Source organism: Rhinoderma darwinii, chromosome 4 (genome assembly GCF_050947455.1).
Source record: "Rhinoderma darwinii isolate aRhiDar2 chromosome 4, aRhiDar2.hap1, whole genome shotgun sequence".
Classification (NCBI taxonomy): domain Eukaryota; kingdom Metazoa; phylum Chordata; class Amphibia; order Anura; family Rhinodermatidae; genus Rhinoderma; species Rhinoderma darwinii.
Window position 1 is genome coordinate 258096863 of NC_134690.1, and position 576716 is coordinate 258673578.

Consider the following 576716-nt stretch of genomic DNA (forward strand, 5'->3'; position numbering starts at 1 on the left):
CAGCCCCCTATTGTACATAGTGCCACACAGCCCCCCTTGTACATAGTGCCACACAGCCCCCTACCCTTGTACAGTGCCACGCAGCCCCCTCCCCTTGCACACAGTGCCATGCAGCCCCCTCCCCTTGTACACAGTGCCACACAGCCCCCTCCCCTTGTACACAGTGCCACTCAGTCCCCCCCTTGTACATAGTGCCACACAGCCTCTCCTTGTACATAGTGCCCCACAGCCCCCCCTTGTACATAGTGCCACACAGCCCCCCCTTGTACATAGTGCCACACAGCCCCCAGAGTGGAGAGCGGTAGCCTATTGCTACCGCTCTCTGCGACAATTTACTCACATGCAGGAGGCACGCTGTAGATGGAGTCAGGTGAATGACACGGTCACGGTCTGAGTGAGGTCGGTGCTGGCCCGGGAGTGGTTCAGTCATTCACATGTCCGTGGCCTTTTCTTCCCTTGTTTGCACTAAGCATGTACATTTTGGCACATGAACAGTGCAATGTTTTAGGAAAATTAAAAGAAATCCCGGACAGTGTTTTTTTTTTCTGACGGACACCACGGACGGCAGGACAAAACCCCCCTTTTTTTGCGGACTGTCCGTAAATTTATAGACGGTTGGCAACCCTGGACAGCAGCCATGTTTTTCTAATCTCTTAAAACGACTTTAATGTGTAAGTTAATGGCTTAGGGCTTCAATTATGTAAAAGCATTTTATAGTAATAGATACTTATAAGATATGCAAAAATAGTCACTAACCTTTTTAAAAAAAACTTATCCCATAACAGGAGTGGCCCATCCCTCCCTGTCCCATATAGTAACTGGTACATAATGACAATATCTGATAACCTATGATCTTGCAGTTCACACTTACTACTCGATTAGTGCACTAGATTTTCCCTTAAAGGGCTGTCACTGTTTGTACAATATTGAAATATCCAGCAAGGGAACTTTCATTGATGCATGAGTTACAGCTCTTGTATTTCTTGTGCAATTAGCTGCTGCTGTAATTTTAGAGCCTGCAAATCTAAATGCTATATAATTTTCTCCATCTCAAAACACCAAAAGGAATTTGTAATGGGTAAAGTATAAGGAATTAACCAAATGTCATGAATAAGTATAGTTTCTAGTATTAGAATTTTTTTTATTGTTTTTTCAAAACATAAAATAAAGAGAAAAAAAACAGTGCACAATGTAATAGTGTTATCTAAAAATGACTCAGTGCTACCTTGTGTACCTGCATGAATTTTAAAGTAGTAACATAATTGCACAAAGATAGCTGCCAGGGCTGCCTATCGTCTCCTCTCATATATATATATATATATATATATATATATATATATATATATATATATATATATATATATATATATGTGCTTGTGATGAAGCACTAAGTGGCCTCCATTCGGCCAACCTGGATATTTAGTGCATCACCATTGGGGACCATGAATATAAGTACTCAGACAATGACATCTTCGTATACACTATCTCATATCTCCCTCTCCCTTGCCTGATATCTGAGTGGTTCCAATTTTGGCAGTGGTTCAACTTCAAAATCAACTTCACTAAATTGGAAATTCTTAATGCCTCTTAGAAAATGTTCCCCGCTTTATGCAAATTAGCTTGAAAGCCACCTGGCATTGCTGTTATCCTAAAGAGTCAGACACTTCAGTGCCTAAACATGCCCCATATAGCTTTACTAAACTCTCAGACGTCGCGTTATATCACTCCAGGATATCTGAAATCCCGTGCCTGTGCTGGGATTCAAATGATTCAGCTATTCAACCTCCTGGGCATGTGCAGTGAAGTGCAGTTCTTACAGTCCCCAGGAAGATGAATAGAGTGGCACAGGAACGGTATTTCATAGATCTAGGAGTGATGTAACGGGGTCTCTGAGCCATCAATCAAGCTATAAGGGGTGTGTTCAGACACTTCAGGATAACAGCAACACTCAGATTACTTTTTCAAGCTTATTTGCATATAGCATGTACCATTTTCAAAGCTCTATTCCTCAAATATGTTGCATTGGCCAGATTACAGAGTAGCTGTCACGTAAAAATACATGGTAAACAGTGAAGTCCCTGTTCTTCCCAAACCTCTGTCCCTACCTACTTGTACGACCCGACAGATAAGACAGAGACCGTACGAAATAACAGTCTGAAACAAGGGAAAGCACCAGGCTAGGTAACTAATTACAGGCAAAGGCCTACTACCCCAGGCTGAACTAAATAAGGAGAGGGCTGGAGCTCAGGAACATCAGCCAGGCTTTGATTGGCCTGATGTTCCTGAGCTCCTATTGGCTGCAGACTGTCTCAGTCTGCCAGGCCGGGCGACACCCGAGTGAGTGACTCTCGACGTCCTGGAGACCGAGGGAGCCGCAGGAAGGGACTACGTGACAGTAGCATTAATGGTAACATATTGCACTACAGGATAACAGGAGGTGGATTGAGTAACTAAATCCTGCTGAGAAGTTCCTTTTAATGAAACAACATTAACCCAGTTGCTCCATTTGGATGTTTTGTATTCAATGGGAACCTGTAAGTCACTGATACCATGGGATAAATCAAATAGGAGTGTGGGCAAGAGAGATTCAAGGAAGATTGTCTGTGCCTATCATCTGTGCCTACAAATAAATATAAGAAACGTTGCAATATATCTTGTTAGAGTAAAATGCCTTTGTCCACTTATAAGACACTTCCCCCCCCCCCCCACTGATCATTCACTATTAAAAATCTGTTTTGAGAGATGAGAGGAAAGAGATGACTGAGGATCATGTTACATGCTGCCCATTGAAGTCTATAGAGATGGGAGGTGGAGGAGGGTGCATATTGAGAGATATGCCTCTGCTTTACAGCTACACTGCTCTGCTCTGTCCTCCATGTTGTTTCGGCTTCTGAGGGTGTGCTACAAAGCGATAGTGGAGCAGAATGTTCTCTTCCCTATGTGTGCTTTGTATGGCTGACATGATAGCAGTTAGGCCCCACCCACTAGCTCAGGGAAAACTGAGAATTAGAGCTAGAACCTGCAGAGGTAAAAAACTGCTAAAACATGCATGATACAAGTCATATAATGGTCAGATATACTGTCATTCCTCACATACACACAAATGACTGCTAATTCTGAAAAGTTAGGTATGCTTTAACACTAGTACTTTGATCTACCACAATTGAAAAATAAAATGATCATGGTGTGAATAATCACTGTGGAACCCTGGCCTGAAGGGGAACACCTCATGTAGTTAACCCCTACCAGTACCAGCATGGTGAGCAGGTACTTCTCGCACCACACTATACTATTACAGCTGACACCCTGCTGCAATGGCCAAGATCTCCAATCCTGGTCATTTAACCCCTTAGACGCCTCTGTCAACAGTGACCGCAGCACTTAATTCATTTTATAGAGGAAGTCTCCCCCGCAAGCCCATCAACACAATTGTGAAGCGTCAATGTGTTGCTATTGCAGCCGTCATGATTGTGAGCATATTAGGACCTGCCTTAGGCCGCATGTGCATGGCCGGTGATTGTGGTACAAACATCCGTGGAGTGTCATCCACGGGCCGCTTGCAAATCATGGACCGTGCACACATTGATTTCAAAGAGCCCGGAACGTATAATCACTTGTCCTATGTTTTTGCCGTCCGGGTTTCCGGCCAATGCATGGACCATGGACACCACGGTCGTGTGTATCGGCCTATAGAAATTCGCCCGCAAAAAAACACGTTTGTGTGCATGGGGCCTTAGGCAGGGTCTAATAAGTGGTCTGTCAATAATACATTGATTGCATGTTCAAGTCCCATAGTGGGACTAAATAAAAAACAGGATGTCAATTTCTGCTGCATATTTCTCCCATTTCAATAACCAACCCCCATGTAACACACGCCTACTACAGAGTGTTAACTTCTCCCCCACAATCAGTCCAGGTTACACTATTACAGACCAAAGTTACATTCATAATTGGGATGGTTGCCACTGGAAATAGTTGACAAGCTTATCAAACATCACTAACAGCTTAGCTTCTATAATGTAGCAAGAGTTATTTTTCCTACATCAGATCACTGTAAAATGCCTGGTGTAAAGACTTCCCAGAATCCTCTGAACAAACTTCATGGAAATATTGATCCTGCAAGGCATACTAGGAGACTTCAACTCTAAGTTAGCACTATTGTGAATGCAACTCTGGAATGCTATAAATTGGAATCCATTCAAAAGTAAAATGTACTGTATATGTTACCGGCAATGTGTGAAACATTGTACAGAATGCCTAAAATTCTAGACAATGTATAAAATAAATGTAGGTATTCTTCAGATTGCAGAGTTTGTTTAGAGTGACGAGCTTGGAAGACATCTGAGCAAGGATGCATAAGGTCCCTTAGCTATAGGTAGGGGTTTAAAATGGCAGTGGCAAGACTGAGGTGGGCTAGTTAATAAGCCCATATGTAGTTTAAAAGGGGCTGGAGGAGAGGGGTAGACAAGGGACGGCCAGGTAAGGAGCTAGTTAGTTAGCTAGGAAGGAGCAAAGATACAGCACTTACCTGAAGAGAGAAGAGATGGAACAGCAGCGGACAATCCAGTTTCTTCAGCCCGGCGTGGGAGAAGTGGCGAGGCCCAGGAGGAAGATTATTATCCCCCTAATGTTAACCACCAACGATACCCCCATTTTCCCATTGATCCCAGCTGCCCATCCAAGCCTTATCCCACCAGCCCCAGACTGCTTTTCCCACCATTTCACATAGCCCCGGGCTCGAGGGGCCATTATCCAGGCCAGCAATTCCATAGTCTTAATTATCCATACCCACGTCAGTCAGTCCACACCACCCCCACCCAAGATTTCAGTTCTCAGGGGAAGTTATACTTTCCTCAAGCCCCCGAGGCATACACTCACAGCAGTGCTTACCCACTATGTCGTCGTCCCCCCAGCCCTTTGAAATGGGGCTGGGTTTTGGGTTCATGCCCCAAAGCGCCCATTTTACCTATAATACCTCCCATGCCCTGGGGCATAGTTTCTTGCCACTTCAGGGGGTTAGTTCCAAAAGTTTCCAACCAGTCCCAAAGGGGCAATTGTCTAGTCATGGATACTCGCCCAGTGTCTCTTGTTTCAGGAACCAAGATACTCAGGGGTTCAAGTCAAGCAGACCAAGCGAGCAGTGGATCTTCAGCAGAAGGGCATACAGCTGCACGGGAGATGGACCAAGCTAACACCGGAACTTCAGCAGAAGAGAATTGTAGCGTCCATGGCCGCGGGCCGTTGGGTTCACTCACCTCCCGATGCCCGCAGCCATTGATCTGTGAGCGCTGGTCCCCATCTCCTTCCTAGGAGACACCAGCGCTCACTTCCGCTCCGGCCCGCTGTGTCCCGTAGGGTGTGGGCGCACGCTCGTGCCTGCTCTTAAAACATTGGAGTCGTGTCCTACTGCACCTCCTGTCGTTTGCCATGCCCAGTGTCTTCTGCCACGTCAAGTGTCTTATGCCACGTCATGTACTGCCCGCCACGTCTGGCGCAACCTGCTGCACTGACCTCCATCCGTGCTGAAGCCACAGCCACTGTCTGGACTAGTTCAGGTACCTGAGAGTTACGAACTGCTGTAGACTTTCGTATAGACTTAGACCTGGTCAGCTGCCTCTCCACTAAGGTGGAGCGGCCTAGTGGGTCCACATACCCTGTGACCGTGACAGAACGGTCAGGCTATGGAACCCGCTGGCCAGCCCAAGACCGCAGTCCAGAAGATACAGTCAGAGATGCAAGACCTTCGCACACGTCAGGATCAACTCCTTCAGGCTGTAAAATCTATCATGGTCCGTTTGGATCTACTCACTGTTCCACCTCCGGTTCTTCCTCCTGAGGCTGTTGCTATACCACTGCCCATTGCTCCTCCTGTTTGTTCCAGATCCACAGTTCCTCTGCCTCTTCCTCCTCGCTATGACGGTGATCCCAGAGCATGTAGAGGATTTATTAACCAATGCACGGTTCATTTTAGGCTACGGGCTCATCTCTTCCCCTCCGAGGAGGCCGAAGTAGCATTCATCATCTCCCTTCTTGCTGGCAAGGCCCTCACATGGGCAAACCCAATTTTGGAGCAACAAGGACCTGTATCCTCAGACCTAGCCTTGTTCCTGCAGTCCTTTCGTGCCGTGTTTGAGGAGCCGGGTCGAACATCCACTGCCGCAGCCACTCTATTGACCTTCAAGCAAGAGGGTACCACAGTAGGGGTGTATGCCATCTCCTTCTGTACCCTAGCAGCCAAGCTGGCATGGAACAATGAGGCACTAGTGGCAACCTTCTGGCAGGGACTGTCTTCTCACATCAAGGATGAACTGGCAGCCTGCAACCTTCCTTCTACCTTGGATGCCCTCATCCAGTTAGCCACTCGGGTTGACATGAGAATCCGGGAGCGCACTCAAGAGGTTCGACAGGAGAGCCGTGTGCACAGACCAGCACCCTTGGTCCAGAGACCACTATTGCCTTCCCCTAGTGCGCTACCTGAAGAACCCATACAGGTAGACAGAGTCCGGTTGTCTGAACAAGAGAAGCAGTGCAGATGCTCCTCTGGACTATGTATGTATTGTAATGCATTGTGCCAATGCCCACAGAAACCGGGAAACTCCAGTACCTAGGGTTGGTTGGAGAGGCAACTCTAGGTGGGACGTCTCCAAACGTTAAAACCTCTTCCAAATTATCGATTCCTGCGGCCATCATCTCCGGAGAGATGTCACCTCCCTCCTCCGCCTATCTTGACTCCGGAGCAACTGCTAATTTCATCCAGCGCGATCTAGTGGATCGTTTACATCTACCCACATTTCTTCTGGTGAGACCCCTGGCTGTTGCCTCTGCGAATGGTCTACCATTGCCCGATTCGATTTTGTTCATCACGGAGCCATTGACACTACGGGTCGGAGCTCTTCACTTGGAGCAGATCGCCTTCCTTGTACTACCTAAGGCTATCAATCCTATCCTGCTGGGTCTGCCAAGGCTTCACCTACATGCCCCGGTTCTTGACTGGAGTTCCGGAGAGATTTTTCAATGGGGTTCCAGATGCCATAGCCATTGCCGGTCACAAGTTCGTCCTGTTATGCCCCCTCTGCCTCAGTCACTCTCCGATCTTCCATCTCAGTATGTCAGTTTTGCGAATGTCTTCTGCAAGCGGGAGGCTAAGACGTTGCCTCCACATCGGAATTATGACTATCCCATTGAACAGGTTCCAAATGCTTCTCTTCCCTGTGGACGGGTATATCCGCTCTCCTTGCCAGAGACTTTATCCATGTCAGCCTATATCAAGGAGAATTTGGAGAGGCGTTTTATACGAAAATCTTCCTCCCCAGCTGGGGGCCGCTTCTTCTTCGTTAAGAAGAGAGACGGATCGCTTCGACCCTGCATTGACTACAGTGGTCTCAACCAGATCACGGTCAAGAACAAATACCCATTGCCACTTATATCCGAGCGGTTTGATCGCATATGAGGAGCCACAATTTTTTGTAAGCTAGACCTGTGGGGAACTTATAACCTAATCCGGACTCTCTGGGGTGACGAATGGAAGATGGCATTTAACACCCGTGACGGGCACTACGAAGACCTAGTCATGCCCTTCGGACTGTGTAACGCTCCCGCAGTCTTTCAGGAATTCGTCAATGATATATTCCGAGATCTCCTCTATTTGTGTGTTGTAGTTTATCTCAATGATATTTTGATTTTCTCCCCAGATCTGATGACCCATCGGAGTGATGTCCGTCAGGTTCTTCTGCGACTAAGGGAGAATCGCTTTTATGCCAAGTTGGAGAAGTGAGTCTTTGAAAAGAGGTCTTTGGCCTTTCTGGGCTACATCATCTCGGATCAAGGTCTTAAGATGGATCCTGAGAAACTAAAGTCTGTCCTGGAATGGGCACGTACTCAAGGCCTGAGGGCCATACAGCGGTTCCTGGGATTCGCCAATTTCTACCGGTAGTTTATTCCAAACTTCTCTTCTCTGACAGCTCCCATCTCTACCGTTACCAAGAAGGGCGTGAACGCCAGAGGCAGAGTCTGCGTTTATTAGCCTCAAGAGAGCCTTCACTTCAGCCTTTATCCTCCATCATCCTGACGTGTCTCTGCATTTCTCATTGGAGGTGGACGCTTCCTCTGTTGGTGCAGGTGCACTTCTCTTCCAGAGGAGCTCCAAAGGAAAGGCAGTTGTATGTGGCTATTACTCAAGACTTCTTTCCTCTACAGAGCGCAATTACTCTATTGGGGATCGGGAGCTACTGGCAATCAAATTGGCACTGGAGGAGTGGAGACATATTCTAGAGGGCGCAGCTCACCCCATCTTGGTCTACACCGACCACAAGAACCTCACCTACCTTCAGTCCGCCCAACTACTAAATCCCCGTCAAGCCAGGTAGTCGCTGTTCTTCACCCGTTTCCAATTTGTGCTCCATAACCGTTCCACTAACAAGAATGTGATGGCCGATGCCCTATCCAGGTCATTTGAGACAGATGACATGGTGGAGTCCCTTCAAACTATCATAGACCCGTCCTGCATTGTCACTGCTAATCCTTTGCACGTTAGAGACATCCCTCCGGGGAGGACTTTTGTTCGGTTGGCAGACAGGAGAAGAATTCTCCATTGGGGACACAGTTCTAAACTAGCTGGGCACGCTGGTGTCCGTAAAACCCGAGACCTGATTGCTCGTCTCACTTCTGGTTGCTTACGCTACCTAAAGATGTACTGGACTTTGGCTCTTCTTGCACGGTGTGTGCTTCTAACAAAGTCATTCACTCCAAGCCTGCCGGCCTGCTTCAACCTCTGCCTGTACCAAATGCCCCCTGGAAGCAAGTTGTGATGGACTTTGTCACAGAGCTTCCTCCCTCAGCAGGATGCAACACTGTCTGGGTGGTGGTGGACCGGTTCTCTAAGATGGCACCTTTTATCCCGCTGACCAGCCTACCTTCTGCTCCCCGAGTGGCGAGTCTCTTCATTCAGCACATCTTTCGCTTGCATGGCTTGCCCCTTCACATTGTGTCCACCCGGGGGGTTCAATTTACATCAAAGTTCTGGAGAGCCTTCTGTAAACTCCTGGATGGGAGATTGGACTTTTCCTCAGCTTATCACCCCAAGTCCAATGGGCAAGTCGAGAGGATCAACCAGATCATGGAGAATTATCTCCGCCACTTCATCTATTTACAGCACGATAACTGGGTACAGCTTCTTCTATGGGCCGAGTTCTCGTACAACAACCACACAAGTGAGTCCACCACTTCCACTCTGTTTTACATTGTGTACAGTCAACATCCCAGAGTTCCTCTTCCTGTGTCGACTACATCTCAGTTACCCGCTGCTGACTCTGCATTTGGGGACTTTCTGCAAATCTGGCAACAGACCCGGTCCTCTATTTTGCTGGAAGTCGATCGCATGAAGCGAAAAGCGGATACAAAGAGAAGAGAGACGCCTCAGTATCTTCCGGGTACCAAAGTCTGGCTGTCCTCCCGGAACATTCGTTTGAAGGTGCCTTCATACAAGTTTGCTTCCAGGTTCCTTGGTCCTTTTGAAATTCTGCAACAGATAAACCATGTCGCCTATAAGCTGCGGCTACCTCCTACCCTCAGAATCCCCAACTCCTTTCATGTGTCCCTCATGAAACCTGGGGTCCTGAACCACTACAGCAAGATTTCTAGTTCCACAGTTGCTCCCAGCGGTTCTTCTGATGTGTTCGAGGTGAGGGAGATTCTGGACTGCAAAAGGGTAGGAGGAAGGACTTTCTATTTGGTGGACTGGAGAAGGTTTGGTCCTGAGAGGTTCTGCGAGCCGGAGGAGAACCTCAATGCTCCTGCTCTCATTAAGAAATTCCTCTATCGCTCTGGCCCCAAGAAGAGGGGGCGTAAGAGGGGGGGATACTGTAGCGTCCATGGCCGCAGCCCGTCTGGCTCACTCATCTCCTGACGCCTGCAGCCATGGAACTGTGAGCGCTGCCAGCGCTCACTTCCGCTCTGGCCCACTGTGTCCCATAGGCTGCGTTCACACGGTTGTGCCTGCTCTTAAAGGGTCAGCGAGCACATGAAAATCATCATCATCAACCCACATGATTTCCTGGTCTATAAGAAGGCCCCAGCCCGTCTAATCCTTGCCTGAGTGTTGTTAGTTCTTCCCAAGTTTGTCTTGAAAATGGTCCCTTAGTCTTTCCCATTCCATTTGTTACCCGTGCCCGGTTACCTGTTCCTGTATCCAGTCCTGTATTCTTGTTCCTGTGCCTACTAGTGTTGGAGTCGTGTCCCACTGCACCTGCTGTCGTTTGCCATGTCCAGTGTCTTCTGCCACGTCTAGTGTCTTCTGCCACGTCTTGTACTGCCTGCCACGTCTGGCGTAACTTGCTGCACCAACCTCCATCAGTGCTGAAGCCAAAGCCACTGTCTGGACTAATTCAGGTACCCAAGTGTTACGAACTGCTGTAGACTTTCGTATAGACTGAGACCTGGTCAGCTGCCTGAGGGTCCACATACCCTGTGACCGTGACAGGAATCAAGCTGCGCAAGCAGAGAAGATGGGATTTCATGATCTAGGTGGGTCTTTACTGATGAATCAGATTCAAAGCCGAAAAAAGCAGACGAAATACCAGCGCTGCCGACATATACATATATCAATGATGATAGAAAGAAGGTAAAGGAGGTATTTTATTATCCTCTTAAAACAATGGCAACGCAATTCAATGCCGGTCTGGTGTCTTCTTCAGAGAAAACGGAAATGGTAGGCAGCACTCCGTTAAGGTGTAGATGAAATCACCAGTGGCTTATTCCAGTGCACAGCGTCGTTTTGGCTTGTGTAAGCCTTTATCAAGGCATCTTCATCAGGCCGTATCATTAGATTAGTTGGAGGAGGGTGAGGGGTGGTAAAATGTGTAAAGACAAGATTCAGTAGAGGTGAAGGAGAAAAGGGATCAGTTAGAGGAAAAGGTAAGGGTGGTTAAGGGCCAGGATACATATGCGTGCTCACTGTCACCCACTTATGCTCACCTTCCCCAGAAATTGTTAAAAAAGATTGAGGGGTAATTTGTTACAATTTTTGCGCTATCCAGAGAGGCAGTAGCAGCTAAAGAAGATGGGTAGAGCCAAACAAAGGATGCAGAGAAGATCGGTATTGAAATGGATTTAGGGGTTTTTAATTTACCCAAGTGTAGTAGTCGAGGTTAAACCTGGTTAATGTGCCAATTTGCCTAAATATATGGACCTCGTAGTGGAGTCGCAGGCCTTTTATGGGGGGGGGGGGGGGGTTCTGACAAAGCCTTCAGAAAAGAAGGATAGTGGATAATAGGGTGCTGTGTTTTGGTCAGACGGATTTGGATTTATGGTCCAGGTTGATGGGAAGGGATAGGTTTGGGGCAGCTAGTGCTACTAGTAAAATTGGTGGGGAAGCGGGCAGGAGCAGATTAGTATTCTGGGGGTATAACGAGAGGAATTACTATCGGGGGTTTCCGTGTAAGTTCAAACATGCATGTGCAAAGTACTTGGTGGATCACCCACAGGTAGCATGCACAGGGATGAATGAGGGGGGGGGGGGGGTGAGAAGGGGCAGTCCTTTTGTGTGCGTGCAAAAGGCCCCAAATCCAGTGCGGTATGACTGCTAAGTGAATGACTAGATAAATACCCTGATAAAGAAAAACCAGAGTTTCTGAGGGAAGGGTTTTCATTGGAGTACAAGTTGCCACTTAACAAGGATGTAGTTGGGAGTGGACGTTTAAAGAAATTGTAGTTGGCAAAAGTATGGCAGCATGTCTTGAAGGGGAAGTTGGAGAAGGAGGTTCGGGAGAATGAAGGGTCCATTTGATGATCCACCTATCGAGGGTATTGTGATGTCACCACTGGGGGTGATGCCCAAGAATGAGAAAGAGAAATTCAGGATGATCTGTCTACCCAAAAGGGAATTCAGTAAACTCCATAGCCAGCGATATTTTGGAGGTGAATCACCAGTCCTTCAAGTCAGTGGTGGGATTATTTAGGAAATATGGGGTGGGAGCACGGTTGGCAAAACTTAATATTGAGTCTGCATTTAGGGTGTTACCGTTACATGCAGAAGGTTTTAAATACACAGGGTGCCGTTTTGGGGAAAAGTTTTATGTTGACAAATGTTTGCCGATGGGATGTTCGGTTCCACGTGCATATTTTCAGTACTTTAGCTAATTTTTGCATTGGTGTTTGTATGAATTGTCAGGGTTTGGATCAGTGGCGCATTACCTCGATGATTTCCTGTTGGTAGAAGGGTCAGGGAGATGTCAGGCACTACTGGACAAGTTGGTCTGGCTAATAAGGGATTTGGGTGTCCCAGCGGCAGATGATAAACCGGTAAACCCCACAACTTGCTTGTCATACCTGGGCATCGAGCTTTATTCCAGGGAAGGGGTTTCCAGGTTACCAGAGAAATTTTGCAAAATGAGGTAGGAAAGGCGAAGAAGGTGACATTGGGGAAAATACTGACTTAGATATATTGATGACATCTTTTTGGTGTGGCATGGCACAATAGACAAATTTAATTAATGCCATGAGGAACTGAATAGTCGATACATTTTTTACTGTAACACAGAAGGTTTTACCAGAGAAATGCAACTCAATATTTATTGCCCAGATTCTGCAATTTTTAGAAATATCCCACATGTGGCCCTAGTGCGGTAATGGACTGAAATACCAGCCTCAGAAGCAAAGGAGTACCTAGTGGATTTTGTGGCCTCCTTTTTTTAGAACATATTTTAGGCACCATGTCGGGTTTGAAGAGGTCTTGTAGTGCCAAAACAGTGGAAATCCCCCAAAAGTGACATGGTTTTGGAAACTGCACACCTCAAGGAATTTATTTAGGGGTATAGTTAGCATCTTGACCCCACAGGTCTTCTGCTATATTTATTGGAGTTTGCCTGTGAAAGTGAAAATCTACTTTTTTTCTGAAAAAAATATAAAAAAAATAATATTTGCAAGGAATAAAGAATAAAAAGCACCCAAAAACTTGTAAAGCTACTTCTCCCGATTACAGCAATACCCCATATGTGGTACTAAACTATTGTTTGGACCCACGGCAGAGCTCAGAAGGGAAGGAGCGCCATTTGGATTTTGAAGCGCAGATTGTGCTGGATTCGTTTTCAGTGCCATGTCGCGTTTGCAACGCCCTGGAGGGAGCAAAACAGTGGAAACCCCCCAAAAGTGACCCCATTTTGTAGCCTACACCCCCTCAAGAAATTTTTCTAGGGGTATTTTGACCCCACAGTTTTTTTGCTGAATTTAGTGGAATTAGGCCGTGAAAATTAAAAATCACCCCAAAATTTGTAAAGCAATTTGTCCTGATTACAGCAATACCCCATATGTGGTAATAAACTGCTGTTTGGACCCACGGCAGGACTCAGAAGGGAAGGAACAATATTTGGCTTTTGGAGCTCAAATTTAGCTGGAATGGTTTGCGGGTGTCATGTCGCATTTGCAAAGCCCCTGAGGTACCAAAACAGTGGAAACCTCCCAAAAGTCCCTTTAGGGGACTGGAACGAGCGATCCTTAGGTCACTGGTACAATACACTGCAGTACTAATGTATTGCAGTATAATATCATTTTTACAGACTCCTGTAACAGCGCGATCGCTGTTCCTGTCCATTAGTCCCGGGTGTCAGCTGTAATACACAGCTGACACCTGCAGAATATGGAGCGGGCGCAGCGCATGAGTCCGCTCCATATATAACCCCCCCGCACCACGACATGCTATTAAGTCGTGGTGCGCGAAGGCGTTAATGCGCAGCGGATGGTGAAAAGTGAAAATTAAAATTGAATTCCACTGATATGCCATTTTAATGCACAATATGTTGTGCCCAGTTTGTGTCACTGAAGACAAATACCTCGTACGATGTTGAGCGGGTTCTCCCGGATATAAAATATCATATATGTGGGCGTAAGCTGATGTTTGGGCACGCTGTGGGGCTCAGAAGGGAGGGAGCGCCATTTGGCGTTTGGAGCGCAGATTTTGCTTGGTAACTGTTCTGTTTGGGGCTTTGCTGGTATTTCAGTTTATGATGTGGGGGTATGTGTAAATTGGGCAGAGTATATGAGGACATAATAAGAGGGTATAATAATTTGGTAACTAAATAATAATCCGCAGATATGTGGCCAATGTCGCACTGATAAATGGCGCCCGATCTTATTCGCTTTTGGACACTGCACAATTTCTGTCGCTATATTCTGAGAGCCAGAATTCTTTTTATTTTTCCTTCACTGGAGCCGTGCGAGGTCTTATTTGTTGCGGGACAATCTGTCGTTTTCAATGGTACATGTGATTTTTTTTATCACTTTTTATTAGATTTTTTTAGGCAAGCAAAGTGACAAAAAAACAAATTCTGACAAATGTTTTTTGTCTTTTTTTTTTTTTTTACACTTTTCACCGTGCGCTATAAATGACATTTTACTTTATTCTGCGGGTTGATACGATTACGGAGATACCAGATGTATATAGTTTTTTTTATGTTTTGTGGTGTTTGCGCAATAAAATCACTTTTCGATAAAATTATTTATTTTTTGTGTCACCATATTCTGAGAGCCATAACTTTTTTATTTTTCAGTCAAAAAAGCTGTGTAAGGGCTTGTTTTTTGCGGGACGGGTTGTAGTTTTTATTGGTACTATTTTAGGGTACATGCGACTTTTTGATCACTTTTTATTCTATATTTTTGGAGGGTTGATGACCAAAAAAATTGTGATTCTGACATTGTTTTTTAATTATTTTTTTTGCGCTGTTCACCGTGCGGGAGAAATAATATTATAGTTTTATAGTTTGGGTCGTTGTGAACACGGACATACCAAATAGGTGTACTTTTTTTAACATTTAAATTTTTTTCCTATAATAAAAGACTTCTTATAGGGAAAAAAAGCATTTTTTGTTTTTGTAACTTATAACTTACTTTTATAAAACATTTTTATTACTTATTTTTTACTTTTTACTAGTTTTACTTGAAGACCTTTAGCACTGATTGCTGCTATAATACATTACACTACCTAGGAAGTGTAACGCATTATAAACTGTCAGTGTGACACTCAGGGTATGTGCACACGGTAGCAGGCTTTTACGTCTGAAAAGACAGACTGTTTTCAGGAGAAAACAGCTGCCTCGTTTCAGACTTAAATGCTCCTCCTCGCATTTTGGGAGGCTTCTCTGACAGCCGTAAATTTTGAGCTGTGCTTCATTGACTTCAGTGTCCTGCACTTCTTTTGACGAGGCTGTATTTTTACGCTTTGTCGTTTGACAGCTGTCAAACGACGACGCGTAAATTACAGGTCATCTGCACGGTACGTCGGCAAACCCATTCAAATGAATGGGCAGATGTTTGCCGACATATTGTAGCCCTATTTTCAGGCGTAAATCGAGGCATAATACCCCTCGTTTATGCCTGAAAATAGGTCGTGTGAACCCAGCCTGAGAGTCACACTGACAGGAAGCTTATGAGGACCGGCCTCCGGCTGGTTCTCATAGGCTGCTGTGCATGGCAGACCCGGGGGCTGTTGTATGGCCCCCGGTTTTGCCTTATAACCGATTGCAGCATCTGCAATCGGTCCCCGGGAAAGTTTGTTGTAGTAACAAACGTTCCAGTTCGTTGCTACAACAAACTTTCCCTGCGATCACATGACCGGGACCTGAACCAATTAGGTCCCGGTCATGTCTCCGGGACCAGAGGCAGGGGATAACAGTGCGATCCGGGTGTCAGCGCTACTCTGAGACACCCGGATCGTGCTTTTAACACCCACCATGAATTCACGTTGGCGCTGCACAGAGCCCAGCAAGCGCCAACGTGAATTTACTGTGGGCGGTCGGGAAGCGGTTAAGAGATACCATAGCAACTTGGAAGATCTGGAGAAAGTTATTTAAGGTACCGTTTCTACTGTCAAAAAGGATGCCGCTATGGGGTCACCCAGAATTCCCGCAGGGGATGGACAATATCCTCTTTAGAGAGGAGGGAAAAAAACATTATGTGTGCACAACACCTAATGCACTCTGAACATCCAAGGTGGCTTACGATGAGGGAAATCAAAGACAGATATAATTTGGCTGATAAACATAATTTTCCCATAATGCAGATTGTGGCGTTCTGCAGAGAGAGGTTGCAGTCACTGCACGAGGAAGCACTAGTACACACTTTTGATGAAATTATAGGCACGAGATTGGAAAAAACTTCGATATCCTCATTATATAACATCATTAGAAATAGAGTCATTAAGCAGAATCCTAAGGATTGCTATAAAATGTGGGAGAGAGTGACGGGTGATCCGGATATAGCTGAAGTTATACTGAAAGGGTGGAAGACAGTTAGAAAGGAAATTATAAATGAGAGATGGAGGGAGTCGTATTTCAAAATTATGCATAATGCTATTTATGGTTTCAACATCCCAGCTTCTGCCTCTAATCCGGATAGGATAATTGCTTGTCCTAAATGTCAATTGGCCAAATCTGATATGTACCACGGGATTTGGAGCGGTCACGCTACCCAAGGCTTTTGGGGGGAAATGTGTAGGTTTGCAACAACATTATGGGTGACATCCCTACCAATGTCTCCAAAATGTATGTTATTCCATCAGGTGAGACCACCTGAGGAGGAGGATGCGGCGATTTCTAGACTGGTGCCCTCAATAATCCACACTGTCCTCATGGTAGCAAAAATATGTCTATTGCAGAACTGGTTGCTTAGGGAAGTCCCAACACTATATGAGGTGATTATACAGCTGAAGAAGCTTTTGAATATAGAGCGTCTAGAAACAGAACGACAAAGAAAAGGAAACAACCCACTTTTTCGCCAAATAGAAACGATTCATTGTTACTCAATTCGATGATCAGGAGATCAGAGAATTGATGTCCTCGTTTTGACAGACAGCGTGGTACGCAAGAGAACACCTTAGTGGTTCTTTGGGAACATTGGAGATATCCTAGAGGTATCAGGGAGACAGATATTAGTACAATACCAGGTATTGTTAGACTACTTGCACAGGTCTTTATGGTGGGGTGGATGACTGGAGGTGGAATGGGATGGTTGGCTATGTGTTGGAATTAATTGTAAACTCTAAACTGTTTCTTGTATGGACGTTCTACTGTGTAATATTTTGTGAAGGTAATGATGTCGATACATGTTAAATTGTTTTTCAAAGTTCAATGTTGTATTGAAATGTTATTATGTAAAATTGGAAAAAGGCAAATAAAAATGAAAGTTTAAAAAAAAGAAACATAAAAGTACTATACGTAAGAAACTTATTGACTCGCCAGTTGCGAAGCATTTTTACTTGATAGTCTGCTGCCAAAGGGTCTGAATTTGGAATATGCTCTTAATGCCTTTATATAGTCCCTTTGCTGTACTAGTTTTGTTTTTAATAGGTATGTAGTATTTTTCCATGTATGAATTTATTTTTTTAACCCCTTCAGGACCGAGCTTGTTTTGGCCTTCAGGACGAAGCTGATTTTTTAAATCTGACGTGTCACTTTATGTGGTAATAGCTCTGGAATGCTTTTACCTTTCCGAATGATTCTGAGAGTGTTTTCTCGTGACATATTGTACTTTATGTTAGTGAAAAAATTTGGTCGATAAATTCAATATTTATTTGTAAAAAACACCAAGATTTAGAGAAAATTTGCAAACATTTGCATTTTTCGAAATTTAAATGTATCTGCTTGTAAAACAGATAGTAATACCACACAAAATAGTTACTAGTTTACATTTCCAATATGTCTACTTTATGTTTGCATAGTTTTTTTGAACATTCTTTTATTTTTCTAGGACGTTGCAAGACTTAGCCTTTTGAAATGTTTGTGAAAATATGAGAAATTGCTGCTAAAGTTCTATTTTTTTCAGGGACCAGTCCAGTTCTGAAGTGGCTTTGAGGGCTTATATATTAGAAAGTCCCCATAAATCACCCCATTTTGAAAACTGCACCCATCAAAGTATTCAAAACAGCATTCAGAAAGTGTTTTAACCCTTTAGGCGTTTCACAGGAATTAAAGCAAAGTAAATGTACAAATAAAAAAATAATTTTGCCAAAATTAATTTGTAGGTTTTATCCGAGAAATGCAACTCAATGTTTATTGCCCTGATTCTGCAGTTTTTAGAAATATCCCACATGTGGCCCTAGTGTGCTAATGGACTGAAACACAGGCCTCAGAAGCAAAAGAGCACCTAGTGGATTTTGGAGCCTCCTTTTTTTAGAATATATTTTAGGCACAATGTCAGGTTTGAAGAGGTCTTTTGGTGCCAAATCACTAAAGACCCCCCAAAAGTGACCCCATTTTGGAAACTACACCCCACAAGGAATTTCTCGAATGGTATCGTTAGAATTTTGAACCCACAGTTTGTTTGGTAAATTTATTTGAATTAGTATGTGAAAATCTACCTTTTTTCTGAAAAAACGTAGACATTTTTAATTTTTACAAGGAATAAAGGAGAAAAAACACCCCAACATATGTAAAGCAATTTCTCAGATTACGGAAATATGCCATATGTAGTAATAAACTGCTGTTTGGACCCACAGCGGGGCTTAGAAGGAAAGGAGCGCTATTTGGCTTTTGGAGCTCAAATTTAGCTGAAATGGTTTTCGGGTGCCATGTCAAATTTGCAAATCCCTGAGAGGCCGAAACAGTGGAAACCCCCCAAAGGTGGCCCCATTTGGGAAACTACGCCACTTAAGGAATCTATCTAGGGGTATAGTGAGCATTTAGACACCACAGGTCTTTTGCAGAATTTATTAGCATTATGCCGTGAAAATGAATATCAACATTATTTCCACTAAAATGTTGCATTTTTTCAATTTCACAAAGGATAGAGGAAAAAGCACCCCAATATTTGTAAAATAATTTCTCCCGAGTACAGCTATACCCCACATGTGGTCATAAATTTTTTTTCATTAGAAAGTAATTAACCCTTTCCAGACTGATTCATTTTTTGCTTTTTCTGTTTCTTTTTTCCCTGGGTGGTGTGAGGGCTTATTATTTGCGGGACGAGCTGTAGTTTTTATTGGTAGTATTTTTTGGTACATACAACTTTTTGGCACTTTTTATTAAATTTTTTGGTAGAGCCAAGGTGACCAAAAACAGCAATTTTGCAGTTTTAAATACTTTATTTTTCACGGCGTTCACCGTGTGAGTTAAATAATGGTATATTGTAATAGTTTGGACTTTTGCAGATGCAGCGATACCAATTTAGTGTATTTTTTTTTTTTTTTACATTACTTTAGAGAAAAAATGTTGTTGTTTTTTTTTTTTTTTTACTTAAAATTATTTTCACTAATAAGAACTATTTACTTTATTTTTACACATTTTATTAATCCCCCTAGGGAACTTGAACCAGCAATCAGTAGATAGATGGTACAGTACACTGCAATACTAATGTATTGCAGTGTATTGTCATTTTTACAGGCTCCTGTAACAGCGCGATCGCTGTTCCTGTCGGTTAGTCCCGGGTGTCAGCTGTAATACACAGCAGACACCCACAGCATATGGCACGGGCTGAGCGTGTGAGCCCGCTACATACAGCATCCCCCACACCACGACATGCTATTAAGTCATGGTGCGCAAAGGGGTTAATGCGCAGCGGATGGTGCAGAGTGAAAATGCAAATTTTCCACTGATATGCCATTTTAGTGCACAATATGTTATTCCCAGTTTGTACCACTGAAGACAAATACCTTATAAAATATTAACCGGGTTCTCCCGGTTAGGGCGATGCCATATCGGTGGACGTAAAATGCTGTTTGGGCACGCTGTAGGGCTCAGAAGGGAGGGAGCGGCATTTGGATTTGGAGCGCAGATTTAGCTTGGCAGTTGTTCTGTTTCGTGTTTTGCTAGTATTTCAGTTTATAATGTGTGGGCATATGTAATCTGTGCGGAGTACATCAGGGCATAATAAGAGGGTATACTAATGCGGTAAATAAATAATAATAATCTGCAGATATGTGGCCAGTGTCGCACTGATAAATGGTGCCCAATCTTATCCGCTTTTGGAACACTCCACATTTTGCATCACCACATTCTGACAGCCAGAAATTCTTTCTTTTTTTCTCCAACGTTGCTGTGTGAGAGCATATTTGTTTTGGGACAATCTGTAGTTTTCATTGGTAATATTTTGGGGTACATGCGATTTTTTTGAACACTTTTTATTCAATTTTTTGGCAAGCAAAGTATTTTTTTATTATTTTTTTTTATGGCGTTCAACCTAGGCTATAAATGACCATTCTACTTTAATCTGCGGGTCGGTACGATTATGGCAATACCATATGTATATCGTTTTTTAATTTTTTGTGTCACCGTGCTTTGAGAGCCATAACTTTTTATTTTTCATTCAAAAAAGCTGTGTAAAGGCTTGTTTTTTGCGGGACGTGTTGTAGTTTTTATTGGTACTATTTTGGCGTACATGCTACTTTTTGATTACTTTTTATTGTATATTTTGGGAGGGGTGGTGATCAAAAAATGGTGATTCTGGCAATGTTTTTTTTACTTTTTTTTGCACGGTTTACCTTGCGGGAAAAATAATATTATGGTTTTATAGTTGGGGTCGTTACGAACGCGGTGATACCAAATATGTGTACTTTTTTTAACGTGTTCAATTTTTTCCTATATTAAAAGACTTATAGGAAAAAAAGCAAATTTTGTTTATGTAACTTATAACTTTTATTTTTACACTTTTTTAAAAACATTTTTATAATCTTTTTTTTACTTGTCCCACTAGGGGACATTTAGACTTGCAGCTCTGATCGCTGCTGGATTACATTAAACTACCTACGTAGTGTAATGTGTTCTAACTGTCATTGTGACGTTCTGAGCCGGTGCCATCCAGTTGTCGTATGGATACGGCAAAATGCGGGAAGCACTAGCTTTCTATGACATATCCATATGGCACATGTCGGCAAGGGGTTAAATAAAACAAAACAGTGCTAGAATTGCTGTTTTTTGGTTTCCTAGTCTCCAAAAAATATGGAATAAATAGTGCTAATAATAATTAGAATAATAGAGTTAGTAAGTGTCAGTTAGTAAGTGGTGTCTGGGAAGAAAAAAAACCATACACAGCGCCACATGGTGCAAGATAAACCTGATAGGTAAGTTAATTAGTAGTGGTGGTAAGTTATAGCATTCACCTAAAGAAGTTTGTACTGGCAGGTACAACTTAGGGATGTAGGCAGTAGTAAAATAGGTTGGAGCTTTCAATATCCAGAAGCCGGCATCAATTGCATTGTGCCGCGAGAAAAGCCATTTAAAAAAGGTATATATATTTTTGGAAAAAATATATATTAAAAATGGATATAGGAAACCGCTACACAAAGGAGTAATAATAATGGGTGGATTTATTTTGCAAAGAAGGGCAGCGCGTTTCAACGCAGAACCTGCGTCTTCATCAGGCCAAAAAATGAGGCGTTGCCCTTCTTTGCAAAATAAATCCACCCATTATTATTACTCCTTTGTGTAGTGCTTTCCTATATCCATTTTTAATATATATTTTTTTCAGTTAGTAAGTGGTATGAAGTGTTCTAAAAAATAAAAATAAATTGTGTTGGTCAGTGTTTTCCGTGAAAAAATAAAGATAAATTTAAAAAAACGTAAGTGTGTCAGTGTTTTATGTGAAAAAACGAAAAAAAAAAAAAAACTTTGTTACATAATGGTATATATGACACAAATACATACATACAGATGTACCCATCTTTAACTTGACTCTGATAACTTGTTGCATCGTGATATCACACAACAAAAGCCATTGACAAGTCATTGAAAAAGTCAAGATAAAGGATCTTGCCACCGTTTACATTCACATACATATATATATACACAAATTAATAAAATGGCTGCAATACGTTACACCGCTGAAGAGGCGCATGCCATGATCACGTCCGATATGGACTCAGCGAGCGGTGAGGAACCAAAGTTCTTTCTCTCGTCATCCTCATCCTCGTCCTCTTCTAGTGAGAGTGAGGAACCTCCTCGTAGTCGTTGGAGGGTTAGTGCCAGTGGCGTAGATATAGGGGTCGCAGCGGTCGCCGTTGTGACCAGGCCCCCAAGCCTGGGGGGCCCACAGGGCCCCCGTTGCCACGCAGCGCGCTAATACAAATTTTGTATGTGCTGTGATGCCAGTACTTCCTGGTTACGGGCATGGTTTGTTTAGACGTCACAGTCACATGGTACACACAGTGTACCATGTGACCGTAATGTCACGTGAGGGGGTGTTCCAGCCACTCTTGGAAGAGCCAATGCGGAAAAGCATGGAAGACGGCAGGTGAGCTGCAGAGGGGGCCCGTAATGTATGTGTGTTGTATTGTACTGTCTGTATTTGCGGTGGAGAGAGGAGAGAGGGGCTTTAAATTACAGGCCCCCCTCTCCACCGCAAACACAAACTGCACAACCCAATACATTACAAATGGTGGGTCGCACTCCACCTGGGGCGTCGTGTGAAAACCTCCGGGGCGTCGCGAACCACTCACCGAGGTAATGCTTCCAACTGTATTTGCGTCCTCAGGATGCAGATCCAGTTGAATTTAATCCTGGAGCAAGGAGCTGACGGCTCCTTCCTCCAGCATTCACTGTGCCGTGAGCTATTAGCGACTGATTAAGGACGCTCGCAGCGTCTGAAACGCATAGGCTTCCTATCTACCATTATCACTTTTTTTTTCCCTACACTATCCCTACACTATCAGGATGTCACGCTGTGCTCTTTATTCCTGATTTTAACTTGCCAATTATACTGGCCCATTAAACTTGGAAATATCCCTTCCATTTTATTGAATCGTCTGTGCTGGATCCAAACCCAATTTTCTCTGGTCTTGTCTACTGTGTGCCGACACAAGGATCCGTGCACGACTACCCCTAGAACTACATCTGCAACGAAGGTGAGCTGGAGGTGTTTCTCTTTATCTACTTTTGTATACATCCACAAACTTACTTAACATGACATTTTGCCATATCTCCTCCACTCCTGCCAACATCGACCCAGGCCCCCCACCAATTTCAGTGGATGTTCACCCTATATCCACCTACTATCCTGCTCACCACCGCGGCTCGGCCATAGACCTCTTTTCATCACTAGTATGGAACGATCTTAATACTCTGGAAAGCCCTACGATAACAAAGAATTACATGTTCTCGTCCGAAAATAGAGCTATCAAATCCCTTAAATCAAATACATCCCTGGTTATACATTCTGCCGACAAAGGGGTGGGGGGGTATAGTCTTACAAGATCGGACGTATTATATTATTGAGGCCTCACGGTTATTATCGGACACTTCATTCTATGAAAAACAAAAGAGTAACCCATTACCTGCCTACATCACTGGCTATAAATCCCTCATCGACATCGCTTTTATCGATGGGTTATTGACTAAAAAAAGAAATTAAGTTCCTACAGGTTCCCTTCCCCACTATGCCGTTCATGTACCATTTACCAAAAACGCACAAATCCTTAACTACACCCCGGGACACCCTATCATTGCCGGTATAGGTTCACTCACCAGCAACCTCTCTCATTTCATAGACCTACAACTACAACCATTTGTTCTGAAACTACCATCGTACCGTAGAGATTCCACCCAATTAATTGGTGATCTCAGGGCACTCAATTGTAACTACAACCTTTCTTCTCTTTGTTTTATTTCTGCAGATGTTTCAGCTCTTTACACCAACATTCCACACGACAAAGGCATAGCTACCATAGAGTCTCTCTTATATCCGATGACAACATACCGGACACACAAGTGCGTTTTTTAACAAACTGCATTGAATTCATTCTCAAACACAACATATTTACTTTTAATAAGGGATTTTATAGACTAATATGGGGTTGTGCTATGGGATCACGGTTTGCTCCGTCCTACGCCAATCTTTATACGAGTGCTTTCGAGGACAAATTTATTATGGGCAACCATTCTTTTAGAAGCAGTATACATTTTTTCTAGACGTTATATAGACAATCCATTTTTTTATTTGGAATGGTAACAGCTCCGATGCTGACCGTTTTATCAAATATCTTAATAACAATGACTTTGGTTTGAATTTCACGCATTATTTCTCTGCAAGCACAATTGACTTTTTAGATCTGACTATCAGTAAGGACACGGAGGGCAAATTGATCACCAGTACTCATTTTTCATTTTAAATTAGTTGATGTCAACAGCTATCTAGATTTTAAACTGCTCCAATTCCAAGAATTTTGATTCAGAATGTAAAGTTTTAAAAAGGCGATTTAAAGAAAAAAAACTATCCAAGAAGTCTTGTTGAAGGAGCTCTTACTAAAGCAAAGACACTTTCTCAGGAGGTTTGCTTACTACCAGTCCCCAAAAAAACTTATTACCACTTTCAATAATGGAAGTAAACAATAAGATCCATCCTTTGTAAGCATTAGCACATTCTAACTAATGATTCGAACTTCAAAAAAATGTTTATCTGAATGTTTATCTGCAACACCTAAAATCACCTACAGGTCTCAGACATTAAGGAACATCCTTGCCCCCAGTAAATTACGCAATCCTAAATCCAGCTCAATTATGTAACACCCGCTGCTGCAGACCGCAGACTCCTCTCATCCTGCCGACGCCTTCCTTCCCGGAGATGCAAGCACATGCGGCCGTCCTGGCCTGCAGTGACAACTAGGGTGCGCGCGCGCACACGAGTCCCAGCCTTAAAGGGCCAGCATGCACACATGTTTAGAATTGTCTAATCACCCTGGGCTATTAGGGCCCTGGCCCTTCACTCATTGCCTGAGCGTTGTTGTGTTTTCCCGCGTCAGTCTAGCAAATGATCCCTTAGTATTTTCCTGTTCCCAGTGATCCTGTTCCTGCTAACTCTATCCCGTGCTACCTTGTTCCTGTGCCTTAAAAGAGTTGGAGTCGTGTTGTGTTACACCAGGCCTGGTCTGTGCTGCCAAGGTCCCATCTGAGCCTAACCACCGCTACTGTCTGTACTACCATAGGTACCCGTGCTCGGACTATAGACTTTACTTGGTACTCTGTTTGGCCAGCTGCTATCCCGCTACCGCGGTATGGCCCAGTGGGTCCACATACCCACAGATCGTGACACATTACAATATTTCCTTCATTATGCGGATCCTACCACTGCAGCGATCCTAGATGTATGTGCTGTGTAAACATAGAACATATTATTAAGACCTATACTTTCGTTGTTACTTTAGAATGTTTTAATATCAAAACGTTTTTAAACTGTGGAAGCGACTACGTGATTTACTTACTGCAATGTCCATGCAATCTCCAGTATATTGGAAGAACAATACAAGTATTTTTAATATAAGCAGCCTTCCCCCCAAGTTTCAAATGCATTTTTAAATGCTTATTCCCCACTTACCTCGGCAAGTATTGACCATTTCACATTCACTCTTGACGATCAATGTCCAATCTGTTATTTATCCCTTGCCATGTCCGTTTCCTATATAATAGCTATTGCAAAACTTACTATTTTTTCCCTCTCCGTCCACCTTACTCAAGCTCATAACTGTTCATTAATATGTCAAAGGTGACGCTGCTAAGATACTGACAGCGATCCCGTGATCCGGACTACGATTGACCAGGTTCCCCTATGTCTTATTCCCTTACCTTTATCCTTCTTGTCCCGTCACTCTGCAATACCATGGCTTCCTCTCCGTGTCCGTCGCTCACCACCAGGAAGCCAGTACTGCAACTTCCCGCAAGTTTACGTTTCCCCACAAATACTTGTATACAAAGTTATTTATAGGCCACGCTCAACTCTGCACCAAGTGTTTTTTTTATTGTAGTATCGTTTTTATTTATTCTTTCTTGTACTAGATTCTCACTCTCTGCTCATAGATCACTCTGACCCCATGTGACATCATAGCTGAGCTTTGACCTCAAGGTTTTAGCGCTTTTTTTGTGTTTTTAATGTTTGTTTTATTTCCCTCTATAAAAGAGGTATTATTGTGTCCTTGTACCATTGGCCTGATGAAAACATTGGTCCAACGTCGAAACACGTAGCCTGTATATTCATAAACCCTATTGTTATATTATAACTTTCCTATCCCATCATTCATTTAAAAATCAGTAGCGCCCATCATAGGTCCCTAACATATATTTTATCTCAAATTACCTCAATGCATTGGCGGTAACCTCTTTGTGATACCGGATTGGACCTGGCTGCAGCTGAATATTCCTACGGTTTTCTGTTTACACCAGTGTTGTGCCTGAGGTTTGCACAAACTCAAAAGGTGAGCAATTGCCCCGCTCCCCTGAAATTGTTGTTTCCATCAGCTTTTATTTTGCACTGACGCTGTGCTTCTCAGCTTTTCTATTCTCCCTTTGTGATATGTATCCAGACTACATATTTAGACCACTTTGGGGGTATTTCTGAACTCAGAAGAAATACTTCAATAAACATTGAGGTACTTTCCTTGACTTACATGCGGTCTGAAAAATCTGTCCAAACAAATGACGCATTTGTGAAAAATTTTACATTTTATTTTTCATGGCAGATTTCCACCAAATTCAGCAAAAAAACTATGGGGTCATAAAAGGTGATCACAATTCTTTGAGGGGTGCAGTTTCCAAAATGGGGTCACTTTTTAGGGGTTTCCACTGTACTAGTACCTCAGGAGCTCTGCAAAAGCGACATGGCACCCGAAAACCATTCCAGCAAAATCTGTGCTCCAATTGGCGCTCCTTCTCTTCTGAGCCCTGTCGTGGGTCCAAACAGCAGTTTATTAGCACATATGGGGTATTGCCGTAATCAGGAGAAATGGCTTTACAAATGATGGGGTGCTTTAACTCCTTTATTCCTTGTAAAAAATGTTTTTTCAGAAAAAAATAAAATAAAAATAAAATAAAAAAATAAGGATTTTCATCTTCAGTCTAATTCCACTAAATCCTGCAAAAAACCTGTGGGGTCAAAATGCTAACTTTGCCGCTTGAAAAAATTCCTTGAGGGGGTGTAGTTTCCAAAATAGGGTCACTTTTGGGGGTTTTCCACTGTTTTGGTCATGGCATGGCACCAAAAACCATTCTGCAAAATCTAAGCTCCAAAATCCAAATGGTGCTCCTTCCCTTCTGATCCCTATCGTGGTTCTAAACAGAAATACCCCATATGTGGTAATAAACTGCTGTCATAGGGGGAAATTGCTTTACAAAAGTTGGGGTGCTTTTTTCCTTGTAAAAATTAAAAAATTCTATGGTTTTTTTTAGAAAAAAAAAAAAAGGTAGATTTTCATCTTCCCAGACTAATTCAAATTAATTTAGCAAAAAAAACTAAGGTGTCAAAATGCTATCACCCTAGATAAATTCCTTGAGGGGTGTAGTTTCCAAAACTGGGTCACTTTTGGGAGGTTTCCACTGTTTTTGCACCACAAGATCTCTTCAAACCTGACATCGTGCCTAAGATATATTTTAAAGAATAGCATTCTCAAAGTCTCTTAACCCTTTAGGCGTTTCACAGAAATTAAAGCAATGTAGAGTTTAAATTTTAGAACTGGTCCCTAAAAAAATAGAATTAGACTTACCGGTAATTCGGTTTCTATGAAACCCTTAATGACAGCACCACAGGAGATTGGGGCTCATCCTGGAATAGGGACGGGAAACAGCAAAAAGTTAACTAGTCCCCCATCTCCCAATCCTCAGTGTATTTCAACTAACCAATTAGGAAAGTAAAGAGGGAACATACGTTTATGAATTAATAGATGTTACCCACAAAAAAAACATAGGGAGAGAAATAAGGGTGCGGTCATCGAGGGTTTCATAGAAACCAAATTACCAGTAAGTCTAATTCTATTTTCTCAACATACCCTCCATGACAGCACCTCAGCATATTTTTATCTGGGAGGGACTATGGCATGAAGAACTTTTCTTCCATTGAAAAGATCACTGCCAGACAGTAAATTAAGTCTGTAATGTTTGGTAAATGTATGTACTGAGGACCAGGTTGCAGCCCTGCAGATCTGGTCTAGAGAGGCTTCTGCTCTTTCTGCCCAGGAAACTGACATGGCATGAGTAGAGTGGGCTTTGATTTTTACTGGAGCGGTTAAATTCTGAATACTATAGGCTTCATGGATAGATTTTTTATTCCAATTTGCAACCGTGCTCTTTGAGGCCTTCTTCCCCTTATTTGGACTCCAAAATTGGACAAAAAGATTTAAATATCTTTCCTAAAGTCCTTTGTGACTTCTAGATACTTGAGGATAGTTCTACGCACATTTAGAGGATTAAACTCCTCCTCCTTCCTGTTGGCTGGGTTTTGACAGAAGGAAGGAAGTGTGCTCTCTTGGGAAATGTGAAAATTGGATACCATTATAGGTAGAAAAGTGGGATCAGGACGAAATATTATTCTATCCTCTAATATTTTTAAGTAGGGTTCACGGATGTATAGGGCCTGAATTTCACCTACTCTACGAGCTGTGGTGACTGCTACCAAAAGAGCGGCCTTCCAGGAGAGATTCCTGATGTTGCAATCTGTAATTGGCTCAAAAGGGACTTAGTTAACCCCTTAAGGACTACTTCCAAATCCAAGGTGGGGAAGAGCGATCTCTTTTTTTAGAGATAACCTATAAGCTGCTACAAAAAAAAATTTTTTATCCACCTGTGAGAAGCCAAGTCTTCATCAAAATAGGAGCTTAAAGCTGAAATTTGTACTTTTAGGGAACTGGGTTTAAGACCTTTTCAAGGCATGCCTGAAAAAAAAAAAAAAAATTAATCGGAGCCACATTAGGGTGATCTATGTCTGGCCTATTATCCCCACACCAGGAAAGAAACTTTTTCCACACTTTATTATAGATGGAATTTGTGGTTCTCTCTTTCCTACTTTTTTTTGTAACGTAAGGAAAACAGCTTCAGATAAGCCTTTGGCTTTCAGGACGGAGGCTACAGTAGCCAAGCTGCTAGGTTTAATTTCTGCGGGTCTGGGTGGAAAATTGGTCCTTGGAAGAGGTGGTGACTTGCAACTCTTAATGTCTCCAGTACTGCCCTGAGCTCCCTGAAATTTGAGGAGTGTTGGCTTATTCTAAGTGGCCAAATTTCTTGTAATGAATTCTGGGTTACAATCGCTCCCCATCCTCTCCTGCTTGCATCTGTTGTAATTGTGATAACTGGAAAGGGGTGCCATGTAACTCCCCTCCCCAGATTCTGAAGTTTCAGACACCAAAAGGAAGGATCTTTTTACCGCTTTTGATGGGGTAAATTTCTCGTCCAAGGATTGAACGGACTTGTCCCACTGAAAAAGTATTGCCGCCTGCAGATCTCTGGAATGGCTTTGAGATCAAGCCACTGACTGAATGCAGGATGTTAGAGACCCCAGAATTGACATTGCATTAAAAAAAAAGTAGGTCCCGATAAGAGTAGCAGACAAATAGTCTGTCTCTGAGAGCAATCTTTGTTTGTTGAGGTAGGAAGGACATCTGCATGTGTGAGTCTAGTAGTACCCCCAGAAAGTTTTTCCTTCTTGCAGGTAAAAGATCCGATTTCTTTTTGTTTATAATCCAGCCTAGGTCTTCCAGAGTCTGGGGAAACCTGTTGGATGTGAAGAGAGAGAAAGCTGTTGGTTCTACCAGAAGTACGTCGTCCAAGTATAGGATTATATGGATCCCTTCGTGCCTGAGAAAAGCCACTATTTCTGCCATCATCTTCGTGAACATTCATGGAGCGGATGAAATCCCAAAAGGGAAGTGCCCTGAACTGGTAATGAAAGATCTCTTGATCCTGTAAAATTGCAAACCTTAGAAACTTCTGATAAGTTGGATGCATTGGGACATGATAGCATATGTCTTGCAAGTCTAACGTTGCCATCATATAGTCTTTCCCGTTTAGGGGCATGGTGGATTTTATTGATTCCATCTTGAATTTGTGATAGGCTACATATTTGTTCAGAGGTTTGAGATTTATTATTTTCCTATAAGCTCCACCTGGTTTTTGCACCAGAAACAGATAATAGTGGCCCTCCTCCTCTCTTTGAGTGGAACAGGAGAGATTACTTCTTGGAGTAGTATTCCTGGATTCCTTTCTTTAGTGCCACTTGATGAGTGACTTATGGAAGCCGAGTAATGAGCATCTTTGGAAGGGGGGGGGGGGGGTAGGTGGAAAACTATTTTTAATACTTGTGAAATTGAGGTCAGGATCCACTGGTTGTTTGTTATGTTTCACATTGGTCTGTGAACCTTGAGATCCTGCCCCCCACTCTTACGGCGTCAGTGTCGATTTTGCATTGGTTTCTGATTGGACACAATATTCCAGCCCCTACCCCATTAGGGTAGCTCCATCTGCCCGATTTCCCGCTATAATTTTGTTGTATGTTCAAAAAGGGACGAAAGGGCTATCTTTTTGGATAATTTTAGGCTCTGGCAGGCTTTTCTTATCAGCCGCTTTTTCTATCATCGTATCCAGCTCTGGCCTAAATAGGTATTCACCCTGGAAAGGAATTTCGCAGAGTTTGGTTTTTGAGAGGGGATCTCCCTGCCACATTTTTAGCCATAAAGCTCTTCTAGATAAAACACCTGCTCTTGAAGCTATTTTTATAGATGATTCAGTGGAAGAAATCAGCCAGGAAGCCAGTTGCCATAGAAAGAAGAGGGATGGCAGCAATAATATCCTCTCTAGCTGTGCCCTCCCATATGTGAGACTCTAGCTAGTTAAGCCATCTACACATAGATCTTGCCACACAGGTGGCAATAACGTTGGCTTGCAGAAGTGCAGTGGAAGTTTCCCAAGATTTTTTTTTTTTAACAAGTTATCTGCTTTGCGATGTAAGGGATCCTTCAATTGTGAAGGGTCCTCAAAAGGGGAGCAAGGTTTTTCCCCCCACTTTAGCCACCTAAACATCAACTTTGGGAACTTCCATCCATTTAAATTGGTTTTCCTCCCAGGGAAACCGGTCACAAATTTCTGCTGGAAGAGAAATAGGTGTCTCAGGATATTTCCATTCATCTAGGATTAATCCTAGTAGGTTGTCATGTACTGGAAAAACGTTTTTTTTTTTTTTTACACATAGGCCTGCAAAAACCTCGTCCTACACGGACTGAGCAGCTTCGACCTCCTCTTCCCCCATAGTACTCCCAACAGCATTAAGCAATTCATCCATTTGGTCTGATGAAAAGTAGTACTTTTCTTCTCTCTTAGATGTAAACGTACACGGTAGCTCTCAATCTGCTAACATAGATGGAAGGTAACTAACCCCCTCGGAATCGGAATCCTCAATAGAAATTTTTCTCTTTTTTGAGAGGGGAGGGGGTTCATTAGGTCTATAGGATTGAGAGAAGGCAGCCAGTGATGACAATCTCCTCCCTTGCCATTCCTTAAATACTAAATCCCTATGCCAAATATGTATTGAAAAAAATTATTGAATAGCTGTCCATTATGGATGAAATTAGAGGATGATAATTTCCTAAAACAAACACATTTCCAAATTTTAGGATCCATCATAGATTTCTGGGGAGAATCTTTATCACTCTAAGAGAAAAAGAAATAGGGGGGGTAAAAAAAAAACACAAAAAACACCAAAGCAGAAAGCCCCTACTAGAGACACTTACTGGGCCAGGGACCACACTTTGGTAGGAATCCCTGCTAGAACTCCATGGAAGCATGCCCTAATAGAGACAGGGAAGAAAAAAAAAAACCTAGAGGAGTGGGAGGTGGGGGGGGCTACTTAACCTCTTTGTCTCCTGTCCCTGTTAGAGGCAGAGCCCCAACCTCCTGTGGTGCGGTCATGGAGGGCAAGTTTATAAAAAAAATAAATAAAAAAAATCGGCTGTGCCACAAAGCCAAAACAGGCTGCATCCTGAAGAGATCAAAAGGAAAAATGTTGAGCTAAAACTACAGAGCAAGTAATAGATTTTACTAGTATCGGGCCATGACCAGGCTATTTTGATTCTTCAGGACTAGCCACCATTCAGCCCTTGTTAAACGGCTATAACTTTCTGTTGGGGTAGCGGCGTGATTTTTGTGTTTTTTTAAAAACCTGTAAAAAGAAATCAGCTTTACTTTTAGCAATTTTTTTTCTGGTATAGTTTTTACCCTAATATAGACCTTTTATTTGTTATAGTCATTGTCGATCGTAAATTTTAATATATTACATGTCTATTTTAGGGTAATTGGCTCAGGGCTAGCATTACAAGAATGATTGGTGAGGGGGGGGGGGGGGGGGTTTGGGTGGGTATATTGTGTAATATTAATTTTTTGCACTTTGCTTTACTTTTATTTTTGTAATTACTATTGTCTGACCCGCAAAAGGTCAGGACAGGAAAGACCTTAGGGGACTTTTTTTCTTCTTTTACACCATGTTTTTCCACGGTATCTGGGGCAATCAGCCCTCTTATAGTGACTATTGTCACGAATAGGGCTGTGTTGGGTCTAGTGAGACCCAGCAGCAGTCTGCCACTAACTACACCCAGCGATCACGTGACCAGTCACATGATCATCGGCAACCAATAGCTGCCGCTGCCTCTGTTCATATACACAGCGCTCATTGGAGAGCTGTGTAGAAGAGATCAAAGATGTAGCAGTGAAAGCTGCTTCTATCTTCTCCTCAGGGCCCCTGGCAGTCACTGACTGCCAGAGACCCAACATTCAGCTCGGTCAGCAAGCTAAAACCTGCTCCTTAAATAGTCTATGGTGCGGGTTTTAAGTACCCTGACCGCTGGCTGTAACTACACAGCCAGCGGTTGGGAACCAGTTAAACACCTGTGAGGTCAAAACAGCCACTACAACCCTAATTTAATTCCTTGAGGGGTAAAGTCTCAAAAACCGGGTCATATCTAGGGAATTTACACTGTACTGGTACCTCAGGAAGCTTTGCACTAGCGACATGGCACTCAGAAAGCAATTCCGCAAAATATGTGCTTAAAATACCGAATGTCGCTCCTTCCCTTCTGAGTCCTGCTGTGTGTCCAAACACCAGTTTATGACCAGATATAGGGTATGGCTGTACGCAAGAGAAAATTCTGATTTTTTTTATATTTTCGTGTCTCAATTCTAATAAACTCAGCAAAAGCCCACAGGGTCAAAATACTCACTAGACCCCTAGATTAATTCCTCAAGGGGTGTAGTTTACCAAATAGATTCACCTTTCAGGTTTTTTTTTTACCTTATTAGTATCTCAGGGGCTCTGTAAACACAAGGTGCCCAGGAATCAAACCAGCAAAATCTGCGCTCCAAATGGTGCTCCTTCCCTCTGAAGCCCTGCCATGCATCCAAACAGCAGTTTATAACCACATATGGGGTATTTCCCTACTCTAAAGAAGTTTCTTTACAAGTGTTGAGGTAATATATTTCTCCTTTGTTGAGAAAATGAAAAATTGGGCTAAAGCCCCGTACTAATAGAGAAAAAACCCCCACAACTTATTTGCACTGCCCAAGTCTAATAATAAAAAAAAATCAAATCGATGGAACACTTGTGGGGTCAAAATGCTCACTACAGCCCCAGATGGATTCCTTGTGGGGTGTAGTTCCCAAAATGAGCTATTATTTTTTTTTTAGGTGTTCCCTTTGTTTTGGCACCACAAGACCTCTAACCGGTCAGGTCTAAAATATAATCTTAAAAAAAAAAGCCCCAAAATCCACTAGGTGCTCCTTAAGCCTGTGTTTCAGTCCAGTAGCATGCTAGTGCTGCATGTGGCATACTACTAAAACGGCAGCATCTGGGCAATAAATATTGAGTTGCATTTTCGAAGAAAACAAAAAATGAATTTGTGCAAAAGAAAAAAAAAAAGAAAAAATTACATTTGTAAATTTCACCCACTTTGCTTCTATTCCTGTGAAATGCCTAAAGGGTTGATAAACTAAATGCTGTTTCAAATACTTTGAGGCGTGCAGTTTTTTTTTTAAAAGTGACTTATGGGGGTTTCCCAATATATAGGCCCTCAAAGCTACTTCAAAACTGAACCTTCTAAAAAATAGGTTTTGAAATTCTTGAAAACGTGAGGAAATGCTGCTAAATTAAAAGCCTTGTAACGTCCTGAATAAAAAGGATGTTCAAAAAAAAGACAAAAACAAAAAACTATGCCAACATAAAGTACACTAGTAACGATTTTGTGTGGTATTACTATCTGTCTTACAAGCAGATACATTCAAATTTTTGCAAAATGTGTTTTTCATTGCATGAGAAAAACTATTATGAAAACCACTGAATGTTATGAAGTTACACACTGCTGCAATTAGGGTCTCTGGCACCACTTTATGCTGCCCTCAGCATAAACATTGGGACAGATTCTCTTTAAAGGAAACCTTTCAGTGACTTATGCTGCACTGAGGGCAGCAAAAAGGAGTGACAGACAATTGCAATCAGTATCCGTTAGTTTAGGGATTTTGTGAATTTACATTTAGAAAAAGGGGTCATGTGAAAGTTATGAAGGGCCTAATCATGCCACAAAACTTCAAGTCGTTCTATATTGTATAGATACATTGAGTATCGTTAAACGGGAAGGGGAAGCCTATAATTTGCAGAATGTAAAAATGTAATGCAGCAGGAAGGCAATTTATGAAGCCTCGTTTACAACAATCACATAAATAAAGACATCACTACAATTTAGCTTCTAACTAGGCATTTAATGCCGTGAGATTTTAGTTTTATGACATTTGGTATCTTTTAGATAAAAGTCTTAAAAATGGTGCCAAAACGAACAATGTACATTCATGTGATGGGATATGGCTACATCTAGATTACAGTAAGTGAGAATGATGGAGATCTTGTATACAGTTTTAGGCTATCTTCAGCAAATGGCACGTCATTCAACATCAGCACTAGAGAAGGCATCACATTCGGAGATTGAATTTCTGAACCACTAACGTATGACAGTTTTGAAATTTCAACATTGATTACTAACTTGCCTGAGGAAATCTATAGCAAGTGCAATGGAATCCCAACATTTCCACACTTAAAAAAAAAAAGTTTTAAAAAAAGTTACATAAACTACTGAGTTTTAGATCTAAAAATATTAACTTTGTTAGTAGCAGGAATGTACAGTATTTACATATGTTCTTAAATATACAAGAGTGGAATTTTTTTTTCTCTTTTAAAAGTTCTAAAAACTGCAATTGCATAAAAATTTTAAAAAAATCAAAATCTTAAAACCCCATTAAGCTGACACTGTCATAGATTTGAGATGCGTAGCTTGCGTAAGCACATTCATAAACAAAACCCTTCATGGCATCCATGTAGAGCTGCTGACCGGAATGCAGATAGAGCCAGATTAATCTGCTTAAGTGGGCTCCAACGGTATCTCCATGTAGGCTTTCTGAAAAGACAAAGCACTTGGTTAATGGACAGCACTTAAGGACCATGTGTAGAACATTGAATACATCTCACAAATTCTCTAGCGAAGTAGAAGTATATGAAGATGTTCTGTAGATACACATGTAGAATTAAGTGGTCCTGTGGGATGTTTCAGGTTGATAAATATGGCTTAGAGTACTTCTGAAGTGTGCTCTTACTGAGCTGATGTTGCAAGGATAAATGGGGCGCATACAGACTTCCTTTGATAGATTTTTTCCCCAATCCTTAACACCTTCTCTTCAGTCATTTTTTGGGGATTTTGAATTTGTTTTTTTCACCCCACATTCCAAAACCCATAGCTTTATTTTTCAATTGATAAAACCATATAAGAGCTGGATTTTTGCAGAACGAAAAAAAATAAAGAATATAAAATAAAATGTAAAAGTTTGTCTTGCCATATTCTTGAGCCATAAGTTATTGGTCAGTCAATTTAGCAGTATGAGGGCTTATTTTTTTGCAGGGTGAGCTGTAGTTTCTATTGGTACCATTTTGGGGTACACGGGACTAATCTCCCTCAAAAATGGAATAAGGCCCCATGCACACGACCGTGCCCGCAATCGCGGCCCGCGATTGCGGGCACGGCCGGCCGCTGACTGACAGCTGCATTTTCGGGCCGTGCTCCCATACAAAGTATGGGAGCACGGCCAGCAAAATGCGAAAGAACGGACATGTTCCATAATTCCCGGAACATTTCCATGGCACTGACACCCTTCCGTAGTGCTACGGAAAGGTGTCAGTGTTCAATGAAAGTGAATGGCTGCGTTTTTGCGGACCGCAATTGCGGTCCGCAAAAACTGAGGTTTTTTGCTGTCTTGTGCATGGGGCCTTAAAGAGGCTCTGTCACCAGATTTTGCAACCCCTATCTGCTATTGCAGCAGATCGGCGCTGCAATGTAGATTACAGTAACGTTTTTATTTTTAAAAAACGAGCATTTTTGGCCAAGTTATGACCATTTTTGTATTTATGCAAATGAGGCTTGCAAAAGTACAACTGGGCGTGTTGAAAAGTAAAAGTACAACTGGGTGTGTATTATGTGCGTACATCGGGGCGTGTTTACTACTTTTACTAGCTGGGCGTTCTGATGAGAAGTATCATCCACTTCTCTTCAGAACGCCCAGCTTCTGGCAGTGCAGATCTGTGACGTCACTCACAGGTCCTGCATCGTGTCGGCCACATCGGCACCAGAGGCTACAGTTGATTCTGCAGCAGCATCAGCGTTTGCAGGTAAGTAGCTACATCGATTTACCTGCAAACGCCGATGCTGCTGCAGAATCATCTGTAGCCTCTGGTGCCGATGAGTCCTCGCTCGTCTGACACGATGCAGGACCTGTGAGTGACGTCACAGCGTGATCTCTCGAGAACACGGCTGTGTCTGCACTGCCAGAAGCTGGGCGTTCTGAAGAGAAGTGGATGATACTTCTATACACAATGCCCAGCTAGTAAAAGAAGTAAAAATGCCCCGATGTACGCACACAATACACGCCCAGTTGGACTTCTGCAAGCCTCATTTGCATAAATACAAAAATGGCCATAACTTGGCCAAAAATGCTCTTTAAAAAAAAATAAAAACGTTACTGTAATCTACATTGCAGCGCCGATCTGCTGCAATAGCAGATAGGGGCTGCAAAATCTGGTGACAGAGCCTCTTTAAGTGATCAGTGACCAACTCAGATTGCTGATTTTTTAACGACGTTCACCGTGCAGGTTATATAATGTTATATTGTTGTAGTTCAAACTTTAATGGATGCGGAGTTACCAGTTATGTTAATTTTTTTGCATTGCTTTTGGGGGAATGAGAGAAAGGGTTTTTCAATTGTTCGTTTTTCTTTCATATATAAAAGAGGATATTTTTTTTTAATAGACCCCCTAGGGGACTTGAGCCAGCGATCTTTGCATTACTTACACTATATGCTGCAATGCTAATGTATTGCAGTATATAGTGATTGACAGGCAACTTATTAACTTTTTCTGGCAGGACTCAATAGGTGTACAAAGATGTCAGCCATGACGACCATTGGTAATCACATCGCTGGGGGCATGTCAGAGGGCTGTTGCACTCATTCTACTGGATTAGATGCTGCGGTCGCTATTGACTGTGGCATCTAAGGGGTTAAATTAGCAGGATCCCTCATTACACTTTAATGTCTGCCATTTCACACAGCCAACACTCGTTCTATGGAGCGGGGTCAGCCTGTGAGCCAGCTCCATACTCCCCCACCCAATCTCTGAAAACCTTTATCTATATATAGGATGTCAGGAAGAGCTTAAAGAAAAAGACTGCCCACAGAGCAGCCTGTATTGACAAGATGCATGTAAAGAGCGTCTAACATACACAGCTTAAAACTAAAGGCAGGAGAGGAGTCAAATTTTTCACAGTGGTGCGTGCTATATGATAAATTTGGTGCCTTAGACACTTTCCATCTTTAGGCCATCTCTTGGTTAGCCTACTTTAGACCATTTTTTCTCTTTAAGGTTTGGCTATGTACTCGGTCTGAAAGACTGCTATGCAAAGTTACCTTCATAGATCTTTGTGTCATACTCCAGCAGCTGGAAGAGGCTCTCTGGAAGAAGACTGCTCACCCAGAAGTTCTCTTCTTGAAGGATCCAGTTGTTTATTAGTTGCTTTCTAAACAGGAAGCCTTTGATTTGATCTAGATAAAAAGAATCTCCAGTAGCCATGAACATCCTAGTGGAACAGAATGTAAAAGTGTGATACGGTCACAAGAGCAGAGACTGGACAACAGAACATATGCAATATAGTGGTGTTCGAAGTTGTCATATCCTCACTGCACTAACAATATGTGGAAGGAGATCAAGACAGACTATTGACTACCAAGGGTCTCAATTTGTCTGTACTACATGATACCACACCCCAAATTAAATTTCTGCAGTTTTAGTAGGGTGAACAGCTGTACCAAGATTTTGGAACAATTATCCAATCCTTTTGAAACAAGGTATACCAACAACAAAATTACTTGCATTAAGTGGAAGGCATCATTAAGATTTAAATAATTTAATATTCAGACAGATAAGACTAATATTGCCTATAGTTTGCCAAATGAAACAAAAAAAACACAAAAAACCCCAAGCCACCAAAATGCATGCAGTATAAAACGATAGTAAATAGGTGACCGACTCCAGCCTTAAACGTAAACTGGGAAATAGTACAAATTTAAGCCTGCCAATAGGTGTAGATTTAACTTTGTCTGTGAGATCAAAGACCGATACGTTCTCCATCATACAATTGTTATGACCCCTCCTGCTGATAGTCCCCTGGACACAGACTAGTCATGCGTAGATGATATTAGAGTGGACGGATATGTGTTGTACCTGTAACATGGCAGCACATCAATTATCTTCCAGTTCACATAGTTGCCAGCAATTTTCTCAAGGCTACAGATTCTGGACATCTGGACTTTAGCAGCCATCCAAAACTGATCATGATTAACCATGGAAACTTGTATCTCCCTTTTCAGCATATGGTACACTCCTTCTAGGGCATCTTTGTAGACCTTGAAAACAATTTTAGCGCATATATATATATATATATATATATATATACACACACACACACACACAATAAATATAATTTGCCTGGTGATTACTTTATAAAGGGGCAGAAACTAGTTTGCATTCTGTACCATCTTCAAAGACATTACATTGCAAGGCTTAGGTGATTGGGGGAAAAAAAAAAAAAAAAAAAAAAAAAAAAAAAAAAAAGCAAAAACAAACACACACTTGTACCTTCTTTTGTTTAAATCTTCCCCATTTACGGCCAAGAATCCAAGCCAAGAGCGATCTGCACATTGAGAAGTAGTTCTCCACGGTTTGAATACCTAATAAAAGATTTGTTTTTAAAGAAAAGGGATTTCTGTTATATACACTACAAGGTCTGTTCACTTTGTAGGATGAACACGAGTTAGTGGTCTTGTCATGTTCAGACTTTATTAGCAGCAATTCAACCTCGTAAAAAGATGGCCATACAGCTTCAATAACTTTTGAGTGGTCGGCTGACATCTTTTCCCCATACATGCATGTGATCTGAATGAGGGAAAGTGAAATAAGGTGCTGACAGACCTCTGGAATTCAACATGCCCAAGCAGAAAATCAACTAATAAAGCAAATAGATGAGGCAGTAAACAATAATGTAGTACTTATTATGGGGGACTTTAACTGCCATGATATAAACCTGCAGGTCCAACAAAGGAAACAGGTCTAAGACAATAATTAAGGTCAATTACCTTTCACAACTGGTGTGAGATTCAATAGGGGGGTGGGGGGAACTTATAGACCTAATATTAACCAATAGGCTGGACGGGATATCAAATGTAAAGGCTGGGGGCTACCTAGGCAATAGTGACCACAACATAATGTTTCCATGTATCCTTTAAACATTGACCAATTAATTTTTTACATTTTTCCATTGTCGCATTCAAAGAGCTATAACTTATTTTTGCGTTGACATAGCTGTACAAGGTCTTGTTATTTGTGGGACAAGTTGTATTTTTTTTTTTTTAACCCCTTCCCGTCGCAGCCCTTTTTCAGATTTTCATTTTAGTTTTTTTCCTCCCCACCTTCCAAAAGCCATAACGTCTTTATTTTTCCGTCGCTCTAGTACTAGAACTTTTTTTGCGGGATGAGTTGTAGTTTTTCGTAGCACCCTTTATTTTACCCTATAATGTACTAGGAAACGGGAAAAAAATTATTTGTGGGGTAGAAAATGAAAAAAAAACAGCGATTCCTCCATGGTTTTTTGCACGCCGTTTTTATGGAATTCATTGTGCAACTAAAAAACTCGTTAACTTTATTCTGTGGGTCAATACAATTACGGCGATACCAAAAATGTAGATTTTTCTATATTTTACAAGTAAAAACCTAAGTGAAAAAAAGAAAAATTTATTTTGTGTCGCCAAATTCCGAGAGCCACAACTTTTTTTATTTTTCTGTCGATTAAGTGGTATGAGGGCTTATTTTTTGCGGGATAAGCTGTACTTTTTAATACCATTTTGTGTACATGTGACGGATTTATCACTGGATTTAATTTTTTGTGGGAGATGGTGACCAAAAAAAGAGGATTCTGGCGTTTACAATTTTTTTTTTTTACGGCGTTCACCATGCGGGTTCAATAATGATATATTGTAATAGTTCAGACTTATGGACACGGCAATACCAATTATTTTTTTACTATGTTCTAGGGGGAAAATGTTTTTGTTTTTTTTAACTATTCATTTATTTGTTTTTTTAATTATTATTTTTTTTTTTTACACAAAAAAAACAAAAAAACTTTTTTACTTTTTGTATTATCGTTCGATTGCTTGCACGATATACTGCTATACTAACGTATTGCAGTATATCGTGAGTCTGACAGGCATCCAGTGCCGCACCTGCCATGAGGCCATTTGAGCCGACAGCCTCAGGCGGCACCACCTACCCAAACTTGGGGGGCGGGGCCATGCAGATGCGCATAGCAGACGTGCCGAACGTCTGAAACACTCCTCCTCTCTGACGCTGTACACAGCAAATGCAGCCAGAGAGGAGCAAGTCTGCAGGAGGAGCGGTCGAGCAGCACGAGGTAAGTTCCTGCCTTGCTGGGACTGGAAACCGTGACGTGAGCATACTGCAAGGGAGGGGGGGGGGGGGTCTGGGCATTTTACCGACAGCAAAGGGCTCTATGGAGCTGGAATAATCCACCCCATAGAGCCCTCACATCACTATAATGGAAGGATTAGTGTGGGTGGGGGGAGGGTCTGAGCGTCTGACTTACTGCAGAGAGCTCTATAGGGGGGGGGGGGATTCTGACCCCCCCCCCCCTTTAGAGCAGTCAGATGCTCAGACGCCCTAACCTTTCAGTATAGTAACTAGTCAGGGCTCTATGGTGGGGGGATAATTCCCCCCCTATAGAGCCCTCTGCTGTCAGTAAAACGCCCAGACCCCCCCCCCCCTTGCAATATACTCCTGGCAGGGGCAGGAAGCTGAGTGCAGTATGAGTGTTTTGTAGCTTTCCTGTGCTTAATTAGCGTGGGAAAGCTACAAGCGGGGCTGTGACTGGTGAGTCTCACAGTCACTCCCAGTGCACACTGCATGCGGCAGCCAGTCTGACTGTCTGAACCAGTCACCACCGACTCGCAGCAGACAGGATAGACTGATAAACCCTCAACTACTACAGTTTCACAGGCATTGACTATGATGGCTTCTATAGTGTAGTGGTCAGCTTGTTTGCCTTACATATGGAAGGTTGCTGGTTCAAATCCCAGCTGGGTTTTGTTTTTTGTTTTTTTAATATTAATATCTTACTTGTATTGGGCTTTGTTCACACTAGCATTAATATATGTTTACCTCTATTCCGTCAGAGGAAGAGAGGATCGATACGTTAAACGGAAAGCAACGGCTCCATTAGAATTACTATTGCTTTGAATTGTAATTCTTTTGTATCAGTTGCTTTCCGTTTGTCTCCGTTCGCTAGGTTTTCGTTCTTTTGAACGGAAATAAAAGTTCGGCAGACTGCACTTTGGTTTCCCTTAAAAAAAAAATGGAAACGTAGCGAACGGAGATAAACGGAAAGCAACTGATTTCCGTTTATCTCCGTTCGCTACGTTTCCATTTTTTTTTTTAAGGGAAACCAAAGTGCAGTCTGCCGAACTTTTATTTCCGTTCAAAAGAACGAAAACCTAGCGAACGGAGACAAACGGAAAGCAACTGATACAAAAGAAATACCATTGAAAGCAATGTAATTCTAATGGTACCGTTTCTTTCCGTTTAACGTATCGATTCTCTCTTCCTCTGACGGAATAGAGGTAAACGTATATTAATGCTGGTGTGAAAGAAGCCTTAGGGCCTGTTCACATCAGCGTTGGCTTTCCGTTCTGGGATTCCGTCGGAGGTAACCCTGCAATGGAAAGTCAAACTGAAACCACAGCTTTCGTTTCCGTCACCATTAGCGCAGTCGACTGCGCTATTGATTCAGTCACAAAAACGGAAACCTGCCGGAATGGTGACGAACGGAAACCCTTAGCAATGTTTCCGTCACCATTGATTTCAATTGCGACTGAAACGGAAGCTGTGGTTTCAGTTTGACTTTCCGTTGCGGGGTTCACCCGACGGAAACCTCCCACGGAACCCCGGCTCGGAAAGCAAACGCTGATGTGAACAGGCCCTAATCCTTCCCCATAAACCTGCCCCCGCTAATTAAAATATATTATATAATGCATATAGCGCTGTATCCTGTATCAGTCAGGTCAGCGGGACTGACTGATTCAGTGTCAGCGAGTCCTGCAGGATCGAGCTGTTACCGATCACATCTAAGTTCATAACTTAGATGTGATCGGTAATGGGCGACCTAATGGATTCAGGTCTCAGCGCTATATACAGCTGCTCTGTATACAGGATACAAAGCAGCTGTATCTCAAAAAGTGCAAATCATTTTCAATAAAAAGTAATTAAAACTTGCACCAATCGCATTAAGGGTATGTTCACACGGCAGCGTCCGTAACAGCCGAAATTACGGGGCTGTTTCCAGGAGAAAACAGCCCCGTCATTTCTGCAGTAAAGGCATGTGCAGGCGATTGAACGCCGCGTCCATTATGGACGTAACTGGAGCTGGTTTTCCATGGAGTCCATGGAAACCAGCTCCATTTACGTCTGAAGTAGTGACATGACACTTCTTTGGCGCGGGCGTCTATTTACGAGCTGTCTTTTGACAGCGACGCGTAAATATACGCCTCGTGTGAACAGAGAAACGTCAGCCCATTGCTTTCAATGGGCAGATGTTTGTCAATGCTTTCAAGCCGTAATTTGGGGGTTAAAACGCCCGAATTACGTCCGTAAATAGGCCGTGTGAACATATCCTAATAGATATCTTTATATATCATACTGACATGTCAGAAGTTTATCGGTGGGGGGACTGAGAACTGAGGCCCCCACCGATCGCTAAAACGAAGCAGCAGAAGTGCTCGGGTGAGCGCTGTGCCGCTTCATTTATGATCGACTTTCAGCCGAGTGAGCAGTGTACAGACTCCTAGACATTCTATTGAGCCCGTACACTGCTCCAAGGAAAGCCAAACAGGATTGAAGCGCCACACCGCTCACCCGAGCACTTCTGTTGCTTTGTTTTAGCGACTAGTGGGGGGGGTCTCAGTGTTCGGACCTCACTGATCAAAACTTCTGACATGTCAAAAGTTCTTAAAAAGTTGTTACATTTTAAAGAGAACCTTTCACCTGCCCATAGATTTGCATTTGAGTGCAGCATGTAATGGGGAGGGCTGCACAAACTCTGGGGCACTTTATATATTTTTTTCCTACCCGCTTTCCTTACTTAGATATCGGTGCTGTAATATTTGGCGCCCGATATTTAAATAACCCCATGAACTGCCAATGGGGTGGTAATTGGCAAGGGGACGTGTAACATCGCTGTGACACTGCCCAATCCGCTACGGACAATGTCAACAGCATGAGCTGGAGAGAGGAGATCATCTACGCTCGCACGCTCTCACTCTTCAGCTCTCGGCAGGCAAGTACAAGACTGATCTCAGGTGAGAGATCAGTCTTGTCGTCCTTGTCTGCCGAGAGCTAAAATGTGAGAGCGTGCGTGCGCGCACAGCTCTGATGCCATGGAATAGAAGAAGAAGCATTCACACTCTTCTTCTCCTCTGGTGTTCCTTAGTGGTGGCGGAGCTGCGCGTGCACGCGCTCCAGCTCTTGCTGTAACGCTGACCGTAGCTGATTTGGCAGTGTCACAGCGATATTACACGCCCCCTTGCCAATTACCTCCCCATTGACAGTTCATGGGGTTATTTAAATATCGGGCGCCAAATATTACAGCACTGATATCTAAATAACAAAAGGAGGCTAAGAAAAAAAAATTAAAGTGCCCCAGAGTTTGTGCAGCCCTCCCCATTACATGCTGCATTCAGCTGCACATGTATGGAGAGGTGAAAGGTTCTCTTTAAAAGAAAGGCGTTATAATTTTTTTTTATTTGATATGTTTTATTTTATGGGCCTAATTTTTCTAATTATTTTAATATGTTTTCGAAGGTAGCTATTTATTCATATGTTTGTACGTCTGTGGGGGCAGCCATCTTTATTTTTATTTTTCATACTGCTAATTTTTGTTTTGCAGGTTCCGCTGGACCATTTGGACTAAGTCGTAGATTCGTTGGACTACTTCGCTGATTGAAGCTTTATTTTTTTTTTTTTTTAATAAAATGGTTAAAGTGGATTGTGTGGAAATACATTTTTGTCTGTTTTTTAATACTTCATTACCGCCTTAGTAATGGCAGCTGCCTGATTGAGAGGTCCATTACTAAGGGGCTTAGTGTTAGCCAGTAATAAGGCTATCACTAACCCCTATTACCCCGGTACCCACCGCCACCAGGAAGAGCTGGGTACGATCCAGCACCCGACCGTCTGAAGAGAAGGGCGGGTACTGGGGTGGCCGCAGGCTGGGAATGGCCAAAAACCATGGCCATTCCCACCCTGGTAATTCTAGGCTGCTGCTTTATTGTATCTGGCTGGTTATGAAAAATGGAGGGGATCTCACGTAATTTTTTAAAAAGACGTGGGGTTCCCGCTATTTTTCACAACCAGCCAGATACAATAAAGCAGCTGCAGCCTAGCATCACCAGCGTGGGAAGGGCCACGTTTTTTTTATCCCTTCCCAGCCTGGTAAAACAGCCTTACCGTCGCTTCAGGTGGTCAGGTACTGGATCGTACTCCCCTCGCGGCAGTGAGAACCGGGGTAATAGGAGTTAGTGATAGCCTTTTTACTGGCTAACACTAAGCCCCTTCTTAATAATGGACGCTCTCAATTAGACAGCAGCCATTACTAAGGCCATAATAAAGTATTCAAAAAAACAGACATAAAAACTTTTATTGAAATCTAAACTCCCCCATGCAACCCTCTTTCACAATTTTTATTTTTTTTTAAAAAGTAGATCGGAGTAGTCCAGTGAATCTACGACGTAGTCCAAACGCTCCAGCGGAACCTACCAAAAAAAGCAGTATAAAAATTAAAACTTAAAATTTGCCACAATAGTCACTCGATATAACTATACTGTAATCACTTATATGGTCTGCAGATATCTTGTGTATAACTGGCAACTACCTCTATAAGGTCACTATATGGTGGTAATATTGGTCTATATATAGTGTGATTTATTCACTTACAGTATGGTGGGTTTTTTCTGACTCTATGTTGTAGTAATATGTGATCATGGTTTGGTAGTTTTATTCAGTAACCGTATGGAGGTATTATTCAGTAACAGTATGGGGGTATTATTCAGTAACAGTATGGGGGTATTATTCAGTAACAGTATGGGGGTATTATTCAATAACAGTATGGGGGTATTATTCAATAACAGTATGGGGGTATTATTCAGTAACAGTATGGGGGTATTATTCAGTAACAGTATGGGGGTATTATTCAATAACAGTATGGGGGTATTATTCAATAACAGTATGGGGGTATTATTCAATAACAGTATGGGGGTATTATTCAATAACAGTATGGGGGTATTATTCAATAACAGTATGGGGGTATTATTCAATAACAGTATGGGGGTATTATTCAATAACAGTATGGGGGTATTATTCAATAACAGTATGGGGGTATTATTCAATAACAGTATGGGGGTATTATTCAGTAACAGTATGGGGGTATTATTCAGTCACTGTGGTTATGGTGTGGCAGTATTATTCAGTAACAGTATGGGGTATTATTGGTAATGTTGGTTTTACAATCGATGTAAATTCAAGTGATGTGGGCTGTGTGGAAGTGTGAGTGTGGCAGCAGATGCTCAGTCTAAGGTACAGTCTGCATGTGATGTACTTTGACATGTAGGTGATACTTACGTGAAGAGTGTGGGCCCATAACTTGTGTACAGCCCATGGCCTAAGATCATATTAATCCACCACGGTCATCAAGCCAACACAGGCAGACCACAACAATACAGCAGGTAGAGCAAAGAAACCAGCCCAGGACGTGCCGCTTCAAAACAGCGCTAAGCGCGATCCGTCCTAGACTGGCCTGAATGAAATCGCAGAGAGTGACGCAGGAAATGAGACCGGCTGCCGAGGAGAGATATGGGGCAGTGCAGTGCAGACTGTACTATTTGCACTGATTGAAGTATGGAAAATATTTAAAGAATTATTCTTACTGCCAAACAGCATTTTAAGGCTATGTTCACACTGAGTTTTTTGCAGGAGGAAAATTCTGCCTCAAAATTCTGTTTGGGATTTTGAGGGAGATTTTGTCCTTCCTGCACGTAATTTGGACGCTATTGTCACTGCGTTTTTCGCTCGCGGCCATTGAGTGCTACGGGCAAAAAACTCAGCGAAATACCCTTTCTCTGCCTCCCATTGATGTCAATAGGAGGTCAGAGGAGTAAACGCGTGAAGATAGGGCATGTCCCTTCTTTCTCGTGAGGCAATTTCGGCCGGTTTTTGCGGAGCGGTTTCTGCGTCCAAAAACTCGTCAAAATACTCCGTGTAAACAGGGCCTAACAAACAAACATCAAATGTTTTCCCATTTAAAAAAAATGTAGATTGATTTGGGGGGGGGGGGCACGCCTTTTTATAGTTCGCCGCAGACGGGCTAGGTTCACCCCTGCAGGCATCTATTAAGCATCTATTAAGCCCTGCCGGAGGCAAGGCTTAATAGGTGTACAAAGATGGCGGACCTGGGGCCTTCATTAAGCCCCCAGGAAGCCATAGCAACCATCGCCCCCCCCCCCGCGATTGCGTTGTGGGGTGCGCAATGAGATGTTAGAGGCGGTCGCTCCCTTCTAACGATTTAAATGCTGCAGTCGCTATGGACCACAGCATTTAACGAGTTAAACGAGTGGGATCGTGCTCAAGCGCGATGCCGCTAGTTACTCTGAAGTGTCGGCTGTAACAAACAGCAGACACCGGCATCATATGGAGCGGGTTCACTCTGAGCCCGCTCCATACTTCCCCTACCCGATTTTGGCGTATGGATACGTCAAATGTCCGGAAGGGGTTAATTGGACCATTTTGAGGTACATATAATTTATTTATTATGGTTTTTTTGGCGGCAGAAAAAAAAAAAATAGGACTCAAAGATTGCCTATTTTATGCTGTTTACACTGTGGTATAATCAACTTTAAACTTGGTATTTCCGCAATTGTAATGGCTGAATATATAGTTCTTAGGTTTTACTACTGTTACACAGTAAATACACTTCAACATTTTTTTTTTGTTAGCCAGAACGTTTATTTTTCTGCCGATGTAGCGTATAAGGGCTTTTTTTTGCCGGATGACTTGTAGTATATTGGTACCATTTTGGAGTAGATGAGACTTTGATCACCATCACATTTTTTTTAGAGGCAGGATAAACAGGGTGAGAAAGGGAGACCCCCCCCCTAAAACCACTTAGATGTGGCGCTTGTTATTGAGCGCTGCATCTGAGTGGTTAAACAAGTGGGATCGATACAGACACAGATCCCGCCTGCTCGAGCAGGTCTACTCCCAGGACTCAGCTACCAGTCAATCAGTTGTGAGCAATTTTAGATTTATGCTAATTCGTTTCTTAATAGACAACTGGGCATTTAACTTTTGACCAAGTGGACGTTGTAAAGAGAAGTGTATGACGCTGACCAATCAGCGTCATACACTTGTCCATTTGCATTCCGCACAGCGTGATCTCGCTGTGCTGTCACATATACACACATTAACTTAACTGAAGTGTCTTGCGAGTGAATAGACATCACCTCCAGCCAGGACGCAATGTCTATTGACACTTCGGTAAAGTTTGTGTGGGACTTAATCACAGCACAGCGTGATCTTGCGAGATCACGCTGTGCTGAGCACAAATGGACATGGAGAGAAGTGTATGACGCTGATTGGTCAGTGTCATACACTTCTTTACAATGCCCACTTGGTCAAAAGTTAAACGCCCAGTTGTCTATTAAGAAACTAAATTAGTGTAAATCTAAAATTGCTCATAACTTGCTCAAAAATGAGTTTTTCAAAATAAAAACCACTTATCTACATTACAGCACAGATCAGATCATGCAGGAGATAGGAACTTATAATGTGGTGGCAGAGCCTCTTAAGGGCATAGATAAACTGGGACAATGTCCTCAAAAACAATACACAAATTAAATGGGACATTTTTAAAAAAGGCTCTTAAAAATAGTTCCCATAAGATATCTTTTTACAGGAATAAACGAGCTAGAAATAGGATGAAACTGAAGTGGTTAAATAAAATGGTAAGGGTGGGCAATAAATGGTAAATCTTTCAAACTACTACAGCAGGATGGTAGTGACAAGGCATTAAACAATTTAAATAAAAAAATATAAGTTGTTTAAAAGACAGAAGCAGCAAAGATTGAAACACTTGTCGCCAAAGAAAGTAGAAATAACCCCAAAAATATTTTTCAATTACATAAAGAAAACTGAAAATGTTGTGGAGGAGGAAAATGCCAATTGCCTCTACTGTATCTACAAATGAAAAATCAGATGTCAGACAGTAAATTTTCTACAAAACGTAACCTGCTTAACCCAGCAAGAAGCAGTGCCGCCTTAAAAAAAGGCAGTAAAATAGACAATTTACCAGATCCAGATGGTATACACCCCCATGTTCTGAAGGAATTAAGTACAGTGATAGAATCCTTAAACATCAGAAATTAGGGTCTATCATGACTATCTCTGTTCCACAGGAACATAGCGAATGTGGAGCCAACTTTCAAAAAGGGGTCATAAAGTGAGCCCGGAAACTATAGACCTGCAAGTTTAACCTCCATTGTGGGTAAAGTATTTGAGGGTTTTCTAAGTGATGCTATTATAGTAGCTCAATGCAAATAAACAGTTGAACGCATCAACATGGGTTTATGAGGGATCGGTCCTGTCAAACCAATCTGATTAGTTCTATGAGGAGGTAAGTTCTAGACTGCACCTGGATAAGGCTGTGGATGTGGTGTATCTAGACTTTTCAAAGGCGTTTGGTACTCTGCTGCATAAGAGGTTGGTATATATAATGAAAATGCTGCGATTGGGGGAAAATGTATTAACAACTGGCTCTGTGGTAGAAAACAGAGGGTGGTTAATAATGGTACATCCTCAGAGTGGGTTGCAGTTACCAGTTGGGTACAAAAGGGTTCAGTATTGGGCCCCGTTTTTTTTTTTAAACTTGTTCTATTGAAAATAAAACAGTCCATTGCACACATACATCAGAACAACAAGTTTTCAGTATTCCATAAGACTTTAAGGAACAGCAGCCACTATGCATACAAAATGACAATATAAAACGAATGTTCATCACACACATCTGTACGGAGAAATACAAAGTCAAAATAAGCAAATGCATCAAAATTATTTGAGCAGATACATCAGGTATGAACCGTACATTGGTCTGTAAGTATGTGTCCAAGAGAATACATTTCATCCGGCCAATATGCCTTAACCATGCCCAATTATAGCATTCGCCAAAGAATCAGTCAATCCTTGAATTGTAACGCGAGTGAGATTTGAGGGGCCCTGTTCTTTTTAATATGTTTAATAACCTTGTTAGGGGGTTTACAGAGTATAATTCCAGTATTTGCAGATACTAAGCTCTGTAAAGTAATCAGAGAAGAGGATATGTAATACTACACAGAAATAGCAAATTAAGTTTAATGTGGATAAATGTAAAGGTTATGCACTTAGCCTGAGGAAACAGGTTTTACAATTCTGCATTAAATGGTAAATCACTGTGCAAAAACTACTACTGAAAAAGACAGATATCGGTGGACCGTACATTTACCTTTAGCAACCAGTGCCAGGCAGCTGCTGCCAAGGCAAATACAATTGTGGGATGCACCAAAAGGCATAGATGCTCATGACAAGAACATAGTTTTGCCTCTTTACAAATCAATAGTCAGACCACACGTGGGGTGTGGTGTACAATTTTGGGCACCTGTGTATAAGGACATGGCTGAACTAGAACTGGTGCAAAGGGCAACCAAGGTATTAAGGAAACTGGCAGATTGCAGTGCCAAGAAAGAGCAAACTTGGGACTATTCAGTTTAGAAAAAAAGCCGGTTTAGAGGGGGGGGGGGGGTGATCTAATTACAATGTACAAATACATAACTAGACAGCACTAGGGATGCACGGTGCCACGAAACTTCGATACTGTGCATCCCTAAACGGTTCGATACCGCCATTTCCTGTATTTCGATACTTCGCTGCGCAGCCGCACAGCTCAGTATAGTAATACATGAATGTATGGGAGCGCGGCTGCGGCTATGTAATTCAGCCACAGCCCCGCTCCTGAGTAATAAGTTTGCGGGGTCAGGATGATGCGATGCGGCCAGCGCTGCACTAATGAGCGGAAGCACTGGAGACAGAACATTGCAGGCGCACTACAAAACCCCCATGTTCTGTCCTCAGTGCCTGAACTGCCGCTCATTAGTGCAGTGCGGCCGCATCACCTCATGCTGGCCGCGCGCGCACTTCCTGTCAGGAGCGGGGCAATGGCTGTATTACACAGCCGCAGCCCCGCTCTATAACGGCGGAGATCAGAGAAACCTCTCATCTCCGCCGTTATTCCCCTGAATGCTGCGATCACAGCATTCAGGGGAAAATGAGCAGGGGGGGGGGGTGGGAATTCCTGTGATGCGATCGAGGGCCATACCATATATGGGCAGACAGCCCAGGGTCTATTGACGGACCCCAGGGCTGTCTTACCATATTTCATGTTGTTAGGACATACCCAAGTATGTCCCAACAACTGCCTGTGTGCTATCTGTCCACAGGCTAATGTACTGGCACATATCTGATATATGTCAGTACATTAAAGTTTAAAAAAAGTAACAAAGTATTGTTAAAATTAAAAAAAAAAATACATTCACCTTTTTTACAACAAACATTAAAATAAGTCTCAATACATAAAATATTCACACATTCAGTAATGGCGCGCACAACAATTTTTTTGCATCATTTATAATGTGTACGCTGTAAAAAAATGAAACACGGCTTTCATTCACTTATTAATGTGAGGCGTGAGGTGCGATGAATTTAACCTCCATGTTCCTCACATTAATAGTAATTAACCCCATCATGTACCTCACACATTAACCCATTATGACTGAGAAACATGACGGGATTAATTACTATTAATGTGAGGCGCGTTCAAAATTCATCTCACATCAGAAAACTGAAGAATTTTTTTTTTATTATTACTGTTGGCAAAAGTATTGAAATTGGTATCGAAATCGCAATACTAAACGAAGTATCGGTATCGAAGTCCAAATTCTGGGATCGTGACATCCCTAGACAACACAGATCTTTCTAATGATCCTAGGCCTGTAACAATGACATGGGGGTATCCTCTACGTCTAGAGGAAAAAAGGCTTCACCATAGTCAGATGGGGATTCTTTATAGTGAGCAGTGAGACTATGGAAATGTTGTGATGGTTGATTCTTTGAATAATTTCAAGAAGGGCCTTGATGCCTTTCTTGAAAAAATATAATATTACAGGTTATGAGTACTAGATTCAGGAGATGGGATGTGGATCTAGAGATTTATTCTAATTGCCATACTTGAAGCCAGGGAGGATTTTATACCCCTAATGAGGCAATTGCCATCAACCCCTGGGGGGGGGGGGGGTTGTCTTCCTCTGGATTTACACGGTAGAATTATGGGTTGAACTTGGACGTGTCTTTCCAACCTTATCAACTATGTATATGGTTACATAAAGGGTAGGTTCATAAGTCATTCATTACCGAAATGTGTGACCGTCCCATTCATCTTGAAAATCCACGCACATGATGCAGAAACAACCCCATTCAGACGTATACAATGGATTTTCAGTCAGAAATTTCTGAAACAAATCCGCTGCCTGTAAACATACCTTTACGCCTCATGCACATGACAGTGTGAGATGTCCGAGTCCCGTCAGTGATCCAAGGAAAGATAGTTCTATCTTTCCTCAGATTGGAGACTCCGATCATTTTTCACAGAAAAGGGGGAAGGAGTAGGATCCAGCGCTGAGTCAAGTTTAAAATGGATTTTCTGTTCCAAGTTTATTGGCATAAATAATAAAAGGAAGTCCAGTTGTAGATAGTCCTGGGTTAGTAAGAAGTGGAGGTAATGTCCTCGGGGCCTACGCGTTTCGGACAACTGCCGCGTCCTTAAACTTGGCTTGTCTCACTACAGCCAAGTTTAAGGACGCGGCAGTTGTCCGAAACGCGTAGGCCCCGAGGACATTACCTCCACTCCAATAAACTTGGAACAGAAAATCCATTTTTAAACTTGACTCAGCGCTGGATCCTACTCCTTCCCCCTTTTTTGCTCATTCACCGTGTGTCGACACGAGGACCCGAGTGCCATTCACAACACACTGGAGTGTGTCAGGTGAGCTGGAGGTCTCCTCCCCATTTTTCACAGACCCGATTCACTCGCTAAAGTGAATGGGTCTGTGAAGACTATCGGGCACCACTCGGATGCCATCAAAAATGGCTCGAGTGGCACAACGGTTGTGTGCACGAGGCATAAGAGTTGAAAGCTCACTTGGAGACCTAAGATACTGTACATATGTAAAAAATACTAATGCAATAAGTTTCAATCCATGTTCTAGTATAACGTACCCATCCTTCAGAGGTATAGAAACCCACATTTTATAAATCTACAAGTTCCTATAGGAGGAACCACCATTACCAGTCCAGAAGCTTGTATGTAACCATCTCACAATGAAATGCCAGGATTGCTTACTAACAGGTAAGCATTAGCCAGTATAGACAGACAAGGAAACAAGCCAAAACAGTACTGCAGTAAACATCACTTGATATACACTAATACCAGTAGTGTAACAGTTCTAGAAATATAGCTGGATTAAGTCCCATGAAAGCCAAGCAGCATTTCCCAATTTAGTTCTGTATAAGAAAGTTTACTATCTTGAAAATGAAAAACTCAAATTCTGAAGAATTTACAACCTGCCAGTCCAAATCCACATATATTGAGTCACTGTAAATAATTTGCTGCACCATTAGTAACAAATCCCTACCCTGTACATGGACCCACAGAGGTACAGTATGGGGCCAAAGAATTATATGGGTGTGGTTGCATAGATCTGTACCACACAGATCCGTAATTTAGATTTTTCTATTGAAGCTAAATGGGGTTGTCCCGTTCAGAAAACCCATTTTCAAATATCTATTTAGTCAGAATATCTCCTGTTCAGTAGCCTATTAGCCAGAGCAGAGAGTTGCTACAAATTGTATCCTGCTCTGGAGTGCCCAACATGTCCATGAATTACATTAACAGCCTATTGATTTCAATTAGAAGTGTAGTGATTAATTTTCTGAGTAATGCAACCATAGGAGACTTGCTACTGGGTTCCCCAATATATTACAGAGGAATGCTAGGTGTCCCAACAGTGGGAGGACCTGTAGTCTCCTTATTTTTGGGGGTACTATCCTAACAAAAAAAAAAGAGTTTGCTCAAATTGGACAACACCTTTAAATTGCAGTTCAACAGCTGTTAAATTGTGGCAGTAGTGGATCTAAACCGCAGTCTGTTTTGCAGTAAAAAAAAAAATAAGTTTTATAAGCATTCATGTATTTGAATGGAAGACCCCAAATCCCTACAGAAACAATAGTTTCATAAAACATTTCATATTAAGCTTGCAAAAAAAGCAACTCGGATTTTCACCTATATTTTCATCTCCATTGGCCAGCTTTCCATTCCAGAAGTCATCTGTTATGCAATGAAGTGATGCAAGATACTTGACATCGGAGTCTGTGGAACCCCAACGAGATACTTTATTCTTATCAAATCTTTGCCACCACAAGTAGATTCTCTGCAGCTGTTTGGCACATGACTTTGAGAGGCCAAAGAGCCAATAGGAAAATAGCCACTGGAAACGGTTTCTCTTGTATTGGCAATAAAGCCACTCCAGATCCTCATGACCTGATTAAAAAGTCAAAAGTTATGGTCAATGGAATGGAGTTTATAATACATGTCTAAATCTATTAGCAGTATGCTTTCACAGTTCAGTTGGGCATCTTCAGTCAAAAATTGCAAGCTGGTTATTTGTGGAAAGAATTTAAAAAAAAAAAAAAAAAAAAAGAAGGTGTTGGAAACATTTTGGCAAGCAGTTTAACCAAGGGAGAATTGTCCTGACCTCTGGATAAAAAGGATTTTGGACAGATTTACAGGAGTTAGCCATGTATGTCATGTGAGGGATTAGGTTAGGAGGGAGCAGCTTGTAGTCATGGTTTGGGAGGCTATCAGGGTCTGAGATTCTCCCACATGCGACAGTTAAAAAAAAAAAAAAAAAGTTTCATTTAATAGGTTGCATACATGGAACATATACATATGTGCTAGATCAATATCCCAGCCTTTATACGAATGATATGTTACATAGTAATAACGCAACATAAATAACTTTAAACAAACTACATTACTTGCAATAATGAGAAATTTGGTAAGAAAGACACGTTCTAATCTTCAAGTGTCTGTTGGTAGACTGACTCAAGCCAGAGGCCCCATACTTTACAAATTCATAAGGACATCCTCTATGTTGGTAAATTACTTCATAAGGTATTGTTTGTTATTTTTTTCCCAAAAGGACATGGAAGGTAGCCATCCAATGTAATACTATGGTTTTGAGCTAAAACTAAAGTCTAAAGAAAAAAAATAAAATAAAAAAAAAGTGGCCATGGTACAGGGTGTGTCTGTTGTTCCTAGTCTAAAGTTGAACAAGGCAATTTTGAGGACCAAAAGACAAGTAGTCGGTGACAAGGACATGAGAATTTAAATACCTTAAACCAGTAACTAGTTAAAATGGGCAGTGCCAAATTAAAAGCCAAAACAGGCATCTAAGTGGTGGCATCGATGACTGGCCATGAGGGACAGTAGTTACATGGGCTGTCCGGAGAGATGACATTGATTGCCTATCTGATCAGTGGGGACCAAGCAAGTGGGAGGAAGCTGTAATGGTGTGCTCCTCCACCAATAGTGTGACAGCACTGTACACTATAGAGCAGTGTAAGAAATAAGCCAGAGTGCCTTCAAACAGCTGATTGGCGAGTGTGCTGAAAGTCTGACCCCCACCATTGATCTATTAATGTCCTATGCGGACGCTAGGCCATGGTCACTGGAAAACCTTGTGAAATCCGTTTTATGTCTGCCACAGGACAGGCTCTGTGTAGACTAACAGGGAAATTTAACAAAACTAGGGCGAAGGAAAGGTAGTGGTTGCCCATAGCAACCAATCAGATTCGACCTTTCATTTTGCAGAAACCTGATTAGTTGCCATGGGCAATTGCTCAACCTTCAAACTAAAGGAATTTGTGGAAGTAGCCGTGGATAACTTCTACGTGTGCACCTGCAGCTGGGAGCCTCACTGCGCTCCTATCATATACACAGTCCAGCAGTCATGTGTAGTAGGGTGCTCACACCACCTTAAAGAGGCTCTGTCACCAGATTATAAATGCCCTATCTCCTACATAATCTGATCGGCGCTGGAATGTAGATAACAGCAGTGGTTTTTATTTTGAAAAACGATCATTTTTGAGCAATTTTAGATTTAGTTTCTTAATGCCCAACTGGGCGTGTTTTTACTTTTGACCAAGTGGGTGTTGTAAAGAAGTGTATGAGGCTGACCAATCAGTGACTAATCAGTGTTATACACTTCTCATTGTTCCAGCCCAGCATGATCCACAGCACAGTGAGATTGTGCAGTGAAAGAAGCTGGTCTGGAACAATGAGAAGTGTATGATGCTGATTGGTCACTGATTGGTCAGCCTCATACACTTCTTTACAACACCCACTTGGTCAAAAGTAAAAACATGCCTAGTTGGGCATTAAGAAACTAAATCTAAAATTGCTCATAACTTGCTAAAAAATGGTCGTTTTTCAAAATAAAAACCTCTGCTGTTATCTACATTCCAGCGTCGATTATGTAGGAGATAGGGCATTTATAATCTGGTGACAGAGCCTCATTAAAGGGAACCAGTCACCAGCATGTCACCTATTGAGCTCTACTCACTCCTCGCGGCTTTCAAAAGTTTACCACCATTATCCCCTCTCCTAAACTCCTCAGACCGTAAATAACGGTCTACAAACATTTTGCACCTTTTATAGTAATAATCTGGCAGACTCATTCGTTCTGCTTATGTCCACCCACCACCGAAAACTGGCCTGCCCTGAAGGCCAAAATCTATTCGGAGATGGCGTTCATATGCCAGTCATGTATGGTCAGACACCCTTCCCTGCTTAGTCTGGGCCTCATATCTAGTTGCTGCTATGGTTTCCCGCTGTGCGCCTGCGCCAGAACATTGATGCGCAAGATTGTGTGCTGGAGGGGGGGCGGGGGTGGGCGAGGAGCTGCCAATCAAAAGTAAGGAGGCTGGGTAATCTCAGAAGGACTTTGAGAATATGACTTATGCTCATTAGCATACGGTGCAGGAACACAAAAAACAAAAAAAAAAATGTTATACTAGAAGGTACAGAGCAGACAGAAAATCGTTATGGGTTACATAAAAATACATTTTTCACCCACTTTCACCATGTATTGCTGGTTTAATTGGTGAAATGCTGGTGACAGGTTCTCTTTAACCCCTTAATGACCAGCCTATTTTAAACCTTAAAGAGGCTCTGTCACCAGATTATAAATGCCCTATCTCCTACATAATCTGATCGGCGCTGGAATGTAGATAACAGCAGTGGTTTTTATTTTGAAAAATAATAATTTTTGAGCAAGTTATTATCAATTTTAGATTTCGTTTCTTAATGCCCAACTGGGTGTGTTTTTACTTTTGACCAAGTGGGTGTTGTAAAGAAGTGTATGAGGCTGACCAATCAGTGTCCTGCACTCCTCATTGTTCCAGCCCAGCTTCTTTCACTGCACAATCTCACTGTGCTGTGGATCATGCTGGGCTGGAACAATGAGAAGTGTAGGACACTGATTAGTCACTGATTGGTCAGCCTCATACACTTCTTTACAACACCCACTTGGTCAAAAGTAAAAACACGCCCAGTTGGGCATTAAGAAACTAAATCTAAAATTGCTCATAACTTGCTCAAAAATTATTGTTTTTCAAAATAAAAAACACTGCTGTTATCTACATTCCAGCGCCGATCAGATTATGTAGGAGATATGGCACTTATAATCTGGTGACAGAGCCTCTTTACTGACCAAGCCATTTTTTAAGTTTTTCCATCGTCGCATTCCAAGAGCTATAACCTTTTTATTTTTGCGTCAACATAGCTGTATAAGGTCTTGTTTTTTGCGGGACAAGTTGTATTTTTTAATAGCACCATTTTGGGGGACATAGAAAAAACCTGAAATTTCGTCACTCTTTTTTGCATCTTAAATCTACGCCGTTTACCGTGTGATATAAATAACACAATAACTTTATTCAGCGGGTTATGATTGCAACAATACCAAATTTGTATCGTTTTTGTATGTTTTACTACTTTTACACAGTAAAAACGTTTTTTTTTTCAAAATTTGTTTGTGTCTCCATATTTGAAGAGCCGTAACGTTTTTATTTTTTCGCCGATGCGGTTGTGTGAGGGCTATTTTTTGCGGGAAGACTTGTAGTTTTTATTGGTACCATTGGAGTAGATGCGACTTTTTATCACATTTTTTTAAAGTCAGGATTCACAGAAAACAGCAATTTTTCCATAGTTTTACATTTTTTACGGCGTTCACCGTGCGGGTTAAATAATGTAATAGATTTATAGTTGGGGTCGTGATGGACGCGGCAATACCAAATATGTGTAACTTTTTATTAATACCGTAGTAAAGCATTTTGTAAGTGGAAAAACTGAGTTTCATTTTTTTTCAATTTTTTTCTAATTAACTTTATTAAACTTTTTTTTTTACTAGTCCCACTAGGGGACTATAATATGCGATTCTCCGATCACTATTATAATACACTGCAATACTTTTGTATTGCAGTGTATTACTGCCTGTCCGTTTAAAACGGACAGGCATCTGCTAGGTCATGCCTGCGGCATGATCTAGCAGGCATTCATTACTGGCAGACCTGGGGGCCTTTATTAGGCCCCCAGCTGTCATTAGAGACACAGACACTCTCTCCAAAACCACTCAGATGCGGTGCTCGCTATTGAGCACCGCATCTGAGGGGTTAAACGGGTGAGATCGATACGAATATCGATCTCACACGGCAGAGCAGGTACGCTCCCAGCTGCCTCTGGCAGCTGAGAGCAGGGAGATTTGACAGCTCCCTGCTCGGTTTACTTATTCCGATGCCGCGACGTAAAAAGTCTATGGCATCGGAATAAGGCCCGTTAGTGACAGACGTAAAAAGACTATGGGCCGGTCACTAACGGGTTAAACAGGCTTAGAAATAAGACACTCGCAGTTGCTTCAAATCGAACGGTTCTGTTATTTCATTGTTTAGAGCCGAGAATGCTTATCTCCCATTCTCATGCCTCTTGACTGTGCCGAGATGTTTTGAGAGAACATGCCCCCTTACTCATGCGTCGATGGACCCATGAGTAAGGGGGCATGCTCTCCCAAAGTGGCATAGCAGCATGAGAAGGGGGAACGAAGCGTTCCTGGGTTTGAACAAAGGGAAAAGCAGCTGATGTAAGTCGCTTCAATCAGTTGGATTTCAGTCGTCATTTATAAGTCTGATTAAGGCATTTACCCTGCTACAAATTTGATTGCTGGATAAACTCTACTTTTCCTTTGCACCAGTTTTGATAAATCTCCCCCAAGGCCTTGTTTATACAGTGCACATTTAACCCGTTAGTGACCGGCCCATCGTGTTTCTACGTCGGTCACTAACGGGCCTTATTCCGATGCCATAGACTTTTTACGTCGCGGCATCGGAATAAGTAAACAGAGCAGGGAGCTGTCAAATCTCCCTGCTCTCAGCTGCTAGAGGCAGCTGAGGGCTGGGGGCGTCCCTGCTCTGCCGTGTGAGATCGATATTAGTATCGATCTCACACGTTTAACCCCTCAGATGCGGTGCTCAATAGCGAACACCGCATCGGAGTGGTTTTGGAGAGAGGGAGGGAGCTCCCTCTCTCCCCCGGCGATACGGTCTAATAAAGGCCCCCAGGTCTGCTTGGAGTGAATGCCTGCTAGATCATGCCGCAGGCATGACCTAGCAGATGCCTGTCTGTGTTAAACGGACAGGCAGTAATACACTGCAATACAAGAGTATTGCAGTGTATTATAAATGCGATCGCAGAATCGCATATTATAGTCCCCTAATGGGACTAGTAAAAAAGTGAAAAAAAAGTTTAATAAAGTTAATTTAAAAAAAATGTGAAAAAAAAAATGAAAAACCCAGCTTTTCCCCTTACAAAATGCTTTACTATTAAAAAAACAAAATAAAGTTAAAAAGTTACACATTTGGTATCGCCGCGTCCGTAATGACCGACTATAAATCTATTACATTATTTAACCCGCACGGTGAACGCCGTAAAAAAAATTAATAAACTATGGAAAAATTGCTGTTTTCTGTGAATACTGACTCTAAAAAAAATGTGATAAAAAGTGATCAAAAAGTCGCATCTACTAGAAAATGGTACCAATAAAAACTACAAGTCGTCCCGCAAAAAAAAAAAGCCCTCATACAACCGCATCGGTGAAAAAATAAAAACGTTACGGCTCTTCAAATATGGAGACAGAAAAACTAATAATTTTGAAAAAAAAAGCGGTTTTACTGTGTAAAAGTAGTAAAACATACAAAAACTATACAAATTTGGTATCGTTGCAATCATAACAACCCACTGAATAAAGTTATTGTGTTATTTATACCACACGGTAAACGGCGTAGATTTAGGACGCAAAAAAAGAGTGGCGAAATTTCAGATTTTTTTCTATTCCCCCCCAAAAAAAAGTTAATCAATAAATAATATGTACCTAAAAATGGTGCTATTAAAAAATACAACTTGTCCCGCAAAAAACAAGACCTTATACAGCTATGTCGACACAAAAATAAAAAGGTTATAGCTCTTGGAATGCGACGATTGAAAAACGTAAAAAATAGCTTGGTCATTAAGGTCCAAAATAGGCTGGTCATTAAGGGGTTAATGCAGATTTTGCATGTATATATTTATTTTTTTAAGCTAAACAGCAACAGAACCTAAACAAAACAAAAGGCAAAATCAACATTAAGTCTGAACAAGGCCTTAGCGCACTTCGGGTGTGCTCACACGTGGCTTACTTCTATTGTATTTCTGCAGCGTAAACACATGCTGCAGACAGCTTCAGAATGCATGCCTATGGGAAAAATATTCCACAATGCAAGGACTAGAGAAGCTGCAGAATATATTTTCTCAAAAGGCACACATTGTTTTACACTGCAGAAATACAACGCAAGTGCGCCTTGCATGAGTTAATCCTTAAAGGGAAGAGGCCACAATTTTTTTTTTTTCTGTATAATATTGCTTTTAGTAGGTCATTAAAATACATTTTATTTGTGTTTGTGTTGTACTTTACTCTTTTACGTCTCTATGGGGGCTGCCATTTTTTTTTTCCACCTAGGTATGTGTCGATTAACGACACATACAGAGATGGAATACGGCACATACATCCATAGAGAATGCGAACAGGAGCCATTCCATTCACTATAGCGTACGCTAGGTCTTCGGTAGATCGACATCCGGCACCATTTTCATGTGGACCGAAAGCCGCGGCTGGACAGTAAGATGACGACTTCCGGTCGCGACTTCCGGCCATATGTTCAAGGCAGCGCAGACGCAAGGACTAAGAGCGGAGTCGGCAGGAGCAGGTAAGTTATGTTTGTGTATGTATGTTAGTGTTATACCATCTGATTACCACTGTATCTAATCCTCCTACACTGCATTCGCTCAGAAAATGGCGGAACACAGTGTAGGAGGTTTGACCATTCAACCCCCTCCTTTCTCCTGGCACTAGCCAGGATAGAGGGGGGATTGTGTGAGGACACTAGAGCGAGTGCGTCTTCTCCAAATTTGCAGCATAAAGCAATGAGGTTGCTTTACCACATTGCCAATGCTGCAATTTTGGGAATTTCTCCCTCTAGTGACCAGCACATGGAAATGTTATGAATTAGAATCTAATTTATAATATTTCCTGACTTGTGAAAAAATGAAAACAATGTGTAATCATTTATATACTAACCGTTTAACTGAAAAAAAATAATTTAATTTCTAGCAACACATTACCTTTAAATATATGGATTGCCAAAATTGTGCCTTTACCATGGGATCATGGTTGCTGGCAGAAAGCCTATACAGCAATGTATGAGAGGGGCTTAATTTGCAGGGCCCTGGTGCAGCTAAGGCTATAGTCACACGACAGGGTGTCAAATTGAGATGAGGGATCCGGGGAAAAACAAACAAAAAACGACATGTCCTATTATTTACCAGGCTGATCACACGGTCCATTAAAAAAGGCTGTGTGAATAGCCCCATACAGGGACGACCTTAGAATGTATGGCGTCCGGTGCAAAATGATCTTTCGGCGCTCCATCAATAAAAAAAAAAAAAATGCCCCATAGAAAAAGTATAATGCCCCATTAGTGCCCCTATAAAGTACAATATAATATTTTTCAACCCCTTCAAGGACAGTATTCTGACCTCTAATTGTGTCCACATTATGCCTCCTGTAGTACCCCTACATAGAATAATGTCAGCTTAGTGGCCCCCACACAGTATAATCCCCCACCTCCTCCTTGATCATGCCATACAGCCCCCCCACCTTGTAGACAGTGCCCTCAAGCAAAAACTGTACTCGTCTAGGCCCCGTCCCACGACAAACTGAGCTGCTCCACAACGGGATCCTTGCGTAGGCCGGCGTGATTTTTAAGCCTAGTACAGAGTTTCCCAGCCTTTTCGGACTCGAGGCACCGCTGGAAAAATTAAAATTTCCTCAGGGCACCCCTACCAAAAATAGTAGACAGAAAACGGCTAAACACAAGCACTACATGCGTAGGGTATGTTCACACAGCATTTTTTTGTAAGGCAAAAAAAAAAGAATCTCCCTTAAAATTCCTTCAGGAATTGACAGCGTTTGACTTTTTTTGCTCTTGTTCTTAAGCCGTTGAAGCTAATGCAAAAGGCACAGGAAAAAAAAAATCTCCAAGCGGGCGACGCAGGTATTTACTGCCTCCTATTAATTTCCCCCGCCACTCACAGTAAAATGACCATCAGCCCACCACTCACAGTTTCCCCCTGTAGCCAGCGCCATGCAGCCCCCTGTAGGCAGTGCCACACAGCCCACAGCCCCCTTGTTGGTCGTGCCACACAGCCCATAGCCCCCTTGTAGGTAGTGCCACACATCACCCTTGTAGATAGCACCCCCTTCCTGTAGCTCCCTGAAGGAGCGGAACCCCCGTGTGGCCGGGGATTCCGCTCCTGGAGCGTTCCGCTTGAGGTCAGTCCATATATGTACAGTGACATTAGGGGCAATTCCTGAAGCGGAACCCCTCCCTGCTCTGCTCTAGTGCCGCCGCTACCGTTGTAGCAGCGGCTGCTAGTGGTGCTGCCACCCATGGGGAGGCCCAGCGCCCACGCCCTCATGCCTGGTGTCGCTGCTAGCAGCTGCTACAGCGGTAGTGACGCTACGGAGCGAAAAAGCGCACGGGCGGAAAGGCGACTGCTGAGTTGCTGGGCTTAGGCGCTTCTGAAACAAGCAGGGGGAAGGGAGCCAGCGGAGCACCCCCTTCCACCTGATGGGGTGATGCGCCCTGTGGAGTGATGAACCCCCTGCTCTTTGTACATAGACTGGTCTACAATACTTACATTCAGAGATATTTTTTTTAAGTACATGTGATTGCACATTGGAGTATTCCCCATGGTGCTTGAGTGCCAGGTTATACAGTTCCTTCCAGTCATATTTGTACAAGGAGATACGTACTTCTTCCAAAGGCTCATCTATAACTGGAAAAAAAAAAAAAAGCATATATTGAGTCAGTCATTGATATTGCAACATTTTAGGTACTCTGCAGAATGTAAAATTGTGCAATATTTGTGAAAACCGCATTTAAAAAATAAAATAAAATGCTTCATCACTGTATACAGGAAAAGGCAGGGTGCCACACCATTACTGATCTGTGTGATTATACATTGAAGAGGCAAACTTATTTAGGGAATGCTAGCGATAGCGCCACCCGTCTAGTTCCAAACCATTTAATCTGCTGTAAGCTAGACCCTCAACACTGTAGAGGGAGTAGAGAAGTCATTTCAAGTAAGGCAATAGAAGGATCCAGAAGGATCTGGGTGTTCTTGTAAATCATAAACTCAATAACAGCATGCAGTGTCAATCAGCTGCTTCAAAGGCCAGCAAGATATTGTGTGTATTAAAAGAGGCATGGACTCGCGGGACAGAGATGTAATATTGCCACTTTACAAAGCATTAGTGAGGCCTCATCTAGAATATGCAGTTCAGTTCTGGGCTCCAGTTCATAGAAAGGATGCCCTGGAGTTGGAAAAAATACAAAGAAGAGCAACGAAGCTAATAAGGGGCATGGAGAATTTAAGTTATGAGGAAAGATTGAAAGAATTAAACCTATTTAGCCTTGAAAAAAGACGACTAAGGGGGGACATGATTAACTTATATAAATATATTAATGGCACATACAAAAAATATGGTGATATCCTGTTCCTTGTAAAACCCCCTCAAAAAACAAGGGGGCACTCCCTCCGTCTGGAGAAAAAAAGGTTCAAGCTGCAGAGGCGACAAGCCTTCTTTACTGTGAGAACTGTGAATCTATGGAATAGTCTACCGCAGGAGCTGGTCACAGCAGGGACAGTAGATGGCTTTAAAAAAGGGTTAGATAATTTCCTAGAACAAAAAAATATTAGCTCCTATGTGTAGACATTTTTCCTTCCCTTTTCCCTTCCCTTGGTTGGACATGTGTCTTTTTCAGCCGTACTAACTATGTAACTATGTAACTATGTAATACAGCATAATACAACTAACCCGAGTTATAACACTAAGTACAAAATAAAATTTACAATTTTAAGACTAACCTTCATGCTTATCATCAAGGAGATCTTTAGTTATTCCCCAGATTTCTTCAATTTCGTAATCTGGGAGTTGGATAGAGGGGAGTGGAACCATTTCCTCTAGTGTGAGCCACTGCATCCAATATTTTTTTGGTGGAAGTCCAGAAAAAAATAAGTCTTGCAATTGTCTGTTATAAGGCAAAGTCCTGTACAACTTCCTCCACATGTACATCAGCGTAAAGGCTTTTTTAGGGGTACAGTCAGCACAAACTGTCCTAAAACTTGAGCCAAAAGCAACCTGAACGGGAAAAAAAACCAAAACTCAAAGTTACCACTGACATCAATGAGTGTGCTCATGATAATCTTAAACGTCCATCACCACATTTAAAATCCTTCCAAATATTCAAATTTTTCAATGCATTTACTAGTCCTTGACAACATCCTATGGATATGGCAGGATTGTTTTACAATCACAAGATCTCACTACCTCTACTTCGTGTATGAACTGGAAGCAATATAATAATGGCATAATCGTAAGTGCAGTGTATAATATTTTTTTTTACTAATGTAGGCTATGATAGAGCAGAAGTTTTGTGTCTTCCTGGCACATCTTCACTAGGGATGATAAAACTGGCAGTTAAAATAGATATCCAGTCCTAGGCCCAGTACTTTTTTTGGGGCCGATTTTGACAAACTGCGTCAGAATCCGAACCAAAATGAGCCGAAATCATCTCCCACTGACTTCAAAAGGGAGGCGGAGGAGTTTTTTTTTTCCCCTAAGCGGCTTTCTGCTGCAAGCGGGTTAAAAAAAAAAAAACACGTCCTTTTACTGCGGCCTCAGACCTCCAATTGAAATCAATAGGATGCAGAAAAAGCGTTTTTCATTGCAAAAAAAAAAAGTAGGCAGGTCAAAATCTGCCTCAAAATTCCTGGTGGAATTGAGGCAGTTGTATGTTTTGTTTTGTTTTTTTTCCTGCCTGCGAAATACTCCATGTGAACTAGGCCTTATAGAAAGCTCACACAGCATATTTGAGTATTTTCAGTTGTGGAATTTGGAACAGTACAATGCAAGTGAATAGAGTTTTACAAAACCCTATGGACAGTAAAAAATCTGCAGCAGACTGCAGACATGCTGTCAATTCGCGGATCTGCAGCATGAACCAACCGTTGCATAATTTTTACATAGATCATTGCAATGCAAGGGGTGACATCCATAGGCTAATCTATGGCAAAACCTGCATACAACACAAGGGAATTCATTTTGCTGGAAGCAATAGCGTAGTCATCTACGCTTTTGCTTCCGGAAAAACGACAGATCCGGTGCCCAAGAGAGACTGACGGAAACCACGGGCATCGGCTCCGTCACCAGTGAAATCAATGGTGATGGAAACCCATAAGTGTCAGCTCAGGTTCCCATTCTGACGGAAACTTCAGACAGAACCACAACGCAGGTGTGAACAGAGCCTAATTTATATAAAATATTGAGAAATCTCTACATAAAACCAAATAGTTACTTTTCTGTAACATTTACAAAACACCACAAGGAAAAGAGCAAAAGTTTTGTAACAAAGCAATCAGAATAACTTCTCAGCTGCAATAATCCTCAAATCCATTAGGGAGGGAAGAGGAGACAATGCACCAGGTGCCACATACCCACAAGGCGAGCACTCCCAACATCAGTATAATAAGGGTCAGTAAAAGGGTCAATGGATGTGGATCTGAACGTAGGATCTGCCACAAAGGCCACCAGAACATTGGCATATCGGTCTTACTAAATGGGACATTCATACATAAGCTACTTGGGATGTATTTCGGACACCTTGGCACCATACCCACCCTGCAGTGCTTGGCCCATAGGCTTTCTGTGCTGCTGACCCTGTACAATGTGAAGCAGACCCCACTCATGCTGAGCAGAGAGAAAGGGTCAAGGAGATCCAAAATCAGCAACAGGATTTCATCGCTCATGTCAAGCATCCGTCGGCAGGGGGCGCTCGTCATCCCGTCTTCTCCATTGACTAGCCCGTACTTCTCTGGCGCTTCCCACCGCTCGTCATCAGGCCGCGGAGCCACGAAGTTGGCTGGCCACGTATTATACCACTGTGCACTGATCTCCCCCTCCATCCCAACTAATAACTGCCGCAAGCTGCCTGCTCAACGCTTATAAAGTGCAGGACTGCACCAAGAAAGCACGGGGGGAGGGGTGCTTGTCACTTGGGGGTCTGTAAACTAGGACCCCTACCGATGCAAGGAACATGGGGCACGATGATCATAATGCAGTTCGCTCTGAGGTTTCTATAACTTGCAATCCCCGACCAGGTGAAAGCGATACTTCAGAAAAGGCTACAATAGAGGGATGAGGTAAATATGTGCTAAAGTGACAATGAAATCAATGTAAAAAGTGGAGAACCCCTTTAAGTAACAAACTGCATGCTGTGCCCTAAATTGTTGCAATGTCCATAGAGATCTATGTTGTTATGAAAGTGAACAATTCTCTACAACCATCACCACAAGACCAGTGCTCAGTCAGGGACCTAGTTTGGTCATATTTATAGTGTTATTTTTGTGCAATATTTTTTAAATGCTACTATGAATGGTGACACGATTATAAGCCTCGTTCACATCTGCGTTGGGATCCCGTTCTGACGTTCCGTCTGAGCTTTCCGTTCAGAACGGGAATATACAAAAAAGGGAAACCAGAGGTTTCCGTTTCCATCACCATTGATTTCAATGGTGATGGATCCGGTGCCCATGGTTTCCGTTTGTCTCTGTTGTGTACCGGACCCGTCGTTTTACCGGAAGCAACAGCGAAGCAATAGCGTAGTCGACTACGCTATTGCTTCCGGCAAAACGACAGGTCCGGTGCACAACGGAGACAAACGGAAACCATGTGAACCGGATCCATCACCATTGAAATCAATGGTGATGGAAACGGAAACCTCTGGTTTCCCTTTTTTGTATGTTCCGGGTCCCGTTCTGACGCAAAGCTCTGACGGAACGTCAGAATGGGACCACAATGCAGATGTGAGCGAGGCCTTACCATGTTTTACATGCTGCAGTGTTTTTATTTTCTAGCTTCTGACAGGTTCTGGTATTTGGGTGGAAATGAACGCCTATGATTACAGTTAGGCCACGTTCAGATATGGCAGAATTGTTGCAGTTTTTTGTTTTTTTTACATAACCCCATTCACAGATGACAGAAAAATCGGTGCAGATTTTAGCACATGCTGCAGATCCTCACACAGTGCTCAAATAACTTACTAGAGACGTACAGGGGTATCAATTAATTTGCGCGAGTATTTTGCTGTAGAAAAGTCACAAATTATGGCAAACACCATATTTGCGCTATAATTCGCGAATTTTTCTCTTGCCGTATTTGAAAAGCAGTCGTGGTTTAATGGAAGGGCATAGCCAACAGCGGTCCGATAAACTGCTGTTAAGTTTAAAGTCAGAAAATGGCTCAAAAAGCAGTGCAAATCAAGGCCTGCTCATAGCACTCGTAGATTTCATTTTCCGGCTTAAGGACATCTCAAGATGCGCCTCTTAATAAATTTAACATGTTTTACTCCAACACACTTCATATTAAGGTTACATTCACACGAGTGTGACAGATTTACGCACGTAAGAAACGCACGTAAATCGTCGTGTGCATTGCGTTTATCCATCAGTGTGCTTTGCATGTGGCATGTGTTTTTCACGCACTTGCAAGCACATTTTTTTTAATGTAATGCGTGAAACACGGACACAACACAGATGTGCGTCCGTGTGCTGTCTGTGGTTTTCACGCACCCATTGACTTCAATGGGTGACTAGGTTCGTGATAACGCACCAATATAGGACATGTAGTGAGTTTCACGCAACGGACACTCGCGTGAAAATTCACGTATGTGTGAATAGCCCCATTGAAATCAATTTGGCTGTGTGCTGTGCATTGTTTCAACGCACAGCACACGGACAAGAATCACGCTCGTCTGTATGAGCCCGAAGACTGGTGTTTATTAAATCTCCCTCATATTATTCAGATAACAGTGCAATACACAAATGATATGGATATACAGTGCTTATATAAGAATGCAACACAGTGCCCAATGACCCATACAGTACCTAAATGGCATTGCTATATAGCATACCATCCCGGATCCGCCGGGACAGTCCCGGTTTCTCACCGGGTTCCCGCCATCCCGGGCGGTCTGCATAATGTCCCGCTGGGAGCTGCAGCTGTATCAAAACAGCTGATCGCTGCTGACAGGCGGCCTGCATGCCAGACGACTGCAGCAGTGATCAGCGTCAGAAGAAGGCAGGAGTCTTGCGGCGGTGTTCTGACTGGGATCGATGTCGGCCCGGGAGTGGACCAGTGCAGTCACCTGACCTGTCATCTAACCTCACCGAGTGAGAACGCCGCTGCAAGACTCCTGCCTCCTTCTGACGGCGAGTGATGTCAAAGCAGAGAAGGGAGTGGCAGCAGTAGGCTACCTCTACCGCTCTCCACTCTGGCGGCATTGTGGATACAAAGTATAAGGGGGTTGTGTGGCACTACATATAAGGGGGAGGAGGGTTGTGGCATTATCTACAAGGGGGGTTGTGTGGCCCTATGTACAAGGGGGAAGTGTGGTTGTGTGGCACTATGTATAAGGGGGAGGGGGGATTGTGTGGCACTATGTACAAGGGGGGTTGTGTGGCCCTATGTACAAGGGGGAAGTGTGGTTGTGTGGCACTATGTATAAGGGGGAGGGGGGATTGTGTGGCACTATGTACAAGGGGGAGGGGGGTTGTGTGGCACTATCTACAACGGGGAAGGGTGGTTGTGTGGCACTATGTACAAAAGGGGGGCTGTGTGTGGCGCTATCTACAGGGGGGCTGTGTGTGGAGCTATCTACAGGGGGGGCTGTGTGTGGAGCTATCTACAGGGGGGCTGTGTGTGGCGCTATCTACAGGCGGCTGTGTTTGGAGCAAGCTACAGGGGGGCTGTGTTTGGAGCGATCTACAGGTGGCTGTGTGTGGAGCTATCTACAGGGGGGCTGTGTGTGGAGCTATCTACAGGGGGCTGTGTGTGGAGCTATCTAGAGGGGGGGCTGTGTGTGGAGCTATCTAGAGGGGGGGCTGTGTGTGGAGCTATCTACAGGGGGCTGTGTGTGGAGCTATCTACAGGGGGGCTGTGTGTGGAGCTATCTACAAGGGGGCTGTGTGTGGAGCTATCTACAGGGGGGCTGTGTGTGGAGCTATCTACAGGGGGGCTGTGTGTGGAGCTATCTACAGGGGGGCTGTGTGTGGAGCTATCTACAGGGGGCTGTGTGTGGAGCTATCTACAGGGGGCTGTGTGTAGAGCTATCTAGAGGGGGGGTGTGGCACTATCTACAGGGGGGCTGTGTGTGGAGCTATCTACAGGGGGGCTGTGTGTGGAGCTATCTACAGGGGGGCTGTGTGTGGAGCTATCTACAGGGGGCTGTGTGTGGAGCTATCTACAGGGGGCTGTGTGTGGAGCTATCTAGAGGGGGGGTGTGTGGCACTATCTACAGGGGGGCTGTGTGTGGAGCTATCTACAAGGGGGCTGTGTGTGGAGCTATCTACCATGAGCTGTGTGTGGAGCTATCTACAGGGGGGCTGTGTGTGGAGCTATCTACGGGGGGGCTAATGTGTGGAGCGATCTACAGGGGGCTGTGTGTGGAGCGATCTACAGGGGGGCTGTGTTTGGAGCGATCTACAGGGGGCTGTGTGTGGAGCGATCTACAGGGGGCTGTGTGTGGAGCGATCTACAGGGGGGCTGTGTTTGGAGCGATCTACAGGGGGCTGTGTGTGGAGCTATCTACAAGGAGGCTTTGTGTGGAGCTATCTACAGGGGGCTGTGTGTGGAGCGATCTACAGGGGGGCTGTGTTTGGAGCGATCTACAGGGGGCTGTGTGTGGAGCTATCTACAAGGGGGCTGTGGTGGATGATTTTGCCATTGACCGGTAGCAGTTACACAACTGGAAAAAAAAAATCCCCATCATGTAACTCTGCTACCTGTCAATTGAAAAGTCATCAACCACAGGGTCTGCCTCTTGACTTTCATTGTTCTCAGCCTTTTGGTTTGTCCTGCAGCTGCTGCTGCCACCGTGATGAGCATATGTTATACCCAAGTTAGGAAAAGTAACATAAAGATGATATAACCTGATACATAATATTGGTGATATCCATAGTTTTTTTTTGTAATTGTAAGTCTAGAGAGCCACAGTGAGAATATGATCTTGTTATTTGAAGAAGGATCTGGCCGTGATGTGATGTGTTTATGCCGGATATTGGGCGTGGTTAGGGGAGTGGCTTAAAATGTCCCTCTTTTCCGAATTCAAAAGTTGGGAGGTATGATATAGTACCAATGATTCTGATATACAGCGATGAAATATAAGTGCCATACAGTACTGTTTAAATATAAGTAACATACAGCAACCACTTATAGGGTTACCCGAGAAGACTAACTTTATAGGGAAATGATACCAAAGAAAATAAAATAAAAAAGAGAACTCAGAGAGATTTAGAATTAAATGTGCATGGGAAAAATTCAGACGTTTCCCATAGCTACCAATCAGATTGCTTCTTTCATTTTCCAAAGGGATGTTGAGAGGTGAGTGCTGAAATCTGGTTGCTATTGGCAACCCTTCGACTTTTCCTTTGCACTCATTTTCATATGGACTCATTCACACATGCATATGCATTTTGTTTTGTTACACAGCAGTATGGATGGCCACACTGAAATGCATTACCACCGTATTTTTCACCGTGTGCATGAAGTCCAAAATCTCTGAAGAATTAGAGCAGTAAGGAAAAGGAAGAAATTGAGACTGGGCAGGAGAAGAATAGTGAAAAAGAACAAAATAGCATCATCCTTTGTGGGTTTCCCCTTCCTGTAGTACACTCCAGATTTCCTCCATTCTCTCATTGTCTCAATGTGAAGAAGCCAAGAGGAAATGTAGTCTCCATGCAGGGCCAGACTTTTCGGTTACTTTTGCGTCTCCATGGTAACAGACTACAAGCAAACCCTGTGTAGTCTAATTCTGCAGTTTTGCTCTTTTCTCTCTGTCCCCTACTTTTTGCTCTCCTACCGAATGAAGATCATCTCTCATCCCCATGATGATATAAGGAACGTTTCTCCCCGCCTCCTCACGGTCATCTGTTTATTGCCCCTTCAAGTTGTCTCTTCTTCTCTCCCTTGCCCAGGATCAACTCTTTTTTCTTCTCAGGTATTATCTCCCACCCTAGTGGTATCATCCCCCCTCAGGTATCATCTACCCCTTCAGGTCTAATTCCCCTTTTTGGGTATCACCTCTCACTGATATAATATCCCCGCCAGGTATCATCTTCCTCAGGTATAATTTCTATCCCATACCCCAGCTATCATCTCTACCTCCCCAGGTAGCATTCCCCATGCCATTGTCTCCCCCAGATATAATATCTCGCCATGTATCATCTCTTCTACTCTCTTCATGTATTCTCTTCTTTTTCTCAGGTATCATGCCTCCCCTAAGTAGCATCCTCCCCAAAAAATAATATCTCCCCCTCTATAGAAGGCAGCGGTATAAACCAGTTGTCGGCACCATTTCCTCTCTTTACACTTGCTGTATAGTACGTGCAGCAGGAGCTATCAGCAGCTTTTACCGGCAGCTCTCACAGCGTAGCTGTTTTGTAACCAGATAGAGGAGACAGATTTCCTCTTGCATGTTACAAAACACAGGAGATGAGAGAGAAACCGGTAAGTCCCATACAGCAAGTGTAAAAAGACAAAATGGAGCCAAGGAATGGAAAATACAGTCGCCTTTATGAAGGAAGAAGAGATGATCTCAGGATTAAAGGGGTTGTCCAGTGAAATAAAATTGATCGTCTATCCTCAGGGTCCAGCTCTTGGCACCCACACTAATCAGTTGTTTGAATGGACATCGGCGCTCCGGCCAACGCTGCTTCCCCTTAATTTCTTACACAGCTCCATACTGTACAACGCTGTCACATTCGTAGCGCCAGGGCATAGTATTACAGCCTTTTCCCATTCACTTGAATGGGAGGAAGCTGTAATACTGTGCTTCGCCACTACAAATTTGTCGGCATTGTACAAAATGGAGCTGTGTAAGAAATGAAATTGTAAAGCAACCGTTCTGATATAGATGGCCTACATCAATTTTATTTCACTGGAAAACCCCTTTAACCCCTTATGACCAGCCTATTTTAGACCTTAACCCTCTCAGGACCGAGCTCATTTTGGCCTTCAGGACCAGCCCCATTTTTTCAAATCTGACATGTGTCACTTTATGTGGTAATAACTCTGGAATGCTTTTGCCTATCTAAGCGATTCTGGGATTGTTTTCTCGTGACTTATTGTACTTTATGCTAGTGGAAAAATTTGGTCATATGTCTACTTTATATCTGCATTGTTTTTTGAACATTATTTTATTTTTCTACGACGTTACAAGGCTTAGAACTTTAGCAGCAATTTCTCACATTTTCAAGAAAATTTCCAAAACCTATTTTTATAGGTACCAGTTCAGTTCTGAAGAGGCTTTGAGGGCCTTATATATAGAAACCCCCATAAGTCACCAAATTTTAAAAACTACACCCCTCAAAGTATTCAATACAGCATTTAGAAAGTTTCTTAACCCTTTAGGTATTTCACAGGAATTAAAGCAAAGTAGAGGGGAAATTTACATATTTCTTTTTTTTGTCGGAAAATCCATTTTAATCCATTTTTTTCTGTAACACAAAATGTTTTACCAAAGAAACGCAACTCAATATATATTACCCGAATTGTGCAGTTTTTAGAAATATCCTACATGTGGCTCTAGTGCGCTAATGGACTGAAGCACCGGCCTCAGAAGCAAACGAGCACCTAGTGGATTTTTGGGCCTCCTTTTTATTAGAATATATTTTAGGCACCATGTCAGGTTTGAAGAGGTTTTGTAGTGCCAAAACAGTGGAAACACCTCCAAAAAGACACCACTTGGCAAACTACACCCCTCAAGGAATTCATCAAGGGGTGTAGTGAGCATTTTAACCCCACAGGTTTTTTGCTGAATTTTTTGGAATTAGTCCGTAAAAATGAAAATCTAAATTCTTTTCAATAAAACTTAGAAATTATACATTTTTACAAGCAATAAAGAAGAAAAAGCACCCCAAGATTTGTAAAGCAATTTCTCCTGATTACGGCAGTACCCCATATGTGGTAATAAACGGATGTTTGGACGCACAGCAGGGCTCAGAAGCGAAGGAGCGCTATTTGGCTTTTGGAGCTCAAGTGTACTCAATTGGTTTTTGGGTGCCTTGTCTAGGGTTATAGTGAGCATTTTGATCCCATAGGTTTTTTGCTGAATTTAGTGGAATTAGGCCATCAAAACTTCTATTGTTTTTTATTCTTTTTTTTTTTACGGCGTTCACCGTGCGCTATAAATGACATATTTAGTTTATTCTGTGGGTTGATGCGATTATGGCGATACCATATGTATATAGGTTTTTTATGTTTTATGATGTTTGCACGATAAAATCACGGTTTTAAAAAAATTATTTTGTTTTTGTGTCGCCATATTCTAACAGCCACAACTTTTTGATTTCACTCTCAGGAAAGCTGTGTGAGGGCTTGTTGTTTGCGGAACAAACTGTAGTTTCTATTGGTACAATTGTTGGGTACATGCGACTTTTTGATCCTTATTTATGAAAATTATTTGGGAGCTGAAGTGACTAAAAATAGCGATTCCGATATAGTTTTTTAATTCTTTTTTTATGACGGTCACCGTGCGGGATAAATTACATTATATGTTTATAGTTCAGGCCGTTACGGACGCAGCGATACCAATTATGCATAGTTTAATTATTTTTTACATTTTTTTCTGATAGTAAAGGACTTTATAAGGGAAATTTTTTTATTATTTTGACATTTTACTTCTGTACATTTTTTGTAACTTTTTTTTTTTTTTTTAAGTCCTTCTAGGGACTTGAAGATCCAATTGTTGGATCGTTGTTATAATACCCTGCAATACTTATGCATTGCAGGGTATTATACCTGTCAGTTTCACACTGACAGGAGGCATGTTAGGTCCTGCCTCTGGCAGGACGTAATCGCCTTCAATAGATGGCAGACCCGAAGCCTTTCTTAGGCTTCCGGTTGCCATAGCAATTGCCCCCCCCCGCAACAATCGGCCCCCGCAATCGCGTAGCGGGGTGCCGACGTTGCTATAACAACTTAAATGCGGCGGTCACTATTGACTGCAATTAAGGGGTTAATCGGTTCGGATCACCGCTGTGATCCGACCCGATGTTTTCCCCCAGTACAAGCAAAAATAGAAAGGATTTCTCCAGCTCACCTTGTAATAGATGTATGAGTTTATGAATGGTAGTCTTGGCGCTCGGATCCTCGTGGTGGCACACGGAGAGACTTGCTATTGTGAAAAAAGGGGGTTTGGTTGGATCCAGCGCTGGAAATAGTTAAAAGGAAGCTTTTTCCAAGTTTTAATGATTATTCATTAAAAGAAAGTTTTCTGAGGCATATAATAGTTGTATTCCTGCAAGGATAGAATGAATGAAAAAAGTAGTAGGGAGCCTACGCGTTTCGGACGGTGTCTCCGTCCTTATTCATGGCTTAAGATGAAGTGACTGACTTTGCATGCTTGGTTTAAATATTCCTGATCTCAGGTGTGTGTTTGATTGCGTTCCAGGGATGCATGGTGCTGGAGCGCAGCCTTGGATCCGCCTTCATTTACCGAAAACCTGGGTTCGTTATCTGGCTGACTTCATGTTGGTGAGTATATTTTGTTGATTTATCGGTTCCGATAAATGAAGTTGATATTTGAGTAGTGTCTGTTTCTATTGTGTATTTTCATTCGAATATAAGCAGATTGGGAGATCTAGGGTGTTTTTATTGAATTATTTTGTTTTATGTATAAAACGCATTGTGTCAATCGTGTGTGTATTGTGACTGAATGTACAAAAAAAGAAGTTGAATTGTGAGTGTATTGATGTTGATAGACATTGAATGACTTGGTCTGCTAAAAGGCATATCTGTGGTTGGTAGAATATGCTGGTTAAGAACGTATTAAATTGACAAATAGAGGTTGTAAACTGTTGCACAATTAGATGGTTTGAGTAAGACTGTTTGATGTCTACTACTGATGTAGGTCGATTTACCGTAATAATGTATATAGTATTATGCAGATTTTATGTTTACTGACTATTATAATTATGTATTAATAATAGTGCATAATCTCTCTTTTTAAATTGAGACCTTCAGGGACTCTAGTTTTGAGACTAAATATCCAGTATGCTTCCCTTTGGAGCATTTTTTCTTTCATATTTCCTCTTCTTTTAGATTTACGAATTTTTTCAATTGCATAACATCGAAATGAATTTATTGTTCTTTTATGGAAATAGATAAAGTGTCTTGCCGCATTTGAGATGTTTTGGATGTTAGAGTTTCTTATATAACTTAGATGTTCAAGTATACGGATTTTTAATTTGCGGCTTGTACAGCCTATATACTTTAGATTACATTCTGTACATTCAATTATGTAGATTACTAGTTCTGAGTTGCAATTGATATAACTTTGTATAGGAAACGTTTCAGAGTTGTTAGAATTTGAGAAGGTTTTTGATACATGGGTATGTGAACATATTTTGCATGGATGTTGTCCACATTTATATGATCCTTTATTTTCCAACCATGTGGAAGTAGGTTCTGTGGAGTGAAATACTGATGGTGAAAGAACACTTCCTATTGATGGAGCTTTGCGAGCTACTATTCTGCAACCGTCTTTTAAAATTGATCTTAAATTATCGTCCTCCATTAATATTGGTATGTATTTATTGACGATTTGTTTAATTTGTGAAAACTGGTTGCTTTGTTGTAGCACTAGAGTTGGTTTATTTTGTTCCACTTTGGTATTTTTGTTCTGATTTAATAGGTGTGTTCTGTCTGTTTTGGACGTGATGATATCAGCTCTTTTGAGGGACCATTTTGGGTATCCTCTTTTTTGTAGTCTGTTTACGATTTGGTTTTTCTCTTTTACATATTGGGTGTGAGAGGTGCAATTTCTCTTTGCCCTAAACATTTCCCCCACTGGAATGGATTTTATGGTTTGTTTTAAGTGGTTGCTTTCAGCATGTAATATTGTGTTACCACTAGTTATTTTGCGGTGGGTTTGTATTTGTATGGTGCTATCTGTTTCTCCTGTTAAATCCAGATCTAGAAAAGTAATTTTATGTTGATCATGGTGATGAGTGAAACTAAGATTATAATTGTTGTTATTTATAAATGAAATGAATGAGGGAATTGATTTTGAATCATCTTTCCATATTAGTAGAAGGTCGTCGATATATCTTCCGTACCATTCTATCTGTTTTTCATAAGGATTGTTTGAAAATATATGGAATTCCTCCCACCAGGACATTACTAGATTTGCGATAGATGGGGAGAATTTTGCCCCCATTGAGACACCTGCTAATTGAAGGTAGAATTTCTCATCAAATTGGAAGTAATTGTGCGACATGAGAAACATAAGTATTTCTAGAATGTAATTTTGGAATTCCTTGGTGTGGGTACTGTGAGTTATGAGATGATATTTTAGTGCATCATGTGCGACTTGATGGGGAATTGCAGTGTACAGTGAAACTACGTCACATGTTAACCATGTTAGGTTTTTATTCCATTTTTTGTGTTGGAAGGCTAAAAGTACGTCTCTGGTATCTTTTAAGAATCCTGGTGTTTGTTGTGCAAGTGGTTGCAATAAGGAATCTAACCACTCTGATAGCCTTTCAAGGATTGAACCTATTCCAGAGACGATGGGTCTCATGGGTGGAGGGAGAATATTTTTATGGATTTTCGGTAGCGCATGTATTATGGGAGTGGTTGGAAATTCTAGATAAATATACTCCATTTGTTTTTGGGTAAGAAATCCATTGGTTACACCTTCTTTAAGCAGATTTTTCATTTTGAGTTGTATTTTTTCAGTTGGATTTTTTTCTAATAATTTGTATGTTTTTTTATCCGCTAATAGGTCTAATATTGCTTTTTTGTAATTGTTTTTGTCCATTATTACTATTCCTCCTCCTTTATCTGAATTTTTTATGATGATATCTTTGTTATCTTTCAAGGTTTTGATTGCCTTTTTGAGGCGTATGGGAAGGTTTGATTCGAATTTGGTTTCTTGGATACTTTTGTAGTTCTTTTTCTATTATAAGTTGAAAATGGTCCATGGATTCCGTCCGAGATGTTGTTGGGTAGAATTTCGGATTTTTTGTGGTAAAATTCGTTGCCATGTTGGTGGACTTTTCTGCTGTTTCAGTATTTAAGCTTTCCAAACACATCATGGTTTGTAACTCCTGGAAAGAGAAATCTTTTCTATTGTCTCGTTCTTCCAATTCATTGCATGTTTTTGATTTAACTTTTTCAATGTTTGTATTATTTTCACTTATTGTTACTTCATTTATAGATGTTTCTGATGAAAAGAAGTGTCTTTTAATGGTGAGATCTCTCACGAATTTGTTGATGTCAAGTATAGTATGGAAAGGGTCGAAATTATTGCTGGGGGCAAAATTCAGACCTAATGTAAGAACTTCAATTTGTGCCTCTGTGAGAGGGATGGACGATAGATTTACTACGTTTAGGTTTGATGTGGAAATTTCCGTGACAGGCTGAGATCTTGGTCTGTATTTTCGGTGTTTCCTGCCGCCCCTCCTTCCTCGTTTTTTGACGATTTAGATGTTTTGTCATATCTATGGTTGTTGTAATAGTGATGAATGGGGTTTTCTTCCTCCGAATAGCCATCCGTTGAATCTATTTCAGTTGAACTGAAGCTTACTTTGTTATGTGAGTCTTTTCTTCTTTTGTAACGATTTTGATGTTTAAGTATAGGTCTGATGTTACTTCTAGTATGGTCGTTACGATTCCAATTGTAGACTGTATTTTCATTATAATCCCGTGTGTCTCTTTGGAATTTCTCTTTCTTAGTCTCAGCTATTGAAATGTTGAGTTTGTCGATGAAAGAAGAAATGCGTACATCAAATGAGGTAAAATCGGGTGAGCTGGGTAGTGCGTCTAATTTACATTTAATTTCCGCTATATTTAGTTCTATTTCTGCTCATTTCTGTTTTTCTTCTTTTGTGATTAGCTGCATCAATTTTGTTGAACATTCTGACAATATTTGGTTCCAGTTGGAGTTGAATTCTGTTGAATAATTAAATGTTGGTATTTTTTTTATTCTCAGTCCTCTTGGAATCATATTTTTCGATATGTAGTTGTTTAAAGTTGTCATGTCCCACCATATTTTAGCTTCTTTGGTCATAAGTTTTTCATATTCTTGAAATGTATCTTTCATTGTATGGTTGTACTCTCTGGACGTGTAAGTATTGTCAAACACTTTTGCTGCCATTTCCATTCTTGAAGTTGAGGGATTTTGGTCCATGTTGTTGAGTGTGAATGGTTTCGTTTAGGTTATGTGGTTTAAATCTTCTGGTGTGAACAGTGTGGTTGTTTTTGTGTCGATAGTTTAACTTGCCTCTTGATAAAAACAATGCAACAATGGTGTCAATGCAACAATGGTGCAAAAAATTGTAATCAAACTTTGGGCCAGAATATAGTCTTGCATTCATTATTTGGATATAGTGATTATATTCGTTGTATTCGTTATTCTTTCAAATACAAGTTGTCATTCTTCTATTCAATGCATATGATTGGTTAAATGCATATGAAAGCCTTGATATTATTGTTGAATGTCTAAATAATACCATTTGTGCGGTGAGCACGTAAGAAAAATTGCCAACAAGTAAATACAATTTAAACCAAGCATGCAAAGTCAGTCACTTCATCTTAAGCCATGAATAAGGACGGAGACACCGTCCGAAACGCGTAGGCTCCCTACTACTTTTTTCATTCATTCTATCCTTGCAGGAATACAACTATTATATGCCTCAGAAAACTTTCTTTTAATGAATAATCATTAAAACTTGGAAAAAGCTTCCTTTTAACTATTTCCAGTGCTGGATCCAACCAAACCCCCTTTTTTCACATTTTCCCCCAGTACTAAGGCTGCTAGTAGCAGCCTGTAATGGGAGATGCCGGGCTGCGGGGAGCGGCTGTGTGCTCTGTTAGGAGCACACGTAGATTAACGGGCTGCAGGCACAAGGACCAGCTCTGCAGCCCCTTAATCTACGTGGGGTGGTCGGGAAGGGGTTAATGACCAAGCTATTATTTAAGTTTTTTCATCGTCTTATTCAAAGAGCTATAATTTTTTTATTTTTGCATTGACATAGCTGTATATGGTCTTGTTGTTTTGCGGGACAAGTTGTAATTTTTAATAGCACCATTTATCTTATCCGATATCTTTATCTTTATATCTTTATCCGATCTTATCGCCGGGTGCCGGTGGGATGAGAGAACACTCAGATGCGGCACTCGTTATTGAGCGCCGTATCTGAGGGGTTGAACGGGTGAGATCGATACTGATATCGATCTCACCCGTTAGAGTGGGGATGCCTCCAACCCTCAGCTACCTCTGGTAGCGGAGAGCAGGGAGATTTAACGGCTCCCTTCTCTGTTTAATTTTTCCGATGCCACGCCGTAAAAAGGCTACTGCATAGGAATAAAGCCAATTAGTGGCCGCCGTAAAAACACTATGGGGCGGTCACTAATGGGTTAAGGGTGTGATGTGTGGTGGTGCCGGGCAGCCTTTCTATTAGCAGCCCCTGTACTGGGGAAGGGTGCACAGGTTGCACACCACTAGGGCTGGCCCTGTCTCCATGATATAGGTGACTTGGCTCCTGCTGGTATAGTTAGTATACACTTTTGATGCCTTGCTTACCTTTCAAACATAACTGCTGCACCCAGCGGGTCTATGTAGAGCAGCAGCCGGCATACTACAGCATTTAACCCTTTGATCTGGAAGTAGTAACTGATAGACTACAGTGATTTCTCAATTAATCAGTGCTTCCATTTAGACGGAAGGAATTCAGATTTCTGTAAATTATTGGAAATAAGTGTGCATACCTAAATAGTTACTTGGAGCAGCAATGCTTTCATTTGGCAGAGAAGCTTGAATGGTAAGCTGGACATAGGACATATAAAACATGACTTAAAATTACTACTTCACATTGTTCTTGCTTTCACCCCATTTCTTTATGCACAGCTCCTTAAAGCATATGACCATTTTTGCAACCAATTCTTTATTTGTTCCAGTAAATCTAAAAAAATAAATAAAAATTAAGCGACTTTGCTAATAGTCTTGATTAAAAAATTAGTGCTTATACCACTCCTGTGCAGACCTATGTGTCTCCACGGTTGTGGACTACAAACATACCCAATGTGTAGTCTGATTCTGCAATTATGTGTTACTACCTTCCATCTGCCTTCTCTTCCACTGTTTATAGGAAACCAAAACAGTACTTCATTTTAACCCCTTCAGGACTGAGCCTGTTTTGGCCTTCAGGACGAAGCCGATTTTTCAAATCTGAGATGTGTCACTTTATGTGGTAATAACTCCGGAATGCTTTTATCTATCCAAGCGATTCTGAGATTGTTTTCTCGTGACATGTTGTACTTTATGTTAGTGAAAAAATTTGGTCGATAAATTCAATATTTATTTGTGAAAAACATCAAAATTTAGAGAAAATTTGCAAAAATTACCATTTTTCGAAATTTAAATCTATCTGCTTGGAAGACAGATAGTATTACCACACAAAATACTTACTAGTTTATATTTCCCATATTTGTACTTTATACTTGCATCATTTTTTGAACATTCTTTTATTTTTCTAGGACGTTACAAGGCTTAGAACTTTAGCAGCAATTTCTCATATTTTCAAGAAAATTTCAAAAGGCCATTTTTTCAGGGACCAGGTCAGTTCTGAAGTTAGTTTGTGGGCCTTATATATTAGAAAGTCCCAATAAATCAAGCCATTTTGAAAACTGCACCCCTCAGAGTATTCAAAACAGCATTCAGAAAGTGTTTTAACCCTTTAGGCATTTCAGAGGAATTAAAGCAAACTACAGGTGAAATTTACAAATTTCATTTTTTTTGCCAAAATTCATATGTAATCCATTTTTTTCAGTAACACAGAAAGTTTTTTTCAAGAAATGCAACTGAATATTTATTGCCCAGATTCTGCACTTTTTAGAAATATCCCACATGTGGCCGTAGTGTGCTAACGGACTGAAGCACATGCCTCAGAAGCAAAGGAACACCTAGGGGATTTTGGGGCCTCCTTTTTTTAGAATATATTTTAGGCACCATGTCAGGTTTGAAGAGTTCTTGTGCTGCCGATACAGTAAAAACAGAGAAAAAGTGACCCCATTTTAGAATCTACACGCCTCAAGGAATCTTTCTAGGGGTATAGTTAGCATTTTGACCCCACAGTTGTTTTGCGAAATCTATTTGAATTTGTGTGTGAAGATGAAAATCTACTTTTTTTCTGAAAAAACATAGAAATTTTTCATTTTTACAAGGAATAAAGGAAAAAAAGCACCACTACATTTGTAAAGCAATTTCTCCCGATTACGGCAATACCACATATATGGTAATACACTGCTGTTTGGACCCACAGCAGGGCTCAGAAGAGAAGGAGCGTCATTTGGATTTTGGAGAACAGATTTTGCTGGAATAGTTTTCAGTGCCATGTCGCGTTTGCAATGCCCTGGAAGGACCAAAACAGTGGAAAACCCCCAAAAGTGACCCCATTTTGGAAACTGGACCCCTCAAGGAATCTTTCTAGGGGTATGTTTAGCATTTTGACCCCACAGTTGTTTTGCAAAATCTATTTGAATTTGTGTGTGAAGATGAAAATCTACTTTTTTTCTGAAAAAACATAGAAATTTTACATTTTTACAAGCAATAAAGGAGAAAAAGCACCACTACATTTGTAAAGCAATTTCTCCCGATTACGGCAATACCACATATGTGGTAATACACTGCTGTTTGGACCCACAGCAGGGCTCAGAAGAGAAGGAGCGTCATTTGGATTTTGGAGAACAGATTTTGCTGGAATAGTTTTCAGTGCCATGTCGCGTTTGCAATGCCCTGGAAGGACCAAAACAGTGGAAAACCCCCAAAAGTGACCCCATTTTGGAAACTGGACCCCTCAAGGAATCTTTCTAGGGGTATGTTTAGCATTTTGACCCCACAGTTGTTTTGCAAAATCTATTTGAATTTGTGTGTGAAGATGAAAATCTACTTTTTTTCTGAAAAAACATAGAAATTTTACATTTTTACAAGCAATAAAGGAGAAAAAGCACCACTACATTTGTAAAGCAATTTCTCCCGATTACGGCAATACCACATATGTGGTAATACACTGCTGTTTGGACCCACAGCAGGGCTCAGAAGAGAAGGAGCGTCATTTGGATTTTGGAGAACAGATTTTGCTGGAATAGTTTTCAGTGCCATGTCGCGTTTGCAATGCCCTGGAAGGACCAAAACAGTGGAAAACCCCCAAAAGTGACCCCATTTTGGAAACTGGACCCCTCAAGGAATCTTTCTAGGGGTATGTTTAGCATTTTGACCCCACAGTTGTTTTGCAAAATCTATTTGAATTTGTGTGTGAAGATGAAAATCTACTTTTTTTCTGAAAAAACATAGAAATTTTTCATTTTTACAAGCAATAAAGGAGAAAAAGCACCACTACATTTGTAAAGCAATTTCTCCCGATTACGGCAATACCACATATGTGGTAATATACTGCTGTTTGGACCCACAGCAGGGCTCAGAAGAGAAGGAGTGTCATTTGGATTTTGGAGAACAGATTTTGCTGGAATAGTTTTCAGTGCCATGTCGCGTTTGCAATGCCCTGGAAGGACCAAAACAGTGGAAAACCCCCAAAAGTGACCCCATTTTGGAAACTGGACCCCTCAAGGAATCTTTCTAGGGGTATGTTTAGCATTTTGACCCCACAGTTGTTTTGCAAAATCTATTTGAATTTGTGTGTGAAGATGAAAATCTACTTTTTTTCTGAAAAAACATAGAAATTTTTCATTTTTACAAGCAATAAAGGAGAAAAAGCACCACTACATTTGTAAAGCAATTTCTCCTGATTACGGCAATACCACATATGTGGTAATACACTGCTGTTTGGACCCACAGCAGGGCTCAGAAGAGAAGGAGCGTCATTTGGATTTTGGAGAACAGATTTTGCTGGAATAGTTTTCAGTGCCATGTCGCGTTTGCAATGCCCTGGAAGGACCAAAACAGTGGAAAACCCCCAAAAGTGACCCCATTTTGGAAACTGGACCCCTCAAGGAATCTTTCTAGGGGTATGTTTAGCATTTTGACCCCACAGTTGTTTTGCAAAATCTATTTGAATTTGTGTGTGAAGATGAAAATCTACTTTTTTTCTGAAAAAACATAGAAATTTTACATTTTTACAAGCAATAAAGGAGAAAAAGCACCACTACATTTGTAAAGCAATTTCTCCCGATTACGGCAATACCACATATGTGGTAATACACTGCTGTTTGGAACCATAGCAGGGCTCAGAAGAGAAGGAGCGTCATTTAGATTTTGGAGAACGGATTTTGCTGGAATAGTTTTCATTGCCATGTCACGTTTGCAATGCCCTGGAGGGACCAAAACAGTGAGAAAACCCCCAAAAGTGACCCCATTTTGGAAACTGGACCACTCAAGGAATTTTTTTCTAGGGGTGTGATCAATTTTTTTAACCCCATATTTTTTTTACAGAATCTTGTGGATATCTGGCGTGAAAAAGAACATGTAAAATTTTTTCACAAGTGCTTCATTCATAGGACAGATTTTTCAGACACAGAGCATGCAAGTGAAGAAAAGCATTATTGGCCCATTTGTACCGAGTTCAGAGATACCCCCAAAGTGGTCCAAATTTGTTGTGTGGACACATGGCAGTGCATGGAAGTGAAGGAGAAGCCTTAGGTTTTCAGGACTCAAGTTTTGCATGAGACTCTGAGCCCCCATAATGATGAGAAACCCTCAGAAATGGCCCCATTTTGATAACTACACCCCTCTAAGAATTTTTCTCAGTGTGCGATCACATTTTTGACCACACATTTTTTTTGCAGAATCTTGTCGAAATCTGGCGTGAAAAAAGCTATTTTCAATTTTTTCACCAAAGTTTCATTTATAAGACAGATTGTTCCGAGCATGCAAGTGAAAAAAAGCACCTCAATACTTATTGGCCCATTTGTACCGAGTTCAAAGATACCCCCAAATCGATCCAAATATGTTGTGTGGACACATGGCAGTGCCTGGAAGTGAAGGAGCAGCCTTAGATTTTCAGGGCCCAAGTTTTGCATGATTGGTTCAACAGCCCCATTTGATCTTTGAGGAGACTCTGAGCCCCCATAACAATGGAAAACACCCAGAAATGACCCCATTTTGAATACTACACCACTCAAGGAATTTATCTAGGGGTGTCATCACTTTTTTGACGGCACAGTTTCTTTGCAGAATCTTTTGGAAATGTGGAGTGAAAAAGGACATTTTCAAATTTTTTCACAAATGCTTCATTTATAGGACAGATTTTTCAGACACTGATTATGCAAGTGAAAAAAAGCACCTCAACACTTATTGGCCCATTTCTTCTGAGTTTAGAAATACCCTCAAATTGGCTCTAATCTGCTGTTGCTGGACGTATGGCAGGGCCAGAAAGTATTGGAACACCACAAGGATTTTGAGGCCTTATTTTACTTGGATGATTTTTGGGCACATGTCATGTTTGCAAAGGCCTAAAAAATTGTGCAGATACTACACAGTATTACAAATCCTAGGTATTCATCTAGGGGTATAATGGGAATTTTTAGTTTTGTTATGGGGGATCTTCAATTTTTAAATGGTGAAATGGTTATGGTAAATCAAAGGGACGGTAATTGTAAATGGAAGGGACTATAATTAAAAATGAAAGGGACGGGTGAAAATAAAATTTAGAACTCCAGAGAGGTGTGATATATTTGGAAGCACTCCTTGATACACAGTCCAGGGTGGGTGGGACAGGTGTTACACTGATATATCGTGTCTTTTCTTTTGCCTCTTCTGGCACAGACTCGACACTTTTTCTGGGGGCGCCTTTTTTTTTCTGTGGGCGGCACTTCACCAGGAAAGTGCTGGCCTGGAACTATTCTGGGGACATCCGTGCTTGCTGAGGCAGAACTTTCCCCTACCTCTGCCACATTCCCAAAGAGAAGGGATTTAATCACCTTCTCCTGGTACTCCAGGTATGTCCCCTCCTGACCAGTGCTCCTGTAGATGACAAAGGAGTTGTACAATGCCATTTGGATAAAGTGCACCGCAAGTTTTTTATACCAAATTTTTGATTTCCGCATGGCATTGTACGGCTTGAGCATCTGGTCAGAAAGGTCCACTCCCCCCATGAACTTATTATAGGCCTGGATGCAGACAGGCCGTGACGTGGTGGTGGGTGTTGCACCACGCACAGGGACAAGAGAGCAGGTGGCATCATGGATTGATGTCAGCATTAGGACATCCTTCTTGTCCCTGAACTTCAAAAAGAGGACCCCTTCGCTAAGGAGTGCCCTGCTCTCCCCACGCTGCAGGGGTTGGCCGAGAAGGGTTTTTGGGAGCTGTCTCTGGTTTTTGCGGACCGTCCCACACGCCACTGTTTTTTGCTCCGCCAGGCATTTGAACAGGGGTACACTTGTATACCAGTTGTCTATATACAAGTGGTACCCCTTATTAAACAGTGGGTGCAGGAGGTCCCAGACAATCTTCCCAGTTGTGGTCAGGACGGGTGGACAGTTTGGGGGCTCAATTTGACTGTCCCTCCCCTCGTAAATTTTAAACGTGTGAGTGTAGCCCGACTCCGACTCACACAACTTGTAAATTTTTATGCCATACCTGGCACGTTTGTTGGGCAAATACTGCCTGAACTTCACCCTTCCTTTGAAATGCACCAGGGACTCGTCAATGGCAATTTCTCTGCCAGGGGTATAAGATGCTGAAAATTTTTGGGCCAAATGGGATATAAGGGGTCTAATTTTGTAGAGTCTATCAAAATTGGGGTCATCCTGGGGGGGGCACTGGGAATTGTCATTGAAATGTAAAAATTTATGTATTGACTCAAAACGAGCCCTGGGCATTGTGGTGCGGTACAAGGGGCAGTGGTACAAAATATCGGTGGACCAATAAGACCTCACTGATGGCTTTTTCGTTAGGCCCATATTTAGTACCAATCCCCAGTACTGCAGCATTTCTGCTTTGTCAGTGGGATGCCACCTGTACGGCCTGGCATAAAAACTTTCGGGGTTGACAGCAATAAATTGTTGAGCACATAGATTAGTTTGCTCAACAATATTTTCCACAAGGCTGTCCGAAAAAAAGAGCTGGAAAAACTCAATCTCGGACAGCCCTGCTGTCTGGACTTGGACCCCTGCAGCAGCAGTAAAGTCCGGTACTTGGGGGGTGTAGGAGGTTGGGGGCAACCAATTGGGTTCAGGTGCAGGTGTTACTTGAACACTAACCCTCCTGCGACTGCGAGGGGGTTCCTCTGTGTCGCTTGAGGAGGACAGAGCAAATGCGGACCCAGCATCACTCGCAGTATCGGTGTCCGATGCGAGCATCTCATATGCCTCCTCTGCAGTGAAGATTTTGCGGGCCATTTTTATTGAATGTATATGTATACAAAAAATATTTTTTTTGGTCTTTTTTTTTTTTTTTACGTAAAACACTAACGTACACTAATGTTTTTTTATTTTTTATTTTATGACACTAACACTGACTAAACTATACTGACAAAAAAAACAATAACTAACTGACAATCACACACTGATTGACGCTAACTGACGGTCTGACGCTGACTGACACTAAACAAATTGACGCAGACTAAGTTGACGCTGACTAAACTACACTGACAAAAAGACGATGACGAACTGACGCTGACTAAACTACACTGACAAAAAGACGATGACTAACTGACGCTGACTGATTTTATAAACAGACGGTCTGACACTGACTAACAGACGGACTGACCTAAAACTAACGTACACAATTTTTTTTATTACTTTTTTTTATTTTATGACACTAAAACTAACACTGACTAAACTACACTGACAAAAAGACGATGACGGACGCTGACTGATTGACAAATGGAACGATCTGACGCTAACAGATGGTCTGAAACTAAGTGACGCTGACACTGATTGACACTGAATAAATTGACGCTAACGCTGACTAAATGGACACGGACGCTAACACTGACTGACGCTCACTAACACTGACGCTCACTAACACTGACGCTCACTAACACTGACGCTCACTAACACTGACGCTCACTAACACTGACGCTCACTAACACTGACGCTCACTAACACTGACTAACGCTGACTAACGCTGACTAACGCTGACTAACGCTGACTAACGATGAACTAACACTGACTAACGCTGATGCTGACGCTGACTAACACGGACGCTGTCTAAATGGACTTTTTTTTAGAGTTTTATTATTTTTTTTTTTTAAAAAGCACACAAAAAAAAAGCTCCCTTATAGACTGGGAGAGGAGGGGGGGGGATCACAGTTACACACTGTGATCAAGGGGTTAATCGGGATATTATAGTGTTTTCTTTGCTCTTCACACGACGACGACGCTACAGGCTCTGATCTCCTCGACTTCCTAACTCCAACAGAGGAAATCAGAGCCTGTGACGTATTTCCTTCTCAGAAGTGAGCTCCGATTGGTAAGTCTGAACAGACTTACCAATCAGAGCGATCTACAACAAGGGACAGCTTCAATTGGTCCCTTGTTGTGTGCCCGGACATCAGGGCAGACTGCCTGAGAAGTTAACCGCCGCTGCGGTGTAGCGCCGCGCGGCGGTTAACTTTTAAAGCACGGACGTAACTGTACGCCCGGGTGCGCGAAGTTACTGCTCACCTGGACGTACAGTTACGCCAAGGTGCGGGAAGGGGTTAAATGCATTTGAGCAATAAAAAAATGGCCGCAAACTTCTTTTTTAACCCCTTTAAGTATGCAGCCTTGTTTTGGCCTTAAGGCTCAGAGCCCATTTTTGAAATCTGACATATTTCACTTTATGTGGTAATAACTTCGGAATGCTTAAACCTATCCAATCGATTCTGAGATTGTTTTCTCGTGAGACATTTGGCTTTATGTTAGTGGTAAAATTTGGTCGATATATTCAGTGTTTATTGCAAAATTTAGAGAAAACTTTAAAAAATTTAATTTTTCTGAATTTAAATGCAGATGGTTATACCACCCAAAATAGTTACTAGTTCACATTTCCCATATGTCCTACTTTAGATTGGCATCGTTTTTTTTTAACATTCTTTATTTTTCTTGGACGTTACAAGGCTTAGAACATAAACCGCAATTTCTCATATTCTTAAGAAAATTTCAAAATACTTTTATTTAAGGTACCTGTTCAGTTCTGAAGTGGCTTTGAGGGGCCTATTTATTACAAACCCCCATAAACACCCCATTTTAAAAACTAAACCCCTCAAAGTATTCAAAACAGCATTTATAAAGGTTTTTTTTAACCCTTTAGGCATTTCACAGGAATTAATGCAAAGTGGAGGTGAAATTTGCAAATTTCCTTTTTCTTGCTGAATTTAAATTTTATTCAATTTTTTCTGTAACACAGAAGGTTTTACCAGAGAATCACTACTAAATATGTATTGTCCAGATTCTGCAGTTTTTAGAAATGTCCCACATGTGGCTCTAGTGTGCTCATGGACTAAAACACAAGCCCTAGAAGCAAAGAAGCAACTGGTGCATTTTGGGGCCTCTTTTTTATTTGAATATATTTTAGGCAGCATGCCAGGTTTGAAGAGGTGTTGTGGTTCCAAAACAGTAGGACTCCCCAAATAGGGACCCCATTTTGGAAACTACACCCCTCAAGGAATTCATTTATGGTTGTTGTTACCATTTTGACCCCACAGTTTTTTTCACAGCACTTATTTGAATTGGGCTGTGAAATTAAAAAAATTAATTTTTTTCCAATTAGATGTCATTTTTGATCAAAATTTCTTATTTTCACAGGGAACAAAATACCCAATTTGCTTGCCCAATTTCTCCTAAGTGCAGCAGTACCCCATTTGTGGCGATAAACTGCCGTTTGGGCCCATGGGAGGCCTCAGAAGGGAAGGAGCGCTTTGTGTTCTTTGGAGTGCAGATTTTGCTGGATTGGTTTTCGGGTGCCATGTCGCATTTGCTGAGCCCCAGAGGTATCAAAGCAATGGAAACCCACCGGAAGTGACCCTATTTTGGAAACTACACCCCACAAGGAATTGATTTATGGGTGTTGTGGTCATTTAGACCCCACAGTTTTTTCACAGAATTTATTTGAATTGGGTTGTGAATTTAAAAAAAATGATTTTTTTTCCAATAAGATATAGGAATGGCTCAAAATTTCTTATTTTTACAAGAAATAAATTATTCCATTTTGTTGCCCAATTTATCCTGAGTGTGGCAGTACCCCATTTGTGGTGATAAACTGCCGTTTGGGCCATGGGAGGGCTCAGAAGGAAAGGACCACCATTTGGCCTACTGGGGATTTTCTGGTGCTAAGTCATGTATGCAGAAGCCCCTGAGGTACCAGTACAGTTGAAAACCCCGAGAAGTGACCCTGTTTTAAAAACGACACCCCTTAAGGCATTCATCTAGAGGTGTAGTGAGCATTTTGACCCCATAGGTATTGTGTAAAAGATAATTCGCAGCAGATAGTGCAGAGTGAGATTTGCAATTTTCTATACATACATGCCAATTCAGTATCCGATATATTGTGCCCAGCATGCGCCACCGGAGACATACACACCATAAACTGTAATGTGGGTTCTCCCGGGTATGGCAATACCCTACATGTGGCTATTAACAGCTGCCTGGGCACACAGCAGGGCTCAGAAGGGAAAGATGAGGGGGATAAGCTGTGCGGAGTGCATCAGGGTAAGTAAAACTGGGGTAGATTGAAAATCAAGGGATGTATGATAAATTTTAAAACACTCTTTCATACAGAGCCCTGGTTTTTCGGGACACGTGTCACATTGATATATTGTGTCCTTCCTTATCCCCCTCTTATAGCAGACTTTGCACCTCTTTTGACTTTTTCCCTTCTTGCCAGTTTGGGGAACTTCTCCTGGAAAGTGTTGCCCTGGTACGATGCGTGTGGCCTCGTTTCCAGAAGTACTGGGTGCCCCCCCCTTCTTGGTCCCTAAAGATTAGGTTCTTGATAACCACCTCTTGAAATTCCAGGAAAGTTCCCCTCTGGCCTGCACATCGACGTATCACATACGCATTGTAAAATGCCATCTGTATGATTGTGCACGGCCAGCTTTTTATACCACACCGCATGGCGCTGTAGGGCTTCAGGATCTGACAGGTCCACCCCTCCCATGTACCTATTGTAGTCCAGGATGTAGTCTGGTTTGGGGGTCTCTGTACTGGTATCTTGTACAGGTACATGGGTACTGGTGTGGCCATGTATTGTTGTCAATACAAGGACATCTCTCTTCTCCTTGTACTTGATGCGCAATATGTTGCTGCTAGAATGTGCCCTGCTCTCACCCTTTCTGAGTGTATGCCCAAGCAGAGTCTTAGGGAGGCCTCTTAGATTTCTTCTAACGGTGCCGCATGCCGCAGAACTTCTGGAAGCGAGGCACTTGAAGAGTGGGATGCTGGTATAAAAATCATCCAGGTAGAGGTGGTAACCCTGGTCCAGCAGTGGGTGCACCAAATCCCACACAATTTTTGCATTAACTTCCAGTAAGGGGGGGCATTCAGGGGGCTGAATACTGGTGTCCTTCCCTTCATATACCCTAAATTTGTAGGTATACCTTGATGCACTCTCGCCCACTTTTACATCTTCACGCCGTACCTTGCCCTCTTACTCGGCAGGTACTGGCGGAATTGAGCCCTCCTGTCACGGGCACTGGGTTTGTGGACCCACTAGGCCGCTCCGCCGTAGCGGGGAGGCAGCTGACCAGGTCACAGTCTATGTGAAAGCAAGATAGCAGACAGTAATGCTTAGGTACCTGAAATAGTCCGGACGGTGACTGTGGCTTCAGCACGGATGGAGGCAGGTGCGGAAAGTGGCGCCAGACGTGGCGGGCAGTATCCGATGAGCAGATGGCACTTCACGTGGCAGATGGCACTTCACGTGGCAGATGGCACTTGACGTGGCAGATTGCACTTGACGTGGCAGAAGGCACTTGACGTGGCAGATGACACTTGACGTGGCAGATGGCACTTGACGTGGCAGATGGCACTTGACGTGGCAGATGACACTTGAACACGGGTAGGCACAGGAACAATGCGGAATACAGGAACGGTAACAGGGCACGGGTAACAGCAGGAACGGGAGACACTAAGGGACCATTTGCGAGACAGACAGGGAAAGACTAACAACGCTCAGGCAAGGATCAGAAGGGCTGGGGCATTCTTATAGAGCAGGGAATCACGTGGGTTAATGATAATTGATTCCATGTGCGCGCGCTGGCCCATTAAGAGCGGGCGCGAGCGTGCGCACGCACCCTACGGGACCCGGATGGAGCGGAAGCGAGCGCTGGCATCTCCTAGGAGGGAGACGGAGGCCAGCGCTCACAGATCCATGGCTGCGGGCGTCGGGAGGTGAGTGAACCCGACGGCCCGCGGCCATGGGCGCTACAGTATCCCCCCTCTTACGCCCCCTCTTCTTGGGGCCAGAGTGAGAGAGGAATTTTTTAATAAGAGCAGGAGCACTGAGGTTCTCTTCTGGCTCCTAGGACCTCTCCTCAGGACCAAACCCTCTCCAGTCCACCAGATAGAAAGTCCTTCCACCTACCCTCTTGCGGTCTCCTTTACCTCGAATACATCAGAAGGGCCGCTGGAAGCAACTGTGGAACTAGAGGTCTTGCTGTAGCGGTTCAGGACCACTGGTTTCAGGAGGGACACATGGAAGGAGTTAGGGATTCTGAGGGTAGGGGGCAGCCGCAGCTTATAGGAAACAGGGTTAATTTGTTGCAGGATCTCGAAGGGACCAAGGAACCTGGGAGAAAACTTGTATGAAGGCACCCTCAAGCGAATGTTTCGAGAGGACAGCCAGACTTTAGTCCCAGGAAGATACTGAGGCGGCTCTCTTCTTTTTGTATCTGCCTTACGCTTCATGTGTTCGACCGCCTGCAAAATAGAGGACCGGGTCTGTTGCCAGATTTGCAGGATGTCCTCATATGCAGAGTCAGCAGCGGGTACCTGAGATGAAGTCGACACTGGAAGAGGAACTCTGGGATGTTGACTGTACACGATGTGAAACGGAGTGGAGGTGGTGGACTCACTTGTGTGGTTGTTATATGAAAACTCCGCCCATGGAAGAAGCTGTATCCAGTTATCGTGCTGTGAAGAAATGAAGTGGCGGAGGTAATTTTCCATGATCTGGTTGATCCTCTCAACTTGCCCATTGGACAGTGGGTGATAGGCAGAGGAAAAGTCCAAACTCACATCCAGGAGTTTACAGAGGGCTCTCCAGAACTTGGAGGTAAACTGAACCCCCCGGTCGGACACAATGTGAAGAGGCAAGCCATGCAAGCGGAAGATGTGCTGAATGAAGAAGCTTGCTAGTCGAGGAGCAGAGGGTAGGCCGGTTAGCGGGATAAAATGTGCCATCTTAGAGAACCGGTCCACCACCACCCAGATGGTGTTGCATCCTCCTGAGAGAGGAGGGTCCGTGACGAAGTCCATAGCGATGTGCTGCCAGGGGGCACTGGGTACAGGCAGGGGTTGAAGCAGGCCGGCAGGCTTGCTGTGAGCCACCTTGTTAGAGGCACACACCGTGCAAGCAGAGACAAAGTCCAGAACATCTTTAGGTAGCGTGGGCCACCAGAAGTGACGAGCGACCAGGTCTTGGGTTTTACGGACACCAGCGTGCCCAGCCAGTTTAGAACTGTGTCCCCAGCGGAGAATTCTTTTTCTGTCAGCCAACCGAACAAAAGTTCTCCCTGGAGGAATATCTCTAAGCTGCAGAGGATTGGCGGTGACAACGCAGGATGGGTCTATGATCGTCTGAAGGGACTCCACCGTGTCTTCCGTTTCGAATGATCTGGACAGGGCATCGGCCCTCACGTTCTTGTCCGCGGGATGGTAGTGGAGCAGAAATTGGAAACGGGTGAAGAACAGTGACCACCTGGCTTGACGAGGGTTCAGTCTTTGAGCGGACTGAAGGTAAGTGAGATTCTTGTGGTCGGTGAAGATCAGGATGGGGTGAGCAGCGCCCTCCAGAAGATGTCTCCACTCCTCCAAGGCCAATTTGATAGCCAGTAGCTCCCGATCTCCAATGGAATAATTGCGCTCAGCAGAGGAAAACAGTCTTGAGTAGTAGCCACACACTACTGCCTTTTGTTTGGAGCTCCTCTGGAACAGAAGTGCGCCTGCACCAACAGAGGAAGCGTCCACCTCCAGTGAGAACTGCCGAGATATGTCAGGGTGATGGAGGATCAAAGCTGAAGTGAAGGCTTTCTTGAGGCTAATGAATGCGGACTCTGCCTCCGGAGTCCACACCTTGGCGTTCACACCCTTCTTGGTAAGGGTAGAGATGGGGGCCGTCAGAGAAGAAAAGTTCGGAATAAACTGCCGGTAGAAATTGGCGAAACCCAGGAACCGCTGTATGGCCCTTAGGCCTTGAGGACGTGGCCATTCCAGGACAGACTTTAGCTTCTCAGGGTCCATCTTAAGGCCTTGATCCGAGATGACATAGCCCAGGAAGGGCAGAGACCTCTTTTCAAATGTGCATTTCTCTAACTTGGCATACAAGTGATTCTCTCTTAGTCGCAAAAGAACTTGACGAACGTGCCTCCGATGGGTCATCAGATCTGGGGAGAAGATTAGAATATCATCGAGATAAACTACAACACACGTATAGAGGAGATCTCGGAAGATGTCATTAACGAACTCCTGAAATACTGCGGGAGCGTTACACAGTCCGAAGGGCATCACTCGGTATTCGTAGTGCCCATCGCGAGTGTTAAATGCTGTCTTCCATTCGTCACCCCGGCGAATCCGGATTAGATTATAGGCCCCTCGCAGGTCTAGCTTGGAAAAATTTTTGGCTCCTCGTATGCGATCAAACAGCTCGGAAATGAGTGGCAACGGGTATTTGTTCTTGACCGTGATCTGATTGAGACCACGGTAGTCAATGCAGGGTCGGAGAGATCCATCTTTCTTTTTAACGAAGAAGAATCCTGCCCCGGCCCGGGAGGAAGATTTTCGAATAAAACCCCTCTTTAAGTTCTCCTTGATATAGGCTGACATTGATAATGTCTCTGGCAAGGTGAGAGGATATACTCGTCCACGGGGAAGAGAAGCATTGGGCACCAGTCATAACTCCGATGAGGAGGCAACGTCTCAGCCTCTCGTTTGCAGAAGACATCCGCAAAACTGGCATACCGAGAAGGTAGGTCGGAGAGTGACTGAGGCAGAGGAGGCACAACAGGACGGACTTGTGACAGGCAATGGCTATGGCACCTGGAACCCCATTGAAGAACTTCTCCAGAACTCCAGTCGAGTGTCGGGGCGTTTAGACGGAGCCATGGCAGACCCAGCAGGATAGGATTGATAGCCTTGGGTAGTACCAGGAGGGAGATCTGTTCTGAGTGAAGAGCTCCGATCCGTAATGTCACCGGCTCAGTGATGAGCATGATTGGATCAGGCAGCGGTAGACCATTCACAGAGGCAACTGCCAGGGGTCTCTCCAGACGGACTGTGGGTAGTTGAAACCGATCCACTAGATCTTGGTGGATAAAATTAGCAGCCGCTCCAGAGTCAAGATAGGCGGAGGAAGGATGTGATGCCTGTCCGGTGACGATGGCCACAGGTATCGATAATTTGGAAGAGGTTTTAACGTTTGGAGACGTTCCACCTAGAGTTGCCTCTCCAACCAACCCTAGGTACTGGAGTTTCCCGGTTTCTGTGGGCATTGACGCACAAAATGACCCTTGAGGCCGCAATACATGCAAAGTCCAGAGGAGCGTCTGCGCTGCTTCTCCTGTTCAGATAACCGGACTCTGTCTACCTGCATGGGTTCCTCAGGTAGCGCACTAGGAGTGAGCAATTGTGGTCTCTGGGCAGGGGGTGCTGGTCTGTGGACCCGGTTCTCCTGACGAACCTCTTGAGAGCGCTCCCGGATTCTCATATCAACCCGGGTTCGTCCTTGATGTGAGAGGACAGTCCCTGCCAGAAGGTCGCCACCAGTGCCTCATTGTTCCATGCCAGCTCGGCTGCTAGGGTACGGAAGGAGATCGCATACTCCTTCTTGCTTGAGGGTCAACAGAGTGGCTGCGGCAGAGGATGTTCGACCCGGCTCCTCGAACACGGCACGAAAGGACTGCAGGAACAAGGCTAGGTCCGCGGATACAGCACCTTGTTGCTCCAAGATTGGGTTTGCCCATGCGAGGGCCTTGCCAGCGGGTTCCATGGCCTGAGCGTACTGTCACGGGCACTTGGTTTGTGGACCCACTAGGCCGCTCCGCCGTAGCGGGGAGGCAGCTGACCAGGTCACAGTCTATGTGAAAGTAGATAGCAGACAGTAATGTTTAGGTACCTGTAATAGTCCGGGCGGTGACTGTGGCCTCAGCATGGATGGAGACAGGTGCGGAAAGTGGCGCCAGACGTGGCGGGCAGTATCCGATGAGCCGATGGTACTTGACGTGGCAGATGGCACTTGACGTGGCAGATGGCACTTGACGTGGCAGATGGCACTTGACATGGCAGATGACACTTGACGTGGCACATGGCACTTGACGTGGCAGATGACACTTGACGTGGCAGATGACACTTGAACACGGGTAGGCACAGGAACAATGCGGAATACAGGAACGGTAACAGGGCACGGGTAACAGCAGGAACGGGAGACACTAAGGGACCATTTGCGAGACAGACAGGGAAAGACTAACAACGCTCAGGCAAGGATCAGAAGGGCTGGGGCATTCTTATAGAACAGGGAATCACGTGGGTTAATGATAATTGATTCCATGTGCGCGCGCTGGCCCTTTAAGAGCGGGCGCGAGCGTGTGCGCGCACCCGACGGCCCGCGGCCATGGACGCTACACCTCCCTTTAAAATGTACCATGGGCTCATCAATAGATATACACTTCTCGGGGGTGTATGCTTGGGAAAACCGGGCACTGAAATGGTCTAATAGGGGTCTCCGTTTATACAATCGGTTAAAACTGGGGTCATTATCAGTATAATGTAAGAAGCGAAGTATTGCCTCATTTTTATTTTTTTTAGGTTCCAGTTCAGTTGTAAAGTTGCTTTGAGGGGCCTATATATTATAAACCCCTATCAAACACCCCATTTTAGAAACTAGACCCCTCAAAGTATTCACAACAGCATTTAGAACGTTAATTAACCCTTTAGGTGTTTCACAGGAATTTAAAGCAAAGTAGATTTGAAATTTACATATTTCTTTTTTTTGTCAGAAAATTCTTTTGTATTCAATTTTTTTCTGTAAAACAGAAGGTTTTACCAGAGAAACGCAACTCAATACTTATTACCCAGATTCTTCCGTTTTGAGAAATATCCCACATGTGGCCCTAGTGCGGTAATGGACTGAAGCACCGGCCTCAGAAGCAAAGGAGCACCTAGAGGATTTTGAGGCCTCCTTTTTATTAGGCACCATGTCCAGTTTGAAGATGTCTTGTGGTGCCAAAACAGTGGAAACCTCCAAAAGTGACCCTATTTTGGAAACTAGACCCCTTGAGGAATTCATTGTAGTTTTAATGGGGTGCATGCGAAGTTTTGATCAGTTTTTATTCTATTTTTAAGTGGCGTGGTAAGTAAAAAACAGCAATTCTACGATTGTTTTTTATTAAAAAATTTGACAGCGCTCACCGTGCGCTATAAATGACACACTTTATTTTGCGGGTCGATACGATTCCGGCGATATCAGATGTTTATAGTTTTTTTATGTCTTATGGCGTGTGCACAATAAAATATTTTTGTAAAAAATCATTTACTTTTTGTGTTGCCTTACTCTTTGAGCCAGAACTTTTTTATTTTTCCATCAAGAAAGCTGTGTGATGACTTGTTTTTTTCGTAACGAACTGTAGTTGTGATCAGGACCATTTTTAGGTACATGCGACTTTTTGATCTCTTTTTAGTCCATTGACCAAACAATTGTGATTCTGGTAAAGTTTATTATTATTTTATTTTATGGCGTTCACCGTGCGGGATAAATAACAAAATAATTTTGTAGTTCAGGCCGTTACGGACGCGGCGATACCAATTATGTATTGTTTATTTGTTTATATTTATTAATAATAAAGGACTGATAAGGGAAAAAGGGGGATTTTTACTTTTGTTACTTTTAAAACTTTTATTTTCTTATTTTTACACAACTTTTTTTAACTTTTTTTAAACTTTTATTACTTTGTCCCACTAGGGGACTTGAGCACAGGAGGCCCTGATCGCAATTCTAATACACTGCACTATATGCATAGTGCAGTGTATTAGAGCTGTAAGCTACTCGCTGACAGCAAGCATAGTGGGTCCTGACTTTGTCAGGACCCACTAGGCTTCCGTAGATTGCATAGCCGGATGCCTTTATTAGGCGTCCGGTTGCCATAGCATGCATCGCTACCCGCTATCATGTAGCGGGCCGTCGATGGTGGTTTAACCCCTAAGAAGCCGCGATCGCTATTGAATGTGGCTTTTAAGGGGTTAATCAGCGGGGACACAGCGATCTGTCCCCGCTATAGGGGCTGCGGAAACTGCTGTATGAGACAGCAGCTGCTCACAGCTCCTGTATGTGTCGGGAAGACGGCCGAAATGGACGTTCCTCCCGTGACTTACAATTCCGTCATTGAGCTCGAACAATGTGGTTACCATGACGGAATAGTACGTCACTGATCACGAAGGGGTTAAATATAGCCACGCTGGCGATGGACAGATCACTGTAGGTCTGGCTACTGAAACTCTGGAAATTGAGACTGGTCATACATTTCTCCTGCAGGAGAAATGTAGTATTACATACTGGCCATTCAAATATAATACATGGACAGGCTGGGTCTGCCAGAGTGAGAACTTCTATTTCATGATCTGTCTAATAGATTGGGAACCCGAGCAGGGAACACCTTTCTGTGACATCCATATGTTCTAATAGGGCATAAGGACAGGAGTTGTCTTCATTAGACTACATCATTAACAGTCAGGCCTCTTAGCAGTTGCTATGGTTGGCTTGCTGATAGTTACACCTGCGATCACATACCATGCTGGAATTCCGTCAGAGTGAACTCTGAATAATATGTGGAAACTTTATGAGAAACATGTGATATACTTTGCTTATGTTAGGTAAACTGGCTACTTATTCTTTCATCATAAATTTTGAATTTTATCATTGTCCATGTAGATAGATTAGAGAATTGATTAAAGTGTAGCTAAACATTTGACAAACTCCTGACATGTCATAGTGACATGTCAGAAAATTGGATTGGTGGGGGTCTGAGCCCTGAGACCCCACCAATCGCTAGAAAGAAGCAGCTGAAGTGCTCGTGTGGGTGCTCAGCCGCTTCGTGTCTGTTCTGCTTTTTCCGGAAATAAATGTATCGGTGTACAGACTCAATAGAAAGTCTATGTGCCCGTACTAAGATACATTGCGGACAGACAAAAATAGCGAAAAACGCCTTTTCTGCCTCATTGATTTTAATGTCAGAGGCGGAACTGCAGCGAAAAAGGACATACCACTTTTTTTCCCCTTTATCGGCTAAAAGCCGCTCGGGAAAAAAAAAACGCCTCCCCCTCCCATTGAAATCAATGGGAGGCGATTTCTGTCATTTTTTGGTCGCTAATTCCAATGCGGTTTCCGTGTCAAAATCAGCGCCAAATAACTGGGTGGACTGGGCCTAAATCTAAAATCTATTTAGGTACCAATCTTTGAAAACTTGAACCATCAGAACAATGCCTATCTATTTGCAATATTAGGGCATATAGATGTCATAGAGGGGGATGTTCTGCTCGGGACCCCTCTTTAACAGCAAAAGCGACATCAGCATATCATTAGGGGTGTCCTCATTTAGAAAAGGGGTTGTCTCATCTGGAAATAATTAAATATTATTATTTTATTTTTTTATATATAAGACAACCAGGGATGGGATTTATAAAAGTAGTGAGAGAAAAAATCCAGGAAGGTGAAGCCGGTAAGCCAAACTTCAGACTCCAACTCTTCTACTTTTCAACTGTCCGACTCTCGATTCCTCGATAAATGCCTCATGTATAATAACCTGGTTGTCTGCTCGCAGTGTATAAATGTATTTGTAGTAGGGATGCACAATACATCGACACCATTTTGATGCTGTGCGGGGGCAAACGATTCGATACCGTCAATTTATGTATTTCTATACTAAGCTGTGCGGCTGCACAGCTTAGTATTGAAATGAATGAAGAGAACATGGCGCTTGCGAACTGTGCTGCGCCCACGATGTTCTATTCCTTGAGTGACTGGCACGCTCGTCATTAGCGCCAGCCGCGTCACTTTAGGAGGGAAGAACGCTCCTCCATCCTTTCTCTACTGCCACCAATGATGATCTGAGTATGTGAGAAGGGGGGTAAGGGGAATGTTGCGAGCAGCATCGGCAGTGGGTTCCTGATGACGTGCCAGTGCCTGTGTCGCTCGCGCCGCTAGTGTGGAATCAGGACTGCGCTACAGTGAACTGACGGACCAGCCCTAGGCAGGTATTAGAGCAGAGAAAAAGCTTGAAATAAAGGCACTAGCGCAGGCACTAGTAGTTTTTGCAGCCAGCATTGTGGAACTTTGGGGTTAATATGACCGACATTAACCCCAATGTTGCCATTATGTGAGAAAAATGATGAAGTCACTTATTACATGGTGTTATGACTTTAGTATATCTATGTTCCTCATATTAATAGTAATTAACCCCATCATGTACCTCACACATTAACCCAATGTTGTCCATTATGACTGAGCTAGGTACTTGATGGGATTTCAAACTATAATGGGCAACATTGGGTTATCTGTGAGGGAGATGATGGGGTTAATTACTATTAGGCCTTATTCACATGACTGTGTTTGATTATTATCTATGATGCTGTGAGTCACAGCCACCCCGCGGGAAAGCTGAAAACATGATTACAGTACAGGACAGTTATCCCACGGGGAGGCTGTGACTCCTAACATCATAGATAACAGACGCTAGGAGCCCGGCTCCCTGAACTGTGTTCCGTCCGGAAAATACAGCCGACATACAGTCCGTATATCACGGGCCAAACACAGCCATGTGAATAAGGCCTAATAGTAATTAACCCCATCATTTCCCTCACTGATTAACCCAATATTGCCCATTGTAATCATTATAGTAAATGATCGCATCATGTTCCTCGCTCACTCATAATAGACAACATTGGATTAATGTGTGAGGAACATGATGGGTTAATTATAATTAATGTGTCAAATGGAGGTTCAAAATTGATAACACCATGTGCCTCACATCAGAAAACGGAAGGACATTTTTGTGGGTTTTTTATTGTTGGCAAAGTATCGTTTTGGTATTGAGTATCGCAATACTACTTAAGTATCGGTATCGAAGTCCAAATTCTGGTATCGTGACATCCCTAGTTCGTAGTTTGTAACGTAAGAAAATAGAGAACAGTGTGCACTCTCAAGTTTGAATGGCAATAAAATAAACATTAAGTGTTTCTGTTGTATTAGGTACTTATCTTAATGCTGTCTACTTGTTTTCTCTAGGAGCTCTGAGATGACTGCAGACACGCCCAGTCAGGGCCGATTTAACCATAGGGAAAAGGGAGCACCTGAACTGGACCCACTATTTTCAAATATGTTTGCATCCTCAGGACGCTGACACAGTTAAAAACTTGTAAGGGGTATTTGAGAGCGCAGAGACTGGGTAAAGCGGCATTGTTGTGTGTCTTCCCCATGTATGTGCCCTCTGTTAGCACTTGCGTACTTCACCTTCATTGGTTGTCTGTCTTTCTTCTCCCATTCTGTGTCGGTCTGGCAGTTCTCCCTCCTGTAGTTCCGTTCAGCAGCGTGCGGCTCGCTGCAGCGCCACTGAACACTCTGTAATGTCCCGGTTGTGAGGTTGCGTTTCCCAGGCAGCCAGACTAGGAGGGAGGAGTGCAGCGGTAGCTCCTTCGGAGTCCAGTTCTGACATGATGTAGCGGCGCCACACCAGCTGAGTGGATTGGCTGAGCATTGAGGAGTAAGAAAGGAAGGGGATATAGGAGCAGGGAGGAGGGTTGCACAGCAGAGCCCTGGTACTCACAGCCCTCAGTGCAGCACAATCACTGGGAACAAAGACAATATTAACCCTCAGTGCTCCAGACTGTTCAGGAGGGGGACCTACTGATGAAAATTTTGGACTGGACCCAAGAAAGTTGTTAAATGGCCCTTCACCCAGAAATTAATTTCCTCTTCTGGTCTTCAGAGGAGGAACTTCATTACTGCGCATGGGCAACCCAGATTCGAGCATTTTATATTGTGATTTTTGGGAGAAAAAGAAAATCGCAAATCTCAAAAACATTTGGTTTAAAATTCATAAAAAAGTCTTTACTTACCCAGTTAGTGTTGTCATTGCAAGGTTCCTTTTCTTCCCGGCTATTCTCCATGCAGCCTGGCCACCTGGAATGACGTTTCATCCCATGTAACTGCTGAAGCATCATCACAGGAGGCCGGCCTGCACGAACAACAGGGGGACGCTTTGCTATGGCAACGCCTGGGGGAAAAGTACTTTTTCATCTGCCCGAAATTTGGTGCTGTTTTTCTGCCGGAATTCCCTGAAAGTTCTAGGTTGGATGCGCTGCATATTTTTACGCAGCGTATCTGGCCTGTGGGAAAATACCTTTATGGTGTACTGTGGTATCTGAAAGAGTGCAATGTGCACTGCATATTCTTTACCTTTTTTCAGATCTTTAAATGTTGGGTGGTATGGTGATGAAGTATTGTATGTGTGGGTGTTATCATTCTGATGTTTTTATTGTTATTTCTCTGTAATTGGGTCATTAACTGTATTCTTTTTCCCACTGAACATATTTTCTGTGCATCAGTTTACATGTAAAAATTTACACCCGCTGCTCGCAGCAGTAAAAATTTACAGACTATTTATAAGACGGCTTTATGTGATCATTCATTAGTCAAGCAGCAACACTTCTAATGATTTGCAATAATTGTTCACTCAAATTCACAAGAGGACTTCCATGGACCCTTACTAAAGAACAAAACAATCCATTTTTCATAAAGTGTTTATTATAATTTTATAACAATTTACAGGCATTACATTGCCACAGTCAGTCCATTTAGGTGCATGCAAATATCAAAAACAGAGAAGGGTTTGTTTTGTTAATGCAGGACCTGTATGGTTGTCACTTTTGGTTCAGATTTCGACATTACGGCAAAAGGAGTGTGCTTTTTGTTCTCAAGGCCGTCGGTATTGGCAAAAATTGGGTAGTCTTACTTAGCCCAAGAATTCTCACAAATTATTTTGAATACAAATAAAAACAAGAGAAAACAACATTACTTATAACATGTAAACAGCACTTAGAGACATTACATGACATGGGTAACATGTTCGAAAAGTTCAATTTCCAACTGTAATAAACACCATTATTTACTTTTTAAAAAGGTTGCCCTCATGTTCCCCCAATATGTTATTGCCTTGTACAAGCAGGGTCATTGATAATAATGTTTATAACATTTTTTAGTAAACAGAGTGTTTCATTTGTGACTATGACTAGCTACGGCTAACTTCAAACCACGTTTGATGTTTTTGTTCAGCGGCACCATTGGAAGCGGCCCTGCTGAATGTATGGAAAGGCATATGCAACTGTATTCCATTGCCTACAATTTAAAAAAAAAAAGTATATTACACGGTATAGCTTTTTTTGTATACAGTTATATTAAAAAGAAGTGAAGTCAAGAAGTACGCGTTCCAATACAGTTGGGGCTGTGGGATCCAATTATACAAAAGGAAACCCTTCTGACATAATTTTGCTCACTAAACTCTATGGGCACGTCATCATATATGTCGGCTGATTTTCCCGAGGTGTAAATTGTCGGCTGATTTTCCCGAGGTGTAAATTGTCGGGTGATTTTCTTGAGGTGTGAATTGACCTCAACCCAGACAACTATTGAATGATAAAATTAATAGTAGGGATATGCATTAACAAGAAATAACTAAAATAGCAATATCGTAACCCCTCAATATGAATGTGCCCTCAACCTCCTGGCAAGCACATGCAAGCCACCACTTCCTTCTTTCTAAAAAATGTGCGTTCCCGATTGCCAATTTCTGTATTAGGAAATAGTGCGTGGTGGGGGCCCTCATGGCAGGGAGTCCCCTATAGGATAACAACATTTAGTTGCTGCTTTGTTGCCTATTGGTTTTATGTACATCAGATCCCTTTCTTCGAGTGCACTATATGTTTAAACAAAATTGTGCTATATTTAGGACTAAAACTTCATTTATAGGAGAGTGATCATTTTTGTGTAAACTCATTAACAAATAGATGTATAAAGGTGCTCAGTAATTTCCCAATTTCAAAATTAATCTTAAAAATACAGTGGGCTCTAACACATGTATAATGTACATAAACCTAGCGTACATTAAATAAAGAAAAGTCACAGTACTTTAGTGTTCCTTCCTCTGTAACCTGGGTTGTACATTTACATGCATGACACACTTACTACTATTACCCTTACATTAAGAAAACATTATTTCATATATTATTAATGTCCAGGTCCCTAACCAATGGCTAAATACACCCTCAGGCCACTTTTACACTTGCGACTTTGGTCAATATATAGCATCAGCATGTGTAAGCCAAAACCAGGAGTGGAACATAAACAGAGAAAAGTATAATGGAAACACTTGTACCGCTTCTGTGTTTTGGACCCACTCCTGGTTTTGGCTTACAAATACTGATGCAAAATACTGTCGTGTGAAATGGCCAAATTCTGTATATTTCTCCCCAGTGACCAATACTCAAATATTAGTTTACTGCAGAAGTTTAAGCAGTGTTACATAGTGTTGCAGAATTTTTAGCTCTTCCCATGTATTCGCAGGCATGTAGTTAAACGGGTATTCCAGACGATAACGTTTACCAGCTATCCACATCGCTGGGGTCTGACTGCTGTTTTCGTAGCACCAATAGAGTTGTATCGAGCGGCAGTGTGCATCCCAAGTCACTACTACAAGCTCCTCCTCACTGTTGTTGTTCTGGTGGTTGGGTTAAGGGACTTGGGTCCCCTTCTAGCCCAAGGAGTTGGACCCCTACTGATCTAACATTTATCAGCTATCCCATGGATAGTGTAGGTGGTAAATGTTCTCCGTTGGAATAACCTCTTTGCCACCATTATCTATACGTACTGAAGTAGACACTGCATTCGGTGTCTGTACAGGAGATTCCGAGACATGCTTCAAATTTATTACACGCATCAAATTTATTACTGTGCCAAAAGAACCTTGATTTTCGACATGTTTGCCACGTTGGGTCGCATACTTAGAATATGGCCATAGATATGTTAAGTCGTAATATGCACCAGATTTAAAATGGCGCAACATACTGGTCTAATGTATACCACCCATTAGCTGGTGTAAAGAAGGGAATAGAGTCTAACATGTATCAAGATCTGCCAAATCTATCAAACAGCGTGTGCGTCATTGATAAATACTGCATCTTCAGCCTAGCACCTCTAGCTTCAGGCTATCTATTCACCTCTAGCTTCAGGCTATCTATTTTAAAGTGGTATTCCCAACTTAGACATTTATGGCATATCTAGATGATATGCCATAAATGTCTGATAGATGCAATCAGAGTTATGGAGCTCTCTCCATTCTGTTCAATTAGAGTTATGGAGCTCTCTCTGTTCTGTTCAATTAGAGTTATCGAGCTCTCTCTATTCTGTTCATTTAGGCCTGATTCACACGAACGTGTTAAACGTCCGTGGGACGGCTGTTGAAACAGCGGCCGTCCCACTGACCTATTTAATTCAATGTGGCGTTCACACAGCTGTTGTTTCAACGGACCGTGTGAAGGGTCAGAGCGAAAATAGGACATGTCCTATCTTTTCACGCATCCCTCCATAGACTCTCAACTATGGTGGATGCGTGACATCGCGTCCCGCAGCGCTGAGCACGGATGCACCTTGGACGTGAAAAGCTGCAGTTTTTCACGTCCGAGATACGCAGCGCTCGTGTGAATCAGGCCTTAGAGTTATGGAGCTCTCTCCATTAGAGTTTAGTGCTGCTCAGTTGTTTTTGTAACTTCCAAATAACAGAATGGAGAGAGACGCAGGCATGCGTGGCCCTCTCTCCACTAGTCACTGTGTAACGTCCACAGCCACGGACCGTCGTTCTTACCTGACCCCCGACGGCCGTGGCCATGGACGAGTGAGTGCCAGGCGGCATCTCCCTCCTGAGAGACGTCGACACTCACTTCTGCTTCGCTGCACTGGTTCCCGTTGGGTGCGAGCGCGTCCGGCCTGAAAGGGCCAGTGCACACACATGAGTAAAATCTGTAATTAGCCCATGATCACCATGGACTATAAAAAGGGCTCTGCCCTTTCACTCAGGGCCTGAGCGTTGTTGTGTTTACCCATGTAAGTCTTAGCAAATGGTCCCTTAGTGTTGTCCTGTTTCCGTGCCCTGCTACCTGTATCCTGTGCTATAGTTGTTCCTGTGCCTTAGAGTGTTGGGGTCGTGTTGTGCCAGGTTCACGCCTGCTGATATACACCACGTCTGTTGTCTGCAAGTTCACCTGTGCCGAGCCTCCATTACTGTCTGGACTATCAAAGGTACTCTTGTACTAAGACTGTGGTTTGGCCAGCTGCTACTCCGCTACGGCGGTGCGGCCTAGTGGGTCCATATATCCACGGATCGTGACACCCTGCCTGGAATCGGTAGCTTGCGGCCACTGCACCAGATGTAATGGGGGTCGGGTGATCCCCGTTCTCGATATAAGTGCGGGTCCCAGAGCTGGGACCCGCATCTATCAGACATTTATGGCATATCCTGTGGATAAGTTGGGAATAACCCTTTCAGCTATTATTAATAAATCGGCCCCATAGTGTATCTTGTTTTGGTCTCTTTGTTTGTCTCTATACTTGTTAGCCCAGTTTTTTTAGTGGCATGGTTTTTAGGCACTGGATGGAGCTAAACAGAAAAATATATTTTAATTTCTATATAATTATGTACTTCATATCTATTGATGGTTATACTGGATTGTTGATCTACTATCAGAGCAGTTTTTTTTATATATAAAAATTAACACAAATTATGATCCAGAAACAGTTTCACCATATGCACGCTATACAGTAATGGTTGGGAATATTTAATTATTCATGCATTGTCAGAAGCTTGGAAGGAAATTTCAACATATATTGGCCAATGTATTACTACCTGTATATTTACATGGTCAGATCATTTACTATGGTCAACTTTGCAACTTTTGGAGATTTGCCATCTTGATATTACTACTGAGTTTTGAATGATATTATCAGGTTAAGCACGCCTGGCACGCCAGCCCAAGGGTATAAATTGTTGTACAGAACAACGTTTAAAAGTTATACTGGATACAGAACGTTTGAGATATGTGGTGAGCACTGTTTAGTACTAGAAAACACAATTTATAGCATACGTACAAAAAGTATACATTAAAATAGTTTCATTAGAAGTAAAAAAAGAAACACAACATCTTATATGAGTCGTTGCAACTAAAAACCTACTTGTAAGCATAATAAACAATTTGGCATATAAAAAATAAATACCAATACTGTAGTAGATAGAAAGAGTTCTTTCCTGTATGAGAGGGTGTAACAGTCTTGGTAGCTACGGTATACTACACTGATCCTTGGTAAAACACTACAGCCTGGCCAATATAGGAAGTGATGGTAAATTTCTGGACGCTTGGGGAAGAATGAGAAGTTATAATATTGCTATCCAAAAATTTGTGAAATCTGTTGTACTAGCAAGTAGAGAACTCCGGTCAGATGTCATACCCTTTGCTCAGCAATATTGTGGGTTCATAAGGCATTATACCTGTCTCTGTGCAATGTCAGACCCTGTATATATTTTGGGGACTATGAAATATTTGTATGGGATTGGATATAGCTGGAGTAACAGTTCTAACTGTATAGCACAGGCACAGCTTAAAACTCACTTAACACATTTTTAACCCTGAGTGTTGCCTGGGAGCTTTTACACTTTTTATTGCTCATTATTTCTCAAAATGCATAACTGAAAGACACGGTGGTTCTCAGCCGCACTGCAAAAGTAAGCCCAGGGTCCAACATCTCAAGCTCTTGGGACTCTCTGAATTGACTTCTAATTTAGGCTGGTATATGCACAGAATATGATTAGCGTAATTCATTTCAGTCATGTGCTAGGAACATAGTGTAAAGATATTAAAGTGTAACTAAACTTTTTTTTAAAAATGTGACATCATAGTGACATGTCAGAAGTTTTAATCGGTGGGGGTCAGAGCACTGAAACTAATCGGCCGAAGCGCTTGGGTTAGCGCTGTTTTGCTTTGTTTGCGATCGGCTCTCTTCGGAAAGCTGAGTGAGCGGTGTACAGACTCATAGACTTTCTCCTGCTTTGTTTTAGCGATCGGTGGGGATCTCGCTGCTCGGACCCCCAGCGATCAAAACTTGTCACTAGGGTAGCCTATACTACTTATTAGTTCATGCGATAGAAAAGAACATGAAATGTTTACTTATATTATAACCATCTGTAGTGATTTACTAAAATCATTGCTTGAATTTTGAAGTTTGGCACAGAGAGAATAAACTATATCACAGTGAACACTGAACTGATATACTTGTGATAGTCACAATATAATGAGAATATTGGAATGTGCTGGTGTAGGTTAGTTGTGGTTATTTATGGCACTAGTGGAGTTATAGCACAACTATATAGATCTGTAACACTTAGATACTGCTAGACAATGCCATTAGTTGCTTAGGAGATTGAGTTAAAGCATGAAAAATTAGAATATCATTTACCTGGCAAATGGACAGTACAAAAAGTCTTACAAATCTGATGTATTATAAAAGTTCTGACGGGAATTTATTTTCCTACCAACATTCTGGGCGGAGGCAGCTGGCAGTGCACCAATAGGAATGTCATTCTTTATATTCAAGTCACTTTAATTAAGCATCGACTTTGTGTAAGAAAGGGAACTTTTTGTGAAAATTACAATGTAAATTTGCTAAAATAAAAATCTTGGCAATGTATCACATGAAGACATGTGCAAAAGTAAACGTTGAGGTAATATCACCTTTCACAACATTTTCCTACCCTCTAAGAGATTACACACTCATGAATAAATAGTGCTGTCATATCTATGACTCCAGGTGTTCCCGCGCCTGTTGGTGTTGGATATTTCTTGCATCCTTTAAAAACCTTTTTCATGCTCCTGCTATCAAGTCCCTTCATGTAAATGTATCTGGTAAATGCCTTTTCTCTATGCACAATACAGAGATAATGGACAAACAGTTGTCACTGAGACCTCAGCGGGTAGAAAACGCTTGATTTAGGCAACTCTAACGCGTGGCTCCTCTTCTGTCTCTTGGCCTAAACTTGTGTATGTTACTGAAGGCTCCAACTGTGCACTTGAAGGCAATTCTACTACAGGTCCTGACGGGTTGCGGAATTGCTTGTACACCCTAGGATCCTGGGCCACATAAGTTGTTGTGGAGAAGTACAGCACCAGTCCAACCAGAATTGTGCACAAGGACAGAAGATAAAGTCCTGAAAACTAAGCAGTAGAAGAAGAGACTATTATTCAAGGAAAGGACATTTTAAAGAGTTAAACAAGGACATTTATGATAAAGCATAGAGGATTTATTAAAAAAAGGACAGAAAAATATTTTCAATAGAAACCAATCACTACTATATAATAATAGCTGGAATCTGATATTTTGCTTTAGGCAACACGATAACTGATAACTTTGGAGTGATTTTCATAAATAAACCTGAAGTCAATTTATGTGACACTTGTTAGGGTATGTTCACACGCAGTGGTTTCGGACGTAATTCGGGCGTTTTACGCTTCGAATTACGCCTGAAAAAAATGCCCCTAATACACCTACAAACATCTGCCCATTGCTTTCAATAGGTTTTACGATGTTCTGTTCCCACGAGCCTTTATTTTACGTGTCGCTGTCAAAATACGGCGCGTAAAATGACGGCTTGACAAAAGAAGTGCAGGTCACTTCTTGGGATGTTTTTGGAGCTGTTTTTTATAGACTCTATTGAAAACAGCTCCAAAATCGGCTGTAAAATACGCCGCGAAAAACGCAGCGAAAATCGCGAGTGGCCGAAAATCAGGAGCTGTTTTCGCCTGAAACATACCCTAAGAGGTTCTGGAATAAAATTACATTATACCACTGCACTGAAGACTCACCAAAACACTATTTGGATATCTTCACATGCAGAACATGATGTAGAAGTGTGTGTGTGTGTGTGTGTGTGTGTGTGTGTGTGTGTGTGTGTGTGTGTGTGTGTGTGTGTGTGTTTGAAAATCTGCAGCATTTTTAATTTGTAGCAACGAAATCCGCCACAAAGTACTGTACTTTGTTGCGGTTTTTTTGTCATTTTTTTTTAACCAAAGCCAGGAAAAGTATAAAGGAAAAATGTAAGTCTCCCCTCTTTTGTAAAAAAAATAAACTGGACCAAAAACTGCATGTGTGATTTCAGCCTAAGGACTCATTCACACAGCCATATTACACTTCTGTACAATCCATGGTCCCATACTGTACCTCTGTATACCTCTGATCTCATCATGGCATGCTCTATTGGTTGCCATAATACAAAGGTAATCTCTCTCCTACAAATATTGCTTCTAGGGATGGATATCCCCGTAATACAGTGTCACACATGGGTAGCATTCAGTGGCACACAGAGTCCCTACAGCTCTGTAGTATAGGACCATAGGGACTTTGTGTGCCGTTGTACAGACCGGTTTGCATGAATAAAAATCCATCAGCAGTGTGATTTATAAAACAATTTTGTTGGATTATTATTAAAGGATGCATGATTGTAGGAATTTTATAAATAACGTAAGATATTGCTTATGTTATGATACGGCAATAGAAACCTTGATGCAATTAGCTAAGTCAGAATAATTAATTGCTTGGAGCCACCTGTGTGCAATTAAAGTATTTTTCCTAAATTTAAATGAATGCACCAAATAAATTCACGTGTCTTTGAGATGACTTTGGTTAGTGTACTTAACACAACCTTCACAATCAAGGCTGAAGAAAGTTTCAAAAATACCAAAAAGATTATTGATAACCATAAATCAGAAGATGGATGTAAGAGAGGCTCTAACACCTTTAGAAGCTAATAGATCACCTTCCAGCACATCATAAAGAAAAGATGAGCTCAACTGGATGACTTTGCTAGAACAAGTTTTACTTTAAAACACAATAGTACTTGAAGAAATCATACTTTGTACGGAGGACATTATAAGGTTTTTGAAAGTGACAGGAGAGATAATTCTTAGTGTAACAAAAAGCTGGACCCATGACAAATGCAATCGAAGAAAGGAACTGCAGCACTCAAGATAATCCAAAGAAGTGTATTTGATTTATTCACCAAACATAAAAACACTTGCAACGTTTCAACCCATGAATGGGTCTTTATCAAGCATGCACCCATGACAAATCCATTCTTAAATTTCATTATGTTGACTTGGTATTGGAAATGCATATGTAAAACATAGGTAATTTAGAGTCTGGCAGAAAGCCACATAGGGCTTGCATGCTCAGTTGGGCACATTGACTTATGAAAGAAGCTCTCCCAGCAAAAATGTTTTGGACCCCCCCCCCCCCCATTTATAATTGAGGTGGCATAAATGATACTGTGGTTAGAGAACTCATCTATGGCTTTATCTTGTAGTTTCAGCCTCCATTCTAGGCCACCGTTCTGTCACATGACCATCGCTTTGACTAACTGAATCTTACAGCATCTGCTGTGTGGACTGGAAGTCATTCTCTCTATACATTACTATGAAAGCCTCGATGTGAGTCCTATAGGAATGAATAGAGAGACTGACTTCCTTCCCACAGAGTAGATCGGGGGTCTTGTGACCGAACGGCAGCCCGGTATGGAGGCTTAAACTACAAGATAAAGCCAAATGTTAGTTTTCTAACTACAGTATCATTTAGGCCACTTCAATTGCAAACAAGGGGGCCCAAAACATTTTTGCTGGGAGTGCTTCTTTAAAGAGAACCTTTCACCTGCCCATACATGTGCAGCTGAGTGCAGCTGAGGGCAGGCTGCAGAAACCCTGGGGCATGTTAAAAAAAAAATCTACCCTCCTCCGTTATTTAGATATCGGTGCCATTATATTTGGCGCCCGATATTTAAATAACTCCCTGAACTGTCAATGGGGCGTGTAATGGCAAGGCGGCGTGTTACTATGGCTATGAGGATAGAGGAGAGAGTGTGCGCGCACACCAGGGGCGTAACTAGGAAAGACTGGGCCCCATAGCAAACTTTTGACTGGGGCCCCCCCTCCCCTGGGTGTCACACAACCCCCCCCTTGTAGATAGTGCCTTTTTTACAGCCCCCCCTGTAGATAATGCCATACAGCCCCCCCTCTGTAGATAGCGCCATACAGCCCCCCTGTAGATAACGCCATACAGCCCCGCTGTAGAGAACGCCATACAGCCCCCTCTGTAGAGAACGCCATACAGCCCCCTCTGTAGGGAATGCCATACAGCCCCCCCTGTAGAGAACGCCATACAGCTCCCCCCCTGTAGGGAACGCCATACAGCCACCCCCCCTGTAGGGAACGCCATACAGCGTCCCCCCTCCCAACAAAAATGCGACCTACAGTGTGTCCTACAAAATACATGTATCCCCCCTCCACAGGATCTCCACAGGATAGGGGATACATGTGTGATCGCTGGCAGCGATAGGGAGAACGGGGGACTGAAAGTCCCCTGAACTTCTCCATGACTAACCTCTGACTTCCGGCGTCTGCGCAGCTCAATAAAAATGAAAGGAGCGCTGGTCACGCATGCGCACAAGCGGGACCGGCGCTCCATTCATTTCTACGGAGCTGCCGACACAGACCCCGGAAGTCCGAGGTTTGTGATGGAGAACTTCAGGGGACTTTCAGTCCCCCGTTCTCCCTATCGCTGCCAGCGATCACACATGTATCCCCTGTCCTGTGGAGATCCTGTAGAGAGAGGATACATGTCTTTTGCTCTATTTTGTGCCTTCAGGACAAGACACCGTTTAGCCATTTTTAGCACGCGTTAGTTAAATGGCTATAACTTTTTTATTTGTTGGGCTAACGACGTGATTTTTGCGACGTTTTTTCCGTAGATAATGCAGGTTTCTTTTTTTTTATCGTTTTTCTACACACCTTTTTTACTATTTTAGAATTTTTATTCATAAAGTTTGAAAATAATAGTAAAAAAATAAGCTTTTTTACATTTCAGCTATTTTTTTTTTGGGTAATAACATAGTTTTACCCTAAAATAGACCTTTTATTTGTGATCGCCATTGTCTACCGTAAATTTTTATATATTACATGTCTATATTAGGGTAATTGGGTCAGCGCTAGCGTTACAACAATGATTGGCGGGGGGGGGGGGAACGTTTTTTTTTTGGGGTGGGTATTTTATGTGTATTTATTATTTAAATTTTTTTTGCACTTTACTTTATTATTTTTTTATTACTATGGTCTGTCCCCCAAAGGTCAAAGAAGACCTTTGGGGAACTTTATATATTTTTTTTCTTTCTTTTACACCATGTTTTTCCACTGTAACTGGAGCTGCACAGCAGCCCCAGTTACAGGGGAAATCAGCCCTCTCATAGTGACGATTGTCACTAACTGGGCTGTGCTGGGTCTAGTAAGACCCAGCAGCAGCCTGCCACTAACGGCACCCGGCGATCATGTGACCAGTCACATGATCACCGGGAGGAATAGAGACAGCGAAAGCTGCTTCTATCTTTTCCTCAGGGTCCACGGCAGTCACTGACAGCCGGAGACCCGACATTCAGCTGCCAGATCGCGCGGGCAGCAAGTTAAAACCCGAGCCATAGAAAGTCTATGGCTCGGGTTTTAAGGACCCTGACCGCTGGCCGTAAAAATACAGCCAGCGGTCGGGAACCAGTTAATGGCAGAGCGGGGAGATACCTCCCTGCTCTGCCGTACTGTTCAGTGGCGTCCCGCTGTAGCAGCCATAGCGGCTGCTAGCGGAGCCTCCGGCCATGGTGGGGGCCCGTGCCGGCGGGCGACACGGGCCCCCTCATGCCGCGGGCCCCGTAGCAGCCGCTACTGCTGCTACGGCGGTAGTTACGCCACTGGCACACACGCTCTCACTCTTCAGCTGTCAAGATCAGTCCTCTGCTGATCTGGCAAGGGGGCGTGTCACTGCTACGGACAGTGTAAGATGTGGGGAGAGGAGAGCGCGCATGCGCGCTTTCCTCTCTTCAGCTCTTCCGAGAGATCAGTGACACGCCCCTTGCCAGTTCGGTAGACAAAGTACAAGACTAATCTCTCGCAAGAGCCGAACAGAGGAGAGCGCACATGCGCGCTCTCCTCTCCACAGCTCTTGCACTGTCCGTATCAGTGACACGCCCCCTTGCCAGTTCGGCAGAAGACTCACCTTGACAGCTGAAGAGTGAGAGCGTGCCCGCGTGCACACTCTTTCCTCTATCCTCACTCTTGCTGTAACACTGTCCGTATCTGATTGGACAGTGTCACAGCCATAGTAATATGCCCCCTTCCCATTACACGCCCCATTGACAGTACAGGGGGTTATTTAAATGTCGGGCGCCAAATATAACGGCACCGATATCTAAATAACGGAGGAGGGTAGAATTTTTTTTTAAAGTGCCCCAGTGTTTGTGCAGCCCTGCCCATTACATGCTGCACTCAGCTGTACATGTGTGGGGAGGTGAAAGGTTCTCTTTAAGCATATCCAAGACCTGAAACTACTTAACTATCCAAATCACTTAATAGATTATTTTTGTTTGATAATGTAAAATCAAACAACTCCACTCCTTGGTTGCATGGGATGAGAGTGGCCTGTGGGCTCCTTGGCCTTTTGGCTCTGGACACTGGTAATGCATGATCATGCATTCTCTACAAAGGGGATGTATCACCACTGCGTGATTGGTAAAGAAAAAAAACCGAATGGAAAATATTCACATTGAAACACTCTTAAATAATAAACGATGGCCTTAAACAGAGGGGTAGCATCATTAGCATGTAAGACAATAAGCCCTTATTCACACGACAGGGTTTCCCGGCCGGGTGACGGCCGTTCATAAAACGTCTGTCACCCGGCTGCTGTAGGAACAATAGACCCCTAATGGGGCTATTCACACGACCGATTTTTTTGACGGCCCGGGAAACCTGGCCGTAAAAAAATGGGACATGTCCTATTTTCGGCCGTTTAACCCATCCTCCCGGCTCCCATAGAAGTCTATGGGGCCGGGTAATACACGGCCATCACCGGAATGTGTCCCGAGTGATGGCCATGTATTCCGTACTGTTCAGTGGCGTCCCGCTGTAGCAGCCATAGCGGCTGCTAGCGGAGCCTCCGGCACTGCGCTGGCTCCCTTCCCCTGCTTGTTTTATGCTGCTGCTGCGGCTGCTACTATTGTAGCGACGCCACTATAGCAGAGCAGGGAGGTATCTCCCTGCTCTGCTATGTGCTAGCCCCCCTTTAGCTCCCTGAAGGAGCGGAATCCCCGTGTGTTCGGGGATTCCGATCCTTGATAGAGAGCTTGATGTCTCTGTCCATATCTGGGCAGTGACATCAGGGGAAACTCCTGAAGCGGAATCCCCAAACACATGGGGATTCCCCTTCAGGAGTTGCCCCTGATGTCACTGTCCAGACATGCCCAGCCCGGAACGGATGCAAAACTTATGCAAACCGGCCGGGAAAAACTGCCGATTTTATCGGCCGACACTCGGGCGGGACCCTGTCGTATGAATAAGGCATAAGAGATGATTTTTTTGTTTTGTTATAATCACTGCATATCTTAGAGAATATTCTAGAATATTTTACAGTCGGCTTTTTCTAATGAGTCTCACTCTCAGAAACTAGAGCACTAAACATTCCTTCAAGCTATTATAGCATGAGAATTAATTTGTCACAAAGGAGCTTTGTTAATCAAGAGCTTTTTAAACTTAATTTTAGCTGACCAGAATTGTGACTCCTACTGAGCATTTTTCTATCTTTTCTTCATGAAATTAGGGTGAAATAAAGAATGCTTTTATTCTACAGTGTTGTGCATGAAAGGTTTCTCTCCTTGCTTTTGTGTTTGGCAGCAGACTGCGCTGAGTGAACATGCTTGGGTTTTGTTTTCATACCTCAGTTTCCCCTCATGCTACGAGCAGACTAATGTATCTTTTCATGTGGGAATATTGTATGAGATCAGCAATGAAGCCCATTGTACTCCAACACAGCTGCTCATCTAAATTGCTATTTAATGTACCAGGTAACAATGGACATTGTCTGTGTTAAAAAATGAAATTGCATATAGATGGCTCTAAGGTTTAATATCCACATATATGCCTGAAAAACAGTTCACAGCAAGCTAAACTACAGCAATCAATGCCAAGCAGCAGCGGCAAAAGCAAGTTAAAAACTTGGCTGTATAAATAATTCAAGTATAATGTTGTCCCTATCTTAATAGCTCTTGAGGCTACATTTTGAATATGGGGTATAATTTTAGACACCACATTGTTGGTAGGAAAAAATGAGTGTTTGTATGAGTTCAAAGGCATGCAGCTATATTGATAAAAATGGTGAGCTATTACAACTAAAGGATGAAAAAACTGAGCTTTATTGCATTGGAAAGCATTATGCTAATATAAAGAGCAGGCAGTTTGTTCTATGAAATGTACAATGGACTATGGGGTATGACTTACATGTGGAATAAAGCGTTTGTTTCATCCAAAATATAGTAAGGGTTCTTTACAATAAGAGTGGTTGAGTGGCCTAATATGGCAGAGAATGAAAACACTTATTGACTATCTATTGACAGATGTAATTAATTTTAAGAAAACAGAGTAAAGGCTGGTTCACACTGGCAGATTTCTGCCCTTAACGATTTGCTAATATAACAAGTCGATCAGCGCTAGTTTAAAAGCCCTTTAAATCTGCCTGATGCTAAATGTATGGGGACCAACTGCATAAAAGATGCGATCAGCCGATAAACAAGCATTTGCTCGTTTGGTAGGTGATCGCTCACATGTTCACATGGGCCAATGATCGGGCAAACAAGATAGGTACACACAACAATAGGGCTATACGTTCAGCATATATGCCGGAAATTCTCCCAAACTGTACGTCTAATGTGCCCATAGAATTCTATTGGCCAGAGAGAAAAAGTCCCTGTAAGAGGGATGAAACATTATATCTAAATGGGTGTATAAACTATACTGCATGTATTTAAGCTGTTGGAGTGCTGCAATCTCATATTTTATTACATACACACACAAAAGTTTTAGGCACTTGTGGAGAAATGCTGCAAAGTAAGAATGCTTTCAAAAATAGAAGTGTTAATAGGTTTTTATCAATTACCAAAATGCAAAGTGAATGAACCGAAGATAAATCGAAATCAAATCAATATTTGGTGTGACCACCCTTTGCCTTCAAAACAGCCTAAAATCTTCTAGGTACACTTGCACACAGTTTTGGAAGGAAGTCGGTAGGGAGGTTGTTCCAAACAACTTGGAGAACTAAAAACAGATTTTATGCGGATATAGGCTTCCTCAAATCCTTCTCTCTCTTCATGTAATTCCAAACAGACTCGAGATCAGGGCTGTGTGGGGGCTATATCATCACCTCCAGGGCTCCTTGTTCTTCTTTATGCAATTTTTGAAATGCAGCACCAAACTTGCCAGGAACCTACACCATGCTTCACTGTTGCCTGCAGACACGTATTATTGTACCGCTCTCCAGCCCTTCGACAAACAAACTGCCTTCTGTTACAGCCAAATATTAAAAATGTTGATGTTGAATCCTCAGTCCAGAGCACCTGCTGCCATTTTTCTGCACCCAAGTTCCTATGTTTTCATGCATAGTCGAGTCACTTGGACTTGTTTCCACGTCGAAGGTATGGATTTTTTGGCCGCAATTATTCCAGGGAAACCACTTCTGGCCAGACTTCTCCGAACAGTAGATGGGTGCACTTGGGACCCACTGGTTTCTGCCAGGTTTGAGCTGATGCCACTGCTGGATATTTTAAGATTAAGAAGGGAATTAAGCATGATATGTCTTTGATCTGCTGCACTAAGTTTCCTTGGCCAACCACTGCTTCTACGGTCTTTAACATTGTCGTTACTTTTGGGCTTCTTCAACATATCTTGAAACTCCAGTCTGCTTTAAAATCTTTGCCTGGGAGAGGCCTTGCTAATGCAGTGTAGCTACCTTGTGTCTTGTTGCAGTGCTCAGTCTTACCATGGTGGACCTGTGACACGAAACTGTCTTCCACAACCTCAGCTTTGTAGCAGAGTTTGGCTGCTCCTCACGCAGCTGTTTATGTTACAGTTAATGACTGTGTTTCAATCTTCATATGAAAATGCTGATCATTATTACCTTTTTGGTATAATACGTTAATCATACACCTCACTATAGTTCTACAAAATCCATGAGTTTCTGCAAGTTTACCTAGAAGAATGTATGCTGTTTTGAAGGTAAAGGGTGGTTACACCAAATATTGGTTTTATTTACATTTCTTTTCTGTTCATTCACTTTGTATTTTGCTAATTGATAAAAAAAAAACGATTCACACTTCTATTTTTGAAAGCATTCTTTGCAGCATTTTTCCACAGCTGCCTAAAACTTTTGCACAGTACTGTGTGTCTGTATATATATATATATATATATATATATATATATACACATACACACACACAATGCATTCGGAAAGTCTTCAGACCCTTTTAAGTTTTCTCACATTTTGTTATATTGAGGCCTTGTGCTAAAAAAAATTAAAAAATATGTTTTTCCCCTTCATTCTGCACTCAATACCCCATAATGAAAAAGTGAAAACAGAATGTTAGTAATCTTTGCTAATTTATTGAAAAGGAAAAACTAAAATAATGCATTGACATAAATATTCAGACCCTTTACTCAGTTCTTAGTTGAAGCACCTTTGGCAGTGCTAACAGCCTCCAGTCTTCTCAGGTATGATGCTACAAGGTTTGCACACCTGGATTTGGGGATTTTCTGCCATTCTTCTCTGCAGATCCTCTCAAGCTCTGTCAGGATGGGAACTGTCGGTGGACAGACATTTTCAGATCTCACCAGAGATGTTCGATTGGGTTCAAGTCAGGGCTCTGTCTGGGCCACTTACGGACATTCACAGAGTTGTCCCTGAGACATTCATGTGTTGTCTTGGCTGTGTCTTGTTGTAAGGTAAACCTTCAGCCCAGTCTGCGGTCCAGAGCACTCTGGATCAGGTTTTGATTAAAAATATCTCTGTACTTTGCTCTATTCATCATTCTCTCAACTCTGACCAGTCTCCCTGTCCCAGCCTCTGAGAAACACCCCCACCGCATGATGCTGCCACCATGCTTCACTGTAGGGATGGTATTGGGCAGGTGATGATCAGTGCCTCGTTTCCTCCAGGTACGACGCTTAGAATCGAGGCCAAAAGGTTCAATCTTGGTTTCATCAGATTACAGAATCTTGTTTCTCATAGTCTGAGAGTCCTTTAGGTGCTTTTTTGCAAACTCCAGGTGGGCTTTCATGTGTCCCTTAAGGGTATGTTCACACAACAGCGTCCGTAACGGCCGAAATTACGGGGCTGTTTTCAGGAGAAAACATCCCCGTAATTTCAGCCGTAACGGCATGTGCAGGCGCTTGAACGCCGCGTCCATTACAGACGTAGTTGGCGCTGCTTTTCATTGGAGTCAATGAATAACGGCTCCAATTACGCCCCAAGAAGTGACAGGTCACTTCTTTGACGCGGGCGTCTATTTACGCGCCGTCTTTTGACAGCGGCGCGTAAATATACGCCTCGTGTGAACAGACAAACGTCAGCCCATTGCTTTCAATAGGCAGATGTTTGTCAACGCTATCGAGGTTCATTTTTCGGACGTAATTCGGGGCAAAATCGCCCGAATTACGTCCGTAATTAGTGTGTGTGAACATACCCTAACTGAGGAGAGGCTTCTTTCTGGCCACTCTGCAATAAAGCCCAGATAGTTGGATTGGTGCAGTGATGGTTGACCTTCTGGAAGTTTCTCCTATCTGCACACAGGATCTTTGAAGCTCATTCAGAGTGACCATTGGGTTCTTAATCACCTTGGGGCCTTTCTCCCCCAATTACTTAGTTTGGGGTTGCGGCCAGCTTCCATTTAAGAATTATGGAGGCCACTGTGCTTTTGGGAACTTTCAGTGCAGCAGAATTTTTTTTGTACCCTTCTCCAGGTCTGTGCTTCCACATAATCCTGTCTCTGAGTTCTACAGGCAGTTGTTTCCTCTTCATGGCTTGGTTTTTGCTCTGATATGAATTTTCAGCTGTGAGACCTTATATAGACTGTGGTGTGTCTTTCCAAATCATGACCATGTATAGAAATGGGAGCCCACCCAGAGCTAAATTTAAAGTGTCATAGCAAAGGGTCTGAATACTAATGCCCATGCAAAATTTGAGTTTTTCATTTGTAATAAATTTGCAAAGAATGTAAAAAAAAGTATTTTTTTTTTTTTTTTTTTTTTTCATTTTAGCACAATGCCTCCACATAACAAAATGTGAAAAAAGTGAAAGGGTCTGAAGACTTTCCGAAAGCTATGTGTGTGTGTGTGTGTGTGTGTGTGTGTGTGTGTGTGTGTGTGTGTGTGTGTGTGTGTGTAATAATCAGACAGACAACTGTGGGCTCATTAGTCAGGTACAGATTCCATTCTTACTCACTATAAAAGTGACAGATGTATTTTGACTGAATGCCATTGGTATCACATCTGCCTTCTTCAATTTCATAAATAGAATGAATAAAACCATGTGACAAGAAAAAAAAATCTAAAATCAATCTGTACATTCACGGCAACCATATGTAAAAACCAACATATGTGAAGATTAAAGACCGTTTCCATTGTTGGGTGTGGTGGACTCCCTGATACTCCGCTTTCCTAGCCGTTGCTTCCAGCTTGGCCAGTCATTTTAGGGTATTATTTACGTTGGATTCCTTATCCTGTTCATGTTATCATTGTTATTTTGGGCAATACTACACTATTTGGAGGAACAGGATTATATCCATTCTTTTGTACTTTTAGTACTTTGCAACTGTCTTTTCTTCCCATATATGTATTGTTATTTGGATTAGGGGTCAGTTCTGTATGCTGGGAGTCCACCTCGTTTTTTGAATCTGTTCTTGTGTCTGTGTGTCTCATGACATTTTTTATGTATCTGTGTTGTTGTTCAACACCTTTTTAATAAGTAATCAATAACTATACTTATACTTATGAAATTCATGTCCTGCTTGTTTTTGTCAATAGGCTATATCCATTTCCATTGTTGTCTAGGTGATTTTAGAATTTCAGTATGTTTTAAAGGGGTTAGAAAAAGATGGCTTGCATCTGGTATTGCAGCTCAGTTCCTTAGAACTGCATGTAGCTGAGCTGCTATACCACACATCCTGTGGACAGGTGTGGTGCTGTAAAAGGTAACTCCACTTAAACTACAAGTATATGTATTACTTTATCCTTATTTTGTCTTTGCAGCTAGTTTCAATTTTGACTAGGAGTTCAATATATCTCTCCATGCTCACTCCATTTATATATAGTCCATCAATGATTGACGGTGTTGATGTATCTATCTATATACACAATGATCGTCATAACTATGAGTCCGAGGTCTATTTTATTACTGGCTATTGACCAAATTGAACAACATTCAGTGTGTCATTCCGTAAAATAGCCTAGTGGACCTGTCATGATAATATCCTGCCCTTAAAAAGGATAGCATATTCTCATGACAGATCCGCTTTATTTATTTGCTGTATGCCCTTCTTTAGTACCCCGCAGGGGTTACAAACAAAGAGGGTGGGAATCAGCCACAGGGCATGCTACCATTCACTTCTAGGGAAAGCGGTATGTTGACGTAAATAAGCACCAACTAGGGGCCAATTTGAATGCAAAGATGGACATACCCTTTAAGTTCCAAAAAAGTTACATACAAGTGAGATATTTGTAAATGTAGGCTCATCATTATGTAACGTCCGTGGTCGCTGACCACGAACTCCTCCTCTCCTGTCGACATTCTTCTCTCCAGAGATGTCTGCACATGCGGCCGTCCTGTTCCGCAGCCAAACAATAGGGTGCGCTTGCGAGCTTAGTCCAGCCTTAAGGAGCAGGAGTGCAAACATGTGTGAGATTGAGCTGATTGCTCTCAGATCACCCTGGACTATTAGAAGGGCTCTGCCCCTCCCTGCATTTCCTGAGCTTTGTCATCGTTGCCCTAGTCTGTCATTGCGAAAGGTCTCCTGAGTGTATTCCAGTTTCCTATTCGCGCTACCTGTAACCTGTATCCCGTGCTATCCTGGTCCAAGTGCCGTATTGAGTTGGAGACGTGCTCCGCTGAGTACCACGACTGTCCTTCTACACCACGCCTGGTGCCTGCCTGCTGCCTAGTCCCAGCTGAGCCGGTCTTGCTACTGTGAGCTACCACAGGTACACCTATATGAACTATAGACTGTGACCTGTGTCCTGTTGGCCAGCTGCCATACCGTTTAGGCGGTACGGCCCAGTGGGTCCACGTACCTAACGTGACAGTAAGCTCAGGCCATGGACCCCGCTGGTCAATCCAAGACCATGATGAAGTCACAAGAGATGCGGGCAGATATCCTAGACCTACGGTCTCGACAGGACCAACTCCTCCAGGCATTGAACATTATTGCACATCGGCTGGATGTGCAAGTTGCCATTCCTCCTACTACACCTCCTGGCAGTACAGATCCTCGACAACACCTCCTGGCAGTGCTGATCCCCGATTTTCTTTTGCCGTTACCTCACTGCTATGATGGAGACACGAAGACCTGCCGTGGATGTTTGAACCAGTGCCAGATCCACTTTAGCCTGTATGCAAGGGCATTTTCGACTGATGGCGCAAGGTTCACTTTCATCGTCTCTCTCCTCATGGACGTACCCTATCTGAGAAACAAGGACCAGAGACCCGTGACTTCCAGGGGTTCCTGCGAAAATTTCGCACAGTGTTTGAGGAGCCTGGACGATTCTCGTCTGCAGCCGCCTCCTTGCTGAACCTACACCAAGGATACACTTCCGTGGGCGAGTACGCCATCCACTACCGCACCCTGGCGGGAGAATTGTTGTGGAACAATGAGGCCCTGGTGGCTACATTTTGGCAGGGACTGTCTCCTGAAATTAAGGACGAGCTTGCCACCCGAGATCTGCCGTCTACCCTGGATGACCTCATCCTTCTGGCCACCCGGATTGATATAAGGATCCAAGAACGGTTCCAAGAGGCTTGCCAGGAGGGAGGAATCCTTAGCCCGGTTCCTACTTTGCAGCAACCCCTGCTATCCTCATCAGCTGTTCCTCCAAAGGAGTCTTTAAATATGGACCATCTCAAGCTGTCTACCCTGGAGAGACATCACAGACGCACTTCGGGACTGTGTCTATATTGAGGCCTCGGAGGCCATCTTGTGCATCTGTACCCCCAAAAGCCCCAGAGCCTAGGGTTGGTTAGAGAGTTAACCATGGGTGAAGAGGCTCTTTTTTCTAAATTGTCCATTCCCGTGACCATAATGTCCGGCGAGAGAACGCACCGGGTCACTTCTTATCTGGACTCTGGATCCGCAGCTAACTTCATTCCGTGAGACCTGGTAGATCTTCTCCAGTTGCCCACAACCCCTCTGGAGAGGCCTTTGATGGTTGCATCTATGAATGGATTATCTCTGCCAGACCAAGTTGTAGCTGTGACCAAGCCGCTGAGGCTCCAAGTGGGAGCCCTCCATTCCGAGTTCCTCTTGTTCTTTGTCCTGGCTAAAGCCGTCAACCCTGTGCTGCTGGGCCTGCCCTGGCTCCGACTACATGCCCCAGTCCTTGACTGGAATTCTGGAGAGGTTTTCCAGCAGGGGTCCCGAGTGTCTCAACCGCTGCCTGGTACAGCTTCATCCGACTCAGCCTCCTCTGCCTAAGTCCTTGGCAGGATTGCCTTGTGATTATTCTGCGTTCTCGGATGTCTTCAGCAAGAAAGAGGCGGAGACGTTGCCCTCACACCGGGTGGTATAACTGTCCTATCGAGCTTATTCCTGGTGCATCCCTTCCCCGTGGTAGGGTATATCCTCTCTCCTTGCCAGAGACTCAGTCCATGTCCGCCTATGTTAAGGAGAACTTGGAGAGGGACCTTATACGGAAGACTTCCTCCCCGGCAGGAGCTGGATTCTTCTTTGTCAAGAAAAAGGATTGTTTCTGTGTCCCTGCATTGACTACCGGGGTCTCAACCAGATCACGGTAAAAAATATATATCCGTTGCCATTGGTTTCTGAACTGTTTGATAGTATACGAGGAGCCAAGATTTTTTCGAAGCTAGACCTGCGTGATGGAAGACGGCATTTAACACCGTGACGGACACTATGAATATCTAGTAATGCCCTTCGGCCTGTGTAATGCTCCCGCGGTCTTCCAAGAGTTCGTTAATGACATCTTCCTTGACCTCCTCTATGTTTGTGTTGTGGTCTATCTTGATGACATCTTGATTTTTTCTCCAGATCCAATGACTCATCAGAGACATGTCCGTCAAGTTTTGCTGTGGTTAAGGGAGAATCGCCTGTACGCCAAGTTTGAGAAGTGCGTGTTTGAGAAAAAGATGCTTTACCCTTCCTGGGCTACATCATCTCGGATCAAGGCCTCAAGATGGATCCTGAGAGGGTAAAGGACGTCCTGGAATGTCCACGCCCTCAAAGCTTGAAGTCCATACAGCGCTTCCTGGGATTCGCTAATTTCTACAGACAGTTCATTCCAAACTTCTCCTCACTGACATCTCCTATCTCTACCCTCACCTAGAAAGGCAAGAACACCAAGGTGTGGACTCCTGAGGCGGAATCCGCAATTAATAGCCTGAATAGTGCCTTTACGTCAGCCTCCATCCTCCATCATCCAGATGTATCTTGACAGTTCTCGTTGGAGGTGGACGCCTCCTCTCTCGGTGCTGGTGTACTCCTGTTCCAGAGAGGTTCCAAGGGCAAGACTATGGTATGTGGCTATTACTCTAAACTCTTCTCTTCCGCAGAACGCAACTACTCGATTGGGGATCGTGAGTTACTGGCCATCAAATTGGCTCTGGAGCAGTGGAGACATCTACTAGAGTGCACAGTTCATCCCATCTTGATATTCACGGACCACAAGAACCTCACCTATCTCCAAACGGCCCAATGACTGAAACCCTGTCAGGCCAGGTGGTCGCTGTTCTTTGCCCGGTTCCAGTTTGAGCTCCACTACTGTCCTGCTGACAAGAAAGTGAGGGTCGATCCCTTGTCCAGGTCGTTCGAGACAGAGGACACTATGGAGTCTCCACAGAATATCATCGATCCATCCTGCATAATCCCTGTTAACCCTCTGCAAGTTAGAGACATTCCCCCGGGGAGTACTTTTGTGTGTCCGGCAGACAGAAGAATCCTCCGCTGGGGACACAGTTCCAAACTGGCAGGTCATGCGGGTGCTCGTAAGCCCCGAAACCTGATTGCTCGTCAGTTCTGGTGGCCCACACTGCCCAAATACATCACAGACTTTGTCTCCTCCTGCACGGTGTGCGCAGCAAATAAAGTTGCCCACTCCAAACCGGCTGGCCTGCTCCAGCTGCTGCCTGGGCCCGATGCCTCCTGGCAACATATTGCTATGGACTTTGTCACGGACCTGCCTCCCTCTGCTGGTTGCAGTACAGTCTGGTTGGTGGTGGACCGATTCTCCAAGATGGCTCATTTTGTTCCACTGACCGGCCTACCTTCTGCTTCCCGACTGGCCAATCTCTTTATCCAACAGCCTACCAGCCTACCATCCCCAGTCCAATGGTCAAGTTGAGAGAATAAATCAGATTATGGAGAACTATTTACGACACTTTATCTCCAGGCAGCATGATGACTGGGTGCAGCTGCTTCCTTGGGCTGAGTTCTCCTACAACAACCACACTAGTGAGTACACGGCCTCCAGCCCATTCTTCATTCTCTATGGCCAACACCCACGAATGTCCCAGGTACCTGCAGCTGACTCTACATTCAGGGACTTTCTACAAATCTGGCAGCAGACCCGATCTTCTATGCTGCTGGCAGTCGACCGCATCAAAAGAAAGGCAGACACAAGAAGACGAGTTTCTTCCAGGTTGTCCTCTAAGAATATCCGGCTGAGGGTGCCATCGTACACGTTTGCTCCCAGGTTCCTCGGACCCTTCGAGTTTTTCCAACAAATCAACCCTGTCTCCTACAAGCTTCGGCTGCCTCCTACCCTCAAGATCCCCAACTCCTTCCATGTCTCCATGTCTCCCTTCTGAAACCTGTGGTCCTGAACCGCTACTCCAAGATTCCTAGTCCTGCAGTAGCTCCCAGCGGTTCATCAGATACTTTTGAGGTTAAGGAGATCCTGCTCCCAGATCACCCTGGACTATAAGAAGGGCTCTGCCCCTCCCTGCATTGCCTGAGCTTTGTTGTCATTACCCTAGACTGTCTTTGCAAATGGTCTCCTAAGTGTTTTCCAGTTCCCAGTGTTTCCCGTTCCTGCTACCTGCAACCTGTATCCCGTGCTATCCTGGTCCAAGTGCCGTATTGAGTTGGAGTCGTTCTGCGCTGAGTACCACACCTGTCCTGCTACACCAGGCCTGGTGCCTGCCTGCTGCCTAGTCCCAGCCGAGCCTGTCCTGCTACTGTCTGAGCTACCACAGGTACACCTATACAAACTATAGACTGTGACCTGTGTCCTGTTGGCCAGCTGCCATACCATTAAGGCGGTACAGCCCAGTGGATCCACGTACCCAACGTGACACATTATTTACAAGAGGAAAAGGATCAGCACTCCTTGTTGAGTATAAAAGTATTATTTATTGAAATAGCCAGTGGGTAAAAACAGGCAAATTGGACAAATTACATAAAGCGGCCGTCCCCTCTAGCTCGTCATTATTTAGGATGAAAACTAAAGCCAAAATAATAAGACTATTCTCAAGGTGAGAATCAGTGTATGAAAATGGCTGTTATGGTATACCATTTGTGCATTGTCACAAATAAAAATGTTTTGCTATCTGGCTGATTTTTGTGGTTTATAAGTGACCTTTAGCATGTCATTGTGAGCCCTACCAACTAAAAATGCAGCTCCAGGGAAACTATACATTGGTATATCAGAATACCCCCATATACTTCGCCTGCAGTGAGATAAGTTTTAAATGAAATTCACCTACAGGAAACTGTTACTGTAAAAGGCATGCTGTCTGGAATATTTTAAGGATACAAAAGGAAAAGAATATACTTTGTATTCTTTCTGGAATGTGAGGCGCATACAGAATCATTTGTCACGATGCTCAGGTTTTAAAGGCTATATACACCTTTTAAAGTGATATATATATATATATATATATATATATATATATATATATTTATTTTTTCATGAAAATGTCAGTCAATGTGTCTGGTGAAACTTTATAATAAGTTTATAATTACATAGTTACATCGTTAATACGGTTGAAAAAAGACATGTGTCCATCAAGTTCAACCAGGGGAGGGGAAAAAGGGAAGGAAGGAAACAAAATTTCTACACATTGACATAGGAGCTGATATTTTTTCGTTCTAGGAAATTATCTAAGCCTTTTTTAAAGCCATCTACTGTCCCTGCTGTGACCAGCTCCTGCGGTAGACTATTCCATAGATTCACAGTTCTCACAGTAAGGCTGGATTCACACGAGCGTGGCGTTTTTGCGGACGTAAAAACCACTTGACAGCTCCGTGTGTCATCCGTGTATGATGCGCGGCTGCGTGATTTTCGCGCAGCCGCCATCATAGAGATGAGGCTAGTCGACGTCAGTAAATAGTCACTGTCCAGGGTGCTGAAAGAGTTAACTGATCGGCAGTTAACTCTTTCAGCACCCTCGACAGTGAATTCCGATCACAATATCGAGCAACCTGTTAAAAAAAACAAAAACGTTCGTACTTACCGAGAACTTCCCTCCCGGCCGTTGCCTTGGTGACGCGTCCTTGGTTATGCGCCTCTCTTGACATCCGGCCCCACCTGCCTGGATGACGCGGCAGTCCATGTGACCGCTGCAGCCTGTGATTGGCTGGAGCTGTCACTTGGACTGAATTGTCATCCCGGGAGGTCAGACTGGAGGAAGAAGCCGGGAGTTATCGGTAAGTCAGAACTTCTTTTTTTTTTACACGTTCATGTATATTGTGATCGGAAGTCACTGTCCAGGGTGCTGAAACAGTTTAACTCTTTCAGCACCCTGGACAGTGACTATCTCCTGACGTCGCGTACCGGAATTTTTTTTGCCGAGTTCGGTCAAAACGAGTTCGGTTCGGTTGTCCGGGTTCGCTCATCTCAAAGACACTCTGTTTGGATGTTTGTAAACAGAAAAGCACGTGGTGCTTTTCTGTTTAAATTCATCCTTTTGACAGCTCTTGCGCGAATCACGCAGTTCGCACGGAAGTGCTTCCGTGCGCCATGCGTGGTTTTCACGCACCCATTGATGGGTGCGTGATGCGCGCAAAACGCCGAAAGAATGGACATGTCGTGACTTTTTTTCAGCGGACTCACGCTGAGTAAAAATCACGCACATGTCCACACGGCCCCATAGACTAATATTGGTCCGTGCAACGCGCGTGCAAATCACGCGCGTTGCACGGACGTTTTTCCCATTCGTCTGAATAAAGCCTAAAGAAGGCTTGTCGCCTCTGCAGGTTGAACCTTTATTTTTCCAGACAGAGGGAGTGCCCCCTTGTCTTTTGAGGGGGTTTTACATGGAACAGGTTTTTACTATGTTTTTTGTATGTGCCATTCATATATTTACATAAGTTAATCATGTCCCCCCTTAGTCGTCTATTTTCAAGGCTAAATAGTTAGCCTAGTCCTTTAAAATTATTCTTCAGGCTCCTACACCTACCATGTATACTGTCGTTGGTTCCCACATGAACCACGACAGCTGGATCATCACTACTAATTGTCTTTCCTTATCTGCATTACCTTCCCTCCGACTACTAGCTGGGCTGTTCTCCCGGTTGTTAGGGAGATCCGTTTTAGTTATCAATTAGTTTTTATTCAAAATCATTTTTACTTTTTGAGATACAGCTGCTCTGTATCCTGTATACAGAGTATCTGTATCTTTTGCTAAGACCTGAATCGTCAGTTCCACGGACCCGACGGGTTCAGTGTCAGCGGGTCCTGCATGTCTCTGACACGCATTATCCACCTGTCATCCATCACATCTAAGTTATGAACTTAGATGTGATGTATAACATGTGGATCCTGCATGTCAGAAACACGCAGGAAGCACTTTCACTGAACCCGTCAGTCCCACGGATAAATATAAAAACAAATTATAAAGTTGCATCAAACACACTGACTGACATATTTATTAAGAACAATAAAAAATCACAAATCAAAGGTTTGCATAGCCTTTAACCCATTCCCGTCGTAAACAACTTTCAGATTTTCATTTTAGTTTTTTTCCTCCCCACCTTCCAAAAGCCATAACGTCTTTATTTTTCCGTCTATATAGTATTATGAGGGCTTGATTTTTGCGGGACGAGTTGTAGTTTTTCGTAGCACCATTTATTTTGCCATATAATGTACTAGGAAATGGGGAAAAAATTATTTGTGGGGTAGAATATGAAAAAAAACAGCGATTCCTCCATGGTTTTTTTGCGTGCCGTTTTTACGGAATTCACTGTGCAATTAAAACAACATTATAACTTTATTCTGCGGGTCAATACAATTACGGCGATTCCAAATATATATAGTTTTTTCTATATTTTACTACTTTTACAAGTAAAAACCTAAGTGTAAAAAAGAAAATTTATTTTGTATCGCCAAATTCCGAGAGCCATAACATTTTTATTTTGCCGTCGATTAAGTGGTATGGGGGCTTATTTTTTGCGGGATAAGCTGTAGTTTTTAACAATACCATTTTGGTGTACATGCGACTGTTTGATCACTTTTTATTTCATTTTTTGTGGGGGATTAGGTGACCAAAAAATAGAGATTCTGGCGTTTACAATTTTTTTTTACGGCGTTCACTGTGCGGGTTAAATAATGATGTATTGTAATAGTTCAGACTTTTACGGATGCGGCGATACCAATTATGTTTATTTTTTTTTTTACTTTGCTCTAGGGGGAAAATGGGAAAAGTTTTTTTTTTTAACTTTTAATATTTCTATTTTTTCTTACTCAAAAAAAAACTTTATTTAACAAATTTTTACTTTTTTTATTAGTCCCCCTAGGGGACTTCAACCAGCGATCGTTAGATCGCTTGCACGATATACTGCAATACTAATGTATTGCAGTATATCGTGATTTTGACAGGCAAATATTAAGCCCTGCCGGAGGACTTCATTAGGCCCCCAGGCAGCCATAGCAACCATCGCCCCCCCCCGCGATTGCGTTGCGGGGGGCGCGATGATCTGTTAGAGGGGGCCGCGCCCCGCTTTCTAACGATTTAAATGCTGCGGTTGCTGTTGACCGCAGCATTTAACGAGTTAAACGAGCGGGATCGCGCTCAAACTCGATCCCGCTCGTTACTCTGAAGTGTCGGTTGTAACACAGCCGAAACCGGCATCATATGGAGCGGGTTCACTCCGTGAGCCCGCTCCATACTTCCCCTACCCGGATATGACGTAACTGTATGTCATATGTTGGGAAGGGGTTAAACACACAAGTTGCTTGCTAGTATATAGTTTGTGGTGGCATATTCTGTTTTTTTCTAATATTCATATGTAATTTATCATTTCTGAATTTAGAACATATTATTTAACCTCCTACAGACATATGTTTTAATCCCATTCGATTTTACACCGCGTTCCAAATTATTATGCAAATGTTATTTTTCACTGATTTTCCTAAATAGTCAATGCAAATGACAGTCAGTATAATCTTCAAGCCATCAACCGTTGGAGTATAATGCGAATTTTATTGAACAAATCTCCTAATGATAACAGATTTTTTTTTAGAAGTAAGAAACTCAAAATGCACATTTTCAAATCATTATGCACAACAGAGATCAAAACATTTTAAAGGTTGTAAAGAGAATAAAAATGGTAATTTGTTGAATTTGCAGCATCAGGAGATCATATTTACAGAAATCAAAAGCTCTTTCAATAAAAAAAAAACTTAACAGGCCAAGTTACATGTTAACATAGGACCCCTTCTTTGATATCACCTTCACAATTCTTGCATCCATTGAATTTGTGAGTATTTGGACAGTTTCTGTTGAATATCTTTGCAGGATGTCAGAATAGCCTCCCAGAGCTTTTATTTTGATGTGAACTGCCTCCCACCCTCATAGATATTTTACTTGAGGATGCTCCAAAGGTTCTCAATAGGGTTGAGGTCAGGGGAACATGGGGGCCACACCATGAGTTTCTCTGCTTTTATGCCCATAGCAGCCAATGACACAGAGGTATTCTTTGCAGCATGAGATGGTGCATTGTTATGCATGAAGATAATTTTGCTACGGAAGGCACGGTTCTTCTTTTTGTACCACGGAAGAAAGTGGTCAGTCATAAACTCTACGTACTTTGCAGAGGTCATTTTCACACCGTCAGGGAACCTAAAGGGGCCTACTCCGCCACCTCCTTGCTGACGTCGCAGCCTTGTTGGGACATGGTGGCCATTCACCAACCATCCACTACTCCATCCATCTGGACCATCCAGGGTTGCACGGCACTCATCAGTAAACAACACAGTTTGAAAATTAGTCTTCATGTATTTCTGAGCCCACTGCAACCGTTTCTGCTTGTGAGCATTGTTTAGGGTTGGCCGAATAATAGCTTTATGCACGCACACTTGCAAACCTCTGGAGGATCCTACACCTTGAGGTTTGCGGGACTCCAGAGGCACCACCGGCTTCAAATACCTGTTTGCTGCTTTGCAATGGCATTTTAGCAGCTGCTCTCCTAATCCTATTAATTTGTCTGGCAGAAACCTTCCTCGTTATGTCTTTATCTGAACGAACCCGTCTGTGCTCTGAATGAGCCACAAATCTTTTCACAGTACGATGATCATGCTTACGTTTTCTTGAAATATCCAATGTTTTCATACCTTGTCCAAGGTATTGCACTATTTCATGCTTTTCGGCAGCAAAGAGATCCTTTTTCTTTCCCATATTGCTTGAAACCTGTGGCCTGCTTAATAATGCGGAACGTCCTTCTTAAGTAGTTTTCCTTTGATTGGGCACTCGTGGCAAACTAATTATCACAGGTGTCTGAGATTGATTACAATGATCCAAAGAGCCCTAAGGGTATGTGCACAGGAGAAAACAGCTGCGTCGTTTCAGACGTAAAAGCTCCTCCTCTTATTATGCGAGGCGTCTTTGACGCCCGTAAATCTTGAGCTGCTCTTCATGGACTTCAATGAAGAACGGCTCAAATTACGTTGCAAAGAAGTGTCCTGCACTTCTTTGCCGAGGCAGTCATTTTACGCGTCGTCGTTTGACAGCCGTCAAACGACGACGCGTAAATGACAGGTTGTCTGCACAGTACGTCGGCAAACCCATTCGAATGAATGGGCAGATGTTTGCTGACGTATTGTAGCCCTGTTTTCAGACGTAAAACGAGGCATAATATGCCTCTTTTACGTCTGAAAATAGGTTGTGTGAACCCAGCCTTAGACACAATACCATCCATGAGTTTAATCGAAAAACTAATAATTAAATGTTTATGACACTTAAATCCAATGTATATATATATATTTATTTTGTGTATATATATATATATATATATATATATATATTTATTTTGTATATATATTTATTTTGTATATATATATATATATATATATATATATATATATATATATAGATATACAGTGAAGGAAATAAGTATTTGATCCCTTGCTGATTTTGTAAGTTTGCCCACTGTCAAAGACATGAACAGTCTAGAATTTTTTTGAGGCTAGGTTAATTTTACCAGTGAGAGATAGATTATATTTAAAAAAAAACTGAAAATCACATTGTCAAAATGATATATATTTATTTGCATTGTGCACATATAAATAAGTATTTGATCCCTTTGGCAAACAAGACTTAATACTTGGTGGCAAAACCCTTGTTGGCAAGCACAGCAGTCAGACATTTTTCATAGTTGATGATGAGGTTTGCACACATGTTAGATGGAATTTTGGCCCACTCCTCTTTGCAGATCATCTGTAAATCATTAAGATTTCGAGGCTGTCGCTTGGCAACTCGGATCTTCAGCTCCCTCCATAAGTTTTCGATGGGATTAAGGTCTGGAGACTGGCTAGGCCACTCCATGACCTTAATGTGCTTATTTTTGAGCCACTCCTTTGTTGCCTTGGCTGTATGTTTCGGGTCATTGTCGTGCTGGAAGACCCAGCCACGAGCCATTTTTAATGTCCTGGTGGAGGGAAGGAGGTTGTCACTCAGGATTTGACGGTACATGGCTCCATCCATTCTCCCATTGATGCGGTGAAGTAGTCATGTGCCCTTAGCAGAGAAACGCCCCCAAAACATAATGTTTCCACCTCCATGCTTGACAGTGGTGACGGTGTTCTTTGGGTCATAGGCAGCATTTCTCTTCCTCCAAACACGGCGAGTTGAGTTAATGCCAAAGAGCTCAATTTTAGTCTTATCTGACCACAGCACCTTCTCCCAATCACTCTCAGAATCATCCAGATGTTCATTTGCAAACTTCAGACGGGCCTGTACATGTGCCTTCTTGAGCAGGGGGACCTTGCGGGCACTGCAGGATTTTAATCCATTACGGTGTAATGTGTTACCAATGGTTTTCTTGGTGACTGTGGTCCCAGCTGCCTTGAGATCATTAACAAGTTCCCCGTGTAGTTTTCGGCTGAGCTCTCACCTTCCTCAGGATCAAGGATACCCCACGAGGTGAGATTTTGCATGGAGCCCCAGATCGATGTCGATTGACAGTCATTTTATATGTCTTCCATTTTCTTACTATTGCACCAACAGTTGTCTCCTTGTCACCCAGCGTCTTACTTATGGTTTTGTAGCCCATTCCAGCCTTGTGCAGGTCTATGATCTTGTCCCTGACATCTTTAGAAAGCTCTTTGGTCTTGCCCATGTTGTAGAGGTTAGAGTCAGACTGATTAATTGAGTCTGTGGACAGGAGTCTTTTATACTGGTGACCATTTAAGACAGCTGTCTTTAATGCAGGCACCAAGTTGATTTGGAGCGCGTAACTGGTCTGGAGGAGGCTGAATTCTTAATGGTTGGTAGGGGATCAAATACTTATTTCTCTGTGCACAATGCAAATAAATATATATTATTTTGACTATGTGATTTTCTTTTTTTTTTTTTTATATAATCTATCTCTCACTGGTAAAATTAACCTAGCCTAAAAATTCTAGACTGCTCATGTCTTTGACAGTGGGCAAACTTACAAAATCAGCAAGGGATCAAATACTTATTTCCTTCACTGTATGTATATATATATCTTTCCCTCTCTCTCTCTTTCTCGTAAATAAAGGGTCTTCATTTTCACTACATTTGGAGTGCTGCCTCATACTTGGATTTTGTTTATTACTAATTCACACCAAGTTGAGTGTCTGGAGAGGATTTGTATCCAATACTACATCAGGCGGTGCTGCTTTTGTTTATGTATATATATACATATATATGTTGAAGCTATATCCCATGTTTGCTTAGGTGAAGCAGAACTTTAACTCACCTTGTAATGAAACAAGAAAAGACCACAGAAAAAGGTGTAGAGTTCTGCTGTTAATGTGGAGAGGTTGATCGCAGTGGCACTTGTTTTTTTTATAACCACAGGAAGGAAGCTATATAGGCCAAACATGCAGGCGGTAAATCCCACATACAACAGACCTGTACAAAAAAAGACAAGCATTACAATTAGAAAACACTCTGCTGCTGAATCTGTTCATACATAAAGGGGTCTCCACATTTTGGGATTCTGCAAGTTTCTATTGTGTGTGTGTGTGTGGTATGGGATCGGGAAAAATATTTGATTTATTTTTTTCCTAGAAACATTGCCACTTGCCTATGGGTTGTGTCTGATATTGCAGGTCAGCCCCATTTACTTAAAGAAGTGTGATTTGTTTCTTAAAGAAAAAAATAATAATTCTAATAACATACCACCCCTTTAAAACCTGAAAATCTGTTAAACATAATGTACATGAGGAATTTTAAATGCCAATGAATTGAGCTAGATGACCCTTTGGAGTTCAGTTCCTTCAGATGCATTAATAAAAATAGAAAATGACAATCCTATCCACCGGTAAGTATTCCAGTTGAGATGAGATATTCAGACAAATGGTAGTCCCAGTACATAACCCAACCTTTTTGAATCATGTTTTAGTACAAAGAACAGATACAAAAGTAAGGAATCAGACAATAGCAAAGACAATGATAGAAAACCATATATTTAAAAAATATATATGTGTACTTTGAATTGCAGGTAATTTTGAAGTATTGTTTGAGGCAAAAAGTTATATAGTAATATATATATTTAAAACAATGCGCTAGAGATGCCTTCATACACCATTTTTTTTTTTTATACATTTTTTTTTATTGTGGCACACAAAGTGAATAAGTAATAAACTGAAAGGCCAAATTTGACTTAAGAATTACCATGCAACCCCACAAATATTTTGTTCTAGAGGTTCTATAGAGATGAAGAGGAGGGTATCAATGTCTGCCCAAATGCATCTAAGCTGTAGCCAACAGTTAATCAACTTAGCGTATTGGAAATTTATTAGTGGAATAGATTTAGTAGTCCGTTTTCTTTTCTATATACTGTCTTGAATACCTTACGCCTCTTCAGCCTGAACAAGACAGATGTTTTCGTATCCTTAACCGAATTAACAAACTTGAGTCTATTGTATATTCACTGTACATGTACATCTTGTTCACTATTTTGCATGTATACACTTGTAATACTGACCTCCTGCACAAATGATACGCATTTTACTAGTGTATTAATACAAAATATTTTATGTATTCACCAAAAGGCCCAATTACCTAATAGAACAAATAGAAGTCCTTGTACAATTAAATACCAGTTTGGGCAGACATAGATGTATTCGTTATGCAGGCCTATATTGCTGCAATCTCATTTGTATGGTTTATGCACAGTTTGCCTTGGGCAAGTTTATTTTTTTTAGAATTATGCATCTGAATATATTTAGTATTTATTTTTTTATGGTCATTGCTGTTAATAGTCTTTATATTCTTTAGGTTCATGTTAGAGTGAAAATGTCACCCTCTCTGATTTTATTTCCACCTTGTTCTCCTTTTGGTGCTGTTCTCTACCCAAGATAATGGTGCAGTAAATGTTCTTTAAGTCAGTGGGTGGAGAGCTCATTTAGGAAATGTTATGAAGTGGCTCGGGTTTTGATAGATTGCAAGGCCGTTATTCATTGTTTAGTGAAGCATTATTTATGAGGGAATTTAAATGGCTTACCTATTTGCCAGTCCCAGGGTACTTTTAGCAACTCTTTGTGTTCCATTATTGCTCTGAAAGACAATATATGTTTCAATAAAAACACAATATAATATGTCAATCTAAAATAGAGTACGTTATACAAATAAAAAATGATTGAACAATTTACTGGCACAGTGAAACTTTTCAGGTTTAATCAAAGAATTCTCAATATACATGAAATATGAATGTTTTATCTCTGTTTAAATGACGGGTATTTCTAAAAATTTGATTTTCCTTATAAATGAGAATCTCTACAGCCCTTTCGAGTTATTTTATTCGTGATTTTGAGAACTCAATTCAATTGGGACACTTGAGTGCAAATATTATTCTTATAATTTATCTTTATTATTTTAGAACATAATGTTATGTATATACTTAAAGAGGTTGTCTAGTTTAGAAAACCCCTTTTTAAATACCAGATTTCAGAATTCTAAGTTGATGGGGGAGGGCAATCAGGATCCTTTTCTCTTAGATGGAGTCTAGAGTGGTTACAAAGATCTGGAAGACCAAGCATGTCCGTGCATTACTTTGCCAGCCCTTGATTTTTATGGTAACTGTGTAATGCTTCATCTCTCCTGCGGTGGCAGTGCAGAGGAATTAAACACTTGCTGAATAGGTTCCCTTACAGATCACAGCTGATTGATAGGGGTTCAAGCAATAAAACACCCTGTGGTCAGATTATTGTCAGTTGGGACCATTCTATCAAAAAGGGATTGTCCAAGGCTGGCATCTGTTTAATAGATGAATATGAGAATAAATGCCACTGTAATACATTTGTTTGTAGATGGGCAGTAAACAAGAAAACTGGACTAAACTTAGTCCGAGAGAAACGTCTTTAATGGATCTCTTAAAAAAGTGTTTATCCATGTATACAATTGTAAAACGAACATCACCCATAAATTGAATTGTGGACCATGATGTTTTGGGGTAAAATTCTGCATTCTAACATTAGTTAGCTGGTAGGTCATCTGTCCAACCTACGAAAACTCTGATTTCTTTCACTGCTAGGAAATGATAAGTGGCACTATAGCAAAGAGCACTCTGGTTGACACTTTTTAACCCTTTACTTAGAAGAGGAACCTGCATGCCAGTTAGGAAATTGCATTGTAGATAATGTCCACACTGCAAAATCTGTGGCAAATCAGGCAGTAACTTTGGTTTACGGTAATTTGCAAAATATACAAGAGTAAAGGGTAAAGGTTCTACATTTTAATAGATAAAGTAAATGTTATTAATATCAAGTATTATCTACCATCTTCTAATATTGCATATAGTATCAGAGCCTTTGTAATATATGGAACAATACCATTAAGACCCCCATAAGCCATGCACATTACACCTTCATATATGTTGCCTGTCTGTCTATGAAATTTGTTACACCATTTTTCTGCTCTTTCTACATAGCGGTGAGAACGATATACTCCCTTTAGTCTGGAATGGCATATTGCTGGTCACCCCAAGAAAAGCTGTAATACCAAATAGCAAAGATTTTAAGCTAATCCACAACCTTTTTAGAAGAAACTTATTTAAAACAGAGACGCACAAAACTTAAACAGTAAAATAAAAATGAATGCATGAAATGAAGTGTTCTTTTTTTTTTTCTATTGGAGTCATGCTAAGTTATTTTTCAGTTCATGAACAAATGTATCGTAATTGTCTGCTAATGCTAATATGTGACAGATTTAAATGGATGAAACATTACTTACAACCAAAATCTATCAATCAAAGCCACAATCAATGTCAGAAAATTACCTGCGACTATTGTAAAGAGCTGTCACTTTGACAGTGTAATCAATACAACCTTTCAATATTGCAGAATGACCACATAATAAGCATGACATTGCTGCAATAACCAGATTAGCTGTCAAATGCTGCTGAATAAACAGTCCACTATGAATAAATCTAGGAAATATCTAAAACAAAAATGTTTACTCTATGCGAGTCATGATAATAGCTCTGATCCTAGGTATATCATAGAGAAACTTAATAAAGCGATTATAGATTTAAAAAAAGAGAGATTCCATTAGAAATGACCTGTTACAAGGTGAATGATATATTGTTGACCTATATTTTTAAAGCTCTGTTCACACTACCATTTTTATATTTGCAGCAGGAGTTTCCGTATTTTTTTACAGCAAGGCTACTGCAGTCTGTAATGCTATTCTTGCAATCAAAAATACTGGAACATTGATGGACCCCATTACAAATAAATGGGATCCATCAGAATCAGTTTGAAAATTTTATCCGGCATAGATGTCATGGCATTTTTATGAATAGAAGCCATGCCGCTAATGTGAAGGGCTCAATTGTCAGATTGCACCACTCCAAAGGACAGCAATAAACCTTAAAGTGTTATTCCCATTTGACACAGTAACCGTGCCAGCTATAGTACAGTGCCCTCATAACCGTGCAAGCCACACAGTGCCCCCATAACAGTAGCAGCTACAAAGTACCCCCACAACTGTGCAAGCCACGATGCCCCGATTACTGCCAACTACACACCATAACTGTGCAAGCCACACAGTGCCCACCTATAAAAGTGCCAGCCAGACAGTGCCCCCCCCCCCCAGTGCACCACTAGTACTTTTCTATTGCTGCTCCTGTACTTCGTGATACTGGTACGGATGTTGCCATCTTTATCTTGACTCTGATAACTTGCTGCAGTGTGATATCACACAACAAAAGCCATTGAAAAAGTCAAGATAGGGAGAAAAAAATACACGGAGCACATGGTGCATCATCCAAAGGTTTTTAACTGTATTACATCAGGGAAGGGAATGGTGCTCACCTGATGACGTTGTGCTGGGAGCACAACATCCTTGATGGTGGATTTGATTATGGAGGTCCGCAGCCTGGGATTCTTCCGGTGACCCGAAAGGTTCCTTTAGGCACAATATATGAAGAGTCAAGAAAAAGTGGGATCCCACTTAACGGCGCTGTTCCTCCCCAATGAAAAATACTTCTTGACTCTTGAAGATAAAGGATCTTGTCACTGTGTATTTAATGCGTTAAAAGTCAAGGTAAAGACGGCTACATCTGTACTCTTCTCTCAGCATCAGAATAATGACTATCTTTTAACAGGCTTGTATTTTCGAACTATCGGGACTCACATAAGCATTTTTGTACCCTGATCATTGGAGGCAGTGCAGAAAGGCATCACGCTCCGCATGTGGCCACTAGGGAACAGGTTGTACACCCCGATTCTAAACCAAGAAAACTTTTCCAATTTCCCCTCCTCAAAAATACAGTGCTAAGTATGGCATGGTAAAGAGGTTGCTGCCTGTCATAGCTCTTTGCTGAATTAATTCAACTCTGTCTCAGCTTTTGTTGATCCCCTCAACAAAAAAAACCAAAAAAAAGACAACAGCTGATGCTGCCAATTACCTAAATCTATTCATAAATAATTTAAAAGGAGATCTTTGTTGAGAAGGATAAAATGTTGATCTGATGCTCTCCTGCTCATTTGGGACTATGGGACACAGAGGATCATGCCTAATGGCAGCCCTTGTGGTAAAGGGCGTCTGGTCCTCAGGATCAGGGGTGGATTATAGTTCATGCACTAGTTGTTGGTGACGTAGTCTATTTAATATTGCAATATAGCTCTGTGCCGAATATTAAGTTGTACTTTACTTAAGGCTCTTTTGCACAGGCAAAGGTTAGCCAATGAACGAGCAAATGCTCATTCATTGGCTGATCGCATCTTTTATGCAGCACTAAATATTATTATTGTTGGCGGCACATCTTCCTGTGTAAACCAGGAGGTGTGCTGCCCACATGATGCAAATGCATGGGGACGAACGATTGTTCGTCCCCATACTAAATGACCATTGCTCCATTTAAAAGGAGCAACGAGCACCGATAAACATGCTGTAGTGTTGATTGGTGCTCGTTTTATCTGCCTGTGTAATCCACCTTTAGGCATCTCTAGTAAAAGTTTTTGCCCACAGCGTCCTGTGACGTAAATCCAGTACGGAATGTAGAATATGCAATATCTAAATGCAGAGAATTGTTTTTCAAGCCAGACTGCATATGAACCTATGTTATTTTTTTTTTTATTGTATGCTAATTCTCTTGGTCTCCTGGTGCACATAACACGTATACGTCATATTGGCTATATAAACTTCTGTAATTAATAATGATGTCAGTTATGAATAGGAATGCAGAACTCTGTGTACAAACCATAAACCTTCTTTAACCCCTTCACGTCCGCCATATGGCTATATACGTTCTAACTGCCGATGCCCCATGCAGTTAGCACGAGTATAGACGTCGGCAGCCTGGAAGGGGTTTAATGAGTGCAGTGCTGTTTCAGCGTGACCTGCACTGCACTCTCATGTGGGCTTTGAGAGCCCCAAAATACACCCCCCCCCACTGTAGATAGTGCCACCCACAACCCCCGCAAAACCCTCTGTAAATAGCACCACCTAAGCTCGCTCCAGCATCGGAATCCCCGGCCAGCGCTCTGGCCAAGGATTCCCCTCCTAGAGGGAGCCCCCGCCGTCTTTCCATCCCCGCTGTAAATAGTGCCACCCTCACTGCAGATAACAAACCGCCCCTGCCTTGCTGTAGATAGCATCGCACCCCCCACTGTAAATAGCGCCACCTGAACTGACCCTAGGAGCGGAATCCCTGGTGTCAGATCGCACTGACAGGAAATTCCGCTCCTAGGCAGAGCACCTGACGTCACTGTCCAAATGATGGACAGTGACGTCAGGGGCTCTGTCTAGAAGCGAAATCCCTGGCCATGAAAAACGGATGCCAAATGCGGGTTAAAAACGGTTAGACGGCCAGGAAATGGATTCAAATCTTGAGACACATTGATGCAAAACAGCCATGAAAAACTGACAGTTGATTCATTGTTGACTGCCATTTTTCTCACTGTCGTGTGTATATAGCCCTCTTCACTCTTCCCTCACAGCGATTTTTTTATATATATTTATCTATCTATCTATCTATAGATATATATATATATATATATAAAAAAAACCTCAAAAAAAGTGGGGCATCAATGACCCTTGGTCATGAAAGGGTTAACCTAAAGAAGCTGCATTCATGTGAATTCCTACTGGAGATTGAGAAAGTTGTTACATTGCCGTAACAGTCTTCTTCTTACATAATGTTGTACCTGCCTCTTGAGATACTTTGAGGCCGAGGAGAGCTGACTCTAGCGCTGAGCGTGCTTTATTTCTCCAGAATGCATAAATGAGAAATTCAGCAATTAATTACTAAATGAAAACATATACATATGTTTCACTTTACTGGACTAAAGGCCTCTAGGGAGACACACAGCTAACAATACTTTAGCCAGTTTGTATGTTTCCAAAGAGTAAAATATCGCAAACATATCCCAGGTTGCTTCCCATTGCACTTTACCTTCTCAAATGGCTGGCCTCAAATGACAAAACTCTACATTGTTGAAAAAAAGACACCTCTTGTTTTCAATTCTAACATTTGAGTTCTTCTGGATCATTTGTCAAAGGTCCTTGAAAACTGAGCATTTCTAGAAATATTTTATGAGAACATATGTAGAAGTCACGGGTTTAAATTCAAGATTTTTAAACAAGACTATAATAAAGCGATTGTTTAAGGTTCATTCATTTTTATAAAAAATGAATGGTTGTCAATATTTAAGATGAAATATTATAAAATGTATAGATCAATTTAAAAAGGACAACCAGAAAAGTAAGGAAAAATAAACAAAGTAATATGTGAAATACGTTTGCGCTATATAAGCAACAGGAAAAAATAAATATGAGCCCACCTATCAACTGATCGACTACTTTAACTAACAAGTTTCTGCTTTAATCTTCCACATTTGAATCATCAAGGATTTTTTTTTGCTAATTATGTCTCTAACTTGATTAACTCGAATTCCAGATTATTGGATTCTGGATTAAAATCAAACTCCAATTTTTGGAGGCAATCTAAAGAGGATATGAAACAATTGTTTAAACAGAAGTTCTAGAATAATTCTAGAATAAGTGTTCATTGATGAGTATTGTAAGGCTAGAATATATTGCCTAAGGTGCTTTTATACACTTCGAGTTTAGTCGCATTGTGCGCATTATCGATCATCTCAACATGTAAATATTCGCAGGCCACCACTTCAAAATCAAGATCGCAGATCTTCATGTATGCAAAAATTTTGATCAATGGATACGCAAATCCCTGTGTGTAAATGCAATTGCTCAATTGTCTGGCAATTAAACCACTCATCTAGACTGTGGTGCTCTACCTCTGTACTATGTGACTATGATTACAATCCCATTACAATATTGAGGAATCGCCACATGTAAACACAAATCATTAGATTTTTTTCCAGACCAGTAGCGAATGGTCTCACAAGTGAGATATCGCTGTACGCATTAACAAAGCATGTAAAAGCACCCTTAGTTTGATAAATACTATATATGTATATATCTATACATATATATATATAGATATATATATATATCTATAGATATATATCTATAGATATATATATAGATATCTATATATATATAGATGTATGTATGTATATATATATATATATATATATATATATATATATATATAAATATATATAGATATATAGATGTATGTATATATTATATTGAAGTATATTTATTCTAATTTCTTTTGTCTGTTTTAAGTAATCTTATTTAGGAAGTCTTATCCATGCTTCCATATACGTTTGTCCAACCATCAGTAGAGGTTTAAATGTTGTTATGTCACATACTTACAGCTGTATTCCACTGAAGAAAGATCCAAAGAGTCCAATCATCCCTAGTAACTCAATTCGGCTGAGATTTCGAATGATATATTCTTGGCACACACTAGAAATCCCATACAGAGTGGCACCACCAAGAACCAATACATCTCCAATTAGTTTGCTATCTCCAGGAAAAAATGCTGTGAACAAAATGTAAAATAGAATATTACAAAAATACTTATTTAAAACATGAATTGTCTGTTAAGAAATTTGAAAAGACAGCATTCTCTTTATATTTGGAGATTTTTCGCAAGACTATACTCGTAGAACACTGCTATATATTTTCAAGCAGCGACAACAATAACAATAGACTCTGTTAACAGATTGATTCATGAGAGGTATTAAAACCAAATTAGGTTTACAACTGGTTGGTAACTGGCTTTCACATCAGTGCTGAAAATATTATATTCATAAGCGTTGCCATTTATATGTTCTGGAATCGTGCAAAACAAACCAACCGTATTAAAGTGTCTAATAGAGTGGTTGACCATTTCATATGGTCTTGTGATGATAGCATCCGGCAAGTTAGATGTTGTAATTGTGTCTAGTGCAGTTATGTAACAGCATTAATGAGTACAATAATATGATTTACCTTCCCTTTGTTGTCTTCCCATAAGTACATCTGCTCCGGCCATGCAACCTATTCCTAAGATACAGGCAATTGCACCAATAAAGTGTAAAACCTTATATCGCACCAGCAAGAAAAACCAGGACAGTAATATGACCACGGGGATAACAAAACAATTAAGTAACTGCAAAAAAAACAACAAAAAAACAGTAATTAATAATTATTTAGGTCAAATAGGAATTTAAATAGTTTTCTTAGTAAAGCAATATGGCATCTGACCAGAGAAGTAGCTGAGTCCCAGTGCAAAAGCCATACCTGGCATCACACTGTATTGGATTCGAATACGCTATAAAAGTATTCATTTGTATAGTGAGATAGTTCCATCTAAATGATTACATCATTGTGAAAGTAGCATGATATGCCACCTAATTACTGTAAATAGTGGCCATTGTAAAGTTAGGGACTACTGTAGTTATGATTAGTTCAACAGATTTAAACATTACAGAGATTATGCATTACACATATTGCTCCAGAATCGGCAACCTTCATCAAGTTCTGTAAGGAAAAAAACAAAACATCTTCCAGCTTTACCATGAGGGAACTCCTCTTAAGCATTCTCCTATCCTGAGGAATCCCTACTAACTTGCACACATTGATCCTTTATGCATGGACAACACACGCTTCTCATACTACCTCCTATCCTGCTGTATAACATTACATTGGGACAACTTGACTGCAATGTCCTTCAAACTTATCCAGGGGTAGGATGTAAAATTTTAATAACAGGATCTATACCTTGCTGACAAAGATATACGTGCCAAAGAAGAGAGTGTACAGAATGTGTGTGTACAGTGCATTCGGAAATTCTTCAGACCCTTTCACATTTTTCAAACTTTATGTTGAGGCCTTGTGCTAAAATAAAAAAATTATGTTTACCCCCATCAGTCTGCAATCAATACCCCATAATGACAAGGTAAAAACAGAATTTTAGAAATTTTTGCAAATTTATTAAAAATTAAAAACTCAAATTTTGCATGGACATAAGTGTTCAGACCCTTTGCTATGACACTTTAAAGTTAGCTCTAGGGACCTCCCATTTATCTAGATCATCTTTTAAATGTTTCTACACCTTGATTGGAGTCCACCTATGGTAAATTCATTTGATTGGCCATGATTTGGAAAGCTATTTCTGTCTATTTAAGGTCTCACAGCAGACAATGCATTTCAGAGCAAAAACCAAGCCACAAGGAAGAAAAAACTGCCTGTAGAGATCAGAGACAGGATTGAGTGGAGGCACAGATCTGGAGAAGTGTACAAAAAAATTCTCCTGCACTGAAAGTTCCCAAGAGCACAGAGGCCTCCATAATTCTTAAATAGGAGTTTAGAACAACCCGGACTCTTCCTAGAGCTGGCCGCTCCACCATACTAAGTAATCAGATGAAGGGCCTTGGTAAGAGAGGTGACCAAGAACCCAATGGTCACTCTGGCTGAGCTCCAAAGATCCTTTGTGCAGATGGGAGAAACTTCCAGAAGGTCAACCATCACCATATTGCTCTGGACCGCAGACTGGGCTGAAGGTTCACCTTCCAGCATGACAATGACCCTAAGCACACAGCCAAGACAACACAGGAGTGGCTCAGGGACAACTCTGTGAATGTCTTTGAGTCGTCCAGCCAGAGCCCTGACGTGAACCCAAATGAACATCGTCGGTCCCCATCCAACCGGACAGAGATTGAGAGGGTATGCAGAGAGGAATTGCAGAAAATCCCCAAATTTAGGAGTGCAAACCATGTAGCATCATACTCAAGAAGACTGGAGGCTGCTATCGCTGCCACAGGTGCTTCAACTAAGTACTGAATAAAGTGTCTGAATACTTACCGTATTTTTCTGACCATACGATGCAGTTTTTAAACCCATAAAATGGGGTTTGAATTTGACTGCGTCTTATGGAGAGAAGGTATCTTTTTTCTGGTATTATTACGAAGCAGGGGAGTGCAGGAGGGATTTAGTGCAGCTTGGAATGTCTTCCGACGGGCTGTGTCATTTCTGTGACTCGTCGGCTGCCGTTCTTCCGCTGTCTGTAGTGTCGGCAGCATGGAGGCTTGGGGTTAGAAAGGATCACTCATTCTGTGTAGAGTCCAGAGTCTTTCGAGAGAGTTTAAAGAGGCTCTGTCACCAGATTTTGCAACCCCTATCTGCTATTGCAGCAGATCGGCGCTGCAATGTAGATAAGAGTAACGTTTTTATTTTTCAAAAACGAGCATTTTTGGCCAAGTTATGACCATTTTTGTATTTATGCAAATGAGGCTTGCTAAAGTCCAACTGGGCATGTTTAAAGTAAAAGTCCAACTGGGCGTGTATTATGTGTGTTACATCTGGGCGCGTTTACTTCTTTTACTAGCTGGGCATTCTGACGAGAAGTATCATCCACTTCTCTTCAGAACGCCCAGCGTGCAGACACAGCGTGTTCTCGAGAGATCACGCTGTGTCGTCACTCACTTCCTGCCCCAGGTCCTGCATCGTGTCGGACGAGCGAGGACACATCGGCACCAGAGGCTACAGTTGATTCTGCAGCAGCATCGGCGTTTGCAGGTAAGCTACTTACCTGCAAACGCTGATGCTGCTGCAGAATCAACTGTAGCCTCTGGTGCCGATGTGGCCGACACGATGCAGGACCTGTGGCAGGAAGTGAGTGATGTCACAGCGTGATCTCTCGAGAACACGCTGTGTGTCTGCACTGCCAGAAGCTGGGTGTTAACGAACAGAAGTGGATGATGCTGATTCGTCAGCATCATACACTCCCATTCCTAACGCCCAGCTAGTAAAAGAAGTAAACACATAATACACGCCCACTTGGACTTTTACTTTTAAACACACCCACTTGGACTTTTGCAAGCCTCATTTGCATAAATACAAAAATGGTCATAACTTGGCCAAAAATGCTCGTTTTTTAAAAATAAAAACGTTACTGTAATCTACATTGCAGCGCCTATCTGCTACAATAGCAGATAGGGGTTGCAAAATCTGGTGACAGAGCCTCTTTAAAACTCTTTCTTTTCCTTGCATGGCTGATGGCAGTGTGATGGCTAGGAGAGGGAGTGGAGGGCGGTCAGAAGGGGTCGCTCGGCAGTATCTGCTGAGGGGTGTTAACTTATCTTCTGCCAGCCTCTTCCCTGCCTCCATCATCAGGACAACACAGTTGGAGGAGCTTGGACTGTACCACACAGAGGCAGAGATGGGCTCTGCTTTGTCTATAAAAATATAATAAAAACAAACACGTTTCTCTGTAGTACACTACAACTTTCTCTAATTGGCATGACTGTCTGCATAACAATAGGGAGCAGCCATTACAGGACAACATGTTGCTGCTCCCTATTATTAACAGACAGCAAGCTACAAAAAAATGGGAAAAAGTGTAATAAGGTACAAATACCCTCTGCTCCATAAGTGTGTCATTTCTATATGTCCCCCATAATAGTGTCATTTGTAGATGTCCCCCATAACAGTGTCATCCACAGATGTCCCCATAACAGTGTATCAACTACAGATGTCCCCATAACTGTGCGTCATCCACAGATGTCCACATAACAGTGCATTATACACAGATGACCACATAACAGTGCGTCATATTCAGATGACCCCCATAATGGTGTATCATCCACAGATTTGCCCTTAATAATGTGTTAGCTATTTAGAAACATTGTTTGCTTACTCTATTAAAATTTTTGGCATACTATTTGGTCTGAATTTTTTTTTTCATTTTCTTTCAACTAAAATTAGGGTGCGTCTTATGGTCTTATAGTCTGAAAAATCCGGCATGTCAATGCAATATTTTAGTTTTTCCATTTCAATAAATTAGCAAAGATTACTACCACTCTGTTTTCACTTTGCCATTATGGGGTATTGAGTGCAGAATGATGGGAAAAACGTTTTTTTTTTTTAAATATTTTAGCACAAGGCCACAACATAACAAAATGGGAAAAAAGTGAAAGGGTCTGAAGACTTTCCGAATACACTGTATATATTACAGTACTGAGCAAATGTTTTAGGCAAAATTGGAAAAATTCTGCAAAGTAAGAATACTTTCAAAAATAGAAGTGTAATAGTTTTTTTTTGTTTTTTTTTAAATTCAATTTTCAATATGCAAAATGAATGAACAGAAGAGAAATCTAAATAAATCAATATTTGGTGTGACCATCGTTTGCCCTCAAAACAGCATACATTTTTCCATGTACATTTGCACACAGTTTTTGAAGGAACTCGGCAGGGAGGTTGTTCCAAACATCTTGGAGAACTAAGCACAGATCTGCTGTGAATGTAGGCTTCCTCAAATCCTTCTGTCTCTTTATGTAATCCCAGACAGACTGAATGACGTTGAGATCAGGGCTCTATGGGTGCCAGGTTATCACATCCAGGGCTCCTTGTTCTTTGTGCTGAAGATAGTTCTTAATGACATTGGCTGTATGTTTGGGGTCGTTTTCCCGCTGCAGAATAAATTTGGAGCTAATCAGATGCCTCTGATGGTATTGTATGATGAGTAAGTGTCTGCCTGTATTTCTCAACATTGAGAACACCATTAATTCTGACTAATTCCCCATCTCCATTTGCTGAAATGCAGCCCCAAACTTGCAAGGAACCTCCACCATGCTTCACTGTTGCCTGCAGGCACTCATTATTGTACCGCCCTCTAGCCGTGCGGCGAACAAACTGCCTTCTGTTACAGCCAAATATTTCACATTTTAACTCATCAGTGCAGCCCACCTGCTGCCATTTTTCTGCACCCCAGTTCCTATGTTTTTGTGCATAGTAGAGTCACTTGGCCTTGTTTCCACGTCAAAGTTATGTCTTTTTGGTCGCAATTCTTCCATGAAGACCACTTCTGGCCAGACTTCTATAAACAGTAGATGAGTGTGTCACAGCTAATGACTGTGTTTCAACCTATATATGAAAATTATGATCCTTATGGATGGCATAATTGGTTAATCATACACCGGACTGTAATCAATTAAAATACATGACTTTGTGCAAGTGTACATAAAAGAATTGATGCTGTTTTGAAGTAAAAGGGTGCTCACGCCAAATATTGATTTGATTTAGATTTCTCATTCACTTTTTTAATTGATAAAAAAACTATTAATACTTCTCTTTTTGAAAGCATTCCTACTTTGCAGCATTTTTCCACAACTGCCTAAAACGTTTGCACAGTGCTGTATGTGTGTGTATATACACAGTCCAGATACAAGTGAACACAGCACTCCAACCTCCAACATACCCATATATCAGGCCATGTGCTCGTCACCAGGGGAATGATTCAATTTCCCAACTTAGATAGAGAAAAACCATAGAACGTAGTAACGGCACCAGGACTTCAAAGTAGTTGAAAACAGGGTGGATTTACTCACCTCAAGACAGCTATCCTTGAGAAAGGTTCCTGTTGAACTGAAACATCGCTGTCTTGAGGTGAATAAATTCACCCTGTTTTCATCTACTTTGAAGTTCTGGTGCCGTTACTATGTTCTATGGTATATATATATATATATATATATATATATATATACACAACAGCAGAAAGCAGCAGCACTCACTGGAAATAAATGTATAGGTGCCAAGCGAGTCATCCCGATCCGAGGACAAAGCAGTATACAAAAATAGAAATCTTGCAGCACTCCAAATGTGAAAAAATAGTGGTTTATTCAGCCAACAAACATCGACGTTTCTGTCCAACAATAGGACCTTTATCAAGCATGATAAAGGTCCTATTGTTGGACAGAAACGTCGCTGTTTGTTGGCTGAATAAACCACTATTTTTTCACATTTGGAGTGCTGCAAGATTTCTATTTTCTATTTCTTTCTATCTATCTATCTATCTATCTATCTATCTATCTATCTATGTATGTATATATATATAATGGAAAAGCAGCAGCACTCACAATGCAATTCCAAGATGGTCTCAGGTGCAAGCAGGTAATCCCGACCCAGGGGATATAGATCAATATTGAAGAAAGTCCCACAGCACTCCGTGTTAGTGAAAAAAATGGTGGTTTATTCAGTCAGCACAAGCTGCAACGTTTCTGTCCTGCTATAGGACCTTTATCAAGCATTGCTTGATAGAGGTCCTATAGCAGGACGGAAACGTTGCAGCTTGTGCTGGCTTAATAAACCACCATTTTTTTCACTAAAACGGAGTGCTGTGGGACTTTCTTCAATATATTTATATATATATATATATATATATATATATATATATATATATATATATATATAAAAATGACATAAGCAAACACCTATATTCACTCAAACTCACCCATTACATGTAGACCTATGTGTGCACATTCAGTACCCTAAGCTTACGCAGCATATTTAGTTAGACTGTGCATTGTGAGAAGGGTGGAAAAGAGTGCAGCATGCATCAGTACATAAATATACTATCAGTACCAAATCCAGTACACGAATACAGCACCAGAACCAAACCCAGTACATAAATACAGCACCAGAACCCAGCTTAGTACATAAATACAGCACCAAGCTCAGTGCATATATACAGTACTAGAACCAAGCTCAGAGCATAACCACAGCACCAGAACAAAGCTCACTACATATATACAGCACCAGAACCAAGCTCCGTACATAAATACAGCACCAGAACAAGGCTCAGTACCTAAATACAGCTGCAGAACCAAGCACCGTGCATATATACAGTACCAGAACCAAGTTCCGTACATAAACACAGCACCAGAACCAAGCTCAGTACATAACTACAGCACCAGAACCAAGCTCAGTACATAAATATAGCACAGAAAACATGCTCAGTACCCAAATACAGCACCAGAACCAAGCTCAATACATATACATTACCAGTACAAATACAGCGCAGCACAGAGACTATTTGCAAATTCAGCTTAACTCCTGCCATATAAGTTTGTACCATGTAAAATTGCAGATCCCAGTATGGCCTCCAGTACGGTATCCTGGAAGTTGTTGATGCACACAGAACAATACTTCCAGCATGCTGTAGACCATACGAGTGACTACAGTATCGATCAAAGTGAGACACTGGTGATGTCTTGGAGTCGTTCACTTTTCCTTTCCATCTGATTCCGACATCCATGACGACTTCTCCTGACCACAACTCATCTTTGCAGAGTTTACTTGACTTTTTCAAAACACATCCGCACCTATAACCTAACACAAAATCCTCATGGCTCCATACACTGGAGCCCTGAATTTAACGCCATACACTGTGCCTGTGAATATATTGACAACCACTGTGCCTATGAATATGCTTCCACACACTGTGTCCATGAATATACTGCCACACACTTTGCCCCTCAATATAGTGCCACATACTGTGCCCCTGAACCTAAAAACCCCATGCTCTATGTCCCTGATTATATTGCCACACACAGTCCCCCCTGTAGATAGTAGCTACGAATATACTCATCTGTTCCCATTCCCATGCTGTCATCCAGCATTGCAGGCCTGGCCTCTTCTGGCTATGTCTACTCCAGCGGAATGACGCAAGTGGTGCTATGACATCATCGCGCCTCCTGCATCACAGGAAAAGCGTTGAATGGCAGGGCAGGGAAATGATAGTTCCATTGCCGCACCAGTGCTAGGTAGACTGTTCAGTTGAGTGCAGGATACAATTGAGTGCAAGGTGACCAGGTCGGGATTTCGCTTACATGGGTTCCCGTTTACAGGAATTGGCTGTTATTTTAAGAGTCAGTTCAGGAGAATCAGTTGGATCCCACTTCTATAATTATCTCAGCACCACCAGAGACAGCCAATATAAGGACAGAAAAAGTATTATCAGATTTGTAGAATTTGCCCACCCCATGCTAAGCATCTTTGTATGAGCTGAAGATCAACATATCACTCTTTGCATTTAAAGTGGAATGTTGTGTTGGGAAACATTCCTAAATTATTCACACAAAGCATTCGTTTATATTGCAATATATATTCGTTTATATTAGTTTATATTGCAATAACAAAAATAAAATTGGGGTTAAACTATACATTTCTGCCCCTACTAATAAAACACCCTTAGGCTGGGTTCACACGACGTATTTCGGCCGGAAGTCCCGGACCGAACTCAGTGCAGGGAGCCGGGCTCCTAGCATCATAGTTATGTACGACGCTAGGAGTCCCGGCCTCGCTGCCGGACAACTGTCCCGTACTGTAATCATGTTTTCAGTACGGGACAGTAGTTCCACGGAGAGGCAGGGACTCCTAGCATCGTACATAACTATGATGCTAGGAGCCCGGCTCCCTGCACTGAGTTCGGTCCGGGACTTCCGGCCGAAATACGTCCGTCCATTACGGACGTTAATGTGGTCGTGTGAACCCAACCTTAAAGCGTACCTAACTTTTCAGATGACTTTTCAGAATATGTTGTCATAAATGTGTACATGAGGAATAAAACTATTTCCTGCCACTGTATGATTTGTATCCTGCATTTTGTTTTTTTCAGTAGTTTTTCCCTCTGCAGGCTTTATCTCAAATTTTCTGTTGTCCCTGAGCTACTAGGTGCAGCCTAACCACTAACATGATTACCATACACTGCCCACATAGAAGAGAATCCTGCTCTCTTATTATATATATATATATATATATATATATATATATATATAAATAAAGCAGCAACATGGACAAGATTATACAGTAGTAATGAGCAATGTAGATCAGAATCCAGCACTGGTGTGAGACATAACACTTACCAGAAGCTGAGAAGCTGCAGTACGTCTGTGTGTTTCTTTCTCACTCTGCTCCTGCTCCCCCTCCCCTCTTTATAGACTTGTATGGGCATCATGTCTGTCTCCCTTTCTCTCTGCTCCCTTCTCCTGCTCCCTCTCCCCTCTTCATAAACTTGTATTAGCAGGCAGTAAAAAGACAACCCCCCCAATTTCAGCAGTCCGCCAATTCTGCTCTGTAACTAGGGACGAATTTTGCTTGACAACAGGGGGTGGCAGCAACTTCACACAGTATTTGCATGGATAAAACAACAACATTTTAACAGTAAGTAAATTACAAAGTTGATATATATCAGGTATACAATTAGATTAGCATACGTTGTTTGAAAAGTTAGTGTCCACTTAAAGACAACTACAATTTATTTAAAAATGTTTGATGATGGATGTTAACTTAACTCCCTAAGAAAAGTGGGTACTGCCAACCCTCCTTGCTCATTTTTTGCTAGTTTAAAAAAACAAATACAATTTCTAATGCAAATAAAAGGACATACAACTTCATTTCCTGAGATAAAAAAAAGAGACAGCAACAAAACAGCTTCATTTCATGGTCCTTAATATGGCCACAACTCCCACATGGTTATACTGCACCCATGTGTAGAACCTTTGGTGATCTAAGTTTGGTTCCGTTTTGTGGCATTTAGTGTTATTACTGTCTGAAACTGGCCAAACTAGTCCACCCACTGGAGACTTATTTGACGTAATAACATAAGCAACAATTAGCTGCTTTAGCAATGAATTTACCATGGATTCTCCCAATAATAGGCATATGATATTCTCAACATCAATGAAGCAAATTAATGTAAATTGCAATGTGCATGTATTGATATCTCACAGCCGAAGTATCAGCCCTCACACAATACATAGCCTACATTATCATGATGGTATTTTATTAGGATATTTCGTTTTTTTTTGCTATTAAGTAATTAATTAGTGAAACTTTACATAAGCTCAGTCTGTTGGTAAAACTTTTCCATGGAATGTTCTTGATAAGTTGACTTTATAATTAATTCATCATAACACTGTTTCCATAGCAACAAGTGGAATAAATGAGTGGAAAAGTCATAATTTCTACCTGATTTGTTTGAAACTTCGGTGTCTAGTTAATAGATGTAACAAAGTAGATCCATTGTCAGGAACCATCAAATAAAAATCCAAAGCTACTGCTCTGACATCAAAAGCTTCTTAATAAGTCCAGAGCTGTTCTCTAGTGACAGGTGCTAAAAGTGGAGAACATGCCACAGGTAATTGGAGTGATATACTGCACATCCAGAGCTCCTGCTGTGTTGAGGTGTGGCGTAATATCATAGTGTCAGCTTTATTTGCCTGTCTGCTATTTTATATATTTTTTACACTTTCCTCTTTGGATTTGCCATCCAAAGCAATCAGCAGATCGAGAAACTACACTCATTTGCGGACCATATACTCATTGGGATGAAGATATATAAAAATTTTAACCCAGCCGTAGTTAGAATAATGCAGCCACAGTGTTTTTCAATTTGTTGTAAACCAGGATACTTACCTATTCCCAATCCAGACCCTCATCTAAGCCACGGGAGACAGCTGAGGGTCTGGGAGGTCACACGTGAAGTCATCTGGGATCTGGGAGGTACGGCAAATTTAAGCTGAAGCCTTTTCAGTATTCCTTGCTCTGGTCTACAAACACCTTGGTGTTTCGTGATTTTGGCCTTGCACTTGTCACTGAAACCTGCTCTGCCCCTACACTCCAGCTGATATGCCTTGCCAGTCTGTTGTTACCATCCCAGAATACCAGCTGCTTCTGCCTGCTTTAGTTTGCTCTTGCTGATATGCCTTGCCAGTGAGTGGTACTCATGGACGGACTTATCATCTAACAATTCTAGCAAATGCCAGATGTGCGGTTGTATGCAGTGGGCCGCTCCCGTTCACTTCTTCCTCAAAAGCAGCTCCTATACTGTAGGCGCTCCTCCACCAAGCTCAGACTGACACATTCCCCCGTAAGCGGTGCACAGTCCACTCGCTGGCCACTGCACTACACAACCTATTGCAGTCAGTTGGTGAAGCAGTGGCAGGTGGGGCATGAGTCCCGGCCCCGCCATCTCAACCCACCTGGCCCCAATAATGTTGCAGCTTCTTGCTGCTCACTGCTCTGCGTGAGCACACAAACGCACATTCATCCTCAGTGACAGCACGTCGGTGGGATCACAGATCACTCAGAGGCAGAGCTGCGCTGAGAGAGAGACTGAAGAGGCAAGGGCCAGGCAGCGCCTACACAACTAACTTATAAAAGAAAGCACATTTGCAAAGAAATTACTGTCTGCTCTGCTATACCCTTCTCCATGGGGAACTAAAACTTCCAGCATGCCCTGACAGCTGTAGAACTTCAGGACCTGCTGAGGCTTGTAGCTCTCCCCACAGATTGCATTCAACAAGGAACTTGCTACCTTCTTAAAGGTGGATTGCCATTCACAGTATATGCCATAAATGACACCTATGGGATCCTCAAGAGAATGGGTTTACACGACCCCGTCTGCCAATTGCTGCTTGCTGTAATCTCCATATATACAGTTGAGATGTTGCTGCACGCAGGCACAGCAACCTTTCCATTGATGTGTGAGGAGAATGCAGTGACTGGGAGTTGGCGAATTGAGGGGGTCAGTGGAACCCCTTTCTCCAGATAGGTGAGAATCCCATAGATGAGGCCTGCACTTATCAGGCATTTATGACATGTCATGTGCATATCCCTTTAATGCTTAAAATGGGAATACGCCGTTAACCGCAAGCACACCTTTTTACGGTCCCCGTGGCAATTAAGGGGATTGTCCACTCATCTCTTGAGAAACTACAACTCCCAGAATACCCTGAAAGCTGCAGACCATTAGGGAATTCTAAAAGCTTGTGTGCCACAGGAGAATGTTCCGATACCACATAGTGTTAAATACTAATCTTGTTATCAGTCCATATGTTAAACATATGGTTGAACATCAGGATTGTAGTGCGGAACTGCGGCATTCTGTTGCGGCAGTCCGAGCTAGTTCCAAAGGAAGAAGTGGCTACAGATTTTAAAATGCCTGGCACCATAAGGCTGAATGCACACATTGCGTATCACATGCATATTTGCCACGCGTATTTTCATTCGTAATACAATACCAGCAAAGTAAATGAGATTTCAAGAAATCTCATCTACACGGTGCAGATTTTTTCTGCGCGTAAATAGACCTGCGGTTCGGATTGTAAAATCTGCAGCATGTCAATTTATCCTGCGTTTCCGCTTGCAAACTGTTTCTGGCTAGTTTTACAGAAAAACACAACATAATCCGCAGCATAAAAACTTACCTATTACCGCATCAAAATGTAAAGAAACGCACCTAAAAACACATCAAAAGACGCAGCATTAGGTGCAGTTTTAGCTGCGGAATTACGTGCGTATACCTACAAGTCTGATGCGGATTTTCCGCATCAAATTACCCAACGTGTGTATTTAGCCTAAGGCTGGGTTCACACAACCTATTTTCAGATGTAAACGAGGCGTATTATGCCTCGTTTTATGTCTGAAAATAGGTCTACAATACGTCGGCAAACATCTGCCCATTCATTTGAATGGGTTTGCCGACGTACTGTGCAGACGACCTGTCATTTACGCGTCGTCGTTTGACAGCTGTCAAACGACGACGCGTAAAATGACTGCCTCGGCAAAGAAGTGCAGGACACTTCCTTGCAACGTAATTTGAGCCGTTCTTCATTGAAGTCAATGAAGAGCAGCTCAAGATTTACGAGCGTCAAATCTTAATGCGAGGAGGAGCTTTTACGTCTGAAACGACGCAGCTGTTTTCTCCTGAAAACAGTCTGTCTTTTCAGACGTAAAAGTTCCCGTGTGCACATACCCTTAATCTTCTGTCCAGATAAGCCCTCCACTAGTTCGTAATTTATTATAAAAAGTAATTGGGGACTTTACTAGTTTGGAATAGACCACATTCAGATTTAGTTTTGGAAGATACTATAGTAAAGCGCACACGATATATATATATATATATATATATATATATATATATATATATATATATATATATATGTGTATATATATATATATATGTATATATATATATATATATATATATATATATATACACACACACTAGGCATTCTCAATGAATTGGAATATGATCAAAAAGTTAATTTATTTCAGTAATTCAATTAAAAAAGTGGAACTCATATATTATATAGATGCATTACACACAGAGTGATCTATTTCCAGCATTTTTTAATGTTGATGATTGTGGTAACAGTTAATAAAAACCCAAAAAAGAAAAATAGAATATTATATAAGCCCAATTTCAAAAATTATTCTTAATACCGAAATGTTGTCCTACTGAAAAGTAAGTATAGCATATGCACTCAATACTTGGTCGGGGCTCCTTTTGCATGAATTACTGCATCAATGCGGCGTGGCATGGAGGCGATCAGCCTGTGGCACTTCTGAGGTGTTATGGAAGCCCAGGTTGCTTTGATAGTGGCATTCAGCTCGTCTGCATTGTTGGGTCTGATGTCTCTCATCTTCCTCGTGATAATACCCCATTGATTATCTATGGGGTTTAGGTCAGGCGAGTTTGCTGGCCAATCAAGCGCAGTGATACTGTGGTTATTAAACCAGGTATTGGTACTTTTGGCAGTATGGGCAGGTGCCAAGTCCTGCTGGAAAATTAAATCAGCATCTCCATATTATTATTGCAAAGTGGAAGTGTTTATGAACCACAGCAACTCACGAAGTGGTAGACTACGTAAAGTTACAGCCGAGTGCTGAGTCGCATAGTGCATAAAAGTCTCCAATGCTCTGCTGACTTAATAACTGCAAAGTTCCAAACCTCCTCTGGCATTAACACCGCACAAAAACTGGCCGCCGGGAGCTTCATGGCATGGGTTACCATGGCCGAGCAGCTGCATGTAAGTTTTACATCACAAAGCATAATGCCAAGCATCAGATGGAGTGGTGTAAAGCATGCTGCCACTAGACTCTGGAGCAGTGGAAATGTGTTCTGTGGAGAGATGAATCACCCTTCTTTATCTGGCAGTCTGATGGACGAGTCTGGGTTTGGCAAATGCCTGGGGAACATTACCTGCCTGGCTGCATTGTGCCAACTGTAATATTTGGTGGAGGAGGGATAATACTATGGGGTTGTTTTTCAAGGGTTGGCCTAGGCCTCTTAGTTTCAGTGAAGGGAAATCTTAATGCTTAAGCATACCAAGACATTTTGGACAATCCAGTATGACTGTGCTCCAGTGCACAAAGCTATATCCAAATAAGACATGGTTGGGTGAGTTTGGTGTGGAAGAACTTGACTGGCCCGCACAGTGCCCTGACCTCAACCCCATCAAACACCTTTGGGATGAACTAGAGCGGGTTTTTCCGATCCCAGGCCCTCTCGACAAACATCAGTGACTGACCTCACAAATGCTCTTCTAGATGTGGCAAAAATTCCCACAGACACAATCCAAAATCTTGTAGAAAGTCTTCCCAGAAGATTTGGATCTGTTTTAGCTGCGAAGAGGGACCAACTACATATTAATGCCTATGGATTTAGAATGGGATATCATAAAAGCTCATATAAGTGTAATGTATTGGTGTCCCAATACTTTTGTCTATATAGTGTGTACACACACACATTTACATTACCTCAATCAGTTTTGAGGCTGTGCTTACCATTCATATTCCTTCCTCCAATACGTATACAATAAATGTTCTCCTATAAAATGATTTACATCTAAGGATACAAGCTTCCTACTCTTGGGTAACTTGAGATATATAAATCATGATTTTCAAATGGTCCACTATGTAATGTACGACATTTGTGAGTGGCAATGGCATATCTGAAGAGAGGAGAAAAGATGAGAGCAAGCACATCTTATGTATTCACTTTGTCTACAGCAGTGATTCCAAACTGCACCTAGTCAATCCTAAATTAAGGTTTTTGGAGTTTTACTATATCTATGTTTTTAGTTGCACCACGGCAGACAATGCGGCATATCCCAATAATGCCAAGGTACATTGCAACCCTTTTATAACCGTGTAGTACATTAAATAGGGTTTCTGGAACTTTTATATTTTTGGCCTATCCTTAGAATTTGGGCCCATTATAAAGGGCCTACAGGGCTTCAGCAAGCTCTTCATTGCTTACATAGGCACAGTAGCTCATCCATATAAGCGGCTGTGCCTGGTACTGCAGCTCAGTCCCATTCATGTGAAGTTGCGTTTACTGCTCATGCTCCACCCTTTTGTGTCTAAAGGTGGTCATACACATTAGACCTACGTCGGCTGAACCTGTTCAGCTGGAAGCTATTGAAGGTGTATAGCCACCTTAAAGCACTGTACATAATATTATTTACCCCCTCCCTGCACAGACTTATCCCTGCTCTGTTATCACTCACGTTGTATCAGCCAATTATAATGCATTATGAGGGAAGTGCCTGTTACAGGACCTAGGTCTATGTACAGTGAAGGAAATAAGTATTTGATCCCTTGCTGATTTTGTAAGTTTGACCACTGTCAAAGACATGAACAGTCTAGAATTTTTAGGCTAGGTTAATTTTACCAGTGAGATAGATTATATTAAAAAAAAACAACAGAAAATCACATTGTCAAAATTATATATATTTATTTGCATTGTGCACAGAGAAATAAGTATTTGATCCCCTACCAACCATTAAGAGTTCAGCCTCCTCCAGACCAGTTACACGCTCCAAATCAACTTGGTGCCTGCATTAAAGACAGCTGTCTTAAATGGTCACCTGTATAAAAGACTCCTGTCCACAGACTCAATTAATCAGTTTGACTCTAACCTCTACAACATGGGCAAGACCAAAGAGCTTTCTAAGGATGTCAGGGACAAGATCATAGACCTGCAAATGGCTCATGGCTGGGTCTTCCAGCACGACAATGACCCGAAACATACAGCCAAGGCAACAAAGGAGTGGCTCAAAAAGAAGCACATTAAGGTCATGGAGTGGCCTAGCCAGTCTCCAGACCTTAATCCCATCGAAAATGTATGGAGGGAGCTGAAGATCCGAGTTGCCAAGCGACAGCCTCGAAATCTTAATGATTTACAGATGATCTGCAAAGAGGAGTGGCCCAAAATTCCATCTAACATTTGTACAAATCTCATCATCAACTACAAAAAACGTCTGACTGCTGTGCTTGCCAACAAGGGTTTTGCCACCTAGTATTAAGTCTTGTTTGCCAAAGGGATCAAATACTTATTTCTCTGTGCACAATGCAAATAAATATATATAATTTTGACAATGTGATATATTTTTTTTTTTTTTAATATAATCTATCTGTCACTGGTAAAATTAACCTAGCCTAAAAATTCTAGACTGTTCATGTCTTTGACAGTGGGCAAACTTACAAAATCAGCAAGGGATCAAATACTTATTTCCTTCACTGTATCTTATTTCCCTCCTTAGAAAGATAATAAATCTTCTTTCTCAAACTTTTGTAGCCCAAGATGGAAGAGAGTAACAGTCCATGAGGGTCAAGATCCTGTTACATTACAGCTTTTACAGGCTTCTCTGGATGCATCTAGGGTTAGAAACATGCAGATAAACAAACTAACCCTGAAACAGGCTGAGAAACTAAAGAGCGCTGAAAAGGTAAATAAATGCACTAATTTATACTTTATAGCAATTTATAGTAATTATTTATATTATTATATAAATTTATAGTAATTTATACATTATAGATGAGCATATAGAGGTACAGGCAGACTGTTTGTGCCTGGAATACCTATATTTTACATACAAACCTCCAAAAAAGAAAATGTAATCATATCAAATTTTAAAACCACGTGTGCTATTAATATATGATCTTATTTGTGGTCTAGCTTTCTATATTCATAATTATGCTTTATTTAATTTACATTTTACTTTAGAGATTGTTCACAATTTCAAGTATATCCTGGCAAGCAGCCTATAAATCTATGTAATCTGTTTATCAAAGTGAAAAGTTTAATCTTTGTACTATGTACTTTTTTTTTCTACAAATGTGCAGTTATAGGCATTGACATATTGAGCAAGCAGATCTTATAAATAGAACAGCATATGGAAGGCAATAAATATCCAGCAGAGAAAATCCTGCTTATTGGAGCCTACTATCTAAGTGAAGCCATTCTTCCATGTATTTGAAAATTACTGATTTAGGTCTTAGATAAGGCACTATAAAAGGTTTGACCCAGGAATGCTTGACTTAAGACGACATTCAAATATTTCTGCCTTGTTTAAACCGATCAATCCAAGCTGGTTCCAACCACTCAGCTGAAGTAAATTCCTTAAAGTATTACTAAATCAAAGATAGAATCCATAACGTGTAAACATGGCCTATCAGTTTTTAAGCTCCGATTTCATGCCTAAATACGGACAGAATCCGCAAGCATTACGCCGGTAATGCATGTGAGTGGGGCATTTCATGCCCTATTCACATGCTCTGGATATTTTCTTTTAATGCGCAGCATGTTCATTATTGAGAAGGATTCCACACCTAAAAGTAGTGGATTAGCTCCATTGAATTCAATCTACTAAACTAATCAGCGTGTGGATCCCGTAATATGAGTTTCTGTAGTGAATTTTTGCCGCGGATTATCATCAAATTCCATGTCTAATGCCAATCTTGATCGTGTGAATATACTAATTACAATGACGTTATGAATTGGTAAGTGCCTCATCAAACCATTTGTTTCAAATATTTGCTGGCATCAGGATCACAGAGATTTTTGGTGTCTTCAGTTTTGATGATTATGTGAAGATGTGCATGTTGCCATAGGTATAATTGGCAAGTATGAACTGTGCACATCTGGCGGCGATGTGCATCTTAGGCTCTGTTTGGTCAGACTTGACAGAATCAGCACAAGTGACCAAAAGAAAATGTAACCTTTATCTAAAATAATTAAAATAAATATTATTATTAACACTAGTTGCACCCCAGAGATATCCCTATGGCGCTCCCATATTCATCACAGGATTCATCAGGAACTTGCAGGACTAAAATATTAAACATAAAAACCAGTCCAGTGCAGTAGAGCTGGTTTGGTTGGGTGTACAAAGTACGTTTCCACAGAAGTGGGCAGCATGGTGCCTTTTTGGTATTTGGAATATGGCGCTAAGTAACTAGCTACCTATTTTACATGTGATCTTAAACTCTGCCTGCTTCCCTGACGTATGGCAACAGAGTATATGTTGGCTAAAATCCAGCCAACTCCTTGGCATCCTAATGTGAGGGGGCGGAGCTTGAAGTGCGTGCGTAGTCACCACAATGCTGCAATTACAAGCAGATTTGATTAGCAGGTAGACAGGGCAGCATAAACAAGCAAATACAATGTAATAAGAGTGCCAGACCATGTAAGGGTATAGTATGCATTTGGTATATGTAGGGATTTATACATACATTCCACCTACATGCTGGTTTCTGCTAGCTTAAAATAGACACATAGCTGTGTGTATGCAATAGATATCCCTTTAGCTGTATATGCATACATGGCAGGAGATGATTGTTCCATTAATATTCAGAACATACTCTGTATAAACCAGCAGACCAAACCCCTGCTCAGGGATCAGCAACCTGTGGCACTTGTACCACAGCCGGCACATGGGGTATGGTTTGCTTTCCAACGCTGTTGTGTGCCTAGCGCTGCTGGACATAGGGAGTGCGCGGAGCTTCATAATGCGTTTGGCAGCGCTGCTCGCCAGGAAAGAGAGCTGTGCTTCACTTTGTTTGTCGGTGCTCAACACTTGGCAAGCACACAATACAGCACTTCTCTCTCTCCAGGTGTTCACTATAGCCAAATGCATAATGAAGCGCTGCTCTCTCCTTGTGATCAGCCTCGCAAGAACAGAGTTCAGTACCCGCTCTTTAGAAGAAAAAGTTATCAAAAGTTGTCAGCTCTCTCTTCTATGTGCACTCCCTAGCAGGTGTTAAGTAGCGTGGTCTCTCCTATGTGCACCCCCCCCCCCCCAAGCTGGTATTCAGTAACCGAGGTCTCTCCTATGTGCAGTTCTCCCATGCCTGGTATTAGCCGCGATCTTTCCTATGTGCACTTCCCAGCTAGTGCTCAGTAGCCGTGATCTATCCTATGTGCACCACCCCTAAATCTGGTGTTCAGTAGTCCCTCTCTCTCCTGTGTGCAACCCCCTAGCTGGCGTTCTGTAGTCGCTCTCTCTCGTGGGTGCAGCACCCCCAAAGTTGGTATTCAGCAGCTGCCATCTCTTCTGTGCTCAGTTCCCCCTAGTCAAAAGGGTATCTTGTAGGTACAGTATCTTAGGATGGGTAGAAATTGCTTGTTTAAGGGGAAATTACTAAAGCAGGTGAGAGTTCTAAGATTTTTGTATAGGGAATATCCTGGCTAAATCCTTATACCAGCTTTTCAGACTGCACGATCCCGGGAAAGAAGGGATCTCATACTACCAAAAAGGGAAAGTGTAAAGAAAGACAAACTGATCAGGATGATCACAACCTTTGTTACTGGGCGGATACAGCACTAAAAGTGTTTAAAAAACACTGGGAGATTCTGAGATCGGACACAGATTTTAGTGACGTTATACATTTACAGATGTAGCCACCCTTCGCTTTTCTTGAATTTATTAAAAGACCACAATTTCTCATGAAACCAATTCAATACTATAATGCAATATGCTAGCAAAACCCTTAACAGGTTGCAATTCACATCAAAATGACTGGGTGGCCACACATAGACACTTATAGCATAGCCATCTCATGACAGAGTATTGCAAAATCGTATTTTTTAAAAAAAAAATAGTCATCTTTTGCCACACAAAATATGTTGAGATATGAGAAAAGTTAAGGAAGGACATATCTGTAGGAGAGGCCGATATATCAGGGATAGCCTGGTTCACAGTCACCTTACCCCAGAAGCCAAGAAAGGAACATGGCTAGACAGAAAAGTGAGAGGCTGCTTTTAGATGCAATTGTTGCATTGTCTGAAATTGTATTCAAAGTGGCAATACTTTTTACAAGTTCAGTGAAAAAAATAACAAAAAATAAAAAGTTGATGAGTTTATTAACTGTTGGTCACAAGGGGTCATATACAATTCTAAACACCTTTAGCCCCAAGAAACCTCTGAAGATACTACATGTGTAGCGAAACATGTCGGGGGGGCTGACTGTTTTTAATGCTGATAGATACACAGACAAAATATCATTAGACCATGTAGGCACAGCATACTGCAGCTGCTGGCTCAGACACTAATAGATACCTACTTTTTGTATAGGGAGTTGGAAAAAAGCTTTTTTTTATTGGCTTCTGGCAAATGGTATTTAGAATTGTTCATGTGCCCGCCGATTACCATGATCTCTCTAGTGCTCCGAGGGGTCATATACAAGGCCACACGTGTACGTGTTATTGAATATGTGGCCAGAGGATAGGTGACCACATAGTTGACATCACTTACGTGACACCCCATTAGTAAGACACATCCACACACAACATGATGGCAACACATATTCCTTGAAATTTATGAGCATTGATGTAGTAAAACCATCAGGGAGAGGTGGAAATTGGAAGAAAAAGGTTCTAAAGAGAGAGATGGAATGGATCTTTAGGCTGGGTTCAGTTGCACCCAAGGGCCTAAATGAGCAAGTGCATTTTGGCTGCTTGTTCTGATCCCCCTCTCTCACTGTGTATGTGACATTATACCGCCCAATCACCCAGAGTCAACTATTTAGTACCCAACATATATAAATACAGCGCAATGCTTGAAGGCATTGTCAGTCTATCTAACCTACAACCGGGTTCTCCACCTCAGGGGGATATCATGTGGAGTTTGGTCTGCCCGTTTATACAGAGCATGTTTTGTATGATAATGGAACACTCACCTCTTGCCCTGTATTTATATACAGGTAGAGGTATATCTATTGTATACAGCCTTATAACCTCAAGCATAATGCCAAGCATCAGATGGAGTGGTGTAAAGCACGCCGACCCTGGACTCTGGCTTAGTTGAAACGTGTTCTGTGGAGTGACGAATAACGCTTCTCTATCTGGCAGTCTGATGGATGAGTCTGGGTTTGATGAATGCCAGGAAAATGTTACCTGCCTAACTGCATTGTGCCACCAAGTTTGGTGGAGGAATAATTCACTTGTAATTAGGCGAACATCGCTATCGCAGTGACGAGGCACTGATGTCAAGCCAGCCCCCTGATGTAAGACACAGGACCCCAAGGAGTGGGTTGGATTTACGGCCAACATACACTCTGATGTGTTATGTCAGAGAGGTGGCTGGAGCCTTTTTATTAAATACATAGCATAGTAATTAACACATGACCTCTACTCCTACAAGGTCTTAATATCCCAACCACAATCCCAACATATCCAAAAAAAACAATAACATTGCCATGCATGAACAAATACTGTAAAGCCCTAAAAATATTAGGGACGGTCCTCGAAGCCCACACCACAGGCAGTAAAATTCAACCCAAACTCAGTGTAATTACATTCAGTTTTAAATATTAGTGGTATATTTAACCAGTTCAGGACCGGGCTATTTTGAGCCTTCAGGACCAGACACCGTTTAGGCATTTTTAGCACGCGTTAGTTAAATGGCTATAACTTTTTTATTTGTTGGGCTAACGACGTGATTTTTGCGACGTTTTTTTCCGTAGACAATGCAGGTTTCTTTTTTTATCGTTTTTATACACATCCTTTTTGCTATTTTAGAATTTGTTTTTGATTCATTAGATTTTTATTTGAATTTTCCAACACAAAAACATAACAGAAATGTGAAGATCTCTAAACATTTCGAGATCTGTCAATGATACATGTAAATACAAACATGGAAATAAACATTGCCTCCAAGGAAAGAATGCCCCTGACTAGATCAATCCTATTGCTTCACTTGAAATACTTAGATTGTAACCACCTTTCCCATAACATCCTAGTACGGTGATGAGTATGAACCTGTGATAATAATGATGTTTCATAATAACATTGCATATTGACCCTCCGAATAACTTTAGCAATATTAGGAGAAGCTGGGGACCTCCATGACTGAGCTATAGTTAATCTAGTAGCAATTAAAATATGGTGTATGACCAATCTCTTGTCCGGTGAGATGTCATCATGCGAGATGTCTAGAATTGCTAGAGAAGGATTGATCCTAACCTAAGATTCTGATACCTCTGAAATTAGATTAAATGTATCTGTCCATAAAGAGGCAATAATAGGGCACGACCACCACATATGTAGTAGAGATCCCGTGAGTCCGCACCCCATCCAACACATTCTGGAAGACCCCTGAAAAATGTGCACCATCCTAGAAGGAGTAAAGTACCATCTAAGATGGATTTTCTTCATTAATTCCATGTGGTTCACACATTTGGACAATTTAGATGGCCATGTAGATGCTTTAATCCATTGCTCAATAGGGAAGGAAGTCCCCAATTCCCCCTCCCATTTTGTCATATACACTGCTTTCCCTCCTTTCCCCAACTTAAGAATAAGGTCGTAACTACATGTCAGACCTTTGCCCTGTCCTGACCTCGCCCACAGGAATTTGTGAAAGGCACCAAAACTTTCTGGCGTCGATGGAAATTTTACTGACTGCATGAGGTGCCGTATTTGAAGATACTGAAAAAAATATCTAGAGGAGATGTTATATGTATTTGCAAGATTCTCAAAAGATTTAAACGTACAACCGTCAAAAAAAATCTGAGAACCACTCAAGCCCAGCTTCCAGCCATGGAGTAATCGAGATGTGAGGGAGAAAGAGTGCAATAATTTGGGTTGGGATTTTAGTCAATGGCACATGGATCCAGTTTTCTTTACATGCATATTTACCCCAAACCTGTAGAGAATCCGACATCGACCGCAAAGGCATAGGTGGTGTTTTAGCCCCTATGTATGTAGCTACCATAAAAAGCTTCATTATTAACGTAGGAAACATTGCATCTTCTAATTGAGACCATAGAGGTTGTTCAGAGGAAATCCAACTTGGTTTCATCTGATCCATTATGGCCGCTACATTATACGCTTTTAAGTTTGGAACTCCCAGTCCTCCATATTTCCCCCTTTGAAACAATAGATGTTTAGCTACTCTCGCTCTCTTATTGTTCCAAATGAATTTCATAAGTACTGTTTGTAATCTGGACAATAACGAGGACGATATTAAATAAGGTATTGTCCTACAATTATATAAATATTTGGGCAGAAGTAGCATTTTTACTATATTAATCCTGGCCATCCATGACAATTGAAACTTATCCAATCTATTACAATCCTTCGTTAATTGAGAGAGGAGTGTCGTGTAATTTTTGTTCATAACCGTAGCTGGATGAGGAGTCAATATTATACCCAGATATGGTAGACCACCATTTGCCCAAATAAAATTAAAGCTATAGAGAAGCGGTTTCATTATTGGGGGAATATGAATGGGTATTAGCAGGGATTTTGCTACATTCAGTTTATAGTATGACATCTCAGAATAGCAGGCTATAATCTTAGTTATTTCAGCTAAGAAAGACATAGGCGACTGACAAATAAGAACCACATCGTCCGCATAAAGACCAATTTTGTGTTCTCTTCCCCCTGCGATAATACCTGAGATATGTGGCGATGTTCTAATCATTTCCGCAAATGGTTCCATACATAAATCGAAAATTAGGGGGGAGAGAGGGCAACCCTGGCGAGTTCCGTTGCTTATAAAAAATGTTTTGGACAAAAACCCAGACGTATATACCAGAGCCGAAGGATTGGAGTAGAGGGAGAGGACCGCCTTTTTAATAAAGGAGTGAAAGCCGAATTTATCTAATACAGCTTCTAAAAAACGCCAATGTACCCGGTCAAAGGCCTTTTCCGCGTCCAGAGAAAGGACAACTGTGGGTTCTGACGAATCATATGCTATCTGAATCAAATCTAACAGTCTTCTGGTGCCATCTCTGGCCTGACGACCTTTCACAAACCCTACTTGGTCCAAGGAGACCAAGGAGGGCAGGCACTCATTTATTCGCATTGCCAGTAGTTTTGAAAAAATTTTGATATCACTATTTAGTAGCGAAATTGGACGAAAGTTCTCTGGTCTATCCGTCGATTTACCAGGTTTAGGGAGAGTTATCAAAATCGCCTGCAGCATTTCCGATGGAGGAGACTGTTTGGCCACCAACTCATTATATGTATTAGTCATATATGGAAGAAGTACTTCATCAAATATTTTAAAATACTCATTAGGGAGCCCGTCCGGACCCGGAGCTTTGTTTAGTTTTAAACCCTTCATTACTTTTTTAAGTTCAGTCTCTGAAATTGGATCATTTAGGCTAACTATTTGTGACTCAGATAGTTGTGGGAGGTTAATTTCAGACAGGAACTCTTTAATTCGGTCTGAAGAAACATGGGGTAAAGAAGAGTCCTCCTTCAAGTTATATAATCAGCTATAGTAGTCTGCAAAGGAATCTGCAATCTTTTGAGGTTCATACACCTTTTGTCCATTCGGAAGGGATAAGTATTGAATTTTTGATCTAGCTGTTTGAACTTTTACCCTTTTCGCTAAAAGTTTACCAGGCCTATCCCCTTGTGCATAAAAGTTCAGTTTGAGGCGTTTCAAATTTTTATCATATTGAAATAAATTCAAGACCTGAAGTTTATCACGTAAATCTCGAAGAATCTCACCTGTAGCCCGCGTAGGGTTATATTTCATCAAGGATTCATTAACTTTAATTGCTGTTAATAACACATCCATTTCTTTATTCCTATCTCGCTTTGCCCTAGTCGCCTGTTGAATAAAAAGACCTCTCACGAAAGCTTTATGTGTACACCACACCAATTCTGGAGTAGCAGAGGGAGAGTTTATTTCAAAGAACTCTATCAAAGCTGCCCGTATAGAATCTTGAATAAGCCGAGACTTCAAAAGAAACGTGTTCAGTTTCCATGGGGCTCTAGGAGGCAGACTATATTTTGCCTTCAGGGTTAAGGATATGGGGGCGTGATCCGACCAGGTAACAACCCCAATATCCGTTTTTTCAGAGTTTAATAAAATCTCTCTATCGATCAAGAAAAAATCTATCCTGGAATACGCTGTATGAGGCGCCGAAAAAAAGGTGAAGTCTCTTTCAGATGTGTGTTGATAACGCCATACATCATGTAAGTATTCCCCTGATACCAAAGATTCTTTATCTAAACCTCTGCCCCTCCCTGGATTAGATCTATCCAATCTGTTATACATAACAGAATTAAAGTCCCCACAAATCAGCAAGCCGCCCTGTTGCATAGTTTTAGCTTTAGTAAGAATTTTAGTAATAAACGGAATTTGTCGTTTATTAGGTGCATATAGAGAAACAATAGTATACATAACTGAATCCAATTTGCAGACCAGAATTATATATCTGCCTTGAGGGTCTATTAAAGACGCAATATTTTCGAACAATACTGAGAAATTATCTTGCGTACTAAATACTCAGTATTTAGATATGAGCTACCTCCACAATCTACCACCAAGAATACCTAGGACAAATGAAGGTCTTATACATTTAGCACAATATACTTATATATATATATCAGTCTCCCGTTCTTTTCCTGGAGCGGCTGACTTTTTCTGACCACAATGGGGTGATCACCTCCGGACGTAAATCTTCCTGGCTTCGAGGACTCTGTGACGGTGAAGTAATAAGTCCCCATTCTTGAAGCAATTCTTTCGCTGCCTCAGGTGAAGTACACACATGTACACTACCATTTCTAGAGACAATGAGCTTCACCGGAAATCCCCATTTGTAGAGGATTCCTTTGTCTCGTAGAATTTTAGTTAAGAGGCATATACTCTCTACGCCTTAGCATAGTAGCTGCTGACGGGTCTGGATAAATCGCAATTTCTTTGAAGCGTTCCGGCAGTTCTGGAGAGCTTTTCAGAGCACGGAAGAACTCCTCTTTAATATGGTAAAAATGGATCCTAGCGATGGAATCTCTCGGGAGATGTGGCGCGATATGCCGCGGGTTAGGAATTAGATGGATCCTATCTATAGTCATATCCAAGGTCGTTTTTTGAGGCAATACCACATTCAGGAGATCCGTTAGATATGGAGAAAGTTGATCCGGGGTCACTGATTCCGGAATACCCCGAATTCTTACATTGTTCCTGCGTGATCTGTCCTCAAGATCTAAAACTTTATTGGATAACCTCTGAACCTCCTCCTCCAGTGTTGAATTCGCATCTATTAGCAAATTATGCGATTTAGCAAAGGCTTCAAATTTATGTTCAATATGATCCGTGCGAGAGGTTATGGCAAGAATGTCAGTTTTCAGCTCCCCCAAAATGCTTTTGAAATCGGACTGTAGAGAGTCTCTCAAAGAATTCAATAGCTTTTTAATTGTAGTTTCCGATACTGGATGTATATCAGAATCTTCCCCTATGTCGTTATTTAGTGATTCTGCTCTGGAGGAAGATGTAGGAGACGAAGGAGGTAACGATAGACGTCTCTTTGCTCCTGCCTGCCGAGAAGGAGAGGTGGCAAAAAACTCTGAGTTTAGTGGGTTTAGATTTCTGGTCTTTTTTCTTTGTAGTGCCGCCCATTGGGAACTTTGATGTACAAGGTGAATAAAGAAATAATAATAAATTTCCAAGTTATGTAGGTATCTGTACGTTTAGGAATCTCAGTCAGATACTGGTGTTGGGGACCTGTACTGTACACCGTCTTGCAGAGTGAGGTGAGGGGAAGGGAAAAATGGCGCCTGTTCCCACCAATAGTGGGTTCTCCTCACTCCTGTCTATGCTCTCTATAGTGCAGTAAAGAGATAACAAGGTGAAGGACTGCCTATGGAAGTCTGTATTTAGATGTTATCTCCCTTCAGTTTAGAGCAGAGCCCTGTGACATACCTCCGGAGAACGGGACTATCAAGATGGCGAATCCTCTCCTCTGAACTGCTCCCCTCCGGTCTGACCTGCACCTTCAAGGCCAGTGAACCGGCATAAGCTGTAATGTCTCCCGTCCACACGAAAAACAGCAGTTCCCTCGTGGCACACCAGGATTCAGGCATTCAGCGACTCCTGATCTGCTGCTTGTGATCTTTGTAGAGAAGCCTGAGCCCGGGCAGAAGCACCTCGTGTTTCCCCTCCGCCGCGTTGAGCCGTTTCCAGAGCCGAACCAGCTCCTGTCCGTAGCCGACCACCCGCCTTCAAGCCGCCCACTAGACACAGGACGTCTTCATCTACCGGGAGAAAGATTAGGTACTGATATGCAGGTTTATTTAAGCCGTTTTGAGCTTCATAGCCACAGTGCTCCCAGTCACACGTCCGTCCTCATGCAGGTCCAGGCCACGCCCCCTATTTTAGAATTTTTATTCCTAAAGTTTGAAAATAATAGTAAAAAAATAAGCTTTTTTAAATTTCAGCAATTTTTTGGGTAATAACATAGTTTTACCCTAAAATAGACCTTTTATTTGTGATCGTCACTGTCTACCGTAAATTTTAATATATTACATGTCTACATTAGGGTAATTGGGTCAGCGCTAGCGTTACGACAATGATTGGCGGGCGGAACGGGTTTTTTTGGCGTGGGTATTTTATGTGTATTTATTAATTTTTTTTGCACTTTACTTTACTGTTTTTTATTACTATGGTCTGTCCCTCAAAGGTCTAAAAAGACCTTTGAGGAACTTTATATATTTTTTTTCTTTCTTTTACACCATGCTTTTCCCCGGCAGTCACTGACAGCTGGAGATCCGACATTCAGCTGCCCGATCGCTCAGGCAGCATGTTAAAACCCGAGCCGTAAAAAGTCTATGGCTCGGGTTTTAAGGACCCTGACCGCTGGCCGTAAAAACACAGCCAGCTGTCGGGAACCAGTTAAAGCCTTCCACCAATGGTTATTTGTAATTTTTGAACTCTACTTAGAATAATGATTAAATCACTGGAATAGGACTAGAGTTTAATAAAACATAACTTTTACTCATTTATTTTTAAAAAAACGTGTGCAAACAGGAACACACTAATACTAATTTTTCATAACAAAGAACTACTTCCTATTGTAAAGAGAATATAATACTCTGTACGGTTATTAGACGCAAATTTCTGCAGGCGCTATTCATATTTTTTATAAAGTGTATGTAATGCTCCAAGTTATTTCAAAATATGAGGACAATGTTTTTCTCAGACAGATAGATAGTGGCATGTATGGGGTGTTGAACCCCCCTACCCGTTCCGTAGTGTAGCAGAGTTCGTGTCGTTCCTATAACTGGGGACTAGGAAACCTCATTATTCCTTTTTTATGTATCCAGACAATTAATTTTTGCCCTCTCCCGACGCATTTCTTTGTGGTCGAAATTCTTCAGGGGAGATAAGGCCAAGTGGCCCCTTCAAGTGGAGGCTCAGATGAAGTTGAGATTCCCAAAAGCATCTGTTCCTACAGTACTGGAGTGTTAAAATTATATGAAAGGGAAGCATTCCGCCAGCTGCGAGATAAGGAGACGTATCAAAAACTTACTTTTAACCCAATAGGTCCCTTTTCTCTTGAGCTGGAAAAAATCTTAAATCTTAAATACTGCCTTTGAAAAGGGGATTATTCCTAAAAAAGTGCTTGACGGTCTCACTGTTAAATACCCCAAAATCCCCACTTTTTATCTTCTCCCAAAGATTCATAAAAGTGTAATTGATCCACCAGGCCAACCGATTGTGTCAGGGATTGGGGGACTGTGCGAACCGGCATGCAGGTTCATTGATTTCTATTTGAAACCCCTAGTAGAGTGCCTACCGTCATATGTGAGAGAAACCACCGAGGTACTCACAAGAATCGATGGAATATCTTTAGAGACTGATATGCTTTTAGTCACAGCCGACGTAGAGTCTCTTTACACGAGTATTAGACACTGGGACGGGATCAATGCGGCCCGCTTCTTCCTGGGAATGAGCTACCAGGACAGCCAGTTGTGCGATCTGGTGATTGAACTCTTGGAGTACATCCTCACTCACAATTTGTTTGTTTTTAAGGACGCTTTTTATGTTCAAAAGCAAGGCACTGCCATGGGGGCTGCGTGCGCGCCATCATATGCCAACCTGTTTCTTGGATTTTGGGAGAGGCAGGTTGTGCATGGTGACGGCGCCTGCGCCGCTGACCATGTGCAGTGCTGGCTTCGTTATATTGATGACGTGTTCATTATCTGGCAAGGTACAGAGACACAACTCATCAGTTTTATACAGGATTTGAATATTAATACCTGGAATAGAGATGAGCGTACCGGGACAACCGAACCCGTGAAAAGTTCGGTTCACAGCGAATCCGAACTTCACCGGGTTCGGCCGAACATGTTTTGACCGAACCCGGCTTATGAGTCACTGATTTTCCGGTACGCGACATCAGGAGATAGTCACTGACCAGGGTGCTGAAAGAGTTAAGCGATCGGCAGTAACTGTTTCAGCATCCTGGACAGTGACTTCCAATCACAAGATACATCAACGTGTAAAAAAAAATAGAAGTTCCTACTTACCGATAACTCCGTGCTTCTTCCTCCAGTCCGACCTCCCGGGATGACGATTCAGTCCAAGTGACCGCTGCAGCCAATCACAGGCCGATCACAGGCTGCAGCCAATCACAGGCCAATCCCAGGCCAATCCCAGGCTGCAGCGGTCACATGGACTGCCGCGTCATCCAGGGAGGTCGGGATGGATGTCGAAAGAGGGACGCATCACCAGGCATGTCGAGAGGGACGCGTCACCAAGGCAACGGCCGGGAGACAGGACTGGAGGAAGAAGCAGGAAGTTCTCGGTAAGTACGAACTTTTTCTTTTTTTTTTACAGTTTGCTCTATATTGTGATCGGAATTCACTGTCCAGGGTGCTGAAAGAGTTACTGCCGATCAGTTAACTCTTTCAGCACCCTGGACAGTGACTATTTACTGACATCGCCTAGCAACGCTGCCGTAATGCCGGGTGCACACATGTAGCCACCCGTCATTACGGGAGCTCCATACATGATTTTTATGGGCTTTCTTGAATTACAGGTTCGGTCCGAATCAAACTTTTTCAAGAAATTCGGCGAACCAGCCGAACCGAACTTATCATAAGTTCGCTCATCTCTAACCTGGAACATAAAACTCACATATGTCCATGACAGGCAAAGGGTGGATTTTTTGGATGTGTCCATTGAGGCAGATGAAGAGGGAAGATTACAGACCGACGTCTTCAGGAAAGAGCCGTCGGTCAATTCTCTCTTGCACGCCACATCAGCACATACTTACTCTACTGTCAAAGCTATCCCGGTGGGTCAATTTCTGAGGATGAAGCGGATTTGCTCCTCAGACACTAAATTTGAGAATCAAGCACAGGACCTAAAAGAAAGATTCAGAGACAGGGGCTACAGTCAGAGATGCATCAAACAAGGATATAGTCGGGCCAAAAAAATGGAACGCCAACAATTATTAAATCTGCTAAAAACCAACAAGAAAGATGTGACTAATAGCAAGATTAGGTTTATCTCCACTTATAATAATCAGTGGCAGTCAATGAGGGCTATACTACAAAAACACTGGCCCATCTTGCAATTGGAACCAACTCTGACTGTAGCCCTACCATCAAATCCTCAAATGACGGCGAGAAGAAGTAAAAATCTTAAGGACATGTTAGTTAAAATTCACTACATACCTAAACAACAAAATCCCTTCTCAATCAGAGGTCCTGTACAAGGCTGTTTCCCCTGTGGGGACTGCGTGGCGTGTCCTAATGTACTACGTACGACATTTTTTGACTCTATCAAAAATGAAAGACGATTCAAAATTCTGCAATGCATCTCCTGTAGTACAACCCATGTCATCTATTATGCTACATGTGGATGTCCTAAGGTCTATGTAGGCCAAACCTCGAGGCAATTGAGAATACGTGTTTGGGAACACGTACGGGATATATCCGCCGCAAAGGATATAGATGATATAATGACCTTGAAAACAATCCCTAAACATTTCAAATTGTACCATGGATGTGATCTCAAAACATTCTCCGTACGGGGTATAGGTAGGATACATTGTGGTGTGAGAGGTGGAGATGTGAAGATGACACTTGCACAAAAAGAATGCAGGTGGATTGTCACATTGGGCACCATGACTCCACATGGTCTCAATGAGAATTTAAGCTTTGCTGCCTTTCTATAGGGCTATCCCTGTTTTGAGCACTGCTAAAAATGGTTAGAAACTCCTCTTTTGTTAAAATGTCTTTCGGATTTTAAACTTTATGATTTGTTATTAATTTGCCTGTTTTATACTCCTGTTTAGATTTCGCTGGGTGGACCTATTTTGTGTTCATTTCTGATGTGTTCACGGAGATATATCGGATAGAAGGATCATCTAGCAAAATTGAGAAAGATCTTGCTTTATTTGAGATCTTTGTTATCCCAGTTTTGATAGACACTATATGCAATTTCATTGTGACTGAATAAGTTGTCGTCATTCCCCCTGTTTGATATAAAATATTTTGTGCATTTGTATTCACATTCGCAACTTTATAATTGCGTCTTCCTTATATGGTAATCATGTTCTTCCTTCACTTTAGTTTTTTATTCACGTTTTTTTGTTTTGTATAAATACTATATTATATTAATACTTTCATTCTAATGTACTTTGTGCTATATTCACATTATTGAGATTTCTTTGACTGATTTTGTTACATTATTTACTTTTTGTTTTATTATTTTACTTGTTCTCCCCTTTGTATATTAGATGGCATAAACAATAAACCAATATACACTAATGACCTGCACTATCTTATCAACTGATTACAGATATACCTATACTGATATCCTCCGTCGCGGGGTTGTGCATGCGATGGTGAGTCTGGGAGCCCCGCCCCGTTCTCCTCTCGTCTAGACGCTGGTACTGTGCCTGCTTTGTCTCCTTGGACGCAGTATGAGTGTGACGACAGGCGACGGGATCTCGCGGCTCAGGACAAACTCCCGTGCATGTGCCGGAGACCGTACCGGAAGGACACACCGGAACATCATTACTCCCACGTTCATTATGGCCCAGCTATATAAATATGACATTCTTATCTATCAAACACTACACCCTGAGGAAGCTACATTGGCGAAACGCGAGTTGGGGCACCACTATATCAGGCTTCATTGTGTGGGCTGTCTTGACTATCTCCATCTCCATGGGTAAGCTTATGCTGATGTCTGCCATTCTAGGCAGATCTTTGTTTGACGGAACACTATAATATATGCTGGGATATTTCTCCCTTTTGTACTTATTGTAAAGATAAGAGCCCCTCTCTTTCGGATTATGCTTCTTTATAGTGTCTCTTTCACCATTTGACATTTTTAGCATTAGGACCCTTCTTTTGTTTTGTGTCCTAATTACCCTGCCATATGTATACTACTCTATACCAAATATAAGACGCTATGATGATGCATCACCGATACTGGCTTTTTTTCATTGCCTAGGGCTACTGTATTTTTTCAACACAAGATACTCGTGGCAATATAATTTTTCTTAATTACCCACACTTGATATTTTAGATCCTTATACCACCTTTTTATCTGTGTTATGTAATATTGTATGTTCTATTATAAATAAAGTTTTGTATTTATTCATATTATTTGTGGCGCTTTGACTCCTTTTTCTCAATTTCTTTGCTTAGTGCTGGAGTGTGCGCCTGTCTCGGCGTCTGACGTCATCACCCACATGTTTTTTTAGCTACTATTTAACTAGGAGTTTCCTCCCTCTTGTACACACCCCCAGTGATGTATCTGGAGGTGTGTTCGTGGGTAGGAGCTGATACGCTGCCGAACACAGGGCACCTCCCAATGGGTGGTGCCTGTTTCATCGTCGGCAGCGCATAGCTCCCCCCACCAAAATCGCAAGTCAACAAGTCCGTGTCTCCTGTAACAGCCGGCAAACTACTACATTGCAGCAAATCCGCCCACCATAGACAGAGGTCAGCAGACATCATCGACGCATGCATTCACAAAGTGAATCAGACCTATTTCCATGCAAGTTTAGGAGTGAAGGAAATAGGGTGTGTTTTACGTCTCCTCCAGTGTCCTCCAAAAAATTTATGTAGACTGCTACACCGGAGTCAAAAGACTACACCAACAAATCCCTTTATAGTCTTTTCTTCGTTTGCCATATATATGGGTCTTGTATATTTTTTAAGATTTTTAATTGGATATTTTTGGTAGTAAAATCAGCTATAAATCAGGCCTCACTACTCTGTAGAGCCTGCTCTGTGGCTTGAATAACAAGTGGTTTGTATATTAAGTGGAGTTCCAAAAACCGGATTGATTTACTGTGTTGTGTGTGACAAAGTGGGGGGCCATTGTATGTGATATATGTATTGATTGCTTGCTTGCTACAAAGTTTGCAAAAGTGACATAATTTGTAACCATTTTTCCTTTGCAGTTTCCTGAGTAGCTGAGTAAGGGGGAGGGGTTAGCTGCTACCAGGTGCTATAAATCAGGCCTCACTACTCTGTAGAGCCTGCTCTGTGGCTTGAATAACAAGTGGTTTGTATATTAAGTGGAGTTCCAAAAACCGGAGTTCAAAAGAGGAGTTAAAGCCCAAGTAAGTGCTCTTCTACTTCTTTATCTTTTTGATTAACACCTGTTCGCTGTTTTTTTTGGTAACTGGGATAATGGACAGCAAGATTGGAGGTTTTCTTCAGTGCACAGTTTGCCATATGTATGCACGACTGGAGCCGGAGTTCCAGGGTGAATATCTCTGTGGCAGATGTGAGCATATTGTTCACCTGGAAGCTCGTATTAGAGATCTGGAGGAGCAGAATGCAACACTGAGGAGGATAGACAATTTTGAACGGAGCTTGCTGCTCACAGAGCATGCAGTTAGTGGGTTACAACTGGAGGGTGAAGACATGGGTGAGCAGGATCAGGTAAGTAGCTGGGTTAATGTAGTTAGGGGCAGTAGAAAGGGGTCAAAGACAAGGAAGGCCGATCCGGTTTCTGACATTCCAGGCAAAATTGCCAAGTTGGGTGATGATGCGAGGGTGTCAGTCTCAGAAATGGCAGCCCTAGTGGATACTGATCTCCCTAACAGCCGGGAGAACAGCCCAGCTAGTAGTCGGCGGGATGGTAATGCAGGTAAGCCAAGACAATTGATAGTCGTAGGGGATTCTATAATCAGGAAGACGGATAGAATCATTTGTCGCCAAGACCACCTCAACCGAATGGTTTGCTGTCTCCCTGGTGCCAGGGTTCGGCATGTGGTGGAACGGGTGGACAAATTGCTGGGAGGGGCTGGTGATGATCCAGCTGTCGTGGTCCATGTCGGTACCAACGACAGAATAAATGGTAGGTGGAGGAGCCTTAAGAATAATTTTAAAGAACTAGGCTACAAGCTGAAGGGAAGGACCTCCAAGGTTGTATTCTCAGGAATACTGCCTGTGCCATGCGCATCACAGGAAAGACAGCGGGAGCTTAGGGAGTTAAATGCATGGCTGAAGTCTTGGTGTAGAGGAGAAGGATTTGGGTTCCTAGAGCACTGGGCTGACTTTTCATTGGGGTACAAACTGTATTCTGCAGATGATTTGCACCTAAATGGAAGGGGGTCCGCTGTGCTGGGGGAGAAAATTCTAGCTGGGGTGGCGGAGTATTTAAACTAGGGCTGAGGAGGGAGGTCAATGTAGAAAAAAAAGGGGTAGCCAGGTTAGAGAGGGGTCAGACTATATTGGTGGGGGGAGAAACAGAATGTGGGGAGAGGACTAGACAACAAGATAAGGAGATCCTTTCGTTACAAAACATCAGTGTAAATAAAAAGGACCGATCAATGTCAAATCACATTTCTGATAATAAAAGTGAAAAACTGACAGGCAAGTTAAAGAGGCTCTGTCACCAGATTTTGCAACCCCTATCTGCTATTGCAGCAGATAGGCGCTGCAATGTAGATTACAGTAACGTTTTTATTTTTAAAAAACGAGCATTTTTGGCCAAGTTATGACCATTTTTGTAGTTATGCAAATGAGGCTTGCAAAAGTCCAAGTGGGTGTGTTTAAAAGTAAAAGTCCAAGTGGGCGTGTATTATGTGCGTACATCGGGGCGTTTTTAATACTTTTACTAGCTGGGCGCTCTGAAGAGAAGTAACATCCTCTTCTCTTCAGAACGCCCAGCTTCTGACAGTGCAGATCTGTGACGTCACTCACAGGTCCTGCATCGTGACGGCCACATCGGCACCAGAGGCTACAGTTGATTCTGCACTTTTTCGTAAAGACAGGACAAATAGGAAAGGTGGTGGTGTATGCCTGTATGTGAGAAGTGATATGAAGGCGAGTGTGAAAGAGACAATAGTGGGTGAAGACTGTGAGGAGGTTGAAACCTTGTGGGTAGAACTAGAAAGGAAGGTAAACACTGAAAAAATTACTTTTGGTGCAATCTATAGACCCCCCAATATAACTGAGGAGATGGAAGTTCAGCTATATAAACAGATGGAGCGGGCTGCACAGGCGGGTACTGTAGTGATAATGGGAGATTTTAATTTCCGGGATATTAATTGGTGTCATGGTTCGGCTTCAACTGCAAAGGGGAGAGATTTCCTCAACCTGTTGCAGGAAAATTTTATGGGCCAGTTTGTGGAAGACCCGACTAGAGGTGAAGCTCTGTTGGATCTGGTCATTTCTAATAATGCAGATCTTGTTGGGAATGTCAATGTTCGTGAAAACCTTGGTAACAGTGATCATAATATAGTTACATTTTACCTATACTGTAAAAAACAAACGCAGGCTGGGAGGGCAAAAACATTTAATTTTAAGAAAGCCAATTTCCCCAGGATGAGGGCTGCAATTCAGGATATAGACTGGGAAGAACTAATGTCAAATAATGGAACAAATGATAAATGGGAGATTTTCAAATCTACTTTGAGTTATTATAGTGCAAAATTTATTCCTACAGGTAATAAGTATAAACGACTCAAATTAAACCCCACATGGCTTACACCTTCTGTGAAAGGGGCAATACATGACAAAAAAAGGGCATTTAAAAAATACAAATCTGAGGGTACATCTGCAGCCTTTGTAAAATATAAAGAGCTTAATAAAATCTGTAAAAATGTAATAAAATTAGCAAAAATACAAAATGAAAGGCAGGTGGCCAAGGATAGTAAAACCAATCCCAAAAAATTCTTCAAGCATATAAATGCAAAAAAGCCAAGGTCTGAACATGTAGGACCCCTAGATAATGGTAATGGGGAGTTGATCACAGGGGATCAAGAGAAGGCAGAGTTACTAAATGGGTTCTTTAGCTCTGTATATACAACAGAAGAAAGAGCAGCTGATGTAGCCGGTGCCAGTGCTGTTAATATATCAGTTGATATACTGAATTGGATGAATGTAGAGATGGTCCAAGCTAAATAAAATAAAATAAATGTGCACAAGGCCCCGGGACCAGATGGGTTACACCCTAGAATTCTTAAAGAGCTTAGTTCAGTTATTTCTGTCCCCCTTTTCATAATATTCAGAGAATCTCTAGTGACTGGTATAGTGCCAAGGGACTGGCGCAGGGCAAATGTGGTGCCTATTTTCAAAAAGGGCTCTAGGTCTTCCCCGGGTAATTATAGACCAGTAAGCTTAACATCCATCGTGGGGAAAATGTTTGAGGGGCTATTGAGGGACTATATACAGGATTATGTGACAATAAATAGCATTATAAGTGACAGCCACCACGGTTTTACTAAGGACAGAAGTTGTCAAACTAACCTGATCTGTTTTTATGAAGAGGTGAGCAGAAGTCTAGACAGAGGGGCCGCTGTGGATTTAGTGTTTTTGGACTTTGCAAAGGCATTTGACACTGTCCCCCATAGACGCCTAATGGGTAAATTAAGGACTATAGGTTTAGAAAATATAGTTTGTAATTGGATTGAGAATTGGCTCAAGGACCGTATCCAGAGAGTTGTGGTTAATGATTCCTTCTCTGAATGGTCACCGGTTATAAGTGGTGTACCCCAGGGTTCAGTGCTGGGACCACTATTATTCAACTTATTTATTAATGATATAGAGGAAGGGATTAATAGCACTATTTCTATTTTTGCAGATGACACCAAGCTATGTAATATAGTTCAGACTATGGAAGATGTTCATGAATTACAGGCAGATTTAAACAAACTAAGTGTTTGGGCGTCCACTTGGCAGATGAAGTTTAATGTAGATAAATGTAAAGTTATGCATCTGGGTACCAACAACCTGCATGCATCATATGTCCTAGGTTGCGCTACACTGGCGGATTCACTTGTTGAGAAGGATCTGGGTGTACTTGTAAATCATAAACTCAATAACAGCATGCAGTGTCAATCAGCTGCTTCAAAGGCCAGCAGGATATTGTCGTGTATTAAAAGAGGCATGGACTCACGGGACAGGGATGTAATAATGCCACTTTACAAAGCATTAGTGAGGCCTCATCTAGAATATGCAGTTCAGTTCTGGGCTCCAGTTCATAGAAAGGATGCCCTGGAGTTGGAAAAAATACAAAGAAGAGCAACGAAGCTAATAAGGGGCATGGAGTATTTAAGTTATGAGGAAAGATTGAAAGAATTAAACCTATTTAGCCTTGAAAAAAGACGACTAAGGGGGGACATAATTAACTTATATAAATATATTAATGGCACATACAAAAAATATGGTGAAATCCTGTTCCTTGTAAAACCCCCTCAAAAAACAAGGGGGCACTCCCTCCGTCTGGAGAAAAAAAGGTTCAAGCTGCAGAGGCGACAAGGCTTCTTTACAGTAAGAACGGTGAATTTATGGAATAGCCTACCGCAGGAGCTGGTCACAGCAGGGACAGTAGATGGCTTTAAAAAAGGGTTAGATAATTTCCTAGAACAAAAAAATATTAGCTCCTATGTGTAGAAATTTTTCCTTCCCTTTTCCCTTGGTTGAACTTGATGGACATGTGTCTTTTTTCAGCCGTACTAACTATGTAACTATGTAACTATGTAACCACCTATTGTGTATTTTTTATTATAAAGATGATTCTAAACTTTATATGCAAAGACTTTTTTAAAAAATATTTAAATTATGGACATAGGCAAAGGAAGTAATAATGTTGGAATTAATTTTATAAAGCTACTTTTTAGAGTTGTTCATTTGTGTCGATTTTACACCTCTTATAGACTGCTCAAAGGGATTAGATGAAAGAGCAAAAATTTAGTTGCTCATGCAATCCATGGGGTGCCGAGGAGCCCAATTTAAATATCCATCTGGACTCCCTTTGTAGGACCACTGTATCTATATCTCCTCCCCTTATCGATGGATGAATTAGTTCGATAACTGTAAATTTAAGGCATTTTGCATTCCCCCCATGATTTAGATGTACATGTCTGGCCACTGGTTTATCCCTGTCTTTCGAGATGTCCCCTTGGTGCTCTAGGACCCTCTTTCTCCATTCTCTAGTGGTCTTACCTATGTAGTCTAAGGGACAGCTACATGTGATTTTATACACTACATTTTTTGAACTACAATTTATGAAATCCCTAACATTGTAATTTTCTCCAGTATACGAGCTCGCGCGGTGATACAAAATACGAAACAATTTACGAGCTCGTATAGTGGAAAAAATTACAATGTTAGGGATTTCATAAATTGTAGTTCAAAAAATGTAGTGTATAAAATCGACACAAATGAACAACTCTAAAACGTAGCTTCATACAATTGATTACAACATTATTACTTCCTTTGCCTAAGTCCATAATTTAAATATTTAAAAAAAAAGTCTTTGCATATAAAGTTTAGAATCATCTTTATAATAAAAAATACACAATAGGTGGTTACTACCAAAAATATCCAATTAAAAATGTTAAATCTTAAAAAATATACAAGACCCATATATATGGCAAACTAAGAAAAGACTATAAAGGGATTTGTTTGTGTAGTCTTTTGACTCTGGTGTAGCAGTCTACATTAATTTTTTGAAGTTACCGCATGAACACTGGAGGAGACATAAATAACGTGCCCTATTTCCTTCCCTCCCAAACTTGCATGGAAATAGGCCTGATTCACTTTGTGAATGCATGCGTTGATGATGCCTGCTGACCCTCTGTCTATGGTGGGCGGATCTGCTGCAATGTAGTAGTTTACCGGCTGTTACAGGAGACACAGACTTGTTGACTTGCGATTTTGGTGATTTTGTATTAGTGTGTTCTTGTTTGCACTAATTACATTAAGCCAATAATCTCAGACTCAAAGGCACCTAGTGCACAACCTTGTGTGCATCCATATTATCACATGCTCCGCTAGATCATTAGACCAATGCATGGGATACCCGACCTTTACCAGATCCAAACCTAAACAACACCACGGTAAGTAAAAATCGTATCGGGTCCCTCCCTCAAACTTTACACCATTGTTTTCCTTCCCATCTTTGAGGACCCCCCCCCCCCTTCGCCGACACTCCAGCCACGGTTACAAGAGAATAAAAAAAAAAAATACACACTGTCAGTGAATCCAAACCATTCCCATGAAAACCGCCACCCTAACTCTAAAGCTCAACCACGTCCTATAACCAAACCAAATTAATAGGGGTCACTATGACCTCACTAAAACCCACCCATCTTATTGGCTCCATTTTACTCACTACAAATCCTGTCATGTTGCCCCCCCCCCAAAGCTCCACCCTGAGTCTGGTCTTTGTCCGGCCACTGCCTCACCAATGGCTCAGCTAAAAGGGTTTTCATTGGGTGTATAAACGACCATCTAATTAATAATAACAATGGGTTCCATTTAATTTTAATAATCCGTATGATAATTATATAAGTAAAATGTTTTTACCTAATACACAGGGGCGGACATTGACAGCAAAGTGTCACTGTGCAAGAAGTTTTATGGAACCGTCTCCATTCAATGACAAAAAAGCTACACAAAGATATAATATATCCCACATTAGACACATTGGGCATACACTGCATACATGATGCATGCACGGCACTCATACATTAGAAACATGATACATACACACTGTTATATATTCGAAACACACGTATTGGAATATACTGCATTTATGCTACTCACACATTAAACACATGCAACACACACATCGTTCACATATTAGACACATGCAGCACAGACACCGCTCACATATTAGTAGCAAGCAACACACACATCGCTCACATATTAGACACATGCAGCACACACACATCACTCACATATTAGACACATGCAGCACACTCACATCACTCACATATTAGACACATGCAGCACACACTCCACTCAAATATTATACGCATGCAACACACACATCGCTCACATATTAGTAGCAAGCAGCACACACATCACTCACATATTAGACACATGCAGCACACACTCCGCTCAAATATTATATGCATGCAACACCCACATCGCTCACATATTAGACACATGCAGCACACACTGCTCAAATATTATACGCATGCAACACACACATCGCTAACATATCAGACACCTTCAGCACACACCGCTCACAGATTAGTAGCAAGCAACACACACATCGCTCACATAGTAGACACATGCAGCACGCACCGCTCACATGTTATATGCATGCAACACACATATTGCTCACATATGAGACACATGTAGCACACATGCCGCTCACATATTAGTAGCAACCAACACACACACCGCTCACATATTAGACACATGCAGCACACATGGCTGAAATATTATACACATGCAACACACACATCGCTCACATATTAGGCACATGCAGCACACACCGCTCACATATTAGTAGCAAGCAACACACACATCGCTCACATATTAGACACATGCAGCACACAAACCGCACACATATTAGACACATGCAGCACACACTCCACTCAAATTTTATACGCATGCAACACACACATCGCTCACATATTAGTAGCAAGCAGCACACACATCACTCACATATTAGGCTGGGTTCACACGACCTATTTTCAGACGTAAACGAGGTGTATTATGCCTCGTTTTACGTCTGAAAATAGGGCTCCAATACGTCGGCAAATATCTGCCCATTCATTTGAATGCGTTTGCCGACGTACTGTGCCGACGACCTGTCATTTACGCATCGTCGTTTGACAGCTGTCAAACGACGACGCGTAAAATGACTGCCTCGTCAAAGAAGTGCAGGGCACTTCTTTGAAACGTAATTTGAGCCGTTTTTCATTGAAGTCAATGAAGAACAGCTCAAGATTACGGGCGTCAAAGACGCCTCGCAAAATGCGAGGAGGAGCTTTTACGTCTGAAACGACGCAGCTGTTTTCTCATGCAGCACACAAACAGAGCATGCTCACATATTAGTAGCAAGCAACACACACATCACTCACATATTAGACACATGCAGTACACAAACCGCACACATATTAGACACATGTAGCACACAAACAGAGCCTGCTCACATATTAGTAGCAAGCAACACACACACACCGCTCACATATTAGACACATGCAGCACACACCGCTCACAGATTAGTAGCAAGCAACACACACATGTCTCACATAGTCGACACATGCAGCACGCAACGCTCACATATTATATGCAAGCAACACACACATCACTCACATATTAGACACATGCAGTACACAAACCGCACACATATTAGACACATGTAGCACACAAACAGAGCCTGCTCACATATTAGTAGCAAGCAACACACACACCGCTCACATATTAGACGTATGCAGCACACAAACCGCTCACATATTAGATACATGCAGCACACAAACCGCTCACATATTAGACACATGCAGCACACACACCGCTCACATATTAGACACATGCAGCACACACACCGCTCACATATTAGACACATGCAGCACACACAGCGCTCACATATTAGGGTAAGGCCACACGGTGCGAACACGGTGAGTTTATGTTGCGTTTTAAAACCGCAGTAAGTAATTTTTCAATAGAAGTCAATGGTGACATTTTGGTTCTGGACAGACTGCTGCTAGTATATTACAATGTGTTTTTTGTGCAGTTAACTGCATCTTCATAATGTCCGACCGCATGCAGTTAATGACCGCGCTGCCAAAGTTGCTGCTGAACTGCTTGCGTTTTTACTAACCGTTCTGCAATACATTGTAATGAACAATATACAGGAAGCACCTAACAAACTTCAACACGGGTGAAAACTATGTCCATCAATTATTTCCTTTAAAAACGCAACAGAACTGCAGCATTACAGAGACAAAAAATGCATGCAGTTGACTGCATGCGGTTTCCAAACGCAGCAAAACCGCCCAGTGTTGCCTTACCCTCGGACACATGCAGTACATATTAATATTAGATGCATTCAGCGCACACACGGCTCACATATTAAACGTGTTCCTTGGTGAATTTATTGGTATGTTTAGGGTCATCTTTATGCTGCAAGGCCCCCTTTCAGCTGAGCTTCAATCTTTTGACCGAAGGTCTTACATTATCCTCAAGGACTATCTGGTGGAATGAAGAATTCTTAGTGGATGATGGTGAGTTGCCCAACCGGATGAAGCAAATCAGCCCTATACTATAACATTTCCACCATCATGCTTTACAGCTGGTATCGGGTTCTCATGAAATCCTGACTTTGGTTTTTCTCCAAACTTGTCTCTGGTATTGAAACAAAATAGCTTTCTTTGCCTTATTTGCCCAGAACACATTGTTTTAGAAGTCCCACTGTTTTCCTTGATGGTCATGAGCATAGTTTAGTCTTGTCCTGATGTTCGTTCTGGAAAACAAAGATTTTCTCCTCATACACCTCGCATGCAGATCTAATTTTGCAGTCTCTTTCTGATGGTAAACTCATGCACTTTGTCAACAATAGTGGAGAGAATTACCTGTCATAATGAAATAGGGAATTCTTTCAGCATCTTACATTCTGCTTTCGGGCAAAATTTGTTAGGACTGTCTCGCCTATGGAACCCCATAGATTCATATATCAAGTCCAGAGTCAACGCAGCCGTCTACCAGGAAATTTTAGAGCACTTCATGCTTCCCTCTGCTGACAAGCCTTATGGAGATACTATGCCTACATGGAGAGCGCCAAAAGAGCAGAGCCAGCCAATCCCCAATTCCCAAAGGTTAAACATTAATTAGATAAATATCTGTATATTGGTATGAAATGTCTGAAAAGGGAAGAAGAAAGGGAGGGGGGCGGGACTTACAAGCCCTAAATAAGCATGATGGTACCAGTGGGGATACCCACTGAATGAATTATAAACCTAAAGAACGGAGTCCGACACACCGAAAATTAATTAAAAGGTGAGAATTTTCGTCTAGGGCCGAAACGCGCGTCGGGGTTGATGCCAGACAGTGCTGACTTTGACATGGGTAAGGTGCTCTATTTTAGAGCCATTTATATGTAGGCTCCATTTACCTCTTTTGCTGTCATTTCTATGTACACACCTAATGGTGTATATCTGTGCGTGTAATTGGTTGCTATGTTTAAACTCCTGCATCTAGCCTTGATTAATATGTGCCACTTATTTGTGGTCTTTACCTGTTGATTTGGATGCAGGACATTATATATCACGGCTCCACCTACACTTGTAGTAGAATGAATACAACTTAAATATTGCATGTATCATTGTCTGGTATCCTTTTCATACTGTGGTAATCATCTTTAACTTTTAATTGTTGTTTTTGTTATTTGTCTCAATAACATTCTCACCTTTTAATTAATTTTCGGTGTGTCGGACTCCGTTCTTTAGGTTTATAAGCCTTATGGAGATGCTGATTTCATTTTCCAGCAGGATTTGGCACCTGCCCACACTGCCAAAAGTACCAATACCTGTTGTAATAACCACAGTATCACTGTGCTTGATTGGCCAGCAAACTCACCTGACCTAAACCCCATAGAGAATCTATGGGGTATTGTCAAGAGGAAGATGAGACACCAGACCAAACAATACAGACGAGCTGAAGGCCGCTATCAAAGCAACCAGGACTTCCATAACACCTCAGCAGTGCCACAGGCTGATCGCCTCCATGCCACGCCGCATTGATGCAGTAATTCATGCAGAGTCGGAGCCCCGACCAAGTATTGAGGGCATATACTGGACATACTTTTCAGTAGGCCAACATTTCGGTATTAAAAAACATTTTTGAAATTGGGCTTATATAATATTCTAATTTTCTGAGACACTAAATTTTGGGTTTTCATTAACTGTTAGCCATAATCTTCAACATTAAAATAAAAAAAATGCTGGAAATAGATCACTCTGTGTTTATTGAATCTATAGAATATATGAGTTTTTTACTGAATTACTGAAATAAATAAACTTTTTGATGATATTCTAATTAATTGAGAAGGACTAGTATACTGTCATTTCCTATGGATTGTAATTGAATCCACATGCACTTTAAGGCCACGTTCAGGCGTGGCGGAATTGCTGTTGAATTCCGCTACGGACAGTCCGCAGTGGAATTCTGCAGCAGCCGTTTTTTACATTTGTTTCTATACATTTTTAGGAAACTTAGTTCAGACGTTGCGGAAAATAACTGTGCGGATATTAGGCTGCCGTGCAGAATTTTGTGTTGCGGAGAAGCAGCGGAGTTTCACTGCGGATTTCAGCCTTTGCGATGCAAAAACTGGAATCTGTGGCATGTCCGCTGTGCTATCTGCAACGTCTGAATTACGCAAAATATGCAAATGTTGCTGCAGATTCGTTGCGTAATTGCCCTGAATCTGCACCAACATTTGCAGCGGAACAATTCTGCCACGTGTGAACGTGGCCTAAGCGTTAATTGACAGAGAGTTATTTTGCGCTGATTTAGACGCAGAAACCATGTCGCCAAATCTGCGCCAAAAAACATCTAAAATCGCCCCCCCCCCATTGATTTCAATGAGCGGCAGAGGCTTTTTTTTTTCCAGCTCATGGGAAACAAAGCGACATGTTCTTTCTTCCTGCGGGTTCCTTCTCTGACCTCCCATAGAAATCATCATGTATTTTTGGCAATTTGTACAATGTACTGTCCTTAGTAAATTATTATTTGCACTGATATGTTTCTAGTGTTCTTCGTTATAAGACAACAAATTTTACTTCTAATAACCCTTTTATTATTCAAAGATGTTATTGCTTAAATGCTATTTTGCGCCCATCTCCTCTGCAGTGATCACTGATATCTGTTCCTGATGCAAATTAACACAAATGAAAATAAGCCACATAAATGACAAAGGACTTACCTGTATGCTAATGAAAGTGGTATACTGATGTGCTTTAACCACTAAATATGTCGCTTCTATATCTATAATGCCTAAGAACATATATTTCCACCATCTCCTTTTCAAAATTGCCAATAAGTTTTCTTCCCCTAAAATTGAACAAGACAACAAAGTTTAGAAATCACATAAATCAATTCAGTGGATGTACTATTTTAATTCATTATACATTATATTGTGGTGGACATATATATTTTCATCTTATTATCTGGATCAGGAACTATATTGAATCTTTTAGTGCTATTTTATTAAATATGTTTCTATTTTATTATGTTATTTTGTGTGAGATTGATTTAATCTTGTATGCATTTTTGATATTCCGGCAACATATTAGGAATTTTGGATACAGATAATTTGAGGCTATATGGCCCGTACGTTGGTTATTTTTTGTCCCCTATATAGAGTATATCAGCAATTGTGGAGGCGGTATGGCTTGTATGTAGGTTATTAGTGTGTTGAAATAAAATGATATAGATTTATATAACGTGGTTTCTATTTGTGGTATCTAGAGTGCTGATATACAACTTTAGTTTTTTATTTACAATTTTATATTTTTGTTTCAGGAAAACCCATTTTTAATGTCAATGTTTAATATTTTTATGATTAGTGAAATATTTGAACATATATAACAATGTATACATTTGTGACAAAGTCATGTGCAGGATACGTTAAGATGCCCCCATTCAGTTTTAGGCCACATGCACACGTTGCGGAATTTGGTGCAGAAAATGCACATCAAAACCACAGGTTAACGTAGGTGATTCCGCTGGTAAAATCTGCACCTAGTATTGTGCTTTTTTTATGCATTTTAGGTGCGGTTTTTATATTTTGATGCAGAAATAGGTGTTGTTTTTATGCTGCAGATTTTGGTGCGTTTTAAAAAAAAAAAAAATAGTCAGATACAATTCGCAAGCAGAAACACAAGATAAATTGACATGCTGCAGATTTTAAATTACACTTCGCAGGTCAATTTCCATGCAGAAAAAATCCGCAATGTGTAGATGAGATTTCTTGAAATCTCATTTACTTTGCTAGTACTGTATTAAGCTGCGGATTTGCTGCACGAAAATCTGCGCGGCATCGTGTGCATTTGGTCTTAAAGTCCTACGACTGATCTGATGCTGAATCCCTGATTCACATTACTTCTAGTATATTTTTTTCCCCACCCTGAATATTCTGGATCATTGGGTGAACAGAGAGCTATTTATAGTTGATGCTGAACTACCTGGAAATGAGATGAGGCATTTTACTGTAAAGTAATATAAATTGTCTGCTTTCACTGTGTGAAGAATACTGGTGTCCTCAACTCATTTGTACCATGGAACATCTGTTATTAAGGCATATTCCTTAAAGTATCTGCATTTCAAAGGAAATCGAAAGTGAAAAAAGTTACTGTACTATAAAGAAGGTGAATTTTTTATTTCTATGATAATGAATATGACATACAGTACATCCTGTGCTCATTACACGCTGATTCTCAATATATTCTACCATTAATTAAACTGCGAAATGTCACAATTCTCATGTTACAGGTTTCCTAACTATTTGCAGCCTGTCTTTAAGCAAACTGCATCCAAAAGCATACTACAAAAAAAGCTAAAACCCGCAAAAAAGATAACATTAGTTTTATGTTTAATGCAGACAGAAAAAGTTTAATAGCTTAACACGTCTGCTATGTAGAATTGCTTTTGTGCTATTTGACAATATCTATAACATACTCAAATTATATTTACCTTATTTTTAGATCCTTGCTATTTGTTCACTGCTGTTTTATGATTGTTTACAGTGCAGGCTAACCAATTGAAATATTTTCTACCAATATTTTTATCCAGCCATGCTAAAAATATCAGTCCCATTTTATTGTGCACCTAAGGCAGCACAGTGGATCAGTGGTTAGCGCTGTTGCCTTGCAGCACAGGGGTCCTGGGTTAAAATCCAACCAATGACATCCTCTCCATTGAATTTGTTATTCTGGGGACCACACACAGTTTTTATCCACTCAAGTAAGAAGTGCAGTACAAGGAAATCCTGGACTATGTCCTTTCTCTTGGCAAATGAGAATTACCATTCGCCCCCATGGTGTTGATGATTCACTGGCAGCAAGGACGTAGTCAGGGATCCCCCCTCACTTACTCAGGTATATGTACTGTGGGTCTGCTGGATTCATTATTTTACAGTTTTTATATTTTTATTTACATAAAATGTTAAGTAATTTTGAAAATAAACTTCTTGACATATCTTTTACTGATTCTGAGTTAGAGCCAAGCTCCTAACCCCCCAGCATAACGAGCTTGTTCAGTTTCTATACCAAGTTTGTTCTGATGATTTGCATTATGAAAATTGGAGTATTTACACCATGCATTGCACAAGTTTAGCTAGTGAAAACTAAGAGTGAGAGCATAACATTATAGGAGCTCAGCTAAGATTGCAAGGGGAGTGTCTGTCAACAAACTGTCAACTGGTTCCAGTAGCAACCAGCAGAGTCCTGAATGCAGATGGTAAGTAAGGACCAGTTTGAGATCGGTAAAGAGATGTATTTGATGAATACTTATATTACTACTACTTACTACTATTTACATAGATGCTGTTCAAAGGTTTTTTGGTTGCAGTTATTCCTGTCAATGATGAGAAATGTTACCACCTCACTAGAATACAGGCGCATCCTATAGCTTTCCTCATGCAGTATATCCATATAGTAGATATCTGTTTGAATGATGAAAAGAGCTAAACTTAAAAACAAAGCTTACAAATAAGCCTTTTACCGCTACACATTCCAAATGAATATATATGTTTACGATGTTTGTATAAGCAGTTAAAATGAGAAATAACTATTGACTTACAATATTGACAAATCTGGCTAATATCCTGCATTTATTACTGTTTGTTAAGGCTTACATTAAAAACCCGCGCTGGCCACATAAAGCTGTCCTTGATACATCTTGGAGTATTATTTATCAGCATAGCCCAGGTTTACTGCACACACAACTGCCCTGAACAAGGAATTTCTAAAAAGGTATAACCTAGGTAACTGATATAAAATTAATTCAAAGCAGATTTATAACAATGAACATTATCCTCCAAATTCAGTGTTTTTTTTTGCATTTTATGTATTCTTATTATACCAAATATTTGTGCTGCTGGAAAGTTCAGCTATTGTCAGATGCCAGAAATACAAAGAGAAAATATATGCTGGCACCTTATGTTGTGCCTTAACACTGAAGTCATGTAGAAGTGCCACAATTCCTAAGGCATACCCATTCTCCACAAGCCTTTCTTCCATCTCATTGACCATTGGACTATTCTCAATTCAAAACATAACTAGACTGACAGAATCATCTGCAGAAGTCACAATGCATGACAAACCAACTTTCTTCAGTCAAACAGGTTGATCTCAGTTAAAATAAGAAAATATGGTACTTTGCAAATCGGATTTAAAGACACGTGATAACTCATCTCAGATAGTTTCAAATAGTAAAGTTCCTGTGATCCCACATAAATGGGACCTGACATGTGCAGTTATTCTCCAAATATGGAGAAGTAAATAAAAAATTAAAGGGGTAGTTTAGGAAACCCATTTTCATATACCCTTTTTGGCGATTCTGAGTTAAGAGGATTCTTATCTCTTGGCCAGAGCAAATAACAGTTTACAAAGAATGTCTCCGGCTCTGGACAACACAAAAAAAATAAATTCCGCTCACTGTGCTTCCTATAGAATCAGGGGTTACTTCATTTAGATGGTGCCTGAATAAATCTGCATCGGCAGACACTATAATCCATGAAGAAAGGCAATTGAAAAATCCAGCACTTCATCCAGTGAGATTAAAAAACATATTAATTTATTTAAATACATTAAAAAATTGATATAATAACACATCCTAGGAATAAATTTATCTTACGCGTTTCAAGCCAATGTAGCGTGGCTCTTACTCATAGTAACTGAATTAAGATGAATTTATTCCTAGGATATGTTATTTATTATGTACATTTTTTAATGTATTGAAATAAATTAACATGTTTTTTAATCAGGGCTCTGGAGAACCTGTCCTGCATTACACATACAATCCACTGATTTTAATGAGCTTTATGCCATGCTTAATTTCCCCTTTGGTGGCGCTGCAGCTAAATTAAACACTTACTTTGGGGTTTCCCACAGATTACAGCAGGGGGACACTGTTCTAGCTGCTTATTGTTAAGGGAGTCTTCTAACAAGTAGTGATTGTCCAAAGAGGACAACCCCTTTAAGGACACAGATCCTCCATAAAGGCATAAACTCAAGGAGCAGGGAGATATGGTATGAGCCCATAGCAGGCTATGGATGCCGTATTCAAGATCTGTCTAATATGTGCCGTGTGCTTAGCCCTGTGCATGAGTCCTTGTATGTCCAGGCTGAACATTCAAAGCAAAGTATGAGGTTTAAATGTTTAAGCAAAGATTATTCTATCATGACTGCAATGACCACAGTGTAGTTGGATACCGTGTGTTCGGTTAATGTTAGTAAAGTCAGAGTCTGAATGACTAAGTTTTATATCTAAAATTACCGAAATGCAGCATGAGCCACAAGGCAAAACATTTAATTTTTGTGCCCTCCAAAAGCAAAAAGAGTTTAGCACAAACCAAAAAGTAACAAAGAATTCTCCATCCACAGCTGTTAGTGCCCCACTGTGCCAGTACAATGCTAACAATCAAATAATAACATACTATCGTAGCTGAGACATAAGCATTTTAAATAAAAGACAGACAAGGAGGCGGACTGACGATGGGACATGTCCACAGTGGCGGATTATCATTAGGGCGTTTCGGGCGGTCGCCCGGGGCCCAAGACTGCCAGGGGGCCCAACCCCCTCATGCCCAGTGGCGTCGCTAGCACCGGAGGGAGCCCCGGTGCCAGGACCGCACCTGTCAGGCGAGGGGAGCTTTGCTTCTACTTAGCAGCCGTGGTCTGTGCTGCTTTAGAAGCTCCCCTTCCAGCCCCCCTTCCCTGCTCTAAACACCTCTGCTGCTAGCTGTCGGGACATGGGGGAGGGGAGACTGTCGGCGGGCTCTGTGCTGTGAGCAGGAGAAGAGCTGCAGTGAAGACATAAAAGGTAAGTGCATGTGTGTTTAATATCCATATTCATGTGTGTTTAATGTCCATATTCATGTGTGTTTAATGTCCATATTCATGTATGTTTAATATCCATATTCATGTGTGTTTAATGTCCATATTCATGTATGTTTAATATCCATATTCATGTGTGTTTAATATCCATATTCATGTGTGTTTAATGTCCATATTAATGTGTGTTTAATGTCCATATTCATGTGTGTTTAATGTCCATATTAATGTATGTTTAATGTCCATATTCATGTGTTTACAAGGTGTACTTTGTGTATAATGTGCATACTCGTGTATAATGTGCCTACTTAGTGTATAATGTGCATACTCGTGTGTACTTTGTGTACTATGCATACTTTGTGTATAATGTGCCTACTTTGTGTACTTTGTGCATAATGTGTGTACTTTGTGTACTGTGCGTACTTTGTGCATAATGTGCCTACTTTGTGCATAATGTGCGTACTTTGTGCATAATGTGCGTACTTTGTGTACTTTGTGCATAATGTGCGTACTTTGTGCATAATGTGGTACTTTGTGTACTGTGCGTACTTTGTGCATAATGTGCCTACTTTGTGCATAATTTGCGTACTTTGTGCATAATGTGCGTACTTTGTGCATAATTTGCGTACTTTGTGCATAATGTGGTACTTTGTGTACTGTGCGTACTTTGTGCATAATGTGCCTACTTTGTGTACTTTGTGCATAATGTGGTACTTTGTGTACTGTGCGTACTTTGTGCATAATGTGCATAATGTGCGTACTTTGTGCATAATGTGCCTACTTTGTGTACTTTGTGCATAATGTGCGTACTTTGTGCATAATGTGCCTACTTTGTGTACTTTGTGCATAATGTGCCTACTTTGTGCATAATGTGCCTACTTTGTGTACTGTGTGTACTTTGTGCATAATGTGCGTACTTTGTGTACTGTGTGTACTTTGTGCATAATGTGCCTACTTTGTGTACTAGTGTTTAGGTAGTGTTAGCAATAGTTACGGCGCGGCAGGGTGGTGGTGGAGAAGGGGGGCCCAAGTTTGGGTAACAGCCCAGGGCCCATGGTCTTCTTAATCCGCCACTGCATGTCCACTGGACCTTTTAACTAATGCCAGAATTACCAGATGGCAATTTTAGACCTCGGTTCCATATTACACGGTTTTTACAACTGAATCCCGTTTGGAAACATTAGGAATTGGCTGTATCACTACTGTAAAATCTGACAAACTGTGCTATTGAAAACGATTGCATGCACTCAGACCTTATCAAACCTTTAAAAATTGATTAAGTAACGCAGTGGCGTAGCTATAAGGGTCGCAGCAGTCTCTGAGACCCAGCGACTTGACGTCTAGTGGTTCGGTGACAGGAGGAGGAATTGGGACGAACGGGAGTGGGATCCCTTACCCCCAGTCTCAGACGGGGGCGGGGTATCAATGATGTACTCAGGAAGGAGAGATGCGGGGGGGATGAGCGCTGCTGCTGGGGCTGAGTTTTTGAAAGCGCCATCTGGGAGGGGGGATGGGCTCACTGCTATCGGACGCTTGCTGTGCAAAACGTGGGTCGGTCTTGTGGCTGTGCATGTCACCTGGTAAGCCACAGCATAGGGAGGGGGGCCAAGCTAGAGGAGGAAGAACTACTTGCTCCACCTCCTCTTCCTTCCGTGGCGGAGAGTGTCTGCTAGCTGTAATCCTCACCCGCGCAGCCTGCAGTTTTATAGTAAGGAACTGGGAACAAGACCGACTGTAAATTAATAGCTAATGCACTAGTTTCCTCTTAATGACTGCCTTCATCCTGGCAGTGTGATGTGTTGGGACCCCCACTGATCACTAGAATAGGGGTCCCAAGCCCGTTGTTCCTCGTCACTGCGGTCATAGTTTGAATAGAGCGCTGTCCACAGTGGTCAAGCATGCGTCCTGCAACTATACTCTATATCTATGGGGCTGACGGAGACAGCTGAGTGCTGTACTTCGCTAATAACTATGAATTGAGCAGCAGGGTGCATGCTTGACCACTGCAGGCATCACTTTATTTAAATTCTGACCGCAGTGACGAGGAACAAGGGGCTTGGGACCCCCATTCTATGATCAGTGGGCGAAGTCAACACCTTGAACACTTAAGGCCCTTTTACATGGGCCAAAGATCGGGCCAATGAGGGTTCATATGGACGCTCATTCTCGATCATTACCCTGTGTAAACTAGGCAGCCATCAGCCGATGAACGAGCAAACGCTTGTTCATCGTCTGATCGTATAGTTTATGCAGCAATAAATATTATCGTTGTCGGCAGCACATCTCCCAATGTAAACAGGAAGCTGTGCTTCCGACATGATAGAAATGAATGGAGATGAGCCATCGTAGTAATGAGCACTCATCCCCATACATTACTGATCACAGCTCATTGTGATGGGAGCAAACGAGCTCCGATCAACAAGCGGTCTCGTTGATCGGAGTTCATTGTTACGGCCAAAATTGCCCTGTTGTAAAGAACCCTTAGTTATCTTCCTCAAAAAATTCCTGAACAATGTTTGTAGTGTGGCGGGGGCATTATCCTGCTGAAAGAGGGCACTGCCATTAGGGAACAATGCTGCCATGAAGGGATGTACTGGTCTGCAACAATGTTTAGGTGGGTGGTATGTGTCACATCCATATGAATGCCAGAACCCAAGGTTTTTCAGCAGAACATTGTCCAGAGCATCACACTGCCTCCGCCGGCTTGTCTTCTTCCCTAATGCATCCTGGTGCCTTCTCTTCCGCAGGTAAGCAACACAGATGCACCCGGCCATCCACATGATGTAAAAAGGGTATGAAGAGAAGTTGGGGGGGTCCAAGAAGAACTTTGCACCGGGCCCATGAGCCTTTAGCTATGCCCCTGAAGTAATGATTAGTGTTTCCTGCAGTAAGGCCCTATCCTTGTAATTGCTTAAGCCGCAAAGACCCTTTTACACTGGTCGATGCTCGAGAAAATGCTTGTTAATCGACTAATCGGATCTTGGTCGCTAGTTGGCAGCACATCTCCCTGTGTAATTAGGGAGAACAAGGAAGGTGAATATCTGCCGCCAATTTGCAAACACGATTTGGTGTGGATTTATGGCCGGAATTCCTAGCAGAAGCTGTTCCAGATTTGCTGCAGAGTTTCCCTGAGGTCCTCTGCACACGTCCTGTCCAGAAATTCTGCAGCGTTTTTGCTAAGTATTGATGGGTTGCAGATTCAGAATTCGCACTGCAGGTCAATTTCTGCATGTGTTTTTTGTGGATTTTATCATGAAAAATCCAGACAGAAATTCTGCAGTAAATACGCAATGTGTGCAGGAGGCCTTAGATTGAGGTGCCTTTAGCCCACCAAAGATAACGATTCTGAGGTTTCACCCACCAGAACTGGCTCTTATCCACTTTTAACTGCACAGTAAACTTTGCTGCTTACATTGTACAAAATCAGAACGTAGGCCCACCGATTTCTCCTCTATTCTTGTAGTGGGCTATTCCAATGCATGAAATATATAATATTTTTTTTGCTTTTGGATGTGAGAATGACTTTATTTTTTAGTAAAATACGCTATCGTACTTGACCTTAATTATTTTGAGGGTATGTTCACACGCTTAACAAAAAAAACAGAAAATACGGAGCTGTTTTCAAGGGAAAACAGCCCCTCATTTTCAATGAAAAACTGCTCCAAAAACGGCTCAAGTGACATGCACTTCTTTTTACAAGGCGTTTTTTTACGCGGACATTTTTAAAAACGGGCGGGTAGAAAATGCCCCGTGGGAATGAAATGCCGTTTTTCCCATTGAAATCAATGGGCAGATGTTTGGAGGTGTTCAGCCCCCATATTTTCAGCCGTTTTTTAGGGCATTTTACGGCACGAAAAACATCTGAAAATAGGCCATGTGATCATACCCTTAGACTGAAGAACTTTTAGAAACTTTGAGAACTGACAGAACTTTAATCCATTAAACTAAGCAAAACACATGCATGATTTTAGTCCTTATAGATGTTGTACAGGATGGAAAAATCCATTGCTATATAACTAGGCTTAGAGTTTTACTTTACTTTGTTAGAAAAGTGGACTTTTATCGACATATTGTGAAAATGTGAACCACTGTAGAAACAGTTTATTTGGTAGAGAAATGAAATGTCAGCATTAAAAAGAAAAACAAGGAAAATAAACATAGATTATTGAAGTATATGCCCCAGGATAAAGCTTTTATTCCCAATTAGCACCTTGATGATCGCAACTCTAATTTATTGTGGTAATCTGCAGGCAATATCCTGATGTATGGAAATTACAGCATAAACGTTTCAGCAGTATTGACTTTACATTCACTCATGAAGGATGAGTAAAGGTTCCGAACATTCAATGAGTCACCTCTCTCCTGTGGCTTTATACATAACCTCCTCAGAAAATGACTACTATATGCATGCTACGTGTAGGGTCTCATTCACACATTGCAGATTTAGTCAGTATTTTGCAACAGTATTATGAAGCCAAAATCAGGCAGGAGTGTATGCAAAGAAGAAAATAAGTATAAATCTTTTCATTATGTTTCCACTGTATTTAGGATCCGGTCCTGGTTTTGGCTTCCAAATACTGATGCAATAGACTAACCAAATCAGCAATGTGTGAATAAGGCCTTAGATTGCAGATGGCCATCTTCCTATTCTGGCAGAAACGAGAGCTGTTTAGCTTAGTGGTGCAAAGATAAATCTAATGAGATTCGGCTGTAGAAATAACAAGCACCTGCTCGGAGTTTGACATAATGGATGCCGTCCAAGACCGTGTTTACTGCAGCACTTGGTGCATGTTAAAAGAATAGCAGACTGTCACAGTGCAGTATTAGTGCAATATTCTGAGCTTTCACCTTTCATCAACATCTAAAGGAACTAGTCTTTTCATAGATGCATCCTTACAATAGGGATATAAAGTACATGACAAATCACATACATGCGGGTACTATTCCAGGAAGCCCCCATAGATTGCGGTCATAAATGCTGCATTGTATACTGATGATAACCATGGATTATTTGTTAAATGGCTGATTATTTTACAATATCAGTTCTCTTTTCTCTGTGTCTTCCCATAACATAAGGAATTTCTTCTATTTGGGTGAGATGTCTCCTGGGTTTCCCAAAATAGGGTTGATCCTGACCATTATGAGTAGAATGCTAGAACTACTATAAGGGCATGACCACACGTAGCGGAATTGCTCTGGAATTCCGCTGCGGACAGTCCGTAGCGGAAATCCGCAGCGTACACGTTTCTCCATTGCCTGGAAATCCGCAGCGTACACGTTTCTCCATTGCCTTCCACAGCTTTTTAGTTGTGTTCGTTTACACGTTGCGGACAATTCCGCTGCGTAGCATAGGCTGCGGCGCGGAATTTGGTGTCCACAGCATACAATGGTTGTTGCGGACGTGTAGCGGACTTGTTGCTGACTCATTGCCGAATTTCTCCATTGACTTCAATGGAGATTCAAAATTCCGCAATGAAGTCCGCAGATGTTATGTAGATGTTATGTGTGCTGCGGAGCGTATTGGTTTTACTAACATGACATTTCTTCATTCTGGCTGGACCAATGTATTTCTAGGTCTATAGCCAGACTGAGGAAGTCAATGGGGCTCCCGTAATTACGGGTGACTACGTGTGTGCACCCATAATTACGGGTGACTACGTGTGTGCACCCATAATTACGGGTGACTACGTGCGTGCACCCGTAATTACGGGAGCGTTGCTAGGCGACGTCAGTAAATAGTCACTGTCCAGGGTGCTGAAAGAGTTAAACGATCGGCAGTAACTGTTTCAGCACCCTGGACAGTGACTTCCGATCACAATATACATCAACCTGTAAAAAAAATAGATGCCGCGTCATCCAGGGAGGTCGGGCTGGATGGCGAAAGAGGGACGCGTCACCAAGACAATGGCCGGGTAAATATGAATATCTTTTTACTTTTACTAGGGAAAGGGCTGTCCCTTCTCTCTATCCTGCACTGATAGAGAGAAGGGAAGCCCTCTTCCCCTCAATACGCAACGGCTAGTCCGCATCAATTTAATGCCCATTTTAGGCAAAGCCGCAACAGAATCTGCAACACAGATTCTGTGCGGCATTGATGCGGACAGTGGCGGAAGAAATCCGCCACGTCTGGGCATGCCCTTAGGGCATGTTCAGATGTGGCAGAATTTTCCGCTGCAAATTTGCGTCAATTACGCAACGAATCTGCAGCAAAATGTGCATATTTGACAGGTAATTCAGACGTTGCGGACATCAAATCGGACTTGCCAGAGATTTCAGCCTTTGCATTACAAAGGCAGAAATCCACAGTGAAATTTCGCTGCTTTTCCGCAACAGACAGTGCATTGCGGAGTGAATATTCTGCACCGCAGCCTAAATTCCACACTCTTATTTTACGCAACGTCTGAACTAAGTTACCAGAAAAGGTATAGAAATTCCACTATGTCCTCCATGACTTGGACCTTCCTGTCTAGACCTCTAAGTATACCTTTTATCTCAGTTCATTGTAGATGTATTCTCATATTTTCTATAAACAAGCTTGTTCTCTGGATGATCCAGCAAATAGGACTCAAAGAGCTGAAGGAAAGCTCTAGGCTTTCTTCACTTAATGAAGAATATATAGTTAAACAGCCCCAGGCTTAGCCAACCAGCCATATGAATTGACAGGAACACATATATAATCGAGGATTGTAACTCTCTAATTCCCCATGCAGTCACAGTCTTTGCATGGTAATTACATTAGAACGTTTCTCGACCAAATTAAATATAACAGCATACACCTTCATCAACGGGATTTAGAGGTGAAAGTTAGTGACCACTAAATCAAAATTAGACTATCGTGCAGATCTACAGACTATATAAGTACATTATATACAAAATCACAAGAGTCAGTCCAATAGAAGACTATACCCATAGTATGAAGTTCTCAAATCTATTCTATTGATTGGGAAGTTGAGGATTTTATAGCTGGAGAATAAGCAAACACAGAATTTGATCATTGAACATAGGATCACAATCATTGGTAATAGCTCCATAATGTTGCTGACCTGCCAACTCGAAGCAATGACTGTCACACCACTTCTCCAGCCCCATGAAAGTTAACCAAGCCTTATCATTTTGAGGTAGGACATTTTATTTAAATCAGAATGAAATGACCAAACATTACATACTTATGTAAATGTCAATTTTCGTAAGTTTTTTGCATGTTTATTATTTTATTTTTGTAGCACTTTCGGATTTTTTATTATTATTACTACTCTAATATATGTATTAAAATGATGGATTAATTTAAGTGGCCAGTGCTTTATTCAATGGACATACGGTTTGTAGCAGTTATCCTTGCAAGATGCACTCCATAGTTCAAGACAGTTAGAATAAGGTATGGTGGTTGCTTTACAGTAGTTAATATACAAGATTGCCATGTATGCCATATGAATTTCTACACTTTGCATTGGAGTCACAAGCCCAAACACTTTTGGCCTCATGTTTGAAAACTGGTACAGACAGAGTTGGGCACTTGCTCATAACCACCATCAGTTTTCAATGCAATGTATTTAGATGTTTATTGCAGACTAATATATTAACAGCTGAGAACCATTCACTTTTGTAGCAGCAGCCATGCAGCATTTGTAAGTCATATGTGTGAGGTTTTAAAGGCTGAATTTTGTCCATAGCTATAAATACCAAGTACTGCAAATGATCAAATAAAAATTTTCATATATAAAGACCTTAAAGGGGTAGTCTGCATTGGGCAAGCCTTACTTTTTAGATGTGTCCCTTGATGATAAACGAGTCCCCCTGCGGAGACCCCAAGCAAACAGCTGTAATCTGTTTGGAAACCTAGCAGTAAGTGTTCAATTTCTCTACAGCGCCACCAGAGGAAAACTTAAACATTGCACAGTGCCCATTCAAATCAATGAGTTGTCTGTGTAATGCAGGACAGGTCCTCCAGAGCAAGAGATGCTCTTTGTAACCACTCCTCACTCTAACCAAGAAATGAGGATATTGAACAGAGGACCCCCACTATTAACTCAGAATTCCCTTATGGGTATATTATAATTGGTTTCCTAAACTAGACAAACTGCAAAACATATTGTCATAGCTAGGTAATGAAGAAGTTAAATCATCTAGATATTTTGAGAGGAACATATTAACACAGTTAAAAACATTATTATATATATTTCAGTAAGCCTGACCACATATAAACGCAATGTGAATACATCAGTAGCATAAGATGAAATATTTAATTGAGCTGCTGTTGAGAATTTCATATATTTTAAATAGAATATTACTTGGAAATATTTCTATCCAATAAATCTTCCCACCAAGTAGCAGTTTTAGGACAAAATAATTCTGCCGGTGATATAAATGACACATCTCCTGGGCTAACATCTGCGACACTTTTGAAAATAAAGTGCTGGCATTGAAAAGTGGTTCACATTACTGATGGAGCCAACTGTGGGAGCTGTCCAGTCACTTGTGAGGTTAACATTTCAAAGCCTCATGTTTGTTTCAAGTTTTCCAGTATGAGCCATGGCAAGTTTTCCTTAAACACCTGGGTCAATCGTGCACACGGTAAACCATAAACAATTGCATACATATTTCTACTCTATTTACATCTCAAATATAACAAGTGCAATTCTAGTGATTGATATACCAATATAAATTGTGCTATATATATATATATATTATATATATATATATATATATAGATATATATACACACATATATGAAGCTAGCCTGCTTTTGAACGTGTGAAAGTATATTATCCGGGTTTGGAATTTGACTTTGATATGAAAGAGTACCTATCTTTGTCTATTGCCATCAGCTAGTCCATTCTCAGGATAAAGTTCAGATGCTCAATGAATATCCTAATACGAGGGGTCCCTAATGGTTTCCAGTGCCTGACATTATTTTGCTGTGCTGCTGCCAGGAAATGCTTTAGAAGGCATGTGGTACCGTGCTGAGGTGGCTAGATTATACAAAGAAAATATCTTGTCCTAAAATACAGGGATATCCCAAAACTCCCACCAGATGTGCAGGTAAGGTAATTGTCTACTAAACGGATAGTCGTCTCAAAGAACAGGACCAATATACAGATGTGTCCACCATTAACTTTTCTTGAATTGTGTTAAGTTGCGCAATCTGTCATGATACCAATTCGATACAATCTCGCGCCATATACATCAACATATGCATATATTAACATGGGAGTCTACGGGTGGCATCTGTCAGAGAAATAAGTTTTTTAACATGATTGTTTAACATCATGCGCCATACATCTCGGATTATGTTGAGTTTAAAGATAAGTTAAGGGAGGATACATCTGTACATAGGATATAAGGGAACTAAAAGTCCATTACAGACAAATCTAGTCTAGCTCAAAGGTGGTCTTCACAAAGAGGTGTTTTTTTTACTTTTTGTAAATGAGAAAGGTACAAACATAGTATGCATAAAATACATGAAATACATGAAGTGCAGTCACATTAAGAGATGCAGCTCATTGAAGCAGAAGAAAGCGACTACATTTGTGAACATAGTAAAATAACAGCAAAAAACGGAAAAATAAACAACAATTAGTGCAGCTAAAGGAGAGACTACAAACGTAGTCTATATACCGTAGGGCATCGCATATGAAGTATGACAATGTACATTGTTACATAAATCAGGCACATTAGTTTTTATAGTAAACACTTTGAGACCAAGGGTTCCACATGAGGTTAAATTTAGAGAACGAGGAATTGCCTAAAGCTAAGATTGTTTCATATGCACAAGTTGTGTTAACCCCTTCCCGATATTTCACGTATCCGTACGCCAAATTCGGGTAGGGGAAGTATGGAACGGGCGTGAACCCGCTCCATACGATGCCGGTGTCGGCTGTATATTACATCTGACACTTCAGATTAACGAGCGGCATCGAGCTCGAGCGCGATCCAGCTAATTTAACTCGTTAAATGCTGCGGTAAATACCGACCGGAGGATTTAAATCATTAGAAAGAGGGGAGTGACCCCCTCTAACAGCTCTTCGCCCCCCGCAACGCAATTGCGGGGGTGCGATGTTTGCTATGGCTGCCTGGGCCCTAATGAAGGGCCCCAGGTCTGCCATCTTTGTGCTCCTATTAAGCGCTGCCTCCGGCAGGGCTTAATAGAAGCCTGTCAGAGTCACAATATACTGCAATACATTAGTATTGCAGTATATCGTGCAAGCGATCTAACGATCTCTGGTTGAAGTCCCCTAGGGGGACTAATAAAAAAAAGTAAAAATTAGTTAAATAAAGTTTTCTTTTATGTAAAAAAAAATAATTTAATTAAAAGTAAAAAAAAAACCTTTTCCCATTTCCCCCCTAAAGCATAGTAAAAAAATTAATAAATAATTGGTATCGCCGCATCTGTGAAAGTCTGAACTATTACAATATATCATTATTTAAACCGCACGGTGAACGGCGTAAAAAAATAAATTGTAAGCGCCAGAATGTCTATTTTTTTGGTCACCTCATCTCCTACAAAAAATTAAATAAAAAGTGATCAAAACGTCGCATGTACCCCAAAATGGAATCATTAAAAACTACAGCTTATCCCGCAAAAAATAAGCCCTCATACCACTTAATCAATGGAAAAATAAAAAAGTTATGGCTCTCAGAATTTGGCGACACAAAATAAATGTAGGTTTTTACTTGTAAAATTTGTAAAATATAGAAAAAACTATAAATATTTGGTATCGCCGTAATCGTATTGACCCACAGAATAAAGTTAACATGTTTTAATTGCACAGTGAATTCCGTAAAAATGACGTGCAAAAAACAATGGAGGAATCGCTGTTTTTTTTCATTTTCTACTCCACAAATAATGTTTTTTCCCGTTTCAAGTACATTATATGACACAATAAATGGTGCTACGAAAAACTACAACTCATCCCGCAAAAATCAAGCCGTCATACGACTATATAGACGGAAAAATAAAGAAGTTATGGCTTTTGGAACGTGGGGAGGAAAGAACGAAAATGAAAATCTGAAAAAGGGCTGCGGCGGGAAGGGGTTAAGTAAAGATATGAGTTCATCTAGTGAAGGGGTGTTAACCTCTTTTCAGTGTTTTGCGTTAGAACTAGTTTTGCCATGGTAAGAATTTTACAGATCAAGCATCTCAAGTTAAGAGGGAGTGTGTCCAGTTCAAGAAAGAGCAGTGCAAGTTGGGGAGTTTGTGGGATTTGACAATCAAATACTTGCGTCAAAAGTCCAAACACTTGGGACTAATAGCTATCTAGCTTGATACATTGCCATAAGACATGGTAAAGAGTGCCTGTGTTGCCGCATCCCCTCCAACATACAGGTGAGGACTCAGGAAACATCCAATGCAGACGGTCAGGAGTGTAGTACCATCTCAAAGATGTTTTAATGGCTGCTTCTACATGTTGAATACACGGATGAGCAAGATGTATAAGTTTGAAGGAGGCCAACCATGCCGTGTCCTCAAATGTATGACCCAATTATTTTTCCCATGTCTTGAGTGGTTGGGATTTGGTGAAACAGTGAGAATTTAGCGTCTTATATATGGGTTTTAAGTCTTTAACTCGTCTGGCAAAGAGTCCAAATAATTTAAAGTTGCATAGAGCGTCAAAATTATGTTTTTTTTGCAAGACAGTGTTTTATTTGTAAATACTTGGACTTGAGAATGTCGTCTTTGTTAATGGGGACAGAGGACAAATGAAAAATCCCAGAAGTTTAAGAACAATGTAGCTTTCAAACTAAGGGCACGTTCAGACGTGGCAGAATTGCTGTGGAATTCCGCTGCGGATAGTCTGTCAGTCAGTTTGTCTATTGGTTTCCACACCTTTGTAGTTATCTTCGTGCAGACGTGGTGGAAAACTCTGCTGCGGACGATAATCTGCAGTGCAGAATTTTCTGTCCGCAGCATACACTGTCTGTTGCGGACTTGATGCGTACTTGTTGCAAAATTTCTCCATTGACTTCAATGGAGTTTCAAAATTACGCAATGAAATCCGCAGATGTTATGTGTGTTGCATTGCGGATTGCTTTCAGGAACAGGATATTTCATCATTCTGGCTGGACCTGTGTGTGTCAAGGTCTTTACCCAGACTGGGATGGAATGTTTGAAAGAGAGCAGGGTGTGATCTGCACCTGAATCCGCAACGAAAAATCTGCAGCATTTTACTTAATATTTTAGCCAAATCCGCAAGGGAATCTGCAACGCGGATTATGTGCGGCATTGATGCGGACAGTATCTGCAGAATTCCGCCACGTCTGAACATGCCCTAAGAGGTGCGACATATGAATTTTCTAGTTGTATACATTGTTTATCATCATCACTATTCCACCAGTTAGATATTTGTGCTACTTGGGTAGCTATATAATAGCTATGAATGTCTGGAATACTCAACCCACCCATCCTCTTATCTCTGGTATGTATATGTAGAGAAATTCTTGGCTTACGACCTGACCATATAAATTGGGAAAGAGTTTTGTGTGCTGCTTGAAAGAATCTTTTGGGGAGGCTAATAGGTAAGATTCTAAATAGGTATAAGAGTTTCGGCAATAAAAGCATTTTGTAGACTGCTATTCTGCCAATCCATGATGTTTCGAATTTAAGTAACCTTTCAGTTTCAGATTGAATGGTCTTCAAAAGAGGTTCATAATTGGCCTCATAGAGATCACGATATGAGGAAGTTATGGTAATCCCTAAATATTGGATGCCCGTCATTTGCCAGCCAAGGGGATATTTTGTCTTAAGGAAATGTAAAGTGGAAGGTTCTAGGTGGAATGGAAGCATTTGGGACTTTTGCGTATTTAATTTGTAGTATGAGAGTTTGCCAAAGTTAGTAATAGTGTGGATGGCCGACGTCAAGGAAGATTCTGAGTTCGTCAAAGATAAAATAATGTCATCAGCATACAAAGAAATAGTATGCGATCTGCCACAAATTTTTATGCCCTGAATCTTCGTATGAAGTTTAATGTCTTGAGCCAGCGGTTCCATGGATAGTATGAAAATTATTGGGGATAAAGGGCAGCCTTGGCGTGTGCCATTAGATATATGGAAATTCTTAGAGAGAATACCATTGGTATATATTTTCACTGTAGGAGCTGAGTAAAGAGCTCCAATTGCTCTCAGTATGTTTCCCTCAAAACCCATTTCTCTAAGAGTCGAGAAGGCGTACGACCAATTAATACGGTCGAACACCTTTCTCAGCATCCACAGCCAACATTAACGCTGGAGTCTTATGCATTTCAATGAGGTGTAATATGTTTAGGATCCGCCTCATATTATCCGAAGCTTGTCGTCCCTTAACAAAACCTACTTGGTCTACGCTCACCAAAGTAGTCAGCAGGGGGGGTAAGCCTTGTCACAAGTTATTTTGCATATAGTTTTTAAGTCTATAGTTTAGTAGCGATATTGGCCTGAAGTTCTGGAGGGCATAAGGAGCCTTACCCGGTTTAGGGAGTGTAACAATAATTGCTGACTGGTTTTCCTTGGGAAGGGAATCAAGATCCATTGCTTGTTGAAATTTTTTTTATCAAGTAAGGGAGCAGTGTAGTTGATAGGTTTTTATAATAAGAGTTAGTAAGTCCATCTGGACCAGGTGACTTGCCTTGTGGAAGTGATTTTATGGCTATGAGAATTTCTTGCGCTGTTATAGGGCCATTTAAAGATTCCAATTGTTCCAGGGATAATTTAGGCAAAGAAGCTTTCTGGAGGAAGTCCAATATATCAGAAGGATTAGGGCATTCTGTAAAGGGGTAATTTTTTAAATTGTATAAGGAGGAGTAGAATTTGTGAAACCGATCTGCTATATCTCTAGGATCTAGAATCTTCTTTCGAGTGTGGGGATCTATCAAATATGGAATCCTAGATTTCTGGTATTGAGTTTTAAGACGAGCAGCTAATAATTTCTCTGCCTTATTGTTTTGGAAATAATACCGAGCTTTGGTTTTCCTAAGAATTTTCTCATATTCAGATAATAAACTGAGGCGGAGACGTTGTCTCAGGAGGAACAGCTGTGAGGCCCAAATATTCGAAGGCGACTTTTTTTTTTTTGCATCTAAAAGGCAGATCTCGTTATTTAACACAGAAACCTCAGCCAATCTCTTTTTTTCTGAGTGTGTGACCCCGTCGGATAAAAGTACCCCTAATATATGCCTTATGAGCGTTCCACAAGGAGGAGATGTCGATGCCCGGCGTATCATTATGTTGAAAATAGTCCTGAAGGTCTCTTTCTACATCTCTTTTATAAGTAGGATGTGACAAAAGAAAAGAGTTGCATCTCCAAAGATAGTCTGGAGGAGTATTGTAAGTTTCCGCAATCGTTAAAGTAATTGGAGCGTGATCTGAGCAATGAATGTCTCCAATAGTTGTGGATTGTGACAGAAAAAGTGTTTCCTTATCTACAAGGAACATATAAATTCTAGAATAGCTGTTATGTACTTGAGAGTGAAATGAGAAATCTCTGTACTGTGGTGCATACGCCAGACATCATGTATCTCCTCCCTCCAAAACAAGTCACCAAGGTTAGTATGTGAGTGGCGAGAATGTGAAGTGGTGTCCATATCAACATCCATTATAGAGTTAAAATCCCCACATAAAATTAACTTTCCTTGTTTATGTTTGGAAATTAGCCTGAGAATTTTATGTAGGAAACTCAGCTGGTGGCTATTGGGTGCACATAGCATCAATATAGCGTATCTTACATTATTTATCAAACAAACCATAAAGACTGCCAACTGTTGCGCTTTTTTCCACATATGTGTACGTTTGTGTGGACTATTAGGTCCATTCATGTTTAGAGAACCAATTTTAAGAACCATTATGAAAGAGGGCATGCTGTTGACTGCAATTCCAGTCGGACATCAGCGTCACATTGCCATTGGTTAAAATATTATACACCGTGAAATTAGGTGTCAGATATACAATTTGACTACGGTACAAAGAGATATTATGGAAAGAGGGCTGCACAAAACATATAGAAAACTTGTAATAACAAAACAAAAGCATTCAAGTACTCTTGTAGAGAAGTGGTCTGAACGGTAGTAATGTTCAGATATAGGCGGGGGGAAAGTCAGTTCGTGAACCAGACTTTTAGGCCCCAAAAGCAGCAGTGCATATACCATTAGATTTACCTCAACGTCGCGGACGGTTGCGAAGTTTGGTCAATTGCCATTCATCACGGATGGATTGCGGAGGAGCCTTCTGTATAGGCTCTGAGGAAGTGATCATAATGCCCCATTTCTGTAGTAGCGAAGATCCATCTTGTACGGATCTGATCACGTGCATGGAATTATTCCTGTTGATCAGTAAGCGAACTGGAAGCCCCATTTGTATAAGATCTTGTTATCCCTGAGAGCGGTAGTGATGGGGGGGAGTTGTCTCTGGAGTTGTAGAGTGGTGGCAGAGAGATCTGCATAAACGGAGACCATATTATATTGTGCAGGGATTGCATCCTTTTGCCTGGCAGCGGCCATGAATAGTTCTTTAATGTGGAAAAAGTGGAGGCGAGCCAAAACATCCCTCACCGGTCAGGTGACTGGGCCGGCATCGACACCAGTGAGAACGCCGCTGCAATACTCTTGCCTTCTTCTGACGGTGAGTGAAAGCAGAGCGGAGAGTGGCAGCTGTAGGGCCGGCTACCTCTACCGCTCTCCACACAAAGTATAAGGGGCTGTGTGTTGCGCTACCTACAGGGGGGCTGTATCTGGCGCTATGTACAGGGGAGCTGTGTCTGGAGCTATCTACAGGGGGACTGTATCTGGCGCTATCTACAGGGGGGATGTATCTGGCGCTATCTACAGGGGGGCTGAATCTGGCGCTATCTACAGGGGAGCTGTATCTGGCGCTATCTACAGGGGGCTGTATCTGGAGCTATGTACAGGGGGGCTTTATCTGGAGCTATCTACAGGGGGGCTGTATGTGGAGCTATCTACAGGGGGGCTGTATCTGGAGCTATTTACAGGGGGACTGTGTGTGGTGCTATCTACAGGGGGGCTGTGTGTGGAGCTATCTACAGGGGGCTGTATCTGGCGCTATGTACAGGAGGGCTGTGTCTAGAGCTATCTACAGGGGGGCTGTATCTGGAGCTATCTACAGGGGGCTGTATCTGGAGCTATGTACAGGGGGACAGTGTGTGGAGCTATCTTCAGGGGGCTGTGTGTGGCACTATGTACAGGGAGGCTATGTGTGGAGCTATCTACAGAGGGGCTGTATCTGGAGCTATCTACTGGGGGCTGTGTGTGGAGCTATCTACAGGGGGCTGTGTGTGGAGCTATCTACATGGGGGCTGTGTGTGGAGCTATCTACAGGGGCTGTATCTGGAGCTATCTACAGGGGGGCTGTGTCTGGAGCCATGTACAGGGGGGCTGTGTGTGGAGCGATCTACAGGGGGGCTCTGGTGGATGATTTTTCCATTGACTGGTAGCAGTTACACAACTGGAAAAAAAAAATCTCCATCATGTAACTCTGCTACCTGTCAATTGAAAAGTCATCCACCACAGGGTCTCCGTCTTGACTTTCATTGTTCTCAGCCTTTTGGTTTGTCCTGCAGCTGCTGCCGTGATGAGGAAATGTTATACCCAAGATAGGAAAAGTCACATAAAGACGACATAACCGGATCCATAATATCTGTGATATCCAGACAGTCTAGAGATCCGCAGTGAGAATTTGCGTGTGTTATTTGCGGAAGGATCTGGCCCTGATTTGATGTGTTTATGCCGGATATTGGGTGTAGTTAGGGGCGTGGCTTAAAAAGTCGCTCTTTTCCGAATTCAAAAGTTGGGAGGTATGGCTGCCTCTGCGTGGAAGTGCAGTAGCGTGTGTGAGAGGAGATCCCGGGTCTGGGGTGAGTGAGCCTGCTTGAGAGCAGGCGTCGGCACCATCTTGATCCGCCATCTTGATCCGCCTATGCACTGTATTATGAGATTATTTTTGCTAGTGCCCACGCATTACCTGCTCCTTGGTAGCTAAATGTCTTTATACTGTTCTAATGTTCCTAATTTCATAATTACGAGCACCCATGCACTTCCTAATCCGCAACATCTATGGCCTGAACCAGGATTTAGCAGGCAGCAGTGATATATACTTTTTCTATCAAGAGTATTCAGAGCCTGTATGAGGCAATACCCAGCAGGCAATAATTGTATTCTCCTTGCCATAGCTTGACCTTCAGCATTGTTTGTAAAATGATCACTCAGCAGGCACTAAAACTATGTTTTCAGATATTCATAGCTGCTGTTTTCATCTTCTTCATGACAAGTTTGGGTGAATTATTATTCTCTGCCTGATGTATGCCACTTATTTAGTTTTGATTATCTATTTTCTGAAAAATCATACACATTTCAATTTGATCTTTATCATACTTTTTCTGAGCTCCTAGACTAACAACATGTTACCCTTCGCAGTTGCAAATAATAGGAAGAAAAAACAGGGTGATTCTAGCGCTGCTAAACATCGCAAACGGACTTCTAGGTAAAGATAGCGGTATGTATTGGGAAATAACGGACAACACGTTTTAGCTCCAAACCGGAGCCTTCATCAGGTCCTAGTCGACTAGGGATGTTTAGCAGCGCTACAATCTCCCTGTTTTTTCTTCCTATTGTTTGCATCTGATTACGGCTGTTGCTCACAGATCCGGCACCAGGGAGAGCAGCAGCTTGCATCATTTCAGCCTATCACAGCGTTGTGCCTGCTCAGAACAGTTTTGCTTTTACTTATGTTCATCCAAACCCACTAAGGTTCCACGCTATGGGCGCCATCTTTTTTCCTTTTAACCCACATCCTTCTCAGTTGGCATATTTTATTTTAAAGGGGTGTTTGCATCTTGGACAATTATGGTATATCCACAAGATATGGCATAAATGTCTGATAAATGCTAGGCCCACGTCTGGGACCCGCACCTATCTCTAGAACGGGGCCCTCTTACCCCCATACTACTTCTGTTGCTGGGTTCCGACCACTTACATACGAGGTGGCCAGGAGTACCAAAATAGCTGAGCTTGCTGAGCTACGCTGTTTCTGTAAATCCCACAGAAGCTAATGGGAGTTACAGAAACAGTGTGGCTAGAGATAGGTGTGGGCCTTTGAGTTGGGACCCGCATCTATCAGACATTTATGGCATATCCTGTTGATATCAATTATGTAACCATGTAACATTTATAGCATAAAGTTGAAAAAAGACACAGGTCTATCAAGTCCAACCTATAATCCTACCCTGTTAATCCAAAGGAAGACTAAACCCCCATGAGGTTGATGCCAATTGCCTCATTAGGGGAAAAATTCCTCCCTGACTCTAAATATGGAAATCAGAATAAATCCCTGGATCCACATCCCATCTCCAGAATCTAGTACTAATAACCTGTAATATTATATTTTTCAAGAAAATGATCAAGGCGCTTCTTGAACTTGTTCAAAAAATCAACCATCACAACATACCGTGGCAGAGAGTTCCATAGCCTCACCGCTCGCACAGTAAAGAATCCCTGTATGTGATGATGGTGAAGCCTTTTCTCCTCTAGACGTAGAGGATGCCCCTTGTCCTTGTTACAGGCCTAGGTGTAAAAAGATCATCAGAAGGATTTCTGTACTGTCCAATTGTATATTTGTACATTGTAACCTTTGTAACCTTTCTGGACATTGCAATCCACCCATTCCCTTAATTACCTTGGTTACCCTTCTTCGCACCCGTTCTAGTTCAGCCTCCTTATACACAGGTGCCCAAAATTGTACATAATATTTCATGTGTGGTCTGACTAGTGATTTGTATAGAGGCAAAACTATGCTCTTCATGAGAATATTTGCCTCTTTTGATGCATCCCATGATTTTATTTGATTTGGCAGCAGCTGCCTGGCCAAGATGGTAGTACCCCTTTATGTTATCATTTTACATAACATCAAGCTGCCTTTTTGTAGCAGCCATACATGCTCCCAGAAACTGGAAAAAAGTGCAATACATGAAATGATAAATGTCAGGATGACCTTTTGTATTAATGTCTAATTTAAAACATAAATAAGTCTCCATAGAGCAGAATTTAAGCGTGTGCCAAAGATTATAGCAAATAGGAAATTACTATTTTTTATACGGTTGCTGACAAGCACATTCCCATTTGGGACCACATTTGTGCAAGTGGTTGTTGAAAGCATTTTCAGGAAGACTCATTGGAAAAAAGAATTGTGGGCACCCACATAATGAGTAGCATTAAACAGGTTAATTTGTGTTCAATCGATGTGCCTCCATATTGGTCATCTCCTCACTGTGCATCCATGTTCAGGTGGTGGAAGGAACTTCTGAACTCACCGCAAAATAAAAAGATCATTGATGGTTGTGACATATAATCTATCTATAACATTAGCAGATGATTTATTGCGGATATAACTGTGCTCAGGCAAGAATCAATAAGGGGAGATTTATTAATACTGGCGCATACCTGGTATTGTTTTCTAAACATTTCTAATAAGAAAAGTTGCAGAGATTGTAAGAAAATCAGTCACATACTTAAGTCCCAATCACTTTTTTCATACAGTTGGCATGTGTCAAAAAAAGTGGCATCGGGACATCAAAAAGAACTGGCATACATACATTGGCAAATCTGCCTCAATATTCTCTGAACTTTGCAGGTAGCAGAGAAGTTAACCTCGCATCGAAAACATCATGGGTTAATGTCTTTGATGAGTTCTGTGTACTCAGATAGTTGAAGGCAAGTAATGTGACCACCATCACAGAGTCAACAAGACTTGTCAGCCAGCGAAAGTTGTGTGACAACCTCTCTAGAAGATGACATCTATGTTGGTTGTTACCCAACTTTCCAATAGATAAACATAGTTTGAAACAGCTGAATACAACTTTTAAATGGAATTCCCATCAAATCATACTATAACAGTCTGATGGGGCGGGGGTGTCCGACCCCTCACACTTCTTATGGGAACTGCAACATAAAGCGTATATCCAGTTTCACTGAAAAACGATTATAGTGCAGGAGTGTGCAGAATTATCGTTTTTCTAAATAACTTGTATTACCGTTTCTGCTCCTAACAGCAGCACAAACTTGTCTACAGTCCGTGCTGCCGGCAGCTCATAACTCTGCAGTAGGAGACAGGCCGTGCTGCTGTTAAAAGAAAAAACGCCAATACAAGTTATTTGGAAAAACTAGAATTTTTCTGTGAAATAGTTCCTATGAACAACAAGGCCGGTTTTCCTGTAAGACAATTTTGATAAGGAAGTTGTAAAGGATCTGCCAGGCACAGCTTCGAGGTTAACTCCCATAGGTAATCAGTCTACACCTGAATCTACGTCTCTGAGACTGACTCCATCTTCCACCACTCAGGATGGCAGGCTTAGGAGTGGGAGAGCCTATCGCAGCCTGGCCAGACGGAGCTAGCTCCCGCCCTCTGTCTATTTATACCTGCCTTTCCTGTTCCTCAATGCTTGTGATTCTTTCCGTGTGGTTTCCTGGCACAGCTACAGCTCCTAACTATTTGATCCTGCTCCATACTGACCCTGGCTTACTGACTTCTCTCCTGCTCTGCGTTTGGTACCTTGTGCTCTCCTGGTTTGACTTGGCTCGTTCACCACTCTGGTTGCTCACGGTGTTGCCGTGGGCAACTGCCCCTTTCCCTTTGCTTTGTATTCCCTTGTATGTTTGTCTCGTGCACTTACTGAGCGTAGGGACCGCCGCCCAGTTGTACCCCGTCGCCTAGGGCGGGTCGTTGCAAGTAGGCAGGGACAGAGTGGCGGGTAGATTAGGGCTCACTTGTTCGTTTCCCTACCCCCGTCGTTACATAATCACAAGCCCATACCTAGTCTACCCTGGTCCCTGACACCACTATGGACCCCCTTGAGACCCTGGCTCAGCAAATGCAGGGTCTCTCCCTACAGGTCCAGGCCCTGGCTCAGAGGGTCAACCAGCCTGATGCTACCTTGGTAGTTCCCCTCACCTCACCTCCTGAACCCCACCTCAAGTTGCCCGACCGGTTCTCAGGGGACCGGTGGGCTTTTCTCTCCTTTCGGGAGAGTTGTAGGCTTTACTTTCGCTTAAAGCCTCATTCCTCAGGTTCTGAGAACCAGCGGGTGGGTATAATTATGTCCCGGCTCCAGGAAGGGCCCCAAGAGTGGGCCTTCTCCTTGGCTCCTGACACCCCTGAACTTTCCTCCGTTGATCGTTTATTTTCTGCTCTCGGACTCATTTATGACGAAACTGACAGGACTGCCTTTGCCGAGAGTCAGCTGGTGACCTTACGTCAGGGTAAGAGACCTGTTGAGGAGTATTGTTCTGACTTTAGGAAGTGGTGTGTAGCTTCTCGGTGGAATGACCCTGCCTTAAGGTGCCAGTTTAGTTTGGGTCTGTGGAATGCCCTGAAAGACCTGCTAGTTAGCTATCCCTCTTCTGACTCCCTAGACCAGGTTATGGCTTTAGCGGTACGACTTGACCGACGTCTCAGGGAACGACAACGTGAACGTTTATGTGTTTTCTCCTCCGACTTCCCCATGATGCCTCCCGAGGTTCCGTTGCTTCGCTCTTCCCCGGAAGACTCAGAGGTACCTATGCAACTCGGGGCCTTCGTGCCCCCCCAACAACGTAGAGATTTCCGAAGGAAGAATGGTCTCTGCTTCTACTGTGGGGATGACAAGCATCAAGTGAACAACTGTCCTAAGCGTAAGAATGCAGCCGGAGAACTTCCGCGCCTAAGTGATCATGGGGGAGGTCTCTTGGGCGCACAGGTATTTCCCGTAAATATGAAACGTAATAAGATCTTGCTTCCCTTTCAGGTCTCTTTTGGTGGTAGGTCTGCTACCGGCAGTGCCTTCGTGGATTCAGGGTCCTCTGCTAATATCATGTCTGTGGAATTTGCTATGTCTCTTGCTATGCCTGTGATTGATTTGCCTAAACCTGTCCCGGTAGTGGGTATCGACTCCACTCCTCTTGCTAATGGTTATTTTACACAGCATACCCCTGTTTTTTAACTCCTTGTTGGCTCCATGCATTTGGAGCAGTGCTCTGTACTGTTGATGCAGGGATTATCGTCCGATTTGGTTTTAGGCCTTCCCTGGTTGCAGTTGCATAATCCCACGTTTGACTGGAATACTGGGGAGCTTACCAAATGGGGTAATGAATGTTTGACGTCATGTTTTTCTGTTAATTCTATTTCTCCCCCTGAGGAGGTGAACACGCTACCTGAGTTTGTTCAGGACTTCGCTGATGTTTTCTCTAAGGAGGCCTCCGAAGTGTTACCTCCTCATAGAGACTACGATTGCGCTATCGAATTGGTACCAGGAGCTAAGCTTCCTAAGGGTAGGATATTTAATCTTTCTTGTCCCGAACGTGAAGCCATGGGAGAGTATATCCAGGAATGCCTGGCCAAGGGTTCCATTCGCCCCTCTACTTCTCCGGTAGGTGCTGGATTCTTCTTCGTATGGAAGAAGGATGGTGGTCTTAGGCCATGCATTGACTACCGTAACCTGAATAAGGTCACTGTAAGGAACCAGTATCCCCTTCCTTTGATTCCTGATCTCTTTAATCAGGTTCAGGGGGCCCAATGGTTCTCTAAGTTTGATCTACGGGGGGCGTATAACCTTATCCGCATCAAAGAGGGGGATGAGTGGAAGACTGCGTTTAACACGCCCGAAGGTCATTTCGAATACCTCGTCATGCCCTTTGGGTTGTGTAATGCTCCGGCGGTCTTCCAGAATTTCATAAATTAGATTTTGAGAGATTACCTGGGGATATTTCTTGTAGTGTTCCTTGATGATATACTGGTGTTTTCCAAGGACTTGTCCTCCCACATTGAGCATGTCAGGAAAGTGCTCCAGGTCCTTCGGGAAAACAAACTGTTTGCAAAAACCGAAAAATGCGTGTTTGGGGTACAGGAGATACCATTTTTGGGTCAAATCCTCACTCCTCATGAATTCCGCATGGACCCCGCCAAGGTTCAGGCTGTGGCGGAATGGGTCCAACCTGCCTCCCTGAAGGCGTTACAGTGTTTTTTGGGGTTCGCTAATTATTACAGGAGATTTATTGCTAACTTGTCGGTCATCGCTAAGCCTCTTACGGACCTCACTCGCAAAGGTGCTGATCTCCTCCACTGGCCTCCTGAGGCTGTCCAGGCTTTTGAGGTCCTTAAGAAGTGCTTTATCTCTGCCCCGGTGCTGGTTCAGCCCAACCAAATGGAGCCATTTATCGTAGAAGTTGACGCATCCGAGGTAGGAGTGGGGGCTGTCTTGTCCCAGGGAACCAGGTCCCTCACCCATCTCCGCCCCTGTGCCTACTTCTCCAGGAAGTTTTCGCCCACTGAGGGTAACTATAATATTGGCAACCGCGAACTCTTAGCCATTAAATGGGCATTTGAAGAGTGGCGCCACTTCCTGGAGGGGGCTAGGCACCAGGTAACGGTCCTTACCGACCACAAGAATCTGGTTTTCCTAGAATCTGCCTGGAGGCTAAACCCGAGACAAGCTCGATGGGCGCTATTTTTTACCAGATTCAACTTTTTGGTTACCTATAGGGCTGGGTCTAAAAATATTAAGGCCGATGCACTGTCGCGTAGCTTCATGGCCAGCCCTCCTTCGGAGGAAGATCCTGTTTGTATTTTGCCTCCCGGTATAATCATTTCTTCTATTGATTCTGATTTAGTCTCTGAAATTGCGGCTGATCAAGGTTCAGCTCCCGGGAACCTTCCTGAGGACAAGCTGTTTGTTCCCCTGCAATACCGGCTAAGGGTACTTAGGGAAAATCATGACTCCGCACTATCTGGTCATCCAGGCATCCTGGGTACCAAACACCTCATTGCCAGAAACTATTGGTGGCCTGGGTTGCCTAAAGACGTTAAGGCCTACGTCGCTGCTTGTGAGGTTTGTGCTAGGTCCAAGACTCCCAGGTCCCGACCAGCGGGCTTACTACGTTCGTTGCCCATTCCTCAGAGACCTTGGACACATATCTCCATGGATTTTATCACCGATTTGCCTCCATCCCAAGGCAAGTCGGTGGTGTGGGTGGTAGTAGACCGCTTCAGTAAGATGTGCCACTTTGTGCCCCTCAAGAAACTACCCAACGCCAAGACGTTAGCTACCTTGTTTGTCAAACACATCCTGCGTCTCCATGGGGTCCCTGTCAATATTGTTTCGGACAGAGGGGTACAATTTGTTTCTTTGTTTTGGAGAGCCTTCTGTAAGAAGTTGGAGATTGATCTGTCCTTCTCCTCTGCCTTCCATCCTGAAACCAATGGCCAAACTGAGAGGACTAATGAATCTCTAGAACAATATTTAAGGTGTTTTATCTCTGACTGTCAATATGATTGGGTCTCATTCATTCCCCTCGCTGAATTTTCCCTTAATAACCGGGTCAGTAACTCGTCAGGGGTCTCCCCCTTTTTCTGTAATTTTGGGTTTAATCCACGGTTCTCCTCCGTTTCACCTGGTAGTTCCAACAATCCAGAGGTAGAGGTCGTTCATCGGGAACTGTGCACAGTCTGGGCCCAGGTTTAGAAGAACCTAGAGGCGTCCCAGAGCGTACAAAAAACTCAGGCCGATAGAAAACGTTCTGCTAACCCCTTGTTTATGGTCGGGGATCTGGTGTGGTTATCGTCTAGGAACTTGCGTCTTAAGGTCCCGTCCAAGAAGTTTGCTCCCCGGTTTATTGGGCTGTATAAGGTCATTGAAGTCCTCAATCCTGTCTCCTTCTGGCTGGAGTTACCCCCATCTTTTCGTATACACGACGTGTTTCATGCCTCCCTCCTTAAAACGCTGCTCCCCGTCCTTGGCTCCCTCAAGGAAACCTCCTGTTCCCGTTCTCACCCATGAGGGGGTGGAATTCGAGGTGGCCAAGATTGTGGACAGCAAGATGGTCCAAGGCTCCCTCCAGTACCTGGTCCATTGGAGAGGATACGGGCCTGAGGAGAGGACTTGGGTGCCCGCCCGGGATGTTCATGCTGGGGTATTGGTCAGGAAGTTCCACCTTTGTTTCCCCAGTAAACCAGGTCCACTTAGAAAGGGTCCGGTGGCCCCTCATAAAAGGGGGGGTACTGTAAAGGATCTGCCAGGCACAGCTTCGGGGTTAACTCCCATAGGTAATCAGTCTACACCTGAATCTACGTCTCTGAGACTGACTCCATCTTCCACTACTCAGGATGGCAGGCTTAGGAGTGGGAGAGCCTATCGCAGCCTGGCCAGACGGAGGTAGCTCCCGCCCTCTGTCTATTTATACCTGCGTTTCCTGTTCCTCCTTGCTTGTGATTCTTTCCGTGTGGTTTCCTGGCCCAGCTACAGCTCCTAACTATTTGATCCTGCTCCATACTGACCCTGGCTTACTGACTTCTCTCCTGCTCTGCGTTTGGTACCTCGTGCTCTCCTGGTTTGACTTGGCTCGTTCACCACTCTGGTTGCTCACGGTGTTGCCGTGGGCAACTGCCCCTTTCCCTTTGCTTTGTATTCCCTTGTATGTTTGTCTCATGCACTTACTGAGCGTAGGGACCGCCGCCCAGTTGTACCCCGTCGCCTAGGGCGGGTCGTTGCAAGTAGGCAGGGACAGAGTGGCGGGTAGATTAGGGCTCACTTGTTCGTTTCCCTACCCCCGTCGTTACAGGTGTAGTAGTCTATTTACTGGGGATTTCTTCTCATTATCATTGGATTGTATTTCTGTAAACTGAATGTGGAAATTAAATTGAGCTCAAGATACTTAAGTCCCTTGTGTGCGTGCTATCATTTTTAATAGACCTCCCTACATTATAAGGTTTGCATCATTTCTAATAAGTGACCTTTGGTAAACTGCGGCCATATGTCCTTACTAATTATATGAATCTGTTTAACCTGAAACCGAACCATTAATTATTTATTTTTAATATCAGCCAAAGTAATATATTTGCCTGTAAGAAATGTGCTCCCTTACAAAGTCATTGCTGCAGTGGAAGCATGGGACAATTTATCTCATTTCTCTGTGTTTTGCATTCTCCTATTTTTTATGATCTCACAAAAGAGATCCTGTCAAGTCATTGGAAATGAGGGCAGTCTGTAAGAAATATCAGAATACAATGGGAGGAATCTAGCTTTACTTTTACCAGTTTCCGGCATAGAAAACTCGCAATTTGAGCTAAAAATGTCAATTTTTTGGCAATTTTTCTAGCTTACGCCAATTTTCATAAAAGTGGGCAGAGCTTAGCGAAAGGGGGAGGTGTCACCCACAGCCCAAAAAATGTATCGTAGCTTACGGCAGAAACTGGAGTATAGTATATTAAGGTACAAATCTACGCCAGCTCGTAGTCTAGATTTTAGAGATATGCCTAATAAATTAATAGGTGTGCGTCTCCTAATAATGAATTCTCCTCTTCTCTGTGTGCAGTGTATAGAAGACATGATAGCAGTTAGGCCCCGCCCACTAGCTCAGAGACAACTGAGAATTAGAGATACAGCCTGCAGAGGGGAAACGACTAAAAAATACAGAATACACGTCATATAATGTCCAGAAATAGTGTTATGCATCATGTACACACATACGACTGCTTATTTTGAAAAGTTACGTGAAAAGTTAGAACACTTTACGTTTTTAAAGTGCAAGTTTACCTTTGGTATTGTAAAAATATAAGCCTACAGGGTTGCTCAAAATTTAAAATGTAACCTTTTTTTTTGCTGCTTGTATTGTTTTTTTTTTAAAAAGATGCAGATACAGTACAAGTTGTTTTCTGACAGGGTGATATGCAAATTTCCCTAAGCTCCTGTTTGTTGGCAGTGTTTCTGATAGATATGTATTGGGGAATTGCAGTTTTGCTGTAATATGGAGTTATTAGGGCCATACAGGGATCAAAATAACGCTTTTGCAGGCGTCATTGACGCCTGCAAAGGCTCCTAAAGGCCTTAAAATCAATCTAATGTGTATTCTTACGCATGAGACTGAATTCATTTTAGGTATGGTGGCACTGGCGGCACGGTATGAGAGGTAATATAAGTACATATTGAGAGGTTCAATAAGTCTCTATGTGTAGGCCGGTGTAGCGACATTAGGAGCCGCCCGCCGGTGCCACACTGGCAGCACCCGGAACTTGGAAGGGTCGCGAAGAACAGAGGAGGAGGGAGACAAATCTCCACTGTGGTAGCTCCCCTAGGTTTATGTGCCCGCGTGTATTGTCCAACAGTGTGATCCTGTAGGATTATTTGCCCCTCCTCTGTGTCTGCTGCTGACCCCATCACCTCCCTACAGGGGGTCTATCTCTTTCTCCAGATCACCCATTTGCTCATGCGTTCTTATTTGGGCCAATTATTTTTCTGATATTTTTGAGAAATTCTGACAAAATAGTGCGGTTTAGCCACGGTTCCAGGCAAAAATAACAAAAAAAATTTCATCGCAAAGCATTAACCAAGCTTGACTGGAATGGGATCAGTGCAAATCGCACCCGATGCTGCTGCACATTTATTTCTAATAGAGATAAAGAAAAAGAAAAAAACAAAAGAAAAAAAAATTTAATGTTATTATATTTTTGCGATTTGGGGAGGCCCTGCATTGTATTGCTTATATAAGCAGTGCTACACTGTGCCCTTCTGAACCACAGATTTGCACAGTCCAAATAAAATGGATATCTGGGGGCGACGAGTGGGGCAAACACCTTAGTTGACAAGTTCCCCAGTTCCACTATTTCAGCTTTTTTGCTTTGACTTCTGTTCGCATGATCTTCTGCCCTGGCCCCTGTGTGGCAGATTTCATGTTTTAGGAAAGGTAGTGTACGCACTCATGTTCGGTGTATAATATATAATAGGTTTATAATTACCTAAGCTCACTATTTAGGTAAGATAGCATTGGTATAAGTTCTAGTGATGTTTCCCTGCATAAATAGCGAGTTTTTAACACCACGTATCCCTACGTATTATTCATTTGAATTACTGCAAATTACGTACTCCTCCTTGGCTAAAAATACTCATCAAAAATGCTAAGAGGAGTATTTCTACCCTGCTAGAAAATTGTAGTTCGACCTCAGGGGCCATATGATATATTTACTCACTCTTCCACTCATAATTAAAACCACTGTGAGTGCAATCTGGGAAATATATAAATAGGATCTGTAGTCATAAAACGCAGGTCTGTAAGCTATTCTCTTACAATAGAGCTGACGAGTATTTTAGCACAGGAATCTGAACACACAATACAATCTTGTGACATTCTTATACAGGCAATTTCACTAGCGTCTCCTGTGAGCAGTGAGCTCCAGTATTTCATTAATATCATTTCTGCTTTTCAGCTGTGAAAGCCATTCCCATTCTTCTTTTCATTCTCTGTATTCTTATTTTTCACTTTAGTCCTCAGAGTTCTAGGTTCATGCTAATAAAAGATGTTTAAGCCTGATATTTTACAAATATTTCCTTAACCTTATGGCTGGTGTCTGACATTCATTTGCGAGCTGCCAGGGATATGGGACATCCATGCCGCGGCTGGGAGATTTTATAATGTTTTAAACATTTAAAAAAAAAAAAGATATGGTACAACTGACATTAATGCAGTGAAAGAGATTTTTTTTGTGTCTCAATAAAAACAGAAGGTTAAATAGAAATATAAAGGCCATTAAATTTAAAAATAAATGGTGATCAGAGTTAGGCCTCATGCACGTGCCTTATTAGAGATTCTAGTGCGACAGATTGGTAATACAGATTTCTTCCCCTGTGGGCGTCCGATTTCACATGGAGGAACAGTGAGGTATTTTTTTTCACAGTATCCACATGACTCTGTGGCTTGAAAAAACAAGTGGGTTGTAGATCAAGTGGAGTTCCAAAAACCGGAGTTGAAAAGAGGAGTTAAAGCCCCAGTAAGTGCTCTTCTACTTCTTTTTCTTTTTGATTAACACCTGTTCGCTGTTTTTTTGTAACTTGGATAATGGAGAGCAAGATTGGAGGTTTCCTTCAGTGCACAGTTTGCCATATGTATGCACGACTGGAGCCGGAGTTCCAGGGTGAATATCTCTGTGGCAGATGTGAGCATGTTGTTTGCCTGGAAGCTCGCATTAGAGATCTGGAGGAGCAGAATGCAACACTGAGGAGGATAGACAATCTTGAGCTGAGCTTGCTGCTCACGGAGCATGCAGTTAGTGGGTTACATCTGGAGGGTGAAGACATGGGTGAGCAGGATCAGGTAAGTAGCTGGGTTAATGTAGTTAGGGGCAGTAGAAAGGGGTCAAAGAAAAGGAAGGCCGATCCGGTTTCTGACATTCCAGGCAAAATTGCCAAGTTGGGTGATGATGCGAGGGTCTCAGTCTCAGAAATGGCAGCCCTAGTGGATACTGATCTCCCTAACAGCCGGGAGAACAGCCCAGCTAGTAGTCGGCGGGATGGTAATGCAGGTAAGCCAAGACAATTGATAGTCGTAGGGGATTCTATAATCAGGAAGACGGATAGAATAATTTGTCGCCAAGACCACCTCAACCGAATGGTTTGCTGTCTCCCTGGTGCCAGGGTTCGGCATGTGGTGGAACGGGTGGACAAATTGCTGGGAGGGGCTGGTGATGATCCAGCTGTCGTGGTCCATGTCGGTACCAACGACAGAATAAATGGTAGGTGGAGGAGCCTTAAGAATAATTTTAAAGAACTAGGCTACAAGCTGAAGGGAAGGACCTCCAAAGTAGTATTCTCAGGAATACTGCCTGTGCCATGCGCATCACAGGAAAGACAGCGGGAGCTCAGGGAGTTAAATGCATGGCTCAAGTCTTGGTGTAGAGAAGAAGGATTTGGGTTCCTAGAGCACTGGGCTGACTTTTCATTGGGGTACAAACTGTATTCTGCAGATGATTTGCACCTAAATGGAAGGGGGTCTGCTGTGCTGGGGGAGAGAATTCTAGCTGGGGTGGCGGAGTATTTAAACTAGGGCTGAGGAGGGAGGTCAATGTAGAAAAAAAAGGGGTAGCCAGGTTAGAGAGGGGTCAGACTATATTGGTGGGGGGAGAAACAGAATTTGGGGAGAGGACTAGACAACAAGATAAGGAGATCCTTTCGTTACAAAACATCAGTGTAAATAAAAAGGCCCGATTAATGTCAAATCACATTTCTGATAATAAAAGTGAAAAACTGACAGGCAAGTTAAAGTATATGTTCACAAATGCCAGAAGTCTAGCAAGCAAAATGGGGGAGCTGGAGGCCTTGATACTGGAAGAAAATATAGATATAGTTGGTGTTGCTGAAACATGGCTGGACTCTTCACATGACTGGGCTGTAAATCTACAGGGTTTTACACTTTTTCGGAAAGACAGGACAAATAGGAAAGGTGGTGGTGTATGTCTGTATGTGAGAAGTGATATGAAGGCGAGTGTGAAAGAGACAAAAGTGGGTGAATACTGTGAGGAGGTTGAAACCTTGTGGGTGGAACTAGAAAGGGAGGTAAACACTGAAAAAATTACTTTTGGTGTAATCTATAGACCCCCCAATATAACTAAGGAGATGGATGTTCAGCTATATAAACAGATGGAGCGGGCTGCACAGGCGGGTACTGTAGTGATAATGGGAGATTTTAATTTCCGGGATATTAATTGGTGTCATGGTTCAGCTTCAACTGCAAAGGGGAGACATTTCCTCAACCTGTTGCAGGAAAATTTTATGGGCCAGTTTGTGGAAGACCCGACTAGAGGTGAAGCTCTGTTGGATCTGGTCATTTCTAATAATGCAGATCTTGTTGGGAATGTCAATGTTCGTGAAAACCTCGGTAACAGTGATCATAATATAGTTACATTTTACCTATACTGTAAAAAACAAACGCAGGCTGGGAGGGCAAAAACATTTAATTTTAAGAAAGCCAATTTCCCCAGGATGAGGGCTGCAATTCAGGATATGGACTGGGAAGAACTAATGTCAAATAATGGGACAAATGATAAATGGGAGATTTTCAAATCTACTTTGAGTTATTATAGTGCAAAATTTATTCCTATAGGTAACAAGTATAAACGACTCAAATTAAACCCCACATGGCTTACACCTTCTGTGAAAGGGGCAATACATGACAAAAAAAGGGCATTTAAAAAATACAAATCTGAGGGTACAGCTGTAGCCTTTGTAAAATATAAAGAGCTTAATAAAATCTGTAAAAATGTAATAAAATTAGCAAAAATACAAAATGAAAGGCAGGTGGCCAAGGATAGTAAAACAAATCCCAAAAAATTCTTCAATATATAAATGCTAAAAAGCCAAGGTCTGAACATGTAGGACCCCTAGATAATGGTAATGGGGAGTTGATCACAGGGGATCAAGAGAAGGCAGAGTTACTAAATGGGTTCTTTAGCTCTGTATATACAACTGAAGAAAGAGCAGCTGATGTAGCTGATGCCAGTGCTGTTAATATATCAGTTGATATACTGAATTGGATGAATGTAGAGATGGTCCAAGCTAAATTAAATAAAATAAATGTGCACAAGGCCCCGGGACCAGATGGGTTACACCCTAGAATTCTTAAAGAGCTTAGTTCAGTTATTTCTGTCCCCCTTTTCATAATATTCAGAGAATCTCTAGTGACTGGTATAGTGCCAAGGGACTGGCGCAGCGCAAATGTGGTGCCTATTTTCAAAAAGGGCTCTAGGTCTTCCCCAGGTAATTATAGACCAGTAAGCTTAACATCCATCGTGGGGAAAATGTTTGAGGGGCTATTGAGGGACTATATACAGGATTATGTGACAATAAATAGCATTATAAGTGACAGCCAGCACGGTTTTACTAAGGACAGAAGTTGTCAAACCAACCTAATCTGTTTTTATGAAGAGGTGAGCAGAAGTCTAGACAGAGGGGCCGCTGTGGATTTAGTGTTTTTGGACTTTGCAAAGGCATTTGACACTGTCCCCCATAGACGCCTAATGGGTAAATTAAGGACTATAGGTTTAGAAAATATAGTTTGTAATTGGATTGAGAATTGGCTCAAGGACCGTATCCAGAGAGTTGTGGTCAATGATTCCTTCTCTGAATGGTCACCGGTTATAAGTGGTGTACCCCAGGGTTCAGTGCTGGGACCACTATTATTCAACTTATTTATTAATGATATAGAGGATGGGATTAATAGCACTATTTCTATTTTTGCAGATGACACCAAGCTATGTAATATAGTTCAGTCTATGGAAGATGTTCATGAATTGCAGGCAGATTTAAACAAACTAAGTGTTTGGGCGTCCACTTGGCAAATGAAGTTTAATGTAGATAAATGTAAAGTTATGCATCTGGGTACCAACAACCTGCATGCATCATATGTCCTAGGGGGAGCTACACTGGCGGATTCACTTGTTGAGAAGGATCTGGGTGTACTTGTAAATCATAAACTCAATAACAGCATGCAGTGTCAATCAGCTGCTTCAAAGCCAAGCAGGATATTGTCGTGTATTAAAAGAGGCATGGACTCGCGGGACAGGGATGTAATATTACCACTTTACAAAGCATTAGTGAGGCCTCATCTAGAATATGCAGTTCAGTTCTGGGATCCAGTTCATAGAAAGGATGCCCTGGAGTTGGAAAAAATACAAAGAAGAGCAACGAAGCTAATTAGGGGCATGGAGAATTTAAGTTATGAGGAAAGATTAAAAGAATTAAACCTATTTAGCCTTGAAAAAAGACGACTAAGGGGGGACATGATTAACTTATATAAATATATTAATGGCACATACAAAAAATATGGTGAAATCCTGTTCCTTGTAAAACCCCCTCAAAAAACAAGGGGGCACTCCCTCCGTCTGGAGAAAAAAAGGTTCAAGCTGCAGAGGCGACAAGCCTTCTTTACAGTGAGAACTGTGAATCTATGGAATAGCCTACCGCAGGAGCTGGTCACTGCAGGGACAGTAGATGGCTTTAAAAAAGGGTTAGATAATTTCCTAGAACAAAAAAATATTAGCTCCTATGTGTAGAAATTTTTCCTTCCCTTTTCCCTTCCCTTGGTTGAACTTGATGGACATGTGTCTTTTTTCAGCCGTACTAACTATGTAACTATGTATGTAACTGCGAGGAAACAATAATGATACGTTCCATCACATGACGTATTATGGAGGTAATTTCCCCTCTAAGCTTTGCTTCTAAGGCAGTATATGTTGCTTACAGAGTCACCAAACGGCGACACACAGAAGAACTCAATGTGGGTCCACAGGGGCTACAGTTTCTTTGCACATGGCATTGCCACATGCATGAGCTCTAACTTCCTTTGAAGTATGCAACACCGCATTTTCATTGATAATATGCTTACTTGCTTAGGATAAATACTAATATCGTAAGGGCCCGTTCTGCAGCGCACATAAGGCCCTGACGCTTAGGGGACCCAGAGGGTGAGAAGAGGAGCGATAAGGTGAGTATGTTTTTATTTTATATTCTGGCAGACAGGGGGAAATGGATAGTGCACGGCCACGAGCGTTACGATTGTGGAGCATGGACGGCCCAAAGATGTGACACATTTATTAAGATGCGTTTTCCTCTTAATCAATGTGTTACATCTTACTCAAGCTTTTTTTCTATTAAGACTGACGTATGTTACGTGAGTCTTACTAAATTCCCCCCATACAAAAATTGACTCTCGAAAGAAAACCTGATTATTACAGGTCGGGGTCACAGATTAACCCGCCATTGCCTCTCAAACGTGTATCTAGGGCAACTAAATTATTTTGTCTTTCTTTGCTAGGACAGTATGCACCATAATACTGCAACAGTGTTGCATACCATCACATAATAAAAAATCTGTGTAGCACTAGCAGTAATAATTAGGGTCAGTTCACACCTTCATCGGTGTTTCCGAAAATGCCAGAACCGCTGGTTCTGCTGTATGACGGACACAATTGACTTTAATGCGTTCCGCTATTGTTTCCAGTATTTTTAGCCGAATCTTTGACAAAGGTCCCCAACATATGTGTCCGTCATACAGCAGAACCAGCGGTTCTGACATTTCGGAAACACCGATGAAGGTGTGAACTGGCCTTAATTATTACTGCTAGTGCTACACAGCTTTTTTATTATATGATGGTATGCAACACTGTTGCAGTATTATGGTGCATACTGTCATAGCAAAGAAAGACAAAAGAATTTAGTTGCCCTAGATACACGTTTGAGAGGCAATGGCGGGTTAATCTGTGAACCCGACCTGTAATAATCAGTTTTTCTTTCGAGAGTCAATTTTTGTATGGGGGGAATTTAGTAAGACTCACGTAACATACGTCAGTCTTAATAGAAAAAAAGCTTGAGTAAGATGTAACACATTGATTAAGAAGAAAACGCATCTTAATAAATGTGTCACATCTTTGGGCCGTCCATGCTCCACAATCGTAACGCTCGTGGCCGTGCACTATCCATTTCCCCCTGTCTGCCAGAATATAAAATAAAAACATACTTACCTTATCGGGCCTCTTCTCACCCTCTGGGTCCCCTAAGCGTCAGGGCCTTATGTGCGCTGCAGAACTCAATGTCATCAGTGCTGCGTCGCACAAAATGTCCTAATGCTGCCCGGCGCTGCTCGTTCCCAAACGCCCAGATCCTCCTCACTGCACCATCTGAATTTTGATCCGTTACCGCCACCCGCAGCACTTTTCTAAAAGTGGGCGGAGTTTATTGTAAGGGCCGGAGCCAACCATGGCCCAAATTTATCATAATTTACACCAGACACTGGCATAAATTATGGCGCAAATGTTCTCCAGTTCATAGCTAGCGCAGAATTTTCTTTCTGACGCACAGACGGCCATTGATACACCTAATTTATTAAAAGGCGTGTGCCTCTCAATAAACTAGATGCATTTCACTCCAACTTTTGCCAGTCTTAATAGCCAATGAGTCATATGATCACTGTATGGATATACAAGAGTAAGCAAATATAAAACCCCCATAAAGAATGTCCTTATTTTCTCAGCCATTGAGCGTGCACACTCTGTTCTGAAGCAAATTAGCTCTACTACCCCTATAAGTAGAATTTCTATGATTTGTGGTATAAAACACAGATCTTCAATGAGGATTAGTCTTTTTTCACGGACGTGGAGAAGTGTTCAGATAAAGAGCTTAGTATATATGCCGTTAAATTATTATAAAGCGTGCCTATTTCATTTTTGCATCCAAACTAAAGTTCTGCTATAATGATTTATATAGGTATATATTATCTAGCATAAAACATACATTTCTAATTATCTGAAAGTAAAATAATTTTAATCAATGCAAAATATTGTTTCTGTATATTTCCATTTTAATATAAGACCTAGCAGCCAAAGTAAACTATATCCATCTGAATTGCACACTAATTATATCTAAAGTGCAATTATTTTTTAAATAAGAATTATCTTCCTCTGGCAATGCAGTTATCATATTGAAAGCACCTTTCAAATCACCAGCATAAGCTCAGACAATACGTGCTAGGAATGTACGGATACCCCTGGGCATCAGGAGTTTAGATGATAAGTATTTCAAAGGTTTCACTGGATGAGACAGAGGCTTCAAAACAAGGTACGTGAAGATTTTTTTACATCTTTCAGAACATCCTTTCAAAATAAATAAATAAAATGTTATATATGATTATATATAATCATATAAAATACACAATACATATAAAAATGTAAATGTTTTTGAAAATGTTAGGAGAAACTGCTTACCATTTATTCAACATACATCATTCCTATATGAGTGTTGTTTTATAGTATTATATATACATACATCATATATACATTTGTATTGCTCCTAGTCTCCAGGACCTTTATTGATGGCTATGACTATTTTCTGTTTCCATTTCCATCATGTTCTTATAGCGAATACAGAAGAAGCAAGAGTTTTATGTCAGGCACTAATTTAACAACACGATTAGCCCCTTTCTTCTTAGAAAACAAGCAGCGGTTTATTACAGTACCAATCACAGTGCCCCCACCATAGTGTTGCAAGCCACAAATACACCTAGTGCTGGTTACAATGCTTCCATACTGTTCCAGCAACAGGGATCCCCAAACAGTGTTCCGAAAAAAGGGCTAGCTCCAGTGCCCCCAACAATTTCTAGTTACTGTGCCAGAGTACATACCCCCAAACTGTACAAGCACAATGTGCACCCAAATCACAGCTACCACTGTATGCCCACATTCTCCCTGTTGCCTCATTGATGTAGTTACGCCGGCGGTGGGTCCCACTCCAACCAGCGGTCCCTACCGCCGGGTCTCGTACCTTGTCCGGCGCCCTGTCTCTACTCCAGGCCGCCGGCGTCTTACTGTGTTCCCCGCTCGCAGCTGCACTGTTCAAAAGTGTCTTTCCAATCCCTGTTGTCCCCAGGACTATTTAAGGCACCTTCACTGTACACCAGGTGCCTGAGCAATATTGTAACAACCTAGTGTTATCCAGCGAAGGTTCCTTTATGCACCTGTATCATGCCTACTATTGCTATCTGTTATTAGTCTGTATCCAGTTGTCCGTTACCATCCTGTATCCAGTCTGCTATTGATACCAGTAGTCAGCCTTTATCTAGTTGTCCATAGCCAGCCTGAATCCAATCCGCTGTTGCTTTATATGGTCCGCCTGTATCCTGTCCGCAGTTATCAATTATCTGCCAGTGTCCAGCTACCCGCTACCTGCCTGTGTCCAGCTGCTTGCTACCTGCTTGTGTCCAGCTGCTTGCTACCTGCTTGTGTCCAGCTGCCTACTACCTGCCTGTGTTCAGCTACCTACCCGTGTCCAGCTGTTTGCTACCTGTCTGTGTCCAGCGATCTGTCTGCTTCCATCCTTCAAGGTACCATCTGCCAGTGCCTGTGTCTTGTTTGTTTGGCCAGAAGCTACTCCGCCAGCACCACCTCAAGAGGTAGCGATCAGGTAGTCTCCCCGCAGCGAAGACCAGATCCCTGTTATAGGGTGAAGACCGGGGAGGCTACTTAGATAACGCCCTTACAGATGCTCCCTAAGCCAAACTGGTGGCGTAACCCAGGTGGTCCACAAACCTGCTGCTCATAACACAGCTACAGTGTTAGTCAGTGGCTGATCCCATGTTACAGCCTCTTTTTGTACCTGGTGTTGGCACAGGAGAATAAAATACCAGGAGAAACGATTCAAGAAATATCTAATCTGCAGGGCTATAAGGGTAACGTACATCTCTATATGTCCGATGTCAGAATACGCCAGTTATATGAATATACTGGCAGTATGTTTGGGATTGTTGTCCTGTTGCAGATTAAATTCGGAGCAGATTAGACACCACCCTGTATTTCATGATGGAAAAGTATCTGCCTGTATTTCTCAGCATTAAGGACACCATTAATGCTAAGCAAATCCACTACTCCATTTGCTAAAATGCAGCCACAAACTGCAAGGAACCTCCACCATGCTTCACTGTTGCCTGTAGCCCTCATTATTGTACCTATCCCCAACCCTTCGGCGAAAAAACTGCCTTCTGTTACAGCCAAATATTTTAAATTTTGACTCCTCAGTTCGCCTTGTTTCCATGTCAAAGGTATGGCTTTTTGGGCGCAAGTCTTCCATGAAGATCAATTCTGGCCAGACTTCGCTGAACAATAGATGGGTATACCTGGGTCCCACTGGTTTCTGCCAGTTCTGAGCTGATGGCACTACTGGACATCTTCCGATTTCAAAGGGAAGCATGTCGTGTCTTTGATCTGCTGCACTAAGTTTCCTTGGCTGACCACTGTGTCTACGGTCCTCAACGTTGCCCGTTTGTGCTTCTTCAAAAGAGCTTGAACAGCACATCTTAAAACCCCAGTTTACTTTGAAATCTTTGCTTGGTAGAGACCTTGCTGATGCAGTATAAGTACCTTGTGGCTTGTTGCTGTACACCTGACTATAAGCCTACAAAATCCATAACTTTGTGCAAGTGTACCTAGAAGAATTTATGCTGTTTTGAAGGCAAAGGGTGGTCACACTAAATATTGATTTAATTTAGAATTATCTTCTGTTCATTCACTTTGTATTTCATTAATTGATAAAAAAAAAACATTAACACTTCTATTTTTGAAGGCATTCTTACATTCACAACTGCCTAAAACTTTTGCACAGTACTGTGTGTGTGTGAGTGTGTATATATATATATATATATATATATATATATATATATATATATACACACAGTGAAGGAAATAAGTATTTGATCCCTTGCTGATTTTGTAAGTTTGCCCACTGTCAAAGACATGAACAGTCTAGAATTTTTAGGCTAGGTTAATTTTACCAGTGAGTGATAGATTATATTTAAAAAAAACGGAAAATCACATTGCCAAAATTATATATATTTATTTGCATTGTGCACAGAGAAATAAGTATTTGATCCCTTTGGCAAACAAGACTTAATACTTGGTGGCAAAATCCTTGTTGGCAAGCACAGCAGTCAGACGTTTTTTGTAGTTGATGATGAGGTTTGCACACGTTAGATGGAATTTTGGCCAACTCCTCTTTGCAGATCATCTGTAAATCATTACGATTTCAAGGCTATCTCTTGGCAACTCGGATCTTCAGCTCTCTCCATAAGTTTTCGATGGGATTAAGGTCTGGAGACTGGCTAGGCCACTCCATGACCTTAATGTGCTTCTTTTTGAGCCACTCCTTTGTTGCCTTGGCTGTATGTTTCGGGTCATTGTCATGCTGGAAGACCCAGCCACGAGCCATTTTTAATGTCCTGGTGGAGGGAAGGAGGTTGTCACTCAGGATTTGACGGTACATGGCTCCATCCATTCTCCCATTGATGCGGTGAAGTAGTCCTGTGCCCTTAGCAGAGAAACACCCCCAAAACATAATGTTTCCACCTCCATGCTTGACAGTGGGGACGGTGTTCTTTGGGTCATAGGCAGCATTTCTCTTCCTCCAAACACGGCGAGTTGAGTTAATGCCAAAGAGCTCAATTTTAGTCTCATCTGACCACAGCACCTTCTCCCAATCACTCTCAGAATCATCCAGATGTTCATTTGCAAACTTCAGACGGGCCTGTACATGTGCCTTCTTGAGCAGGGGGACCTTGCGGGCACTGCAGGATTTTAATCCATTACGGTGTAATGTGTTACCAATGGTTTTCTTGGTGACTGTGGTCCCAGCTGCCTTGAGATCATTAACAAGTTCCCCCCGTGTAGTTTTCGGCTGAGCTCTCACCTTCCTCAGGATCAAGGATACCCCACGAGGTGAGATTTTGCATGGAGCCCCAGATCGATGTCGATTGACAGTCATTTTGTATGTCTTCCATTTTCTTACTATTGCACCAACAGTTGTCTCCTTCTCACCCAGCGTCTTACTTATGGGTTTGTAGCCCATTCCAGCCTTGTGCAGGTCTATGATCTTGTCCCTGACATCCTTAGAAAGCTCTTTGGTCTTGCCCATGTTGTAGAGGTTAGAGTCAGACTGATTAATTGAGTCTGTGGACAGGAGTCTTTTATACAGGTGACCATTTAAGACAGCTGTCTTTAATGCAGGCACCAAGTTGATTTGGAGCGTGTAACTGGTCTGGAGGAGGCTGAACTCTTAATGGTTGGTAGGGGATCAAATACTTATTTCTCTGTGCACAATGCAAATAAATATATAGAATTTTGACTATGTGATTTTCTTTTTTTTTTTTAATATAATCTATCTCTCACTGGTAAAATTAACCTAGCCTAAAAATTCTAGACTGCTCATGACTTTTGACAGTGGGCAAACTTACAAAATCAGCAAGGGATCAAATACTTATTAATCTTTCACTGTGTATATATATATATATGTACATGCCTACCTTTGTGTATGTATCTGTGAAAATAATTCTGATGGCTGTATGCAGTGACATCCTAACCAGCAGCACGCCAAAACACTCAATGGACTTTTGCAATGTATATATCCTGTTTATATACATAGCCATTAGAATTATTTTCACAGATACATACACAAAGGTAAGCATGAACATTTTTCTAAAAAAAATAAAACCTTGCTAGTATTGCTTACTAGAAAGAGGATGGCCATTTTTAACAGTAAATCACGGCGTAACAAAATTTGTTTTGTTATTTTCTACAGGCGGAGGTCAGTAAATAAAAATAAATGAAGAGTTGTTATGCATAAACAGACGACTGCAGGAATATGAGATCTATCAGGAGACAGGTGAGAATTAATTCTGTATCCATCCCCTATGAAATGTAGTGTGCAATTGAATATGTTGGCTGAATTAGTCAAAACTGATGTACAAAATAGAAAGAACAGGAACAAAACTGATAGTTGACAGGTACATTTGTAAAGAGGATGTAAGATGCACCTATCAGCTAAACAATAATTTAATGGAGCTACTCTGGTCAGAGCAAAATTTGATGGGAATATTCGTTTTAATATAATCTATTATTATAACACTGAGCGTTTCTATATATTTAGTCTGACCTTAAGAAAGATATATTCAGTGAGGGTAGGTAATGGGTACAATTATATATAAACCTATTAAAATAAGGCTAGACCATCAATTGATGAGTGGGGGCCCCCACTTATCAGCAGTACCGTGGGGTCCTGGTGTTTTAGTGAGTGCAGGGGCGTAACTAGGAAAGACTGGGCCCCATAGCAAACTTTTGACTAGGGCCCCCCCCTCCCCTGGGTGTCACACAACCCCCCTTGTAGATAGTGCTTTTTTTACAGCCCCCCCTGTAGATAACGCCATACAGCCCCCCATGTAGATAGCGCAATACAGCCCCCCATGTAGATAGCGCCATACAGCCCCCCCTGTAGATAACGCCATACATCCCCCCTGTAGATAACGCCATACATCCCCCCTGTAGATAGCGCCATACATCCCCCTGTAGATAACGCCATACAGCCCCCCTGTAGATAACGCCATACAGCCCCCACTGTAGATAACACCATACAGCCCCCCCTGTAGATAACGCCATACAGCCCCCCTGTAGATAGCGCCATACAGCCCCCTCTGTAGATAACGCCATACAGCCCCCTTTGTAGATATCTACAGAGGGGGCTGTATGGCGTTATCTACAGGGGGGACTGTATGGCGTTATCTACAGGGGGCTGTATGGCGTTATCTACAGGGGGGCTGTATGGCGTTATCTACAGGGGGGGCTGTATGGCATTATCTACAGAGGGGGTGTATGGCGCTATCAACAGAGGGGGAGTATGGCGTTCCCTACAGGGGGGGGCTGTATGGCGTTATCTACAGGGGGGCTGTATGGCGTTATCTACAGGGGGGACTGTATGGCGTTATCTACAGGGGGCTGTATGGCGTTATCTACAGGGGGGGCTGTATGGCGTTATCTAGAGGGGGGTCTGTATGGCGTTATCTACAGAGGGGGTGTATGGCGCTATCTACAGGGGGGCTGTATGGCGTTATCTAGAGGGGGGTCTGTATGGCGTTATCTACAGAGGGGGTGTATGGCGCTATCTACAGGGGGGACTGTATGGCGTTATCTACAGGGGGGCTGTATGGCGTTATCTACAGGGGGGTCTGTATGGCGTTATCTACAGAGGGGGTGTATGGCGCTATCTACAGAGGGGGTGTATGAAGTTATCTACAGAGGGGGTGTATGGCGCTATCTACAGAGGGGGTGTATGGCGTTCCCTACAGGGGGGTCTGTATGGCGTTATCTACAGAGGGGGTGTATGGCGCTATCTACAGAGGGGGTGTATGAAGTTATCTACAGAGGGGGTGTATGAAGTTATCTACAGAGGGGGTGTATGGCGCTATCTACAGAGGGGGTGTATGGCGTTCCCTACAGGGGGGACTGTATGGCGTTATCTACAGAGTGGACTGTATGGCGTTATCTACAGGGGGGGCTGTATGGCGTTCCCTACAGGGGGCTGTATGGCGTTATCTACAGGGGGGACTGTATGGCGTTATCTACAGGGGGGACTGTATGGCATTATCTACAGGGTGGACTGTATGGCGTTATCTACAGGGGGGGCTGTATGGCGTTCCCTACAGGGGGGGCTGTATGGCGTTATCTACAGGGGGGACTGTATGGCGTTATCTACAGGGGGGACTGTATGGCGTTATCTACAGAGGGTGCTGTACGCCATACAGTCCCCACTGTAGAGAATGCCATACAGTCCCCACTGTAGAGAACGCCATACAGCCCCCACTGTAGAGAACACCAAACAGCCCCCCTGTAGGGAACACCATACAGCCCCCCCTGTAGGGAACGCCATACAGCCCCCCCCTGTAGGGAACGCCATACAGCCCCCCCTGTAGGGAACTCCATACAGCCCCCCCCCTGTAGGGAACGCCATACAGCCCCCCCCTGTAGGGAACGCCATACAGCCCCCCCCTGTAGGGAACGCCATACAGCCCCCCCTGTAGGGAACGCCATACATCCCCCCTGTAGGGAAAGCCATAGAGCCCCCCCTGTAGGGAACGTCAAACAGCCCCCCCCTGTAGGGAACGCCATACAGCCCCCCTGTAGGGAACGCCATACAGCCTCCCCTGTAGGGCACGCCATACAGCCCCCCCTGTAGGGAACGCCATACAGCCCCCCTGTAGGGAACGCCATACAGCCCCCCCTGTAGGGAACGCCATACAGCTCCCCATCTGTAGGGAACGCCATACAGCCCCCCTGTAGGGAACGCCATACAGCCCCCCCTGTAGTGAACGCCATACGGCCCCCCCTGTAGGGAACGCCATACAGCCCCACCTGTAGGGAACTCCATACAGCCCCCCCCTGTAGGGAACGCCATACAGCCCCCCCCTGTAGGGAACGCCATACAGCCCCCCCCTGTAGGGAACGCCATACAGCCCCCCCTGTAGGGAACGCCATACATCCCCCCCTGTAGGGAAAGCCATAGAGCCCCCCCTGTAAGGAACGTCAAACAGCCCCCCCCTGTAGGGAACGCCATACAGCCCCCCTGTAGGGAACGCCATACAGCCCCCCCTGTAGGGCACCCCATACAGCCCCCCCTGTAGGGAACGCCATACAGCCCCCCTGTAGGGAACGCCATACAGCCCCCCCTGTAGGGAACGCCATACAGCTCCCCATCTGTAGGGAACGCCATACAGCCCCCCTGTAGGGAACGCCATACAGCCCCCCCTGTAGTGAACGCCATACGGCCCCCCCTGTAGGGAACGCCATACAGCGTCCCCAACCCCCCAAAAAAATGCGACCTACAGTGTGTCCTACAAAAGATATGTATTCCCTCTCCACAGGATAGGGGATACATGTGTGATCGCTGGTAGCGATAGGGAGAACGGGGGACTGAAAGTCCCCCGAAGTTCTCCATGACTAACCTCTGACTTCCGGGGTCTGCGCAGCGCAATAAAAATGAAAGGAGCGCTGGTCACGCATGCACACAAGCGCGACCGGCGCTCCATTCATTTCTACGGAGCTGCCGACACAGACCCCGGAAGTCCGAGGTTTGTGATGGAGAACTTCAGGGGACTTTCGGTCCCCTGTTCTCCTTATCGCTGCCAGCGATCACACATGTATCCCCTATCCTGTGGATAGGGGATACATGTCTTTTGTTTAATGGCAGAGCGCGGGGATACCTCCCTGCTCTGCCGTAGTGTTCAGTGGGGTCCCGCTGTAGCAGCCATAGCGGCTGCCAGCGGAGCCTCCGGCCATGGTGGGGGCCCATGCCGGCGGGCGACACGGGTGGTAGTTACGCCACTGAGTGAGTGGCTCATTCTTATGTCCAGTTTTGCCGGTGTCACGGAGCGGGTTAGTGGACCCACTAGGCCGTACCGCCGTAGCGGGAAGGCAGCTGGCCAAACCACAGGCAACCCCAGAAATACAATGTCCCGCACAAGGGTACCTGAATAGTCCAGATGGTGGCCGCAGCTCTGGCACAGATGAGATGGGTGCAGCAGATGGCTCCAAACGTGGCGGATGACACAGGAGCCGCAAGTTGCGCCAGACGAGGCGGATTCCTCCGGACGTGGCAGGTGACACAGGACGCGGCGGATTCCTCCGGACGTGGCCGATGACACAGGACGTGGCAGATGACACAGGACGTGGCAGATTCCTCTGGACGTGGCAGATAACACTGGACGTGGCAGATGACACAGGACGTGGCAGATTCCTCTGGACGTGGCAGATGACACAGGACGTGGCACGACTTGATACTAAGGCAAAGCACGGGAAACAGGAACGGGGAACAAGGCACGGGTAACAACAGGAACGGGAAACACTAAGGGACCATTTGCAAGACAGACTGGGAAAACTAACAACTCTCAGGCAAGGATTAGAAGGCCAGGGGCCTTCTTATAGACCAGGAAATCGTGGCAGTTGATGATGACGATTTCCTTATTGCGCGCACTGGCCCTTTAAGGCCGGGCGCGAGCGTGCGCGCGCACCCTACGGGACACAGCCGAACGGAGTGGAAGTGAGCGCTGGCGTCTCCTAGGAGGGAGACGGGGACCAGCGCTCACAGATCCATGGCTGCGGGCGTCGGGAGGTGAGTGAACCCGACGGCCCGCGGCCATGGACGCTACAGCCGGGTACTGCAGCTCAGCCCCATTCGCTTTATTTAGTTTCCATTATTTATACAGAGCGAACATATTTTTCAGCGCTGTATAGAAATTTTAATCATCCACACCAGTCCCAAGTATACACAGCATGTGGAAGGCGGTATGTATATACACCACCAGCTGTGGTGGAGGGGCACTTCAGATGTCTTGGCATCCAAGGCTTGTGTCCACCACGAATCTTAATATTAATTGTATAGCATTATTATTTAGCTGTGGTATAGCAGTGATATTGTAGCGTCCATGGCCGCGGGCCATCGGGTTTACTCACCTCCCGACGCCCGCAGCCATGGATCTGTGAGCGCTGGTCCTCATCTACTTCCTAGGAGACGCCAGCGATCACTTCCGCTCCGGTCCGCTGTGTCCCGTAGGGTGCGCGCGCAAGCTGGTACCCGCTCTTAAATGGCCAGCGCGTGCACATGAAAACAATCATCATCATCAACCCACATGATTTCCTGGACTATAAGAAGGCCCCAGCCCTTCTGATCCTTGTCTGAGCGTTGTTAGTATATCTCAAGTCTGTCTTGCAAATGGTCCCTTAGGGTATGTTCACACGCCCTATTTACGTTTTTCCCCTGGAATTGCGGCTGAAAAAACGGCTCAAAACCGTTCAATGGGTCTTAAGGTGTTCTGTGCAGACTGACTTTTTTTTTACGCGCCGCTGTCAAAAGACGGCGCGTAAAAAGATGGCCGCCTCAAAGAAGTGCCTGTCACTTCTTGTGACGTAATTGTACTGCCCGCCACGTCTGGCGCAACCTGCTGCACCGACCTCCATCCGTGCTGAAGCCACAGCAACTGTCTGGACTAGTTCAGGTACCTGAGTGTTACGAACTGCTATAGACCTTTGTATAGACTGAGACCTGGTCAGCTGCCTCTCCGCTACGGCGGAGCGGCCTAGTGGGTCCACATACCCTGTGACCATGACAGATATTAGATTACTTTGTGCATAGGGCTGTTATTTGGTTAATGTATGTTAGAATTATTTGAGCACTATATGGTTATATTTACTTAGGCATTGTATGGCACTGCTACAAAGGCACTTTACAGTACATTATGTTTGCATTGTACGGTAGTTATGGCACTGTATATATTTGTTATTTAGGCAACTGTATGGAAGTATTATTGCCAAATATATATCACTGTTATTTTGGAACCACACTGTATGGCCCTTATAATTAGGCACTCTTATGGTTACTTGTGAAGTGGATGACAGAACACCATATAGAGGAGGGTGCCAACAGAAGGTACCGCACAGGCCACCATCCAACGAAAAAGACCATACTGTTCACAGGATCACAGTGATCTGAAGGTGTCACCCACACACCACAGTGGCTATCGCTAAGCAATGGCAAAACAACTTCAGGTAGTGAAAAAAGTTATTCCTCACAGGGCATGAAGAATTCCATAATTTATAGTTATAACAGAAATCTGTGTTTTTACTAGAGTTCTCTTTTAATAAGCACTTTTTTTTACAAAATCCCCAAAGTGATCACTGACAAAAAAAATAGCAATCTGATAGATATTCTATCAATCTTTGGAATATTTATCATGGAACAGCTGTGACCTTGAGTCCCAGTATTGGTGTGCACTTTGCATCAGATACTCAGCATTCACTGGTAGAATTCATCCCAGCTGCCTGGAGCAGTATCTGATGGGGTGATGAGAGAGACCTCTACATTTCACAATAAGGTTAATAACAGCGTGTACGTGCATCTGTTAGGAAACTCTATAGTAGTAGGTAATGAATCTGGCACCATGTTATTCAGTTGTTGAGGCAAGATATATAAATACTTATCTAGAGTTAGCTGCCATAAAAGTTATTGCCCCCCAGGTCTATTTCTAGCTCTTGGTTTTCCTTTCGTTCTTATGTGTTTGATATTTTTTTCAACATGTATTTAAATGACTGACAACGTAAAAAGACCTTTAACACATTTCATGCATCACTGAAATACACAGTGCAGTGTGAAATCTGCTTTAAAGGGAAACATCATTCTTAATGCAAAATGAGCTTGAAAGGGGTAGTTCACATCTTAAAACACAGAAACGCAGAGTGGTATTAGGCTCAGTTCACATCTGCGTCAGAGGCTTTGTTGCAGATTCTATTGAATATCACGGATAAAATAGCATGCTGTGCTATTCAATCCGGCAAAACGATGGCACTGTGACAGAAGCCTGACGTAACCCATTTAAGTCAATGGGTTCCGTTGGTCACCGTTGGTTTCCGTCATGAATCCAGCACTACCTGATGGAACAGGATATTTGAAAAGCTAGTGCAGATGTAAATAAAGCCTTATTTGCTCTTTAACATCTTCACGCGCTGCGCCGGAACTGTACGTCCTGGAGAGGGCTTGCTTCCCGCACCAGGACGTAAAATTGCGGAGCGGTTCCCGGCACACTCTGTCTTAACGGACAGTGTCCGGGAACCGGGAGATCAGCTGTCCCCGACAGCTGACACCCCAGTCTTGCCAGTCAGTGGACCATCGCCGCTGATTTCAGCAATTAACCCCATAAATGTGGCAACCGATTGCGATCGACGCATTTAAGGGGTTTGAAGCACATCCGCAGTTCCCACGTAGTGCTTGTGGGGGCTGCCGATGCTTGTCGTGGCAATCGGAGGCCAGACAATGGCCTCCGGGTTGCCATGTACGAAAGCCTCGGAGAAGCAGCCTCCGGCCGGTCCTCCAAGGCTTCCTGTCAGTGTGACTATCACGTCACAATGACAGTTAGAATACATTACACTACGTAGGTAGTGTAATGTACTCTAGCAGCAACCAAAGCTGCAAGTCTCGTAGACCCCTAGTGGGACAAGTGAAAAAAGTTAAAAAACCGTAATAAAAATTATTTAAAAAAAAGTGTGAAAATAAAAGTTATAAGTTACATAAACAAAAAATGCTTTTTTTCCTATAATAAGACTTTTATTATAGGAGAAAAATGAACACGTTAAAAAAAGTACACATATTTGGTATCATCGCGTTTGTAACGACCCAAACTATAAAACCATAATTTTTCCCGCACGATGAACACCCCCAAAAAAATCAATAAAAAACTACACCAGAATCGCTATTTTTTGGTCACCACCCCTCTTAAAATAGAGAATAAAAAGTGATCAAAAAGTCACATGTACCCGAACTTGTCTTGTTGCTCAGTTATGCAGCGAGGCCTCCCAGAATATGGTGACACAGAAAATAAATTATTTTATAAAAATGTGATTTTATTGCGCAAACGCTGCAAAACATAAAAAAAACCTATATACATATGGTATCACTGTAATCGTATCGACCCGCGGAATAAAGTAAAATGTCATTTATAGCGCACGGTGAACGCCGCAAAAAAATTAACTAAAAAACATTGTCAGAATTGCTTGCTTTTGGTCACCCGGCTTGCAAAAAAATTTAATAAAAAGTGATCAAAAAATCGCATGTACTCCAAAATGGTACCAATGAAAAGTACAGATTGTCCCGCAACAAATAAACCCCCTCACAGAGCTCCGGTGGTGAAAAAATAAAAAAGTTCTGGCTCTCAGAATATGACGAATGTGCAAAATGTGCAGAGTGTTCCAAAAGCGGATAAGATCGGGCGCCATTTATCAGTGCGACACTGGCCACATATCTGTGAATTATTATTTATTTACCGCATTATTATACCCTCTTATTATACCCTGATGTACGCCGCACAGATTACATATGCCCCCACATTATAAGCTGAAATACCAGCAAAAAGCCAAACAGAGCTACTACCAAGCAAAATCTGCGCTTCAAAAGCAAAATGGGGTCCCTCCCTTCTGAGCCCTGCAGCGTGCCCAAACAGCAGTTTGTGCTAACATATATGGCCATACCCGGGAGAACCCGCTTAACGTTTTATGAGGTATTTGTCTTCAGTGGCACAAACTGGGCACAACATATTATGCACTAAAATGGCATATCAGTGGAAAATTGCAATATTCACACCATCCGCTGTGCATTAACCCCTTTGCGCCCTATGACTTAATTACACGTCAGGGTGCGGGGGCTGATGTATGGAGCGGGCTCACATCACATTACATCGGGCTCACATTACAGCTGACACCCGGGACTAACGGACAGGAACAGCGATCGTGCGGTTACAGAAGCCTGTAAAAATAACAATATACTGCAATACATTAGTATTGCAGAATATTATACCAGCGATCCAATGATCGCTGGTTCAAGTCCCCTAAGGGGACTTATATAATGTGTATAAGAATTAAAGTTATTAGTAGTGAGAAAAAAAATTATTTAAAGTTTAAAAAAAAAACTTTACCCATTTTTCTTCTAAAGTAATGTAAGAAAAATAAACAAAATTGGTATCGCTACGTCCGTAAAAGGCCGAACTATTTCAATATACCATTATTTAACTCGCACGGTGAACACCGTAAAAAACTTAAATAATTTAAACCAATACAATGGTACCAATAAAAACTACAGCTCGTCCCGCAAAAAATAAGACCATCAACCGAAAAATAAAAAAGTTACGGCTTTCAGAATGTGGTGAAACAAAACAATTTTTATTTTAACAAATAGATTTTTAGTAGTATAATATAAAAAATAACTATATCAATTTGGTATCACCGTAACTGTATTGAGCCACAGAAAAAAAGTAGATTTTCATTTTCACTGCCTAATTCCACTAAATTCTGCAAAAAACTCTGTGTGGTCAAAATGCGAACTAAACCCCTAGATAAATTCCTTGAGAGGTGTAGTTTCCAAAATGGGATACCTTTTGGGGTGTTTGCACTGTTTTGGTCCCTCCTGGGAGTTGCAAATGCGACATGGCACCGAGAACCATTCCAGCAAAATCTGTGCTCCAAAATCCAAATGGTGCTCCTTCCCTTCTGAGCCCTGCTGTGGGTCCAATCAGCAGTTTATTACCACATATGGGGTATTTCCGTAATCGGGGGATATTGCTTTACAAATGTTGGGATGCATTTTCTTCGTTATTTCTTGTAAATATTAAAAATGTCTATGTTTTTTCAGAAAAAAAGTTTAATTTAATTTTTACAGACAAATTCCAATATATTTAGCGAAAAACCTGTGTGGTCAAAATGCTAACTATACCCCTAGATAAATTCCTTGAGAGGCGTAGTTTCCAAAATGGGGTAACTTTTGGGGTGTTTCCACTGTTTTGGCACCACAAGACCTAAAATATATTCTAAAAAAAAAGGAGGCCCAATATCCTCTAGGTGCTCCTTTGCTTCTGAGACCTGTGTTTTAGTCCATTAGGACACTAAGGCCACATGTGGGATATTTCTAAAAACTGCAGAATCTGGGCAATAAAATATTGAGTTGCATTTATCGGATAAAACCTTCTGTGTTACAAAAAAAAACGTATTAGAAATGAATTTCGGCAAAAAAAATAAAATGTGTAAATTTCACCTCTATTTTGCTTTAATTCCTCTGAAACGCCTAAAGGGTTAAAACACTTTGTGAATGCTGATTCGAATACCTTGAGGGGTGCAGTTTTCAAAATGGGGTGATTTATTTTCTTTAAAATATGGGAAATTGCTGCTAAAGTTCTAAGCTTTGTAACGTCCTAGAAAAATAAAAGGAAGTTCAAAAAACGATGCAAACATAAAGTAGACATAGGAAATGTGAAATAGTAATACCACACAAAATAGTTACTATCTGTTTTACAAGCACATTTTCTCAAAATTTTGGTGTTTTTCAGAAATAAATACAGAATTTATCGACCACATTTTTTCACTAACATAAAGTACAACATGTCACGAGAAAACAATCTCAGAATCGCTTGGATAGGTAAAAGCATTACGAAGTTATTACTGCATAAATTAACACATGTCAGATTTGAAAAAATCGGCTGTGTTCTGAAGGCCAAAACAGGCTGGGTCCTGAAGGGCTTAAAGGGTTTATTCAGTCCCAAAAAAATGATGGCTTATCCTAAACATAGGCCATCAATATATAATCGGTCGGAGTCCGGCTCCCGGCACCCCAGTCGATCAGCTGTTTTTGAAGAAGCCGCAGAGCTTCACTTCAATGGGAGAAGGCTGTAATACTGTGAACCGACATAAATTTTTGGGGCTGGACAACCACTTTAAGGCTTAAACCTCCTTTAGCAGAGTTTGAAACTTAATGCTCTCATGAACAGATAGGTACTCGGAACTCATTTATTTTCATGCCTCTCAATAGACCCATGATTTCTTATATATTTTCAAGAAATAGATAATCTGCCAGATTTGTGTGAAGCCCGTTGATGTTTTCACATTGTCAAAACAAGGCTTCTTCTTGTTCTTATTTGGACAACCCATGTTCGAAATGAGGACCTGTTCGCCAAACAGCTTCTCACCACTGATACCTCTGCTGATCAGTTGTTATTGCTGTTGGAAGCTGTGGGTAGCAATATATTTGCGACTACATGGTCACATGAAGTCCTCCAGAGAGGAAAACGCTCTTTGCAGCGGCTCCCCACACTGGATAATATGGCAAGAGTCCCCACTCTATGAAAAAGGGTTATCCTGATAGCATCTAGCCTATCATCCTGACTTTGGAAGGATCCTGAAAGTTGAGTAGTATATGGTGTACCTAGGATGCTTTGGGGGCAAAACCTAGTTCTGTACTGGTTATACAAACTAAATGGATGGCATTGTATAGTGTTGCCTTAAAGGTTTTTTTTTTCACCAATGTAAGGTATAGCATATCACTGTTAGGCTCCTACTAGAATCAAGCAGCTAGGGCCCCTTTGGCATTTTGTATACACTGTAGTGCTCCTGACCAGGCTGTGTTGCACTAAATAGCAACTCACCCCCATTGAAGTGAACAAGTTGCAGTACCTACACAATGCCAAGCTGGGAGTAGCGCGGTGCTGCTGCGCCTCATCATTCTAGTAATAAAAATGCCTCTTGTCCCGGTGGGTTCGTGGACCCACTGGGCCGTACCGCCTTGACGGTATGGCAGCTGGCCAACAGGGCGCAGGTCACAGTCTATAGTTCGTATAGTGTGCTTGTGGCAGCTCGGACATAAGCAAGGCAGGCTCGGCTGGGATTAGGCAGCAGGTAGACGTCATGCGTGGAGTAGCAGGACAGGCGTGGAATACAGCACAGCACGGCACTTGACCAGGATAGCACAGGTACAGGGAATACTGGGAACTGGAAAACACTAGGAGACCATTTGCATAGACAAACTTTGGATACGGCAAACAACGCTCAGGCATTGCAGGGAGGGGCACAGCCATTCTTATAGCCCAGGGTGCTCTGGGAGAAATCAGCTCAATCTCCCACCTGCGTGTGCTTTGGCTTCTTAAGTCTGGACTGAGCTCGCGAGCGCACCCTGGTGGTCACTGTGGAACAGGGCGGCCGTATGTGCAGACATCTCTGGAGAGAAGGGCGTCGACTGGATGGAAGGAGTTCGTCGTCAGCGACCACGGACGTTACACCTCTTTCTCCGATTATCAGACTCCTTTCCTTCCTCCTAACTGTTCACTCACTCTGAATTTACTGCTATATCCGTATCTTCAAAACTAGATGGACCATCACTGAGGGTCATAATCAGGTTACAGCTGCCCATAGAAGTCTATGGAGAGGGGAGGGGGAGGAGAGCAGGAGCAGAGAGACACAGACACTGCGGCAGCTTCCTAGTAAATGTTTTATCTCACCCAAGTGCTGGATTCACAGCTACACTGCTCATTACTGCTGTATAATGTTCTCCATGCTGCTGCAGCTTCTATATATATGTGATAGATAGAGATAGGAGAGCAGGATTCTCCTCTACAAATGTAGTGTATAAAAGACATGATAGCCATTATTTTCTGCTCACTAGTTCAAAGAAAACGGAGAATTAAAGATAGAGCCTGCAGAGGGGAAAACTTCTAAAAATGACAAACAAGTCATATAATGGGCAGAAATAATGTTATTCCTCATGTACACACATATACGAAAGCAATGGCACATATTGAGGCAGCGGAAAATAGCGATTAAAAGAAAAAATAATAATAATAATTACTGAACCAGGGTCAGCAAGAAGACTAAGGTATGAATATTATTTTTTGTAAAAAGGGTATCATTTTGGAAAGGCAGATAACCCCTTGTAAATACTACTATTATTAATTACATATTAGTTACTAAAACAGTCTAGGTTTCATACTATACTCACACATTTACCATAGCGTCAACATGATAATTTTGCTAAAGTGGCCAATACACATTGTGTATTTTAATAAGAAACTTTATGTGCAAATAATGGGAATCTTTCTTACCTTTTATCAATGCTGTAAACACTAACTCTATCTAAACCACATCCAAAGTAAAGTCTTTCAATTAAAAAAACCTCACTTGGGACCTAATGTTCAGTGGTATAATAAAAACAGTCCTTGCGGCCATACTTCAGTAGTGGAACAAGCGTGTAATTAAGTAAAACAATATACTGCAGCTTCACCCTGTGGAAGCTATATTTAGTCCTATATGAATTTTCTTTCCTTTGATCAGAAAGTCTAAATTATGTCTAATGTACTTAGACCGGCAGTAATGTGCTGAAAAAAAGATCATTATTTAAGACAGAATGAGTATTCATTCATATCATAAATTGGTCAATCTAATGTAATCTACATGTTCATGTTTAAAGTGTAGGTTTAACTCTGGCAAACCTACAAGAATATAGTGTTAAGGTGAACCTGTTAGGGATCTGCCAGGTACTACGTCTAGGTATACTCCTGGGATTAATCAATCCACACCTGAGGCCAGACCTGTTAGACTGACACCGTCTCCCACCAACCAGGGTGGCAGGCTCAGGAGTGGGAGAGCCTATCGCGGCCTGGTCAGTCGGAGTTAGCTCCGCCCCCTGTCCTTTATTACCTGCCGTGTTCTCTTCCTCAGTGCTTGTAATTCTTCTGGATTCCTGGCCCCACTGCTGCTTGCTCCAGCCTGCTTCTGCCGTGCTTCTGCCTTGCTGCAGTTCCGCTTTACCTGCTTCGCTTTGCCCCTGGCTTGCTTCCTTCTCCGTGCTCACGTTGGTATACTCCACTTCATCCTGGTCCTGACTATTCGTTCACCGCTCCGTTTCCTCGCGGCGTTCCGTGGGCTACTTCCCCTTCCCTTGCGTGTTCCCTGTTTGTTCTCCCGTGCACTTAGACAGCGTAGGGACCACCGCCCAGTTGTACCCCGTCGCCTAGGGCGGGTCGTTGCAAGTAGGCAGGGACAGGGCGGTGGGTAGATTAGGGCTCTCTTTCCCTTCACCTCCTTCCTGCCATTACAGAACCTCTGCTTTAAATGTATTTCCAGAGAATTGAAAAAAAACTGTTCAGAACATGTATTTCAGGGTGTACAATAAAACATCTACATTTATTTGTCTCACCAATCTTTTCAGGCAGGTACTGTATGTTTCAGGCTGTAGCTGTATTGATTTCTATTGAATTCTAAGTAAAGGCCCTTTTACACCGGGCGACAATAGGCCGGTGCAGCGAGTGCCGATTAACGAGACATCGTTGATCGGCTTTCGTTTGCTCGTGCCTCACTGAGCTATGGATTGGGACAAGCGGTTGTTACTCCGATCGCTCGTCTCCATACATTATTATTATGTCGGCAGCACATCTCCCAGTTTACACAGGGAGATGTGCTGCCGACAACGATTATATCTCACTTTTTTAAAATGATACGACCAGCAGATGATCGAGCGTTTGCTCGTTCATCTGCTGATCGTTTCCCTGTTTACACAGGGCAATTATATCGGCAAGGAGTGTTCTGTGAACGCTCGTCTGCCAGCTAATCGTCCAGTGTAAAACCCCCTTAAGGGTCCGTAAGTGGCCTATTAGTGTGTTTAGTAGTCTCCGTTTGACATATTCCGCGGGAAAAGCGCCTTACATATACGTTAAATGGTGACTGTCACGGTTGCCTAACAGTGGCATTAGTCACCTATAGACTATAATAGTTTATGTTTAATAGATACGTTATGAACTCTCATGACCCATTTTCATGAATTATCCATTAAACAGATACCATTATAGCCCATGGGTGACGGATGCCTCTGTTAGGATCCATTTTACACATCCATCCCCCATAGGCTATAATGGCATCAGTTGAACAGATAAGTCATGAAAACGTATTAAAAACCTCATGAATTATTTATTCAATGGATGCTTGTTGACGCATGTCATGCAGTTGCATGTGTCATCCATAGGCTTCCATGTTAAAATAAATGTTTTTTTACTGCATGCCTCTGGATAGAATAGCATATGAAAAAGGGGACGTGGATTAAAAATTGTTTAATTTATTATAAATTTATGCCAGAAAACTGGCATAAATCTACGCCAAAAAGTAGTACAGGAGTAAGGCTATGTTTACATATGCTTTTACGACTCCATTCCTTGCTTCCGTTGCAGATTCCGTCAAGTTTGACAGAATAAATAGCGCTGCATGCAGAGTTATTTTTCCCATCTAAACGACAGAAACCTTGACAGAACCCGACGGACCCCATTATAAATCAATAGGGTCTGTCAGGTGCTGCTGGTATCCGTTGTGCAATGAATCCGGCGCTGCGTCGTAGCTCCCATTTTAAATGGAAGCCACAACACAGATGTGAACAAAATATACTGACAAATCAGACATTATTTATTGGAATATCCAATTCTAAGTGAAATTGTTCTATATATTAGAAATATTTTTGTCTATAAAATCGAAAGAAGAAAGTTTTATTTCAATCAGTTTCAGCAAAGACTTTAGAGCGCATTACGACACAATTAATTTGCTTTTGTGTTCTGGAGAAGAAGTAAAGCCTATCTGCCTGCATCAAACAGGGGGACATTTCCTGGCTGTGAAAAGCTCACGCTGAGTTAATTGAGGAACAGTGTTCTATCAACTAGTATTGCGTAGAACAGATGCCCGGCCTCACATTACCATGGAGCTGGCATTTCATTCTCGCATTTTATGAGGTTTGATTAGTAAAATTCTCAATTGCTGCATCCCATTATCCCGGCCTAATCTTCAATGTGAGAACATAACGTGGGTCTGAATGTATACCAGAAAGATGTGTGGGATCAGTGACTAGCGCACTGCATTATTTACTAATGAAATTGCTCAGAAGAACAAATAATCTTATGTTTTTTTTCCCACTGTGAGGATAAAGCGCTGTAAAAGTCACAAAAACACCTAGACATTTTATTGCCAGAGGACAATACAGACTGTAAATCTGAAATACTGCTCTCGGGTTGTCTGTCTAACTTTACTTTGTACTTATAAATCAAATTCACAATGAAATGCCGCTGCAAGCCTTCACATAATTCCATTTATATTGTGATCTATAAATCTATAGAATAAGTTTGGTCTAATTATCATTTATAAATGGTTATTTACTCCTACTTTTTAGCAGTGATATTGCAGAATGAATTAGTGCAGATTGCATTATTGAAACTGATACATAGAAATAGCCATTTCCTGATCGTCCTACGGCAGCACACTTCGGGCACATTCAGACGTGGCGGAATTGCTGTTGAATTCCACTGCGGACAGACCGCAGTGGAATTCTGCAGAAGCCGTTTTTTGCATTTCTTTCTATACTTTTTTAGGAAACTTATTTCAGACGTTGCAGAAAATAACTGCGTAAATTAGGCTGAGGTGCAGAATTTCCCCTTCGCAGCATGCTTATTACATTGCGGAGAAGCGGCGAAATTTCACTGCGAATTTCAGCCTTTGCAATGTAGTCCACTGTGATATCTGCAACGTCTGAATTACCTGTGAAATATGCAAATGTTGGTGCAGATTCGTTGCGTAATTTCCCCGAATATGCACCAACATTTGCTGTGGAAAAATTCTGCCACGTCTGAACATGCCCTTAAGATACTTCATTTGACCGGATAGAAGAGACATATTACTCAGCAGTAATCAATTAAACAATAAGGAGGTCCCAGGTAGCCTTAAATAGCCCAATAGCCCAAATCCTTTTAGAAAGCGTATTTTTTCTCTTCTAAATTTTACCTGGAATGAAGAGAAACCACGCTTCCATTCTGGAGCGGCATACAGGTTTACCTGTCCCTAGACGTGGATCCCATACACCTCCGGACGGGTGTTCCAAGATGGCCGCCGCCGAGGTAAGGTTTACGCCGGCTTCCGGCGCATGCGCCGTGCACTCTCCCGGCTTGGTGCGTACTGCGCATGTGCGGGAGCGGAAGTCTCGCGGGATCCCGGAGGTTCAAGAAAGGACTGTGAATCCGGGGCTACGGACCCTGGAGAATTAAGGTACCTAACTTTCATTGTGTTAATGTTAGAGGGGTTTACTTCCTTGAGGCCACTTACAGGTTAGATTGTAAATTGCATGCCTCTTTTCCCAGATGGCAAGACCTGCATCTCAAGGGAATCTCAAGAGGAAATCCAAGCACAATATGTGTAAAGGTTGTCAGCAACCGTTGCCAGGGGATTGGGACCAGTGTTTCTGCTCCTCTTGTAGACCTCCTGAACAATCCCTCCAATACTGAAGCCAAGGGGTTTTTGTCCTAGTTTAAGGATCAGCTTACGGATACCTTTCAGGAGATGAAGTCGGCTGCTATGCCGAAAAAATCTAAAGGTAGAAAGCGGACGCCCTCTCCACATTCACCCTTCCGAATATGATATATCGGAGGATGATCTGGATTCAGAAGACTCTGATGGGGAACCTCTAGATAATATTTATCTGTTAGATAAAGACAAGGTCCGGCACTTGCTGAAAGCAGTCAAACTGACGGTCGAGACCGATATGTGTCTCATAAACCCAAAAAGGAACAACTTTATTATTTTCCGGTCAACAAAGACAGACTCCTTCCCTCCCATCCTGTTATTACAGATTGGGTCCAGAAAGATTGGGATAAGCCAGAGAGACGTGTCGATCAAGGGGCGAGGTTTAAACACACAAAACAGATCCCAAGTTTAGTTCTAACTGGGATGTTCCGCCCAAGGTTGATCTGGCTGTCGCCAGATTATCAAAGAAATCTGTGTTTCCTTCAGAGGAATCCTCACTCTTAAAGGATCCAATGGATCGCAGAGCGAATTCGTTATTAAAAAAAAGCCTACTCATCGTCGGTAGCGGTGTGTAAAGTGGCATCAGCCTCCATCCCGGTTGCCAGGGCCCTTCGTACATGGCTTAGTCACCTCTCACAAGATCTAGAAGATGGCGTACCGAGAGAGAAGATCTTACATAATATCCCTCTCATGAAAGCAGCTGCGGAGTTTTTGTGTGATGAACCGCTGGATGTCTTGAAGTTTTCATCTAGATCCCTGGCTCTCTCTAATGTGTAACTGATATAAAAAAAATTTTTGGGTGACACTGTTCCTTTAAGTTGATAAATGATGAAAGAGGGATTTCCTTCCCACGCCCTCCAAAGAGGCCGCCATTTAAAACCTTTCAAAACCATTCCAAAAGGTCCCCTAAGGGTTCAAAATATTTTCATCGTGGCGACAGGCAGCGTAGGTTCAAAAGCAAGCAAGAGGGTCACCCCCCTTCTGGAAGAAATCCCCCTTTCAAAGAAATCCTAACTTATGAGGCCAAGAGAGAGGAGTGTCTAGTAGGTGGAAGGCTAGGAAAGTTTGTTCACCTATGGCTAAAAATGTCCACAGACGCCTGGGTCAGATCCACCATCCAGAATGGCTACTCGTTGGAAATAAACACCATTCCAAAAAATAAATTCTGTATAAACAGAGGAAGAAATCTGGTGGTTCTCAGTCTCATTCAAGACTTCATAAGGAAGGGAGCATTGGAAGAAGTAAGTGATTTGACATACCTGAACCAATTCTTTGTGGAGGGAAAGTTCAAAATGGAATCTATACAATCGGTCATAAATATTATCCAAGAAGGAGATTTTCTAGCCACTATCGATCTGCAAGATGCATACCTTCATATCCCGGTCCTGAAGAAACACAGGAAATTTCTTCGGGTAACAGTTCTTCTTCATCATCAAATTTTACATCTTTAGTTCACCTGCCTGCCCTTTAGGATAACATCAGTGTTTACGTAGGTATCGGTGGTACTGTCTGCAGTACTATGCATGAAAGGGATCTTCGTATGTCCTTACCTGGACGATTGGCTGGTGAGAGCCCCTGTCAGAAGACATCCTTACAAAGCCCCTAAAAGTCACTCTAGACATGCTCATCTCGCACGGTTTCATGATAAACCCCCAAAAGTCTCATCTAACACCATGCACCTGGTTGAAATACTTAGGCTTCATGGTAGACACACAAGAAATGTCGCTGACATTGTCCAGCGACCGGATATATTCTATCCGTCAAGGAGTTCAACTACTAATATCACTGAGTCACTGCTCCATCCGTCAGACCATAAGAGTGTTAGGTCTTCTAACATCGGCTATCGAGGCGGTACCCTCCTCGGCAAGGGCACACATCCGAATTTTACAATCCAACATACTGAAAAGATGGGACAAGAAAATAGTGTCTCTCAACACCTGAATGTCAATGTCTTCGGACGTGAGACGAGATCTCCACTGGTGGCTGGTACCCTACCATCTCGATCGAGGCAGGTCTCTGAGACCAGTTCATCAGATACTCCTCACTACGGATGCCTCAAGCTCAGGCTGGGGTGCACATGTGGAAACATCATGGGTGCAAAAGAAATGGTCCAAACACGACAGCTGCCTTTCAACCAACATGAAAGAACTCAGGGCGATCAAACTAGCCCTATTACACTTTCAGACTGTACTCCATCGTCACGATGTCTAAATTCAGTCAGACAACCTCCCTGCAGTTTTTTATGTAAACAAACAGGGGGCACCAGAAGCAATTCCCTCAAAAAGGAATGCAGTCAGATCATGCGGTGGGCAGAACACAATCTGGATCAATATCCGCAGTCCACATTTGAGGAGTGTTGAATATGAAAGTGGATTGGCTGAGCAGGAATCGGATTTACTCAGGGGAGTGGAGCTTGAATCCGGAAGTCTTCCTTCAAATCATCAGGAAGATAGGCAAACCATCTTTAGACGTCATGGCGACCGCAAAGAATACCAAATTAAGGAAGTTCTGCTCCCTCAGCAGGTCGGATCACCCCTATGCCATAGACAGCCTATCATTGAGTTGGGAAAAGACCTTCATATATGTCTTTCCAGCCCCATTCCTCTCATTCCTTGGGTATTGAGAAAAATAAGGGACGAGAAAGTGGGGGCCATAGCGATCATTCCTCATTGGCGCAGAAGGGCATGGTTTCCGTTCGCGTTGAATCTCTCGAACGGCAACTTCTGGAAACTTCCATTACGTCCAGATCTCCTACTCCAGGAGGGTTGGTTTCATCCCACATTAGACAGGTTACAGTAAACGGCATGGAAACTGAACGACAGTCTCTGAAAAATAAGGGCTTCTCTGATGAGGTAGTCAGTACCTTATTAGCCTCCAGGAAACCCAGTACAATGAAAATATATTCTCGAATATGGCTTATTTTTTCTAAATGGTGTCAGGACAATGACAGGTTACCAGATACAGTGTCCTCAGTATTGCAGTTTCTACAAGAGGGATACCAGAAAGGCCTCAAGCCCAATACGTTAAAAGTGCATTTGACGGCCATTAATGCCAAATCAGAGGGGAGGTTCTCCTACCATCCACTGATAACCAGATTCTTGAAAGCAGTCCAAAAATTAAGGCCATACTATTACAATCCTCTGCCCACTTGGGAGTTGCCCATTGTTTTGAAACACGTCAGCCATGCCCCATTTGAACCACTTCACAGTGTAAGCCTTAAGCTTCTCTCATATAAAGCCCTATTCTTGATAGCAATTACCTCCGCAAGATGGGTTGGCGAGTTGCAAGCTCTGTCCTGTAAAGAGCCTTATCTTGGGATCTTACCCGAGTGTGTTATCCTTAGAACAATGCCAGGGTTCTTACCAAAAGTAGACTCAGCCTCTAATACCCCTATTGATTCACAATGCTTAGACGTAAGGAGGTCCCTACTTGCGTATCTGGAAATAACGGCCCCTTTTAGACAATCCGAAGGGTTGTTTCTCTAATTCCAGGGGCTAAATAAGGGGAAAAAAGCCAACAAAGCTTCACTAGCTAGATGGCTCAAAGAAATCATCAGGGACTGCTACTCCTTGGAAGGCCTAGAGTCCCCTTTAGATATTCGGCCCCACTCAACCAGATCCACATCTACATCGAGGGCAGAAAGATGCCATGCAAAGCAGCCACTTGGTCTTCTTCCTCGACCTTCATTAAACATTATAGGCTCGATTTATTTTCTTTTGAAGGTTCTGCCTTTGGGAAAAAAATACTAGTGGGAGCATCCAAAGCTTAACCCCCCCCCCCCCCATATTCTCATCGCTTGTTAAGTCCCTTAAGTTTGCTGCCATAGGATGATCAGGAAGTGGAAAATTTACCTGAAATTTTCATTTCCTGGCGTCCGTAGGCAGCACAAGTTTCCCACCCTACATATATACTGCTGCATACGTTACGCTTTCTGAAGGGATTTGGGCTCTATTTAAGGCTACCTGGGACCTCCTTATTGTTTAATTTATTACTGCTGAGTGATATGTCTGTTATATCCAGTCAGAAGTATCTTAACCCTTAAGTGTGCTGCCTACGGACTCCAGGAAATGAACATTTCAGGTAAATTTTCCACTTATCACACGATAGGCAATTTAAATAATATATACCCTTGATTTATTTTCAGATATTTTTCTTTCCCGAACACTTGCAATGTATGCGAAGTAGGAAAGGGAGACTGTCATGAAGGGTCTGTGGACCCACTGGGCCGTACCGTCTTGGCGGTAAGGCAGCTGGCCAACAGGACGAAGGTCAAAGTCTATAGTTCGTATAGGGTATCTGTGGCAACTCGGACAGTAGCAAGGAAGGCTTGGCAGGAACTTGGCAGCAGGTGGACGTCCGGCGTGGAGAAGCAGGATAGGCGTGGAATACAGCACAGTACTACTACAGCTCAGCACGGAACTAGATCAGGATACAAGTATAGGATACAGGAGCAGGAACACTGGGAGAAGGAAACACTAGGGGGCCATATGCAAGACAGACTAGGAATACCCAACAAAGATCAGGCATAGAACTAGGGGGCTGGACCCCTCTTATAGTCCAGAGTACTCACGGGTCAAAGTTCATGAACGAGGTCCGATGTGCGTGCTGCCCCTTTAAGAGCGGACACGAGCGTGCCGCACACCCTACGGGATCCGGCAGTGGTGAGTAGACACGAACGCTGGTTTCTCCTGAGGAGGAGGCTGGGGCCAGCGCTTGCCGACTCGTGGCTGCGGCTGTCGGGAGAATGGAGCTGACAGCCTGCAGCCATGACAGAGACTTACTAATAATGTCTAAGATTTAGACAGCATAAACTTAAACCAGGCAGTCTAAAGATGCGTAAAATTTATCACGGTGGTGCACACTGTATGAGAAATTTGAGGCATCTTGCTAGACACTTATCGTCCTTGTACCAAGTCTTGGCTGTCTTCGTTGTCATTTGGCACAATTTGGCACATTTTAAGCCACACCCCTTCCACCACTAAGCCACACTTCCTTTTCTAGACACTTTTTAAATGTTTCTAGTGAGGCGTAAACATTTGTTCTTAAATTACTCAAAAATAAAATGCTCCACAATATGTCAAATTGCACCAATTTTTTTTACACACTCTAGGCGCAGTCACAGTAATACATTTTGAACACCTTGACCTGTGATTTGAGGACACAGTTTAAAAAGGATTTCCACCTAAACACAAAACTGGCCATATATCATAATAAATCAGAAGTTACAGCAGTAGCCAAGGTTTGGTAATATATGTTTGTTTACTTACAAAGATATTGGCCTTTTTCCATTTAGTTGCGACGGGCATCGCTGTAGCCATATTAGTTGTCACTTTTGAAATAGCTTGTCACAAACTGATAGTAAACTGTCACTTTGTTATTGATAGGACACGCTGACAAACTGAAAGCTTGTTGTCAGATGCAAAGAAGCTAATTCAAATTTATCAACTAATATTCTTCTATTTTTACTAAACATTTGCTTCTGCACTAACTTTTTTTTTTACAAACATCCTCTTAAGGCGGGATTCACACGACAGGGTCCCGCCCGAGCCCGAGTATCGGCCGGTGAAATCGGCCATTTTGCCCGGCCGGTTTGCATAAAGTTTTGCATCCGTTCCGGGCCGGGAAGATCTGGACAGTGACATCAGCGGCAACTCCTGAAGGGGAAACCCCATGTGTTCGGGGATTCCGCTTCAGGAGTTTCCCCTGATGTCACTGCCCAGATATGGACAGAGACATCAAGCGCTCTGTCCAGGAGCGGAATCCCCAAAAACACGGGGATTCCGCTCCTTCAAGGAGCTAAAGTGCGGCTAGCACATAGCAGAGCAGGGAGATACCTCCCTGCTCTGCTATAGTGGCGTCGCTACGGTAGTAGCAGCCGCAGCAGCTGCTAGCGGCGCCATGGAAGGTGTCGCCAGGCCAGGGCGCTTTAAAAACAAGCAGGGGAAGGGAGCCAGCGCAGCGCTTCCTTCCACCTGCTGTACACCCCGGCCCTGCCACACAGTGTACAGCGTAAAGCCATTCGTCCGAATGGCATAAACTTCTCCTCCTCACATGCACTCTGCGCTGTGAGGAGGAGGAGATAGAGCGCAAGCGACGGAAAACCCGGCCATTACTCGGGACACATTCCGGTGATGGCCGTGTATTACCCGGCCCCATAAACTTCTATGGGAGCCGGGCGGCCGAAAATAGAGCATGTCCTATTTTTTGACGGCCGGTTTTCCCGGCCGTCAAAAAATCGGTCCTGTGAATAGCCCCATTAGGGGTCTATTATTCCTAATGCAGCCGGGTGCCGGCCGATTTATGAACGGCCGGCACCCGGCCGGGAAACCCTGTCGTGTGAATGAGGCCTAAGTGTTAGTTCCTTACTTTACTATTTAAAAATTATATCCCTTTGAATGATACTAAACGCTTCAATATAAAGTCTGATAGTGGCCCAGCAAAACGGCCTTTATCCCATTATCAGCCATGAATCTGACCATGTATAGATAGTATAGTATAGTATGTATGTTTTTTTACATCAGACAAATTGGAAATAATATGTTGGAAAATCCCTGCGTGATTAAACTGATGCTTATTTTTTATCCCAGACAATAGAATGGACAGTGTTCACTGCACATGTTCCACTTAAAACAGATGACACAACCGCCGTCGCCTAACAATTTTAAGGATTTGTAGATGTCTCCTTTCCTGTTGGTGTTCATGTATGGTCAACCTCAAATAAGCTGGCTGGAGATAATAGTGATAATCTGATCAATGTATAGTGTTTCATTGCATGATCATAAAAATGAATATAAAATTAACTTCAAGACCAGTTAAATCTATTTATAATATGGGACTAGAATACCATACCTTTTCATTGCATAAGTTAGAATATAGGGTCTGTCCACAGATATGATCCAGTATACAGAAAAAGTTCAAAGGTAGGTAGCTTAAAGGGGTTGTCTGGGATTAGAAATTATATGCTTTTTGTCCCACAAACAGCGCCATCTCTGTACATGGGCTGTGTCTGGTATTGTAGTTCATCTCTATTCAAGTGAATTACCAGAAACAGCCCATGGACAGACGTGACACCACTAAACCTATGCTACCACATAAATACACTCAGCGAGAAAGCTTCCTTTAGAGAAGTGTTTATCAACTCCAGTACTAAAGTACCCCTAATAGGCCCTTAAATGGGTTCTCCCACAATTAGAAGTGATGGCATATAGCTACAATATGCCATAATTTCCTGATCAGTAGGAGTCCGTTCATAGGACTACCATCTTCACAATTAATCGGTCCCAGTGTAATGCTTTGTTCACACCTGCATCGCGGGTTTCCATTGTTCTGCTCCATCAGAGGAGCAGAACAAGGGAAAACCAGAATGACGGTTCCGTTGCACCACAGATACCACTGGCAACTGACGGAACCCATTGACTTTAATGGGTTCCGTCGGCTTTCAGTCAGGATGTCTGTGGTTTTACCGGAAACAATACTGCAGAATGCTGCGCTATTGTTTCTGGCAAACTCGGCCGGATCTGCGACGGAGGACCCTAACGGAGCCTCCAACGCAGATGTAAACAAGGCCTAAGATGGGAATACCCCTTTAGGGGGGATTCACACGAGCGTGTATTCGGTCCGTGCGGGCCGCGTGGTTTTCACGCGGCACGCATGGACCAATACAAGTCTATGGGGCAGAACAGACAGTCCGTGCTTTTTGCGCAGCGTTTGTCTGCTGCGCAAAAAGCGCGACAGGTTCAATAACTCTGCGTATTTCGCGCATCATGCACCCATTGAAGTCAATGGGTGCGTGAAAATCACGCGCACCACACGGAAGCACTTCCGTGGGACGAGCGTGATTCGCGCAACAGCAGTGAAAAGGATGAATGAAAACCGAAAAGCACCACGTGCTTTTCTGTTTCTGAACATCCAAACGGAGTGTCTTTGCGATGAGCGAAGCCGGACAAGCGTACCGAACTTCACCGGGTTCGGCCAAACTCGTTTTGGCCGATCCCGGCAAAAAAATTATCGGTACGCGACGTCAGGAGATAGTCACTGTCCATGGTGCTGAAAGAGTTAAACTGTTTCAGCACCATGGACAGTGACTTGCGATCCCAAAATACATTAACCTGTAAAAAAACCCGAAGTTCTAACTTACCGATTACTCCTGTCTCCTTCCTGCAGTCCGACCTCCCGGGATGACACTTCAGTTCAAGTGACAGCTCCAGCCAATCACAGGCCAAGCACAGGCTGCAGCCAATCACAGGCTGCAGCGGTCACTTGGACTGCTGCGTCATCCAGGGAGGTGGGGCCCGATGTCAAGAGAGGCGCGTCACCAAGGACGCGTCACCAAGGACGCGTCACCAAGGCAACGGCCGGGAAGTTCTCGGTAAGTAGGAACTTTATCTTTTTTTTTTACAGGTTTTTCGCTGTTGTGTTCGGCATTCACTGTCGAGGGTGCTGAAAGATTTAGCTCTTTCAGCACCTTGGACAGTGACGGGCGTTGACAAGCCTCATCTCTATGATGCCGGCTGCGCGAAAATCACGCAGCCGCGCATCAGACACGCATGACACACGCAGCTGTCAAATGGTTTTTGCGCTCGCAAAACGCTGCGTTGTTTGCGCGCGCAAAAACGCAACGTTCGTGTGAATCTGCCCTTAATCCTGCCAAGGAGACATCATTATTGTCAATACTTTACTAATTGCTACAGGTCTTCTTAGTAAGGGAATTCCTTGAAACATGACATGTTGGTGATATTTGGATACATAGCACTAGGGTATGCCATCAATGTCTGATCAAAATATTATCCCATGAACAAAGCAGCAGTGGTGCTAGGAAAAAGCTGTGCCACTTTGGCTTCTGGTGGCTCTGCCAGGAGGCTACATGGTCAGTTAATCTCTTTACTTAGATAGTGATTCCTCATTCTGGATATGTCAAAATTAATAGTCAACTTCAAACTGCTTTTCACTGATGCTAATTTTTACCTTTAAGGAAAAGTGCACATCTGCCGTAACCGCAGCAAAATTAACATGTGTAACATTTTAAAATCCACATGTGAAATATTTTTCTGTTGTCATTGGCCAGACTCTAAATGCCAAAACATTGAGAATGTACAGCTTGAACCTACCTTGTCTTACAGCCAGAGTGGTTGTATACACCAAGAATAGAAGGATGTAGTTTAGGAAACTCTGAAAGAGTGGTGTGTTGGCATGGAAATCTTCTGACAGGTATTTACCTGTAAGCCTGATGCCACACAGAAGCAGAGATAGCACCTGGCCCAGGGCTATAGACAAGAGCATTTCCCTGTGAGGAAGAATAAAATAACATTTAGAAATACTTAATAATAGGGAAGTTTATATAGATGTACAGAATACATTTATCAATATAAAGCAACAAAGAATAGCAACAGTACAAAAATAGTACACAACTTCAAAATACAGATAATTATCAATTATATTATGCACTGGTATCATAGCTCTGACTATTAGAGGGGGTTCCTGAGCAGGGGCCTCACCCGTACAATGTTTATATGTCCCAATAAGGAGTATCAAAAGGTTCACTGTAAAATTGTGCTAAAAATGCAGCGCAATTTTAATGTTTGCCTATGGGGAGAAAATTCATAAGCAACCTTGCGACTATCCCATAACATACGACATGTTTGGATTTTCTACAGTGGTTGCGCCTTTATTTCTCATAGGGAAACATTGAAATTACAGCATGGTTGTGGTAATCGTGTGGTTTTACTGCAACCCGTGGGCAATTCCATGTCTGCCTTACCCCACCTTAGCAGCTCATACAAAGGATATCAATAACCACAAGTGAAACAGTTAAAGAGAATTAGGTCCAAATCTGTGGTCCAATCTGAGGCCTGATGGGAATCGAATTCACACAAAGACATTTTAAAAAACCTACTGTATACTTTTTAATGTCCTTACAGCTTAATTTACGCTTACTGTACCTGATTATTATTATTAGCTACTGTAACAAACCTATTATAACTCACATTCCCAATTTACCCAGTAAGCTAACAGAGTGATATATGGAATAACGTTGTTTGGCAGTGTTTCACTAGCAGTTGAATACAAATGATATTTTATGCCTGTATTCCCAATCTGTAATTTTCTCATTAGTGTTTTGTGTTCTTTGTGAGACTGCAATTTTCTGTTATTGAAACAAACACATTTTGCTGCAATTAAAACTTCTGTATCATTAGAGAAAGAAAAATGTAACAATATCTGCATTAACAAACTAGAATTGTGTTTCATGCAGTGAATGCCCCTATCCTGGGTGTATTCCAGACAACAGAGATCTTTTCAGTGGATGAACTATGTATAAAAGGGGCATCTGGAGCAGGTTTACGCTTTGGACATGATTAGCAGGATTGGTGTCACAGATCAATGTTAAAGTAAACATCTCTTTTGAATGGATATTTTAGTGCATGTATATACAGGGTGGGCCATTTATATGGATACACCTAAATAAAATGGGAATGGTTGGTGATATTAACTTCCTGTTTGTGGCACATTAGTATATGGGAGGGGGGAAACTTTTCAAGCTGGGTGTTGACCATGGCGGCCAATTTGAAGTCGGCCATTTTGTATCCAACTTTAGTTTTTTCAATGGGAAGAGGGTCATGTGACCCATCAAACCTATCGAGAATTTCACAAGAAAAACAATGGTGTGCTTGGTTTTAACGTTACTTTATTCTTTCATGAGTTATTTACAAGTTTCTGACCACTTATAAAATGTGTTCAAAGTGCTGCCCATTGTTTTGGATTGTCAATGCAACCCTCTTCTCCCACTCTTCACACACTGATAGCAACACCGCAGAAGAAATGCTAGCACAGGCTTTCAGTATCCGTAGTTTCAGTTGCTGCACATCTCGTATCTTCACAGCATAGACAATTGCCTTCAGATGACCCCAAAGATAAAAGTCTAACGGGAACGGGAGACCTAGGGGGCCATTCAACTGGCCCACGACGACTAATCCACTTTCCAGGAAACTGTTCATCTAGGAATGCTCGGACCTGACACCCATAATGTGGTGGTGCACCATCTTGCTGGAAAAACTCAGGGAACGTGCCAGCTTCAGTGCATAAAGAGGGAAACACATCATCATGTAGCAATTTCAGATATCCCGTGGCCTTGAGGTTTCCATTGATGAAGAATGGCCCCACTATCTTTGTACCCCATATACCACACCATACCATCAATTTTTGTGTTCCAACAGTCTTGGAGGGATCTATCCAATGTGGGTTAGTGTCAAACCAATAGCGGTGGTTTTGTTTGTTAACTTCACCATTCACATAAAAGTTTGCCTCATCACTGAACAAAATGTTCTGTGTAAACTGAGGGGCCTGTTCCAATTTTTGTTTTGCCCATTCTGCAAATTCAGTGCGCCGATCTGGGTCATCCTCGTTGAGATGCTGCAGCAGCTGGAGTTTGTAAGGGTGCCATTTGTGAGTAGCTAATATCCGCCGAAGGGATGTTCGACTGATGCCACTCTCCAGTGACATGCGGCGAGTGCTACGCTGTGGGCTCTTGCTGAATGAAGCTAGGACAGCCACTCATGTTTCTTCATTAGTGACAGTTTTCATGCGTCCACATTTGGGCAAATCCAACACTGAACCAGTTTCACGAAACTTGGCAAGCAGTTTGCAAACTGTAGCATGGGAGATGGGTGGTCTCGTAGGGTGTCTTGCATTGAAAACTGCTGCAATGACCCGGGTACTGCGTTCACCAGACATCAACACAATTTCTATCCGCTCCTCACGTGTTAACCTCTGCGACATGTCAATGGCTGTAAACAAAGAGAAGCTTGTAAATAACTCATGAAAGAATAAAGTAACGTTAAAACCAAGCACACCATTGTGAAATTCTCGATAAGTTTGATGTGTCACATGACCCGCTTCCCACTGAAAAAACTAAAGTTGGATACAAAATGTCCGACTTCAAAGTGGCCGCCATGGTCAACACCCAGCTTGAAAAGTTTCCCCCCTCCCATATACTAATGTGCCACAAACAGGAAGTTAATATCACCAAACATTCCCATTTTATTTAGGTGTATCCATATAAATGGTCCACCCTGTATATATGTGTGTGTGTGTTTGCATATATATATATATATATATATATATATATATATATGAAAGTCCAAATACAATGTCAGCCGCACAGCCTTGTAAATCGTATATATATGTATATTGTGAGGGTTTAGCATCAGGAGAGGTTGGTACAGCGGTTTCTTAGTAGCCAGAGACAGGGACACCGTGCATTAAAGTTCATAACAGGGCTTTGCCTGTGTTTTATTCTTGTCAAAGAAACAGTCTCTTGTACAACAAGGCAAAATACAAAATAAATCCTGCTCGTCTGAGCACTAACTAAACAAGATATTATCTAACTATACCAAGTGCCTTCCTACCAGGCACTGGACACAAAGTAACACAGGTCTTTACTCACATAGAATACAGGCTACTCCAGACTTAGTAGTCTCTGGTCTGAGTCAGGGGTGAGACTGACACACACTGTGTCTGCACCTTTTTATACACAGGCTGCAGGTGCAGCTAATTGAGCAGCAGCCTTGTCCTACAAACAGAAATGGACTAGGGATTGGGGAACCCACCCTGCTCTTCCCCAATCCAACTCCAGGCCCTTTTTCCGGCTTTTCCTTAAGCCGAGATTGGAAAGCTATAGCTTTCTATTGCAAAAAATATTCATTCCCTGGAGCCTAGGATACATATGACAGGATTCTAGGGGAAATGTACCTTCTCTCAATGATTTTACCTGTCACTGTCTCACAATATATATATATATATATATATATATATATATATATATATATATACACCGATCAGTCATAACATTAAAAATATCTGCCTTATATTGTGTAAATCCCTCTCATGCTGCCAAAACACAAGACCTCTGAAAGTATTCTGTGCTATCTGGCCACCCAGACGTTAGCAGCAGATCCTTTAAGTCCTATAAGTTGTGAGGTGGGACCTCCATGGTTCTGACTTGTCTTTCCAGCAATTCCAACAGATGCTCGATCGGATTGATATTCTGGGGAATTTTGAAGCTAAGTCAACACCTTGAACTCTGTCATGTTCCTCAAATCTTTCCTGAATAGTTTTTGCAGTGTGGCAAGACATATTTCTCTGCTGAAGAGGCCACTGCCGTTAGGCAATACAGTGCAATTGGTATTCAACAATGTTTACAGTAGGTAGGTGGTACATCTCAAAGTAACATTAACACGAATGGCAGGACCCAAGGCTTCCCAGCAGAACATTGGCCAGAGCATCACACTGCCTCTGCCGGCTTGCCCAGGTAAGCGACGCACCCACCCGTCCACATTATGTAAAAGAAAACCTAATTTATCAGACCAGGACACCTCCCATTGCCCCATGGTCCATAGATGATGTTCATGTGCCCATTGTTGTCACTTTTGATCATGGATCATCGGCACCCTGCTTGGTCTGCGGTTACACAGCCCCAGTAATGGGTACAGAGCTCCATTTCAACTCAGATGTCAGCAAGGTGGAGGTGGGGTACTGCTATGGGTTGGTATTATTAAAGATGGGCTAGTTGGACCTTTTTGTGTTAAAGATGGACTAAAAATCAACTCCCAAACCTACTGCCAGTTTTTAGAAGACACTTTCATCAGTGTTACAGGAAAATTCTGCATCTTTCAAGAAAACCATGATTTTTATGCTGGATAATGCTCCATCGCATGCATCGAAGTACTCCACTGCATTGCTAGCCAATAATGGCTTTAAAGATAAAAGAATAATGACATGGCCCCTTTCTCACCTGACGTAAACCCTATTGAGAACTTGTGGGCCCTTCTTAAACGTCAGATTCACGGTGAAGGAAAACAGTACACCTCTCTGAACACTTCCCTGTGTCTGGGAGGCTATGGTTGCTGCTGCACAAAAAGTTGATCGTCAACAGATTAAGAAACTGACAGACGCCATGGATGGAAGGCTTAGGACTGTTATTGAAAAGAAGGGTGGCTATATTGGTCACTAATTATTTTTTGGTGGAAATTTCAGAAATGTTTCTTTGTAAATTTTGAGGTTTTGAGTTGTTTGTTTATTATTCTCACTTTAACACATAAAAATAAACAAGTGAGATGGGAACATTTTCCTTTTTCATTTAGTTTACTTTCTTAAATATTCAGGTTTGAGGTTTATTAAAATTTTGGATTGACCAACAGAACTGTAGTTGTTCAATAATTAAATTAATCCTCAAAAATACAACTTGCCTAATAATTGCGCACACAGTGTATAATGAAAGGTCATGCACTTTTCTGAGGCTTTGTGCACACTACATTTTGACCCTACATTAAGCATCTATGTTGGGAAAACTCCTGAAGTACACGCTAAATGGGCTCATAGGGCTCCATTTACCCGACAGTGGACAAAAGAGTGTCCTTTTGGTCTCCGTCGGGCTGGTATACCTCAGTATATCTTTTTTTGGAGGCTGGAATAACGTAATAGACTACGATTTTCCATCCAGAGGAATCACACGCAGTCTAAGTTTTAATATTGGTGCCTATGGGTGACGTACTGTATGCCACTGTTATGGCAAATGTCACAGGTATATGTTTAATGTATACGTCATAGGCTTTGCAATAGTCTTCTTATAGCGTATACGTTAAACGGATACCATTATAGTCGATGAACAACGTATGCATTAAATGGATGCCTAACAGTGGCATCTGTTACCCATAGATTATATTGGTATACAATCAAAGCATACATCATGAAAGTAATTTAACATATACCATTAAACTATATGGTAACGGGTGTCACTGTTAAGATATACGTCATAGCCTACGTTTACGTGTAGGTTGGGAGCTTTTCTTGGCGTATACATTAAACGTATGCACAAAACATCATGTGCACAAAGCCTAAATGATTCGTGTTTTAATTAATTTCTCACCATTTTAAACATATCTGCTGCCACTGAAAAGAAACCTCCTTTGTTTACTTTGAAAGGATCAAAATCTAAGCTCAGTGATCACATGACCAAAACAGATTTATATTCTTCGGAATATATTGAAAATATCTATGCACAAAGTATATTAGACTAAGCTTTGTTTACATAAAACTCCTTTATGACGAGTGACTAATATATCTATCACAAGCGGGTGCTACTTCCCGCATCGTGATGGATATATCCGTCACTCGTATCTCATGAGTACTGCCACTGTACCCACATGTTCAGCGGCAAGAGCATGGCTGTTATACACAGCCTGGCTCATGCCGCAACTGCCGGAATTGAAGAGTAGTTACATTTCGGCAGTTTAACCCCATAGATGCTGCGGTCAATGGTGACCGCGGCATCTAAAGTGTTTGACAGAGGGAAGGAGCTCCCTCTTTCACCCCATCGGCACAACCACTACGCGATCGCGGGGCGCCGATGGGTTTCCATGGCAGACGGGGGCCTAATAAAGACCCCCAGGACTGCCATTAGTAACTGCCTATTGGGCCATGCAAGAGGCATGCCCTAATAGATTGCCTGTCATTTTTATGCTGACAGGCAACAATGCTTTGGTATACCAAGTATACCAAAGCATTATATCTGTGAGCAGAAGATCACATTGTGAAGTCCCCTAGTGGGACAAAAAAAACAGTTCAATAAAGTTTATGGTGAAAAAAAAAAGATTCCAGTAAAAATAAAATAAAACCACTTTTTTGCCATAAAAAGTGGTTTTGTTTAGTAAAAGTGTAAATAAACATAAATATCTGGCATCGCCACGATCATAACGACTCAAACAATGAAGTTAAACACATTGATTAAACCGCCGAGTGAACGGCGTACAAAAAAAAAATCACAAAAAACTACAGCAAAATTACTTTTTTTTCCATTCCCCCCCAAAAACAATTCAATCTAAGTTAATCAATAAGTCCCATGTAGCACAAAATAGTACCAATGAAAACACGTTGTTCCGCAAATGGCTACATTGACAGAAAAATAAAAAAGTTACAGCTCTTGGAATGCGGGGATGCAAAAACAAATATTTTTATTTTAAAAGGTTTTTTTGTGCAAACATAGTAAAACATAAACATATACATGCTTAGTATCACCGCAATCGTACCGACCCATAGAATAAGGCTAACATGATATTTACGACGGATAGTGAACGGCGTAAATTTAAAACGCCATTTAATTTAAAAATTAATTAATATACTATGTGCACCCAAAATTGGTGCAATTGGAAATGTACGTTACGGCTATGTCAACAAAAAAATAAAAAAGTTATGTACAAATAGTGCTTAGTCATTAATGCCAACAAAGGCCTGGTCATTAAGGGGTTAAGCGCGTTCATCAAATTTGTATTGTTTTGAGATATGTGGCAACTATTCACAGTGTGTGGTTTGCATAAATGCAACTACCGAGAAGCTTGCTATAGCTGCGCTAGCTATAGAGTAAGCAGAAAATAAATGAACAACAACTACAAAGATACAATATATCAGGTCACATCTATACATAGATATTCACGGGGGACACAAAGCACTGAAGTTAGCTTTCCAATAAATTATAAATGAGAGGTTCCTAGGAACACATACTTTTAGTAAAATGAGGAGAGAGCACTTTTGCTGTAAATATCTGTCAAATTGTGACAGTACTACAGCAGCTTCAAACAATCCCGGATTTTTTTATATCCTGCCAGCTCCTGTATATTTTACAGAGGAGACAATGAGAGATGTCCTCACAGCAGAGTGAAGAGAGCTGCACTAGGGAGAGCAGAATTTATTGCCACACTTCCAGAAAGAGAAAAACTGCTCTCTTCACTTCTTCTTGCAGTCCGCTATCAAGAACGATTGCGGAGGCCTAATTTACGCTATCCATATATTTAATTGTGCGGTTAAATTTCCTTCTTACTCTACAATCAGTAAATTATTATCCCAATGAAAAAAAAAATCATCATCACATCATCCAATATGGAAGAATCTCAAGTAAGGGCAAAATCAAAATGATGCCCTTCTGTTGTTGGCTCATACCATCACACCCAGGGTACAGAAATGTCCAGTGCCCCCTACTCCCATGTTACATAGAAGAGCGGGCATTTGAAACTCCCTGCTCCAAGTTTGTAAATATAGTAGCTCTCTCCATACTCTGAAGTCTCTGACGATACAAAAAGGTAAAGTTGTAGGTAAGAAAACAATAATGAAAAATCACACACTGTTCTAAGGCCCTGTGCACACTGTGTTTTGGCCCTAAGTTTAGCGTGTGCGATGGGAAAGCTCCCGACTTAAACGCTTAAGAGTACAGGAAGAGCACAGAAAGGTCCAGTGCCCCCCTTCTCTCACGTTACATAGGAGAGCTGGGCATTTGACACTCAGGTTAGTCCCTACTCCAAGTTTTCTAATATAGCGGCCCCTCCATACTCTCCATACATATTGTCAACAAATATGGTACCATACAGAACTTAACAAGTGCAGTTTGCGCATCTGTATAGAATGCAGATTAATACTAGTACTGATTTTTCATATTATCATGATCCCTTAGGTTATAGTCACTCCTTATTGTTGCACATTTCAGTATAGCTTGTAATACAGGTTTTTATGCTTCATTTCCATTTATCTGTATATTGTAATATGTAAATACATGGGACCTGTCACTATGCTGCCCGAGGTTATGTTCTCTTTTTTACCCAGCTCATGTATCTAAACACTATGGTATCTATATGTCAAAAGGTTGAATGGCACGTAAATAATCAACATTTTAGTTTATCAAGAAATTAGCTCTTAATGTTTCTAGTCAATTGTCTACTGCGGAACTCTTTTCTACTGCTAAGGAAAGTCTGAATTAGTCTGCGAACATGCCAATGTTTAATGAGGAGGAATATCAAGAGCGTACTCTCTCTAACCGTGTTTCAGCCAAGTAGCCAAGAGTTGTGCATAACAATTATAAGCACTCAACACTTAGGTAAATAAGTAGAGGGCAGGGGCACTATAGCATTAATTAAATTAGGACACCTTCTTGGGGGAAGGGAGGTTCATGCTGACAAACGTCCTTATCCTGGGATAGAAGGGGCTGGCACATGCCATGCTGCTAGGAGATAAGGATTATGACCATTGGGCCAAATTCTTTCTCCGTTGTTTGGTAACAGCAGTGTCTGTGAGGTGCAGCGCTCTGCAGGTTCACAATTCCCTCAGGAAATAGGGATAGAACCATTCTGAGCTAGGGCATTTTTTTCTCTTAAGGTCCCATAGTGCCCACATGGTCTTCCTCTATGGTACGGTATGTACACATTTACTTTAAATCAGAGAAAAGGAAAATTGGCAGTGTTAGGTGGTTGTGTAGTGCAGGAGGTTAGCAAACTGTGGCACCAGTACCACAACTGGCACCTAGGGCATGGTTTGCTGGCACACTTCCCCCTCCCTGTGTCCAGTGCCATTGTGTGCGCTTGGCGGCGCTGAACACAGGGAGAGCGGAGCTTCATTATGTGCTTGGCGGCGCTGAACACAGGGAGAGCGGAGCTTCATTATGTGCTTGGCGGCGCTGATCACCAGGAGAGAGAGCAGTGCTTCTTTATGTTTGTCCCTACTGAACACTTGGCAAGCACACAATGCAGCACTACTCTCTCCCCTGATGTTCAGCGTCACCAAGGGCATAATGAAGCGCTGCTCTCTCCTGGTGATCAGCGACGCAAGGATGGAGTGTCCTATGTGTACCCCCAGTCGCAGTCTCTCCAATATACACCCCCCAAGCAAGTGTCCAGTAGTCGCTCTCTCCTGTGTGCAGCGCCCCAAGCTGGTATTTAGTATCCACTATCTCTCCTATGTGAGCCCCCCTCCAGCTGGTGTTCAGTAGCCATGGTCTCTCCTGTGTGCACCCCCTTCCCCCAAAGCTGGTGTTCAGTAACCTTGAATACACCACAGATGGATTATCTTTCAAAAGAAAAGTCGGGGACAAGGATTACAATGAAATGTAAGTTTAATTAACTGATGAATAGTTTTATGTCACATACTTAGTAACAGTACTTACTCATTGTTTGTTTTTTTTTCGTTTTTTTTTTAATCTGCCCGCCATATAATAAATGTTGCCTACCCCTGGTGTAGTGTGTCAAACATGCAAACAAAATGGTCAGACAGTGTGAAAAAATTCTATGTGGAATCTGCAAGCAAAATGCCTTGAAGCTATCCTTCGTCTTGTAATATAGTCTTGTTAATACCATTAATTAATTGGACTGGACATTTGATAACTTCACGGTTATGAACAGTAGTGCTGTTATGAAACCATATTGTTGTCTGGCTCCGATGAAGTGGTCTATGTGGAAATCAATAGATGCACTCAAAACATATGACTGCTCAAACATTCAAACAGAAGTCGCTACGTTATTGCTTCCAGGCAATGTGAAGCTCACTAAAGTCTTCTTGGCAAGTATTATCAGGACTATATAATAGATGAAGGTGAATTTAAGATGCACAATTATAATAGGAATCATATCCTTGTGTATCTATGGCAAATTGGCAAGAAAAAGCAATTAACCTTTGAAAGGTAACCTGGCAGCCCTCCACATAATGCTATGCTCATTTCAGGATTAGTTCTGAATTTACAGTGACGTGTCCAATAGTCAGATGGTGCATACTACTGTAAAAAATAACTGAATATCAATTTTATTGTGTATTATATATGTCATTTATGACACCAAATGTGCATCTTCTTGAAAAATGAACGCAAAATTATATAATTTCCAAGCCTCAAAAATGTAATGTCATGTTAGGGGCCGATTCGATAATTCAAATTCCTCCAAGGGATATTATGGTGCAGTGTTAGGAGAAATGCTGGTTACGCCAAGTTTTCCCATCTACAGATTTTCTAAAGTTCTTTGTAATGTGACAGTAAATGTTGGCTTTCATAAATACAATCTTGTAGAGGAGTATTCCCCAACCAGTGGCTCAGGAGCTGTATGTGGCTCGTAGCAGCTTTAAATACTATTGTGCTCTAGCAGCACCACCGAGATCATGGTAATAATAAAACTTGGTACTAGGGTCAAAACCATATCAGTGGCGGTTAAGTCCACGGTAAGATACATATGACATGGTCAAATCTAATAGACTTTTTCCTTTAAATATCCAGTGTGGCTTAACACTACTTGTCATATGTACAAGTGACTTGTGAGCTACAAAAATTTGAGGACCTCTTCACTAAAGAAATATAGATAAAATAAAAACAACTATGAATGTATATATTACATAGTGTTTATCTAAAAAAAAATACTATTTTGTGTGAGGGCATTTACATTTCATGATGAATTTTGGAGTGATTAGTTGCACTTATGTGTATATACTGGATTGATTCATTGCGGTGCCTCTATCAAACATTATGTGACTTATGTAACGGATACAACAAGACATGTAACATGATTGCGGTCATTTTCCTGGGTGAAGTCCCCTTCTGCTCCGAATGCTCACTGGATAGGTGATAAATGCTAAATCGGTGGATATCTGACCACTGAGACCCTCATGGATCCATAAAATGGGGAACCCCAGAAACTGCAATGAGGAGGAGTTTTTATAAAGGGATGGTCAAGCTGTTTTGCCACTGCTCCATACAAACTCTATGGGAATTTAATAAATCACGAAGTGCAGTGATCACATCCCTGGCAATGTAACAATTATTACATATCCAGTGGATAGATAATAAATGTTTATGGCTGGAATACCCTTATTAACTATATAAAAGGCAAAACATTTTATCTTTGTTTATTTAAAACAAAACAGGGTCATCTCTCTACATGGTAAGCACCAGAGACATATTTTGAGGGAATATGCTTGGAAACCAGAGCCATTCCATGGAAAGACAACTTGTGCATGGCTCGCACATAGAAAATTCACGCATACTGTTCAAGTTTGTGTTCAGAAATTTTTCTCAACTCTTCCTTATATAGCAGCTAGAGTTTAATAAATACCCACAACATCTATAAATCACATCACCAACATAGGAATTGAAGACATAAAAATCCTATTTATCTGGATGTAGCACTTGAAATCCTTGTTTAGTAGAGCGATGTTGCTATGAAATTAGTTACAGCAAAGACCTTGATAGAGATTATGGTGTTAGAATACAGATTCTTTTTATCAATGTAATTGATAAAGAATGCTATGTAGTTTTGATTGTCCTTGACCGGTTTCTGCTTAAATCCTTATTCTGAACTCCAGTTCATCGTAAATACTAGAAGAATCAATAGAAATTGTTAAATTAGCGGGAAATGTATTTAACAATTCATTTTTACTGGTGTGTAGATATTTAAGTATAACATAGTTGATAATATTATTTGTACTGTTGTATTAACATACTTAAGAACGTAAATAAAAAAATGTGTTAAGCTAGGCATTCACAGCCTTATTGCCCAATAAGACGACCTGTCAAGAATCAGGTAGAGTAGGAGACAATAGGAAATGCTACATGTTAGAGAGTCTGTGCTTTCAATAAATGCTATCTGATTGATATATATTTACACATGTATCATATTATATGATGTTGTCTGATTTGATAATAATTCAATAGTCATTTAAGTTACAATGGCCTGAAGTTACAATATTTTTAACTTATAATGGCCTTTCTTGGGTCATCGTAACTTGAAACCACAATCTACTAACAAACTTACAATGCCACAGGAAGTACTGATATTCGTTACATGCTATTTTACTGTTAAAAAGTAATTATTGTTTCATAAATCTTTTGACATGTCATGGTAACATACCAGAAGTTTTGATCGGTGGGGGTCCAGGTCATGAGATCACCACGGATCACTGAAATGAAGAGGCAGAAGGGCTCAGGTGAGCCCAGCGTTCCTTCGGCTGAATTGGTATAACTTTGGCTCTTCTCGAAATACAGAGTTAGCCTATATACGTCTATGAGCCCATCTCCAGCTAACTCCGCCTTTCTAAAAAGAGCAGAGGAGAACCAAACTTATACCATAACAGCCGAAGGGGCACTGCGCTCAGCTGAGCGCTTCTGCTCCTTCGTTTCAGTGATTGGCGGGGGTCTCAGCACCCAGACACCACCGATCGAAACCTCTGACATGTCACTATGACATATCAAAAGTTTTATGAAACTACAGTTACTCTTTAAAATGCCTGTGAATACAGTAAGTGAATCACATTAAGGGAAGGTAAAGCCAACTGTATTACTGAAGAAAATTCACTGATTGTCTAATATGACCTCTATGAGTTACAGTTTAGTGCCACGTGTACTGTACTTCTCTCAAACAGTGCCAGAATGAGATTCGCCAGACAAGAGTGGCTCCATTTTGTACTGTACACTGTGCGTAATGTACAGGACCCTGGAGCAGCTCTTTCTGACTTTTATATGTAAGGACTTGTTTGATCTATTTAGTTACCTGCCTGTTCCCATATTTCTGGAATTCCGGCATAGTTTCCCTCTGGCGTGGTACAGAAACGCTGTAGCGAATCTGATGCCAGAACTAATCCCAATTATTTATTATGGAAGCAGTTCAGGCATCAATTACATCCTTTTTTAACTCCGGATGTCTACCTTTTCTGGAAGGAAAAATGTTGCATTCAGCGTTTTCCTGTCTGGCTAGGGACAATGGACCAATACACAAAATTCCATCAGTTGTGTCTGGCTCAGGCTAAAAGCAACAGGCCGAACGGAACCCACCCTTACTTCTCTTTAATCTTTATTTTTTTCTTATTTTGGGTTGAAATTTTGGATGCTTTAGAACCAGTTACTAGTTTTCTAGTTATGGTCTCAAGTTACAATATTTGCAACTTACAATCTTCATTCCAGGTCCCAAACAGTGCAATAGAGCTATCATTAAATCAATCTCCCTCTAATAATAATAAGGAGATGACTTTGCTAAAAATGTACCAGTCTACACAACAAAGCTGAAAAGTAAGCTGCAGAAATGTCAGTCTCTTGTGTCTGCTTCAGTGCCTAATTTCACATCAGTTTCGTTACCATTTCTAGCCAATTTTATTGGACTATGGCGCACCATCTATCTCTTTTTTTATATATATTAAATACAAATGTTAACTTTTCTCCTAAACACAGTATATTTTAAATTAGTACTAGAATGATATTGCCAAATCTGATATTTTTTCACCCACAGAAAGGACCAATCGGCATCACTCCTGTTAAAATAACACCCCTGCCACTTCTCATGAACAATGCAAGAGCATGTTGTATCCACAATTAGGGTATGTTCACACGGCCTATTTACGGACGTAATTCGGGCGTTTTTGCCCCGAATTACGTCCGAAAATAGCGCCTCAATAGCGCTGACAAACATCTGCCCATTGAAAGCAATGGGCAGACATTTGTCTGTTCACACGAGGTGTAATTTACGCGCCGCTGTCAAATGACGGCGCGTAAATAGACGCCCGCGTCAAAGAAGTGACCTGTCACTTCTTTGGCCGTAATTGGAGCCGTTATTCATTGACTACAATGAATAGCAGCGCCAATTACGTCCGTATTGTAAACGGCGTTCAAGCGCCTGCACATGCCGTTACGGCTGAAATTACGGGGATGTTTTCAGGCTGAAACATCCCCGTAATTTCAGCCGTAACGGACGCCCTCATGTGAACATACCCTTATGCCGTATTAAGTCACTTACCCAAAAGTGTAACTTGAAGCTTCTGGACTCCAGTGCATAATCTGTACCACGTCCTTCCATCTACCCTGTGCCATGAATGTAATGTGCACTGAGCCTAAGATATCTATCTTGAAAGCATCTTTGTAGTAGGGGTATGGGCACCTATCAAGTCACTGAATATAAACAGGACGATACCTCTCTACCAGTTTTGGTCATATTAGCTACAGATAGACTTATATTAATGTTATAGAGTTAAGAAAACCTTTTAAAATCCACCGCTACTGGTATACTCAATCTGCCCCCAGTGAAAAAGTTTTATGGAAAGAAGATTTTTTTCCCCACAATGTTAATTCACAACTCTCCCATAGGTAATTGTTAGTATAAAATGTCACTCCCCATTGTTCAAGTTCACAAGTACCTGATTAGTACTTTTCAAGTAGGCAAATAAAATAGATGTGTATATGCCCCAGGCAAACCTGCTTAAAAAGAAAAATTTGATTATGCAGGTTTGAATTATAATATATGCACGATGTGCTGTGCCATGGAGCTCTCACTGGTGTCTATCAATCACATGCATGTATTGTATATTTTACATAAATCTATTATAAATCATCTTCTTGCCAATCTCTCTGTATCAGAAATAATGAAACAGAACAGAATCACCTGAGTTATTGCCATCAGAAAATCTATTTTACTAGGTATGAAATGTAGTTTGTCCAATGATCACAATGTTGTGGCTAGACCAACGCTTGATTTATTTTTTTCCTTTTCTGATTATATTTTTATAATAATAACTTACAAACATCAATTTTGATTTATTTTTATATCTTTGAAAATTGGATTACTACTAGCTTACAAAAGACACCTTATTCTAGAGACTAAATAAACTTAGAATTCATAAAACTCTAATGAGGAACGATGTCCTATTGATAAAGACGAGGTTCAGAATGTTCTATCTAGACAACAATAGGTCATGTATGGTCCAGTTCTCCTTCTCAACCTAAGAGTTCAAAGCGGTATTTCTTTCTTCAACATTTATGTCATATCCACAAGATTTGCCATACATGCCTGATAGGTGGGGCTCCCACTTCTGGGACTCTCACCTATTGGAAGAAAGGGGGTCCTGTGACCGCCCATTTGCCTATTAATGCCGCTGTCCCCATAGAATTTTGTGGAGGGGTAGCCACACTTGTGCACCGTCCTCTTCATTAAAACTTACAGGAGTACTAAAAAGAGCTGAGTATCTACCTCTCCATTGAATTCTATCGGGACAGCAGCTGGTGGGAATTAGTGAACGAAGGTCACGGGACAGGTGTAATATTTTATTTATCTTTTTTTCTCCTATTTTTTTGCGGTCTTTGAAACTGCCCTAAATATGTTTATGGGGCTCAGTGCTCAAATTTTTCGGTCACAAAACTTCTGGTTACCTGCAGCCGCCACTAGGGGGAGCACTAGGCAGCGCTCACTTATACAGTATGTAACATAGAGGGGTTTTCTCATCAGTGACATTTGTGACATATCCACAGGATATCAAGAAAAAAAGGGTTGAAACGGACCATGTGATCACTTGTATTCACCTATTTATAACAATGTTTTTAGACATGATGTTAGGCTTGACAAAGACCCCTCACTCACTATGGGTCAAAACCTTGCCTGTTGTTCGTGGATGTCTTGACAATAAAACCACTTTGATGATTTGAAGACGTGTGCTGTTGTCCTACTGCTTCTTTGAAATTCACATCACGCCGGAGTGGGATTAGCGCTGCTTCAAAAACCCTTTTTTTCTTGATATCAAACCATAGAAGCGTGCATTTTGGAGGATGAATCCGAATCCACCCAGTGTTATGGGGTTGATTCCCCGAGATACTACTGCACCAACTTTACAAGGTATGTCAAAGACATTTGTATACAGCAATGAAGATGCGTTGAGGATTGTACAGAGTGCAACTTATGATTCAGCGTTTCTAAGTACTCCATCAATGGATGCCTTAAAGAGGCAATATGAAAGTGAAGCTAAAAGAAAGATTTCACTGGAGTTACATCTATCCACACTATTGGAGTACTACAAGGCACAGAGAATCCCTAGAGGCTTAAGATCACATCTACGCCCGAATCTGTTTCCTAATAATGAATACTTCTGTACGAAGTTAGAACACATATCCAATAAATATGCATTCGATTTGATACTTCTCAATGTGGAATATCTGCAATCAGAAATCGTATTGATTGAAAACAAATTGAAGGAAGTTGAAGCATCAATCGTTCAATCCTCTAATGAGCAGACCTTCGGTTCTCTAAAGGAGAAAATCTCCATTAATTTGGAAAGAGTGAAGACCGAGATAGAGAGAACGAAAAGAGATAAGTGGCATCGTGATCTGGAGGACTATCGGAATGGAAAAATTTACAATTGGCAAAACAGCAACATATATGGTTCTTCCCAGAGACGAAGAAAACCAAGGAAATTGGGGAGTGGCAATCTTCTATACACCACAGGTGATTCTAATTCAACCGATGACGCCAATCATGTACCTTTTTTAGACAAAGGTCCACTTGGAAATATGGACGGTCTAGGAGGGGTGGACGGAAGCATCAACGGCAACGCAAGAGGCCGATTCCATTCGAGATCGAGACCCCCAATGAGGAGGAATCCTCCAAGAACGAAAACATAGTGGTAAATATCTCGTCTATAGATCTTACGAATGACCAACTACAAGTGTTACAGAAGGGTCTCTCATTTTGTCTTGATACTAATGTTGATTGGTTCCAATTAGATCTTGACCTAAAAAGTTTTTTTTAGACGTCTGAACCTTAAAGGGAATGTGACGCTAGAAAAAATTTTTGTTTTGTTTTTTAGTTAAACAATTAGTGTGTAGGTGATTAAACATTGTTCTAATTTTTTTAATTTTTTTCACGAGTCAGGAAATATTATAAATTAGATTCTAATTTATAATATTTCCCAGTGCTGGTCACTAGATGGAGCAATTCCCAAAATTGCAGCATTGCATGTGGTAAAGCAACCACATTGCTTTATGCTGCAAAATTTGAGAAAACTCACTCGCTCTAGTGAGCTCTCAGAATCCCCCCCTCCTTTATCCTGGCTAGTGTCGGGAGAAACGAGGGGATTGAACGGTCAAACCTCCTACACTGTGTGTCGCCATTTTTTGAGCTAACACACAGTGTAGTAGGTTAACATACACTAGTAAACACACAGTAAAACACTTACATACACATAAATAACTTACCTGCTCCAGCCGCAGCCGCTCCCTCCGGTCCGTCCACTCCGTCTGCTACCTCCCGCTCCAAGTGCACAAGTCTGGAAACCGCGACTGGAAGTAGTAATCTTACTGTCCGGCCGCGACTTCCGGTCCACAGGAAAATGGCGCCGGACGTCGCACAGTTCAACTTGGACTGTGTGGGAGCGGCACATGCGCCATTCCCACACAGACGGCGTACAGCATAGTAGATGGAACGGGCCCCGTTCGCATTCACTATGGGACTGTATGTGCCGATTAACAAAACATACAGAAATGGAAAAAAAAATTACAGCCCCCATAGGGAAGAAAAAGTTCAAAAAAAAAAAAAGTAAAACACAAACACACAAATAAATATAAAAGTTTTTAATAAAACACTAAAATCAAACTGATGGAAAAAATTTTTTTTCGTGACACTGTTCCTTTAAAATAATGTTTTCTAAAGAAAATGATACTGTCTGTGATAAAATTGATTCCAATTGTATGTTTCAGTCTAACAAATTAGGTCTTAGACCAACTAGCACATATATGCCTCCCTCTAGCCCAGTCATTGACACATTCTGCAAGATTGTGCTAGATGAGATTAGGATATTGAAAGAGAGCACCATTCATGATACAAGGATTACTTTGAATCTTACAAATAAGGAAACGAGGATTGCAGATAAAAAATAGGATCTATACGGCGCTGCTAATAGTTGCGGACAGAAACGATTACTAAGATCGGGTGAATAGTTTTGTAAAAAACTGTTTTAATTGCAACGCGTTTCAGCACCGAACCGGCGCTTTCATCAGGCATGAGGTTACAGAAGAAAAGAGACAAGTTTATATAGCGCCAGTTCAGACTGGATAATTGCACAAAAAACCGCGAAAACGCAGCAGCGGGTCAAAGTTCAAAAGTACAATCCAATAAAACATATCATAATATAAATACATAGAGGACAGATAAAAAGTATATATAATAAAAAGGCTGTGTACTCTACAAAAAAATGTTTTGGAGCGTAGCAAGTTTAAAAAGAAAAATGTGTAAAATAATGTCATAGTTTAATTAATTTTATTGACAGAAAAAATGTGGATGGTGACATCAGGAAAATGGGGTGGGTAAACGTTGTTTGGCTAAGGGTTGTGTGTATTGTTAGGGAGTACTGCTGTATGTTATGTTTTGTTTACATGTCGCCACGGGAACCAAAAGGGTAACGGAAGCCGACGCGCTCCAAACAGAAGTGGAACGCAAGGTGGAACGCAATACGCGAGAGAAGGATGGGATGCTCAGGCAGGACCGGCGGAGGCTGCCAGGCCGGAACGGAATATGGACATCGGACGGTGGGTGAGTAAAAGATGATTGTCAAATATAGGTGTGTGACAGAAACTAAGATTGATAGACTATTTGAAATAGGGCCGTAAATCAGCAATAGCAGGTGAGAATAGCAGCGGTTGTATGTACACAAACGGAAGGTATGTTTGCATCATGTGTTACATATAGCAGGAAAATTAGTGGATGTTAATGTAGCAAAAGACACATGAAATGCCCTCGGATAAATGTAGTAGTGGACCAAAAAAGGATTTGGAAGTGTTTGGATACTGCCATATTGTGGAGGTCTGAAGGATAGTCGGATTGATTAATCTAAAGATGATTCTGAGATATCATTTAGACCCAAAGGGTGAAGGGTGTTCATTTTAAAAATCCAGTAGTTTTCTCTCTGTTTCAATTTGTTGAATCTATTTGGGACGTCACTGCTGATGTGCTCTATTGGAGTGATATTGATTTTATTGAATTCGCAGTTATGCATATGGAAAAAATGCCTAGAAACACTATGCTTAAGGTATCCGTTATTTATATTGAACCGATGGTTATTAATTCTGGTTCTCAAACACTGAGTGGTTCTACCAATGTATTGCAAATGACACGGACACTCTAATAAATAGATGACATAGGAACTGCCGCAATTCAGGAGAGACTGTATGGTGAAAGTTTCATTGGTAACTGTGGATGTGTAATCTATTTTTCTGTGACTAATGGACTTGCAGCAAAGGCAGCGTGAGTGTCCGCATTTATATGACCCTTTAATACTAGAAAGAAAGTCTGTGTTGGTTATAGGATGTTTATTTGTTCTGCTGGGGGCCAATATGTTTTTAAGGGATAGGGACCGTCGGAAAGTAATATTAGGTTTACAAAGTAATGTGTCCTTTAAATACGGATCAGTTCTGAGAATGTGCCAATGCTTCGAAAGTATGTTCCTGATTATTTTATTGCCCCTATTGTAGGTGGTGATGAAATTGAGATTGGGATTAGTTGTACCCAATTTCGGAGTTTTACTTGAGGGATTGAGGCAAGATATATGAGTAAGCTTAGAAGCTTTTAATCGTGCACCTTTGATGAGATTTTTTGGTACAACTAATCCCAATCTCAATTTCATCACCACCTACAATAGGGGCAATAAAATAATCAGGAACATACTTTCGAAGCATTGGCACATTCTCAGAACTGATCCGTATTTAAAGGACACATTACTTTGTAAACCTAATATTACTTTCCGACGGTCCCTATCCCTTAAAAACATATTGGCCCCCAGCAGAACAAATAAACATCCTATAACCAACACAGACTTTCTTTCTAGTATTAAAGGGTCATATAAATGCGGACACTCACGCTGCCTTTGCTGCAAGTCCATTAGTCACAGAAAAATAGATTACACATCCACAGTTACCAATGAAACTTTCACCATACAGTCTCTCCTGAATTGCGGCAGTTCCTATGTCATCTATTTATTAGAGTGTCCGTGTCATTTGCAATACATTGGTAGAACCACTCAGTGTTTGAGAACCAGAATTAATAACCATCGGTTCAATATAAATAACGGATACCTTAAGCATAGTGTTTCTAGGCATTTTTTCCATATGCATAACTGCGAATTCAATAAAATCAATATCACTCCAATAGAGCACATCAGCAGTGACGTCCCAAATAGATTCAACAAATTGAAACAGAGAGAAAACTACTGGATTTTTAAAATGAACACCCTTCACCCTTTGGGTCTAAATGATATCTCAGAATCATCTTTAGATTAATCAATCCGACTATCCTTCAGACCTCCACAATATGGCAGTATCCAAACACTTCCAAATCCTTTTTTGGTCCACTACTACATTTATCCGAGGGCATTTCATGTGTCTTTTGCTACATTAACATCCACTAATTTTCCTGCTATATGTAACACATGATGCAAACATACCTTCCGTTTGTGTACATACAACCGCTGCTATTCTCACCTGCTATTGCTGATTTACGGCCCTATTTCAAATAGTCTATCAATCTTAGTTTCTGTCACACACCTATATTTGACAATCATCTTTTACTCACCCACCGTCCGATGTCCATATTCCGTTCCGGCCTGGCAGCCTCCGCCGGTCCTGCCTGAGCATCCCTTCCTTCTCTCGCGTATTGCGTTCCACCTTGCGTTCCACTTCTGTTTGGAGCGCGTCGGCTTCCGTTACCCTTTTGGTTCCCGTGGCGACATGTAAACAAAACATAACATACAGCAGTACTCCCTAACAATACACACAACCCTTAGCCAAACAACGTTTACCCACCCCATTTTCCTGATGTCACCATCCACATTTTTTCTGTCAATAAAATTAATTAAACTATGACATTATTTTACACATTTTTCTTTTTAAACTTGCTACGCTCCAAAACATTTTTTTGTAGAGTACACAGCCTTTTTATTATATATACTTTTTATCTGTCCTCTATGTATTTATATTATGATATGTTTTATTGGATTGTACTTTTGAACTTTGACCCGCTGCTGCGTTTTCGCGGTTTTTTGTGCAATTATCCAGTCTGAACTGGCGCTATATAAACTTGTCTCTTTTCTTCTGTAACCTCATGCCTGATGAAAGCGCCGGTTCGGTGCTGAAACGCGTTGCAATTAAAACAGTTTTTTACAAAACTATTCACCCGATCTTAGTAATCGTTTCTGTCCGCAACTATTAGCAGCGCCGTATAGATCCTATTTTTTATCTGCAATCCTCGTACCCAAGCGGTCTCCTTGGCGACCGGCCCGGATCTGGCAGCAGCTACCCCGTGGACCCCAGTGCTCTACTCTTCTAACTCACACGGTGAGCATTTATATTCTTCACCCTCTTACATTACCTTCTTGATCCATACCAAGTGGCGCCGTGGCTTTTTCTCTCCTCGTACAAATAAGGAAAGGAAGGCTTTGAAGGAATTTATGAGTAATAAGGAGATTACTATAAAGCAGGCTGACAAAGGTGGGGCTACGGTCATTTTGGATAGCATTAAATATGAATCTGCGATCTATAGTCAACTGGCAGATAGTGAGATATATCAATTGCTACCTAGAGACCCTAAGTCAGAGTTACTGAAAGAAATTAAAGGGATTATTGATGTTGCAGTGGAACAAGGTATTATTGACCAACAACTAGGGAAGTTTCTGAAGGTGGAGGAACCAATCACTTCAATATTATATACACTGCCTAAGATTCATAAAAATTTGCATGCCCCCCCCCCCCGGGTAGACCAATTGTGTCAGGGAGAGGTTAAATTTTTAACAATATCGCAATTTTTTGGGATAAAGTCCTGAGAGAACATGTTTTAGACACAACAGATTTTTTGAATAAATTACAGCACATTGAGGCTAGAGGTCCCATATTACTTGTATCATTTGACATTATATCCTTGTATACTAGCATTGAACACAATAGAGGTCTAAGGACAATAGAGAAATGTCTCGACAGCACCGGATGTGACCCAGGGTGTAGACGCTTCATCCTCCAGCTGTTGGAGCTGGTACTAGGGAGGAATTATTTCCTCTTTGGTGACCAGTTCTATTTACAGCTAAGGGGGACGGCGATGGGGTCCAATGTGGCCCCAACGTATGCGAACATCTTCATGTCCACCTTTGAGGAGGAGCATGTCTACACCTCCCCATACATGGGCCACATCCGCTGCTGGTGGAGATATATTGATGACATTTTTGTCATATGGGAGGGTGATAGGTTGTGTCTAGATCAATTCCTGTTGGAACTTAACACTCATATTCCAGCTCTTCAATTCACCATGGTTTGCTCTGACCGAGAGTTACAATTCTTGGACACATTGGTACAATGGAAAGATGGAGTATTTTCCACAGATTTATTTGTGAAACCCACAGACAGAAATAATCTCCTCTTATATAGCAGTAACCATCCTAGACACATGATTGAGTCTTTACCATGGAGTCAACTGCTAAGAGTAGATAGAATTGTGTCAGACACCACACAAAAACAAATCAGGTTGACTCAGATGTGCAATAAATTTAAGAGGAGAGGTTATCCTAGGAATCTTGTGCAGAAACATAAGGATAGACTAGACAATAGTTTGGAGTCCAAAATCAAGAGTACACAAGCTGAACGCATACCGTTCATCTCAACCTTTGGCAATTTGAGTGGTCGCATAGGCAATATTCTGCGTAAGAATTGGCCAATAGTGTCGAAGGGGCATAATGAGATTGACACGTTGAGAACACCACCTATTATGTCATATCGGAGGACTAAGAACATCAGAGATACATTGGTTAAGTCAGACGTGTGAAGCAGGAAGAAAAACACACAATCACTACTTTTCCCCCCCAAAAATGGAAATTTTCCGTGTTTGAATTGTTGCAATTGCAATAATATTTTGAAAGGGAATAAATTTCAGCACCCATATACTGGGAAGATCTTCAATATTGGACATAGGTTTACGTGCAATTCAGATTTCGTTGTGTATATGATCACATGTCCCTGTTCATTAATTTACATAGGAGAGACGACTATGCCTATTAAATTGAGAATTAATAAGCATAAGAGTACAATCAGGAAGAAAATGATGGAACTTCCATTACCGAGGCATTTTATTGAGAAAAATCATCAGTTAAATCAATTGAGATTTAGGGTAATAGATTGTGTCCCGATACTCAGGAGGGGAGGGGATAGACAGAAGCTATTGAAAAAGAAGGAATTACGTTGGATCTTTGGATTAGATTCCCTATACCCCAAAGGTTTGAATCTAGAATATAAGATAATACCTGGACTCTGAGATCCCATTGCTGTTTTTAACATTTTTTATTAACAATGTACACATGATAGGTGATTTCTTGGATAAATTTCATTGCATCTATTTTTCATCTTCTTGTTTTCATGATGTCTTTTTAAACATGTTCTGAATATTTCTTACAGTTTAAGAATATTCGTGATGGAGGTTTATTCACCACACACCAGCGGATATATGACCAGAATGAAGATCATAATGGCTCCTCTCAGGTTTTCATCCATCGGGAGTTTTTGTGCATTGTTTTTGAGGTTAGAGGGACCACAATAGGGAGGTCATAGATGATGATTGATCATCATTTTATAATCTTGTGTTTGCTTTGCTGGATAATTGTCTGATGTATTTTGTCGGACAGATATTACGAGCATTCCTCAAAAAAGTTTTTTTGGTCACTTTAGTGATCTAATTTATGTAGGCGATTTAACACAATAGATTATTTGATAATATTATCACTTTGTGGTCTATATTATGAAGCAGTAATAACCTGACCTCTGTCCCTTTTTTCTGATTCTTCGGAGACTTAGTCACACGTGACTTATCGTCACCTAGTGAAGGCGTCCATAACAACCGAATTGAGTTTGCCTCAAGTTGCTTAGACATATAGCTACATTTCGATGGATTCTCGCCATGATTGAGGATATTATTATATCTGCACATATCCGATTGTGATTCTTTTTTATCAAATGCTGGTTTCTATTTGTGCAGCAGAGACAACTGATTGCGGAGCAAGCGCAGTAGCGCTCTAGGATCGTAACTGGAACCTGGAGTGTGGTGAACTTCCTTCCTTCGTTTTTCTATTACAACAACAGTGACTGACATATTGTTGTTGATGATGTATTGAAGATGTATTGTATGTTGCATTTTTACATGAGGATTATATAACTAATTGAAGAATGTTATTAAGACCAATGTATGCTTCACCTGGGAGACCGGGTTCACGATTTTCACTGGTTGAAACGGACCATGTGATCACTTGTATTCACCTATTTATAACGATGTTTTTAGACATGATGTTAGGCTTGACAAAGACCCCTCACTCACTATGGGTCGAAACGTTGCCTGTTGTTCGTGGATGTCTTGACAATAAAACCACTTTGATGATTTGAAGACGTGTCCTGTTGTCCTACTACTTCTTTGATATCCACAGGATATGTCATAAATGTCAGATAGATGTGTGTCCCACCTCTCGGAACCGCACCTATCTCTAAACCCCGGCCCCATAAACCCCGTTCTACTGCTCTGTGTTGTGGCTGAAGTGTGTGATTTCCGACCATAAATTACGGAAATTGCGTAGCTTGCTGAGATACGCTGTTTCCGTAAGTCCCATAGAACTGAATGGTTGTTACGGAAACAGCGTAGCTCCCATGCTACGCTGTTTCTGTAACTCCCATAGTAGTGAATGGCAGTTACGGAAGCAGTGTAGTATGGATAGGTCATGTGGATAGGTCATAAATGTCTCTGATGGGAAAACCCCTTTAATACTGGCTGTATGAATGTGTAACAATGTAAGGAGCTCCCACTCGTGGTAGCTTTTATCCCTTTAAACATATATAGTGCAGTTTTGCTGTGGGCCCCTAATGCTCTGGGTCCTCAAAAACTCAAATTATGAGTCCACCCCTGCTTGGTGTATAGCAAATTTCTTAATCCTATATATTGCACATTAATTTAATAACTGAAGATTATAATTTTTTTACTGCACAAATGAATACTTATTATAAAGTACTTAAATCCTATAGAGCATGAGATTATCATATACAGTGGCATGTGACTTCATTGGTAACTATATAGTGAATACAGCTTAAAGCAACCCTCCAGTCAAAAACAGAAAATTAACTATGAACTGCAAAATTATAGTTGACATACCTGGTGACCTTCTCCTTGATATTCCTGGCTCTGTTCCCCCATGCTGGTCCCCTTTGTACAGTATTCAAGATGGCCAGCGAGACAAGCCCCCAACCCACCATGTGTCCTCCTGAGGGTAGTGAAGGAAGTGGCAGCGTGTCAGGCAAAGCTCTTCATATACAAGTCTGAGATAGTGGTGGCCATCTTAGATACTGGGGACCGGAATGCTGGAACGGAGCCAGGAAAACACAGGAGAATGGCACCAGCTATGTTAACTATAATTTTGCAGTTTATAGTAAATTTTTTGTTTTTAACTGAAGGGTCGCTTTAACTTCAGTTTCTACCCATAAGGCCTAATTCAAACGAGCGTGTTTAACGTCCGTGGGACGGCCGTTGAAACAGCGGCTGTCCCACGGACCTATGTAATACAATGTGGCTGTTCACACAGCCGTTGCTTCAATGGACCGTGTGAAGGGTCTGTGGGAAAATAGGACATGTCCTATCTTTTCACGCATCACGCATCCCTCCATAGAATCTCATCTATGGGGGATGTGAGACATCGCGTCCCGCAGAGCTGAGCACGGATGCACCTCGGATGTGAAAAACGGACATTTTTCATGTCAGAGATGCGCCACGCTCGTGTGAATTAGGCCTAATACTAGTCATAATACTGCTGAGACTGCATGAGGAAATATTATGCCCAAACACTGCCATGAGCATCAGGGTACTACTGAAAACATATTACAGTTCACTACTGACTATCACTTATTCTTCATAGCTTATTATTTAGCTCAAGTGAAGTGAAATTGATAATATCCTTAATTTTATACTAAGCAAAAATGGAAGTATTAAATAAAAACTAAAAAAAATAGTTCGCACTGCTGTAAAATAAAACAAAAAAACAGATGAATGTACTTAAATAAAGTTTTATGGAGGGACAGATTGTTAGATTGACTCTTGGATGTGTGGTGCAATATTTTACTTTGCTTTCATTAAGTGGCAGCATTCTTCTAGTATATGTCAGTTACGCTTAGCTGTACATACTCCAGTGTCTATATTAGACTTTCTCCATTGATGTCTTTTGCCAACACCTCTTACATATAGAAGTGTCTGGAGTGGTATTATAACCTGATTATAAGTATTTGTATACTAACATCTATCGTGGTAACATATTGTAATAAATATCAATGAATGCCCTCAATTGCTAACATACTTCATTGTATAGCACGTACGTTCTTGCATGCGGTCTTAATAGTATTTAGTGTATGTTCTTAGTATTATGTACCGATTAGCCTAAAATATTAGTTTCTTCATTTATGTAGCCTGAAGAAAGACAATTAAAGAGTAACTGCACTTTCAAAAAACGTTTGATATGTCATAGAGCTGCTCTTTATTAGGCTGAAGATGGGCTCGTAGACGTTCTATGTGATCCTGTCTTCAACCAGACAAGGAGCGACAATCACAGACGAAGATGCAGGGTGCATAGTTGAGTGCTTCTGCCCCTTCGTTTCAGCAACAGTGGGAGTCTCAGCACCCGGACCCCCACTGATCAAAACTTCTGATATGTCCCTATGACACGTCAAAAGTTTTTTTTAAAGTGCAGTTACTCTTTAAGTCCAAAACGTTGCTACAATGGAACCTTTCAGGTAACCAATAAATAAACCAAAATGCATAAAAGTCTGGACAGCCTTTCACTTTTTTTTATTGTGTGCAATGTTTCACTTCAGATAAGAAAACTACACAAACTAGAAATCAGGACAATGGAGGAAAAATGTATAGAAAGATAGATCCAGCCCAGCTGACTCATACCATATTTATCCGTTTCTGGATTCTTTTTGAACATACAAAGCTTTGCCTTTACCATGACTTGGAAGGTCTGAAGACGGAGGATGTATTTTTGCCTTTTTCATATTAGTTGGAAAAAATGAATTTTTTTTCCTGTTCTAAAAATACTCAGCAAATTAAAACATCTAAGCCACACATTCTTAAATCCAGCAGACAGACTGACTTGAATGTCCTACAGAATCTTTATTATGTGCAGACAGTGTTTGTCATGAAATAAAATAAAATAGAAGTATCAGATGTAATTTAAAGGTGTGTCCCATCTGTACAACGTCTTCTTAGATTGAAACTGCCCCGTTAATAAGCTGATTGCCATGTGTCTGGTTTCTATAGCCCCAGCGATCAGCTATTATCACTGTGGGAAGCTGCGTTTGGCCGCTCATTTGCCCTGCAGATGTAATATACAAATATAGTACTATATATTGCCCATTCAAATGAATGGGCAACTGTGCAATAAATTGTCACTTTGAGTCCGCCAGAGCATTGTCGTATTTCAGAGCGGCCATCCTGTCTGCCTCATAGGGGGTAACAACTGCTTTACAGTGCATTCGGAAATTCTTCCGACCCTTTCACTTTTTTCACATTTAGTTATGTTGAGGCCCTGTTTTAAAAGAAAAGAAAATTTACGGTTTTCCCCATCATTCTGTACTCAATCCCCCATAATGACAAAGTGAAAACAGAATTTTAGAAAATGTAAATAATTAATTAAAAATGAGAATCTCAAATTTTACATGGACATAACTATTCAGAACCTTTGCTGTGACACTTGAAATTTATCTCTGGGGGCCACCCATTTCCCTAGATCATCTTTGAAATGTTTCTTCACCTTGATTGGAGTCCACCTGTGGTAAATTCATTTGATTGGCCATGATTTGGAAAGACACACACCTGTATAAGTTCTCACAACTGACAATTTATATCAGAGCAAAAACCAAGCCATGAGGATGAAAAAACTGCCTGTAGAGCTCAGGATTGTGTGGAGGCACAGATCTGGAGAAGGGTACAAAAAAAAAATTCTGCTGCACTGAAAGTTCCCAAGATCACAGTGGCCTCCATAATTCTTAAATGGTAGAAATTTGGAAAAAACAGAACTCTTCGTAGTGCTGGCCGCCCCACCAAACTATGTAATTGGGGGAGAAGGATCTTGGTAAGAGAGGTGCCAAGAACCCAATGGTCAATCTGGCTGAGCTCCAAAGATACTTTGTGTAGTTGGGAGAGACTTCCAGAAGGTCAACCATCACTGCAGCACTCCACCAATCTGGGCTTTAAGGCAGAGTGGCCAGAAAGAAGCCTCTCTTCAGTAAAAAACACATGAAAACCTGCCTGGAGTTTGCAAAAAAAAGCATCTAAATAACTCTCAGACTGTGAAAAACAAGATTTTGTGATCTGAAGAAACCAAGATTGAACTTTTTGGCCTCAATTCTAAGCGTCATGTCTGGAGGAAACCAGGCACTGATTATACCTGCCCAATACCATACCTACAGTGAAGCATAGTGGTGGCAGCATTATGCTGTGGGGGTGTTTTTCAGCGGCAGGGACAGGGAGACTGGTCAGGGTTGAGGGAAAGATGAATGAAGCAAAGTACAGAGATACAGTGAAGGAAATAAGTATTTGATCCCTTGCTGATTTTGTAAGTTTGCCCACTGTCAAAGACATGAACAGCCTATAATTTTTTAGGCTCGGTTAATTTTACCAATGAGAGATAGATTATATTTTTAAAAAAAACAGAAAATCACATTGTCAAAATTATATATATTTATTTGCATTGCGCACAGAGAAATAAGTATTTGATCCCTTTGGCAAACAAGACTTAATACTTGGTGGCAAAACCCTTGTTGGCAAGCACAGCAGTCAGACGTTTTTTGTAGTTGATGATGAGGTTTGCACACGTTAGATGGAATATTGGCCCACTCCACTTTGCAGATCATCTGTAAATCATTAAGATTTCGAGGCTGTCGCTTTGCAACTCGGATCTTCAGCTCCCTCCAAAAGTTTTCGATGGGATTAAGGTCTGGAGACTGGCTAGGCCACTCCATGACCTTAATGTGCTTCTTTTTTAGCCACTCCTTTGTTGCTTGGCTGTATGTCTCGGGTCATTGTCGTGCTGGAAGACCCAGCCACGAGCCATTTAGAATGTCCTGGTGGAGAGAAGGAGGTTGTCACTCAGGATTTGACGGTACATGGCTCCATCCATTCTCCCATTGATGCGGTGAAGTAGTCCTGTGCCCTTAGCAGAGAAACACCCCCAAAACATAATGTTTCCACCTCCATGCTTGACAGTGGGGACGGTGTTCTTTGGGTCATAGGCAGCATTTCTCTTCCTCCAAACACGGCGAGTTGAGTTAATGCCAAAGAGCTCAATTTTAGTCTCATCTGACCACAGCACCTTCTCCCAATCACTCTCAGAATCATCCAGATGTTCATTTGCAAACTTCAGACGGGCCTGTACATGTGCCTTCTTGAGCAGGGGAACCTTGCGGGCACTGCAGGATTTTAATCCATTACGGCGTAATGTGTTACCAATGGTTTTCTTGGTGACTGTGGTCCCAGCTGCCTTGAGATCATTAACAAGTTCCCCCCGTGTAGTTTTCGGCTGAGCTCTCACCTTCCTCAGGATCAAGGATACCACACGAGGTGAGATTTTGCATGGAGCCCCAGAACTATGTCGATTGACAGTCATTTTATATGTCTTCCATTTTCTTACTATTGCACCAACAGTTGTCTCCTTCTCACCCAGCGTCTTACTTATGGTTTTGTAGCCCATTCCAGCCTTGTGCAGGTCTATGATCTTGTCCCTGACATCCTTAGAAAGCTCTTTGGTCTTGCCCATGTTGTAGAGGTTAGAGTCAGACTGATTAATTGAGTCTGTGGACAGGAGTCTTTTATACAGGTGACCATGTAAGACAGCTGTCTTTAATGCAGGCACCAAGTTGATTTGGAGCGTGTAACTGGTCTGGAGGAACAACTCTGTGAATGTCGTTGAGTGGCCCAGCCACAGCCCTGACTTGAACCCAATCAAACATCTCTGGAGGGACCTAAAAATGTCTGTCCACTGACGGTCCCCATCCAACCTCACAGAGCTTGAAAGGATCTGCAGGGAAGAATAACAGAAAATCCCCAAATCCAGGTCCGCAAACCTTGTGGCATCATACCCAAGAAGACTGGAGGTTGTTATCGCTGCCAAAGGTGCTTCAACTAAGTACTGAGTAAAGGGTCTGAATACTTACGTCAATGCAATGTTTTTGTTTTTTCTTTCAATTAATTAGCAAAGATTACTAACATTTTGTTTTCACTTTGTCATTATGGGGTATTGGGTGCAGCTTGATGGGGGAAAACTTTAATTTTATTTTATTTTAGCACAAGGCCTTAACGTAACAAAATGTGAAAAAAATCGAAAGCGTCTGAAGACTTTCCGAATGCATTGTAAACATTAGAGAAAATTGGAATATCGTCTTAAATGCTAATATAAACTCTTTGCCATTAACTTGGTTGATGATAACTTTTTTGAAGAACCTTGACATTTTGCTATGATCAAGCTACTACATGCAGAATATGCCTATCAGATAAATCCAAATAAAAAAATTAAGAATTCTGGATAAATAAATGGGCTTCAAGCCACATTTGAAAAGACTGGATAGATCATAAAGCCAAATAGAATGTTAAGTAAATACAGTAGAATGATTCTGGCCAACATTAGACATTTGCTGGCAATTAGAAAATAAAATCCATGAGCAGTTCATTAAATGTTTAAACTAATATTTAAATAACAAATCTATTTCTGTTTCTGTGATCAAGAATCAAAAGAACAAAATAGAAAACGCATAAAACTATGCAAAAAAATTTAATCCATCTGTTAAGCCTAAATGTACTATGAGCTGAACATCACAGATAAACAAATGCCACTTTGGATGGGCATATTTGCAGCAAAAGCTGGAGAAAGGAGAAGCAGTTACCTGCTTAGGGGGTGCATTATGACTGCATCTGCCCCGTTTGATAAATCTGTCACAACATACCTTACTGCCATTAACTTTCACACTGGCTAAAATGATAGCACTTTTTCTACCCCGGGTCTGTGTGAAGTAGAGATACGACTTTTTTCCCTAATTTGCTGCATTTTTGCAACTTTTTAAAAGTTTTTTGCATGTCATAAATGTGTCTAAATCCTGGCCAAGCAGTAAGCCTCACCCATTTCTCACTCTGCTTTTAGAAACTGACGCGCATGAAACGGCTCTAAATTCTGTTTGATTAATTGATTAATATGTTGCACAGCAGATCAGACATATTTGCAGTAAAATGCACCAAAAAGGCGCAAATATATTGATAAATGTTGGCCATAGTAATAAATGATACAATTCTGGCTCATTTCAGCCACCACTAGAGGGAATTTAGGAGCTCGCTGCATACTAAGCTCCATCTAGTGGTGGTTGCAGGAAGCCAGAATGCTATCTTTTAAATCTAGGTCTATGATTAAAAGCTTTCAGTATAAAAAAAATGGAGCTCTATCCCTTATAAAGATATGTTAAGAAATTAATCAGCACAGAATTTTGGACATATTTCAATAACAAAAAAAAAGGGGTTCAATGGTGGAGTTTATAGCTCATGTGTTAAAATTATAAATAAAGAGGGCAGTAAATCAAAAGAAATTAAATTGCTGTGGCTCATCCATAGCATTGGCTTTATGTGCAACACCATGTGAACAATCATGCACAACCCACACAGTGGCGGTCCCTGAAATCTTTTCTAAGGGACCAAATTTTTATAAATAGACTATGTTTGGGATATATGGCATATTATAATTATGTATGTAATTAGGATTCTAATGATGATCATACTGAATAAGGATGCCAATCTATTCTCCAAACAGCCATTTTTCTCTGCAGCTTTTCCCACAGACAGTATACATATGCCTTTGTTGTACAGTCATTAGAATCCTGCTGTATAGTGGTTGTCACATTTTAATCACCCTGTATTATTTCCGTAGTATTTTATATACATATTCTCCTAGTAATCCTGAGGAGGCTGCAGATCCACGCTGTAATAATTCTAACGCTGCTTCTATTTATAACCCTACCATTCCCATATGAGATACACATGCTAGAGTCAGTTGGTCTTTACAAGTCTCATTTACATTTTTATTGCAGTGATAAAAGCTTCTTGAAAGCGGTGCAGGATCTCAGATTGTGGATTACTGGACGACTGAAAAATATCGAGGTGGAAAGATAATGATAAACCATACTGGACAAAAAATTATTCTCACATGGGGAGATTTATCAATAGTGTTGTAAGACCAGATGATTTAGGTTTTAGTAAAGAGAAGGTTCAAATTGCAGCACATTGATCTAAATGGCGCATATAGCAAAATACATTTGCTAGACATATTTATTTTCCTTACGCTTCTTATAGCTGACGTACATGTACAGCAGTAATTTCCACCATAACATGGCACGTCTTTAACCACTTAATGACCAACTACATGTTTTCATTTTTTTGTGCCTACCTGGCTTTCCGCAGCCATAACTTTTTTTTTTTTTGACGTGACTATATAAGGCCTTGTTTTATGCGGAATTATTTTTTTTATTTTTCCTGTGCAGTTTGGGGCTACAAATAAATAACAGTGTCATTTATGCAATTTGTTTTTGCATGGTGAATATGGAAAAAAGTGATTTTCACATTGTGTTTTTTTGTTTATTTTTTTATACCGTTCGCATTTTCACGCTAAATAACCTGTTAAATTATGTCTTCAAGTTAGTATGGTTCTACAGATACCTAATATGTGTAGTTTTTTTGTTTTTATGTAATAATGGGCAATAAAATTTATTTTATGATAAATAATGACTCTTTTTTTTTTTTACATTTCTTTTTAATCCCATAAAGGGAAAACTTTATTCACTACTTTATTTTATACTTATAATGTATTAGCATACATTATACAGTGTCACTATGACGCAGGCTGCTGTTAGGGCAGCACATAATGTGCCTTAACAGCAGGCTTATAGAACAGACAGTCCTGGGTTCCTTTATAAGTCCCCAGGACTGACTGCAGAGGTTTACCCCAGTTTCCAATTGCGTTACTGGGTTTCCGGTGGCGCGATCAAAGAGAGGAGTCCCCTTTGATCATGCAACGGTCACGGACCGCAGCGATCAAAGGGCTAAACAGCTGGAATCTGAGTTTCCTCCGATCCTAGCTGTATTCAACAGGCTTCTCTAAGTACAGGAACTCTTAGTTACAGCTCCTGCTTAGAAAATGAGCGCTCACTAGAGATCGGCCTTTTATATAGCGACGCCGAAAGACATTGCTGTAGATTCTGAATCCAAAAGACAGTGGGCAGTTGGGAAGAGGTTAATAAGATAGGTGTTAAAAGCGTCAAAACACAAAAATAAATGAGGCGCATGCCATGTACTAGTTTAATTTTTTGTGTGTAATGTGCAACCAAATTCTTCTACATTTAAAATAAAGAAAATAACATAAGGTCTTATTTTTACTTTAATGTGACTTTTAATAATAATCATGGTTATTTTGATGGGACATAGGAGTAACAAAACAATATATCAGGAGTGGCCACAGTCTAGCATGGGACCTTTCAACACTACAACTCCATGACAAGCAATTGCCCAGAATTCCGTGGGACAGTAGAGCTTTGTGAGTGCGAGTAATACGTTTAAATTGTATTCTTTTGTGAATGGGCAACCAGTAATTAGTCTATACGGCGGACTTCAGAGACCCTGACCTCTGGCTGTAAAAATACAGCCAGCGGTCGGGAACCTGTTAAAGTGTCCAACCCCTTAAACGGGCAGTTCATACTTGAAAACCCTCGAATGTAGCCAAATTAAAACAACTCTGCAAAGAAGAGTGGGCTCAAATTCCTCAACAGCGATGTAAAAGACTCATGGCAAGTTATCCCAAATGTTTTATTGCAGTTGTCACTGCCAAGGGTGGCACAAATAGTTATTAGGTTTAGGGTGGCAATTACTTTTTACACGGTTTATATAGGTAAATCTCTATCCTCAATAAATTGAACAATCATATAAAAGCTGCATTTTGTATTTACTTGTGTTGTCTTTATCCTGTATTAATATTAGTTGTATGCTCTGAAACATTTATATGTGACAAATTAGCAAATATAGAGGAAATCGGGTGAGGGGCAGATACATTTTCACAGCATTTCACTGAAATGAGAACTACTCCTTCTTTACTTATTTCTACTCTAGTTCTCTCGTGCTGAACAGAAAACAGCAATGATGCATTAGCAAAGTCCAGGTAAATGAGAACTCAATTCTACAATGTCAGACGTTACATTAGCTTCAGCTATTAGTGCCCCCTGTTTTTAACTGAGTGTGCCTATAAACCCTAACCCTCTCACTTCATCACTTATTTATCTACTTCTAGATGTTTCCCTCTAAAGACATCTTAGGCAACAGTCAGTTAAATGTTGGCTATATACTGACAGCAGATACAGAATGTACATTAGTGTTTACAGTACTATTGAGAAGGTTGTAATGTTAGCCATTAATTGCTCCCTAATTCATAACTGTGGTCCCATCCTCAGTCGTAAGGTTACTCACAGCCCAATGAGCTCTAGACATAAATAAGACTTTTACTGATGTTAATATTCAATCCAGTAACTAAGTGCGGGTGGGATCCTGCCACTTCTATTTTAACCGGTTGTTAAAATAAAAGCCGGTTCAGGGAAGAAGCGGAATGCAGACCCAGACCCCCGCTTTTAGTAAGTCTACTTTAACATGCGCTAGGTGGTGCACAAAAACCCTAGACCTCCTTGCCCGCCATTCGCCAGTTTGTCTTAAGATGCAGGAGGCATGATGACGTCATCATCGCGCCGTCTGCGTCACTCTACAGGGGCCAGGCCCGTCCAGAAGAGGCCAGGCTGGGCATGCATGCCCATCTCTTAACACTCTGAAGACTCCACTCCCGACTGTTTCCCGCTTCTCCTCCCCCTTCATCTCACGCTGGAGCTGACACATGTAGGTGACCAAGGTGACACATGAGCATCAATGGGAAGGGTCACAATGATGCTAAGGCTGAAACATAGAATGTGACCCAATAAAGTATATGTCTCCATGTATATGCATCTATATGTATGTATATATGTATGTGTGCATGAGTATTTTAGTTTATATATACATTTATGTGTGACTGGTGCGTGTATAGAATAGGACCCTTGCACGACACTCTCTGGAAATCGCAAGGTTGCCTGTCCATGCACAATGTCAAATTTTGAAAAGGTATAGGATATTTAGTGTTAAGTAATTATACGATTTCTGTGGATTCCCTATTAATACGTGGTATATTTATAGTATTTGAATTTTTTATTTAATGTGGTAGAGCAGGTACAATTTGCTACGAAACCAACTTTATCGTGTGCTCTGGCTATTTCTCCCAGGTAGGGAACCTATTGATAAAAACTTCAATCCCACCCCTGGTTGTACGGGTTCTAGTCTTCAATTCTAATACAAAGGAACTTAGACAGGTGATGCACACGAGCGAAGGATAGTATGAACAACTGGGCAAAGAAGTGACTCTGGACTTGTGAAGGTTCTGCGTTCTAAAACCCTTAGGTGATGTATTTTCCACTTCAATCTTGTGTCCAGAATGTGGAGCATTAAAACATGGCAATATTTAGCATCATGCCTTTATTTTGTGTTGTCATCCTTTTGTCACTGTTGGACTAAAACTATTGGTACTGAAATGGCTAACTGGGACCAGATCGATCTCCAGAATAGGGGGGGCGCTCATCCCATTCTCTTTGGAGGTGGCCATACATCAGGTAAGAGGAGGTCTAAATGTCCAGAGTTCAACTGTTTTGCCTTGTATAATATGCTATGTACATTGTTTCGTCAGAAAATCACTATAGTCCACTTTGGTGAATCCATTTTTTTGTTAGACGTGATCCCCAAAGATTAGTTGACCACAGAGTATTCTGCTTTCAGATATAAACTATGGGGGAACCTGGCAGCAAGTGTGCACTTTCAGTGTTACTATAGGGGAATCTATGTAATACACAGTTCCCATTAAAATAATTGGTCTGTCTGTGTAATACACGAAAACGCTGGGTCGTTCAGTGTAAGTAATGTAGCCACTTTCCACTCTGGCTATGAGCGGAACATATCCTGAACGGGGACCACACTCCTTTTAATCCAAAATTCTTTAACAGGTTATTTGAAAATATTTGGGTTTTTAAGGTTTGGGTTTTTTAGCACGAAGATCACGAAAAATGATACTGACCGTATGTATGTTAATCTTTGTGCACATTATGTATTTTGAAGTAAAGTATCACAAAGTAAGCTAGAAAAGTGAATGAGAAACTATGAATGTAGAAGATTATACAGATGGAAAAAAACAAAAAACATAATAATATGAGTTCTGACTGTCTGAGCATGCCAGTACTCTATGTTCTTCTCATTTTCCTTTACAGGTACAAAACAGCAATAGGCAAGTTGTATGCTGTACAACTAGCATTAATCCATCATGTCAACTTGTGCTAAGAATGAATGCTAAGCAAACAAAGCACTTGAAAGCACCACTAGTTTAATTGATTTCCATTATGTTTGCAGTCTTTAATGGATGTAAATGGTGGTGTAGAGGCAATATTTTTAAATGCATTTTGCAGCTATAAAGAACTGTAGATCACAATAATCCATTGCTTGTTGAATTCATTCTCTACAACCAACTCTATACTTGTGGCTTCAATTTTGAACACACGGATTTTGAAACAGAAGTCAGTGAAGCATATCTGGATTAGCGAGCGGGGAATAACTGATAATTCATAAAGTTGTCAGGAAGTAGCTAAAAGTTGTATGAAAATTATAAAACTTATTTTAAAGTTTCAAATTAATTTGAAACAATGGCCACTGGCTGTTGCAGTCTCTTAGTCCTTTCTGTGCAGCCTTTGCAGAACAGTCGTTCTTTTAATGCCTTTTTGCTCCAAGCAGATTGAATTACATATTCCAAAAAGTGTCTTGCCGGATGCACAAGGAATAGTGCTCAAATATGTAAACACTATTTTCTATTAATTAAATTGTTTTCTCTTCTGCAACAAAGGATTTAGTCTATTTTTTTTTTTTTTTACAAAAGTAGAAAATCCTTTTATTTTAACTGCATTGTTAATGGGGAAGTGCATAGCTGAGGTTAAATGAACAGGCACAATGAAGGCCGTAAAAAAAAATAAAAAAAAATGCAAGAATTATTGTTTTTGGTCACCTTACCACCCCAAAAACATGGAATAGAAAGTGATCAAAAAAGCTGTATGTATCCCAAAATTGTACCATTAAAAACGACAGCTTTCCTGGCAAAAAAACAAGCCCTCATACAGCTCATACATACAAAAAAGTTATGGGTCTCAGTTTTTTAACAAATGTTTTTCATTTTGTAAAAGTGGTAAAATGAAACATATACTGTATAAGTGGTATCACCGGAGTCGTATCGACCCACAGAATAAAGTTAACTTGTCATTTTTACTGCATGGTGAACATCATAAAAGCAAAAGCTAAAAAAACTTGCGAAATTGCTGTTTTTTTTCCATTTTCAGTTTTTCAGTACATTATGTGGTACAATAAATAGTGGCATTAAAAACTCATCCCGCGAAAAAACAAGCGCAGTGAAAAACAAAAATGAAAAACAAAAACTGGCTGCAGTGGGAAATAATTAATATACTAATAAATTGAAGTAAAAATAATATATATAATAATGCTAAAATTGAAAATTTCTGAAACTTGCCTTAATTAGCTCAATTAGACATGTAAAGTAGATGGTTAATAGACAATAATACTCCCAAAATTGGAGACTGTCAAGTTTTTAAGTGTCCTTTTACACTGGCCAATATGGGCCGTAAAAACAAGCATTGATCAACGAGACAGCTCGTTGATCGGCGCACATTTGCTCTTTTTACAAGCAGATATGGTCAGCAATGTATGGGGACAAGCGCTCATTACTACGAATATTCGTCCCCGTGCATTTCCATCATGTTGGCGGCACCCCGACCTGTATACAGGGAGATGTGCTGCCGACAACAATAATATTTTATGCTGCCTAAACAATACAATTAGCTGATGAACGAGCGTTTGCTCGTTCATCGGCTGATCGTCGCTGATACATGCCCCACACTTCCCCCTATTGCTTAAATGGGTCTAAGGTGCTCACAGACTTTGAGGTTGTTTTCTTTCATTGTTATAGTTTAGAAGGATAGATGAGGAATATGACTTGAGCAATGTTTAGGCCTCATGCACACGACCGTATTAGTTTTGTGGTCCGCGAAAACACGGGTCCGTTGCAGTCCATCAAACTGCAAAACACTGTTGTTGTGCATCCGTGTGTCATCCAGACTCATGAATCCATAACAATTATGCCCCATGCACACGACCGTGCCCGCAATCACGGCCCGCGATTGCGGGCACGGCCGGCCGCTGACTGACAGCCGCATTTTCGGGCTGTGCTCTCATGCAAAGTATGGGAGCACGGCCCGCAAAATGCGAAAGAACGGACATGTTCCATAATTCCAGGAACATTTCCACGGCACTGACACCCTTCCGTAGTGCTACGGAAAGGTGTCAGTGTTCAATGAAAGTGAATGGCTCAGTTTTTGCGGACCGCAATTGCGGTCCGCAAAAACTGAGTTTTTTTACGGTCGTGTGCATGGGGCCTTAACCAGTATTGGTGAATCCGCAAATCTGTACCGTAAAAATTACTTGTCCTGAGTTTTTGCGGTCCGGATTTGCGGCCCCCGCACCAATACGTGTAAATCACTGTCGTGTTCATGGGGCCATAGAAAAGAATGAGTCTGCAATTTATGTGGATTAATTGTGGCTGCAAAAATACGGTGTCTGAGCTGGTTCACATCTTGGACTTTTTGAAGAAGCCTTTATCCTTTTATAAGCAAAGAAGTTTTTGGCGGCTGAAATATTTTTTTTTAGAGCTACAATTCTCCAAGTTCCCTTATAACAAATCAATTTTTGGCCTTCTTGCATTTCTGAATAAATGGAAATTTAAGGGTGGCACCAGCAATTGAGATATAACATTATTGGTGCATATTTAAAACATTTTATTGCATTGAAATGAAATATTCATAATATGTAATGTAAGTAATCTATAACTGCACATATGTATTTTTGCAGATGTTCAATAAATCAGTCTGAATAGTGTAGAAATATGCAGGAAATTTACATTGCTGAATCTTCAAAGAGTGTGTAGATATATGTCTACAGTATATAGTTTTACAAATGCTGACTATAAAGATATTGGAGCTTATTCACATACAGGGCTGGCCTTAGGGGTGTGCGAGCTGTGTGAGTGCACAGGGCGCTGCACCCTCCCAGCCTGTAGGAGGCACCACTGGGCTCTGCCTCTACTCTGTGCTCTGCTCCTCGTAACACACACGGAGTAAACAGGAGCAAATGAGCAAGAGAAGCTATGCCCACAGCCCGTCCTGCACGAAGCCTGTGATCCTGTCAGCAAGGAGAGATGGTGAGTATCTGTGCATATATGTGTGTGTGTGTGTGTGTGTATACAGTATGTGTCTGTGTGTATACAGGATGTATGTTTATGTGTATATGTTACAGTATATGTGTGTGCGTGTGTGTGTGTGTGTGTGTGTGTGTGTGTGTGTGTGTGTATGTGTCTGCATGTGTTTATGTCTCTTTGTAAAAGTGTTTTTTTCAATATTAAAGTAGAACAGATAAAACGAGGACATCTGTGCTGCCTCCATTATACACTGCTGCCCCTATATATCCTGCTGCCCCTTATATAACCTGCTGCCTCCTATACACCCTGCTGCCCCTTATATACCCTGCTGCCCCTATATACCATGCTGCCCCTTATATACCCTGCTGCCCCTTATATACCCTGCTGCCTCCTATAGACCCTTCTGCCTCTTATATACCTTACTGCCTCCTTTATACCCTGCTGCCTCCTTTATACCCTGCTGCCCCTATATACCTTGCTGCCCCTATATACCCTGCTGCCCCTATATATCCTGCTGCCCATTATATATCATGCTGTCTCCTATATACCCTGCTGCCCCATATATACCCTGCTGCCCCTTATATACTCTGCTGCCCCCTATATACCCTGCTGCCCCTTATATACCCCGCTGCTCCTTATATACTCTGCTGCCCCTTATATATATGCCTCTTTTTGTGTGTTTATGTGTGTCTGTGGGTATAGTTATCATCTATGACATTATCTTTACTCAGAGAGTTATCAGTGTGTTATATGCAGTGTTACATAGGACTGCAGGTAACACTACTACATTATACTGATTTAGTGTTATCTGTGGTGTTACATAGGACTGCAGGTACCGTCTACTACATTATCTATACTCAGTTATTACTGTGTGTTATCTGTGGTGTTAAATAGGGCTGCACGTGAAATCGACAACATTATCTGTACTCAGAGTTATCACTGTTATCTGTGGTGTTACGTAGGACTGCAGGTAACATCTACTACCTTATCTGTACTGGGTATATATGGGTATGTATGTGAATGTGTCTTTGTGCTTGTATATATGTGCCTGTGTGTGTATATGTCTGTACGTCTATATATTTAGCTATATGTATATATTCCAGATCTGTGTATGTATATTTGCCTGTATGTCTAAATATCCATCTTTATGTATGTACAGTATATATGTTCCAGTATGCGCGTGTCTATGCATGTGGTTAATTTTTGGTTTGTGTAGTGGGCGGCAATAGAGAGTCCCGCACAGTGCGCTATCCACCCTAAGGCCGGCTCTGTTCCCATAGATCAGCCCAGAGATCAGCCTGCTGGATGGCCATATTTGGTGTCCGTCATTTCCATGAGATGAGGCATTAAAATGAATGGTATTACAGCCCACTTGACAGAAGTGTAACCTGCAACGGTCCTATCAGGATGGGCAGCCTATTGAAAAGACATCTGGTGTTAATGGTGGGCTATTGTGGTAAAAAAGGGCACAAATAATTCCCACTGAAAATGATGAGATTAATTGGACTAGAGGGATCTGAGCCAATGTCTTGCAGATATGTGAACGTGCCCATAGTATTGTTCATGTACTGCAGCTTCTATATTTCTATGAGATCTTCTGAAAGAGGGGTGCATCCAACGTCCTGAATTGAAGATGGCCTGGCGATTAGCTGTTTGCTGCAGGTCTGGCTTCTGAAACCACCAACCATTAGTTGAGTCGGACAAAGGAAGAGCCGCTTTTTGTTAGCGACTTTCTGCTATGGATAATAGAGGGGGTCCCGAAAAAGGGACCTCTCTGTGACATCTACATGCCCTAATATGCCATTTGGAGAGCGGTTATATTTATAAGACAACCCCCTTAGCTCCTATAGAAATAATTTTCCTATGAATTTATTTACAGAATTAGTATAGTTTTTTTCTGTGCTTGTTTTCTTTTGGATCATAACCCATAAAGCTCACAATACAATGTTCCTGAGTGCGGGTGAGACTTCATGGGGCATCCTCATAAAGGTCTGGAGCAGAGAAAATAAATGAAATTATATATATGTTTCTATGTGCTTAGCTATTCTCTTCTGATTCATCGTGACAAGTTCAGGCCTATAAATAGCTTAAATTATTATTTTTTAATTTTCTAATTCACTTTTTTAGTGTTTTATTGGATAATTTATGGTTTGGCTTTTTAGTTCACTACACATAAGTTTTACTTTTTCACCATTTTAAGCCCCATATGAGTTTTATTTTTAATTATGATTGGTGGTTCAGTTTGAAGCACAAAATGAAAATCTACATTTTCTAATAAAACAAATGTGATTTGTTGTCACATTTCAGCAGTTGAACGTGTTCAAGATTTTTTTTAGGTATCTAAATTAATTTAAATTCCAAATCTCATTTAGGGAATTATTCGGTTGGAATAAGAAGCTAATAGCAGCAAAAGAGTGTAATTCTTCACAGCAATTAGAATATAACAGTTAATCCACAAGTAAACAATGCCAATATAGCAAGGCCTTTCAGAGTCCAAATAATAGCTAGGGTTATTCCATTTCATATAGTTTACTAGTATAGTATGAACTTGCTGTTTGCTTAGAGTCACCCCATGTATGTTTGTGTGGTTGCTTAGCAACATACACCGAGATGCATAGGTGACACATACAGGTTACTTTCCGGTGGAGATCTCAATGTGTCACCTACAATCAGCTTAAAGCCGATGTATCGGAGTACGGGCTCATAGACATTCTATTGAGTCCGTACTCCGATACATTGATTTCCGGAAAAAGCCGAACAGACACGAAATGGCTGAGTGCTCACACGAGCGCTTCTGCCACTTCGTTTTAGCGATTGGTGGGGTCTCAGTGCTCGGACCCCCACCAATCAAGACTTCTGACATGTCACTATGACATATCATAAGTTTGTTGAACATTTAGTTACCCTTTAAGTGCTGGAAGAACTTATGGGTATATGCATGAAATTAGCTCCAATATAAATCTGGCCTTACATGCGACATGACTGTTGACCAACAAGTCTTTTGCCCAACCACTAACATGACAATAACATTCAACAGGATAAATTGTATAGTCAAAGCTGAACTTGATCACTTTATTATTCCTCTAAGAACAGATGTATAACAACCCCCATTGGCATTATAATATTGGCAGATCCTGCTGAAACAATACAATGTAGATGGCTAAAGGTCTAAGCTAGGATTGAAACATAAATCCTACTCTTTTTCCAAGAAGGTGGAAAAGATCATTGATTTTCACTATATTCACTGCCAGCAACAGCAATGTACATAAAACGAAGGTCCAACTTTGTTCACCGAGTAGGCCGAGGTTCTGACACCATAATGGGTCCCATAGTATTGATACGACCTGTGTGCACAACGATAACATAGTTATTATCAAATCATTTAAGATGTAATTAAAAGTGGACAGGCACATGTTCTGCCTCCTCTAGCGTGCCCATGGCATGCCTTCGGACACTGGTAAACTGATGATGCTCAGACAAAACATAACTTTTTAGCCCAAACCTTGTGCAGGACTGTTATCCGTATCGGAAGGCATTTTTCCAACTGGTATAATGCACATCTATTTTTAGATAAAACAATCAAGTAAGTGCAGCACGGACTTGGAAACAACTATTCTTTTCCATTAGAAAAGCAATTCAGTGGTTATATATTTATGCCTTGCCTAAATTTTTTAAAAGTGTCGGTGCACATCAAAGTAACACTGCTGTAAAATGCATTTTCATGTTATACTCGCTGTCTTCATGCTGAAAAAAATATCTTGCTATAAAACAGTGTCACTTATATAATGGAGAAGACAGATTAACCAAGTTTGTATAGATATAGGACATGTAAGTTTTTTCTGTACAGCTTAGCATCTAATGATAATTTACTTTTCCTTTGGAGCTCCATTAAAGGGTTTTCTCTCCTGATCAAGAGATGGCATATCTCTGGTACGAAGGTTTTTAACCTGTGGTGCATGCCATCAGGGGCACTCACACAGTCATCCTGCCTTGCTTTTAAACGGGGCAACATAGTGTATTTATCCTGAGTCTGATAACTTGCTGCAGCGTGATATCACACAACAAAAGCCATTGAAAAGTCATTGAAAAAGTCAAGATAAGGGATCTAGCCACTGTTTATTTAATGCGTTAAAAGTCAAGATAAAGATGGCTACATCTGTACTTTGATGTCATTTATTTGAGATTGGGATACTTGGTTAAAAAATAAGATAATTGGTGGGGGCTACTCAAACCCCCACTTGAATGGGGCCATCTCTCGCTTAGGTCTGAAAACTCCTTTAATGCCTTATTAGAGAATTATATAAATATTAATCCCTTAGTATGTTATTGGAAATGCCCCTCTTAGGCCAGATGTGGCAGAATTTTTCCACTGCACATGTTGGTGCAGATTCGGTGCAATTACGCAACGAAGCTGCAGCAACATTTGCATATTTGACAGGTAATTCAGACGTTGCAGATATCACAGCGGACTTGCCTCAGATTTCAGTTTTTGCATTGCAGAGGCTGAAATCCGCAGTGAAATTCCGCTGCTTCTCCGCAACATAATGTGCATGCTGCGGAGTGAAAATTCCACACCGCAGCCTAATTTCCGCACAGTTATTTTCTGCGACGTCTGAACTAAGTTTACTAAAAATGTATAGAAACAAATCTTAAAAACGGCTGCTGCAGAATTCCACTGCGGACTGTCCGCAGCGGAATTCAACAGCAATTCCGCCACATCTGAACATGGCCTAACTCACAGGAGCATCCTCAAACTAACCTGTAAATAATGAAAAAAATCCCCATGGCTGCCACAGAACCATCAGCATAATACAGTCATTGTATGACATTGTCAAATGTAATGAAATAATCTTACTTTAAGGGATTGTCTGCTTTGGACAATCTTTTTTTGTTAGAAGCGTTCCCCCGATGATCGCAGGGTGTGCCAGTGGTGCGATCCACAGTGATCAGATGTAAGGGAACCAGGCAGCAAGTCGCCGCAGGGGAAATGAAGCATAACACAGTTCCCATTAAAATCACTGGGCTGTCCGTGTAATGCACATCCGTGCCAGATCCTGCACAGAGAGAGAAGCTCTTTGTAGCCACTCTCCGGTCCGGCTGAAAGATTAAATCCCCTCTATTCATTCTGAATTCCTTAACAGGGTTTTTAAAGATGCGTTTTTTTAAATCAGATAACCCTTTTAATGGAAATCTCAATCCAAATAAATTTGGCTTTCTGAAAAGCAAATTTACAGTTTGATAAGGTGCTCATGAAATCTTCTTTACCCCCATGTCAATTGCACTACTATGAAAGCAGTAACAACCGCTTCCCTGTTCATGAAAGAAATAGGTTGTCACACTCACACTCCTGGTAGAAGCACAGTGTGAATGTTCCCTGAATAGTCAGGAGCCAAGGGCACTGCCGTGCAGGGAAAACCTTGAAGGAGGCACAGCGCTAAACGAGTGGCCCCTTTCATTTCAGGATTATGGAGGATCCAGCAGTCAGACCGCAACCCATCAGAAAATTATGGCATGTCCTAGCGATTTGCCATCACTTTATGAGATGGCAAAAACCCTTTAAATCAGCTCTCCTCATCATTATCTTATTCCCCCTACTACTTGGGTCCACTACATATTCTTTACGTCTCTCTCATTGTCTTCTCAACTTTCCGACTTCTCTGCCCCACGTATAAAACATAACAAGGAACAAATACTTCATGGAGAATACCCGAAGAGCATGAAAAAATACTCACATATCCATGGAAAAATCTGTTTGTGCCCTGCAAGGGAATTGGTGCAAAACCTAAAACATTGTACTACAATAAGACTCGCTTGTGCTGTGCTCCAGAGGTGTAATTCGTCTATCATCGCACATTACTACACCCCATGTGGCAACATATAGTCAATGCCTTGGAACTCCTACATGTTTTATACTGAACCCCGGCTCATCAGGAGCTTCAGTTCTGTCTCTTTCCACCCATTGCAATCTTCTAAAACTGTTGCAAATTGCAAAAGAGAATGAGATGGTTTGTAAAATTTATTTAAACATTAGAATTTTTAGAGTATTACATACACATTTTATGTTCTTTTACTGACACATATAATGAATTTTACATGAATGCTAGAATTTGGATAGAATACTTCTGTTAGATAGTAAGAATTTACTTCTTTCTTGCATAATGTATATGTGAGAAATCCTCCGTTGTAGAAAAAACAAACCTGAAATACATTCAGTCTTTTTCGAATGGGCAAAATAGCAATACATGCTGTTCTGTCCGGTCCATTGGAGTCAGGTACAGATGGACTGAGACTTATGTCCATCTGTTTGTATCTGTTTTTTAATTATATTGTTTTTTTCTCGATTCATAAAATAAACCAAAGTAGAAAATGTGGTGTGAACAGAGCCTCAAATATTTAAAATGCTGAAAACTTTATTTGTAGACTGGCTTATTACTCTTGCGCTTTAAATACATGTTCAACTTCAGTGTCAGGTAGTATAAAATGCTTGCAATTAAAATACAGGCGATGATTAAAACAAATAATTCTGCTATGTAATCCAGGGATACAATGGAAGTAGCTAGAAAAGAAGTGCAACGTGCCGGATGGTTTGATATTCTATTTCATGCCACTTGGGCCTTAGAAGATTAGTTAAGAACTAGCAAACAGCTTGGAAATCAATAATTGGAAAATAAAACACTGTGAGGTTTGGAATGGTAAGATGTGCCTGCAACAAAGCAGCTTGATAAGGATTATAAGGATAAATTTGTATCACCAGCTATTTTTAGTTCTTTATGTGTCATAGGATCCAGTTTTAAATGATTATGTATGGCAGGGTGGGGACCGTCATGCCCGTGGGCCATATAAGGCCCACAAAGTAATTTGGTCTGGCCCTCCGGCACGCACCGACCACACTCAGACTGCCGCCGCATCATTCACTAGTTGGCTACGTCCGCCCTCCTCCTGCGCCTAAATGTGAGTGAGGTCACTCACATTTAGGAGCAGGAGGAGAGTTGATGGAGCCAAGTAGTGTTATTCACTACTAGCGAATGAGGCGGCGGTGGTCTGAGTGAGGTCGGTGAGTGCTGGCCTCGGAGTGGTCCAGTCACCTGATCTGAGTCACCTGACCACACGTCAGTGACACGAGGTCAGGTGACTGGCCTGGTCCACTCCTGGGCTGGCACGCAATGACCTCACTCAGACCGCCACTGCCTCATTCACTAGTAGTGAATGACACTACTTCGCTCCATCCACCCTCTTCCACCTGAGTTCATTAAATGTTTGACCAAATACAGCAGGCTAATTTTTATGTTGATAATTTTGTATGGCCCGCGAAAGATGTTTTACATATCCAAATGGCCCTTGACAGAAAAAAGGTTCCCCAACCCTGATCTATGGTCTCTAAATGTACATTTGCTACATGGTAATATACACCGTGTTCCAAATTATTATGCACATTGGATTTAAGTGTCATAAACTTTTAATTATTAGTTTTTCAATTAAACTCATGGATGGTATTGTGTCTTAGGGCTCTTTGGATCATTGTAATCAATCTCGGACACCTTTGATAATTAGTTTGCCAGGTGTGCCCAATCAAAGGAAAACTACTTAAGAAGGACGTTCCACATTATTAAGCAGGCCACAGGTTTCAAGCAATATGGGAAAGAAAAAGGATCTCTCTGCTGCCGAAAAGCGTGAAATAGTGCAATACCTTGGACAAGGTATGAAAACATTGGATATTTCAAGAAAACTTAAGCGTGATCATCGTACTGTGAAAAGATTTGTGGCTGATTCAGAGCACAGATGGGTTCGTTCAGATAAAGGTATAACGAGGAAGGTTTCTGGCAGACAAATTAATAGGATTAGGAGAGCAGCTGCTAAAATGCCATTGCAAAGCAGCAAACAGGTATTTGAAGCCGCTGGTGCCTCTGGAGTCCCGCGAACCTCAAGGTGTAGGATACTCCAGAGGTTTGCAAGTGTGCATAAAGCTATTATTCGGCCACCCCTAAACAATGCTCACAAGCAGAAATGGTTGCAGTGGGCTCAGAAATACATAGTTTTCAAACCGTGTTGTTTACTGATGAGTGCTGTGGAACCCTGGATGGTCCAGATGGATGAAGTAGTGGATGGTTGGTGAATGGTCACCATGTCCCAACAAGGCTGCAACGTCAGCAAGGAGGTGGCGGAGTTAGGTTTTGGGCTGGAATCATGGGGAGAGAGCTGGTAGGCCCCTTTAGGGTCCCTGACGGTGTGAAAATGACCTCTGCAAAGTACGTAGAGTTTATGACTGACCACTTTCTTCCGTGGTACAAAAAGAAGAACCGTGCCTTCCGTAGCAAAATTATCTTCATGCATGACAATGCACCATCTCATGCTGCAAAGAATACCTCTGTGTCATTGGCTGCTATGGGCATAAAAGGAGAGAAACTTATGGTGTGGCCCCCATGTTCCCCTGACCTCAACCCTATTGAGAACCTTTGGAGCAAAATATCTATGAGGGTGGGAGGCAGTTCACATCAAAACAGAAGCTCTGGGAGGCTATTCTGACATCCTGCAAAGATATTCAAGCAGAAACTGTCCAAATACTCACAAATGCAATGGATGCAAGAATTGTGAAGGTGATATCAAAGAAGGGGTCCTATGTTAACAAGTAACTTGGCCTGTTTTTTTTTTGATTGAAAGAGCTTTTGATTTCTGTAAATATGACCTCCTGATGCTGCAAATTCAACAAATTACCATTTTAGTTCTCTTTACAACCTTTAAAATGTTTTGACCTCTGTTGTGCATAATAATTTGAAACCGTGCATTTTGAGTTTTTTACTTAAAAAAAAATCTGTTATCATTAGGAGATTTGTTCAATAAAATTCGCATTATCCTCCAACGGTTGATGGCTTGAAGATTATACTGACTGTCATTTGCATCGACTATTTAGGAAAATTAGCGAAAAATAACATTTGCATAATAATTTGGATCGCGGTGTAGATGTAAGCAGGTTATGTATAGAATAAACAGCACATTTTACATAATGTACATATACAATTTATTTTGTTATTAATTTGCACTGTATGTTTTATTTTTCATGAGGCCATGGATCTGCTTTACCATTTATTGCTTTATTTAATGTGACAGAAGTCGTTTAATATGAGCGACTGCCTTGAATATGTGGATATAATTGATAAAAAAATATTAATTGTTGGAGTCTCCTTAATGTTGCAGGGCAGGACTCTTTCTGCTGGGTTTGTACAAATGAACTTTCATTCTTAAAGGGTTTCTCCATGATTAGAAAAACATAACTGCTTTCCTCCAGAAACAGCACCCTTTTGTCTAAGCTACAATACCAATCACAACACATGAACAAGAGGGCGCTGATTCTGGAGGAAAGCTACCATGTTTTTTTAATTTCTTACAGACTCTTTAAGACTAGGCTATCATCTCAGAGACGTCATCATCTCCTCATCTTGAAATTAAAGGGTTATTCCCAACATAGACATTTATTGCATATTCACACGATATGCCATAAATGTCTGATACATGCCGGTCTCAACTCTTGGAATAGCAACTATATCGATAACCCGACCGCCGTTGTGTCGGCCACTGGCTGACAATTTCAAGACAGCTCTCTCTATTCTGTTCTATGGGAGTTACAAAAACAGTCTATCAGCGCTTGCAATCGTGGGGGCGATGGGTTGCCATGGCAGCTGGGGGCATACTAAAGACTTACAGGCCTGCCATGGCAATTATCTATTAGGCCGTGCCATGAGCTAATAGATTGTCTGTCAATTTATTACATGATCGCGGGGCGCCGAATGGTTGCCATCTGCCAACTGTACATCCATGTGAGGGAATGCACTGCTAAAATGGACAGAGCCTTACGCCCATTTGCAGAAAGGAGTAAACCTTCAAGAAAATGTATAAGTATGATCGAGTGGCAAGTATATATTCTATTTTATGTATTGCCAAGGCAAGACAGAACAAATGTAGTGGTTATTAAACCAGGTTGAAAAAAATGTCACCTTAAACGATAAAAAAGTAAAATGAACATATTTTTTTAATGACTAACGTGTTTATATAATAAATATTGCCTTGTATCTATAACATTATTCAAGATAGGAGCAGTATACAAATTCTGTTCCACTGTATAAACTTCAGTAACGTATTTCGGTTACCAATAGAACTTTGTTTACTACTAAAAGTTGACAATGCTGGATAACAGAAGAAGCTTCCATATACAGCAATTGTTCAATGGTTTATCAGCAGGCGTCTTGCAATTTCTATTAGTTTAGTTGGTCATAACTAGAACTCCAATATTAGAATAATGTTTTTATAGCTCTGGGGTTTCTTGACTATTTTTAGCAGCTTGGTGTTGCAGAGCAAGTGGAAATGCAACAATCAAAATCTATTTATATAACAGTTTTTTTGCGGACTTCATGGTGAAGCTTCCTATTTGATGGGGTAGCACTTTTACTTCTTAATTTGTCCATAGATCTTTGTCGGCAGATTGCATAAAGTATTTGCCCCTAACCCGATTTTCTCTATTTTTGTTTCAGAGCATCCAACTCATTTTAATGTAAGATAAAGACGAGTAAATACAACATTCAGCTTTTATATAATCATTCCATTTATTAAGGATAAAGATTTCTTCAAAACCTATATCCCTCATGTTAAAAAGTAAATGACCTCTAAACCTAATAACTGGTTGCACCACCCTTGGCAATAATGCAATCAAAGGTTTGTGATAACTTGCGATAAGTCTTTTACATCGCTGTGGAGGAATTTTGTACGACTCTTCTTTGCAGATTTGTTTTAATCCAGCTACATTGGAGGGTTTTCGAGCATGAACTGCCCTTTAAGGTCTTACCTCAGCATCTCAATGGAATTTGGCCACTCCAAAACCTTAATTTAGTTTTTTTGAGCCATTCAGAGGTGCACTTGCTTGTGTGCTTCGGATCATTTTCCTGCTGCATAACCCAACTGTGCTTGAGCTTTTGGTCACAAACTGACGTGCGGACAGTCTCCTTCAGGATTTTATGGTAGTGAGCAGAAATCATGATTCCATCATTTATGACAAGTCGTCCAGGTCCTGGCAGCAAAGCAGCCCCAGACGATCACACTACCATCACCATGTTTGATTGTTGGTATAATGTTCTTATGGGGGAATGCATTGTTAGCTTTATGCCAGATGTAAAAAGACCCATGTTTACCAAAAAGTTCCACCTTTGACTCGTCAGTGCGCAGAATATTATCTCAAAAATCTTAAAGGGGTTGTCCAGTCCCTAAAAATTCATGGCCTATTCTTAGGAAGGGCCATCAATATCTGAGCGGTTCGGGTACAACCCAAGGGACCCCCCGTCGATCAGCTGTTTTGAAGGGGCCGCAGCACTTGTATGCGTGCTGCTTCCCCTTCACTGCCTTTACTGCTCGTACTGTGAATCACCGACACACTTTCATTCACTTCAATGAGGGAAGGCTACAAGAGTGTCACAGTACGAGCAGATAAAGAGCGAAGGGGAAGCAGCGACCAATCAGATATTGATGGCCTATTCCGAGGATAGGCCATCAATTGTTAGTGACTGGACAACCCCTTTAAGTGTCATCTAAATGTTTTTTGTGTTCTTTTTGGTCAGCAGTGGTTTGCTCCTTGCAAATCTCTCATTGACGCCATGTTTGTCTAGTGTCTTATTGTGGAATCACGTACATTGACCTTAACTGAGCCCTGCCGTTCTCTAGATGCCGGGTTCAGTGACAGCAGGTCCTGCGTGTCCCAGATACGCAGGATCCACCTGTCATCGATCACATCTAAGCCGCTGACTTGACGGATACAGGTTTCAGCGCTAGATACAGCTGCTCTTTATACAGGATACAATGCAGCTGTAGATGTAAAAATCATTTAAAAGAAAAAGTATTTAGAAAGTTGCACCAAACACACTGATAGACATATATATATATATATATATATATATATATATATACACACACACACACACACACACACACACACACACACACACACACATATATAAATAACATTATTTGAAAGGTGTACATAGCCTTTAACAGGCAGTAATCATGCCTGGGTGTGGTTAGTGAAATTGAACCCAATTGTCAATTACATTTTATTATCTGGTTGAGTTAGTAGCAACGGGGGAATTACTTTTTTACATAGGGCCAGGTAGGGCTGAACAGCATTTTTTCTTCAATAAATGAAATAATAATTTAAAAACAGCATTTTGCTTTTATTTGGGTTATGTTTGTCTAATTTTACAAGTATTTTAATATGAAACATTCAAGTGTGACAAATATGCAAGAATAGAAGGAATTGCGAATGGGCAAAAAAAAAATTCACAGCACTGTAACCGACAGCACTCCATTCCCTATTAGGAGATGTTGCCATTCGTTCCTTCTATGTATTTAGCAGTAGCTGTTCAGTTGCCCCTGCTATTCATTGTGGCACTAATTGCGAAGTGCCTTCCCCTTTCAGATGAACGGAGGACACCGTGTGCACCCACCACCCCACATAACAACTAGTACAGCACCCCCTAAGACTGCAAAATCTGTATAGAAAATGGTCAGCACTCGCAATCTAATGACACAGGGCAGCACGGTGGCTCAGTGGTTATTACTGTTGCTTTGCAGCATTGGGGTCCGGGGTTTTGATCAGACCAATAGTAAAATCAGCATAGCATTGGTATGTCCCCATGTTTGCGTGGGTTTCCTCCCACATTTCAAAATCACACGATAGGTTAATTGGCTTCCCATAAATCTCTCCTTAGTGTGTGCATGTAAGATAGGAAAATTAGATTGTGAGCCCTCATGGGGACAAGGACTGATGTGAGTTATGACAATCTTTGTTCAGCGCTGCATAATATGTTGGCGCTATATAAGTAATGGGAAATAAAACAAAAAACTGTAAGTAATAATATTGACTTACTCCAATATGGGTTTTACTGATTTATATCAGGTCTGCTTTCTATTCACATTCCGATGCCTGCTAGTTATAGATAATTAGTATCACTTTTCTATCTGCTTATAATAATGCAAACCACAAATAACATTACAGGCAGACAAGTCTAATCTAGTGTGTATCTATTAACGGCTGCAGTGTTTGTTTCATGGCGTAATTGTAACCTTGGCATTTTAGTGAATGTTAACTCAAGAAGAAGAAAGATAATTATAATACCATTAACCACCATATTTCTACGGTAAATTATATCCTAAACTTATTGGTGTCTAAAATCCAACAAGACCTTACATAAAACATGAACATAGAACGGATTTATCGCTAGGCCTTATAAGTATTTTTTCAGTGATAAATGGCCCTTGATGGAACTTAACTTTGAGTGCTACTGCGTTTCTATTTGTATATATATATATATATATATATATATATATATATATATATATATAAAATACATGGCACATAAGTAAATCAGGCACTTTTGAAGGTTTTAGACTGGGTTTCAGCTCTCTAGGGCCTACCATTCTCGACATATTCACCAAAAAATATGGCTCCACTGGCTTCCTCCATAACACATCAGATGACCCGTATTAGCCAATAGAAGTTCGCAGGTTCTTTATTCACACATAACAGTACATATACCACACTGTACCTATACTGGATTTCAGCATTCTCATGAATTGAACCCCATTCATACCAGTCATGCCTCCAAAAAGGAATCCTGCACTTTGATGAAAGACTCCTGCAGAAAAGTTCATGGCTACTGCCCGAGCTGCTGAAACCTCTCAATCGACCCAAACCCGTCTCCAGGCTGACAATATACGTCACAGCCAACAGCGAGCTGTACGAACTTCCCAGAAGACTGAGGCACGACAGCTATCTCAGCAAGACAGACGAGCAGCAGACCCAAGCTCGTCTCCAGGATGACAAGATGCGTCACCGCCACCAGCGAGCTTGCTGAAACACAAACAACAAACAAATAGACCTGTGCGAAGGCAGGTAACTCTGCTAGTAGTAGTAGTATATATATATATATATATATATATATATGTATATATATATACAGTCCAAAAGCAAATGAACACAGCACTCCAACATACCTATATATTAGGCCATGTGCTCGTTACTAGAAGATGAATCAGTTCCCCAACTTGAATGTAGAAAAACCATAGAACAGAGTAACGGCACCAGGACTTCAGAGTAGATGAAACGGTGGATTTATTCACCTCAAGTGAGCGACGTTTCAGTTCATCACAGAACCTTCCTCAAGCTACTAAATGCTACACACATAATGCAAGATGTCAATTTTCAAACCACAGTCTCCCCAAGTTGATACAGAGAAGTAGATTTTTAATACAATCATCTATTTTATAAAAGGTGCAATTTGACATTGTATTTTTCCACACAAGCTTGCAAAACACTGCAGATTGACATAATTTTAAACAAATCATTCAAAGAAAAAAGGAAACATACAATTATACAAAGCTCCTCGTTGCTGTGTTGACTGTGAAAAATAAGGTAAATGCTAAAACCATCTCCCGAAAAGCATGAATTGGAAAAAAAAAAAAGCAAAGGCTGGTTTTGAAAAAACACAAATTGTACCTCGCGCAGACATGAAAAGACGAAGCAGACCGGCTGTCACTATGCGGCTGCAATCAACAGCCTCTCATCATTGTGATTAATCCCCAAGCTGAGCTACGGCAATTCAAACAATGTAAATGTACGGAAAATCAGGAAAGCCTACTATCTAATGGAATAAACATGCTGCAACCTAGATTTTATATACTTATAAAATAGATAGGTATGAGATAGACAGACAGACAGACAGACAGACAGACAGACAGACAGATAGATAGATAGATAGATAGATAGATAGATAGATAGATAGATAGATATGCGATAGATAGATAGATAGATAGATAGATAGATATGCGATAGATAGATAGATAGATAGATAGATAGATAGATAGATAGATAGACAACTGTCCACTTCAATGAATATCCCATCTAACCTTATTTTAGAGATGTCAATATTCTGATGATAAAAACATACAGCAATTCTGAACCTTCCTCTACCTCTAGTACACCCAGAAATATGTAGTGCTCAGCACTCTACATATATTGTTTCAATTCTTGGGCTTACAAAGGTCAAAGATTATTACCATATATGCCACAAAAAAGAGACTCCCATCGGGCAATGTATATGTTTTACGTCACTTGTACTACCGTGTATATAAATACATTTATGTAAAGTGCAATTTGAGTGTAACAGATAGAACAGAACGACTTTCAGATATCAGCTGCTCTACTCTCTGCAAGGGTATGTGCACACACACTAATTACGTCCGTAATTGACGGACGTATTTCGGCCGCAAGTACCGGACCGAACACAGTGCAGGGAGCCGGGCTCCTAGCATCATACTTATGTACGACGCTAGGATTCCCTGCCTCGCTGCAGGACAACTGTCCCGTACTGAAAACATGATTACAGTACGGGACAGTTGTCCGGCAGCGAGGCAGGGACTCGGCTCCCTGCACTGTGTTCGGTCCGGTACTTGCGGCCGAAATACGTCCGTCAATTACGGACGTAATTAGTGTGTGTGCACATACCCTAAGGGTATGTTCACACGGCCTATTTACGGACGTAATTCGGGCGTTTTTGCCCCGAATTACGTCTGAAAATAGCGCCTCAATAGCGCTGACAAACATCTGCCCATTGAAAGCAATGGGCAGACGTTTGTCTGTTCACACGAGGCGTAATTTACGCGCCGCTGTCAAATGACGGCGCGTAAATAGACGCCCTCGTCAAAGAAGTGACCTGTCACTTCTTTGGCCGTATTTGGAGTCGTTATTCATTGACTCCAATGAATAGCAGCGCTAATTACGGCCGTAATGGACGCGGCGTTCAAGCGCCTGCACATGCCGGTACGGCTGAAATTACGGGGATGTTTTCAGGCTGAAACATCCCCGTAATTTCAGCCGTAACGGACGCCCTCGTGTGAACATACCCTAAGAGTGCTCACCATATATGAGTGATCCAGCCACTCACTCACTCACTCACTCACTCACTCACTCACTCACTCACTCACTCACTCAGGGAAGGCAGTTTCATCAGAGACACCAGAGTTTCATTAAAGGGATATTCCAGCAGTCAATATTTATCACCTATTCATAGGATGAGAGCAGTGAGAGTTTTCGGCTGTTTAGAGAGGGCTGTATGGAGTGGAGTGGGAGTGACTACCACTTTATACAACTAGGCTACCTATCGCAGCTAGCCTAGTGGGGAGGGACAGGTGAACTTCACCAAGTGGATAGGTAATAAATGCTGATATAACACTTTAAGTTTTAAGCTTGACATACAGGTGAAAACACCGCAGATGCCTACGTTTATTGATGCCCCTGTCTAAATGGCTATTTTATAAAGCAGTGTCTAGATATTCATATATTTCTATTTGAATAAAATCAAAATCCTTTTGATTTAGGTGATTGTTTCTCAAAACCTCTCATGCTGGTCATACACAGCTTCACAAGGCAATGTACATTATTAAGAGGTGCTGGAGCGGGGGTGCATATCTCCCAACTTCCTGAGATTAGAAAAATGTATGCAATGCCTAGTACATACTGCAGCAGATTTATCAGGTCCCACAGACGCCCCAGAACATTTCCAACCAAAGTCTACTCAGTGCCAGCCACCGAGCCCCCATATCAGAGCCAACCATAGTATACACCTCTTCCACAATCCCGGGCTGCTGTATCCTCCACTAACAGAGATTGGCACAGGAGGAAAAAGTCTGTCTGGGAGAGGTGACCTGTCACAAAATAATTCTGCCAGTACAGGCATGTGCACATACCATAGAGATGTGGTGTGTACTCCTATAGGTCTTTCAGGTACAGAAAAACAACAACTGTTCTGTCCCCATTTTTCATTAGCGTATTCTGTAAACTAGCATCACTCATTGATCTGAAATTAATATGGAAATTTTTATCAGAAACCCCCAAACCAGGCCCTTTTTACATCACGTTTTTGCTTTACGTTTAGCATGTACTCCGGGAAAAGCTCTCAACGTACACGGTAACTGCGTCCATAGGGCTCCATTGTCAGACCGAGGCCAGAAGAGTGTCGTTTTGGCCTCCCACTGGCTGGTATACGTAAGTACATAGCAAAATAATGGAATAGCGTAATAGACTACGCTATTCAATCACGCCGAATCCTGCCAGAAATAGTCTATGGGTGATGATTCTGTTAAACTGGATGCGTAAAAGTGGCATCTGTCACCCATAGACTATAATGGTTTCCGTTTAAAGGATACGTCATAAACTCTCCCAGTTCACGACGTATCCATTTAACGGATACCATTAAAGTTTGTGGTGACGGATGCCACTGTTACATCCATCACAGCCCATGTTTAACATATACGTATGAAGCTTTTTCATGTTAAACGTAGGTAAAAGAACACAATGTGAACATAGCCTTAAAAGCAAGTGCACTTCAACAAGGACTTATTGATTTGTTAGTGGCTGATGAATTAACATTTCATGGCTTTACATAAACATCTCTATTATATAATATTACAGGTATAGTACACTTCTACACCTGGAAATACATTCTAGCCACACATTTAGGGCTCCTTAGATTTTGTATACAGTGCAAGAACAAATGTTTTCTATTTTCATTCAAACTGAAGGGTGGCGTTAGATCTTACTGACCTTGGGTAAGTCACTATGCATAACAATTAATAGTAATAGACCTGGTACTGCATACAGAAATGGATTTAGGAAATCCTGCGGTTGCTTGGAAACACCTTCCCCTATGAGCATTAGGAAACAGAAATGCCATAATTTATTGCACAAAATAAGAGCTTGTTCTGAGCAGTAGGTGGCAACAAAGAAAACAGTCATCTTCAACTTCATGATGAACGAAAAATGTGAGGTTAAACCAGAAAATAAATGTCATCATGTATGTAGTTGATGTACGCTACCTGTTCAAACTGTGTATGCAAGATGCTCTGTGGAGTAGGCATGTAAAGTGTGTGCGCCAACACAATTCCACGAATATGAGGATGGAGTGAACACAACTACTATGCTAAAATGCTATATTCAGCCCCCTATGTCTATAGAGATTGTTCATTTACATTCCACAAATTCATACAGCCTACACTAAAAGTAGGCTAGATAAACGGCATATGTGCCACCTAGGGGTGTCACTAGACTGCTAAACCACCGGCCCAGACAGTATTATTACTGCTATGGGGCCCACGGCTTGAGGGGGCCCGTGCCGCCAGCCGAACCCCCCCCCCATATGCCTGGTGGCGCCACTAGGAGCCGTTATGGCTGCTAAAGCAGTAGCGCCGCTACTACGGGGTCCGCGCCGCCGAGCCTCCAACAAGTATGGGCCGGGCGACACAGGCCCACTCATGCCTGTAGGCGTCGCTAGCACCGGAGGGGGCCCCCGGTGCTAGCAACAGCTAAATACATGCACTAGCGCTGAATGGCCGACCATTCAGCGCCTTACAATAACGCTGATTGGCTAGCGGTGCGATGACGTCATCGTGCCGCTTCCATGCTTGAAAGGCCCTGATTGCCGGGGCAAGTCATTCTGCCCCGCCAATCAGCGTCATTGGACGACGCTCGTTCAGCTCCTGCAGACCTGCTCAGAAGAGAGCAGATCTGCATCGCCAGCGAACAGGAATGGGATCATGTGAGTATGTAAAGATTTTTTTTTTTTCTCTCATAAAACTGTTAAGGGCATTATCTATAGTGGGGGCCACTATATACAGGGGGGGGGGTTATATGTGGGGATGTGGGGCACAAGCTACAGAGGTGTTCTGTTTGTGGGGCACAATCTACAGGGGGGTCTATATGTGGGGATGTGGGCCACTATATACAGGGGGGTCTATATGTGAGACACTAGACACCGCGTTCCAAATTATTATGCAAATATAATTTTTCGCTGATTTATCCTAAATAGTCGATGACAGTCAGTATAATCTTCAAGCCATCAACCGTTGGAGTATAATGCAAATTTTATTGAACAAATCTCCTAATGATAACAGATTTTTTTTTTAGAAGTAAAAAACTCAAAATGCACTGTTTCAAATTATTATGCACAACAGAGATCAAAACATTTTAAAGGTTGTAAAGAGAACTAAAATGGTAATTTGTTGAATTTGCAGCATCAGGAGGTCATATTTACAGAAATCAAAAGCTCTTTCAATAAAAAAAAACTTAGCAGGCCAAGTTACATGTTAACATAGGACCCCTTCTTTGATATCACATTCACAATTCTTGCATCCATTGAATTTGTGAGTATTTGGACAGTTTCTGCTTGAATATCTTTGCAGGATGTCAGAATAGCCTCCCAGAGCTTCTGTTTTGATGTGAACTGCCTCCCACCCTCATAGATATTTTGCTTGAGGATGCTCCAAAGGTTCTCAATAGGGTTGAGGTCAGGGGAACATGGGGGCCACACCATGAGTTTCTCTCTTTTTATGCCCATAGCAGCCAATGACACAGAGGTATTCTTTGCAGCATGAGATGGTGCATTGTCATGCATGAAGATAATTTTGCTACGGAAGGCACGGCTCTTCTTTTTGTACCACGGAAGAAAGTGGTCAGTCATAAACTCTATGTACTTTGCAGAGGTTATTTTCACACAGTCAGGGACCCTAAAGGGTCCTACCAGCTCTCTCTCCATGATTCCAGCCCAAAACATGACTCTGCCACCTCTTTGCTGATGTCGCAGCCTTGTTGGGACATGGTGGCCATTCACCAACCATCCACTACTGGACCATCCAGGGTTGCACGGCACTCATCAGTAAACAACATGGTTTGAAAATTAGTCTTCATGTATTTCTGAGCCCACTGCAACTATTTCTGCTTGTGAGCATTGTTTAGGGGTGGCCAAATAATAGCTTTATGCACACTTGCAAACCTCTGGAGGATCCTACACCTTGAGGTTCGCGGGACTCCAGAGGCACCAGCGGCTTCAAATACCTGTTTGCTGCTTTGAAAATGGCATTTTAGCAGCTGCTCTCCTAATCCTATTAATTTGTCTGGCAGAAACCTTCCTCATTATGCCTTTATCTGAACGAACCCGTCTGTGCTCTGAATCAGCCACAAATCTTTTCACAGTACAATGATCACGCTTAAGTTTTCTTGAAATATCCAATGTTTTCATAGCTTGTCCAAGGTATTGCACTATTTCACGCTTTTCGGCAGCAGAGAGATCCTTTTTCTTTCCCATATTGCTTGAAACCTGTGGCCTGCTTAATAATGTGGAACAGGCTATTAGCAACAGGGTCGATATATGTAGGGCACTGTCTACAGAGGTGGGCTATACATGGAGCACTACCTATAGGGAAGCTATATGTAGGGCAGCACGGTGGCTATAGGGGCACTATCTACAGGGGGCACGGTGTGTGTGTGACAGTGTATGGTACTATTATAATCAGGGACACAGTGTATGGCGCTATTATAGTTAGAGGTGCAAGAGGTGTTGAGAATTTTAACTTTGTTTATAGGTGCAGAAATGTTTTAAAAGTGAGAAGCTGAAGACACCTGAGCGGAAAACTGCAGAAATGGGTCATGGCCGGTAGAAATCCATCATAGATGTCTGGACCGGAGGGAGAAGAAAAGAACTAGAATCTGAGACGTCACCGGTGAGTCACTTAATGTAAATGTTTATTCTGCCTCTAATCAGCACTGTAGTCACTGTATGTGTCTGCAGCGAGATGATTATGATATGATTTTTTTGTTGTGAAACAGCATCTCCCAGCATATCCTCACCATTGTTCGGGCCATGCTGGGAGCTGTAGTTTTACGCCGTACAAACCTATACAGCAGGGGTTGCACTATATTGAGCTGTATTTGTCCTGGTGTTGTATATATGTACTGATCTTGGTTCTGATGTTGTATGTAAGTACTGAGCTTGGTTCTGGTGCTGTATATACGTATGAGATTGGTTTTGGTACTGTGCATATATGTACTGAGCTTGGTTCTGGGGATGTATTTATGTACTGAGGTTTGTTCTGGTGCTCTATTTATGTACTGAGGTTGGTTCTGGTGCTGTATATATGTACTGTGCTTGGTTCTAGTGCTGTATATATGTACTGAGCTTTGTTCTGGTGCTGTATATATGTCAGAGCTTTGTTCTAGTGCTGTATTTATGTACTTAGCTTGGTTCTGGTGCTGTCTATATGTACTTAGCTTGGTTCTAGTGCTGTATTTATGTACTGATCTTGGTTGTGGTACTGTATTTATGTACTGAGCTCGGTTGTGGTACTGTATATATGTCAGAGCTTGGTTCTGGATCTGTAGTTTATATAGAATATATTTATAATAACAAAATTGCAGGGCATATGGAATTGTTCTCAATTCATTGTATATTTAATGGGAATCTGTCTGGTAGTTTTAACCCCTTGAACCGCCACCATGCAGTAATACATAACCTGACAATATTTCCAAACATTCCCTTGTATGTTTTTATCAGATGCAGCAAAATTCTTAAAATCCACTTTTAAAACGACGTACCCGATATACTAATTACTCATTAGAGGGTCATGGGGCAGTGCCGCTATCCTGAAGAGTCACATAATCCTGTCTCCTGCGGGATGAGATGTAGTTTTGATTGGTACTGTTTTGGGGTACATGGGACTTATTGATTAACTTTTATTATTACTTTTTTGGCGGCAATGGAAAAAAATAGCAATTTCGCCATTGTTTTTTGTGGGTTATTTTGACGGTGTTCACCTTGCGGTTTAAATTACTTATTAACTTTATTGTTTGAGTCATTATGGTCGCTGCGATGCTATATATGTGTACTTTTATTTCGTTTTTACACTTTTACTAAGTAAAACCATCTTTTCCATAAAAACTGGTTTTATTTAGTAAAAGTGTAAAAAATGTAATTTGAAATATAAATTTTTTCACTGTCATTTTTATTTCACATAACTTACTTATTTTTTTAGTCCCACTAGGGGATCTTTAGATCGCTGCTATAATGCTTTGGTATACTTATACCAGAGCATTATTGCCTGTCAGTCTAAATCTGAATAGGCATATGCCCATGGCAGACTTGGGGGCTTTTATCAGGCCCGCGGCTGCCATGACACCCCATCGGAGGCCCGCAATTGCATTTGCGGGCCGCCGATGGGTGACAGAGGGAGCTCCCTCCCTCTGTAAACAAGTTAAATGCCGAGGTCGCTATTGACTGCAGCATTCAATGGGTTGAACGGGCGCAATCTAAGTAAACTTCGATCACGGTCATTGGAGCAGGAGTCCGGCTGTCATTAGACAGCTGAGCCTCGGCTCCAGCCTGCACGGGACACCGTGCAGGACTTAGACTGGGCCGCCGTGAAAAGGTGACGGCCTAGCCTAAGGCCCCTTAGTGACCGCCGTGAAAAGGCGTATTGGTGGTCACTAAAGGGTTAAAATGATACATAGCAATCAGGGGCGTAACTAGGAAAGACTGGGCCCCATAGCAAACTTTTGACTGGGCCGCCCCCGCAACCAACACCCCCCACAACCCCCGCCCTCCCGACAATGAACATATATCCGTTCCTTATGCAATGTAAAAATATAGCTAGTGTATATACATAGGAGACAGCATATCTATAGCACTACGACCCTATAGCTATAGATAGGATTAAATACAGTGGCTCAGCAGACAGTATCACACATGATAGGATTAGATATAGGGCCCAGCTCGCTGTCATTGAGGCTCCAGAGCTGGACCAAGGAAAGGTAAGTATAAGAATTGTTTTGCTTTTTTATGTGTTACAAATTTTATTGGTGTGTTTGTGTTTTTTTACAGGCTCAGTTGTTGGACTACTTTAAATTCGGGGACTTCAACTACAGCATTTTCTTCATTCTCAATAAAATGGTTAATGAGGGTTGTGGTTATTTTTTTTATTTCAATAAAATATTTTTTCTATGTCCTTGTATTTTTTCAAAATGTATTACTACCGCCTTAGTAATGCCCGCTGGCTGATTGACATTATCCATTACTAAGGCGGGACTTAATGTTAGCCGGTAAAGAGGCAAACACTAACCCCCATTATTACTCAGATACCCATCGCCACCAGGGGAGCCGGATGCGATCCAGTACCTGACCATCTGTAGTAATGGTCGGGTACTGGGGCAGCCTCAGGCTAGTATTATTAGGCTAAGAAAGCCCAAAAATCGTGACCCTTCCCACCCTGGTAACGCTAGGCTGCTGCTGTATTGTATCTGGCTGGTTATGAAAAATGGGTGGACGCCACTTTTTAAATAGGATCAATTCCACCTCTTGTTGAAGAAAATGATTGTGTCTATTTCCCCCTGTGAGAGGTTGTTTAATACACATAAGACCCGCAAAACACATTGCTCTGGGAATATTCCTTGATGAGTGAGTATATATTCAATCAAGCGTAGAGAACCCTCTCTAGTGGCCAATGACCGTACATGATCCCTGAATCTCTTGAACATGGTGTGGATAGTCTTCCCAGTGTAAAAGAGATTACAGGGGCACATGACGACATATACAACAAATTTGGTTCTACAGGTTATAATGCTGTCCAATTCAATCATCAAATTTAAGGTTACTTGAACATTTAAGTTGGCTGCAGAATCTGCAGTGCCCACATCTGTAATTTCCTCCCAGAATCAAATCACCTAAGCAATATTTTGGAGTAGCCTGTTGCACAAAACATCCCTTGACAAGGATGTCCCTAAAGGAAGACACAATAGGTTATCTTGATGCGACCTCAGATAGCAATGGGTCGTTCACAATCACATACTAGTTTTCCTAATTGCTGATCAAGTGACATGGCCCATTGGGCCGTGTAGGAAGGAAAAGACAAAGCGTTTGTCCCTTCTTATGTTTTTATTTAGGTTTCCCTCAACAATTTAACTCTATCTTGGCACTGTAAAGGATCTGCCAGGCACAGCTTCGGGGTTAACTCCCATAGGTAATCAGTCTACATGTGAATCTACGTCTCTGAGACTGACTCCATCTTCCACCATTCAGGATGGCAGGCTTAGGTTTGACTTGGTTTGGCTTGGCTCGTTCACCTCTCTGGTTGTTCACGGGGTTTCCGTGGGCAACTGCCCCTTTCCCTTTGCTTTGTATTCCCTTGTATGTTTGTCTCGTGCACTTACTGAGCATAGGGACCGCCGCCCAGTTTTACCCCGTCGCCTAGGGCGGGTCGTTGCAAGTAGGCAGGGACAAAGTGGCGGGTAGATTAGGGCTCACTTGTTCATTTCCCTACCCCCGTCGTTACATAATGACAAGCCCATACCTAGTCTACCCTGGTCCCTGACACCACTATGGACCCCCTTGAGACCCTGGCTCAGCAAATGCAGGGTCTCTCCTTACAGGTCCAGGCCCTGGCTCAGAGGGTCAACCAGCCTGATGCTACCTTGGTAGTTCCCCTCACCTCACCTCCTGAACCCCACCTCAAGTTGCCCGACCGGTTCTCAGGGGACCGGAGGGCTTTTCTCTCCTTTCGGGAGAGTTGTAGGCTTTGCTTTCGCTTAAAGCCTCATTCCTCAGGTTCTGAGAACCAGCGGGTGGGTATAATTATGTCCCGGCTCCAGGAAGGGCCCCAAGAGTGGGCCTTCTCCTTGGCTCCTGACGCCCCTGAACTTTCCTCCGTTGATCGTTTCTTTTCTGCTCTCTGACTCATTTATGACGAAACTAACAGGACTGCCTTTGCCGAGAGTCAGCTGGTGACCTTACGTCAGGGTAAGAGACCTGTTGAGGAGTATTGTTCTGACTTTAGGAAGTGGTGCGTAGCTTCTCGGTGGAATGACCCTGCCTTAAGGTGCCAGTTTAGGTTGGGTCTGTCGAATGCCCTGAAAGACCTGCTAGTTAGCTATCCCTCTTCTGACTCCCTAGACCAGGTTATGGCTTTAGCGGTACGACTTGACCGACGTCTCAGGGAACGACAACGTGAACGTTTACGTGTTTTCTCCTCCGACTCCCCCATGATGCCTCCCGAGGTTCCGTTGCTTCATTCCTCCCCGGAAGACTCAGAGGTACCTATGCAACTCGGGGCCCTCGTGTCCCCCCAACAACGTAGAGATTTCCGCAGGAAGAATGGTCTCTGCTTCTACTGTGGGGATTACAAGCATCAAGTGAACAACTGTCCTAAGCGTAAGAATGCAGCCGGAGAACTTCCGCGCCTAAGTGATCATCGGGGAGGTCACTTGGGTGCACAGGTATTTCCCGTAAATATGAAACGTAATAAGATCTTGCTTCCCTTTCAGGTCTCTTTTGGTGGTAGGTCTGCTACCGGCAGTGCCTTCGTGGATTCAGGGTCTTCTGCTAATATCATGTCTGTGGAATTTGCTATGTCTCTTGCTATGCCTTTGATTGATTTGCCTAAACCTGTCCCGGTAGTGGGTATCGACTCCACTCCTCTTGCTAATGGTTATTTTACACAGCATACCCCTGTTTTTGAATTCCTTGTTGGCTCCATGCATTTGGAGCAGTGCTCTGTACTGTTGATGCAGGGATTATCGTCCGATTTGGTTTTAGGCCTTCCCTGGTTGCAGTTGCATAATCCCACGTTTGACTGGAATACTGGGGAGCTTACCAAATGGGGTAATGAGTGTTTGACGTCATGTTTTTCTGTTAATTCTATTTCTCCCCCTGAGGAGGTGAACACGCTACCTGAGTTTGTTCAGGGCTTCGCTGATGTTTTCTCTAAGGAAGCCTCCGAAGTGTTACCTCCTCATAGAGAATACGATTGCGCTATCAAATTGGTACCAGGAGCTAAGCTTCCTAAGGGTAGGATATTTAATCTTTCTTGTCCCGAACGTGAAGTCATGAGAGAGTATATCCAGGAATGCCTGGCCAAGGGTTACATTCGCCCCTCTACTTCTCCGGTGGGTGCTGGCTTCTTCTTCGTGGGGAAGAAGGATGGTGGTCTTAGGCCATGCATTGACTACCGTAACCTGAATAAGGTCACTATAAGGAACCAGTATCCCCTTCCTTTGATTCCTGATCTCTTTAATCAGGTTCAGGGGGCCCAATGGTTCTCTAAGTTTGATCTACGGGGGGCGTATAACCTTATCCGCATCAAAGAGGGGGATGAGTGGAAGGCTGTGTTTAACACACCCGAAGGTCATTTTGAATACCTGGTCATGCCCTTTGGGTTGTGTAATGCTCCGGCGGTCTTCCAGAATTTCATAAATGAGATTTTGAGAGATTACCTGGGGATATTTCTTGTAGTGTACCTTGATGACATACTGGTGTTTTCCAAGGACTGGTCCTCCCACATTGAGCATGTCAGGAAGGTGCTCCAGGTCCTTCGGGAAAACAAACTGTTTGCAAAAACCGAAAAATGTGTGTTTGGGGTACAGGAGATACCATTTTTGGGTCAAATCCTCACTCCTCATGAATTCCGCATGGACCCCGCCAAGGTTCAGGCTGTGGCGGAATGGGTCAAACCTGCCTCCCTGAAGGCGTTACAGTGTTTTTTGGGGTTCGCTAATTATTACAGGAGATTTATTGCTAACTTCTCGGTCATCGCTAAGCCTCTTACGGACCTCACTCGCAAAGGTGCTGATCTCCTTCACTGGCCTCCTGAGGCTGTCCAGGCTTTTGAGGTCCTTAAGAAGTGCTTTATCTCGGCCCCGATGCTGGTTCAGCCCAACCAAATGGAGCCATTTATCGTGGAAGTTGACGCATCCGAGGTGGGAGTGGGGGCTGTCTTGTCCCAGGGTACCAGGTCCCTCACCCATCTCCGCCCCTGTGCCTACTTCTCCAGGAAGTTTTCGCCCACTAAGGGTAACTATGATATTGGCAACCGCGAACTCTTAGCCATTAAATGGGCATTTGAAGAGTGGCGCCACTTCCTGGAGGGGGCTAGGCACCAGGTAACGGTCCTTACCTACCACAAGAATCTGGTTTTCCTAGAATCTGCCTGGAGGCTATACCCGAGACAAGCTCGATGGGCGCTATTTTTTACCAGATTCAACTTTTTGGTTACCTATAGGGCTGGGTCTAAAAATATTAAGGCCGATGCACTGTCGCGTAGCTTCATGGCCAGCCCTCCTTCGGAGGAAGATCCTGCTTGTATTTTGCCTCCCGGTATAATCATTTCTTCTATTGATTCTGATTTAGTCTCTGAAATTGCGGCTGATCAAGGTTCAGCTCCCGGGAACCTTCCTGAGGACAAGCTGTTTGTTCCCCTGCAATACCGGCTAAGATAACTTAGGGAAAATCATGACTCCGCACTATCTGGTCATCCAGGCATCCTGGGTACCAAACACCTCATTGCCAGAAACTATTGGTGGCCTGGGTTGCCTAAAGACGTTAAGGCCTACGTCGCCGCTTGTGAGTTTTGTGCTAGGTCCAAGACTCCCAGGTCCCGACCAGCGGGCTTACTACGTTCGTTGCCCATTCCCCAGAGACCTTGGACACATATCTCCATGGATTTTATCACCGATTTGCCTCCATCCCAAGGCAAGTCGGTGGTGTGGGTGGTAGTAGACCGCTTCAGTAAGATGTGCCACTTTGTGCCCCTCAAGAAACTACCCAACGCCAAGACGTTAGCTACCTTGTTTGTCAAACACATCCTGCGTCTCCATGGGGTCCCTGTCAATATTGTTTCGGACAGAGGGGTACAATTTGTTTCTTTGTTTTGGAGAGCCTTCTGTAAGAAGTTGGAGATTGATCTGTCCTTCTCCTCTGCCTTCCATCCTGAAACCAATGGCCAAACTGAGAGGACTAATCAATCTCTAGAACAATATTTAAGGTGTTTTATCTCTGACTGTCAATATGATTGGGTCTCATTCATTCCCCTCGCTGAATTTTCCCTTAATAACCGGGTCAGTAACTCGTCAGGGGTCTCCCCCTTTTTCTGTAATTTTGGGTTTAATCCACGGTTCTCCTCTGTTTCACCTGGTAGTTCCAACAATCCCGATGTAGAGGTCGTTCATTGGGAACTGTGCACAGTCTGGGCCCAGGTTCAGAAGAACCTAGAGGCGTCCCAGAGCGTACAAAAAACTCAGGCTGATAGGAAACGTTCTGCTAACCCCTTGTTTATGGTCGGGGATCTGGTGTGGTTATCGTCTAGGAACTTGCGTCTTAAGGTCCCGTCCAAGAAGTTTGCTCCCCGGTTTATTGGGCCGTATAAGGTCATTGAAGTCCTCAATCCTGTCTCCTTCCGGCTGGAGTTACCCCCATCTTTTCGTATACACGACGTGTTTCATGCCTCCCTCCTTAAACGCTGCTCCCCGTCCTTGGCTCCCTCGAGGAATCCTCCTGTTCCCGTTCTCACCCCTGAGGGGGTGGAATTCGAGGTGGCCAAGATTGTGGACAGCAAGATGGTCCAAGGCTCCCTCCAGTACCTGGTCCATTGGAGAGGATACAGGCCTGAGGAGAGGACTTGGGTGCCCGCCCGGGATGTTCACGCTGGGGTATTGGTTAGGAAATTCCACCTTCGTTTCCCCAGTAAACCAGGTCCACTTAGAAAGGGTCCGGTGGCACCTCATAAAAGGGGGGGTACTGTAAAGGATCTGCCAGGCACAGCTTCGGGGTTAACTCCCATAGGTAATCAGTCTACACCTGAATCTACGTCTCTGAGACTGACTCCATCTTCCACCACTCAGGATGGCAGGCTTAGGAGTGGGAAAGCCTATCGCTGCCTGGCCAGACGGAGCTAGCTCCCGCCCTCTGTCTATTTATACCTGCCTTTCCTGTTCCTCCTTGTTTGTGATTCTTTCCGTGTGGTTTCCTGGCCCAGCTACAGCTCCTAACTATTTGATCCTGCTCCATACTGACCCTGGCTTACTGACTACTCTCCTGCTCTGCGTTTGGTACCTCGTGCTATCCTGGTTTGACTTGACTCGTTCACCTCTCTGGTTGTTCACGGTGTTTCCGTGGGCAACTGCCCCTTTCCCTTTGCTTTGTATTCCCTTGTATGTTTGTCTCGTGCACTTACTGAGCGTAGGGACCGCCGCCCAGTTGTACCCCGTCGCCTAGGGCGGGTCGTTTCAAGTAGCCAGGGACAGAGTGTCGGGTAGATTAGGGCTCACTTGTTCGTTTCCCTACCCCCGTCGTTACAGGCACCTTTCCTTTTCCAAGGCAATTTGTGGTAAAGGCTCTGGGTAGCTTCTAGATTTCAATCTCTTATATAACTTCTCTGCTTGTAACTCAAATGAAACACCATCAGTGTTTATCCTTTTTAGCCTCAAAAGTTGGCCATAAGGTAAGGCCAATTGATGTCTAACAGCCTGCATACACGCATCCTGCAAGATGCGTGTGCTTAGGCTCTTGACATCAATTGGCTGAATCCCTCTTTTCCACCCAAAGTCCTGCAATACGGTCAAATTAGTCTCCCTTAGAAAGGAAGGAACTGCATTCAGAAAAAAAAACCCAATCAAGGTATCTAGAAAGTGGCTCAGTGACCGAGCCAATTCCAGCCACAATGGGGTGGGCAGGGGGACACTGCATAGATGGATATTTAACAGAAAGTACTAATAAGGCTTTATTGGGAAATCTATTGGTGGCTTCTCTGCAAAATTATGTGTGAAGATTTCTTTTTACACCCCCCTTGGTAGCAAGGATTAGAGGGAGCCCTGTTACAGCAGTGTGGGTTCATTCTGTAATAATTCATAAACTCCATCATCATTTAATTGAAGCATGGCTTCTTCAACATAATACATCTTGGATAATATAACTATATTGCGCCCTTGTCTATCGGCTTCAATATAATCTCTTTATGGGTACCCAGCCATTCAATGGCTTTTTTTTCGCCCATGGTCAAATTTGGATCAGCTTTTAAACATAGAGCCCTAACATTTTTAAGAACTTGCCTAGAGAAAACATTCAGGGAGGAGTTGGCATGCAAGAGGGGAAAAATTTTAGATGCAACACCATCAATAAATCATTCATTTGAGATGGACCCATTATACATATCATTGTCATGTCAGGAATATCTACAGGTGACTCTAACACCCTGCGATCCTCATCGGAAAGCTTGGGTTCATACTGAACCCCAAAAGTCCAATAGTTGTTGGCTTATCAGCCCTAGGAACATGAGCAGCATGACAAATGTGAGATTGGTGCCGGCAGGAGACTACAGTGGTCAAGGCAGCAGAGAGCAAAATACATTCAGCAGTCAGACATACACACACTGCTGGCCTGCACATCCCCAAGAGACAAGAGTGAGGGTCGGAGGAGGATACTGACTTGTGAGTTATTGTCTGTCTTGAAGTCATGCACCCAAAACAACACCCACTTTTTACTCATGTGAGGTCAACTTATATGTGCCGGTTTCGAGGCTTATAATTGCCATGATTTTGTACAAAGATGCCACAAAACTGACAAATGTAAATACCTGGATGGTGTGTTTGGGTAGAAAATGTGGCAATCCTAGTGTTGATTTTTAGCACGGAGGCCCTCATGTTTTAAGTGTGTCCATTACAACCAGTCAGAATCCATGATTGTTTTTTTTCTAGAAAATTTTGAAAATACAAAAAAATTAAGTTGCTATGGGAACAAGGTCACTTTTCTAAAAGGCGGTTGTCCAGTTTAGGAACCTATTTTGTATACCCTATTATGGAATTTGGAGTTAATATAGCGGGGAAGGCCTGTTCAGGATCCTTATCTATTAGCCACATGGTAGAGCAGAGGCAAAGATTGTTTCTTGCTCTGGAGGACCTGTCCTGTCCTGCATAACACAGACAACTCATTAATGTAAATGGGCAACTGTGTAATGCTTATTTTCCCCTGTGGTGGCTCTGCAGGGAAATTGAACACTTACTGCCAGATTTCCCTACAGATTACAGTTTACTGCTGGGGGTCACTGCAGAGGGACACTTCGAGATGAGCTTATTGTCAAGGAACCCTTCCAACAATTAGGGATTGTCCTAAATGGAGAACCCCTTTAAGAATTAAATTAACTGTTATTTTAGACCTACTTACAAGAAAAACGACATAAACGACAGAATGCCTTTAAATATCTAGTATATTTTTTATATATTTTATTAATATTGTCCCCAAATCTTTCAAAACACCAGTACTGCTTACGGGTTATTTTACCTAAATAACCTGATAAATTAATTCTTCAGGTTATTTTAGTCGTATAGATACCTAATATGTGTAGGTTTTTTTGTTTTTATGTAATGTATGGGCAGTAAAATATATTTTATACTGAATAATGACTTTTTTTTTGGACATCTAAAAAAAAAAAAAAATGTATTCAATGAAGGGGTTTTTAACAACTTTATTTTATACTTATAATGTATTAGCATACTTCTGTATGCTAATACATTTTACTGTGTCACTATGACACAGGCTGCTGTTAGGGCAGCACATAGTGAGCGTGCCCTAACAGCAGGCTTACAGAACAGACAGCCCTGAGGTATTTTCTGGGTCCCCCAAGTTGCAGATCGTGTCACCAGGTTTCCGGTGACGTGATCAAAGAGGGGAGTACCCTTTGATCATGACGCGGTCATGGACCTCGGCTATCAAAGGGTTAAATAACTAGGGTCAGAGTTTACTCCGATCCCAGCTGTATTCTGTAGGCTGCTCTAAGTACAGGAGCTGTTAGTAACAGCTACTGCTTAGAGAATGCGTGCTCACTGGAGCGCTTATAAGCCTTTTCCACAGTGACGCCAAAAGACGATGCTGTAGATTCTGGACACGCACCGCCCGCCGTCAAGAGACAGTGGGTGGTCGGTAAATGGTTAAAGCTATATTATATCTGACATTTCAGTATTGTAATGTGACATTGCTTATATCCATGTAATCAGACTCTGTCTTATCACACTTGCTGGTAGTCTAGTGATCAATGTTTTTTACAATGTTAATTAAAGGTCAAATGCAACTTCAAATGTTATATGCTAAAAGAGTTGGAGGTGACACTTTCAGTACAAAAAAAATAAGGCCCTTTTACACAGGGCAATTATCAGGCTACCGAGTGTTTACAGAATGCACGCTCCCAAACATTGACCTTTGTAACAGGGCCACAATGCAGCCTAAAATATCGGCAGCCTAAAATATGAAAACAGGGAGACGTGCCCCCGACATGATAGAAATCTATAGGAATAAGCGATCTTAGTAACGAGCGCTTGTCCCCAAACTAGCTCCTTGTCCAAGGATCAAATGAGCGCCAATCAACGAGCTGTCTCGTTGATCGGCGCTCGTTGTTACGGCCAAAATGGGCGAGTGTAAAAGCACCATAAGGTACTAGTGCACATCTAAAGAACCATGCATTTCTACTTCCTATATGCTCTTAACTAACCCTTATCTATACATCACAATGATATTAATCAATGTTCTATTCAAGCCACAAACATGCAAGGCAGGGTTTATACTCATATCACAGTACAGGGATTATGCACACAATTATATTCCACCAAAGTGATCATAACCATAGTGATGTCACAATACAGAGGTAATAAATATATATATATATATATATATATATATATATATATATATATTTAGACAGGGATAATAAAGATAGTGATGTCACATGAATAAAAGTCACAGTAAAGTAAATAATGGTCACATTGTATTACTATACAGGAATAATTCGAGAGACATCCCACAACACTTATAGGAAAGTGTAATGCACACAGTGGTGTCACAGTAAAGTAAATAATGGTCACATTGAATTACTATACAGGAATAATTCAAGAGGCATCCCTCAACACTTATAGGAAAGTGTAATGCACACAGTGGTGTCACAGTAAAGTATATAATGGTCACATTGTATTACTATACAGGAATAATTCAAGAGACATCCCACAACACTTATAGGAAAGTGTAATGCACACAGTGGTGTCACAGTAAAGTAAATAATGGTCACATTGTATTACTATACAGGAATAATTCAAGAGACATCCCACAACACTTATAGGAAAGTGTAATGCACACAGTGGTGTCACAGTAAAGTAAATAATGGTCACATTGTATTACTATACAGGAATAATTCAAGAGACATCACACAACACTTATAGGAAAGTGTAATGCACACAGTGGTGTCACAGTAAAGTAAATAATGGTCACATTGTATTACTATACAGAAATAATTCAAGAGACATCACACAACACTTATAGAAAACTGTAATGCACACAGTGATGTCACAGTATGGGAATAATGTGCAGAGTAATATCACAGAACAGAGACAACAAAAATAGAACAGAACCAAAGTGATGTCACAGCACTAGAATAACAAACACAGCATCTTATAAGGGTTTTCCAGGGGTTTTTTTTCATGAAGAATAAGAGGGGTTTCCTATTATATGTTTCAAAAAAATATGCCCTCTGGCGCCCACTGACCTGAGCAACACTTCATGTATGCATTGCAATGGCACTCAGGTCTGTACACAACCCCTTCCCCCTCATTCTCTGTGCAATGTACAGAGTGGTAGGGGATGTGCAAGCGTTTATATGTAGCAATTAATATTAGGATTTGAACAATTATCAGTGTTCACAATGATAATTTTCCAGTGCAAGGCTTCGTTGGGACTCCGTTCATGGGTTCCTTTGGAGCTTTCTGTCAGGGGAACCCATAAACGGAATACAAACTGAAATAAACGGAGTTGGACAAACTGAGTTTTTCAAATGACTAGTGGAGTCAACTACGGTATTAATTCCGTCAAAACGACGGAACCCTTACACAATGGTGACAAACAGAAACCATTTGGACCGGATCCGTCACCATTGAAATCAATGGTGATACAAACGGAAACCTATGGTTTGCATTTGTTTCAGTTTGGATTACGTTCATGGGTTCCCCTGACGGAAATGTCCAACGGAACCCATGAATGGAGTCCCGACGTGTCCAATGTTGTTAGTGTGATATTGTTAAAATGTAACACGTAAATGATCATCATCTGTACTGTTCCTACTATACTCTATTATTAGTATGATCAAATATGCAGGTATTGGTACTTTTGGCAGTGTGGGCAGGTGCCAAGTCCTGCTGGTAAATGAAATCAGCATCTCCATAAAGCTTGTCAGCAGACCAAAGCATGAAGTGCGCTAAAATTTCCTAGTAGACGGCTGCGTTGACTCTGGACTTGATATAACACAGTGGATCAACAAAAGCAGATGACATGGCTCCCCAAACCATCACTGACTGTGGAAACTTCACACTGGACCGCAAGCAACTTGGATTGAGTGCCTCTCCACTCTTCCTTCAGACTCTGGGACCTTGATTTCCAGATGAAACGCAAAATTTACTTTCATCTGAAAACAAGAATTTGGACCACTGAGCAACATTATATCAAGTCCAGAGTCAACGCAGCCGTCTAGCAGGAAATTTTAGAGAACTTCAGGCTTATGGAGCCTTATGGAGATGCTGATTTCATTTTCCAGCAGGCACCTGCCCACACTGCCAAAAGTACCAATACCTGGTTTAATAACCACAGTATCACTGTGCTTGATTGGCCAGCAAACTCGCCTGACCTAAACTTATTGTCAAGAGGAAGATGAGAGACACCAGACCCAACAATGCAGGCGAGCTGAAGGCCGCTATCAAAGCAACCTGGGCTTCCATAACACCTCAGCAGTGCCACAGGCTGATTGCCTCAATGCCACGCCGCATTGATGCAGTAATTCATGCAAAAGGAGCCCCGACCAAGTATTGAGTGCATATACTGTCCCACTGGTTTCTGCCAGTTCTGAACTGATGGCACCGCTAGACGAATTTCTGTAAGCATGATGTGTCTTTGATCTAATGCACTAAGTTTCCTTGGCCGACCACTGTGTCTACGGTCCTCAACGTTGCCCATTCTTGTACTTCTTCAAAAGGGCTTGAACAGCACATGTTTAAACCCCAGTCTGCTTTCAAATCTTTACCTGGGAGAGACCTCGCTGATGCAGTATAACTACCTTGTGTCTTGTTGCTGTGCTCAGTCTTGCCATGGTGGACCTGTGACATGAAACTGCCTTCCCCAATCTAACCTTTGTAGCAGAGTCTGGCTGTTCCACACCTAGGTTTAAGCTTCCTACATAGCTGTTTATTTTACAGTCAATGACTGTGTTTCAACCTACATGAGAAAATGATGATCATTATCCCGTTTGGTATAATTGGTTAACCATACACCTGACTATAATCCTACAAAATCCATGACCTTGTGCAAGTGTACCTACAAGAATTGCTGCTGTTTTGAAAGCAAAGGGTGGTCACCCCAAATATTGATTTGATTTAGATTTTTCTTCTGCTCATTCACTTTGTATTTTGTTAATTTATTTAAAAAAACTATTACTACTTCTATTTTTTAAATCACTCTTACCTTGCAGCATTCTTCTAAAACGGCCTAAAACCTTTGCACAGTACTGTGTATATATATATATATATATATATATATATATATATATATATATATATATAAATGTCTTAACCATGTAGCGTAACTACTGTAATCGCAGGTAGAGCTTCACTCCCTGTATTTCTCAGTTTTTCATATGGAATTGTTATTCTTTTTACTACAGCACTGACTGTGAAATAACACTCTGGGAAAGGGTTCTATATTTTTAAATAAAACATTGTACAAGTTAAAAAATGAAAACAGTTTGTCTTGGAAACTGCAGAATTAATGAACCTTACAATAGAACTTGCTAATACAAAAGTCGTTTCCTGTAGCAACATTCACTTAGCAGGAGTATATTCTTTTCTGTGTAATGCATGATCAAACAAATTGATTAGAATGAAACACTTTGTAAGACACATGAATGCAACGAGCTCTGCTGGACATGCTTTAAATGTTACTAATAGATAAGCTTAAAACAAAATTGAGCCAACAACCATTTCAATATCGATTTCAATTCTCTGATAATCTAAATTTATACAGCTGCCAAAAAATGGTCACAAACTGCACACGATATATATTTTTTTTCTCAGAAGGAAAATCTATGTTAAGGCTGTGCATAGTGAGTGACACAGGAGAAAAGTGTTTTTATAAGCTCAGTAAAACAGACTGTAAAGAAAATAAAACCATCTTTGCCAAACCCAATATAAAGATAAATGGGAAAGAAAACCAGATATATCACAAGAAATAATATAGTCTAGCCTATAAATCCAGTCTTTCCATATATAAACACAGTTGCAACATATTTATGGGTTTATACCATGTTTTATCAGACTACATTCTCTGCAGTTTTTGTGTATGTCTTTTGAAAAAAACAAAACAATAATTTATGAAATAGAAGGTAAATAAAGAAACTACAGAAAAACAACAAGCCCTCACGAAAACTTAAAGCGTACCTAACTTATCAGGTGACTTTTCAGAATAAGCTGTCATATGTGTATACATGAGAAATAATACTATTTCCTGCCATTATATGACTTGTATATGACATTTATTTTTAGCTGTTTCCCCTTTGCAGGCTCTATCTCTAATCCTCAGTTTTCTCTGCGCAAGAGGGTGAAGCCAAACTGCTATAATATGTTTTATAAAATGCACTCAAAGAAAGTAATTTTGGTTTCCTATCTCTATCTATCACACACATATATATATATATATATATATATATATATATATATATATATATATACAGCAGTAATGAGCAGTGTAGCTGTGAATGCAGCACTGGGTGAGAAAGAACACTAACAAGAAGCTGCAACAGCGTCTGTCTGTATCTCTCTGCCTCTCTCTTGTTCTGCTCCTGCTCTTATCCTCCCCTTAGCACTCCATAGACTTCTGTGTGCAACTGTAACCTGATACCTCAGTGAGCTTGTCTTGAGGAGATGGAAAATTAAGTAAATTCAGAGAGAGTGAACAGTTACGAGAGGAGGGGTTTGGGAGAGGAGTTAAAAAGAGCCTAATAAGTGGAGAAAGATGCATTTTTCTCTAATAAGATACACTATATGGACAATAGCAATAGGACACCTACACATTACACCTACAGGAGCTTTTATGACATCCCATTCTAATTCCATAGACATTAACATGGAATAGGTTCGCCCTTTGCAGCTAAAACAGCTTCCACTCTTCTGGGAAGATGTTCTACGCGATTTTGGAGCGTGTCTGAGGGAATTTTTAACCATTCATCCAGAGGTGCATTTGTGAGTTCAGACACTGATGTTGGATGAGAGGGCCTGGCTTGAATCTCCGTTCTAGGTCAGATGGGGTTGAGGTCAGTGCTCTATGCGGGCCAGTCAAGTTCTCACCAAATTCACCCAACCATGCCTTTATGGACATTGCTTTGTGCACTGGGGCACAGTCATGCTGGAACAGAAAAGGGCCTTCCCCATACTATTCCTACAAAGTTGAAAGCATTCATTTGTCCAAAATGTCTTGGTATGCTGAAGCATTAACCCCTTAATGACCGGGCCATTTTGCACGTTAATGACCAAGGATTATTTTTTGTTTTTTTCACGGTCGCATTCCGAGAGTCGTAACTCTTTTTTTATTCCGTCGACATAGCCGTATTAGGGCTTGTTTTTTGCGGGACGAGTTGTATTTTGTAATGGCACCATTTTTAGATGCTTACAATATATTGATTAACTTTTATTAACTTTATTTTAGGAGAGAATTGAAAATAAGCAGCTATTCCAGCATTGATTTTCACGTTATAAATTTACGCCGTTTACTATGCAGCGTAAATATTATGTTAACTTTATTCTATGGGTCGGCACGGTTACGGGGATACCAAATATGTAAAGGTTTTATATGTTTTCCTACGTTTGCACAATAAAAAGCCTTTTATAAAAAAATTACTTGTTTTTGCATCGCCGCATTCCAAGAGACGTAACGTTTTTATTTTTCCGTCGATGTGGTCGTATGTGGGCTTGATTTTTGCGGGACAATGTGTAGTTTTCATTAGTACTATTTTGGGGTACATAGGACTTATAGATTAACTTTTATTTTATTTTTTATGGGGGGAATGGGAGAAAAGAGAGAATTTTGCCGTTGTTTTTTGCGTTTTCTTTGGACGCCGTTCATCCGGCGGTTTAATTAATATGTTCATTTTATTGGTCAAGATGTTACGATCGCGGGGATACCATATATGTGTATGTGTGATTTGTTTTGACCGTTTTACTAAATAAAACCACTTTTTGGGCCAAAAAAGTAGTTTTATTTTACTTTGACTGTAAATTTATTTTTTATTTTTTTCACAAACTTTATTTAACTGTTTTACATTTTTTTTTTTAGTCCCACCAGGGGACTTCACTATGCGATGTGCCGATCGCATATATAATGCTTTGGTATACTTCGTATACCAAAGCATTATTGCCTGTCAGTGTAAAACTGACAGGCAACCTGTTAGGTCATGCCTCTGGCATCGCCTAACAGGCAGATGCTGAAGACAGACCTGGGGGTCTTTGTTAGACCCCCGGCTGTCATGGAAACCCGACGGCGACCCGCGATTTGTTTGCGGGGGCGCCGATCGGGTGACAGAGGGAGCTCCCCCCTCTGTCAAACACATTAAATGCCGCTGTCACTATTGACAGCGGCATTTAATGGGTTAAACTGCCGGAATCGGCGCGCGCTTTGATTCCGGCAGTTGCAGCAGGAGCCAGGCTGTGTATAACAGCCGTGCTCATGCCGCTGATCGCGTGGGTCCAGTCTCAGTACCCGCGCCATAACAGGACGGATATATCCGTCCTCCTGCGCGAACTAGCAGCTGCTGAGGACGGATATATCCGTCCTTCGGCGTTAAGGAGTTAAAGGGTAACTAAACGTTCAACAAACTTCTGACATGTCATAGTGACATGTCATAAGTTTTGATTGGTTGGGGGTCTGAGCACTGGGACTCCCACAAATCGCTAAAACGAAGCGGCAAAAGCGCTCAGCCGCTTTGTTTCTGTTCGGCTTTTTCTGGAAATCAATGTACTGGAGTACGGGCTCAATAGAAAGTCTATGAGCCCATACTCCGATACATCGGCTTTCCGGAAAAAGCTGAATAAAAACTAAGCGGCTGAGCGCTCACACGAGCGCTTCTACCACTTAGTTTTAGGTCTCAGTGCTCGGACCCCTACCAATCAAAACTTCCGACATGTCACTATGAAATGTCAGAAGTTTGTTGAACATTTAGCTACCCTTTAAGATTTCCCATCACTGGAACAAAAGGGGCTAGGCCAGCCCTTGAAAAACAACCCCATAGCATTATCCCTCCTAAACCAGACGGCCAGATAGAGAAGGGTGATTAGTGACTTCACAGAACGTTTCCACTGCTCTAGAGTCCAGTGGCGGCATGCTTTACACCACTCCATCTGACGCTTGGCATTGTGATTGATGATGTAATACTTGCATGCAGCTGCTCGGCCATAGAAACCCATGCCATGAAGCTCACAGTGCTCAGTTTTTGTGCAGAGGAGGTTTAGAACCCTGCAGTTATTGAGTCAGCAGACTGCTGGCAACTATTATGCACTATTTCCCTTAGTACTTGGCGACACCGCTCTGTTACTTTACGTGGTCTACACCTGCAGCACTGGGACTGAATGAAACACCTGAATTCAATGATTAAGGCCTTGTTCACACGGCGCTCAAAAACAACGTGTGTACAACGCTAGCGTTTTTGTAAAGCGCTTTTCTAAATACACAAATTTTACGCGTTTTTGTTGCGTTTTTTGACACATTTTGTGCACGTTTTCGGTGCATTTTTTTGGCCACATGATTAGGACTCCAATTGACTATGGTAATTAGGCACGTTTATTTGGCGAATTTTTTGTGCCAAAGAAGTGACCTGACGCTTCTTCCTTTACACAACGCATTTTTTTAAACTCTAACAATGCGCTATCCCATTGATGTAAATGGGAAGCTTAACTCATGCGTTTTTGATGCGTTTTTTTTTGGTGCGTAAAACACATCAACAACGCGTCGTATACACGCCATTTGAACAATGCCTAAGAGGTGTCCCAATACTTTTGTCTATATAGTGTATATTACAAAGTTATTTATGTTCGCTTGTACTATTGATTTATGCAAAGTTTGTTCGCAGTGCCTATTTGAAGTTTAAAAAAATTGTAAACATCTTTAGTATGATATCTAAAAGACGAAATGCCAGTGAAACTGGCCCAGGAAAATGAGAGGTATACTATGCCCTATATCTACAGCAAAAAAAAAAAATGGGTTTCATAAAGATCCCTATAGGTCATCGGTATGTCATCGGTGCGGGTCCGACACACGGACCACGCACCGATAAGCTGCTCCAGTGGCCTGCGGGCACCGGATGTTGTGGCACATAATGCTATGTACGGAGCCCGGAAGCAGTTGGCTCTGTACATAGCATAGGGGCCGTGCTGCAGAACTGCAGGTCTGCTTCTATTCACTTGAAAAGGAGCAGAGCTGCAGTATTGCAGCTCGGCCGCTATTCTGTGGCGGGAGCTAACTGCTTCCGGCTTGTACGTCCGGTGCATGGAGGCACCAGACCAGCTGATCTGTGCGGGGCCCAGGTGTCGGACCTCCACAGATCATGTACTGATGACCTATCCGGTGGATAGGTCCTCAGTTGTCAGAAGCTGGAAAACCCCTTTAAGTATGTTTAACTCTGCCAGGGAGGTCACTCTTTCCAAGGCAGACACCATTCAGACATAGCTAAATTTTTAGATGCAAATTCTATGCTGATTAATTTCTTAATACTGTATTATCTTTCTGGAAGTCCTCAGTCCTTTTTTCTAATACAGAGCTCTTAATCGCATCTTTAGTTTCACATAGTCATAGTGTTAAACAATAAATTCCCAGCTGTCTGCAGCCACCACTAGGGTGAGCTTAGGCGCTTACTGCAGACGTATTATTGAGTTTATCTCTATGACTGAATAGAAGAAAAGGATTTGGAACTCACCTTTACTGTCGATCCTGTTCAGAGCGAGTATTTTTGTTTCAAACTGCACCATTTTTTTATGCCAGGAATGGACTTCATATTGTGTAGAGATTCTCAAATTATGGATAAGATTGCCAACTAACTGGTAAACTTAGAATCATACTTAGAATGAAAAAAGACTTGTCTATGTATCTAGGTTCTACTCTTCTTATGATCCTAATGACCGTAGTAAATAAAATGGACTTCTTTTACAATTAGTAAACTGAGCCCCCCATACAAGAGGTTAGATATCCAGGCACATTTGGCAGCACACCATATATTGCCAAATTATCTGGGCTTTACTAAGGGACCTCTTAGGGCCTGTTCACATCACCGTTCGCTTTCCGTTCCGGGGTTCCGTTGGAGGTTTCCGTCGGGTGAACCCCGCAACAGAAAGTGAAAGTGAAACCACAGCTTCCATTTCAGTCACCATTGATATCAATGGTGACGGAAACATTGCTAATGGTTTCCATTAGTCACCACTCCGGCAGGTTTACGTTTTTCCAACGTAATCAATAGCGGAGTCGACTGGTGGAGTCGGGTTCACCCGACGGAAACCTCAGATGGAACCCCGGAACGGGCCGTGTAAACGAGCGCCGATCAATGAGACAGCTCGTTCATTGGCGCTCATTTGCTCCTTTCACAGGAAGCTATGGGGATGAGTGCTTGTTACTACCATGGCTCGTCCGCATACATTTCTATCATGTCGGGCATACATTTCCCTGTTTATACAGGGAGATGTGCTGCCGACAACAATAATATTTCTTGCTGCATAAACAATACAATCAGCCATTGTTTAATGATCGGGAACGAGCGTTCTTTGAAAGCTCTTTTGCCCGATAATTGGCCCATGTAAAAGGGCCTTAAGATACAAAAGACATAAACTAATCAAATACTTTCATTAAATCTACTGACTACTAACTAATCTACTACCTATTTTCACATTGCAAACTACTCATGTATTATCTAGTAATAGATATATCAAAAGTCTAATTCTTGGATGATAACATGAGTCCCCTCTATAAACATAGGGGAATTTTCCCAATCCACTATGGTGTCTATTTTGCATATATCTCCATAAACTGTTTGCTAATAACGGGCTTGCGAGCTAAAACCTTTGAGTATCACAAAAGGACTTGTTTTGTGCTACTGCCTCATTCATTTAGACAGAGAGAAAACCTCAATAAATGAAACCACTATGTAAAGAGACAGTATTTTCAATACGGTACATGTGCAAACCTACAAATGGAGTTGTCACTTTCAGTCTGCCCCTGGATATAAAGCAGGATACGTGCAATAAAAGACCATAGTATTCTGGGAATGGTAAAATGACTTTGTCCTTTTCCTAAATGTATAAAGTCAAAAAAAATGAGGCTCCTAATAAAATCCAGAACAGACTGAATATTTTTCTTAATCTGGCAATTTCTTGCTAACACAGCTGTAAATTTAAAAAGCAATTGAAAATGTTCAACCATGCTGCCATCTATTTCTAATACTGAAGACATTTACTGAAGCTCACTACATACTGAATGTTTCAATTGGATATTCATCTTCCATTTATGAGCATGCACTATGTAATACTTACATCATGATTTTTAAAATGGTTTTTAGACTATTCCTTTTCGTTAGAAATTGATCACAAAATAAGCCGATCACCTGTAATCTGTAGAGGAACCTGAAAGCAAGTGTTCAATCCCCTGCAGCGCCATTACAGGGGAAATTAAGAATTGTATGATTAATGTTCCCTTTAATCTGCATTTCAGCGCGGTTTTGCAGGTCAGAAGCTACTCCCACTCAGGAAAATTGTGCTGCCTCGCAGACTCCCTGAATTCCCCCCATAATAATCAGGCAGAACGCTCCTGAAACGCTCTGCCCGCTCACAGAGAGGATGGAGAATCTGTGCAGTTGTGCCCATCTAATCTCTATGATCAGTGTAGGGAGAGAACAGGCAGATGAACAATCAGTTTCAGCTTCCTGTTACAGTCTGGACAACGCTGGACCCTGGAGAGGTAAATCCCCTATTACACCGGCCGATAATCGTCCGGTGCAACAAGCGCCGATCAATGAGACATCGTTGATCGGTGCTCGTTTGCTCCTATCACAAGGAGCTTTGTATGGGGACGAGTGGTCGTTACTCCGATCGCTCGTCCCCATCCATTATTATCATGTCGGCAGCGCATCTCCCTGTTTACACAGGGAGATGTGCTGCCGACAACGATAATATTTTACTTTTTTAAAACGATACGATCAGCAGATGATCGAGCGTTTGCTCGCTCATCTGCTGATCGCTGTCCTATTTACACAGGGCAATTATCATCAAAGAGTGTTCTATGAACGCTCGTCTGCCCGATAATCGCCCAGTGTAAAACCCACTTAAGTAACCACCAGACCCTAGGCATGGAAGATTAATCCTCTCACTGCCCTTCATCAGGGAAATGTAACCATATTCGTCTGTTAACATCAACTGTCATGTCAAGAAAGACGAACCATATCCTCTGTTATGGAATGTGTAGGTATGATCTGTTCTAGAGTATCTAGTGCCTTTTGAATTGGACAGTGGAGGAACAACTTGCTCCTGGGTGTTTAGGAGGGTACATGAAGAAGGTGTAATGCAGGTTCAAGAAGTGCTGTGTAACATTTCTCTAAATTACCCCTTAATTTTGGAGCACCAATGCAGATTAATTTTTTAATATACAGTTAGTTATCTGAAAACATTTACAAATAAGGAAAAGATCGAATCATTATTTTGTGGCATTACCGACATTGATGAAAGCGACTTCATTTACACGATGATTTAAATGCTGTTATAGCCATATTAATTCCAATATGATAGCACCATCTTGGAATTTAATGGTATAACAAATACAGAATGCACAACTTACTTATGTTTTAGAACTTGCTTCTATAATACAGTTACATTATATTTGGCCACATTTATTGAGAATACTGCATGCAACTTGTAAAAATTATATTTGTTGCTATGTTATATACTACTCACTTTACAAGATGTGGCCCCTGCAGGCGCATACCAATAAACATCTTAAGAGTACTTTACATGCGCCATTTACTTTAACAGGGTTGTAAAGATTCCCCCATAGAGGAAAGCATCTTAGGAAAAATTCAATTTGATTGCTTCCCATTACCTTCGTAGGAATAGACTGTCACAAAATTAAAGTTTCAGGTAAATAAATGCCATATAATGAGGATGTATCTGACATTAATCTACAACGTATAGGAAACATAATTGAGCCATATTATGTAGCGAATAGAGAAGTCAAGACTACATTCTAGCATCCTAAAATTTAAAAAAACTCCTTCTATGGCTTTATATATATAATACGACAATCTTTTACTTTTTTAAAATGATACGACCAGCAGATGATCGAGCGTTTACTCGTTCATCTGCAGATCGTTCTCCTGTTTACACAGGGCAATTATCAGCAACGAGCATTATATTAACGCTCGTCTGCCCGATAATCGTCCTGTGTAAACCCCATTTAAACATGAAAAATAATAAGCACCAAACAATTTTATTTAAGACACTAAATCAATCAATCTACAATTCTATTGTTACTGCTTCCCATGGCATGGCATATTTCTGCCCTCCATTGTTTTCAGTAGCTATTGAATGTAATCTATTACTTGTAGAGCCCACTTAAGTCTCTTTTACACTGGGCTATTATCGTGCAGACGAGCGTTCATATATAACGCTCTTTGCTGATAATTGCCCTGTGTAAACAGGGCAGCGATCAGCAGATAACCGAGCAAGCACTCGATCATCTGCTGGCCGTATCGTTTTAAAAAACTAAAAGATTATCGTTGTCGGCAGCACATCTCCCTGTGTAAACAGGAAGACGCACTGCCGACATGATAATAATGTATGGGGACGAGCGATCGGAGTAACGACACGACCGCTCGTCCCCATCCATAGCTCCCTCTGACAGGAGCAAACAAGCGCCGATCAACGATGTCTCATTGATCGGCGCTCGCTGCACCGGACGATTATCGGCCCTGTATATAGCCCAGCCCTGTAGATATAGCCCCCTGTAGATATATTCCCCCTGTATATAGCCCACCCCTGTATATAGCCCACCCCTGTAGATATAGCCCCCCTGTGTATAGCCCCCCTCTGTAGATATAGCCCCCCTGTGTATAGCCCACTCCTGTATATATAGCCCCCCTGTGTATATCCCAGCCCTGTAGATATAGCCCAGTCCTGTAGATATAGCCCAGTCCTGTAGATATAGCCCAGCCCTGTAGATATAGCCCAGCCCTGTAGATATGGTCCCCCTGTAGATATGGTCCCCCTGTAGATATGGTCCCCCTGTAGATATGGTCCCCCTGTAGATATGGTCCCCCTGTAGATAGCCCACCCCTGTATATAGTCCCCCTGTAGATAAGCCCACCCCTGTATATAGTCCCCCTGTAGTTATAGCCCACCCCTGTATATAGTATCCCACAAATAGCTCCCCCCTATAGTGCTCCACAGAAAGCCCACCCCTGTATATAGCCCCCTTGTACATATAGTCCACCCCTGTATATAGTGCTCCACAGATAGCCCACCCTTGTATATAGTATATACAGGGGTGGGCTATCTGTGGAGCACTATATACAGGGGTGGACTATCTAGTGGAGCACTATATACAGGGGTGGACTATATGTACAAGGGGGGCTATATACAGGGGTGGGCTATCTGTGAAACACTATATACAGGGGTGGACTATATGTGGAGCACTATATACAGGGGTGGGCTATATCTACAGGGGGGCTACATACATGGTTGGGCTATCTGTAGAGCTCTATATACAGGCGTGGGCTATATCTACAGGGGGCTATATACAGGGGTGGGCTATCTGTAGAGCACTATAGGGGGAGTTATTTGTGGGACACTATATACAGGGGTGGTCTATATGGGGGCACTATCTACAGGGGCTCTATGGCAGGCACTATCTACAGGGGGCTCTATGGCAGGCACTATCTACAGGGGGCACAGTGTGTGTGTGTGTGTGTGTGTGTGTGTGTGTGTGTGTGTGTGTGTGTGTGTGTGTGTGTGTGTGTGTGTGTGTGGGATATTACTGTGCCTTCTTTTCAAGCCCCCCTTTATTTATAATGATCATTAATGCCATTATGTAAAAATCCATTATAAGAATGGAATAACTAACATGCGTTGATGATCGGTAAGAAAATAATATATACATGTCAGATATATTGTTTCTTTTTTTCTTACCGTTTCCTTATTTTGGTAATGTGTTACTTAAAATAATATCTGATTTATTCTCCTTTTTATGAGAATCAGTAGAATTACTTAGTGAATTAATCATTAAAATATTAGCACACATATATAAGAAATACATATTTGTGTTATTTCTTTTGTTGTTTGGCTATTGCAGCATTTTACCACAGCAGCAAGACATTACATTGTAGTAATTGTGATTTTTTTAAAATATTTTTTATATTGATATTTAAGCAACACCAAAATATTATGTTTTTACTAGAGTAATTAGCTATGGAAATAATCAAAATCTAATACAGGCCTGCCAGGAGAATTCAAATGACATGCGACACGTGAGACGAGGGACAACACCACGAGAGCCCTGGGCATCATTCATCATACCCTTGCTGCTTCTATCCTCCGAAGTCAAAAAGGCTTTCGATAGACTAGATTGGGAATTCCTTGATCATTCCCTGAAAAGCATAGGGCTGGCGCATTCCATGTTCTTATGGATTTTGCCCTCTACTCCAACACCACTGCCTCGGTTAAAATTAATGGGTTCTCTTCTGACCCATTTAAAATGCAAAATTGTATATGTCAGAACTAGCCACCCCCCCCCCTCCTTTTATACTTTCTCTCGAACCTTTCCTTTTGTACCATACGCAAAAATCCTAACATAACAGGCCTTTTGATTGGTTTCCAACAACATACAGTAAACTAGCGGCCTACAAAATCACAGGCCCTTCGATTAGCTCCCAACAACATACAGTAAACTAGCAGGGTACGCAGATGATCTCTTATTCTTTCTCAGCAACACCCACATTCCTCTTCCTAATGAAAGTATTACATTACGGTTCTTTATCCAACTTTACAATTAACCTCCAAAAGTCAGAAGCCCATTCCATTGCACTACCCTCGTCCACCCTGTCAGGGCTCTGCACCCACTTCCCCTTCATGTGGGCTTCTTCTGCTATCAAATATCTAGGCATCTGGCTTCCAGCAGATCTTTCTCACACATTCGGACTACATTTCCCTCCCATACTAAATATTATTAAGTCAGGCTGAATTCCTGACAAAATGGTTTCTTTTGCTGGTTTGGCAAATGCAATATCCTTAACATGAATAATCTGCCTCACCTTCTGTACCTTTTCCAGGCCTTGCCCATGTTATAAGTTTCTATGACACCATGACTCGCCCCATCTTGCCAGGTCCATACTTTCCATGGGTAAAGAATTGGGAGGTGTTGCTAACCTTGACCCACACAAATAATATATATGGCACAATAATTGTGGATTGGTGCAGGCACTCCCTAGATATCTCCTCAATTACTACACCGCTATTCAACTAACTCTGGCTACCCACCCCACCTAGCACTGCCTTACATTGTCATATCACAATGGGCCCGACACTATGACTCACCTCTTTTTTTCACTAGACTTGTTCTCCTCCCATATCTTACCTTTCTAAGTGGGAAAAGAATCTCCAGATCACCTGGACAAATGAGGAGAAATCCATACTTTTCAACTTAAGTCTTTTTTACACCGGCCAATTTTGTCCGGTGCATTGAGCGCCGATCAGCAAGATAGCTTGTTGATCGGCGCTCATTTGCTCATTTGACATAGAGCTAGTATGGGGACGAGTGCTCGTTACTCCAATCGCTTGCCCCCATACATTTGTATCATGTCGGCAGCACATCAGGGAGATGTGCTGCCGACAACGATAATATTTTGCACATTTAAAACTATATGATCAGCTGATAAACGAACGTTTGCTCATTCATCTGCTGATCGCTGCCCTGTTTACACAGGGCAATTATCGGGAACGAGCGTTCTTTGAATGCTCATTTGCCCGATAATTGGCCAGTGTAAAAGAGCCTTTAGTCCAGAAGTCCTCAATCTAATATATATACCGAGAAACAAATTATAATTTGCTCACTAATTGGTATAGGGTCCCTATAGTAATAAGTAAAATATTTTCTACAGCTTCTTCCCTATGCTAGAGGTTTGGAGAAGAGGATAGAACACTTCTACATGTGTTCTGGTCATGTCACCTTCTCACTCCTAGTTTGGCAGCAGGTTTTACTCCATCATTTTAAAAGTAACTGGCTGGTCCCCGCCTCACAATGCGGGACTCTTCCTTCGTCAATACAGGAACATATCCTTACAAAAATAAGTGCTCACCCTTGAGACATTTTTTTTTTTTTAAATGTTTTTATTTGGTTTCAACAAATTTTAAGCATAACAAGAGGAGGGATGGAGGAAGGGCAACAGGGAAGGAGGGAAGACACAAATCAACATTGGTATTGTACATCTACATATCCAATACATAGTCGGACATCACATGCAGTTAGACCAGTAGATTCGTAAAATCCAAATATAAGCAGTACAATAGTTTTTTTTTTGTTTTTTTTAATAATATCTTTATTTTGTTCTACAGCAGTACAAAAAGGAAAGAAGTACATAGTACATACAAACACGTAATAAAGAAAATAAAAAAAATACGCAATGCTATAGAAGCCCTTGGGGGGAGAGGAGGTCGGAGGGAGGGGGGAGGAAAATGAAGGAGAAAAAAAACGTAATGAATAAAAAATATACCTTTTATCTCCATCTTACTTGTTACTCTGAGAACTTACCCTAGCCTATAACCAGGTTCGTTCCCATTTAGCGATGTTGTTGGCATTGCCATACCATACCTTTCCATATTTCTTAATTTTACCAACCAAGCCCAGCCAGTTTTGCAGTGTTGGGTGAGAGCTAGACCCCCACAGTCTAGCAATCAGAAGACGGGCCAAGAAGAGCAATTTCCCCAGTAAAGCTCTTTTGTCCTTTGACATCTGCAAATCGCTTAAATTGCCCAAGATCAGGTACTCAACCTCTAATGGGACAACCAGTCCATAAGAACCGCTGATCTCCAAGCAGATCTCCCTCCAAAATTGGGCTATTCCAGGGCAAGCCCAAATTAAATGCAAAAAGGCCGCCTGCCGGTGTTGGCAACGTAGGCAGAAAGAGTTTGCCTTCAAATTCATTGACTGAAGGGATATAGGCGTATAATACAATCTATGCGTTATATTGAATTGAACCATCCTATGGGTAGCACTGAGAGAGACCGTGCTAATACTCCTATAACAATGATCCCAGTGAGATTCATCCTTTGGTCCTAGATCTCTTTCCCATTTGGCTTGTGCTCTAAAGTGAATTTGCTTTCCGAATGTGCTCATAATAGAGCGATAAATATGTGAAAGTGATTTTTTCCTTGAGCAGTACAATAGTTAATCAGAAATATATGTAGATGCGTTCAACATATGCAACCTAGAAATGAGATCTGTGAGTCATTAAGGTAGATATTGACAACGGGGGAGAGGGAGAGGGACTTATCTTATAGAGGAAGATGCGCGAGTCACTTATAGTCAGGTGAAAGGCTCAATTATTAGAGTAGTATAGTGTAGGCAATTACACAACCGTTCAACAAAGGGTAATTGGTGGTGCACAAGCTACCGACTGTTCAAGATACCATGTGGTATAATGGAAGCAGGTGTTAAGTTTCTGTTTTATCCTGGGTGGGAGCATGTCAATAAATGTTTCCCATAAGGAAAAAAAAATTTAACTCTCGTTTCTTCGTGCAGCGTAGCCTCCACCCAGTCCATCCTGAAAATATGAGAGAGCTTTTCCAAAAACATTTTCAGGGGTGGTGCCTGAGGCGAAAGCCATTCGGTGGTCTTACGGGCTGCGCTAGAAACTATAAATAGCAATTTTTTTGCGTTTGAAGCGCACGGAGGAGCATCTGAGTCCAATATACCAAAAATTGCCCAAGAAGGGTAGAGCAGCACAAAATTAACTAAGTGTTGTAATGCAAAGGCTTCAACTCTTTTCCAAAATTGGCGGATAATGGGGCAGGCCCAAAAACAATGATATTGGTCAGCGTTCATTTCAGAACATTTGGGGCAAGCTGATGTGGGAATTCTGCCCATTAAGAAGTTTCTCATTGGGGATATGTAGGCTCTATGGACAATCTTCAGTGCCATATCCCAGTAGGATGCTGACGGAAGAAATCTCGATAATATCTTTGATGGATAGTGTGGGAAAATGTTGTAGCCAGGAATGTGCACCTGTTGCGGGGGTAATGTAATCAATAGGAGATCTCAGGAAATTATAATACAACGATATTATTCTCTTGGTATTTTTAGTTTGGAGAATTCGGTTAACCACCAGGTCCTGTGAGGGATCAGGAGAGATATGTTGTATGATTTTTCTCACGTAACTAGAAGCCTGTAAGAAAGGAAAGAGCACCTGAGAGGAGAAATGGAATTTGTCTTGAAATTCCCCAAATGTCAGTGGATGGGAGGCGTCCATCCGCAACAGGTCGGAGATGCATCTCACACCTCCCCCCTCCCAGCGAGTAAATATTCCAGCAGGATGTCCGTGTTGAAAATCACGATTAACTACAAATGGCAGTAATAGCGAAGCATGGGGAGTCAAGTCTGCTCTCTTGCGCACAATCTGCCATGTCTTGATGACTGAGGAGAGGAGAGGGTTAAGGCGCACCCAGTCTGTCACTAGGGGCATGCAGGATATATAATAAACACTGGGATTTGGCGAATTGCACCTCCACGAGGGGTTCGGAGTAGTGCGAGGTGTTGTTTGTCCAATCTGATACAATTCTTAGATTAGATGCCAGGTTATAATTGCAGATGTTTGGAAAGTTAATGCCGCCATTGAATTTTGTTTGCTGGAGGACCCTCATGGCTATCCTAGGTCGACCGTTGTTCCAAATACATTTTCTGTAGAGGGCCATGCTTACCTTTTCGTCTTTAGGTTTTAAATATATGGGAAGGGATTGCATCAAGTATAGGAGTTTTGGAAAGACCACAGATTTTATTAGGTTGGCTCTGCCTGAGCAGGAGAGGGTGGAAGATTGCCAAATGTGGAAGAGGTGTTCTAGATGGTCTATATGTGCGTTTATGTTATCGGCGTGTAATTTTTGCGGGTTTTGTGTAAGGGTTGTCCCTAAATAGGTGATGTAAGATCTCGACCATTTGAGTGGCAGTCTTGCAGCCCAGGAAGGCAGATATGGGCCCTTAAAGAGGCTCTGTCACCAGATTTTCAAACCCCTATCTCCTATTGCAGCAGATCGGCGCTGCAATGTAGATAACAGTAACATGTTTTTTTTTTTCAAAAACGAGCATTTTTGGCCAAGTTATGACCATTTTTATATTTATGCAAATGAGCCTTTGTTATGTACAACTGGGCGTGTTTAAAGATATGTCCAACTGGGCGTGTATTGTGTGTGTACATCTGGGCGTTTTTACTTGTTTTACTAGCTGGGCGTTGAGAATAGAAGTGTATGATGCTGACGAATCAGCATCATCCACTTCTCTTCGTTACCACCCAGCTTCTGGCAGTGCACAGACACACAGCGTGTCCTCGAGAGATCACGCTGTGATGTCACTCACTTCCTCCCACAGGAACTTCATCGCGTCGGATGAGCGAGGACACACTGTGTGTCTGTGAACTGCCAGAAGCTGGATGGTAACGAAGAGAAGTCGATGATGCTGATTCGTCAGCATCATACACTTCTATTCACAACGCCCAGCTAGTAAAACAAGTAAACACACCCAGATGTAACGAACACAATACACGCCCAGTTGGACATAACTTGAAACATGCCCAATTGTACATAAGAAAGGCTCATTTGCATAAATATAAAAATGGTCATAACTTGGCCAAAAATGCTCGTTTTTGAAAAAAAACAACGTTACTGTTATCTACATTGCAGCGCCGATCTGCTGCAATAGGAGATAGGGGTTTGAAAATCTGGTGACAGAGCCTCTTTAAGGAGTAATGCTTCTGATTTTTGTAAGTTAATAGTGAAACCTGATTGCGGTCCATATGTCTCAATACGTGAGAGGACAGAGGGGAGCGATTGTCTGGGGTTGGAAAGAAATTAGCAATACGTCATCAGCAAATGCCGAGATACGAATTCCCTGGGAGTTTATTTTGATTCCCTGGACCTCTTCGAGACATCTCCTTAATGCGGATGAGGCTTCCATATGGCCCTCTGGAAAACAGCCACCCTGCCAATTATTTCTAAATGCTTTGCTTGGTTCAACAAAAGTATAAGAATAGAACACTGAATCACCTACGTAAGAAAAAATACCACAGCAGTACATGAGGTTCCACTGGCTTCACTTCACCTACTCAGCTGACTTAACACACTTCATGGCTGATCAGGTCTAACTATCCAATCATCTGTATTTATGTCTGGGGAGAGAAGAAATTTATTATTTGTGCGGGAGGGGTTTTCCTCCCCTGTCTCTCCATACTGCTATCCATTCTCTTCTTCTGTGTAATTATTCTACTCTACAGTATTAGAAGGTAGGTTTCCTCGGCCTTATGCCCAATCATTTATATAGGACATGCCCCCAAAATACAGTTTGAATCACAAATAGTACATGTCACGAGCACAGGGTATGTGTACCCACTAGGCCGCTCCGCCGTAGCGGGGAGGCAGCTGTCCAGGTCACAGTCTATGCGGAAGTCAATGGCAGACAGTAATGCTTGGGTACCTGAAATAGTCCGGGCGGTGGCTGTGGCTTCAGCACGGATGGAGGTAGATGCGGCAGGTGGTGCCAGATGTGGCGGGCAGCATCCGATGAAGCGGAAGACACTTGACGTGGCAGATGACACTTGGCGTGGCAGAAGACACTTGGCGTGGAAGAAGACACTTGACGTGGCAGATGACACTTGGCGTGGCAGAAGACACTTGACGTGGCAGATGACACTTGACGTGGCAGATGACACTTGACGTGGCAGATGACACTCCAACGCTGGTAGGCACAGGGACTCGAACAATACGGAATACAGGAATGGTAACAGGGCACGGGTAACAGCTGGAACGGGAGACACTAAGGGACCATTGCGAGACAGACTGGGAAAGACTAACAATGCTCAGGCAAGTATTAGAAGGCCAGGGGCCTTCTTATAGACCAGTAAATCGTGGCAGTTGATAGTGATGACGATTTTATAATTGCGCGCGCTGGCCCTTTAAGGCCGGGCGCGAGCGTGCGCGCGCACCCTACGGGACCCAGCCGAACAGAGCGGAAGTGAGCGCTGGCATCTCCTAGGAGGGAGACGGAGACCAGCGCTCACAGATCCATGGCTGCAGGCGTCGGGAGGTGATTTAACCCGACGGCCCGCGGCCATGGACGCTACAGTATCCCCCTTCTTACGCCCCCTCTTCTTGGGGCCAAAGTGAGAGAGGAACTTTTTAATAAGAGCAGGGGTGCTGAGGTTCTCTTCTGGCTCCCAGGACCTCTCCTCAGGACCAAACCCTCTCCAGTCCACCAAATAGAAAGTCCTTCCTCCTACCCTTTTGCAGTCCAGAATCTCCTTTACCTCGAATACATCAGAGGGACCGCTGGTAGCAACTGCGGAACTAGAAGTCTTGCTGTAGCGGTTCAGGACCACTGGTTTCAGGAGGGACACATGGAAGGAGTTAGGGATTCTGAGGGTAGGAGGCAGCCGCAGCTTATAGGAGACAGGGTTAATTTGTTGCAGGATCTGGAAAGGAACAAGGAACCTGGGAGCAAACTTGTATGAAGGCACCCTCAAGCGAATGTTCCGAGAGGACAGACAGACTTTAGTCCCAGGAAGATACTGAGGCGGCTCGCTTCTCTTGGTATCTGCCTTTCGCTTCATGCGATCTACCACCAGCAAAATAGAGGACCGGGTCTGTTGCCAGATTTGCAGGAAGTCCCCATATGCAGAGTCAGCAGCGGGTACCAGAGATTAAGTTGATACAGGAAGAGGAACTCTGGGATGTTGACTGTACACGATGTGAAACGGAGTGGAAGTGGTGGACTCACTTGTGTGGTTGTTGTATGAAAACTCGGCCCATGGAAGAAGCTGTACCCAGTTATCGTGCTGTGAAGAGATGAAGTGGCGGAGATAATTTTCCATGATCTGGTTGATCCTCTCAACTTGCCCATTGGACTGGGGGTGATAGGCTGAGGAAAAGTCCAAACTCACATCCAGGAGTTTACAGAGGGCTCTTCAGAACTTAGAGGTAAACTGAACCCCCCGGTCGAACACAATGTGTAGAGGCAAGCCATGCAAGCGAAAGATGTGCTGAATGAAGAGACTCGCCAGTCGGGGAGCAGAGGGTAGACCGGTCAGCGGAATAAAATGTGCCATCTTAGAGAACCGGTCCACCACCACCCAGATGGTGTTGCATCCTGCTGAGAGAGGAAGTTCTGTGACGAAGTCCATAGCGATGTGCTGCCAGGGGGCACTGGGTACAGGCAGAGGTTGAAGCAGGCTGGCAGGCTTGGAATGAGTCACTTTATTAGAGGCACAGACCGTGCAAGCAGAGACAAACTCCAGAACATCCTTAGGTAGCGTGGGCCACCAAAAGTGATGAGCAATCAGGTCTTGGGTTTTACGGACACCGGCGTGCCCAGCTAGTTTAGAACTGCGTCCCCAGCGGAGAATTATTTTTCTGTCTGCCAACCGAACAAAAGTTCTCCCCGGAGGGATATTTCTAAGCTGCAGAGGATTGGCGGTGACAATGCAGGATGGGTCTATGATCGTCTGAAGGGACTCCACCGTGTCTTCCATCTCAAATGATCTGGACAGGGCATCGGCCCTCACATTCTTGTCAGCGGGAAGGTAGTGGAGAAGAAATTGGAAACGGGTGAAGAACAGTGACCACCTGGCTTGACGAGGATTCAGTCTTTGAGCGGACTGAAGGTAGGTGAGGTTCTTGTGGTCGGTGAAGATCAGGATGGGGTGAGCAGCGCCCTCCAGAAGATGTCTCCACTCCTCCAGGGCCAATTTGATAGCCAGTAGCTCCAGATCTCCAATGGAGTAATTGCGCTCAGCAGAAGAAAACAGTCTTGAATAGTAGCCACATACAACTGCCTTTCCTTTGGAGCTCCTCTGGAACAGAAGTGCGCCTGCACCAACAGAGGAAGCGTTCACTTCTAGTGAGAACTGCCGAGATACGTCAGGGTGATGGAGGATTGAAGCTGAAGTGAAGGCTTTCTTGAGGCTAATGAATGCGGACTCTGCCTCTGGAGTCCATATCTTGGCGTTCACACCCTTCTTGGTAAGGGTAGAGATGGGGGCCATCAGAGAAGAAAAGTTCGGAATAAACTGCCGGTAGAAATTGGCAAAACCCAGGAACTGCTGTATGGGCCTTAGGCCTTGAGGACGTGGCCATTCCAGGACAGACTTTAGCTTCTCAGGGTCCATCTTAAGGCCTTGATCCGAGATGACATAGTACAGGAAGGGCAAAGACCTCTTTTCAAAGGTGCATTTCTCTAACTTGGCATACAAGCGATTCTCTCTTAGTCGCAGAAGAACTTGACGAACATGCCTCCGATGGGTCATCAGATCTGGGGAGAAAATTAGAATATCATCGAGATAAACTACAACACACATATAGAGGAGAACTCGGAAGATATCATTAATGAACTCCTGAAATACTGCGGGAGCGTTACACAGTCCGAAGGGCATCACTAGGTATTCGTAGTGCCCATCGCGGGTGTTAAATGCCGTCTTCCATTCGTCACCCTGGCGAATCCGGATTAGATTATAGGCCCCCTGCAGATCTAGCTTGGAAAAAATTTTGGCTCCTCGTATGCGATCAAACAGCTCAGAAATAAGTGGCAACGGGTATTTGTTCTTGACCGTGATCTAGTTGAGACCACGGTAGTCAATGCAGGGTCGGAGAGATCCATCTCTCTTTTTAACGAAGAAGAAGCCTGCCCCGGCCGGGGAGGAAGATTTTCGAATAAAACCCCTCTCCAAGTTCTCCTTGATATAGACTGACATCGATAAAGTCTCTGGCAAGGAGAGAGGATATATTCGTCCACGGGGAAGAGAAGCTTTGGGAACCAATTCAATGGGACAGTCATAATTCTGATGTGGAGGCAACGTCTCAGCCTCTCGTTTGCAAAAGACATCCGCAAAACTGGCATACTGAGAAGGTAGATCGGAGAGTGACTGAGGCAGAGGGGGCACAACAGGACGGACTTGTGACAGGCAATGGCTATGGCATCTGGAACCCCATTGAAGAACCTCTCCAGAATTCCAGTCGAGTGTCGGGGCGTGTAGACGGAGCCATGGCAGACCCAGCAGGATAGGATTGATAGCCTTATGTAGTACCAGGAAGGAGATCTGTTCCGAGTGAAAAGCTCCGACCCATAGTGTCAACGGCTCAGTGATGAGCATGATCAGATTAGGCAACGGTAGACCATTCACAGAGGCAACTGACAGGGGTCTCTCCAGACGGACTGTGGATAGTTGAAACCGATGCACTAGATCCTGGTGGATAAAATTAGCAGCCGCTCCAGAGTCAAGATAGGTGGAGGAAGGATGTGATGTCTGTCCGGTGACGATGGCCACAGGTATCGATAATTTGGTAGAGGTTTTAATGTTCGGAGACGTTCCACATAGAGTTGCCTCTCCAACCAACCCTAGGTACTGGAGTTTCCCGGTTTCTGTGGGCATTGGCGCACAGAATGACCCTTGAGGCCACAATACATACAAAGTCAGAGGAGCGTCTGCGCTGCTTCTCCTGTTCAGATAACCGGACTCTGTCTACCTGCATGGGTTCTTCAGGTAGCGCACTAGGAGTGGACAATAGTGGTCTCTGGGCAGAGGGTGCTGGTCTGTGGGCCCGGCTCTCCTGACGAACCTCTTGAGAGCGCTCTCGGATTCTCATATCAACCCGGGTGGCTAACAGGATGAGGGCATCCAAGGTAGAAGGAAGGTCGCGGGCTGCCAGTTCGTCCTTGATGTGAGAGGACAGTCCCTGCCAGAAGGTCGCCACCAGTGCCTCATTGTTCCATGCTAGGGTACGGAAGGAGATAGCATACTCCCTACTGTGGAGCCCTCTTGCTTGAGGGTCAACAGAGTAGCTGCGGCAGAGGATGTTCGACCCGGCTCCTCGAACACGGCACGAAAGGACTGCAGGAACAAGGCTAGGTCCGCGGATACAGGTCCTTGTTGCTCCAAGATTGGGTTCGCCCATGCGAGGGCCTTGCCAGCGAGGAGGGAGATAATAAATGCCACTTTGGCCTCCTCGGAGGGGAAGAGATAAGGCCGTAGCCTAAAATGCACCGTGCATTGATTGAGAAATCCTCTGAATGCTCTGGGGTCTTGGGCTGGCCAGTGGGTTCCATGGCCTGAGCGTACTGTCACGAGCACAGGGTATGTGGACCCACTAGGCCGCTCCGCCGTAGCGGGGAGGCAGCTGACCAGGTCACAGTCTATGCGGAAGTCAATGGCAGACAGTAATACTTGGGTACCTGAAATAGTCCGGGCGGTGGCTGTGGCTTCAGCACGGATGGAGGCAGATGCGGCAGGTGGCGCCAGACGTGGCGGGCAGTATCAGATTAAGCGGAAGACGCTTGACGTGGCAGATGACACTTGGCGTGGCAGAAGACACTTGACGTGGCAGATGACACTTGACGTGGCAGATGACACTTGGCGTGGCAGAAGACACTTGACGTGGCAAATGACACTTGACGTGGCAGATGACACTTGACGTGGCAGATGACACTTGGCGTGGCAGATGACACTTGACGCGGCAGAAGACACTTGACGTGGCAGATGACACTCCAACGCTGGTAGGCACAGGGACTCGAACAATACGGAATACAGGAACTGTAACAGGGCACGGGTAACAGCTGGAACGGGAGACACTAAGGGACCATTGCCAGACAGACTGGGAAAGACTAACAACGCTCAGGCAAGGATTAGAAGGCCAGGGGCCTTCTTATAGACCAGGAAATCGTGGCAGTTGATAGTGATGATGATTTCCTAATTGCGCGCGCTGGCCCTTTTCACACATATCTTGGCGCAGAAACCCATACATATTTCACACTGGAATACACATGAAAACCGTTCACAAACAGCATTCCATTTATTTTATGCGTTTAAAAAAGTATCCCAGAAAAAAGTTGGCATGGCATGTCACATCTTAACGCCCTTTCCACGCATATTCAGCTTGAAACACTGGTCTGAGTAGCTACACGAGGATTAGCCTCATTGAATTTAGCTAAATTCGCGTGCAGCTCTGCGATATAATGAAACCGCAAAAGACAAGGGTCAGATTCTTGTCCAAATTCGTGTCACATTTTTTCCACTTAAAAAGTCTGCTGGGTGAACATAGCCTAAGATTCCCCCTGTGGTGCCTGCAGGTACAATTTATGCAATCTGTGACTTCAATTTAAGTGTACATCTATATTTTTTTTTAAAACGTCAAAATACTTAAAATTCATTATTGTACTATAAACTGTCCCAAATATTAGATACAATTGTTTTTTTATCGAATTATATAAAGTTTCCGATCTTCTTGCATGCTTAAAAAATAATTCCACAGAAAGCGGAAGAGTGATGTTTAATAATCTGTTTGTAGATGGCAGTCATTATTTTTTGTCCCGCTGATTTACCGAGCCGAGCGTATTTCATGAACGGCTTGATCTAAGGTAGGCAGTAGTGGGCATATTGCTCAGGCCTAAGAAAGACGTCAAATAGCAAGCATATTACACTTCAAAGTCAAGCTCAAAAGTCATAATCCATGTGAGTTATTATTTATAAATGTGAAAGCGGAAAACATCTATTTTATAAAGTAGTTTGAAGCTCTAAATCCCAAGTGGAAATTTTGAAGCTGGGCCTAGGTAACCGCCTAACCACTGATGACATTGGCTTCCACCAAATGTGATGAATGATAGATATTCCATTGTATGGGATCTATAAATATACCTCCCAGCATTTCAGAAGATCAAAGAACAACACTTTTTCATGCAGGTCTATGTTCTGCAACAGCTTATCATATACATAATACTACAAAAATCAGTTGAATATATAAACCTATTCACATTAAATAGAATTAGATCACAGTATAATATGCAGAAAATGAATAAAAATAATGTACAGGGAGGAAACATATGCATATTGCAAACAGAAAGGATACAAATTATTTTACTTCAATGTGAATAAATGTTTCCCTAGATCAGGGATGCAGAACATGCGTCCCAGGGGCAACTTGCGGCCCGGGATGCCGTTCTGTGTGGCCCCAATTATCAGAAAACTGAGAAGCTTGTCTCTGTCACGATAGTTCAGAAAGAGATGGCTGCCATAAGGTAGTGGAGTCCTTCTGATGCAGAGAACAGGGTGTTGTCATTAGATGGCAGGTCTATCTGTGCAGGTCTTTGGAAGGTACATGTGAGTGCCCTCTGGTGGCTGCTGACATGTCTTTTCCATGTCCGAGAGAAGAGCGCAGGGTAGGAGCAGGGACAGGAAAATACTAATAATGCACTGTGTTGCTAAGACTGTTATATGGCACACTGATGTATATTGGGAGAATGAGGGGCCCCTGATCCCTGTTTAGCACTTCAGAGAGGAGATGAAGTGGAGAGGTTGTCATGTATGTATGTGGCTCACCCATTGTTATTTATGGAATTTATTAAATGACTGGCTCTATACACAACTCCCATAAACTACATAAACTCTTGTGCGGTCTCCTCCTCTCTGGAGTGATGAGCAGGGAATTAGGATAATCACATTCTCCTGATAGGTGGGAAATTCAGAAGTAAAGCCCCCACCTATCCCTCATTTATGGCATAATGTCTTAGATGGGAATATCCCTTTAAGTTTTATAGTGGCCCTTAGGACCATAAAAGGTCACTATTAATAATGGTTAAGCTTAGGGCTAGTGTTTAAATTGGAAAAAATGGATATAAAAATCAAAAAGAAAAACAGAAACATTTTAAATATTGTATATATGTACTTTTATCAAGGGTCAGGGTTTGTGTTTTGGAAAAAAAATTAGCGAACAGTATAAAAAATTATTAAAAAAAAACACAATATAGTTTGTGTAATTTTTTCATTATTCTGAAATTTTGTTTAGTGGTTGGCAAAGTTGATTATTGCACCCAGGTGATATTCCGTGGAGCACGTATATGCCATGCTTTGCTCCCAAACTGATCTCGACAGTGGTAACTAAAAATAATACTTCAGGTGACTCTACTGGGAGTGTAACGATACCAAGTACTGACGAAATGGTGATAGGAATAGGAGATGACATGGCCTCAAGTGTGGCAAAATATCACATATATGAAAAGATTTATATTAGCAACTTCAGTAATTGTTACAAAATCAAACTTATGTCCTTAATATCAAATTAATATTTGGAGGGAATGGACTAGTGCTCACTATATCAATGTTGATCTAAAAATCCTTTAAGAGTCACTTAAAGTTTCGGAAATGTTTTCTTCCAAAACATTTAAAAAAAAGATTAAAGTTTCCTTAAGGACAAAGTATTCGGTGCACTTGTAATTAACCATTACCTTAAAGATCCGTAACAAAGATGTTATCATTGAAAAGAGCCTACTCCAACATTTCCCATGTTAATCAGAATTGCTGCAGGAACTTTTCTATAATTCCTTTTACAAAAAGTAATGGAATAAAAGGAAACCTTTCACTTGTCTAGCCTATATTAAACTTCAAAGATTTGAAACCTTTTCTTGTGAGCATGAATTATTCATGGTGTTGTGTGTTCTAACAATATACTGTCCTCCTGGGAACCTTTCAGAAAATATAAATTTTTTTCCTTTAACTTTACTTTTTATGTGTATTTTGCTAGTTTCTGTGTTGCTGCTAACTAACTACAAATCCAATTGTTAGGCCACATGGGTTCTCGTCATGATTTGTCACTCAGGGCACTCACTACAGGATTTATAATGAAAAAAATATAAGTTTAGTTGAGTTTATCACAAAACCCAACTGTTAGGCCTCATTTACACGAGCGTGTGCGTTTTGCGCACGCAAAAAAACGCAGCGTTTTGCATGCGCAAAAGGCACTTGACAGCTCCGTGTGTCATCAGTGTATGATGCGCGGCTGCGTGATTTTCGCGCAGCCGCCATCATAGAGATGAGGCTAGTCTACGTCAGTCACTGTCCAGGCAGTAACTCTTTCAGCACCCTCGACAGTGAATTCCGATCACAATATACAGCAACCTGTGAATAAAAAAAAGACGTTCATACTTACCAAGAACTGCCTGCTTCCTCCAGTCCGGTCTCCCGGCCGTTGCCTTGGTGACGCGTCCCTCTCTTGACATCCGGCCCCACCTCCCTGGATGACGCGGCAGCCCATGTGACCGCTGCAGCCTGTGATTGGCTGCAGCCTGTGCTTGGCCTGTGATTGGCTGCAGCTGTCACTTGGACTGAATTGTCATCCCAAGGAGGTCAGACTGGAGGAAGAAGCCGGGAGTTATCAGTAAGTCAGAACTTCTTTTTTTTTTTACACGTTCATGTATATTGTGATCGGAAGTCACTGTCCAGGGTGCTGAACCAGTTTAACTCTTTCAGCACCCTGGACAGTGACTGTCTCCTGAGGTCGCGTACCGGAACTTTTTTTGCCGGGTTCGGTCAAAACGAGTTCGGCCGAACCCGGTGAAGTTCGGTTCGCTCATCTCTAAGACACTCCGTTTGGATGTTTGTAAACAGAAAAGCACGTGGAGCTTTTCTGTTTACATTCAGTGTTTGACAGCTCTTGCGCGAATCACGTAGTTCGCACGGAAGTGCTTCTGTGCGACCTTCGCGGTTTTCACGCACCCATTGACTTCAATTGGTGCGTGATGCGCGAAAAACGCAGAAATTTAGAACATGTCGTGAGTTTTTTTCAGGGCACTCACGCTGAGCAAAACTCACGGACTGTCTGCATGCCCCCATAGACTTGTATAGGTCCGTGCGACCTGCGTGAAAAGCACGCGCGTCGTACGGACGTATATCACGTTCGTGTAAATGAGGCCTTAAAGTGTTTTTTTTTGCCATTCACACCTCAAGGTTACGTTGAAGTAGTTGTCCAGTCTCTAAAAATTTATGGCCTATCCTAAGGATAAAGCAGCAAGGCAGCACATCCAGGAAAACTGGCCGCGGGCCATCCGGTTTACTTACCTTCCGACGCCCGCAGCCATGGATCTGTGAGCGCTGGTCCCCATCTCCTTCCTAGGAGATGCCGGCGCTCACTTCTGCTCCGGTCTGCTGTCTCCCGTAGGGTGCGAGCGCATCAACTCACATGATTTCCTGGACTATAAAAAGGCCTCTGCCCTTCTGACCCTTGCCTGAGCGTTGTTTGTTATATCCTAGTTTGTCTAAGCAAATGGTCTCCTAGTGTTTTCCAGTTCCAGTGTTCCCTGTTCCTGTATTACATGCTATCCTGGTTAAGTGCCGAGCTGTGCTGTAGTCGTGCTGTGCTGTATCTACTACGCCTGTCCTGCTGCTCCACGCTTGACGTCTACCTACTGCCTAGTCCCAGCCGAGCCTGCCTTGCTACTGTCCGAGCTGCCACAGGTACCCTATACGAACTATAGACTTTGACCTGCGCCCTGTTGGCCAGCTGCCATACTGCCAAGGCGATACGGCCCTTGGGTCTACGAACCCAAAGTGACACCCACAGGTGTGACGTTTCAGTCTCATGCTTGAGAAAGGTCCTGTTGGACTGAAACATCGCACCTGTGTGTGAATAAAATTCCAGTTTTCTTGGATGTGCTGCCTTGCTGCTTTTTTCTTGGATTCCATTTGTGGGACTCTGGATCAGGTCCCTTTGAGGCTTGCACTCACTATATTGCATATTATTTTGGGTCTCCAGTGCTGTGATATTCTCCTTCTGTTTATCCTCAGGATAGGTCATTATCTGATCAGTCAGGGTCCGACTCCTGGCCCCCCCATTGATCAGCTGTTTTGACGAGGCTGCAGCGCTCGTACGAGTGCTGATTCCCCTTAGTTTCCTAAACTGCTCACACTGTGAATTGCGGACACACTTGTTCACAGTATTACAGCCTTTTCCCATTCACTTCAATAAGACAGCATACTGTGAACCGCCGCTACAAGTGTGTCGGCGATTCACAGTGTGAGCAGTTTAGGCAATGAAGTGGAAGCAGTGCTTGTACGATCGCTGCGGCCCCTTCAAAATAGCTGATTGGCAGGGGTGCTGAGAGTCGGACACTGACCGATGAGATATTGATGGCCTATCCTGAGGATAGGTCGTCAATTTTAAGGACTGGACAACCCCTTTAACACAGGTCAGATTTGCTGCAGGAAAATCAGCAACAAAAACTAGGACCCAGATAATGCAGGGATTCCGGCTGAAAGTCTGCTCCAAATATTGTTTGATTTGCTGCAGATTTTCAGCTGGATTTCCCGCTGAGTAGAAGAGGAGGGAAGAAGAGGGATTTTTTTTTAAAAAAAGCCCATACTCACCTCCACTAGAAGTACCATAGCGACACGTCTCTGCTCCCCCCTCTGGTCTGGGTTGAGCCAGCCTCCTGGGATGACGTTGCGTCCCATGAGACCCCTGCAGCCTGTGATTGGTCTGTAGGGGAGGTGAGTATGTGCATTTTATTTTTTTAATTGTAAAAGTGCTTTTTTTATTTACCAACATGTGATATTTTCTGCAGATTCTGCAGCAAAAGTCGCAACAGTTGGTGTTTGTTGCAGATTTTTACTTCCCCATTAAACTTAATGGGGAAAATTTGCAACAAACACGCAACCATTCTGCAGTAAACAATTTACATGATGTGGATTAAAAAAAATCTTCACCGTAGGTCAATTTCTGCACAGAAATTTTATGCAGCATGTTAATAAGATTTGTAAATCTTATCAACTTTGCTGCTACTGTAATAAGCTGCGGGTTTTTCGGCCCCAAATCAATACAAAAAATATGCAGTACTTCCTTTACGTGTGAACATAGTTAAAGTATACCTTTTTGGAATCTGTATATGGCTGCTCAGCACTGAGCAGATATTCATGTACACGAAAATCTTTTAACTGTGTGGAGACATCGTTGATCGGCGCTCGTTTGCTGCTGTCACACTCTCCTGTAACCTGTTATTACTCCGATCGCTCATCCCCATACATTATTATCATGTCGGCAGTGCATCTCCCTGTTTACACAGGGAGATGTGCTGCTGACAACAATAATATTTAACTTTTTAAAACTATACGATCAGCAGATGAATGAGGGTTTGCGCTTTCATCTGCTGATTGCTGCCCTATGAACACTCGTCTGCCCGATAATCGCCCAATGTAAAACCCCCTTAACTGTCATCTGAGCTCCCACAATGCACTACTCTCCTGTAATAGCAATCCAGCAAAATTCTGAATTTGACATTCTGTCTGGAAAGAGGATCCACTATTATATACTTTACAAGCTCTCTAAGATAAGTAAAGCAAATAATTTACAAAGATATTTGCATATTTTGGATACATTTGGTGTAGATTTAGGCATCAGGCACACAGTAGAGTCTCTATGGCTCCTGTATTATCGAGCTCCATAATATGGCATCTGATGGAGCATGTAATCATACAGAGGTACTATAGAGCTCCATAGAATTATTACAGCTCTGTACAGCCATATGCATGAGTCTTGTGGAAAGTTGTACGTTTGTTGTTTAAAAGAGGAGTTTTACTTTAAGAACTAGTATAAGGGTCAGTTTACACTGAGTATTTTGGTGCTGATTTAGACGAGGTAACCGCGTCTGAATCAGTGCCAAAAAATTTCCGAAATCAACCCACATTGTTTGAAATGGAAGGTTGAGCCGTTTTTTTCCCCCAGGCGGCATTTGACCACTCGCGGAAAAAAAGTGGCATGTTCCTTCTTGCCACGGATTCAACCTCTGACCTCCCATTAAAATCAATAGGAGGCAGAAAAAAAACACTGTGCTCATTTCTGAGGTTTCTTTGCCCGCAGGCCTTGCGTGAGATTCAATAATGGGCAAAAAACGCAGAAGTAAAAAAATCGCAGGCAGTTCAATTCTGAGGCAGATTTTTTTCTGCCTGCAAAAAAACTCAGTGTGAACTAGGCCTAAGAATGTTTTTAAAGAACTACAGGAATTAGCAGATCCTGTTCTTTTCAATTGGATTGTCCAGTGATCTGACAGGCTGGGAAGGGGGCTACTAGAACAATGCACGAAGGGTGTTTACTCTGTGGGAGAAAATGTATTGGGTATATATATTTTTTCTGATGAATCTTTTGTTTTCCCTCAAGGAATCAGTGATGCCAAAGATATCTGGAAGTACTACCCCTTTCCATCTTCACAGAAATTATCATGTAGTCAGTTATATTGGGGGTTCAGTTGGGATGATAACTGCTAGATAAATCAATAAAGCAGTTATATTTTCTGTAACACTGATTTTCTGACACTCTTCATGTTCTCCCTAAATACTCCCATAACATTTTTTAGAAAGTAACAAAACTGTTTATAAGAGGCCCCTATTGTAATTACGGGAGTGGGGAGACAGACAAGTGAGCCCTAATCTACCCGCCACTCAGTCCCTGCCTACTTGCAACGACCCGCCCTAGGCGACGGGGTACAACTGGGCGACGGTCCCTATGCTCAATAAATTGCATGACAGACAAACAGACAAGGGTACACAGAGCTAGGGGGAGAAAGGGGCAGTTGCCCACGGAAACACAGTGAGCAACAAGAGAAGTGAACAAGCCGAGTCAAACCAGGAGAGTACGAGGTGCCAAACGCAGAGCAGAAGAGTAGTAAACAAGCCGAGTCAAACCAGGAGTGTACGAGCTACCAAACGCAGAGCAGGAGAGTAGTCAGCAAGCCGGGGTCAATATGAAGCAAGGACAATGGTACAAGAAGCTGCAGCAGGGCCAGGAAACCAAACGAGAAGAATCACAAGCAAAGGAGGAACAGGAAAGGCAGGTATAAATAGACAGAGGGCGGGAGCTAGATCCGTTTGGCCAGGCTGTGATAGGTTCTCCCACTCCTAAGCCTGCCACCCTGAGTGGTGGAAGATGGAGTCAGTCTCACAGACATAGAAGCAGGTGCAGACTGATTATCTATGGGCGTTAACCCCGAAGCTGTGCCTGGCAGATCCTTTACAGTACCCCCCTTTTATGAGGGGCCACCGGACCCTTTCTAAGTGGACCTGGTTTACTGGGGAAACGAAGGTGAAACCTCCTGACCAATATCCCAGCGTGAACATCCCGAGCGGGTACCCAAGTACTCTCCTCAGGCCTGTATCCTCTCCAATGGACCAGGTACTGGAGGGAGCCTTGGACCATCCTGCTGTCCACAATCTTGGCCACCTCGAATTCTGCCCTCTCAGGGGTGAGAACAGGGACCGGAGGTTTCCTCGAGGGAGCCAAGGACGGGGAGCAGCGTTTAAGCAGGGAAGCATGGAACACGTCGTGTACTCGAAAAGATGGGGGCAACTCCAGTCGGAAGGAGACAGCATTGAGGACTTCAATGACCTTGTACGGCCCTATAAACCGGGGAGCAAACTTCTTGGACGGGACCTTAAGGCGCAAATTTTTAGACGATAGCCACACCAGATCCCCGACCATAAATAAGGGGTTAGAAGAACGTTTTCTATCTGCCTGAGTTTTTTGTATGCTCTGGGACGCCTCTAGGTTCTTCTGAACCTGAGCCCAGACTGTGCACAGTTCTCGATGAACGACCTCTACCTCGGGATTGTTAGAACTACCAGGTGAAACGGAAGAGAACCGTGGATTAAACCCAAAATTACAGAAAAAGGGGGAGACCCCTGACGAGTTACTGACCCGGTTATTAAAGGAAAATTCACCGAGGGGAATGAATGAGATCCAATCATATTGACAGTCAGAGATAAAACTCCTTAAATATTGTTCTAGAGACTGATTAGTCCTCTCAGTTTGGCCATTAGTTTCAGGATGGAAGGCAGAGGAGAAGGACAAATCAATCTCCAACTTTTTACAGAAGGCTCTCAGAAACAATGAAACAAATTGTACCCCTCTATCAGAAACAATATTGACAGGGACCCCATGGAGACGCAGGATGTGTTTGACAAACAAGGTAGCTAACGTCTTAGCATTGGGTAGTTTTTTGAGGTGCACAAAGTGGCACATCTTACTGAAGCGGTCTACTACAACCCACCTAGCACAAACTTCACAAGCGGCGACGTAGGCCTTAACGTCTTTAAGCAACCCAGGCCACCAATAGTTTCTGGCAATGAGGTACTTGGTACCCAGGATGCCTGGATGGCCAGATAGTGCAGAGTCATGATTTTCCCTAAGTACCCTTAGCCGGAATTGCAGGGGAACAAACAGCTTGTTCTCAGGAAGGCTCCCGGGAGCTGAACCTTGATCAGCCGCAATTTCAGAGACTAAATCAGAATCAATAGCGGAAATGATTATACCTGGAGGCAAAATACAAGCAGGATCTTCCTCTGAAGGAGGGCTGGCCATGAAGCTACGTGACAGTGCATCAGCCTTAACATTTTTATACCCAGCCCTATAGGTAACCACAAAGTTGAATCTGGTAAAAAATAACGCCCAACGAGCTTGTCTCGGGTTTAGCCTCCGGGCAGATTCTAGGAAAACCAGATACTTGTGGTCGGTAAGGACCGTTACCTGGTGCCTAGCCCCCTCCAGGAAATGGCGCCACTCTTCAAATGCCCATTTAATGGCTAAGAGTTCGCGGTTGCCAATATCATAGTTACTCTCAGTGGGTGAAAACTTCCTGGAGAAGTAGGCACAGGATCGGAGATGGGTGAGGGACCTGGTACCCTGGGATAAGACAGCCCCCACTCCCACCTCGGACGCGTCAACCTCCACGATAAATGGCTCCATTTGGTTAGGCTGAACCAGCACCGGGGCCGAGATAAAGCACTTCTTAAGGACCTCAAAAGCCTGGACAGCCTCAGGAGGCCAGTGGAGGAGATCAGCACCTTTGCGAGTGAGATCCGTAAGAGGCTTAGCGATGACCGAGAAGTTAGCAATAAACCTCCTGTAATAATTAGCGAACCCCAGGAAGCACTGTAACGCCTTCAGGGAGGCAGGTTGGACCCATTCCGCCACAGCCTGGACCTTGGCCGGGTCCATGCGGAATTCATGAGGAGTGAGGATTTGGCCCAAAAATGGTATCTCCTGCACCCCAAACATACATTTTTCGGTCTTTGCAAACAGTTTGCTTTCTCGAAGAACCTGGAGCACCTTCCTGACATGCTCAATGTGGGAGGACCAGTCCTTGGAAAACACAAGTATGTCATCAAGGTACACTACAAGAAATAACCCCAGGTAGTCTCTTAAAATCTCATTTATGAAATTCTGGAAGACCACGGGAGCATTACACAACCCAAAGGGCATGACGAGGTATTCGAAATGACCTTCGGGCGTGTTAAACGCAGTCTTCCACTCATCCCCCTCTTTGATGCGGATAAGGTTATACGCCCCCCGTAGATCAAACTTAGAGAACCATTGGGCCCCCTGAACCTGATTAAAGAGATCAGGAATCAGAGGAAGGGGATACTGGTTCCTTACAGTGACCTTATTCAAGCTTCGGTAGTCAATGCATGGCCTAAGACCACCATCTTTCTTCCCTACGAAGAAGAAGCCAGCACCTACCGGAGAAGTAGAGGGGCGAATGTAACCCTTGGCCAGGCATTCCAGGATATACTCTCTCATGGCTTCACGTTCGGGACAAGAGAGATTAAATATCCTCCCTTAGGGAGCTTAGCTCCTGGTACCAAATTGATTGCGCAATCATATTCTCTATGAGGAGGTAACACTTCGGAGGCATCCTTAGAGAAAACATCGGCGAAGTCCTGAACAAACTCAGGTAGCGTGTTCACCACCTCAGGGGGAGAAATAGAATTAACAGAAAAACATGACGTCAAGCATTCATTAACCCACTTGGTAAGGTCCCCAGAATTCCAGTCAAACGTGGGATTATGCAACTGCAACCAGGGAAGGTCTAAAACCAAATCGGACGATAATCCCTGCATTAACAGTACAGAGCACTGCTCCAAATGCATGGAGCCAACAAGGAGTTAAAAAACAGGGGTATGCTGTGTAAAATAACCATTAGCAAGAGGAGTGGAGTCGATACCCACTACCGGGACAGGTTTAGGCAAATCAATCAAAGGCATAGCTAGAGACATAGCAAATTCCACAGACATGATATTAGCAGAAGACCCTGAATCCACGAAGGCACTGCCGGTAGCAGACCTACCACCAAAAGAGACCTGAAAGGGAAGCAAGATTTTATTACGTTTCATATTTACGGGAAATACCTGTGCGCCCAAGTGACCTCTCCGATGATCACTTAGGCGCGGAAGTTCTCCGGCTGCATTCTTACGCTTAGGACAGTTGTTCACTTGATGCTTGTCATCCCCACAGTAGAAGCAGAGACCATTCTTACTGCGGAAATCTCTACGTTGTTGGGGGGACACGGAGGCCCCGAGTTGCATAGGTACCTCCGAGTCTTCCGGGGAGGAACGAAGCAACGGAACCTCGGGAGGCATCATGGGGGAGTCAGAGGAGAAAACATCAAGACGTTCAAGTCGTCGTTCCCTGAGACGTCGGTCAAGTCGTACCGCTAAAGCCATAACCTGGTCTACGGAGTCAGAAGAGGGATAACTAACTAGCAGATCTTTCAGGGCGTTCGACAGACCCAACCTAAACTGGCACCTTAAGGCAGGGTCATTCCACCGAGAAGCTACGCACCACTTCCTAAAGTCAGAGCAATACTCCTCAACAGGTCTCTTACCCTGACGTAAGGTCACCAGCTGACTCTCGGCAAAAGCAGTCTTGTCAGTCTCGTCATAGATGAGTCCGAGAGCAGAAAAGAAAAGATCAACGGAGGAAAGTTCAGGGGCGTCAGGAGCCAAGGAGAAGGCCCATTCTTGGTACCCTTCCTGGAGCCGGGACATAATTATACCCACCCGCTGGCTCTCAGAACCTGAGGAGTGGGGCTTTAAACGAAAATAGAGCCTACAACTCTCCCGAAAGGAGAGAAAAGTCTTCCGGTCCCCTGAGAACCGGTCGGGCAACTTGAGGTGGGGTTCAAGAGGTGAGGTGAGGGGGACTACCATGGTAGCATCAGGCTGGTTGACCCTCTGAGCCAGGGCCTGGACCTGTAGGGAGAGACCCTGCATTTGCTGAGCCAGGGTCTCAAGGGGGTCCATAGTGGTGTCAGGGACCAGGGTAGACTAGGTATGGGCTTGTGATTATGTAATGACGGGGGTGGGGAGACAGACAAGTGAGCCCTAATCTACCCACCACTCAGTCCCTGCCTACTTGCAACGACCCGCCCTAGGCGACGGGGTACAACTGGGCGACGGTCCCTACGCTCAATAATTGCACGACAGACAAACAGACAAGGGTACACAGAGCTAGGGGGAGAAAGGGGCAGTTGCCCACGGAAACACCGTGAGCAACAAGAGAAGTGAACAAGCCGAGTCAAACCAGGAGAGTACGAGGTGCCAAACGCAGAGCAGAAGAGTAGTAAACAAGCCGAGTCAAACCAGGAGTATACGAAGTACCAAACGCAGAGCAGGAGAGTAGTCAGCAAGCCAGGGTCAATATGAAGCAAGGACAATGGTACAAGAAGCTGCAGCAGGGCCAGGAAATCAAACGAGAAGAATCACAAGCAAAGGAGGAACAGGAAAGGCAGGTATAAATAGACAGAGGGCGGGAGCTAGCTCCGTCTGGTCAGGCTGTGATTCTCCCACTCCTAAGCCTGCCACCCTGAGTGGTGGAAGATGGAGTCAGTCTCACAGACATAGAAGCAGGTGCAGACTGATTATCTATGGGCGTTAACCCCGAAGCTGTGCCTGGCAGATCCTTTACACCTAGTGGGCAAAATGAGGATGAACTAAAAATAAAATAGACAGGGAAAAGATAAACGTCTCGGAGAGAAACAGGGGACGAGAGAGGCTGTTCATCGAATGAAGTGCCAATCACATCACTAGCCCTCTGATGTTAGTATAGAATGGGCACTACACCTAAAGTCGGCAGCTTAATTAGTTGGGCTGCTGATATATTTCTCACACCTATGTAGATAAATCTTTCCGGAGGTTTTCAGAGCTGGATATATGTAGCATAAATTAGTGATCATGGGCACCCTACTTATTTGGGCTCAATATCTCAAGATACGCATGGCAGACCATATTGTTGACATAACTTGGTATATAAATGCATCAAAGATTACACTACACATCACTACCGAGGACTCGACTAATAAGATGACTAAGGTGCCAGGGAGATTCTTGGATATTTCCAAATGATATGTATAAGTGAGCTGTTTGGGGCAGTATCTCCATCAATTGAAAGGTGTGCTTAGATTCGGGTTAAATAATAAGACTTGGTTAACCCCCAGTACATAGGTGTTTTTGTTACTCAGTCTTGACTATATTATATGCTATACTGGTATTGAAAGTTATGCTAATGTCTATCTTGATATGTTATCAATGCCTTTTTCACAGAGATACTGTGAAAAATGATATAGCCAGGTGTCTAGGATGTGCATGTAAATTGTATGGTTTCTATGGAAAGGTTCTTGGGGGCCTAATATTTCAGGAGAAAAAAAAACATACAAATGCTCTTTAAAGAAGTTCCCTATAGTCAACGATAGGCCACATCATAGTGACCACAGTGATCTGATCAGTGTCGGATACAGACAGCTGAGGGCCCTGTGCAAGTACAGTATTTGGGCCCCTTTCTCTCCAATATCTCATCATAGATCATCCCCTTACCTCCCTCTAACAATCCATCAGTAATTGTTAGCCATAAATTCATCATTTCATGCATTTACATGCTAACTAACAGACAGAAGAAGGTTGCATTAAGGTTACACTAGGCCCCTTACGTACTGGGCCCCTGTGGTACCTTGCACCAATGGTATGTCCGCCCCTGGATCTGATGTCATTTTTTGGGAACATCCTTATTGGAAAATGCTGAAGTTAGCAAAAGCATGGAAAAAACGGTGTGTCACTCAAAACAAACATGCTTCAATTCATACAACATCGTTCTATTTTAGATGCTCAATATTGTGTGATTTTAATATTTTATGCTATTACTATCACCTAGCAGATTTCAGACACCAAAAACTGCAACAGGTACTAAGTAATAGTGCTGAGAGTTTACAGGTACTTTCTTATGATTTAATAGAAAAATGCTTAAGATCTCCTAACATATACATGAAAATTAGTATTAGATTAGTAAATGTTTAGACAGTGAATTAACTGAACATATAAAGTGAACATTAATGCTTATAAATAATACAGAAAGTATTAAGGAGTCAGACAGCCAAGATACCTGTGGAATTTCAATGAGCACCAAAGCAGTGGCCCAATTCCCAGGATGCTTTTTTGTAGAATTTAACTTGACAGTGATCTCTATGTCCCCTATTAGGATAGACACCAATATGTTCTTCATAAAAAGTAGAGAGCTGAAGGAGGTATAAGCTTGAATGGCTGAGATGCGAGAAACTACATATGTAACAACAGTAGTTGAGGTGATTTACCAGTCGCAGCTTTATTGGAGAGTGGCAAAAAAAAAAGAAAATAAATCTTAGCACTAATTTTCTAAAGGTGTGGGAAAGACTCCAAGGTCTATTAGGAAAAAAAGGTTCTGTACTCTAATGAGACCACATTCAGATTCTTGGCCATCAACAATGTTATGCTTGGTATACACCAAAAGCACACTGGGGCAATACTGTCCGAAACTGGGACAGCATAAAACGAGATGAGTTTTAGGCCTGATTTACACGAGCGTGTGCGTTTTGCGCGCGCAAAAAACGCTGCGTTTTGCGCGCGCAAAAGGCATTTGACAGCTCCGTGTGTCATCCATGTATGATGCGCGGCTGCGTGATTTTCGCGCAGCCGCCATCATAGAGATGAGGCTAGTCGACGCCCGTCACTGTCCAAGGTGCTGAAAGAGCTAACTGATCGGCAGTAACTCTTTCAGCACCCTCGACAGTGAGTTCCGAGCACAATATACACCAACCTGTGAATCAAAAAAAGACGTTCATACTTACCATGAACTTCCTGCTTCCTCCAGTCCGGTCTCCCGGCCGTTGCCTTGGTGACGCGTCCCTCTCTTGTCATCCGGCCCCACCTCCCAGGATGATGCGGCAGTCCATGAGACCGCTGCAGCCTGTGATTGGCTGCAGGCTGTGCTTGGCCTGTGATTGGCTGCAGCTGTCACTTGGACTGAATTGTCATCCCGGGAGGTCGGACTGGAGGAAGAAGCCGGGAGTTATCGGTAAGTCAGAACCTCTTGTTTTTTTTACACGTATATGTATATTGTGATCGGAAGTCACTGTCCATGGTGCTGAACCAGTTTAACTCTTTCAGCACCGTGGACAGTGACTGTCTCCTGCCGTCGCGTACCCGAACATTTTTTGCCGGGTTTGGTCAAAACGAGTTCGGCCGAACCCGGTGAAGTTCGGTGCGCTCATCTCTAATTTGACACTCCGTTTGGATGTTTGTAAACAGAAAAGCACGTGGTGCTTTTCTGTTTACATTCATCCTTTTGACAGCTCTTGCGCGAATCACGCAGTTCGCACGGAAGTGCTTCCGTGCGGCATGCGTGGTTTTCACGCACCCATTGACTTCAATGGGTGCGTGATGCGCGAAAAACGCACGATTATAGAACATGTCGTGAGTTTTACGCAACGCACTCGCGCTGCGCAAAATTCACGCATCGTCTACACTGCCCCATAGGCTAATATAGGTGCGTATGACACGCGTGAAAAGCACGCGCATCGCACGCACGTATATTACGCTCGTGTAAATGAGGCCTTAGGCTGCAGACTTGCCAAATTTAACATAGTGCCACACGCTGTGTGTTAAATTTGGCACATGTCAGACTTTCCTTTACGCCACCTCCTGAGTGGTTTACTTTATACCACTAATTTGAGAATAAATAATAAATCTGACACAATTTACGCATCCACTTAGCCATGCCCCCACTAAAAAAGTTGACAAAAAGTGACTAACACTTCATAACTGTGGCAAACGGCATGTGCGCTGTTTTTTGGCTTAACTTGAGCCTAATTTTAGGGCACTATGAATAGTACTCACTGTCTTAGCATAAAGCAAGGTGGGGCCAGCATCATACTATGAAGATGCAACTTTACAGAAGAATCTTGAAGGCTTGTAAAGATAGAGAGTACAAAGAATTCACCAAAATACAGGGAAATCTTGAGATAAAACCTGCTGCAGCCTACAAGAGAAGTGTGGGGTTTTATTGTCCAGCAATGACAATTTAAGAACAAATCCCAAAGCTACAAAGCAATGGCTTCAAAAACAACATTGTAAATGTCCTAGAGTGGCGAGGCCAAAGTTCACACCTCAATCCAATTGATCATTTTTGGCTGGACTTGAAAATTGCTATTTATTAATGGTAACTTGTAATTTGACAAAAAATTCTGCAAATAAGAATTAAAAAAATCCACATCCACTGATACATACTGTAATCTCTTAGGAATTGCTGACTTGAACAGGGTGAATAGTTATGCATTCATAATTATAATGTAGAATACCATAGATTATATTTTTCGGTAGATTTAGTAGTGGTAAAAACTTTTCTATAGGCAGTATATAAGTAAACAACATCTAGCTTATCACCTGCTGAAGCAAAAATCAATAAAAAAGGATAAAAGGAAACATAATCCAAGCCAAATAACAACTAATGTAGAAACAAGCCCTCGGCTGTCTTGTGTTGGCATATTACATTGATTGCAGTCAGCAAGTTCTGAAGCCACAAGGACCCTTTCCCACTCTCCATTCTTATGATGACCTTTGCAATAATACTGAAAGGTCAAGAGGTTCTCGTCTCAAATCCCATTTTTTGTTCATTGGGCATCCTTATATCTGCCTTAGAGCTGTTTACAAATGTGCTTTAATCTTTTCATCTGTGTATTGAAACCAACTCTAATCAGGTTTCCAGAGTTATAAAGACGCTATTTGATCACTATCGTGATGCAATCCTAATGGTGGGAAGAAAAAAACAGTTTTTTTACGTTATATTGATTTCCTACCTTTTTTTGTATTACATCTTTATTTTCAGCTCTTATATGTGTCAAAGTGGTTGATTGGTAGGTCGAACGGACAACACATAAGGAAGAGAATGTTGTTCTGATGGATTGTAATGTGATTAGAGATCTCTTTTTTTTTTACATACTATGATTTGTATTATGGTAAAGTTCTAATATTTTGAGGTAAAGTGGAACAGTAGAACTACAAAGTTGGCATGTTCAATGTACTTCCAGGTGTATACAAATAAGTGGTGCCCCATATCACTACAATTCCCCCATCTCAGGAAAGGGAGGCCTAAAAATCAGTGTGCCCCTTTGGACAATTGTTTGTGCCCTTTAGCCAATGGATAAGTTCCTAATAAACTAGGATCTCACTTACCGCAGGAACCAGAGAAGCCACTGGGTCTGCTTCTACCTTAGCAGGTGCCTGAACATATGCCAGCTGAATACACTCAAATACATCTCAGTTTCTAGTTCTACCAAAAGTCACAATATAAAAGTTGAATACCTACCTATACACAATGACTGACTCTGAGCTCCCCTGGACTTTTAATACTTTCATACTATTAAGGGTATGTTCACACGATGAGAGGCATTTACGTGTGAAAAGACAGACTGTTAACAGCTGCCTCGTTTCACATGTAAATGCTCCTCCTCGCATTTTGCGAGCCGTCTGAGACGCTCGTAAATCTTGAGCTGTGCTTCATTGAGTTCAATGAAGAACAGCTCAAATTACGTGGCAAAGAAGTGCCCTGCACTTCTTTGCCGAGGCAGTCCATTTACGCGTCGTCGTTTGACAGCTGTCAAACGACGACGCGTAAATTACAGGTCGTCTGCACAATACGTCGGCAAACCCATTCAAATGAATGGGCAGATGTTTGCCGACGTATTGTAGCCCTATTTTCAGGCGTAAAACGAGGCATAATACGCCTCGTTTACGCCTGAAAATAGGTCGTGTGAACCCAGCCTAAAGAACATCAGTACTTTCTACTCTGAAGAATTGAATAATGGGTTATCTCTGCTTAGTCTTCTGCTTATGGTATTGATAAATGTATTGCAGTTCTATACTAGAAACAAGTGTCAGATTACCAAACTTTGGATACTGGATTAAAGGAATTCACTGTGGTAATAATCATTAAAAAAAAGCACTGTGACTGTTTTCATTTTTCGTTAAAAAAAAAACTGTCTAGCCCTCTGATAAATCTTAAAGGGGTTTTCCCATCAGAGACATGGATATGTCATAAATGTCAGATAGATGCGGGTCCCACCTCTGGGACCAACACTTATCTCTAGAACGGGGTCCCCTAAATCCCACTACCTAATCACATGATCAGGAGTTACGGAAACAGAGTAGCTCGCATGCTACGTTGCTTCTGTAACTGCCATTCACGACTACGGAAACAGCATAGCTCAGCGGGCTACGCTGCTTCTGTAACTCCCGACTATGTAATCAGGAAGTGGTCGGGAGTCAGCGTGAGCACAAAAAGCTAGAACGGGGTTTAGGAGACATCGTTCTAGAGATAGGTGTGGGTCCCATCTATGTGATATTTATGCATGGGAAAACCCCTTTAAGTCACTGTCCCACCAAAAGTCACTGGAAGGATTTATTAGCTAAGGAGCTTTAGGCTGGGTTCACACGTGGCGGAATTTCACTTAAATTCCGCTGCGGACACTCCGCAGCGTTAATCCGCAGCGGGGCCGTTTCTGCATTGACTTCCACTTCTATTTAGAAGTGTTCGTTTAGACGATGCGTAACATTCCGCTGCGGAGCATAGGCTGCGGAGCGGAATTTGGTGTCCGCAGCATGCTCTGTCTGTTGCGGACCAGTGGCGGACTCATGGCGGAATTTCTCCATTGACTTCAATGGAGATTCTAAGTTCCGCAATGAAGTCCGCAGCTGTCATGCACATGTCATGTGTGCTGCGGATGCGTCTTGCTTTTTTGCCATGACATTTCTTCATTCTGGCTGGACCTATGTATTTCTAGGTCTACAGCCAGACTGAGGAAGTCAATGGGGCTCCCGTAATGACGGGAGCATTGCTAGGAGACGTCTGTAAATAGTCACTGTCCAGGGTGCTGAAAGAGTTAAGCGATCGGCAGTAACTGTTTCTGCACCCTGGACAGTGACTACCGATCACAATATACAGCAACCTGTAAAAAAATATAAGTTCATACTTACCGAGAACTCCCTGCTTCTGTCTCCAGTCCGGCCTCCCAGGATGACGTTTCAGTCTAAGTGACGGCTGCAGCCAATCACAGGCCAAGCACAGGCTGCAGCGGTCACATGGACTGGTGCGTCATCCAGGGAGGTCGGGCTGGATGCCGAAAGAGGGACGCGTCACCAAGACAACGGCCGGTAAGTATGAAATTCTTTTACTTTCACTAGGGAAAGTGCTGTCCCTTCTCTCTATCCTGCACTGATAGGGAGAAGGGAAGCACTTTTCCCGCAGTCCGCAGCAGCTAGTCCGCATCAATTTACTGCACATTTTGTGCAGATCCGCAGCAGAATCTGCAACGCAGATTCTGTGCGGCATTGATGCGGACAGTTGCGGAGGAAATCCGCCACGTGTGGTCATGCCCTTACAAACACTCTTGTGCTGGAGCTAATGAACTTTTGTCATACATTTTGATTCTGTTTTCTTGTACCAATATGAACTTTATTCAGCAATGATGTACATGACCTTTCAAGAACATACAGCTCCACTCCTCAGAAGTGCTATTACTTCAGACGATTGGTTTCTGTGATCTCAGCGTAACATCAGTAAACCTATCTATTTTGCTATAAATCATTTTCATGATTGTCCCATAAAAGGTGACAGCCACTTAAATGCTGCAGCCATTAGACATCATTAATTGATATTCACTACCCCATTGAAAGAAATAACCCTATCCGTTTGAGTTTTATAATGCAAGTAAAAGCTTTGTCATTGTTTAGGGTTGCTATCCCATCACATAAAATGTTAATTTAAAAAAAATTATATTGGATGGGTGTTTTCGCTGCCAGTCAGATGCTGGCACCTTCCTACATTGTGTGCGGATGTGTCCCAGAGTTGCCCCCTTTTGGTCAGAGGTGGCGGTGAATTTCTTCATGCCCATTATGTTCTGCGTAAATAGACGCCCGCGTCAAAGAAGTGACCTGTCACTTCTTTGGCCGTAATTGGAGCCGTTATTCATTGACTCCAATGAATAGCAGCGCCAATTACATCCGTAATTGACGCGGCGTTCAAGCGCCTGCACATGCCGGTACGGCTGAAATTACGGGGATGTTTTCAGGCTGAAACATCCCCGTAATTTCAGCCGTTACGGACACCCTCGTGTGAACATACCCTAACCCCTCAGATGTGCCTCTTGGGCATTATGGATGATGTTATACACAACCACTATGATAAGATATTCTTTCGCTTTGTCATGTTTTGAGCCCGGAAGATGGTAATTATGGCTTGGAAGAGCACAGACTGCCCGAGTTTGACACACTGGCTGCAACTAGTAAATAAGTATGTACCTATGTATAAGAAGCTCTACCTTAGTAGGAAGTGCCCAGATAAATTCGTGAAAATTTGGTCGAGGTGGTTGGAGACTCTTGAGACTGCGGTTTAAGTATCACTTGGAAACGTCGGGGGAGGGGAGTTGAGCACAAGGATGAATGTGTGTGTATGGTAGTTGGACTCAGTTGGGCTCCCGGGAATGATAATCTAATTTATTTTGCATATGTTCTGTAATGTCTTTACTCTGGATTGTTATTTCTCTCTGATACCTGACTTTCTGGATGTTCTTTATTTTGTCTTGACTGTATATTGGTACGTGTTTTGTACAACAAAAGTTTTTGAAAATAAAGCCTTTTAAAAAAAAATGATATAATGTTTAAGAATAATAGATAATATTATAATTTTTTATGATGTAATAATATGACTGTACCGCTATAAGGGATTTGTTCTTATTCTTACTGAATCTTGTCTGTTAATGCTATACTTATATAATTGTTGAATGTAACTGTACAATTGGCAGATATAGTAGATATTTTTAAAATATTATTTTGCCTTTAATTATTACAATAAACCTTTGCACAATAAAAGAAAGTTTTAAGACATAAAATATATTTTTTTGTGTCGTCACATTCCGGTAGCCATCACTTATTTTTCTGTCAACGTAGCCTTATGATGGTTTGATTTTTGCGGGAGAAGTTGAGGTTTTTCTTGGTATCATTTAGGGGTACGTATAATCGATTGAATAACTTTTATATATTTTGTGGGTATGGGGAATGGGGAAAAAAGACAAATCCATTATCATTTTTTGTACACCATGCATAGTTTATTTTTTGGGGTAGACTTCTTTGTTTTATTATTTATTAAGTCACTTGAGCTGGTGACTGTAAAGCAGAAGTGATAGAGTGAAGGTCACCATTGTGTGACTGCTCCAGCCATCTCATGATCTATCATCTACTCTCTGAATCTCAAGAGAACATAGACTGTCCCTAGCTCTGACCTACATTTTACTTACTCATTCGTCCTCCAGCTGTCACTTAATTTTATAGATTAAAAAAAATTCAATAAGTAAAAAAGGAGCCTGGAACAACAAAGTGTTTGGGGGAAAATATGTTTGATAAAAATGATAAAAGTGATGTGACATTCGGCAGGCTTTTCCGCATGATATCAAGTCAGGAGGTAATAGTAACAATAATGCATTCTCACCTTAGGAAAAGCTCCTAGGTACATATTTTCCATTGTTTTGTTATATTTTTTCAGTTAAGCTTTTCCAGATTTGTCTATTTTCAGGTATTTTTTTTTGCATAAACAGAATAAAGTTTTGTATGTAAACTGATTATGGGTGAACTAAAAAAAACAAAGGTCCTCTAAATTTTTATTCAGTGGAATAATGGTGGGTTCAATGGTGTAATAGGGACAGACCCTAATATGTGGCCATAGTTCTGTTGTCTGAAATGGGCCTAAAGCCAGGTTCACACAATGGAGCTGGAAAAAGAGGAGAAATATTGTTTAACCCTTTTAGGAACAAGACCTTGAGTTGCCTGAATGTCCACAACAAAATTCCGCCTTTGGGAACGACACATACAAAGGGTGAATAATTATTTTTTTTCCTCTTTTTTTACGGCACAGGTGGGACTTTAATATGGTACCAAACCACCAGCAGTATCTTTTACATTTTTTTAAGTTCTATATAGGGGGAAATGGGCAACAATAATAAAAACATGCAAATAGAATTATCTTAACCAAAAACCTTTATAGCATAATATAATCCCCTCACTCCCCTGCGTATAGTGATAACATTTATGTGTAGTTTGCCGAATATACATAATTGCTGTAACACCAAGAATAAAGGTCACCATATTTGTCTAGATTGTCCTTCACAATTATCCGGTATATGCGATCTGTCCACAGGTGCAAAGTAACTGTGTACACATTTTTTCTTTTAGGTGGGTTAGAGCAGACATGGTGGGGATGGAGAGACAGAAAATAACGACTTAATTATTTGTATGGATTTGGGATAACCTATTTAGCATGATATAGTTTCATAATTACATGGGTGCATGATGTCCATGTAACGTTCGTCCATGTCATAGAGGGGTTTCCTGACTATACAGGGGAGATGGGGGAAATAGATATAAAAAAAATGTATTTAAATATTTTTTATTTTGTTTTTTGTTGTTTTTTTTATTTTTACTGATTTATTTATTTGTTTAGCTTTTGTGAACACTTACTGCCCCACGGATAGAGGAAGCTGGAAGGACTTGATAACGATCTAACGATAACGATGGCTGCTGGACATTGGATCACTAAAAGCAGTGAACTGCTACACAGATGAATGCTGGAAGGACACAGATCATATTCTCCCAGCATCCTCCTCTCCCCATGTAATAGTTGGAGGCCCATGATGTCATCGTGGCATCACAAGTTTACATAGCAATGGCCAGAAAGCAATCTGTATAGTAATGTGCACGTCCTACTGAGCTGAATAAGAGATCTCTACACTTTCTAGCTGCCACCAACCAATAGAAAATGACTTCTCTACTTGTCAGTAATAAAATTAAGAGAAGAAAAAACTCCCTCTGAAAAAACATGTATTGGGGGCATTTGTAAAGCTTCTCCTAGAGAGGAGGCAGAGGCAGTGAAACTGAATGATCTACCTATATAAGCTATAACATGGAAGAGAAGGGGCTGTAGCAGAAATGACACACCCCCTGATCTGTTGGCCTGAAGAACATCTACCAGAGCAATTGGAGCAATGAATAGGGATACCTGTTGATCCATGTAAGATACAGGGCTGGTTCTAGCTTTGTTACAAAGAGATTGCCATGCACTATATTATGTTTCTTTTTTTTTCCATTAATTCTGGGTCAACCCCCTTTATGTACAAAAATCCCTGAATAATATATTTTTAGTGCCTAAAACAAGGACAACTTCAAGATAGACTAACCTTAAAAACACCTTCAACTTTGAACGTCAATTTTGTTCATAATTCTGTGCTGATTCATTTCATCATATATTTCTGTAGAAAAAGAGTTTTAAATCACCTGCTTCCTTTCACACAGCCATAGAGTTAAATTATAAAATTATCTTTGTCTACATCTACCCCTGAGAATAGGAACTGGGCTTACTGTCCCCATGGAACTAAAAGATAAATACGTATGCAATAACACTCTCAGCTCCCCCTGGTGCGTGCTGCAGGTAGCCAGAATTTTATCATTTACCTCTACGTCTGTATTAAGGGAGTTACAGGATTGGAAGCACTGTAGGGCAAAATGGAGCTTTGACAACTATACACTACCGTTCAAAAGTTTGGGGTCACCTTTTGTGTTTTCCATGGAAACTCACACTTATATTTATCAAATGAGTTGCAAAATGACTAGAAAATATAGTCAAGACATTGACAAGGTTAGAAATAATGATTTTTATTTGAAATAATAATTTTCTCCTTCAAACTTTGCTTTCGTCAAAGAATGCTCCATTTGCAGCAATTACAGCATTGCAGACCTTTGGCATTCTATCTGTTAATTTGCTGAGGTAATTGGGAGAAATTTCACCCCATGCTTCCAGAAGCCCCTCCCACAAGTTGGATTGGCTTGATGGGCACTTCTTGCGTACCATACGGTCAAGCTGCTCCCACAACAGCTCTATGGGGTTGAGATCTGGTGACTGCGCTGGCCACTCCATTACAGATAGAATACCAGCTGCCTGCTTCTTCCCTAAATAGTTCTTGCATAATTTGGAGGTGTGCTTTGGGTCATTGTCCTGTTGTAGGATGAAATTGGCTCCAATCAAGCGCTGTCCACAGGGTATGGCATGGCGTTGCAAAATGGAGTGATAGCCTTCCTTATTCAAAATCCCTTTTACCTTGTACAAATATCCCACTTTAACAGCACCAAAGCAACCCCAGACCATCACATTAACTCCACCATGCTTGACAGATGGCGGCAGGCACTCTTCCAGCATCTTTTCAGTTGTTCTGCATCTCACAAATGTTCTTCTGTATGATCCAAACACCTCAAACTTCGATTCGTCTGTCCATAACACTTTTTTCCAATCTTCCTCTGTCCAATGTCTGTGTGCTTTTGCCCATATTAATCTTTTCCTTTTATTAGCTAGTCTCAGATATGGCTTTTTCTTTGCCACTCTGCCCTGAAGGCCAGCATCCCGGAGTCGCCTCTTCACTGTAGACGTTGACACTGCCGTTTTGCGGGTACTATTTAATGAAGCTGCCAGTTGAGGACCTGTGAGGCGTCTATTTCTCAAACTAGAGACTCTAATGTACTTGTCTTGTTGCTCAGTTGTGCAGCGGGGCCTCCCACTTCTCTTTCTACTCTGGTTAGAGCCTGTTTGTGCTGTCCTCTGAAGGGAGTAGTACACATCGTTGTAGGAAATCTTTAGTTTCTTGGCAATTTCTCGCATGGAATAGCCTTCATTTCTAAGAACAAGAATAGACTGTCGAGTTTCACATGAAAGCTCTCTTTTTCTATCCATTTTGAGAGTTTACTCGAACCCACAAATGTAATGCTCCAGATTCTCAACTAGCTCAAAGCAAGGTCAGTTTTATAGCTCCTCTAAACAGCAAAACTGTTTACAGCGGTGCTAACATAATTGCACAAGGGTTTTCAAGTGTTTTCTAGTCATCCATTAGCCTTCTAACACAGTTAGCAAACACAATGTACCATTAGAACACTGGAGTGATGGTTGCTGGAAATGGGCCTCTATACACCTATGTAGATATTGCATTAAAAACCAGACGTTTGCAGCTAGAATAGTCATTTAGCACATTAACAATGTATAGAGTGTATTTTTTATTAATTTAATGTTATCTTCATTGAAAAAAACTGTGCTTTTCCTTAAAAAATAAGGAAATTTCTAAGTGACCCTAAACTTTTGAACGGTAGTGTAAATATATTATGGCATTAATTATAAAAATGTTTGGACTAAAAACAAATAATTTTTTAAGTTGGCCATACACTTTAACTGTTTAAAATAACAAGCAAACACTTAATAGTTTGTCTTTATAGATAGAAATGTAGAATTTAGGAACTTTTTCCATAATGATACTTAATAAATAGATAGTAAAGACTTCATTAATTGAAGATCACTCAACAGACTTACCTAGGTATACAATATTTCTAAATGCCGAGAGGATTCCTTTAACTACAGAAATAATAATAAGTAACAAGGCCTTTGCTGTCAAGGATTATAAACCTTAGATAAGACAATAAGATCTATTTCAAGCTATACAAGACTAGCCAATAAAAATAATACTCTAGCATCAAAAAATTACAGCGTTTTATATTTAATAAAAAAAAGAATATGCATGAACATCATAACCTAGAAGGTTTTTTTATTAGGTTTACTGATTGTACAACCCCAACAAATGAAAGAGGATTTCCACACAAAACATAAATTTGGCCAGATTGGTAAATTAGATTAGTAGGAAAAGTTTTGTAATTATATTTGATTTACATACAAAGATATTGGCTATTTTTGCGAAAGTGAAGAGAGGAAGTGCAGCCATATTGGTAGTCACATTTGAATTAGCTTTTTAGCAGCTGATGGTAAATTGCCACTTTGTTACTGATAGAGGATGCTGACAAGATGATAGCTTTAAACGTAACTAAATCTTCAACAAACTTCTGACATGACATAATGACATGTCAGAAGTTTTGATCGGTGGGGGTGTGAATACTGAGAACCTCCCTGATCGCTAAATCGAATCGGCAGAAGCACTCGGGTGAGCCACTTGGTTTCTGATCGGCTTTTTTCGGAAAGCCGATGTAGCGGTGTACGGGCTCATAGACTTTCTATTAAGTCCGTACACCGCTACATCGGCTTTCTGAGAAAAGCTGATCAGAAACAATGCGGCTGAACGCTCACCCAAGCGCTTCTGCTACTTCTCTCTAGCGATCGTGGGGGTCTCAGTGCTCGGACCCCCACCGATCAAAACTTCTGACATGTCACTATGACATGTCAAAAGTTTGTTGAAAGTTTAGTTACCCTTTAAAGATAAAAACTCATTAGTGACAACTAATGTGGCAGCGCTTCCTATTGTTACTTTTGATAAAATGTCATGTGCGGTCCTGGGAGTGGGGACCATCACCAATGGGTTTACTATTACGGGACCTTCAGATGGACAGATAGGACAACCCCTTTAAGGCCCATTTACTGTACACAGAAATATTATCATTCTGATCTATATGATTACGAACATTTGTAAACATATTTGCCCTGTGTAAAAGAGCGATACCATGAATTATAAAAACATTGTCCCTTGATGATGTAATCGTTCTTTCATACAGAAAATTTTCATTCTGCTAGTCTGGAACAATATAGATAATCCCGCATAGGTGAACACTTTGCACAGGCAGTCCTTTATTTCCAAATAGTTTGTCCGGATAACACCATGAAATTATATGAGGTGATGCTCAATGCTTGGAATAATCTCTTTGTACAACTTTTCATGGATGCTATAAGTGACCCTTTATTCTCGATGTCTATTTTTTTGTTAAACCATTCGAGAATTATGTGCAGTGCATGTACGCAGAGATGGAGCAGTTCACATCTTACTATAAAAATAGGGTTAACTTCCAATTGATTCTATGTTTTTCATGTGAGACCTTATTGTCCCATTAAATAGAGAATAAGGAAAAAGAATGCTCTATTTTCTGTTTCCTTTCCCATCACTGGCTTCTCATGAGGCTTTTGTCAGTAACAGTAGCTCTTGTATTTTGTGTTGCTCTCTAGTATTTCTGTTTTCCTCTGATTTCCTCGGAGATGTTACAATCCAGTGTTTGTATTCCGGCATATTTCATTCAGTCTATACAGCTGATGTTCTGAATAACTTCCTCCTTTCTAAGAGAACAGCTTGTATATTCATTCTAGCATCGTGGAATATTTTGGACAATGATTAAGGGAATCAGCTATTTTATCCGTCTATCCTGAACTATAAATGTCACTGCACCTGAAACATGGCGTTACAGTTCTTGTAAACATTCAATCTTATATTCCTAATGTTATACAAGTCTTCCCACCTCTCAAAAGATTAGTTTGTGAGGCCCTTCTGCCAAGGAGATAGTGGACATATACAAAGTTGTAACTAAAACAACCTATGATGTTCAGGCTCTTTTACACTGGCCAATGATCGGGTGTAATTGAGGCTAAGATCAGCCGATGAATGAGAAAACGCTCCTGATTGCATTAATTATGGGGCAAAAAAATTGTCGCAATCGGCAGCATATCTCTCCGTATAACCAGGGGATGTGCTACCGACAAGATGTAAATGTATGGGGTGGAAGGACCATATTAACGATCGTTCGTCCCCCATGCTTTAACGATCATTGTTCTATTTGAATAACGCAGACAAGCACCGATTGACAAGCTGTATTGTGGATCGGCACTCATTGAAGTTGGTAAACATGGGTGAAAATCTGCCCGTGTAAAACCACCGATATTTGCACAGAAATATAATGAAGAGCATGGGATTTTAAAAGACAATACTGCCAACTGGATTTACTGCAATGGGTAAGAGGGTTTTCTGGGTGTTACACAAAGTTTTAGATGGCAAGAAATCAGCAGGTAATAAGAAAATAATCCAATATAAAATCTGTACCAAGGGCTCGCCCACACGTAGCGGAATTGCTGCGTATTTTCCGTCGGAAATTGCGGACGGAAAATACGCAGCAGAATACAGTAGCAGCAAAGTGGGCGAGATTTGACAATTCTCATCCACACGCTCCGTAAAAATTCAGCGTATATTTCGGACCGCAGCATGTCAATTCCTGCTGCGGAAAGTGGGCTGAATTGCTGCGTTTTTAAGACGAGATGTCACCATCTCCCAGCATTGAAAAAAATGCAGCAAAATCCGCACCATATTCTGCAGTAAAAAACTCAGGAAATGGTGCGTTTTTGCCGCAGTGGAAAGTCTGTTACTTTCAACGGAATTGCTGCAGAAATTTTCTGCAGCAATTCCGTTACGTGTGGACAAGCCCTAATTCTGCCAGTGGTAAGCAATATACAAAACCCAAGGTCATATACTAATAGGTAGTGTATGCGCATGTCCTAAAGGCTTTCCCAGCAACCTACAAACGTGCAGATGTATGAACGGAACCAGAGGCTTGGGTCTATGCGGTCACTTGTCTAATGGGGTTTTTCCACTATAGGAAGTGATGACATATCGCTAGGAAATGTTGTCACTTCCTTATGGGTGAGGGTCCAATTACCAGGACCCCACAATCCTTAGGCCCTGTTCACACAGAGTTTTTTGCGGAAAAATCTGCCGCAAAATTTCTTCAGGAATTTTGAGGCAGATTTTGACCTACCGGCAGAACTCTTGCCGCTTTTGTGCCGCTGTTTTTGGCTGCGCCATTGAGCGTTGTGGGCAAAAAAACGCTGCAAAAGACCCTTTCTCTCCCTCCCATTGACATCAATGGGTGGTCAGAGACGGAAACGCCTGAAGAAAGGGCATGACATTTCTTTCTCCCGCAATAGTTTTTTTTTCCGCTCGTGAGAAAAAAAGCCTCCGTCTCCCATTGAAATCGTGGTTTCCACGTCAAAAACCACGCCAAAAAACTGTGTGAACTAGGCTTTAGAGTAAAGGGTAACAGTGATACTTAAAGAGGCTCTGTCACCAGATTTTGCAACCCCTATCTGCTATTGCAGCAGATCGGCGCTGCAATGTAGATTACAGTAACGTTTTTATTTTTTAAAAACGAGCATTTTTGGCCAAGTTATGACCATTTTCGTATTTATGCAAATGAGGCTTGCAAAAGTACAACTGGGCGTGTTGAAAAGTAAAAGTACAACTGGGCGTGTATTATGTGCGTACATCGGGGCGTGTTTACTACTTTTACTAGCTGGGCGTTCTGATGAGAAGTATCATCCACTTCTCTTCAGAACGCCCAGCTTCTGGCAGTGCAGATCTGTGACGTCACTCACAGGTCCTGCATCGTGTCGGACACATCGGCACCAGAGACTACAGTTGATTCTGCAGCAGCATCAGCATTTGTAGGTAAGTAGCTACATCGACTTACCTGCAAACGCCGATGCTGCTGCAGAATCAACTGTAGCCTCTGGTGCCGATGTGTCCTCGCTCGTCTGACACGATGCAGGACCTGTGAGTGACGACACAGCGTGATCTCTGGAGAACACGGCTGTGTCTGCACTGCCAGAAGCTGGGCGTTGTGAAGAGAAGTGGATGATACTTCTATACACAACGCCCAGCTAGTAAAAGTATTAAACACGCCCCGATGTACGCACATAATACACGCCCAGTTGTACTTTTACTGTAAACACGCCCAGTTGTACTTTTGCAAGCCTCATTTGCATAAATACAAAAATGGCCATAACTTGGCCAAAAATGCTCGTTTTTTAAAAATAAAAACGTTACTGTAATCTACATTGCAGCGCCTATCTGCTGCAATAGCAGATAGGGGCTGCAAAATCTTGTGACAGAGCCTCTTTAAGTGCTGTGGCTTCTTCACTAATTTTCCCTGCCCATCAATGCTGCCGGCTACCTGCTGAGCAGGAAACTGCCACACAGCCTCATTTATTTAAATGGTGCTGTATTGAAGCTCAGCTCCGACATTCTCCAGATCGGCAGATGTCCCAAATGTCGGACCCCCACTGATCAGCATGTTATGACATATCCCAGATATATACCATAATAATATAAGATGGGAATAACTGTATGGGGCATGTGACCACTAAGACATAATGTCACATGGACAATCTCTACCCACGGCAGTATTGTTTACATATAAAGCTTACCACCAGCAAAATTGGTACAGATATTATGCAATTAAATGAATTCTTTCCTCATAAGCTGCTCATTTCTTAATTGAAATTATTTTTTTTAATTTGAAAAAAACAACAAAAACTTTTAAAGAACAGTTCCCCGAATATCAGAAAATACTTGAGAGTATCTTAAAAGGTCTATTGAGCCATTATGTCAGTCTCTGAGAAAGCTGGGTGACTACCAATATGCTTCTAAGGGGGGATTCACACGAGCGTGATTTGGCAGCGTGTAGACCGCGTGGTTTTCGCGCGGCACGCAATGCCCTATAGAAGTCTATGGGGCAGTACACACAGTCCGTGTATTTTGCGCAGCGTTTGTTCGCTGCGCAAAATACGCGACAGGTTCAATAACTTTGCGTATTTCACGCATCACGCACCCATTGAAGTCAATGGGTGCGTGAAAACCACGCATGTCGCACGGAAGCACTTCCGTGCGAACTGCGTGTTTGCGCAACAGCTGTCAAAAGGATGAATGGAAACAGAAAAGCACCACGTGCTTTTCTGTTTCCAAGCATCCAAACGGAGTGTCTTTGCGAGGAGCGAACCCCGACAACCGAGGCAAACTTCACCGGGTTCGGCCAAACTCGTTTTGGCCGAACCCGGCAAAAAAATTTCCGGTCCGCGACGTCGGGAGAGATTCACTGTGCATGGTGCTGAAAGAGTTAAACTGTTTCAGCACCATGGACAGTGACTTGCGATCCCAAAATACATGAACCTGTAAAAAAAACCGAAGTTCTAACTTACCGATTACTCCTGTCTCCTTCCTGCAGTCCGACCTCCCGGGATGACACTTCAGTTCAAGTGACAGCTCCAGCCAATCACAGGCCAAGCACAGGCTGCAGCCAATCACAGGCTGCAGCGGTCACTTGGACTGCCGCGTCATCCAGGGAGGTGGGGCCCGATGTCAAGAGAGGCGCGTCACCAAGGACGCGTCACCATGGACGCGTCACCAAGGCAACGGCCGGGAAGTTCTCGGTAAGTAGGAACTTTATCTTTTTTTTTTACATGTTTTTCGCTGTTGTGTTCGGCATTCACTGTCGAGGGTGCTGAAAGAGTTAGCTCTTTCAGCACCTTGGACAGTGACGGGCGTCGACAAGCCTCATCTCTATGATGTCGGCTGCGCGAAAATCACGCAGCCGCGCATCAGACACGCATGACACACGCAGCTGTCAAATGGTTTTTGCGCTCGCAAAACGCCGCGTTGTTTGCGCGCGCAAAAACGCAACGCTCGTGTGAATCTGCCCTAACAGCTTCTACAAGAATTATCACTCAACTTTTGCAGAGTAGAACTTGTGCAGAGATATGAGAGGGGGGCATGTGTCCCTGACCAACTGCAACTTATTTGCTTTCTAGTTAGGGTTCATCCACACGGCCATATTACAGGTCCGCTTTGTAGGGATGCTATAAGTGTCCATGAGGCCTATACTGTACCTCCGTATGCCTCCAAATTACTGAGATTTTTTTCTATTCTATTCCATGCGAATCCAACAAAACAAGATTGTGCCATGTTCCATCGGATGCCGTATGTACGTAAGTACTCATGAGATTTTTACATCCCATACGAATTTGCCAAAAGCCATCTGAAATAAAGTGCAAAAGGGTTTTATAGTTTTATGAGATTAAACCTGAGGTTTTGATGCTCCTATGCAGCAGGACTTATTTCTCATGTTTATTGTATTGTTGATCAGTGTAGGAAAAAAAGCATAAAGGGAATACTGCATAAAAAAAATATACACTAAAAAACATTTTCTTTTTTTTTCTAGTCTGTTCTAAATTTCTGTATAATTTTTCATTCTATTTTCTTTATATGCTTATGAGGGCAGCCTGAACAATTGCTCGGAGCAGTGAACAGCAGTTCCAGGGATTTGCTCATGGCCAGGATCTCAGACACAAAGATTTGAGGCAGTTTTTAGCTACGTTTTTTTGTGCCAAACACAGAAGTGGACACAAAAGAAAAGCGATGCATCAGTATTTTGTTTATACCTTTTCTTACTTCTGGATCCACTTCTGGCTTTGGCTAAAAAAAACTGAGCCCAAAACTGCCACAAAAACAGCATCAAAACTGTGTGTGTGATCCTGGCCCTAGGATAGAATCACAGTTTTTTTTGGTGCTGTTTTTAGAGGTAAAAACTGCAGTGTCTTTTCAGGCCTGTATTTGTCAATAGAAGGAATGCCTGCAGGCAGACAGAACCCTTTTTCCTGACCACCCAAAAATTAATAAGGAGTAAATATTTATTTTCAAGTTTTATTACGCTACGTGTAGCAAAGAACAGACCACATATATGACAGTTTAAAATTATCACTGCCAAAGACCGAAGTTACAATAAAGGCAACCAGCTGGAAGAACTAGCAAGGTATTAGACAGCCAAAAGTAAATGCCGGCTGACAGTCAGTCAGGAGGCAGCAAGCCACACTAAGTAAGGCAATAAATTCGGCCAGGCAGGAATTAAAAACACTTAGAGCCCCCCCGACATGTTTCGCTACCTCGTAGCGTCCTCAGGGGTACACGGGGCTAATGGCGCCGCGGCGAGAAACTACTCCTCTGTCTTTGCAGTTTCGGATGTGCGCTTGCGCCGCTTGACATTTACCATTGGCTCTGTGATACATGGTCACTTATTGGCTGTATCCTCTTTTCCAACGCCTGTTACGTCTCGCTTTGCTCCATTGGTTGCCTGCTTTCACACCCACCTCCCACCCACGTCACTTTACACTCCCTTAAGAGGAGTAGTTTCTCGCCGCGCCGCCATTAGCCCCGTGTACCCCTGAGGACGCTACGAGGTAGCGAAACATGTCGGGGGGGCTCTAAGTGTTTTTAATTCCTGCCTGGCCGAATTTATTGCCTTACTCTAAGTGTGGCTTGCTGCCTCCTGACTGACTGTCAGCCGGCATTTACTTTTGGCTGTCTAATACCTTGCTAGTTCTTCCAGCTGGTTGCCTTTATTGTAACTTCGGTCTTTGGCAGTGATAATTTTAAACTGTCATATATGTGGTCTGTTCTTTGCTACACGTAGCGTAATAAAACTTGAAAATAAATATTTACTCCTTATTAATTTTTGGGTGGTCAGGAAAAAGGGTTCTGTCTGCCTGCAGGCATTCCTTCTATTGATTATATGTAATGTACCTGCTGACTACCCAGGGTCAAAATCTGTGTTTTTTGTCTTAGTACTGCTGGGTTAATTACCTTTACTTCTGATCCTGTTCCCACTGTAGGAACACTCTATATCTTTTTCTATCTATTGGTATGGCTGGTTTTTTGTCTAAGAAGCCTAGTATAGAGACTCTGTCCGCCGAGGTGGCATATGTCTTTTCTACCGATAATATTCCATTACACCAATTTGATGTCCATACAGCGTTTAGGGATTTGCAGAAAACCTACCAAAAATTTGTACGATCGTGTTGGGAGATAGCCAGTCTTGAGACTTATGTACAACAGAAAATTGTCTATAGGGGTTTGAGAATTAATATCACTCCTAATTCATACCGTGATAACACTGCCTTTACGAAGGGGTGGGAGGACCTTCTTACTGAGAGCTCTTTGCAGATGCTCCATTATCTGTTGGAGTTTGAAAAACAGAGTCATAGTAAAAATGGCGCTCAGCTTGAGAAGGAAATAGCGGATATACAAGTCTTCCAGTCCTGTCCTGAATTTGGTGTCTTAGAGGCCAAATTGCAAAAAAACATTGAGAAATTACAGGGGGAAATTAAGGAGCGAAAACATCGGAAATATATCCGTGACCGGAGGGATTTTGATGTAGGGCAAATATATACGTACAAAACACTCTTTGTCCCTATCCCTAAACCGACCACTGTGTATACTGACTTTTCTGAGTCGGATACCTCTGGTACTGAACTGTCTATACCCACCATTGACAGCCCTAGATTAGGCACTGAGCGAAAGGTCAGGAATATTAAACCTGGCTTTTCAAAGAGAACACCTACCCTGCCAAAACAGCCCCCTACGGAATTCCTGAGTAGAAATAGACCATGTCCACTTGCTGTCTCCCACTCGTCATCTATCTTGTCTATACCTGTTCCAACATATGCCCAGAATGCCACAAGCACTTCAGGTATGGCTCAGAGTGGCGGGAATGGCACTACCAACACCACTATGGGGCCTTCTACTACATTTCCTTTTTTAGGACCACCCAATCTGCACTGGGGGCTAAAGCAATAACATCAAGTATGCCAGGCATTGGTAATGACAACATGCAGATATTTAATCTATCTTCACATGTACTGAACCCTTATCAGTTGACTCTGCTGCAAAAGGGACTCTCATATACTCCTGCACCTCCTTTTGATGAATTCACATGGGCAAAGGATATAAACCTCTTTGCCAGAAAATTGGCCCTACATAAACACTTTAGGGGCTCTATACAGTATGGAATTCGTCAGGATCGTCAGGAACAAAATACCCTGAGGGCTCTTGAGAGCCTCCTTCATGAGAACCAATTTGGAGCCATTGAAGTGGTGGGTCCCTTTTCTTCGTTGCGCCCTAGGTCCAAGCTTACTCCCCCCTTTTCCCAGTACGGACATATCGATGTGTTTGTAAAAATGGTCTATAAAGATCTTAAGAAGTTGAGAGGTGATAGGTCTATGTCCTTTGGTAACCTTAATAGTGATGAGAGGCTGGCACTGGATGATCTATGTGGCAATGCAGATTTGGTACTCAAACCTTCCGATAAGGGTGGCAATATTGTAATCATGGACCGTGTAGACTATGCTGATATGGTCCATAGGTTATTGGACGATCCTGAAACTTATGTTATTCTAAGAAGCAACCCTACTGTCGGATACCTGTCGGAGCTATATGATCTTCTTATTGATGCTAAGAGTAATGACCTTATCACCTTGGACGAATTTAAACGTCTTTATAATCCCACTCCTACTCTAGCAACCTTTTATGCACTACCAAAGGTTCATAAAAATAAACGCCCTATCCCAGGCAGACCCATAGTGTCGGGTAATGACAACCTTATACAGGGGATAAGCCTTTATGTAGATGAGATTCTGTCCCCCTTTGTCTCTGCCCTGTCGTCCCATCTTAAGGACACCAAGGACACCGTCACCAGGATCCAGGAGATCAATGTCACCTCTACCACCATGTTGGCGAGCATAGACGTGGAGTCATTATACACCAACATCCAACACGATTTAGGTCTCACAGCAGTTAAATATTTTTTGAGCACAAAAGGCACCCAATTCCAACGACATAATAATTTGTCTTGTCACTATTACGTTTTCTGCTCACTCATAATTTTTTCACTTTTGATGCCAAATATTATCATCAGATAAAAGGCACAGCCATGGGCACTGTTTGTGCACCTACTTACGCCAACCTATTTCTTCTTTGGTGGGAAGACACTATCGTTTTTTCTGACGACCTTCTTTCTTTGACGTCACATATATCCTTTTGGGGAAGATATATTGACGACATTCTCATCCTGTGCGATGGGGATGTCAACACATTTACTGACTTCATGTCTATGCTCAACAACAATTCTATCGGCATGAAATTCACCTATGATATAAATGATCGGGTGATTGATTTTCTCGACCTTAAGATCTCCTTGGACCCTGGTGGGGGTGTCCAAACCGATATATTCCGTAAAGCCACAGCTACCAATAGTTTCCTGCACTGGGATAGCCATCACCCTCCTGCCCTTAAAAGAGGGATACCAATTGGTCAATATTTGCGAGCTAAGCGTAATTGCTCTGATGAGTTATCTTTTCAGAGAGAGTGTGACGGACTTTATCAAAAATTTCAGGCACGAGGGAATCCCAAGAAATGGCTACATAGGGCCTATGCCAGGGCTAGGGTGTCTCATAGATCTGACTTACTCTCTGACAGAGGTACTGAATCTGCAGTGCCAACATTGTCCAGTGCCATCCGTTGCATTGGCACCTATGATGTGTGCTCCTCCCAGGTGGTTGGGGTGTTGAAAAGACACTGGTCCATTATCACTGCTGACCCTGATCTAAAAGATGTCATTCCTGCCAACCCTGCTATTACCTATCGTAGAGGGAAAAATCTACATGACCTTCTGGTGCACAGCCATTATTCTTCAACCTCTTCCAATACTTCATCCACTTGGCTCAAATCACCTGTCACGGGTTTTCATCCCTGTGGTAGGTGCTCTTTTTGCCCCCTGATGCCCAGGGTTAAGAGCTTCACTAACCCTGTGGATGGGAGGTCGTATAATATTAAGCAGTTTCTCAACTGTCAAAGTAGTGGGGTTGTGTATTTAGCTAGATGCCCTTGCCCGAAGCTATACGTGGGCAAGACTCTGCAGGAATTGAGGAGGAGAGTGTCTAGACATCTCAGTACCATAAACCTCAAGGAGGATACCACCCTCTCCAGACACATGCATAGGTTTCATCCCGATAGTCCTAAGTTGCTCCAATTTTGGGCTATTACACAGCTAAAGTTGGGACCTAGGGCTGGTAATTTAGATCGTAGGCTCCTACAGGAGGAAGCACGATGGATCCACCGTCTTAGCTCTATGACTCCTCAGGGGCTGAACGAGGGATTCACATACAGTGCGTTCCCTGCATTCCGTATGGACATTTCTATTTTTATTTTCTACTTCAATAATATATAATGTGTCGGTTTCTGGCATCTGTAATCACCTTATGTATACTTACCGGGCCCCTCCTAACGGAGCGCCTTTGTTCTGATATATTGGTTATTTGACTTACTGTCCCAATATTCGACCATATATATTTCTTTAATATGGCGGCTTTCATTATTTGCTGTACTGTAATAGATTCTCTTTATAGTACTGTAGTGGTGTAAATGGGGGGTTTTTCAGTATGTGGCTTTATATCTAAGCCATATATATAGGCATCTACTGCCTTACCATGGCGGGGGCTGGTGTTGTGCTAAGTGTGGAGGGACACTGACGACGCTTGCGCATATTTGGTATTGTCCCTGTGATCTGAGTTCATTCCTGGCCTCATAGCTCAGGTGCTCTGCTCTCAATGGCTACCGTGGGTTTGGTTGTGCGTCCGCTGTCGTAATCCGACGGGGGATGCACATCAATCCCTGCCCTAAGTCCAGGGGAACGACTACGGCGCTACCGCCGAGTCGTTATGTTCTCACTGTACTTGATATACTTTCTAAGTTCTGATCTTGCCCTGCTGCGCAGATGCAGGTGCTTTGCCGTTGATTGCTCCTAATGTCAGATCCGACATCCCTTTTCTGCACTAAGTCCGAGGGGACTTCTACTGCGCTTGCGTCGATCTGTCATCTCTCTCCCTACTCGGCACTATTCTAAGTCCTTCTCTTGCGCTACTGCGCAGGCGCCCTTATCCTTGACTGTCTTTGCAGTTTCGGATGTGCGCTTGCGCCGCTTGACATTTACCATTGGCTCTGTGATACATGGTCACTTATTGGCTGTATCCTCTTTTCCAACGCCTGTTACGTCTCGCTTTGCTCCATTGGTTGCCTGCTTTCACACCCACCTCCCACCCACGTCACTTTACACTCCCTTAAGAGGAGTAGTTTCTCGCCGCGCCGCCATTAGCCCCGTGTACCCCTGAGGACGCTACGAGGTAGCAAAACATGTCGGGGGGGGGGGGCTCTAAGTGTTTTTAATTCCTGCCTGGCTGAATTTATTGCCTTACTCTAAGTGTGGCTTGCTGCCTCCTGACTCACTGTCAGCCGGCATTTACTTTTGGCTGTCTAATACCTTGCTGGTTCTTCCAGCTGGTTGCCTTTATTGTAACTTCGGTCTTTGGCAGTGATAATTTTAAACTGTCATATATGTGGTCTGTTCTTTGCTACACGTAGCGTAATAAAACTTGAAAATAAATATTTACTCCTTATTAATTTTTGGGTGGTCAGGAAAAAGGGTTCTGTCTGCCTGCAGGCATTCCTTCTATTGAATATATGTAATGTACCTGCTGACTACCCAGGGTCAAAATCTGTGTTTTTTGTATTTGTCACTAGGCACTGGGGTGCAGTGTCTAGGGCATCCAGCAGAGGGGTGGGGCGGTTGCAGGATGTTTTTCATTTTGTTTTATTGAAAAGTTAACTTGTGACCTGACAAGGAAGCGGATACAATTGAAGGTGCCAGTGAGGAAAGGGAACCATTAGTTCCCTTCCTTATCATTCTGCGCTTTTCTTGTGACACCGCCTGCGCTCGTTCTGCTGAAGCAGGCCTGATCAGAAAAGACCAGGCCTGCATCAACGGAAACTTTATTCCTGAGCCCCGCCGATGCTAGTAACTCCTAGCGCGGGGACTCCTTTGTATCTGAAGGAGTCCGCGCACTAGGTTTATAGTGGCGCACGTACCCGGGATGCGCCAAAATTCTGGCGTATCTCGGGTGATTCTGCGTCACTTACACGGCTTAGTAAACTAAGCTCTAATCTGTCATTGGTTAGTTTACATCACATGGGGCCCGGTTACCTAAGTTCATTGGCCTACTTTTAAAGGTAGGCCAATGAACTGAGGTAACCTGGGACCATGTGATATAAACTAACCAATGACAGCTTAGAGCGGTCACTGATAAGTTTACTGTCACAGACCCAGGAAGGTAAGTAAGTATGATAATTGTTTTGCTTTTTTAGTTATTAGTGTTACTAATGTTTTTTTTGTGTTTTTTTTACCGGTTCAGTCGTTGGACTACATCGGATTCGAGGACTACTTCGATGACAGCGTTTTTATTTTCAATAATTTGGTTAACAAGGCTTGTGTCGAGGGTTTTATTTCAATAAAATATTTTTTATGTGTGTCTGTGTTTTTTTTTAAACTTTATTACTACTGCCTTAGTAAAAATAATAAATAAATAATTTAAAGAACAACATAGGGTCCCCCCCATTTTTCATAACCAGCCAGATACAATAAAGCAGCTGCAGCCTAGCATTTACCAGGGTGGCAAGGCCCATTGTTTTGGGCTTTCCCAGTCTAATAATACCAGCCTGCAGCCGCCCCAGTACCCGACCATCTGAAGTGATGAATTGTACCCGGCTTTTCCCGGCACCCCGGGTGGAAATGGGTACCGGGGTAATAATGGGGGTTAATGTTAGCCTATGCACTGGCTAACACTAAGCCCTGTCTTAGTAATGGACACTGTCTATCAGACAGCCGCCATTACTAAGGTGGTAGTAATAAAGTTAAAAAAACCTCCTCATTAAACATTTTATTGAAAATAAAACTGCCGTCATCGAAGTAGTCCTCGAATCCAAAGTAGACCAATGACCGAATCTGTAAAAAAAAAAAAATAACACAGAAAAAAATACATTAGTAACACTAATAAGTAAAAAAGCAAAACCATTATCATACTTACCTTCCTGGGTCTGTGACAGTAAACTAAGCAGTGACAGCTCTATTCTGTCATTGGTTAGTTTACATCACTTTTAAAAGTAGGACAATGTACTGATGTAACCGCCAGGGCGCAATTTGCTCCAGTCGGAAAGGGGGGTCGGTGCAGGAATGTTTTGTTTTTTTCGAAAAAATAAACTGTGACCTGATCAATAATAGGGGAAATAGGTCCCACTGTTCATGTGGGGGCAGGGGAGGGAATGTTAATGGGGTAGTACGGAGTACTCCCTTTAGGGTAAGTTCACACGTAGCGTAAACACTGCGGATTTTGCAGTGTATTACAGTAGCAGCAAAGTCAATGAGATTTGAACATATCTCATCCACAACGCTGAACAAAAAACCCACCGAAAAAAAAATCATAAATTGACCTGCGGTGTGCTTTTTTTAATCCGCACGCATGTTAATTTATGCAGCGGGATCACTGTTTTTCTGTTGCAGGTTTTTCCCATTGAATTCATTGGGGAGGTAAAACCCGTAACAATTAGCACATGTTGCAATTTTTGTGGCGAAAAAGCTGCGTTATCGGGGGCGTCAGCACTAAAAGTGCCTAGGGCAGCACCAACTCCAAATATGGCCCTGTGTCTTTTAGCTTTGGCTCGAAAACTGCATCAAATACTGCTCCAAAAATTTCATGTGTGACTCCACTCTTATAGCAGGCACTTGTAAATAAGAAACCTCTGTCAGAAAACGACTTCTTTGGAAGAGTGTTGTGGGCATGCTCTTTGACATGTGCAGAGGTTACTGTGCAGGGAGGGGAGAAGGAGGTGAGGTCCATCACATATTATCAATGGTGTGATCCTGTGTTATTTGCCTCCAGCTTTATAATACTGGTGTAACTTTCCATTTTAATCCTGCCCTGTGATGATATTGAGATGATGACTAAGAAGTGATCTATTTAATAACTATATTGTTTTAAATGATTCCACTATTATTTGTGCACAAACTGGATTTTTATGATCGTCTTTAAATATTGATTGTGAAAAACAAATTTTTGGTGAAAACATTTTTGCTTATTTTAACTTCTTTTAACTTCTATAAAACATTAAGCACAAAGTATATGAATATGCAGCAAATCCCATCAGTGTTGTTCAGGATGCAGTTTAGTGGCTAGCAATTTATTACAGCATTAGAAAGATATGTATGAGCACAATGAACAACGCTTGCTCTCTTTCCAAAAACTCATTGGAGCAATAGAAAATAAGGGCTATTTGTCATAGCTTCTTGAATAAAGACAGAAGACCCAGGACCCAATTATTTTTGCCTAGTGTTACAATAAAAATGAGAAAGACACAAACATTCATAAACAGCTGGCCACACAGATAGTATTCTGTTCTTTCCACTCAATCACATATAAGGCCACATTGGCTAGCTCTGGGGTTCAGAAAGCAGGCCAAAGGGACAGAATTATGGGTCTTTATATTCCCTGACCTGACCACAAAATTCCAGTCCCAATCACTAGTTGCATGATGTCTTAACATTCCTAGAGTTACGCTTTGAGAATTATTTACTTGTAACACAAATACATTTCTAATCGCCACCTTATACCCAATACTGAGATGTAATCGGAAACTGGACAACTCCTTTGAAAAAAAAATACTGGTTAAAGGGGTTGTCCCACGAAAAAACACTGTCACCCATTTAAATGGAGCAGTGGCCACGCATGCGCACTGCCCCTTAATTCATTCTCTATGGGACTGACGGAAATAGCCGAGGAAAACGCTCAGCTATTTCTGTCATTCCCATAGTGTATGAATGGAGTGGAAGGGCGCATACGTGACCACCGCTCTATTCAGACGGGGGACACGGGATCCTCGTTCTCATTGTCAATGGGGGTCCCAGTGGCCAGACCCGCGTTGATCATACATTTTTGGTTGATAAATGTTGATGAATGTTAATGTGAAATGTAGTAGTATTAAGAGCCATTTACTACTAAATTTAAGTACTACATTTTTATGCATAGGGTTTAGCTATTAGGTGTTGAGAGAACAGGCTCATGTTGAAACGTTCATTGTGGTATATTGATAAAGACTTGCTTGCCAACATTCTTCTCCAACAAAACTATTCCAGGAAATTGGAATGCCCTACGCAAGAACCACGGTAGGTATGAATGTCAAGTATAAAATTGTTATAATGTATCTCCACACAAACTAATTTATGTTTAGTTTACCCTTAGTTTAACTGTCCAGACATTTCACAATTTCACCAGCCATTTTGCTAAAATTAATGAAAGTCAAAGTTTTGTCTGTCACTACAATTTTTAATAGTAATAAGAGCTTTTGAAAGTAGTACATTGTATAGGTATGCAGTACGTCTAATGAACAGATAATTCCAACTAAAATACTTTCAAAATACTTATTGGTCCATTTTTAGAGCTGACTTCTATGAGAAAGTGTTGTGGGCATGCTCTGTGTCTTGTTCAGAGGTCACTATGCAGGTTACCTATTTTACCCATTACCTATTTTCAATGGTGTTGGTATGATCGTGTGTTACTTGTCTCCAGCTTTATCAAAGAGGTGGATCCATGGAAAGAGAAGATATGAGGGGAAATCAACAATATTATGATATTATAATTGACCAACATTAGTCAAAACATTTTTTGGGTATGGATAGAGTTTGTCATAGCTTGATATTCTAATATTTATAAAACTAGCCTAAGAACTCTTTATGAACAAAACGTGTACACCCCGTTTACTTTAATTCTTCATATCTAGCACATCTCGGAACACATATATTATAGTTTACATGCCCATTGTAACACATTCTCAATGTATGCAATATGTGCACTAGATTTGAAGCTGAATATATATTGATAGAAGCTTGTGACAAGCCATCAGCACATAGTTCCATGAGTTTATAAAACAAAGAATGGATAGATCTACAGATATCCACTCTTTAATCCCTGTACATGCAGGTCATCAGGGAATTTCAGTCAATGGGTAGTGATAAACATTCTCTATGAATGACTCAAACAGTCTCATTCATCAGAGCCACATTATCTGAACTGGAGAAAGTACAAAGACACCACTGTGTCACAGAGCAATTCTACTTCTCCTGAGAGGGCTGCAGTAACAGAATATGCTTCACACTTGTTGATGCTGTGTACACCTTGTATTAGAAATATTTCTACATTATAATTAGTCCACAAATGATTTCCTTATTTTATTAAAATCTTATTTTTATCAGCAATTTTCTAAATTGACTTGTTTGTAAATTAAAGTGACCCTCCAGGCCCCCCTTACTAGCGCTAATTTAACCTGAGTGTACAGTATGTGTGGCAATTACTTATTTTTCTACTTGGTTTAGTAGTCTGTATGCTATAATCATTCTATCCTTGTTGAAATAGAAATGAGCTCTCCATTCAATGACCTACTGATGAGCCTGTTATAGACTTGTTTTTATACATAGCCGCCAATCAAAAGAGGTAGGGGGAGGGAGCAGCAGCCTGAACCAATGATGAGACCGGAGGTAGATTTCAGACTACCTCAGACTCTGTGTAGGCACTGTAGCTACACTGTAGTCACAGTCAAGTAGCAAGATCTGAGGAGAATAAACAACAGATAAGGTACTGTATAGGTACAGACTTATATTTAATTTTTATGCTCACTACTGAACAGTCCTTTTAAATAATTATTCAAGTGGAAATATCTGTCAGGTGTGGTTATGTATAGCATTGTTTCCTATAAAACTATATGACTAATGTCTCTGCTTTGTTGTAATTAAGTTAATTTGTTAACATGTCAGCAAAATATAACTGTGAGAGAATGGCCTCCTCTGACTAAAGGCTTATACACCCATACATGTGTACGGCTACAGTCACATGACAGTGAAAAAAAAATGGCCATTAAAAACGGATCAACTGTCAGTTTTTCATGGCCATTTTGCATCAGTGTGTCCCCAAATTTTCATCCATTTCCAGTCCGTGTGTCCGTTATTAATCTGTTATCTTTATCTGTTTTCCATGGGCGTTAAAAAAACTGATGAATTTAATTTGTCAGGCTTTTTTTGTCCCTACCCCCTGAAAACACCCAAAGGAAGCTCACATGTTCACCTAGACACTATTTACATCCCCCTGTAGATAATGCCACAAAGCCCCCCTGTATATGATTCCACACAGCCCCCTGTATATGATGCCACACAGCCTCCCTGTATATGATGCCACACAGCCCCCTGTATATGATGCCATACAGCCTCCCTGTATATGATGCCACACATCCCCCCTGTATATGATGCCACACATCCCCCCTGTATATGATGCCACACAGCCCCCCTGTATATGATGCCATATAGCCTCCCTGTATATGATGCACACACACCTCTCCAGAGATAGCACCACCCTCCCTGTAGTACTTTTTCAGGACTGTCTCTGTAAATTCTGGACAGTCCTGGAAAATTTGATACAGTTGACAACTATGTACAATGCCCCCTGTACTAGCACCCTTGTAGTGAGCGCAACAATACCCGACATTTATTAATAAACTTCCGGCTAAATGCCCTACACACTCACCGATGCAGTGCCGACTTCTTCATGTGTGGTCTCTAGTTTTCACGGGTCCTGTGAAGGCGGCGAAATGACGTCATTGCGTCACTTTCGCAGAACCCGTGAAGACTATAGACCACACCTGAAGAAGACGGTGCTGCATCAGTGAGTGTGTAGGGCATTCAGCGTCATCGCGCCACTGATAGCCAGCAAGAGAACTAATAGTTCCCTTGCCTCTTGAATCCCCATGTTACAGATCCGTTTTTAATGGTTGTTACATGTATTTACGGCCGTTAAAAACAGATCCATTGACCTCTATGGGGACCGTCTGGCCGTGAAAACGGCCAAAAATAGGACATGTCCTATTTTTTGACGTCCAATATTCACGGGCCGTTAAAAAAATGGCCGTGTAAATACACCCATAAAACATCATTGAAAAAAACGTCCGTCACATGGCCGTTTTTAACTGTTGTGTGAATGTAGCCTAATTGGGAAAGCCTTTCTAAAAGGTTTATTGGGAACATTTTTCTTAGTTTTACATGATGGGATCTGATCCAATTTTTAGTACTAAATATGTGGCTCCCGCATGTATTGGGGTAACCACACACATAGTGGATTTGTTTCGGATTTTCCGCAACGTATCTGCAGCGTTTCTGCAGCAAAATCCACATATGTAACCTGCAGATTTTGTCGCAATTTCCCCCTTTTTCCATTGAATAGGGTTAAATCAGAGAAGTATCTGATTTCCTGAGTTTGGAAAATGTTCAGCAGCATGTGGATGAGATTATTTAAATCTCATCCACTTGCCTGCCACAGTCTTCCGCTGCAGATTTTCAACCCGCAAATCTGGATGGAAAATTTGCAACAAATCCGCTACGAGTGCAGGGGGCTTTATAGAGGTGTGAATAAGTTACGGTTGTAATGGCCACGGCCCGCCGGCATCTCTTACCCTCCAGAGGTCGTGACCGCAGACCGATGAACTCCAGCCAGTGTCTCCCATGTCGGAGACGCCCGCACAAGCGGCTGCTCTGCTCCACTGTCCTTCCTAGGGTGCGCACACGCGCTCATTCCTAGCCTTATAGGTGCCCTCTTCCTCCTTGCCTGAGCATTGTTGTGTCTGCCCATGTTAGTTATTGCAAATGGTCCCTTAGTTGTATTCTGCAGCCTGTGTTCCCGTATCCTGTATCCCGTATCCAGTTTGCGTTTGTTCCAGTGTGAAGTATAGTGTTTGAGTCTAGTTCATCAACTGTGCCAAGTGTCATCTGTGGCAAGTGTCATCTGTGCCAAGTGTCTGCTATGCCAAGTCTCTGCTACGCCAAGTTTCTGCCATGCCGAGTGTCTGCCAAATATTCTATCCAGGTACTCTTGTCCTAAAGACTATCATTGACTGTTGTTCGAACAGCTGCTACTCCGCTACGGCGGAGCGGCCTAGTGGATCCACATACCCCATAACCGTGACAACGGTCTTACTGTTTAAATGATAAATTACTGGGACAGTGGTTTTATAATATTCCAGCTTAAATTATTATTCCCATTAAAACTAGTTGATCACCAGGGATCTTTCTGCAAGAGAACCATGTTACCCGCATTTATTATTTGGGATGCAACAGTGTAATTTTTTTTACTTGCAAAGCCACTGCAGGAAAAATGAAGCAATGCAGGGCACATATTGAAACTAATGGGTTTGGTTTATATTATAGATAGCTATGACTCTTACACTATTCTACTCTTATCAATACCCAGGTATAACTTCTTGTGGAATATTACATCATTTATAGTCTGCGTTCAATGTATTATGACCGTCTACTTTAAAGGTCCACAGCTATCTATGTCATTGCTATTTACGAAGTGGCTACTTTGATACTAAATAGCGATCTTGTTGCTGAGTTCCCTTGTTATATACGCATGCGCACGATCCTTGTGCATGCGCAGTGTGTCCTTAGACGAAGTCTTACTAAATAGCTGGCTAGTGTTGTGACGCCGAGAAACTACTAGACATGTCACCATTGCCTATTGCAAGAATTTGGGGACGGAGATATTGTCAATCATCGGGATGGAGGCAATGTTAGAGCATGAAGAGAGCACTGATGACGTTGAAGACTTTATTTTCATAGCAGGCAGGAAAATTTTAGAGGTAGATTACACAGGTAAAAATACAGGAATTGAGAAAAGTTACAATCACTGATATAGTAGTTAGATCTACTACTACGTAATAATGCTACCGTTTTTCGGGTAAATGCTGGTAACAGACTCCCTTTAAGGCTAAATTCACACACAGCATTTTGCTGTGTCTTTGGGGTCCTTTAGTAATGGTGTTTTTATCAATACTTTTGTGGCGCTTATCGTGGTGCTGCCAGCTGTTACATTAAAGTCTATAGTAAAATATAAGAAGTGATACATACACGCGTTTTTGTTCGTATAATTTTTGAGACAATTTTGTGATCAGTGGCCACTAAAAACCCCATAACAAAAGCATGTTACTTTTTAAAACGATGGCATTTTAACATGTATATTTTTTATGCAGTTTAAATTGACAGAACAAATATATGTGTGAAGGAGGCCTAAAGGCGAAGCATTTCCCTGTCTGGAATAAAGCCATGCTTTATATGCAGGGAACAATATTCAGTGTACAAAGGAAATCAAATAAAGTAGGGACCCTGTTGGTCCCGAATAGTGATATGACAGTGTTTTTGTGACCATTATTTGTATTCTATCCTGAAACTGAATTACAGCACTTTATGCACTCCAGTAGATTATGGATTGTTTTACTTTATGATTAATACATTCAGGAGAATGAAATAGCAAATACATTAACAGAACACAATGCAGATATAAAACAGTGTGTCTCGAATTATTTCCACTAAACCGACTCGCACACTAAATTGGAATACATTAGCCCACTGTTCGAGAAACAGAAGTACATATTTTATATAGTCATGTTACACTAAAATGCTAATACTAGAATTTTATGCTCCAATATACAGATAAAAAAAGGTAACAGTGGCAGCGAATATTTTTAACATTATGATAAAATACTGATACTTGTATCTGTATATTTATGCTATGTTTATGTCTAATTCACACCCCCACTGAAGCACAGAAAGTAATGGACAGGAATCAGCTATTATGGTTAGGGCATGTAGAGTATTGGCAGCTGTGGTAATCTATTGCTGGTATTTTAGTGACCAGGGGCAGACACAGACAGCAAAGGGCCTCCGTGCAAGACTAGTAAATTGGGCCAATGCTCTTGAATAGATCAGCCTGGTGCAACCTCCTTATGTTTCTCTTTACAGTCCACATTGCACCAAAAATTATGAGCCATGATATTAATTGACTAAAGGCTCCTTTACACCGGCCAATAAGCTGCCGATGCAGCGAGCGCTGATTAACGAGACATCATTGATCGGCGCTTGTTTGCTCCTGTCACACGGAGCTATGGATGGGGACGAGCGGTCGTTACTCTGATCGCTCATTATTATCATGTCGGCAGTGCGTCTCCCTGTTTACACATGGAGATGTGCTCCCAACAATGATAATGTTTCACCTTTTTTAAACGATATGACCAGCAGATGATCCAGTGTTTGCTTGTTCATCTGCTGATTGTTCCCCTGTTTACACAGGGCAATTATCGGCAACGAACGTTCTATGATCGCTCGTCTGTCCGATAATCGTCCAGTGTAAAACCCCCTTTAGTCCCTCACATGCAATCTAATAGACAGTAGGAAGCTACAGTGACTATGGACCTACTGGGCCCCTGTGCAACTCCACAGGTTGCACATATGGTATGTCCACCCCTGTAGTGAACATAGGTACACAGATCTAGGGGTAAATACATAGATGTTTTAAGATGTTTTCCATTATTGTATTACAAATTATTTTCTTTTCTTGACCCGTTAAGCCACCAGGCCATAACTGTACGTCATGAAGTAGCTTACATTAGATACATTAAGTACATGTAACGCCATGCCCCCTATGCCACCTGTGGCATGCCAGCTGTGCACCCGAACTATCACCGCAGGAGCCCGGTATTGTTTGACAGCTGGGCTTCTGGTGAAGTGGCCGGGATTGGAGATAACGCTGATCCTGACTGTTTAACCCCTTAATAGGAATGACAGAGGGAATCCCTCAAGGCCATTCAATGAGATTATCGACCGCCGATGCATTTCCATGGCAGCTGGGCGCCCAACAAAGACCACCAAGCCTGCGATGGCTGTATGCCTATTAGGACGTACTAGAGGCACGGTCTAATAGATAGCCTGTCAGTTTTATACTGACAGGCAGTAATGCTTGTGTATATTGAGTAAACAAAGTTTATTCAAAATAAAAAGTACACAGACACAAAAATGTAGTAAAACCATTTTTTATATAAAAAGTGGATTTATTTTGTATAAGTGTACATTTTTTTTATAAATACACATAGTGCCACAAAGTTAAGATGTCATTTAAACATAGGGAATGCCATACAAAAAACAATGGCGGAGTTGCTTTTTTTTCATCTCACCCAAAAAAATAAAAGTTATTCAATTAGTGCCATGTTTCTTAAAATGGTACCAGTAAAAACTAGATCTAGCTCGGCAAAAAATAACCACTCATATGGCTACATGGATGGAAGAAAAAAGTGTAGCTCTTGGAATGTGGCGGCGCAAACAATTATTTGAAAAAGAAAGTGCTTTTATTGTGAAAAGATAGTAAAACATAAAAAACACTATACATATTTGGTATCGCAATAAACTCCCCCCCCCCCCCCCATAGAATAAAGTAAACAGTTTAAATTGAACACAAAAAAAATTGTGGTATTGCCGGTTTTTTTTTTCCATTCCCCCACAGAAAGAGTTAATTAAAGTTAAACATTAGGTTATATATTCCAAAATACTTCCATTGAAAAATTCAACACATCTGCAAAAATCAATCCTTCATATGCGTACGTCAACGAAAAAGTTATGGCTCTCTGAATATGTACAGTGTCCGCCTGGTGCTAAGTGGAAAGGTCAATGACTGAATAATATAATAAAAGTATTCTCAGGACTCAAAAATATTTGAAGAGTTGATGAAGTGAAATGATTGCATAATTATATTTTTATTCCGACATAACACTAGAACGCAGATACTATAACATCCTACATTTCGGTCCTGGTCAGGATATTTTTCAATAGTATCTGTATGGTAGCATTGGAAAAATAGAATCGAAAATAGCGGTGGGTATCAAAGACTATGTTTCTCCGTGCTATTACGACAGCCTGTGGTAGGGAATGGCTTGACTTTTCTGCCAACCTGCTATTCCTATTTTCTTTTGTCTCTACAATATCAATCCGGTCTTCAGACGATCTGCTGAGTAATGACTGACAGACTGGTTACTAGGGAGGGATACACGGCCTAACAACCTCAGTCCTCTGGCATTGTCAGTCGGCCTGTCCATATCAACCAGTCTGCCTCATATTGTAGGTCTCCAGCTCAAGGTAGAATCACCAAAGTATAGGGGGCAGAGAAACTGCCTTTGACTACAATTTACTACCATACTAACTACGTTTGTAACAATAAATCTAGTTGGAGAACATCTTTTAATTTTGGATTAAAGCCTGTTCACATCAGCATCAGTTTCCGTTGATGGGTTCCGTTTTTTTATATGGAATCAATAGCGCAGTTGACTACACTATTGATTCCACCAAAAAAATGGAAACCTTACGGAACGGAGACAAACGGAAACCATTAGCAACGGAAGTATTAGCATTGAAATCAATGGTAATGCAAATGGAAGCTATGGTTTCCGTTTGCCTTTCCGTTGATGGGGTCCTCCGACGAAAAGGTTTGACGGAACTCATCAATGGAAATCGAACACTGATGTGAACACACCCTTAACTGATGGCCTAAAATGTTACTTTTCCCTGCTACTTTGCCTTAAAACATGAAACTATGGTAATTTTGAAGACTATTTTCCCTTAATTTGTTTTCCTTTGTCTGGTAAATGATACATTAGTCTCCTACTCTTCTCTTAACCACTTTTATTTGTGCAATACTTTGCGACCCCCTCGAGCAATGTAGAAATTGTATTTCCACAAGAACGCAAATGATTCATCTAACAAGATGTGATATTGAAATAGAACCTGTAGGGAATTAGGAACCCGTCTTCTTCATTTGGAGAATCAATGATATGTGAAATATGTTCTCTAATAAATTAATTTTCTCTGCATTTTGTACATTTTTATTTTTTTTGCATCCATTTGCTTTCAGTATAAGATAAAAGAATTAAGTTATTAAAGGGTAATTCCCCCTAGATTTATCTTTTGACTAATTTAAGTCCTATAGAAAGGACAGAAGGTAAGATCTGTGGGGACTCATGGTTTCAAACCTTTACTAATTCTTAACAGAAAAGACCTTGGCAGTTTGTAGAGCGTTCACGTTTTACGTTCACAATGCGGGATATTAGGCTGCCAGTCCGTTTTACACTGACAGGCACAATACACTGCAATAAAGGAGTCGTGCAGTAAGTTATATCAGCGATCAAACAATCACAGGGTCAAGTCCCATACTGGGACTAAAAATCAAAAAATCGAATTAAATGTTCAGAAAAAAGGAATGAATAAAAGAATCCAAAGTAAAAAAAAACAAACAAACCTTTTTTCCTTATAAAATGATTAATTGTGGGAAAAATATTTTAAAAAGTACGCATAATTTGTATCGCCACAGCCGTAACGTATTTTATTATAAAATTAACATGTTAAATAGCGCTAGCATCAAAATGTATGTTGAATGTCGCCAAGGGGTTAGCATCTGACAGAATTCCACTGATCAATTATGTCATATTTTACTGGTGTTTCTCTTTCGTGAATAACTGTTCCTAAGAACATTCTAAAGATGGTCATAGACATTAGATGAACATGTGACGTAAGTAACCAATGTGACCTAATATCTGGTGAACGTTTTATACAAACAATTATTTCCACGGTCGACGACTAGAAAATACTGTAAATGTAAAAAAAAATTATAGGCCACATGCAATGTTTTTTGCCTGTTTATTAATGGCTATTATTTTTGTCTTGGGCTTGCTGCTCACAAGTATTTATGAAAATGAGTACTAAGTGGTCTCATTCTATGAGCTTAGGTGGTCTACTGCTTGGTGGCTGAACCACTGTTTCTCCTAGACATCTGTTCTTTACGATAGAAACTTAGGAGAGAATTTATGAAGGCTGCCATTTCATTCGCCAGTCTTAATATAAAGAGAGTCGGAGTAAAATGCACAAAATTGATTAAGAGGCGCATCTCTGGCCATCCGTGCGCCAGAAAGGCAAATCTACGCCAACCATGAGTTGGCATAGAATTGCGTCATAATTTACGGCAGGAGATGGCTTAAATTATGAAAACATTTGCCCCCGCTTCTTCCGCTAAGCTCTACTCACTTTCTAGAAAGTGGCATGAGCTGTGGAAACGGCACAAAAGTCACAAGTTTTCAGCAAATTGCGACTTTTGAGCTATTTGCAACTTTTCTATGGAAACTGGCGTAGAAAAGTTCATAAATTCTCCCTTTACTGGGGCAGCTCTAGAAGGATATGTTAATTTTCAGAGGTTCCAACCTACCAGACCCCCACGATCTGAGATGTTTGATTGATATATCATACAAGTCTACAATCAAAAAAAAACTCCAAATTGTAAAGTTTCTGTAACAGGTTGATAATAAAGAGCGATGAATCATTTACTTTCACGTAATAAAAATGCCAATTACCATTGGTGGACTTCTAAATTAAATTAATGCAGTTTAATTGACAAAAATGACAATTACTTTAGATAATACTACGATGGTACATGCTGATAGGCAATTAATTAGCTTCAATTAATTTTCCTGGAAACATAATTTATTATATAGTATCCCTATGGGCATCACAGCAGCACAAAATCACTCTTTGGGATCGCATGTAGATGTGAACTGAGTATTTCAGTTTTTTCAACAGACAGATATTTTTAGTTCTTTCTGCAGTGTCTGCTATTTTATGCTTTTCTTAGAAGTCGGCTATGAATATTCAGTACACCACAGCTGTGATTATCAAGCACAACTACAGATTGTTCCACAACCTTAGTCTACGAAAACATTGGAGTCAGAACATAAATGAATGTTGGATACATATTTATTAGATGTATTGAGAGTTACCTTGTGGCAGTACTCCATTATTTTTGCATCTTGCCGATGTCTTTGCTGCTGCTGTATTTTACAACAGTGGCTAGATGTGTATTGTTAGCAAACTGGAATTATAAAAATTCGGAGATTGCTGTAGGTACGGTACCCCCTCTACCCATCAACTCCAATGGCAAAAACTGCAATGTAAAAAAAATATGCATCTAAACACAGACCCTCCAAGTGTACCTATTTTGACTAGACAGTAGTGCACTGTGTGGGGTGTATTCGAGACATATATGTGCTATGCTCAAATGTTTCTTCACTATGTGTTATATTGAACTGTTTCTTTAATATATGCATATGTTAAATGTGTGTTGAAGTTGTAACCAGGAAACTGTATTAGCACGAGGTTTCAGAGGTCACACAGCATGTGGACATTGTAGCGTGGCATCATACTGTTTCTTTTAGGAGACGAGCCTAACTTATAAAAGCTCGAGTTTTGTGCTACCAGTTGTGACGCAGGAGCTGAGACATGGCGAGTAGCTAAGTGCTGTGTGTCGCCATCATTGTGAGCCAGAAGACTGTTGAGGACCGCGGGTCCTCTATTTGAGGAGTACGTCTGGTGGTGGAGCCAAGCGGGGCATAAATCGTTAAATTTAGCCACACGGGTAAGAAACTGTTGATTTCAGCCGAATGGAGCAAAACTTTTTTAATTTAGCCGAATGAGGCAGAAACCCTTGAATTTAGCCAAAGTGGGGTGTTGGCAACTTACTGAGTCAGACAGGGTGAAAACTGTCACCAGGTAGGGAAAAATATGACATAGAATATTGAAACTCCACCAGATACTCCTGTATCTGTTTTGGCTTAGTGGCACATCACTATCTCAGCGTAACTATCTTAACCGATTACAGGGGTGTCAAATATCCCCTGTGCCATATTTATCAAGGAAGACTCAGCGACCCATGTGTACAGAGTGCTGACACAGTGATACTGACTTTAAAGACTATATACAAGTTGTTGAACGCTAAGGAAAGTGGCTATAATGAGTAAATGTCACATTTTATGAGAGCCTCTACATGAGTAAAATTCTATTATATCGGCAACCTTATTTTTACTGCGCTATTCCTGTGAGAGGCAGTTCCCACAAAACCCACTTGGACCGACTATTAAACTGTACATCTTAAGTCAAGTTGTACCTCCTTTACCACCATTGTTTGCTCACACAACCAAGCAAATATAGCGGCTTTGGCAGGCCAAAAGTATAGTCAGTGATTATGTAGTCAAAAAAGAAATCACAGAAAAATCAGCTGATCAAAAAAATTACACAGTAAAATGTAAACTTTAATTAACCCCTTAACGACCGCCGTATAGCCTTTTTACGGCGGCCGTTCGGGGTAGTTCTTCTGAAGCGCCGCCTTTTCACTGCGGCACTTCAGAAGAACTTTTCCTGCATCAGGCGGGGAGCTCCTGAAACCTGGGCTGTTGCTTCAGGGCAACGATCGGAGACCACTAGCGGTGGTCTCCGATCATATTTAACCCCTCAGATGCGGCACTCAATAACGAGCGCCACATCTGAGTGGTTTTAGAAGGAGGGGGCTCCCTTTCTCACCCACCCCACTGGCATCCCGCGATACAATGCCAGAGGCATGGCCTAATAGATGCCTGACAGTTTTACACTGACAGGCAATAATACACTGCAATATAGGAGTATTGCAGTGTATTATAAAAGCTATCAAAAGATCGCACAGTAAAGTCCCCTAGAGGGATTAAAAAAAAGTTAAAAAAACTTTAATAAAGTTTGAAATAAATAAATAAAAGTCCCAAGTAAAAAAAAATTAAGAACCCACTTTTTCGCCTTACAAAATACTCTATTATGAAAAAAAGTAACATTTTCACATATTTGGTATCGCCGTGTCCGTAATGACCCCAACTATAAAAGAATTACATTATTTAACCCGCACGGTGAATGCCGTAAAAAACAAACAAAAAAAACCAATGCCAGAATTGCTATTTTCAGTTCATCCTGCCTTCAAAAAAATGTGATAAAAAGTGATCAAAAAGTCGTATGTACTCCAAAATTGTACCAATAAAAACTACAAGTCGTCCCACAAAAAAAAAGCCCTCATACAGCTGCATTGGCCAAAAAATAAAACAGTTATGACTCCTAAAATATGGCGACAAAAACAAATAATTTGGAAAAAAACGTTTTTACTGTGTAAAAGTAGTAAAACATAAAAAAACCTATATAAATATGGTATCGCCGCAATCGTAACGACCCTCTGAATAAAGTTTTTAGGTTATTTTGTACCACACGGTAAACGGCGAAAATTTAAGACTGGTGAAATTTCCATGTTTTTACACTACCCCACCAAAAAAAGTCAATAAAAAGTTAATCAATAAATTATATGTACACTAAAATGGTGCTATTAAAAAATACAACTTGTCCCGCAAAAAAAGTCCTTATACAGCTATGTAGGCGGAAAAATAAAAAAGTTATAGATCTTTGAATGCGACGATTGAAAAATGTAAAAAATTGCTTGGTCATTAAGGTTTAAAATAACCTCTGTATTAATATATGGGTTAATATATTGGAATAAAAAAGGGGAAATGATTATCCCTCCAAATGATGCAAAAAATAATAAGGGTAAGTTGGTAGGGGTTTATTCTTTTGTTCATTGAGTTGAGAGAATAAGAAAAAGAACTGACCCTAGTGTACCCTATCAGGTCAACCTTCCTAGGCGGAGTAACACCCCTACTCAAGGGACGACTTCAACCTGTACCCTAGATACCCTATAAATGGCCTAGAAAAAAAATATCTAATATATTATTTAATTTTTTTCTTCATTTGTGCCTACCTATTGTTGTGCACAGTTTGAAGTTTTTGCACATATTTGCTTTTTCCATTTGTGCACTTGCCTATCTAGGTCCCACCTCTGTACTTATCCACTATAAAGAATTGGCTACGCCATTAATAGGTTGGTGGTTGGAGTCGTCCATTGAGTATGGGCGTTACGCCGACTAGGAAGGGTGACCTGATAGGGTACACCAGGGTCAGTTGTTTTTCTTGTTCTCTCAACTCAATGAACAAAAGAATAAAACCCTCTTACCCTTATTATTATTTTTTGCATCATTATTTGGAGAGATAATCATTTTCCCTTCTTTATCCCAATATATTAATTAAAGGTTACGTTTTACGGTGTCATTTTTTTGACCAGCTGATTTTTCTGTGATTTCTCTTTTACCACCAGCCATCTCCTGAGAATAAGATATCAGCACATCACACAGTAGAGAAATGTTGAACAAGATAGTAAAATAATCCAACTGTTGTTAACGGGTGCTATAACTGTTATGGGGGTTATGTTACTGGCACTTACGGGGTCACTATGGCTAGTATTTATAGAGTCATTGTGGGGGTACTTTGGCTCACATTTGGTAATAATGATAACAATGGATGAAATGGATAAGGATTATGGGAATTCTTTGGCCAGGGTGCTCTGGCTGGCACAATGGGGACATTAACTGTATCATATCTTTGGAGACACTTCAAAATGGTGTCGCCGGCATGTATATATGTTGTGCGGTGACGGGCTGTACCTGTTTTTCTATTTACAAATATTGGAGAGTATGGGTAAAACCTCATGTGTGGTGTTTATTTCCTGTAAGTGCAGATTCTACACCAACAGTTCTATTAACACTTTATGTTAGTAACTTTATATATGACTTTAAATGTGATAATAGAAAACGTAAAGCCCACTATAAATGAGTAACAAGGCACTGTACACATCAATGAATATTTCATGTACCACTGGGCATCAACACAGTAGTATAAGAGCTTTAGAGAATGGGCAATATATATATATATATACATACATACACACACACACACACACACACACACACACACACACACACACACATACAGTGAAGGAAATAAGTATTTGATCCCTTGCTGATTTTGTAAGTTTGCCCACTGTCAAAGACATGAACAGTCTAGAATTTTTAGGCTAGGTTAATTTTACCAGTGAGAGATAGATTATATTAAAAAAAACACAGAAAATCACATAGTCAAAATTATATATATATTTATTTGCATTGTGCACAGAGAAATAAGTATTTGATCCCCTACCAACCATTAAGAGTTCAGCCTCCTCCAGACCAGTTACACCCTCCAAATCAACTTGGTGCCTGCATTAAAGACAGCTCTTAAATGGTCACCTGTATAAAAGACTCCTGTACACAGACTCAATTAATCAGTCTGACTCTAACCTCTACAACATGGGCAAGACCAAAGAGCTTTCTAAGGATGTCAGGGACAAGATCATAGACCTGCACAAGGCTGGAATGGGCTACAAAACCATAAGTAAGATGCTGGGTGAGAAGGAGACAACTGTTGGTGCAATAGTAAGAAAATGGAAGACATACAAAATGACTGTCAATCGACATCGATCTGGGGCTCCATGCAAAATCTCACCTAGTGGGGTATCCTTGATCCTGAGGAAGGTGAGAGCTCAGCCGAAAACCACACGGGGCGAACTTGTTAATGATCTCAAGGCAGCTGGGACCACAGTCACCAAGAAAACCATTGGTAACATATTACGCCGTAATGGATTAAAATCCTGCAGTGCCCGCAAGGTCCCCTGCTCAAGAAGGCACATGTACAGGCCCGTCTGAAGTTTGCAAATGAACATCTGCATGATTCTGAGAGTGATTGGGAGAAGGTGCTGTGGTCAGATGAGACTAAAATTGAGCTCTTTGGCATTAACTCAACTCGCCGTGTTTGGAGGAAGAGAAATGCTGCCTATGACCCAAAGAACACCGTCCCCACTGTCAAGCATGGAGGTGGAAACATTATGTTTTGGGGGTGTTGCTCTGCTAAGGGCACAGGACTACTTCACCGCATCAATGGGAGAATGGATGGAGCCATGTACCGTCAAATCCTGAGTGACAACCTCCTTCCCTCCACCAGGACATTAAAAATGGCTCGTGGCTGGGTCTTCCAGCACGACAATGACCCGAAACATACAGCCAAGGCAACAAAGGAGTGGCTCAAAAAGAAGCACATTAAGGTCATGGAGTGGCCTAGCCAGTCTCCAGACCTTAATCCCATCGAAAACTTAAGGAGGGAGCTAAAGATCGGAGTTGCCAAGCGACAGCCTCGAAATCTTAATGATTTACAGATGATCTGCAAAGAGGAGTGGGCCAAAATTCCATCTAACATGTGTGCAAACCTCATCATCAACTACAAAAAATGTCTGACTGCTGTGCTTGCCAACAAGGGTTTTGCCACCAAGTATTAAGTCTTGTTTGCCAAAGGGATCAAATACTTATTTCTCTGTGCACAATGCAAATAAATATATATAATTTTGACAATGTGATTTTCAGTTTTTTTTTTAAATATAATCTATCTCTCACTGGTAAAATTAACCTAGCCTAAAAATTCTAGACTGTTCATGTCTTTGACAGTGGGCAAACTTACAAAATCAGCAAGGGATCAAATACTTATTTCCTTCACTGTGTATATATATATATATATATATATATATATATATATATATATATATATATATATATATATATATCACAAGAGATCATTGCTATGTATAAAAACCAGACTACTATTCTCCATGGACTGAACAATTAAATTTTTTTGAAACCTGTCTCTATAAGAAACAGATTCATTAAACTTGTTCAGAGTATTTCTGTTCTTCTTATCAGGTGACCTACATATTTTTTCTGGTAATACGGTCTCATTATAGTTCAAGTGTGAATATACAAAGGTAATGAGCCAATGTTAGCACTCCTTAACAATTGCCTCCAGTGGAGAGTAAGCCATATATATATAGTCTTTTTTGTACCTTGAAACCTTTTGATGATTAATAAATGTCAATTTCTAAAGAATACATTTCTATTTAATGTCTTGCCTTGAACATCCACTTTAAGAATAAGAATCCACGTTTTATTAATGGTAGGACTTCAAATGAATTTCTATCACATAAGTGTAAATTAAATAATATAGCCATACCATTAAACTTTTTGAATAACTTATTGGTTATTTTTTCTTTATTTATTAGTTTATATTTATAATACTAGTTCTATTTGTTAAACACGTATTCTCTTTATGTAAAAATGGACTCCCTCAGCATTCATGTACAAATATGGTATTAGGATGAGATTGTTTTTTCACTTACTAGCCCATTATTTCGGACCTAAAAATAATGTTCATAGTTGGAGTTTCACTGTAATTATTTTTCTCGCTCCTGCGGTTGTGCTGCTTTTATGTCACATTTACATCTCCCCCTTTGCTGTTCCCTCTACAAGACTTCTCCCCTTTATAGGTTTACTAGCTTTTTCAATCTCATATTACTTTGCCACGTGGTCTGTCATTCTCCACCATTGCTACACACAAAGTTTTCAATTTCGAATTCATATATCAAACACGATGTTTCTTTGTCAATAAAAGTAGTATGTATATACCATGTCCGGCATTCTACCACCTAATAGGACACGTCACATGTGTGTTCCTCTATGGCTTTAAAACCTCGGTATAAGAGCAGATGCACATGGCAACCATGTGCATGGAACCTATACTTACCGTTCTATATTATGCAACTGTAAGCAATCTGAGTTTCCAACATACAGTGCCCCTGTGAGGCACCGCATTCTCCCCTAGAAGAATAGCTTATAGAGGAGAATATCTCTTTATTATGGCATGCGGTGAAACAGGACATCATTTATTTTTCCCTACTTCATCCAGAATCTGTGAGATAAAAAACTTTATGTGTCTCCATATCTGACACATATTGAAGTGGGCATATGTCTTTTTTCAACCGTACTAACTATGTAACTAAGTACAGCATTGGCCGAGAGTAGGCTAAAAGACATCAGTCCTAAGGACTGAAATTTTTGTTCTCTTTTGGTTCAAAATGGCTCCCCTTGAAAATAAATCTATTTAGCTGTCAGTTCCTTCCCACTTTTTGTAGCAAAAGGCAGAGGGAACTGACAGTAAACACGTATAGATGTGAATCATCCGTCAGCTGCTGATATCTATTGGACAAAAATGTATTAAAAAACAAAATCTGAAGAAATTTTGTTATAGTTAGGTTGTGTTTTATCTGACAAAATCATTCTAACTTTGTATATACTGAAATGTGTATTATTTTGATACGCAAACCTATTGTTAGGTGAAGTTTGTGTTATGTCCAGACAAAGTCTATGCAATGTAAATATGTATTATTTGTTTTGGGTTTTCTTGAAAATCAAATAAAAATATTTTACAAAAAATAAATAAAAAAAACCTAATTTAATAGGCTACAGGCTTTAAAATATTAGTCCTGTACAGCTTAGTTGAATATATTCTAAATATTAATTAGACTGCAAAACTTCGATGGGACCGAAGAATCTGTGAGCGAAATTGTGGGAAGGGATCTTCAAACAAAATATTTTTGAGGACAGCCAAACCTTCACTCCGGGAGGAAACTAAGGAGGAACTTTTCTTTTCCTATTGGCATATATCTTCCTGCGATCAACTGCCTAAAGTATCGCAGACTTAGTTTGCCGCCAGATGTGTAGTAAACTTCCAAAAGAAGAATTGGTTGCAGGCACTTGAGACATAGCTGGCACAGGAAGAGGTACACGTGGATGTTCACTGTACACAATGAAGGATGGAGAAAAAGCAGTAGACTCACTCGTATGATTATTGTATGAGAATTCGGCCCATGGCTGTAACTGTACCCAATTGTCGTGTTAAATTGAAACAAAATGCAGAAGATAATTTTCAAGTATTTGGTTAATTATTTCAACTTGGCCGTTAGATAGCGGGTGATAAGCAGTGTTGCCAGGGACCATCAGGAACAGGCAGAGGTTGGAGTAGACCAGTAGGCTTGGAATGGGTGGCTTTGTTTTGTGCACAGTTGGTAGAGGAAGAGATATAGTCCACAACATCTTTAGGTAGCGTGGGCCACCAGTAGTGACATAGAGATAAAGTCCCATTTCTTATGCTCACCAGAGTGCCCAGCCAGCTTGGAATTATGCCCGCAGAGGAGAATTATTTTTCTGTCAGCAGGTCGAACAAATTTTTTTTCAGGAGGAATGTCTTTAATCTGCAGAGGGCTAATAGCAATAATCCTAGAAGGATCAATAATATGTTGAGGATATTCATCAGTTTCAAATGACCGAGACAGGGCATCGGACTGTAAGGCCTGATTTACACGAGCGTGTGCGTTTTGCGCGCGCAAAAAACGCTGCGTTTTGCGCGCGCAAAAGGCATTTGACAACTCCGTGTGTCATCCGTGTATGATGCGCGGCTGCGTGATTTTCGCGCAGCCGCCATCATAGAGATGAGGCTAGTCGACGCCCGTCACTGTCCAAGGTGCTGAAAGATCTAACTGATCGGCAGTAACTCTTTCAGCACCCTCGACAGTGAATGCCGATCACAATATACAGCAACCTGTGAATAAAAAAAGACGTTCAAACTTACCATGAACTGCCTGCTTCCTCCAGTCCGGTCTCCCGGCCGTTGCCTTGGTGACGCGTCCCTCTCTTGTCATCCGGCCCCACCTCCCAGGATGACGCGGCAGTCCATGAGACCGCTGCAGCCTGTGATTGGCTGCAGCCTGTGCTTGGCCTGTGATTGGCTGCAGCTGTCACTTGGCCTGAATTGTCATCCCGGGAGGTCGGACTGGAGGAAGGAGCCGGGACTTATCGGTAAGTCCGAACTTCTGTTTTTTTTTACACGTATATGTATATGGCGATCGAAAGTCACTGTCCATGGTGCTGAAACAGTTTAAGTCTTTCAGCACCGTGGGCAGTGACTGTCTCCTGACGTCGCGTACCCGAACATTTTTTGCCGGGTTCGGTCAAAACGAGTTCGGCCGAACCCGGTGAAGTTCGGTGCGCTCATCTCTAATTTGACACTCCGTTTGGATGTTTGTAAACAGAAAAGCACGTGGTGCTTTTCTGTTTACATTCATCCTTTTGACAGCTCTTGCGTGATTTTCGCGCATGCAACGCAGTAGCGTCCGTGTGGCATGCGTTGTTTTCACGCACCCATTGACTTCAATGGGTGCGTGTTGCGTGAAAAACGCACGATTATAGAACATGTCGTGAGTTTTACGCAACGCACTCACGCTGCGCAAAATTCACGCATCGTCTAAACTGCCCCATAGAGTAATATAGGTGCGTACGACACGCGTGAAAAGCACGCGCGTCGCACGCGCGTATATTACGCTCGTGTAAATGAGGCCTAAATAGGAGATTCTTGTGATCGGTGAAGATTATGATGGGATAAGCAGCCCCCTCCAGCAGGTGTCTCCACTCTTCTAAGGCTAACTTGACAGCCAGCAATTCACGATCCCCAATGGAGTAGTTGCGCTCTGCCAGATAGAAGAGTTTGGAGAAAAATCCATAGGTTACTGCCTTACACTTGGAATTTCTTTAGAAAAGGAGTTCTCCAGCACCAATGTAAGAATCGTCAACTTCCAATGAGAACTGCTGAGTCACATCTGGATGGTGAAGGTGAGACTGATAAATGCCGAGTCAGGGGTCCTGTCCTTAGCATTCACTCTCGTCTTGATAAGAGCAGAGATCGGAGCAGTAGGAGATGAGAAATTTGGCATGAATTGTCGACAGAAATTTGCGAATGCTAGTAATCTCAGTATGGCTCGGAGACTTAATTGACGTAGCCACTCCAAGACGGACTTCACTTTTTCCAGATCCATTTGAAGTGCTGGATCAGAGATTATACAGTCCAGGAAGGGCAAGGATTTTTTTTTCAAATACACACTTCTCAAGTTTAGCTTATAGGTTGTTCCCCCTTAGACAGGACTTGACGGACATGCTTCCAAAGCGTCGTCAGATCAGGTGAGTAGATCAAGATGTCATCCAGATAAACCACCATACAGACATACAGAAGATAGTGGAAGATGTCGTTGACAAATTCCTGAAACACCGCTGGAGCGTTACACAGTCCAAAGGGCATAACGAGATACTTGTAGTGACCGTCTTGGATGTTGAATATGGTTTTCCATTCGTCTCCCTTGTGGATATGGATCAGGTTATAAGCCCTGAGTAGATCCAGCTCCCTGGAAAATCTTGGCCCCACGAATCCTATCAAAGAGCTCGGAGATAAGCGGCAAGGGATACTTGTTTTTTATCGTGATTTGGTTTAAACCACAGTAATCGATACACGGTCAGAGTGATCCATCCTTTTTCTCTGCAAAGAAGAATCCGGCTCCAGCTGGTGAAGTAGACTTCCTGATGAACTCCCTCTCGAGGTTCTCCTTGACATAATCTGACATGGCCTGGGTTTCAAGCAAGGAGAGAGGATAAACCCGTCCACGAGGAGGTGAAACTTCAAGGACGTCTGCGTAACTAGCATACTGTGGAGGCAGTCCAGAGAGTGACTGAGTCAGTGGGGAAAGAACAGGACAAACATGAGGCAGGCAGCAGTGAAGACATTGGGGTCCCCATTGGAGGACCACCCCGGAATTCCAGTCAAGGACAGGATGGGGTTTATAGCTTTAGACAGGACATAAAAAGCTATAAGTTCCGAGTGGAGGACTCCTACCTGTAACCTCAGAGGTTTGCTTATAGAAAGGATTGGGTCTGGCAGAAGTTGTTCATTCACTGAAGTGACCGCCAGAGGTTTCTCCAGAGGAACTGTGGCCAAGTGGAGACAGTCTACTAAGTCCTGCTGAATAAAATTTTCAGCCGCTCCAGAATCCAAATAAGCGGGGATAGAGTGTGATTCTTAATCCTAAGAATCCTTAACCCTAGGTGCTGGAGTTTCCCGGCTTCTGTGGATATTCATGCACAAAATAACCCTTGTACCACAGTACAGACACAATCCTGCCGAGTATCTGCGCTGTCACTCTTGATCGGACAATATGAGTCTTTTCACCGCATGGGCTCCTTTGGAGGGAGAAGGGAGTAGGGTTCTCTATAACCTAAGTGCCAGTCTATAGGACCCTTTCTCCTGGCGAGCTTCCTGGACGAATTTCAGGATCCTCATGTCTATCCGAGTAGCCAACGAAGTTAAGGCATCCAAGGTGGATGGTAGGTCACGAGCCGTCAGCTCATCCTTTATTTGAGGAGCCAGTCTCTGCCAGAAAGTTGCCACCAAGGCCTCACTATTACAGGCAAGTTCCGCTGCCAAGGTACGGTACTGGATGGCGTATCCTCCTACTGCCGATTCCCCTTGACGGAGAGTCAGAAGACAGGCAGCTGCAGAAACGTACGGCCCGGTTCTTCAAATACAGTATGAAAAGTCTCCAAGAACAAATGAAGGACTGATGACTACGGCCCCTCACGTTACCAGATAGGGTTCGTCCATGCCAGGGCTTTGACAGAGAGGAGGGAGACAATAAAAAGATGAGCATGTAGTTTAAAGTGGATCTGACACTGGTTGAGCCTCTATAAGTTTTTGCATATCCATCATAGCTAGGTGGTAGGGGCAACGAAATTCCGGGCCCAGAACTGCCAGGATGGATATGCGGTGGAGTAGTAGGAGCAGCCATAGAAGAAACAGAAGTAGGATCCAAACGAGTAATAATATAATTTACAGCCTGTAGGAGCTGATCCTGTCGGGCCCGAAGGTCACGCATGTCTGCTTGCGTCAACTGGACCGCTGTCTTGGGTTGACCAACGGAATCCATTGCCTGAGCAAACTGTAACGAATTGCAGGTATGTGGACCCACTGGGCCACTCCGCTGTAACGGAGCAGCTGCTGATCAACAGAGTCTGTGAGAGTCAGTAATGCTAAATTAGCAGAAAGTTCAGAAGTGGGTAAATGACAGTCAGGGGGAAGCAGGCCTGTGCAGGATGATGACGTGATGCTAGGGCTCTGGACTGGAGTAGTGCAGTCGTCTCTGACATTGGACTTGGCTAGGACACCAGACTGGAATAGTGCAGTCGTCTCGGACACTGGACTTGGCTAGGACACTGGACTGGAGTAGTGCAATCGTCTCGTACACTGGACTTGTCTAGGAAACCGGACTGGAGTAGTGCAGTAGTCTCGGACACTTGGTATGGCACGGGCACCGGACACAGATGGTGAAGTCGTCTCAGACACTCGGTTTAGGCACTGGAACTAAACACAAATACTGTATACGGGAAAAAGATACAGGATACAGCTAAGGAACCATTTGCAAGACAAACGTAGGGAAAACACAACATTGCTCAGGCAAGGTGAAAGTGGGCAGAGTCCTTCTTAAAGTCCCGGGTGAGCTGGGATTGGAAAGGGACAATTTTACTGGTGCTCGCGCAGGCCCTTTAAGACCTGGAATGCGTGCGCATGCGCACCCTCGGGGGAAGCAGCGGGGAGATGCAGAAGTGTGTGCCGGCATCTCTGGAGAAGGAGACACCGGCAAGTCCTGAGAGCCCTGCGGTCGCGGCTGCCGGTAAGTGGGTGATGCCGGCGGTCAGCGACTGCGGGCATTACAGATGTACAATGTACGGCTAGAAACACTTTACCTTTAATTCAACAAACTTAAACTAGTCTCATGACTTTCCAATATATAAAAAAAGGGTTGACTCTATTATAATCTAAAAATATTGTTCGATGGTCAAAATCATCCCTGACTACTAAGTTTTACTCACCCTGGTCAGTACTGCTAGAAAAAGCTAAATGTAACCAGAAAATGTTAAACCGGATCTCCAGTTATTGCTATCCTGTATTAAAACACTATATAAAAAACAAATGGCTTACCTGAATTTTCTAGTTTTGCACCCAGACTGTCTCACCATAAAATTTTACAGGATGAAGCACAAGAAGAGAAAAAGAGGAGGAAGGAGAATGCAGGGTAAAGCCTAGCTGACTAAAAAAAGGTGGCTATAAGGGTATGTTCACACACACTAATTACGGACGTAATTCGGGCGTTTTTGCCCCGAATTACGTCCGAAAAATGCGCCTCAATAGCGTTGACAAACATCTGCCCATTGAAAGCAATGGGCTGACGTTTGTCTGTTCACACGAGGCGTATATTTACGCGCCGCTGTCAAATGACGGCGCGTAAATAGACGCCCGCGTCAAAGAAGTGAACTGTCACTTCTTGGGGCGTAATTGGAGCCGTTATTCATTGACTCCAATGAAAAGCAGCGCCAATTACGTCCGTATTGGACGCGGCGTTCAAGCGCCTGCACATGCCGTTACGGCTGAAATTACGGGGATGTTTTCTCCTGAAAACATCCCCGTAATTTCAGCCGTTACGGACGCTGTCGTGTGAACATACCCTAAGAAGAATAACCCAGCACCCAGTGATATTTAAATAGTTATATAGTTAGTACGGTCCAAGAAAGACATATCTCCATCAAGTTCAACCAGGGATAGAACAAGCTGTCATTTTTTAGCAAATATGTGCTCTAAAGTTCAGCTCCAAATTGGAGCCACTTTAAAGAGGCTCTGTCACCACATTATAAGTGACCTATCTCCTACATAAGGAGATGGGCGCTGTAATGTAGGTGACAGTAATGCTTTTTATTTAAAAAAACGATCTTTTTTCACAACGTTAGGAGCGATTTTGGTTTATGCTAATGAGCTTTCTTAATGCCCAAGTGGGCGTACTTTTACTTTCCACCAAGTGGGCGTTGTACAGAGGAGTGCATGACGCTGACCAATCGGCATCATGCACTCCTCTCCATTCATTTACACTGCACTAGCGATATAGTTATATCACTATGTGCAGCTACATACACAAGCCCTAACATTACTACAGTGTCCTGATAATGTATACACATGACCATCCAGCCTGGACGTCATGTGTACTCAGAATCCTGACACTTCTGAATCTTTTTTGTGAGATTCCGGCAAGTGAAACCAAATCTCGTTTAGCGCCGTAATCTCGCGAGATTTGGTTTCACTTGCCGGAATCTCACAAAAAAGAGTCAGATGACTACTTCCGGTGGCGGCTTCTGTCCATATGTTCAGAAGCAAGGACTAGGAGCGGACGGAGCGGAGGCGGCAGGAGCAGGTAAATTATGTTTGTGTATGTTCGTGTTATACTGTGTGATTACCACTGTATCCAATCCTCCTACACTGTGCATTCGCTCAAAAAATGGCGGCACACAGTGTAGGGGGTTTGAACATTCAACCCCCTCCTTTCTCCTGGCACTAGCCAGGATAAAGGAGGGGGATTGTTTGAGCACACTAGAGCGAGTGTGTCTTCTCCAATTTTGCAGCACAAAGCAATGAGGTTGCTTTACCACATGCCAATGCTGCAATTTTGGGAATTGATCCCTCTAGTGACCAGCACATGGAAATGTTATAAATTAGAATCTAATTTATAATATTTCCTGACTTGTGAAAAAATGTAAAAAATTAGAACAATGTGTAATCATGTATATACGAATTATTTAACTAAAAAAAAAAATTTCTAGCGACACATTCCCTTTAAGTTATTCATCCTTTGAAAGTAATTAATAAAGGTTACCATTCAATGACTACAAGCAAAGATTTTTTGGGTATAGTTGATGCACAAAATATATTGGAAGATTGAATCGTTTTGAATTTTTTCAATAAATAAGCTTCATCGGCTTTCATATACATTACATGTACATTACATTAGCTAGATGTATGCCTAAAGAGTGTCCATATGTCCATATGTTTGGGCTTTAGACTTTTAGCACTGAAAGGCATAGTGGACTATCAATACAGCTGTCTACGTTTTCTCATCAATAGGAATCCATGGCAAACATATGTAACTATAGGCAAACAATTGTACACATTTGGGCAAAAGTTCAATGAACCGATAAAACATACATGTCGAACTTAAAGGGGTTGTCTAGTTTCAACAAATGAATGTTATTTTCTTTGTATAATTAAAGGTTATACAATTTTTCAATATACAGGGTGGGCCATTTATATGGATACACCTAAATAAAATGGGAATGGTTGGTGATATTAACTTCCTGTTTGTGGCACATTAGTATATGGGAGGGGGGAAACTTTTCAAGCTGGGTGTTGACCATGGCGGCCATTTTGAAGTCGGCCATTTTGTATCCAACTTTAGTTTTTTCAATGGGAAGAGGATCATGTGACACATCAAACTTATCGAGAATTTCACAAGAAAAACAATGGTTTGCTTGGTTTTAACGTTACCTTATTCTTTCATGAGTTATTTACAAGTTTCTGACCACTTATAAAATGTGTTCAAAGTGCTGCCCATTGTGTTGGATTGTCAATGCAACCCTCTTCTCCCACTCTTCACACACTGATAGCAACACCGCAGAAGAAATGCCTCCCGATCTGACCCCCTTAGATTTTTATCTTTGGAGTCATCTGAAGGCAATTGTCTATGCTGTGAAGATACGAGATGTGCAGCAACTGAAACTACGGATACTGGAAGCCTGTGCTAGCATTTCTTCTGCGGTGTTGCTATCAGTGTGCGAAGAGTGGGAGAAGAGGGTTGCATTGACAATCCAACAAAATGGGCAGCACTTTGAACACATTTTATAAGTGGTCAGAAACTTGTAAATAACTCATGAAAGAATAAAGTAACGTTAAAACCAAGCACACCATTGTTTTTCTTGTGAAATTCTCGATAAGTTTGATGTGTCACATGACCCTCTTCCCATTGAAAAAACTAAAGTTGGATACAAAATGGCCGACTTCAAAATGGCCGCAATGGGCAACACCCAGCTTGAAAAGTTTACCCCCTCCCATATACTAATGTGCCACAAACAGGAAGTTAATATCACCAATCAGTCCCATTTTATTTAGGTGTATCCTTATAAATGGCCCACCCTGTACTTTCTGTATTAATTCCTCACGGTTTTCAAGACCTCTTCTTATTCAATAGGAACATTCATTGGTTACTTCCAGTGGATAAAATTCTGTTCATGGTCATGTGATAAACACACAGGTGCACAGCTCGTTACAGTTACAGTATATGTATCGGAGCTGTGTCTTCTAATGATCCCAGCACCTGTGTGTCCATGGACAGAATTTTACATATTGGAAGTAAACAATGAAGATTCCTGCTGAATAACAACAAGCAGAGATCTTGAAATCCATGAGGAATGAATACAGAAGGTATATTGGGAAATTGTGTACCTTTTAATTATATAAAAAAATAACATCAATTTGCTGAAAGTAGATAACCCTTTAAAGAGGCTCTGTCACCAGATTTTCAAACCCCTATCTCCTATTGCAGCAGATCGGCGCTGCAATGTAGATAACAGTAACGTTTTGTTTTTTTCAAAAACGAGCATTTTTGGCCAAGTTATGACCATTTTTATATTTATGCAAATGAGCCTTTCTTATGTACAACTGGGCGTGTTTAAAGTTATGTCCAAGTGGGCGTGTATTGTGTGCGTACATCTGGGCGTTTTTACTTCTTTTACTAGCTGGGCGCTGTGAATAGAAGTGTATGATGCTGACGAATCAGCATCATCCACTTCTCTTCGTTACCACCCAGCTTCTGGCAGTGCACAGACACACAGCGTGTCCTCGCAAGATCATGCTGTGACGTCACTCACTTCCTCCCACAGGAACTTCATCGCGTCGGATGAGCGAAGACACGCTGTGTGTCTGTGAACTGCAATGCCCAGCTAGTAAAACAAGTAAACACGCCCAGATGTAACGATGTAATCTTTAAGGCTTCGTTCACATCTGCGTCATGGCTCCGTTCCAACGTTCCGTCTGAGGTTTCCGTCGGAACGGAGCCCTGACTGACACAAACGGAAACCATAGGAGCCGTCACCATTGAAATCAATAGTGATGGAAACCTATGGTTTCCGTTTGTGTCAGTCAAGGCTCCGTTCCGACGGAAAGATCCGATGGAAAGCTCAGACGGAACGTAGGAACAGAGCTCTGAAGCAGATGTGAACAAAGCCTTAGAGGGCTTGTTTTAGGCAGGACAAGGCATGTTTTTAATAGAACCATTTTGGGGTACATATAAATTATTCATTAACTTTTATTATTTTATGTTTGGGGGAAAATAGAGGGAAAAAAGCAATTTTGGCATTCACCGTGGTGTTTTAATAATGTGATAATTTTATTGTACGGGTCGTTACAATTACCATTGGAAAAAATTGTTTTTTTGTTTTTTTTACTGTGAACTCTGTTTTTAATTAACTTTAACACATTCAATTTAATTTATCTTTTAGTCCAACTAGATGATTTCACATTGCGATTCTCTGATCGCTGATAAAATGCTTTGGTAGACTTAGGCCTCATGCACACTTCCATCACTGTTTTCACGGCCGTTTTTCACGGATCTGTATGTCCGTTATGGTATCCGTGTGGTTTCCGCGTGTATTCTATGTCCATTCCATGTTGCCGTTTTAAACAGACGTGGTGCTTCCGTTTGGCTTCTGTTTTTCACGGATCCGTTAACAGTCTCTCAACATCCATCTTCAGAAATGTATGTGTACTGTAGTCTGTGAACTTTGACACGCCCTGCTTTTTTTTCACGGAAACCCATTGACTTCTATAGACCCCACGGTCACGGAATCACTGACAAAAGTGGAACATGCTCTACTTTTGACGGAACGGAACCGTGAAAATAAATAGCGGAAGTGTGCATGGGCCCATTGAAATGAATGGGTCAGGTTGCTATCAGTGAAAAATACGGATAGCACCCTCAAGGAAAAAACTGAAGTGGGCATGAGGCCTCAGCATTATGGCCTGTCAGTAACAAACTGACAGGCAATATATAAGGCTGTGTTTTCAGCAAGGCCTAATAGGCATAGAGCTATGGCAGGCTGCATAACAAATCGATTGGTGCCAATATGTGACAAAGGGTTAGGCTGGTAACTCCGATCTCGGTCATTTGCAGAGAGATGTGGGCTGTATATTACAGCCGACACCTGCTGCAGATGGCACGGGCACAGGAGCTGTATGACCATTTGAAGGAAGGCACCGCGCTAAAATAGACATAAGGTTACATCTAAACACGGTAAGGGGTTATTAATGATTTTTATTTACTTATCTATGCATGTTGGATAATTCAGAATGCTAAAATAAAGAAATTTCACTGTATATATTACAAATCATTCACACTGTTGCGTTTACCCCTAGAGCTGCATCTGACTTTGAATGAGTATCCATAGAATAATGCTACAATAATTTCTGACGCTTATTTTCTGCAGTTGCTCTCTACATGCCTGAAGCTGAAACTGAATTTCCCAATTTATCTGAACAGTACTGACAATCTGAGCAGAACAGAAAACTAGAATCTGTTGGATTTAACTGGTCTTGCATGGTGAATACATTCACATAAACAATACAATCTCCACTCTAATTTCTATAAAAAAAAATGTTTAACATAAAATATCAGTTTATGGTTTAGAGATTAAAAAGTGTTTCAAGTCATTAAGCGCTAGAGAAAGAAGAAACATGGTCTTGGTCCATTCCTCCACAGCACACTCTTCATCTGCACTGGGAACAAGGCCATACTTGTCGTTTTCGCTTATGTTATCATACATTTTATTTTCGATACTTAGAACATTTACCATTTTTATTGAACAATTGCTGCATTTATATGCAACAATGTGTGGTTATGAAGCATTCTCCAGTCACCCCAGTGTGAATGAGTCCTGAATGTGCAGCTCTAGGTTTCCCCATACTAGCTCATTTAGCTTTGTATGTGTGTGGTAGATTCTACACAGCAGCCAATCTGAACAAGCAGAGATGCAGTAAAGAACAATGGGAGGAACAGGGCTGCAGCCTGAGCTACTGAGGACACAGGAGGTGTGTTTCAGACTACCTCAGACTTCCTAAACAGCATAGACTAACATGCAGTTCAGAGTTTGTTACTTATCATAGTAGTGTCCCAATGGAACAGAGTTGAACAGTTCAGCAGGCAAAAAGGGTGTTGTTAAAGGGTTGTTCGACTTGGAAAATCCTTTTTTATTTAAAGGGTGCCCCGCCGAAAAGCTAATAATTTCGGGATACTGCTAGGACCCCCGGCAACCCGCTGTAATCTGTGGCAGAATCAGGCAACAAGGGTTTAATTCAAATTGGATGTGCCAGATCATCCAGAAGGATAAACACTGTAGCTGCTCTCCACTATAGTAAATAGATGGGGTTGCTAAATACGTCTAATACGATTTTTGAAAATTAGTTTTCTACAACAGACAACCCCTTTAAGTACATTACCACTATCACTTTGAGTGAACAAGGCATTAAGATAACTTCAACCCTAGTTCTGCACACTGTTTGCAAAAACCTGATTTCTTGCTACGTCCTTGATGCCGCAAAAATGTATTATGTTAGAAAAAATCATCTTAAGTATTTCTAGAATTGTAAAAATCTTTATTATTATTTTTTGACGTTTCTAATTGTCTCCTTGGTGAAAGGAACGTGACTACAATAAAGGGCAGTCATGAACTGATCTATCCTTCCACAAAACTGACCCAATGGCACTTGAATTTCTTCATTCTTCCTTTGTTTTGTCTGTATCCTCGCATATCAGTGTTGAAAAAAAGCTAAGAAAAGACAAAATGAATGTCATTCCAAAGTAGTGCCTTTAAAAAGGGAAGGCAAGAAACAAAGGTGTCCGCAGCCTGTGACAATAGAGAGCTCACAATGTAAAAGGCTCATGAACAGCAATGATTTAGAGGAACATTCTTGTCTGTCGGAAGAAAAACACTGTGAACCTACAGTAGTAAACACAAATAATAATGTGAGCAAAAGACCTGACCTGAAGAGGGAAGATACAGTGTGTAAAATAGAAAATGAACATTTGACAACATAGATACATAAATCTGTATTACCCAGAGTAATGTTTTCAGTTCTTCTAGTTTAATGTTTCTAATGTCATTTGGGACATTGACAGATGGCCAGTTGATGCATCTCTTAACTGGATCGGTTCCACAGTATTTTGGCCTTTAGAATACAACCACTGTTAGGCCCCAAGCACACGACCGTAGTTTTCATCTGTAATTACGTTTCCGTAATTACAGATAAAATTGCGGACCCATTCATTCCTATTGACCACGGACAGTTTTTCCGTATATTTACAGATGTGTGCCCGCGCTGATCCGCAAAATATAGAACATGTCCTATTCTTGTCCTCAATTGCAGCAAGGACTCGCCCATAGAAGTCTATGGACGCTTCCGCAATTGCAGACTGCTACAGATGTGTAGCCGTCGGATCCATACTTGCAGACAGTAAAAACCTTTACGGTTTTGTGCATGAGGCCTTAGTACATGTTAGTTTAATGGCTATAACTTTTTTTATTTGTTTTTTTTTTCACTGACCAGTACTGCAATACAGCTTTCTTTTACTATTTTATTTATTTATATTATTGCTATTATTAGGCTTTAAGTTTGTAAACAATAGTAATAAATCAAGACTTTTTGAAGTTCTAGATCATTTGTATTTTAATCACATAGCACAATAGTAAAATACATTTTACTGTACATTTGTGCCATAGTAGCCCCAGTTACAGTGGAAATCTGCCCGGCTCTAGTGACAATGGTGCTGGGTCTACTTAGCTGCCATTAGCCACTGGCATTTCATGACCTACCAGAGGCAAAGAAAGCAGACAAAGGCATGGGGTTGAATCCAGCGTTGTAGAGGGTAAAACGGAATCTTGTTCCAAGTTTACTAGTATGAAATTAAAAAGGTCCAAAGGTATGGAGTCCTAGTGTGCAGGAAGGAGTGTATGTCAGTCCAGTCGTAAAGCCTACGCGTTTCAGACGTGTTAGACGTCCTTAATCATGGCTGTTTAATGTTTGGAAACTGGGGCCCTGGTTTTATGTGAATAGGTTCCGGTTTTGCAGCTGACGTTCGTGATTGCGTTCCAGAGTGAGGTGAGTCACTGGAGCGCAAACCGGCATGAGTGGTTTTCGGCATGGTTTTAAAACTAAAATTAGCTAATCAAACTGGGATTTCCCTAGTGAGAAGGAAACGTCGGGAGCGAGAACGTTATCTTTGTAATAGGATGCTTTCGTATTATACTGCCCACAGCGTGGGAGACAAACATGACATGGTATGTCTCTGGTTACATATGTCGAATGCTTTGTTTGCGTTCCAGGCCTCGTGTATTTTGCTGGAACGCAGGACGGGCCAATCAGGAAACGACGTTTGACGTACCCCCAAAAGTCAGCTGGTGCTGTGGTCCACTCGAGTGCATGGTAAGTACGTGTGAAATGCTTTCTATGACTATGAAGAACAAGATATTTTATTTGATTGATTGTTGTTGGGATTTGTCATGTCATTCAGACAATGTGTTATGTGGGTAACGTTGCATTTACTTAATAGCATGTGACCACTTGAGGATATGACTTGAGTCTATGTTGGTGTGTGTATTTATTTTCATCTAACATCTTGTTTGCGTTTCAAGCCTCCTATATTTATTGGAACGCAGAGGAAACGGGCAATCTAGAGACTGTATTCACGCATCCTCGTTGTTTGGCTGTCGGCTGCGGTGCTCTATTGTACTCTGTGGGTAAGTAGAATATCTTTTCATGTCTGTGGAAAGAATGCTTTATTTGATTGTTCATAGCTGGGATTTGTTATTTTGTTTTATTTATGTGATATTGAGAGCTGTATATGGATCGTTATTGTGCGATCACTTGAGGACGTAGCCTATATCAGGATTATATTTGCGTTGATGTTGATAATTGTTTATGTGGTGGATTTTTTGGGGGCCTTCAGTTTCTATGTACTGGATTGAAAAGTCTGGAGTGCAGGGAGTGTAGGAGAAGGAGTAAGATAAATGGAAACAGTGGCTAAAAGAAGTCATTGTCTGGTATTAATTGCATGACAAAAAGCACATGTTATGTATGCAACAGTACGTTGACTTCGTGTGCAAATGGAGGAGCAAAATTGTGGAGGCTATTGGTTCGAGTTTAAAGATTGGATTATGTGAAAAACGAGGTAATAGTTTAATTGTTGTTCTAGCGCAGGCATAGGTCAATACTGGAACATGAGTTCTTTCCTTAGGTTGAGTCCATATGGGAACCTTGTTTTTAATCTGTAGATCCAATAAGCCTCTCTCAGATGGGTTTTGTGTTTTAGGTCGCCTCCTCTTTTAGAGAGATGGATTTTTTTCTATGGCGTAACATCGGAAAGTTTTCGTTGTTCGGTTATGGTGGTATATGAAATGTTTGGAGGCGCTAGAAATGTTTGTAATGTTTGGATTTCTCACATAGCTGAGATGTTCAAGGATCCTGGTTTTGAGTTTTCGGTTCGTGCAGCCTATGTATTTTAGTAGGCATTCTGTACATTCAATGACATAGATAACGGACTCAGTATTACAATTGATGTAGTTTTGAATGGTATATGTGTCTGACTGTGTGGAGTCGCAGAAGGTTTTTGTGGGATGGGCATAGAGGCATGCCTTGCAGGGGTGCTGTCCACACTTGTAGAACCCTTTGGTCTCTAACCAGGTTGATTTAGTTTCATGTGATGTGAAAAGAGATGGTGAGAGGATACTGCCTATTGATGGGGCTTTTCTCGCTATTATTTTGCACCCTCCCTTCAAGATGGACCGCAAGCCATCGTCTTCCATGAGAATGGGTAAGTACTTGTTGACTATTCGCAAAGAAACACTTCTGTCTCTCGACTTTTTGAAATCTCTATCGCCCAACACCCTGACCTGACACGACTGGAAACCTTTCACACAAGTAAAGATCAAGCAGGCTTCAGAGAAGACTGGTGTTTCTTCTTTTAATACATTTATTCTAGTTCTACTAGTTTAAATCTCATGTTCCAATTTCTATACCCCAGGCTCGTAATAAATTTAATTAATACAGTTCCTCCCGAGATCCGAAATTTTGGAATTTCTAAATAGTCTGAAATGTTTGCTTCAAAAAGTAAAAGGGTCCAAAGCAGTCAGAGTTGGGTCATGTTTTCCTCACTTTTATGCATTTTGGATATTAAAAAAAAGACTCTACCTTCTCAGTAATGCCGATCCTACAAATGCTTCTTTACTATCTTATTAAATATTCATCTATCTATTAAAGCAATATATGGATGCATATAAAATGTACGTTTGACTATGATAATGGTTAGTATCTTCTCATGCGATCAGTCTTAATCATTTATAAGAAACATTTGGTATGAATTTCTATTTTTGTGAAGAATTTAGAGAAATTAGTAATAGCCATGTCACCTATGTCAACTCAAATGGGCAATGTGGAAGAGTAATCAATATTTCAAGGGATTCTACTGGCACTTAGTATCAGAGGATGACTTGTCTCAGAACCATGAATGGATGTCTGCCAGACCATACCTGTAAAACTGATGTGCACATATCGAGTATAGTATTCTGGTGGGAAGCTTATTAGCACAAGGCGACCTGACACCAGCGGCATCCATCATGACAATAATTATCTCATGACAAAATACCACCAAGGTAATAGAACCACTCAACTAATGTGAAGACAGCAAAAATAATAAGTCATTAACATTAGCATATCATTTAGATCTTGGATAACTACTCGAAGATGTAAGAATGCCTCCATATTATGAATTTCAACTGGAGTATGGGAATATAATGTATGATATTTTAGGAGTTACCATTAACACATGCACAATGTAGAAAGATAAATAAATGTCAGCATTGATGGATCACAATTGCAAATGATAAGCAGGGAACACTCAAACATTCATCCCATTGTAGATGATATGCCACATTCATGCATATATCTTTTACAATAGTTTTCCTGCTGACAAAAAACCATATAGCTGAAAGGTTGCAAAGGTTACGTAATATTCTGGAGCGCACACTGCAATAAGAAAGGTCTATAACACAAGAGCTTAGCTGCACTCCGAGTGATAAAGTGAAGAGTAAGGCATCAATTGAAATAAATGTCCTTTCGGACCAATCCAGATGCCTGTGTATACAAAGAAACCATCGTGCTTTATGCCTCTAGTTTTTATCAATGAGCTTACCAGATTCCAGCTATTGTTTGCCTGTTGCCTGGTAAAGCAGACTCCTGGGGGATTTAACCACAGTTTATAGCCTACAAAGGAAGGGGGCATAATAGCGTTCTTCACATACACAGCACACAAAGCCAGATCTCCGGTCAAATCATGCTGCCATTACTATGCAAATAAGCAAGCCACGGCTATGTAACAGCTACATGGCATTATTGGAGCAGCCATCCGGCATTGTTAAACTGCATGTTATCTCATCTTCTTGAAATATGGCTTCCTACACTTTCAATTGAAATATTTCAGCAATGTTGTAAGATTACTATGTGTGGGCAAATGAATTTGATTGATTGAAAATGATTTTTTTTAATAACATGAAACATGAAAAAATTTCAGCCATCACATAATTTGAAAGTAATTGGAAGGTTATTGTTGTTTTAAAAGTGATTCCCAGGCCATTGGTTCTGAGCCCTTTCTTGGCTGGGCTGAGGGTTCTATGATATTAGGACTGAAACATAGTTCCCATAATGGGCAATCACAATACCATAAGAAATTATTTACGTTAGAGGTCACCAACCTTAGTTTAGCTACATTTCAGTATAATAGCTGGTGTTTAAGTGTTAGAGAAAAGGTAAAAAATATTGGTAAACATTTACAATCGATTACAAGAATTTCTGAATCAACCAACCAACCAACCAACCAACCAACCAACCAACCAACCAACCAACCAAATACTTGTTATGTGGCAGTGATATTGTGCTGGTACAAAACCCAGTTCTTCAATGTTGGTCTGATGATGCTTTCAAACAGCCATAATGTTGCTCCATATGGCATCCGTATTGTAAAGGATCTGCCAGACACAACTTCTGTGTCGACGCCCATAGGTAATCAGTCTGCACCTGCTTCTATGTCTGTGAGACTGACTCCATCTTCCACCAATCAGGATGGCAGGCTTAGGAGTGGGAGAGCCTATCACAGCCTGGCCAGACGGAGCTAGCTCCCGCCCTTTGTCTATTTATACCTGCCTTTCCTGTTCCTCCTTGCTTGTGATTCTTCTCTGCTGGTTTCCTGGCCCTGCTGCAGCTTCTTGAACTACTGACCCTCTGCATGTGTTTGACCTTGGCTTTACTGACCACTCTTCTTCTCTGCGTTTTTGTATCTCGCTCATCTCCTGGTTTGACTCGGCTCGTTCACTTCGCTTGTTGCTCACGGTGTCCCCGTGGGCAACTTCCCCATTTCCCTGGCTTCTTTGTACCCTTGTCTGTTTGTCTGTCGTGCACCTATTGAGTGTAGGGACCGTCGCCCAGTTGTACCCCGTCGCCTAGGGCGGGTCGTTGCAAGTAGGCAGGGACTGAGTGGCGGGTAGATTAGGGCTCACTTGTCTGTCTCCTTACCCCGACATTACACGTATATTTTATGCAAAGAGCAGGATTGGATCCAATTAAAACAAAAGCTTTGGGAAAGATTACCCTGAATTGTTCTTACAAGATTCAATTCCATTCCTGGCTCAAAATATATGACTCCACAATGCAGCTTTAGTGCTGAGTGCCTGTCATATGACCCTTACCCAGCGGCCAAGAGATACTCCACCTAAATTTATTTTAAGACAAATTTTTAATACCATAGCCCGTTATGCGGAATGACATGTTGTAAATGCTTTTCTCGTTTTCAGTACAATGCTAATCCAGCTTTAATCTGAACAGCTGAGTCTGACAGCATAGTTACTAGAGATACATTGCCCAACAACCACAGACATTGCAATGGGATTGTCATGCAGCTCATCACTATCAACCAGTCAGTTTCACATTACTCAGATTATCAGCTCAAGGCAGAATTCCTACAGAACTGGGCAGACAATGGACACATAGGTTTAGCAGGGTTGTCTGGTTTAGAAAACCCATTTTAAATACCCTTGCAATCGATTCTGTGCCAAAAGAGGAACCCTCATCTATTTAGGCGGTGGTCACCTTTCATATTACAGGAAATTACACTTAAAGAGGCTCTGTCACCAGATTTTGCAACCCCTATCTGCTATTGCAGCAGATAGGCGCTGCAATGTAGATTACAGTAACGTTTTTATTTTAAAAAAACGAGCATTTTTGGCCAAGTTATGACCATTTTTGTAGTTATGCAAATGAGGCTTGCAAAAGTCCAAGTGGGTGTGTTTAAAAGTAAAAGTCCAAGTGGGTGTGTATTATGTGCGTACATCGGGGCGTTTTTAATACTTTCACTAGCTGGGCGCTCTGATGAGAATTAACATCCTCTTCTCTTCAGAACGCCCAGCTTGTGACAGTGCAGATCTGTGACGTCACTCACAGGTCCTGCATCGTGACGGCCACATCGGCACCAGAGGCTACAGTTGATTCTGCAGCAGCATCAGCGTTTGCAGGTAAGTCGATCTTACCTGCAAACGCTGATGCTGCTGCAGAATCAACTGTAGCCTCTGGTGCCGATGTGGCCGTCACGATGCAGGACCTGTGAGTGACGTCACAGATCTGCACTGTCAGAAGCTGGGCGTTCTGAAGAGAAGAGGATGTTACTTCTCTTCACAGCGCCCAGCTAGTAAAAGTATTAAAAACGCCCCGATGTACGCACATAATACACGCCCACTTGGACTTTTACTTTTAAACACACCCACTTGGACTTTTGCAAGCCTCATTTGCATAATTACAAAAATGGTCATAACTTGGCCAAAAATGCTCGTTTTTTAAAAATAAAAACGTTACTGTAATCTACATTGCAGCGCCTATCTGCTGCAATAGCAGATAGGGGTTGCAAAATCTGGTGACAGAGCCTCTTTAAATAAAAAACAAAAAGACAATGTACATAATATTTTCTGATCAACCAGATAAATTCAGTTCATTTACACATGTAAAATATATCATATTATAAAAAAGGATTCTACTAAAGTGGCATTAGGGTTAAATACATTGGGCAAGATTTCTAAATTATAGCTACACTACACAGATAAATAAACCAGAGCTAATAAATTATGTACTGCACTAATAAGTGTAAAATAAAAAATAACAAGCATAAAAGTTAAATTATTAACCAGAGATTTTCATAGTAATAAAAAAAAACATTGTAACTCAAAGATGATAAGGTGTCAAGCATGTCGAACCCAAAATTTCCAAATAAACCAGATTCAGACAGCGTGGTTGCAGACTTGCAGTACATTTACCACACAGTACGTATAAACCCAAACTGGAATCAGTTAGACAGGCTGAAGGTATAGTGTTTTAGTTGTTTTTAGGTGATTTTCACCTTACCAGCTGTAAGTTGTAACGTAAAAGGTTTTGAATGTCAAATTGGAGATGCAGTTTTAGATAGAAATGTCTCAAAGTGCATTTCCTTGGACGTTTTCTTTAAGCAATAAATATGCAAGTTAGTTCCCCTCCAGAAGGAAAACAATTTCTTTAGTGCCACCTATAGGAGATAGCTTCCTTGTAAGTCAATGTCTGACCCACAGAAGAGCCTTGAAACATGACTAGGGATTTTAGCCAAGCCAGAATCTTCTCCAAAAAGTAGAGAAACCCATCTGTAGACAACAGGGTGTTGGCCTTTTGCCAATACAGAGCAGGGTGCTGGCTCGCTGGGCTTTTTACGTATCGTTAGGGGGTGCTGGTTCTCATTAAAGAGACATAGCCAGTAGAGTCTCACAGGCAATGGTCGATTGGAAAAAAGTATGGAAGTTAGTTCCTTTCCAGGACGAAGAAAACATCTCTACCTATTGGTAGCTACCACTTACAGGGAAGCTACCTCCAATAGGTGGCACTAGAGAGATTGCTTTCTTCCCCCTGGAGAGGAACCAACTTGCATACTTTTTTCCAATCGACCATTACCTGTAAGTCTACATCCCAGCTCTCTTTATTGAGAACCAGCACCCCCCCCCCCCCCCACGAGCGTTTAAGTAATAAATGCATCTACAACTGGAGCAACAATCTCGTGTGTGGTTTCATTAGTGTGATACCAATGGCATTCTCAACTGCATAAATACCATTAAGACACTTCTACAGGCCTTATACTTCTTTGTTTACCCAATTTTAAGACACTTTTTTCTTTAAATTTTCAAATGACAGCTTTAAATCCTTTATGTAACTGTACGCTGTTTGATATGTGGATTTTTTCAGTTATGGTAGAAAAACATGATCTTTTAGTGGCCTTCTAGGAAGGTGAAGCAGGATTATAATTAGGAGGTTATCTAAAATGACTCGGCATCACATGATAACAGCTATTTATTACTTATTTTCCTACACGACTTATTGCCAAAACCATTATCTTGAAATAGCTCTGGAACTGATTAATTAAATGCTCATCACAATCATCTGCAGGCAAGATTGGATTCAAGATCTCATCAGTGCTTAATCCTAAAACGCCTAGCTATAGAAAAGAGAATTAATGAATTACCCCTTGAGCAAAATAGAAACAGGTATTGACAAGGAGCACAGAAAGTGCGGCATCTCTGATCTCCCATCACATAGACTGCTACTTATTGATCAGGATAGAGTTAGGTACCAGATCTACAGTTATTGACCATCAGAGAAGATCTATAATGTCATACCACAACCTTCAAATATAACTATTAATTGTAGCGCTAATAATAATATCTGAGATTCATAATTTAGTCTAATGAAAATGGAAAATTAGGTATTTTTCCAATCAATCTCACTACTGTAACTCATTAAATACAGTGATGGTATTTTTTTTATGTAGAGTGAACCACCCAAAATTGTACAGAAAATGGTCTTTAAATAGGATCTGTCACTAATCTAATAGGCGCTGTCACACTGATAATGCTAGTGAAAATTGTGTCCCATATAGTCTATTTTAAGTTATGAGCTTTTTCCTAAATATGCAAATGAGGATATACTAGACAAGTGGGCGTCAACATCAGCGATTCTCTTGAGGTGGAGCTACCTCACAGCCTCTGACGCTGTCCTATCAGCATGAAGCTGCTTCACAGTGTGAGAGACTTCATATAGCCCGAGAGCCGGCTGTGGACCACCTAGAACAGTGGTTCTGGTGGCATATGAAAGATGAGATCTAATCTTTTATACGGCAGTTCTAGTTGTGAAACAACCAGAGGTATCATCAGCTAAAAACACAGTCGAGAATGGAAGCTGTATACTATATGATCACGCTGTGTTGCTGGGATGAGAAAAGGAGAACTGAATGACGCTGATTGGACAGCCTCAAACAGAAAACATTACACCGCCCAGGGTGAAAATAAAGGGTAACCTCCCATTTTGCAAGTATAGCCAAATTAGCATATTTATAAAAATGAACATAACTTTACAAATAATAAACGTTTTTGAAAAAAAAAATACATCACAGCGCCTATTAGATTAGTTAAGAGATAGGGCATTAATAAACTAGTGACAGATCCTCTTTATTGAGGGTAGTCCTCTTATAGAAAAAAGTACATAGAATGCAGGTTAAAGTGTGTAATGCAGGAGGGCGGAGCCAAGCAAACGATGTGAGAGGACGCAGCGGTCGTGAGCTCCTGCTGACATCCTGACATTTTCCCCTTCAGTGCCCGTTATTTTCTACCTGTGATTTGCACGAAGGTCTTATCCTCTGTGGTAACACTTCAGTCTCACTCCGGCAGCAGAAGGAGCTTTGTCCACGGCCTCATGGCAAAGGTGGCGAGAAGACCGGCCAAGATGGCGCCACACATCAGACACGAGCACGTGCTAGCCGCACCACAGACCAACAACGGGAGGTTGCAGCACGGCTTAGTAAATATGCCTGCCAAGACTCCGCAGAGGGGCAATCAGAAACCCCTGGCCTTCCAGCTGATGCAGAGTGGAAAACAGTGAGTGAGGAGGCTGTGCATGGAGGGGGAAAGATACCGACATGTTCACACACCTTGGAGCATGAGGACAGTATGGGAGCAGACATACACCCAATCTATGCTTACACTTACAGATTTGATGAAGGCTATTACTCATTGCCATAAATCTCTAGCTTTTCAAGTTGGCAGTCTTAAAGAGGACATTTCTATTCTCCGGCAGGATGTTAGAAAGATTTCCGAGAGGACTACTGCCATGGAACAACGGGTTAGTGAAGTGGGGAATGTGCTGCTCCCATACAGAGACAGGTGGACGGTCATCCTGATGAAATGGCAGCCATTAAAGCTAAGCAAGACGATCTGGAGAACCGCTTGAGGCGCAATAATAGTTGGCAGGCCGGAAAAGGTGGAGGGAACTACGTCAACGGAATATGTTGAAACCTGGCTTCTCAATACTTTCGGCAAAGATAACATGAAATGTTAAATACTTTTGTGACCCTTGAGACCCCTCTTCCGGGTAGTCCCCCAAGAACCATGCTGGCAAAAATTCTGCACTACAGAGACCGCAACATTCTGCTTCGCAAAGCTAGAGATCACCCTGACCTACAGATGGATGGGAGACGGATATCCTTGTTCCCGGACTACTCTATGGATGTTCAGAAGAAAAGATAACAATTCCTCGATGTGAAACGACGCTTGAGGGCTCTCCAGGTTCCATACTCAATGTTGTACCCAGCTCGACTGCGAGTGGTTGCCCTAGGGGCTACATACTTCTTTGAACACTCAAAGGCAGCGGTGAGGTGGTTGGACCAACACGAAAAACGGCTGCGACATCCTCCAGACAGATTCACTGTGTATGGACACTTAGTTCTATACTGGATACAGGACTACACCTTTTTTGAGTTTCTATTGTTGCCCCCGTGACGTGAGTATAAATGTTATCCTTGACTTTACCCCTGACTATGTAAGTGATATGACTACTTATATCATGTGGATTAAGCCATGTTGGAGAATTATGCTATTGAAATTTTTTCCCACACTGTTCTGTTTAGCAGGATGCAATTGATGACAGCAGCTACTGCATATCCCTATATACCTGTCTCTTATACTGCTGTGATTTTCTGACCTGCACCTGACTCCCAGCGGACTTGCTCTGTCCTGATTGGTACAGCTGTTCTGCTGGTATTCATATCTGTTTTAGCTCTGGTCCCTGTTTTTCACCTCAAGGAAATTGTTTCATGGGGATTTGTTCTCTTAGTTCTGGGGTTCTAGTTTGGGGGGGGGATATGTGTCCGCTCTTGACACATATTTTTTTCATATTATCATTCTATGTACATGCTGTGCTATGGCTTCCTCCGTAAAGTTTGTATCGTGGAGTGTTAGGGGTCTTGGGGATGCTACTAAAAGACGAGCTGTTTTTGATTTTGTTAAAGATACTCAACACCTAGTGTTATGTTTGCAGGAAACGCATATGACCCCAGATAGATTATCTCTGCTTGACAAACCATGGATAGTCAAGTGACGTCCTTTAGAGAACCCTACAGTTTACCAGACATTCTCCGCAGGCACCATGGTTGATAATGAGGGACTTTAATAACACTATTGATAATTCTGTGGATAGGGTGGTGGGAGGAAAACCCTCTAGTGCGGGAGTACTGACCCCTTTTGGTAAGATACTTGGTGAGGTGGCCTTGATAGACCTCTGGCGCTCCAAGTTCCCAGACTCCAGATGCTATTCCTGTTTTTCTACATGGCACCCTGTCACGTATCGACCTGGTCCTGGGAAACCTCCCGGCTTTGGGTATTATGTTGGCAGAAAGGCAATACCTGGCTAGGGGACTATCTTATCACTCGCCACTACAGGTATCTCTGGGGTTGTCTCCTTTAAGTTATGGAACGATAGCCCTCTGGAGGTTTAATCCCTACTGCTTGAAACTTCTAACCACTAGTGTCCCCGTCCTGGCACAAATACAGGAGTTCTTTTCATATAACTTAGGGTCCGCATCACCTCTTGTGGTATGCGATGCCATGAAAGCCTTCCTCTAGTGTACCCTGATCAGAGAGGTCAACAAGGTTAAATCGTCCTCTAGGGCCCTGGAAAAGAACCTCCGGGACAATATGCAAAGTGCGGAAGTAGCATTAGTACAGGATCCATCTGAGAGATGTCGGCAGGGACTTAGAGAGGCCCAGGAGCAACTACACCAGTATTTACTGACAAAAGCAAGTCATAGATGCTTCTTCCAGAAGCAGCATTTTTTTGAGGGGGAAAAGGCAGGAAACTTGCTGGCTGTAGTCTCTAGAGCTCAGCAAGATTCCCCTTACATTAGGGAATTATGTGATGATACCGGGTGTGTAGTTAATATCTGGCCAGAGATACTTGAGGTTCTGAAAACTTACTATGCAAACCTATATTTTTCCAAGGCAGACCCCTCCCCTGAAGACTTAGATGGCTTTCTACAGGGCTTAGACCTGCCCTCTCTGCCTCCAGAAGATGCGAGTGAATTGGATGCTCCGCTTACGTTGACAGAATTAGAGGCAGCCCTCACTTCTATGGCTAACGATAAGTCTCCGGGGGTAGATGGCCTCCCATCTGAGGTGTTGAAATTATATAATGAAGCGCTGCTACCACAGTTACTTGAGGTATATCAAGAGGCTTTTTATTTGGGACATCTCCCTGCATCCATGACTGATGCTATCTTATTTCCTAAACCCAGTAAAGATGTCCGACAACCTGAATTACATGGGCCGATATCCTTATTGACGGTGGATATCAAGATGTTAGCAAAGCTCTTGGCTAACCGAGTTTCCCGAATGGTTATTAAACTGGTGCATAAGGAACAAGCTGGCTTTATGCCCAAAACTGTTAATCTCAGAAGACTGTTTTTAAATCTTCAATTGACACAGTCTGTTTAAGGCGATAAGGCAGTGGCGTCGCTCGACACAGCTAAGGCCTTTGACAGTGTTGAGTGGAAGTACCTCTGGGTCCAGGTTCTGTATGACTCTCCTAAGGCTAAACTTAAAGCTAATGGGCTGCTATCTGATTCCTTTGCACTGCATAGGGGGACGAGACACAGGTGTGCCCTTTCACCCCTATTATTTGCTTTAGCGATCAAGCCACTTGCGGCAGCAATTAGAAAGTCTGACGAGGTGAGGGGTTTCCAATATGGTGTGCTGCATGAAAAAGTTGCAGCTTATCCAGCTTATCACTGACTTAGGCTGTCTGGTCTCTCTAATAACTGGACCAAATCTGTCCTTCTGGTGGGTCCACAGTCATCGGCAGATGCGATGCCAACAGGGCAGTTGCAGGTTGTTCCTCAGTTTAAATATTTGGGTGTCCAGATTACTGCTAGAATTCAAGACTTTGAGATTCTGAATGTTGCTTCACTACTAACTAAGATGCAGACTAAGTCTGCAGCGTGGTGTAGACTCCCCCTTGGTGTAATCGGTAGGGCGAATCTCCCTGAAATTATTTTTATGCCACAACTTTGATATATACTTTTATATATGACTACCCCTTAGACTCTTCCATAAACGTAATTCTATTTTTCGTGATCTCATATGGAGGAAAGGGGTGCCGAGGATACGATTGGAGACATTGCAACGACCCAAAAAAGGATGAGGGATTGGCAGTGTCCAACACTTGGTTGTATTACCTGGCAGCACAGCTCCAAAACCTTAAGGTATGGGGGAAGGATAGTACTGATGGGTCGACAAGCAGATTAACTAGATATGCTATGGGGGAACAACTACTCCTGAAGGCCCCTAAAGCAGGTCACTTGAAGGAGATGGGGCGGACTATACCATCTTTGCTTCTTATACACAAACTCTGGGCCAAGGTAACAGCGGTAATAGGTCTGGTAGGGTTTGCCAAATACTCTCCTATCTGGCATAATTAAAATTTGAGAGCGTTTGACAAACTGGAGGGGTTTAATGGGTGGCGGGACAGGGGTGTCATTGCTCTCAGTCAACTCGTGAACACTAATGTATTTAGGACGTTTGAGGATCTGCAATCAGAATTTGCCCTGCCCCACTCCGCTTTCTATCAGTATCTTCAATTGAGACATGCATGGGACTTACAGAATAGGTCTACCTTAACGCAGGCTCCGCACTCTTCACTTGTAGATCTAATGGCCCAACCTGGGAGTACTAAGTGGGTCATCTCACTATTTTATAAATGCTTTCTTGAGGCCTCACAAAAAGATCACCCTCTTTCCCTTAAAGGGAGATGGGAACGAGATGTAGGTACTATAGAGGAGGAGGTTTGGCAGGAGGTCTTGGTACAGGTTCCTAAAACCTCCTTAAGTGAAACGTATAGACTTTCCCAATTATATCTATTACACAGGGTTTATAGAACCCAACTGTTGCTTTATAAAATGGGCTATAGGCTAGATTACTCGTGCCATAGATGTAGCGAGCTGAATGCAGACGTGATACATGTGATGTGGAGTTGCACTAGGCTGAACAGGTTTTGGAGGGATATGGTAGATTTCAATAATCAAAAATATGACTGTGTTATTGGTTTGAATCCAGTGATATGTAGTTTGGGTTATACTGCAAAGCTACCTGTGATGGAGAGCCAATGACCGCCTTTTATATCAGGCTAGAAAATGTATTGCTTCCCACTGGAAGGACACAGACCCACCCACACTTTCTGAATTTAAAACGAGAGTTAATACCATGCTAAGACTGGAAAAATATGTATATGGAAAGAAGGAAACCCCTGCAAAATTCGAGGGCCTATGGTCCCCTTGGTTGGATGTTCCAGGTTTGGCGCCAACGATTTTGTTAGTAGATAGGTCCCATCGGGGTCAGCACTGTCCCGGTGTGTGGGGGCTAGCGGCTCGGTATTCGTTGGCTCTCTGATACTTGTAATCCAATTGTACATCTAGTCTGCATCCTAGATCTGTTTAGCACCTGAATGTTTTATTTCTGCTACTTATGTACTTCATGATTATACCATTTGTAACCTGTTGAGAGAAGTGGGGGAACATGTGCTTCCTTGCCAACAGGAACTTGACAACATCACTGGAGGAAATGCACAAAATGGCAAATCGGAAGGCTGCTACCATCCTTTGAAGAACTTTTGTTCGAGAGTGGGGGGATGCAGGTGGGAATGGGAAGTTTTCTTTGTTTAAAACTCTTTAATAAAAAAAAAAATTGACACAAAAAAAGTGTGTAATGCAGTCAGCAATACATATACAGCACATGAATAAACTGCCCTTACAATCCTGGTCCCTCCCTACATCTTGTGCATAAAATGGAAATTGTTGATTAGTAAAAGACACTGGAGCAAGAAAATTGTAACTACGAGCGAGCGATTCAAAGAAGAAAACCATTGTATCACTAGATTTATTTATAAGGAGTGGAAAGATTTTCTTTTAAAATGGAAACCAGCATCCACAGAGAGTTCTTGCTGATTCCCCTATAGTCAATAGAAAGTTCATTTGGGGGAGCACAGAATTCACACATCCACTGAAAACAGAAAATAATATCCAATGTTCAGAGTAATAAATGGTTTATAAAGGTGAACAGGACACAGAACAAATACAGCATTTTTTCTCAGCCCTTTCATTTATTGTTACACAGAAAGTATTAAACACTACAAGAGCACAAGGACGAACAAGGGCCAGGTGGTATATTTCACAGGGAAGAGTAAATCCATTTTATATTGAACAAAAACATAATGTGTTGAGGAGCAGAACCATTATCTGCCATCTATGAGCAATGGTTCCACTTTTCTTAGCTGATTTACTGATCATAGCTGTTCACAAATGAAAACAGATATACACCTTCCGCAGTATTATCCTCAAGCATGCCTTTGTTCTGTCTTTTATGTTTATGAAAGCAGAACAGAACTGCATAAGATTTTCTCACTTCACAAGAGCTTTTCAAGAAATCATTTAGAAAGATAGATAGTCTACGGAGGGCAAAGGATCATCTGCAATGCAATGTCTGTACAAAGGTGGTGAAGGTGGTGATTGATTATAGGCCAGTGGTAAAACCTTATGTTGCCAACCCTAAAGCCTGATTTTAGCCCTAACCACAGATAACCCCTATCTCCCTTAAGCCATACAAGGTTTCAGAAGGCTGAGATTTATGGTGCTGTTTGACATGTTCCTTTGGAGAGATGCCAATGTGCACGTAGTACTGACATGGAGGGATCAAAGTGGTCACCAGTGGGTTTTTTTCTCCATGACTAACAAAATAAAGGCTACCAAACAGTCTACATGACTGAGCCTGCAGAGCCTGATGACTTTTCAAAAGAAGGTTAGAACTTGTCACCTTTTATCAGTGTAAGTTAGAAATAGGAAAACCTACAATTTTAGAGAAGGTGTTCTAGATGGATAACAGTGTGCTGCTAGCTGTTGGTTTACAAAGCAGGCTGAAGAAAGCATATTGTGGTTGTATACAGGGGGTGGCAAACTGGGCAATTGCCCATGACCCCTATTTACTACGAGGAGCAAGCTAAAACTACCAAGTATTTTTTTTAGCAATGTGTGGTGACATTTTTAGGTATTAAATTGCAGTATTTAATGGGAACTATATGGCAGTATTATGATGGATGAAATCAATGGACCAACTGTTTGAAAATAGCCAATGTGGAGCCCTACTTTGCTTGTTGCCCAGAGCCCCAGTTCTATAAAACCAGCCGACTGTATTTTTAATGGTATTTAATATGGTATTCTACTATGCACGGGCATCTGGAGGTAGATAGGCTTAGACTTCATTTATACTTGTATTTGACTCTAGGATGATCATGTCCCTTATTATACCTGTCCTATCTTTTAAGTATAATTTGTAGCAGTCAACTGACCAATACTTAACCACTTAAAAGTGTTGTACAACCAAGCCCTTTGAATAGAATATAAAAGCACTACCCAGTGAACCAACCAAGAGGGCTAGTCAAACAGAATATACAATATTACTATTATTTATTTCACCAACCTGTAATATCTTATCAATCTATTCTGCATACACGAGTAACTGAACAAGTGAAATGCCTTTTTATAGACAAGCATTTATTAGTGAACAGCACCCAAGTGTCTATTATATTTTGAGAGTAAATGATGTAAAATCTAAATGTATGGCTAGACTAGGCTTTATTATAGACATTTGTATTGTTGGCCTAGTAAACTGATCATCTGATAATGATCCATCCAAGTATATACAGTATATTAAGCAGAATAAACGTCCGTACCCCAGCAATAACAGCAAATGTTATACATGATAATGCCGCGCAATGTCAATTATACGAATTTAGAATAGTGACATACTGGATATTCATTCTGTTGTTGGTCATAACATATTGAATTCAATTCTATTCAAGTAGCATTTATGACTTACAAATGAACCAGACAGATGTTATACAACAGTTTCGGCAATCTACATTATACATGAAAAGGCTTGGATTCTGGTGACCTACACCATCATAGGATAACAGTGAGTAAACATCAGGAAGCATCATATATTACAAAGTTAGAACGGTGGATGTAGTAAACTTTCCAGACAGCAAATATGTAAGGATTCATTCAAATCTGTGCCAGGGTCCGTTCTGACGTTTCAGTCAGGGCTTCCAATCAGAACGAAACCCTGACTGAGACAAACGAAAACCATAGGTATTTGTTTGCATCACCATTGATTTCAATGATGAAAAATCAACCTAAAAAAGGAGCAATGCCATGTCACCCAATGAAATTTCGATTTGTGTTCATGGCAACAATTGTTTTCAATTCATGCCCCGCGCTCCTGTATTGCAAAGAACCCCACTGTTCGCTTAAAAAGCCTCTGTCACCACATTATAAGTGCCCTATCTCCTACATAAGGAGATGGGTGCTATAATGTAGATGACAGCAGTGCTTTTTATTTAATAAAACGATCTGTTTTCACCACTTTATTAGCGATTTTAGATTTATGCTAATGAGTTGGTTAATGCTCAAGTGGGCGTATTTTTACTTTAGACCAAGTGGGCGTTGTACAGGGGAGTGTATGACACTGACCAATCAGCATCATGCACTCCTCTCCATTCATTTAGTCAGCGCATAGGGATCCTTTTAGATCGCTATGCGCTGTCTTATACTAACACATTAACGATACTGAAGTGTTTAGACAGTGAATAGACATTCCACGGGATGTTTATTCACAATCTCTGCACTTCGTTACTGTTTCTGTGGTAGTTACAGCAGAGGAAGCGTAATCTCGCGAGATTACGCTGTAGATGACAGGTTACAAAGAGATTACGCTTCCTCTGCTGTAACTACCATAGAAACAGTAACGAAGTGCAGAGATTGTGAATAGACATCCCGTGGAATGCCTATTCACGGTCTAAACACTTCAGTATCGTTAATGTGTTAGTATAAGACAGCACATAAGGATCTAGCAGGATCCCTATGCGCTGAGTAAATGAATGGAGAGGAGTGCATGATGCTGATTGGTCAGCGTCATACACTCCCCTGTACAACGCCCACTTGGTCTAAAGTAAAAATATGCCCACTTGGGCATTAAGCAACTCATTAGCATAAATCTAAAATTTCACCTCCACTTTGCTTTAATTCTTGTGAAACGCGTATAAGGTTAAGAAACTTTCTAAATGCTGTTTTGAATACTTTGAGGGGTGCAGTTTTTCAAATGGAGTGATTTATGGGGGTTTGTAATGTATAGGCCCCTCAAAGCCACTTCACAACTGAACTGGCCCCTGTAAAAATAGCCTTTTGAAATTTGCTTGAAAATGTGAGAAATCTCTGCTAAAGTTCTAAGCCTTGTAACGTCCTAAAAAAATAAGAGGATGTTCAAAAAAAAAAATGCAAATATAAAGTAGACATATGGGAAATGTTAAATAGAAACAATTTTGTATGGTGCTACTTTTTTTTTTTTTTTACAAGCAGATACATTTACATTTAGAAAAATGCCAATTTTTTGCTACATTTTATCACTAACATAAAGTCCAATGTGTCACGAGAAAACAATCTCAGAATCGCTTGGATAGGTAAAAGCATTCCAAAGTTATTACCACATAAAGTGACACATGTGAGATTAGAAAAATAAGGCTCTGTCAGGAAGGTCAAAAGTGGCTGAAGCGGGAAGGGGTTAAAGTTACAAAAATGTATGCATTTGTAACATACGCTTACGTTTTTTGTAGTATACGTTGTATACGTTTTTTTACATTTGTATCTGTTCTTACTTCTAAAACACGTACACATTTTTTGTTCTTGACGAGCTATATCAAACTTTGGAGTCGAGTCAAGATTTGTGAAGTCAAAATATAAAGGAAGTAGTAGGGAGTGGCTGCAGTGTTTTCTGGCGTGAGTACTGAGGGGCTTGGCAGGTGGTGGCACTGTTTTATATCATAATCTTGGTAATTTCCCATAAATAGTGACGAAAACGTATACGTTTTACGTATGCAAACGTAGGGTTTAAGATTGCAAACCATTTACTTCCATATAAATAAAAACTTATATATGTGGTATACGTTTTGGTTAAGTACTGAAAACTGTAGTAGACTACGCTTTTCAGGACTTGGAGAAAAAAAAGGATAGAACATAAGCACACAAACCGTGTGCACAAACGACACCATTAGGGCATCTGTCCTGACCATAGAAATCAATGTGCGCGCTGTGATACACATTTTGTCACTGTTTTCTCATGTCAAAACGTGCACGGCAGACGTTCAGTAAAGACGAGATGTGAACTTAGCCTAAGATATGGTTATGTATGCATTTCTATGTACACATAGCTTCTTTATATAGGGCAACTTGTCCATTAGGCAGCTTTGGTCCTTCACAGCAAAGGTTAAATAACAAAAACCATTTAGAGGAATCCCTATAATCTTCTTCAAGTCTGCAGCTATTTGTTGATTTGGTTTCATTAACAATAGGAGTGCCTACTGTTTTCTTATTTGTAGGTAATGGGTTTGCAGAGTGTTATGAAATGATTTTGAGAGATAATTGAAAAGAAAATTGCAGAATACTGAATATGTATAAGCACTTTCCAGAAGAAAAATAATCATGCAATATCCACATTTCTCTTTCAAATTCTATTAAATGAAATGTTATCTCTTCTTCAGAGGGCAACAACAGTGAAGTAGAATATGCTGATAAAAGAGCATTGCTCATCTACTGGTACAACAGCATTATTATTTAATATTTAATCTCCATCACTAAATTATATTGCATGTGTTATACAGATGTAGCAGAGTGGAATGTGTCATTTAAAGCCTTGAGGATGTGCATCACTATAAATCTAATGCAGTAGGTTTACCTGTAGTTCTATGTATTACCACATCATATCATCACCCAGCTTTGCTACATCTACATTAAGTGATAATAAATAAGATGTCCAGAAGTTTAAAATACGAAGCACATGTATTACAACATACTATATTATAGCGCTATTCCTTGGTAGGATATGCCAACACTTTCTGATCAGTGGGAGACACAGCACTGGTTTAGCAATGTGGCCACTTCACTGTTTTTACCTGCACAGTGGCGCTCCCAACCACCTGCTGTACAGGGAACTGCAGCACGGTCCCGTTCAAGTAGATACGGCCACGCTGCAGTTTTCTTCCCAGCAAGTGTTTGGGAGCGCCGCAGCAATAAAGACGCACTAAAGTAATACCGCGGGCCCTACAATCTCAGGATCTGTGAACGTCCCCACTGATCAGAAAGTGTTGGCATATGCTCGTGATATGGCATCACTTTTTTGATTGGAATAACCCTTTAAACAAAGGACACACATAGACACACACACACATATATATATATATATATATATATATTGAGAAAAAGAATAAAGCAGCACAGCGACAGCAGTGGGTGAAGGCCTCCTAGGTTGAGGCTAGGAACCCTTGTTAATGTAATCCCAAAAAAATGAAGAGTCAGCACTCCAAGGAAATTGGTGAAAAAAAGTGGTGTGTTTATTCACCCCAGGCAGGCAACATTTCGATCCGTCTCTATGGGATCTTTGTCAAGCCGCAATGTCCATGTAGATAGTGCCACAGTGCCCACTGTAGATAATGCCCACATAGGGCCAGTGCCCACATAGTACCACAGTGCCCACATAGTGCCACAGTGCCCACGGTAGATAATGCCACAGTGCCCACATATAAAGTGCCAGTGCCCACATAGTGCCACAGTGTCCCCTATAGATAGTGCCACGGTGCCCACATATAGTGACATAATGCCCACATATAAAGTGCCAGTGCCCACATAGTTCTACAGTGTCCATTATAGATAGTGTCACAATGTCCACATAGTACCACATGCGAGCAGGGTCCTCACTCCTCAGGTTTGAATTGTAAATTAACTTTGTCACTATGTAATGTCTGATATTGTTTGTTTCATGTTCCCTCTAAATTGTAAAGTGCTGCGTAATATGTTGGCGCTATATAAATAAAGATTATTTTTATTATTATTATAAAGTGACATACTGCCCACATATAAAGTGCCAACATAATGCCACACTGCCCATTGTAGATAGTGCCAAAGAGCCCACATAGTGGAACCACAGTGCCCATGTAGATAGCACCACAATGTCCCCTGTAGATAGTGCCGCACCCCCATATAGCAACCCTCTGTAGATAGCAGGCCCCATCTAGGAGCGGAATCCCTCTGGCTGGGGATTTCGCCCATAGAGGAGCACCTGACGTCTCTGTCCATGTACGGACAGTAACGTCAGGAAAGCGGAATCCCCTGCCAGAGCGGGCCAGGGATTCCGCTCCAGGACGTCACTGTCCATATATGGATAGTGACGCCGGGGGCTTCTCCAGGAGCGGAATCCTCTGCCAGAGCGGAGGCCGGCCGCCAGGGATTTCGCTCCTATAGTGAGCTACAGTGGCAGTATCTGCGGAGGATTGCTATCTTCAGGCAGGGGGGTGCTATCTACGTGGAGGCATGCTATCTACAAGACAGGAGTCCCCGGCCATGGGATAGGGGATACATGTCTGATCGCTGGGGATCCGACCGCAGGGACACCCAGCAAGGAGGAGTACAGGTGACCGAAATTCCCCTAAAGTGCTCAATGAGAATGGAGCGCTGGTGCTCATGATCATGCTCCATTAATTTCTATAGAGTTGCCGGAGACCGCAGTCTCAGATGTCCCATAGAAATTAAGGGAGCGCTGGTCGTCCATGCGTACCAGCGCCCCATTCTCATCGAGCACTTCAGGGGAATTTTGGTCCCCCGTTCTCCTCATCGCTAAGGGTCCCAACGGTCAAACCCAAAGGGATCACACATGTATCCCCTAGCCTGGGCTGACATTATTTCTGTACTAGGGGCTGATAATTAGCCCCTAGGCTCCATAAGTTATATCAGCCCCTCATATAGAATTCATGTCAGCCCATACATAAGTAATCAGCCTTTAGTCTAGGGGCTGTTTACTTATGTGTGGGCTGAGATGATTTCTCTACTAGGGTGACTCGTCACTTATGTAGCCTTGGGAGAAGGGCTGATTATCAGCCCCTAGTACAGAGATCTTGTCAGCCCATAAGTAATAGATATCAGCCTGGGAAAAAAAATGCATATAGCTACTAGATATAGACAGACACACTCACAGAAATTGTCACACTCACACTTCAAACTCAGCTCAGGAGCCGTAAGACAATGAAAGCGCCATGCGGCCAACGGGGGTTGAGAGTGTGGGAGGCGGTAGGCGGTTGAGAGTGTGGGCTGCGCTAGCTCCGCCCAGAATGTTGTGACGCTGGCGTGGCCAGCATCATGACATTGTGTGCAGTAGGGCCGCCCGCTGCCCACAATGCTCTGTCATTGGCCAGCACACTGTGCCTGAACGGCTCTTCAGGAATCTTCCCGGTAATTACAATGGCCAATCCGCCCCTGCATATACTTTTGTGTTGGCCACTGCTGTTATGTACCTGCATGGTTAATGTGGGTGAGATTGCAGTGTAAATGACAGGTCTGCTCAGAAATTACACAAAACACATCGATGAGCATTGCAAAACATTATTTTCACAGATATATACACACATATAAATATATAGATGTAAATGTGTCTATGCAAAAATAATGGGCGGAGTACATTAAAAGGGTTGCGTAAAAAGTAGCACATTTTTGCGCCCATAGTGGCGCAAAAATGTTACAATTTTTACTTCTCTCGCCAGTATTTGAAAATGGCAGGAGAAGGAGCAGGCTTAGCGGAAGGGGCAGGGCACCCATCAGATTTACCATAATTTATGCTAGAAACTGGCGTAAGTTACAGTGCGAATCTACACCTAATATTAGCAAGAACAGCCAATGATGAGCCAAATTTATTAAGAGGTGTGCACCTCTTAATAAATTTGGTGCATTTTTCACCAACATAAATTAGTTTAAAGAGGCTCTGTCACCAGATTTTGCAACCCCCAATCTGCTATTGCAGCAGATAGGCGCTGCAATGTAGATTACAGTAACGTTTTTATTTTTAAAAAACGAGCATTTTTGGCCAAGTTATGACCATTTTTGTATTTATGCAAATGAGGCTTGCAAAAGTCCAAGTGGGCGTGTTTACAGTAAAAGTCCAAGTGGGCGTGTATTATGTGCGTACATCGGGGCGTTTTTACTACTTTTACTAGCTGGGCGTTCTGATGAGAAGTATCATCCACTTCTCTTCAGAACGCCCAGCTTCTGGCAGTGCAGACACAGCCGTGTTCTCGAGAGATCACGCTGTGACGTCACTGACTTCCTGCCCCAGGTCCTGCATCGTGTCGGCCACATCGGCACCAGAGGCTACAGTTGATTCTGCAGCAGCATCAGCGTTTGCAGGTAAGTAGCTACATTGACTTACCTGCAAACGCCGATGCTGCTGCAGTATCAACTGTAGCCTCTGGTGCCGATGTGTCCTCGCTCGTCCGACACGATGCAGGACCTGTGAGTAACGACACAGCGTGATCTCTCGAGAACACGCTGTGTCTGCACTGCGAGAAGCTGGGCGTTCTGAAGAGAAGTGGATGATACTTCTCGTCAGAACGCCCAGCTAGTAAAAGTAGTAAAAACGCCCCGATGTACGCACATAATACACGCCCACTTGGACTTTTACTTTAAACACGCCCACTTGGACTTTTGCAAGCCTCATTTGCATAAATACAAAAATGGTCATAACTTGGCCAAAAATGCTCGTTTTTTACAAATAAAAACGTTACTCTTATCTACATTGCAGCGCCGATCTGCTGCAATAGCAGATAGGGGTTGCAAAATCTGGTGACAGAGCCTCTTTAAAACTAGCGTATGAAACGACAGTCTTAATATATTTCCCTCAATGTTTAACAATGCTGATGGCTGTTTCCAGTGGTCTCCAAACCAGAGGCAGAAATACACACAGCAGGTGAGAATGAAGAAACATGCAATAAACGTATAATAAAATGATCCTGTCTATGGACATGTATGGACGTCTTCCTTGGATACCAAATGACAACAACAACTACAACAACAATGTTTGTTGTCTACTGAAGCAGCCCCAGGGTGGAAAGTGCAGGTCACATGACACAATGCACACTTTCCTCTTTAGTATTGATGTATTTTAACTTTCATTACCTAAAATGGTCAAGCTCTTTAAATGATTGTCTAGAAAGTGGAATGCTATACCAGTGTATGCTGAATATTGTCCACGGCTTTATTTCAGATATGAAGAATTCCCCGCTATCAAGTATCTAATGAACTACAATGGCTGACTAAGCATCCTAAGATGTAAACATCTTCTGTACCATTGCCAATGCTTATCTCTTCCCATAAGATTGCATTTTAAAATGCCTAGAATATAGTATTAGCTGAGATTTTTCCATAAATTTTGCCCACAGTTATAGCATCAATAGTGCCAACCACGAAAGATCCTGCCAATATTATTCTTATCACTAAGGGCAGGAACTCATAAGTGACACCATGATGTCTTGAGAACTTCCTCACAGAACTCGACCAGCATAATGTGAGTGACTGTTCAGGCAAGATAGAGTAAAATAAGGACAATGACACTCCAATATAATTCATAAGATCTTTAAGACTGGGGTTAGACATTGACTTTATTTTGTAATGAGCGATAAATGGCTGTCCATAGGGAAATTTATCTCTGTACAAACAAATCGCTGTTATAAACCGCTGTCCATATGAATGAATTAGGCTAGGGCTATCTATCGCACTACAAAAAAATCGCTGTGATATCGCTGTGATAAATCGCTGCCCATGAAATGCATTGAGTAGTTTAAAAATCTCTCCCGACAAGTATGTAGCTCTGAAATCCCGGCATGTAGCGATTAAATAAAAATTGCTTACAAATCTCTTGACTGGAGCGATTTTGAAGAGATTTTCAAGCTACTTAATGCATTTCTATGGACAGTGATTTATCACGGCGATTTTTTGCAGTGAGATAAATACTTAGTGTGTAGCCCTAGTCTAATGTATTCCTATAAAAATAAAAAGAGTAGCGGGCGCCATAAACCGATATTGGAAGAGTGCCAGTCAACGTGTTCAATAAACATGTAAAAAATGTGTAAAGCAAGGATACACGTACAGCACATCTAAACGTGAAGGAAATCACTTTATTACCACAATAAAAAATACAAAAAATGCAAAGTAGACAAAATCTAAAAAACACTTAAAAATGCACAAATGTGTGCTGGACCCCAGTCCTGGCCTCTGGTTAGGCCACAGGACGATCACTCATGGGAAAAAGACTGATTATATAGCATACACCCCCGATCAGATAGAAAACAATGTATGAGATATGCATCCCGGCTTGCAGCCGCCCCACGAGGAGAAACGGAGGTCGGGTGATTCTTGTTCTTGATATTGGTACGGGTGCCAGAGGGGGGAATAATGCTTCCCTCCACTATTTATACCTTTAATATATTTTCATTTTTCCCCTAAACTCATATATATTGATACATTTAAGAGGTATGTGTCAGCTGTGTAATACATGAATGAACAGAAGGAGGATTAAAACATTGGTTATTAGACATCCATATTCTAAGACTGTCTAGACATGTAATTATTTGAGTGATTTCATTCAAGCATCCGGGAGAGGCACCAGGAAACTCTGAGGACACATGTCGCCATGTCAGTATACAGCTGAGGTCCATTTGTTAGGACTCTCTAAGTCCTATACTGGATGTGTTTCCTGTTTCGGTGCTATAGAGAAAAGCACATTCAGTCTGGACAGTTCATTAATCACTAGTGGCCAATGTTCTTTTTATGGAATAAATGGGAATCTCTCAGAAGCGTGCACAAATGCCCTATTATTGCCAAGAAGGAGTTTATATAAAGTTGAGTAATGACGGCTGAATGCCTGCTCAACTGACAAGAGCACTGATTCCGTCACAATGCACTCGAGTGGATTCTCCTCTTTCCATCGCTCTTCTACACTCAGGTGATCACAGCAGGAAGATGAATTGTGCATCCTTTATATTAGTCCCATTCATATTTTAGTATTCATGAGAATTCAATATCGTAAAGAATGTTACATAAATGATTTCACATTTAAAAGGATTTTCTTCATACTTCACAAAACGGATGTAAATCTGTAAATAAAAGTCCATCTTATCTGAGGTTGATGCAATTTATTACAGTAAAAATGCAAATCACGTCGTATTTAAAACACATGGTAGGGTGAAAGCATGTCAAAATTCACGCTAATACGAATATTAATTTAAAGAGCGCCTCAGCTCTAATAACAAAACTTTACATCAGCTTATAGTTTTCAAATACTACTGTAACATGGCAGTATTTGGTCAGTATTTTGCATCAGTATTTGGAAGCCAAAACCAGGAGACAGAGAAAAGTATAATGGAAAGATTTGTACCTCTTCTGTGTTTAAGACCCACTCCTGGTTTTGGCTTCCAAATACTGATGCAAAATACTGACCAAATACTGCCATGTGAAAGTAGCCTAAGTCTACTCAGTATTCGCTTGTCAGAGCAGCAGTTTATGCTCCTGGGATGCTCTACCCTCCATAAGTGGGGTCAGGAAGTTTCAACATTTGCCATACAAAACATTTTGGATCATCTGATCGCTCTGAATACATACAGTGTAGAAAGACTCTTCTCTTCACTCCAAACTCTGCACTCAGTAGGAGAGATATATCAAAACTGCTGTAAAGGAAAAGTGGAGCAGTTGCTTATGGCAACCAATGAGGTTGCTGCTTTCATTTTTCAAAAGGCCTCTAAAAAAATGAGAGCTGGAACATGATTAGTTTCCATAAGCAACTACTCCACTTTTCATTTGTACCAGTTTTGATATATCTCCTCCAATGTCTGTCACTCGTGTGTTTGTAAGCCCTACAATCATGTCCCTGTGGCTACATGGATTAGTAGAAACGGGAAGGCACTCCTACAGTAAATTAGGAACATTCACATGCGAACCTACGTGCACCCTGGGAGTTTTGCACAATCATATCCTTAGGCTCCATGCAGTAGTGACACGAATCCTGAGTACAGTGCCCATAAAATTCTATAGGCCCATAATGTATCTCTATGTGCGGATGATTTTAAATTAAAGTGCAAAATATTTGTGAGAAATAAAATTGGGATGTGCTCCATCCTGACATATTATGGGGCATTGCTTCTAGGGAAGAATATAGTGCCCCGTCGAGGTACCACATGGTGGCACAAGGAATGCCTATGAATTTGTATTACAGACCTATAGTGCAGTTAGTGCACCACTGTAGGTGTCTAGGCACACGTACACACACTGCTGTTGGAGGGTTCCGTCAGAAGTTCCATCACTTTTGATAGCAAGTATAGCGCAGGACGCAGCACTATTTTTGCTGTCAAAACTATAAATCTCGAAAAAGCCTCAATCTGTAAGGCACCGCTTAAATTCAACATAAAACAGATCCAAAAAGGTGTCATGGCTTCAGTTATGAATGGAAACCATAATAGAAATTTTACCATAAACTTAGGGTTTCATTCAATGGTGGGAACAGCCCAAAATAATATGGTATGGTAGAAGATAGTATTTTATTATGGCACTCACAAATAGCAAAAAATGACACTCAAATGTTTAGGAAAGCTTGCACTTAACCCAAGTTTATGTTAACCGCACTGTAACTACAGCTTTTTATAATTCACAAGGTATTCATTAAAATATGCAATTTTGTTTATCGAGAATAAATCCAGCAGCAATAAAGAAAAATATTTCTTGTAACAACTTTCAACGATTGCAAACTACAATAATATAAGTGTCTTGCAAGCCATATCACTGATAGTGTTTTTTGTCATGCATATTGTTTTATGATTTAGATTCCATTTTTGAAGCAATGTGTACTAAGGTATATGTAAAAAAAAATCTAAATGCCCCTCCCCCTTACAATCCACTATCCTGAGAAAGCTTCAAACACTCCATTTCTTCTCATTGTTGTAAAAGAGGTGGACAAATGACCCTTAGTTCTTCTTTGTTATAAAGAGTGGAAGAAGCCACAAAATTATTTTAAAACTATTTATGGACTTATCTCCTGATGGAAATAATGGACGACTGATAAATATTGCATGCACAGATCTAACAAATTCACATTCGCAGAAAGATTTTAGGTTTTAGGTGGAAATAATCTTAAATTAGAAGCAAAACTCTGACAATCTCGTACGTTGTGTGACAAAGGTTGTAAAAGAATAATAAAATGGCATTACAATAAGCAGCAGGTTCTCAGCAGTCTGCCAATACATTTACAATAAATGTGAATCGCCCCCCCCCCCGTCAATCATAGTGCCGGTTCCGTACAGATGTCAGTGCCATCGTCTCTGCCGTGTGTGAGAGTCTACGGGGATCTCCAACTATCAAGCTCTCTTCACACTGGTGTCCTCGCTTCCATCTTTACAGGATCCATGATAGATATGACTGATACATTATGATCCGTTATGACTAACCCTCTCCACACCCCCTTGGACTTATAATGGGTCCAACAAATTGCCCTCAAATTCTTAGTTTTTTTTTTCTGGATAGTATAGTGCAGAAATCAAACAACAAAAGAAATCGAAAAAAAAAAGAACTATCGCAAGTGTGAACAGAGACTACACACATAAAGATTGGTTACAACATAGAGGAATATCCACTGCAGCTTTCTTGCCTACAGGATTTGTTTCATTGTTGTCCAACACATATGTGCAAGACAAAGAAAGCTGAGAGAGAGGGGGAGGAAGGTTATGGGGGCGTAAAGTAATGCACCCACACAAAACAAAGAGTATTAGGTCAACATCAACTCCATCAACCTAATATTCCATTTCCAAAAGCTTAACTGCCAGTATAGAGTTGACAACTGTCCTTCACATTATAGCATTATAGATTATAGGGCTCCAAGATTTTGTACCTTGAGTTAGTCACTGTTGGGAGACAGTTGGGAGACACATCCAAGCAGAAATGGAGAAGAGACATATTAAATGTGGAGAAACAAGGAATAATACAATTGAACACATTTGAAGATAAATGTTTATGTGTAAAATTTGATACTGGTATTCTACCATCCATACCATGGAACTATTTAGAGTTTGGGATATGTGGGTAATATTGTCAATGCGGATGCTGTATAGGTCCCAACTTATGGTGAGCCACACAACTGGAAGTCGGGAACCCCTGCCATAGACTAGTCATCAACACCAAAGAAGATGTACTTCCCAAACATTAACTATCGACGATGACCCAAATGATAGACATAGGTGGATGCTCACACAAGAACCCTACAGAAGTTCTAGTTGTTACAATGACAATAGGTTACTACAATGTAACTGTTTGCATTAAAGAGGCTCTGTCACCAGATTTTGCAACCCCTATCTCCTATTGCAGCAGATCGGCGCTGCAATGGAGATAAGAGTAACGTTTTTTTTTTTTTAAAAACGAGCATTTTTGGCCAAGTTATGACCATTTTTATATTTATGTAAATGAGGCTTTCTAAAGTACAACTGGGCGTTGCAAAATCTGGTGACAGAGCCTCTTTAAATTGTACCACATGTAGTATGAGGTAAGTAAATGTTGGATGAAAACAAAATACTCCATGGTGTCTCCACAGGACCCTCAACTTTAACTTGAAGATACTAAGCATGAAATAACTATAACCTTCTCGTTCACAAAATTTAAAAAAAACAATGGAAAGTCATAGAAAAGAAATCCTATTAGGATCCAAGATTGTAACCTCTTATCAACAATATTGACACAAAGCAAAGAAAACACAAACAATATACTAGCTTGGGAAATGACATTGTATCATTATTATTATTATTATTATTATTATTATTAATATACATGCAGTGTTTATTTATAACTGATATAATTTCCCTTCATTTTATATATTAAACAGAGGGGTCTTTATAAATGATTACTGGAGCAGCACTATGAATTGTATTTTTTATGTAATATTTTAGTATTTGATATAACCAATGTTCCGCTGTTCTACAAAATGAAGTGTTTTCATGAAATATATTGTAAATTGTTACTTTCACCAACCATAACAGAATCAGTCAGACGGAGCTACATATGACTAATACAAGGCTAACCCCAGGAAGCCTATTTTTCATTACAGCTTGTCATTCTTACCAGTATGAGTCTAGGTAAACCTGAACACTGATTCATCTGCTACTAAGAATAGTTCAAGGCTTTCACTGGAGAACCCAGGACTTGCCTCCCCCTAGACTATTCCACAGGTAGCAGGAGACAAGGACACACATGCACATAGGTCACCAGCGTTTATGAATACACTCAATGACTGATATCATGGAGGAGCCACAACATATATAAGGGCCATGTATGTACCCTCATCCATATGTGACACCAGCTCATTGTGTTAGCTCAGGAAACTTCCATTGCAGCCCTGTGTAAAAGCTGCAGTCCTGTGTCACACTGCTCCATCATGTGTGCACTTTGTCACCAGTTGTCTGCTCCACCTGCACATCGCTGGCAGCCTCTCACCTGTTAAACACTTTCCTCATCCTCTGCACAGGGCCGGGGCTGGTGGAGATGTTCTCCGCTGGTAGGTTCTCGATGGTGGACACAACATGGTTTGCCTGCTCGGGAATCATCGCTGCTCCAGTCTCAGAGGGCAGGGCGCATCTTCTGGTTCCCAAGGGAGAGGCGCTTGCAACCCAGGACACTACACACTGGGACCTGGCACTGGAAGTGGCAAGACCAGGGATCGCAGCCACAGGTTCTGGTGATGCCAACAGGACAAGTCACACAGTTGGTTGGAGCTCAGAGATCTGCAGATCAGACATAGACGCCTCAGGTGCAGATGATGGGGGTGATGACTGAAGATGAGCGCCCCAGTTCTGCAGGTGGTCAGTCATGTAACTCTTCCCTTCCCAGCGATGACCTGTCCCTATGAGCACAGTGCAGCCTGTGTGGTCAGAGTCAATGAGCGGCTGAGGATAAGGGAGGTGTGCAGCAGCATCTGCAAGGCTACGGAGCTGGTGGGCTGTGCTCCCCTCAGAACACGTTGTACGTATGCCAGCAGAGGGCGCCAACAGAGGGGTCTCTGGCTTCAGCGATAACACCGGCACGCGGTAATCCCCAATAGCATGATGGGACTTGTAGTTTCCACCTGCCCGTGCACAGCAGACACCTGAGCGGGTGTCTTTCAGCACCTGTCACTGCTGGACAGCGGCGCCTCCTGCTCTCTAGCCGGCTCCAGTCTGTGAGATGCTCTGCGACAAGTAGCGGGGGCACTAAATGAAATCTATTGTTTCCGTCTGAAGCTGACTGTAGTGACTTACCTGCCCCCACCATGGCCATTAACTGACCCCAATTCACTAGTATTCACTAGTCAATTACCACTTATGAGGACGGGGATTCCTGGTCACATTCCTGATATATTGTGGGGGCTACAAATGCAAACCTTGACTCCATCAAAGGAGCAGGCCCAGGGGTAGCCAGAATAGGTCGTTACTCTGATCCCTCATCCCCCATCCATTATTATCATGTCGGCAGCGCGTCTCCCTGTTTACACAGGGAGATGTGCTGCCGACAACGATAATCTTTTACTTTTTAAAACGATACGACCGGCAGATGATCCAGTGTTTGCACGTTCATCTGCTGATCGCTGCCCTGTTTACACAGGGCAATTATCAGCAACGAGCGTTTTACGAATGCTTGACTGCCCGATAATCGCCCAGTGTAAAACCCCCTTCAGTCTTTGTGCATTTTTTGGATATGGAAGCTTAGTTTTTGCTCAGCTGCCCACAGCAAAAATGTCCATTTCCTCATACACCTCTGCAAGTCCTAGACAAGAAACGCTATGTTGAAGTAAAGGACAAGTTCCAGCCAACCAGACAAACCCGCTTGCTAAACATGCTCAACCACGCCACCTGCTGACCTAACAGTTTACTGTAGCTTATTCACCTGTAGCCTGCACTTTCTCTTCATAGAAGGCAGCTCTGTGCCCTGGTCTTTTCTGACCCTCTGTGTGCCAACTTTGTGCTTGTCAGTCACCCACCCTCTCCTGTGCCTGGACTTGGACTTTGCATTGCAAAGGGTGAAATTTGTAATGGAAATCCACGGCACATCCGCGACACAATGACCATGCGATTTGAAAATCCGCAAAGATTTTTTGAAAACCCCATCCACAAGTATTGTACTGTAAATTGATGAGGATTTGCAATGATATACAACTCCAAAAGCTTTTATAACCTGGGGCCTGGGCAGCTATGAGATGTGGACTTTAGTTTAGTCCACTGTCCCTCTAGTCTGCAGCAAGGAGAAAAAGACTTGTGAAACTTAATACGTTTATATCAACTTACAATTCATGAAAATGTATTTTGATGCATAAATTGAGAGAATCAGCACAATTGGACCGGTAGCCCGTTAAATATCCATGTAAATAATTATTTAATACAGGTCATGGTATAGACAAGTCATCATAAATCATAAGGGGAGAGTTATCCAGGCAGAGGCAAAGGGGCTGAGTCCAGCGCTGAAGAGGATAAAAAGGAAACTAGTTCCAAGTTTACTAGATTTTCAATTAAAAAGGTCCAATAGGTTGGAGTCCTAGTGTGCAGACAGGAGTAAGTAACGATCCAGTCCTGGAGCCTACGCGTTTCAGACGTTAAGCACGTCCTTAATCATGGCTGTCATGATTAAGGACGTGCTTAACGTCTGAAACGCGTAGGCTCCAGGACTGGATCGTTACTTACTCCTGTCTGCACACTAGGACTCCAACCTATTGGACCTTTTTAATTGAAAATCTAGTAAACTTGGAACTAGTTTCCTTTTTATCCTCTTCAGCGCTGGACTCAGCCCCTTTGCCTCTGCCTGCCTATACCCATCGTGTGCCGACACGAGAGCCCGTGCGATGACCGCGACACATACAGCAAGTGTCAGGTGAGCTGGAGGACTTCTTCTATATACCGGGAGAGTTATCCACATAGAACCATACACAAACAGCAAAATAGTGCCAGCATGGTGCTCATAAATTTATATACTTTGCCCATGCAGTGCCTAAATATTGCCAAACAGTACCTACACATAGCCATATAGTGCCTAGAGAATGCCATACCGTACCTATATAGTCATACAACTCCACTTTCCATCTAACATTTAAAGGCCTAGAAGAAAACTGTAAGGTATGTACAACAAAAAGTAGAACAGATTTTACAAAGCATGAAAGGATTTCAAAATTTTATTATTCTGTTAGTCTATAAACTTATACAGTTTTTCTCTTCTACCCTTAGGGTATCTTCACACGCATAACAAAAAAGGTCTGAAAATACGGAGCTGTTTTCAAGGGAAAACAGCTCCTGATTTTCAGACGTTTTTTAGCAACTTGCGTTTTTCATGGCGTTTTTGGAGCTGTTTTCAATAGAGTTTATGAAAAACGGCTACAAAAACGTCCCAAGAAGTGTCCTGCACTTCTTTTGACAAGCCGTCATTTCACGCGCCGTATTTTGACAGCGACACGTAAAATTAAGGCTCGTGGGAACAGAAAACCGTAAAACCCATTGAAAGCAATGGGCAGATGTTTGTAGGTGTATTAGGGGCGTTTTTTCAGGCGTAATTAAAGGCGAGCAAAATATTGTCGTGTATCAAAAGAGGCTTGGACTCGCGGGACAGGGATGTAATATTACCACTTTACAAAGTATTAGTGAGGCCTCATCTAGAATATGCAGTTCAGTTCTGGGCTCCAGTTCATAGAAAGGATGCCCTGGAGTTGGAAAAAATACAAAGAAGAGCAACGGAGCTAATAAGGGGAATCTAAGTTATGAGGAAAGATTAAAAGAACTAAACCTATTTAGCCTTGGAAAAAGACGACTAAGGGGGGACATGATTAACTTATATAAATATATTAATGGCACATATAAAAAATATGGTGAAATCCTGTTCCATGTAAAACCCCCTCAAAAAACAAGGGGGCACTCCCTCCGTCTGGAGAAATAAAGGTTCAACCTGCAGAGGCGACAAGCCTTCTTTACTGTGAGAACTGTGAATCTATGGAATAGTCACCGCAGGAGCTGGTCGCAGCAGGGACAGTAGATGGCTTTAAAAAAGGGTTAGATAATTTCCTAGAACAAAAAAATATCAGCTCCTATGTGTAGAAATTTTTTACTTCCCCTTTCCCATCCCACTTCCCCATCCCTTGGTTGAACTTGATGGACATGTGTCTTTTTTCAACCGTACAAACTATGTAACTATATGTAACTAATTCGAGGCGTAAAACGCCCGAATTATGTCTGAAAATAGGCCGTGTGAACATACCCTTAAACTTCTTCCTTAAGTATAAAGGTAGAAGATAATGTATATAGTAAGAGGTAACCTATATCCTGTATATAATATATAGTAAGGGAGGATGGGGATCTCTAGCCTACATATGTAGAAAGGTCGGGGGTCTTTAGCCTGCACAGAATCTATAGTAAGGTGGGGAGTCTCTAGCCTGCATATAATGTATAGTAAGCGGTGGGGTTTCTAGTCTGCATAAAATATATAGTAAGGGGGAGGGGGGTCTCTAGCCTGTGTATAATATATACAGGGGCGTAACTAGGAAAGACAGGGCCCCCCTCCCCTGGGTGCCACACAAACCCCCCTTGTAGATTGACAGTGTCCATTACTAAGGTGGGGCTTAATGTTAGCCGTGCATAGGCTAACACTAACCCATTGTTTTTTTTTTCCATAAAAAAAATAAATTACGTGGGGTCCCCACCATTTCTGATACGCAGCCAGATACAACACAGCAGCAGCAGGCTAGCATTACCAGGGTGGGAAGGACCACTGTTGTTGGCCTTTCCCAGCCTAATAATACTAGCCAGCGGCCGTCCCAATGCCCGACCACCACTACAGATGGTCAGGTACTGGATCATACCCGGCTCACCCGGCTCTCCCGGCACCCCTGGTGGCAGTGGGTACCGGGGTAATAATGGAGGTTAGTTTTAGCCGCTGCATCGGCTAACACTAAGCCCCTCTTTAGTAATTAACACTGTCAATCCGCCAGTGGCCATTACTAAAGAGGTAGAACTAAAGCTTTAAAAAAATACAGACATAGAAAAAAATATTTTATTGAAATAAAAAAAAACACACAATCCTCGTTAACCATTTTATTTAGAATTAAAAAAAATCGTTATCAAAGTAGTCCTCGAATCCGACGTAGTCGAACAACCGAATCTGTCAAAAATCACAAACACAAAAAAAAAAATCATTAGTAACACATGTGGTAGGCTTAGCTACAGGGCCCATGTGTGATACGGTCTGTTGGACCCTGTACCTAAGCCTTCCATGTGGTAGACTTAGATACAGGGCCCCAGCAGACAGTAAAGATTTACTTACCCTTCTCTTCAGCTCTGGGCGCAGCAAAGGTCCTGACGCCATCCAGCGGTGCGACGTTGTGCGCGGCGCGGTCAAGATGCGAAAAAGACATCAGGACTTAAGCTGTGCTCGGGAATGAGGAGGGTAAGTATATTGTTACTATACTAACAGGGGCCCGTGTAGTTTATTACATAGGCCCGGTTACTATAGTAATTTATAATAGACATGACGCGTTCAGCCACGGGCCCTCTGGCTTCAGGGCCAGGTCGCAATTGCCACCACTGCGACCCCTATAGCTACGACACTGGACTGTATTATACAGCCGACACCTACTGAATTTCGGGGGCGCTCAGCCCGTTCCATACTTCCCCATGATAACTGCTACATACATGTATGTGGCATGTCGTTAGGGTGTTAAAGGGGTCCTCTGGACATTTCTTATTGATGGTCTATCTTTAGGATAGGTTATCAATATTAGATCGGTTGGGGTCCAACTCCCGGCACTCCCGCCGATCAGCTTTTTTGAAGGGGCCGAAGTATTTGTGGCCTTGGCCTCTTCAGTGTTTACCAGGCACAACGCCGTAGACATTGGTAGCAGTTGTGACTTGGATTGCAGCTCAGACCCGTTCACTTGAATGCAATCCCAAGCACAGTCACCCCGTGTGTGTATGGTGTTCTGTTTGTTAACTAGGAAAAGTCCACGGCGACAAACGCTATGGTCCCATCAATCACGGACCCCACTGATCTGATAATGATGGTCTATCCTAAGGATGGGCCATCAATATAAAATGCCCAGAGGACCCCTTTAATGTTATGTGTGTGAAGTTTGAAGTTATATATTGTGGCAGAGAGCAGGGCCAGGCAGGCATCAGTATATGTGTTAGGGGGAGTTCACACTGAGTTTTTTGGCACGCTTTTTGACGCAGAAACCATGTCGAAAAATGTGTCAAAAAAGGGACAAAAACGCCTCCCATTGATTTCAATGGGAGGCGGAGGCGTTTTTTTCCAGCGAGTGGTAAAAACCACTCACGGGAAGAAGCGACTTGCCCCTCTTTGGGTGTTTATGTCTCTGACCTCCCATTGACAATAGGAGGCAGAGAAATTTGCCCGCGCCGCTCAATGGCCGCAGACAAAAAACGCCGCAAAAAACTCGGCAAACTGCGTACAGGCAGGTGAAAATCTGCCTCAAAATTCCAGACAGAATTTTGAGGCAGATTTTTCTGCCTGCAAAAAACTCCATGTGGGCTTTAAGGCTTCAGTATAGATGTTAGAGGGAGTTCACACTGAGTTTTTTGGCACGTTTTTTGATGCAGAAACCATGTCGGAAACCGCGGCAAAAAAACGTCCGAAAGTGCCTCCTATTGATTTCAATGGGAGACTAATGCGTTTTTTCCTGCAAGCAGTAAAGAACACTCGCGGGAAAAAGAAGCGTAAGAAGCGTTTCTTCGGGCGTTTCTGTCTCTGACCTCCCATTGACATCAATGTCAGGCAGAAAATGCGTTTTTCTGCCCACGGCCCAATGGCCGAAAAACGCAGCGAAAAACGCCAGGTGTTTTGCGGGCAGGTCAAAATCTACCTACCTAAAAACTTCTCCCTCCTCCCTTCAACTTTTTAACTTAATCTACCTGTTCTCCGCACGTCCTCCGCTGTCCTATGAGACAGTACTCTGGCCGTCCTGACTGTCCTCCGCCCGAAGTAGGATTTTGTTGCGTCGTTCCCTTTAGCTCCGCCCTCCAGCCTCTTCCGGCCCGAGTGCTCCTACCACCTGATCCAGGTCCCAGCATCGCCGTCATGTTCAAATGTGACAGTGCAGTGGCTAGCACCGGGCATCCCCTCCCCCCCCGATGCTACTAGGCATGAGGGGGGCCTGTGCCACCTGGCCCGACACATCATGTAATGTGGCTAGCAGGGCAACACGGGCCCCCTCATGCCGTGGGCCCCATAGTAGCCGCTACGGCTGCTGCTGTGGTAGGGGGGGTTAAAGCCGGCATATAATATATAGTAAGGGGAGGCGTTTAGTCTGCATATAATATATAGTATGGGGGAGGGGGGTCTCTAGCCTGTATATAATATATAGTAAGGGGAGGTCTTTAGTCTGCATATAATATATAGTATGGGGGAGACTCTAGCCTGCATATAATGTATAGTAAGGGGGTCTCTAGCCTGCATATGTTTAGTAAGGGGAGGTCTTTAGTTTGCATATAATATATAGTAAGGTGTAGGAGGTTCTCTAGTCTGCAGATGATGTATAGTAAGCGGGTGCTTATAGTCTGCATAAAATATATAGTAAGGGATCTCTAGCCTGCATATAATGTATAGTATGGGGAGGTCTTTAGTCTGTATATAATATATATAGTACGGGGGTGGGGAGTCTCTAGTATGCTTATAAAGTATAGTAAGGGGAGGTCTTTAGCCTGTACATAATATATACAGTACGAGAAAGGGGGTCTCAAGCCTGCATATAATGTATCGTAAGGGGGAGTCTATAGCCTGCATATAATATATAGTAAGGGAGAGTCTGTAGTCTGCATATAATATATAGTAAGGGGGTCTCTAGCCTGCATATAATGTACAGTCATGGGGAGTTTCTAGCCTGTATGTGTTATACAGTAAGGGAAGGTCTTTATTCTGCATTTAATGTATAGTAAGCGGGGGGGGGGGGAGGTATAGTCTGCTTAAAATATATAGTAGGGGAGTCTCTAGCCTGTATATAGTATATAGTAAGGGGAGGTCTTTATTCTGCATATAATATATAGTAAGGGGGAGGAGGGTCTCTAGTCTGCATATAATGTATAGTAAGCGGGGGGGGGGGGGGGGGGGTATAGTCTGCTTAAAATATATAGTAAGGGAGTCTCTAGCCTGCATATAATGTACAGTCATGGGGAGTCTCTAGCCTGCATATGATATACAGTAACGGAAGGTCTTTATTCTGCATATAATATATAGTAAGGGGGAGGGGGTCTCTAGTCTGCATATAATGTATAGTAAGCGGGGGGGGGGGTATAGTCTCCTTAAAATATATAGTAAGGGAGTCTCTAGCCTGCATATAATGTATAGTAAGGGGAGGTCTTTAGTCTGCATATGATATATAGTAAGGGGGAGGGGGGTCTCTAGCCTGCATATAATTTATAGTAAGGGGAGTTCTTTTAGTCTGCATATAATATATAAAGTAAGGGGGAGGGGGGTCTCTAGCTTGCATATAATGTAATTTCCTCCCAACTTTCGAGTATCACAAAGAGGGACAACGCATGTGGCGCGCCCCGGCAAATTTTTCATTTCACCCCTAATTTTTTAATTTCTAATCCCACCCATGCCCCGCCCATCCCCACACGATTTAGCCGAAACAGTATCATGCTCCCATAGTGCCTCCTACACAGTATAATGCAAAATAGCTGTCCCCAAACAGTATAATGCCCTCTAGCTGCCACCATACAGTATGATGCACCCATACAGTATGAAGCCAACACAGATGCCCCCATACAGTAGAATGTCCACACAGATTCTCCCATGCAGTATAATGGCAAAATTCCCCCATACAACATAATGCCCCCATAGCTGCCCCATACAGTATAATGCCCCACAGCTGCCCAATACAGCTTAATGCCCCCATACAGCATAATGCCCTCCTAGCTGCCCTTATACAGCATAATGCCCCCAAAGCCAGTGCCCACATATAAAGTGCCAGTGCCCTTGTAGATAGTGCCACAGTGCCCATGTAGATAGTGCCCATGTAGCTAGTGTTCATGTATAGTGCCACAGTGTTCATGTTGATAGTGTTGCCACCCCCCCCTTGAAGATAGTGCCACACTACCTTGAAGATTATGCAACCCCCCCATTACTGTAGATTGGGACTCCCTCTAGGAGCAGCATCCCCAGCCAGAGCACAGGTCGGGGATTCCGCTCCTAGAGGGAAGCCCTGAGGTCACGGTCCATATATGTACAGGGACTACTCCTGGAGCGGAATCCCCGTTGCTGACTCCGGCCGGGGATTCCACTCAAGGAGTAGCCACTGACGTCACCGTCCATATATGGACAGTGACATCAAGGGCTTCCACAGGCACAGCGCTTAGAGTAGAGCTGTGCCCGGGAGTCCTCGGCGAGCAGAGGAGCTCCCACTGCTCCTCCACTCTGAACTAATTCTGAAGCAGGGAGCTAATAGTTCCCTGCTTCAGAATACGCAGATACCGTTTACAGCGGGACATACACCCGGCCTCCCGGGACAACACCCGGAATCCGGGACTGTAATGTATGATAGGTATGTAAGGTATGATAAAGTATAGTAATGCAGAGTCTCTAGCCTGCATGTAATACACGGTGTTCCAAATTATTATGCACATTGGATTTAAGCGTCATAAACATTTAATTATTAGTTTTTCAATTAAACTCATGGATGGTATTGTGTCTTAGGGCTCTTTGGATCATTGTAATCAATCTCAGACACCTGTGATAATTAGTTTGCCAGGTGTGCCCAATCAAAGGAAAACTACTTAAGAAGGACGATCCACATTATTAAGCAGGCCACAGGTTTCAAGCAATATGGGAAAGAAAAAGGATCTCTCTGCTGCCGAAAAGTGTGAAATAGTGCAATACCTTGGACAAGGTATGAAAATATTGGATATTTCAAGAAAACTTAAGCGTGATCATCGTACTGTGAAAAGATTTGTGGCTGATTCAGAGCACAGACGGGTTCGTTCAGATAAAGGCAAAATGAGGAAGGTTTCTGCCAGACAAATTAATAGGATTAGGAGAGCAGCTGCTAAAACGCCATTGCAAAGAAGCAAACAGGTATTTGAAGCCGCTGGTGCCTCTGGAGTCCCGCGAACCTCAAGGTGTAGGATCCTCCAGATGTTTGCAAGTGTGCATAAAGCTATTATTTGGCTACCCCTAAACAATGCTCACAAGCAGCCCTAAACAATGCTCACAAGCAGAACCGGTTGCAGTGGGCTCAGAAATACATGGAGACTAATTTTCAAACCGTGTTGTTTACTGATGAGTGCTGTGCAACCCTGGATGGTCCAGATGGATGGAGTAGTGGATGGTTGGTGAATGGCCTCCATGTCCCAACAAGGCTGTGACGTCATGAAGGAGGTGGCGGAGTCATGTTTTGGGCTGGAATCATGAGGAGAGAGCTGGTACGCCCCTTTAGGGTCCCTGACGGTATGAAAATGACCTCTGCAAAGTACGTAGAGTTTATGACTGACCACTTTCTTCTGTGGTACAAAAAGAAGAACTGTGCCTTCCGTAGCAAAATTATCTTCATGCATGACAATGCACCATCTCATGCTGCAAACAATACCTCTGTGTCATTGGCTGCTATGGGCATAAAAGGAGAGAAACGCATGGTGTGGCCCCCATGTTCCCCTGACCTCGACCCTTTTGAGAACCTTTGGAGCATCCTCAAGCAAAATATCTATGAGGGTGGGAGGCAGTTCACATCAAAACAGAAGCTCTGGGAGGCTATTCTGATATCCTGCAAAGATATTCAAGCAGAAACTGTCCAAATACTCACAAATTCAATGGATGCAAGAATTCTGAAGGTGATATCAAAGAAGGGGTCTTATGTTAACATGTAACTTGGCCTGCTAAGTTTTATTTGGTTGAAAGAGCTTTTGATTTCTGTAAATATGATCTCCTGATGCTGCAAATTCAACAAATTACCATTTTAGTTCTCTTTACAACCTTTAAAATGTTTTGATCTCTGTCGTGCATAATAATTTGAAACAGTGCATTTTGAGTTTTTTACTTCTAAAAAAACAAATGTTATCATTAGGAGATTTGTTCAATAAAATTTGCATTATACTCCAACGGTTGATGGCTTGAAGATTATACTGACTGTCATTTGCATCGACTATTTAGGAAAATCAGCGAAAAATAACATTTGCCTAATAATTTGGAATGCGGTGTATGTAGTGAGGGGAGATTTGTTTTCACAGGATCAGAAACCAATAGTTTTTAGGTCCTGGTCCTGTTGCTAACAGCTCAATCAAGTATCCGGGATTGTACAAGCGTGAACACGAAAATAATGCTACCAGTCATCGTCTTTTAACCCGTTAGTGACCGGCCCATAGTGTTTCTACGTCGGTCACTAACCGGCCTTATTCCGATGCAATAGACTTTTTACGTCGTCGCTGCATCGGAATAAGTAAACAGAGCAGGGAGCTGTCAAATCTCCCTGCTCTCAGCTACCAGAGGCAGCTGAGGGCTGGGAGCGTCCTTGCTCTAACGTGTGAGATCGATATTAGATCTCACACGTTAGATGCGGTGCTGAATAGCGTGCACCGCATCTGAGTGGTTTTGGAGAGAGGGAGGGAGCTCCCTCTCATCCCACTGACACCCGGCAATAAGATCGTCGAGTGTCTGTGTCTTCGATGGCAGCCGGGGGCCTAATAAAGGCCCCCAGGTCTGCCTGTAGCGAATGCCTGCTATGTTATGCCGGAGGCATGACCTAGCAGATGCCTGTCCGTTTTAAACGGACAGGCAGTAATACACTGCAATACAGAAGTATTGCAGTGTATTATAATAGCGATCGGAGAATCACATATTAAAGTCCCCTAGTGGGACTAGTAATAAAGTAAATTTAAAAAAAAGTGAAAAAAAAAATGAAAAACCCACTTTTCCCCTTACAAACTGTTTTACTATTAAAAAAAAAAAATAAAGTAAAAAAGTTACGCATATTTGGTAACCCGCACGGTCAACGCCGTGAAAAACATCATAAAAAACTATGGAAAAATTGCTGTTTTCTGTGAATCCTGACTTTAAAAAAATATGATAAAAAATTATCAAAAAGTTGCATCTACTCCAAACTGGTACCAATAAAAACTACAAGTCTTTCCGCAAAAAAAAAGCCCTCATACAACTGCATCGACGGAACAATAAAAAGTTATGGCTCTTCAAATATGGAGACACAAAAACAAATAATTTTGAAAAAAAAGCGTTTTTACTGTGTAAAAGTAGTAAACCATACAAAATCTATACAAATTTGGTATCGTTGTAATCGTAACAACCCGCTGAATAAAGTTATTACGTTATTTATACCGCACGGTAAACAGCGTAGATTTAGGACGCGAAAAACAGTGGCGAAATTTCAGGTTTTTTTCTATTCCCCCCCCAAAAAAAAGTTAATAAAAGTTAATCAATAAATAATATGTACCTTAAAATGGTGCTATTAAAAAATACAACTTGTCCCACAAAAAACAAGACCTTATACAGCTATGTCGACGCAAAAATAAAAAAGTTATAGCTCTTGGAATGCGACGATGGAAAAACGTTAAAAATGGCTTGGTCATTAAGGTTTAAAATAGGCCGGTCATTAAGGGGTTAAGGGCGGCTAGATGTAAAGACTAGTTACCTCTGCCGCCTTTATACAGCAAGCGGAGGTAAGCAGGTTTTTAGGGTGGGCCCCTACTTCTGGGCCATTGCTGTGTGATTGCCCCCCCAGACTAAAATTTGCCAGCCAGCCCCTGACTGCTATGTGATTAAAACTAGTTTATGTACACTGCTGTGTGACTGGCACAACATTATGGGTAATTTTGTGTGGTAGGCACAAAGTATGGGCAATTCTGTCTTGATGTTATTATTGAGTTGGTAATGTTATCAAAAATTTCTGGACCCTTGCACATCCAAATTCGGGCCAGTTCTCTCTGGTTCTGTCATTCCGGTTGTTAAAATTACAACCAGGTCACAGAACTGTACTGTATCGAGATATTTTGCATGGTGGTAATGGTTGTATTGTAGTGCAAGGTGATTTTTTTTATAAATAGAAACAATTTGCTACACTATGCTGTGCGCACCCCAAGTATACCCCTGCTGACCAAGTAAGGAAAATGTACTTATAATTTTAATAAACTTTTAATTTGATTTCATTTAAATAGGTCTAGAATTTTTTATGGGTTGGAGATACAGAGCTCCAAATCCTCTGCTTTTCTGCACACAACCATACAGATAACAGGTAAATAACAGCTGCCATGAGAGGAAGTTCAGTGCATAGGGATTTATAAAGCTCCCATTGAACTAAATAAATGGGTATGCAGTGAGCTCCCCCTAGTGGTGACAGAAATGATAACTTCATTTAACAATGTTTTCAGCTCAGATGGGCTTTTTCAGATACTAGGAAACCCTCCCAAGTTTAAATATATCCCACCTCCACTCGCAGTTGAAACACAAAAGATACAGTACAGGCCTAAAAGTCTGCCCCCTCAAGGATGTTTATCATATTACACCTCTCCACTACCCCACACGGGTCTAAAGTTTAACAGGTCATTGGGCCAGGGAAATAGGGATAGCATGATTTGAATTGCTCAAAAAACATTATTAATTGACAGCAAGTAATGATCTTGAAGATGGTGAGGAATGGTAACAGAAATTATATTCCACAGTTGTATATCGGTTCATGATTATGAATAAATGTTATTATTATTAACTGGGACACCTCTTAAACGTGAATTATTTGAGTATACACATGTATTTACATAGCTTTGTGTTTTTTGTACATTGAGATAATTAATCTCATTAAATAAAACAGTCGGTCACTGTAAGGGCTTGTCCACACACAACTGAATTTTTGCAGAAAATTTCCTGCGGTTATTACGACAGAAAATGGTGCGTAAATTGCTGCGTTTTCCCCAATTTTAGGAGATGAAGACATCTCCTCTGAAAAAAGCAGCAACTCTGGCCACTTTCCGCAGCAGGAATTGACATGCTGCAGTCCGAAAAATATGCACTGCAGGTAAATTTCGGCTTGGAAATTTTACACATGTGGAGGAGATTTGTTAAATTTCATCCACTATGCTGCTACTGTATTCTGCTGCATTTTTTCCGTCCAAAATTCCGTCCAGATAAAAACGTGGGAATTCCGCAGCGTGTGGACGAGCCCTAAGATAAAAGTAATGTTCTGCGTAGCTTGATCCAATACACTTCTCTCCATCTATGGAGAACAGGATAATTAATTTGCAGAGATTTAATGAAGCAGGTAATGCTGCGACTAGAGAAAGCTGATGTTACTTTTCACATCGATTCTCTGTGATCAGCTGCATTATGGTGATCCCTATCGTCTGCTAGAGCAATGCACCTTTTTAATTTATTCCGTTTTTTTAAATATTTTAATTACTTTTCAAAAGTTTCAATATCTACCCCCTTCCCCACACACAACTCAACATTTCTCTATGAACCTAGCGTCCAGAAAGATAGACCTTTTTTTTCTCTATGTGGAGAGAAGGTTTAGTGAATGTGGACACTAGGCTATATGTCATGCACTGAGTCTTCTAATTCATCCCCAAGGTGTTTGAGGAGGGGCTAACACAATCAGAGAACCTTAACAAAACCCCTAACTCCCCCCATGATCAAACATTAGAACATTTATAAATCATTTCACACAATTGCCTGCACTATTTATAACCATTGCATAATGCATATGAACTGTATCTGATCTGTCTTCACATTTTAATGTACTTGTGATACTGCAGATATTCTGTTTATTTAATAACATATATATAATATGCATCATCTAGTTGTTACATTGTATTTTGCCAAACAGATTTTTGCTTTGATACATGTAATATCGGTTGCTATGACAATTCTACCAGAAGTAATTCTTGTACGTCTGGGTCTGACAGCTCCGTGATTCCCTTATATACACTATATCGACAAAAAAAAATAATTAACTTCAGGTTTTTCATTCATTCCCATTGTCTCAGGTATTTAAATTCAAGCACCTAGCCATGCAGACTGCCTTTATAAAAAGCTCACATCCTAAAAAGCTCACTAAATTCCAGCGTGGTACTGTGATAAGATGCCACCGTTGCAACAAGTCAGTTTGTAAAATTTCTTCCCTCCTAGATATTCCACGATCACCTGTGAGTGATATTATTTTAAAGTGGAAGTGTTTAGAAACCACAGCTACTAAGCCATGAAGTGGCAGACTACGTAAAGTTTCAGAGCGGGGTCGCTGAGTGCTGAGGTGCATAGTGTATAAAAGTCACCAATGTTCTGCTGACTTAAAAAAAAAAATTAATGACACCTTCCCTTTATCATATTGCTTTTAATATAATATTTTCAAAATGTTTATTTAATTGTGTTCTCATGTTTTACTTTTTAATGTTTTCTGACTTTTACTTCTCTATGGGGGCTGCCATTTTTTTTTTTGATCTCTGTATGGGTCGATAAACGACCCATACAGAGATGGAATACGGCACATACAACCCCATAGAAGAATTTGAATGGGAGCCGTTCCATTCTCAGTTGCGTGCGCCGTCTTTGTGGGAACGGCGAATGCGCCACTCCCACACAGACCAAAACGAAGCTCGTTCGTAGAGCGAAATCCGGTGCCATTTTCACGCGGACCGGAAGCCGCTGCCAGACAGTAAGATGACGGCTTCCGGCCATATGTTCAACGAAGCGAAGGCGCAAGGAAGAGGAGTGTAGACCAGCGACGGCAGGAGCAGGTGATTTACGTTCGTGTGTATTATGTTCGTGTGTATTATATTCGTGTATGTTCGTGTGATACTGTCTGCTGAGCCCTCTATCTAATCCCCCTAGCACTGTGCAGTCGCTCAAAAAATGGCAGCACACAGTGTAGGAGGTTTGAAGACATTCAAACCCTTCCTTCACCTGGCACTAGCCAGAAGAAGGGAGGGGGGGGGGGGATTGTGTGAGGACACTAGAGGAGAGTGTGTCCACCCCAAATTTGCAGCATACATCAATGAGGTTGCTTTACCACAGTGACCATGCTGCAATTTTGGGAATTGCTCCCTCTAGTGGCCAGCACATGGAAATGTTATAAATTAGAATCTAATTTATATTTCCTGACTTGTGAAAAAATTTAAAAAATTCAAACAATGTGTAATCACTTAAATACTAATTGTGTAACTGAAAAAAAAAAAAATTCTAGCGATACATTCCCTCTAATAACTGCAGCGTTCCAAACCTTCTTTGTCATTAACATCCGAATAAAAAAATATGCACCCTAAGCTTCAGGACATGGGTTATCATGGCCGAGCAGCTGCATGCAAGCCTTACATCACCAAGCACAATGCCAAGTGTCGTATGGAGTGGTGTAAAGCATGCCGCCACTGGAACCCAGAGCAGTGGAAACTTATTCTGTGAACTGACAAATCATGTTTCTCTATCTGGTAGTCTGATGGATGTGTCTGGGGTTGGAACCCAGCATGTAGCTTTCCAGCTGTTGCAAAAATGCAACTCCCAGCATGCCCTGACTGTTGGTAGCTGTCAGGGCATGCTGGGAGTTGTAGTTTTTCAATAATTTTGCAACAACTGGATAGCCAAACAGACCGAATTGATACAAAACCCTCCCACACCCCCAGTAAATAAATTTTAAAAAAATGCAAGATCTGCTATCCATTTTGTTGATCATTGACTACTGGGAAAACAAAGAACATGACGCACGTAAACTAGCCATGTTTTCAAAAAAGGCAATTTAGAAAGAATTTCAATTTCATAGAAATAAATGGGAGCTATTAACTTATTTCAATGCTTAAGAAACAGCTGAGTGGACCATGCTATATAGTAAATTGATCAGGTTTGAGAAGTAAAATATCTTTAATTACGTTTGCTATATGTAAATGTAACTACTGGCTTATACTGCCATCTACTGGAGAATCTACTCCAAATATTCATATTAATATGAAATCCTTACGTCTTCTGGAAGTAGTTTGTCAGCCCACATACGAAGATAGTATGTACTAAAATCTAAAACAACACCCCATGTATGTATATTTTTGTACAGAACAAGTAATATTCCAGTGGTGGGAATAGCTCTGCCATATGCTTACTGATGTCTCGCATGTATTCATACTCACACAATATCTTCATATCCGCTGTGGATATAGTGTTTTTGGACTTTGCAAAGGCATTTGACACTGTCCCCCATAGACGTCTAATGGGTAAATTAAGGACTATAGGTTTAGAAAGTATAGTTTGTAATTGGATTGAGAATTGTCTCAAGGACTGTATCCAGAGAGTTGTGGTCAATGATTCCTACTCTGAATGGTCCCCAGTTATAAGTGGTGTACCCCAGGGTTCAGTGCTGGGACCACTATTATTCAACTTATTTATTAATGATATAGAGCAGGGGTCTCAAGCACGCGGCCCGCGGGCCGCATGCGGCCCCTTGGGCTGTCATCTGCGGCCCGCGGGACACAGAGCCGCTAGTATCGGCTCTGCTCCGAGACTCTGGAATTCCCTGACATCGCTGTCCACATATGAACAGCGATGTCTGGGGCTTCCCCAGAGCCGGAGTCCCGAGCAGAGCGCTGGTGTCAGCTCTGCTCCGGGACTCTGTGGAATTCCCTGACATCGCTGCCCATATATGGACAGTGTGTCAGGGTCTTGCCCAGAGCGGAGCAGAGCGCTGGTGTCGACTCTGCTCCTGGACTCTGTGGAATTCCCTGACATCGCTGCCCATATATGGACAGTGTGTCAGGGTCTTCCCCAGAGTGGAGTCCCGGGCAGAGCGCTATTATCGGCTCTGCTCCGGGACTCTGGGGAAGCCTCTGACATGCTGTCCATACATCGACAATGATGTCAGGGTCTTCCCCAGAGCAGGAGTCCCAGTGATGTCAGGAGCACAGCTGGAGTCCCAGGAAGAGCCTACTAGCGCTCTGCCTGGGACTCCTGCTCTGGGCAAGCCCCTGACATCACTGGGGCAGCCTCTACAGAGGGCACTGGGGCAGCCTCTACAGAGGGCACTGGGGCAGCCTCTACAGAGGGCACTGGGGCAGCCTCTACAGAGGGCACTGGGGCAGCCTCTACAGAGGGCACTGGGGCAGCCTCTACAGAGGGCACTGGGGCAGCCTCTACAGAGGGCACTGGGGCAGCCTCTACAGAGGGCACTGGGGCAGCCTCTACAGAGGGCACTGGGGCAGCCTCTACAGAGGGCACTGGGGCAGCCTCTACAGAGGGCACTGGGGCAGCCTCTACAGAGGGCACTGTGGCAGCCTCTACAGAGGGCACTGTGGCAGCCTCTACAGAGGGCACTGTGGCAGCCTCTACAGAGGGCACTGTGGCAGCCTCTACAGAGGGCACTGTGGCAGCCTCTACAGAGGGCACTGTGGCAGCCTCTACAGAGGGCACTGTGGCAGCCTCTACAGAGGGCACTGTGGCGTTATCTACAAGTGGGTGTGTGACAGTATCTGAAGAGGACACTGGCATTATCTAGGGGTGTGTTGCATTATCTACAGAGGGCACTGTGGCCTTATCTACAGAGGGCACTGTGGCCTTATCTACAGAGGGCACTGTGGCCTTCTCTACAGAGGGCACTGTGGCCTTATCTACAGAGGGCACTGTGGCCTTATCTACAAAGGGCACTATGGCCTTATCTACAGAGGGCACTGTGGCCTTATCTAGGGGTGTATTGCATTATCCACAGAGGGCACTGCGGCAGCATCCACAGAGGGCACTGCGGCACTATCTAAAAAGGGGCTGCCCAATCTTGACATGTGTACTAACTGAGCCGCCGGACTGCATTTAGCGACACTTAAACTCAAAAGCTGGATTGTTGAAATAAGCACATGGAGAAATATCTCAAATTTTAAACCTAGCGCTATTATTATAGTAATGTAGTATTAGTATTATAGTAATATAGTGTTATAGTAGTTCAAATAACTAATTGATTAACAATAATTTTGTATTGTATCAAATTTGAAAGTAATGCGGCCCGTCAACTTCCCATTTTTTCTATATGCGGCCCACTTACCCGGCCGAGTTTGAGACCCCTGATATAGAGGATGGGATTAATAGCATTATTTCTATTTTTGCAGATGACACCAAGCTATGTAATATAGTTCAGACTATGGAAGATGTTTGTGAATTGCAAACGGATTTAAACAAACTAAGTGTTTGGGCATCCAGTTGGCAAATTAAGTTTAATGTAGAGCAAGATATTGTCGTGTATTAAAAGAGGCATGGACTCGCGGGACAGGGATATAATATTACCACTTTACAAAGAATTAGTGCGGCCTCATCTAGAATATGCAGATCGGTTCTGGGCTCCAGTTCATAGAAAGGATGCCCTGGAGTTGGAAAAAATACAAAGAAGAGCAACGAAGCTAATAAGGGGCATGGAGAATCTAAGTTATGAGGAAAGATTAAAAGAACTAAACCTATTTAGCCTTGAAAAGAGACGACTAAGGGGGGACATGATTAACTTATATAAATATATGAATGGCACATACAAAAAATATGGTGAAATACTGTTCCATGTAAAACCCCCTCAAAAAACAAGGGGGCACTCCCTCCGTCTGGAGAAAAAAAGGTTCAACCTGCAGAGGCGACAAGCCTTCTTTAAGCCTCGTTTACACGAGCGTGATATACGTGCGTGCGACGCGCGTGCTTTTCACGCGTATCGTACGCACCTATATTAGTCTATGGGGGCATGCAGACAGTCCGTTGAAGTCAATGGGTGCGTGAAAACCACGCATGTCACACGGAAGCACTTCCGTGCGACCAGCGTGATTCGCGCAACAGCTGTCAAACTCTGAATGTAAACAGAAAAGCACCACATGCTTTTTTGTTTACAAACATCCAAACGGAGTGTCATAATGATGGCGGCTGCGAGAAAATCTTGCAGCCGTGCATCATACGCTGATGACACACGGAGCTGTTAAGTGTCTTTTGCGCACGCAAACCGCCGCGTTTTTTGCGTGCGCAAAACGCACACGCTCATGTAAATCAGGCCGAACTGTGAATCTATGGAATAGTCTACCGCAGGAGCTGGTCACAGCAGGGACAGTAGATGGCATTAAAAAAGGCTTAGCCCTTATTCACACGACAGTGAAAAACGGCCGTGTGATGGCCGTCCTTTTAACGGCCTTCACATGGCCATTTTCAGAGCAATGATATTCTATGGGTGCATTCACACAGCCGTTTTTTTAACGGCCCGTGAATAATGGCCGTCAAAAAATAGGACATGTCCTATTTTTGGGACGTTTTAACGGCCTGACGGCCCCCATAGACGTCAATGGATCAGTTTTTAACGGCTGTCAATACATGTAACAACCGTTAAAAATGGATCTGTTACATGGGGATTGGCAAGGGAACTACTAGTTCCCTTGCTGGCTATCGTTGGCATACTCACGGTTGCGGCGGTTCTTCAGGTGTGGTCACTCGTCTTCAGGTGTGGCACTATCTACAGGGGGGGCTGTGTGGCACTACCTACAGGAAGGGGCTGTGTGGCACTACCTACAGGGGGGGGCTGTGTGGCACTACCTACAGGGGGGGCTGTGTGGCACTACCTACAAGGAGGGCTGTGGCAATATCTACAGAGGAAAGTGTGTGGCAAAAAATGTACAAATTAAATTCATCCGTTCTTAAAACGGACAGGGAAAAAAACGGATGTAAAATGGGTCAAAATCGGCTGTTAAAAACGGAAAAACGGCCCGGAATGGAAACTAAATGGATGCAAAACGGCCAAGAAAAACTGATTAAAACAGCCGTTTTTATCGGCTGACACTCAGACCCTGTCGTGTGAATAGAGCCTAATGCGGGATTCACACGACGGGGTTTCCCGGCCGGGTGCCGGCCGTTCATAAATCGGCCGGCACCCGGCTGCATTAGGAATAATAGACCCCTAATGGGGCTATTCACACGACTGATTTTTTGACGGCCGGGAAAACCGGGCTTAAAAAAGTAGGACATGCTCTATTTTCGGCCGGGTGCCCGGCTCCCATAGAAGTCTATGGGGCCGGGTAATACACGGCCATCACCGGAATGTGTCCCGAGTGATGGCCGGGTCTGCCGTCGCTCGCGCACTCTCTCTCCTCCTCCTCACAGTGCAGAGTGCATGTGAGGAGGAGGAGGAGGAGGGTCTTTTATTGCTCGCTGTAGGAGTCGGAATCCCCAATCCCCGGCCGGGGATTGGGGATTCCGCTACAGGAGAAGTGCGTGACTACACTTTCCATATATGGACACAGCGAAGTCACTCACTTCTGCAGCGGAATCCCCGACTCTATGGCCGGGGATTCCGCTACAGGAGAAGTGACTACACTGTCCATATATGGACACAGCGAAGTCACTCACTTCTGCAGCGGAATCCCTGACTCTATGGCCGGGGATGCCGCTACAGGAGAAGTGCGTGACTACACTGTCCATATATGGACACAGCGAAGTCACGCACTTGTGCAGCGGAATCCCCGACTCTATGGCCGGGGATTCCGCTACAGGAGAAGTGAGTGACTACACTGTCCATATATGGACACAGCGAAGTCACGCACTTGTGCAGCGGAATCCCCGACTCTATGGCCGGGGATTCCGCTACAGGAGAAGTGAGTGACTACACTGTCCATATATGGACACAGTGACGTCACTTCTGAAGCGGAATTCCCGACCTGTGTCAGGGAATTCCTCTTCAGGAGAAGTCAGTGACTACACTGTCCATATATGGATATTGAAGTCAGTGACTTCTCCTGGAAGGGGGGGGGGGATGGGTGCAACCTAAAGGGGGCTGTGTGGCATCACCTACAGGGGGCTGTGTGGCATCACCTACAGGGGGCTGGGTGGCATCACCTACAGGGGGTGGGGTGGGTGGCATCACCTACAGGGTGCAGGGTGGGTGGCATCACCTACAGGGGGCTGGGTGGCATCACCTACAGGGGGCTGGGTGGCATCACCTACAGGGGGCAGGGTGGTATTCCTGCAGGGGGCTGTGTGGCATCTCCTACAGGGGGCTGTGTGGCATCACCTACAGGGGGCTGTGTGGCATCACCTACAGGGGGCTGTGTGGCATCACCTACAGGGGGCTGGGTGGCATCACCTACAGGGGGCTGGGTGGCATCACCTACAGGGGGCTGGGTGGCATCACCTACAGGGGGCTGGGTGGCATCACCTACAGGGGGCTGGGTGGCATCACCTACAGGGGGCTGGGTGGCATCACCTACAGGGGGCTGGGTGGCATTACCTACCAGGGGGGCTGTGGCAGGCAACAAATTTAAATGAAATTCATCCGATTTTAAAACGGACAGGGAAAAAAACGGATGCAAATCGGGTCCAAATCGGCCGGTAAAAACGGCAACTCGGCCCAGAACGGAACGGATGCAAACCGGCCGGGAAAATCGGCCAAAAACGGCCGATTTTCCCGGCCGACACTCGGACCCTGTCGTGTGAATGAGGCCTAAGGGCCCATTCCCACGAATGTAAATCTCGTCCGGGTTGCTGTGCATGGAAATCACGCACAGCACATGGAACCATTGATTGCAATGGGGCTGTTCACGCATGCAAGAGTTTCCACGCAGCGAAAGTATGCTGCATGAAACTCACTGCATGTCCTATATTGGTGCGTTTTCACGCACCTTTGCACCCATTGAAGTCAATGGGTGTGTGAAAACCACGCACGGATGCGCATCCGTGCGTGGTGCATGATTTGTGCATCAAATCCTTAGAGAAAAAAAAAGCGCTTTGCGAGTGCGTGAAAAACGCATGCCACTCGCAAAGCACACTGATGCATAAAGCAACGCACACGGACCAAATTTACACCCGTTTTTTTTTACGCTCGTGTGATTGTAGCCTAACTGGGAAAAAAAAACAAAAAACTGATCGAATATTTTTGCATCAATGGTTTAACTACAGCAGTGATTTGCAACCTGTGCTCTCCAGCTGTTGAGAAAGTACAATTCCCAGCATTTCCGGATAGTCTTAGGTAACTGTAGAGCCTTAACTGATTTTCCACTTAACCAACAGTATATCAATTGGATGGCATCTAGGAACATCTTTTCTATTAAATCTGGAAGGATGGGGAAGTTGGTATCTAAATGATTGATCTTTCGAATTCCTGGTAGCCCAGAAAAGCCTGATGCCTCAAGGATTAGGGCATGAGGCCTCGGACACAGATTTTTTTTCTTTCTGGCATATTAAACTAATTACATTTTTTAAAGAGTTTTCATTGACGTTTTTTAGTCAGTATTTTATTCATGCGTTTTTCAAGTTCTATAGAGAAGCTATATTTTGTTGCAGAAATGTCAGCAACTGAAATCGGCTACATGTGCAGGGGGCATAATAGTGTAGGTAAACAACCGCCAGGTACACTTAGACATTTAGCACTTCAGCCAGAGGTTATTGTTGCTGCATGTATCTAATGAATGAGCTGTGCATGCATCAGACATTAAAGGGGTTGTCCAGGAGTACATTTTATTTATATTTTGACCGAATCGGACATATATAATTAACTTTGTAATATAATGTCTATTTACCTGTGGCAGCGTTACTAAGTTCTGTTTAGCGGTCACATGACCATATTCAGAGTAAACTTTTCATTTCTTGTGACACTCCGTGTCTTTGCTCATCCAGCACTTCCGGAGGAGGGGCACGGCCCGTGATCAACTACGTTTACAGGAAGTGGGCCGGGAGGACGTTTCATGAGCTCTTCAGAGCTCCGCCTCCTATGGTCCCGCCGCCTGTAAACATAGTTGATGATGTGCCGTGCCTCTTCTCAGCCGGAAGTGCTGGATGAGAAATGACCTGGAGCGTCGTCTCTTATAGTACATGCCCCGTCCTCTTTCTACTTTCTGATGTAGAAGGAGGAGGGGGCGACGTTCAAGTTATGCCTCAATCCCCTCAAGCCCCCATGGTTACATATATAAAGGGATTACACGGGTTACATAAATACAGGGAAGATGGGGTTTAAATACAGGGATGATGGGGTTATATACAGGAATGATGGGGTTATATACAGGAATGATGGGGGTCATCATCCCTGTTTATTACCCGCAACATCTCTGAATATTACCCTCATCATTCCTGTATATAACCTCCATCATCCCTGTATATGATGATGGGGGTTATATACAGGGATGAAAGTCAGAGCATGCTGGAGCTTTTCTATTCCGCAACATGCACATTCTGTTCTGGATGTTCACTGCAGATTTTACATTTTTCTATGTAGAAGGGGGGAAATCAGCACGTAACAAAGCAGATTTTGCTGCAGAAACACTGAAAATTCTGCAACAAATCCGCTATGTGTTCGAGTACCTTTAGGCCCCCTGCACATGAGGCAGAGTTTGTTGTAGAAATTTCTGCGACTGACAATCTGTTCCATTCATCTACAACAAAACCTGCCGCTTGTGATGGGGACCTTAATGTGGCAGAATAGTTAAACCACAAACAAAAAAATATTAGAGAGAAAATCCAGTTGATTATACTGGTCAATTTATTAACGTTTATGCTGCATTTTTTTTCTGCAGCGTAGGCATGAGATTTCTTAAATGTCATCCACATTGCTGCTTCTGTAAATGCTGCGGAATTTCCACACAGAATTCTGTTGCAGAAATTCCGCAGCGTTTACGCTACGTGGGAACCCAGCCTTAAACAGCCTAGAAAACTGCAACAAAATTTAGATATTATATGCAGATTCGGTGCGGATTGAATCTCAACATATAGGGAATGCTGCAGATTTGAAAACGTGCAGTATGTTTAGAATCCACTGCAGATTTACACTGCAAGTGGATGGGTTTTGTTAAAACCCCATTCACTTACCTTGTCCTGTACAAATAGATGGTGTGAACACAGTCATAGATTTGTAGCTTCTTATGATCATCACAGGAAGGATTACAATGAAAGGTGAAGCCTGTATTATAAAACTGGAGGCAGATAACACAGATGATGGTGGCATGCTTAAAATACTCTTCCATAGAAGTCAATAACTTGTTTGCTACCTTAGCTTACTCATGGTCCAGGTGGCTGCTGTAAAGCAAACCTCCGCAGCTGCTGTTCTAGCAGCTCCGTGAAATGGATACCCTATAAAAAATATGTAAAGAAAATAGGATAAACAAAAACATGCCATTAAAAAATAGAAAAAAGTACAAAAAAAAAAAGGGAGAGCAAAAGCATGGGGCTGGTTGTAAACCAGGGGTAAAATAGACTTGAATACAATGGTTTTCATATTTTTGTGAATTTAATGCAAGGCTTTAACCCTTTCAAGACCGAGCTCGTTTTGGCCTTCAGGACCAGCCCCATTTTTTCAAATCTGACATGTGTCAATTTATGTGGTAATAACTCTGGAATGCTTTTGCCTATCCAAGCGATTCTGAGATTGTTTTCTCGTGACATATTGTACTTTATGTTAGTGGAAAAATTTGGTCAATAAATTCATTGCTTTTTTGTGAAAAACACCAAAATTTAGAGAAAATTTGCAAAAATTATGATTTTTCTAATTTTCAATGTATCTGCTTGTAAAACAGATAGTAATACCACACAAAATAGTTACTAACTAACATTTCCCATATGTCTACTTTATATTTGCATAGTTTTTTGAACATTATTTTATTTTTCTAGGACGTTACAAGGCTTAGTACTTTAGCAGCAATTTCTCACATTTTCAAGAAAATTTCAAAAGGCTATTTTTACAGGGACCAGTACAGTTCTAAAGCGGCTTTAGTATGTACTAGATAGACCCCATAAATCACCCCATATTAAAAACTGCACCCCTCAAAGTATTCAAAACAGCATTCAGAAAGTTTCTTAACCCTTTAGGCGATTCACAGGAATTAAAGCAAAATAGAGGGGAAATTGACAAATGTTATTTTTTTTGCTGCAATTCATTTGTAATACATTTTATTCTGTAACACAGAAGGTTTTACCAGAGAAACGCAACAATATTTATTGCCCAGATTCTGAAGTTTTTAGAAATATCCCACATGTGGCCCTAGTGTGATAATGGACTGAAATACCAGCCTCAGAAGCAAAGGCGCAGCTAGTGGATTTTGTGGCCTCCTTTTTTTAGAATATATTTTAGGCACCATGTCAGGTTTGAACAGGTCTTGTAGTGCCAAAACAGTGGACACGGTTTTGGAAACTGCACACCTCAAGGAATTATTCTAGGGGTATAGTTAGCATCTTGACCCCACAGGTCTTTTGCTTTATTTATTGGAGTTTGCCTGTGAAAGTGAAAATCTACTTTTTTTCTGAAAAAATATTAAAAAAAAATAATATTTGCAAGGAAGAATAAAAAACACACCCCAAAACTTGTAAAGCTACTTCTCCCGATTACAGCAATACCCCATATGTGGTACTAAACTACTGTTTGGACCCACGGCAGAGCTCAGAAGGGAAGGAGCGACATTTGGATTTTGAAGCACAGATTTTGCTAGATTGGTTTTCAGTGCCATGTCGCGTTTGCAACGCCCTGGAGGGAGCAAAACGGTGGAAACCCCCCAAAAGTGACCCCATTTTGAAGACTACACCCCTCAAGGAATTTTTCTAGGGATATAGTTAGCATTTTGACCCCAGTTTTTTTGCTGAATTTAGTGGAATTAGGCCGTGAAAATGAAAATCTACTTTTTTCTGAAAAAACATAGAAATGTTTAATTTTTACAATGAATAAAGGAGAAAAATCACCCCAAAATTTGTAAAGCTATTTGTCCGGATTACAGCACTACTCCATATGTGGTAATAAACTGCTGTTTGGACCCACGGCAGGACTCAGAAGGGAAGGAACAATATTAGGCTTTTGGAGCTCAAATTACCTGGAATGGTTTTCGGGTGTCATGTCGCATTTGCAAAGCCCCTGAGGTACCAAAACAGTGGAAACCTCCCAAAAGTCCCTCTAGGGGACTGGAATGAGCAATCATTAGGTCGCTGGTACAATACACTGCAGTACTAATGTATTGCAGTATAATATCATTTTTACAGGCTCCTGTAACAGCGCATTAGCCCGCTGCATATATAACCCCCGCACCACGACATGCTATTAAGTCATGGTGCGCGAAGGCATTAATGCGCAGCGGATGGTGAAAAGTGAAAATCACAATTTTCCACTGATATGCCATTTTAATGCACAATATGTTGTGCCCAGTTTGTGCCACTGAAGACAAATACCTCGTACAATGTTGAGCGGGTTCTCCCGGATATAAAATATCATATATGTGGACGTAAGCAGGTGTTTGGGCACGCTGTGGGGCTCAGAAGGGAGAGAGCGCCTTTTGGCTTTTGTTGCGCAGATTTTGCTTGGTAACTGACTCTGTTTGGGGTTTTGCTGGTATTTCAGTTTATAATGTGGGGGTATGTGTAAATTGGGCAGAGTACATCAGGACATAATAAGAGGGTATAATAATTCGGTAAATAAAGAATAATCCGCAGATATGTGGCCAGTGTCGCACTTATAAATGGCACCAGATCTTATCCGCTTTTGGACACTGCACAATTTCTGTCGCTATATTCTGAGAGCCAGAACTTTTTTTATTTTTTCTTCACCGGAGCTGTGCAAGGGCTTATTTGTTGCGGGACAATCTGTAGTTTTCATTGGTACCATTTTAGGGTACATGTGATTTTTTTTATCACTTATTAGATTTTTTTGTCTTTTTTTTTTTTTTTTTTCTAGCATTCACGTGCGCAATAAATGACATTTTACTTTATTCTGCGGGTCAATACGATTACGGCGATACCAGGTGTATATCTTTTTTTATGTTTTGTGGCGTTTGCGCAATAAAATCACTTTGATAAAATTATTTCTTTTTTGTGTCACCATAATCTGAGAGCCATAACTTTTTTATTTTTCAGTCAAAAAAGCTGTGTAAGAGCTTCTTTTTTGCGGGACGGGTTGTAGTTTTTATTGGTACTATTTTGGGGTACATGCAACTTTTTGATCACTTTTTATTCTATATTTTTGGAGGGTTGATGACCAAAAAAAAATAGTGATTCTGACATTGTTTGTTAATTATTATTTTTGCGGTGTTCACCGTGCGGGAAAAAAATAGGAATTAGACCTACCGGTAATTGTATTTCCAGGAATCCATCATGACAGCACTACAGGAGGTTGCCCTATTGACCTCTGTAGGGACAGGAAGACAGAGAGGTTAAAAGGCCCCTCCCACCACCCACTTGCCAGTGTTTTTCAATTACTACACCAGGATGGATGCAACCCTATTTTATTTCTAGGGATAATAACTGACATGTTAATTGCACAAATCAGAATTCAATAAGGGAGGGAATGTAAGAGTGCTGTCATGATGGATTCCTGGAAATACAATTACCGGTAGGTCTAATTCCTATTTTCCAGTACATCCCTCATGACAGCACTACAGGAGCAATACCAGATTATAATGCTCAGGGCGGGACTACGGATTGAAGGACTTTCCGTCCAAAACTTAAATCCGTATCGGACAGAACATCGATCCTATAATGTTTGCAAAACGTATGATGGCTTGTCCAAGTGGCAGCTCTGCAGATTTGGTCCATAGAGGCTTCTCTTCTTTCTGCCCAGGATGCCGAAACTGCCCTCATTGAATGGGCTCTGATGCCTTGTGGGGCACATAGTCCTTGGGACTTGTAGGCTTCTTGTATGGTGGTTTTTACCCATCTCGCTAGAGAGCTTTTTGAGGCTTTCTTTCCTCTATTCTTTCCCCCAAACAGGACAAATATATTTTTATCTCGTCTCCAGGATACTATCCAGATACTATCCAGATACTGAAGAATTGTTCGCCTGACATCCAGGCAATGGAATTTTTCTTCTTGTTGGTTTTTTGGATCTGGATAAAAGGAAGGTAGAATTATTTCTTGTTCTCTATGGAAAGCAGTAGATACCTTTGGAATAAAGGAGGGATCCAGCTTTAGGATAATCTTATCCTCTTGTACTTTTGGTACGGTTCTATGACTGACAGAGATTGGATTTCTCCAATTCTTCTTGCTGAAGTAATAGCGACTAAGAATGCAGCTTTTAGAGTTAAAAAGTGCATACTAATTGTGTCGAGCGGCTCAAAGGGGGGCTCACAAAGAGTCGTTAACACCACTGTGGTGTTATAGGTAAGAGAATCAAAAGTAGGTTACTAGGAGGCAATTTCATAACTCCCTCTGACACAGAAGATACATCTGATTTGCATAGGAAATGCAGATCTTTGGCCATCAAAGGATGTCCACTGTCTGACAAATGTTTAATTGGCTCTTTCCTCACCAAGGTGCGAGATGTGCTGATTAAGGATTTGTCACTAGGGCTGACCAAACATCCTGACCAAACATCTAAAGCTATGCAAATGGATGCCTGTGGTGTGTCTGTCTGTGGACCAGGAGAAACATGGGAGAATGGCATGGTGTTCAAAGAAAGTATGATACATCAAAGGCAAACCCCGTCATAATTTATATTTGTAATGACCCACATAGCTAGTTATGATCAGGGAAAATAGCCCTCATATATATGTCAAATTCAGATCCCTACACTCAGAGGAACTACCTGGGATTGGCTATTGGCTAAAAACATGGGCCTATTATAGTGGTGTTTGATATGCCCTGGTTGGTAAATGTCTGCACAGGTGAATGCAGGTAATATTATATTTCTAGGGGATTCCTGCAAGGACACATGATCACTTTTATGTTTCTCTATAGAAATACAACTGTGTAATGGGAGGAGTACCCTTCATTATCATATGAACAGCCTCCTCTCAGTGACATCACCAGCCAGTGAACTGGAGGGAAAAAACTGGGTTTAAAATGCCATGAGAAGTGAGGGTCAGTGTCAGTCGTTGGGGATCCATATCTCGGTTGGAGTGACTGCCCATATTTTCAGCTGTCCCCACAGCCAGGATATCGCCGCTGTACATCAGTAAGGTTTTGTTCTGTTTTATTTTATCCCTTTTATTTTCATAAACTGTTTGATTGCATTGTAACTGTATGTATATTTTTTCTCTTTTATTCTGACAACTATTTTATGTATTGCACTGCACTATTGTGTATTAAATCTGAAATATTTATAAGTCTCTTCCTTGTAGTCTTACAGAACTTAATCTTCCGAAGGTGAGGAACGTTACCTGTATTTTATGTTCAATTTAGATAACCTGTGTTATAGGAACTGGTGTTAAGGGAACATAGAGACTTAGGCCCCTATTGCCTAGATAAGTATAGGTGGTGGTAGCATACTGTGGTATAAATTATTGGGGTGTTGGAAACTACGGGAGTAATTTAGCATAATCCTGTCATCTAGAGTAGGTGGGCGTGGATTTATGAGGTAAATTAATAAACTCAGTAGTGTAGTTCACCCCTGTGACGTGACCTGAGATCGGCGATCGTCACAACCACATTCAAATCCCAGGTAGGAACTGATTTCTTTAGGGAAGGTTTCAGTTTAGAGACGGCTTGAGTGAATCTTCTGATCCACCGATGTTCAGCCAGGGGAGTATTAAAATTTTTTCCTAAGGCTGAAATCTGTACTTTTAAAGGTACTAGGGCTAAGCCCTTTTTTGAATCCCGATTGTAAAAAATCTAGGATTTTCGCGATTTTGGGAGAAAAGGGGTCTGGTCCTGGGTCTCCATACCAGGAACAGAATTTCTTCCAAATTTTTTGATAGATTTTTGAGGTAGATTTTTGAAGAAAGCTGAAATTACCTCATCTGACAGACCGTGGTTCCTCAAGATCTGCCTTTCAGGATCCAGGCTGACAATTTCAGAGTTTCTATTCCCTGAAAGAATAAGGGACCCTGGGAGAGAAGATTCTCCCTGACTGGGAGCATGATAGGGTCTTCCAACGCTAGGTATTTTACGATTGGAAACCAACTTCTTTTTGGCCAGTAGGGAAGAATAATGATGAGCTTTGTCAAATCTTCCTGGATTTTTCTTAATACCATTGGTATTAGAGGAAACGGAGGAAAGGCATAGGCCAGATCCATGCCCCAGGGTTGGGACAATGCATCTAGTCCCAATGGGTTGTCTCTGAGATTTAGGGAGAAGAATGTCTCTACTTGGGAGTTTTTCCTCGTGGCAAACAGGTCTATTTGTGGACAACCCCATCTTCGGGTTAAGGACAGAAAGACTTCCCTGTTTAGGGACCATTCTCCAGGGTCTATTTTTTCCTGACTCAGGAAATCTGCTGATCGGTTCTCTGAGCCTTTTAGGTGGACTGCAGAGACTGATAGGACATTTTCTTCTGCCCAACTGAAAATTTGTGTAGAGAGGGCCTGAAGAAGCGTGTGTCTTGTTCCCCCTTGATGGCGAAGGAAGGACACCGCTGTCGTGTTGTCCGATAAAATTCTTATATGCTTCCCTTTTATGATGGGTGAAGCTCTTATAAGTGTCTCCCATACGGCTTTTAGTTCTCTGAAGTTTGAGGACATCATCTTCATTTGAACAGGCCATGTGCCCTAAAAGTGCTGGTCTTGGATTACCGACCCCCAGCCGTGTTTGCTGGCATCTGTGGTAATCACTACATAAGGAGAAGTTCTCCAGGGGACTCCCTTGTCTATGTTGTTTGTGCAGAGCCACCACAGGAGGGATGATTTCACAGTCTCGGAAATTTGAATTCTTGAATTCAGGGAGTTCTGTTTTCGATCCCACTGGGACAAGATCAGATTCTGTAAGGGTCTGGAGTGAAATTGGCTCCATGGAATAGATTGGATGCAAGATGTCATCAATCCCAACATCCGCATACATTCCCTTATGGAACAGGCGTCTTTCCCCCAAAATTTCCTTACTTCTGCCAGTAGGAGTATTTGTTTCTCTCTTGGGAGGAAGGAATGTTGAAGGGAGGAGTCTAGCAGTACTCCTAAGAAGACCTTCTGTTTTTGGGGAGGAAGACTCGACTTCTGAAAGTTGATTATCCATCCCAATGCCTGTAGTAGGGAAAGAACCTGTGACCGATGACTGTCTAAGATAGACGGAGTATCTGCCGTCAACAAAAAGTCGTCTAGATATGGTATAATTACTATACCCTGACTTCTTACGAATGCCATGATCTCTGCCATAATTTTTGTAAAAATTCTGGGGGCGGAGGAAATGCCGAAAGGGAGGCAGACGAACTGGAAGTGGAGAATGGAAGGACCGTCCTGAATTGCGAATCTGAGGAATCTCTGGTACGCGGGGGGGGGATAGGAACGTGATAATACGCATCCTTTAAATCGATCGTACACATTGATGCCTCTTCCCTTATTAGAGGAATAGTCGATCTGATAGACTCCATCTTGAATTTTCGATATATCACCCATTTGTTTAGGACCTTCAAGTTGATTATTGTCCTGTAGGAACCGTTTGGTTTTTTGACTAAGAAGATTTTTGAATAGTGGCCTTTGCATATTTCGTTGTGGGGAACTGGAGAAATGGCTCTCAATTTGGACGTCCTGGATAAGGATCTGATGAAGGTCTTTTGCTTGGTACTGGGTTATTAGAAATTTCTCTGGAGGAATGGAGGAAAATTCTATTTTGTACCCTTCTTCTATGATCTTTAGAACACAGGGGTTCTGGGTTATTCTCGACCATTTGGGATAAAATTGTAGGAGTCTTCCTCCTATGCTCTTGGCGTCATTGCTTTGAGGGCTGGAATGAATTATTTGGGTTAACCCTTTCAAGACCGAGCTCATTTTGACCTTCATGACCAGCCCCATTTTCTCAAATCTGACATGTGTCTCTTTATGTGGCAATAACTCCGGAACGCTTTTGCCTATCCAAGCGATTCTGAGATTGTTTTCTAGTGACATATTGTACTTTATGTTAGTGGAAAAATTTGGTCAATAAATCCATTGCTTATTTGTGAAAAACACCAAAATGTAGAGAAAATTTGCAAAAATTATGATTTTTCTCATTTTAAATGTATCTGCTTGTAAAACAGATAGTAATACCACACAAAATAGTTACTATTTTATATATTCCATATGTCTACTTTATATTTGTATAGTTTTTTGAACATTATTTTATTTTTCTAGGACGTTACAACGTTTAGAACTTTAGCAGCAATTTCTCACATTTTCAAGAAAACTTCAAAAGGCTATTTTTACAGGGACCAGTTCAGTTCTGAAGTGGCTTTGAGGGCCTTATGTACCAGATAGACCCCATAAATCACCCCATATTAAAAACTGCACCCCTCAAAGTATTCAAAATAGCATTCAGAAAGTTTCTTAACCCATTAGGCGCTTCACAGGAATTAAAGCAAAGTAGAGGTGAAATTTACAAATTTTATTTTTTTTGCTGAAATTCATTTGTAATACATTTTGTTCTGTAACACAGAAGGTTTTACCAGAGAAATGCAACTCAATATTTATTGCCCAGATTCTGCAGTTTTTAGAAATATCCCACATGTGGCCCGAGTGTGATAATGGACTGAAATACCGGCCTCAGAAGCAAAGTAGCACCTAGTGGATTTTGGGGCCTCCTTTTTTTAGAATATATTTTAGGCACCATGTCAGGTTTGAAGAGGTCTTGTGGTGCCAAAACAGTGGAAATCCCCCAAAAGTGAGACGGTTTTGGAAACTACACACCTCAAGGAATTTATGTAGGGGTATAGTTAGCATCTTGACCCCACAGGTATTTTGCTATATTTATTGGAGTATGTCTGTGAAAGTGAAAATCTACTTTTTTTCTGAAAAAATATAAAAAAAAATAATATTTGCAAGGAATAAAGATTAAAAAGCACCCCAGAACTTGTAAAGTTACTTCTCCTGATTACGCCAATACCCCGTATGTGGTACTAAACTGCTGTTTGGACCCACGGCAGAGCTCAGAAGGGAAGGAGCGCCATTTGGATTTTGAAGCGCAGATTTTGCTGGATTGGTTTACAGTGCCATGTCGCGTTTGCAACGCCCTGGAGGGAGCAAAACAGTGGAATCCCCCCAAAACTGACCCCATTTTGAAGACTACACCCCTCAAGCAATTGTTCTAGGTGTATAGTTAGCATTTTGACCCCACAGTTTGTTTGCTGAATTTAGTGGAATTAGGCCGTGAAAATGAAAATCTTTCTGAAAAAACATAGAAATGTTTAATTTTTACAATGAATAAAGGAGAAAAATTACCCCAAAATTTGTAAAGCAATTTGTCCTGATTACAGCAATATGCCATATGTGGTAATAAACTGCTGTTTGGACCCACGGCAGGACTCAGGAGGGAAGGAACAATATTTGGCTTTTGGAGCTCAAATTTAGCTGGAATGGTTTTCGGGTGTCATGTCGCATATACAAAGCCCCTGAGGTACCCCTGAGGTACCAAAACAGTGGAAACCTCCCAAAAGTCCCTTTAGGGGACTGGAACGAGCGATCATTAGGTCGCTATTACAATACACTGCAGTACTAATGTATTGCAGTATAATGTGATTTTACAGGCTCCTGTAACAGCGCGATCGCTGTTCCTATCCGTTAGTCCTGGGTGTCAGCTGTAATACACAGCGGACACCTGCAGAATATGGAGCGTGCACAGCGCATGAGCCCGCTCCATAAATAACCCCTCGCACCACGACATGCTATTAAGTCGTGGTGCGCCAAGGCGTTAATGCGCAGCGGATGGTGCAAAGTGAAAATTAACATTTTCCACTGATATGCCATTTTAATGCACAATATATTGTGCCCAGTTTGTGCCACTGAAGACAAATACCTCATACAATGTTGAGCGGGTCCTCCCGGATATAAAATATCATATATGTGGACGTAAGCTGGTGTTTGGGCACGCTGTGGGGCTCAGAAGGGAGGGAACACCATTTGGCTTTTGGAGCGCAGATTTTGCTTGGGAACTGTTCTGTTTGGGGTTTTGCTGGTATTTCAGTTTATGATGTGGGGGTATATGTAATCTGTGCGGAGTACATCAGGGCATAATAAGAGGGTATAATAATGGGGTACATAAATAATAATTCGCAGATATGTGGCCGGTGTCGCACTGATAAATGGCGCCCGATCTTATCCGCTTTTGGAACACTCTGCACATTTTGCATCGCCATATTCTGAGAGCCAGAACTTTTTTATTTTTTCTCCAACGGAGCTGTGTGAGGGCTTATTTGTTGCAGGACAATCTGTACTTTTCATTAGTACCATTTTAGGATACATGTTACTTTTTTTAATCACATTTTATTAGATTTTTTTGGAAGCAAAGTGACAAAGAAACATAAATTCTGACAATGTTTTTTGTATTTTTTTTTTTACAGTTTTATGTTTTGTGGCGATTGCGCAATAAAATCACTTTGATAAAATTATTTATTTTTTGTGTCACCGTATTCTGAGTCATAATTTTATATTTTTCCGTCAAAAAAGCGGTGTAAGGGCTTGTTTTTTGCGGGACGGGTTGTCGTTTTTATTGGTATTATTTTCGGGTACATGCGACTTTTTGATCACCTTTTATTCTATATTTTGGGAGGGTTGATGACCAAAAAAAAGTGATTCTGACATTGTTTTTTAATTTATTTTTTTTGCGGTGTTCACCGTGCGGGAAAAATAATATTATAGTTTTATAGTTTGGGTCGTTACGAACGTGGTGATACCAAATATGTGTACTTTTTAACATTTTCATTTTTTTCCTATAATAAAAGACTTATTATAGGAAAAAAGCATTCTTTTTTTTTGTAACTTTTATAACTTGTTTTTACACTTTTATAAAACTTTATTACTTTATTTTTTTACTTTTTACTTGAAGCCTGGCAGCACTGATCGCTTCTATAATACATTACACTACCTAGGTAGTGTAACGTATTATAAACTGTCAGTGTGACGCTGAGAGTCACACTGACAGGAAGCTTATGAGAACCAGCATCCGGCTGGTTCTCATAGGCTGCTGTGCATGGCAGACCCGGGGGCTGTTATGTGGCCCCCGGTTCTGCCTTATAACCGACTGCAGCACCCGCAATCGGTCCCCGGGAAATTTTGTTGTAGCAACAAACTTTCCAGTTCGTTGCTACAACACACTTTCCCTGCGATCACATGACCGGGACCTGAACTAATCAGGTCCCGATCATATCTCCGGGACCAGAGGCAGGTGATAACAGCGCGATCCGGGTGTCAGCGCTGCTCAGACACCCGGATCGCCCTTTTAACACCCACCGTGAATTCACGTCGGCACTGCACAGAGCCCAGCAAGTGCCAACGTGAATATACAGTGGGCGGTCGGGAAGCGGTTAAGGAGATATCCTCGACCCCTTTTTCCTTTGGGGTAACTCCAGCGACCGGACTTCCCTTTCCCGCTGTAGTTCTGTAAGGTAGGATCCCTCTGTTGGCGAAACCTCCCAAACTGAGGGGTTTTTTTGGTTTCTCTTCAGGAAACCCCTTTTTTCTATCTGCTGCATTCTCCAGCATGTTATCGAGGAGAGGACCGAACATCAGAGACCCTGTAAACGGGATAGAACACAATTTGTTCTTGGACTTCGTATCTCCTGACCACATTTTGAGCCATAATGCTCTTCTAGCAGAATTTGAGAGCGCCCCATTCCTGGCAGCAAATCTATCAGATTCCGCTGAAGCGTCTACCAAGAATCCGGTTGCCATTTTTAGTAAGGGTAGAGATTCTAATAGATCTTGTCGTGATGTCTTCATCATCAAATGGGTCTCCAGCTGGTTTAACCATATAAACATTGCTCTTGCTACTGATGTGGCCGCGATATTAGTTGAGATCAAAGCAGAGGAAGATTCCCACGCTCTTTTCAGTAGCCCGTCTGCCTTTCGGTCCATGGCGTCCTTCAACTGAGAGGAATCTTCAAATGGGATTGCGTTTTTTTTAGCAACCCTGGCTACTGGGACATCTACTTTTGGGATCTCATCCCAAGGTTTAGTGTCTTCTGGATCAAAGAGAAGTCTGTTTTTAAAAATCTCTTGAAATGAAGAGCCTTTTTTCTGAATCTTCCCATTCAGTTGTCACCATTCTTTTGAGGTTTTCGTTTACCGGAAAAACCTGTTTTTTCTTTTCCATTAGACCTCCAAACATCTCATCCTGGATGGTATGTGGTTGGTCTACTTCGGGAATATCCATGGTTTCCCGTATTGCTTGAATTAAGGTATCAGACATCTCAGAAGAGAAGAAATTTTTTTTCTCTTGAGTGGAAGAAGTTGAAGGCAAGAGTTCCTCTCCTTCTTCTAACTCACCCTCTGATAGGTAATAATACTCCTGCTCCCGAGTCAGACCCGAGAGGGGGGACAATATTTTTGATCCACTTCCATCCGTGGTCTTTTTGCCCGGGAGTGGGAGGGATTTTCTTGAGGAGGGGCGAGGGAGGCTACTGACTGACCCACTTCTTCACGAATCATAGCCCTAAGTTCAGACATGAACGTTGGTTGTTCCTCCTTTAGTATTTTTGTAATACAATCCTGACACAATTGTTTCCTTTGTGATTCTGGCAATTTTTTTGCACAAGTCGCACATTTTTTAACCTTCTTTTTATCAGTTTGTCTCTGAGAGGAATCTTTATCCTAGAGAAAACAGAAGGTAGGTAAAGTATGGTGTACATACATAAGGAGTCATAACCCTTACCCCAAGGGTGAGACTCACGTGACCCTGGGACATATCTGGAGTTCCATCAGGACGAGGAAGTTCCATACCGCGACAGGTAACAGGCAATGCAATGTGCAATCCACGAAAATAATCCAAGTTAGAGTTATCAGCTCTAACTACATACCTGTGCGTGTCCCTTTAAATGCGGGCGTTTTGAATTTCCCGCCTTCCAAGATGGCCGCGGACCGGAAGTAGCCCGATGTCATTTCCGGTCGGCTATTCGTCTTTCCTTGTAGTGCAGCCGCCATAGCCGGCGACTGAGGCTTGCTATGCGGCGCAGCGAGGATCCCTGCCGCTGCGTCTATGTCTATGGAGCTGCCGGTCCCCGCCTGGTCCGCGGCCAGGCCGAAGCCTGCTTGGGAATCCCCAGCCCTCACACACTACCCGAACCCTGCCTAGGATTCCTCCGGTAGGTGTCTCAGGGTGGGAGCTAAGGGACCCCTCGTTCGAGGGGTGTTAGCCTGGGCTTTAGGGGGCAGAGAAGGGGGAGTGCACGGACCCCCCCGATCTTGCCCCCTGCCCGAGTTTCTTTTCCTGCACAATACAGGAGCGACGTCTCTCTGCTCCTGACCCTGTGGGGACAGGAAGAACACTGGCAAGTGGGGCCTTTTAACCTCTCTGTCTTCCTGTCCCTACAGAGGTCAATAGGGCAACCTCCTGTAGTGCTGTCATGAGGGATGTACTGGAAATAATATTATAGTTTTATAGTTTGGGTCGTTATGAACACAGTGATACCAAATATGTGTACTTTTTTTTAACATTTTCATCCTATAATAAAAGACTTCTTATAGGAAAAAAATGAATTTTTTGTTTTTGTAACTTATAACTTTTTTTTACACTTTTATAAAACATTTTTATTACTTTTTTTCTTTACTTTTTACTTGTTTTACTGGAAGACCTGCAGCACTGATCGCTGCTATAATACATTACACTACCTAGGTAATGTAACGTATTATGAACGGACAGTGTGACTCTGAGAGTCACACTGACAGGAAGCTTATGAGGACCTGCCTCCGGCTGGTTCTCATAGGCTGCTGTGCAAGGCAGACCCGGAGGCTATTGTATGGCCTCCGGTTTTGCCTTATAACAGACTGCAGCACCCGCAATCGGTCCCCGGGAAAGTTTGTTGTAGCAACAAACTTTCCAGTTCGTTGCTACAACAAACTTTCCCTGCGATCACATGACCGGGACCTGAACCAATTAGGTCCCGGTCATGTCTCCGGGACTAGAGGCAGGGGATAACAGCGCGATCCGGGTGTCAGCGCTACTCTGAGACACCAGGATCGCGCTTTTAACACCCACCGTGAATTCACGTCGACGCTTGCTGGGCTCTGTGAATTTACTGTGGGCGGTCGGGAAGCGGTTAAAGGGGTTGTACCAAACCAAATATTATGGCCTATCCATAGGATAGGCTATAATTTTTCCTCCTCTCTAATTGACCACAGTGAGGAGAACATTGAATAGAGTGGCTTGGCGGCTTACGTCATTGTCATGCACATTGAATGGAGATGCTGGCGCATGCTTGACTACTACCTCTCCATTTAAGCTCCTCAGTGCGGGGGGGGGGGGGGGAGGGATACAGTGAGGATGATCTTGGAATTTTGGACTCCAGTTCTCGCAATCTTTGGGGGTCTTAGCGGTATGGCCCCCACCTACAACAAAATGATCGCCTATCCTGGACAGGCTATCATTTTTTTATTTTTTATTCTTATTAAACAAATTATGGCAGCTGGCAAGAGCGTTGTGCGGCTTTCCAGACCGGTTCATTAAAAAGTTTACAGTGCACAAAGAGATAAGGTTTCCATCTTGGTGGACTGCTGACAATCCAATGACACCGGAGGTTGAATATCATCTGTCTAAGGGCTTATTCACACCTCTGCAATATAGCCCCAGTGGGAGACAGATACAAAGTGCAAAAATCTGTATGGAATCGGGTCGTGGAAATGCAGTAGACCTTTTCCCCATTCTTGCCCTACCATGGTGGGATCCAATCCCATTTGTAGCACTAAACACACCGCTCTTGGCTTTCGGTAGAGCTATCCACCGGTCATAAATTTTTCAAGATGGATCAAAGAACATAAAACAGAAGGGAAACATTCTCAAAATAAATTTTTTGGGATTGATTCCCTATACATTTCTGTTATCCGTTCCAGTCTTTGGTAAATAATAATAGGCGGGAGATCTCCCCAACACCGGCATGTAAAAGCCTCACAAGCTGTGCACGATTCAATACTACTTCCACCCGTGTATATTGGTTCCCATCAGTCAAACTGGTATAAAAATATTTGCTAGTTTAGAAGATGTCCCATTGTAGGTGATAAATCAGAAGACCATCTAAACACCTGATAAACTTATGCAGAATTCCAAGTAGTCTTACAAGACTTTATTTTCAATCTGTTCTTATACAATGGATTCATTTTTCATTAATAAAATTCAAAGTTGAGTTTTTAAACCATAAAATCTTTACATATTTACATTTAGCCAAACATTACAGCAACACAGAGCACAAAAGGACTCATTTGTACAGACTTTACGGAAAAATTGTGGAACGGATGACAAAAGTTCTCATACATTCATAGATCAAACCCCAGAGATGGACAGTGCTTGGCACAAGTGGGAAAATGTTGGGTCTCCTGTAAGGAGTCATTAGAATACCATCGCTCGGGTGTGAAAAATTACATTTGTTAGAAAATATAATTTCTAGTGGTGGATCAAACATGTAGAAAGAAAACAATAGTCTATAACTCAGTGTATAGTTATAAAGAATCTAAAGTTTTTAAAGTTGACCTTGCGTAATATGTGGAACTTCTAACCAGTTGGAAGGAGACCTTCGATATAGAAGTTGAATCTGAAAGTGTTTGCAAGCAATGTGTTGTGAGAAGGTTTGTTAAAGACGGGCTCCACTTTGTATGAACACACGCTTAGGCTATGTGCACACGAAAACTGGCTTTTACGTCTGAAAAGACAGACTGTTCTCAGGAGAAAACAGCTGCGTCGTTTCAGACGTAAATGCTCCTCCTCGCATTTGCGAGGCGTCTTTGACGGCCGATCATTTGAGCTGTTCTTCATTGACTTCAATGAAGAACGTCTCAAATTATGTTTCAAAGAAGTGTCCTGCACTTCGTTGACAAGGCAGTCATTTTACGCGTCGTCGTTTGACAGCTGTCAAACGACGACGCGTAAATGACAGGTCGTCGGCACAGTACGTCGGCAAACCCATTCAAATGAATGGGCAGATGTTTGCCGACGTATTTGAGCCGTATTTCGAGGCATAATACGCCTTGTTTTTGCCTGAAAATAGGTAGTGTGAACCCAGCCTAATATATTAGGGGTGTGTAGGTGTGTGTGTATGTGTATGTGTATGTGTATGTGTGTGTGTGTGTGTGTGTGTGTGTGTAGGCCAATTGTTGCCATGAAAGAAGTCTATTGCTTGTTAAGGAGTTAGGGTATGTTCACAGCTTATTTTCGGTTGTTTTTCTGCACACATACCCTTACAGTGTAGAATTTGAGACCCTTGAAGCTCTCCTGTGCTGGAGGCCTCGCTTGCTTCAGCTGGAGTATGGGTGATTCTGCTAGAGTACTGGATATTAGGGATGGCAGTAAATTAAATTCCTTAAAATAGTAATCTGTGTACTTCAGAATACAAAAGGTGCATTTAAAACTGCCCCAGTTTGTAAACCCTCAAGCGTGGGCTTTAAAGAATATCAAGAGTGAATAAGGCAGCAAGTATTCATGAGAAGAAATCAGAACGGCTTTACTAGAACGTATCACACAATGGCTCTAAAAAGCACAAGTGACAGAATGCATGTAGGTAAAGCAAAGACATTTATAATATTTTAGAGATTTTTTTTTTTAATAAACAAATTCTTCACGTGGCACAGGTTTTGTTTTATTTTGTAACTTAGTCACCTTACAACATTTTTTCAAAAAGGCTACTGCATTGGCATACTCCATAGCAACAGAACAACCAACTCTAGAAGATACAAAAACATTGTGGCAAGAGGGAACGACTATAGAAAATAATTCCCTCTTAAATGTATTGTTTGAGGAACATATTACATGGCAGCCAACACCAAATAAATGAAAAACAATAAATACCAGTGGCAACAATGTCGCTGAATTACAGTATTGCCATGCCAGCCAGATCGATATATTCTTCCACCGAAAATATCCAAACTACAGGGAATCATTGGTAAAAACGATAGTTTCCCAATAGAAGCATACCTTTTATTGACCTTCACACTACGTAATGAATAATACTCTGGGCCCTACTATGTGCCAAGCAGTAGCTCAAATATGTTCAGGCCTATTGCACAGCATAAGTGGTCACTGGCTAGAGGCAACACAAATTTTCATGTGTCAAACAGATTCAGTTCAAGGTTTGGCAGTGCGATTCTAGCGGAAAGGCAGCAAGACGGCTGCTGCTCCCCAGAACTGGTTTATCTGGGTATTTATTTTTTATTTTTAATAGAGTCAAAGCTAATGCACTGTTATGTCTAGCACTGGACACGAGGGGGCAGTGCATGACAAAGGGGTTCAAAGAACAGCAACGCGAGTATTGTCATGCTACGTGCCCTCAGGCCCTGCACTTGGCATAACACACGTTCCTACCAGAGTGTTCCTTTAATGCTGCACAGTTGTAGAGGGCAGCGGGGCACTGCGGCAGGAAATGTTCTGTCTCCCTGCCATCGTTTTTTGAAGGTTCAATATTAATGTAGGAGTATTTGACCTTGCTATAGAATACATGGGCAACAGCTGTTCTAACCAATGTAAACCAAGCTTCTAACTTTTTAGAACCCTTATTTTGGAAAGAAAAAAAGAAAAAAAATTCTTGAAATTATTTCAAACTTCAAATCACAAAAGAAAAAATTACAATGTTTGCCGACAAGTAATTTCAGTGCAAATTCTTAGAGCAACTATTCCAAGTTTTCAGTACTTGCTGTAGTCAATAGATTTGAATTGAGATTGGTTTTATACAATTTTCTATGTTAAAATACTTGATCTTAAGGTTGGGGAAATTGCTCACGTGATCCATCTACGATCAGATTTATTTGGTGCCGCAGAACAAAGGACATCCTGTTATTACTGCAGTGAGCAATAAGTAACCCTGTACATTCCAAATAACCGTTGTGCACGTTGATTAAAGAAGCAAATCCACAATTCTGTCCATACCTTGAAAGCAGCTGGATGGACGGGTGATGTAGGCAGTTATTGTAGAAGAGCTTCTTCTGATGCACCTGCTAATGGGCATTTCAATGGCAAGTCAGGTAGACACTATGGAATATGAGCAAGATGAACAGAAGAATCTCAAACAGCATCACAGCACCTATCTCAATGACTTGGTCAAGTTTACATATACACTTCCAGAATAGCTGTGAACACATGAATCTTTGCCTTATAGGAGATACTTGGTGTATGCTAAGTGACGAGACCATATCTGGGGTACGACCTGTGAATCAGAATGACTGAATCACAGATTGTTTGCTTGTAAACAAATGCATTGAGTCCCATTTGGAGGAATCTTGAACAGGCCCAACAGAAAGCGAGGTCACTTCCCGATCCGCTGCTCACAGCCTGCGTAGCAACGGAGAGCAAAGTAAAAGTCTTCATATTGGATATTCACATGTGATGGTAGAGAACTGATTGAAGAAAAAAAGAAAAAATATATATTACATAAGGGATAGACAGTGCTGTGTAATTCAAGAACACCACCCTTGTAGAAATTTGAGGTGATATTTAGCATAGACATATTTGGCCAAACGTAACTTTCTTGCCAAGTCCAGTTCTAGACAAAGCTAAATGCCCAATACAGCCGCTGAACATTCAATAACCTGGAATTGTTGGAAGGGTGCAAGGGATGGAGGGGGGGGGGGCGCGGTTTGGGTGTTAGTCTGGTCTGTAAGCGAAGGCAGTGCTTTCTCCATTACTAAGTAAGGCAGCCCGGGCTGGATGCCATAACTCTTCCTTCAGGTCTACACTATGCAGAATAACATATTTTCTTAAGTAGGCTTCACTGAGGATTTTATTTCCATTAATCTTCGGAACAGTACTGTAGTTTAGCTGTATGAACTTGTTTTCTCTACAAACCGCTTATAATGGTCTAAAATAACAAAAGGAGTACACTCACCTTACTAATCCCGTGCTGCTCTTGTGCCGAAGCCTCCCTGGTCCCCCGCCGGGGTCTCTCAATTCTCAGCTCCAGCGATGACATGTCAACACAACATGCGACCGCTGAAGAAAATCACTGCAGTGATTGGCTGCAGAAGTTACGCGTCCGGTCGACACATCATCGCTGGAGCCGAAGGAACAGAGATCGTTGGGAGATTCTGTTACTTATAGCCACATGACGTTGTATTTGTTGAAACCATTAATCACACACACCACGCACACACACGCACGCACGCACACACGCGAGTCCCAAGCAGCAATTCTAGATTTGAACGACAAATATTAAGTTTATTACGTTAAACATGATTCAATAATGACCAGGCCATTTTGTGCGCTAATGACCAAGGATTATTTTTGTTTTTTCGCTGTTCCATTCTAAGAGTTTTTTGTTTTTTTATTCCGTCGACATAGCCGTATGAGGGCTTGTTTTTTGCGGGACGAGTTGTATTTTTCAATTGCAAATAAACTGCTATTCCAGGACTGTTTTTCACGTTATAAATTTACGCCGTTCACTATGCGGCATAAATAACATGTTACCTTTATTTTATGGGTTGGCACCATTATGGGGATACCAAATACGTAGAGGTTTTATGTTTTCCGACGTTTGCAAATCAAAAACCCTGTTAAGAAAAAAAAAATACTTGTTTTTGCATTGCCGCATTTCAAGAGCCATAAGTTGTTGTTTTTTTCGTCGATGTGGCCATATGTGGGCTTGTTTTTTGCGGGACAAGGTGCAGTTTTCATTGGTAGTATTTTGGGGTACATAAGACTTATTAACTTTTATTTTATTTTTTTATGGTGGGAATGGGAGGAAAAAAAAAAATAATTTTGCCATTGTTTTTTGCATTTTTTTTGGACGCCGCTCACCCAGCGGTTTAATTAAGGAGTTAACTTTATTGTGTGAGTCGTTACGATCGCAGTGATACCATATATGTGTACACGTTCCTTTTTTTTTTAATATACTTTTTGGGGAAAAAAGTGGTTTTATTTTAATTTTTACTGTAATCTTTTTTTTCCATAAACTTTATTTAACGGTTTTACTTTTTTTTTTGTCCCACTAGGGGACTTGACCATGCGATCTGCTGATCGCTTATATAATGCTTTGGTATACTTCGTATACCAAAACATTATTGCCTGTCCGTGTAAAACTGACAGGCAATCTATTAGGCCATGCCTCTGGCATGGGCTAATAGGCAGATGCTGAAGGCAGACCTGGGGGGCCCCCGACTGACATGGAAACCCAACAGCGCCCCACGATTTCTTTGCGGGAGTGCCGATGGGGTGATATAGGGAGCTCCCTCCCTCTGTCAAACGCATTATATGCCGCTATCGCTTTTGACAGCGGCATCTAATGGGTTTAACTGCCGGAATCCGGGCGCGCTTTGATTCTGGCAGTTGCGGCAGGAGCCAGGCTGTGTATAACATAACAGTCGTGCTCCTGTGGCTGATTGATCGCGTGGGTACACTGGCAGTACGCACCCGAACAGAGCAACAGATATATCCGTCGCTATGCGGGAACTAACACCTGCTTGTAACGGATATATCCGTCACTCGTCGTTAAGGGGTTAAATCCAAACAGCAGCAAGAGAGAATAAGCACTCTTCTCCCCCCCCCCCCTTCCCCGCCGTCCTAGTCACTTTACGTACACAGAACGTGTCAGGGCTGGTTAACATACATCAGTTGTGTCCGGACAGTTTTTTGCAGCTGAGCCGGCATCCTTGCGCTTCTCTGTCTGGCGGCAAAATTTATGCCACAAGACTAAAAATTGACTCCATAGGAAGCCATAGGACCAGTTTTGTCATTAGTTTCCCTCCTGGTGGGCAGGACATATGTGAACAAGCCCTTAGAAGAAAATACCGTCAGCTTTGTCATGAGAAATTTGTCCATATCCCACACACAACCAGTTCCCAGCTGCCAAATACGATTAAAGAGGTTGTCCACTACCGGACAACTGATGACCTATCCACCGGAAAGGTCATCAGTACATGATCTGTGGGGGTCCGACAACCAGACCCCTCACAATTAAGCCGCTCAGGCTCCCTCAAAGCACCGGATATCCTTGCCAAAAGCAGATAGCTCCGTCATGGAATAGCGGCCGAGCTGCAGCAATAGGTGCAGAGCTACAGTTCGGCAGCACGGCCACTATGCAACTTACGGAGCCAAATGCTTCTGGCTCTGTACATTGCATAATATGCCATAACATCCGGTGCCCACAGGCCACTGGAACAGCTGACCGGTATGGGGTTCGGGTGTCGCAACCACACCTATCATATACCAATGACCTATTCGGAAGATAGTTCATCAGTTGTCGGTAGTGGACAATTATTATATATAAATAATATAGGAATATTATAAAACAATGGTAAAACATGCTGAAAAAAAAATAAAATAAAAATGTACTTACATCATTTCTGAAAGTCTTATATGCCATGGCAAGAAACCTAGTGTGCTATTGATAGAGCCAAATTTTAATATTAGATCAGGGTCTGGGAAGTTTTGTGTACCTAGAGAAAGGAAAAAAAAAAAAGTTACAATTACCTAAACAACAATTTAGCCTATTACTTATGCCTTGTTTAGGGTATGTTCACATTTCTGCAACTGTGCCTTATGTCTGAATGGGGTTAGTAAAAATCCCTGCACATGCTGCAGAAACAACCCTAGATGTATGGGACGGATATTCAGTTGCACAAATTTCTGAAACATACCAGCCACAAGTGAACATGCCCTAACTTGACAACTCTATACGGCAGACTAACTGATATCTTCCAAGGACAGGATTTGGCTCCACCAGAATTAAACCTTTCCTTTGGGAATAGATTATCTTCATCTCTCAGTTGGGGCCGATTAGACATAACATGCTCATTGGTAACTCAATGCTTTATTGCTTTTCTTTTAAGCTAAAACATTGATGTTGGAGACGTGAAACCCGAGGAACCGCCTGGGATGTTGGAGACGTGAAACCCGAGGAACCGCCTGGGATGTTGGAGACGTGAAACCCGAGGAACCGCCTGGGATGTTGGAGACGTGAAACCCGAGGAACCGCCTGGGATGTTGGAGACGTGAAACCCGAGGAACCGCCTGGGATGTTGGAGACGTGAAACCCGAGGAACCGCCTGGGATGTTGGAGACGTGAAACCCGAGGTACCGCCTGGGATGTTGGAGACGTGAAACCCGAGGTACCGCCTGGGATGTTGGAGACGTGAAACCCGAGGTACCGCCTGGGATGTTGGAGACGTGAAACCCGAGGTACCGCCTGGGATGTTGGAGACGTGAAACCCGAGGTACCGCCTGGGATGTTGGAGACGTGAAACCCGAGGTACCGCCTGGGATGTTGGAGACGTGAAACCCGAGGTACCGCCTGGGATGTTGGAGACGTGAAACCCGAGGTACCGCCTGGGATGTTGGAGACGTGAAACCCGAGGTACCGCCTGGGATGTTGGAGACGTGAAACCCGAGGTACCGCCTGGGATGTTGGAGACGTGAAACCCGAGGTACCGCCTGGGATGTTGGAGACGTGAAACCCGAGGTACCGCCTGGGATGTTGGAGACGTGAAACCCGAGGTACCGCCTGGGATGTTGGAGACGTGAAACCCGAGGTACCGCCTGGGATGTTGGAGACGTGAAACCCGAGGTACCGCCTGGGATGTTGGAGACGTGAAACCCGAGGTACCGCCTGGGATGTTGGAGACGTGAAACCCGAGGTACCGCCTGGGATGTTGGAGACGTGAAACCCGAGGTACCGCCTGGGATGTTGGAGACGTGAAACCCGAGGTACCGCCTGGGATGTTGGAGACGTGAAACCCGCGGTACCGCCTGGGATGTTGGAGACGTGAAACCCGAGGTACCGCCTGGGATGTTGGAGACGTGAAACCTGGGGAACTGACTGGGATGCTACCACTCAGTGTTCCAGTGAAAGAAGCTGTCATATTGGACCAAGTACTTTTTCTACTTTTTACAAAGACACAGACGTTCTCTCATAGATTTATGCGAAATTGTGACATGAGCCATTGCATGCTGTATTGCGAGGTATTCTCCCCTAAAAGCATTGCTTGTGGAGGCCAATACAGTGTAGAGTGGAAGCTGCTTTTGCAGTTACACTGCTGGAGCGGTGATCGGGCTAAACTGTAAGGCTATGTTCACACATCGCAATTTGTTGCAATGTTTGGTGCAGATTTTGATGCAGATTTTTGAGCCAAAGCCAGAAGTGGATCCAGCAGAAAAGAGACGTATAAATCCTTGTTTTATAATTCTCATTCCTTTTGAAACCACTTCTGGCTTTGGCTCGAAAATCTACACTAAAATCTGCAGCAAATTGCGATGCGTGAACATAGCCTTAAGATCTTTTCCTGCAGCCCAAACACAGCACGGGATAAACTGCTAGGAAAATAAAGCGGTTCACAAAAGGATGGAACTACATAAATAAGAGGTGATATATACAAGCACATTTTCATTTAACAGATGCGAGTTGCAAATATAGAACTTTAGAATTGTAAATTATGATAGTTATCTTATTACTTCTTAAAAGGTGGTCGAAGGCATCTACATCCAAGTCTGCCGGTGTCTTCTGTTTGTCTGCTACAAGTTGACAAAAACTCTGAGCAGCTTTCACAATGTTTGGCTTCCCATCCTCTGGAGACAGCACCTTTAGCACAGGCACATGGGGAAAAGCTGTACATAGACAAGACACATGTAATAATATTATTTAAATAGATTGATGAACTTCTGCAGAGTATTATCGTATATCTACCAAAAAAAAAATGATTTTGTTTAGTGGCTTGTAAATGTCCTTGTAAAACCTCTGCCCCATGCACAGAATAATACCATTGCGAAGAAAATATTCCACAAAAACTGAAAAAAAAATCCCTGCAATTCCTTCCTTAAGGGTTATCCGTGGACCAAAAATTGCATTGCAATAATATATTTATGTGAAAAGCAGTAACTTACTAAATGTACTTTAATTAAAAATACTGTACTAAACTGTGCAGTTCTAAGCTCGTGAATTGTTCCCGGAAGTTCTGTAGCTTTTCTAATATTGACGACGCACGGACACGGCCCAACGTGACCGAGGGCTTGCTTCATGTGCTGCTCGTGTCGGCGTGTTATCAAGAACATGACCGCAAGGGGAAGTCACATTGCCACAAGCAGAGCATCAGCTAGCGCTTTCCTTGGGACTCCTGCCCTGCTCCCGACGTCCATATTTGGTCAGTGAATTCAGGGGTTTCCCATCGCTGGAGTTCCCAAGCAGTCCCAGAGGTGACTGCTTTATAGTAGGGAGTAAATTATTTCATACAACATACACCTCAACTGCTGCAGGAAGGGATGAGAAGGGTCTATGTAGCGCTACTTATCTATGTATAATCAACAGATTCTAATGTCAAGATGCGATTTTATTACAATACAATTATTTACAGAACGGTTGATGGAAAATTTCAGTTGAAGTGAATTATATATTCATAATGTACTCCAAAAGGTCCCTTCTGGGGGGGGGGGGGGGGGGGGGAAGGAGTGCTGCAAACACTATAAACTATATAGTGTATAAACTATAAACAATACCTTCTGTTTGTCTGTTCCTGTGACGGAACAGATGACTGGAAAGCCCGAAAAAAAACAAACGGATGTCAAACTGGATGATGCAACAGGATGCCTATCTTGTAACCATAGACTTGCATTGTACATACAAACAGATCCGTTAGGGTCCAATTGTTCAACAGAACAGAAAATAATGGATGCCACAGTGTGGAATCATTTACTGGCCTCCATTAATCGTAAATGTCGGGGAGCTCCAGTGACGTAACTCTCTATACATGGAGAGTTATCACTGGAGCTTCCCCAGGCAGAGATAACCGCTCACCACCATGATCCCGATCCAGGACAGAGGGATGGTGCTGGGATTCCGTCACCCGACACTGCTTTGACAGAAATAAAAGGTGGGGGGGTTACACTGTTGATGTGGTTGGGGCAGCAGCAGTAGGGAAAATTCTGGTGACAGGATCCCGGGGAGCAGTGTCAAGTGACGTAATCCCAGCACCCTCCCTCCCTTCATCCCGTGCTGCCCTTAAATAAGTGCAGGCAAGTAGAAACAAAGCCTGCAACCAACCCTACAGCGGGCCAACTATTCCCCCTTCAAGATCTTCAAAGCAACTGGAGTCCCTGGCTGCTTATCTCCGCCCAGATAGTCAGGTCATGCGGATAGGTGTACAATTCTACTCTTGAAAAAGTTTTGGTGAGAGCTTTCCCAAACAGCTTTCGGCTGGATTGGAGGACCGGGTCTGATGGAAAAGCTCCTGTCAAGTCACTGCAGCTTTCCGACGTAGCTGTTAAACGGAGGCTGTGATAGATGCCTAACAGTGGCATCCGTGTAATGTATACGTCATGAACAGAGTCATGGGAGTTCATGACATATACGTTAAAAGGATTACCTTTATAGTCAATAGGTAATGGATGCCACTGTATGGAATCGGTCACAGCCTCCATTTAACAGATTTCATCGTTTTAACCCATACGTTGGGAAAAACTGCTCTGTTCACATCTCCATTAGAAACTTCTGTTGCAGATTTGCTGGACAAAATAGTGCAGTATCCTGAGCTTTTTTTGCCCGGCAAAACGACTGACCCAAAGGAACCCTTTAAAGTCAATGGGATCCGTCGGGCGCCGTAGGTTTCCATCATGCGAGGGGAGAGATACGGCGGCTCCAGTGTTCTGTTGTTCTGCTCCAATGATAGTGCAGAAAAACAGAAAGCCCTGACATTGTTATGAACAGGGCTTTACTCCGCAACTAAGCAAAACCATCACCCCTATTGACTGCATTCACATGTGCCCTTTTTGCCCCATTTCTAAATCTAAGAATTACAGTAAAATATTTTTACAAAAAGCTGCAGCAAATATACAACATACACACCACATACGAGCAGATGTCTATAATCCTGCCTGTCCCGCTCATCTGTTTATTACTGGTTTATTTGCTCACTAAAAAGTGTGCCCTACAGTTATTTTTTTAGACACAATCCATCATACCTCCAATATCAGCTGCAGGCTTTATATACTTGGATTTCACTCACAATCATTTACACATACAATTAAAAGAGCTTGGTTTCCACTCAACAAGCAGATCATACACCTCTGCAGCATGACCGGAGAGCACACAAAATACAATTCACCAATCACATGCTTGAAGATCAGAACTATTTTTCCATAAACTTGATACTTATTTGCAGCCTGTTTCATGCGGAATAGAACAGGAAAATAAAAGGGTGAAATTTACTTAGAGGGACCTTTCATACGTCACTCCAGCAGACTTCTGTTTAAGACTAGGATGCACTAAATGTACGGCTCTTAATTAACGGATCGATCTTGGACTGTTTGAGCGCCACAGACTGAAATCATAACTGGGGTAGACTTCTGCCAATTTCTTGCGTAAATTATAGTTAATTTGTTGACCATGTCCGCTTTATAAATGTGGCAAGAGGGATGACTTTATTCCGGCAGAAAATTGGCACAAATGGCTTAATAAATTTTCCCTCAAAGTCTACTGCGGTTCTGACCCCAACACACTTAATCCAATGTGGTAATATTAAAAATATTACCATGTAGTCCACAATTCAATACTAGATCCTGGCTGACATCCGCTCTACAGTAGGATCGGATTGCAAAACCAGGGAGAAGGGAAATATTCACCAAGAATATATTAGGGAAGTTTTCCCCTTCCTCTTGTGCCGAATGTTATGTACAGTTAAGTAAGATAAGTAGGTGCGCCATTAGCACTACCACTCATTGAGTATAAACAGCGGCATGCCACAAGAGGGTAGAAGCCAGTTCTTTGTCACCTTCTGACCGGGACTATCATTACTAAGCAGCGGCCTAAACATATTAGGGTAGCAGCTAAGTAAACAGAAGTTAATGCGAATTCATTCATTAGGCAGTCTGAAGAGACCGTATTGTATAGTTCGAATGGGAAACTTGGGTTTTACTGAAGATTCGCTTTAAATCGGTTTGTCAGCACTTATAACTGCCCTGATATGTCTGATACAGAGTGCAGAACAGAACCTGCTAAGTTGCCTTCTTAGATGGAAATAGCTTGCCACATGTCTGTTCTGGCAGTGAATTTTGTTCAAAGAATCATTTTTAGGCGTCGTTCACATCAACGCCAGGGCGGAACGGAGCCCTGACAGACACAAACGTACACCATAGGTTTCCGTCTCTATCACCATTGATTTCAATGTTGACGGATCCGGTGCCAATGGTTTCCGTTTGTCTCCGTTGTGCAAGGGTTCCGTCATTTTGACAGAATGAATACCATAGGTCGACTACGTTATTGATTCCGGCACAACCAATGGTGATGGAAACAGAAACCTATGGTTTCCGTTTGTGTCTGTCAGGGCACCGTTCTGACGGAAAGCTCAGACGGAACGTCGCAACGGAGGTGTGAACGAAGCCTTAGAAGAATTTCACCAGATCATAATCTATTAATAATGATTGATAACTAAACTTTCAACCATTGAACATATAATAATATACTCTATGCTGTGTTATCACTGTATTCTCTGCACAATCCCCAAACTTACCAACCATATAGTACTGTATCAGTGAATGAAATGTGCTAGTCAGGAAGCTACAGTACGTCCCCCTAACCGGAGTACAAAAGCTCCTCTGTATGCCACCTAAAACCGGATGATAGACCGTACAATAGGCAGAATGTACAAAAGCTGAATAGTGCATTCAACATCTACAGATCTGGGAAACCAGATCTCAGACCGTGCACGAAAGGAAAAGAAGTCTGTACATTGCAGCCAGTCAGCTCACCTTTATCCGTTCTGTCAGCACTGCCATTTGCATATTCTAGTGGATACTTGGAACACTCCTTCTGTTGCTTTAACACTTCATCCAGAAGTCTGGAGCTATTTTGTTTAAAGATCCCTTAGAGGGAAGAAAGAAAAGTCACGATTAATTTACTGTGTTTATATGTTCACATCACTGTTTGCTATTAAACAGAGAGAAATTCAGTCAGAACAAGCTGGTGCCAACTTGGAGAATGGCCGTGTCTGATGTGACAAGGTAACGAAATAAGAAAGTAATGTGACATTGTCCCATTAAGAAATCGTGAAGGTCAAACCAGAAATTATGTAGAGGTTTATGTGCTTCCAAGACGTCATTCCTACGGCCGTATGCTTGAGCTGTAATACCAGACAACGCTTGAAGAAAAGAGGAACTATTTCCGGAAAACAGACACTTTTTTATTTTTTATAATCTTAAGACTTTCAAATTGTGTTTGAGACAGCCCCATTGACGTTGAATGGAGCGGCAGGGCGCAGACGTTACCACCACTTCATTCAAACTGCTTCTCACTGAGCTGACACGGGGGGCTTGGTCTAGTGATCAGTAGGAGTCTCAGTGGTGGGGCCTTTATGACCTATCCTGTGGATAGATTATAAATGTACATTGTGGCACAATCCCTATATTTCAAGGGTTAAGATTACAAGTATACTCACATGTGAAGGTAGTTTCCATGTTTTTTTCGATGCAGTTTTTTTTTGTGTGTTTTACCTGTAATTACCATGCCACCAAAAAAAAAAAACTTGTTTTTCATGTCATGCAGTGCACTACCGAAGCATACTGCTGTGTGACTATACCAAGGGTCTGTGCTAAACCAGTTTGATGGTAAATAGACCATGAGCATCAATTAGAGAGACAAATAACTACAAAGTCAGTCTTACCGCCCTGTACTGTACAGATAAATGTCACCTATTGCTCTGTTATCAGCCACTTATAGGGTTATTCCCAAATAACACATTCATGGCACATCCACAGGATATGCCACAAATGTCTGATAGATGCAGGTCCCAGCCCTGGGACCAACGCCTATATTGAGAACAGGGGTCATCCAGCCCCCGTTTCGCCCAGTGAGGTGGTGCCTGGCTGCCAATTGCAGACAGGGACTAAGTGGAGAGGTGGCCGCATGCTTGCACATCTCCGTTAATTAGATTGTATGGAAGTTACATAAACAGCATTGCAGCACCACCCCTCCACTTAGTGCCTGCTTAGTGATCGGCAGAAAGTGGGCACCTAACCAGGTGGAATGGGGGGGGGGGGTCCCCCGTTCTCAATATACACGTGGGTAACAGTGCTAGAACCCGCATCTAGCAGAAATCTATGACATTATGTGGATATGCCATAAATTCCCCAACAACAACAACAATTCTGGAACATACTTTCTTAGAACTGTGCGCTCTTATTCCGCCTAGAAACTTATGATGAAATGGACAACCGCGTGTTACCATTCCCTTGTCTAAAGGGTGCGTTCCTACAGTCTCATTCTATCAGCAATAACTGGACACTGTTGGTTTGTGTAATGATACACCCCCAACTAGTAACACCCAGTTGTCAATGTGTTAAAGGGCTTGTCCCACGAGGGACATTTATGACATATCCACAGGATATGTCATAAATGTCAGATAGTGGCAGGTTCCACCTCTGGGACCCGCACCTATCTCTAGAACGGGGACCCCAAATCCCTGTTCTAGCCTTTTGTGCCCACACAGCCTCTTACTGATTACATGGTCGGGAGTTACGGAAACAGCGTAACTCCCATAGTAGTGAATGGCAGTTACGGAAGCAGCATAGAATGCGAGCTTCGCTGTTTCCGTAACTACTATTCAGTTCTATGGGACTTACGGAAACAGCGTAGCACAGCGAGTTATGCAGTTTCCGTAACTCCCGACCATGTAATCAGTAAGTGGCTGGGAGGCCGCGTGAGCACAAAAAGCTAGAACGTGGATTAGGGGGCCCCGTTCTAGATAGGTGCGGGTCCCAGAGGTGGGGCCTGCATCTATCTGACATATCCTGTGGATATGTCATAAATGTCCTTCATGGGAAACCCCTTTAATAATTTTCTAGGAGGAATAATAGAGGAACAGCACATCGTAGAGGTCTACGAAAAGATATTCTAAAACTGTTACTTCATGGGTAATATGAGTATTTACTAAAACAGACATGTCAGGAGAGGTGCCAGATCCTCTTTAAGGCCGTTTAGAGGCTGACTGGATTTTTCTTCAATTGGAGTAGTGATTGGAAGTTCCGAACAACGTTTACCCCAATGAAAACCACTTTATCTCACATATCTCCAGCTCTGAGAACCTCCAAAAGCAATAAGTGTGTGTGAATGATATTACCAGAAGTACGAGGTAATATGGAACAGGATTTGAAAACCTGCCGCATGCCCAATTCAATTGAAAAAAAACCAAAACGATCATCCGCAGTTCTTTGGCGTGCTTTCTGCCACACCACTATCGGGATAAGTGAACGGTCCCTACATGGCTCCTCTTTGAAGTTATGTCTGTGCATGAACACAAAACATATACTTGTGCATTGCTGCAGCTTTCATATACAGACATACCAGCGTAGGACAAATACAAGGGAAACAAGCAAAAAAGAGTAAAACCCTACAAGCACTTTCATTGGTCTATCAGAAAAAGGAGGCTCCCAGAAGGTCAGAAGCAGCTCCACCATCTCTTCTATATAAAGCTAATTTGGCACTGTACAGAAAAGTACAGGATGTGATACTACAACAAGATCAATGCTTTCATCGATGGCCCAGTTATTATGCAAGAGCTGCTGCGTGTAACAAGACCAAGAGCAGTTCCGATTGGGATAGAGGTCACAACACCATCGCACTGCACATAGAGTTCATGTCAGCATCAGCTGAACATTGGACAGAAAAACAGCTAAACTATCTAGGCCCACTATACAGACCCTCAGCACTTGAGCCAATTCACCAGCAATGTTGCTTCGCTAGGTTTCAGGGATTTCTTGTACTCAACCAAACCAGTGAGTATGCTGAAGCAGTGTGCAGCTCTTCAAAGCGCAGTATGAGGGACTGTATAGGAGGTGCACGGATGACTTTCTTAACCCCTTCCCTCTTTAGCCACTTTTGACCTTCCTGACAGAGCCTCATTTTTCAAATCTGACATGTTTCACTTTATGTGGTAATAACGTTGAAATGCTTTCACCTATCCGGGCGATTCTGAGATTGTTTTCTCGTGACACATTGGACTTTAAGATAGTGGTAAAATTTGGTCGATACATTCAGTATTTAATTGTGAAAAATACGAAAATATAGTGAAAAATTGCAAAAATTAGCATTTTTCTCAATTTAAATGTATCTGCTTGTAAGACAGGCAGTTATACCACACAAAATTGTTGCTAATTAACATCCCCCATATGTCTACTTTAGATTGGCATCGTTTTTTGAACATCCTTTTATTTTTCTATGACCTCACAAGGCTTAGAACTTTAGCAGCAATTTCTCACATTTTCAAGAAAATTTCAAAAGGCTATTTTTACAGGGGCCAGTTCAGTTGTGAAGTGGTTTTGAGGGCCTTATATATTAGAAACCCCCAAAAAGTCACCCCATTTTAAAAACTTCACCCCTCAAAGTATTCAAAACAGCATTTAGAAAATGTCTTAACCCTTTACACATTTCACAGGAATTAAAGCAAAGTAGAGGTGAAATTTACAAATTTCATATTTTTTTGCAGAAATAAATTTTTAATGCAATTTTTTTTTATAACACAGAAGGTTTTACCAGAGAAATGCAACTCAATATTTGTTGCCCAGTTTCTGCAGTTTTAGGAAATATCCCACATGTGGCCGTAGCGTGCTACTGGACTGAAGCACCGGCCTCAGAAGCAAAGGAGCACCTAGTGGATTTTGGGGCCTTATTTTTGTTAGAATATATTTTAGGCACCATGTCAGGTTTGAAGGGCTCTTGCTGTGCCAAAACAGTGAAAATCCCCCAAAAGTGAACCCATCTGGGAAACTAGACACCTCAAGGAAATTATCTAGGGGTGTAGTGAGCATTTTGACCGCACAGGTTTTTTACAGAAATTATTGGAAGTAGGCCGTGAAAATTAAAATCAACATTTCTTCAAAGAAAATGTAGGTTTAGCGATTTTTTTTCTCATTTCCACAAGGACTAAAGGAGAAAAAGCATCGCAAAATTTGTAAAGCAATTTCTCCTGAGTAAAACACTACCCCACATGTGGTAATAAATGGATATTTGGACACACGGCAGGGCTTAGAAGGGAAAGAGCGCCGTTTGGCTTTTGGAGCTCAAATTTAGCAGGAATGGTTTGAGAGGCGATGTCACATTTACAAAGCCCCTGAGGGGACAAAACAGTGGAAACCCCCCACAAGTGACCCCATTTCGGAAACTACACCCATTGAGGAAATTATCTAGGGGTATAGTGAGCGTTTTGACCCCACAGGTTTTTTGCATAAATTATTGGAAGTAGGCTGTGAAAATGATAATCTAAATTTTTTCAAAGAAAATGTAGGTTTAGCTAATTTATTCTCATTTCCACAAGGACTGAAGGAGAAAAAGCACCGTAAAATTTGTAAAGCAATTTCTCCCGAGTAAAACAATACCTCACATGTGGTAATAAACGGTTGTTTGGACACACGGCAGGGCTTAGAAGGGAAAGAGCGCCATTTGGCTTTTGGAGTCCACATTTAGCAGGAATGGTTTGCGGAGGCCATGTCACATTTACGAAGCCCCTGAGGGGACAAAACAGTGGAAACCCCCCACAAGTGACCCCATTTTGGAGACTACACCCATTGAGGAAATTATCTAGGGGTATAGTGAGCGATTTGACCCCACAGTTTTTTTGCAGAAAATATTGGAAGTAGGCCCTGAAAATAATAATCTACATTTTTTCAAAAAAAATCTAGGTTTAGCTAATTTTTTCTCATTTCCAGAAGGACTGAAGGAGAAAAAGCACCACAAAATTTGTAAAGCAATTTCTCCCGAGTAAAACAATACCCCACATGTGGTAATAAACGGCTGTTTGGACACACGGCAGGGCTTAGAAGGGAAACAGCACTATTTGGCTTTTTGAGATCACATTTAGCAGGAATGGTTTGCGGAGGCCATGTCACATTTGCAAAGCCCCTGAGGGGACAAAACAATGAAAACGCCCAAAAAGGGACTCCATTTAGGAAACTACACCTCTTGAGGAATTCATCTAGGGGTGTAGTGAGCATTTTGACCCCACAGATGTTTCATAGAATTTATTAGAATTAGGCAGTGAAAATAAAAACAGTCCTTTTTCTTCAATAAGACGTAGCTTTAGCGCAATTTTTTTCATTTTCTCAACAAATAAAGGAAAAAAAGAACCCAAAATTTGTAAAGCAATTTCTCCCGAGTACGGCAATACCCCATATGTGGTCATAAACTGCTGTTTGGGCAAACGGCAGGGCTCAGAAGGAAAGGACCGCCATTTAGAGTGCAGATGTTGCTGGATTGGTTTCTGGGCGCCTGTGGGCCCAAAACAGTGGAAACCCCCCAGAAGTGACCCCATTTTGGAAACGACACCCCTCAATGCATTTACCAAGGGGTGTAGTAAGCATTTTAACCCTGCAGGTGTTTTGTAGAAATTAGTGTTCACTCGATGTTGCAGAGTGAAAATGGGATTTTCTTCCATAGATATGCCAATATGTGGTGCCCGGCTTGTGCCACCATAACAAGACAGCCCTCTAATTATTATGCGGTGTTTCCCGGTTTTAGAAACACCCTACATGTGGCCCTAATCTTTTGCCTGAACATATGACAGGGCTCAGGAGTGAAGAGTACCATGCGGAGTGGAGGCCTAATTTGGCGATTTACAAAGTATTGGTTCACAACTGCAGAGGCTCAGATGTGAAATAATAAAAAGAAACCCCTGAGAAGTGACCCCATTATGGAAACTGCACCCCTCAAGGCATTTATTAAGAGGTGTAGTGAGGATTTTCACCCAACAGGTCTTTTCCATAAATGAATGCACTGCGGATGGTGCAAATTTAAAATTTATATTTTTCCCTAGATATGCCATTCAGTGGCAAATATGTCATGCCAAGCTTATGACACTGGAGACACACACCCCAAAAATTGTTAAAAGGGTTCTCCCGGGTATGACGATGCCATATATGTTGAAGGAAACTGCTGTTTGGGCACGCTGTAGGGTTCAGAGCCGAGGGAGCACCATTTGGCTTTTGGAGAGTGGATTTTGCTTGGTACTAAATTTGTTTGAGTATTGCTGGTGTTTTATAATGTGGGGGTACATGTAAGCGGGGCGGAGTATATAAGGGGCATAGTCAGGTGGTATGAAAAAAAATTAATAATCCATAGATGTGTGTTACGCTGTGAAGCAATCCTTTCCGCACAGGCCAGTGTCGCACTGATAAATGGTGTAATTTCTTATCCCCCTTTTGATCCACACTCTGCACCTTTGTAGTTTGAGGAATTTTGCTGGGAAGTGTTGTCCTGGTATAATACGGGCACCGTCGCTTCCAGCGGATATGTTTGGGCCCTCCCTTTCCTGGTTCCCTAATTTTAGGTCCTTGATAAATCGCCTCTTCAAACAGAAGAAATGTTCCCCTCGGGCACAACTGCATATTTTTTTATTTCCTGACTTATTGGAGCCATAACGGATTTTATTTTTCAGACGTAGCGGTATGAGGGCTGGTTTGTTGCGGGATGAGCTGTAGTTATTATTGGTACCATTTTGGGGTACATGTGACTTTTTGATCACCTTTTATCCTATTTTTTGGGATGCCAGGTAAACAAAAAAATGCAATTCTGGCACAGCTTTTTTCGTTTTTTTTTATACAGCGTTCACCACGCATTATAAACTACATGTTAACTTTATTCTGTGGGTCAGTACGATTCTGGCGATACCTAATTTATAGAACTTTTTTATGTTTTACAACTTTTTTCACAATAAAATTACTTTTGTAAAAAGAATGTATTTTTTTGCTGTCGCAAAGTTGTGAGAACCATAACGTTTTAATTTTTTTGTCGACGGAGGTGTATGAGGGCTTGTTTTTTGCGGGACGAGCTATAGTTTTTATAGGTACCATTTTTGGATACGTGCGACTTTTTGATCACTTTTTATTCTAATATTTGTAGGGAAGTGACTAAAAAACAGAAACTCTGGTAACGTTTTTTACGTTTTTTTTACGCTGTTCACCGCGTGCAATAAATAATACAATATTTTGATACCTCAGGTCGTTACGGTCTTTGCGATACCAAATACATATGGTTTATTATTATTTTTCAATAATAAAGGACTTGATAAGAGTAAAAGGGGAATTGTGTTTTATTTGATTACTTGAAACTTTTGTTTTCAAACTTTTATTTTTTGCACTTTTTTTTACACTTTTTTATACTTTTTTTTTACACTTTTCTTCAAGTCCCACTAGGGGACTTGAAGGTCCAACGGTCAGATTTATTTTTTTCTAATACATTGCACTACCTATGTAGTGCAATGTATTAGATCTGTCAGTCATTCACTGACAGCAAGCCGATTAGGCTTCGCCTCCCGGCGGGGCCCAATAGGCTTCCGTAATGGCAGAGCAGGAGACCATTGTGTCTCCTGTTGCCATAACAGCAGTCGCCAGTCCCGATTGCCTGTCAGGGCTGGCGATCTGCTAGTAACCGCTACGATGCAGCAATCGCTTTCGATTGCTGCATCGAAGGGGTTAATGGCAGGGATCGGAGCTAGCTCCGGTTCCTGCCGTTACAGGTGGATGTCAGCTGTACAGTACAGCTGACATCCACCGCTGATGACGCCGGATCAGCTCCTGACCCGGCGCCATCTTGCCGGCAGCTACGGAAGCCGATCAGGCTCCGCCGCCGGGCGGATCTTGACCGGCTTCGGTGCTAGGCAGACCGGGAGGCCACCAGTATTAGGCCTCCGGTTGCCATTGCAGCCACCGGAACCCCGGCAATTTCATTGCTGGGGCTCCGATGAGCTGCAAACACCTTAAGTGCAGCGATCGCGTTTGAGCGCTGCACTTAAGGGGTTAATGGCGGGGATCGAAGCTAATTTCGGTCCCCGCCGTTACAGTCGGATGTCAGCTGTAAGATACAGCTGAGATCCGGTGATGATGGCACCGATTCAGTTTCTGAGCCGGTGCCAAACATTTGACGTACATGTACGGCATTTTGCGGGAAGTCAATGCTTTCCATGACGTACATGTACGTCAAATGTCGGGAAGGGGTTAATGACCAACTGGGCGTTTTTTTCGCTTTTGACTAAGTGGGAGTTGTAAAGAGAAGTGTATAATGCTGACCAATCAGTAACCAATCAGCGTCATACACTTCTCTCCATTTATGTACTCATACACAGCGTGATCTCGCGAGATCACGATGTGCGGTCACGTACTCACACATTATTACTGAAGTGTCTTGAGAGTGAATAAACATCACCTCCAGCCAGGACGCAATGTCTATTCACAATCCTGACACTTCGGTAATGTGTGTGTCACTCACACAGCACATCGAGATCACACTGTGCTGTCATTTACAGCGTGATCTCGCGAGATCACGCTTGCTGTCATTAAGTCCCACACACACATTACCGAAGTGTCGGGATTGTGAATAGACATTGCGTCCTGGCTGGAGGTGATGTCTATTCACTCTCAAGACACTTCAGTAATGTTAATGTGTGAGTAAGTGACAGCACAGCGTGATCTCGCGAGATCACTATGTGCAGAGTAAATGAATGGAGAGAAGTGTATGACACTGATTGGTCAGTGTCATACACTTCTCTTTACAACGCCCACTTGGTCAAAAGCTAAAACACGCCCAGTTGGGCATTAAAGGAAGGGTGTCACGAAAATAAATAATTTTATATCAATTTGCTTTTAGTGTTTTCTTAAAATAAATTGTATTTGTTTGTGTTTTACTTTTTTTTTTCTCTAACTTTTTCTTCTCTATGGGGGCTGCCATTTTTTTTCTCATCCTTGTATGTGTCGATTAATGACACATACAGAGATGGAATACGGCACTTACATCCCCATAGAGAATGCGAACGGGAGCCGTTCCATTCACTATGGTGTACGCCGTCTGTGTGGGAACGGCGCATGCGCCGCTCCCACACAGTCCAAATGGAAGGTCTTCGGCCGAACGACATCCGGCGCCATTTTCTTGTGGACCGGAAGCCGCGGCCAGACAGTAAGATGACTACTTCCGGTCGCGGCTTCCAGACATGTGATTAGAAGCAAGCACTAGGAGCGGACGGACCGGAAGCAGCGGCGGCAGGAGCAGTTAAGTTAAGTCTGTGTATGTTCGTGTTTTAGTGTGTGATTACCACTGTATGTAAGCCTCAAAAAAAGCCTAAAAAAACGGTGACACACAGTGTAGGAGGTTTGAACATTCAACCCCCTCCTTCCTCCTGGCACTAGCCAGGATAAAGGAGGGGGGATTGTTTGAGGACGCTAGAGCGAGTGTGTCTTCTCAAATTTTGCAGCATAAAGCAATGTGGTTGCTTTACCACATGCCAATGCTGCAATTTTGGGAATTGCTCCCTCTAGTGACCAGCACAGGGAAATGTTATAAATTAGAATCTAATTTATAATATTTCTTGGCTTGTGAAAAAATTAAAAAAATTAGAACAATGTCTAATCATGTATATAACTGTTTAACTAAAAAAATAAAAAAAAATTTATAGCGACACATTCCCTTAAAGAAGATCATTAGCATAAATCTAAAATTGCCCATAACTTGCTCAAAAATGATTGTTTTTCAAAATAAAAAACACTCCTGTTATCTACATTACAGCGCCGATCACATTATGTAGGAGATAGGGGAATTATAATGTGGTGACAGAGCCTCTTTAAAGAGGCTCTGTCACCAGATTCTCAAATCCCTATCTCCTATTGCATGTGATCGGCGCTGCAATGTAGATAACAGTAAAGCTTTTTTTTTAAAAAAAAAACGTTCATTTTTGGCGAAGTTTTGGCGAGATTACGGAGGTAAACGCGATTTCGTTTCCCTTGCCGGAATCTCACAGAAAAGATTCAGAAGTGTCAGGATTCTGAATACACATGACGTCCAGGCTGGATTTCATGTGTATTCACTATCAGGACACTCGATTAACGTTAAAGAGGCTCTGTCACCAGATTTTGCAACCCCTATCTGCTATTGCAGCAGATAGGCGCTGCAATGTAGATTACAGTAACGTTTTTATTTTTAAAAAACGAGCATTTTTGGCCAAGTTATGACCATTTTTGTAGTTATGCAAATGAGGCTTGCAAAAGTCCAAGTGGGTGTGTTTAAAAGTAAAAGTCCAAGTGGGTGTGTATTATGTGCGTACATCGGGGCGTTTTTAATACTTTCACTAGCTGGGCATTCTGATGAGAAGTATCATCCTCTTCTCTTCAGAACGCCCAGCTTCTGACAGTGCAGATCTGTGACGTCACTCACAGGTCCTGCATCGTGACGGCCACATCGGCACCAGAGGCTACAGTTGATTCTGCAGCAGCATCAGCGTTTGCAGGTAAGTCTATCTTACCTGCAAACGCTGATGCTGCTGCAGAATCAACTGTAGCCTCTGGTGCCGATGTGGCCGTCACGATGCAGGACCTGTGAGTGACGTCACAGATCTGCACTGTCAGAAGCTGGGCGTTCTGAAGAGAAGAGGATGATACTTCTCATCAGAATGCCCAGCTAGTGAAAGTATTAAAAACGCCCCGATGTACGCACATAATACACACCCACTTGGACTTTTACTTTTAAACACACCCACTTGGACTTTTGCAAGCCTCATTTGCATAACTACAAAAATGGTCATAACTTGGCCAAAAATGCTCGTTTTTTAAAAATAAAAACGTTACTGTAATCTACATTGCAGCGCCTATCTGCTGCAATAGCAGATAGGGGTTGCAAAATCTGGTGACAGAGCCTCTTTAATCTCCGTTTATGTGGCTGCACATCGCTGCTGTGTAAATCAATGGAGATGAGTGTATGACGCTGACTGGTCAGCGTCATACACGTAAACACGCCCAGTTAAAAACACAATACACGCCCAGTTGGACATAACGAAAAAAAAAACGCCCAATTTTCCATTTCAAAGCTCATTTGCATATATATATATATATATATATATATATATATATATATATATATAAAATAGCTCATAACTTGGCCAAAAATGAACGTTTTTAAAAAAACAAAAACGTTACTGTTATCTACATTGCAGCGCCGATCACATGCAATAGGAGATAGGGGTTTGAGAATCTGGTGACAGAGCCTCTTTAAGTACTCCGACATCTGCCATTTCCAAGACAGAGTTACAAGTCAAATTTTGACCCATGTATTTCCCCAGTTATCTATTCCCTCTTTTGAAACAGAATTTGATTTCATAAAGAAAATTTAGGGGTAAAAAACTACTGTTGTAGAGCTTCCAAACAAGCTACCAAATGTGGAAAACGTTTGATATAAAACTAGAGGTCAATGAGCTGTTTGACTGCATAACCGCTAGTTCACATTTTAATGGTGTACATTGCTAATCTACAAACGTGAGGACACTTAAAGAGGATCTGTCACTAGTTTATTAATTCCCTATCTCCTAACTAATGTAATAGACGCTATAATGCTGATAACTACAGTGTCATTTGTTTTTTCAAAAACGTTTATTATTTGCAAAGTTATGAGAATTTTTCTAAATATACTAATGCATCGCTTTTCACTCTGGGCGGTGTAATGTTTTCTGTATGACTCTGTCCAATCAGCATACAGCTTCTCCCCCTTCCCTGCCCAGCAACACGGCGTGATCATATAATATACAGCTTCCATTCCCGACTGTTTTCAACTGGTGATATCTCCGGGTGTTTCACAGCTAGAACTGCGATAGAATCTCATCTTCCATATGACACCAGAACTGCTGTCCTAGGTGGTCCAGAGCTTGAGATATGGCTGTTAAGTGATCCCCCTTCCCTCCAGCCTCAGTCTCTGACACGGTGTGAAGCAGCTTCATGCTGATAGGACAGTGTCAGAGGCTGTGAGGAAGCTCCACCTCAGGAGAATCACTGCGGTTACCACCCAGTTGTCTAATAAAGGCTCATTTACATATATAGAAAAAAAGCTCATAACTTTTAAAATAAACGTTTTGGGACACAATTTTCACTAGCATTATCAGTGTGACAGCGCCTATTAGATTAGCTAGAAGATAGGGCACTACTAAACTAGTGACAGATCCTCTTTCAAAGTTTACTTTTAACCCTCTTAAGTTCTGTATGTCATTCCATTCAATACTATTATGATAGATTTTTCTTCAGTCTGATAGATCCTAACTGCTGAGGTAGTCTTCAGAAATCAGCGGGAAATACTCCATGTACTGTCAACATGCGTAGTGTCCCACACCTATGGCTTCAAGCATTTTGGAAACTTGTAAGGCAACTGCTGCTTACCTTTAACGATCCTCTGATGGGTATTTGAGGCATGTTACAATACAGATTGTGTGAGCAGGGAACTCTAGTACCATCTATAGCATGTAAGAGCCACCTTGTACATACACACACATTATATATATATATATATATCCAAAAAAAAACATTAAAAAGGCTTGGTAAATGCTGCAGCTCCTGCCTTCTGGGAATCAGTTGCAGCTCGCAGACACCCACTGATGCCAGAAGATAGTTGAGGCAGCTCCTGTAACGTCAAATGCAACCTTACAATTGTAAGTCAGGGAATTATGTGTATATACTCCTTTATACAGTGCTCAACTGCCGATGGGGCCTGCACGAAACACGCAGAAAACGTGCACAACACTGCGTTATTATCGGAGCACTTCCACCTGTAAATAGCGCAATTTAAAGAGGTTGGACCATCTGGACAACCCCTTTCCATATGCCCGACAGATGGGGGTCCTTCTCTCTAAGCTAGGGCATTAAGTTGTTGGAAAGAGTGCCTCCTGCTCATGAATGTCACGGGACCAAGTATTACATGGCCGGCCATTCATTAGAACTTTACTACATTTACATCACGCCGGCGGCTGCAGGGGAAGTGTGTAGCTGGTCACAACTTCCTGAGGCAAGATCAGCGGATTGTGGTAGGGAAAAGCTTCAATCCAAGGAGGAGGTGTACTCACACCACAGGTCAATTTCTGGTCAGAATTTTTATGCAGCGTGTGGATGAGATTTGTTACATCCATCCACTATGCTGCTTCTGTATTCAGCTGTGTATTTTCTGGCCGCAATTTCGGACGGAAAATACGCAGCAATTCCGCTATGCGTGGACAAGCCCCTACAGTGGTCAGTCTGGGTGACAGACGACAGTTAAGCTTCTACTAATAGAGTTGTTAATTCTTATATTAATGAAACTAATTTCAATGAGCTTTAAAGATCTTATGAACGTCAGTACGGGACAGTTGTCCCATGGAGAGGCAGGGACACCTAGCATCATACATAACTGATACTAGGAGCCCGGCTACCTGAACTGTGTTCGGTCCGGGAAATGCGGCCAACATGCGGTCCGTATATATCTCGGAATGTGTGAATAAGGCCTAATGTCTCATGCACACGACCGAGTCTAGTCATCGATCCGAGCAAGGATCGGACACAGGGGCGTAGCTAAAGGCTCATGGGCCCGGGTGCAAGAATTCAGCTTGGGCCCCCCTACCCCTCCCCAGCACCACCATCATCATCAGACCCCTGCGCGCTCCTATGCCCAGACGCCTTGCCCAACAGCCCCCATAGTATAATGCCCCCACACAGTTAATGCTCCCATAGCTGCCCCCACACAGTATAATGCCCCATAACGTATACTGCCCCCCCATAATAGCCCCATACCGTATAATGCTCCCCATATCAGCCCCCCATACAGTATAATGCCCCCCCCCGCAATATCAGCCCCCCCATACAGTATAATGCCCCCATATGTGCATAATTACTTACCTATCCCCGTTCCCACGTCGAGTGGAGGATCCTTCGCCTCCTCCGGTGTGTACTATGAGTGACTCGGCGCAGGAAGGCACGATGATGTCGCTATATCCCGCCTGCCTGCGTCGAGCCGCTCACGGAATGCTGGATCAAGGAGATGTCAGCTCCTTGCTCCAGCATTGATTGGAACCGGCACCTCGGTGAGTGACTCACGAACCCCCAGGGGGACGCGACCCACAGTGTAGGGATGTCACGATACCAAAATTTGGACTTCGATACCGATACTTTGCCAACAGTAATAAAAATGTAAAAAAAAGTTCTTCCATTTTATGATGTGAGGCACGAGTTGTGATGAATTTTGAATGTGCCTCACATTAATAGTAATTAACCTCATCATGTTTCTCAGTCATAATGGGTTAATGTGTAAGGTACATGATGGGGTTAATTACTATTAATGTGAGGCACATGGAGGTTAAATTCATCATCGCACCTTGTGCCTCACAATTAGGCCCCATGCACACGGCCGTAAATAACCTCCATTCACTTTCATTGAGCGCGGACACATTTCCGTAGCGCTACGGATGGGTGTCCGTGCCGTAGAAATGTTCCGAAAATTATGGAACATGTCCGTCCTTTTGCATTTTGCGGGCCGTTCTCCCATACTTTGTATGAGAGCACAGCCCGAAAATGCGGGTGGCAGTCGGCGGCCGGCCATGCCCGCAATCGCGGGCCGTGATTGCGGGCACGGTCGTGTGAATGGGGCCTAAGTGATAGAAAGCAATTTTTATTTTTTTACAGCGTACACATCATAAATGATGCCAAAAAATTGTTGTGCAGGTTATTACGGCCGCGCCAATACCGATTATGTGTATGTTTTATGTATTGAGACTTATTTTAATGTTTATTATAAAAAAGGTGAATGTGTAATTTTTTTATTTAACATTACATTGTTTTTATTTTATTTTTAAACTTCAATGTACTGGCCTATAGCTATAAGCCAGTACATTAGCCTGTGTACGGATAGTACACAGGCAGTTGTTAGGACATACCTCAGTATGCCCTAACAGGAAATATGGTAGGACAGCCCTGGGGTCCTTCAACAGACCCTGGGCTGTCTGCCCATATATGGTATGTTCCTTAATCGCGTCACAGGAATTCCCCATGACGCGATCCAGGGGCATCCCCCCATCTAATTTTCCCCTGAATGCTGCAGTCAGCTTTGATCACAGCATTCAGGAGAATAGCGTTATAGAGCGGGGCTGCAGCTGTGTAATACAGCCATTGCCCCGCTCCTGATATAAGTGCGTGCGCGGTCAGCATGAGGTGATGCGGCCGGCGCTGCACTAATGAGCGGCGGTTCAGGCCCTGGGGACAGAACATGGGGGTGTTTTGTAGTGCGCCCACCATGTTCTGTCTTCAGTGCCGACGCTCATTAGTGCAGCGCTGGCCGCATCACATCATCCTGACGGCGCGCACATGTCAGGACTCAGGAGCGGGGCAGTGACTGTATTACACAGCCGCAGCCCCGCTCTCATACACTCGTGTACTATACTGTATTGTGCAGTTTGCGGTGAAGGAGGGGGGGGCTGTGATTTAACGCTCCCCCCCTCTCCACCGCATACAACACAATACATTACAAGGCATCACACACATTACATTACAATACATAACGTTACAACACAATACATTACATTACACTGCAGCTTACCTGGAGTCCTCCGCACCGACTCTTCTGCTCTGTCTGGAAGCCGTGTCACGTGACAACACGGTCACATGGTACACTAAGTGTACCATGTGACGGTAACCCAGAAGTGCCGGCTTCACGGCACTGAAGATTTAGTTAGAAAACATGCTGTATGGCAACGGGGGCCCGTGGGCCCCCCAGGCTTTTGGGCCCGATCGCAACTGCGACCCCTATAGCTACGCCACTGATCGGACATGTTCTATCTTTCCTCGGACCCGATTCAACCGCTAAAGTGAATGGGTCCATGAAGACCATCGGGTGCCACTCAGATGCCGTCAAAAACATTCTGAGTGGCACAACGGTCGTGTGCATGAGGCGTAAGACTTTAGTATGCATCAAGCCAAAAAGTGTTGTGGAGGCTCCTGTAAGTCAAACATTCTGACAATATGGACCTCAGGCCAAACATTTTTTTGCAAACCTGATTTATAGAAACAAATCGATATGCCAGCAGACTTGTGCTAGTGTGAAATTCTTGTCGCTCTTGGATTCTATAGATTACAATATTAGTCATGGTTCCTATTGACTTCTATTGGACCACGACTGTTCTCAAATCACAACAAAGTTGCCAACAGCAATGGGACCAGGGATCTTTCAGTCAAATCTAAATTTGAATATTTAAACAACCACTACTAATATGGTTCACAATCTGGAATAAGTGAGAAAACAGTAAAAAGTTAATTATATAAAATAGGCACAGGAATTTTACATCTCAGCCATCCCATTAAGAGAGCACTACATTCAGCCTCCTCCCTGTCTTAAATGGATGATAACAGGGAACAATCGCTTGTATTTAGCTGCATAGCAAACGCGGACATGTGTCGTGCCCCTTTAAACCATCCTCTCCATGTATACCTACAACAGGTGAGGATCGTGGACATGTCACGTGACCCACTGTCAGACAGGAATGAATGAATGAATATAGATAAGGATTACGATGTAGAAGTCGTTAGCCATGGTTACCTTGTGGGTCATAGACGCTGACATAGGAGATGCCCAGTGCCATACACCACAGCACCAGGCTGGCCACATCCGTGTAGCTCTCCTGCTCTTCGCTGATAAGCAGTCCGATGTGTACGGGCAGCTTGGTGAGTTTTGCCCGGTCCCGGCTTTGCAGTAATACGTCCCGCTGCTGGGCGCTGAGGTCGCGGTGCAGATAGGTGCAGTCACAGCGCTGTCGCAAGTATGTAGTGTCCGAGGACTGTAGACACAAGCACCGGCCGGTCACGTCCCGGGCCTCATGCCTGGTGAATTTGCCGTCACCTCGCGGTCCCCGCTCCTGGTAGGCAATATCAGGAGGCAGGAGAAGGGCGCCCACTGCCCGCCAAACTCTCCAGTGCCAGAGTCGGAGCCATGCCAGCAGTGCCCGCTGTACACCGAGTAGCAGGTGTAGGAGGCGCCAGGTCAGCGCGTACAGCACTGACATGTCCGCTGGTCACTGACACCGGCACCTCAGCCGCGCTACCATGCCAATGCCATACACAGAACTCCAGGGCTCCAGATTCGGCACACGCTCAGTCGGGATTGGATGAGCCACTTCGTTTAGTCACTTCCGTTGGAAAGAAGCAGCGTGACGTGGCCAGCGCAGGTTGGAGCCGGAATCTGACAAAACGTTGTGGAACAAACGAGACGTGAGCTCAGGACTGAAGTATACAGAGGGGTGACAGCGACACCTGTTGGCAGGGGGAGGCTGTTTGTACACGGTCGTTGTGCTAAGAACGCGGATGGGTTGGTTAGCCATGTCGTTTTCTGAGGGTTCTAATAATATTTTGCATGTATTGGATACAGTTCTCTGCGCTTACATGTGACCTGTCGTCTAGCAATACATAACTTGGCGTAAACAGCACAGCAAGCAGTGTAAAGATAGTAGTGCTTCTGAATAGCATGTGCCTAGTTTCATTACAGTTAATTTTGTAACCATAAAGAGTAAATATGTGACATATGATGCTATTTTATCACACAGGATACACTCTTGTTTGGCCGTGTTCACACTGCGCATGTGCCAGGAATTTCTCACAGCCCAAAACTTATTGGGAGGGAATTAACCGCTTAAGGACCAGGCCATTTTGCGCGTCAATGCCCAAGGATTATTTTTTGTTTTCTCACGGTTGCATTCCAAGAGTTGTAAGTTTTTTTTAATTAGTGTTTTTTTTTTGTGGCAGGAGTTGTGTTTTTCTATTGCCCCATATTTGGATGCATGTAATCTATCGATTAACTTTATTCTATACCACCAATTGGTACATTCAGGAACAAATCTTTTTTTGACTGACCGTCAGAACAAAAGATTAGACGTATAAACTTGGTGCATTGACCTATTATATATATAAATATATATATATATATATATAATGTAGCCTACAGAAAAGGTCAATTAACACAATTGTTTTATGAAAAAGGAGGTAACTGGGCATGAATATAATATATATAAAATGGATGTGGGTTGTATAGGACTAGTGATCACTCAATATATGCTGTTTTTTATGGGCATAAACAGCCCAGGCATGTGATAAGGTCAGAGCCCTAATGTTTGACAAGAAGAGCAGATAGGTATATATAAATTGTAAGCACAGCTAGACTCATGGTGATAGTCTATTGGAATCACAGTCACTTACCCATGTTAAAGCTCCTGCCCTGCAGAGACACCAGCCCGACACGCGTTTCGGCGGATTGCCTTCGTCCGGGGGTGGTGTCTCTCCAGCGGAAGCAGAGTATTTAAGTGGCCGAACACTGCACTCGACTATCTCCGGTGCTCCCATAGAGAAGGAATGGAGCGGAAGTGCGGATGCGAATGTAACTGGAATACTCCTTAACGAGGTATTTGACAGCCGCTCTTACATAGTGCCAGCGCAGTTGTTGGCCACGTTGCGACCGTGTCAGGGCCACTCCATGTGGCCGTACCCTAATGGTCTTACTTTTTTCAATATAGACAAATGCTGCTCTTTTGACATGCAATGTTTGTTGATCATTTTCAAACAGAGTATAAGGCCGGGAGGAAGTACTCTTGATTTCAATTGTTAGTTGAGGCAACCTTCTGTCAGAAGGACAGAAGAGTTCTTAGTATAAGGCTCCATTCAGACGAGCATGTCCGATTTGCTTGTGTAAAAAACGCAGCATTTTTCCTACATTTCTTGTGCGTTGCGTATTGGCATCAGAGTGCTTTGCATGTAGCATGTGTTTATCATGTCCGTGCAAGCACTGCTTTTTTTTTTTACATTTATTTCTCTGCTTTTCTATGTATTTGATGCGTGAAACACGGACAGCACACAGATGTCATCCGTGTGCTGTCTGATTTTCACACACCCATGTGAAAACGCACCAATATAGGACATGCAGTGAGTTTCATGCGACAGACACTCGCTGCGTGAAAACTCACGCATGTCTGAATAGCCCCATTGAAATCAATGGGTCAGTGTGCTGTGCGTTATATAAACGCTCGTCTGCACGATAATCGCCCAGTGTAAAACCCCCTTTAGACAGTCGGGTCTAACTTGAAGATAGGGCTCTCAGCAGGATAAGGCCTGAAGCTCTACAAAGCTTCTGGCGGTGGATATTGCAACCAGAAATAGGACTATTTCAGAAAGAGTCTTTAACCCCTTCCCGACATTTGCCGTATGGGTACGCCATGGAAAGCCATGACTTCCCGCAAATTGCCGTGTCCATACGCCAAATGTTTGGCACCGGCTCAGAAGCTGAGCCGGTGCCATCATCGACGGATCTCAGCGGTATCTTACAGCTGACATCCGGCTGTAAGGGCGGGGACCGACATTAGCTTTGATCCCCGCCATTAACCCCTTAAGTGCAGAGCTCAAATGCGATCGCTGCACTTAAGGTGTTTTCAGCTCATCGGAACCCCAGCAATGAAATTGCCGGGGTTCCGGTGGCTGCAATGGCAACCCGGAGGCCTGTTACTGGCCTCCCGATCTGCCTAGCATGGAAGCCGGTCAAGATCCACCCGTCGGTGGAGCATGGTCGGCTTCGGTAGCCGCCGGCAAGATGGCTCAGGAGCTGATCCGGCGTCATCAGCGGTGGAATTCAGCTGTATGTTACAGCTGACATCCACCTGTAAAGGCAGGAACCGGAGCTAGCTCCGATCCTTGCCATTAACCCCTTCGATGCAGCAATCGAAAGCGATTGCTGCATCTTAGCGGTTGCTAGCAGATCGACAGCCCTGACAGGCAATCAGGACTGGCGACTGCTGCTATGGCAACGAGACACAATGGCCTCCTCCTCTGCCATTACGGAAGCCGATTAGGCCCCGCCGGGAGGCGAAGCCTAATCGGCTTGCTGTCAGTGAATAACTGACAGATCTAATACATTGCACTACGTAGGTAGTGCAATGTAATAGAAAAAAAACATCAGATAGTTGGATCTTCAAGTCCCCTAGTGGGACTTGAGAAAAAGTATAAAAAAAGTGAAAAAAATAAAAGTTTGAAAACAATAAAAGTTTCAAGTAATAAAATAAAACACAATCGCCCTTTTTCTCTTATCAAGTCCCTTATTATTGAAAAATAATAATAAACCATACGTATTTGGTATCGCCGCGACCGTAACGACCTGAGGTATTAAAATATTATATTATTTATTGCACGCGGTGAACAGTGTAAAAAAAAACCCATAAAAAACTATACCATTGGTCACTTTGCCCTACAAATATTGGAATAAAAAGTGATCAAAAAGTCGCATGTATCCAAAAATGGTACCTATAAAAGCTATAGCTCGTCTCGCAAAAAAGAAGCCCTCATACAGCTCCGTCGACAAAAAAATTAAAAAGTTGTGGTTCTCACAACTTGGAGACAGAAAAAAAACATTCTTTTTACAAAAGTAATTTTATTGTGCAAAAAGTTGTAAAACATAAAAAAGTTCTATAAATTAGGTATTGCCGGAATCGTACTGACACGCAGAATAAAGTTAACATGTAATTTATAACGCATGGTGAACGCTGTATTTAAAATACTAGGCCAGAATTGCAGTTTTTTGTTTACCTGGGCTCCCAAAAAATAGGATAAAAGGTGATCAAAAATTTGCATGTACCCCAAAATGGTACCAATAATAACTACAGCTCGTCCCGCAAAAAAAAGCCCTCATACCACTACGTCTATGAAAAAATAAAATTAGTTATGGCTCCAATAAGTCAGGAAATAAAAAATATGCAGTTGTGCCCGAGGGGAACATTTCTTCTGTTTCAAGAGGCGATTTATCAAGGACCTAAAATTAGAGAACCAGGAAGGGGAGGGCCCAAACATATCCACTGGAAGCGACAGTGCCCGTATTATACCAGGACAACACTTTCCCAGCTAAATTTCCCAAACTGCAAAGGTGCGGAGTGTGGACCAAAAGGGGCATAAGAAAGGACGCCATATATCAGTGCAACAACGGCCTGTGCAGAAAGGATTGCTTCACAGCGTAACACACATCTATGGCTAATTTTATTGTTTTTTTTTACCCCATTATTATACCACCTGACTATGCCCCTGATATAATCAGCTTACATGTACCCCCACATTATAAATGGAAAGACCAGCAATACTCAAACAAATCTACTACCAAGCAAAATCCGCTCTCCAAAAGCCAAATGGTTCTCCTTCCCCTCTGAACCCTACAGTGTGCCCAAACAGCAGTTTACTTCCACATATATGGCATCGTCATACCCGGGAGAACCCTTTTAACAATTTTTAGGGTGTGTGTCTCCAGTGGCATAACATATTTGCCACTGAAATGGCATATCTAGGGAAAAATATACATTTCTAATTTGCACTATCCGCAGCGCATTCATTTATGGAAAAGACCTGTGGGCTTAAAATGCTCACTACACCCCTTAATAAATGCCTTGAGGGGTGTAGTTTCCAAATGGGGTCACTTCTCGGGTTTCTTTTTATTTATTTTACATCTGAGCCTCTGCAATTGTGAACCAATACTTTGTAAATCACCAAATTAGGCCTCAATTTCGATTGGTACTCTTTCACTCCTGAGCTTGGTCGAATGTCCAGGCAAAAGATTAGGGCCACATGTAGGGTGATTCTAAAACCGGGAAACACCGCATAATAATTAGAGAGCTGTCTTGTTATGGTGGCACAAGCTGGGCACCACATATTGACATTATCTATGGAAAAAAATCCAATTTTCACTCTGCAACATCGAGTGCACACTAATTTCTACAAAGCACCTGCAGGGTTAACATGCTTACTACACCACTAGGTAAATGCATTAAGGGGTGTAGTTTCCAGAATGGGGTCACTTCTGGGGGTTTCCACTGTTTTGGTCCCACAGGCACCCAGATATCAATCCAGCAAAATCTACACTCCAAATGGCGCTCCTTCCCTTCTGAGCCCTGCCGTGTGCCCAAACAGCAGTTTATGACCACATATGGGGTATTGCCGTGCGCGGGAGAAATAGCTTTACAAATGTTGGGTTCTTTTTTCCTTTATTTGTTGAGAAAATGAAAAATTTTGCGCTAAAGCTTAGTCTTATTGAAGAAAAAGGATTGTTTTTACTTTCACTGCCCAATTCTAATAAATTCTATGAAACATCTATGCTTACTACACCCCTAGATGAATTCCTCAAGGGGTGTAGTTTCCTAAATGGAGTCACTTTTTGGGCGTTTTCATTGTTGTGTCCCCTCAGGGGCTTTGCAAATGGCCTCCGCAAACCATTCCTGCTAAATGTGATCTCCAAAAGCCAAATAGCGCTCTTTCCATTCTAAGCCCTGCCGTGTGTCCAAACAGCCGTTTATTACCACATGTGGTGTATTGTTTTACTCTTTAGATAGGGCCACAGTGCCCTCTTTAGATAATGCCACACCCCCCACCCTGTTGATAGCGCTACATCCCCCCCCCCCCCATCCTGTAGAGAGAGCCATTGGGGCTCCCTCCTGGACTGGAATCCCCGGCCAGAGCGTTACCGATTCTCTGGCCAGAGATTCCGCTCCTGGAGAATACCCTGACGTCCCTATATATGGACAGTGATGTCAGGGGTACCTCCAGGAGAAGAATCCCCAGCTAGAGCATCGGCAACGCTCTGGCTGGGGATTCCACTCCTAGAGGGAGCCCCAATGGCTCTCTCTACAGGATGGGGGGGGGATGTAGCACTATCAACAGGGTGGGGGGTGTGGCATTATCTAAAGAGGGCACTGTGGCCCTATCTAAAGAGGGCACTGTATATATGGGGGAACAAACTGGGGACCTAATGTAAAGGATCTGCCAGGCACAACTTCTGTGTATACGCCCATAGGTAATCAGTCTGCACCTGAGTCTATGTCTCTGAGACTGACTCCACCTTCCACCACTCAGGATGGCAGGCTTAGGAGTGGGAGAGCCTATCGCAGCCTGGCCAGACGGAGCTAGCTCCCGCCCTCTGTCTATTTATACCTGCCTTTCCTGTTCCTCCTTTGCTTGTGATTCTTCTCGTGTGGTTTCCTGGCCCAGCTACAGCTTCTAACTATTTGATCCTGCTCCATACTGACCCTGGCTTACTGACTACTCTCCTGCTCTGCGTTTGGTACCTCGTTCTCTCCTGGTTTGACTCGGCTCGTTCACCACTCTTGTTGCTCACGGTGTTGCCGTGGGCAACTGCCCCTTTTCCCTTAGCTTTGTGTACCCTTGTCTGTTTGTCTCGTGCACTTACTGAGCGTAGGGACCGCCACCCAGTTGTACCCCGTCGCCTAGGGCGGGTCGTTGCAAGTAGGCAGGGACAGAGTGGCGGGTAGATTAGGGCTCACTTGTCCGTTCCCCTACCCCCAGCATTACATAATCACAAGCCCATATACCTAGTCTACCCTGGACCCTGACACTACTATGGACCCCCTTGAGACCCTGGCCCAGCAAATGCAGGGTCTCTCCCTACAGGCCCTGGCTCAGAGGGTCAACCAGCCTGACGCTGCCATGGTAGTACCCCTCACCTCTTGAACCCCACCTCAAGTTGCCTGACCGGTTCTCAGGGGACCGGAGGACTTTTCTCTCCTTTCGGGAGAGTTGTAAGCTCTACTTTCGCTTAAAGCCCCACTCCTAAGGTTCTGAGAGCCAGCGGGTGGGTATAATTATGTCCCGGCTCCAGGAAGGGCCCCAAGAATGGGCCTTCTCCCTGGCTCCTGACGCCCCTGAACTTTCCTCCGTTGACCGTTTTTCTTTTCTGCTCTCGGACTCATTTATGACGAGACTGACAGGACTGCCTTTGCCGAGTGTCAGTTGGTGACCTTACGTCAGGGTAAGAGACCTGTGGAGGAGTATTGCTCTGACTTTAGGAAGTGGTGAGTAGCTTCTCGGTGGAATGACCCTGCCTTAAGGTGCCAGTTTAGGTTGGGTCTGTCAAACGCCCTGAAAGACCTGCTAGTTAGCTATCCCTGTTCTGACTCCTTAGACCAGGTTATGGCTTTAGCGGTACGACTTGACCGACGTCTCAGGGAACGACAACTTGAACGGTTTTGTGTTTTCCCCTCTGACTCCCCCATGATGCCTCCCGAGGTCCCGTTGCTTCGCTCTTCCACGGAAGACTCGGAGGTACCTATGCAACTCGGGGCCTCCGTGTCCCCCCGACAACGTAGAGAGTTCCGCAGGAAGAATGGTCTCTGCTTCTATTGTGGGGATGACAAACATCAAGTGAACACCTGTCCTAGGCTTAAGAATAAGCAGCTGGAAAAGTTCCGCGCCTAAGTGATCATCGGGGAGGTCACTTGGGCGCACAGGTATTTCCCGTAAATATGAAACGTAATAAAATCTTGCTTCCCTTTCAGGTCTCTTTTGGTGGTAGGTCTGCTACCGGCAGTGCCTTCGTGGATTCAGGGTCTTCTGCTAATATCATGTCCGTGGAATTTGCTATGTCTCTAGCCATGCCTTTGATTGATTTGCCTAAACCTGTCCCGGTAGTGGGTATCGACTTCACTCCTCTTGCTAATGGTTATTTTACACAGCATACCCCTGTTTTTGAACTCCTTGTTGGCTCCATGCATTTGGAGCAGTGCTCTGTACTGTTGATGCAGGGATTATCGTCCGATTTGGTTTTAGGCCTTCCCTGGTAGCAGTTGCATAATCCCACGTTTGACTGGAATACTGGGGAGCTTACCAAATGGGGTAATGAATGTTTGACGTCATGTTTTTCTGTTAATTCTATTTCTCCCCCTGAGGAGGTGAACACGCTACCTGAGTTTGTTCAGGACTTCGCTGATGTTTTCTCTAAGGAGGCCTCCAAAGTGTTACCTCCTCATAGAGAATACGATTGCGCTATCGAATTGGTACCAGGAGCTAAGCTCCCTAAGGGTAGGATATTTAATCTTTCTTGTCCCGAACGTGAAGCCATGAGAGAGTATATCCAGGAATGCCTGGCCAAGGGTTACATTCGCCCCTCTACCTCTCCGGTAGGTGCTGGCTTCTTCGTAGGGAAGAAGGATGGTGGTCTTAGGCCATGCATTTACTACCGTAACTTGAATAAGGTCACTGTAAGGAACCAGTATCCCCTTCCTTTGATTCCTGATCTCTTTAATCAGGTTCAGGGGGCCCAATGGTTCTCTAAGTTTGATCTACAGGGGGCGTATAACCTTATCCGCATCAAAGAGGGGGATGAGTGGAAGACTGCGTTTAACACGCCCGAAGGTCACTTAGAATACCTCCTCATGCCCTTTGGGTTGTGTAATGCTCCTGCGGTCTTCCAGAATTTCATAAATGAGATTTTAAGAGACTATCTGGGGGTATTTCTTGTAGTGTACCTTGATGACATACTGGTGTTTTCCAAGGACCGGTCCTCCCACATTGAGCATGTCAGGAAGGTGCTCCAGGTCCTTCGGGAAAACAAACTGTTTGCTAAAACCGAAAAATGTGTGTTTGGGGTACAGGAGATACCATTTTTGGGTCAAATACTCACTCCTCATGAATTCCGCATGGACCCCGCCAAGGTCCAGGCTGTGGCGGAATGGGTCCAACCTGCCTCCCTGAAGGCGTTACAGTGTTTCTTGGGGTTCGCTAATTATTACAGGAGATTTATTGCTAACTTCTCGGTCATCGCTAAGCCTCTTACGGACCTCACTCGCAAAGGTGCTGATCTCCTCCACTGGCCTCCTGAGGCTGTCCAGGCTTTTGAGGTCCTTAAGAAGTGCTTTATCTTGGCCCCGGTGCTGGTTCAGCCCAACCAAATGGAGCCATTTATCGTGGAAGTTGACGCATCCGAGGTGGGAGTGGGGGCTGTCTTGTACCAGGTCCCTCACCCATCTCCGCCCCTGTGCCTACTTCTCCAGGAAGTTTTCGCCCACTGAGAGTAACTATGATATTGGCAACCGCGAATTCTTAGCCATTAAATGGGCATTTGAAGAGTGGCGCCACTTCCTGGAGGGGGCTAGGCACCAGGTAACGGTCCTTACCGACCACAAGAATCTGGTTTTCCTAGAATCTGCCCGGAGGCTAAACCCGAGACAAGCTCGATGGGCGCTATTTTTTACCAGATTCAACTTTTTGGTTACCTATAGGGCTGGGTCTAAAAATATTAAGGCCGATGCACTGTCGCGTAGCTTCATGGCCAGCCCTCCTTCGGAGGAAGATCCTGCTTGTATTTTGCCTCCTGGTATAATCATTTCTTCTAATGATTCTGATTTAGTCTCTGAAATTGCGGCTGATCAAGGTTCAGCTCCCGGGAACCTTCCTGAGGACAAGCTGTTTGTTCCCCTGCAATTCCGGCTAAGGGTACTTAGGGAAAGTCATGACTCCGCACTATCTGGTCATCCAGGCGTCCTGGGTACCAAACACCTCATTGCCAGAAACTATTGGTGGCCTGGGTTGCCTAAAGACGTCAAGGCCTACGTCGCCGCTTGTGAGGTTTGTGCTAGGTCCAATACTCCCAGGTCCCGACCAGCGGGCTTGCTACGTTCTTTGCCCATTCCCCAGAGACCTTGGACCCATATCTCCATGGATTTTATCACCGATTTGCCTCCATCTAGAGGCAAGTCGGTGGTGTGGGTTGTAGTAGACCGCTTCAGTAAGATGTGCCACTTTGTGCCCCTCAAGAAACTACCCAATGCCAAGACGTTAGCTACCTTGTTCGTCAAACACATCCTGCGTCTCCATGGGGTCCCTGTCAATATTGTTTCGGACAGAGGGGTACAATTTGTTTCATTGTTTTGGAGAGCCTTCTGTAAAAAGTTGGAGATTGATCTGTCCTTCTCCTCTGCCTTCCATCCTGAAACTAATGGCCAAACGGAGAGGACTAATCAATCTCTAGAACAATATTTAAGGTGTTTTATCTCTGACTGTCAATATGATTGGGTCTCATTCATTCCCCTCGCCGAATTTTCCCTTAATAACCGGGTCAGTAATTCGTCAGGGGTCTCCCCCTTTTTCTGTAATTTTGGGTTTAATCCACGGTTCTCCTCCACTTCACCTGGTAGTTACAACAATCCCGAGGTAGAGGTCGTTCATCGGGAACTGTGCACAGTCTGGGCCCAGGTTCAGAAGAACCTAGAGGCGTCCCAGAGCATACAAACAACTCAGGCTGATAGAAGACGTTCTGCTAACCCCTTGTTTATGGTCGGGGATCTGGTGTGGTTATCGTCTAGGAATTTGCGCCTTAAGGTCCCGTCCAAGAAGTTTGCTCTCCGGTTTATTGGGCCGTATAAGGTCATTGAAGTCCTCAATCCTGTCTCCTTCCGACTGGAGTTGCGCCCATCTTTTCGAATACACGATGTGTTTCATGCCACCCTCCTTAAAAGCTGCTCCCCGTCCTTGGCTCCCTCGAGGAAACCTCCTGTTCCCGTTCGACCCCTGAGGGGGTGGAATTCGAGGTGGCCAAGATTGTGGACAGCAAGATGGTCCAAGGCTCCCTCCAGTACCTGGTCCATTGGAGAGGATACGGGCCTGAGGAGAGGACTTGGGTACCCGCCCGGGATGTTCACGCTGGGGTATTGGTCAGGAGGTTCCACCTTCATTTCCCCAATAAACCAGGTCCACTTACAAAGGGTCCGGTGGCCCCTCATAAAAGGGGGGTACTGTAAAGGATCTGCCAGGCACAACTTCTATGTATACGCCCATAGGTAATCAGTCTGCACCTGAGTCTATGTCTCTGAGACTGATTCCATCTTCCACCACTCAGGATGGCAGGCTTAGGAGTGGGAGAGCCTATCGCAGCCTGGCCAGACGGAGCTAGCTCCCGCCCTCTGTCTATTTATACCTGCCTTTCCTGTTCCTCCTTTGCTTGTGATTCTTCTCGTGTGGTTTCCTGGCCCAGCTACAGCTTCTAACTATTTGATCCTGCTCCATACTGACCCTGGCTTACTGACTACTCTCCTGCTCTGCGTTTGGTACCTCGTTCTCTCCTGGTTTGACTCGGCTCGTTCACCACTCTTGTTGCTCACGGTGTTGCCGTGGGCAACTGCCCCTTTTCCCTTAGCTTTGTGTACCCTTGTCTGTTTGTCTCGTGCACTTACTGAGCGTAGGGACCGCCGCCCAGTTGTACCCCGTCGCCTAGGGCGGGTCGTTGCAAGTAGGCAGGGACAGAGTGGCGGGTAGATTAGGGCTCACTTGTCCGTTCCCCTACCCCCAGCATTACATAATCACAAGCCCATATACCTAGTCTACCCTGGACCCTGACACTACTATGGACCCCCTTGAGACCCTGGCCCAGCAAATGCAGGGTCTCTCCCTACAGGCCCTGGCTCAGAGGGTCAACCAGCCTGATGCTGCCATGGTAGTACCCCTCACCTCTTGAACCCCACCTCAAGTTGCCTGACCGGTTCTCAGGGGACCGGAGGACTTTTCTCTCCTTTCGGGAGAGTTGTAAGCTCTACTTTCGCTTAAAGCCCCACTCCTAAGGTTCTGAGAGCCAGCGGGTGGGTATAATTATGTCCCGGCTCCAGGAAGGGCCCCAAGAATGGGCCTTCTCCCTGGCTCCTGACGCCCCTGAACTTTCCTCCGTTGACCGTTTTTCTTTTCTGCTCTCGGACTCATTTATGACGAGACTGACAGGACTGCCTTTGCCGAGTGTCAGTTGGTGACCTTACGTCAGGGTAAGAGACCTGTGGAGGAGTATTGCTCTGACTTTAGGAAGTGGTGAGTAGCTTCTCGGTGGAATGACCCTGCCTTAAGGTGCCAGTTTAGCTTGGGTCTGTCAAACGCCCTGAAAGACCTGCTAGTTAGCTATCCCTGTTTTGACTCCTTAGACCAGGTTATGGCTTTAGCGGTACGACTTGACCGACGTCTCAGGGAACGACAACTTGAACGGTTTTGTGTTTTCCCCTTTGACTCCCCCATGATGCCTCCCGAGGTCCCGTTGCTTCGCTCTTCCACGGAAGACTCGGAGGTACCTATGCAACTCGGGGCCTCCGTGTCCCCCCGACAACGTAGAGAGTTCCGCAGGAAGAATGGTCTCTGCTTCTATTGTGGGGATGACAAACATCAAGTGAACACCTGTCCTAGGCGTAAGAATAAGCAGCTGGAAAAGTTCCGCGCCTAAGTGATCATCGGGGAGGTCACTTGGGCGCACAGGTATTTCCCGTAAATATGAAACGTAATAAAATCTTGCTTCCCTTTCAGGTCTCTTTTGGTGGTAGGTCTGCTACCGGCAGTGCCTTCGTGGATTCAGGGTCTTCTGCTAATATCATGTCCGTGGAATTTGCTATGTCTCTAGCCATGCCTTTGATTGATTTGCCTAAACCTGTCCCGGTAGTGGGTATCGACTTCACTCCTCTTGCTAATGGTTATTTTACACAGCATACCCCTGTTTTTGAACTCCTTGTTGGCTCCATGCATTTGGAGCAGTGCTCTGTACTGTTGATGCAGGGATTATCGTCCGATTTGGTTTTAGGCCTTCCCTGGTAGCAGTTGCATAATCCCACGTTTGACTGGAATACTGGGGAGCTTACCAAATGGGGTAATGAATGTTTGACGTCATGTTTTTCTGTTAATTCTATTTCTCCCCCTGAGGAGGTGAACACGCTACCTGAGTTTGTTCAGGACTTCGCTGATGTTTTCTCTAAGGAGGCCTCCAAAGTGTTACCTCCTCATAGAGAATACGATTGCGCTATCGAATTGGTACCAGGAGCTAAGCTCCCTAAGGGTAGGATATTTAATCTTTCTTGTCCCGAACGTGAAGCCATGAGAGAGTATATCCAGGAATGCCTGGCCAAGGGTTACATTCGCCCCTCTACCTCTCCGGTAGGTGCTGGCTTCTTCTTCGTAGGGAAGAAGGATGGTGGTCTTAGGCCATGCATTTACTACCGTAACTTGAATAAGGTCACTGTAAGGAACCAGTATCCCCTTCCTTTGATTCCTGATCTCTTTAATCAGGTTCAGGGGGCCCAATGGTTCTCTAAGTTTGATCTACAGGGGGCGTATAACCTTATCCGCATCAAAGAGGGGGATGAGTGGAAGACTGCGTTTAACACGCCCGAAGGTCACTTAGAATACCTCCTCATGCCCTTTGGGTTGTGTAATGCTCCTGCGGTCTTCCAGAATTTCATAAATGAGATTTTAAGAGACTATCTGGGGGTATTTCTTGTAGTGTACCTTGATGACATACTGGTGTTTTCCAAGGACTTGTCCTCCCACATTGAGCATGTCAGGAAGGTGCTCCAGGTCCTTCGGGAAAACAAACTGTTTGCTAAAACCGAAAAATGTGTGTTTGGGGTACAGGAGATACCTTTTTTGGGTCAAATACTCACTCCTCATGAATTCCGCATGGACCCCGCCAAGGTCCAGGCTGTGGCGGAATGGGTCCAACCTGCCTCCCTGAAGGCGTTACAGTGTTTCTTGGGGTTCGCTAATTATTACAGGAGATTTATTGCTAACTTCTCGGTCATCGCTAAGCCTCTTACGGACCTCACTCGCAAAGGTGCTGATCTCCTCCACTGGCCTCCTGAGGCTGTCCAGGCTTTTGAGGTCCTTAAGAAGTGCTTTATCTTGGCCCCGGTGCTGGTTCAGCCCAACCAAATGGAGCCATTTATCGTGGAAGTTGACGCATCCGAGGTGGGAGTGGGGGCTGTCTTGTACCAGGTCCCTCACCCATCTCCGCCCCTGTGCCTACTTCTCCAGGAAGTTTTCGCCCACTGAGAGTAACTATGATATTAGCAACCGCGAACTCTTAGCCATTAAATGGGCATTTGAAGAGTGGCGCCACTTCCTGGAGGGGGCTAGGCACCAGGTAACGGTCCTTACCGACCACAAGAATCTGGTTTTCCTAGAATCTGCCCGGAGGCTAAACCCGAGACAAGCTCGATGGGCGCTATTTTTTACCAGATTCAACTTTTTGGTTACCTATAGAGCTGGGTCTAAAAATATTAAGGCCGATGCACTGTCGCGTAGCTTCATGGCCAGCCCTCCTTCGGAGGAAGATCCTGCTTGTATTTTGCCTCCTGGTATAATCATTTCTTCTATTGATTCTGATTTAGTCTCTGAAATTGCGGCTGATCAAGGTTCAGCTCCCGGGAACCTTCCTGAGGACAAGCTGTTTGTTCCCCTGCAATTCCGGCTAAGGGTACTTAGGGAAAGTCATGACTCCGCACTATCTGGTCATCCAGGCGTCCTGGGTACCAAACACCTCATTGCCAGAAACTATTGGTGGCCTGGGTTGCCTAAAGACGTCAAGGCCTACGTCGCCGCTTGTGAGGTTTGTGCTAGGTCCAATACTCCCAGGTCCCGACCAGCGGGCTTGCTACGTTCTTTGCCCATTCCCCAGAGACCTTGGACCCATATCTCCATGGATTTTATCACCGATTTGCCTCCATCTAGAGGCAAGTCGGTGGTGTGGGTTGTAGTAGACCGCTTCAGTAAGATGTGCCACTTTGTGCCCCTCAAGAAACTACCCAATGCCAAGACGTTAGCTACCTTGTTCGTCAAACACATCCTGCGTCTCCATGGGGTCCCTGTCAATATTGTTTCGGACAGAGGGGTACAATTTGTTTCATTGTTTTGGAGAGCCTTCTGTAAAAAGTTGGAGATTGATCTGTCCTTCTCCTCTGCCTTCCATCCTGAAACTAATGGCCAAACGGAGAGGACTAATCAATCTCTAGAACAATATTTAAGGTGTTTTATCTCTGACTGTCAATATGATTGGGTCTCATTCATTCCCCTCGCCGAATTTTCCCTTAATAACCGGGTCAGTAATTCGTCAGGGGTCTCCCCCTTTTTCTGTAATTTTGGGTTTAATCCACGGTTCTCCTCCACTTCACCTGGTAGTTACAACAATCCCGAGGTAGAGGTCGTTCATCGGGAACTGTGCACAGTCTGGGCCCAGGTTCAGAAGAACCTAGAGGCGTCCCAGAGCATACAAACAACTCAGGCTGATAGAAGACGTTCTGCTAACCCCTTGTTTATGGTCGGGGATCTGGTGTGGTTATCGTCTAGGAACTTGCGCCTTAAGGTCCCGTCCAAGAAGTTTGCTCTCCGGTTTATTGGGCCGTATAAGGTCATTGAAGTCCTCAATCCTGTCTCCTTCCGACTGGAGTTGCGCCCATCTTTTCGAATACACGATGTGTTTCATGCCACCCTCCTTAAAAGCTGCTCCCCGTCCTTGGCTCCCTCGAGGAAACCTCCTGTTCCCGTTCGACCCCTGAGGGGGTGGAATTCGAGGTGGCCAAGATTGTGGACAGCAAGATGGTCCAAGGCTCCCTCCAGTACCTGGTCCATTGGAGAGGATACGGGCCTGAGGAGAGGACTTGGGTACCCGCCCGGGATGTTCACGCTGGGGTATTGGTCAGGAGGTTCCACCTTCATTTCCCCAATAAACCAGGTCCACTTACAAAGGGTCCGGTGGCCCCTCATAAAAGGGGGGTACTGTAAAGGATCTGCCAGGCACAACTTCTATGTATACGCCCATAGGTAATCAGTCTGCACCTGAGTCTATGTCTCTGAGACTGATTCCATCTTCCACCACTCAGGATGGCAGGCTTAGGAGTGGGAGAGCCTATCGCAGCCTGGCCAGACGGAGCTAGCTCCCGCCCTCTGTCTATTTATACCTGCCTTTCCTGTTCCTCCTTTGCTTGTGATTCTTCTCGTGTGGTTTCCTGGCCCAGCTACAGCTTCTAACTATTTGATCCTGCTCCATACTGACCCTGGCTTACTGACTACTCTCCTGCTCTGCGTTTGGTACCTCGTTCTCTCCTGGTTTGACTCGGCTCGTTCACCACTCTTGTTGCTCATGGTGTTGCCGTGGGCAACTGCCCCTTTTCCCTTAGCTTTGTGTACCCTTGTCTGTTTGTCTCGTGCACTTACTGAGCGTAGGGACCGCCACCCAGTTGTACCCCGTCGCCTAGGGCGGGTCGTTGCAAGTAGGCAGGGACAGAGTGGTGGGTAGATTAGGGCTCACTTGTCCGTTTCCCTACCCCCAGCATTACACCTAACTTCTATATGGGGGCACAAATTGATGTTTTACTGCCGCCGTAAATGTGTTCCCCCTTCAAAGGGGCATACTATGTCTGTGTCACCCAAGGGCCCACATAAACCTGATGCCGGCCCAGAATCGGAGCATCATGCACTATAGAAGAGACAGCCTTAGAGAAGGGACTGTTGTCCCAGTTGAGACAGCTGGAGAGTACAGCTAGGCGATCGGAAGAAAATGGCAGCAGCAGGAGACCAGGAGGTGCTGTAATTAGCAGCTATCAGTGACAAAAAATTTGGGGCGAAAGCAATGTTTTATTGGAAACAAATATGATTTTTAATTTTCACGGCCCAATGTTAATAAATTCTATGAAACTCCTGTGAGGTCAAAATGCTCACTATACCCCTTGATAAATTCCATAAGGGGTGTAGTTTCCAAAATGGGGTAATTTGTTGGTGGTTTCCACTGTTCTGGGCCTCTGCAAATGCATCATGGCGCCTTCAAACAATTCTAGCAAAATCTGCCGTCCAAAAGCCCAATGGTGTTACTTCCCGTCTGAACCCTGCCATGTGCCCAAACACCAGTTTACATCCACAGGAGGGGTATTTTCGTTCTTGGAAGGAACTGCTTAACAAATTTTGGGGTGTATTTTCTTCATTAACCCCTTGTGAAAATGAAACAAAGTTTTATTGGAAAAAATAAAAATTTCTCAAGGTAAGACCTGCCTCTAATATTAGGAAAAAGCACAAGAGGTTAAATAGCTCCACACCACCGTCCCTCCGCTGTGTTTTTTCCTGTTCCTATCAGGCAACAAGAGGATACTACCATCTCTGGGCTGGTGGCAGGGAAGGCTAGTAACAAATGGATCCACAAGGCAGCGGGGGTTTGGTCCTACCTGTTCCTTTTGCTGCTCCTGTTCCCTACTGAGTCCGGGACCTACGACAACCCATCCTGCGCCGTTCTGGTAAAGCTGGGGTTGATACTGGCTGCGGTCCTCTCTGGGGCTCACTAGCCATGCTACTTCCACGGGGGAAGTAGTGTTGACTCCTCTGTGCGCTCCACTGTGAGATGCTCACCGGCATCGTCACTTCCGGTCAGTGTCATGACGCAGTTCCGGTTTAGTGGCGATGCTCCGAAAAAACATGGCTGCGCCCACCGCTAGTATCAGTGAAGATCCACATGGAATCTCCTTTCCCAGAAATAAGAAAGGGGTTAAAGGCCTACAGGAAGTCAAGCAAATCTCCCTCTTTTAAGGATTAGTTGATTTCTCCACGGTAATCCAGGTCACCTGGTTTAAAGGTCTCCTGGACAGAGGGTTCATTCTCAGCTAGGATCTCTGTTACTGACAACTATTTTTTGGATTGTCAAGGCTTTCCTTGGAATGGATGAGCCGAACCTCAAATCTGGTTCTTCTGAGCCTTGCGTGGCCTCTGGATCCATAAGTCTGTTCCAGGGAAGGGGGTGAGCTCTATCTTTCTTACAACATGCCGATCCATAGACAATCCTGTAATCTTGTCTATTTCTTGTGTATAGGCGGAAAAGGAGCCCCCTTCAAAGCCTAAAAAAGAAACCCAGTTTCGTAGATGTGCTATTTGCACTAAAAAGTTATCTTTAAATAAGAAGAATTTATGTCAAATGTGTATAGAAAGTTATCAGGGATGAGCAGCCATCTTTACTGGAGGAAATTAAGGGGATGGTTAAACAGGAGAGAGATACAATCCTCTCTGACTTCCTTTTCTCAAGCATAACTCCCAACTGACCATCCTCCCACACCTAAAAAATGAAAAATAATGGTGGAAGAGGTTTCAGGTTCTGAAGGTGGCAGTTGTATTCCCCCAGTATCAGGTGTAGTAGAGGACGGAGAGATTGCATCTGTCTCCACACCACAGAAAGAAGAGAAATATTATTTCTCATCAGAATTTATGGTCGAACTGCTACGGGCAGTGAGAAGTACAATAGGGGTGGAAGAAGTCCAAGAATCACGCTTTGTCCAAGTTGAGATGTTTGCGGGCCTAAGAACCCAGAGAAAACAAGTATTTCCTATACATAAAAACCTCAAAGGACTTTTGAGGATGAATGGAAATTTCCAGAGAAACAGATCTCCATACCTCATGAAATTAGATAAAGATTCCCCCTGAACGAAGAGGAAAGTAAATCCTGGTCTGAAATACCATAAATTGATATTCAGGTGGCAAAGGTGGGGAAAAAGACTATTCTCTCATTTGAGGACTCTTCCCAACTTAAAGAACCATTAGACAGGAAGGCTGACAGTCTCCTCAAAAAATCCTGGGTAGCTACCTCAGCTCTAGTACAGATGAATATCAGTGCCACCTGTGTAGCCAGATCTATGTTTAGATGGCTCGATCAACTTGAGGTCCACCTCAGAGAGGGCACCCCTAGAGAAGACATTATTGCGTAAATTCCCCTCCTCTCTAAAGCCACCGTTTGTTTGGCAGATGCCTCCGCAGAAGCCATAAAAATTGCTTCTAAAGCGAACGTACTCTCCAACACCACAAGAAGAGCCCTGTGGCTAAAAATGTGGTCTGGGGATCCACTGTCAAAAAAACAAACTCTGTACTACACCCTTTCAAGGAGAATATGTGTTCGGTCCAGATCTAGATACCATTTTAGAGAAGGCATCAGATAAAAAGAAAACCCTTCCCGAACCTAGAGTTCCAAAAAAGAAACAGTTTTTTTTTTTTTTGCCCCTTTCCTAATCAACAATCCTATAGGGGAAAAGGTAAATCAGGCAGGTGGAGCTACCCCAAAGGGGGAAGAGGAAGAAATATTTTCCTTAACCAGAACAGACCTAACCAAGACAGACAATGACATCAGGGAAGTAACAGGCAGAATTTAATTTTTTTTTCCACAATGGGAAAAAATCTTTCAACAAATAGATCCTGAATTCCATATTAGAAGGGTTCAAAATAGAGTTCTCCTCCTAGCCCCCCAAACAAAACGGTCATAACCCATCTCCCATCCCTTACCCTTCATACATGTATGTCAGAAGGCCTACAAAAATTATGATACATGAAGGTAATATCTCTAGTACCCATTAGGGAAAGAGGTCTCGGCGACTACTCACGCCTTTTCTTGGTCAGGAAACCCAACGGGAAAAACAGGATAATCATAAATCTAAAATCATTGAACGAATTTGTGATATACCACAAGTTCAAGATGGAGTCAATAAAGTCAACAATTCCACTGGTAGGGAAAGGCTTGATGATGGCGACTATAGATCTTCAGGATGCATATTATCACATTCCAATTTATCCGATATACAGAAAGTTCATGAGGTTTGCAGTCAAACAGGGCCAAAAAATGTACCACTACCAGTTCAATGTACTCCCATACGAAATCTCGTCTGCACCAAGAATTTTTACCATGGTAATGGCAGAAGTGGTAGCCTATTGTAGCGTCCCTGGCCGTGGGCCATCGAGTCTACTCACCTCCTGACGCCCGCATCCATGGATCTGTGAGCGCTGGTCCCCATCTCCTTCCCAGGAGACACCAGCGCTCACTTCTGCTCCGGTACGCTGTGTCCCGTTGGGTGCGCGTGCACACTCGTGCCCGCTCTTAAAGGGCCAGCGCACATGTAGGAAATCATCATCATCATTAACACACATGATTTCCTGGACTATAAGAAGGCCCCAGCCCGTCTGATCCTTGCCTGAGCGTTGTTAGTTTATCCCAAGTCTGTCTTGCAAATGGTCATATTGTGCGTCTGTGTCCCCAGAGGCCAGAGAGACCCCTTTGCCTAGGATTGGTTGGAGAGACAACCCTAGGTGGAACGGTACCTAATAAAGCATTCTGTTCCAAGCTGAGTAGTCCTGTGACCCTAGTATCTGGCGAGAGAACGCATCATGTTTCTGCCTATCTTGACTCTGGGTCTCCGGCAAACTTCATCCAAAAGGAGCTAGGGGATCATCTTTAGTTGCCCACAGTTCCATTGGAGACATCTTTGGCTGTTGCCTCAGTGAATGGACTGCCTCTGCCTGATCCCATAGTTTCTAAAACCAAGCCGTTGAAGCTCCAGTTTGGAGTCCTTCATTCTGAACTAATTTCTTTTCATGTTTTGCCCAAGGCCATCAATCCTGTTCTGCTGGGCCTGTCTTGGCTTCGACTGCATGCCCCATTCCTGGACTGGAATTCCGGAGAGGTTCTCCAATGGGGCTCCAAGTGTCTTGGTCGTTGTCTGTTGCAGATCCATCCTGTCCAGCCTCCTCTACCTCAGTCATTGGCGGGGCTGCCCCCTCCCATCGGACTTATGACTGCCCCATTGAACTGGTTCCTAATGCCTCTCTCCCCCGTGGCCGAGTATATCCTCACTCCTTGCCTGAATCCCTATCCATGTCGGCCTATATCAAGGAGAATTTGGAGAGGGGTTTCATACGAAAGTCTTCCTCCCCGGCTGGGCTGGCTTCCTCTTTGTTAAAAAGAAGGACGGATCACTTAGACACTGTATTGACTACCACGGTCTCAATCAGATCACGGTCAAGAACAAATACCCATTGCCACTTATATCTGAACTGTTTGACCGTATACGAGGAGCTAGAATTTTTTTCTAAACTAGACTTGCGTATGGCTTATTTGATTTGAATCCGTCAAGGAGACGAGTGGAAGACTGTGTTCAATACTCGGAACGGGCACTATGAATACCTGGTGATGCCATTTGGACTGTGCAACGCTCCTGCGGTTTTCCAGGAATTTGTTAATGATATCTTCCGAGATCTCCTCTATATCTGTATTGTTGTTTATCTCGATTATATTTTTATTTTCTCCCCAGATCCGACAACTCATCAGAGACATGGCCGTCAAGTTCTACTACGTTCAAGGGAGAATCGTTTATACGCCTAGCTGGAGAAGTGCGTCTTTGAGAGGAGTTCTCTGCCCTTCCTGGGCTACATCATCTCGGATTATGGTCTCAAGATGGATCCTGAGAAAGTGAGAGCTGTCCTGGAGTGGCCACGTCCTCAAGGAATGAGGTCCATACAGTGTTTCCTGGGATTCGCCAATTTCTACCTGCAGTTTGTCCCAAACTTCTCATCACTGACACCTCCTATTTCAAGCCTTACTAAGAAGGGTGTGAACGCCAAGGTGTGGACCCCAGAGGCAGAGTCCGCATTTATTTGTCTCAAAAAAGCCTTCACTTCAGGCTCGATCCTCCATCATCCTGACGTATCTCGGCAATTTTCTTTGGAGGTGGACGCCTCTTCTGTTGGTGCAGGTGCACTTCTGTACCAGAGGAGCTCCGAAGGAAAGGCAGTAGTATGTGACTTCTACTCAAGACTTTTTTCTTCTGCAGAGTGCAATTTATTGGGGATCGGGAGCTACTGGCCATCAAATTGGCTCTGGAGGAGTGGAGACATCTGCTGGAGGGCGCAGCTCACCCCATCCTGATCTACACCGACCACAAAAACCTCACCTACCTTCAGTCCACTCAACGACTAAATCCCCGTCATGCCAGGTGGCCACTGTTCTTCACCCATTTCCAATTTGTGCTCCACTTCTGTCCCGATGACAAGAATGTGAGGGCCGATGCCCTGTCCAGGTCATTTGAGACGGTAGACATGGTGGAGTCCCTTCAAACTATCATAGACACGTCCTGCATTGTCACTGCCAATCCTTTGCAGGTTGGAGACATCCCTCCGGGGAGGACTTTTGTTCGGTTGGCAGACAGCAGAAGAACTCTCCGATGGGGACACAGTTCTAAACTGGCTGGGCAGCCTGGCGTTTGTAAAGCCCGAGACCTGATTGCTCGTCACTTCTGGTGACCCACGCTGCCCAAGGATGTTGTGGACTTTGTCTCTTCTTGCATGGTGTGTGCTTCTAACAAGGTTACTCCAAGCCTGCTTCAACCTCTGCCTGTACCCAATGCCCCCTGGCAGCACATTGCGATGGACTTTGTTACTGACCTTCCTCCCTCAGCACGATGCAACAATGTCTGGGTGGTGGTGGACCGGTTCTCCAAGATGGCACATTTTATCCCGCTGACCGGCCTACCTTCTGCTCCCCGACTGGCGAGTCTCTTCATTCAGCACATCTTCCGCTTGCATGGCTTGCCCCTTCACATTGTGTCCGATCGGGGGGTTCAGTTTACCTCAAAATTCTGGAGGGCTCTCTGTAAACCCCTGGATGGGAGATAGGCTGAGGAAAAGTCCCATCACCCCCAGTCCAATGGGCAAGTCGAGAGGATCAACCAGATCATGGAGAATTATCTCCATCACTTCATCTCACAGCATGATAACTGGGTACAGCTTCTTCCATGGGCCGAGTTTTCGTACAACAGCCACACAAGCGAGTCCACCACTTCCACTCCGTTTTACATTGTGTACGGTCAACATCCTAGAGTCCCTCTTCCAGTGTCTACTACTTCTCAGGTACCCGCTGCTGACTCTGTATTTGGAGACTTTCTGCAAATCTGGCAACAGACCCGGTCCTCTATTTTGCTGGCTGTCAATCGCATGAAGCGAAAAGCGGATACAAAAAGAAGAGAGCCGCCTCAGTATCTTCCAGGTACCAAAGTCTGGCTATCCTCATGGAACATTCATTTGAAGGCGCCTTCATACAAGTTTGCTCCCAGGTTCCTCGGTCCCTTTTGAGATTCTGCAACAGATTAACCCAGTCTCCTATAAACTGCGGCTGCCTCCTACCTTCAGAATCCCCAACTCCTTTCATGTGTCCCTCCTGAAACTAGTGGTCCTGAACCGCTACAGCAAGACTTCCTGTTCCACAACTGTTCCCAGCAGTTCTTCTGATGTGTTCGAGTTGAGGGAGATCCTGGACTGCAAGAGGGTAGGAGGAAGGACTCTATTTGGCGGACTGGAGAGGGTTTGGTCCTGAGGAGAGGTCCTGGGAGCCGGAGGAGAACCTCGATGCCCCTGCTCTTGTTAAGAAGTTCCTCTCTCGCTCTGGTCCAAAGAAGAGGGGGCATAAAAGGGGGGATACTGTAGCGTCCCTGGCCGTGGGCCGTCTGGTCTACTCACCTCCTGACGCCCGCAGCCATGGTTCCGTGAGTGCTGGTCCCCATCTCCTTCCCAGGAGACCCCAGCGCTCACTTCCGCTCCGGTCTGCTGTGTCCCGTAGGGTGCGCACACTTGTGCCCGCTCTTAAAGGGCCAGCGCGCGCACATGTAGGAAATCATCATCATTAACACACTCGATTTCCTGGACTATAAGAAGGCCTCAGCCCGTCTGATCCTTGTCTGAGCATTGTTAGTTTATCCCAAGTCTGTCTTGCAAATGGTCCCTTAGTGTTTCCCGTTCCAGTTGTTACCCGTGCCCTGTTACCTGTTCCTGTATCCCATGCTGTGTTCTTGTTCCTGTGCTTACTAGTTGGAGTCGTGTCTACTGCACCTGCTGTTGTTTGCCCCAGCCCGTCTGATCCTTGCCTGAGCGTTGTTAGTTTATCCCAAGTCTGTCTTGCAAATGGTTCCTTAGTGTTTCCCGTTCTAGTTGTTACCCGTTCCGTGTTACCTGTTCCTGTATCTCGTGCTGTGTTCTTGTTCCTGTGCTTACTAGTTGGAGTCGTGTCTACTGCACCTGCTGTTGTTTGCCACGTCCTGTGTCATCCAGCACGTCCTGTGTCCTCTGTCACGTCCAGAGGGATTCGCCATGACTGGCGCAACCTGCGACACCTGCTCTCATCCGCCACGTCTGGCGTTACCTGCAGCACCCACTTCCATCCGTGCCAGAGCTGCAGCCAATGTCTGTACTATCCAGGTACCCTTGTGCGGGACTTTGTATTTCTGGAGTTCACTGTAGTTTGGCCAACTGCCTCCCTGCTACGGCGGTGCGGCCTAGTGGGTCCACATACCCACATACCGTGACACCTATCTCAGGAAGTTAGGGATAAATGTCATTCCATATCTAGACTATCTCCTAATAGCACCTTCTTCTCAAATACTTATAAGTCACATACATCTTGCCTGTCAAACACTCCAGGAATTTGGCTCGATCATCAACAGTGAAAAATCCAACATGACTCCAGAGAGACAAAAGAAATTCCTTGGGAATCTTGGACTCTCACAAACAAACGTTGTTTTTGCCACAAGACAAAATATTATGCCTGAAAGTAAGAATTTCCAACTTCAGGGGTCAAAGACAAGTCTCTATAAGAGAGGCAATGTCGTTATTGGGATTAATGACCTCATGCGTTCAGGCAGTTTCCCGGTCTCAGGCTCATTCCAGAAATCTCCAGGCCCTGATCCTGTCAAAATGGAACAAATTCTTCCCCAACGCTGGACAAGAAAATACTCCTCACAGGTTCAGTAAAAAGTTAAATTATCTGGTGGCTGAACTCCAGGAACCTGAGCAAAGGAGTAATTTGGCATCCCTCTCCCATAATATCAGTGACAACAGATGCAAGCAAATTAGGATGGGACGTAGTGGTATTCGGAAAAACATTCCAGGGTACATGGTCTCGGAGCCTTCACTACTCAAATTTTCTAGATTTGAGAGCTGAATCAGAGGACGTAAGATCAGCAGAACATCTAGTCAGAGGCTCACACATAAGAGTATATTCAGACTTCATAACTACGGTGGCATATCTGAGACACCAGGGAAGCACAAAACAGAGAAATCTCCAGCTCTTGGCCTCACAAATATTCTACTGGGCAGAACTGAGTCTCTTGTCCATTTCAGCCCTCCATCTAAAAGGGACTCTAAATACACGGGCAGACTTTCTGAGCAGGAAAGCCGTGAATTCCACAGAGTGATGCCTGAATCAAAAGGTTTTTCTTCAGATTATCAACAGGTGGGGTAGATCTATTTGCCAATCAGGGAAATACTAAAACTCAAACATTATTTTCTCTAAACCCCAAAGAAAATCCATAGGGATAGACGCACGAGCTCACAAATGGTCATTCAGTCTAGCCTGTGCTTTCCCTCCTATCCCCTTGATTCCACGGGTTTTACATAAACTCAGGCTAAAGAAAACCAGTCTTATTTTGATCGCTCTAAAAAGGGCCTGGTTTGATATCTAAACAATTTGAAGATAATAGATCCTTTGATTCTACCATCATTCCCGGATCTTCTCTATCAGAGGCCAATCCTACACTCAGAGCCGCAAAAATTCCACTTAGCAGCCTGGCTTCTGAGGGCCTGATACTGAAAGCCAAAGGAATGTCACAGGCAGTCATAAAAACCCTACAAAAAGTTAGAAAAATGTCACTAATGCCATTTATGGGAAGATCTGAAAGAAATTCTTATCCTGGTGTGGCGATTCCTTTCCTGATATTCATCATCCTAATATTGCACAGATATTGGACTTTCTGCAATCAGGCATTGAAAAAGTAATAAAACCTAGCACGTTTAAAAGTTCATGTATCCGCTATGGGTAATTTTTTTGATGGACAAAAAGAATCTTTGTGGCAGCATCTATATTATCTCCCAGACCTTCTGTATTTCTTCCTCCTTGGGATTTAAACGTAGTATTGAGAGGTTTGATGTTATCTCCCTTTGAACCTATATCTTCCTCTAAAATAAATCATCTGTCTTGGAAGGCAGCCTTTTTGGTAGCTATAACCACAGCTAGAAGGGTAGGAGAAATTCAGGCCCTCACTACTGGGGATCCTTTTCTTAGAATCCTAGATGATAGGCTTATATTCCATTCAGATCCCACCTTCTTTCCAAAGGTAATGTCAAACTTCCATATGTCCCAAGATGTAGTTCTTCCTTCATTTTGTCAAAATCCAACAAACACAAAAAGGAAGAAGAGTTTCACACACTAGATGTCCGCATGATTATCCTACAATATACGGAGTCCACAAACTCGAGAAAAGATCTTAATCTTTTCATTCAATTTAATGGTCCTAATAAGGGAAAGAAGGTAGCAAAAAATACACTAGCAAAATGGATTAAAAAGGCGATCTGTGTAGCTTATGAAAACCTCCACATGTCTCCCCCAAATCATCTGAAGGCCGACTCTTCATGCTCTGTCGGTATCCTGGGCAGAAAGAGCAGATGCATCCATTGAACAGATCTGCAAAGAAGCTACCTGGTCACCTGTTCACACTTTTACAAAACATTACAGGTTAAATCTGTTTTCCAGCAAGGATCTTTCCTTTGGTAGGAAAGTTCTCAAAGCTGTAGTCGTCCCCCCTAAACCAATTATTATTTGGGAATTCTCCTGTGGTGCTGTCATGGAGGGTGCCTTGAGAAAATAGAATTAGACTTACCGGTGATTCGGTTTCTAGTAAACCCTCCATAACAGCACCCTTATATTCCCCCCCTTATTTATGTTAATTAAACATTATTTACACGTATTTATGATAAGTAATAGATATGTAAAGTTACCAGACATGGTTGGTAAACATACACTGAGGAGGAACGGTGGGGTGGGGCTATTTAACCTCTTGTGCTTTTTTCTGTCCATATTAGAGGCGGAGTCTTACCTTCTGTGGTGCTGTCATGAAGGGTATACTAGAAATATTGATCTTTGATTCTGTATAAGCACCTGCTATGTTACTGAAAAAATTGATTTTAGAGAAAAAATTTCCAACAAAATGACGTTTTCGAAATGTATCTCCATTTTGCATTAATTATTGTGACCCACCATGGGTTAACAAAGTTCATACATGCCATCTGGAATACTTTGAGGGGTGCTTTTTCTAAAATGGGTTTATTTATGGAGGTTTCTATTATATAGGCCCCTCAAAATCACTTCAGAACATAATTGGTCCCTAAAAAACAGAATTTTTTTTATTTTTTCTTAAAAATTAGCAAATTTGCTACTAAACTAATAAACCTTTGAACATCCTACAAAAATCTAAGGATATAAAAAATTTTTTTCCCAACATAGCATAGACATGTTAAATACTAACTTGGGTGATATGACTATATGTCTTACAATCAGAATAATTTTAAACTTTGAAAATCGCTAATTCTTCAATTTTTTTTTAACCCATTTAACATTTTTTTTAATAAATGCATAGCGTAACTACCACCAACATAAAGTACAATGTGTCACACAAAACAATCTCTGAATTACTTGTATAGGTAACTGCATTATAAAGTTATTCTCACATAAAGTGACACAAGTCAGATTTGAAAAAATGGGAATGAGCCTTAAGGCCCAAATTAGGCTGCATCATTAAGGGGTTAAGGTAAAAGGCTTTAGGCCTTGCCTTTTGCAGAAGGGGTAATAGGTCAGGTAAAGGTGAAGAAATATTATTGGTTTGGCACCAGGCTAAGAAGACTCTCCATACTCTACCATATCATTTAATGGCAGCAGGTCTTTGAGCTGAAAAAAGTGTGGTAATTACTGTGGGACGCAGACCCAGATGACTCAAAGATTCCTTCTCAATCTCCATGCCGTAAAATGAAGCTTCTGTGGTGCAGGATGAAGAAAACCTCTCTGGGATAGATGATCTGGAACCAGTGGTAATTCCCAGAATTTGCCATGGCTCAGGTTCATCAGCAAGGGAAACCACACTCTGCGTGGCCAATGGCTTCTCTTTCAATTTCCAAATTACTCTCTAGATTAGGGGAATGGGCGGAATGTAAATGTAAACAAACCTTTTCTTACACTGGAGAGAGAGTGCATCTATCACAAAGGGTCGATCCACCTTGTAAAGACAGCAGAACTTGGCAATTTCGTATAAGGTGTGCACGTGCTAAACCCTTAGTAACAACTTTAAACATTAAAAACACATCATTCTTAAATTGGCAAGTAAATTGTGGCATGCGCCACGATTTATTAAAAACACATTAACCATAGGCAATACAGCGCAAGAGGAGCCTGACTTCAATCGCGACACGGCACTCCCTGAGCTGGGGCCCGCCTGCCCCCAGCTCGCATCCTGTAAACAAGGACAGCCGTGCCCCCTGCCACGGCTGTCCCCCCAGGCAGCCGTCGGACCGTCGTCCGGCTTTCGTGACTGCCCAGGCCCAAAACATCCTGGGGACCTGCCGTATAACTAGTGTCCCCCCACGTGCGAGTTCACCCCGCCGTATAACTAGTGGTAACTCGCCGTGGTCCACCACCGAAGCCGCTCTTAGGAGGAGTGCAGTGCCACGATCCGCCCTGGCTTTACATCACATCGCATTACATAGCATAACATAACATAACATAGCATAACATACCCTAGCCTACCATAACGTAGCATAACCTAACATAACATAACATAACATTATTTCTAACAAGGGAGGGTTGGGTGGGTCTTTTCTTCTCCTGGTAAGTAATGTCTTACCTCTCTGCTTTCTGGACTTATAAACCCTTATCCTGCTCCCCCTCCCCTATCCTCATTACTTATGCGCTCCTATAGTTCTTTCCACTATCACTCCCCTTTCTCCACTTATCTCACAGTGAACAATGAGTTCACCCTCCCCCTCCAGCCATGCTGGTGCCATTGGCCATGTGGCCAGCACCATTTTATATCCCTTGCTTCCTATAACCACCCTCATCAGGGACGCCCTGGCCCACCTTATGTTTCCTCGGGCCTAGTCGTCCCTCGTCCTAAATTCTGCCTGGTCGCCCTGAGATCGGTGGAGTCCCAAAGATATTTACAACCTGCTGAAAAATTAATGGGTTTGAATGACCACTCTCCTGGTTTGAGAGAGGAACGACTTCAGAGATCCGCCTGGATGTTGGAGACTACCCGTATGTTGGCTGCAAATGAAGTGACATTCCAACTCCCTGCCAAAGACATGATGTTGTGGCATAGGTTGCTTAGTGGTCTGCTATGAGTGCCTCCTTGCTTGTTACGGTAAAACGCTTGGATTTTCACCTGTCTGTTGACCAGAAGATGGCGGAAATGTTGTAGCTCTAGGAAGCTTTAATTTCCTTCAAGTACAACTGGGCGTGTTTAAAGTTAAAGTACAACTGGGCGTGTATTGTGTGTGTTACATCTGGGCGTTTTTACTTCTTTTACTAGCTGGGCGTTGTGAATAGAAGTATCATCCATTTCTCTTCACAACGCCCAGCTTCTGACAGTGCAGACACACAGCGTGTTCTCGAGAGATCACGCTGTGACGTCACTCACTTCCTGCCCCAGGTCCTGCATCGTGTCGGACGAGCGAGGACACATCGGCACCAGAGGCTACAGTTGATTCTGCAGCAGCATCAGCGTTTGCAGGTAAGTCGATGTAGCTACTTACCTGCAAACGCTGATGCTGCTGCAGAATCAACTGTAGCCTCTGGTGCCGATGTGTCCTCGCTCGTCCGACACGATGCAGGACCTGGGGCAGGAAGTGAGTGACGTCACAGCGTGATCTCTCGAGAACACGCTGTGTGTCTGCACTGCCAGAAGCTGGGCGTTGTGAAGAGAAGTGGATGATACTTCTATTCACAACGCCCAGCCAGTAAAAGAAGTAAAAACGCCCAGATGTACGCACATAATACACGCCCAGTTGTACTTTAACTTTAAACACGCCCAGTTGTACTTTAGAAAGCCTGATTTACATAAATATAAAAATGGTCATAACTTGGCCAAAAATGCTAGTTTTTTTAAAAAAAACATGTTACTCTTATCTACATTGCAGCGCTGATCTGCTGCAATAGGAGATAGGGGTTGCAAAATCTGGTGACAGAGCCTCTTTAATAAGTTGCTGGTAGGTTGTTTCCGGGATCTGGAGCCATGCTGATTGCAGTGCATCCTACATTTGCTGGAGGATGCGTGGGTGAGAATCCAAAGAGCAAACAAGACGATCTAGGTGGTCCCACAGGTGCTCAATTGGGTTCAAGTCTGGCGAATTAGGGGACCAGGGAAGTACTTGGATGTGTTGGTGGGGCTCTTCCAACCACTGTCGGACATTTCTAGCCATGTGACATGTCTAATTTTCTTGCTGTAAGATTCCATCTGCCCCAGGGAAGACAAACCGTATGTATGGGTGGAAGTGATCTGCAACACTGTAGCGTCCATGGCCGCGGGCCGTCCGGTTTACTTACCTCCCGACACCCTCAGCCATGGATCTGTGAGTGCTGGTACCCCATCTCCTTCCTAGGAGACGCCAGTGCTCACTTCCGCTCCGGTCCGCTGTGTCCCGTAGGGTGCGCTCGCACGCTCGTGCCCGCTCTTAAAGGGCCAGCGCGCACACTTGAAAACAATCATCATCATCAACTCACATGATGTCCTGGACTTTAAGAAGGCCTCTGCCCTTCTGATCCTTGCCTGAACGTTGTTTGTCATATCCTAGTTTGTCTAAGCACATGGTCTCCTAGTGTTTTCCAGTTCCAGTGTTCCCTGTTCCTGTATCCCGTGCTATCCTGGTCAAGTACCGTGCTGTGCTGTAGTCGTGCTGTGCTGTATCTACGCCTGTCCTGCTACTCCTCGTCTGACGTCTACCTGCTGCCTAGTCCCAGCCGAGCCTGCCTTGCTACTGTCCGAGCTGCCACAGGTACCCTATATGAACTATAGACTTTGACCTGCGCCCTGTTGGCCAGCTGCCATACCGCCAAGGCGGTACGGCCCCGTGGGTCCACGAACCCTACGTGACCAACACTGGATTTATATACAAATCGGTTCAGAGTGCCTTCCACATGGATGAGTGGGCGCAGAGAATGCAATGGAAAAATTCCCCAGACGATGCCGCCTCCATCTTGTGTTCTTCCAGCAATGGTCGCAGGGTGTTTGTTCTCTGATGTTTCATGCCTGACACGCCAACGTCTATCCGTTCGATGAAGCAGAAAAAGTGATACATCGGATAGGGCAACCCTTTGCCAATCATCAGTGATCCAGTTCTGATACTGTCGTGCAAATTAAAGCCTTTTTTCCCCTGATGCCCCCTGGTTGATTTTCATGGTGAGATTTGTAGCACCTTTTGTAGCTGATATTCACCCCTCACATCATTGGCACGTGGTGTGCCGCAGTTTCCACGTCGGTTATTCCCAATGGTGCCATTTGTCCACTTACGATATACTTTCACCACAAAATCTGATAAACTGGCTTCTACAGGTGTCAGAAATTCGTTTTCGGTTTTCTATTCCCTGGATCAGCTGGGTTTTTCTGTGTAAGTGTAAAGGATCTGCCAGGCACAGCTTCTGTGTCAACGCCCATAGGTAATCAGTCTGCACCTGCTTCTATGTCTGTGAGACTGACTCCATCTTCCACTACTCAGGGTGGCAGGCTTAGGAGTGGGAGAGCCTATCACAGCCTGGCCAGACGGAGCTAGCTCCCGCCCTCTGTCTATTTATACCTGCCTTTCCTGTTCCTCCTTGCTTGTGATTCTTCTCCGTTTGTTTCCTGGCCCTGCTGCAGCTTCTTGAACTATTTGTCCTTGCTTCATATTGACCCCGGCTTACTGACTACTCTCCTGCTCTGCGTTTGGTACCTCGTACACTCCTGGTTTGACTCGGCTTGTTCACTACTCTACTGCTCTACATTTGGTACCTCGTACACTCCTGGTTTGACTCGGCTCGTTTACTACTCTGTTGCTCACGGTGTTTCCATGGGCAACTGCCCCTTTCCCCTTATCTCCTGTGTACCCTTGTCTGTTTGTCTGTCGTGCACTTATTGAGCATAGGGACTGTCGCCCAGTTGTACCCCGTCGCCTAGGGCGGGTCGTTGCAAGTAGGCAGGGACTGAGTGGCGGGTAGATTAGGGCTCACTTGTCTGTTTCCCTACCCCCATGCATTACATAATGACAAGCCCATATACCTAGTCTACCCTGGTACCTGACACTACTATGGACCCCCTTGAGACCCTGGCTCAGCAAATGCAGGATCTCTCCCTACAGGTCCAGGCCCTGGCTCAGAGGGTCAACCACCCTGATGCTACCATAGTAATGCCCCTCACCTCACCTCTTGAACCCCACCTCAAGTTGCCTGACCGGTTCTCAGGGGACCGGAAGACTTTTCTCTCCTTTCGGGAGAGTTGTAGGCTCTATTATCGCTTAAAGCCCCACTCCTCAGGTTCTGAGAGCCAGCGGGTGGGTATAATTATGTCCCGGCTCCAGGAAGGGCCCCAAGAATGGGCCTTCTCCTTGGCTCCTGACGCCCCTGAAATTTCCTCCGTTGATCTTTTCTTTTCTGCTCTCGGACTCATTTATGACAAGACTGCCTTTGCCGAGAGTCAGCTGGTGACTTTACGTCAGGGTAAGAGACCTGTTGAGGAGTATTGTTCTGACTTTAGGAAGTGGTGCGTAGCTTCTCGGTGGAATGACCCTGCCTTAAGGTGCCAGTTTAGGTTGGGTCTGTCGAATGCCCTGAAAGACCTGCTAGTTAGCTATCCCTCTTCTGACTCCCTAGACCAGGTTATGGCTTTAGCGGTACGACTTGACCGACGTCTCAGGGAACGACGACTTGAACGTCTTTGTGCTTTCTCCTCTGACTCTTTCATGACGCCTCCCGAGGTTCCGTTGCTTCGTTCTTCCACGGAAGACTCGGAGGTACCTATGCAACTCGGGGCCTCCGTGTCCCCCCAACAACGTAGAGAGTTCCGCAGGAAGAATGGTCTCTGCTTCTACTGTGGGGATGACAAGCATCAAGTGAACAACTGTCCTAGGCGTAAGAATGCAGCCGGAGAACTTCCGCGCCTAAGTGATCATCGGGGAGGTCACTTGGGCGCACAGGTATTTCCCGGAAATATGAAACGTAATAAGATCTTGCTTCCCTTTCAGGTCTCTTTTGGTGGTAGGTCTGCTACCGGCAGTGCCTTCGTGGATTCAGGGTCTTCTGCTAATATCATGTCTGTGGAATTTGCTATGTCTCTAGCTATGCCTTTGATTGATTTGCCTAAACCTGTCCCGGTAGTGGGTATCGACTCCACTCCTCTTGCTAATGGTTATTTTACACAGCATACCCCTGTTTTTGAACTTCTTGTTGGCTCCATGCATTTGGAGCAGTGCTCTGTACTGTTAATGCAGGGATTATCGTCCGATTTGGTTTTAGGCCTTCCCTGGTTGCAGTTGCATAATCCCACGTTTGACTGGAATTCTGGGGATCTTACCAAATGGGGTAATGAATGCTTGACGTCATGTTTTTCTGTTAATTCTATTTCTCCCTCTGAGGAGGTGAACACGCTACCTGAGTTTGTTCAGGACTTCGCTGATGTTTTCTCTAAGGAGGCCTCCGAAGTGTTACCTCCTCATAGAGAATACGATTGCGCAATCGATTTGGTACCAGGAGCTAAGCTCCCTAACGGTAGGATATTTAAAGGGGTTGTCCCAAGTTGATAAATGGAGCTATAAAGCTCCCCCATGTAAAAATAAGAAGAATTCTAATTACCTGTCCGTCGTCCAGCGATGTCGTTTTCTTGCTATTCTTTATTGAAGTTGCGGTCGGTCCCTCTTTGTATCCTGCTCGTTGCCTAGGTTCCCGGCCACCGCTATTTACCTTTAGCGGTGGCTGCGCATGCGTAATGATATCCTCTGCGTCGTGAGCAGAGGATGTCATTTGCTCGTGAACGCGCATCTCGGCGCTTCTCGGCGCATGCGCAGAAGATGCAGTGGAAGGCACCCATCGCAAGGAGAAGACTGCGCTCCGCTAAAGGTAAGTGTGTATATGTTTGTGTGTGTGTGTCTGTGTTTGTGTATATATGGGTGTGTTTGTGTATATGTGTTTGTGTATATGTGTGTGTGTGTCTGTGTGAGTGTATATATGGGTGTATTTGTGTGTATGTGTATATGTTTGTGTATATTTTTGTGTGTGTGTGTATATATGGGTGTGTTTGTGTATATGTTTTGTGTGTGTGTGTTTTTGTATATGTGTGGGTTTGTGTATGTGTTTGTGTATATATGGGTGTGTTTGTGTACATATGTTTGTGTGTATATGTTTGTGTTTGTGTATATATGGGTGTGTTTGTGTATATGTTTGTGTGTATATGTTTGTGTGTTTGTGTATATATGGGTGTTTGTGTATATGTTTGTGTGTATATGTGTGTGTTTGTGTATATGTTTGTGTGTATGTGTTTATGTGTGTGTTTGTGTAATATATGGGTGTGTGTTTTATATGTGTTTGTGTATATGTTTGTGTGTGTGTAGAAGAGTATAAGTATCGGTATTGTTCACATTGATAACTTTTTTTTTTAATGTTGTTGCAGATTTTGATGTACCAATTGGACTACGTCTTCGATTCGTTGGACTACTGCGTAGATCTACGTTTTTTGAAAATTTTAATAAAATGGTTAACGAGGGTTTTGTTGGGGATTTCTTATTTCAATAAAAAAAAATTGTCTTTGTGTTTTTTTTTTCAAACTTTATTAGTGCCTAGATAATGGTAGTTGGCTGATTGACAGCGTCCATTATAAAGGCAGTACTTAGTGTTAGCCGGTGCAGAGGCTAGCACTAACCACCCATTATTACCTCGGTACCCACCACCACCAGGGGTGCCGGGAAGAGCTTGGTACGATCCAGTACCCGACCATCTGTTGTGATGCTCGGGTACTGGGGCGGCCGTAGGCTGGTATTATGAGGCTGGGAAGGGCCAAAAACAGTGGACCTTCCCACCCTTGTAATGCTAGGCTGCTGCTGCTGTGTTGTATCGGGCTGGTTATAAAAATGTGGGGGATCCCCACGTCCGTTTTTTTTTAAAATTTAACAATAGACGTTGGGTCCCCCACATTTTTAATAACCAGCCATATACAAGGCCGCAGCAGCCTGGCATTACATGGGTGGGAGGGGTCACTGGTTTAGTACATTCCCAGGCTAATAACACTGTGTTGTTTGTGGCTGGTTATGATAAATTGGGTGGAACCCCATGTCTTTTTAATAAAAATAATAAATAATTAAAAAAAATGACGTGGGGTCCCCCCCATTTTTATAACCAGCCAGATACAACACAGCAGCAGCAGCCTAGCATTACAAGGGTGGGAAGGTCCACTGGTTTTGGCCCTTCCCAGCCTCATAATACCAGCCTGCGGCCGCCCCAGAGCCCGACCATCACAATAGATGGTCGGGTACTGGATCGTACCCAGCTCTTCCCGGCACCCCTGGTGGTGGTGGGTACCGGGGTAATAATGGTGTTTAGTGTTAGCCTCTGTACCGGCTAACACTAAGCCTCCCCTTAGTAATGGACCTTGTCACTCAGACAGCGGCCATTACTAAAGTGATAGTAATAAAACTTGAAAATAAAACACAAAAATATAGATAAAATATTTTATTGAAATAAAGCAATCCCAACACAACCCTCATTAACCATTTTATTGATGAAAAAAAAAGCGTCATCTAAGTAGTCCTCGAAACCGACGTAGTCCAAACACCAAACCTGTAAAAAAATCAAAAATATAAAAAAAAAAAGAAATAAAACATGTCGTAGGCTTAGTTTCACTTTCATGTATGATACTGACTGTTATACCATGTATAGAAGCCTGCGGCAAAGTTGGCTTAGATACAGGGCGCCAGCAGACAGTATCATACATGGCCATACAGACATTTATACAAACAAACATACATACATACATGCAAACATACATACACATATAGACATACATACAAGCAAACATACATACAAGCAAACATACATGCAAACATACATACATGCAAACATACATGCACATATACACATACATGCACATATGCACATACAAACATGACAACATACATACAAGAAAACATACATACATACATACATACATACATGCATACATGCAAACATACATACATGAAAACATACATACATGCAAACATACATGCACATATACACATACAAATATGACAACATACAAGCATACATACATACATACATACATACAAGCAAACATACATACATACATACATGCAAACATACATACATGCAAACATACACATACATGCACATATACACATACAAACATGACAACATACATACAAGAAAACATACATACAAGCAAACATACATACATGCAAGCAAACATACATACATACAAGCAAACATACATACAATCAAACATACATGCAAACATACATACACATATACACATACAAATATGACAACATACATACAAGCAAACATACATACATACATACATACATACATACATACAAGCAAACATACATTCAAGCAAACATACATACAAGCAAACATGCACATACATGCACATATACACATACAAACATGACAACATACATACAAGAAAACATACATACAAACATACATACAAGCAAACATACATACATGAAAACATACATACATGCAAACATACATGCAAACATACATACATACATACAAGCAAACATACATGCAAACATACATACATACATGCAAACATACAAACATACATACATGCAAATATACATACTTGCATTCAACCATACATACATGTACATATATACATACATGCAAACATACATACATGAAAACATACATACATGAAAACATACACACATACATGAAAATATACATACATGCAAACATACATACATACATGAAAACATACATACATGGAAACATACATACATGCACATATACACATACAAACATGACAACATACATACATGAAAACATACATACATACATGCAAACATACCTACATGAAAACATACCTACATGAAAACATACATACATGAAAACATACATGCAAACATACATACATACATACATGAAAACATACATACATGGAAACATACATACATGCAAACATACATGCACATATACACATACAAACATGACAATATACATACAAGAAAACATACATACATGCAAACATACATACATGGAAACATACATACATGCAAACATACATGCACATATACACATACAAACATGACAACATACATACAAGCAAACATACATACAAGCAAACATACATACATGCAAACATACATACATGCAAACATACATACATGAAAACATACATACAAACATACATACATGCAAACATACCTACATGAAAACATACATACATGAAAACATACATACATGAAAACATACACACATACATGCAAACATACATACATACATGAAAACATACATACATGGAAACATACATACATGCAAACATACATGCACATATACACATACAAACATGACAATATACATACAAGAAAACATACATACATGCAAACTACATACATGGAAACATACATACATGCAAACATACATGCACATATACACATACAAACATGACAACATACATACAAGCAAACATACATACAAGCAAACATACATACATGCAAACATACATACATGCAAACATACATACATGAAAACATACATACAAACATACATACATGCAAACATACCTACATGAAAACATACATACATGAAAACATGACAACATACATACAAGAAAACATACATACATGCAAACATACATACTTACATGAAAACATACATACATGGAAACATACATACATGCAAACATACATGCACATATACACATACAAACATGACAACATACATACATGAAAACATACATACAAGCAAACACATACATGCAAACATACATACATGCAAACATACATACATACATGAAAACATACATGCACATATACACATACAAACATGACAACATACATACAAGCAAACATACATGCAAACATACATACATACATGCAAACATACATACATGCAAACATACATACATACATGAAAACATACATGCACATATACACATACAAACATGACAACATACATACAAGAAAACATACATACATACATACATACATACATACATACATACATGACAACATACATACAAAAATAAACTCACCTAAGACGTTCCCACGAAGAGCTGAACGGTCCCGTCACTTTTCTTCTCCCATTCACAATAACATAGCGGTGGGCGCAGATGACGTAATCACGTGGGCCTGATATGATTACGTCATCTGCGCCACAACGCATTGTTACTATGAATGCGAGCGGCGCCAAGAAGAAGGAAGATGGCAAGTGACGGGATCGTTCAGAGCGCCGTTAGAACGTCTTAGGTGAGTTTATTTTTTTTATATATTTTTAGTTGTTCGCCGGGTGCTGATGCAGCACCGGTACGGCGGCTACAAACATTACATGTAGTGACAGGGTTGGGGGGGGGGAGAAGTTGTTTGCCGAGACGGGGTGAATGTAATGTAGTGTAGTGTAGTGTACAGTACATTCAAGGTAAGTTCGTCTCAATTGGGCTTACCATGCCCGCTTGAGACCAACATTCTCCCGATGTTGCTAGAACTACAGTATCTAGCAACATCGGGAGCGCGCACACTGCAGAGCGGAGCGGCTTGATTGACATCAAGCCGCTCACGCCCCTTTTTAGAAAAGATAACCAGCACTTGCTGAGTTATCAAGTGTAAAAAAAAAGGCACTTAGGAAATGAATTTTTAAATTTTTTTAACAGCAAATGTTTTAAAATTCATTTTCTACTTAGAATGTTTAAAAAAAATAAATTTGAGTCAACATGGGACAGCCCCTTTAATCTCTCTTGTCCCGAACGTGAAGCCATGAGAGAGTATATCCAGGAATGCCTGGCCAAGGGTTACATTCGCCCCTCTACTTCTCCGGTAGGTGCTGGCTTCTTCTTCGTAGGGAAGAAGGATGGTGGTCTTAGGCCATGCATTGACTACCGAAACTTGAATAAGGTCACTGTAAGGAACCAGTATCCCCTTCCTTTGATTCCTGATCTCTTTAATCAGGTCCAGGGGGCCCAATGGTTCTCTAAGTTTGATCTACCGGGGGCTTATAACCTTATCCGCATCAAAGAGGGGGATGAGTGGAAGACTGCGTTTAACACACCCGAAGGTCATTTCGAATACCTCGTCATGCCCTTTGGGTTGTGTAATGCTCCCGCGGTCTTCCAGAATTTCATAAATGAGATTTTAAGCGACTACCTGGGGGTATTTCTTGTAGTGTACCTTGATGACATACTCGTGTTTTCCAAGGACTGGTCCTCCCACATTGAGCATGTCAGGAAGGTGCTCCAGATCCTTCGGGAAAACAAACTGTTTGCTAAGACCGAAAAATGTGTGTTTGGGGTGCAGGAGATACCATTTTTGGGTCAAATCCTCACTCCTCATGAATTCCGCATGGACCACGCCAAGGTCCAGGCTGTGGCGGAATGGGTCCAACCTGCCTCCCTGAAGGCGTTACAGTGCTTCCTGGGGTTCGCTAATTATTACAGGAGATTTATTGCTAACTTCTCGGTCATCGCTAAGCCTCTTACGAATCTCACTCGCAAAGGTGCTGTTCTCCTCCACTGGCCTCCTGAGGTTGTCCAGGCCTTTGAGGTCCTTAAGAAGTGCTTTATCTCGGCCCCGGTGCTGGTTCCGCCCAACCAAATGGAGCCATTTATCATGGAGGTTGACGCATCCGAGGTGGGAGTGGGGGCTGTCTTGTCCCAGGGTACCAGGTCCCTCACCCATCTCCGTCCCTGTGCCTACTTCTCCAGTAAGTTTTCGCCCACTGAGAGTAACTATGATATTGGCAACCGCGAACTCTTAGCCATTAAATGGGCATTTGAAGAGTGGCGCCACTTCCTGGAGGGGGCTAGACACCAGGTAACGGTCCTTACCTACCACAAGAATCTGGTTTTCCTAAAATCTGCCCGGAGGCTAAACCCGAGACAAGCTCGATGGGCGTTATTTTTTACCAGATTCAACTTTTTGGTTACTTATAGGGCTGGGTCTAAAAATATTAAGGCTGATGCACTGTCGCGTAGCTTCATGGCCAGCCCTCCTTCGGAGGAAGATCCTGCTTGTATTTTGCCTCCAGGTATAATCATTTCCTCTATTGATTCTGATTTAGTCTCTGAAATTGCGGCTGATCAAGGTTCAGCTCCCGGGAACCTTCCTGAGAACAAGCTGTTTGTTCCCCTGCAGTTCCGGCTAAGGGTACTTAAGGAAAATCATTACTCCGCACTATCTGGTCATCCAGGCATCCTGGGTACCAAGCACCTCATTGCCAGAAACTATTGGTGGCCTGAGTTGCCTAAAGACGTTAAGGCCTACGTCGCCGCTTGTGAAGTTTGTGCTAGGTCCAAGACTCCCAGGTCCCGACCAGCGGGCTTACTACGTTCTTTGCCCATTCCCAAGAGACCTTGGACCCATATCTCCATGGATTTTATCACCGATTTTGCCTCCATCTCAAGGCAAGTCGGTGGTGTGGGTTGTAGTAGACCGCTTCAGTAAGATGTGTCACTTTGTGCCCCTCAAGAAACTACCCAATGCTAAGACGTTAGCTACCTTGTTTGTCAAACACATCCTGCGTCTCCATGGGGTCCCTATCAATATTGTTTCTGACAGAGGGGTACAATTTTTGTTTGATTGTTTTGGAGAGCCTTCTGTAAAAAGTTGGAGATTGATCTGTCCTTCTCCTCTGCCTTCCATCCTGAAACTAATGGCCAAACTGAGAGGACTAATCAGTCTCTAGAACAATATTTAAGGTGTTTTATCTCTGACTGTCAATATAATTGGGTCTCATTCATTCCCCTCGCCGAATTTTCCCTTAATAACCGGGTCAGTAACTCGTCAGGGGTCTCCCCCTTTTTCTGTAATTTTGGGTTTAATCCACGGTTCTCCTCCGTTTCACCTGGTAGTTCCAACAATCCCGAGGTAGAGGTCGTTCATCGGGAACTGTGCACAGTCTGGGCTCAGGTTCAGAAGAACCTAGAGGCGTCCCAGAGCATACAAAAAACTCAGGCAGATAGAAGACGTTCTGCTAACCCCTTGTTTATGGTCAGGGATCTGGTGTGGCTATCGTCAAAAAATTTGCGCCTTAATGTCCCGTCCAAGAAGTTTGCTCCCCGATTTATAGGGCCGTACAAGGTCATTGAAGTCCTCAATCCTGTCTCCTTCCGACTGGAGTTGCCCCCATCTTTTCGAGTACACGACGTGTTTCATGCCTCCCTCCTTAAACGCTGCTCCCCGTCCTTGGCTCCCTCGAGGAAACCTCCGGTCCCTGTTCTCACCCCTGAGGGGGCAGAATTCGAGGTGGCCAAGATTTTGGACAGCAGGATGGTCCAAGGCTCCCTCCAGTACCTGGTCCATTGGAGAGGATACGGGCCTGAGGAGAGGACTTGGGTACCCGCCCGGGATGTTCACGCTGGGATATTGGTCGGGAGGTTTCACCTTCGTTTCCCCAATAAACCAGGTCCACTTAGAAAGGGTCCGGTAGCCCTTCATAAAAGGGGTGGGGGTACTGTAAAGGATCTGCCAGGCACAGCTTCTGTGTCAACGCCCATAGGTAATCAGTCTGCACCTGCTTCTATGTCTGCGAGACTGACTCCATCTTCCACCACTCAGGGTGGCAGGCTTAGGAGTGGGAGAGCCTATCACAGCCTGGCCAGACGGAGCTAGCTCCCGCCCTCTGTCTATTTATACCTGCCTTTCCTGTTCCTCCTTGCTTGTGATTCTTCTCCGTTTGTTTCCTGGCCCTGCTGCAGCTTCTTGAACTATTTGTCCTTGCTTCATATTGACCCCGGCTTACTGACTACTCTCCTGCTCTGCGTTTGGTACCTCGTACACTCCTGGTTTGACTCGGCTTGTTCACTACTCTCCTGCTCTGCGTTTGGTACCTCGTACACTCCTGGTTTGACTCGGCTCGTTTACTACTCTGTTGCTCACGGTGTTTCCGTGGGCAACTGCCCCTTTCCCCTTATCTTCTGTGTACCCTTGTCTGTTTGTCTGTCGTGCACTTATTGAGCGTAGGGACCGTCGCCCAGTTGTACCCCGTCGCCTAGGGCGGGTCGTTGCAAGTAGGCAGGGACTGAGTGGCGGGTAGATTAGGGCTCACTTGTCTGTTTCCCTACCCCCATGCATTACAGTAAGCCTGTATCCTCTTTGCCTGAAGAGTCTACGAAATGATGACTGGAAGCCACATCACCCGACCACAGCTTGATCCATAGCGCTCTGCGGGCACATTTTGATAACAACTGATTCTTGGCAGAAAGTCTCTAAGTTATGAACTTATATGTAATAGATTACAGGTGACATGCAGGACCCACCGACACTGATACCGTCTGGTCCGCGGGACTGACCGATTCAGTGGAAAGTGAACAATACAGCTGTTCTGAATACGGAACAGCTGTATCTCCAAAAGTAAAATTAATTCTTAATGAAAACTATTTAGGAAGTTACACTAATTACACTGACTGATCTATTTATTTTAAAAATAGAAAGCCCACAGATGGACATAGCCTTTAACAGATTAAGGAATGCACATGTTAAGTCCCCACATTTTTAACACAAATAACTGTATTGTGACAAAATTTGAGACACAAGCCACTCTTTAGTTATAAGTAGTATAGTTGGGTGACCCAACAGATTGCAGCACCTCACATGTTGGGCCCACCTGATCTTGGCCATCACACTATTAAAGAGCCAGCGGCGCACGAGCACCTCCATTGGCTCCCCTGAGAAACCAGGGACCTGTCGAGCAGCCTTGGTCTCTCCACAGATAAGAAACCCTGCTGGAAAGCCTGTGGTTAGCTCACCGTGGTCTATCGCTACCGACTCCATGTGTGTTAAAGGGGTTGTGCGGCACATCTCACTTCCGCCCAAACTGACATCTGCTGCGGAGAGACTGTGCTTCACACAAGGCAGGACAGTTGCTGTGAACATATCTGCCGGGCGTCGTACTGTTGTCTCGGCTCCTGTCCCACACGGTGTGAAGCCACTCCATGCCCGATGTCAAATTGGGTAGAAGAAAGAAGCGCCTCACGACCCTTTTAAGTCTCACAATCCCGTCTTACAATTAAAAAATCTTACAACACAAAACACACTTGCAACAAGGGCTGGGTGGGTAAGTTTTTAGCTTCACCATGTGAGTAAAGAAATTACTATGACCTGCTCTTTTCTTAAATCCCCCTACTCAACCTCACCCCTAAACCCCTTCAAATCCCGCCTATTGTTCCATTGTCCCCTTTTCAAAGCCAGCCATGTGGCCAGCTCTATTTTGTCTACAAACTAGGGTTGTCACGATACCAGAATTTGGACTTCGATATCGATACTTTGTGTAGTATTGCGATACTCTATACCAAAATGATATTTTGCCCAAAAAAAAAAGTTCTTTCATTTTCTGATGTGAGGCACGTGGTGTGATGAATTTTTAACCTCCATGTGCCTCACATTAATAGTAATTAACCCCATCATGTTCCTTAGTCATAATGGACAATATTGGGTTTATGTGTAAGGTACTTGGAGGTATAAAATTCATAATACGACGTGCCTCACATTAATATGTGAAAGAAAGCAGTTTTTATTATTATTTTTTTAATAGTGTAAACATCATAAATTACGCTATAAATTTGTTATTACGGTCGCAACGATACCTATTGTGTGTATATTTTATGTATTGAAACTTTTGCTTTAATGTTTATTGTAAAAAAAATGTGTGTGTATTTTTTATTTACTTTTTTCCCCTAAATTTTAATGTACTGGCATACATCTATACCTAAGTATGCCCTAACAACAGGAAATATGGTCAAACAGCCCTGGGGTCCTTCAATGGACCCTGGGCTGTCTGCCCATATATGGTATGTCCCTTGATCGTGTGTCCGGTATTTCCTGTGACGCGATCCAAAGGGCCTCCTCCTTCTCATTTTCCCCTTGAACGCTGTGGTCAGCTTTGATCGTAGCATTCAAGGGAATAGCGGAGGTCTCTGATCTCCGCTGTTAGAGCGGGGCTACGGCTGTGTAATACAGCCATTGCCCTGCTCCTGACAACAAGTGTGTGCGCACAGTCGGCATGAGGTAATGCGGTCGGCGCTGCACTAATGAGCGGCGGCGCAGGCACTGAAGACAGAACATGGGGGTGTTTTGCAGTGCACACGCCATGTTCTGTCTTCAGTGCCGGCGCTAATTAGTGCAGCGCCGGCCGCATCACATCATGATTGCGGCACGCACACATGTCGGGAGCGGGGCAATGGCTGTATTACACAGCCGCAGCCCCAATCTGACTACATTCATGTATCACAATATTGATCTGTGCGGCCGCACAACTAGGTATCGAAACATAAATTAACAGTATCGAACAGTAGAGGGTGCAGGGAAGGACCTCCAAGGTTGTATTCTCAGGAATACTGCCTGTGCCATGCGCATCACAGGAAAGACAGCGGGAGCTTAGGGAGTTAAATGCATGGCTGAAGTCTTGGTGTAGAGGAGAAGGATTTGGGTTCCTAGAGCACTGGGCTGACTTTTCATTGGGGTACAAACTGTATTCTGCAGATGATTTGCACCTAAATGGAAGGGGGTCCGCTGTGCTGGGGGAGAGAATTCTAGCTGGGGTGGCGGAGTATTTAAACTAGGGCTGAGGAGGGAGGTCAATGTAGAAAAAAAAGGGGTAGCCAGGTTAGAGAGGGGTCAGACTATATTGGTGGGGGGAGAAACAGACTGTGGGGAGAGGACTAGACAACAAGATAAGGAGATCCTTTCGTTACAAAACATCAGTGTAAATAAAAAGGACCGATTAATGTCAAATCACATTTCTGATAATAAAAGTGAAAAACTGACAGGCAAGTTAAAGTGTTAAATGTTAAAGTGTATGTATATATGGGTGTATTTGTGTGTATGTGTATATGTTTGTGTATATTTTTGTGTGTGTGTGTATATATGGGTGTGTTTGTGTATATGTTTGTGTGTGTGTGTTTTTGTATATGTGTGGGTTTGTGTATGTGTTTGTGTATATATGGGTGTGTTTGTGTACATATGTTTGTGTGTATATGTTTGTGTTTGTGTATATATGGGTGTGTTTGTGTATATGTTTGTGTGTATATGTTTGTGTGTTTGTGTATATATGGGTGTTTGTGTATATGTGTGTGTGTATATGTGTGTGTGTATATGTTTGTGTGTATGTGTTTATGTGTGTGTTTGTGTAATATATGGGTGTGTGTTTATATGTGTTTGTGTATATGTTTGTGTGTGTGTGTAGAAGAGTATAAGTATCGGTATTGTTCACATTGATAACTTTTTTTTTTAATGTTGTTGCAGATTTTGATGTACCAATTGGACTACGTCTTCGATTCGTTGGACTACTGCGTAGATCTACGTTTTTTGAAAATTTTAATAAAATGGTTAACGAGGGTTTTGTTGGGGATTTCTTATTTCAATAAAAAAAAATTGTCTTTGTGTTTTTTTTTCAAACTTTATTAGTGCCTAGATAATGGTAGTTGGCTGATTGACAGCGTCCATTATAAAGGCAGTACTTAGTGTTAGCCGGTGCAGAGGCTAGCACTAACCACCCATTATTACCCCGGTACCCACCACCACCAGGGGTGCCGGGAAGAGCTTGGTACGATCCAGTACCCGACCATCTGTTGTGATGCTCGGGTACTGGGGCGGCCGTAGGCTGGTATTATGAGGCTGGGAAGGGCCAAAAACAGTGGACCTTCCCACCCTTGTAATGCTAGGCTGCTGCTGCTGTGTTGTATCGGGCTGGTTATAAAAATGTGGGGGATCCCCACGTCCGTTTTTTTTTTAAATTTAACAATAGACGTTGGGTCCCCCACATTTTTAATAACCAGCCATATACAAGGCCGCAGCAGCCTGGCATTACATGGGTGGGAGGGGTCACTGGTTTAGTACATTCCCAGGCTAATAACACTGTGTTGTTTGTGGCTGGTTATGATAAATTGGGTGGAACCCCATGTCTTTTTAATAAAAATAATAAATAATTAAAAAAAATGACGTGGGGTCCCCCCCATTTTTATAACCAGCCAGATACAACACAGCAGCAGCAGCCTAGCATTACAAGGGTGGGAAGGTCCACTGGTTTTGGCCCTTCCCAGCCTCATAATACCAGCCTGCGGCCGCCCCAGAGCCCGACCATCACAATAGATGGTCGGGTACTGGATCGTACCCAGCTCTTCCCGGCACCCCTGGTGGTGGTGGGTACCGGGGTAATAATGGTGTTTAGTGTTAGCCTCTGTACCGGCTAACACTAAGCCTCCCCTTAGTAATGGACCTTGTCACTCAGACAGCGGCCATTACTAAAGTGATAGTAATAAAACTTGAAAATAAAACACAAAAATATAGATAAAATATTTTATTGAAATAAAGCACTCCCAACACAACCCTCATTAACCATTTTATTGATGAAAAAAAAAGCGTCATCTAAGTAGTCCTCGAAACCGACGTAGTCCAAACACCAAACCTGTAAAAAAATCAAAAATATAAAAAAAAAAAGAAATAAAACATGTCGTAGGCTTAGTTTCACTTTCATGTATGATACTGACTGTTATACCATGTATAGAAGCCTGCGGCAAAGTTGGCTTAGATACAGGGCGCCAGCAGACAGTATCATACATGGCCATACAGACATTTATACAAACAAACATACATACATACATGCAAACATACATACACATATAGACATACATACATGCAAACATACATACATGCAAACATACATGCACATATACACATACATGCACATATGCACATACAAACATGACAACATACATACAAGAAAACATACATACATACATACATACATACATGCATACATGCAAACATACATACATGAAAACATACATACATGCAAACATACATGCACATATACACATACAAATATGACAACATACAAGCATACATACATACATACATACATACAAGCAAACATACATACATACATACATGCAAACATACATACATGCAAACATACACATACATGCACATATACACATACAAACATGACAACATACATACAAGAAAACATACATACAAGCAAACATACATACATGCAAGCAAACATACATACATACAAGCAAACATACATACAATCAAACATACATACACATATACACATACAAATATGACAACATACATACAAGCAAACATACATACATACATACATACATACAAGCAAACATACATACAAGCAAACATACCTTCAAAAAACATACATACAAGCAAACATGCACATACATGCACATATACACATACAAACATGACAACATACATACAAGAAAACATACATACAAACATACATACAAGCAAACATACATACATGCAAACATACATGCAAACATACATACATACAAGCAAACATACATGCAAACATACATACATACATGCAAACATACATACATGCAAATATACATACTTGCATTCAACCATACATACATGTACATATATACATACATGCAAACATACATACATGAAAACATACATACATGAAAACATACACACATACATGAAAACATACATACATGCAAACATACATACATACATGAAAACATACATACATGGAAACATACATACATGCACATATACACATACAAACATGACAACATACATACATGAAAACATACATACATACATGCAAACATACCTACATGAAAACATACCTACATGAAAACATACATACATGAAAACATACATACATGAAAACATACACACATACATGCAAACATACATACATACATACATGAAAACATACATACATGGAAACATACATACATGCAAACATACATGCACATATACACATACAAACATGACAATATACATACAAGAAAACATACATACATGCAAACATACATACATGGAAACATACATGCACATATACACATACAAACATGACAACATACATACAAGCAAACATACATACAAGCAAACATACATACATGCAAACATACATACATGCAAACATACATACATGCAAACATACATACATGAAAACATACATACAAACATACATACATGCAAACATACCTACATGAAAATATACATACATGAAAACATACATACATGAAAACATACACACATACATGCAAACATACATGAAAACATACATACATGGAAACATACATACATGCAAACATACATGCACATATACACATACAAACATGACAATATACATACAAGAAAACATACATACATGCAAACTACATACATGGAAACATACATACATGCAAACATACATGCACATATACACATACAAACATGACAACATACATACAAGCAAACATACATACATGCAAACATACATACATGCAAACATACATACATGCAAACATACATACAAACATACATACATGCAAACATACCTACATGAAAACATACATACATGAAAACATGACAACATACATACAAGAAAACATACATACATGCAAACATACATACTTACATGAAAACATACATACATGGAAACATACATACATGCAAACATACATGCACATATACACATACAAACATGACAACATACATACATGAAAACATACATACAAGCAAACACATACATGCAAACATACATACATGCAAACATACATACATGAAAACATACATGCACATATACACATACAAACATGACAACATACATACAAGCAAACATACATGCAAACATACATACATACATACATGCAAACATACATACATGCAAACATACATACATACATGAAAACATACATGCACATATACACATACAAACATGACAACATACATACAAGAAAACATACATACATACATACATACATACATGACAACATACATACAAAAATAAACTCACCTAAGACGTTCCCACGAAGAGCTGAACGGTCCCGTCACTTTTCTTCTCCCATTCACAATAACATAGCGGTGGGCGCAGATGACGTAATCACGTGGGCCTGATATGATTACGTCATCTGCGCCACAACGCATTGTTACTATGAATGCGAGCGGCGCCAAGAAGAAGGAAGATGGCAAGTGACGGGATCGTTCAGAGCGCCGTTAGAACGTCTTAGGTGAGTTTATTTTTTTTATATATTTTTAGTTGTTCGCCGGGTGCTGATGCAGCACCGGTACGGCGGCTACAAACATTACATGTAGTGACAGGGTTGGGGGGGGGGGAGAAGTTGTTTGCCGAGACGGGGTGAATGTAATGTAGTGTAGTGTAGTGTAGTGTACAGTACATTCAAGGTAAGTTCGTCTCAATTGGGCTTACCATGCCCGCTTGAGACCAACATTCTCCCGATGTTGCTAGAACTACAGTATCTAGCAACATCGGGAGCGCGCACACTGCAGAGCGGAGCGGCTTGATTGAC

General features: G+C 42.5%; 3 protein-coding genes and 1 long non-coding RNA gene across 4 annotated transcripts; 1 reads left to right on the forward strand and 3 right to left on the reverse strand.

Annotated features, from left to right (window-relative positions):
* Nucleotides 1–34457: 34457 nt before the first annotated feature.
* On the reverse strand, nucleotides 34458–66248 carry LOC142761087 (uncharacterized). The gene is made up of 8 exons (XM_075864274.1): nucleotides 65942–66248; nucleotides 64130–64403; nucleotides 62900–63037; nucleotides 53837–54094; nucleotides 38938–39029; nucleotides 38524–38705; nucleotides 37710–37879; nucleotides 34458–35155 (listed from the first exon to the last, which is right to left on the reverse strand). The coding sequence occupies exons 1-8, from the start codon at nucleotides 66224–66226 to the stop codon at nucleotides 34986–34988; spliced, it is 1569 nt and encodes a 522-aa protein (XP_075720389.1). The 5' UTR covers nucleotides 66227–66248; the 3' UTR covers nucleotides 34458–34985.
* On the forward strand, nucleotides 66043–102129 carry LOC142761088 (uncharacterized). The gene is made up of 3 exons (XR_012883502.1): nucleotides 66043–66463; nucleotides 74770–74852; nucleotides 100750–102129. It is a non-coding gene; the product is annotated as an uncharacterized LOC142761088 (long non-coding RNA).
* A 118-nt stretch (nucleotides 102130–102247) lies between these two features.
* SLC35F1 (solute carrier family 35 member F1) lies at nucleotides 102248–459617 on the reverse strand. The gene is made up of 8 exons (XM_075862418.1): nucleotides 459079–459617; nucleotides 258749–258924; nucleotides 187750–187877; nucleotides 142973–143132; nucleotides 142352–142520; nucleotides 135609–135661; nucleotides 133857–134011; nucleotides 102248–108776 (listed from the first exon to the last, which is right to left on the reverse strand). The coding sequence occupies exons 1-8, from the start codon at nucleotides 459186–459188 to the stop codon at nucleotides 108552–108554; spliced, it is 1176 nt and encodes a 391-aa protein (XP_075718533.1). The 5' UTR covers nucleotides 459189–459617; the 3' UTR covers nucleotides 102248–108551.
* Nucleotides 459618–499413: 39796 nt separating this feature from the next.
* Nucleotides 499414–528250, reverse strand: NUS1 (NUS1 dehydrodolichyl diphosphate synthase subunit). Its single transcript, XM_075862419.1, has 5 exons — nucleotides 527606–528250; nucleotides 511009–511122; nucleotides 506725–506877; nucleotides 504614–504713; nucleotides 499414–501680 (listed from the first exon to the last, which is right to left on the reverse strand). The coding sequence occupies exons 1-5, from the start codon at nucleotides 528066–528068 to the stop codon at nucleotides 501590–501592; spliced, it is 921 nt and encodes a 306-aa protein (XP_075718534.1). The 5' UTR covers nucleotides 528069–528250; the 3' UTR covers nucleotides 499414–501589.
* Between the last annotated feature and the right edge of the window lie 48466 nt (nucleotides 528251–576716).

Coding starts and splice junctions, on each gene's coding strand:
- LOC142761087 (XM_075864274.1), bottom strand. CDS start 66,226: ATGGAGGGGGAGATCAGTGCACAGTGGTATAATACGTGGCCAGCCAAC. Junction 64,404..65,941: donor TATGGGCCAAGCACTGCAGG/GTGGGTATGGTG, acceptor TTTCCCGTTCAG/GTTGCTTTTGGCTCAAGTTT. Junction 38,706..38,937: donor GAAGATTTAAACAAAAGAAG/GTACAAGTGTGT, acceptor ATTGTTTTCAAG/GTCTACAAAGATGCCCTAGA.
- SLC35F1 (XM_075862418.1), bottom strand. CDS start 459,188: ATGATTCCCGAGCAGGCAAACCATGTTGTGTCCACCATCGAGAACCTA. Junction 258,925..459,078: donor ATGAGGAAAGTGTTTAACAG/GTGAGAGGCTGC, acceptor TCTTCCTCACAG/GGAAATGCTCTTGTCTATAG. Junction 108,777..133,856: donor TTTTCTTGTTTCATTACAAG/GTGAGTTAAAGT, acceptor TCTACTGCTTAG/TTTTCAGGACTTTATCTTCT.
- NUS1 (XM_075862419.1), bottom strand. CDS start 528,068: ATGTCAGTGCTGTACGCGCTGACCTGGCGCCTCCTACACCTGCTACTC. Junction 511,123..527,605: donor CAGCGTCTATGACCCACAAG/GTAACCATGGCT, acceptor CTTCCCTCTAAG/GGATCTTTAAACAAAATAGC. Junction 506,878..511,008: donor TGCTGACAGAACGGATAAAG/GTGAGCTGACTG, acceptor GTCTATGTACAG/CTTTTCCCCATGTGCCTGTG.